Source organism: Nomascus leucogenys, chromosome 14 (genome assembly GCF_006542625.1).
Source record: "Nomascus leucogenys isolate Asia chromosome 14, Asia_NLE_v1, whole genome shotgun sequence".
NCBI lineage: Eukaryota > Metazoa > Chordata > Mammalia > Primates > Hylobatidae > Nomascus > Nomascus leucogenys.
The window spans coordinates 8,253,537-8,794,214 of record NC_044394.1 but is presented as its reverse complement, the minus strand read 5'-3'; the positions used below and the strand labels follow the sequence as shown (position 1 = coordinate 8,794,214).

The 540,678-nt window shown below is 40.7% G+C and overlaps 7 protein-coding genes, 1 non-coding gene and 3 pseudogenes across 16 annotated transcripts; 4 read left to right on the top strand and 7 right to left on the bottom strand.

Moving 5' to 3' along the window:
- Positions 1-32,102: 32,102 nt before the first annotated feature.
- Positions 32,103-32,420, bottom strand: LOC115838303 (annotated as a pseudogene).
- A 5,057-nt stretch (positions 32,421-37,477) lies between these two features.
- GDPD1 (glycerophosphodiester phosphodiesterase domain containing 1) lies at positions 37,478-91,934 on the bottom strand. Of its 3 annotated transcripts, none has more exons than XM_030827526.1 (10): positions 91,661-91,934; positions 77,400-77,442; positions 66,387-66,522; positions 62,630-62,675; positions 53,615-53,733; positions 53,015-53,104; positions 46,272-46,405; positions 42,380-42,439; positions 40,572-40,623; positions 37,478-39,778 (listed from the first exon to the last, which is right to left on the bottom strand). In XM_030827526.1, exons 1-10 carry the CDS (start codon positions 91,800-91,802, stop codon positions 39,656-39,658), a joined length of 945 nt encoding a protein of 314 aa, XP_030683386.1. In that variant the 5' UTR covers positions 91,803-91,934; the 3' UTR covers positions 37,478-39,655. The 3 variants fall into 3 exon arrangements, with proteins under 3 accessions (XP_030683386.1, XP_030683388.1, XP_030683387.1); XM_030827528.1 differs by having other exon boundaries at positions 37,478-38,328; positions 40,603-40,623; XM_030827527.1 differs by lacking the exon at positions 42,380-42,439 and having other exon boundaries at positions 39,128-39,778.
- A 5,241-nt stretch (positions 91,935-97,175) lies between these two features.
- Positions 97,176-102,402, bottom strand: SMG8 (SMG8 nonsense mediated mRNA decay factor). Its single transcript, XM_003272326.4, has 4 exons — positions 100,602-102,402; positions 99,897-100,042; positions 98,809-99,681; positions 97,176-97,600 (listed from the first exon to the last, which is right to left on the bottom strand). Exons 1-4 carry the CDS (start codon positions 102,358-102,360, stop codon positions 97,403-97,405), a joined length of 2,976 nt encoding a protein of 991 aa, XP_003272374.1. The 5' UTR covers positions 102,361-102,402; the 3' UTR covers positions 97,176-97,402.
- A 7,543-nt stretch (positions 102,403-109,945) lies between these two features.
- Positions 109,946-151,683, bottom strand: PRR11 (proline rich 11). 2 transcript variants are annotated; one of them, XM_003272328.2, is made up of 10 exons: positions 151,624-151,683; positions 140,062-140,194; positions 127,142-127,292; positions 126,785-126,907; positions 118,019-118,279; positions 116,921-117,019; positions 116,333-116,445; positions 114,152-114,211; positions 113,966-114,062; positions 109,946-110,185 (listed from the first exon to the last, which is right to left on the bottom strand). In XM_003272328.2, the coding sequence occupies exons 2-10, from the start codon at positions 140,187-140,189 to the stop codon at positions 110,123-110,125; spliced, it is 1,095 nt and encodes a 364-aa protein (XP_003272376.1). In that variant the 5' UTR covers positions 140,190-140,194; positions 151,624-151,683; the 3' UTR covers positions 109,946-110,122. The 2 variants fall into 2 exon arrangements, with proteins under 2 accessions (XP_003272376.1, XP_030683766.1); XM_030827906.1 differs by lacking the exon at positions 151,624-151,683 and adding an exon at positions 141,795-141,822 and having other exon boundaries at positions 110,049-110,185.
- LOC115838376 (speedy protein E6) lies at positions 129,474-136,144 on the top strand. Its single transcript, XM_030828145.1, is given in 7 exon segments — positions 129,474-129,597; positions 130,702-130,963; positions 132,398-132,436; positions 133,654-133,681; positions 133,683-133,741; positions 135,770-135,938; positions 136,061-136,144. Coding segments are annotated over 7 exon segments (750 nt in total). The 5' UTR covers positions 129,474-129,488.
- A 476-nt stretch (positions 151,684-152,159) lies between the features above and the next one.
- Positions 152,160-196,865, top strand: SKA2 (spindle and kinetochore associated complex subunit 2). Its single transcript, XM_003272327.4, has 4 exons — positions 152,160-152,298; positions 176,052-176,138; positions 187,358-187,534; positions 194,490-196,865. Exons 1-4 carry the CDS (start codon positions 152,266-152,268, stop codon positions 194,556-194,558), a joined length of 366 nt encoding a protein of 121 aa, XP_003272375.1. The 5' UTR covers positions 152,160-152,265; the 3' UTR covers positions 194,559-196,865.
- Positions 177,964-178,148, top strand: LOC115838504. The gene has a single exon (XR_004033521.1). It is a non-coding gene; the product is annotated as a U2 spliceosomal RNA (small nuclear RNA).
- Positions 196,866-199,871: 3,006 nt separating the features above from the next.
- Positions 199,872-312,913, top strand: TRIM37 (tripartite motif containing 37). Of its 6 annotated transcripts, XM_030827902.1 has the most exons (25): positions 199,872-200,405; positions 202,455-202,556; positions 214,577-214,617; positions 217,518-217,634; positions 221,321-221,408; positions 224,175-224,297; positions 225,510-225,633; positions 229,643-229,710; positions 234,416-234,540; positions 240,779-240,829; positions 242,533-242,614; positions 244,065-244,141; positions 248,111-248,290; positions 253,316-253,430; positions 254,986-255,201; positions 256,555-256,691; positions 261,732-261,817; positions 271,160-271,354; positions 274,510-274,818; positions 278,568-278,696; positions 280,466-280,655; positions 283,843-283,961; positions 292,686-292,802; positions 294,993-295,071; positions 312,641-312,913. In XM_030827902.1, exons 1-25 carry the CDS (start codon positions 200,385-200,387, stop codon positions 312,642-312,644), a joined length of 2,895 nt encoding a protein of 964 aa, XP_030683762.1. In that variant the 5' UTR covers positions 199,872-200,384; the 3' UTR covers positions 312,645-312,913. The 6 variants fall into 6 exon arrangements, with proteins under 6 accessions (XP_030683762.1, XP_030683763.1, XP_030683764.1 ...); XM_030827903.1 differs by lacking the exon at positions 312,641-312,913 and having other exon boundaries at positions 292,686-292,754; positions 294,993-296,263; XM_030827904.1 differs by lacking the exons at positions 278,568-278,696; positions 312,641-312,913 and having other exon boundaries at positions 294,993-296,263.
- On the bottom strand, positions 310,394-536,085 carry PPM1E (protein phosphatase, Mg2+/Mn2+ dependent 1E). Its single transcript, XM_003272323.4, has 7 exons — positions 535,442-536,085; positions 340,174-340,292; positions 330,023-330,222; positions 326,220-326,408; positions 323,676-323,819; positions 323,022-323,115; positions 310,394-315,587 (listed from the first exon to the last, which is right to left on the bottom strand). The coding sequence occupies exons 1-7, from the start codon at positions 535,936-535,938 to the stop codon at positions 314,533-314,535; spliced, it is 2,298 nt and encodes a 765-aa protein (XP_003272371.2). The 5' UTR covers positions 535,939-536,085; the 3' UTR covers positions 310,394-314,532.
- On the bottom strand, positions 395,607-405,550 carry LOC105739050 (annotated as a pseudogene).
- LOC115838425 lies at positions 458,018-458,117 on the bottom strand (annotated as a pseudogene).
- Positions 536,086-540,678: the final 4,593 nt, after the last annotated feature.

Below are 540,678 nucleotides of genomic sequence, written 5' to 3'. Positions count from 1 at the left end.
AGCATCAGGCATAGGCAACCTTTGCAACATTAAAACAGGAAATTGCAAGTTGAGCCATTCTTAGTCACTGATAGTCTCTCTGTGCAAATTGAACAGCATGGGACAGTGGATTGGCTTTTTAAAACAAATTATATCCTTTTGCCAAAAAAAAAGAATATGCATGGTAATACCTGCAAGTCACCATGCTTTCTTAAGAAAGACAGTATCTGAAAAAGGTAAATGAAAACAAACTACATTTGCCTTTTTAAAAACATTCTATGTTATTGTGGAAGCAATGTTACAGAAAAAAATGGTTAGAAAAAATCAATCAGCATGAAATAAAATATTTTGAGGGTTATTGAACACTGTTCATTTTCATGCAAATAGGACAAGGTTATTTAGCACAGGTATTTCTGTGTTCTGCGGTGCTCGAACTTGCTGTGTGTGTGAAATGGCCTACCATTAATAAAAGGAAATTTGTTGTGAAACGTACTGTAGAATTAAGTTCAAAATCTATCTCTGCTGAAATCACTTAATTTTGTTAAATAAAACTTGGTTTCCAACATTGTTTTTTTTTTTCTCCAGAAAAGCACAATCTGCCAAATTCTTAACCAAGTGGAAGAGAGAAAATATTCAAGAAAAACAAAGCAATTGTGCACATCACGCTATAGTTGAAAGTATTCTGATACTGAAACGCTATGTCCAGTATTTTAAGCTGCTTTTATACAGAGTGATTACTTGTACATTAATCTGAGAAGATTCTAGATAGAAATTCAAAGGCCTTGGGCCCAGCCAATTAAATGTGACTCTGAGAGAATCCGAGTGATACTTTCCCATTTTCCGATTATTGATCAGATGGTTACAGATGCATGAAAGATACATGATTTTTAAAAACAAGATAATGTTATTTAAAATACCAGTGTTCAGTGCTTGCATTTGCAAAGAACATAAATATTAGATGATGCTGAGAACATTCCTTAATAATGAGCAAAGGTAAAATGTATTATTGTTGTGATTCTGAAAAAAATGGAGAGGGTTACCATGAAATTATTAATATTTTACTTACATTTGTTACCAAATCACTGAATTCAAAAGTAGAATTGCTGAAGTCACTGGAGTTTGAAACTTCAGGATTGATGGTTTTGGTTGAATTCTTTAAAAAATCAAATAAAACTATATATGGTATAAACAACTATGTTCATTTGTTTCAATAGAAATTAAATACATATATCCATACAGTATTTTTTCGTCAAATAGTCAATTGGATGGTTAACAATACTACTTCCTAGTCAGTTGCTTTGTCATTGTTAAGCTAAATTTTCAAAGAGTTTGTATGTTTTTAAAATAAGATTTGACTTGTAACTTTGATAAATATGAATTTGATGGTTATATTTTGATTTGTCATAGACAAATACTGAATGATTATAGAAAATTGTTTCAATATGTCAAATTAGTTCCATGGCACCCGTGGTTGTGTAACTGTCAGTACTTGTGGGAAGGGGTCTTTTTTTCTTAATTCTCAAGCCCATAAGCCATCATTGACAATACTCAATTCTGATTCCTTTTCTTGGAGCCACATAAAATTTAATCCTTGTCTCTATTTCTAGAAAAATCTAGAAAAACTTCCTATCACGAGAGAGTCTTTTGCCAGACAATATAATAGTTTTTCAGGGATGCAACTGCTTGGATAGATATTTTCAGTTTGGAGTTGTAAAATCATGTTCTATCATCTCAACTATTCCATATGCCAGCAGTGTTTTGGGACTGTGACATAACATTTTATTTTTCATTTTATTCACTTGGAAAAAATCAAATAATAACTACGCTGCTGACTTAGGACGCAGAGGTATTTGCTGTTTAATACAGAGTAGGAACACTGCAATTACTTGAAGAAAATGATGACATTCTTCTAGACTGAAAAATGCATGTGTCCTTGACCAAATAACAACTCTTTTTCTTGTACGGATGGCCCGGACACTCAGAATCTGCCTATTCAGAACATGGCACATCATAGAGATGAATTTTTAATAATTTTGTTTGCCCATGTTTTCTGATTGTTCTATTTCACTGTGAACTCTCAGTACCAACAATTAATAACAGATAATTTGGAGGCTGGTGTTTACAACTGATTGATCACACCAGTTACAGATTTATTTGTTCCTTCTCCACTCCCACTGCTTCACTTAACTAGCCTTAAAAAATAATGAAAAATGGCAGGGCACAGTGGTTGATGCCTGTAATCCTAACACTTTGGGAGGCTGACGCAGGCAGATTGCCTGAGCTCAGGGGTTTGAGAGCAGTCTGGGCAACATGGTGAAACCTCGTCTCTATTAAAATACAAAAAATCAGCAGGGTGTGGCAGCGTGCGCCTGTAGTCCCAGCTACTCGGGTGGCTGAGGCAGGAGAATGGCTTGAACCCAGGAGACGGAGGTTGCAGTGAGCCCATATCATGCCACTGTGCTCCAATCTGGGCGACAGAGCAAAACTCTGTCTCTAAAAAAAATAATAATAATTAAAAATTTTAAAATGTAAGAAAAAATCATAATTTTGAGCTATTTGGCCATTTACTATCTGAAAAGTCTTTATCTTTGCATGATCTCTTCATCTTTTTTATCTGGATTAAAACTGACCATATAGGTCGGGCATGGTGGCTCATGCCTGTGATCCCTGTAATCCCAGCACTTTGGGAGGCCAAGGCCGGTGGATCACCTAAGATCAGGAGCTTGAGACCAGCCTGACCAACATGGTGAAACCCCATCCCTACTAAAAATATGAAAATTACTGTGGGTACGGTGGCTGACGCCTATAATCCCAGCACTTTGGGATGCCGAGGCGGGCAGAGGTCAGGCATTCGAGATCAGCCTGGCCAATATGGTGAAACCCCAACTCTGTTAAAAAACATAAAAAATTAGCCAGGTGTGGTGGCACACACCTGTAGTCCCAGCTGCTCTGGAGGCTGAGGCAGAAAAACTGCTAGAACCCGGGAGGCGGAGGTTGCACTGATTCCAGACCACGGTGTTGCACTCTAGCTTAGGCAGCAGAGCAAGATTTTGTCCAAAAAAAAAGAAAGAAAATTAGCCAGGCATGATGGTGCTTGCCTGTAATCTTAGCTGCTGGGGGGACTGAGGCATGAGAATCACTTGAACTTGGGAGGTAAAGGTTGCAGTGAGCCGAGATCACGCCACTGCACTCCAGCCTGGGTGACAGAGCAGAGCGACCCTGTCTCAAAAAATAAAAGCAAACAAACAAAAACCTCACCATATGTTATTTTTGATAGTTCAGTAACCATAGTCAGTAATCATAGTCCATTGATAAGAAAACTACCTCACAACCTGACCTTGGATCCCAAAATATCTAAAGCAACCACAATCTACATTTACTAACTCCAAGAGACAGCAGTGGCTATTACTGTTAGAGCCTTTGTCTTTTTAAACATAATTCTATGCTGCGACAAAAAACGACATTTATAAATATAAACATTTTATTTGTAGTATAGCATACATTCAAATGAGGTGCTTGCATAGACATTTTGACAAATATTGCCATTTCTCTTTTAACACATAGGTCCTTAGTAAGCACTGCTTTCTAACACCAGTTTAAAACATTTTTTAATTCCTTTCATCTAACCAATTACAATATAAAAGTTTCAAGAATGGCACAAAGAAACAAAAAATTATTTGTCAAGGTAAACAATATCAGACATAATCAAGAACATTTTTATAAGATAACTTTGTGAGGTCAACAACAAAACAACACAAGTGAGAGAAAATTTCAAATACCATTTTTTATGATGAATAAATGTCAGATTTATCCTTCTGATAAAGACAGACCAGGTATCCTAGAATAATTTAAGTTAGGTTTTATATGTAAAATAACATTTTAAAACAAATCAGGTCCAGGCATGGTGGCTCATGCCTATAATCCCAGCACTTTGGGAGGCCGAGGCGGGTGGATCACCTGAGGTCAGGAGGTCGAGACCAGCCTGGCTAACATGGCGAAACCCCGCGTCTACTAAAAATACAAAAATTAGTAGTGGCATGCACCTGTAGTCACAGCTACTCGGGAAGCTGAGGCAGGAGAATCCCTTGATTCTCAGAGGCGGAGTTTGTAGTCAGCCGAGATTGTGCCACTGCACTTCAGCCTGGGTGACAGAGCAAGACTCCATCACAAAAAAATAAAAATAAAATAAATAAATAAATAAAAATAAATCGGAGGCAATAATTTAATTTTTTTTTTTAACAGTAACTGAGTTAATGCACAGCTAAGAATTGTCAGGCTGAGATTTGGAGAGAAAGAGCATCTAGAGAAATAAGAGCTGCTTTGCCCTGGAGCCATTTGTTACTTCGGATGGGGTATCTACCCAGGTTGTGTTAAACCTCTGTTAGTCTTGCAGAGGCCCCCAGTTTGGTCATGGCTATCAAAAGCTGCTGGTGCATTAAAGCAGTGAGAAGGAACCAGAATTCACCCAATCACCACAGCAGGCTGGCTGCTCTCCACCTGAGTGCCCCAAAAAGTTTCCAACTCCAAATTTTTATGAAAGTAATTCAGAATTTGATTGTCCTTATACTTCTGGCATGAGCAAATCGCAATCATTTGAGAAAGAAAACATTAGTTGGGCCTCTAAAGACAGACAAAACCAGTTGTTCACCACTATGTTTTGTACATTTGCTCAAAGATATGAGGGTCAATGAAGAAAAAAGACACTGTGAGAAGGAATAAACAGATGCCAAGGAAAAAGAAAAAAAATGTGTCAAAGCAACTAGAATTACTATATTCAAAGACATGAGGTCAAGCTTGGAAACTTCAACAAGAAAGTGGAAAGTATAAAAGTGACAGATTAGGGTAAATAACACCCAAAAATTCAAAGACTAAAAAATGTGAGGAAGAAAAAGGTCACTCAATATATGAGTTTAACAGCAAATGAGACACAGCTAAGTAAAGAAGCAGTGAATTATAATTGATATCATAAGAAACTAACCAGAAAAAATATGCATGTTTATACATACATTCATAAAGATATGGATACCAGCGCTTAAGAGTCACTGAGGATATTTAATAATAAAATCTAATATACACTGAAGAAAAGAGAGGAAAATAAGAATGGGACAGAAAAATATTTAAAGACTCAATTGCTGAGAATTTTCTAAACTTAATGAAATATAATAACCTACAATTTCAGAAAGACAAACTCCTGGTAATGAAGCTGCAGAAAACCAAGAAACAAGTAGAAATTAGTAGAGCTTCACTGTGATGTAAGACACTAGCCGCTAGTCAAAAAATTCCCTACACAACCAAAGTATCTTTTAAAAATAAAGATAACCCGGGCGCGGTGGCTCACGCTTGTAATCCCAGCACTTTGGGAGGCCGAGGCGGGCGGATCATGAGGTCAGGAGATCGAGACCACGGTGAAACCCCGTCTCTACTAAAAATATAAAAAAAAATTAGCCGGGCGTGGTGGCAGGCGCCTGTAGTCCCAGCTACTCGGAGAGGCTGAGGCAGGAGAATGGCGTGAACCCGGGAGGCGGAGCTTGCAGTGAGCCGAGATTGCGCCACTGCACTCCAGCCTAGGCGACAGAGCGAGACTCCGTCTCAAAAAAAATAAATAAATAAAAAATAAAGATAACATTAAAACATGTTCAGATGAGTAAAAACTGACAGAAATTTTTTTTTAATCAGCAGATAGACCCTAAGTGAAATTCTAAAGCATGTTTATTGAGAAAGAAGAAAAAGCAAAATGATGATAAATAAATATTTTCAAGGATTCAGGGATGGATGGAGAGAAGCAAAAGTGGCAGATATCTTGGCAATACACAAATGGACTAAAACAGCAATGCCTTGGGTATATTAAATACATAGCACAGACCCAATTCACACACAAGTACAAGTACATGTGAGAAGGGATAACAGGGCTGGGCGCGGTGACTCAGGCCTGTAATCCCAGCACTTTGGGAGGCCAAGGCAGGTGGATCACGAAGTCAGGAATTCAACACCAGTCTGGCCAACATAGTGAAAGCCCGTCTCTACTAAAAATACAAAAATTAGCTGGGCGTGGTGGCTGTCGCCTGTAGTCCCAGCTACTTGGGTGGCTGAGGCAGGAGAATCGCTTGAACCCAGGAGGCAGAGGTTGCAGTGAGCCGAGATCAAGCCACTGCAATCCAGCCTGGGTGACACGGCGAGACTCTCTCTCAAAAAAAAAAAAAAAAAGAGGGGATAATATAATTAAGGTCTTTCCTTGCATTTTCCAGAACAATAGTAAAAAGAATTAATAACTATTAAATTTTGATGAGTCAAAAAATATATTGTAATTTCTGGCTGGGTGCGGTGGCTCACGCCTGTAATCCCAGCACTTTGGGAGGCCGAAATGGGCAGATTAAGAGGTCAGCAGATCGAAACCTTCCTGGCTAATACACAGTGAAACCCCATCTCTACTAAAAATACAAAAAAATTAACCGGGCGTGGTGGCAGGTGCCTGTAGTTCCAGCTTCTCAGGAGGCTGAGACAGGAGAATCGCTTGAACCCGGAGGTGGAGCTTGCAGTGAGCCCAGATCGCACCACTGCACTCCAGCCTGGGTGACAGAGCGAGACTTCGTCTCAAAAAAAAAAAAGAAAAATTGTAATTTCTAGTAAATTACTAACAGGAGAGTTAAAGTGTATAAATTCGAAACCAAAGGGAATACAATGAATGTTTAAGAAAATCTACGTTCATCAAAAAAAGGCAAGAAGTGCCAAGAAAAGGCAACAAAAAGCAAGCAAGACAAAAAGCACCTGAGAAAGTGGTAGATTTCACAGCGACTACTATTGAGGGTAAATTGTGATTGGGGAAATGGCAGATGGGAAATTCTAGAACTGTTGAGGAAACTTGATCTGAGTATTGAATTTATAGATGTTTATTTTGTGATTATTTTGATTTGGGTATGTAATTTATAGATGATTATTTCATTTAAGCAGTATATTCATATTTTATGCACATGATTACAGTCTAAAATTTAAAGAAATTAAGAATGAAGATTGATCTTGCTGACTTGGAGGAGTCCATGGTTTTTGCTCTCATTTCCAAGGCATTATGTTATTTTACAAGTTAGGGAAAGCTTAGCGGATGGATGCGGTAGAAATATGAAGATGTTAGGAAATGCATGTGCTCTGAAAATAGGGAACGACAGAAATTTATGAAAGCCAAATAACATGAGTAGCACCAGGTGGAATACTATACCTCCTATCAGAAAAAAGAAAATTCTTATTTACATTAAAACAACTAGACACTTCCTTTAAGAACTTAAACCCATAGTTCCCAAGGGACAAATATTGTGTTTCTATCATTTCTTTCTTTACATTTTTGGATAAATGTGACCTTTGGTAGCCCTTGATGATATAAATAAAATGTGAAAGGGTTGGTAAAGGTACAACTATGGATGATATTTCCAGATTCAGAGGTTAAGGGAAAAAAATATGATTGATAATGTAAGAGACCAGCCCAACCAACATGGAGAAACCCTGTTTCTACTAAAAATACAACAAATTAGCCGGGCATAGTGGCTCACGCCTGTAATCCCAGCTACTCAGGAGGCTGAGGCAGAAGTATTGCTTGAACCCGGGAGGGGGAGGTTGTGGTGAGCCGAGATTGTGCCATTGCACTCCAGCCTGGGCAACAAGAGTGAAACTCCATCTCAAAAAAAAAAAAAAAAGGAAAAAGTAGATGGTCAAAACTATTACAAATCTGGCCAGGTGCGGTTTCTCACGCCTGTAATCTCAGCGCTTTGGGAGGTTGAGGAGGGCGGATCACTTGAGGTCGGGAATTCAAGACCAGCCTGGCCAACATGGTGAAACCTTGTCTCTACTAAAAATACAAAAATTAGCTGGGCGTGGTGGCGCATGTCTGTAATCCCAGCTACTTGGGAGGCTAAGGCAGGAGAATCCCTTGAACCCAGCAGGCAGAGGTTGCAGTGAGCCAAGATAGCACCACTGCACTCCAGCCTGGGTGACAGAGCCAGACTGTCTCAAAAAAAAAAAAAAAAAAAAAGTTACAAATCAGGACAATAAAATGCCATAAGGAAGGTTGGCAAGGCTCCACCAATAATGTGATATTTGGTACACAATACGAAGTTTTAAAAAAAAATTTTCACCAAGCAAAGAGGAAAGTTCATTCTATGGAGCAGAAAGAACTTGTGTAGAGATAGGGGAAGTTGGGACATTTCTTTGTGAGGGCTGAGGTAGAACACATGGGGATTGATTGGGAGGTGTTGAATAGCACAGAGAATGGTGCATTTGTTTGATGCAGCTGAAGTTCAGGGTATTTGGAATGGGAGTGGACTCTGGAAAGGTAGGTAACATGTTAAGGAGTTTGAACTTTATCACAAAAGTAGCAGAATGAGCAAAGGTTTTGAAGCAGGAGTTCTAATCGGAATTTGTTTCATTGCTCTGACACCAAGGATGGCTTGGAGTGGGAAGAGAAGAGGCTGGAAAGGTGATGGGAGTCAGATTGTGAAAGGCACTGCATGCCTGAGAGCTTAATCTGCCATTTGAACCTTAGCCTGAAGGTAATGGGAGTGATGGGACCAAATAGTCATAAAGTAATAAAATACATTGGGATGGGCCAGGCGCAATGGTTCACACCTGTAATCCCAGCATTTTGGGAGGCTGAGGCAGGTGGATCACTTGATGTCAGGAGTTTGAGACCAGCCTGGCCAACAGAGTGAAACCCCATCTCTACTAAGAATACAAAAATTAGCCAGGTGTGGTGGCAGGTGCCTGTAATCCCAGCTACTTGGGAGGTTGAGGCAGGAGAATCACTTGAACCCAGGAAGTAGAGGTTGTAGTGAGCTGAGATTGTGCCACTGCACTCCAGCCTGGGTGACAGAGCAAGACTCCGTCTCGAAAACAAAAACAAAACCCCACATTGCAATGATGAACGGCACAGACAGTAATAACTGCAGATGTTCAGAGGAGGCAATTATTATCACAGGAAGATAATCTTGTCCTTGAAGTCAGATCTAGGTAGGAATTCCAGCTCTTCCACTCATTTATCATCTGTGAAAACATTTTATAGCCCTTTGAGCCTCACTTTATTGACCTATAATAAAATAATGAGGCCAGTAATACCTATCTAACTACCTGTTATGAGGATTAAATAAGAAAAACCTGTTAAATGCCAAATACATAGTAGGTATTCAATAGACATTATTTCTTTTTCTATTTAAGTTTTATTTTAAGTTCAGGGGTACATGTGCAGGTTTGTTATATAGGTAAACTTGTGTCATGGGAGTTAGTTGTATAGATTATTTTGTCACCCAGGTATTAAGCCCAGTGCCCATTAGTTATTTTTCCTGATCCTCTCCCTCCTCCCACCCCCCACCCTCTGACAGACTCCAGCGTTTGTTGTTCTCCTCTATGTGTCCATGTGTTCTCATCATTTAGCTCCCACTTATAAGTGAGAATACGTGGTATTTGGTTTTTTGTTTCTGCGTTAGTTTGCTATGGATAATGGCCTCCCACTCCATCCATGTTCCTGTAAAAGACAAGATCTCATTCTTTTTTATGGCTGCATAGTATTCCATTGTGTATATGTGGCTCAAGGGATTGTCCCACCTCAGCCACTGGAGCCATGTTTTCTTTATCCAGTCTATCACTGATGGGCATTTAGGTTGATTCCATAGCTTGGCTATTGTGAATAGTGCTGCAATAAACATACGTGTGCAGATCGGGTGCAGTGGCTCATGCCTGTAATCCTAACACTTTGGGAGGCTGAGGCAAGTGGATCACTTGAGGTCAGGAGTTAGAGACCAGCATGACCAACATGGTGAAACCCCCCGTCTCTACTAAAAATATAAAAATTTTCCAGGCATGGTGGCAGGTGCCTGTAATCCCAGCTACTTAGGAGGCTGTCACAGGAGAACTGCTTGAACCCAGGAGGTGGAGGCTGTAGTGAGCCAAGATTGTACCACTGCACTCCAGCCTTGGCAACAAGAGGCAAAACAAAACAAAACAAAACAAAACAAATAAAATAAAATAAAGCAGAACATACACATGCATGTATCTTTGTAATAGAATAATTTATATTCCTCTGGGTATATATCCAGTATTGGGATTGCTGGGTCGAATGGCATTTCTGTTTGTAGGTCTTTGAGGAATCACCACACTGTCTTCCACAATAGTTGAGGTAATTTACACTCCCACCAACAGTGTATAAGCATTCCTTTTTCTCTGCAACCTCGCCAGCGTCTGTTATTTTTTGACTTTTTAATAATAACCATTCTGACCGGTGTAAGATGGTATCTCATTGTGGTTTTGATTTGCATTTCTCTAATGATCAGTGATGTTAAGCTTTTTTTCACACGATTATTGGCTGCATGTATGTCTTCTTTCAAAAAGTGTCTGTTCATGTCCTTTGCCCACTTTTTAATGGAGTTTTTTTTCTTGTAAATTTGCATAAACATTGTTTTTAACCACACCAAACTCCTATCCTGATTAGGTTTATAGTTGAGAAGTTTACATTTTTATTTATCACTGTTTCATGCTCCTGTACTTCTCAAAATCCTCCACCCATTTCACTTTCCCCATCTTTACTGCGGCATAACTGACAAAAATTACATATGTTTAAGGTGTACAACTTGATGTTTTGATATATGGATATCCAAATAATCACCATAATTAAGCTAATTAATGGATCTATCACCTCTCAGTTACCATTTCTTTTTTCTTTTGTGGTGAGAATACTTAAGATCTATCCTTTTAGCAAATTGCAAGTATACAGTGCAGTATTGTTAACTAGAGTCATGTGGCTATACATTAGACTTCCAGAACTTACTCATCTTGCATAACTAAAACTTCATATCCTTTGACCAATGTCTCCTCAATTTCCCCTCCTCGCAGCCCTTGGCAACCACCATTCCACTCTCTTCTACTATTATTTTGACTATTTAATTTTATTTTTAATTGTTTTAGACACAAAGTCTCACTATGTTGCCCAGGTTAGACTCGTACTCTTGGAAACAAGGGATTCTCTTGCCTCAGCCACTGGAGTAGCTGGGACTATAGGTGTGTCCCACCACACCTGGCTATTTTATTTTATTTTACAGTAGGAAAAAAAAATTTTTTTTGAGATGGAGTCTCACTCTGTTCCCAGGCTGGAGTGCAGTGGACCGATCTCGGCTCACTGCAACCTCCCGAGTTCAAGTTATTCTCCTGCCGCAGCCTCCAAAGTAGCTGGGACTACAGACGCGTGCCACCACGTCCGGCTAATTTTTTGTATTTTTAATAGAGACGGGTTTCACCATGTTAGGCAGGATGGTCTCGATCTCCTGACCTCATGATCCAACCGCCTCAGCTCCCAAAGTGCTGGGATTACAGGCATGAGCCACTGTGCCCGGCAGAAAAATATGTTTTTACTCGCAAAAAGCAGTATCTGATGAATGGTGGACTACGGAAACTCACAGAATTGACTTTGCGTTTGGAAGTATTCATGTGCGATACCCTGCTTTCAAAGGGTTACAGAGGCATGTTAGTTTGACTTAGGTGATTTAGACTGCTTTAGATCCACATATAAGTGAGATCATACAGTATTTGTCCTTCTATGTCTGGCTTATTTCACTTAGCATAATGTTCTCCAGATTCAACCATGTTGTCACAAATGGCATGGTTTCCTTCTTTTTTTTTTTTTTTTTTTTTTTTTTTGAGACGGATACTTGCTCTGTTGCCCAGGCTGGGGTGCAGTGGCGCGATCTCGGCTCACTGCAAGCTCCGCCTCCTGGGTTCACACCATTCTCTTGCCTCAGCCTCCCGAGTTGCTGGAACTACAGCCTCCTGCCACCATGCCTGGCTAATTTCTTTTTGTATTTTTAGTGGAGACGGGGTTTCACTGTGTTAGCCAGGACGATCTCGATCTCCTGACCTCGTGATCCACCCATCTAGGCCTCCCAAAGTGCTGGGATTACAGGCGTGAGCCACCTCGCCCAGCCGGTTTCCTTCTTTTTAAAGGCTCAATAATATTCCACTGTATAAGTATACCACATTTTCTTTATCAATTTGTCTGTTGATGGACATCTAGGTTGTTTCCATATCTTGGCTATTGTGATAGTGCTGCAATGAACATGGGAGTGTAGCTGTCTCTTTGACATGCTGATTTCATTTCCTTTGGATATATATACCCAGAAGTGGGATTGCTGGATCATAAGGTATTCTATTTTTAATTTTTTTAGGAACCTCCATACCATTTTCTGTACTGTTGGCTGTACCTACCCATTTCATTTTTCACATCTACATTCTTGCATTTAAATTCCCCCTCAAACATTACGTTAAGGAATAAGCCAGGAACAGGAAGTTAAACACCGCGTGATCTCACTCATATGTGGAAGCTAAAAAAAAAAAAAAAAAAGGTGATCTCATAGAAGTAAAAAGTAGAACAGAGGATTCTATAGGCCAGGAAAGGTAGGAGGAAGGAAGGGATAGAAAGCTAGATAGGAGGAGCAAGTTCTAGTGTACCACTATAGGATGACTATAATTACCAGTAATATGTAGTTTCAAGTAGTTAGGAGAAGGATATTGACTGGCCTGGGCAACATAGTGAGAAGAAAAGTAAAGAGAAGAAGAGAAGATAAGAGAAGAGAAGGAAACGAAGGAGGGAGGGAGGGAGGGAGGGAGGGAGAGAGGGAGGGGAGAAGGGAGAGGAAGGTAGGGGAGGGAAGAAAAGAAAAAGAAAAAGATAGAAAAAAATTAGCCAGGCACGGTGGCACACACCTGTGGTCCGAGAGGTTGAGGCGGGAGGATTGCCTGAGCCTGGGAGGTCAAGACTGCAGTTAGCTGTGATTATGCTACTGCACTGCAGCCTGGGTGACAAAGCAAGACCATGTCTCACAAAAAAGGATATTGAGCATTCTCAACACAAAGAAAGGATAACTGTTTGAGATGATGGATATGCTAATATCCTCACCTGATCGCTATACATTATATGTATTGAAACATCACTATGTCCTGTGTGAAACACAAGTGATAGAAAACAATGTTTTAAAAAGGAAAAAAAGGTAACTTTACTATGTGCTGCATGAATATGTACAATTATTGTCAATTAAACACATAAATAAATTCCACCTTAAGACAAATTTCTTTTTGTTGTATATTCCTTATCCTCTCCTTGTGTTTTATCTTTCAAATCAAAAAGAGCATTTTAGATCTGGAGGGACCATTTCCTGTACCTGTATATGTCACCTTGTAAATATCACATTTTTGTTTTGTTTTGTTTTGTTTTGAGACGGAGTCTGGCTCTTGTCACCCAGGCCGGAGTGCATTGGTGCAATCTCAGCTCACCACAACCTCTGCCTCCCCGGTTCAAGAGATCCTCCTGCCTCAGCCTCCTGAGTAGCTGGGATTACAGGCATGCACCACCAGGCCTGGCTAATTTTGTATTTTTAGTAGAGACGGAGTTTCTCCATGTCGGTCAGGCTGGTCTCAAACCCCTGACCTCAGGTGACCTGTCCGCCTTGGCCTCCCAAAGTGCTGGGATTACAGGTATGAGCCACTGTGCCCAGCATTATCACATTTGGGCTCAGAAGTCAACCAATAAAATCTCAGTGCCTGCAACACATGGATTGATATCATTGTCCCCAGACCCATTTTGCAATCTGTGATCAACTTTTAAATTAGTCATAGTGCTTATTGTCAGGAAAGGGGAGTAATTCATGTCCAGACAAAAACTAATTTGTAAGTGGATCCAGAGCTGAAGCTGCAATATAACAATTTATTTATTTAACAAATATTTATTGAGACCTTCTATGTGCCAAGCATTGTTCTAAGCTCTGAGATAAGGCAGTAGCCAAAACAAATTCCTTATGGTTATGGACTTATATCCTGGTGGGAAGAGACAGATAAAAAACTAGCAAATATATCAATATATAAAAAATATGTCAGCTAGTGATATGTGCTATGGATAAAAATGAAACCGGGTAAGGGTGAGAGATAATGAGAAAGTATAAAGGGCTATTTCAGATGAGTGCGTTTGTTTTCTTTCTTTCTTTTTTTTTTTTTTTGAGACAGTTTTGTTCTTGTTGCCCAGGCTATAGTACAATGGCCCTATCTTGGTTCACTGCAGCCTCCGCCTCCTGGGTTCAAGCGATTCTCCTGCCTCAGCCTCCTGAGCAGCTGGGATTACAGGAATCCGTCACCATGCCTGCTAATGTTTAAAATATTTTTAGTAGAGATGGGGTTTCACCATGTTAGCCAGGCTGGTCTCCAACTCCTGACCTCAGATGATCCGCCTGTCTCCGCCTCCCAAAGTGCTGGGATTACAGGCGTGAGCCACTGCACCTGGACTTCTTTCTTTTATTTTTCATTTCTTAATTATCAAGGGTTGTGGCACTGTAGGAAGTAAGAAGGTGCTAGGTGAGGTGTTAGAGCCCCGGCATCGAAAAGTGGTCAACCTGCTGTCTGGTAAGAAGAATTGACTGACAACCGTACAGGTTTGATAAAGGAAAGTTGTATTAGAAACAAAGAACACTGCAGAAGAGGCCAACGAGGTGCCTCAGTAAGAAAGGACTTGGATTTCCCTTAGAAATATTTATGGACCTTAAGGCAGAAGCTTGAGGGTAATTTGAACCATATTAGCCACGTAGGCCATGATAAATGATTACGTTTGTAGCTATTTTGGTGCCTTAATGTCAGCAAGGATTGCATAATGAGTTTCCATATGACATTCCGGAGATGTATAGAAATTCTAGCTACTTAGAAATTGTTTTGAAAGAGACCTGGAACCAGATGCAGACTTTAGATACAAGGGAAGTTTAATTACTTCTAAATTCTCCAGGTAAGGAATTTTTGTCCCCAGTGCCTGCTTGATCATCAGGTGATCTTTGCTCTCCTCAGAAGGGATTGGATTCTGGATACATTTTGAAGGTAGAACTGACAAGATTCTTTGATGGGATTGAGGTATAAGAAAAAGGGAGTATCGGCCAGGTGCGGTGGCTCACGCCTGTAATCCCAGCTCTTTGGGAGGCCAAGGTGGGCGGATCATGAGGTCAGGAGTTCGAGACCAGCCTGGCCAACATGGTGAAACCCTGTCTCTATTAAAAGTACAAAAATTAGCCAGGTGTGGTGGCATGTGCCTATAATCCCAGCTACTCGGGAGGCTGAGGCAGGAGAACTGCTTGAACCCTGGAGGCGGAGGTTGCAGTGAGCTGAGATCTCGCCACTGCACTTCAGCCTGGGTGACAGAGTGAGATTCCTTCTCAAAAAAAAAAAAAAAAAAAAAAAAAAGTTGGCGGTTGGGGGGTAATATCAAGTATGATTCTAAGTTTTCAGACTTCAACAGAATGTGATTGAACCCAGGAATTCTTTTGTTTTATCTTGTTATTTTATTTTATTATTTATTTGAGACAGACTCTCACCCTGTCACCCAGGCTGGAAGTGCAGTGGCACGATCTCAGTTCACTGCAACCTCCACCTCCCAGGTTCAAGCGATTCTTATGCCTCAGCCTCCTGACTAGCTGGGATTACAGGTACCCACCACCATGCCTGGCTAATTTTTGTATTTTTTTTTTGTAGAGACAAGGTTTTACCATGTTGATCAGGCTGGTCTCGAACTCCTGACCTCAAATGATCCACCTCCCCCCCACTCAGCTTCCTAAAGTGCTGGGATTACAGGCATGAGCGACAGTGCCTGGCTTTATTTTGATATTTTATTTATTTATTTACTTATTTATTTTTAGAGATGGGGTCTCACTATATTGGTCAGGGTGGCCTTGAACTCCTGGCCTCAAGCAGTTCTCCTGCCTTGGCCTCCCAAAGTGCTGGGATTACAGATGTGTGCCAACATGCTTGGCCTTTTTTAATTTTTAATTTTTATTTTTTTTTTGAACCCAGGTCTTCCATACAAACTTTTTGTTACTATTGATCACACAGAGAAACAAGCAGGAATCATTCCTCCAAACCTCAATTCCGTAACATCCAGTTTAGGAACTATTCCATGTGACAAGGCTTTGCCAACCTTTAACCTACTTCTACCTGTAACCAAGAAGTCATTTCTACTGGAGGAATGCCAGTTTACAATGATAAGTGACAAAGAGTGGCTGTGTTTACAAATCTCCCCCAAGGGCTCTACACATTTCACGAATCTCCTATGGCCAGTTACTTACCTCGAAAACAAAGCCATTTCAAAAGCAGATAATTAAGAAGTGTGAAAGATGCAAAAGAATCTAGGGCAGAGCCGGGCGCGGTGGCTCACGCTTGTAATCCCAGCACTTTGGGAGGCCGAGGCGGGTGGATCACGAGGTCAGGAGATCGAGACCATGGTGAAACCCCGTCTCTACTAAAAATACAAAAAAAATTAGCCGGGCGTGGTGGCGGGCGCCTGTAGTCCCAGCTACTCGGAGAGGCTGAGGCAGGAGAATGGCGTGAACCCGGGAGGCGGAGCTTGCAGTGAGCCGAGATCGCGCCACTGCACTCCAGCCTGGGTGATAGAGCGAGACTCCGTCTCAAAAAAAAAAAAAAAAAAGAATCTAGGGCAGAAAAGCTAAAACCTTCTCATATGAAAACAGCACAAAGCTATCTTGCAATTCTTAGTTAAGGTAAATAGAGCTCTGGGTCTTTCAAAACCACTCAGAAATGATCCAGACAGGAAACAAAAGTATTCCTCTTGCTCCCAGAGCAAGGCTACCGGAATTGCTTAGGGCATTCACAGAATGATATGATCTTGGTCAATAAAATGTTCAAGATGAATATTAAATTTGCACAACAAATTTACTGTTTTACTTTCTTGGATAATTATCCAAAAGGCTTATGAGTCAGTTTTCCTATAACTGCTCTAATTATGGGGATGAGGAGCATGTTACAATTTGTGTTACCCTGCTCTGAAAAAGTGGAATTCAAAAACTTTCCAGTGGCCAGGTGTGGTGGCACACGCCTGTAATCCTAGCACTTTGGGAGGCTGAGGTGAGGGGATCACATGAGGTCAGGAGTTCGAGACCAGCCTGGCCAACATGGTGAAACCCCGTCTCTACTAAAAATGCCAAAAAAATTATCCAGAAATCACTTGAACTCCGGATGTGGAGGTTGCAGTGAGCCAAGATTGCACCACTGCACTCCAGCCCGAGCAACAGAGCAAGGCTGTCTAAAAAACAAACAAACAAAAAAAACAAACAAAAAAACTTTCCAGTGACTGAATGTGGATAATCATCAGTAAGCTATACTAGAAATGGAAGCATGAGGAAATGGCATCTTTTATTGGCTTCTTCTGGTGACAATAATGGCCCATATCTTCAAGTTACCAGCAAGAAATGAGGGCGGAATTTGAGATTGCAACAGGTTCACCAGTGCAAAGGTAATTTGATCATTCACATGAGGATTAAATCCACAGCACTGGCCTCATCACCAGATCCTGATTAACTGAACTAACCAGTCCTTTGTAGCAGGGACTGTCAAACTATGGTTCACAGGCCAAACCAACCTGTTTGTAAGAATGGATGTTATATTTTTTAGATGGTTAGAAAAAAATCAAAAGAAGAATAATATTTTGTGACACATGAAAAGTACATGAAATGCAAATATATATTGGAACATAGCCCCACTTATCTATTTAGGTGAGGTCTAATGGTTGCTCTTGTACTGTAACAGCAGAGTTCAGTAGTTGTGACAAAGACCCTATAGCCCATATTTGCAATTAGAAGGAATAGCTAAGAAATCTATGAACTCCCTTCAGTGTTTTGTGGGTGAAAAGAAAATAGCCTCCTTTGAGTAAGAGCACTCTGGTTTTGATTGTGGTTTGGTTTGGTTTAGTATTTTATTTTCTTCTCATATAATCAGCCGTCTTTGGGCCTTTTGCTGTCTAGCCCTTTACAGAAAAAGCCAATTCCCAGCTCAAGGCTCGGCTCGGTGGCTCACGCCTATAATCCCAACACTTTGGGAGGCCGAGGTGGGAGGATAGCTTGAGCTCTGGAGTTCCAGGCAAGCCTAGGCAACACAGTGGGACCTCCTCCCTAATATTTCCATCTCAGTATTGTAAATATTACACTGATGTATAAAAGGCAGAAATAACAGTTGAAAGAACTTATATTTCCAAAATGCAGTTAAGGACACATCCTGGAAATGGAAAAGCACAGAGACTAAATGGTTAATGTTGCCTGTGTATAGCTTTTACCTTCAGCACTTGGCATTTATTCTTGCCAGGCAAGAGAAAGGAGAATGATTGCTTTTCCAAAAAAGAAAGGAATACTAATCCGTTTAATCAATTAGAATCAGAAACCATTCATGTTTTCTGCTCTTAGATTGTTCTTTTCTCTGGGGAGTTAATAAAAAAGGGTGTTGAGGCCAGGCGTAGTGGCTCATGCCTGTAATCCCATCACTTTGGGAAGCCGAGGCGGGCGGATCACTTGAGGTCACGAGTTTCAGATCAGCCTGGCCAAATTAATGAAACCCCTGTCTCTACTAAAAATACAAAAATTAGCCAGGCGTGGTGGCACATGCCTGTAACTTAGGAGGCTGAGCATGAGAATCGCTTGAAGCTGGGAAGCAGAGGTTGCAATGAGCCGAGATCATGCCACTGCACTCCAGCCTGTGCAATAAAGCGAGACTCCATCTCGAAAAAAAAAGGGTGCTGAGTCAGATAAAATACTATGGTGGTTTAGTCGACCTGCACACAAGTTGGATTAAAATTTCAGAATGGACTTTCAGAACAGGGACCTTGTCTGCCTTTTTCATACTTTATCCACAGAACCTAGCACATTGTAAACACTAAAATATATAGATATTTTAGGAGATGGGGTCCCACTACGTTGCCCGAGCAAGTCTGAAACTCCTGGGCTCGAGCAGTCCTCCCACATCAACTTCCCAAAGTGCTGGAATTACAGGTGTAAGCCACCATGCCCGGCCTCAAATAATTTTTTTTTTTTAATTAGGAGAGAGTCTCACCCTGTCGCCCAGGCTGGAGTGCAGTGGCTTGATCCTGGCTCACTGCAACCTCCGCCTCCCGGGTTCAAGCAATCCTCATGCCTCAACCTCCGGCGTAGCTGGAACTACAGGTGCCCACCACCATGCCTGGCTACTTTTTGTATTTTTAGTAGAGGCAGGGGTTTCATTAATTTGGCCAGGCTGATCTCAAACTCCTGACTTTAGGTGATTCTCCCGCCTTGGCCTCCCAAAGTGCTGAGATTACAGGCATGAGCCACCATGCCTGGCCCAAAGACTGCTGATTATATGAGAAGAAAATAAAATACTAAACCAAACCAAACCACAGTCAAAACCAGAGTGCTCTTACTCAAAGGAGGCTATTTTCTTTTCACCCACTAAACACTGAAGGGAGTTCATAGATTTCTTAGCTATTCCTTCTAATTGCAAATATGGGACTAATTAAGTTATCTGAAATATTAACCCTGAAGAATTCTATTGTTGTTGTCCACCCAAAAAGAGACTTTCTATAACTCAGTTTCTCTTTTCTTGCTCTTTTCCACTTCAAGTTTTAATGAGCATCTGCCATGTGCCTCATATGCATTTTGCCAGGTTGGGAAAGATGGAAATAGAGGTGGATAAGATGAGTTTCCGGCGCTCCAGAAGCTCAGTGTAATAAAAGGTCTTTCTGTATACATCACTGCAGTACCCAAAGGAAAGTGGAACTTATATATCTGCTCTACATATTTTAGACAAACAGAAAAATGTAAGAAATCTCTGCTCTACTGAATAATGCTTACTTCAGTTTTGTGACACAGAAATTTCAACAAAAATACTTGGGAGTTTTATGCTATCATTTAAAATCTTTTTAGCCCGGGCTCAGTGACTTATGCCTGTAATCCCAGCACTTTGGGAGGCCGAGGTGGGTGGATCACGAGGTCAGGAGATCGACACCATCCTGGCTAACATGGTGAAAACCCGTCTCTACTAAAAATACAAAAAAAAAAAAAAAAAAAAATAAGCCAGGCATGATGGCGGGTGCCTGTAGTCCCAGCTACTCGGGAGGCTGAGGCAGGAGAATGGCGTGAACCCGGGAGGCGGAGCTTGCAGTGAGCCAAGATCAAGCCACTGCACTCCAGCCTGGGCGACAGAGCGAGACTCCGTCTCAAAACTACAATACAATACAGTACAGTACAGTACAGTACAGTACAGTACAGTACAATACATAAAATAAAATAAAATAAAATCTTTTTAAGATCGTTGCCTAAGTAGTCTCAAGAAAGAAATAGCCAGAACACCACCAGTTCTCAAAAATATCAAGTACAAATGTACTTACTATCAGAATAAAATTTTCCTTATGTCTAGCATAAAAAGGGAAGGAGATATAGAGAAAGAAGTCAGAGCTCCAGGCTGTCTCTAAATTTAGGTACAAAATATTAATCCTTGTTGTATATATCATGAGCTATGTCATCAGAGAACTCCACTCTGTGATTTATTTGATGATCAACCTTGAGCAATTCTTGGAACTCTGAGGCTCTATTTCTCTGTTTATTTATTTATTAATTTATTTATTTGAGACGGAGTTTTGCTCTTGTTGCCCAGGCTGGAGTACGATGGTGCCATCTCGACTCGCCGCTCCGCCTCCCGGGTTCAAGCGATTCTCCTGCCTCAGCCTCCTGAGTAGCTGGAATTACAGACATGTGCCACAATGCCCGGCTAATTTTTTTTTTTCTTTTTTTTTTTGAGGCGGAGTCTCACTGTGTCACCCAAGTTGGAGTGCAGTGGCGCGATCTCGGCTCACTGCAAGCTCCGCCTCCCGAGTTCACGCCATTCTCCTGCCTCAGCCTCTCCGAGTAGCGGGGACTACAGGCGCCCGCCACCACGCCCGGCTAATTTTTTGTATTTTTAGTAGAGACGAGGTTTCACCGTGGTCTCGATCTCCTGACCTCGTGATCCACCCGCCTCGGCCTCCCAAAGTGCTGGGATTACAAGCGTGAGCCACCGCGCCCGGCCTAACGCCCGGCTAATTTTTGTATTTTTAGTACAGACAGAGTTTCTCCATGTTGGTCAGGCTGGTCTCGAACTCCTGATCTCAGGTGATCTGCCCACCTCGGCCTCCCAAAGTGCTGGGATTACAGCCGTGAGCCACAGCACCCGGCCTGCTCTATCTCTTAATGCCTAGAATGAAGAATAAAGTAAGGTAATATATATAATGCCTTACAAAGTGTAATTGCCCATCAATCCCTTGCAAGTAGGGACTGCATCTTATTCTTTATTAAATCTTCAACCTCTAGGACAGTGCCTGGTACACAGAAGACACTTAATTTTGCTTGAAGGAATAATTCACTATATAAATATTAGTTCTTACATAGCTACTTTCAGTATAACTTATGGATTAATAGTAGGGTAGTAACTAAATGTAAGATGACAAGTTAGAAACTGTCCTTAGGCAATTAAGCTCTTATTCTAAGTCTTTTCTTCTAAAATATGGCTTTCTGGCCAGGCATGGTGGCTCATGCCTGTAATCCCAGCACTTTGGGAGGTCAAGGCAGGAGGGTCATCTGAGGTCAGGAGTTCGAGACCAGCCTGGCCAACATGGTGAAACCCCATCTCTACTAAAAATACAAAAATTAGCCAGGCATGGTGGTGTATGCCTGTAACCCCAGCTATTCAGGAGGCTGAGGGACGAGAATCACTTGAACCTGGAAGGTGAAGTTTGCAGTGAGCCGAGATCATGCCACTGCACTCCAGCCTCGGCAACAGAGCGAGACTCCGTCTCAAAAAAAAAAAAAAAAAAGATTTTCTTGAGGTTAGGGCCTAATTTCAAAGTTTTGTACACATTAGACATTCCATATGAAAATTGGATGTGCACACTGAGGGAAAAAGTCACTCCAATATGATACCTTTTATTTTGAAGATGATTTTACTAACAATATCAGTTGGGTATTGTGCTTCAGATTTTCTCAACAGTTTACAATGAGCCAGCTGCACCATATTGCTGTGCTTTCCTGTGAATAATGGCACACGTTTGTGAAGGCAGATTGCCAGAGTTCAGTGATATGGAACAGTTCTTCTCCGCAAGAAGTGACAAATTGTAATGTGGATCAAAGTCATACCAACATCTCATTAACTCAAGGTTCCAATTAATTAAAGTGACCAGACTTGCCAAGTGTAGTGGCACATGCCTATAATTCCAGCACTTTGGGAGGCCAAGGCAGGAGGATCATTTGAGGCCAGGAGATCAAGACCAGCTTGGGCAACATAGCAAGACCCCCAACTCTACAAAAAAGAAGAAAAATTAGCTGGGCGTGATGGCGTGTGCCTGTAGTCCCAGCTATTCAGGAGGCTGAGGTGGGAGGATCACTTAAGATCAGGAGTTTGAGACTACAGTGAACTATGATCATGCCACTGAACTCCAGCCTAGGCAGTAGAGTGAGATCTGTTCTCAAAACAAACAAACAAACCAGGCTGTAAAATGGCAAAGATGTCGGGCTATTGCAAGACTAAGTAGGCCTGGAGGCTCGGAGGAAGAGAAGCAGTAAGTACACATTCTGAAGATTAACTGCCCTCAAAACTTTTGGTATATATATATTTTTTTCTTTTTCATATTTGGTTTCCTAGAACTGAAAAAGTTTTGGTTTATAACAAGAGATTTATTTTAGAAGTTTTTCTCACTAACTTGCCTATTTATATGATTTTCCCCTATTACTTTTTTTTTTGACACAGAGTCTCACTCTGTTGCCCAGGCTGGAGAGCAGTGGCGCAATCTCGGCTTGCTGCAGCCTCTGCCTCCTGAGTTCAAGTAATTTTCCTACCTCAGCCTCCAGAGCTGGGATTACACCACCATGCCTGGTTAATTTTTGTATTTTTAGTAGAGACGGGGTTTCACCATGTTGGACAGGCTGGTCTTGAACTCCCTGCCCACCTTGGCCTCCCAAAGTGCTAGGATTACAGGCATGAGCCACCGCACCTGGCCTCCTGTATTATTTTTGGATTGTTCATCAGTTCCTTCTTCACTTTTATGAACTATCAAATGTGCTGCAATATTTTTCCCTGTCTTTTGACTTTACTTATGATATTTTGGGACATACAGGAGATTCAGATTTTTATAGATTAAGATGTAATTCATACAGGCCGGGCACAGTGGCTCACACCTGTAATCCCAGCACTTTGGAAGGCCAAGGCGGGTGGATCACAAGGTCGGGAGTTTGAGACTAGCCTGACCAACATGGTGAAACCCCGTCTCTACTAAAAATACAAAATTAACCGGGTGTGGTGGCGCATGCCTGTAGTAGTCCCAACTACTCAGGAGGCTGAGGCAGGAGAATCGCTTGAACCTGGGAGGCAGAGGTTGCAGTGAGCCAAGATTGAGCCATTGCACACTCCAGCCTGGGCAACAAGAGTGAAACTCCGTCTCAAAAAAAAAAAGATATAATTCATACAACAAATAATTTCAGAAGATTGTGGGGACAAGAAAAAGAGATCAGATTGTTACTGTGTCTGTGTAGAAAGAAGTAGACACAGCAGACTCCATTTTGTTCTGTACTAAGAAAAATTCTTCTGCCTTGAGATGCTGTTAATCTGTAAACCTACCCCCAACCCTGTGCTCCCTGAAACACGTGCTGTGTCAACTCAGGGTTAAATGGATTAAGGGCTGTGCAGGGTGTGCTTTGTTAAACAAATGCTTGAAGGCAGCATGCTTGTTAAGAGTCATCACCACTCCCTAATCTCAAACCACTCTCTAAATCACAAAACACTGCGGAAGGCCGCAGGGACCTCTGCCTAGGAAAGAGACCAGGTATTGTCCAAGGTTTCTCCCCATGTGATAGTCTGAAATATGGCCTCATGGGAAGGGAAAGACCTGACAGTCCCCCAGCCCGACACCCGTAAAGGGTCTGTGCTGAGGAGGATTAGTAAAAGAGGAAGGAATGCCTCTTTGCAGTTGAGATAAGAGGAAGGCTTCTGTTTCCTGCTCGTCCCTGGGCAATGGAATGTCTCGGCGTAAAGCCGATTGTATATTCCATTTACTGAGATAGGGGAAAACCGCCTTAGGGCTGGAGGTGGGACATGCTGGCAGTAGTACTGCTCCTTAAGGCGTTGAGATGTTTATGTATATGCACATCAAAAGCACAGCACTTTTTTCTTTACCTTGTTTATGATGCGGAGACATTTGTTCATGTGTTTACCTTCTGACCTTCTCTCCACTATTATCCTATTATCCTGCTACGCCCGATGATGATCAATAAATACTAAGGGAACTCAGAGGTCTTGGCCTCTGATTACCTTAAGGAAACCGAAGCAGCAACCCTTGATAGCTCTGCTCAATCTCAGGATTAGAGACCTGAAAAATCTAGTGGCCCTAGGCCCCCTCTTTGTACTTGTATCCAAGGGCAAATACAGCTCTTAATTAGTGAAGTCTCAACTAGAAGATCTGGAAGATTTGTTTTTGACTCCAGATTATTGAGTTGGACAACATCAGATAGGACTGGGCCAGTATGAGCAGAGTCGTGTTTACAACCTTGCTCTCCTCCCCTAGAGTCAAAGTTCTTTCCTCCTCAAAGTGTTTTTCAAAGACTGCTGATTATTTTATTGATTGATTGATTTTGAGATGGAGTTTCGCTCTGTCGACCAGGCTGGAGGGCAGTGGCACGATCTCAGCTCACTGCAACCTCTGCCTCCTGGGTTCAAGCGATTCTGCTGCCTCAGTGTCCCGAGCAGCCGTGACTACAGGTACGCGCCACCACGCCCGGCTCATTTTTATATTTTTTAGTAGAGACACGGTTTCACCATGTTGGCCAGGCTGATCTCAAACTCTTGACCTCAGGTGATCCTCCTGCCTTGGCCTCCCAAAGTGTGAGAATTACAGGTGGGAGCCACCATGCCTGGCCAATTGAGTGTATTTTTTTTTTTTTTTTTTGAGACAGAGTCTAGCTGTGTCGCCCAGGCTGGAGTGCAGTGGCATGATCTCAGCCTCCCGAGTAGCTGGGATTACAGGTGTGCACCACCACATCCGACTAATATTTGTATTTTTAGTAGAGACGGGATTTCACTACATTGGCCAGGCTGCTCTTGAACTCCCAACCTCAGGTGATCCTCCTGCCTTGACCTCCCAAAGTTCTGGGATTACAGGCATGGGCCACCACACCCGGCCATCAGCCTAATTTTTTTTTGAGTCAGAGTCTCGTTCTGTTGGCCAGGCTGGAGTGCAGTGGCACCATTTTGGTTAACTGCAACCTCCGTCTTCCGGTCTCAAGCAATTCTCCTGCCTCAGTCTCCCGAGTAGCTTGGATTACAGGTGTGTGCCACTATGCCTGGCTAATGTTTGTATTTTTAGTAGAGACGGGGTTTCACCATGTTGGCCAGGCTGGTCTCCAACTCTCTAACCTCAAGTGATCCACCCATCTTGGCCTTGAAAAGTGCTGGATTACAGGCGTGAGCCACCTTGCCCGGCCTATCAGCCTATTTTTTTAAAGAATTTTTATTGTTTCATTTTCTTGATATTTAAATCTTTGTTCCATTTGAGATTTGTTTTGTTTTGTTTGTAGAGATGGGGGTCTCCCTATGTCACCAAGGCTAGTCTCAAACTGCTAGGCTTAAGCCATCCTCCTGCCTTGGCATCTCAAAGTTCTGGGATTACATGCCTGAGCCACTTCACCCAACTAGGTGTAGTTTTAATATCAATGTTGGCTGGGCAGGGTGGCTCACGCCTGTAATCCCAGCACTTTGGGAGGCTGAGGAAGGAGGATTGCTTGAGGCCAGGATTTCCAGCCTGGCCAACATTGTGAAACCCTTGTCTCTAATAAAAATACAAAAATTAGCCCAGTGTGGTGACACGCACCTGTAATTCCAGCTACTTGGGAGGCTGAGGCATGAGGAGTGCTTGAATCCAGAAAGCAGAGGTTGCAGTGAGCCAAGATCGCACCACTGTACTCCAGCCTGGGAAACAGAGTCTGTCTCAAAAAAAAAATATATATATATATATGTGTGTGTGTGTGTATGTAAATATCAGTTGGCCAGTTTACACATAAGTTTATCAAATTTACTTTGACCTTTTTTTTTCTTTTGTGGACAGGATCTCTGTTGCCTAGGCCGGAGTTCTGGAACTGGAAGTCCAGGCTGTTCTGGAACTGTTGGCCTCAAGCCTTAACCTCCTAAAGCACTGGGATTACAGGCATGAGCCATCGAGCCTGGCCTATTTTTTGTATTTTTAAAATAGTAGCCATTCTTACGGGTGTGAGTGGTTGTAATAACTTTAAAAAACAAGTTATTTGGGAGAAGTTATTCCAAAAATGAATGAATTTAGAAAACTATAACATTTTCCCTAGGGAAATGTCATACTTCTCAGCTTTCCTCATCTGAGTCAAGAGGTTTCTTTCCTCTAAGAGGGTATCATTTATCTTAAGTTTCTGATAGGTTAAATTTGGATTGTTGTTAGTGATCAGTAGAACCAGGTGCATCCTGTTATATTTTGCAAAAGTGCCTAAATGTTTCTTATTTCAGAATCACATGACCTTAAAAATGATGACTGCAGGCATATCCATCAAAAAGGGAAATGAATCAGCCACAGAGGAGAAGGGTGTTGGTCGGGCATGGTGACTCATGCCTCTAATCCCAGCACTTTCGGAGGCTGAGGCAGGCGGATTGCTTGAACCCAGGAGTTTGAGACCAGCCTGGACAACATAGGGAGACCCTGTCTCTACAAAAAAATGCAACAAAAAATTAGCCAAGGCAGGAGGATCACTTGGGCCTGGGAGGTCAAGGTTGCAGTGAGTTATGATGGTGCCACTGCACTCCAACCTGGGTGACAGAGTGAGATCCTGTTTAAAAACATTAAAAATAAAAAAAGAGAAAGAGAAGGGTTAGGAAAGAACTTGTGAAGGATTATATAGTTCATCTGTACTTTCCGCGTAAGTAGACACAACTATAGACTCATCATCAGTAAATTTTACTATTTGACCTCCAAGAGAACAGAAGACAGAAAAGGTGAAATGCCTGTATTTTTAAAAATTCAAATTTCTTTCTTTCATAAATATGATGAAAATGGTTAGAACGAAGAAGTGAAAAAAATTCCATAACACCATACAGCAGTTGTATTAGACATCAACGTTAATATTAAACATTAAGCATCAAACATTAGTGTATTTAATCCAAAATCTTACTTGGAAGAGAAAGAAAAACAATCACATGAGAGTTAATTTTCTTTTTTCCTTTTTTTTAAGAGAGTTGCCCAGGCCGGAGTGTAGTGACATGATCATAGCTGACTGCAGCCTCAAACTCCTTGACTCAAGTGATCCTCCTTCCTCAGCCTCCCGAGTAGCTATGACTACAGGTGTGCACCACCATGCCCTGCTAATTTAAAATTTTTTTGGTAGAGAGGCTGGGCACGGTGGCTTATGCCTTCAATCCCAGCACTTTGGGAGGCTGAGGCAGGTGGATCACAATGTCAGGAGTTTGAGACCAGTCTGACCAACACGGTGAAACCCCTTCTCTACTAAAAATACAAAATTAGCCAGGCATGATGGCATGTGCCTGTAGTCCCAGCTACTTGGGAGGCTGAGGCAGGAGAATCACTTGAACCTGGGAGGCGGAGGTTGCAGTGAGCCAAGATTGTGCCACGGCACCCCAGCCTGGGCAACAAGAGCAAAAACTCCGTCTCAAAAAAAAAAAAAAAATAGACAGGTTTGAATGCCAGGTTTGTCACCTTACTATCTCTGCAATTTTTTGTGAGTCACTCAACCCATCTGAGCTTCTATTTCCCCATCTATAAATCAGAAATACTACTACTTATCTCATAACACTATGGTGAAGATTAAATAAGATGATGAGTGTGATAGCAACCTGGCATACAAAAGGTACTAAATAAAGGTTAACTGAATTCCTTCCTTCAAAGTAGGGTTGAAGTTGTCTAGTCATTTTGTAGAGCCTAAGGTATGCATACTTGGGCTTGGGATGTTTCTCACTTGATCTTAGCCACTTAGAAGTGATGGATAATGTTTCTCAAAATGTGAATTGAATCAGAATGTTTCACATTCCCATTGGAAATCTGTTTCCTTCTCAGTTTTCTCCATCTCAGTAAGTGACCCCACCATTCATCTATCTAGTTGTATAAGCCAAACCAACTCTGAGTGTTGAATGACAAATGTTTAATATTACTTTGTTCTTACCTGGGATTTCTTAATTTCTCAAAAAGGTAGTGGTATAGTTTTCCATCTGTTCCCACAGGCAATGGTTTCAGTTATTCATGGGAATAGTAGCTTGATTCCTATCTCCACAAATGCTATTAATAGTGTTTAAGTCAGGGGAACAGTAAGTACATTTGGCATATGGGACTTTTCTGTTTTGTAGCTTTTATTTGGAAAGTTTACTTTCTATAGCGTAACATTGCAACTGCCCTTTCTCCCGGCTTTTTACATTTCTCTCAGCATTGAATGGTGAATGGAAGAAAAATTAGAAAAGTCAGAGTGGGTTGGAAGGTTAAGGAGATCCAACCACATCACTTCTAGCCAGGTGACCCTGTAAATTCCCTTTGAAGGTATCATCTAACTTACAGTTTCATATAAAAAACAGGAAGGTGATAATCTCAATGGCTTTACCAGGTTGTAATAAGAAACACAAGAATACATGTAAATGTGAAGAAAAATTTAAACTTCACATAAATGTAACATTTACCGTTATTTAACAATGCCTAAACTTTCAAATTCACTATTCCTCAAATTAATCAGAATTTAAACGTTTGAGGCTGGGTGTGGTGGCTCACATCTGTAATCCCAGCACTTTGTGAGGCCAAGGTGGGTGGATCACTTGAGGTCGGGAGTTCGAGACCAGCCTGGCCAACATGGTGAAACCCTGTCTCTACTAAAAATACAAAAATTAGCAGGGCATGGTGGCGCATGCCTGTAATTCCACCTACTAGGGAGGCTGAGGCAGGACAATCACTTGAACCTGGGAGGTGGAGGTTGCAGTGAGCCAAGATCATGCCACTGCACTCCAGCCTCGGTGACAAGAGTGAGACTCTGTCTCAAAATAAAGAATTTAAACCTTTGAAAAGTTTATTTCCTCCCCCTAGTGATCTAGATTGTTTGTTATCAACACTCTAAATCTCCAAGTAGGTATCCAAGGAAACAAAGAAATACACAACTTCTTTCTGACAATCCCTGGCTACACTAGATTTCTTCTCTCTCCTAGCCCTTCTGTGGTCAGCTGCAAGTGCTGCCTTTTCCCCCTTCCCATCTCTGCCTTCTCTCGCACATAACCAATGTCCAGCTCTCTGCTTTGACCCCCATCCCCACCTGTTATGAACTAAAATGTGCCCCCCACGCCCCCTCCCCACCAAATTCATATGTGTAAGCCCTGACCCCCAGTGTGACTGTATTTGAAGACTGGGCCTTCAGCAGGTATTAAGGTTAAGTGAAGTCATAAAGGCGGGCCCTAATCCTATAGGACTGATGTCCTATAAGAAGAGTAACAGACCACACTAGTTGGCTTTACTACTTTATCCTCTTTCAAGTGCAAATCATCCCAGTCTTTTTTTGTTTGTTTGTTTGTTTTTGAGATGGAGTTTTGCTCTTTTTGCCCAGGCTGGAGCGCAAATGGCACAATCTTGGCTCACTGCAACCTCCACCTCCAGGTTCAAGCAATTCTCCTGCCTCAGGCTCCCGAGTAGCTGGGATTACACGCCTGCACCACCACGCCTGGCTAATTTTGTATTTTTAGTAGAGATGGGGTTTCACCATTTTGGCCAGGCTGGTCTCGAACTCCTGACCTCAGGTGATCTGCCCACCTTAGCCTCCCAAAGTGCTGGGATTACAGGCGTGAGCCACGGTGCCTGGCCCATCCCGGTCTTTTATACTTTTCTTCCCATCCTTCCCTGAAGTGTATATAAAAAAGATACCTCTTCCTTCTCTTCTCTCAGCTCTGGATAACTTAACTAGACCATAAGTACCAAGGACAGGAAATGTTCAGTATGATTCACAGCTGTAACTCAGGTGCTTGGCAAGGCAGGCATTCAGCGAATCTAAGGATTCGTTGAATAAATTACAAGCCATACAGTCTTGAAGAGATCATTGCTCACATGTCCTCTGTCTCCAATATCTCCAATCTCTCCACTAGCTCCTTCTTGTTTTCACACATTTATAAGCCTCCCACGTAGAACACAACTCACTTGATACTGCTGCCCTTTCAGATGTCTTGATTTTCTAATTCCTGTGAATAAGTGGCTGATTTTTACTAGCCTCATTTAGTATAATTCAGTCCTCTTGATTCCTTTGCAATCTCATATCAGTTCCATCAACTATAGAGATAAATGAACCATAGTTACAGAGGCCTCCTTTTGAAACAGATGCAGGCCAGGTGCGGTGGCTCAGGCCTGTAAACCCAGCACTTTGGGAGGCCAAGGAGTGAGGATTGCTCGGGAGTTTGAGACCAGCCTGGGCAGCATGGCAAAACCTCATCTCTACAAACAATACAAAAATCAGCCAGGTGTCATGGCGCAAGCCTGTAGTCTCAGCTACTCTAAAGGTTGAAGTGGGAGGGTCACTTAAGCCTAGAAGGTCAAGGCTGTAGTAAGCCATGAGGATGGCATGGCACTCCAGCCTGGGTGACAGACAGCAACTCTGTCTCAAAAAAAAAAAAAAAAATGCAATTATCCCTTTTCTGGCCCTTGATCTCAGTATTCTCTTTTGGGCATTGATGATAATCACCTTCTTTCTTTCTTTTTTTGAGATGGAGTCTTGCTATGTTGCCCAGGATGGAGTGCAGTGGCACGATCTCAGCTCACTGCAACCTCCTGAGTTCAAGCAATTCTCGTGCCGCAGCCTCCCAAGAAGCTGGAATTACAGATGTGCACCACCATGCCCGGCTAATTTTTTGTATTTTCAGTAGAGACGAGGTTTCACCATGTTGGTCAGGCTGGTCTCCAACTCCTGACCTCAAATGATCTACCCACTTCAGCCTCTCAAAGTGCTGGGATTACAGGCTTGAGCCACCGCACCCAGCCTACCTTTTCTCTTAAATTCTGTTTTCATGGAGTTGAAAACGTACTCTCTCTTGCTTCTATTTCTCAGACCACACCTTCTCTCCCTTGGGCATATTCTAAACTTGACTTTCTGGGTCATTCTTTTTCCTGCTGAACTCTTCCTTTAGCTTTTTCTCTTAATTTCAATGATCAACTCTTTTGTTGATGACTTGTGAAATCACAACTGAGTTGAATGATTTCATCTTATTTATTTCTGTATTTATATATTTATTTTTTTGAGACAGAGTCTCGCTCTGTTGCCCAGGCTGGAGTGCAGTGGCGCAATCTTGGCTCACTGCAAACTCTGCCTCCCAGGTTCAAGCGATTCTCCCACCTCAGCCTCTCGAGTAGCTGGGATTACAGGCACCTACCATCATGCCCGGCTAATTCTTGTATTTTTGTAAAGACGGCATTTCACCATGTTGGCCAGGCTGGTCTCAAACTCCTGACCTCAGGTGATCCACCTGCCTCAGCCTCCCAAATTGCTGGGAATAATGGCGTGAGCCACCGTGCCCAGCCTTCTTGCCACAATTTAAAAAAAACACTATTAACACTGGCAGATAGCATTTCAGACCTTTAAGATGAATATTTTTTATTTACACAATACACAATTTTGTGGTGTAGTGTTTTCACTTAATATTCTCATATAAGTAGACATAGAACAGTCATATTTTATAAGGATCTATCATAATTTATTTAACCAGTCCCTTGTTTTGAGATTTTTTTTTTTTTCGAGACAGAGTCTTGCTCTGTAGCCTAGGCTGGATCTCGGCTCACTGCAAGCTCCGCCTCCCAGGTTCATGCCATTCTACTGCCTCAGCCTCCCAAGTAGCTGGGACTACAGGTGCCCGCCACCACGTCTGGCTAATTTTTTTGTATTTTTAGTAGAGACGGGGTTTCACCATGTTAGCCAGGATGGTCTTGATCTCTTGACCTTGTGATCAGCCCATCTCAGCCTCCCAAAGTGCTGGGATTACAGGCGTGAGCCACCACGCCTGGCCAGACATTTTGTTAAATAAACTTTAAAAAAAAAAAAAAGGTGGGGTGTGGTGGCGGGTGCCTATAGTCCCAGCTACTCGGGAGGCTGAGGCAGAGCTTGCAGTGAGCCGAGATCCAGCCTGGGTGACAGAGCAAGACTCCGTCTCAAAAAAAAAGTCTAATGTGAAAATGTACAATTTTTACATCATAGTAAAACAGGCCCTATAGAGAGAGGGCATAGGTTTCTCTGCTGAACAGCCATTATTTTTGCTCATTCCAAGTCTTCTAACATGATGATACTATTTCCTCATATTACCACCATTCCAATATTGTTCTGGTGCCTACTAGTCGCCATCTCCACACATTCATCTATCACAAGATTCATAAAGGGATCAAATCTTCACAATATGTCTGCCATAATTTAATTTCAATGATAATTTCTTGTTCATAAATTTTTTCAACTGTGGAGGGTGAGCTTTGCTCATGGTGTCTGCTCTGTGGGCTCACAGATGCCTTGGAATGGAATGCACAGCCTCCCTCACTGTTTTGTTTCTGTTTTTTTTTTTTTTTTTTTGAGACAGAGCCTTGCTGTGTTGCCCAGGCGGGAGTGCAGCGGTGCGATCTCGGTTCACTGCAGCTTCCACCTCCCAGATTCAAGCGATTCTCCTGTCTCAGCCTCCCAAGTAGCTGGGACTACAGGAGCCCGCCACCACACCCAGCTGATTTTTTTTTCGTATTTTTAGTAGAGACGGGGTTTCACTATGTTGGCCAGGCTGGTCTTCAACTCCTGACCTCATGATCTGCCCACCTTGGCCTCCCAAAATGCTGGGATTACGGGCATGAGCCACCACACCTGGCCTCCCTCACTGTTTTTTGTTTTGTTTTGTTTGAGATGAAGCCTCATTCTGTCACCCAGGCTGGAGTGCACTGGTGTGATTTTGGCTCACTGCAACCTCCACCTCCCAGGAGGTTCAAGCGATTCTCGTGCCTCAGCCTCCCAAGGAGCTGGGACTACAGGCCCGCACCACCACACCCATCTACTTTTTTTTAGTATTTTTAGTAGAGACGGGGTTTTGCCATGTTAGCTGGTCTGGAACTCCTGGCCTCAAGTGATCTGCCTGCCTTGGCCTTCCCAAGTGCTGGGATTACAGGTGTGACCCACCATGCCTGGCCTAACCAGTCCTTTAATGTTGTATATTTAGGTTGTTTCCAATTTTTCACTCTGCATATGTATCTTTGGACACTCATCCTATTTTTTTCTTGGAATATTATTCCTAGCACTGGAATTTCTGATGAAAGGATGTATTTGAAGATACTGTCAAATTTATCCTAGAAGTGTTCTGCCAAGGCCGAGTGTTGTAGCTCACACCTATATTCCCAACACTTTGTGAGGCTGAGGTGGGCAGATGGCTTGAGACCAGGAGTTTAAGACCAGCCTGGGCAACATAGCAAAACCCTGTCTCTACAAAAAAATACAAAAATTAGCCGGCGTGGTGGTACATACCTGTAGTCCCAGCTACTCAGGGGTCTGAGGTGAAAGGATTGCTTGATTCCAGGAGGCACAGGTTGCAGTGAGCTGTGATCATGCCACTGCACTTCAGTCCGGGCAACAGAGCAAGACTCTTGTCTTAAAAAAAAAAAAGCGGGGGAGGAGGGGTGGGCTCTGTCAATTTATATTCCTACCAACAGTTTATGAGTGCTTGTTCTCCTATGCCTCTCACCAACACTTTTATTCTTGCCTACCTGAGAGTCGGGAATTAGTATCATATTCAATATCATTTCATTTTGTTAAGTCTTTTATTATGAGGGAAGTTAAACATTTTTCATGTTTCTTGGCCATTTACACTTGTGAATTAGCGGTTCATATCCTATGCCTGTCTCTCACCCCTCCTTCCCCACCTATTGGTTGTTCTTGAGAAGTTTCTGACCAGAAAAAAAAATCATAAACCATTAAGGGAACTGACTGAATTTTTTAAAGGCTTAGAGTGAGTTATCAGGGAAGGAAGGGAGGGAAGAAGAAAGAGAGGAAGAGGAGGGGAGAGAGGGAAGTTCTATTAAAGTCTGGAGGGGAAAAATCTTAGATCAAAGAATGCAAAAAAGGTTTTTGCAGATAATTCCTATTTCAAATCAATTTTATGTTGAACTCATATATGAAACAGAAAAAAATGGAGCAGCTCTCATCAAAGTGGGAATGGGTAACCTGCTACACCTGCTCAGCCTCCTCTTGCCCAGGAGAGGCTGTCCAGGACCTGCCTTGTTATCTTAGGACTTTAAAAAACTAAATTTAAAAACTACTCAACAAACCAGAATAATGTATTCTTTTCATAAATAATGCAATGAGTTAAAATTATGCCTGTTTTGGCTGGGCGCGGTGATTCACGCCTGTAATCCCAGCACTTTGGGAGGCTGAGGTGGGTGCATCACTTGACGTCAAGAGTTGGAGACCACCGTGGCCACATGGTGAAAGTGCATCTCCGCTAAAAGTACAAAAATTAGCCGGGTGTAGTGGCGTGTGCCTGTAGTCCCAGCTGCTTGGGAGGCTGAAGCAAGAGAATTGCTTGAACCTGAGAGCAGAGGTTGCAGTGAGCCAAGATTGCACTATTGCACTCCAGCCTGGGAGACACAGTAAGACTCCATCTCAAAAAAAAAAAAAAAAAAATTATGTCTGTTTTAATAGAGCTCTCTACTTTTGAAAGAAAAAGGCATAAATGAATGAGATCATTTGTTATGCTTTATGTTATTATTCAGTCTCACTAGGCATTCACGACCTAGGCATCTGGTGGCATGGTACTATTCAAATTGCAAGTAGTATACTGAGAAGCAACTAATATCACCTCTAAAGAGCTAACTTTGCAAATTCATACCTATGAAGTACAGGAAATTCCTAAATCTATTCCTCCAGATTTAGCCTTTCATCCAAGGGCTAATATGTCTAAAGCATAGCCACTCAAACTTCTTTTTGCCCTTTCAAACTCAATCGCACCCACATTCATCATCTTGACCACCACATTGTTTCTCCTCTCCAGGTTCCCCATTTTTTTGCAGCTTTGTAACGTTCCCTTCTTCTTTTAAGCTTATCCAGTCACCAGCTCTTATTATTTTTTCCTTTTTTAATTTTTATTTATTGAGACGGAATTTCACTCTTGTTGCCCAGCTGGAGTGCAATGGCATGGTCTCAGCTCACTGCAACCTCCGCTTCCCGGGTTCAAGTGATTCTCCTGCCTCAGCCTCCAGAGTAGCTGGGATTACAGACACCCACCACCACGCCCTGATAATTTTTGTATTTTTAGTACAGACAGGGTTTCACCATGTTGCTCAACCTGGTCTCAAACTCCTGACCTCAGGTGATCCACCCTCCTTGGCCTCCCAAAGTGCTGGGATTACAGGAGTGAGCCACCGCACCTGGCCTAATTTTTCCTTTACAGAGACACATAGATTCATTGTTTCCCTACTTATAGTACCATTACTTCCTTTTTTTTTTTTTTTTATTTGAGATGGAGTCCCGCTTTGTCGCCCAGGCTGCAGTACAGTGGCACGATCTTGGCTCACTGCAACCTCTGCCACCCGGGTTCAAGCGATTCTCCTGCCTCAGCCTCCCAAGTAGCTGGGACTATAGGCATGTGCTACCATGCCCAGCTAATTTTTTGTATTTTTCGTAGAGAAGGGGTTTCACCATGTTAGCCAGGATGGTCTTGAATCTCCTGACTTCGTGATCTGCCCGCCTCAGCCTCCTAAAGTGCTGGGATTACAGGCATGAGCCACTGTACCCGGCCTCTTTTTTCTTTTTTATTTTGAGATGGAGTCCCACTCTGTTGGCCAGGGTGGAGTGCAGCGGTGCCATCTCAGCTCACTGCAGCTTCCGCCTCCCGGATTCAAGCAATTCTCCTGCCTCAATTCTCGTGTAATCCTGAGTAGTTGGGATTACAGGTGTGCACCACCACACCTGGCTAATTTTTTTTTTTTTTTTTTTTTTTTTAGTAGAGATGGGGTTTTGCCATGTTGGCCAGCTGGTCTCGAACTCCTGGCCTCAAGTGATCTCCCTGCCTCAGCCTCCCAAAGTGCTGGGATTACAGATGTGAGCCACTGCACCTGGCCACCAAATTTTTATGCAATCTAATGGCAATTTAGATTTGTATTAATCTGTTTAGACTTCTGACCTGGTTTCTGGACAGTTCTCTGTTCTAGGCTTGTATCTTTCTTTCAGATTATAGGATGATCAACTTTCCAAACACTAATTTTTCAATGCTACCTAAATGAGGCACAGAAAATGTCTTAGTACGCTCCGAGCATTTTGATTTCCTCTCTGACGCTTGCATCTGACTTCTTTAGTTCTGCTTTTGTTTTGAGGCCTGGTTGCAGACTGTTTTTTACATTTTTCTTTTGTGACTGAAATCATTATGTCATATTATTGCCTAGCAGTTTTGGTTCTTGTTTTTATTGCCTCAAGTTTAGCCATCTACTTGAGTTGTATGACGTTCAGTTTAGAACAAACTTTTCAACCTGGCATTCATGGCCACCCTTGACTTGTCATTCTTATCTACTGCAGAATCTCTTTTGATTTTTTTTTTTTCCAGTGGATTCTTTCTGGGGTCACCATGTTGCATAACTCTAGGCAAAATCATTCAGGTAGTGTTATATATTAATGGTTTCCCATACTGGAGCACACTATGATTTATTATTTATGTTCTGTTTCCTCAACCCATCACAGCCATCCTTTCTTCACAGTGTGGCTATGAGATGACTCCCTATAGTCCCTCCCCACTCCTCAATTTCTAGAACTGAGATGAGAGCTTTAAGAAATTCTGAGGCCGGGCACAGGGGCTCGTGCCTGTAATCCCAGCACTTTGGGAGGCCAAGTCGGGCAGATTGCTTGAGCCATGGGCAACATGGAGCAACCCCGTCTCTACAAAAAAATACAAAAATTAGCAGGGTGTGGTGGTGTACTCCTGTAGTGGCAGCTACTCAGGAGGCTGAGGTAGGAGGATCACTGGAGCCAGGGAGGTTGGGGCTACAGTGAGTGGAGACTGAGCCATTGCACTCCAGCCTGGGTGGCAGAGCAAGACCCTGTCTCAACAAACAAACAAAAAACTTGATGCCCCTATCAAAAAGCAGAATTCAGATGTTAACTGAATGATGACCAACTTCCTTGTTAGAAAATACTATGTTTTTATTATGAAAATTAAAGTCACCTTGACTATAAAATCACCAAACTTTTGAAACATTATTTTCTAAACATCTTTGCCTTGTTGGGTACTTTTTCTTCTACTGGTTTACATAAAATATAAGCTGGCCCTTTAATATGATCTGTTCTGAATCATAACGAAGCAAAATTTAGAAAGGAGAAATACCAAAAGGAATTCTATCAAAGATGATCAAAACGATCCGTAGCAACTATAACCGTAAGTTACAATAAGTGAAATTGAAAATGACTGATTCAGTGGATTACCCGCCCAAGTTACTTGTTCAAATGCCAAGAAGTAACTTTCTTACCATAAAAGTGTTTCCATATTTTCTTTTCTTTACTAGAGAGAAATCTCAGGTGCATTTATTATTCATATGATTAAAGCATCACCTCATTAAATTCTGCAAAAAAAAATCTATAAAGTATATTTGGAATTAAAACTGAAAAAAATGAAGAATGCTTACTTTGTTCTTGGAAAACTTTATTTCAGTTTAAACAACAAAGCAAATGATATTTATGTCATCCAGGGACAGATGGGAGAGTACAGTCATTCTTCATAGCTGTTTCATTGCCAAACTCCAAATGAGGGATGTAATCTAGGTAGAAGACACTTACTATTCCAGATTACATTTACCTCACAATCTGAGATCATGAAAATTAGTCAAATATATTAGAAACAGATGTACACGAAGTCACCTCAGATAAACTGAGAAAGTGATATCTAATGCTTTGGAAAATTCTGTTTCTACTTAATACTCAGATTAATGAATTTTAAAGATCAGGAACATCTTTATGGGGGTTCATAAATGTTAGGAACAATGATATGCACTTTCATCGGTTTAATATAATTATTAGGATTCAAGATGGTATTTAAAATCTAGATGTAGGCTCAGTTAGTCAATGCCAAAAATGGAAATCTTACATTTTTTTGGAGGAAACACAAAAATATGACTATTTGGATCTTAATTTACAACTGATAAATTCCTTTTTAATGCTTAAAAAAATGGACATGGTAGAATTGCTACACACCTGAAAAAGGTCTCATATAGAATGTTCCATTAACAACAACAACTCAGAAATCTAATTCACTCTACAGATTTTATTTCTGATCAACTAATCAACTTTTATTTTCTTGAGCCTGGCTGCTGCTAATTATGTATAACTTGCCAAATAAATACACATCACTGATTTCCAAGCTTTTTTCCATTTTATCTTTCCCCTTTAACTAAGGTGCACCTAGAAATAACAAGACACTACCAAATAGCTGCAATGGCCTTCAAAATTTGTTTTACTGGCTGGGTGCGGTGGTTCAAACCTGTAATCCCAGCACTTTGAGAGGCCGAGGTGGGTGGATCACCTGAGGTCAGGAGTTCGAGACCAGTCTGGCCAACATGGCAAAACCCTGTCTCTACTAAAAATACAAAAATTAGCTGGGCATGGTAGCAGGCACCTGTAATCGCAGGTACTCGGGAGGCAGAGGCAGGAGAACTGCTGGAACCTGGGAGGCAGAGGTTGCAGTGAGCCAAGATCGCACCACTGCACTCCAGCCTCGGGAACAGAGCAAGACTACATGTTAAAAAAAAAAAAAAAATCTTTTACTAATGGATTGTATTCCAGTGAAGACTAGTGCCAATTTTTTTTTTTTGAGACGAGGCTTGCTCTGTTGCCCAGGCTGGAGTGCAGTGGCGCGATCTCGGCTCACTGCAAGCTCTGCCTCCCGGGTTCACGTCATTCTCCTGCCTCAGCCTCCCGAGTAGCTGGGACTAAGGTGCCCACCACCACACCCAGCTAATTTTTTGTATTTTTAGTAGAGACGGGGTTTCACCATGTTAGCCAGGATGGTCTTGATCTCCTGATCTCGTGATCCGCCTGCCTCGGCCTCCCAATTTTTTTTTTTTTTTTCAAGACAGAGTCTCACTCTGTCTCCCAGGCTGGAGTGCAGTGGTGCTATCTTGGCTCACTACAGCCTCTGCCTCCCGGGTTCCAGCAATTCTCATGCCTCAGCCTTAAGAGCTGCTGGGATGACAGACGTGTACCACCACACCTGGCTAATTTTTGTATTTTTGGTAGACATGGGGTTTTGCCATGTTGGCCAGGCTGGTCTTAAACTCCTGACTTCAGATGATCCGCCTGTCTCAGCCTCCCAAAGTGCTGGGATTACAGGCATGAGCCACCACACTCAGCCCAATGCCAAATGTATCCAATAGTCTTTGATCCCAGAATTACTTATGATAGAACACTACATCATCTACAGAAATCTTGATCAATAACCTAGAAACTAGGTTATCTAGGTTATTGATCAAGATTTCTGTAGATGATGTAGTATGTACATTTCTGTGTATGTTATTAATCAAGATTTCTGTATAAGATCTAGAAACAAAAATGCACATTAAGAAATTAAAACTTACATCTCATAACCAATTATCTTTCTAAACAATTTACAAACATAAAATATACAATATTATTTAAAATAAATATACATATAATATATAGTTTCTACATTCTCATACAGGCTTAAAAATGAGGTAATAAAAACTGATTAAACCTTTTACCATTCTGGAAACGGCTTAGGGAAATGATCATGAAATATTTTTTTCTTAGGTCTTCATTTTTTCCTTCAATACTTCTAAGTACCTCTTTTTCTATGCTGAAAAGTTATGTAAAAAATCCCTAAGCTTTGTTGGATAGTCTGTCATCACCCCAGTTGCTCCCAAATCAAAAGCTCTTTTGTATTCTTGTTCTTCATTTAATACCCAAATATACACCTGAAAATTAGAAGTGTGAGAAGTATGAGAAGAAATGCAAAAATAGAAAATTATTTTTATAACAGTATCCACTACAGTCTTCGTACATTTAGAAATAACCTTTTAAAGCTATCATTTAAATAAATCATTAGATCCTTTTTTAAAATTCCACTTTGTTCCTTACAGGAATCAGGGGTGTTAAAAAAAAATTCGTGGTGTTTATTAAATATACACTCTCCTGGCTGAGCGCAGTGGCTCACGCCTGTAATTCCAGCACTTTGGGAGGCCAAGGCAGGCGGATCACCTGAGGTCAGGCGTTCGAGATCAGCCTGGCCAACATGGCAAAACCCAGTCTCTACTAAAAATACAAAAATTAGACAGGTGTGGTAGTGTGTGCCTATAATCCCAGCTACTTAGGAGGCTGAGGCATGAGAATTGCTTGAACCTGGGAGATGGAGGTTGCAGTGAGTCAAGACTGCACCACTGCACTCCAGCCTGGGTGACAGAGCGAGACTCCACCTCATAAAAAAAAAAAGAAAAAAAGAAATATACATACACACACACATACAAAAACAAACACTGTCCCACCCTTCTGGCATCAGCTATTCTGTACATAAGAGGAATCTAAATCCAGAAATGCCAATGCTTTATTGCTAACTGTAAGGAAGAGCTTAAGGTCCTCATTTGTGGATCAGTAAAGCAGCAGCATCAGAGTCAAGGGCCAAACTAAGTCAGTTAAAAGTTCTTGCCCTTTATATTTGTGTTAAACTGGTGAGCTATGCTGCTTCCAAAATGCATCATTCCAGAAACTTACTTGAATGCCTCGAGCAGTTAGGTGGTCAAACAAAGCTTTCCTCATTAGTAAGCTAGAAAAGAAAAAGCATAACTGATTTAGGAATTTAGTCCTTAGTCCTAATTTAGTCAATTTAGAGTTTAGTAATTCCAGTTTAATTTAATCCCAATGCTTCAGCAATAAAAGAAATGGTCTCAAGTAATAATGGCTGTTGTGAATTAATTTATGTCTTAATTGCTGGATCTCCTTTCACTGCAGGCTGCTGGTTGGTGGACAACCAGAACCTCCTTTCTACTTCTTGCTGCTACCAGATCCGTAGGAGACCCATTCTTGTTGGCACAGCTCAATGGAAAAGAGGCTGCCTCATTTTCACTGCTGAAGAAGGAGAAAGAGCTGGCTTTCCTTTCTTACTATTAATAGGTGTTCCTAATTTTCCAAGTTAAAATAAGTCAACAAATGCAGGTCAATTTCTATAACATCATAGTTCATTACACGATGGATTAGTCTTTTGTAAGCTATGTTAGAAGCATTATGTCCATTAATTACACTATCCTATGTCTAGGGAAAAAATATTTTTTTGTTCCAAGTAACTGACTGATAAGTGAACTTTCAAAATACAAACCTCTTGAGCAAGATAGGAATTCACTGCACTGGAAAGACATTATTTCTATTCTATTAGAATGATTAATTAACAGAAACTAGAAATCATGTGCTTTTAACACCAATTAACAATGCATCTTGTCAGTTAATAGGGTTGAAAAAAGGAAAAAAAATGCATCCTAGTTTTACTTGAGTACAAAAAAAGGCATCCTTGAAAACTAGAGCTTAAGTCAAGAATAAAGCAAAAAAGAATAAACACTGACAGAGAGAAAAGATAAAACTAATTGTTTAAGACTCTTTGAAAAAGGCGTTAAGGCTGGGCGTGGTGGCTCACACCTGTAATCCCAGCACTTTGGGAGGCTGAGGTGGGCAGATCACTTGAGGCCAGGAGTTCGAGATCAACCTGGCCAACATGATGAAACCTCATCTCTACTAAAAAATACAAAAATTAACCAGGCATGGTGGCAGGTGCCTATAGTTCTAGCTACTCGGGAGGCTGAGGCAGAAGAATCACTTGAACCCAGGAAGCCGTGAGCTGAGATCACGCCACTGCACTCCAGCCTGGGTGACAGAGAAAGACTCCATCTCAAAAAATAAATAAATAAATAAAATAAAATAAGAAAAAAAGGCGTTAAATAATAAAAAGTTGTGATTTGGGACTATTAAAATATTTAAGCGTTCAAGGTTCCATCTTAAAGCAAAATATAGTACAATTATTTTGTGATTTTTACTAAAATTAAACTCATCATGTCTAAATTAAGGCATTTTCTTTAAAGTTGATATCCACTCTATAGGTGGGATTTCCTTTCTGCTGTTAAGTCTTGGTGCAGAGCAAATTTTTCTGAGAAATGTGTTGTAGGCAACATACACTTTTATATATACTGTGTTGCTACACTTCTTTTCACCAGCAAGTAAGCAAAAGGGAATGGTTATTTAACCTAGTTCTGCTACTAACTAGCTAGATAACCCCAAGTAAATAATTTAACTGGGTATATGGGGGCTCAGTTTTCTCATGAAGTTGGACAAGATTATCTCTCAAGATTCTTCCTAAGGTTTTGTGATTAGTAACTAAGATATTTCTAAATGATTCATAAACATTTTACATAGCAGGTGCTCAATTTGTCCTTGTTACAAATTACATGTGGAAAGCTTGCACTAAATTTTAAGGGTAGTATTTAATAAATACAGCTGAAGCAATAACTTGCATATTAAGAAATTAAAATTCTTACAGATCAGAAAGCCAGATGAGAAACTTTTGACATCTGGACATGGTGTGTGGTTCTTTTAGCCTAGGGTAAAATAAAGTTTGAATTACAAATTAGAAACACAGAAATATATCAGTGTGATAAAATGAAACAAATTCAAAAATGAAAACAGTGCCTTGTACTTTGTATATTCTCAAAGAATATTTGTAAAAAGGACAAAAATAAAATAAAGGCCAGTTGGGTTCTGTTTGCACTGGTCTCAAGCTAACTTTTTGCCATCCCTATTCAAAAGTAATAAATAAATAAATAAATAAATAAATAAATATTGTCTTTCCAGAGACCCTGGTGCCCTAGGCTCATATCTCGTTTCTTTTTTGGTGAAATCTTTCTCCTGCTTTGTCTCCTACAATTTAGTATGTGGCAAATTTAAACATACGACGGAACTGTATTATAGATTAAAGTGAGCAGTTTACCACGTGTTTTCCTTTCCTTTAAAATATCTGTAGGCCAGGCACGGTGGCTCATGTCTGTTATCCCAGCACTTTGGGAGGCTGAGGTTGGAGCATCACCTGAGGTCAGAAGTTCCAGACCAGCCTGGCCAACATAGTGAAACCCCGTCTCTACTAAAAACATAAAAATTAGCCGGGCATGGTGGCACATGCCTGTAATCCCAGCTACTCAGGAGCCGGAGACAGGAGAATTGCTTGAACCCAGGAGGCAGAGGTTGCAGTGAGCCAAGACTGCGCCACTGCACTCCAGCCTGGGCGACAAAGTGAAACTCTGTCTCAAAAAAAAAAAAAAAAAAAAGTACTAAATAAAGTTCAAGTCCTTTTTTCCCTAACTCTGGCCCCAGTGGAAAGTCCTGGTTGCAATTTCAGGAATATTAGGGATTTAGTAGCTCAAATCCTGATTACCTCATTAAACAATCACTATATTGTCTTAGAAAGTATCCATTGTCTTCTATAGAAGTATTAAAACACACAAAAGATATCCTACTTGTGTCTTAATCCATAATCACTTTTTAGAGAAAATATTAATTCTATGGAGTTTGTTCTTATATCTGTATTTCAACAATATTTGCTTCTAAAAGGAACACATGAAGATAAATATAGAGCAAACAGTCCACTCCAGGCCAGAGGAAAGCTAAGGACTTTAGGAATAAATGTTTTAGTTATTTATTTATTGGCAGAGTCTTGCTCTGTTGCCCAGGCTGGAGTGCAATGGCACGATCTTGGCTCACTGCAACCCCCACCTTCTGGGTTCAAGCGATTCTCCTGCCTCAGACTCCTGAGTAGCTGGGATTACAGATGTGCACCACCATGCCCAGCTAATTTTGTATTTTTAGTAGAGATGGAGTTTCACCATGTTGGCCAGGCTAGTATGGAACTCCCGACCTCAGGTGATCCGCCCACCTCCGCCTCCCAAAGTGCTGAGATTATAGGCAGGAGCCCCTGGCCCGGCCAGGAATAAATGTTTAGGGATCATTTTAATCTAGCAAATAAAATAAGGTGTTTTTTTTTTTGGTAAACAAGAAGCATTTTCTATTGTTTTGTCTGCGAAACAGCTACAAAGATGTTCATAAATATAATTTAGGAATAAATAAAATAAACAAACATGTTTATCACTAAGATACTGAAATTGGAAAACAGACATGAAATAGAAGTTGAGCACAAGAGTACTGACTAAATTGTTTTTCTTCTCTTTTTTTTTTTTTGAGACGGAGTCTTGCTCTGTCGCCCAGGCTAGAGTGCAGCCATCTCGACTCACTGCAACCTCCACCTCTGGGGTTCAAGCGACTCTCCTGCCTCAGTCTCCCGAGTAACTGAGATTACAGGTGTCCGCCACTGTGCCCAGCTAATTTTTGTATTTTTAGTAGAGACGGGGTTTCACCATGTTGGCTAGGCTGGTCTTGAACTCCTGACCTTGTGATCCACCCGCCTCAGCCTCCCACAGTGCTGGGATTACAGGCATGAGCTGCCATGCCCGGCCAATTGTTTTTCTTTCTTATTTTTTTTTTTTTGAGAAGGAGTCTTGCTCTGTCGCCCAGGCTGGAGTGCAGTGGCGCGATCTTGGCTCACCGCAACTTCTGCCTCTCGGGTTCAGGCAAGCCTGGCTAATTTTTGTATTTTCAGTAGAGATGGGGTTTCAACATGTTGGCCAGGCTGGCCTCAAACTCCTGACCTCGTGATCCTCCTGCCTGGGCCTCCCAAAATGTTGGGATTACAGACATGAGCCACTGCACCTGGCCTGTTTTTTTTTTTTTTTTTTTTTTTTTTTTTTTTTTTTTTTTTTTTTTTTTTTTTTTTTTTTTTTTTTTTTTTTTTTTTTTTTTTTTTTTTTTTTCTGGCCTGTTTTTCTTAGCAATATTGTCTGATGACTGCTACACTAACGTTCAGCTTTATTTTTTTACCCCAAGTCATTAGCTTTAAGCTCTTCAGCTTGATTTTTTAAAGTTCTGTTGGATATGAAAAGTGTTTTCATTTTTTTTTTTTTTTTTTTTTTTTGAGATGGAGTCTCGCTCTGTCGCCCAGGCTGGAGGGCAGTGGTGCAATCTCTGCTCACTGCAAGCTCCGCCTCCCGGGCTCACGCCACTCTCCTGCCTCAGCCTCCAGAGTAGCTGGGACTACAGGTGCCCGCCACCACGCCCGGAGAATTTTTTTTTGTATTTTTAGTGGAGACAGGGTTTCACCGTGTTAGCCAGGATAGTCTCAATCTCCTGACCTCGTGATCCACCCGCCTCGGCCTCCCAAAGTGCTGGGATTACAGGCGTGAGCCACCGCGCCTGGCCATGAAAAGTGTTTTCATGCAAATAAAATCACATTTAAATCATCTCCCCAACAATTCCAAATTCCTTTGTCATCAGTTATGAATCTACAGCTAGAAATCACATTCCACGTGTGTAGAATTTTGAGATGAAGCTATCATTCTTTATAATAACAAAGATAACAATAAAAGCTATCACTTTTGAGTGCTTAGTATTTGTCAGGCAATCTAAGTGTTTTTATGTACCTATGTATTTTTACAATCTATGTATTTTTATCTTGCTAGTAAATTAGCAAGTGAAATGCAAGGCTTTTCTCTAGAGGAATTATGTAAATATAAAAGGATCCTGGCTGGGCAAGGTGGGTCATGCCTATAATCCCAGCACTTTGGGAGGAGGTGGGTGGATCACCTGAGGTCAGGAGTTGGAGACCAGCCTGACCAACATGGTGAAACCCTGTCTCTACTAAAACTACAAAAATTAGCTGGGTGAGGTGGCGGACGCCTATAATCCCAGCTACTTGGGAGGCTGAGGCAGGAGAATCACTTGAACCCAGGAGGCGGAGGTTGCAGTGAGTCGAGATCACACCTTTGCACTCCAGCCTAGGCCACAACAGTGAAACTCCATCTCAAAACAAAACAAAACAAAACACAAAAAAAAACCACTAAAAAACCAGTATCCTATATAAACTAACTATACCCTTTTATTTTCCTATCTCCAGAGGTTTTTATGGTGGTGGTGGTTTTTTCTTCCTAAATGTTTTACAGTAATACCATTGTTTAATTTGGAGTTTAATGGAATTTGAGCTGGGTAAAGCTGTCAATGAAGTAGAAAGCAGTAAGGGAAAGTGGAGGGCAACTGCTATTTGATGTGAGAATAAAATAATTATTTACCTTCTGTAATTAAATTAAATTCCTTTTATCTGATTCCTGACTATACAGGCACAGAAAATCATTATAATCTGAGATGGGTCCTGATTATTTGTTTTAGAGAATGTGTCTTAATTATATAAAAATGCATAATATAGGTCCATAATAGAATATGGAAATCACTACAGAAATCTCTTCTTCATCATTGATATTGATATTAGTGAGCTTTTATCTTAGTCTTTCTGTAATTGATCATTGATTTTAAAATAAAAGGGTAACCACTTACTTCAGTATAATAGAAGGCATTGGGATTTCAAAAAACTGTTCTCGAATGGGCACAAAGGGCAAGAGGCCAGTGAAGAAAAGGCCAAGAATGAGCAGGACACGTTGTAGACTGAAGAGTATAGGAATGTCTGAATTCTAAAAGACACAAGCAATATTACATGTTATTTTTACAACTTCTCAAATAAAGAGGATTACTTCACAACTCTCAGTATTTCCCAAGACAATATGTTGAAATCTATTACAAGCATTCCTGGGATTATGAATATTCATTTGCAAATAACACCACACTTAATAGTGGCTAGTCCTTGATAAATGGGTCAGGATTGATCTTGGAGCCTCATAGTGTAATGATGTTACTAAAATTTCTCTATCACCATCTCTGCTTTTGCAATACCACTTCTGTGTTGGTTACGGTACTTACAGCTAAAGACTAAACATGTCAGGTTCCAATGGAACAAAATGAAAAGATGAATATATGGAATATTCAGTAACTTTACTCCTGTTTAAAAAATATGTAGCTATATATCTCTATATATGAGTATATATATAGATACATATCAATACTGTTGCAAATGTGTCATCTTTTAGCTATGTTATGAATCAAATATAAAATATAAATAGGATTTTGTAAACTAATCCAAGAATCTAACCACCATTTTAAGTTTCTATTGGAAAATATGCTCAATATCCCAAAACTTTAAAAATACAAGATAGACATACATATATATATAATTTTAATTGTGCTAAAATACACATAACATAAAATTTAAGATTTTTTTTTTGAGATGGAGTCTCACTCTGTCACCCAGGTTGGAGTGCAGTGGCATAATATTGGCTCACTGAAACCTCTGCCTCCTGAGTTCAAGCAATTCTCCTGCCTCAGCCCCCCAAGTAGCTAAGATTACAGGTGCACACCACCATGCCCAGCTAATTTTTTGTATTTTTAGTAGAGATGTGGTTTCACCATGTTGGCCAGGCTGGTCTCAAACTCCTGACCTCAGATGATCTGCCTGCCCTGGCCTCCCAAAGTATTGGGATTACAAGTGTGAGCCACCACACCAGCCAAAATTTAAGATCTTAATCATTTTTTAAATTTATTTTCTCACCACCCCCACCCCCTGCCACCCAGCAAAATTGAATGTCAATCATTTTTAAATGTACAGTTTGGTGGTTTTAAGTATATTCACACTGTTGTGCAACCAAAGTCCAGAAGTCTTTTCATTTTGCAAAAGTGAAAACAACTCTATGCCTTTTTTTTTTTTTGAGACAAGGTCTCACTCTGTCACCCAGGCTGGAGTGCAGTGGCACAACCAGAGCTCACTGCATCCTCGACCCTGGCTCAGGCAATACTCCCACTTCAGCCTCCTGAGTTATAATAGATGGGACTATAGGCATGTTCCACCATGCCCAGCTAATTTTTGTATTTTTTGTAGAGATGAGGTTTCACCATGTCACCCAGGCTGGTCTTGAACTCCTGGGCTCAAGCAATCCACCTGCCTCAGCCTCTCAAAGTGCTGGGATTACAGGCGTGAGCCACCTTGCCTGGCCAACTTTATACCATTAAATAACAAATCTCCATTCCCTCTCTCCTTGCCCTCCTATGTGTACTATATATATATATTAGACAGGGTCTCACTCTGTCACCCAGGCTAGAGTACAGTGGCCAGATCATGGCTCATTGCAGCCTAGATCTCCCAGGCTCAAGTGATCCCACACCTCAGCCTCCCACAGAGCTGGGACTACAGACATGCACCACCCTGCCGAGCTAATTTTTCAAAAATTTTTTGTAGAGACAGAATCGCATTATATTGCCTAGGCTGGTCTTGAACTCTTGGGTGCAAGCATTTCTCCTACCTCAGCCTCCCAAAGTGCTGGAATGACAAGCGTGAGCTACCATGCCAGGCCCTGCTATATTTACTGGAAAAAAAAATTATGCTTACGGTGAACTTTTAATAAAAACATAATATATTTTTTTAAAAATCACATAAAAATAATTTATTTTAAATAGTTAGTTCTAGGCTGGGCGCGGTTACTCACGCCTGTAATCCCAGCACTTTGGGAGGCCTAGGTGGTGGATCACTTGAAATCATGACTTCGAGACCAGCCTGACCAACGTGGTGAAACACTGCCTCTACTAAAAATACAAAAATTAGCCGGGCATGGTGGCGTACAACTGTAACCCCAGCTACTCGGGAGGCTGAAGCAGGAAACGACCCGGAAGGCGGAGGTTGCAGTGAGCCAAGATCGCACCATTGCACTCCAGCCTGGGTGACAGAGTGAGTGTCAAAAAAAAAAAACAAGATACAAAGCCGTTTCATCACCACACAAGAAATCTCCTGTAGTGGTACCCACTCTCTACCCTACCCTAAGTCCCTGTCCCCTAATCTGCTCTTCCAGGCTACAGTTAATGGAATCACCTACAATACAGTTTGAGGTTGATTTTTTTCACTAAGCATAATGTCCTTGAGGACCATCCAGTTCGTTGCATGTATCAATAGTTCATTCCCTTTTAGTGCTGAATAGTATTCCATTGTATGGAAATGGCAGAGTTTGTTCAGTCATTTACCCACTGAAGGACATCTAGGTTATTTTCAGGATTTTGCTTTGATGAATAAAGTTGCTATAAACATTCATGTATAGGTTTTAGGGAATGTGCCTTCATTTTACATGGAAGGCTGCATCTCCCTGGTAACATATTTTTATTTTTAAAAAAATGCCTGCAATCTCAGCACTTTGGGAGAACGAGACAAGAGGATTGCTTGAGCCTAGGAGTTTGAGACCAGCTTGGCCAATACAGTGAGACTCCATCTCTACAAAAAATTTAAAAATTAGCCAGGCATGGTGGTACATACTTGTAGTCCCAGCTACTCAAGAGGCTGAGGTGGGAGGATCACTTGAGGCCAGGAATTCAAGATCAACCTGGGCAACAAAGTGAGACCCTGTCTCTGCAAAAAAAAAATCAAAAAATTTGCCAGGCATGGTGGCATGCGCCTGTGGTCCAAGCTACACGGGAGGCTGAGGCAGGAGACCATCTGAACCCAGGAAGTTAAGGCTGCAGTGAACCAAGATCACACCGCTGCACCCCAGCCTCAGTGACAGAGCAAGACCTTGTTTTAATAATAATAATAATAGTGAAATAAATCATTAAATTTTTTAAAAAATCATTTACAGGTTTTTGTAAGCATGTATTTCATTTTTCTGGGATAAATGCCTAAGATTGCTGGGAGTTATGGAAGAGTCTAAGTTTAAGTTCTTAGGAATCTAAAGCCACTCAGCCCAGTGATTGCTCTGTTCTTCCCTTTTGTACACAGCTACCTTGGGATCTCTCAGCCCCTGCTGCACATAAAACTTGCTTGCTTTAGGCCAGGTGTGGTGGCTCACACTTGTAATACCAGCACTTTGGGAGGCCGAGGCAGGCAGATCACTTGAGGTCAGGAGTTTGAGTCCAGCCTGGCCAACATGGCGAAACCCCATCTCTACTAAAGATACAAAAATTAGCTGGGCATGGCAGCACGTGCCTGCAATCCCAGCTAGTCGGAAGTCTGAGGCAGAAGAACGGCTTGAACCCAGGAGATGGAGGTTGCAGTGAGCCTAAATCATACAACTGCACTCCAGCCTGAGTTGGAGTCTCCACCACAACAACAACAACAGCAAACTTGCTTTAGTGGGAATCTCAATTATACTCTGAATTGTAGTGATGCTGACTGTGCATGTTTTTGCCTTCTCTATTAGGAATGAAGGCCTGCCCAAAGAGCTTGTTTGTTTTGTTTTGTTTGTTTGTTTTTTAAGACTAGTCAAATGAAGTAATGGGAGTGGAGAAATAAGGAAATCTGTAACTGGTTGTAATCAATTAATTGTAAACACCATTAAACTCAGATCAGCCACCAAAGAGTTCTTTGTATTTGAAAATTGCTACTTATATCATGATATTTCTTCTATATTACAAATTATTTCAGCATCTTCAATGCTCAAGATTTTTTAACATCTTAAATTTCAAATTCTCTAACCTGATGATGTATGTAAACTTGATTATGAAGGTTTAACTATCATTTTAAACCATATAAAATTAATTTTTATACACTTTTTTTTTGAGAAGAGTCTCGGTCTGTTGCCCAGGCTGGAGTGCAGTGGTGCAATCCCAGCTCATTGCAAACTCTGCCTCCTGGGTTCAAGCCATTCTCCTGCCTCAGCCTCCTGAGTTGCTGGGATTACAGGTGTGCACCACCATGCCCGGCTAATTTTTGTAGAGATGGGGTTTCACCATGTTGGCCAGACTGGTCTCGGACTCCTGACCTCAGGTGAACCACCTGCCTCAGCCTCCCAAAGTGCTGGGATTATAAGCATGAGCCACGGCACCTGGCCGACATATTTTCTTTAACCAGAAAATTTTCAGTGGGTAGATGGTCCTGCTTTTATATCTTGCTTAGTAATCATGATCTTGCATGATCTTGGCTTAACTTGCTTAAATGTGTTTGGAAGTTTAGGGTAAAAAGAAGCTAAAACTATAGATAATAGGATTTTTTTTTTTTTTTTTTTTTTTGAGACAGGGTCTGGCTGTCACCCAGGCTGGAGTACAGTGGCAGGATCTCGGCTCACTGCAACCTCTGTCTACTAGGCTCAAGCCATCCTTCCACCTCAGCTTCCCAAGTAGCTGAGACTACTGGCATGTGCCACCATGCCTAGCTAGTTTTTGTGTTTTTAGTAGAGATGGGGTTTCCTCATGTTCCCTAGGCTGGTCTCAAACTCCTGGGCTCAAAGTGATCTGTCCGCCTTGGCCTCCCAAAGTGCCGGGATTACAGGGATGTGAGCCACTTAGCCTGACCCTAAATAATTTCTTTTCCTTTCTTTTTTTTTTTTTTTTTTGAGATAGAGTCTTGTTCTGTCACCCAGGCTGGAGTGCAGTGGCGCCATCTTGGCTCACTGCAACTTCTGCTTCCCAGGTTCAAGCAATTCTCCTGCCTCGGCCTCCCTAGAAGTTGGGATTACAGGAGCACGCCACCACACCTGGCAATTTTTTTTTTTTTTTTTGAGACTGAGTCTTGTTCCGTCACCCAGGCTAGAGTGCAGTGGCACGATCTCGGCTCACTGCAAGCTCTGCCTCCCGGGTTCATGCCATTCTCCTGCCTCAGCCTCCCGAGTAGCAGGGACTACAGGCACCCGCCACTATGCCCGGCTAATTTTTTGTATTTTTAGTAGAGATGGGGTTTTACCGCGTTAGCCAGGATGGTCTCAATCTCCTGACCTCGTGATCCGCCCGCCTCGGCCTCCCAAAGTGCTGGGAATACAGGCGTGAGCCACCGCTCCCGGCCTCTATTTTTTGTATTTTTAACAGAGACGGGGTTTTGCCATGTTCGCCAGGCTGGTCTTGCACTCCTGACCTCAGGTGATCTGCCTGCCTTGGCCTCCCAAAGTGCTGGGATGACAGGGGCGAGCCACTGTGCCCAGCGTTTTTTTTTTTTTTTTAAATAGAGTTGGAAGTCTTACTATGTTGCCCAGGCTGGTCTCAAATTCCTGGCCTCAAGCAATCTTCACCCCTTAAATAATTTCTTTCTTAAAAAAAAAAAAAATAGGCACATGTTCTCAGGATCTCCTGAGGGCTGTGTTACAGGCAAAAGAAAATTAAAAATAATTAATAATAATAATAATAGAAAGGGGGGTCTCACTATGTTGTCCAGGCTGGTCTCAAACACCTGGGCTCAAGCAATCCTCCCACTTTGGCCTCCCAAAGTGCTGGGATTACAGGCATGAGTCACTATGCCCAGCTAAATAATTTAACTCAAAATTACACACAAAAAATTTAATTACCTAACACAAGACGGTGATTAAAAGATAGAAACTGTATTTTTTCCTTTAATACACATAATGAAATATTGGTAAGCAACTAACATTAGCGTGTGAAAATAATAATTCCTTGAACCAGTTCAACTGCATTGACCTTATATTGCTAGGTTCAAATCCATTATCTCTACTATATTAAACTTCTGGCTAGTTGCTTCCACCCAATACCATCTACATGTGTATGAAGGCTATGAAATACGTGTTTGTTTGTTTTGAGACAGAGTCTCGCTCTGTTGCCCAGACTGGAGTGCAGTGGCATGATCTCGGCTCACTGCAACCTCTGCTTCCCGGGTTCAAGCAATTCTTCTGCCTCAGTCTCCTGAGTAGCTGGGACTACAGGCGCGTGCCACCACGCCCAGCTAATTTTTGTATTTTCATAGAGACAGGGTTTCACCATATTGGCCAGGTTGGTCTCGAACTCCTGACCTTGTGATCCACCCACCTTGGCCTTCCAAAGTGCTGGGATTACAGGTGTGAGCCACTGTGTCCGGCCTGAAGTAAGAAAAGTTTTAAAAATTATTACTGTAATAAGGGCCGGGCACGATGGCTCACAGCACTTTGGGAGGCCAAGGCAGGAGGATTGCTTGAGTCCAAGAGTTTGAGACCAGAGTGGGCAACATAGTGGGACCTCATCTCTACTAAAGATTTAAAAATTAGCTGGGTGCAGTGGTGTGTGCCTGTAGTCCCAGCTACTTGGGAGGCTGAGGCAGGAGGATCACTTGAGCCCAGGAGTTTGAGGCTGCAGTGAGCTATGATTGCACCACTGCACTCCAGCCTGGGTGACAGGGTGAGACCCTATCTCTAAAAATAAGAAAAAGAAAAAAAATTATTACTATAATAACTTATCATTTATAGATACAAAACAACAACAAAGATAGATAATTCTGTATCATTTTTGAAGCTTACCTCTTTGTAGCACTTTTCTACAATTTCATAATTGGCATTACCCCACACTGTTAAGTGTTCTCGATTATACCGCTTCACCAACTCTGAAACCTACGTGTGAAAATTCAAAATTTTATGCATGTGCCTATTTGCAAATCCACTAACAACATTTCACTTAAAAAATGAATTAGAATTGACTATCTGCCAATGAATAGCATAACTTTTGGAAGAATCAATATGTAAATTTAGAATATTTTATAAAATGCAAAATTTATTCACATTATATCATTATATAATTTATTTAACAGAATAGAGTTATTTAGTAATTTGACATAAACTAACCACGAATGAAACAAGTTAAACTAGAAGACAATTATATAAATGCCAGAATGACTGGTTCATGCAACCTTATTGTATCCATGACATGCCAACTCTCTCTGAAAATACGCTCTCTCCTACAGTAAAATAATCGCTTTTATTAAGGCATTATTTAAAACAATGCTGATCCCTAGGGTATCACATTTCCTTGAGCATTATCAATCTGTGCAGTCACTGACTCTAACCTTATTTAGTTTGTGAAATAGGCTGCAACACACCCAGAGGAGGCAATGCCTTGAGTACCTTCTTAATCAGCACATTGTTGTTGACTTTGATATCGATGTTAATGGGAGTGTTAGGAAAGGCCTCAAAAACTTCCTTCAGCAATGGAATTCGGTTATCTTTTCCTTCACACTGGCATGCTGAGAAAGCAAGATTTTTAAATGTATTTTTTAAATATAAGTTTTACTTTTTGATGACTAGAGAAGGTATCGTATATATTCATTAAAGGACATTTATAAAATAAGGAAAAGTATAGAGAAGAAAAAAATCATGTAAATCCAACAACTTAGATATAAATGCTATGACCATTTGGTGTACTTTCTCTACTCTTTTTTCCTATGCATGATTTAATATACTAATAATATGATGTGCTACAGATTTTAACTTGATATTTTCTTTTTCTTTTTCTTTTTTTTTTTTTTTGAGACAGAGTCTTGCTCTGTCGCCCAGGCTGGAGTGCAGTGGCACAATCTCGGCTCACTGCAAGCTCCACCTCCCGGGTTCACGCCATTCTCCTGCCTCAGCCTCTCCAAGTAGCTGGGACTACAGGCGCCCGCCACCACGCCCGGCTAATTTTTTGTATTTTTAGTAGAGACGGGGTTTCACCGTGGTCTCGATCTCCTGACCTCGTGATCCGCCCGCCTTGGCCTCCCAAAGTGCTGGGATTACAAGCATGAGCCACGCGCCCGGCCTTAACTTGATATTTTCACATAAATATTTTCCTGTTGATTTACTGTGCTTATGATTATGATTTAATTTTTTTATTAATTTTTTATTTTGAGATAACTATGGATTCACAATCAATTGTAAGAAATAATAGGGTCCATGTACCCTTTACGCAGATTTCCCAGTGGTAACCTTCTTGCAAATCTGTAGTACAATATCACAACCATGATACTGACATTGATACAATCCACCGATCTGATTCTATCATAATTTTTTAAAAGATGTCAAAATACTCCATTGAGTAGCTATACAATAATTTACTTTAATTTAACCATTTCCCTACTAGTGGATACTGAGATTGTTTCTAACGTTTTGCTATATCATCATTGACTTTTTCAGAGATTAAAAATAACATTCAGGCAAGGGAAGTATACACTAAATTAGTAATGTGTTGAAGAATTATATGAATGCAGTTATTCAAAGAAAATTCAAGTAATGAAAAAATTAGAAGGGGACTTTAATTTTCTTTATATTTCCTGAGGATTATTTTCTTTAGTCTTTCTCTAGACTCTTTTTTGTTTGTTTGTTTGTTTGAGACAGGGTCTCACTCTGTCGCCCAGACTGGAGTGCAGTGACACGATCTTGGCTCACTGCAACCTCTGCCTCCTGGGCCCAAGTGATCCTCCCACCTTGGCCTTCCTGAGTAGCTAGAACTACAGGAGTACCACCACGCTCAGCTAATTTTTTCGTAGTTTTTGTAGAGATGGGGTTTTGCATTTGGCCAGGCTGGTCTCAAAATCCTGAGCTCAAGTGATCTGCCAGCTTTGGCCTCCCGAAGTGCTGGGATTACAGGCATGAACCATGTACCCGGCCCTTTTTTTGTTGTTTTTTTGAGACGGGATCTTGCTCATAGCCAAGGCTGGAGTGCAGTGGCATGATGATGGTTCACTGCGGCCTCCCACACTCCAGCAATCCTCTGGGACTATAGGCATGCACCACCATGCCCATATATATATATATATATATATATTTTTTTTTTTTTTTTTGAGACGGAGTTTCGTTCTTGTTGCCCAGGCTGGAGTGCGATGGTGCAATCTCGGCTCACTGAAACCTCTGCCTCCCAGGTTCAAGCAATTCTCCTGCATCAGCCTCCTGAGTAGCTGGGATTACAGGCGCCCGGCACCACACCCGGCTAATTTTTTGTATTTTTAGTAGAGGCGGAGTTTCACCATGTTGGCCAGGATGGTCTCAAACACCTGGCCTCCAGTGATCCACCAGCCTCGGCCTCCCAAAGTGCTGGGATTACAAGCGTGAGCCACTGTGCCCAGCCTATTGTTTATTTTATTTTTTGTAGACACAGGGTCTCACTGTATTTTGCCCAGGCTGGTCTTGAACTCCTGATCTCAAGCAAACCTCCTGCCTCAGCCTCCCTAAGTGCTGGGATTACAGGTGTGAGCCACCACACCTGGCTCTCTAGTCCTTTGTGACTCTAATTACTCTAATCATTTATATAATTTACTATACATACTATATAACTATTGTAAAAATTGTTCTGCTTCCATCTGAAACTTCAATTCCACTAATCTGCAAATAACAAAATGGTGAAAATCCTTTATTCCATCTTATTATATGGCAAATCAAAACAAAGATGCATTATCAAAAAGTAAATGAAATCCATGTCAGAAAATTAAATTATTTATAATTAGAACCTGTGTGAAAAGCAGTATGTACATTAAAGGGGAAAAAAAGGAAAAGTCTGTTACTATACTTCTTGTAATTCTGATGGGGCTCTGGGTTACTCTGATGGGACTGTCAATCATTGGCTCTGCCTCTCTGACCACAGACTAAATATATGACCAGTCTAACCTGTTAAGCATAACAAATATGGACACTGGGAGAGAAGGCCTCTTGAAATCCTTTGCTGAATGGATCATGTACAAGCTGCCAAGAGTTCATCTCTGCGGAAAGGGTGTCCCTAAAAGCAAAGCTAACACAAATGAAAGCAAAAGCAAGAAATGGAGATAGAGAGACACCAATTACTGCTTGAGCAACTGGAATCAGTCATGTCTGAGGGCATATAACCCCTGGACTTTCTAATTATGAAAACCAATACATTCATTTTTTTATTTTTTTTCTTAAGCTATCTTGAGATGTGTATCTAACACTTATAACTGAAAGAGTTTAAACTTATCATAGGCTACATAATTAAACTCTAAAAATTATGTTTATAGTAAATAGCTTTTATATATATGTATATATATTTTGAGACAGGGTCTCAATCTGTCACCCAGGCTGGAGTGCAGTGGCATGACCATAGCTCACAGCAGCCTTGAACTCCTCAGCTCCAGTGATCCTCCTGCCTCAGCCTCCAAATAGCTGAGATTAGAGGCATGTGCCACCACGCTCGGCTTTTTTTTTTTTTTTTTTTTTTGAGACTGAGTCTCGCTCTGTCACCCAGGCTGCAGTGCAGTGGTGCCATCTCGGCTCACCACAACCTATGCCTCCTGGATTCAAGCGATTTTCCTGCCTCAGTCTCCAGAGTAGCTGGGATTACAGGTATCTGCCACCACGCCTGGCTAATTTTGTATTTTTAGTAGAGACGGGGTTTCTCCATGTTGGTCAGGCTGGTCTTGAACTCCCAATCTCAGGTGATCTGCCCGCCTTAGCCTCCCAAAGTGCTGGGATTACAGGCGTGAGCCACAGTGCCTGGCCCTTTTTTTTTTTTTTTTTTTTTTAAAGTAGAGATGAAGTCTCGCTTTGTTGGCCAGGTTGGCCTTGAATTCCTGGCTTCAAGGGATCCTCTCACCTTGGCCTCCTTGAATGCTGGGATTATAGGCATTAGCCACCATGTTTTTACCTACCCAACATTCTTCCTTCCTTTGGAAACCTGTATTTCACATTGTATCTCCTTATCTCACATTGTTCTGATAGGGCTGTCATCAGAGTACCCACTGCCCATTCACCCTCGGGGGTGGGCATATGATCATAATAGCCCGTTTCTTTTCTTCAGGATGGCCACATGACCCAGGCTGGGCCAATCAGTGTCTTTCTCTGGGACTTCACGCTTGAAGCTCATAAGGAAGACTGCCTTTTTGTCATGGTGTGGGCAAATTAAAAAATTAATTTAGCAGTCAAGTAAGATGCATGTAAGAATCAGTTTACAAAAAGGTCAAACAGATGAAACTAACTTTGGAACAGCAAAAAAACACATGAGACTATTCTATCTAACAGTGAGGGAATGAGAAAACTAAAATGTGTGCTGAGAAAAAAAAGTGCTATAGTGATGTAAAGATACAAATATTAGGCCAGGTGCAGTGGCTCACTCCTGTAATCTCAGCACTTTGGAAGGCTGAGGCAGGAAGATTGCTTGACGCCAGGAATTCAAGACCAATCTGACCAACACAGCGAGACCCAATCTCTACTTAAAAATAATAATACGTAAATTAGATGCCTCAGCCAGCTTAGAATGTAGAAAAACATTTGGAAAAAGAGAAGTTTGCCCCAGTATTTTTCTAAGCGGAAGATAACCAGCTAGGAAGTGGTGGACTACAAAAAGAAAAGAGGAAAATAACAGCAAATAGGAAAGATAGACAAAGAGTATGCCATAGGATGTGTTGGTTGATGGAATAGTGGCCCCTGTGCAAGTTAGGGGCCACTATTTAAATAGTTTTCACTATTTGGGGAACTTTAAAACGATAATTATAGTCAACTCTAGATTATCCAAATTTTGTGTTTTCCATGAAAAAAAAAGGTTACTTTCAAATAATCAGAATAGATAATAACAAACCATTTGGTTAACACTTTTTTTTTTTTTTTTTTGAGACAAAGTCTTGATCTGTTGCCCAGGCTGAAGTGCAGTGGCATGATCTCGGCTCACTGCAATCTACACCTCCCAGGTTTAAGCGATTCTCCTGCCTCAGAAGTAGCTGGGATAACAGGCGCATGCCACCATGTCCAGCTAGTTTTTGTATTTTTAGTAGAGATGGGGTTTCACCATGTTGGCCAGGCTGGTCTCCAGCTCCTGACCTCAGGTGATCTTCCTGCCTCGACCTCCCAAAGTGTAAGGATTACAGGCATGAGCCACCGTGCCAGGCCAATTCAGCATTTTTTTTTTTTTTTGAGACAGTCTCGCTCTGTTGCCCAGGCTGGAGTGCAGTGGCATGATCTTCGCTCACTGCAACCTCTGCCTCCTGGGTTCAAGTGATTCTCCAGCCTCAGCCTCCCGAGTAGCTGGGGCTACAGGTGTGCACCACCACACCCAGCTAATTTTTTTTTTTTTTTTGAGACGGAGTCTTGCTCTGTCGCCCAGGCTGGAGTGCAGTGGCATGATCTCAGCTTACTGCAAGCTCCGCCTCCCAGGTTCACGCCATTCTCCTGCCTCAGCCTCCCGAGTAGCTGGGACTACAGGCGCCTGCCACCACGCCCAGCTAATTTTTTCTATTTTTAGTACAGATGGGTTTTCACCATGTTAGCTAGGATGGTCTCGATCTCCTGACCTCATGATCCGCCCGCCTCGGCCTCCCAAAGTGCTGGGATTACAGGCGTGAGCCACCGTGCCCGGCCACACCTCGCTAATTTTTGTATTTTGGTCAGGCATGGTGGCTCATGACTGTAATCCCAGCCCTTTGGGACGCTGATGTGGGCGGATCACCTGAGGTCAGGAATTCAAGACCAGCCTGGCCAACACGGTGAAACCTCGTCTCTACTAAAAATACAAAAATTAGTTGGGAGTGGTGGCGGGCACCTGTAATCCCAGCTACACAGGAGGCCGAGGCAGGAGGATTGCTTGAACCTGGGAGGCAGAGGTTGCAGTGAGCTGAGATTGTGCCACTGGGCAACAGAAGCAAAAGCTCATCTCAAAAAACAATGATAAAAATTTAAAAATTTTTGTATTTTTAGTACAGACAGGGTTTCGCCATGTTGGCCAAGCTGGTCTCAAACTCCTAACCTCAAGTGATTCACCTGCCTCGGCCTCCCAAAATGCTGGGATTACAGGTGTGAGCCACTGTGCCCGGCCTGGTAAGCAAGAATTCTACGCAAGGGAATAGGATAGAAAAAACGGAACCACTTTTTGACTAATCTGAGTCAAGTGTCTTGTTTTCTTTTCTCTTCTCTCTCTTTTTTTTTTTTTGATACTGAGTCTCACTTTGTGCAGTGACACAATCATGGCTCACTGCAGCCTCAACCTCCTGGGCTCAGCAATCCCCCCACTTCTGCCTCCCTAGCTAGGCCCACAGGTGCATACCACCATGCCTGGCTAATATTATTTTTATTATTTTTGTAAAGATGGAGTCTCTGTATGTGGCCCAGGCTGGTCTCGAACCCCTGGGATCAAGTGATCCTCCTGCCTTAGCCTCCCAAAGTGCTGGGATTACAGATGTGAGCCACTGCCATTGTTCTGAGTCAAGTTTTTACACATGGTTTATTAGTCTGTTCCAAATGCAGTCAACTTCACATTTGAGGATCAGTCCTAAAGTCAATTATGATATGAGATGAATGCAATATAAAATGAAAGCTTATTATTATTTCTTTCAGATGTCTGAAACTTGACAGTACACAGCGTTGTTCTTGTTTTTTTCCACAGCATTGTTCCTTTTTTTTTTTTGAGACACAGTCTTGCTCTTGTTGTCCAGGCTGGAGTGCAATGGCGTGATCTCAGCTAACTGTAACCTCCGCCTCCCAGGTTCAAGGGATTCTGCTGCCTCAGCCTCCCAAGTAGCTGGGATTACAGGTGCACGTCACCATGCCCAGCTAATTTTTGTATTTTTAGTAGAAACAGGGTTTCACCATGTTGGCCAGGTTGGTCTCGAACTCCTAACCTCAGGTGATCCACCTTCCTCGGCCTCCCAAAGTGCTGGGATTACAAGAGTGAGCCACTGCACTGGACCCACAGCATTGTTCTTAATACAATATTTGGGAATAGTGTTCCAATGGAGAGGCTACAGTATGGTACAGCTGAACACTGGTCTGCTAAGATAGAGACCTAGTTCAAGTTCTAGCATTGTTATTTCCTTGTTATATAAACTTGATTAAGTTAATTTGCATCTTTAGACTTCAATTTCCTTGTCTATAACAGAAGACAAGATTAGACAGTCTCAAAGGTCTCTTCACATTCAAAAATTGGCCGGATGTGGTGGCTCATGCTTGTAATCCTAGCATTTTGGGAGGGCAAGGGGGGTCAGGTAAATCAATTGAGGCCAGGAGTTCAAGACCAGCCTGGCCAATGTGGTGAAACCTCGTCTCTACTAAAAATACAAAAATTAGCCAGGTGTGGTGACAGGCATCTGTAATGCCAGCTATTCAGGTGGCTGAGGCATGAGAATCCCTTGAACCCAGGAGGTGCAGTTTGCAGTGAGCTGAGATTGAGCTACTTCATTCCAGCCTGGGCAACAGAGCAAGATTCTGCCTCAAAAGAAAGAAAAAACAGTTTCATGACTTTCTGAGGGACATACAAAACCAGGAAAAAAAAATAAAACTTTTTTTTTTTCCTCAAAGGATTTTTTTTTTTTTTTTTTTGAGACAAGGTCTCATTCTGTCACCCAGGCTGGAGCATAGTGGTGTGAGCATAGCTCACTGAAGCCTTGAACTCCTGGGCTCAAGGGATCCTCCCACCTCAAGTCTCTTAAATAGCTGGGACTATAGGCATATACCACCATGACTGGCTAATACTTTTTTTAGAGATGGGGTCTTGCTATGTTGCCCAGGCTGGTTTCAACCTGTTGGTCTCAAGCAACCCTCCTGCCTTGGCCTCTCAAAGTGCTGAGATTATAGGTGTGAGCCACCACATCTGCTGGATTTTTAAATTTTTATGGGGCTTTCTTTGGCTTGCTCTACAAAGGGAAAAATAGGAAAAACTTCATTTCTGAAATTTTCTTAACTTTCACAAGTCCAAAATTGACACAAATATTACAATAGCTTGGCAAGTATAATCCTATAAATTACAAGAATGAAGAAAAGTTTCCTCAAACCAACAACTTCAACTTACCTGGAAACTGAAATCAAACACATCTGAGGTTTAAATGTCCCTTAGAAATAGCTAATGTTAAATTTTTTCTGATTTTTATTTCATTTTCAAAAATTCCCCTATCAGTGGTCAATTTTTTTTTTTTTTTTTAAGAGACAGGGTCTTGCTATGTAGCCCAAGCTAGACTCCAACTCTTGGGCTCAAATGAGCCTCCCAACTCAGTCTCCCAAGTAGCTGGGACTAGAAGTGTATGTCACCACACCTGGCTTGGCCAATTTAAAATCTAGTTCACAGAGCAGTTATAGTTCTTTTAAAAAATTAGTATAAATGGAGCTGACATTTAACCAAGGTTTCAACTATATGCAAATCATACCAAGATTCATGATATGTAACATCTTATGGTTTTATTGAGTTATAGATTTGAATCATTCAAAAATGTGAGGCTGACTTGTGACAATGAGGGAGCCTATATCTGTTCAGCACATACCTTAAGGTGGTATATTTTCCATTCTAACATCTGCAGTAACTAACAAGTTGGGTCAAGGGACATGTTTCTTTGTGAGAAATGTTCCCTCAGAAGAAAACAACTAACTGAAGATGACTAGGAAATGTTTTATTTGAATGACAGAAGTCTGTTTGATCATTTAAAATATGGAGCAGCTAAAAGAATTAATATTATGGAACCAGAAAGGATTTGAAAGGGGTCCTTTCCATTTCTTTTCATTTATTTATTTATTTATTTATTTATTTATTTATTTATTTTATTTTATTTTATTTTCATTATTATTTTTTTTTTGAGACAGAGTTTCGCTCTTGTTGCCCAGGCTGGAGTGCAATGGCACAATCTTGCCTCACTGCAACCTCCGCATCCCAGGTTCAAGCTATTCTCCTGCCTCAGCCTCCCATGGAGCTGGGATTACAGGTGTGCATTACCATGCCTAGCTAATACTTTTTGTATTTTTAGTAGAGACGGGGTTTTGCCATGTTGGCTAGGCTGGTCTCGAACTCCTGACCTAAAGTGAGCTGCCCGTCTCAGCCTCCCAAAGTGCTGGGATTACAGTCGTGAGCCACCGTGCCCAGCCCTTTTCATTTATTTTTTATTATATTTTTTGATGGATGACTAATATAAGTTGCGGCAATATTCTAGAATTTGAAGCTTTAGAAGTGAAATGTTTCTTGCAATCAGTGTTCAGGTTTAAGTTAACTGTATGTGAATTTAAGCAGAATGAATCAGTTAACTCTTTGGACCTGATAATTTCACGTCAGATAATTTTCAAGGCTTCAGATTTGTAGGCCTGAGAGAACATGCTTAGAGGTCAGTTACTTTTAGTAAGAACTTACTATGACAAGAAAACACACATACGCTTCTCAACACAAGTGTTTAAGCCACAAACAAAAAATATTACCTCTTTGAAATGAGACATCCAGTTTGCCAAGGTAAGGGGGGAGCTCCTTTAAAAAGATATGATTGAAAAAAAAGTTAACTCTCAAAAAATAATAAGATTTTAATGTGTTATATTAAGACACAAAGATATGCTTCTTCAACATACAGAAGAGTAAAACACTACAAAACATGTTTACATAGGCACCCTTTAGCAGAACATCCCCAACAGCAAATTAACCATATTACTTACTTATGCCATCTACAAAAAATATATCTGTACTATTTAATATAGACCTTTTCACAATAATATACAAAGATTTCAGTAGAAAAATGTCAGGAATACAAAATTCAATGAAAACAAAAGAAAAATAACTAACCATTAATAGATCTTTGAACTAATTAATAATAAATGAAATGTTAATTAAAATTTAATTAGCAAATTTTGGTATAATTATAATGCTCAATACTAGTAAATATTATTTTTATTTTATTTTATTTTATTATTTTATTTTTGAGACAGGGTATCACTCTATTGCCTGGGCCGGAGTGCAATAGCACAATTACACCTCACTGTAGCCTTGATCGTCTGAGCTCAGTGGATCCTCAGAAGGATTCATCCTTTTGGGAGGCCTTCTTTTGGGAGGCTTCAGCCTCCAAAGGCACTGGGACTTACAGGCATGAGCCACCGCACCCAGCTGGCAAATGTTCTTTTACCCAATAATTTCCCTTCTGGGAGTATATTTATAGAAATAATCTTAAAATAGAGAAAACGTTATATAAATAACTTTTATAAATACAAATATTTATATATCTTTATAAATAACTATATAAAAAGCTAAAGATAGAGAAAGCTTTATCTTTATGCATAAAGCTGTTCAGTGCAGGCCAGGCGCAGTGGCTCGCCCCTGTATCCCAGCACTTTGGGAGGCTGAGGCAGGCATATCACCTGCGGCCAGGAGTTCGAGACCAGCCTGACTAACATGGTGAAGCCCTGTCTCTACTAAATACAAAAAATTAGCCAGGTGTGGTGGCGCATGCCTGTAATCCCAGCTACTTGGGGGGGCTGAGGCAGGAGAATTGCTTGAACCCGGGAGGCATAGGTTGCAGTGAGCCGAGATTGTGCCATTGCACTCCAGCCTGGGTGACGAGAGCGAAACTGTCTCAAAAAAAAAAAATTCAGTGCAGTGTTATCTATAATGGTGAAAACTTAGAGCTAATCCAATATCCAACAATCGAAGAATGGTTAAAAATAACTATATATCCACACAATAGAATAACTATAGTCATTTGAAATGTTTATGAAAGATAAGTATGGAATCTGAAAGGCCAAATACAGTCTGATTGCAACTATATGACATTCTGGAAAAGACAAAACTATGGAAACAGCAAAAAGATCAGTGGTTGGCAGGGGATGAGGGAAGGGGAAACAACAGGCATGGTTGGCAGGGGATGAGGGAAGGGGAGACTGAATAGGCAGAACACAGAATTTTTAGAGCAGTGGAACCGTTTTGTGTAATAGTGTAATTGTGGATAAATGTCATTATAAATTTGTCCAAAACCACAGAATGTGCAAGAGTGAACCCTAATGTAAACTATGGACTATGGGCAATAATATTGTGTCAATACATGTACCAATCTGGTGCAGATGTTAAAAGTGGGGGACCCTGTGTCTGTGTGGTAACTGTGCTGGTATGTGGGAACTCTGTATTTTCCACTCAATTTTGCTGTAAACCCAAAGCTTCTCTAAAAAATAAAGTCTATTTTCTTTAAAGCATGGAAAAGGCTGAGCATGGTGGCTCACACCTGTAATCCCAGCACTTTGGGAGGCCAAGGCAGGAGGATCACCTGAGGTCAGGAGTTCAAGACCAGCCTGGCCAACATGGTGAAACCCTGTCTCTACTAAAAACACAAAAATTAGTCAGGCGTGGTGGCGCATGCCTGTAATCCCAGCTACTCAGGAGGCTGAAGCAGGAGAATAGCTTGAACCTGGGAGGCAGAGGTTGCAGTGAGCCGAGATAGCGCCACTGCACTCTAGCCTGGGCGATGGAAAGCGTGGAAAAATGTTTATCATTTATGTTTCCTTGTTCTTTTTTTCTCTTTTTATTATAATGTTTCTTTTCTTTTCTTTTTTTTTTTTTTTTTTTGAGACAGAGTCTCGCTCTTTTCAACCAGCCTGGAGTGCAATGGCACGATCTCGGGTCACTGCAACCTGTGCCTCCTGGGTTCAAGCGATTCTCCTGCCTCAGCTTCCCAAATAGCTGGGATTACAGGCGCACGCCAACACGCCCAGCTAATTTTTGTATTTTTAGTAGAGATGGGGTTTCACCATGTTGGCCAGGGCAGTCCCGAACTCCTGACCTCAGGTGATCTGTTTGCCCGGCTAATTTTTGTATTTTTAGTAGAGATGGAGTTTTGCCATGTTGGCCAGGCTAGTCTCGAACTCCTGACCTCTGGTGATCTGCCTGCCTCAGCCTCCCAAAGTACTGAGATTACAGGTGTGAGCCACTGAGGCTGGCCATTATCATGTTATAATGTTAAAGTGTCTAAAATTCAATATACATGATGCACAATGAGAATACAAATCTAAAAAACATAAAAGGTAGAATCCTTCCACATAAGGTAGAATCCTGTTAACATAAGTGTTTTTTTGGTAGTAACATTATGCATGATTTTTCTTTCCATTCATGAGTATTTACTATAATGAATATGTACATTATAATGATCTTTTTTTCTTTTTTGAGTCAGAGTCTCACTCTTGCCCAGGCTGCAGTGCAGTGGCGCAATCTTTGTCACTGCAACCTCCGCCTCCCAGATTCAAGTGATTCTCCTGCCTCAGCCTCCCAAGTAGCTGGGATTATAGGGGCACCACCATGCCCGGCTAATTTTTGTATTTTTTAGTAGAGATGGGGTTTCACCATGTTGGCCAGGCTGGTCTCGAACTCCTGACCTCAGGTGATCCTCCCGCCTTAGCCTCCCACAGTGCTGGGATTACAGGCGTGAACCACTGCACCCTGCCTCATTTTGTTTTTGAGACAGGGTCTCACTCTTTCACCCAGGCTGGAGTGCAGTGGTGCAGTCTTGGCCCACTGCAGCCTCAACTTCCCATGATCAAGTGATCTTCCCATCTCGGCCTCCTGAGTAGCTGGGACCATAGGTGTATGCCACCATACCTAAATAATTTTCCCTTTTTTTTTTTTTTTGAGGTGGAGTCTTGCCCTGTCACCCTGGAGTACAGTGGCACCATCTCAGCTCACTGCAACCTTCGCCTACTGGGTTCAAGCGATTCTCCTGCCTCAGCCTCCTGAGTAGCTGGGATTACAGGTGTGCACCACCACGCCTGGCTAATTTTTGTATTTTTAGTAGAGACAGGGTTTCACCACGTTGGCCAGGCTGATCTCAAACTTCTGACCTCGGGTGATCCACCCGCCTCGGCCTCCCAAAGTGCTGGGATTACAGGCATGAGCCACCGTGCCCAGCCAATTTTCCTATATTTTAATAAAGATGGAGTCTTGCTATGTTGCCTAGTCTGATCTCAAACTCCTGGCCTCAAACAATCCTCCCACCTCAGCCTCCCAAAGTGCTGCAGTTATAGGCATGAGCCAGTACACTTGGCCTCAAAATAGTTTTTTAAAATTTCCTTTGACGTTTAGTATTTAATCAGTATTTAAATAATATTAGAAATTTTTTACTGAAGCAATATCTGATATTCACTATTTTTTAAAAAATCTTACAGGCTGTGACATCTATTAGATATTAGTTTATTATGCATTTTTACTTACACAGTATTTGAGATCAGAGATGTTTACATTGACCCCAGTTGCTCTTTTTAGATTCTCATCATGTGACACTACAACTTGTTCATCTTTTGTGATATGGCAGTCCAATTCTAGCATATCAGTTCCGATTTTAACCGCACTGAAGAAATAAAAGAAGAATGACATACTGACACTTAAGTATACATTTAGGTTACATGAATCACATCTAACAATTCAGAGTTACAAATCCAAAATACCATAATACTAAAATATCTCCTTAATACCATCACTTAGTATGACTTATTAATATGAAAATATTCTAAGTGAACTGAGAATAAAAGAATCATGTTGCCTCCTTTCCATAACCAGTTATCCTTAATTCTTCAACTGAATATAATAGACAGAATACTGAATCTGAAGTTAAGAGATTTGATATTAATTCCTGCTTTGCTGTGAATTTGCATAACTTTGGGCAAGTAAATTCTTCTCTCAGGGACTATATTTTCACTTCTATAAAATGAAAAGATTAAATAACAAGACAAGGATACTTGCTTTTATTTTTATTTATTTTATTTGTTTGAGACAGAGTCTTGCTCTGTTGCCCAGGCTGGAGTGCAATGGCATGATTACGGCTCATTGCATCCTCAAACTCCTGGGCTCAAGTGATCCTCCTGCTTCAGCCTACTGAGTAGCTGGAACTACAAATGGATGCCACTGTGCCCGGCTAATTTTTTTATTTTTAGTAGAGATAGGGTCTTGTTATGTTGTTCAGGCTGGTCTTGAACTCCTGGGCTCATGTGATCCTCCTGCCTCAGCCTCCCAAAGTGCTAGGTTTAAAAGCATGAGCCACTGCACCTGGCCACTTTTATTACTTTGATTTAACATAGTATTGAAAGCTCTAGCAATTAGGCAAGAAAAAATTAACAAAAGCATCCAAATTGACCAGGCACAGTGGCTCACACCTGTAATCCCAGCACTTTGGGAGGCAAAAGCAGGCAGACCACCTGAGGTCAGGAGTTTGAGACTAGCCTGGCCAACAAGGTGAAACCCCATCTCTACTAAAAATACAAAAAAATTGGCCAGGTGCAGTAGCTCAGGCCTCTAATCCCAGCACTTTGGGAGGCCAAGGCGGGTGGATCACAACAAGGTCAGGAGATTGAAACTATCCTGGCCAACATGGTGAAACCCTGTCTCTACTAAAATACAAAATGCTCTTCTAGGAGCATTCGACTGGTAAGGGAAGAATGCCTCAAGAGAGCATGCGTACAACTCCAGTAAACACACTGCACATGTGGCCTCTCCCAAGCAGCAGCAGGCTACTGTGCATGCAGACAGCCCATCCCAAGGGAAGAATCAAGGGAGAAGGGATGCAAGACCCCAGAAGTATCCCAACATATAAAACCCTAAGTCAGAGGTCAAACTGGGCACTTGGTCTCTCAAGTCACTACTTGGCCCTCTTCCAAATGTACTTCTTTTCATTCCTGCTCTAAAGCTTTTTAATAACTTTTCACCTTGCTGTAAAACTTGCCTTGGTCTCTCCTTCTGCCTTAAGCCCTCGGTCAATTTTTTTCTTCTGAGGAGGCAAGAATTGAGGTTGCTGCAGACCTCTATGGATTCACCACCACTAACAGAAGGGCCTATGTCTGTTCCATATTTTCTAATGTTTATGGTGTTGGGCACATTGTAGGTACTTAATATATTTCTAAATGAGGGGAATGGAGCCATGTTTTCAGTATCAACATCTATTAATATTTTACATTTTAATTAATTCCAACTCAGTTGGCACCTAAGTGTTTATCAATCATGATCCAAATCCATAGTATGTAATATGTAGTCATTCAAAGAATATAGAATTCACATGGAATAGCATTGTTGGGGTATATCTGAATTTTAAAATAGACATGATGATGGAGACAGGAGACAGCCAAGGATCCCTGGTGGAACCCCACCTTCAAGCCTAAAACAGCCTGATGGCTGAAAGACTGAACTGTTGGTCCAGGATAAAACTGCAACCCAGAGGGAGAACTGCCCCTGTTCGCTCACTATTTTTTTTTTTTTTTTTTGGTGGGGGTTGACTGAGTTTCGTTCTTGTTGCCCAGGCTGGAATGTAATGGCACAGTCTCGGCTCACTGCAACCTCCACCTCCCGGGTTCAAGCGATTCTCCTGCCTCAACCTCTCAAGTAGCTGGGATTACAGGTGCCCCACCATGTCCACCTAATTTTTGTATTTTTGGTAGAGACAGGGTTTTACTATGTTGGCCAGGCTGGTCTCAAACTCCTGACCTCAGGTGATCCACCCTCTTTGGCCTCCCAAAATGCTGGGATTACAGGCGTGAGCCACTGTGCCCGGCCTGCCCACCTTTTCTTGACTAATTTTTTTTTTTTTCTTTCAGACAGAGTCTCACTCTGTCACCCAGGCTGAAGTGCAGTGGCGTGATCTTGGGTCAATGCAACCTCTGCCTTCCAGGTTCAGGCAATTCCCACACCTCAGCTTCCTGAGTAGTTGAGATTACAGGTACCTGCCACCACGCCTGGCTAATGTTTGTATTTTGAGTAGAGATGGGGTTTCACCATGTTGCCCAAGCTGGTCTCAAACTCCTGACCTCAGGTGATCCGCTTCCCAAAGTGCTGGGATCACAGGTGTGAACCACCATGCCCAGCCTCTCGACGGATTCTTTCTGAATAATGCCCACATGTGCACTGCAAGGAGTGGGTGGAGCCATGGGAATTCGTCCCTTGTGCAGGGGTGAGGGGCCTGGCCTCTTCAGCTCATGTGTGGTGGCCTGGTGATCAGTCTATGAGGTGGGAGCCTGTTAGCAGGACTTCTTTTTTTGCTGAGAGCTTTCTTTTAATAAATTCCTGCTCTCGTCACCTTTGAATGTGTCTGTGTGCCTAATCTTTCCTGGTCGTGTGACAAGAACCTGGTTTTAGCTGAACTAAGGAGCAAAAACTTCTGCATTAATCATACGATTCTATTGACGTAAAATAAAGTTTATGTAAAAAAAGTTTGTGTGTAAATTTTTAAAATAACAGAAAGATATAAGGCCAAATCATAACAGGGGTTACCTCTTATAAGTGAGATGAGTAGGAATGGGAGTAGGAAAGCGAGCAGGCCAATTTTTTACTTCACATAGATTATTTGAGTTGTTTGAATTTTTAGAATATAAACTTTTATAATGGAAAAACAAATATACTGCCATTAAGAATATATCTCTTAACCAGGAATGGTGGCTCACACCTGTAATTCCAGCACTTTGGGAGGTCAAGGCAGGCGAATCACCTGAGGTCACTAGCCAACATGGGAAAACCCTGTCTCTACTAAAAATACAAAAATTAGCTGGATGTGGTGGCACACACCTGTAATCCCAGCTACTCGGGAGGCTGAGGCAGAAGAATCTCATGAACCCAGGAAGTGGAGGTTGCAGTGAGCCAAGATTATGCCACTGCACTCCAGCCTGGGTGACAGAGCAAGACTCTGTCTCAAAAACAAACAAACAAACAAAAAAACCCAGAATATATTATCTCTTATCTACAAGACAATATTCTTGACATCAATTTATTCAACCTCAACATAATAAATTACAGCAGGAATTTAATCTAATAAACACTGAGCATCCTTTTATTTTTATTTTTTCAGATGGAGTTTTGCTCTTGTTGCCCAGGCTAGAGAGGAGTGGCACAATCTCGGCCCACTGCAACCTCTGCCTCCCAGGTTCAAGCAATTCTCCTGTCTCAGCCTCCCACGTAGCTGGGATTACAGGCACCTGCCACCATGCCCAGCTAATTTTTGCATTTTTAGTAGAGATGAGGTTTCGCCATGTGGCCAGAGTGGTCTGGAACTCCTGAACTCAGGTGATCCACCCGCCTCGGCCTCCCAAATTGCTAGGATTACAGGCATGAGCCACGGCACCCAGCTGAGCTAGTGTATTTAAAAGGATGCTCAGAGGCTGCGCACGATGGCTCATGCCTGTAATCCCCGCAATTTGGGAGGCCAAGGCGGCAGATCACCTGAGGTCAGGAGTTCGAGACCACCCTGGCTAACATGATGAAACCCCGTTTCTACTAAAAATACAAATAATTAGCCAGGTATAGTGGCGCATGCCTGTAATCTCAGCTACTCGGGAGGCTGAGGCAGGAGAATTGCTTGAACCCGGGAGGCAGAGATTGCAGTGAGCCAAGATCACACCATTGCACTCCAGCTTGGGCGACAAGAGCGAAACTCTGTCTCAAAAATAAATAAATAAATAAATAAACAAATAAATAAATAAATACACTAGCTCACATGATTCTTATTTTATCTGTGAATCACCTATGTGGGGTAAATGTATATTCCTGTTTATACTTACAACACATAATATAAAAATATTATAAAGTCATGCACCATTTAACAATGGGCGTATGTTCTGAGAAATGTATGGTCAATTTTGTCATTGTGCTGACATCACAGAGTGCACTTACACAAATCTAGATGGTATTTATACATCTACGTTATAGAGTATAGCCTATTGTTCCATGGTTACAAATCTGTACAGCACATTACTGTACTGAATACTACAGGCAAATGTAACACAGTGTTAAGTACTTGTGAATCTGTCTAAACACAGAAAAGGTACAGTTAAAATATGATATAAAAGATAAAAATGGTACACCTGCATTAGGGCACTTATCATGAATGGAGCTTGCAGGACTGGAAGTTGCTTTTGGTGTCACTGAGTGAGTGGTGAGTGAATGGAAGGCGTAGGACATTACTATACAGTACCATAGACCTTATAAACACTGTATACTTAGGCAACATGAAATTTATTTTAAAAATAGACCTGGCACAGTGGCTCATGCCTGTAATCCCAACACTTTGGGAGGCCGAGCCAGGAGGATTGCTTGAGGTCAGGAGTTGGAGACAAGCCTGGGCAACATGGAGAGATCTCATCTTTACAAAAAAAATTTAAAAATTAGGGGGGTGTATAGTGGCACATCCCTGTAGTTCTAGTGACTTGGGATGCTAAGGCAGGAGGATCGCTTGAGCCCACGAGTTCATCTATGATCATGCCACTGTACTCTAGCCTAAGAGACAAAGTGAGACCCTCTCTCTTAAAAATATAATAAAATTTTAAAAATACCTATTTAGCTTACTATAACTTCTTTATAAACTTTTAAATTTTAAAAAACTTTTTGACTCGTAATAACACCTTAAAACACAAACATTTTACAGCTGTACAAATATATTTTCTTTCTTTATATCCTTATTATGTAAGTTTTTTTCTATTTAACATTTTTAAACTTTTTTAAATTTTTTTTTTTGAGACAGAGTCTCACTCTGTCACCCAGGCTGGAGTGCAGTGGCATGATCTCGGCTCACTGCAACTTCCGCTCCCCAGGTTCAAGCAATACTCCTGCCTCAGCCTCCAGAACAGCTGGGACTACAAGCGCGCATCACCATGCCAACTAATTTTTGTATTTTTTAGTAGAGATAGGGTTTCACCACATTGGACAGGGTGCTCTCGAACTCCTGACCTCATGAACCGCCCGCCTCGGCCTCCCAAAGTGCTGGGATTACAGGCATGAGGCACTGCACCCAGCCAAAGTGTAAAATTAAAGGTGCAGTTGCTCAGGCCTGTAATCTCAGCATTTTGGGAGGCCGAGGTGGGTAAATCATTCTACAAAACCCCATCTCTACAAAAAAATATGAAAAATTAGCCGGGCATGGAGGCATGCACCTGTAGTCCCAGCTACTAGGGAGGCTGAGGTGTGAGGATCGCTTGAGCTGGAGAGGGGGAGGTTAAAAAAAAAAAACAGTGTGCCCTATGCTGGCAATTAAAAAAAAAACTATACATATTACCTCAGAAATCTTTCTAAGTTTGAAGTTTGTCTCTAGCCGAAATGCTGGCTATTTTTAGAAATGTTTAGGAATTATTTGAAAAATATTTTCTGTGTATGTTTATTGTTATTGACAAACTAATAGATAAAAAAATTAGAACAATAATAAGTGAATAAGTGTACCTAGGACAACTTGTAAATTATTCTAGTAAATTATCCCAAATTTGATATGTAAATAGCTAGAACACAGTGAGAAAATAAAAATTTTTTTATCACTTTTGCCTTCAAAAATTTCCATGAATAAAAACATGCACCTACTTCCATTGAAATATCAGATATTTTATAGCTGAATTTCTGACAAGCTGTTGACAAATACAAACAAAAATACAAAAAAGAAGTTGGAGATGGCAAGGTTTCAAAATTTCCAGAAAAAGAAATAAAAACTCTAGCTCTAAAAGAAAATGTGAAAGAAACTCCACAGAAACAAGGCATAACAACTTAAAATAGGCACCATGTTAAAGAATTTATTTGAATCTCATTTACTCTTCACAACACTGAGGTTGTATCACTATTCCCATTTCATAGATAGTCATATTAATTAGGTATTCTAAAATATTTATCATGAGAACCAGGTCACTGATTAATTACTTTGACTGTCTGCCAACTTACACTTCTAGCTATTGCTAATACAATTTGCTTCTTTCTCCTTACCATTCCGGCTAATACCATAGGAATCACATTGTCCTACGGGTATTTCCTAAGGCAGCCTGGTTTAATAACCTAGTTTTATTAGCCCTTGAGAACCACATCTTACATACTCAAGGGTTTAGTGGCTCTGTGTCTGTGTATGTGTATAGTACAATTCCTTAGTTTTTGCTTCTATGCTTTACTATGAAGGAGGCTCTGTCTCTTTCATGTCTTTTGCTAATATTCTGCTTTATTCCTGAATGTCTCATTCCATATTTCGTTCAGTAAGCAACTAGTGAGTGTCTATTTATGTAAGAGCCTGAGTTAGGCATTAAGAATTTTGAAATCAATAAGAAAAGATTCCTGCTCCTAACGAAATAATAGAAGGCTGGGCGTGGTGGCTCACACCTGTAATCCTAGCACTTTGGGAGGCCAAGGCAGGCGGATCACGAGGTCAGGAGATCGAGGCCATCCTGGCTGACACGGTGAAACCCTGTCGCTACTATAAGTATAAAAAATTAGCCGGGCGTGGTGGCACGCGCCTGTAGTCCCAGCTACTCGGAAGGCTGAGGCAGAAGAATCGCTTGAACCTGGGAGGCAGAGGTTGCAGTGAGCCGAGATCTTGCCACTGCACTCCAGCCTGGGCAACAGAGTGAGACTCCATCTTGAAAAAAAAAAAAGAAATAATAGAAGAGCCATATTCACAACCTAAGGGAGATGGTGTTTGTGAAAGCATCTTATAAACCACATTAAAGGACATTTCATACATTGTGAGACATAATTATTTCTCTTTGTCAGTTTTAATTACTTCTTTTTTTTTTTGAGATGGAGTTTCGCTCTTGTTGCCCAGGCTGGAGTGCAATGGCACAATCTCGGCTCACTGCAACCTCTGCCTCCTGGCTTCAAGCGATTCTCCTGCCTCAGCCTCCCGAGTAGCTGAGATTACAGGCATGCGCTACCATGCCCAGCTAATTTTGTATTTTTAGTAGAGATGGGGTTTCTCCATGTTGGTCAGTCTGGTGTCAAACTCCCGACCTCAGGTGATCCACCCTCCTCAGCCTCCCAAAGTGCTGGGATTACAGGCGTGAGCCACCATGCTCAGCCATTTTTTTTTTTTTAAGATGGAGTCTCGCTCTGTTGTCCACGCTGCGCCCAGCTAATTTTTAAATTTTTAGTAGAGATGGGGTTTCGCCATGTTCGCCAAGCTGGTCTCGAACTCCTCATCTCAAGTGATCTTCCTGCCTTGGCCCCACAAAGTGCTGGGATTACAGGTGTGAGCCACTGCACCCAGCTGACCCTACATTTTCAAAATAGCTCCTTCTTGTCTTCAAATGATAGCCCTTCTAGTCTTAATACCTTTTGATTTTCTGGTTAATTTTAATCGGTTTCCGACACCAACTATTTACATTGTCATTAATATCTCCTCATCTTCACCTCCATTTTGAAATTTATATGCTTTGTGAAATGTGTATTTAAATATGTACATAAATAAGATCTAAGTTTTAGCTGGTCATTTTATTTTTACTATCTCTCCCTCAACTACTCATCCTATCAAGAATATACCATACTTAAGCATAGTATGTATCTTTTCCTGATTATATATTACAACTCTTTAGTATTTTAATATACAGTACCTTTAAAATAGTATGTTTATTTGTTTTTATTTATTTATTTATTTTGAGACAAGGTCTGGCTCCGTCACTCGGGCTGGAGTGCAGTGGTGCCATCTCGGCTCACTGCAACCTTTACCTTCCAGGCTCAAGCCATCCTCCCACCTCAGCCTCCAGAGTAGCTGTGACTACAGGCTGCACCACCACGCCCGATTAATTTTTTTTGTGCATTTTCTAGAGACGGGGTTTCACCCTGCTGCCCAGGCTGGTCTTGAACTTGTGAGCTCCAGTGACCTACCAGCCTTGGCCTCCCAAAGTGCTGGGATTACAGGTGTGAGCCACCACGACTGGCCAAAATAGTATGTTTAAACAGTGTTTTCTTGTTATTCAATGAAACAAGTATGAAAAAAACAAAACAAAAAAAACCTTCTAAGTTTCCTAGCAGTTAACAGTAGAATAGTTGTAATTTTTTCAAGTACAATTAAAAGTATGTATTCATAGCAAGGGCACTAATGTGTAACACACATAGTGTTAAACCACCACCACTAACAACGAAAAACTCAAAAAAAGAGGGGTTTTATATAAATTTCTAGGTCAGTTGATAAACAGCCTTACAAATAAATATATCTAACAAATATTAACAATAGTTTATGAAAGGTTGGGTGCGGTGGCTCACGCCTGTAATCCCAGCACTTTGGGAGGCCAAAGTGAGCAGACCACTTGCGGTCAGTAGTTCGAGATCAGCCTCGCCAGCATAGCAAAACCTCGTCTCTATTAAAAAAATAAATAAATAAAACTAAAAACTAGCCGAGAGAGGTGGCGGGCGCCTGTAATCCCAGGTACTGGGGAAGCTGAGGCAGAGAAATCATTTGAACCTGGGAGGTGGAGATTGCAGTGAGCTGAGATCCCGCCATTGCACTCCAGCCTGGGTGACAGAGCAAGACTCTGTCTCAAACAAACAAACAAACAACAACAACAACAAAAAAATAGCATGTGAAAGAGGTGTTCCCTTCTTCTGAAGTACTAGAAAAATCTCCAAAAAAAATTTTTAAGTTATGGAAAGCTTCCACATGATACAGAAGGCTATGGTACTTTTCAGTAGTTACTATTTGAACAAAATTATATAAAAACTGTTGAAGATGAAAAATATGTTGTATTTAGCAAGTAAAAACCATTTAAATTAGATATCCTTTAAATATCAAAAAAATGTTAAGAGGATCAAAATCTTCAAAGGTTAGAAAAAATTGTGATATTTTCAAATGTATCATCCTTTAAAATAACTTATAACCCAGTGTTTTAATTTCATAAATAATGGTGGTTGGTAAAAATTTAACAAAAAATATGGAGAAAAACATAAAATAATGTACCTTAAGCGTGAAGAATGCTAAAATCACTCAAAGTTATGAGTAGTTTTTTTCTCAAGTTATATGTATCACCTACCTCATGGGCAACAAATGATATATGATAATGTGTGTATATGTTGTAGAATTTGTACACATAAAATTATATATCTATATTTAGTTACGGCTAGCTAGCCAGATATGTAATCTAAGTAGAGAAAATAAATAAAGTATTTAAATTAAAATAGTCCATTTCATGGTCTGTGATAGGAGGAAAAATTTTACTTTTTTTTTTTTTTTTTGAGATAGAGTCTCACTCTGTTGCCCAGGCTGGAGTGCAGCAGTGCAATCTCGGCTCAATGCAACCTCTGCCTGACGGATTCAAGCAATTCTCACGCCCCAGACTCCCGAGTAGCTGGGATTACAGTCGCATGCCACCACGCCCAGCTAATTTTTGTATTTTTAGTAGAGACGGGGTTTCACCATGTTGGCGAGGCTGGTCTCGAACTCCGGACCTCAGGTGATTCACCTGCCTCGCCTCGGCCTCCCAAAGTGTTGAGATTACAGGTGTAAGCCACCGTGCCTGGCCAAAATTTTACATTTTTGTAAGAGGCTTTTGAGATCATAAACAAAAGGCATCATAGTATAGAACAAAAAGAGTTAAGAGATGACAAATACAAGGAAGATAGGATTTAGGTGAAACTAGAATATGAAAAAACAATAGCTTTGTACCTAATAATAACAGGAAAAATAATCTCTAAGGTGTCTTTGAATGGTAAGAAGCAGAACAAAAAGTGAAGTCAAATTCTCCAAATTTCCTAGTCCCAATTATATACATTAATTGGCTCAAAAATCATATAAGAAAATATCTTACTAAATATGGACCTTACTAATTATGGATAGGTAATGTCTTTCATTGGGTTTAACTTTTCACATCCTTTGCTTTATTTTTCAGGTAAAACAGTGTTCTCACGATTACCATAGACTGATGATAATCATTGACTCTAAGACAAAGAACGAGGTATTAATTAGTTTTCATTCCTGTCTCTCCTGCTGCTTCTCTGTGAGGTGCTCTAAAAGACACTTATATGAAATAATTTATAAATAGGAATTTAAAAATGTATTTTATTTGAAAAAAAAAAAAGATCAACACTCCTGAGGCTTCCAGGAAGAAACCAGATTGCAGGTTCAGTTCTGTACAAAAATTACTGGGTACAAAGACACATAATCCTGTTCATAAATAGCAGCCACTGTAACAGTTGTTTCATTTTCTCTTTCTTTCCAAGACTAATTAGCATTATACACAGTACATTCCTTGTTACAAATGTCTTCTTTCAGCTTTGTAACTGCAGTATCTTTTGATTACCCTAAACTCCCATCTGCTTTTTCAGTAATACAGAAGCCAAACACTCTTTGTAACACTTCTGACCAACTAATTAAAAAAAGAAATTTTAACAAAATAGAAACAACTATCACAAACTGATGCTACACTTACACTATCCTCACTTTGTGGATCATCATCACTTTAAAGAAAGCCTGCAAACTGTAAAAGAAAAGAGTACCTTTTACCTTTTTTACATACTTACTGCTGAAAGGCTGCCATTGTATTCTCCAAATTTTCCCCAGCACCTGTGAAAATTTAAACTTTATTTACTTATTTTGAACATTTTACTTTTCCTGAAGTTAATTTTAATAAGATACACTTAATGAATCCTGACTTTTTTTTTTTTTTTTTTTGGTAGACATTACAAGTGTTTTTTCATTTTTTTTTTTTTTTTTTTTTGAGACAGAGTCTTGCTCTGTTGCCCAGGCTGGAGTGCAGTGGCGTGATCTTGGCTGACTGCAAGCTCTGCCTCCCCAGTTTACACCATTCTCCTGCCTCAGCCTCCTGAGTACCTGGGACTACAGGCGCCCGCCTCCACACCCGGCTAATTTTTTTTATATATATTTTTAGTAGAGACGGGGTTTCACCGTGTTAGCCAGGATGGTCTTGATCTCCTGACCGTGTGATCTGTCCATCTCGGCCTCCCAAAGTGTACAAGTGTTTTAAAGAGTGTAATCGTACAGGTTCAGTATCCCTTATCCAAAATGCTTGGGCCTGGAAGTGTTTTGGATTTCTGACTTCTTTAGATTTTGGAATATCTGCATATATATAATGAGAGATCTTGGGGATAGAACCCAAGCCTAAACATAAAATTTATTTAGTTTTCATATACTCCTCATACACATAGCTTGAAGATAATTTTACACAATATTTTAAATAATTTTATGCACGAAACAAAGTTTGTGTACACTGAACCATCAGAAAGCAAAGGAGCGACTCTCTTCATCATGAAAACAATCTGTGGTTGTTTAGCACCACCATCATTCTTGACTGAATTTATAGGCTACCAATAAGCATTTTCTTACACTTATTCATACATAAGTACCTAATGGTAAAAAATATGAAATACCACTAATGCCATGAAAAAATAATATGTTCAGGGTAACTAAGTAACATAGTAGCATCACCAGAATACCTATATCTGGTGTTAAAAACAGCAACAAAAAAGGCAGGTGTTCAGTCTCCACCTGTCTCATTGTTTTGTTTTTGTTTTTTCTTTTTTTTTTTTTGAGACGGAGTCTCGCTCTGTCGCCCAGGCTGGAGTGCAGTGGCACGATCTCGGCTCACTGCAAGCTCTGCCTCCCGGGTTTACGCCATTCTCCTGCCTCAGCCTCCCAAGTAGCTGGGACTACAGGCGCCCACCACCACGCCTGGCTAATTTTTTGTTGTTTAGTAGAGACGGGGTTTCACGGTGTTAGCCAGGATGGTCTCCATCTCCTGACCTCGTGATCCACCCGCCTCGGCCTCCCAAAGTGCTGGGATTACAGGCGTGAGCCACCGCGCCCGGCCTGTTTTGTTTTTTCTTGAGACAGATCATCACTCTGTTGCTCAGGCTGAAGTGCAGTGGCGTGATCTCGGCTCACTGCAACCTCCACCTGAAAGGTTCAAGTGATTCTTGTGCCCCAGCCTCCTAAGTAGCTGGGATTACAGGTGTGTGCCACCACGCCCAGCTAATTTTTATACTTTTAGTAGAGATGGGGTTTTGCCATGATGGCCAGGCTGGTCTTGAACTCCTGGCCTCAAGTGATCTGCCCACCTCAGCCTCCCAAAGTGCTGGGATTACGGGTGTGAGCCACTGCATCTAGTCTCACTGTGTTTTGATTAAAAAAATTACCATACACCGTTATTTTTTAAGTGAGAAGAAACATCAGAAGTAGTTGAAGGACCAGGAAGTGGGTCCTCTAGGAGTGAGGGGCCATTCTGCTAGATGGCTTTTTAAAATGTTTCCTCCAGAGTCATATGCCTTACTGACAAGTGTTTGTCTTAGAAGTCTCTTTTTGATTTTGTAAACGAACATGATTTCTTGTCCTGTTATAAATGCACCCTGCTCTAGTCCTTCAATAAGCTCATCACATATTTTCATCATGTTGTCTATGGGCACTTTTTCTGCCATGTTAACATCATCTTCATTGTTATAATGTCTATTATCATGATCACCTTGATTCAGAACCATTTTGGCTATTTCACCATTGGTCAATTAATGAACAACTAGAACCTCATGATCAATGTTAAAAACTTCTACGATATCCATTTCTTTCAGTGTACTGACAAATTCTGTAGGCAATTTTTTGTATATGTAAGGAGGTCAGACATCATTTTTTCCTCACTTTGTCAACATATGGCATCCTTAAAAGTCACCAACTTGTTCATTATCGTCACTAAACATAGTCAAAGGCCAGAGTTGTGCCAGGCATGCACAAAGTTATCTTTATTCACTGATTTCCAAGCACTGGCAACAGCATACAAGACATCCTTCATGCTAAACTCCTTTTGAAAACTTTCTGGCCGGGCGCGGTGGCTCAAGCCTGTAATCCCAGCACATTGGGAGGCCGAGGCGGGCGGATCACGAGGTCAGGAGATCGAGACCATCCTCGCTAACACGGTGAAACCCCGTCTCTACTAAAAATACAAAAAATTAGCCGGGCGTGGTTGCGGGCGACTGTAGTCCCAGGTACTCGGGAGGCTGAGGCAGGAGAATGGCGTGAATCCGGGAGGCGGAGCTTGCAGTGAGCCGAGATCGCGCTACTGCACTCCAGCCTGGGGGACAGAGCAAGACTCTGTCTCAAAAAAAAAAAAAAAGAAAACTTTCTGGCAGGGCATGGTGGCTCACGCCTATAATCCTGGCACTTTGGGAGGCTGAGGTAGAAAGATCGCTTGAGCCCAGGAGTTTGAGACCAGCCTGGGCAACACAGCAAAAATAATTTTAAATAATTTTATGCATGAAACAAAGTTTGTGTACCCTGAACCATCAGAAAGCAAAGGAGTCACTATGTTAGTCATCCATGGGGACAATCTGCAGTTGTCTTAATTTTAAATAAAAAAACTTGAAAAAGTAAAAAAAGTGTCACACCCACACACCTCTGTTCATCACTGCTAGCACGATAAAATGTTTTTGGCTGGGCGCGGTGGCTCACGCCTGTAATACCAGGACTTTGGGAGGCTGAGGCGGGCGGATCATGAGGTCTGGAGATTGAGACCATCCTGGCTAACATGGTGAAACCTGTCTCTACTAAAAATACAAAAAATTAGCCGGGCATGGTGGTAGGTGCCTGTAGTTCCAGCTACTCGGGAGGCTGAGGCAGGAGAATGGTGTGAACCTGGGAGGCGGAGCTTGCAGTGAGTTGAGATCGTGCCACTGCACTCCAGCCTGGACAACAGAGAAAGAAAATATTTTTATATTTACTGTCATTGATCCAAGCATAGCCTGGTCACATGGAATTAATAAAGTCACGTTTAGAGGAAAGTACATGGCATAAATATTATTTTTGATGAGAATGTCAGCTGGTGGATAAAAAGAACAGTTGTCAAGGAGTAACAAAATCTTGCAGTTGTCATCCAGTCCAACTTCCCAGCAGTGAGCACGAGCTGCTGATAAAAAATGTTTGTGAAACCGATCAGAAAAGATGTCCCTGGTGACCCATGCATGCCTTTTTGGTAGCATAACGGACTGGTAAGAAATTCACTCCTTGAAGACAGTGAGGAAGGAAGCTTTTGCCTACCACAGCAAGTTTACACTTATGCATGCCTGCTACATCAGCATATCCTAACACACTTATTCTGTCATTGGCATCCTTAATTTCCATCTCATCAGCTGCAGTCAGTGTCTTTCCGGGGCAATAATGCCAAAAGAGTGTTGTTTCATCAGGATTATAGACTTGTTCTTGTCTCACATTTTCAACAGCAATGACCCTGGCAAACTTGTCAATGAATTTCTTTGCTGCTTCGTGACCAGCAGATGCTAATCACCATTAATCTTTAAAAATGTAATGCCATGTCTTCTCTTAAATTTCTGCAACTGGGCTGGGCATGGTGGCTCACACCTGTAATCCCAGCACTTTGGGAGGCTGAGGCAGGCGGATCACCTGAGGTCGGGAGTTCAAGACCAGCCTGATGAACATGGAGAAACCCCATCTCTACTAAAAATACAAAATTAGCCAGGCGTGGTGGCGCATGCCTGTAATCCCAGCTACTCGAGAGGCTGAGGCAGGAGAATCGCTTGAACCCCAGAGGCGGAGGTTGCAGTGAGCCAAGATCGCGCCATTGCACTCCAGCCTGAGCAACAAGAACAAAACTTCGTCTAAAAAAAAAAAAAATTCTACAACTGGCCTATTCAATATTCACAGTTCCCTTCATTTTAACTTCATCGCTTGAGATCTTCATTTTAGCTTTATGCAGGGTTTTTCTATTTTTAATTAACTTCTGTTCATCACTTCCACTTTATATATACTACTTCTGATATATATATAAAACTTCAACAGTTTATCCTTCTTTTTCTTCAGGTCATGTATTGTGGTCATTCTAATACCATATTCCTCTGTAAGGTATTGCACATTTACACCACTGTTCAGTTTCTGTAACACCTTGACTTTCTGTGCTATAGATAAACATAAATGTTACCTATTTTTCTTATCACTATAACCCATAGGGGTATCTGTGGGCCCTTTTGATATTTTCAACATCTTTATACCAAAGAGCAGAGAATAAGCAAGCAAGCAAGCAAACAAACAAAAACACACAATGAATAATGCATACAGGTCTTGGCACCATGTAGGGCATCATGGGGAATCTGCTGTTGGTGTGATCAGTCTGAACACGTGCCCTTTGTGGGCACACTTGCATAAGGAAATCTGGGCATACTCAGAAAACATATATTGTAACTGAAGGGAGCTGGAAGGGTCTTTTTTCCCTTGGGGATGCTGAATAAGCCGTGTGTTGTTTGCTTTTGTTTTGACTGCAACCTGTCACATGAGGTCAGGTGTGGAATTCGTTATATATATTTTTTTTCTTTTTAAAAAATTTATGGCTGGGCGTGGCGGCTCAAGCCTGTAATCCCAGCACTTTGGGAGGCCGAGGCGGGTGGATAACCTGAGGTCCGGAGTTCGAGACCAACCTAGCCAACATGGTAAAACCCCCATCTCTACTAAAAATACAAAAATTAGGCCAGGCGCAGTGGCTCATGCCTGTAATTCTGGCACTTTGGGAGGCCGAGGCGGGCAGATCACCTGAGGTCAGGAGTTCGAGACCAGACTGGCCAACATGGTGAAACCCCATCTCTACTAAAAATACAAAAATTAGCCGGGTATGGTGGCGGTTGCCTGTAATCCCACCATACAGGCACTTCTGTGTCAAAAAAAAAAAAAAAAATTAGCCAGGCATGATGACGGGCATCTGTAATCCCAGCTACTCGGGAAGCTGAGGCAGGAGAATCACTTGAACCCAGGAGGTAGAGTTTGCAGTGAGCTGAGATTGCACCACTGCACTCCAGCCTGGGCAACAGAGCGAGACTCTGTCTCAAAATAAAAAAAAAATAATAAATTGAGGAATTTTCCTCAAATTATTTTTTACCAGGAATTTTCTACTTGTGGAGTTATGTCTGTGCTCAAAAAGTTTCAGATTTTGGAGCATTTCAGGTTTTCAGATTAGGGAAGCTTAACCTGTATTTTGAATTTTTTTTTAGCTGCAACAGTAGAAATCAAAAATCAAAACACAGCTACAGCAACACAGGAGGGTTAAAACAGAACCTAAACTGATGTTTTTTGTTTTTTTTTTCTGAGACAGGGTCTCACTCTGTCGCCCAGGCTGGAGTGCAGTGGCATGATCAGAGCTCACTGCAGCCTCAAACTCCTAGCTCAAGCAATCTTCCAGTCTCAGCCTCCCAAGTAGCTAGGACTACAGGCACATGCCACCTTGCTCAGCTAATTTTTTTTTTTTTTTTAGAGACAGGGTCTTACTATGTTGCCCAGGCTGGTCTCAAACTCCTAGACTCAAGCAATTCTCCTGCCTCCGCTTCGCAGTGCTGGGATTACAGGCATGAGCCACTGTGCCTGGCTGGCCTAACCATGATTTTTAAGCTATAATAGCCACTTATTTGTCAAAGGAAAGACAGAAGAGGATTTGGTACACATAAATCTCCTCAGACAGAGTTAAACAGTCTCTCCTCTGTATCCTCATAGTCTCTTATGCATAGCTCTACTAAGGCATTTATCATATTATGGCATAAATTATTTACCTGTTTCTCTCCTCCCATTCCCACGAATTGCTTAAAAGAAGTGACTGTGTTTTAATCACCTTGACTGAAGGCAGTACAGTGTAGTGGTTAAGGGTGAGACTCTGGAGTTTTAGGATGCTTGGTCTCCAATCTATTTAATAATTGTGTGACCTTAGAAAAGCTACCTAAGAAACTTTCACAGAATTGGTATAATCAAATGAGTTAATATTTAAACTGCTGTATTTTATTTTATCCTTTTTTTTTTTTTTTTTAGATGGAGTCTTTCTCTGTCACCCAGGCTGAAGTGCAGTGGCACAATCTCGGCTCACTGCAACCTCCGCCTCCTGGGTTCAAGCAATTCTCCTGCCTCAGCCTCCTGAGTAGCTGAAACTACAGGTGTGCGCCACCACACCAGGCTAATTCTTTTGTATTTGTAGTAGAGACGGGGTTTCACTGCGTAGGCCAGGCTGGTCTCAAACTCCTGAGCTCAAGCAATCCTCCCACCTCGGCCTCCCAAAGTGCTGTGATTACAGGCGTGAGCCACTGTGCCCAGCCATTCAATCATAAAATGATAGCTTTTCATTTCTTAACATCTCTGAAGTTAAGATGTATTTTACAATTAATGCTGTATAATGAACAGTTTAATTGGCAAGCTTTTCTCTCTTTTTTTTTTTTTTTTTTTTGAGACAGAGTCTCTCTGTGTCACCCAGGCTGGAGTGCAGTGGCGCGATCTCGGCTCACTGCAAGCTCTGCCTCCCGGGTTCACGCCATTCTCCTGCCTCAGCCTCTCCGAGTAGCTGGGACTACAGGCGTCCGCCACCACGCCCAGCTAATTTTTTTGTATTTTTAGTAGAGACGGGGTTTCACCGTGGTCTTGATGTCCTGACCTCGTGATCCGCCCGCCTCAGCCTCCCAAAGTGCTGGGATTACAAGCGTGAGCCACCACGCCCGGCCTTCTCTCTTTTTTTAAATCAACTTTTATAGAGGTCTCTTTCTTAACAGTGTGTAAAAATTTTGTATTTATAACCAATGGCATTAGATTCACTGAAATACTACAGTAAACATTCCGTGAAAGTAAAGGATTATTACTATTATTAGAATTATTATTACTATTGCCATTATCATAGTAACTGGTAAAGAATACGTACTTGGTAAATGTCCATTAACTGCAATAATAAATAATATTGTAATTTTTAAAAAAGCACACAGATTTTGATGTGAACATATTGAATTATAAAATATTGTCTAATATTATATACTATGTAAAAACAGTTAACTAACTTTATGCATGCTACCCAAAAGTTTAAAATTTTTTTTTTTTTTTTTTTTTTTAGATGGAGTCTTGCTCTGTCGCTCAGGCTGGAGTGCAGTGGCACAATCTCAGCTCACTGCAACCTCCACCTCCTGGGTTCAAGTGATTCTCCTGCCTCAGCCTCCCGAGTAGCTAGGACTATAAGCACATGCCACCATACCCAGATAATTTTTGTATTTTTAGTAGAGACGGGGTTTCAACATGTTGGCCAGGCTGGTCTCAAACTCCTGACCTCAGGTAATCCTCGGCCTCCCAAAGTGCTGGGATTACAGGTATGTGCCACCATCCCCAGCTTAAAATGTTTTAAAACTAAAACATTTCAGTATTACCAAATAATTTATGAAATATACAGAAAAATACTTTGGAAATAATTTTCCATACACTTTGGAAAAACAGCCAATTTCTTCTTAATAGAAAGAGACAATTCAATAAACTCTCAATAAAAAGAGGGTTTAAGGTACTGCTCAGGGTGGGCACGGTGGTTCATGCCTCTAATCCCAACGCTTTGAGAGGCCTAGGTAGGTGGATCACCTGAGGTCAGGAGTTCAAGACCAGCCTGGCCAACATGGTGAAAGCCCGTCTCTCCTAAAAATACAAAAAAAAAAAAAAAAAAAAAAAATTAGCCAGGTATGGTGGCAGATGCCTGTAATCCCAACTACTCGGGAGGCTGAGACAGAGAATCGATTGAACCCAGGGGGCGGAAGTTGCAGTGAGCTGAGATCACGCCACTGCATTCCAGCCTGGGCAACAAGATGAAAACTCCATCACACACACACAAAAAAGGTACTGCTCAAAGTACCTAAAGGACTTAAGTATTAGCATTAAAATGTTTTATATACAATACCATCTGAACATATTTGTATTAAATTTTTCTTCTTTTATATTGTTAGATTGTATTTTTATGATTACCTAATTAATAATCAACAGGAATACAAGATATGCAGAAACAAATATATTAGCTTTAATATGCTAAAATTTTATCACTTTAGCAGAGGGAAGATACCCATGTAAAAAAAAAAAACTACTAGTTTGATTTTAGGTTCACTTGGTTACTAGAGTTGATGCATGATAGAAAACAGATGCAGTAAATATGAAGGTTATAGGTTTTTTTTTTAAGTCTCCTTTCAAGGTTAGATAACCCTTTATTGGATGAGGCTAGTTAGCCCTTGTTTTGATCAAAAACTATGGAAATACATTATATTCAGATAATATTCAAAAACAAAGCACCATAGAATATTTCTAAAAAGACAAGAGTGCTAAACGGGTTACCAGTAAGTTAAGTTAAACTACTGACCACTTGCACCAAAGAGCAAAGAAATTAAAAGAACACAAAAGCCAGCTTGAAGGATCTCTCACTGGACAAATCTGGGACAGTGCTAGCATCAAAATAATGATAGTAAACAGATTTTTAAGTCAGTGAATAAGAAATTCTGAATCCAGGCTGGGCGCGGTGGCTCATGCCTGTAATCCCAGCACTTTGAGAGGCAGAAGCTGGTGGATCATCTCAGGTCAGGAGTTTGAGACCAGCCTGGCCAACATGGTGAAACCCCATCTCTACTAAAAGTACAAAAGTTAGCCGGGCATGGTGGTAGCTACCTGTAGTCTCAGCTACTTGGGAGGCAGAGGCAGAAGAATTGCTTGAACCCTAAAGGTGGAAGTTGCTGTGAGCTGAGATCGCACCACTGCACTCCAGCCTGGGAGACAAAGCAAGACTTCATCTCAAATAATAATAATAAAATAAAATAAAATAAATTCTGAATCAATTTTAATAAATGGATTCATAATTTGTTAAGGAATTGGGTATTTGTGTAGTTTTAAAGTATCTTCCTCCAAAAATTGGCCGAGCACGGTGGCTTATGCCTGTAATCCCAGCACTATGGGAGGCCACGGTGGGTGGCCTCTTATTAATTATGAGCCTTTTCTCTTATTAATTATAAAGAGAAAAAGTAACCTCACAGTGGAAAAGCTTGGCAGACACCACCTCATCAAGTGATCAAAGTCAACTTCATTAGTTCCTTCAAGCTGATTTATGCATCCTTTTAACTACCTTCCTTTGAAAATAGGCCAGGTGTGGTGGCTCATGCCTGTAATCCTAGAACTATGGGAGGTGAGGCAGGCTAATTAATTGCCTGAGCTCAGGAGATTGAGACTAGCCTGGGCAACATGGCAAAACCCCATCTCTACTAAAAATACAAAAAAAAAAAAAAATTAGTTGGGCGTGGTGGCGCCACCTGTAACCCCAGCTATTCAGGAGGCTGAGGCACAAGGATTGCTTGAACCTGGGAGGTGGAGGTTGCAGTGAGCCGAGATCACACCACTGGACTCCAGCCTGGGCAACAGGGCAAGACTCCATCTCAAAAAAAAAAGAAAGAAAATAATAAACACATTATATGTTAAAATAACATTTTTATGAAAAGTAACTGTTTTTCTAAATAAAATAATGTATGAAAAGAGTGGTATTGTTCTATATTTTTGCAAATCTCTTTAATATCTGGCTTAATAGAAAGCAGCAAGATTCTCATATCTGCTTCATATATACCCATTGTCACACAGATATGTAGTTGGAAATGAGTCTTCTTTGATATGGCATCAAATTTCAATAAGTGGTAATTTGTTTACATTACAGACAGGGTCTTGCTATGTCGCCCAGGCTGAAGTTCAGTGGCTATTCACAGGCACGATCACAGCAACAACCTCAAATTCCTGGGCTCAAGTGATCCTCCTGCATCAGCCTCTCAAATAGCCGAGACTACAGGTAGGCACCATCACACCTGGCTCAACAAGTGGTAGTTTTTTTGTTTTTTTTTTTGAGACGGAGTCTTGCCCTGTCACCCAGGCTGGAGTGCAGTGGCGCGATCTCCGCTCACTGCCAGCTCCGCCTCCCAGGTTCATGCCATTCTCCTGCCTCAGCCTCCTGAGTAGCTGGGACTACAGGCGCCCACCACCACGCCCAGCTAATTTTTTTGTATTTTTAGTAGAGACGGGGTTTCACCATGTTAGCCAGGATGGTCTCGATCTCCTGACCTCGTGATCCGCCCGCCTCGGCCTCTCAAAGTGCTAGGATTATAGGCATGAGCCAACTTGCTCAGCCCACAAGTGGTAGTTTCTTAAAAGCTCATTGCAATATGGAATCTGAACCATATGAGTAATCACTTCCTACTCTATTACGTGAAAATCCATTGGCCCATCTTGAACTTTGAATGATCTTTCACCCATGCATGATTTTATAATAGCATGCATAAGTCATTTGGAAACTATTGATTCATTGAATCATGCTGGTCTTTTATATGTTGACACAGTATGCAATATTTTAAAAATCACATTTGTTAACATCTGAGTTCATTAGGAAAGTCTTTAAGAATTAAATGATGTCAAGCTCATCATGATGGCAGTGATTGCATCACTGTACTCCAGCCTGGGTGACAGACTGAGAACTTGTCTCAAAACAGCGGGGGAGAGAGCAAGAGCCATCTGTCCATCTGTAATTCAACCCCTCGTAGTGCCCTGACGGAGTCTTGCACTGTCACCTGGGCTGGAGTGCAGTGGCACGATCTCGGCTCACTGCAACCTCCGCCTCCCAGGTTCAAGTGATTCTCCTGCCTCAGCCTCTTGAATAGCTGGGATTACAGACATGTGTTTTTGCAGTAGACCTAATATTGTAGAAATAGAGTAGATATTCAGTTTCAGGTTATATCAATTCAGTTGCATATACTTTATACACATAACATGATTAATGTTTCAGTGGTCATATATCTAATTCACAAGAAATATCACTGTTTCCTTACTTATGGGGAAAAATAAGTAAATATCAGGTATTTGCAGTTATGGCAATAGAGAATAAGCCCAAATACTAGTAACTTGCTCAGAGAGACCAGCGATTGCTATTATCCGTGTCCAAGACAAAAATTAAAGGCAATCAATGGAGTGACTCCTTCCTAGTTACATTGTCTCTTATTTTCCAGAGACGTAGTATCTTGAATTACAAAGTGTTTTATCTCCTCTATCACTCTGGATTCAACTGTAGTATTGAGTGTACATATTCAACAAAAGCGTATGAAGCACTGACATGGGAACTTACTACAGTGTTTATAGGACCATTATATAGGTAAGATTTTGAGTCTGCAGATATTTAATAAGATTATCACAAAAAGTTCGGCCGGGTGCGGTGGCTCAAGCCTGTAATCCCAGCACTTTGGGAGGCCGAGGCGGGCGGATCACGAGGTCAGGAGATCGAGACCATCCTGGCTAACACGGTGAAACCCCGTCTCTACTAAAAATACAAAAAAATTAGCCGGGCGTGTTGGCGGGCGCCTGTAGTCCCAGCTACTCGGGAGGCTGAGGCAGGAGAATGGCGTGAACCCGGGAGGCGGAGCTTGCAGTGAGCCGAGATTGCGCCACTGCACTCCAGCCTGGGGGACAGAGAAGGACTCCGTCTCAAAAAAAAAAAAGTTCCATTACATCTTTAAATAGATAAACACTGATGCCACATTTACAAATAATGAATGGAAATTTTTATATAAGAGGTAATATTGAAATGACCTAATATCTAGGAAGAAAATAGTTTTAAAGTATTTTCAACAGTAAACGAAAATTTGAGATCTAGCTTATCCTGGCTTTGATACTTGTGATAATCTAGCACACAGTCTTTAACGCCTATGGAGTGCTGGGTTTTTTCACCTGCAGAGTGTTGCAAAATTTCAAAGATCGACACGTATTCCTTCTAAAATAAAATTTTGATCATTCACAATGACAGTTTAGATAGCTTTTTAGAGGATCTGGTTTTGTTTTGGAGTTTTTAGTAAGCATACTTTTTGTAAATCAGTAAACATAACAAACGAAAAAGTAATGTGTACTGCCTATCCCCAGAATAGGACTACTATCATTGAAAATTGCTTCTGGCAGGGCGCAGGGTCTCACGTCTGTAATCCCAACACTTTGGGAGGCCAAGGCGGGTGGATCACCTGAGGTCAGGAGTTTGAGACCAGCCTGGCCAACATGGTGAAACCTCGTCTCTACTAAAAATACAAAAATTAGCTGTGCGTGGTGGCGGGAGCCTGTAATCCCAGCTACTCCGGAGGCTGAGGCAGGAGAATCGCTTGAACCCAGGAGGCAGAGGCTGCAGTGAGCCAAGATGGCACCACTGCACTGTAGCCTGGGCGACAAGAGGGAAACTGTGTCTCAAAAAAAAAAAAGGCTGGGCACGGTGGCTCACGCCTGTAATTCCAGCGCTCTGGGAGGCCGAGACGGGCGGATCACGAGGTCTGAAAATCGAGACCATCCTGGCTAACACGGTGAAACCCCGTCTCTACTAAAAATACAAAAAAATTAACTGGGCATGGTGGCGGGCGCCTGTAGTCTCAGCTACTCGGGAGGCTGAGGCAGGACAATGGCATGAACCCGGGAGGAGGAGCTTGCAGTGAGCCGAGATCACGCCACTGCACTCCAGCCTGGGCGACAGACCAAGACTCCGTCTCAAAACAAACAAACAAACAAACAAACAAACAAAAAACACAAAAAGAAAAAAGAAAAAGGAAAGAAAATTGCTTCTGTGACAACAGCTTGAATACTAAAAGTTGGTCCCTGGTTCCAATGGTTGAAGGCACCTTAGTAGTTAAATGTCATCCTGCAGTTTAACCAGGTAGCTATTAAAACAGATAACCCAAATAAACAATAACAAGGCATTTGGCTGACCACCCTTTAAAACCTCTGATGCTTTTCATGAGTGGGAAGGCTAGAATATTATTGAAGTCACTCATTAGAACTATGCTTAATAAAATTATATAGAAGAATGATAATGTACTTCCGTATTTATATTTCAAAACCTTATTCCTTGGCCAGTACTTGTTAGTAAAGTGATTATGGTACTAAACCAAGTTTTAGACTGTAAACTCGTAGAAATTATTATTTCAAGTGTGTATTAAATTTCAAGCAAATTTTAAACCAGTTTAAGATTCATCCTTAAAGAACAGTTAAAATTGATTGAAAATAATCCAATTTCACCGTACTTTATACATCATAGTTGAAATGCAATGAAGACACATTATTACACAATAATGAAGAAGCAAAGATTTGGCCTGTTATCTGGGAAATTAGAGGGTGGACTACCTGGGCTCCTTTTAGCAAAACACTTTTCCAAAAGAAACTTATTTTTGTTTTCTTTAAACAATACTGTCCTGTCCTAAACGAAATCATTTTTAGTCTGTTGAAAATCCACGTGTCTTTGCGTGTTTGTTTATTTATTTATTTATTGCAGTGCTCAAAAAAAAAAAAAAAAAAATGCAAGGTTTCCAGCCCTAGGGACCAGGACGCTCTAGCTCCTGTCTCAGTTCAGCCCTAGCTCTAATTGTGACCTTGGGAAATGTCCCTGGCTCGGGGGACTCGGTTTCCCTCTCTTCTCAATTATGAGTGCCCGGAACGTGGGGGTGGGACGGGCCCCCAGCACCGCAGACAAGGGGCTACAGCTCGTCCAGCTTTATGCAAATCCCCAGCCCTCCTCGTCGCCTCGGCTCTTCCCATCCACTCAGCCACTAGCTCGCTCGGAGCAGTGTGTTCCCGGTGCCCCCCGCGGGGTACCCTCGGTTCTGCACGGCGCTCCCCCTTTGTGTCTTACTGCTAGGAAGGGACCTTGCGATCATCCTTCCATCCGCCGAGAAACGCTCCACCTACCCTTCATTATCGACCGTGTCTTTCCCGTTTCAGAGAACCCCTCACACTGCTGCCCTCGAGAGACCCCCGCCGTGGCTCTGACTGGGAATCCCTCTCCTTCTCTCCCCTCGGGAGACCTTCCCTTCACACAGCCTTCACCTCCGGAAGAGCCCTCAATTCACACAACCCCATTCTTCCTCAAACTCTCAGGGATTGGCACCCGGCTGCCTTTTGCGGAGCCGCAAAGGACCCTCAGCCTCCCCCACCTCCGCCATCGGGTTCTGGGGACCCCTCTCACCTCCGCGGTGAGAGATGTGTTTACTGAGGAATCGCTGCTTCTTTCTCTGGTGGAGCAAGGTCGGGTATTTAAGTAACAAGAATGAGGTCACCAAGTACCCTCCTAGCGTAGAGAGAAGGTAAAAAGCCGCAGTGGACGACATCTCAGTCACCGTGTGGGAAGTCTCCCACCTCCGGGCCCTCTGAACTCCGCTGCGGCAGTAGCAACGACGGCGGCGGCGGCGGCGGCTGCTCGAGGTCGGCTCGCCCCCAGCCGGTGCCAGTGGTGCAGCGCACTTGTCAGTGCCGGCCTACTGCGCATGCGCAGCTGGACCCTAGCGCCCCTGCAACAAAGGGGCTCCGACGCGCAGGCGCTCTCCGGCTCCCGAGTAGGAGCCTGCAGAGATCCTGGGGTGAGCGTTTGTCACCTAGCTCTGTGGACGGACCCTCATGAAGAGAAAGCTTGCAAACCTGCCAGTGTGTTGGCCATCACTCAAGCAGAAAAGACTATTCACGGACAGCCTTTCCTAATTGGAAAATCCACATCAAAAAGGAAAGATTCCAGGGCGCGTCTTAGCCCCTGCTCTAAGAAATGCAAATAATTTTTACCTATGGAGGCGATAAAGCTTGCTAAAACACTAAATAAACTCCTCCGTTTATCTAGCCTAGAGAGAATTTCCCCTATGGTCGCATATACTAGAAAAGGTACTGGTTTATCAGTCAAATATCTGAGAGATCGGCCCCTATCCTCCCTCATTTCATTGTGAAAGTGCAATCCTCATTCTTTGTACACAATAGGCACTGTAAAAGTATTTGTTGACTTACAAGTCCGTATAAAATAACGAAACTTTGTTAAGCTTATAAAGTATTACCTAAAAGTCCTAGAAAGACAGATAACTAAGTTCCAGAAGGCCCTACTAGTTTTCCTTTCACCCGACAAATTACAAACTGCTAACACACGAAGAGCCACACTTCAATGCAAAAGAAATAAATCACCCAGGACTGAGGGAGAAATTTTACGGAGAAGACCATGTCTCCCACAGGACTAGAAAAGCAGCGTGAATATTTAAAATCCTGTGATTCAGCCGGGCGCAGTGGCCCATGCCTGTAATCCCAGCACTTAGGGAGGCCGGGAAGGGTGGATCGCTTGAGCCCGGGAGTTCGAGACCAGCCTGGGCAACATGGCGAAACCCCATCTCTACAAAAAATAAAACAAAATAAGCCCGGCGTGGTGGTGTGCACCTGTAGTCACGCTACTCGGGAGGCTAAAGTGGGAGTATTGCTTGAGCCTGGAAAATCGAGGCTGCAGTGAGCTATGACTGCACCACTGCACTCCAGCCTGGGCGACAGAGCAAGACCCTATCTCAACTATAAAAAGAAAATTAGAAGAAAACAGGGGGTGCCTGGGCACGGTGGCTCAAGCCTGTAATCCCAGCACTTTGGGAGGCTGAGGTGGGCAGATCATTTGAAGTCAGGAGCCTGGCCAACATGGCGAAATTCCATCTCTACTAAAAATACAAAAATTTGCCAGGGGTGGTGGCGTGTGCCTGTGATCCCAGCTACTCAGGAGGCTGAGGCAGGAGAATCTCTTGGACCTGGGAGGCAGAGGTTGCAATGAGCCGAGATGGCGCCACTGCACTCCAGCCTGGGTAACAGAGCGAGACTCCGTCTCAAAAAAAAAAAAAAAAAAAAAAATTCCTTTAGTCAAGGTTGAAGTGAGCCTTGATGGTGCCGCTGCACTCCAGCCTGGGCAACAGAGCAACATTCTGAGGAAACTTACAGATTAAAAAATCATGTCTTCTGTTTAGGGCTGTTAAACTATTTCCTGTAGATCAACTGACGCACATAGTTCTATTTTTCAAAATATCACCTGATGACAATGGAAGGGTCTAGAATAAACCACTGTGGCATAAAAATTATTTTGAGGCTGGGCATGGTGGCTCACGCCTGTAATCCCAGCACTTTGGGAGGCCGAGACAGGCAGATCACCTGAGGTCGGGAGTTCGAGACTAGCCTGGCCAACGTGGTGAAACCCTGTATCTACTAAAAATACAAAAATAAGCCAGGCATAGTGGTGCATGCCTGTAGTCCCAGCAACTAGGGAGGCTGAGGCAGGAGAATGGCTTGAACCTGGGAGGCGGAGCTTGCAGTGAGCCAAGATCGCGCCACTGCACCCCAGCCTGGGCGACAGAGTGAGACTCTGTCTCTTAAAAAAAAAAAAAATATATATATATATATATATATAGAGAGAGAGAGAGAGAGAGCTGAAGATATTTAAGTTCCTGGAATCCCTTATCTGCCTAAAATCAAAGGCTCCCAGAAGAACTTAACTGTCATAAATCTCCTCCCTGGGAACAACTCTAATCTTGTCAGAGATGAGAGACATTGTCACAAAAGTATGATATCTCATGGGTATTCTCCTAAGGACACATTTATGTTTCCAAAAAATCATTTCTTTTTCCGTAAAGTGCTTTCTCCCCAGCTTCTAAGAAGTCATTTGTTCTTCTGCAAGTACCCCCTACCTCTTCCCACCCAGTAAATTTTAGATTATATATAAACCTCAAATTCTAACCGCCATTTTTTTTTTTTTTTTAGACAGAGTCTCACTCTGTGGTCCAGGCCGGAGTTCAGCAGCACCATCTTGGCTCACTGAAACCTCTGCCTCCCTGGGGGTTCAAGTGATTCTCCTGCCTCAGCCTCCTGAGTAGCTGGGGCTACAGACACGCACCACCATGCCTGGCTAATATTGTGTGTGTGTATATATATTTGCCTTTTCTTTTCTTTTCTTTTTTTTTGAAAAGGAGTTTCACTCTTGTTGTCTAGGCTGGAGTGCAATGGCACGATCTCAGCTTACCGCAACCTCTGCCTCCCGGGTTGCAGTGATTCTTCTGCCTCAGCCTCCCGAGTAGCTGGGATTACAGGCATGCACCACCTGGCCCAGCTAATTTTGTATTTTTAGTAGAGACAGGGTTTTGCCATGTTGGTCAGGCTGGTCTCGAACTCCTGACCTCAGGTGATCCACCTGCCTGGGCCTCCCAAAGTGCTGGGATTACAGGCATGAGCCACTGGGCCTTGCTAATTTTGTACCTTTAGTAGAGATGGGGTTTCACCATGTTGGCCAGACTGGTCTTGAACTCCTGACCTCAAGTGATCTGCCCACCTTGGCCTCTCAAAGTCCTGGGATTACAGGCTCATTCTTTTATTTTCTAAGAAGACCAAACAACAGGAAAAGTATGAATTCAAAATCAGAGTTCTGAATTTTATTATTTTATATAATTTTCTTTTAATGAAGGCAAGAGAAGAAAGAGGAGAATTTACCTTTTTTTTTTTTTCTCGAGATGGAGTCTCACTCTGTTACCAAGGCTGGAGTGCAGTGGCGCGATCTTGGCTCACTGCAACCTCTGGCTCCCGGGTCCAAGTGATTCCCCTGCCTCAGCCTCCCCAGTAGCTGGGATCACAGGAGCACGCCACCAGGCCTGGCTAATTTTTGTATTTTTAGTAGAGACACGGTTTCACCATGTTGGTCAGGCTGGTCTCGATCTCCTGCCTTGGCCTCCCAAAGTGCTAGGATTACAGGCATGAGCCACTGCACCCAGCCTATGTATATTTTTAAATTAAAAAAAAATGGCTTTATATGTAGCAAGATGAGTTAAATACATATTTCCTATATATTGAGACTAAAATCTACAATTCTATTTGTCCAACGTTTCAAAATTAGTGTGTCTATGGAAATGCAATCAATTACACAAGAGTTCAGGTATGTTAACTTACTTTGTACTTACCTAATTGGTGATATATAACAATATACCACTATATCTCCATCTGATTGGTGATAACAACTAGATGGTGATAAAAATTAGATAGTGATATAGTGGTATATTGTCATGTTGATGCTGGTGAAAGTTACCATAGATTGGTAAGAATTTTTTTTTTTTTTTTTTTTTTTTGAGACGAAGCCTCACTCTGTCACCAGGCTGGAATGCAGTGGCACGATCTTGGCTCACTGCAACTTCCGCCTCCCGGATTCAACCGATTCTCCTGCCTCAGCCTCCCAAGTAGCTGGGACTACAGGGGTGTGCCACTACACCCAGCTAGGTTTTGTATTTTTAGTAGAGATACGGTTTCACCATGTTGGCCAGGATGGTCTCGATCCCTTGACCTCATGATCCGCCCGCCTCGGCCTCCCAAAGTGCTGGGATTACAGGTGTGAGCCACCGCGCCTGGCACAAGATCTTTTTTTTTTTAGACAGGGTCTTGCTCTGTTGGGGTGGTATGATCACAGCTCACTGCAGCCTAGACCCACTGGGGTCAAGCCATCCTCCCACCTCAGCCTCCTGAGTAGCTGGGACTACAGGCATGCACCACCACACCTTTATCTTTTTTTTTTTTTTTTGTAGAGACAAGGTCTCACTATGTCTTCCAGGCTGATCTTAAGGGATCCTCCTGCCGCCTAAACCTCCCAAAGTGCTGCAATTAAAGGCATGAGCCATTGTGCCCAGCCTGATTGATAAGATTTGGATCACTTAGCAAATTGTTTCACAGTACAGTAATTTTTAAAGAATAGTCTGCATTGACCAGGCAAAGTGGCTCACGCCTGTAATCCCAAGACTTTGGGAGGCCGAGGCAGGTGGATCACCTGAGGTCAGGAGTTCAAGACCAGCCTGGGCAACATGGCAAAATCCCATCTCTACTAAAAATACAAAAATTAGCTAGGCGTCGTGGCACGTGCCCATAATCCCGGCTACTCAGGAGGCTGAGGCAGGAGAATCACTTGAACCCAGGAGGCGGAGGTTGCAATGAGCCAAGATCACGCCACTGCACTCCAGCCTGGGTGACAGAGTGAGACTCCGTGTCAAAAAAAAAAAAAAAAAAAAAAGAATAGTTCGCATTAATATACTGGATTAAAAAGTTTAGTTTAGATAATATTCATTTAAAATATGGTATGTCATCAGGCCAAGATAAGAACAAAACCGTTTAACTAAAGTACCAGAATTGTGAGTCAACCAATTGTGCTTTTTTTGGAATTAAATCAAATATCTTCATATTATTACCAGATAACCTAATGTATCAACTTGTTTAGAAGATAATTTCAAGACTAGTATCTTAATAAAAATCCCAGCTAGGCTAGGCGTGGTAGCTCATGCCTGTAATCCCAGCACTTTGGGAGGATGAGGTGGGCCGATCACCTCCTGAGGTCAGGAGTTCGAGACCAGCCTGGCCAACGTGGAGAAACCGTCTCTACTAAAAGTACAAAATTAGCCAGGCGTGGAGGCACATGCCTATAATCCCAGCTATTTGGGAGGCTGAGGCAGGAGAATGGCTTGAACCTGGGAGGCGGAGTCTGCTGTGAGCTGTGATCGCACCATTGCACTGCAGCCTGGGCAACAAGAGTGAAACTCCGTCTTAAAAAAAAAAAAACCAGCTAAAACATTATTTTAACAAAAACAAAATTTTGGCTCAACATGGTTATGCAACATTCAGTTATAATAGAAACATGTTTAATTATGGAGAGTAAAACAGAAACGAGAAAAAACAGATATCATCCATGTATTTTATATTCTTTTCTAGAACAACCAGTTTTTATTAGAAAGCTGTAGCCACGTTTACAATAAATATCAACAATATAATGAAAAAGTAGAACAAATTAGTTTCCAAATACTGAACTCCTATAACCAAAACACATTTTGGATTTGGGAAAACACAGTAAACACATACCAAAAACAAAAACCAGCTCAAATATAGGATTGAACTGGCTGGAAAACACTTATTGTGTTACTGCCTTAAGAACCCCACGGAGCACCTTGTAGCTCATTAACTGCACATTTTCCTTAGGGGGGAAACAAGGTCCTCTCTCAGTCACATATGCATAAGGAAATCTCAAAACCCAAAGGCCATCAGGTGGAAGGGTGATTTCTTGCTTTTCTGGGTAGAATACCGGACATGGTGGAGGGCCTGGTTGAACCTGAAAAACACAGGTAGTATAATTATTTTTACATTTCTCAACATGAAACAACTGAAAGATAAATGCCTAAACAGACGATAGGTTCAAAGAACATATAAGGCCAGACGTGGTGGCTCACGCCTGTAATCCCAGCACTTTGGGAGGCTGAGGCAGGTGAATCACGAGATCAGGAGTTCGAGACCAGCCTGGCCAACATGGAGAAACCCCATCTCTACTAAAAATACAAAAAATTAGTCAGGTGTGGTGGTGTGTGCCTGTAATCTGTTACTGGGGAGGCTGGGGCAGGAGAACAGCTTGAACCCAGGAGGTGGAGGTGCAGTGAGCTGAGATTGCACCACTGCCCTCCAGCCTGTGCAACAGAGCGAGACTCTGTCTCAAAAAAAAAAAAAGCAAACAAACAAATAAATAAATAAAAGAGCATATAAGATTAAGCAGATATGGGTACACTCCTAACTCTAATTGTATCCAATATTATATTATTTAGTCTCAAATATTATTCTGCTTTTCCCCAGAACTTTTTTTTTGCGGGGGGAATGGAGTCTTAGTCACCCAGGCTGGAGTGCAATGGCATGATCTCGGCTCACTGCAACCTCCACCTACAGGGTTCAAGTGATTCTCCTGACTCAGCCTCCCAAGTAGCTGGGATTACAGGCGCCTTCCACCACGCCTGGCTAATTTTTTGTATTTTTAGTAGAGACGGGGTTTCGCCATGTTGCCCAGGCTGGTCTCGAACTCCTGACTTCAGGTGATCTGCCCGCCTTGGCCTCCCAAAGTGCTGGAATTACAGGCATGACTCACTGCGCCCAGCCTTTTCTCCAGAATTTTAACTTCAAGTTCTGCCTTTGAATGAAATGATGTGAATTGATGGTGTGAATGGATTAAAATACCCACAATGTATTTTTTAAAAAACAGAATATTAGGTATGGAAGGTATTTAAATTTAAGACCTCTTTAATTAAATAATTCGTTTTTTAATTTAATTTTTTGTAGAGATACAAGTCTCACTATGTTGCTCAGGCTGGTCTTAAACTCTTGGGCTCAAGCAATCCTCCCACCTTGGCCTCCCAAACTTCTGGGATTACAAGCATGAGCCACTGCCCTCAGCCTGAAATAATTAGTTTTGATGCTAACTTGTACTTTCTAAAATCAATCAAAACAAACATCAGCATTTTTTACTTGTTTGGGGCTGCAGAGAGTTATATTTCTTACCTGAGGCATTAGTATTATCTGCAAAGGAGCATCAGGAACCACAACAAAAAGCCTCATAAGTTGAGCATAATGAGGTTTCAGCCCTCTACCTTGAGAGGATGACAGAATATATAAGGGCATGTCACTATTTAGTGCTTTTAAAGCTGATTCCTTTGGCCCACTTCCCATTACTTTCATTACTTTGTCAGGCCCAGAGCACATGAATCTCCGACCTCGAGAGTCTTCGTATTCAAAGCCCACAAAAGCTCGAGCTATGTCATCTCGCCGTCTTCCTCTTCCCATTACAACTGCACTTCTCTTTCCAGGAATAGCTTTATTTGGAGCAGGCCAAGAGTTTGTGTCTAAGTCTCCTTCATCTTCAGCTCTAGTCCTGATGACAATGTCCCAAGGCATAAGATAATTTGTTCCTGGAATAAAGCCCTGTTGGTCCAAACCTGTATGAAAGTTATAAGACTTAGCAGGGCCTAGTTTAACCAAAGACCAGCTGGAGAATTTGGGTAGGAGACCTTTAGGGCAATTTGAATGTAGCATGCCTGGGAGATACTCAACTGTGGATGCCTGTCGATCAACCAAGTTTGGTCTCTTCTCAGTTTTCACTTCTACTTGACCATGAACTTCTGGATTATCTCCTCCTGCTTGTGGATCAGCTGGATAGGTACCTAAGCTATCCGTGGATTGGCCCAAACTCAAAGCTAAACTCAGGCTTGTGCTCTCTCCTTGGGTTTGAGGTTCTTTTTCTTTAAGTTTATCAGCATCCGAATCTGGAGGAGCAGGAGAGGATTCATTTTTAGCAGGAGCAGGATCTGGAGTACTTGGTTCAAATACTGGGAAGTTGATATGATCCAATTTTCCACAACACTTTTCTTCCAGAAGCTATAGAGGGTAAGAAAAAAAATCCAGTAAGTTTTTCATTTTAAATAATACATTCTTCATTTTTATGTACACATAAAGAAACTTGCTCTTGTTTATATATTATACTGCAGTTGCATTTGCTTTTCTACTTACTCTGCTATTGAAAATATGTTTTTACTCAGATGATATTTAACAAAAAAATACAGAAGAGGAAGAAGAAAAAATTCAGAGTCTACCTGATAGAAGTCATAATTGGCTGCTTTGATATCAAAGGGATCATCTCGAGGTGCTTGTTTCCTTCCACAGTTGCAAGCACCGGTAGATCGAGCTCGGCTATTGTGATATAGCACAGGAGGATTTCTATCAGCCTCTGGTTTTTCTCCTGGAGAATATAACAGCCACTATTAATTTCACCAACACAATGCGCAAATTTACTTTGCATTCTACAACATCTAACCCCACAAATACTCCCAATAGTTCTTTGGGAAGAAAAACAAACAAAAACCTTACCTAAATACACATAACAGAAGAAGCAAGTGAAAGTATATAAAATAATTTATATTATAAATCTAAAGTTTAGAGTTTTTAAGTGAATTTTTCCTCCTGCTACCACTATCATGTACCATCATCTAACATAACATTCATTTTAGTTCTACAAATCCTCCAAGGCAAAAATGTTAATATGAAATGTCTGAAATTTTATACTACTTAATAATTCTCATTTACCAATTCACTAGGACGTATTCTTTAAATGAAAAAAAATAAAGTAGTCATAGCTGATATTTTCCTTTACAGCAGGAGAGAAAACGTATAGCTGATGCACCTAAATTTCTGTAGGGCTCTTTCTAAAATATCAATACATGGTGAACAGACTATCTTAAAACAAGAATGAAAACACAGCTCAAAGTTTTTATTTCAAAATGCTGAAAAAATTTAGCTACCTGATTTAGGTAATGAGTGAAATTTGTGTACACAGTGTTGATCAGTTAAACTCCTCTCCTCACAGAGCTGATGGCCATTGCTCCAAAATTTGTAGCAGTCCTCATGTAACTGCATGGCGTATTTGTGAAATGCTGGACCTCTAGCATGTTGACTGTACACTCGAAGAGCCTGGGCAAGCTGATTCTTATGGACAGTCATTGTGTAATTATGAGGCAAATTTGACTGGTAGGCACTGTGGGCCATGGGTAAAGCTTTTTGGCATCGGTTTTCTGAGAATTTTGTGTCAATATCCAAAAATCCTTCCAAGACTTTAATACTGCTTAAAATCTTAGATGTTAGCTCTCCAGTGGGTGACCCCAAGTCCTCCTCTTTCCCATCAATAGCCACCTCATACAGTTTTGAAGCTGCTGAGATCCACTTCTGATAAGTAGGAAGTTCAAAATGGGAAGGCTGTGGGTTCCTGCCCACACTGTCATCGAAACCTTTCTTGCTTAGGACTAGCTCCACATGCTGCCATAGGAATTCCCGAAGAGTGAAATCCACTAGCTGGCCTGAAGAACTGGAACTGCTGCTGTCAATGTGAAAGGAAAGTTGTTGTCGGCTGTGCTGCCTCATCACCTGGTATCGCCTAGGCCCAGAAAGGGGTGCAGGCACCAGCAAAGATTCCGAGTCCTTCACAGTACAATGACTCCTAAGTTGGTCCAGCAACATACCTACTGGGTCCTCCTCCTGGCTTCCGGGTACTATGTACACGAAAGCTTGGTTGGCAGGCACAGTAAAGAGGCAGTTGATGCTCTGATTAGTCAAGACACGACTCTTCCGGAAGATTCTATAGATCTGGTCCTCCAGGGCATGCTGCAGCCTCCTTTTGGGAGAATGTTTCTTGGGCTTGTCTGGATGAGCTGGGTCTTGGTTCCGAGGAGGTTCTACCTTGAGGGCTCCATTGAGTTGAAAGAGGAAAAGGAGTCTAGGTGGGCAAGGTCGGCAGTTTAGCTTCCAGTCTTTGCCAACTGGACAATCCTTAATGGCTGTTTTAAGGAGCGGCAGGACCTTCTGTCTCAGCCCATCCAGGGCTCTGAATACTCGATCATAAGTGATATCAAAGGAACAAGTGGGATGGACCAGAAGCAAGATATGACAGACAGAGAATAGGTAAAGGAGACTGAGGCACTGCAGCTTCTCTTGATGCTTCCAGAACTCGTGTGCTTCTGCATGAGGTAAAGAGAGTCCACCTCCAGCTTCCCCGCTCTGAAGAGCCCGACAAGCCCGTAGAAGCTGTGAATTGTCACAGATGGAGGTGAGGAGAAGATACAGAACTTTGCTTTCCTGATTGTAGTAGGCCTGCAGAAGGCTGTAGTCCTGGGAGCCTGCCTCAGTTCCGTTACCTTCCGCGGCAGCTCCACTTCCCCGAACTGAATCCTCGGCTGCAGCCCCAGGGTCCTCGGCTCCACCGGCCTCACCCACGGCGCCAGCCTCAGTCCTGATTCCAGGTCCTGGATCCCCAGGATCTTGGTGGCGAAAGAGGGGAAAGACCTGTCGGTCGCACACCGTATTCACAAGAGAGAACTTCTCGGAATTCAGGCGTAGAGCCGTCTTGCCGAAGATTCCCACAACGCAGATCTCATCCTCCCGCCATGGAGGCTCCGGTCCGCCAGCCGCGCTCCCTCCGCCCTCAGTAGGGGACCCTCCGGGACTTTCAGAGCCCATCCAGGCTGACGCTCCCATTAGAAGCTCTCGCAAGCTCACAGGACCAGCCATAGTGCAGAGCCTTCTCTAGAGTCCTTCCGGTCCGTTAGTAAAACCGACCGGCTTTCGTCCAATTTTGAAATCCTTCCTCCGCTTCTTCAGTTCCTGCTTTCCCGTCACTTGAGTTCCGCCTCCTCTTCTCCTCTCCTAGTTTAAGAGTTTCCTCAACTGTGGGAATTGAGATATCAAAAACAAAAAACAAAACAAAACTGGGGACGAGTGCGGTGGCTCACGCCTGTAATCCTAGCACTTTGGGAGGCCGAGGCGGGCGGATCACCTGAAGTCAGGAGTTCGAGACCAGGCTGGCCAACATGGTGAAACCCCATCTCTACTAAAAATACAAAAATTAGCCGGGCGTGGTGGCGGGCGCCTGTAATCCCAGCTACTCGGGAGGCTGAGGCAGGAGAATCGCTTGAACCCAGGAGGCGGAAGTTGCAGTGAACCAAGATCAAACCATTGCACTCCAGCCTGGGCAACAAGAGCGAAAACCGTCTAAAAAAAAAAAAAGCAAAAATTAGGCGTCGTGGCGCATACCTGTAGTTCCAGCTGCTCAGGAGGCTGAGGCAGGAGAATTGCTCGAACCGGCAGGTGGAGGTTGTAGTGAGCCGAGATCGCCCCACTGCACTCCAGCCTGGGCGACAGACTGAGACTCCGTCTCAAAAAAAAAAAAAAAAAAAAAAAAAAAAAAAAAAAAATTGCGAAATATCTTGTGTATAAGTTATAACTTGCAGAACCTCTCTAACTAGCAGGCATATTGACAAATAGCTGCCAGGATAAAACTAACAACCAGATTTAAATGTATAATTATAACATGTTTATTATTCTGGGGTTTTGTAAAAAATAAAAATCTTTGAATCTAAAAAAATTATCTATAGCACTATGCAATAACATGACTGAATCTTTAAAATAACTGTTGATTGAAAGAAATCAAAAACAAAAGTGTATATACCCTACAATTCTATTTTTTTTTTGAGATGCAGTCTTGCTCTCTGGCCAGGCTAGAGTTCAGTGGCGCGATCTCGACTCACTGCAACCTCCGGCTCCCGGGTGCAAGTGATTCTCTTGTCTCAGCCTCCCAAGTAGCTGGGATTACAGGTGCATGAGACCACACCCAGCTAACTTTTGTATTTTTAATACAGACAGGATTTCACCGTGTTGGCCAGGATAGTCTCAATCTCCTGATCTCGTGATCTGCCCTCCTTGGTCTCCCAAAGTGGTGGGATTACAGGCGAGAGCCACTGCGCCAGGCCTGATTTTATTTCTATAGAGTTCAAAAGCAAGCAAAATAAACCATTGCATTTAGTGGTGTGTTCTTACTAAAAGCAAGGAAATATTTATTGTACCAAGTAGGTCAGTGATTACTTAGTGAGGGAAGGGATTATGATATGATAGAAGAAGGAGACACATAGGGCTTCTAAGGATACTAATCGTATATATTTCTTGGTGGTTATGTGTGTTTTTGTTATATATATATAATAATATATATATATAAAACATATATATAATAATATATATAACAAATATATATTATATATATATAACAAATATATATATTATATATATAATAATATATATATTTTGAGACAGAGTCTTGCTCTGTTGCCCAGAGTGGAATGCAGTGGCGCAATCTAGGCTCACTGCAAACTCCACCTCCCAGGTTCAAGTGATTCTACTGCCTCAGCCTCCCAAGGAGCTGGGATTACAGGCGCACCACCATGGGCGGCTAATTTTTGTATTTTTAGTAGAGATGGTGTTTCACCATGTTGGCCAGGCTGGTCTCGAACTCCTGACCTCACATCATCCACCCGCCTTGGCCTCCCAAAGTGCTGGGATTACAGGTGTCAGCCACCGCACCTGGTCTCCAGCCTAAATTTTTTTTTTTTTTTTTTTTTTGAGACAGAGTCTCACTCTGTCACCCCGGCTGGAGTGCAGTGGTGCTATCTGGGCTCGCTGCAACCTCCATCTCCTGTTCTCTGTCTCCGTCTCCTCAAGCAATTCTTCTGCCTCAGCCTCCCAAGTAGCTGGGATTACAAGCACGCACCACCATGCCCAGCTAAATTTGTATTTTTAGTAGAGATGGGGTTTCACCATGTTACCCAGGCTGGTCTCGAACTTCCAACCCCAGGTGATCTGCCCACCTCGGCCTCCCAAAGTGCTGGGATTATAGGTTTGAGCCATCACGCTCGGCATTGATTTTTTAATTCTTTTTTTTTTTTTTTTTTTTGAGACAGAGTCTGGCTCTGTTGCCCAGACTGGAGTGCAGTGGCACGATCTCGGCTCACTGCAAGCTCTGCCTCCCGGGTTCATGCCATTCTCCTGCCTCAGCCTCCTGAGTAGCTGGGACTACAGGCACGTGACACCACGCCCGGCTAATTTTTTTGTATTTTCAGTAGAGATGGGGTCTTACCATGTTAGCCAGGATGGTCTTGATCTCCTGACCTCGTGATCCGCCTGCCTCGGCCTCCCAAAGTGCTGGGATTACAGGTGTGCGCCACTGCGCCCGGCTAATTCATATATTTTCTATACTTAATATATACTTTTTTTTTTTTTTTGAGACAGAGTCTTGCTCTGTTGCCCAGGCTGGAGTGCAGTGGTGTGATCTTGGCTCCCTGCAAGCTCTGCCTCCCGGGTTCATGCCGTTCTCCTGCCTCAGCCTCCCGAGTAGCTGGGACTACAGGCACCTGCCACCACGCCCGGCTAATTTTTTGTATTTTTGGTAGAGACGAAGTTTCACTGTATTAGTCAGGATGGTCTTGATCTTCTGACCTCATGATCCGCCTGCCTTGGGCTCCCAAAGTGCTAGGATTACAGGCGTGAGCCACCGCACCTGGCCAATATATACTTTTCTATAGGTATTATTATTTCTAGTTAAAAAAAGGTTAAAAAGAGAAAAACCAAAACTTTTATTAATCTTTATTTAAAGATGCAAGGTAGAACACATTTTAACACTGGTACAATGGCAGTAGCAGCTTTGCAAATGTTTATCTATATGGACTTTTTTTCCTGCCTGGCTTCATTATATAGCAAAGCATTTTTCTTTTTTCTTTTTTCTTTTTTGAGACAGAATCTTGCTCTGTCACCCAGCAGGCTGGAATGCAGGTGGTATGAACACTGCTTGCTGCAGCCTCAACCTCCTGGACTCAAGTGATTCTCCCACCTCAGTCTCCCGAGTAGCTGGGACTACAGGCACATGCCACTATGTCCAGCTAATTTTTTGTTTTTTGTAGAGACAGGGTCTTGCAATGTTGCCCAGACTGGTTTCAAACTCTTGGCCTCAAGTGATCCTCCCGCCTCAGCCTCCCAAAGTGCTGGGATTACAGGTGTGAGCCACTGTGCCTAGCCCCCAGCCTATAATTTTTTAATTTATATATTTTTCTATACTTAACATATTTTTTTTTGAGACAGTTTTGCTCTTGTTGCCCAAGCTGGAGTGCAATGGGGTGATCTCCGCTCACTGCAACCTCTGCCTCCCAGGTTCAAGCAATTCTGGCTCAGCCTTCCGAGTAGCTGGGATTATAGGTGCCTGCCACTACGCCCAGCTAATTTCTGTATTTTTAGTAGAGACAGGGTTTCACCATGTTGGCCAGACTGGTCTCGAACTCCTGACCTCAGGCGATCTGCCTGCCTCGGCCTCCCAAAGAGCTGGAATTATAGGTGTGAGCCACCGCACCCGGCCAACATATACTTTTCTATAGGTATTATATTTCTAGTTTAAAAAAAAAGGTTAGAAAGAGAAAAACCAAAACTTTTATTAATCTTTGTTTTAAAACATAACCAGATGCACCTTGGTTGTTTACATTCTCTGGTTGCCATTCAGTCTCAAAGTAAACACCGGGAGCATATGATAAATGGTAGTTTAAAGAAGCCATAGCACTTACAGAGTTTTCAAATGGTTACAATATAAAATCTGTCATAAAAATAAAAGATGTAAGGTAGAACACATTTTAACAAACTGGTACAATGGCAGTAGCAGCTTTGCAAATGTTTATCTATATGATTTCCATAGGACTTTTTTTTTTTGCCTGGCCTCATTGTGTAGCAAAGCATTTTTTCTTTTCTTTTTGAGATGGAGTCTTGCTCTGTTACCCAGCAGGCTGGAGGGCAGTGGTATAAACACGGCTCACTGCAGCCTCAACTTCCTGGGCTCAAGTGATTCTCCCACCTCAGTCTCCTGAGTAGCTGGGACTACAGGCACACATCACCACTCCCAGCTAATTTTTTGTTTTTTTGTAGAGATGGGGTCTTGCAATGTTGCCCAGGCTTGTTTTGAACTCTTGGCCTCAAGCGATCCTCCCACCTTAGCCTCCCAAAGTGCTAGGATTATAGGTGTGAGCCACTGCACTGGGCCATAAAGCATTTTTTTTCTTTCTTTTTTTGACACAGGGTCTCACTCTGTTGTCCAGATTGGAGTGGAGTGGTGTGATCTTGGCTCATTGTAACCTCCACCTCCAGGATGCACGTAATTCTCGTGCTTTAGCTTCCTGAGTAGCTGGGACTATCGGCACATGCCACCATGCCTGGATAATTTTTATTTTTATTTTCGGTAGAGATGGGGTTTTACCATGTTGGCCAGGCTGGTCTCAAACATCTGACCTCAAGTTATTTGCCTGCTTCAGCCTCCCAAAGTGCTGGGATTACAGGCACGAGCCACCGTGCCCGGCCTTTTTTTTTTTTTTAAGACAGGGTCTGGCTCTGTTGCCCAGGATGGAATACAGTGGCATGATCTCAACTCACTGCAACCTCCACTTCCCAGGCCCAAACCATCCTCCCACCTCAGCCTCACAAGTAGCTGGGACTACAGGCACACAACATCACACCTGGCTAATTTTTTTGATTTTTGGTAGAGACGGAGTTTTCATCATGTTGCCCAGGCTGGTCTCAAACTCCTGAGCTCAAGTCATCCACCTGCCTTGGCCTCCTAAAGTCCTGGGATTACAGACGTGAGCCATGGTGCCCAGCCCTAGCATTTTTTTTATGATCTCTTATCCCACAAGAATGGTCAAGTCATTTAGCATTAAATGAATAGAGTACACAGTGGTTTACAATATTATAAACATTGTAAGTGCCCCATAAAATATTGTTATAAATACTCAACTGCTTTATTCTCAGTGATTATTCTCTTTATTTTTAGATAATGTAAATGTAGCTAGCAGGTTTAAAAAAAAAACTTTTACTAGAAGCTGATATATATATCTCTTAATGTCACTACCTATTTAATTTTTTTTTTTTTTTTTTGAGACAGGGTCTCTTGCTCTGTCACCCAGGCTGGAGTGGCAGTGTTGCAATATCGGCTCACTGCAACCTCTGCCTCCCAGGTTCAAGCGATTCTCTGGCCTCAGCCTCCCAAGTAACTGGGACTACAGGTGCATGACACCACACTGGCTAATTTTGTATTTTCAGTAGAGATGGGATTTCACCATGTTGGCCAGACTGGTTTCGAAGTCCTGACCTCAAGTGATCCGCCTGCCTTGGCCTCCACAAGTGCTCGGATTACAGGCATGAGCCACTGCACTCGGACACCTGTTTAATTTTCATCCATAAATGTGTTATAAATATAGATGTGGATCTCTGGCCAGGCGTGGTGGCTCACACCTGTAATCTTAGCACTTTGGGAAGCTGAGATGGGTGGATCACCTGAGGTGAGGAGTTCAAGACCAACCTGGCCAACATAGTGAAACCCCATCTCTACTAGAAATACAAAAATTAGTCAGGTGTGGCAGTGCGCACCTGTAATCCCAGCTACTCAGGAGGCTGAGGCAGGAGAATTGCTTAAACCCAGGAGGTGGAGGTTGCAGTGAGCCAAGATTGCGCCACGGTACTCCAGCCTGGGTGACAGAGTGAGACTTCATCTCAAAACAAAACAAACAAACAAACAAATAAAAATCTCTATATATAGATGTGGGTCTCAAAAGCAGGACTGCCTCTTAGGTGGTAAACACTGTCCCCAGGTCTGCTTTCTAGTCTGGTGACTTTACAACAACACTCTATTTGGCATCTCAATGCAATATTTATCTGTAGAAATACAGTCTTTCTGGGGAGTTGCTTTTTATTTTTTAGAGATGAGTTCTTGCTCTGTTGCCAATGCTGGAGTATAGTGGAACAATCACAGCTCACCATAGCTTCAAACTCCTGGGCTCAAGTGATCCTCCCACCTCAGCTTCCCAAGTAACTTGGACACTTAGACTACAGGTGTGAGTCACCATACCTGGCTAATTTTAAATTTTTGATAGAGATGGGGTCTCACTATGTTTCCCAGGCTATATTACTGTCTTTGAATACATAGGTCAGTGACAACAGGGAACTAGGTCTCACAGTGACCTGCTATGGACTTCAGAGATTCCTTGGCAAGGCATTGTCGAAAACACAAGGTTCATATTGAAGTTGTCATAAAATTTTTATGTAGCTGTATAAATGTGGACAGCAGATATAAAAATAAGGAATACCTCAGACTTCTGTAAGCCAGATATAAGTACCTACCTAAGATGCTAGAAATGATATTCTAATTTTAAATTTTTTTTTAATTTTTAGAGATGGGGTCTTGCTATATTGCCCAGGCTGGAGTAAAGTGGCTATTCACAGGCATAATTATAGTGCACTACAGCCTCAAGTGATCCTCCCATCTCAGCCTCCTAAGTAGCTGGGACTATAGGCATGTGTCACCACAGCTGGCTGATTTTTGTATTTTTAATAGAGACGGGGTCTCCCTATGTTATGTTGCCCAGGCTAGTCTTGAATTCCTGGGCTCAAGCAATCCTCCCACCTTGGCCTCCCAAAGTGCTGGGATTACAGGTATTAGTCAACAGGCTATTTTTTTACTGTCATAACTGCACCTATACAGTACAAACTAGTTATCTAGTTAAATTTGAACAACCTCTCTAATCTAAATTGGGTAATTCCAGGATAAACATCACTTTGAAGATTGTATTTTCTCATCTGGTTCTCTTGATGATCATGCAAACTAGAAAATATCCAAATATCTGTATCCACTTTATATCACAGTATGTGTGGGCTCCATACATACTCTAATTCTCCAAATGGAATTATGTTAGTATATCTATATATACCCTACTACATTAAAAAAAGGATTTGGGTGGGGTTTTTTTGTTTTGTTTTGTTTTGAGATGGAGTTTCGCTCTTGTTGCTCAGGCTGGAGTGCAATGACGCGATCTCGGCTCACTGCAACCTCTGCCTCTTGGGTTTAAGCAATTCTTCTGCCTCAGCCTCCTGCATAGCTGGGATTACAGGCACCCGCCACTACGCCCAGCTAATTTTTGTATTTTTAGTAGAGAAGGGGTTTCTTTTTTTTTTGAGACGGAGTCTTGCTCTGTCGCCCAGGCTAGAGTGCAGTGGCGCAATCTCGGCTCACTGCAAGCTCCGCCTCCCGGAGAACGCCTCACGCCATTCTCCTGCCTCAGCCTCCCGAGTAGCTGGGACTACAGGCGCCCGCCACTACGCCCGGCTAATTTTTTGTATTTTTAGTAGAGATGGGGTTTCATCGCGTTAGCCAGGATGGTCTTGATCTCCTGACCTTGTGATCCGCCCACCTAGGCCTCCCAAAGTGCTGGGATTACAGGTGTGAGCCACTGCGCCTGGCCGAGAAGGGGTTTCACCATGTTGGCCAGGCTGGTCTCGAGCTCCTGACCTCAGGTGATCCACCTGCCTCAGCCACCCAAAGTGCTGGGATTACAGGTGTGAGCCACTGCACCCGGCTGGGTGTTTTTATCTGTATTTGTTATGGATCATCTGATGGAGTGAGGCAGAGCTGGCATCAGTTTTATTCATCAAAGCTGCTTGTAGAAAGTGGCAGAGTTGGAGTTGGGCTTCTAGGGTGAGCCAGCTATAAAAAAAAAAAAAGAAGTCCCAATTATAATATCAATTATATTCCTGTGATAAATACAATCTCCTTCTTTCTCAACAGAACCCAGAATTTTTGCAGGGCAACACTGCATTCAGATTGTAAAAACCACTTTTCCTAGTTTCCCTGACGCAATCAGAAGTTCCTGGATAGGGCTTCTTTGAAGAAATGAGGCATAGCTTAATTAACATTTGTCTTTCTCCTTCTCTTGCCTAGAATGTGGACATGAGGCTTCAGGAAATGTAGCCATTTTGTATTAAGAGGATAAAAGCCACACATTAAGGATGGAAGAACAGTGATTATATGGTGAAGCCACTGTATTATAGTTGTGGATTTCCTACTTCCCAAAGAAATATTTAAATTAAAAAAATAAGTCCGGGAGCTAAGCTATGAGGATGCAAAAGCATAAGAATGATACAGTGGGCTTTGGGGACTTGGGGGAAAGGGTAGGGTGGGGTGAGGGATAAAAGACTATACATTGGGAACAGTGTACACTGCCTGGGTGATGGGTGCGCCAAAATCTCAGAAATCACCACTAAAGAACTAATTCGTGTAACCAAACACTTTCTGTTCCCCAAAAACCTATTGAAATAAAAAATAAATTAAAAAAAAAAAAAGATAGCTGTGGGCCGAGCACAGTGGCTCACACCTGTAACCCCAGCACTTTGGGAGGCCAAGACAAGAGGATCACTTGAGCCCAGGAGTTTGAGACCAGCCTGGGAGATATAGTGAAACTTTGTCTATAAATTTTAAAAAAACAAAAATGAGTTAGTTGTATATATTAAGAAAAAAAAAGTCCTAATTTATTTACTTATTTGTCAAGGCAGAGTCTTGCTATATCACCCAGGCTGGTTTCAAACTCCTGGCCTCAAGCAACTTTCCGGCCTTAGCCTCCTCCCAAAGCACTGGGATTACAGGTATGAGCCACTACACTCTGCCATGTCCGTATTTGACTCAAGCACTGTAGTCGGATTTCTGATACCTGAAGCCAAATGCAAAACATGATACAGTTGCTTCACAGTTTAAGAAAAAAAGAAGCCTAAGAGCGGGGTGGGATAAGTCATCTATATCTAACAACAATGTTAACTAGACATCCTCCTCCTGAGTAGATTTTGGCAGCACAACATAAGCCATAGGTCTTATCTGTGATTTTTGTTGTTGTTCAATATGTGGCTTTACAATTTATTATTGTTTATCCATTTCCAGAGTTCTCAACTCACTGTACCTGCTATAAAGTGGGGGCAGTGACAACAAGGATCTTAGAGCTAAACAGAAAAAGGAAGGGGCTAAGACCTTCTGTGAGGCCTCTCCCTTTGCTCCTGACCTTCACAATTTTGGGTATCACCAAGGAATGTGATTATGGGTAGCATGCTCTAAGAGGAGGAAAGAAGAACCTGGTCACATCTCCACTATACAGAAAGCTGTATAGTGCCCAGTAGGACCAAGTTGATTGGTAAGAGAGAAATTATATTGTCCCACAAAAAGCACTGATTCTCAAACAGTGAACAAAAGGAAGACAGTATTGGGGTGGAAAGTGTCAGCAGTGGAGTCTGGTATGTCCCTGCATCCAGAGAGAGAACGAACTATAAACTTCAAAGCCAAAGATGCCAGCAGCCCTGTGTTCCAGCACTCCAGCAGGGGTGGCCGATGGATGGCTGTTCTTCACAGATCTAATGATAGAGGCAATTAGGGAGATGACTAAGATCAACAGGGTTTGGAAGAAGTCACACTAGGGCCAGCTGATCTACTGGGTTTGGTGTGTGGTTGTATATGAAGGTGACAAAGAAAGCTGTCAAGACCTTTTCCTTTCAACTCTGCATGGTCTGACTCCTAACTACATCTCCATCCCTGTCTTTCACCACCATCCCTCTCTATGTTACAGCCACACTGGTCACTTCTCAGTTCCTTGAATAGGCCATGATCCCTCCCCCCATGGGACTCTTACGCATGTTGTTCTTTTTGCCTGGAACGCTCTCCTTCCTGACACTCATAGTGGACCCACCCCACAGTTACCCTATCCAGTAAATGCCTCTTCCTTCTTTGACCCTCACCTCAAGCATCATCACTTCCTAAGGGAGTCCCTCCTAGATCATCCAGGCTAGATCAAGTTCCTCTCCGGGTTCCCACAGAACCTCATTCCTTTCCTTCACAGCACATACTGCCATGTGATATTATACAAATATCAGATTATTTGATGAATGCCTATTTTCCCCACTAGACTGAAAGCTTCAAGACAGTAATCTGTATCTGTTTTTGCTTACCACTATATTCCCAGTACTTCAACACACTGCTGGGCATATAGGAAGTGCTTAATAAATATTTACTAAAAATATGTACTAAAGGGATTAATAAAATCAGACATTTACAGATAGACATGATAATCCTACCTATATTTCTTTTTTTTCTTTTTTTTTTTTTTGAGATGGAGTCTTGCTCTTTCACCCAGGCCGGACTGCAGTGGCGTTATCTCGGCTCACTGCAAACTCCGCCTCCCGGGTTCACGCCACTCTCCTGCCTCAGCCTCCTGAGTAGCTGGGACTACAGGCGCCCACCACCACGCCTGGCTAATTTTTTGTATTTTTAGTAGAGACAGGGTTTCACCGTGTTAGCCAGGATGGTCTCAATCTCCTGACCTCGTGATCCACCTGCCTTGGCCTCCCAAAGTGCTGGGATTACAGGCGTGAGCCACTGCACCTGGCCTCTTATTTTTCTATTCTTGAGACAGGGTCTCACTTCCTCACCCAGGCTGGAGTGCAGTGGCGCAATCTTGGCTCACTGCAACCTCCGTCTCCCGGGTTCAAGTGATTCTCATGCCTTAGCCACCCAAGTAGCTGGGATTACAGGCATGGGTCACCATACACGGCTAATTTTTTTTTTTTTGAGACTAAGTCTCGCTCTGTCGCCCACGCTGGAGTTCAGTAGTGCGATCTTGGCTCACTGCAACCTCTGCCTCCCAAGTTCAAGTGATTCTTCTGCCTCAGCCTCCCCAGTAGCTAGGACTACAGGTGCCTGCCACCACGCCTGGCTAATTTTTGTATTTCTAGTAGAGATGGGGTTTCACCATGTTGGTCAGGCTGGTCTCAAACTCCTGAGCTCATGACTCGCCTGCCTCGGCCTTCTGAAGTGCTAGGATTACAGGCGTGAGCCACCACACCCGGCCATTTTTGTATTTTTTTAGTGGAGACAGGGTTTCGTCATGTTGGCCAGGCTGGTCTCAAACTCCTGGCCTCATGTGATCTGCCCACCTCAGCCTCCCACAGTGCTGAGATTATAGGCATGAGCCACTCACCGTGCCCGGCCAATCCTACCTATATTTTATAGAATTTTATGAAGCCTAAATATGAAAGTACTTTGCAAAATATGGTACCATTTAAAAATTATTACTAAGAAAGCTGCTTTAAATTATGATCATAAATTATGATTATGATTATTTATTTGAGACAGGATCTTGCTTTGTCACCCAGACTGGAGTGTAGTGGTGCAATCACAGCTCACTGCAGCCTTGACCTCCTGGGCTCAAGTGATCCTCCTACCTCAGCCTCCCAAGTAGCTGGAACTACAGGCATGCACCACCACACCTGGCTAATTTTTTGTATTTTTTGTAGAGACAGAGTTTCACCATGTTGCCTATCTTGAACTGCTAGGCTCAAGCAATCCCCCCACCTCAGCCTCCCAAAGTGTTAGGATTACAGTCATGAGCCACCACACCAGGCCAAATTATTTTCAAGCAAAGGAACCAATATTCTTTTCCTAAAGGGTTACCTGAAACTTTCTCCTTAAGGCCTGTGTCATCACTGGAGTCAGTCCTGTTCCTGTTTCCATATTTTCTTTATTGGTAAGAGGGGTTCCACCTGGGCTCCTGCAAAGGTATTGAAAATAACAGTAGCTGTGTTTTATGGCAACTTTTAAAATGGACTTAGAAGGCATAAAGATATGAGAGTGTATTACCTCTCTACATCGACTTTTCTAAGCAGTTTCCGCAGATCTATCTGACTTTTTCCAGGAGTGCTGATAAAACAAAGATATAAAAATTAGAACTTTGGGAGGCTGAGGCAGGTGGATCACAAGGTCAGGAGATCAAGACCATCCTGGCTAACACGGTGAAACCCCATCTCTACTAAAAATACAAAAAACTAGCCAGGCGTGGTGGCGGGCACCTGTAGTCCCAGCTACTTGGGAGGCTGAGGCAGAAGAATGGCGTGAAGCTGGGAGGCGGAGCTTGTGGTGAGCCAAGATCGCGCCACTGCACTCCAGCCTGGGCAACAGAGCAAGACTCTGCCTCAAAAAAAAAAAAAAAAAAAAAATAGAACGTGCCAGATTTTATTACTTTTTTCCCAAAGGAGAGCAATCATTTCTATAGGCAACATCCTAGAAAGTAGTTCTATGTGTTACATTAAAAAATAACAGTAGAGGCAGGGCACGGTGGCTCACGCCTGTAATCCCAGCACTTTAGGAGGCTGAGGCAGGTGGATCACGAGGTCAGGAGTTCATGACCAGCCTGGGCCCAAGATGGTGGAAACACCCCCATCCTCTACTAAAATACTAAAAATAGCTGGCAAACTATGGATGAAAATTAGCTGGGCATGGTGATGGGTGCCTGTAATCCTAGCTACGCAGGAGGCTGAGGCAGAGAATTGCTTGAACCTGGGAGGCGGAGGTTGTAGTGAGCTGAGATCGCGCCACGACTCCAGCCTGGGTGACAGAACGAGACTCCTTCTCAAAAAAAGAAAAAAAAAAATAGCAGTAGATGCCGATGGGAACATAAGGTGCTATAGCCATTCCAATACGTAATATTTCTTGACCCAGGAGTTACATGTGTAAGAATCCATCCTAGGGAAAAACTCAGCCATGTACAGAGTTGACAGGCAAGGATGTCCACTGAAGACTTACAGAAATTAAATGTCATAACCTAAGCCAGGCTCAGTGGCTCACCCCTGAAATCCAGCACTTTAGGAGGCCAAGGGGGGTGGGTCACTTGAGGTCAGGAGTTTGAGACCACCCTGGCCAACATAGTGAAACCTCGCCTCTATTAAAACATACAAAAATTAGCCAGCATTGTGGCACACGCCTGTAATCCCTGCTACTCAGGAGGTTGAAGCAGGAGAATTGCTGGAACCCAGGAGGTGGAGGTTGCTGCGAGCCGATATTGCATCACTGCACTCCAGCCTGGGTGACAGAGCGAGACTCCATCTCAAAAAATAAAAAAATACAAAAATAAATAAATAAACAGGTTGCTTTCAGAAATTATATAATATGAAAACTAGTATGTCTTGGAATCAAGCAAATATGGTATATGTGTGTATCTGTCTGTGCATAATCATATTGTAGATATAGTTTTTCCCATTCAGTATAACATGAACTCTTCCCATCTTTTTGAAAATTAACTTAAAGTGTCATTTTGACATCTTCAAAATATACAGTTTATTGTATGTAAATTTCATAGATAAAATCCTGTTTTGAGACATTTAGGTTATGATTTTTTTTTTTTTTTTTTTGAGATGGAGTCTCTCTCTGTTGTCCAGGCTGGAGTATAGTGGCACAATCACTTCTCACTGCAGCCTTGATCTCCTGGGCTCAAGTGATCCTCTTTCTTCAGTCCCAAGTTGCTGGGACTACAAGCACACACCACTGTATCAGGCTAATTTTTAATTTTAATTTAATTAATTTTTTTAGAGATGGGGTTCTCACTATGTTGCCCAGGCTGGTCTTAAACTCCTGGCCTCAAGCAATCCTCCCACTTCGGCTTCCCGAAATGGTGGGATTACAGACATAACCCACCACGCCCAGCCTAAAATTCTTTTTATCCCAAAATCTGTTATTAAATCAATGGCGTATCTTATAATAAACAGCATCTTTAAATGGGGCAATAAAGCATATGCCCAGAAAAAGACTAGAATGATAAACAGTAGTATGTTAACAGTGGCTATCTCCAATGATAGGATTATTTAGATAATTTTTGTTTTCTTTTTTAAACTTTTCTGTAGATTTCAATTTTTCTATAATGAGCATATATAACTTTTAACATTAGAAATACACACAAAAAATCTTTTTTTCCCTTTTTTTAGGCCGTTGTACAACAATATAATTCTTTTAAGGAGTAGTAGAGCATAGTACTGTGCAGTTCCTTACATTAAGACATTTGTAACTCGAGTCGATAACACTTTGGAGTTAGGTTTCAGGGTAACACGCTGCAAGTCAGAGACAGTAACTAGTGGATTCCGTGCTTTCGGCGATGGTATAAGCTTTAATTATAAAATGAGACATTATTAAAACAAGTTTTAAAATATCACTCAAAATGTAAACATGCAAAAACGGCAAATATCTGAGTGCTGAGTATGTGTAAGATATATCCACTATTCTACCCAATTTTTATTCCAAAGCTTCAAAGGATGTCTCTACCTCTTCAGACTAAGGGTTGGGAGATAAAGTTGCCTAATTAAATCATTTCCTAATATATACATTTTGTTGGGAAATCCAAAATTACTAAAACAAAAACATCAAAAACTTAACTTGAAATGAAATGACTTCTCCCTCCAGCACCCCCCACCCCAATTGTATACAAATTGAGATGAGGTCTTGCCATATTCCCCAGGCTGGTCCTGAACTCCTGGGCTCAGGTGATCCTCCCACCTTGGTCTCCCAAAGTGCTGGGATTATAGGCATGAGCCTATATTGTTAAAAGCAAAAAGAGCATGTATATGGTCAATGACATCTTACCTTCCTCCTTTCATCTAAACTCTGTGTCTTCTTTAATTTTACAGTCAGCAGATCTTTAACTGTTATCTGCATGGGTCCATCTTTTTTTAATGGTCCAGCCTTAAAATACATGGTAAGGTTAGAATTCAAATTGGAACCAGCACAACTGGTGAAATGCAAATCCAAATCTAGTTTTTAAAGACTCAGAGTTAAGAGGTAACTCTTATCTACCCTAGGAACCTGTCATATTCTTTCTACTCAACCAAGAATAATCCTATTTTTATCACCCATTGAAAAGCATTCATCAAAATGTAAGGCTTCCCCCACCCCCCAATTTTGTTTTTACAAGCTAAGGCTTTGCTAACAAATAAGAGATGGACTAGTTTCCTGCAATATTGCATCTTCCCCGGGAGTCACTATAATAAGACAAGAGGTGAAGGAGTTAATCGGGTTAAAGTGAAGTTTTGCTTGAATTACCTAGAAAGATGACTCTGTTTCCACAGAGCAAGAATGTATACAATCAGAGAGGTATAATTAGGGCAAATATAACAATAGGCTCCAGGTTTGTGTGTGTGTGTGTGTGTGTGTGTGTGTCAGGATTGGGAAGACTCTGGATTTAATTCAGCTACATTAGACCAAATTATCCATAGTGAAAATTCAGCAGATTTTAAAACAGGGTCATGCCTGTCTTAGCGATTCACAAATTGTCTGGTCCCCTTGGTAAATAAGTAACTGAAATAGAGATTGGTTCTCCAGCCTAATGATATGAAACTTTGGAATCCACTAACTCTTTGTTCTGACTTTACTCACTAAGCAATCTTCTATTCTTAATTTGGTTTCCTAGGGAGGTTTTCTTCCCTAGGAAAAAGCCATGCTGAGAAGCGAATAGGAATCTTCCACTCTACTGGGTTTCACACACATCACTTTCATTTCTCAATCCAGCTTCTAGGAATTCCTCAGGAACTGAGATTTTAAAAACACAATAATTAGGATATGGAATCAGAACAAAATATAGCCTGCCGGCCCAAGCCCTGATTAGCCTGGCCTTAAAAGGCCACTTGGCTTTACTCCTATATCACACACTCACCTAAAACATACCATTACTAGATTGTTACCTACCTGAAGCGCTTTAGCGAGGCTGGGTTTTCTGAGCAACGCAGGTGCTAGTGGTGGTGGTGGAGGAGGTGGCAGAGGTGGAGGAGGAGGAGGAGAAGGAGGAGGAGGAAGATGGCTGGCTGGCTGTGGCAGTGGCAGTGTGGGAGGAGGCACAGCTTTGGAGTCTCCAGGGGTGATCAGAACACAGGCAGGCACATTTGTAAGTTTACCACCCATGTGACATGTTTGACCACAGCTTGGACAGGAAGAACTTTCTGAGATAGTCTGGAAGAAGACATCACATTTGGCAAATAAATAACAAGTTAATTTGATTCTTGAGGGTGAGAGTCATCAAAATAATAGCTACCATGTATTGAATGCTTTCTCAGTGTGCCATGTGCTTCATGATATTTTCTCATTTATAATCATAAGTTTCTTCATTTCATTCATTCATTCATTTTATTTTGTATGTGCTATATGCCAGGCACTATAGGTACAATGTGAGCCCTGTGTGTCACCTCATGGAGCTGACAGTCCGGTGACGGAAGACAGACATTAAACATGCACAGAAGGTTGGGAATGGTGGTGCACACCTGTAATCCCAGCACTTTGGAAGGCTGAATCCAGCAAATTGCTTGAGCCCAGGAGTTCGAGACCAGCCTGGACAACATAGTGAGATCTTATCTCAAACAAACATGCACAAACACACTCAAAACAAAACAATACTTCAATAAGAGCAATGAAGTGTGCTATGAGCATGAACAGCTGGACGCTTGGGAAGTGATATTTAGCCATGATCTCAAGAATAAATTGAGACTTAGCAGATGAAGGGAGATAAAGACTAGCGGAAGAGTTCCTTGCAGAGGAAAAAAATACTTAATACAGCCAAGAATATAGTACATTCAAGAAACTGATAAAGGCCAAGGATCTGGAACATGACTACTGTGGACTGAATTGTGTCCCAGAATTCATACGTTGAGATCTTAACATCCAGAACCTCCGAATGTGACTATATTTGGAGATAGGGTCTTTAAAGAGGTGATTAAGTTAAAATGAGGCTGTTAGGGTGGGTCCTAATCCATTCTAACTGGTGTTCTTACAGTAAGAGGAAATTGGACATGCAGAGAGACATCACGAATGTACTTACACAGAGGAAAGACTGTGTGAAGACACAGAGCAAAGACAGCCATCTACAAGCCCAAGAGGGAGCCTCAGAAGAAACTAACCAAGAAGCCACAGACTTCTTGCTTCCAGACTGTGAGAAAGTGAATTTCTGTTGTATAAGCCACCCAGCCTGTGGTATTTTGTTATGGCAGCTCTAGCAAACAAACACAATGACCCTATGCAGTAAAACGGTGTATTAATTTCCCGTGCCTGCTGTAACAAATTATCCCAAACTTGGTGGCTGAAAACAATTGAAGTTTATTTTCTCACAGTGCTAGAGGCGAAAAGTCTGACATCAAGGTGTCGTAGGAGCTTCACTGCCTCCCATGCCTCTGGGGAAGAATTGGTTCCTTGCCTCTTTTGGCTTCTAGTAGCTGTCAGCACTCCTTGGTTTCTGGCTGCATCACTCCAATCTCTATCTCTGTGGTCACATTGCTTCTCTTCTCTGTATGCATTCTCTGTGTGTATCTCTCATAAGGGCACTTGTCCTGGGACTTAGGGTCCACCTAGATAATCCAGGAAGATCTCCTCTTCTCAAAATCCTTACCCTAATTACATTTGTAAAGGCCTTTGTCCAAATAAGGCTGTATTTTACAGGTTCTGGGGATTAGGACTTGAATATACCTTTTGGAGGCTGCCATGCATTCAGTACCCCACAAATGGTATCATCCTAAATTTATAGATGAGGAAACTGAGGCCCAGAGGAGTTAAATGACTTGCCTTTTTCTCCTTTGGCTAATTCATCCTGAGGCACAAATTCTGGGAGCAGGGATCGAATTCCAGAAGCTTCTCTCCAGACCAACGAGCACAATGTTGAGACATAGGGGCCTTGCTTGGGGGAGTTTGGAGTGGATATTTTCCTGCATATATCAGTCAGGAAAATAGAAACCACTCTGGATATTGAAAAGAGGGGTAATGTAATACAGGCACTTGGTTACATTTATAACGGAAGAGCTGAGAGGCCCACTGGGTAATGTGAGGCAATCTAGAGATTAGCAACAGCAGGAAGGCATGAACATCCTGAGGCTGGAGAAACAAAAGGTGGAGGCGGTGTATCCAGAGGTCTGGAGGTAGGTTTACCCAGAGAATCAAGAAACATTGGCTGGGTGCGATGGCTCACGTCTATAATCCCAGCACCTTGGGAGGCCGAGGCAGGTGGATCACCTGAGGTCAGGAGTTTGAGACCAGCCTAGACAACAGAGTGAAACCTCGTCTCTACTAAAAACACAAAAATTAGCCAGGTGTGGTGGCGGGCACCTGTAATCCCAGCTACTTGGGAGGCTGAGGCAGAAGAATCGCTTGAATCCGGGAGGTGGAGGTTGCAGTGAGCCGAGATTGCACCACTGCACTCCAGCCTGGGTGACAGAGTGAACTTCTGTCTCAAAAAAAAAAAAAAGAAGAAGAAGAAGAAACATGGAGTATTTATCCAGTGGGAGATGGGGCCAGGAAGGCAACAACTACCATTGCTGGAGAAATCATGCAGTAAAGAGAAGGAGAAGAAACTCCTTGTCTTCTCTCTCCCTCTACTCTCTCATCAGTGTCTCGCAATAGGCCATCATAACCAGGAACCAGGTGACCTGGAGCTTGAGGAATGTATCCTGTAGGAGCCAGCCCTCCCAGCAATACAGAGCAGAGTTTCTGAAGTGGGGCAAACAGGCCCAGGGACTAGCCCTCACCTGTAGCCATTCCTCCTTCTGGTAAAAGCACCTGGGTTTCCCTTCACTCCCTCAGTCCACGTGATCTGGTCAGGATACTCACTCAAGGACTAGACACATAACCCAGGCCAAGTTCTCTTGGCTGAGATTGTTCTGTTATGAGAATAAGAATCTAAGGCTGCTAGCAGCCATGTTGCTAGTGCAAGGGGAGAGTCTGTCTGAGAAATAAACTTACTCTAAAGAAGGCAGAACTGAAAGATGAGACAGAGCGAGGATGCTGACAATATCATTTGAGCCTCTGAATCCAGCCATACCCTCGACTTACTGGTTTTATGGGCTTAAGCCGGGTTGCATTGTGTTTTTGTCACTTGTGGCTAAAAATAATTTTGACTGATACAGCCTTCTAGGCGCTTTCTTAGTGAAGGAAATAACATAAGCTTCATTCTTAATTCTTTTTTCTTTTTTTTTTTTTTTGAGATGGAGTCTTCCTGTGTCGCCCAGGCTGGAGGGCTGGAGTGCAGTGGCACGATCTTGGCTCACTGCAACCTCCACCTTTCTCGGTTCTAGTGATTCTCCTGCCTCAGCCTCCCGAGTATCTGGGATTACAGGTGTGCGACACCACGCCCAGCTAATTTTTTTGTACTTTTAGTAGGGACGAGGTTTCACCATGTTGGCCAGGATAGTCTCGATCTCCTGACCTTGGGATCTGCCCACCTCGGCCTCCCAAAGTGCTGGGATTACAGGCGTGAGCCACCGTGCCTGGCCCATTCTTAGTTCTATATCATCATCCTCTCTGGTACATTGGGATTAGTGATTTGGGGTTAAAATATAAGAAGAGCTGAAATAGGAGAAAAGTCATGAAAGGTAGAGTGTGTACACTAGAGGTGAAGGAGAGAAGGGAAGGTTTATAGAATTATTTCACACATACACACACATTCATTCTAGACTTTTTAAATTAAAAGAAAACTTTTTTTTTTAGAGATAGGGTCTCACTATGTTGCCCAGGCTAGAATGCAGTAGGCTGGAGTGTCCTGAGGCTCAAGGAATCCTCCCACCTCAGTCCCCCGAGAAACTGGGACTATAGGTGTGTATGCCACACCCAATTAAAAAATTTAATTTTTAAGGTCTGTTTGAATACTGCCTTGTCACCCACAGCAAACTTCTCTGACAAAGTTACAAAATTATGGGAATTCAAAAAAGTAATGAATTTACTTCTAGAACCAAAATCTCTACTGGTCAATTAGTTTTATGTTTAATTTAATTTTTTTGCTATTTATTTTTGGAGTCCCACCTAGTCTCAATAATTTTATTTAGGCCTGGTGTGGTGGCTCATGTCTAGAATCCCAGCACTTTGGGAGGCCGAGGCAGGCAGATCACTTGAGGTCAGGAGTTCAAGACCAGCCTGGGCAACATGGTGAACTCCTGTGTCTACTAAAAATACAAAAATTAGCCGGGCGTGGTGGCGGGCACCTGTAGTCCCAGCTACTTGGGAGGTTGAGGCAGAAGAACTGCTTGAACCCAGAAGGCGGAGGTTGCAGTGAGCTGAGATCATGCCACTACACTTTAGCCTGGGCCGACAGAGTGATACTTTGTCTCAAACAAACAAACAAAAATTATTCTATTTGTTTTTTGTCTCAAATAATATTTTTTGAGACAGAGTCTCGCTTTGTCACCCAGATTGGAGTGCAGTGGCACGATCACAGCTCACTGCAACCTCCACCTCCTGGGTTCAAATGATTCTCCTGCCTCAGCCTCCTGAGTAGCTGGTACTATGGGCACAAGCCACCATGCCTGGCTAATTTTTGTGTTTTTAGTAGAGAGGGGGTTTCATCATGTTGGCCAGGATGGTCTCAAACTCCTGACCTCAAGTGATCCAACCACCTTGGCCTCCCAAAGTTATACATTTTAATAATACACGGGAACATCCTATAAACCCTGTTCTGAATATACCTTTACACTTAATTTAATAGTGTATTATTATTATTATTATTATTACTGTTTTTGAGACACAGTCATGCACTGTTGCCCAGGCTGGAGTGCTGTGGCGCAATCTCAGCTAACTGCAACCTCTGTCTCCCAGGTTCCAGTGATTCTCCTGCTTCAGCCTCTGGAGTAGCTGGGATTACAGGAGCGTGTCACCACACCAGGCTAATTTTTTGTATTTTTAGTAGAGATGCGGTTTTGCCATGTTGGCCAGGCTGGTCTCAAACCCCTGGCCTCAAGTGATCCGTCCACTTTGGCCTCACAAAGTTTTGGGATTACAGGCGTGAGCCACCACACCTGGCCATTAGTGTATTCTTTAAAAAAAGTTTTCCTGGGGGAAGGGGACTGATGGTGTATTCTTGAGATCATACCTCATTAGTACATACAGAACTACCTCATTCTTCTTAACAGCTACATAGTATTCCATTGAATGAATGGATTATAATGTATTCAATTAATCCCATATTCTTTGACACTTAGTTTTGTTTGTAAGTTCTCGCTATTTTTCAAATCACACTGCAATAAATAACTTTGTACATATGTACAAAATTTGGTTGCATCAAAAGACATAGATTTTAAAAATTTTTATAGATGTTAATTAATTATAGCCCACAGCGGTTTTATCAATTTAGGCCATTCTCAATAACAAGAGAGCACCTGTTTTTCCAAAACTTTTGGTCTTTGATTTGTTTGTTCTGTCAATCTGATAGGCTAAAGGCATTACTCATTGAAGTTTATTTTGCATTTCTGTTTTTCGTGTGTGGCAGAGACTACTAATTGCCTCCCAATATACATTTTTGCCTTCTTTAGTAATAGGAAACCTGACTTTTAGCTGGACACACTGTAATCCAGATGACAGATTACATTCCTCAGGTTCCCTAGTGGCTAGGTATAATTACATGACTGTGTTTTAGCGAAATGAGATATAAGTAAAAGTTCTGTAAATGAGTTTGGGAAGTCGCCTTAATGGGGGTAGTAGATAACTTTCCTCTTTTTTTTTTTTTTTTGAGATGGAGTCTCGCTCTGTTGCCCAGGCTGGAGTGCAGTGGCACGATCTCGGCTCACTGCAAGCTCCGCCTCCTGGGTTCATGCCATTCTCCTCCCTCAGCCTCTCCCAGTAGCTGGGACTACAGGCGCCCGCCACCATGCCCGGCTAATTTTTTGTATTTTTAGTAGAGACGGGGTTTCACCGTGGTCTCGATCTCCTGACCTCGTGATCCGCCCGCCTCGGCCTCCCAAAGTGCTGGGATTACAAGCGTGAGCCACCATGCCCGGCCAACTTTCCTCTTTCTTCCTGCTGCCTAAAATAAAGACACTTTGTTTATGCAAATATTCTTTGAGGCTTTATCACTGGTACCACAACTAGTCCTGATACACTTTTTTTTTTGAAATGGAGTCTCATTCTGTCACCCTGGCTGGAGTGCAGTGGAGTGGTCTCAGCTCACTGCAACCTCCGCCTCCCAGGTTCAAGTGATTCTCCTGCCTCAGCCTCCTGAGTAGCTGGGATTACTGGTGCCCGCCATCACACCTGGCTAACTTTTGTATTTTTAGTAGAGACAGGGTTTCACCATGTTGGCCAGGCTGGTCTCAAATTCCTGACCTCAAGTGATCTGCCCACCTCGGCCTCCCAAAGTGCTGGGATTACAAGTGTGAGCCACTGCGCCCAGCCCTGATTCACTCTTGAGATGGAGTCTTGCTCTGTTGCCCAGGCTGGAGTGCAGTGGTGCAATCTCAGCTCACTGCAACCTCTGCCTCCCAGGTTCAAGCAATTCACCTGCCTCAGCCCTCCGAGTAGCTAGGATTACAGGCATGCACTACCAAGCCCAGCTAATTTTTGTATTTTAGTAGAGAGGGGGTTTCACATTGGCTAGGCTAGTCTTGAACTCCAGACCTCAAGTGATTCACCGTTCTCAGTCTTCCAAAGTGGTGGCATTACAGGGGTAAGCCACCGCGCCCGGCCCCTGATTCACTCTTTTTTTTTTTTTTTTTTTTTTTTGAGACAGAGTTTCACTCTTGTTGCTGTGGAGTGCAATGGTGCAATCTCAGCTCATTGCTACCTCCACCTCCCAGGTTCAAGCGATTCTGCTGCCTCAGCTTCCTGAGTAGCTGGGATTACAGGCACCCGCCACCACACTCCGCTAATTTTTTGTATTTTTTAGTAGAGACGGGGTTTCACTATGTTGGCCAGGCTGGTCTCGAACTCCTGACCTCAGGCGATCCACCTGCCTCAGCCTCCTAAAGTGCTGGGATTACAGGCATGAGCCACCGCACCCGGCTTGATTCACTCTTAAGTGAAGTTGAGCACCTACTCATGTATTTATTTATTTTATTTTTATTTTTATTTTATTTTATTTTTGAGACAGAGTCTAGCTCTGTCACCCAGGCTGGAGTGCAGCGGCACGATCTCGGCTCACAGCAGTCTCCACTTTCCGGGTTCAAGTGATTCTCCTGATCTCAGATGATCTGTCTGTTTTGGTCTCCCAAACTGCTGGGATTATAGGCATGAGTCACTGTGCCAGGCCCCACTCATGTATTTAAGAACCATTTGTATTCCTTTTCTTTCTGCCCAGGATGGCCTCAAACTTCTGTGCTCAAGTGTTTCTACCATCTCAGTTTCTTGAGTAGCTGGGATTATAAGTGTGTACCGCTGTACCTGGCTTGTATTCCTGTATTTAGGTGAATGCTGTGTTCATATTATTTCCTCATTTTACTGCTAAGTTGTTGGTCTTTTTTGTATTGATTTGTGGTGGTTCTTTATATATTCAATAATTAATCCTTTTCCTGATATTTGAGCAAATATTTTTGCATCTTATTTTGCTGTGCATAAATTTATTTTTATGTCGGACTAGTTATTTTAAAATGTACAAACAAGCCAGGTGCCATGGCTCACGCCTGCAATCCCAACACTTTGGGAGGCTGAGGTAGGAGGATCACTTGAGGCCAGGAGTTTGAGACCAGCCTGGGCAACAAAGTGAGACCCCCATCCCTACAAAAAATTAAAAAATTCACCGGGCAGGTGGCACACACCTCTGGTCCCAGCTACAAGGGAGGCTGAGGCAGGAGGATCCCTTGAGCCAGGAGGTCAAGGTTGCAGTGAGCCATGATCATGCCACTGCACTCTAGCCTGGGTGACAGAGTGAGACCCTGTCTATAAAAAAAAAAAAAAAAATTTACAAACAGCAGGCAAAATTTTTTTCAGATCTGCTTTAATACTGACAATATTGAATTTTACCTGAGCTCTGTGATTCTGGAAAATAAGGATGGCCAAAAAATCTCCCCATCCTAGGTGGGTGCAATAGTGTGCAAGCCTGTAGTCCCAGCTACTAAGAGAGGCTGAGGTAGGAGGATCACTTGAGCCCAGGAGTTAGGAGTTGGAGTCTAGCCTGGGCAACATAGTGAGATCCCATCTTTAGAAACAAACAAACAAACAAAAATCTCCCTACAGTTTTATGTCCAGGAAATAATTTATTATTTTGGAAGTAATGTGGAACCAACTTTTTCCACATCAGTTAGGTAAGCTTTATGGATGGCTCCCTTGTTTATCTGATAAAGCCAGACACAGACCCTCCAAATTCCCATTCTTTGTCTCATAAGTGATTAGCTGAACTGTTCACTGCCACTGACCAATCTGGACAAAATATCTACTAACTTGACCAAACTTTAGTCAGGATTTAGCCCTCCCCATAGGCCCTAGAACCTTGACCTATTCTTGGGCTTAAGCAAGCATTGGTATGCTGAACAACCTTCAGGAAAAGATGTTCCCTGATCCAATCAGCTATCTGATCAGATTATCCCAACTCTTCATCTTACTTCCCTATAACCCGGTTTGTTCTACACTTTTTATTCCTTGCTAACAAAGAAAACTTTTTCGCTTAATGTTTGAGATATAAATCTTATGACTTGAGCATTTTCCCTATTGCAATAGTCTTTTCAAATAAAGTGTCTCCTTACCTAATTCCAGATTTGCTTTTCATTTGACAATACCAACCTTTAGTGCTTCCTGGAGCTTGCATAATTTACTTTCCAAAATGCAAAACTGTTGTTTTAGACTGTAAAGTTCTCGGTGGCAGATACGAGATGGAAACATGGTGTCTTTCAATACTTCTAAACTCTGAAAGTAATAATAAACAATTCTGAGTCCTATGAGTAACATGATAAGGACAAGAAAACACGAACCAGAAAGTGACTTGATGTATGTTTTATAGAAGCAAAGGCAGACATGACTCAATAATTTCATCTTATCTGAGTTTAGCTTGAGGGTTGGACTGACTTGAGCACGTATGTATATAAACACCAAGTGTGTAGAAAAACCATAGTGCTGAAAACAGGGATGTCACATCCATACCTGGGTTATGCAGTTCTGGCACCAGCTGTATATAGACCATACTCTATTTGTCCAAAGTTTTATTGCATCTCTGATGTTAGGAAATTTGAAGTTCCAGGATGATCTTAGCCAGCTTCTGCTTTGAGATATATCTATTGAAGAAACAACGACTCTGTAGGAAAAACAAAATGAAACAAATAAAAAACCCCTAAGTCAGAATAATAGCCTTGGCCTGGCGTGGTGGCTCCTGCCTCTACTCGTAGCACTTTGGGAGGCTGAGGTGAGGAGAATGCTTGAGACCAGGAGTTCAAGACTAGCCTCAGCAACATGGCAAAATCCTGTCCCTACCAAAAAAGATACAAAACTTAACCAAGCATGGTGGTGTGCCAGAAGAGAGAGGAATATGCAAACCAGGCTTGAAGATGGGTTAAATCAGAGCTTTTCATTCCACAAAAGAGAAATTTTAATGGGGTCAGAACATTGATCTTCTAATATTTGAAAGCCTGTTAACTAGGAGAGAGATAGCAAACTGTTTTGTCGTAGGAGGACCCACCCAGCTCTGACAGTTTAAAGCGTCATGAATGCAAATTTAAACTCCAGAAAAGAAGAGCTTCCTAACAACCGGACTTCCACAGCAATGGGATCTGCTTCCTCGTTCAGTTTGTGCCTTTCCCATGAGCAAGAGACTCCTAGGAGAGCCGCAGCCCATTAGGAAGCCGTATGGGAACTCACTCACAGGTTCTTTGTTTATTTTTTTGAGACGGAGTTTTGCTCTTGTTGCCCAGGCTGGAGTGCAATGGTGTGATCTTGGCTCGCTGCAACCTCCGCACCCCGAGTTCAAGTGATTCTCCAGCCCCAGCTCCCGAGTAGCTGGGATTACAGGCACCCGCCACCTTGCCTGGCTAATTTTTTTTATTTTTAGTAGAGATGGGGTTTCACCATGTTGTCCAGGCTGCTCTCAAACTCCTGACCTCAAGTGATCCACCTCCTTTGGCCTCCTAAAGTGCTGGGATTACAGGTGTGAGCCACTGAGCCCGGCTGGGAACTGACAGGTTTTTTGGATGGTCTCTGAATGTCATGCAACTCTTTTTATTTTTTATCAAAAAAAATTTTTTTGACACAACGTCTTGCTGTGTTGCCCAGACTGGAGTGCGGTGGCAAGATCATAGCTCACTGCAGCTTCTAACTCCTGGGCTCAAGCGATCTTCCTGTCACATGAGTCTCCCAAGTAGTTGGAACACAGGTGTCAGCCACCACACCTGGGTAATTTGGTTTGGTTTTGTTTTTTTAGAGATGAGGTCTTGCTATGTTGCCTACAATGGTCTTGAACTGCTGGCCTCAGGCAATCTTCCTCCCTTGGCCACCCAAAATGCTGGAATTACAAGCATGAGCCACTGTGCATAGTTGAGATTTTCTGACTTAGTCTTTTTGTACATGCGATATTTTATTCATAGAATCCATAAATGGTAGGGAAATTTCTGAGTTCAGAGCAATACATATGATACAAAACTTGACATATAGACTAGAGTTTCTTAGCTGAACTGGAGGGGCTGGCCTTAGGTGATCCATGGACTCCCTGAAATTGGGGACACCATTGGAAATATATGTGAGTTCATGGGCAGTTTCCTATGATTTTCAGGCCTCAAAATGTCTCTTGGACTCAAAGATGCCTTAGGGCAGAGGACATGTGTACCCCCAGTATAGAATCTCGGACAGTGAATGTCAGTAAACATTCGGCAGAAAATCTCTGCCAAATTGAGTGCTCTGATGTGACTTTTTCATCAAGTCAATGTTCCTGGGATCTCTTGTACATGATAATCTCACACTTGTAAGGTTTCATAGTTTCTGCTTACCCTAGTTTTCTTTCCCACCCTGTTCCCTCTCCCACCAGACTGGACTCTGAAATGGGCATGTACAGAGAAGAGGAGACCCCAAAATGCTTCAGGCTTTGAGTGGAGAGGACACAGCCTCTGCTGGGACAGGGAACAGATGGAATGTGGAGACCCTGAAGATGCTTTTGGACAGTGGTCTCAGGTTGGGACAGTGGCAGGAGATACCATTCACCCAGGATCTCCAGGACAAGAGATCAACCTGGCAGTTACATGTGTTTTTCTTCAAACTGGTTGCCAGGTTGTAATGACCAATGACATCAGAGATTCCAACCTTCCTGATTGGAAGGACTGGACTTCAAGGGCGCCTGGGAGCTCAGGTGGACAACAGCATCTTCTCAGAGCTGTTCTCCACTCCTGACTTCTCTCAGCCTCGAGAACTGATAACACACCTTCTGGGTCCCAGCAGAGTCCAGAAGAAGGCCTTAGACAGAACAGAGACTCAGTTCCGTGGGTTGGGACAGATTTTGGGAAAGATCATGACCAGCCGTCAAGTGCACCCCCAGGATGAGGAGCAGAGACCCTGGCCGAACACCTCAGGGTACCCCCTCAAGGAGGTGGTGGATGATGAAGTGTCGGGACCATCAGGTGAGGGGACTGGAGGAAGAAGAGGTGGGATAGGATTGACTAAGGTGAAGGAAGGGGGCCAGGCGCAGTGGCTCACACCTGTAACCCCTACACTTTGGGAGGCTGAGGCGGGCGGATCACCTGAGGTCAGGAGTTCAAGACGAGCCTGGCCAACATGGTGAAACCCCATCTCTACTAAAAGTACAAAAATTAGCCAAGTGGTAGTGGTGTGGCGCCTGTAATCCCAGCTATTTGGGAAGCTGAGACAGGAGAATAGCTGGGAGGAAGAGGTTGCAGTGAGTCAAGATTGCGCTACTGCACTCCAGTCTGGGTGAGAGAGTGAGATGCTGAATCGAAAAAAAAAAAAAAAAAGGAGGGTCAGAGGTCAGGAAGGAGAACCTGAGGAGGGTGTGTGGGAAGAATGGAGAAAGTCAGGCCAGGTGCAGTGGCTCACACCTGTAATCCCAGCACTTTGGGAGGCCAAGGCAGGCGGATCACCAGGAGTTTGAGACCAGCCTGGCCAACATGGTGAAAACCCGTCTCAACTAAAAGTACAAAATTGAGCTGGGCATTATGGCAGACACCTGTAATCCCAGCTACCTGAGAGGCTGAGGCAGGATAATAACTGGAATCCAGGAGATAGATGTTGCAGTGAGCTGAGATTGCACCACTACACTCCAGCCTGGGCGACAAAGCAAGATTCTGTCTCAAAACAAACAAACAAAAAAAACAACAAACAAAAAAGGAGGGACTCAGAGAGCCAGGGACCAGGGAAGGACATGAGGAAGTGTTCTGAGGTCAGAGACACGGAAGAATGGGAGATCACACCACTACACTCCAGCCTGGGAGACAAAGCAAGACTCCGTCAAAAAAAAAAGGAGAGGCTCAGAGAACTAGAGATGAGGGAAGGAAATGAGGAAGTGTTCTGAGGACAGAGAGATGGAAGAATGGGGAGGGGAAGGAGCGGCTTGTGGGGTTCAGCAAAGGAGAAAGACAGAAAGATGGCTTGGAGAAGCCAGCAGTCCGCGAGGCTGGGGAGGATGGAGAGTGGTCTGGCATTTTGGGTCGGGCTTTAAGGGGATCAACTGCAGAAGCATTACACAGTGGCCTGGTTTCTTTACTCAGCCCCTGGGGTAGATCCCAGCCCCCCGCGTAGGTCCCTTTGCTGGAAAAGAAAGAGGGAGTGGTCGGACGAATCTGAGGAGTCAGAGGAGGAGCCAGAGAAGGAGCTTGCCCCTAAGCCTGAGGAGACCTGGGTGGCGAAGATGCTGTGTGGGCTCAAGATGAAGCTGAAGCGACAACGAGTGTCACCCGTGCTCCCTGAGCACCACGAGACTTTCAACAGGCTGCTTGGTAGGAGGACACCCCAGAGTGCACCTCCAATCCTGTTCTTCTAAAAAAGAGGAAACTTCCAATAACCACACTTTTCCAATGGGAAAAATATGCCCAGTGGGTGAGCTCTCCATGCGGGAGGACTCAGAAGTGATCACCCATGAGGGACGCTTAGGAGATGATAGAAGATAAGGATTAGGTTGGCGCTTGGGATAAGAAAGCTTGGTTTTGGGCCAAGTGTGGTGGCTCACGTCTGAGATCCCAGCATGTTAGGAGGCTGAGGCAAGAGGATTGCTTGAATTCAGGACTTTGAGGCTGCAGTGAGCTATGATGGCACCACTGCACTCCAGCCTGGGTGACAGAGCAAAACTCTGTCTCAAAAGAAAAAGCATGGTAGCTCAAACCTGTAATTCCAGCACTTTGGGAGGCCAAGGCAGGTCAGGAGTTAGAGACCAGCCTGACCAGCATAGTAAAATCTGATCTCTACTAAAAATACAAAAATTAGCCAGGTGTGGTAGCACACGCCTGTAATCCCAGCTACTCAGGGGACTGAGACAGGAGAATCACTTGAACTCGGGAGGCTGAGGTTGCAGTGAGCTGAGATTGTGCCACTGCATTCCAGCCTGGCCCACAGAGCGAGACTCCATCTCAATAAATAAATAAATAAATAAATAAACAAACAAACAAAATAATAAATAAATAAAACACAATAAAAAATCAAAGAAAGTGGCTTCAGCTGTGCCCTCTGAAACTTAACGTCCTCTTGCTGACTTTTCTAAACCTAAGTGTCTCCATCCATACAGGGGGATACCTCGGCCATGGTCACACCCTCATGTGATTGTCTCATGAGGAAATGATGGGAATTCCTTTATGACTCTGCAGTGGTCCCTCTGTGTCTGCTGAGAGGGCATTCTGGCTTATTGCCAGCTCTACATCCTGTAGATTCTCACACCCAGGGCTTCCTTCAGCCTCTTCTCAGGGGAGTCTCAGAGCGGGAGCCTCTCTCCCTTGCCCAGTGAAAGTCATTCTCCCCTCTCCCATCCACCTCACCTGTGGCAGCAATCCTGAGACTTCCCCCTGGGAGGCACACTTCTCCTTGCTGCCCTGCTGCTCCCACGGAAACCCTGTCCTGCTTCTCAAGCTGACATCTGCTCTCTAATCACAGAGGATACTGTCGTTAAAAGATTCCTCGCCTCAGGCCGGGCGCGGTGGCTCACGCTTGTAATCCCAGCACTTCGGGAGGCCAAGGCGGGCGGATCACGAGGTCAGGAGATCGAGACCGCGGTGAAACCCTGTCTCTACTAAAAATACAAAAAATTAGCCAGGCGTGGTGACGGGCGCCTGTAGTCCCAGCTACTCAGAGAGGCTGAGGCAGGAGAATGGCGTGAACCCGGGAGGCGGAGCTTGCAATGAGCCCAGATTGCGCCACTGCACTCCAGCCTGGGCGACAGAGCAAGACTCCGTCTCAAAAAAAAAAAAAAAAAAAAAGATTCCTCGCCTGGGACAAAGATTTGAGGATGTCGGACAAGGTAAGGTTGTTCTCCACGGAACTGTGTTCCTGCTTCAATGCACTGCCATGGGGAGGGCGCAGCTTCTAAACCCACAGTTCCTCTCTTCTCTCCCTCCAGCACTTTCCACCAGATGCTCCCACAGTCTTTTTCTTTTCTTTTTGTGAGACAGTCTCGCTCTGTTGCCCAGGCTGGAGGGCAGTGTCTCAACCTTGGCTCACTGCAGCCAAAGCCTCCTGGGTTCAAGGCATTCTCCTGTCTCAGCCTCCCAAGCAGCTGGGATTACAGGCGTGCACCACCATGGCTGGCCAATTTTTGTGTTTTTAGTAGAGATGGGGTTTTGCCATGTTGACCTGGCTGGTCTTGAACACCTGACCTCAGGTGTTCCACTCGCCTTGGCCTCCCAAAATGCTGGGATTGCAGCTTTGAGCCACTGTGCCCCTCCAGCTCCCACAGTCTTGAGTCTTGGTGCCCACCTTTTTTTTTTTTTTGAGACAGTATCTAGCTATGTTCCACAGGATGGAGTGCAGTGGCATGATCACAGCTCACCACAGCCTCTAATTCCTAGGCTCTTGCAATCCTGCCTCAGCCTCCTGAGTAGTTGGGAGTACAGGCACATGCCATCATGCTCGAATAATTTTTATACAAACGGTCTTGCTATGTTGCCCAGGTTGTTCTAGAACTGTTAGGCTCACTTGATCCCCCTGTCTCAGCCTCTCAAACTTCTGGGATCACAGGCTTGAGCTGCCACTCTCGGCTATTCTTGGTCTTTTTATGATTTGTCAGCATCTCCCTCAGGACTCTGCTGGTCTCTTGCCGAGTGAATGAGTGGCCCCTGCCTCTCGTATGGGTCGTTTAGGATCTGAGCCCTGGGCCGCAGTCAGGCCGCAGCCCTGAAGCTCCTGGCCCCTCTACTGTCAGTTCTTTGGGACAGTTCTCTGCCTGGCACACAAAAGACCCTCCTGACACCAGCTGACCTAGACACACCCCTTCAAAGATCCCATCGGAGCCCACCATCCTGGGAGCATCACCAACATCCCTTCCTCCGGCTTCTCGGATTTGCATCCAACCTTCGAATACCCCCCCACCCCACAATTTACACATGAGCACAGTCACCCCAACACTCAAGTCCCTTCTCTGATGGGCAACCCCTCCCCAGACCCCCATTCCACTATCTCTATGATCTTCCTCTCCCAAGATGTGACCTCTCCCTCTCTGTGTTCCTTTCTCTCCATCTGTATCTCCTGGCTATGGTCATAGCGTACTTTTAGCCGCGCTGGCCTCTTCTCCCAGCAATACCAACGCATTCATTTCTTCCTGGCTCTGTGAGTGGTTTGCTTCCTTCTATCTGTCAATATCCAATGCCCTGGGACAGTGGAGGAAGTGGGATTCCAGCCTTTCACTTATTCTTTCACCTATTTGTCCTCTTTACTCTGTGTACAAAAAAGAGAGGATTATACTTTCTTGCTTTTAGACTGTTGTTTCTAAAAAGAAACTCAGGCTGGGCGTGGTGGCTCACGCCTGTAATCTCAGCACTTTGGGAGGCCGAGGCAAGTGGATCACTTGAGGTCAGGAGTTTGAGACCAGCCTGGCTAACATGGCAAAACCCCGTCTCTACTAAAAATAGAAAAATTAGCCAGGCATGGTGGTGTGCACCTGTAATCCAAACTACTTGGGAGGCTGAGGCAAGAGAACTCGTTGAACCCAGGAGGTGGGGGTTGCAGTAAGCTAAGATTGAGCCACTGCATTCCAGCCTGGGCAACAGAGCGAGACTTTTTCTCAAGAACAAACAAACAAACAAACAAACAAACAAAACAAGCCAAAAGAACAAATTCCAATGCCAGTATACAAATAAAAGAATAAAACAAAAGGAACCATAAACCGCTCCTAAGGGGAGAAGAAAAGGAGCAAAGGAGCGGACACGATGCTTCCCCCAGCAAGCAGGCATTTCTGGTTCTTCTCTCTCCTTCCCACATCAACCACAAATGCCATCGACCTCCTCTGGGTTCCCATGACAGAGGCCACAGTTCAGGTCCCCCTTGCATCACTCGAATCCACTGTCAAATGCTCCCCTCTGGGGCCTCCTGGAGTCTCTCCCCAAGCCTGGGGGCTTCCTAGTGCAGCCTGAGCATCTTTCCAAAGCACAACACCCTCACTGCCCACCTGAACAACTTCCTTAACTGATGTCTTTCTAAATTGAGGCCAGGGTCCACAGTGCAAATTCCACCCTCTCTATAATCTCTACAACCAAACTGGCTTGCCATCTTGGTGTTTCCTGGCGTGGCTTCACCGCTCTTTTCAAATGCCCTCCATTCGACTTTGTGTTTGTGTTTTCTGTCTGGGTGTCCCGCACACATGTGGTTCTGAAGGGAAGACCCATTCTTTAAAGTCAGTTCACCGTTCACCCCACAGCCTCTGTGATGCCTTCCCTCATCTTCCAACTTTTGCATGCTCGTAGACACTGGGATTAGGTCATCTGCCCTGATTACTCCCAGTCCCATTAGACAAGATGCCTGTAGAAGGCAGGGTCTTGGCAAAATATCAATGTATTCAATTTCTTTTATTTTTTTGAGACAGACTTGCCCTGTCCCCCAAGCTGGAGTGCAGTGGTGAGATCATAGCTCACTGCAGCCTCCATATCCTGTACTCAAGTGAATCCTCCCACCTCAGCCTCTGGATTAGCTTTGAATACAGGGCTGTGCCACCATACCTGGACAGTTAATTAATTAATTAATTAATTGAGACAGAGTCTTGTTCTGCCTCTTAGGCTGGAATGGAGTGGCCCAATCTCGGTTCACTGCAACCTCCTCCTCCTGGGTTCATGTAATTCTTGTGCCTCAGCCTCTTGAGTAGCTAGGACTAATGGGTGTGCCACCACACCAGGCTGATTTTGTATTTTTAGTAGGCATGGGGCTTGTCTCGAACTCCTGGCCTCAAGCGATCCACCTGCTTCAGCCTCCCAAATTGCTGGGATTACAGGCACGAGCCACCACGTCCAGCGTGTTTTTTACATCTTTTATAGAGATGAGGCTCTTGCTATGTTGCCCAGGCTCATCTCAAACTCCTGGCCTCAAATGATCCTCCTGCTTCGGCCTCCCAATGTGCTGGGATTCCAGGCATAAGCCACCACTCTCGGCCACCAGTTGGGTTTTTGTCTTCATCCTGAAGGAGTGGGAGATGCCCTTCAGCAGGTCTCTGACCATCAGGGCCCTCCTGAGGAAGGCATGGCTCTGCAGGGTGGGTGCCAGTCCTGAGCTGAGGATGGTCCCCTGCCCTCCTCTCTGGGAAGCTGACCTCAGACAGAGGTCTCTCCTGGTGGTGCCCCTGAGCAGCAACCTGATTTCTGTCCCCAGCTACCTGGCCAATGACATGGAGGAGGACAACGAGGCCTCCAAACGAAACATCTTCTACTTCCTGTACAGGAAGAACCGCTCCCAGATACCCTTGTTCCATAAGCTTCGGTTCCAGTTCTTCCGTTCCATGAGCTGGAGGGCTTGGGTTTCCCTGGAGGAGTTGGAGGAGGTAGGTGGGGTGTGGGGACGTGGAGGAGGTGGGGAAGAATCGGGTGGGCTGGAGGCTGGATGAGGGGAGGGAGGGGTATCCTGGGGAGTCCCCATCTTCTTAAGGGGCGTTTGTTTTTCCAGATCCAGGCTTATGACCCAGAGCATTGGGTGTGGGCACGAGATCGTGCTCCCTTTCCTAGAGCTCCAGGGACCGTGGAGGCCTGAGGTCATCGGCCGGAGGGAAGGTACATCTGCGTTCTCTGGGGTAAAGGTAGAATATTGGGGTCTATTTTGGAAATCTGAAGAACCCAATTGCTTGATCCAGCTTCGAGCCTGGGCAACATGGCGAGATTCCCTCTCCACAAAAATACAAAAATTAGCCAGGCGACGTGGGAGGATCGCTAGAGCCTGGGAGGTCGGGGCTGCAGGGAGCCCTGATCCTGCCACTGCACTCCAGCCTGGGCAACAGAGTGAGACCCTGACTCAACAATAATCATAAATACTGAGTTCGGGGAGGTTCATTATGATTGACGCACTTGAGTTACCGATTTGGGTCAAGGGTTCAGTGAAGCTTTGGTTCACATCTTGCACAGCTAACCACGTTCAGCACAGAGCATGAGACTTCATCATGAGGAGGTAGGATTATGGATTAGGCTTCTGGACTCGGGGTTCGTGATGTTGTCACATTAGAAACGGATCTAGCATGTTTACAAGTTTAGCTCTTAAGTGACACAAAAGGCCCCAGTTGTGATGAAGTCCAAAGCCACATTCTTTGAGGCTGCCCTACTCCCTGGGCAGACCCACCCAAAGTCCTTGCTATGAAGCAGATCACTGGGGCTGACCTTGGGCGTATTAAGTGAGTTTTGGAGTCAGGGTCACCAAAGTGTGAGTTTCACAGTTAAACACAATGGTTCAGAAGCAGGCTATAGAATGAAGGACAGGAGATAAAATTGGATTTCTCAATTGCTCTGAACTCTAGTTAGACTTGATATGGGACGTGAACAACCTTCCTCTCTAGAGAGCTTCCTCCTTGAAGTGTGACATCCTCTTTCTCACTTCCAGAACACCGGGCCCAGGGGATTTGTGGATTTTCAGCAGGAACTTTATTCCAATGCTAATGGCAGACACCACGAAGGAGGAGAGGAGCCATTTGTGCAGGTTATTTAGAAGAACCTGGACTGTTCTAGACGGAGCTGAATAGAGTGATCACGTTGTCCTCCTAGGACCAGGGGGGTACTTCTGTGTCTGGAATTGGTGGGTTCTTGGTCTCACTGACTTCAAGAATGAAGCTGCGGACCCTCGTGGTGTTAAAATTCTTAAAGGTGGCGTGTCCGCAGTTTGTTCCTTCTGATGTTCGGATGTGTTCAGCCTTCTGGCGGGTTCGTGGTCTCGCTGGCTCAGGAGTGAAGCTGCAGACCTTCGCGGTTGAGTATTATAGCTCTTAAGGCAACGCGTCTGGAGTTGTTCGTTCCTCCTGGTGGGTTCGTGGTCTCGCTGGCTTCAGGAGTGAAGCTGCAGACCTTCGCGGTGAGTGTTACAGCTCATAAAGGCAATGTGGACCCAAAGAGTGAGCAGTAGCAAGATTTACTGCAAAGAGCGAAAGAACAAAGCTTCCACAGACCCCAGCCGGTTGCCACTGCTGCCTCAGGCAGCCTGCTTTTATTCTCTTATCTGGCCCCACCCACATCCTGCTGATTGGTCCATTTTACAGAGAGCCGATTGATCTGTTTTACAGAGAGCTGATTGGTCCATTTTGACACGGTGCTGATTGGTGCGTTTACAATCCCTGAGCTAGACACAAAAGTTCTCCATGTCCTCACTAGATTAGCTAGATACAGAGTGTCAATTGATGTATTTACAAACCCTGAGCTAGACACAGAGTGCTGATTGGTGTGTTTGCAAACCTTGAGCTAGATACAGAGTGCCGATTGGTGTACTTACAAACCTTGAGCTAGATACAGAGTGCCAACTGGTGCATTCACAATCCCTTAGCTAGACATAAAGATTCTCCAAGTCCCCACTAGACTCAGGAGCCCAGCTGGCTTCACCCAGTGGATCTTGCATGGGGAGGGGGCGCAGATGGAGCTGCCTGCCAGCCCCAAGCCATGTGCCCACACTCCTCAGCCCTTGGCTGGTCATGGGACCAGCGCTGTGGAGCAGGGGGCGGCGCTCTTCAGGGAGACTCAGGTGGCGCAGAAGCCCACGGTGGCAGGGGAGACTCAGGCATGGTGGGCTGCAGGTCCTGAGCCCTGCCCCACGGGGAGGCAGCTGAGGCCTGGCGAGAAATTGAGTGCAGCGCCAGTGGGCCAGCACTGCTGGGGGACCCCGCACACCCTCTGCAGCTGCTGGCCTGGGTGCTAAGCCCCTCACTGCCCGGGGCCGGCCGGGGTGGCCAGCCGCTCAGTGTGGGGGCCAAGCCACGCCCACCCAGAACTAGCTGGCCCGCAAGCGCTGCGCGGAGCCCCGGTTCCCGCCCATACCTCTTCCTCCATACCTCCCCGCAAGCTGAGGGAGCTGGCTCCGGCCTTGGCCAGCCCAGAAAGGGGCTCCCACAGTGCAGCAGCAGACTGAAGGGCTCCTCAAGCACGGCCAGAGTGGACGCCCAGGCTGTGGAGGCACAGAGAGCGAGCGAGGGCTGCCATGGCTGCCAGCACGCTGTCACCTCTCAACTTCTAGGAATCCATAGAGAACAGTGAGAAACCAGGGGTGTTTCTGGTTCCACCCCTTCCTGCCACCATCTCTCTTTTTATATTGCTTAATTCCAACCTCCCTGGGGCGGAACCTGGAGGTCCTGTTTCCTATGGACTTGGTTGCCACAGTCCAAGAGCATTTGAAGGCACAGTGCAGACACTCAGATTAGCACAGACTTCTTTGTAAAATATGAGTGCCATAGATTGTAACAGATAGCTTCATGCACACTATGCATTTATTGGTTTCTCTGGAAAATGTTGGCCATCAAATTATTAATAGGTTTATTTCAAATAGTTTTGAAATTGTTGTACTTTTGAAAATATGCTGTTCCTGTAGATTTTTTGATGAGTTATAGCTGTTATATATACATATATAATGATAATTTTCATTTTAACAGACAATCCTTTTTATCCTAAATCTTTTATTATCTTTAAATGTTTTTCGTATTATTATATGTGCCCCTGAAGCGAGTACACTTTTTATCTATGATACTTACATAATAATCTCTTCTGTTTATAGCTATTGGTAGTTCCCCTAAGTTCCTGTCATAGAAATTTTTATTTGCTGTTTAGATTTGTGACTGAATTGTGAGAATTCAGTTGTAATTTTTAACATGTCTTAGATATATACTAACATGTCTAATATATACTATATATTTTATTGGTTTATTTTGAAAAAGATGGGCATAGAATTATTACTACATTTATTTTAAGTATTTTGAAAATACTGGTATTTTCGAATAGATACTGTTCCTATAAAGTTGTGAGATGGGTGTTATAGCTGCTATATACACATAAATATAATTTTGTTTTCCTTTTTAAGAGAGGATTCTTTTTATCCTAAATCTTTTATCTTTAAATCTTTGTATCTATGATTACATGTGCTGCTGAAGGGAGCACTCTTTTTATCTATGATACTTAATATATCTATTACACTTATAGCTACATGATAGTTCCCCTAAATTCTTACAAAAATAAATTTTTATTTGATGTTTACTGTATGTTTTTGAAATGTGAGAATTCAGATGTAATTTTTTACTTTGTATTGGCATGTTTGTATGTTACTTTTTTTTTCTTTTGAGACGGAGTCTCGTTCTTTTGCCCAGGCTTGAGTGCAGTGGTGCGATCTCGGCTCACTGCAACCTCCGCCTCCCGGGTTCAAGCAATTCTCCTGCCTAAGTCTCCCGAGAAGCTGGGATTACAGTTGCTCGCCACCACGCAGGCTAATTTTGGTAGTTTTAGTAGAGACAGGGTTTCGCCACATTGGCCAGGCTGATCTCGAACTCCTGACCTCAGGTAATCCACCCACCTCGGCCTCCCAAAGTGCTGGGATTACAGGAATGAATGACTGCACCCGGCCCTGCCTTCTATTTTTTTTGCTAAATCTGGAAACTCTATCTTAAACTGATCAGATCTCTCTAATAGTTTTTTTTGTTCCACATTATGCCTTACCTTTCTGGTGAGGGTGGTGGAGGAGGAGGTGTAATTAACTTGGACTGAAAGTGAGAGGCTTCTTTTTTTTTGAATAATCTTTTGGCTTTGACTTTTAGCTTTCGTCTTCGTTGTTTGAACTTGGGCATGATTTCTGCAGAGAAATTTTTTTACATTTTTAATTGAAGAATAATATATACATATAGAAAGTACACAAATCTTAAGTGTGTAGTTCAATGAATTATCATACCATGAACACACTCTTATAACCACCATCTTGGTTAAGAAATAGGTCACTACCAGCATCCCAGAAGAGCCCTGAAGTAGGGGAAAATGTAAACCCAGATTTAAACTATCTCTGGAGAGATCTTGGTCTTGGCATTATATTACTAAGTTTGTTTTGCTTGTGTTGCTTTTCTTCATTAAGTTAAATGAATTTTTCTTTCTTTATAGTAGCGAAAATGGCTGTAGTTGGGTTATAGTCAGTTATTCAAATAATATGTTGGCCAGGCATGGTGGCTCATGCCTGCAATCTCAGCTATTCGGGAGGCCGAGGTAGGAGAATTGCTTGAACTTGGGAGGTGGAGGTTGTGGTGAGCTGAGATCACGCCATTGCACTCCCGCCTGGGCAACAAGAGCGAAAACTCCGCCTCAAAAAAAAAAAAAAAAAAAAAAGAATATGTTTCTTTACCAGCAGCATCTACTGAGCATCCACTGTGACAGGTGGAATTGTAGTGAGATAAGGAAACAACATTAACCATTTATTCAATACCCCTTTACTGTTAGGTATCTTCACATACATCTTTTCAGTTAACCCTTATCATCCTGCAAAGTATTATCCCTGACAAGGATTTTTATTCCCGTTTTTACAGAATAAACTGAGGATAAAAAAGATTAGACAATCTGTCAACGCAATGCAATAAGTCCAAACCTGTAAGTCTTCCATGTTCTTTCTAATATACTGTGGTGCGACACTAGATTAAATAGGCAATATACTGTAAAATGAAATAACAATTACCCCAAATCTAAGACATGGGTGTTTTAAAACAGTTATTTTATTTTTTGAGGCACAGTCTAGCTCTGTCACCCAGGCTGGAGTGCAGTGGCGTGATCTCAGCTCACTGCAACCTCCACCTCCCAGGTTCAAATGATTCTCCCACCTCAGCCTCCCAAGTAGTTGGGACCACAGGCACACGCGACCACACTGGTGGCATAATTCCAAAGTGCTGGGATTACAGGCGTGGGCCTTAAAACAGTTATTTTAAAGCATTTAAAAACAACACCGGCTGGGTGCGGTGACTCACGTCTGTAATCCCAGCACTTTGGGAGGCCGAGGTGGGCAGATCACTTGAGGCTGGGAGTTCGAGACCAGCCTGGCCAACATGGCAAAACCCTGTCTCTATTAAAAATACAAAAATTAGCTGGGCATGGTGGCACGGTGCCTGTGGTCCCAGCTACTGGGGAGGCTGAGGTGGGAGAATCACTTGAACCTGGGAGGCAGAGGTTGCAGTGAGCCGAGATCACGCCACTGCACTCCAGCCTGAGTGACAAAGCAAGACTCCATCTGATAAATAAATAAATAAAATAAAATAAAATAAAAACATTACCTAGTAGAACAGAGGATACTAGAGGCTGGGAAAGGTGGGGAGGAAGGAGGAATAGGGAAAGATTTGTTAAAGGATACAAAATAGGGCATTTGAACCACAGCAACTCAATCTTGAATAGGGGTTGGGTAAAATGAGGCTAAGACCTACTGTGCTGCATTCCCAGGAGGTTAGGCATTCTTTGTCACAAGATGACATAGGAGGTTGGCACAATATACAGGTCTCAAAGACCCTTCTGATAAAACAGGACGCAGTAAAGAACATGGCCAAAACCAAGAGAGCAATGAAAGTGGCCTCTGATTGTCCTTACTGCTCATTATACACTAGTTATAATGCATTTGCATGCTAAAAGACACTCCCACCAGCGCCAAGACAGTTTACAAATGCCATGGTAATGTCTAGAAGTTACCCTATGTAGTCTAAAAAGGGAAGGAACCCTCAGTTCTGGGAAATCCCCACCCTTTCCCCAGAAAACTCATGAATAATCCACCCCTTGTTTAGCATATAATCAAGATATAAGTATACTCAGTTGAGCAGCCCATGCCACTGCTCTGCCTATGGAATAGCCATTCTTTTATTCCTTTACTTTCTTAATAAACATGCTTGCCCTTTATGGACTTGTCCTGAATTTTTTCTTGCACGAGGTACAAGAATCCTCTTTTGGGGTCTGGATTGGGATCCCTTTCCATTAATAAATTACAGCTAGATAGGAGGAATAAGTTCTAGTGTTCTATGGCACTGTAGGATGACTATAGTTAACAATAATATACTATCTAGTTTCAAATAGCTAGAAGTGTATTGAATTTTACTAACACAAATAAATGACATGTTGAAGATGATGAATATACTAACTACCCTGATCTATTCACTATACATTATATGTATCAAAACATCACTATGTACCCCACAAATATGTATAATTATTATTAGTCAATTTATTTATTTAGAGACAGAGTCTTGCTCTGTCACCCAGACTGGAGTGCAGTGGCGCGATCTTGGCTCACTGCAAGCTCCGCCTCCTGGGTTCACGCCATTCTCCTGCCTCAGCCTCCCGAGTAGCTGGGACTACAGATGCCCACCATCCACGCCTGGCTAATTTTTTGTATTTTTAGTGGGGACGGGGTTTCACCATGTTAGCCAGGATCGTCTCGATCTCCTGACCTCGTGATCCGCCTGCCTCGGCCTCCCAAAGTGCTGGGATTACAGGGGTGAGCCACCACGTCCGGTCCTATAGGTCAATTTTAAAATAATAAAAATAAAATTAAAAAAATAAAAAATTAAAAAGTGGCAATGCCACTTGATACACTAACAGCAAATTAGGATCTGTAGAAATAAAGTGAATTTTTTATACAAATGTCAGGATATAATCAAGAATCATCAAGAGAATAAAAGCTGCTTTGTACTTAAGAATGTAATAAATATTTTTATATAAATATATCTGTTTTAAGATGCTATACATACTAATATGCTATACACTAACATATATCTATATAAGTAAATATCATAATGATCAATTTAACATTAAATATATTACCATTAAATATATGTTAACATTATCTTGATTGTGACCAAGTGAACATTCTGGAAACCTTTAATAAAAGGGTCCTCCTTGCTGTGGTACAAAATGAAAAAACAAAACAAAAACATTATCTAGTATATTCACATTTCAATCTGGATCCTTTTCTGAAGAAAATTAAGTCACAGCTAGTTTGAGCTGAAGTTCCAGAAGGGCTTTGCTGCTTTTAGTTGTTGCTACTTGAGGAACAAAGATGTTGTTATTCAAGTAGCAGAACTGAAAATGATCTCAAGGCCTGGGCCTCCTTCCCTTCAAACTCAGATTTGAATGGGAACAATTGGCCTTTAAAATACACATTCATTCCACTTTTGTTCACTCAGTAACCTTTCAGCACTTGGTATGCAGCACTATACTTGCTCAGCTCTCAGATTCCACTGGCTGATGAACCCCCACTACCCTGTTGCAGGTTGTAAAAACTGAGCACTGGCTTGGTTCCATGATTTGCAGAGGGCACCCCTAATGGCAAATGGTGGCAGCGCATATATCGACAGCCCTTCTAGAAATAGATTCCTGATAACATCTAATTGGACTATCAGGTCCCAGTTTGACAAGGTGCTTTTCTTAATTGTCCTTAGGGGCTTAGGAAACACATCAAAACATAGTTGGCTGACTTCACCTTTATTATATCACTTTTTCTTCCTGCTGAAATAATGAAGGAAGGTGAAGCAGGGATTATTAAACACAAGGGATGTCTAAAGGATTTTTTTTTTTTTTTTTTTGAGACAGAGTTTTGCTCTTGTTGCCCAGGCTGGAGTGCAATGGCATGATCTCGGCTCACCACAACCTCTGCCTCCTGGGTTCAAGCGATTCTCCTGCCTCAGCCTCCTGAGTAGCTGGGATTACAGGCATGCGCCACCACACCCGGCTAATTTTGTATTTTTAGTAGAGATGGGGTTTCTCCATGCTGGTCAGGCTGGTCTGGAACTCCCGACCTCAAGTGATCTGGCCTGCCTTGGCCTCCCAAAGTGCTGGGATTACAGGCGTCAGCCACCACACCCGGCCCTGATTTTTTTTTAACTTAAAACAACACAAGCCTGTAGTCCCAGCTATTCAGGAGGCTGAGCTGGGAGGATCACATGAACCTCGGAGTTTGAGGCTGCAGTGAACTATTATTGTGCCACTGCACTCCAGCCTGGGCAACAGAGGGAGATCTTGTTTCCAAAACAAACAAACATAAACAAACAAAACAAAACCAGACCGGACGCGGTGGCTCACTCCTGTAATCCCAGCACTTTCGGAGGCCGAGGCGGGCAGATCATGAGGTCAGGAGATCGAGACCATCCTGGCTAACATGGTGAAACCCCATCTCTACTAAAAATACAAAAAATTAGCCGGGCGCGGTGGTGCATGCCTGTAATCCCAGCTACTTGGAGGCTGAGGCAGAAGAATCGTTTGAACCCAGGAGGTGGAGGTTGCGGTGAGCCGAGATCGCGCCATTGCACTCCAGCCTGGGCAACAAGAGTGAAACTCTGTCTCAAAAAAAAAAAAAAAAGGAGAGAAAGTGAATGGAAGTCAGTATTTGTCTAAATTTATATAGTGTCTAAACTTGAAAAAAAACATGAAATAATAGTATGAATGTTACTTAGAAATATGGAGGTAAATACCAGAAGAAATAATTACAAGACTTAATAGTGTTGCCTCTAACAATTGGGAGTCAGGATTACAGAGGGGTGGTTTAAACTGGACTGCCATTTTTTTTGTTATTTCTTTCTAATTATAATAAGGCTTGTATTGTATTTGACTTTCAAACTTTGGTATGTACCATTAGCTGGAAAAGTTGAGTACCACCATTCTGAAACAGGGCCATCTCTTTCTAGTCCTTTCCTGGTGGCTGTTCCAGTGTCTATGCATTCAAATTTCTAAAGAGTCCTACACAAGCCAATGTCTGTCATTTTGGGAATTATTTTTCAAGATAAAGATGTCTAGGAACTAAATCATGTTTCCTTCTCTCTCTCTCTCTCTCTCTCTCTCTCTGTGTGTGTGTGTGTGTGTGTGTGTGTGTGTCTGACCTGGGTTATTAGTGCTTCTATCTAATCTCCTTCTAATTAAATACAGTAATTGGCACATGCAGAGGATTAAGGAACCATGCAAAATCTGTCATGGTAGAAAGATGCAGTCTGAGATAATTCCTAGATATTTAGTTGTTCCATCCAAAAATAATCACAGCTCTTGCGAAAGTGGAGAATAGCAAATTTCTACCTCAGTCAAAACAAGAACACAAAAAATTAAGGTTTGTTTTAGTATCATTACTTAATTAAAAGCATTAGGTACTTTCCAGAGGATAACTGCCCAAATTGAAAGAGTATATAGCAGTCTTCCTTTAGCTTAAAATACATATACTTATCCCCTTTCCAAAAGGGTAATGAGACCTACAAATTCTTTTTGCTGGATTAGGTGGGATTTTAATTGTTAACATTGAATAGAAGCTCATTCCTTCGTGATTCCTTAAAGCATTTTTCCTTTTGTTTTGAGACAGGGTCTTGCTCTGTTGCCCACGCTGGATTGCAGTGGTGTGATCTCAGCTCCCTGCAGCTTTGACCTCCTGGACTCAAGCAATCCTCCTGCCTCAGCCTTCTGAGTAGCTGGAACTACAAGGGCTTACCACCATGCTCAGCTGGTTTTTGTATTTTTAGTTGAGACAGGGTTTCACCATGTTGCCTAGGCTGGTCTCGAACTCCTGAGCTCAAGCAATTTACTGGCCTTGGCCTCCCAGAGTGGTGAAATTACAGGTGTGAGCCACTGTACTCGGCCCTTATGTTTTGTGTGTGTGTGTTTTTTTTGTTTTATGTTTTTTTTTTTTTTGAGATGGAGTCTTGCTCTGTTGCCTGGCCAGGCTAGAGTGCAGTGGCATGATCTTGGCTCACTGCAACCTCTGCCTCCCGAGTTCAAGCGATTCTCCTGCCTCAGTCTCCTGAGTAGCTGGGACTACAGGCACACACTACCACGCCCAGCTAATTTTTGTATTTTTAGTAGAGATGGGGTTTCGCCATGTTGGCCTGGCTGGTCTTGAACTCCTGAGCTCAGGTGATCTGCCTGCCTCGGCCTCCCAAAGTACTAGGATTATAGGCATGAGCCACCATGCCTGGCCTATGTATTTTTTAAACTAATTTTTTTCTTACACTGCTTTCTCAAATAATCTGAAAAATCATTAGAAACATAAATATATAGGCAAAAGGCGGTGGTTCAAAGTGCTGTAATCCCCAGCACTTTGGGAGGCTGAGGTGGAGGTGGGAGGATCCCTTTAGCCCAGGAGTTTGAGACCACTCTGGGCAACATAGTGAGAGTCCCAACTCCATGAAAAAGAGAAAAAAAAAAAATCGTGGCACAGTGGCCCACCTACAGTCCTAGCCACTTTGAAGGGGGAGGTGGGAGGCTCACGTGAGCACAAGAGCTTGAGGCTGCAGTGACCCATGACTGTGCCACTGCACTCCGACCTGGAAGACAGAGCGAGAAACTGTTTCCAAAAAAAAGACAAAAACAACATAAATTTCCTAAATAACTCTATGATCTCTAGAAATTACTCTCATTTTTACTTACATCTTCTTTTCATTAAGAAAAGATTTCTAGGCTAAGGAACCAGAAAACTGGTACATCTGGAGCTCTTGATAACAAATCAAACAATAATAAAGGCCATATTATAGGCCAGGCACGGTGGCTCACACCTGTAATCCCAGCACTTTGGGAGGCCGAGGTGGGTAGATCACTTGAGGTCGAGTTCGAGACCAGACTGGCCAACACAGTTAAACCCCATTTCTACTAAAAATATAAAAATTAGAATGAGGTTCAGTCTAAAAAAAAAACCCCAAACCAAAACCGAAACCAACCAACCAAACAAAAAACAAGAGGAAGTATACTGTAGGGGTTAAGGATGAGGACCAGGGAGTTATACCGCACAGGTTCAAATCATGGCTCTACTATACTGTCATAACTTCTTATTTATGACCTTCAAGAGATTCTTAGCCTTTCTGTGTCAGTTTCCTCCCCTGTGAAATAATAATATTAATAGGAACTTACTTCAGAGTTTTGAGGAGTACATGAGTAAATCATGTAAAGTATTTACAGTGCCTGGCAGGCAATAAGTTTTATCATTATTATCATTATTATTCTTTGATTTTTTTTTTTTTTTGCTGCTTGAGATTACTATATCAGATTTTTTAAAATACAGAAGTTTAATTCAACAACATATGGTGATAACTTGCTATGAAAATGAATAAGACACATTCCTGCCCTCGAAGAGTTTATAGTGGGGAAAGATGGGTAAGCAGAAAGTAAACAGGTATACAATATGGTATGGGTTATGATGGGATATGTATATGATATTAATGGAGAAATAAAGCAAGGGTACATAATTCTCCCATAAGGGTTGAGGTTTCTGTCAAAGGTTTTGCCTAAGCTGAGCTTTGATGAAAGGGCTAGGTTAAGGTGGGCCTGGGGAGGACTCATCCCATCAGAGGGAATAACATGGAAACATTTCACAGAAAGGTATGTCAGGGGATTCAGACAAGACTCAGTGTGACTAAAGCATATCCTGCAACATAAAGTTTTGTCAGGGGGCAATGAGTGATGAAGCTGGAGGGTGGATAAGGACCAAGACATTAGAAACAATAATGGATTTTAAGCAGATAATTGTCATGCTCATATTTGTTCTTTAGAAAGAATGGTTTGGCAGCATTGTGGAAACTGGATTTATGGGACCATGACTGAAGGCAAAGAGACCACTTACAAACCTATTGCAACTGTCTAGGGGATGACGACCTGATTATAGGAGTGACAGTACAGTATCTAAACACATCTAACTGCTTATGTTCTATGTTCAAAGTCAGAAGTTCAGGGGAAATATACTAGAGAAATACTGCACTCATAAGTATATAGGTAGCTAGAGAAAATAACAACACTAGAAATGGGTGAAATTACCCAGAGAAATATGTGGAGTGAAAAGATCTGTGAGCTGATTACCAAACTTTGAGAAACACCATGTATAAGGAGTGGGTAGAGAAAGAACTAGAAAAGGCATGGCCAGGAAGGTGAAAAGACTGCAGAGACAATGGAGCTCCTCTTGGAGTAGAGGGTTATAAAAAAAGAGGGTGTGGGAGGCTGGGCGTGGTGGCTCACACCTGTAATCCCAGCACTTTGGGAGACTGAGGTGAGTGGATCACCTGAGGTCAGGAGTTCGAGACCAGCCTGACCAACAGGGTGAAACCCTGTCTCTACTGAAAATAAAAAAATTAGCCAGGCGTGGAGTGTGCTGTAGTGCCAGCTACTCAGGAGGCTGAGGCAGAAGAATCACTTGAACCTAGGAGGTGGAGGTTGCAGTGAGCCAAGATCACGCCGTGTGCACTGGGGGCACCCACACCTGGGTGTGGGCCAATGTGAGTATGAATCAGAAATATTTCTCTGATTAATTTACCCTGTCTTTTCTCCTTACCATCCCCCTCCATTCTGTCCTCTAACTTCAGTTGCCTTCACTTTTTTCATTTTTGTCTTTCACTATTGTCTATTTTCCTTTACTGTTTTTACTTAGAAAAATTTCAAGGCTTCAGGAAATAAAAAATTTACAATAGTATAATAAGCACTCATATACAATTCACCTAGATTTACCAATTGTCAATTGCCGTCTTTGAACACACACTGTTTCTGTATGTATGTATAAATATATACACATATAAATTTTTTTAGTTTTGGATTGAATAGATTTAGTTGCAGACATCATGATACTTTACTCTTAGATACTTTAGCTTTTGTTTTCTAACATAAACATGGAAATTTTCCAACAAAACCACAATCACAGTCAGGAAATTTAACCTTGTTATGATATGATCTAATAAACAGCACATATTCGGATTGCCCCAATTGTCTCAATATCCCTTATAGCTTCTCCCACCCTGGTTCCACAACGCATTTAGCCGTAGTGTCTCTTTAGTCCCCTTTAATTCATAACAATTCTCCAGCTTTTTTTATTTATGTATTTGCTTCTTCATATTTATAATTTTGAAGAGTCCAAGTCAGTCATTTTGGAGAATGTTTCTTAGTTTGGGTTTGCTGAGTGTTCCTTCAATGATTCTCCTGCCTTCAGTCTTTCTCCTTGCCAGTTCATTTTCCATATTGTTACCAGAACTGATACTTTAAAACAAAATGAGATCTAGATATTCCCTTGCTTAAAAGTATTTGAAGGTTCCTTTACTGACAAAATTAAATTCCTTAGCATGCCTTTCAAAACTTTTCACAACTTAGCTCTAATGGCCCTTTGCCATAGTCTCTTCTAGTGACTAGCGGTTAGTACTTCCAGGTATACTAAACATCAAATACTTTCTGTTTTTTCTATCAGCCTTTCCTTCTGTTCAGAGTATCCTCTTCCAAGTCAACTTATACCTAGCCTTCAAGATTCTGTTACTTTATCTTATAGATATTAGCTGAGTGCTTATAATCCACCAAGTACTATGCTAGGTGCTGGCATACAATCCTGAACAATACCAACATAGTCTTTGTCCTTCTGGAATTTTTTTTTTTTTTTTTTGGGGACAGAGTCTCGCTCTGTCACCCGGGCTGGAGTGCAATGGTGTGATCTTGGCTCAATGCCACCTCCGCCTCCTGGGTTCAAGCAATTATCCTGCTTCAGCCTCTTGAGTACCTGGGATTACAGGGGCATGCCGCCACACCCAGATAATTTTTGTATTTTAGTAGAGATGGGATTTTGCCATGTTGGCCAGGCTGGTCTTGAACTCCTTACCTCAAGTGATCCACCCGCTTCGTCCTCCCAGAGTGCTGGGATTACAGGTGTGAGGCACCATGCCCAGCCTCCTTACAGAATTTATACTGGATGAAATGTCATCTCTTTGGCACTTCTATAGCACTTTATACACATCTTTATTATAAAATTTATTACATTTCATTGTAATTTTTGCTTGTATGTTTGTCATCCTGCTGGACTGTTAGCTTTTCAAGGGTATGATAAATTTCATTCATCTTTGTTTTCCCAGCATCTAGAATACAGCAGGAGCTAAATAATGTTTCATTCAATAAAGAATGAAAAGAAGCATTCCTGCTAAGGGTTAGCTAGCAAGTGTTATTTTAGTTAAGAAATATGTTCTAATATTGTCAAATTCTCTTGGTTAGGGAGGTTTTTACTTCTTCATATCATACCACATCTTCATATGGCTAAAAGATGGGTCTAAAGCTATTTTCCAATAGGAAGATGCAATAAATAATACAGTAAGAATTACAGTCTTTTGCAAGAGTTGGCACTGCTGCTTCTGTGAAAACTCCACCCAATGATATGAAAAGTTCTTTGTGGCTGGGCGTGGTGGCTCACGCCTGTAATCCCAGCACTTTGGGAGGCCGAGGCGGGTGGATCACGAGGTCAGGAAATCGAGACCATCCTGGCCAAGAGGGTGAAACCACGTCTCTACTAAAAATACAAAAATTAGCCGGGCGTGGTGGTGTGCGCCTGCAGTCCCAGCTACTCAGGAGGCTGAGGTTGCAGTGGGCCAAGACGGAGCCACTGTACTCCAGCCTGGGCGACAGAGCGAGACTGCGTCACAAAAAAAGAAAAAAAACAAAAAGCAAAAAACAAAGAAAAGAAAAGTTATTTGTTCTGGGGTACTTTCAAAGCTGTAGCAGCAACGGAAATGACTGTTGCATTTCATTGCCATCTTCCTAAAACACATTTTTATGGAAGTCTCTTGCGCTCCTCCACAAATAGCCTTCAATTACTTAATTTCCATTACCAGTTCAACTGATTCTTCTTGAACACCCATAGCACTATTTCTGGGTACTTGATTTTTTTAAATTTTATGTTTTATGCTTTTTTTTAAGCATTGCTGTTTTTGTTCCTGTCTTCTTTTTCCAAAGAGACTGCAGCTCCCCAAAGTCTCATCCCGCACAGCATTAGGCACTCAGTAAACAGGACACACATTTAAAATTGACACTCTAACAGAATGCCAGACAATATCGAGTAACATAGTAATATTTCCAGTCAGGAAATGTACCAACTTAAACTTTAATGTGCATAGAAATCACTGAGGGAAATCTTGTTAAAATGTATATTCTGATTTAGTAAATTTGGGTAGAGTCCGATAATTTGCATTTGTAACAAGCAAACAAGAGATGCGGATGCCGCTGATCTGTGGACTTACATTGAGCAGCAAATATGTAAAGAAATGTTCAAAAGGAAGGCAGATGCTTTCCTCCAAAACGTATCTTGCGAAGTGTTAATAGAAGTATGGTTAAGATGAAGCCAGGCCGAGCACTTCTTCCCCAGCCTCAAACCTCCCCTTCCCCCTTTCCATTTCTCCTTCGTGTCCGGCCAAAGTCCCCACCTCAAACCATAAAAACACAAGCAGCAACAGGCCCAGCTACTCAAGACGCGAGCTCAGATAACAAAGAAATAATAGTTCCTGCACTTACTAGTCTAAGAGCCGGGGGAGTCGATGGAGTCCGGGCTGTGGCCTCTCCCACGCCATAAAGAAAAATTCAAAATTAAATCCTTTTCAGGGAGAGACCAATCGTAGACACGGTCTCTGCACGATTCGCTCTTCGGATAGTGTAGGAGCACAGCCCGGCTTGTGATTGGCTGAGATAGCAGAGCGCTCCAGCCAATCAGAGCTGAGGCGCTTCTGGTATGAATAAGGAGAAGGCGGGAGAGAAGGGGAAGGAAAGCAGGAGGGGAAAGAAGGTGTGTTACGTCCCCTCTGCTGTCGGTGGAAGCTCTGGTGTGATTGGTTGGCTCTTCTTCCAATTGCACCAATCTCTAGCTCTTCTCTGCAGAGCCCTAACTACAAAATTGAAAGTAGAGAGGCGGGGGCAGCCAATGGAAAAAAAAATTTGCACAGCAGCCAATCCTCCTGCGGCGTTTTGTGTCTTTGCCCAACAGAAAAATGTGTCTCATGCAGAGGGGCGTTACCCAGTCGCCAATGGGCGGGAGCCGGTGGAACGGAGGAGCCAATGAGTGCGAGATGTTGAGTGACAGCTGTCCAATGGAGGCCCTCCGTGCTAGTACGGCTTGCGGCTTAAGCGCCGCCGCGGTCTGAGGAATGTCAACTATTCAACATGGAGGCGGAGGTCGATAAGCTGGAACTGATGGTGAGTGCAAAGTGAAGGAGATCTACTGGGTAGTTTATTTTTCCCCCATGGCCTCGAAGGTGGGGCACAATTTGGAGTCGCCGGAAACTTCGGGCGGCGGAGGCTGGACCAGAGTCGAGTTCCCTCCTCCTGCACCAAAGGGAGCCGCCACCGTCTGGTGTCTAAACCGCCTCGGGGAAGGGGTTACATCCGGGAAACTCGTCAGGGAAATGGCGGGAGATGCTGAGGGTGCGGGGCCTTTGGAATTCCTTGTTCCTTGCCCTCACCTTTACACCCCTTACGAAACGGCGCCGGATGCAGACCGCATTCTGTGTTTGTACCAAAAAAGATGTGAATGGAACGGTTCCTAAGCGTCCCAAGAAGGGAGAGGTGGTTCACACTCCAAGAAAGGGGAACGGAGGGTGGGGTGGGGAATAAACCGACGGGGGCGAGGAGAAATCCCTGTAGGGCCAACCCGCTCACGTTCTAAAAGGCGGGCCGAGAAAGTCTGAGAAAGGATGCTAGACTTGTATGCACAACTTCCTAACGGCCAAGGAAGCCCCTAGACCCGTTTCTGTTTGGTCCGGAGGTGGCAAACCGTGGGTGAGGGAAGAGGTGCAAGCGAAGGGGATCGTAACCACGAGCTCCTCTCCTGGAGCGCGGGCGGGATTGAGACAGGAAAGGCATCCTGCTCTTGAGTTGTGCACTTTCATTCATCTGTGAAAGTAGAAAACGGGGGCGAAGAATTGGAAAGCACTCCCGTTGTTGCTGGAGTGTTTGGCCTGCTCGGGGGCGCCCAGCTGGGGGGCTGTCCTAGTTTTCTTTAAGGATCCGTCCCTCACTTGTTCTCTTTATTTCCTCCCTCCCATCCTTAGATTACCAGCTGGATCGCCCGCGCTTTTTTCCTCTTAGTGTCCTTGTTCTGTCTTCAGCCCTTTTCGTTCAGCATTATCTTTTTTTTCTTTTCTTTTTTCTTTTTTTTTTTCCAGGTTGGGCTGCTTTCCTTAAAAACCTGGACTTTGGAGGAAGCGCCTGCCACTGAGCTCCTGTCTTTTTTTGTTTGTTTGCTTGTCTGTTAAATAAGATTGGCCGGGCGCAGTGGCTCACGCCTGTAATCCCGGCACTTTGGGAGGCCGAGGCGGGCGGATCACGAGGTCAAGACATCGAGACAATCCTGGCCAACATGGTGAAACTCCGTCTATACTAAAAATACAAAAATTAGCCGGGTGTGGTGGCACGCCCCTGTAGTCCCAGCTACTCGGGAGGCTGAGACAGGAGGATCGCTTCAATCCGGGAGACGGAGGTTGCAGTGAGCAGAGAGCGCGTCACTGTACTCCGGCCTGGCGACAGAGACTACGTCTCAAAAAAAAAAAGATTGAGTTTTAAAAAAGTAAAAAACAAACTTCTTTCTTCGTTTGTAATCTGTCCCTCCTTCCCACGCCATTCCCTGGCATTACTGCTTAGGTATCCTTTGGGTCTGCCCTGCTTTCTCCAAGCTGAATCTTGGGTCTCTAACTTCTTCCTTGGAAAGGATGGGTGGTGATCCTGGAAGAAACCTCACCCACCCCCCATTCCCACCCCAGAAAAAGCGAGGCCTTGATATATCTTATTTTCTTCTGATGTGCTAATGAATTGGAGTGCCTCTCATATACAAATTTAATTTGAGGGCTTTCAATTACTTTTAGCATTTTGTGTTTAAATTTTCTTTGTGCAGTGTGTGTGGGGTTGGAGAAGTGTAGGGATAAATGGGAGGGAAGAAGGAAAAATTTCCTGCAGGTTTTCAAACCTGTAATAATGAACTTTTAGTTCTAAGTTTTATTATTTTTATCATTTAAAAAAACAAACTATTAAACATTGTAATTTGATTCTGTCAACAGGCTTAAATGTTAAGACTATCTTGCCCTTCTCCCATTCTGAATTCCTCCCTACTGATATAGATATTTCTGCTTAAATTCATAATTCATTTCTGCTAAATGATGCTAATTCTGCTTTTAACAGGTTTGCTTCTCAAATTGGCTGTTTTTAATTTTTAAACTTCGTCTGTTTTTTGCAGTAGAGTCAGTATTCTCACAGGACTTCTTTAGATTGAACAAATTCTCTTTTAAGTGAACAATGATGAAGTAAACATTTTGAAAAAGTAGGTTTTAGAAAATTATAAGATAGCCAGACATTTAAACTTTTAGATATTGTTTGAATGATGGGGTAGTATTTAAATTCTTTTTGAAGACAGGAAAAAAAGAAATGAGGTTTTTTTCCTTTCTTACATCCTTGCAAGTAAATTAGTGGTAGCTTTTTTTTTTCCTTTCAGGTTATTAGTTTGTTTCCATAATTATTAGGGTTTAGAAATGAATTTTTATCATGGCTTTAATTATTACTGCTTTGTATTGACTAGATAATAAAAGACAGTGCATCTCATCTTCAGATTTACCATGTGCTTCTAGAAAAAAATGTTATACTTGTGGACCAGTTTATTTTAAAAGATTTCAAGAGTAAATGATTTCCTGTGCTATCTTCTGATTTTTGGTTTTACATCAGTTAAATAAAGGATTTGTCAAGGAACTAGCACTGACTATTTAAAAGGAAATGCATAATATTTAATTTGAAAAGAAAGTGTTTATCCTAATTTTGTTAATACCTTAAATTTTTTTCATATTTTTCTTGTTTGTAATAACTTCCAATTCAGAAAGTTAAACACTTATCTTTTAAACGGTTGTCTTTAAAACCTGAAACTTGGCTACCAGTGTTAAATATTCTAATATTTTAGTTATGTGGCCCAGGATTTGACACCAAGACACTTACATTTCAGCTGTCCTTTATATGAGTCCATTTCCTTAGTAGGCTCAATCCGACTAAGTAGTTGAATTGGACCGTTTAAAGGGAGGTTGGTGAAAATAATGAAAATATATTTTTGCATCAATCAACATTACTAATAGGGGAATAAGCTTATTGTAGGGCAATCTTTGTTCTCTGACTTTTTCCCCTTCACTTATTGATGGGGTGGTATTTGTTTAGCTTTGTTCTTTCATGGTACTACTAGTGACTGTACACAAAAAATAATGCAGTGTGATACTATGATACTATTTCTGTTTCTAGGTTTACATCTGACTTCTGATTGGGTTCTTATCCGTTAAAAAAGTTAGAATGTTAATTAGCTTGAAACTAAGGAAATTTGTTACTTAAATCTCAGTCCCACCTCCCCCCTATCATTATTTTCTCTTTGATGTTTCTAAGTTTGAAGGAAATGGACATGCTTTCTGCCTCTATTTGAGATTTCAGGAGTTAACTGAAATTTTAAAATCCCCTTGGATAGTATCGAGTTAGATAGGGTTAATGTTCTGTTTAGAGCACATTGATTCCCTTCTGTTGTTATAATAGCCCTTAGTAAACTCGAGATAAAAAGCTGTAAGATGGTAAGTGCTTTTGTGTTTTCTTTTTATAGTGGTTTAGATTCCAGAGTGATAGATTGAGTATGTAGAGATTCAGAAACTTATTATTTTACTTTTCATTTGTTTTCTTTGATACTTTTATTCAAAGGGCTTGTTTTACGTGGCGGTTAATCAGTAAATTGCCTTGAAGAAGGAGCTAACCAACATCTCTGCAGAGAACAAAAATATTTTTCACAACTTTGTCTTAGTAGTAATTATAACTGGTTTTGTTAATACCAATCCTAAAGTATTAACAATACCCATTCTAATTACTATTAAGGCTTAGGGCATATTTACAAAATTCCTTTCTACATATATGCATGTTTCTGTTTGAACGTTAATTTGCATATTAGTCATCAATAAGCAACATCACTTTGATATTTAAGTCTTATCCTTTTTTAAAAAAACATTGATATAAATGTTTTTGGGTTTTGGATGTTTTTCTGTCCAAAATGGCAACCCTACTTTAAATTCTTTTCACACTGAAGCTTCAACCGATGCAAGATGCTTTTGTGTTCCTTTCCTACTTATTACTGCTAACGAATGCTCTGACTTTATTGCACTACTGTACTTTACAGCTAGCAGTGCAATAGTATTGTCAAAGCATCTGAAAGCAGGATGCACGCCAGAATTTTGATTCTTACATCTTTCTTCAGTATCAGTAAATAATTTACCACAACTTTTGTTGCTGAGAACTATAATGTTGTTACTAACAGTGTATGTTTTAGAAAGTCATAATTTGGAAAAAAAAGCCTTTTAACTAATTAAAAACAATATTTTACTGCATTGTGAAACACATCTGGAGAATATTTTTTATATCTAAGTTGTTATGGTTTGTCTAAATGAGTAATACTTTATAATTTGTTGCTTTCTGTTACATATTTGGATAGGTTCTGTCAAACTTTAGCTTTTATTTGAATTTTATGATGAATTGGTAGTGATGGAAACAATTTCTGCTGTATATTTTTCCTGCAGTTACTTGCCCCAAGTCATTTTTTTTCCTCCAGAGACAGAGTTTTGCTCTGTTGCCCAGGCTGGAGTGCAGTGGCCCAGTTACGCCTCACTGCAGCCTCGTCCTCCCAGGCTTAGATAATCCTCCCCGCTCAGCCTGCTAAGTAGCTGGGACCACAGGCGTGTCCTACCATGCCTGGCTAATATTTTCTTGAAATTTTTTGTGGAGACAGGGTCTCACTGTGTTGCTGAGGTTGGTCTTGAACTCCTGGGCTCAAACAGTCCTCTTGCCTTGGCCTCCCAGAGTGCTGGGATTATAGGTGTGAGCCACTGTGCCTAGTCCTCCAAATCTTAATTGGTCTTAATTTTGTGTATTGTCTAGGAAATGGTTGAATTTAAAACCTAAGAGTGTTTGTTTTACAGCTTATTCTTATGAGATACAATAGTGTGGATTCATCACTTTTAAAAAATATGAATTTTATTGAGATACAATTATATAAAATAAAAGTAAGTAAGCTATTTGTTAAGCAAAGCCAAAGTCTTGCTGTGTTGCCCAGCTGGAGGGCAGTGACTATTCACAGGGGCAATCATAATGCAGCACAGCCTAGAACTCCTGGCTTCAAGCAATCCTCCCACTTCAGCCTCCTGAGTAGCTTGGACTACAGGGGTGTGGCATGCCCAGTGAACTGATGAGTTTTGACAAATGTATACAGTCATGTAACCACCACCACAGCCAGGATATAGAACATTTCTGTTACTTTACAAAAAGCTCCTTTGTGGCCAGGCACAGTGGTGCACCTGTAGACCCAGCTACTCGGGTAGCTGAGGTGGGAAGATCACTGAAGCCCAGTCATTCCAGACCAGGCTGAGCAAGAGAGTGAGACCCCTACATTCCTTTGTGCCTTTTTGTGGTCAACCTCTTCTTCCCCAAGTCCCTGGCAACCACTGATCTCTAGTTTAACTTTTCCTAGAATTTCATCTAAATGGAATCATACATTATAGTCTTTTGTGTCTGGCTTCTTGCACTTAGCATAATGCTTTGAGATTCATCCATGTTATATTAGTAGTTGGACAGTTTTTATTGCTGAGTAGTATTCATTGTATAGAATATCACAAACTCTTTATCCACCAACTTATGGACATTGGGTCATTTCCACGTTTTGCATATTATGAATAAAATGGCTGTGGTTGGTCTTGAACTCTTGAGCTCAAGTGATCCTCCTGTGTTGCCCTCCCAAATGTCTTTGTTTAATTTTTTTAACAATATTTTTTTCTTTAGAGACAGGGTCTCATACTGTCACCCAGGCTGGAGTGTGGTGGTGTGATCATAGCTTACTGTACCATCAAACTCCTAGGCTCAAGCAATCCCACCTCAGCTTCCTGAGTAGCTGGAACTACAGGTGTGCATCACCATGCCTGGCTACTTTAAAAATTTTTTTGTAGAGATGAAGTCTCACTATATTGCCAGGCTGGTCTCTAAGTCCTGGGTTCAAATGATCTTCCCACTTCAGTCTCCCAAAGTGCTGGGATTCTGGGAGTGAGCCGCCATGAGTATGTCTTTGTGTGGACGTAATGTTTTCATTTCTCTTGAGTAAATACTGAAATGGGATTTCTGGTAGCATGATAAATGTATCCTTGGGGGAAAAAAAAGTATGCTTGATCTTATAAGCAACTGCTAAAATATTTTTCAAAGTGGCTGTACTATTTTGCATTCCCAAAGCTATTGATAAGGGTTCTAGTTTTTCCATAACCTTATCAACACTTGGTATTAGGTTGATGCAAAAATATCAGTTTTAATTTTAACCCTTCTAACAGGTATGTGGTGGTGCCCCATTGTAGTTTCAATTTGCACTTCCTTAACTAATGACGTTAAACCTTTTTTCATATGCTTATTTGTAGTTTGTATATCTTCTTTAGTGAAATGTCTCACAATCTTTTGCCTATTTTCTTTTCTTTTTTTTTTTTTTTTTTTTTTTTTTGAGACAGGGTCTTGTTCTATTACCCAGGTTGCAGTCCAGTGGCGGTCATAGCTCACTGCAGCCTTGACCTCCCAAGATTCAGATGATACTCCCCCACCTCAGCCTCCCAAGTAGCTGAGACCACAGGCACGTGCCACCACTCCCAGCTAATTAAAAAAATTTTTTTTGTACTAGTCTGGGCAACATGGCAAAACCCCCTCATCTCTACAAAAAAAATAGAAAAATTGGCTGGGTGTGGTGGCGCAAGACTGTAATCCCACATACTTGAGAGGCTGAGATGGGAGGATCACCTGAGCCTGGGGAGGTCGAGACTGCAGTGAGCCGTGATTGTGTCACTGCACTCTGGCCTATTGACAGTGACATCCTACCTCAAAAAAATTTTTTTATTTTTATTTTTTTAGAGATGTGGTCTTGTTGTGTCGCCCAGGCTGGTCTCAAACTTCTGGGCTTAAGCCGTCCTTCGCCTCAGCCTTCCAAAGTACTGGAACTACAGGAGTGAGCCACTGTGCCCGATAGAGAATTGTTATCTTAACAATATTGAGCCCTCTGGTGCACAAACATATCTTTTCATTTATTAGGTCTCTAAAATTTTCTCTCGACAGTTTTGCAATTTTCAGTGTGTAGGTCTGCTTATAATTTTTTAAAATTAAAAACTTTTTTTTTTTTTGGCCAGCCATAGTGGCTTAAGCCTGTAATCCTAGCACTTTGGGAGGCCGAAGCGGGCAGATTACCTGAGGTCAGGAGTTCAAGACCAGCCTGATCAACATGGTAAAACCCTGTCTCTACTAAAAATACAAAAAATTAGCCTAGTGCAGTGGTGTGCCCCTGTAATCCCAGCTACTTGGGAGGTTAAGGCAGGACAAGTGCTTGAACCTGGGAGGCGGAGGTTGCAGTGAGCTAAGATCGCATCACTGCACTCCTGCCTGGGCAACAGAGCGAGACTTCGTCTCAGATAAAAAAAAAACTTTTTTTTTTTTTTTTGCTTAAAAAATATTTAATAGTCTGTTTAGTGTGATTTCTACTAGTGCTCTTAAAAATAGAGCAAAGGCCAGGCACGGTGGCTCACACCTGTAATCCCAACACTTTGGGAGGCTGAGGCAGGAGGATCACTTGAGCCCAGTAGTTCGAGACCAGCCTGGGCAACATAGCCAGACTCCATCTCTAATAAAATTTAAAAAAAAAAAAGTAGATCAAGAAGAGTTACAACATGGGTTCTAAATGCATTGAATTTCAGAAGAAAGTAAGCTATTTGTTAAGCAAAAGTCCTTTAAAAATAGTTGGGAAAATACAGATACCAGAAGGAAGAAAGATACCTAAAATGTTAGGCATGGACGCAAGGACATCATTTGTAGAGAATGAAGACCATAAATCCTCATCATAAAGCCATTTTATTCCAAATTTGTGTGTGTGTGTGTGTGTGTGTGTGTGTGTGTGTGTGTGTCTTATATATAAAATTTCTTTCTTAGTTACCAGCCCTGGCCTTAAGTGCAGCTGCTTTCCTCTTCGTCTTTTAATTACAATTTCTTACTGTTCTCTAGTGGGCTGTTAAGAGTAGTGGGTAGGATTTTGTTTTTGTTTTTGTTTTTGTTTTTTTAATAACCTAGAGGAGGGGCCAAGGGGTTCATTTGAGGACATTGTTTCTCTTTTTATTTTCTGAGACGGGGTTTTGCTCTTGTTGCCCAGGCTGGAGTGCAATGGCGTGATCTCGGCTCACCGCAACCTCTGCCTCCCAGGTTCAAGCGATTCTCCTGCCTCAGCCTCCCTAGTAGCTAGGATTACAGGCATGTGCCACCACGCCTGTCCCAAAAAAAAGAAAATAAAAAAAGACTATCCCAGATCAGCTAGGTGCAGTGGCTCATGCTTGTAATCCCAGTGCTCTGGGAGGCCGAGACAGAGGATTGCTTGAGCTCAGGAGTTTGAGACCAGCCTGGGCAACATAGCAAGACCTCGTCTCTACTAAAAATAAAAATAAAAACATTAGCTGGGTGTGGTGGCAGGTGCCTGTAGTCCCAGCTACGTGGGAGGCTGTGGCAAGAGGATCATTTGAGCCCGGAAGATCAAGACTGCAATGAGCTATGATTGTGCTGCCACTGCACTCCATCCTGGGTTACAGAACAAGACCCTGTCTCAAAAACAAAAACGAAGAAAGAAAGAATATCCCAGATAAATAAAATAACTATTCTTAATTAGATTTTATAAGCTCGTACTTCTAATTTATCTCAATATATAACATTTTAAAAGTTAGAATCAGCCCTTGATTCTTTGAGTTCCATATTTTTATTCTCGTTTTATTATTTATTTATTTATTTTGAGACAGAGTCTCACTCTGTCACCCAGGTTGGAGTGTAGTGGCACCATCTTGGCTCACTGCAACCTCCGCCTCCTGGGTTCAAGCTATTTGCCTCCATCAGCTTCCCGAGTAGCTGGGATTACAGGCGTGCACCACCACGCCCAGCTAATTTTTGTATTTTTAGTAGTGATGGGGTTTCACCACATTGGCAGGGCTGGTCTCAAACTCCTAGCCTCATGTGATCCTCCCACCTTGGCCTCTCAAAAGTGCTGGGATTAGGCATGAGCCACAACGCCTGGTGTAGTCTCATTTTATAAATAAGGAAATAATCTTAGCCAATTTTTGCTAAGGTTTCATCTAGTGATTTAGTGACTGCAAATAAATTTAACTTTTTAAGACATTTTTGTTAGTAAATGTGAGAGCTGTAGTTTTACAAATCCTTTCTCTCCCCACCTAATTTGCCTAATTGTAGATAGAAGTGCTTCCTACTTTGTTTCATTAAGTGTTAACTTTTTTTTTTTTTTTTTTTGAGATAGAGTCTCACTCTGTCACCCAGGCTGGTGTGCAGTGGCTCAATCACAGCTTACTGCAGCCTTGACCTCTCGGGCCCAAGTGATCCTCCCACTTCAGCCTCATGAGTAGCTGACACCACAGGTGTGCACCATGACGCCTGGCTAGTTTAAAAAATTTTTTTAGAGACGTGGTTTCCCTTTGTTGCCCAAACTGGTCTCCAACTCCTGGACTCAAATGATCCTCCTACCTCAGCCTCCCAAAGTGTTGGGATTGCAGGCTTGAGCTACCATGCCTGGCCTTATTAAGTGTTTCTAGATCGGGCTAGTAACAGAGGCTAAAGATATTAAGAAACTTATCTGGGAGACACAGATAAATATGTTAACTAATGTATCTGTGATTAAGTACACATATAAATTAAATACAGATGACATGATGGGAAAAGTAGATACTAGATATTATGGGGGCACATTGGAAAGAGGAAACTAACCTGGGAAAGGTTTCTTCTTAGAGGTGAGATATAATCCGAGACTTGAAAGATGAGTAGGGATTAGCCAACTGAAGGAGAGGGCAAATATTCCAGGCAGAGGAAATAGTACATGTGAACGTCCAGAGATGAGCGTTTATTGTACAACTGGGGGAAACTGCAAGGGTTGCAGTATACTGTTGAGAGGGAGAGCTAGGAGTATTGAGAAAGTAAGATCAATATTCTAGCTATTAAGTTTTCTTACCATACTGTTTATTACATTTGTGAACTTTTTTCCCTATTTTTTTATTGTGTTAAAATACATGTAACATAATGTTTATGATCTTAACCATTTTAAGTGGTATTAAATACATTCATAATGTTGTGCAACCATCACCATCATCCATCTCCATAACTTTTTCATTTTGTAAAACTGAAACTCTCGACTGAGCGCGGTGGCTCACACCTGTAATCCCAGCACTTTGGGAGGCCAAGGTGGGTGGATCATCTGCGGTCAGGAGTTCCAGACCAGCCTGGGCAACATGGTGAAACCCCGTCTCTACTAAAAATACAAAAAATTAGCTGGGCGTGGTGGCGTGTGCCTGTAATCCCAACTACTCAGGAGACTGAGGCAGGAGAATTTCTTGAGCCCGGGAGGTGGAGGATGCAGTGTCGCCCTCTAACCTGGGAACCTGGGCGACAGAGTGAGACTCCATCTCAAAAAATAAAAAAGAAACTCTATACCCATTATACAATTACTCCTCTTTTCCCCTCCCCCCAGCGTCTAGCAGCTACCATTCTACTATCTGTCTCTGTGATTTAGACTACTCTAAATACCTCATTTAAATGAAATCATACAGTATTTGTCTTTTTATGATTGGCTTATTTCATTCAGCAAAATGTTCTCAAGATTCATCCATTTTTTGTGGTAGCATATTGCAGATTTCCTTCAATTTTTAAGGCAGAATAAGATTCCATTGTATGTATGTACTACATTTTACTTATCTATTCATCCCTCCATGGACACTCGTGTTGCTTCCTTGTTTTAGCTATTGTGAATAATTCTGCTATAAAAATAGGTGTACACATATCTCTTTAAGACCCTGTTTTTAGTTGTTTTAGGTGTATACCCAGAAGTGGAATTGGTGGATAATATGGTAATTATATTTTTAGTTTTTTGAGGAAACGCCATACTGTTTTCCACAATTGCTATACCATTTTACATTTCCACCAACAGTGGACAAGGGTTCCAGTTTCTCCACATCCTCTCCAACACTTGTCATTTTTTTTTTTATGGTGACTATCCTAATGACTGTGAGTAGGTTCCTAAACACTTTTTTTCCTTGAGACGGAGCCTCGCTTTGTCATCAGGCTGGAGTGCAGTGGCGCAGTCTCGGCTTACTGCAACCTCGGCCTCTGGGGTTTAGGCGATTCTCCCGACTCAGCCTCCCGAGTAGCTGGGATTACAGGTGCATGACACCACGCCTGGCTAATTTTTGTATTTTTAGTAGAGACGGGGTTTCACCATGTTGGCCAGGATGGTCTCAATCTCTTGACATCATGATCCGCCCACCTCGGCCTCCCAAAGTTTTGGGATTACAGGCATGAGCCACTGCGCCCACACTCCTAAACATTTTTAATCATTTTAAATTCATATTCTATAGTAATCATGAACCTATATTCCTTAATTTAAAACATCTACATATAAACATCCAGTTAAAGTTTTGGGGCCGGGCACTGTGGCTCATGCCTGTAATCCTAGCACTTTGGGAGGCTGAGATGGGTGGATCACCTGAGGTCGAGAGTTCAAGAGCAGCCTGACCAACATAGAGAAACCCCATCTCTACTAAAAATACAAAATTAGCCGGGTGTGGTGGTGCATACCTGTAAGCCCAGCTACTCTGGAGGCTGAGGCAGGAGAATCGCTTGAACCCAGGAGGCAGAGGTTGTGGTGAGCCGAGATTGCACCATTGCACTCCAGCCTGGGCAACAAGAGCGAAACGCCATCTCACAAAAAAAAAAAAAAAAAAAAAAAAAACCCACCATATATAAACTAAAGAATTTATCTGAATATGCGTGCAATAACACCATCCCTGTCATTTACATGTACTACCATGACCTATTCTGATTTTTCTCAAAGAAAATAGAAGTATTGTAGTAAAGTGAATAATTCACCCCATTTCTTCATTTCTGCCTGTATCCACATGTTTGTCATGATGAGTAGAGTACATTTTTCTCCTTGATGTGCTTTGGCCAATGGCATGTGGGTAGAATTGACAGTGTGCAGCTCTGAACTTGGGCCTTTAAGAGACTTTGAATCTTTCTGCTTACTCTTATGTTTCCTCTAGCTCCATGAGAATATCTCATGGGTTCAAAGAAGGTGAGAGACACCAGTAGCAAAGGTCCTACCAGGCATCCTCCAGAATTGCTGTGTGAAGCAAAGCCACCAAACTCAGCCTAGCCTAGAGTACCTGAACCGGGTCAATGTGCAGGTCCATGAAAATAAATAATCAGTTTTTAAGCCACTGAGTTTCTTGGTATCATGTGCCATAATTTTGAAGTATGTCTAGGCTCTCTCTCTCTTTTTTTTTTTTTTTTTTTTTTGAGACAAGGTCTCGTTCTGTCACACAAGTGGAGTGCAGTGATGTGATCACCACTCAATCCAGCCTGGGCCTCCCAGGCTCAAGCCATCCTCCTACTTCAGCCTCCTGCGTAGCTGGGACTATAGGTGCATGCCACCACACTGGCTAGTTTTTGTATTTTTTGTAGAGATGAGGTTTCACTGTGTTGGCTAGGCTGGTCTTGAACTCCTGGGCTCAAGTGATCTACCTGCCTCAGCCTCCCGAAGTGCTAGGATTACAGGCCTGAGCCACTGTGCACGGCCGTGGCTGTCATTTGAGTTACAGAATTTATCTATTTGTTTATTTATTTAGAGACAGAGTCTTGCTCTGTTGCCAGGCTGGAATGCAGTGGTGCAATCTCGGCTCATTGCAACCTCCGCTTCCCAGGTTCAAGCAATTCTTCTGCCTCAGCCTGCCTAGTAGCTGGGACTACAGGCGCACGCCACTACACCCAGCCAATTTTTGTATTTTTAGTAGAAACAAGGTTTCACCATGTTGGCCAGGATAGTCTCGATCTCTTGACCTTGTGATCTGCCCACCTCAGCGTCCCAGAGTGCTGGGATTACAGGCATGTGCCACCGTGCCCAGCCAAATTACATAAATTATTTAAGGCTTGGAGCAGTGGCTCACACCTGTAATCCTAGTAGTTTGGGAGGCAGAGGCGGGAGGATTGCTTAAAGTCAGGAGTTTGAGACCAGCCTGGGCAACAAAATGAGACTCTGTCTCTACAAAGGAAAAAAAAAATTTAAGTAGTCTACTTTGACTGATAAAACTAGCCTTTTAGGCCAGGCGCAGTGGCTCATGCCTGTAATCCCAGCACTTTGGGAGGCCGAGGTGGGCGGATCACAAGGTCAGGAGATCGAGATCATCCTAGCTAATACGGTGAAACCCTGTCTCTACTAAAAAATACACACACAAAAAAAATTAGCCGGGCGTAGTGGTGGGCACCTATAGTCCCAGCTACTTGGGAGGCTGAGGCAGGAGAATGGCGTGAACCCAGGAGGCGGAGCTTGCAGTGAGCTGAGATTGCACCACTGCACTCCAGCCTGGGCAACTGAGCAAGACTCCGTCTCAAAAAATAAAAATAAAAAAATAAAATAAAAATAAAAATAAAAAATAAAACTAGCCTTTTAGAGGCAGGGGCTCATGTATATATCCTAGCAATTGTTCCATGAAAGCCTGCAGATTGGGCCGGGCGCAGTGGCTCACACCTGTAATCCCAGCACTTTGGGAGGCTGAGGCGGGCAGATCACCTGAGGTCAGGAGTTCGAGACCAGCCTGGCAAACATGGTGAAACCCCGTCTCTACTAAAAATACAAAAATTAGCCAGGCATGGTGGCAGGTGTCTGTAATCCCAGCTACTCGGGAGGCTGAGGCAGGAGAATCGCTTGAACCCGGGAGGAGGAGGTTGCAGTGAGCGGAGATCGCGCCATTGCACTTCAGCCTGGGGGACAAGAGCGAGACTTCATCTCAAAAAGACAAAAAAAAAAAGGCCTGCAGATTGGGAACTGATGAACCTGAATCCCTTGCTCACTTTCATCCCCTCTGGTTGCCAATTGCCTGAAATAACATGTCTGTGACCTGGTGTTAGGGCATATTACTGCTTATCTGTTTTGGACAAGCATAGTCATGCATTTGTTCTGTTTGGAAGAGAGAATGGGTAATGGTCAATACTCTCTCCAGCAGAAAAAGGCAAAAACCAATTTTGATTGTGGAGACATGAAATGTCGTCCTTAACTTGCTGGGAACTTGAAATATTTCCCTTAAAACGTGTTTTAAAGGGTAGTTGGGTTCCCAGGTGGTTTGTTCTTTCAAATGAATGAATGTTTGTTCTTTCATCTATTCCCTCTTGTCACTGCACATTAGGCTGTATATTAAAAACTAAGGATACAAAAAAGAAGTGATCTCTTGCCAGGAAGATGTTTGAAACCATGTGGCGACATTACCATGTAAACATAGATTAAAATATAATACAGAAGATGGTAAACCAAAGCTATGAACAAAGTAAAAGGAGAGTAGATAAAGGTATTTCTAAATGTACATTGAAGAGAAGAAAATGTACGAAAAGTAGATTCTGGCTGGGTACAGTGGCTGACACCTGTAATCCTAGCACTTCGGGAGGCCAAGGCGGGCAGATTGTGTGAGCTCAAGATTTCAAGACTAGCCTGGGCAACATAGTAAGAACTCATCTCAAAAATAAAAAAAAAATTAAAAATAAAAGTAGGTTTTTTGATTATAGCCAAACTAGTTCCATTAAGATACTTAATTCTCCCTTAAAATGTTTCTATGGAAAATGCATTTCTTTTTTTTTTTTTTTTGAGATGGAGTCTCGCTCTGTCGCCCAGGCTGGAGTGCAGTGGCACGATCTCGGCTCTCTGTAACCTCTGCCTCCCAGGTTTATGCCATTCTCCTGCTCCAGCCTCCCAAGTATCTGGGACTACAGGCACCCGCCACCACGCCTGGCTAATTTTTTGTATTTCTAGTAGAGACGGGGTTTCACCATGTTAGCCAGGATGGTCTCAATCTCCTGACCTTGTGCTCCGTCTGTCTCAGCCTCCCAAAGTGCTGGGATTACAGGCGTGAGCCACTGCGCCTGGCCGGAAAATGCATTTCTAAGCCTGTTTAGTAAGTCCAGAACACACCTGTCTACCAACTCTTCTCTCTATGCCTAGCCCACCATAGGTGAGACTGAAATACTTTTTTTCACTTTATGTAATTTAATGCTGTTGAGATAAGGTCTCTCATAAGAGGATGTGTTTAGAGCTTTAAGGGCACTGGTCCTTTGTAGGAGAGCATACCGTGGCAATGAGAATCTATGGGTTGTTTGAAAAAGCAATTTTAAAACTGGGGACCAGACAGTATATTGTGACAATGGCAAAATATTCTTTTCTCCTTGCTGCCTAATAGTTGAGTAGTATGGAATACCTTGTGCCACTTACTTAAAGCCTTAAACTGGTCATATTAAAAACTAGAACAGGCTGGGCATGGTGGCTCATGCCTGTAATCCCAGCACTTCAGGAGGCTGAGGTGGGCAGATCACTTGAGCTTGGGAGGTCAAGACTGGTCTGGGCAAAATGGTGAAACCCCATCTCTACCAAAAATACAAAAAATTAGCCAGGCGTTGTGGTGTGTGCCTGTAGTCCCAGCTAGTCGGGAGGCTGAGGCATGAGAATTGCTTGAGCCTGGGAGGCAGAGGTTGCAGTGAGCTGAAATTGTGCCACTGCCCTCCATCCTAGGCAACAGAGTGAGACGCTGTCTCAAAAAACAACAGACTAAGCAACTGGTTGAGCATCCCTAATCCAAAATTCCAAAATCTGAAATGCTCCAAAATCCAAAATTCATTGGACCATTTCAGATTTTGAATTTTCAGATTAGGGATGCTCAACCAGTAATTACTATGCAAATATTCCAAAACAGGAGGAAAAAATCAGAAATCTAATTGGCAGAATGTAACCCGGTTTCCCTTGGGGTGCTTTCATGATGATTTCCATAGACTTTTTTCACCTAATCTTGTATTTTATATACCACTTTTCAGATCAGTATAAAACTTTTCCTCTTTATTTTTATTACTGATTTTAGAGAAAACTGGTTTCTGAAATATGAATATCTTGGGCTTTACAAAAATCACTAGTTTTATTTTAAATATTCCATTGCCCCTAAAAAGTTAAACAATAACCTTACTGATTTACAAGGCTTCCAGGAGGCTGATTTGTAACTGAAAGGGCTGTGAATGATGTTTATCAGAATCAATTTGCATGATTAATCAGACACTAATGAGTTTTAGATTATCATAATTGCTTAGTAAATTTCTGCCATCTAACGAAAAAAAATTCTGTTTATCACCAGATCCTAGAACCCTATCAATATTGTCTCTGCTGTGTAAATAGTTCTGAGTAGTGCAATATTGCTTATAGGGTTTTGGTGTTTGGGAAGAACAATGGGCAGGCTGCAGAAAGTATGTAGCAGAAACAAGCAAAAGTCATCTTTGTTTAGGAAGAAAACAAGGAATTAGATTTCGCTATAAACATTAAAATCTGAGGCTTAAATGTAAATTTTTAATTTATTAGAAGAAGGTAACATTTTTCTTTTTGACAAATGGGTTTATTTGTAGTATAAAGAAATAATGGAATTTTAGTATTGAAAAGGATCTTAGATTCCAACTCATTTGATAGGAGAGACCCAAAGAAATGAGGAACTTAACCTAGGGCCACATAGCTGGTTAGTGATACTAGGACTAGAATTTCTACCATGTATCCCAATTCTTTTATTTTTCTGTACCATACTACCATGTTGTGTTCAGAGGGAATTTTTAGTTGACTAGCTTTGTAACTTTAGTGATATTAATTTAAAACATAAAAAACTTTAATTTTAGGTGAAGAATGTACATTTTTGGATGGGCATGGTGGCTCACACCTGTAGTTCCAGCACTTTGAGAGGCTAAGGCAGGAAGATCGTTTGAGCTCAGGAGTTCAAGTCCAGCCTGGGTAACATAGCGAGACCTTGTCTCTACAAAAAAAATACAAAAATTAGCTGGGTTTGGTAGTGCACGTCTGTAGTCCCAGCTACTCAGGAGGCTGAGGCAGGAGAATCTCTTGAGTCCAGGAGGTTGAGGCTGCAGTGAGCTGTGATCGTGCCACTGCACTCGCCTGGGCAACAAAGCAAGACCCTGTCTCAAAAAGAAAAAAAAGAATTTACGTTTTTTTCCACATGTGTGACTCTTAATGGCTTAAATATCATCTATAACTTTGTCTAACTACATAAGAAAACAGTAATGGAAATAGAACTAGAGGCAAGTTACTTCGCTATTTCCTCTTTTATAAAATGAAGGGTTCAGAGCAGACATTTAAGATGATTTTTCGGCTGGGCGTGGTAGCTCACACCTGTAATCCCAGCACTTTCGGAGGCTGAGGAGGGCGGATCACAAGGTCAGGAGATCAAGACCAGCCTGGCCAACATGGTGAAACCCCGTCTCTACTAAAAATACAAAACTTAGCTGGATATGGTGGCGCACGCCTGTAGTCCCCAGCTGCACAGGAGGATGAGGCAGGAGAATCACTTGAACCCAGGAAGCAGAGGTTGCAGTCAGCCAAGATTGTGCCACTGCACTCCAGCCTGGCAACAGGGTGAGACTCCGTCTCAAAAAAAAAAAAAAAAAAAAAAAAGATTATTTTTCTCTCAACATTTTGGCACCCTTTTTGCCCCCTGCTTATTCCCTAGCCCACTGACTTCACTAATAAGCCAGTACTGGCCAGGCACAGTGGTTCACACCTGTAATCCTAGCACTTTGGGAGGCCGAGGTGGGTGGATCACCTGAGGTTAGGAGTTCGAGACGAGCCTGCCCAACATGGCGAAACCCCGTCTCTACTAAAAATACAAAAAATGAGCTGGGCGTGGTGGCAGGCGCTTGTAATCCCAGCTACTTGGGAGGCTGAGGCAGGAGAATCGCTTGAACCTCGGAGGTGGAGGTTGCAGTGAGCCCCGAGATCACGCCACTGCACTCCAGCCTGGGCAACAAGAGGGAAACTCGGTCTAAATAATAGTAATAATAATAAGTCAGTACTGCCCCTGTGTATTATTAGAAGATGTTCTATACAATTTTCCACAGAGGATAACATTCTACCCACAAGCTGTTTTTTTTTCTTCCTTCCTCCCTTCCTTTTGGAGATGGGGTCTCACTATATTGCCCAGGCTGGAGTGCAGTGACTAGTCACAGGAGAGATTATAACACACTGCAGCCTTGAACTCCTGGGCTCAAGCAATCCTCCTGCCTCAGCTTTTTAAGTAACTGGGACTACAGGTACATATCAAACCTAGCACAAGCTGTTTTTCTTGTCTTTTTAAAAAAATTTTTTTAAATTATTTTATATTTTATTTTTAGGCCAGGCGCGGTGGCTCACGCTTGTAATCCCAGCACTTTGGGAGGCCGAGGCAGGCGGATCACGAGGTCAGGAGATCGAGACCACGGTGAAACCCCGTCTCTACTAAAAATGTAAAAAAAAAATTAGCCGAGCGTGGTGGCGGGCGCCTGTAGTCCCAGCTACTCGGAGAGGCTGAGGCAGGAGAATGGCGTGAACCCGGGAGGCGGAGCTTGCAGTGAGCCGAGATTGCACCGCTGCACACCAGCCTGGGCGACAGAGCGAGGCTCCGTCTCAAAAAAAAAAAAAAAAAGATATATATATTTTAAAAATTGTTTTATATTTTTTAAAAATATTGTTTAAAAATATAAAATTAAATATACAATATAAAATTTTAAAATATATATTAAAAATTATTTTATATATTTTAAAAATATATTTTTTAAAAAATATTTTTTCAGGATGGGCATGGTGGAAAATATTTTTTCAGCCACTGTGCCCGGCTAATTTATATAATTAAATTTGTAATGATGACTGTGTTTAATAATTGTCTTGCAAAAAATCTTGACAGTTTAGGCTGGGGGCGATGGCCCACGCCTGTAATCCCAGCACTTTGGGAGGCCAAGGATGGCAGATCACTGGATGTCAAGAGTTTGAGACCAGCCTGGGCAACATGGTGAAATCCCATTTTACTAAAATGAGTAAAAATTAGCTGGGTGTGGTGGCAGGTGCCTGTAATCCCATCTACTCGGAGGCTGAGGCAGGAGAATTGCCTGAACCCAGGAGGTGGAGGGTGCAGTGAGCTGAGATCGCACCACTATACTATAGCCTGGACGACAGAGTGAGACTCCCTCTAAAAAAGAAAGAAAGAAAAAAAATAAAGACAGTTTAGTTGATTTCATCATACCATTGATTAGAAGGGTACTCTTTGGTATCTTCCTAAAATAAAAGTAGAAACCACCTCTTTTTGGTACCATTTGATGATTAACACATTTTGGGCCCTTAGGTATTGCAGGAAAACACAGCAGAAACCTGTCTCTTAAAAAGAGGCCAGGTCGGTGGCTCACACCTGTAATCCCAGCACTTTGAGAGGCCGAGGCAGGCTGATCACTTGAGGTCAGGAGTTCGAGACCAGCCTGGCCAATATGGTGAAACCCCGTCTCTACTAAAAATACAAAAATTAGCCAGGCGTAGTGGCACATGCCTGTAGTCTCAGCTACTTGGGAGACTGAAGTGGGAGGATCTGTTGAGCCTGGGAGGTTGGGGCTGTAGTGAGCTGAGATGTTGCCACTGCACTCCAGCCTGTGTGACAGAGCGAGACCCTGTCTCAAAAAAAAAATGACAAAAATATATATATGAATATAGTCTACATTTGGGAGTTTTGTGTCCCCCAAACTCATCATGTTTTGTGACATATACATTAGATTATTGTAAAAATCTTTCAAAGGTCTCAGTTGCCCAATTTAGGACAATTTAGGCCTGTAGTTCCAGCTCTCAGGAGGCTGAGGCAGGAGAATTGTTTGAACCCAGGAGGCAGAGGTTGCAGTGAGCCAAGACTGTGCCACTGTACTCCAGCCTGGGCAACAGAGCAAGACTCCTCAAAAAAAAAAAAAAAAAAAAAGGAAAGTTACCGTTCAAGGAACTACATGAGATTATGCTAAACTTCAAGCAGAACTAAAATATCAAGTTAAAAAATATGTAAGTTTAATAATTTGTTTCATAAACATGTTAAGGGTTTAGAATAGAGATTCTGTCTTAGGAATCTCTGGAGCCACAAATTCCATAACTTATGGTAAATTAAATGACTAAAACAAGCTTTAAAGACTCGTATTTAAAGTTGTGCTTAAGAATGTTATATAACTCATTGAAAAAAGCTATGGAATTGTGGTCTGTTCAGTAATTAAGACAAACAAAATCAGGTCTTGAGTGCTTACAGCCTTTGTTAACTTTGATTTGCTCTGGTTCCTGGTATCTCCTCATTCTCTCCATCCACATGGTTTTTTTTTTTTCTTCTAAACTTATATTTATTTTATACATTTTTTATTTTTTTATTTTTATTTTTTCTCTTTTTTAATTAATTTTTTTTGCACACAAAACAATAAACATTTTCTAAAAATACATACAAACAAAAAGATGCATATCAAACATATTAGGAAGGTTGCACATGGGAAGACGGGGAATAGAAATGGGGGGTGGGAATTAAAGAAAATAAATGAGAGAGGGACTTTGTATGGATCAATGATAATAACTCAATCCTCTATTTGACAAAGAAGAAGGAGAAGGAAGAGGAAGAAAAAGAAAGTGGGATAAAGGATCAGAAAGGGAGGAAAATAGAAAAAATTAGAGTATGACTCCAGAGTAGACCTGTTTTGTTGTTGCTGGGTTGGTTGGTTGGTTTTTCTGTTGTATTTTTCATATGTTTCGCCATGTTGGCCAGGCTGGTCTCGAACTCCTAGCCTCAAGTGATCAACCCGCCTCGGCCTCCTAGAGCGCTGGGACTACAGGCGTGAGCCACCACGTCCAGCCCCCACATTGCGTCTGGCCTCTGTGATAGACCTCCCAGACGGGGCGGCCGGGCAGGGCAGAGACGGAGTCTCGCTCTGTCGCCCAGGCTGGAGTGCAGTGGCGCAATCTCGGCTCACTGCAAGCTCCGCCTGCCGGGTTCACGCCATTCTCCTGCCTCAGCCTCTCCGAGTAGCTGGGACTACAGGCGCCCGCCACCATGCCCGGCTAATTTTTTTTTGTATTTTTAGTAGAGACGGGGTTTCACCGTGGTCTCGATCTCCTGACCTCGTGATCCGCCTGCCTCGGCCTCCCAAAGTGCTGGGATTACAAGCGTGAGCCACCACGCCCGGCCCCATCCACATGTTTTATGGGTTAGTGTACTTTTTTTATTTATAGGAAAAGATAATCCCTAAGTATATCTTAGTATGAGAAATTATGCAAATAGGAATTTCTTAATACACACATAGACACAAACATTAGTATTTTTAAGGAGTTGTAATTATTGATTAATTTAATCGTGGCATCTCATCTGACAAGTATAGAGGATAAATGAAAAGCTTCCACTTTTTGGAAATCATTTTAAACATACTTTGTAATTATGTACCCAACATTAATTTTTCTGGCTTAGAGCAACTCCCTAATGTTAGAGATGGAAATAAGATATTGACCTGGAAAATATGTTTAAAAACAAAAACTTTCTCTTTCTTTTATCTGTACCCTCCACCCCGAGTTTTGGCTATAAAGATAGAATTTTGGTCATTGCAGAGTTTTCCATTCCAATTTAGGTCAATGATAAGAGAAATTGTTAGTGATGGAAACTAGTTTATTTCTGAAATTCTGTTTGATGACAGCTTCTGACCTTAGAAGCATTTGAATTTCTGACAGCCATTTTGTCTTACTCTACATTTGAAAGTAGGGTCCTAATAGAACCTTTTATATACTAAAAATAACTGTACATCATTTCTTATTAGACCTGAGAACTGCTTTTAACAGTTTTTCCCCTTCCACTAAGGCTTCAGGATTTTGAGAATCTTTAGTTCAGTGATAAAGTTCATAATAAGAGCAGCACCCTCCCTGCAAACAGCTTCCTATGTTTTGGGATAGGAATAGGAGACCATGCCTGTGGAAATCATATTTTCCTTTCTGTAGTAAACTCTAAGGACGGTTATATCCCTGATAAACTCAAGGCAATATACGCTTTAAGGTCCTGTAAAAGATGCAGAATTTCAAGAAGTTAAGAATAATTCATTGATTATACCACTTGCAGAAATAAACCACTTTTAGGCTGGACATGGTGGCTCACACCTGTAATCCCAGCACTTTGGGAGGCTGAGGCGGGAGGACTGCTTGAGCCCAGCATGGGCAACATAATGAGATCCTGTCTCTATAAAAAATCAAAAATTAGCTGGGTGCCATGGCATGTGCCTGTAGTTCCAGGTGCACTTGGAAGGAGGTAGGAGGATCCCATGAGCCCAGGAGTTTGACACTGCAGTGAGCTATGATGGTGCCACAACACTTCAGCCTGAGCTATAGAGCAAGACCCTGTCTCATAAAAAAGAAAAAGAAAATTCTTTTTAACACTGTCATATATCCATCTCAACTTTCTATATGTATACATCTCTTTTACAAAAAAAGGCCATAACATACTCAAGGCTGTTTTTGTATTTAACGAGTCATAAATATAGTGTCATGTCAAATCTGTCTATACATTATCATTTGAAAAACAAATGGCCTTTTAAAAGGTTAAATAGCTGCTCATTACAAATACTACAGAAATAGAGTAAAATGTGAAAGCCCCCCCTTAAGTATTTTTTTGTATACCATCGTTTTCAATAACGGCATGGTATTCCAAATATTGATATTTATTTATTTACTTATTTATGAGATAGAGTCTTGCTCTGTTACCCAGGCATGAGTGCAGTGGCCGATCTTGGCTCACTGCAACTTCCACCTCCTCGGTTCAAGTGATTCTAGCTCCTCAGCTACCCAAATAGCTGGGACCACAGGCACATGCCACTATCCCCAGCTAATTTTAGTATTTTTAGTAGAGATGGGGTTTTGCCATGTTGGCCAGGCTAGCCTTGAATTTCCGGGCTCAAGTGACCCGCCCGCCTCAGCCTCCCAAAGTGCTGGGATTACAGGGATGAGCCACTGTGCCTGGCCCCATATACTTATTTTTTTTTTTTTTATGGAGACGGAGTTTCATTCTTGTCGCCCAGACTGGAGTGCAATGGTGCAATCTTGGCTTACTGCAGCCTCCGCCTCCAGGGTTCAAGCAATTCTTCTGCCTCAGCCTCCTGAGTAACTGGGATTACAGGCTTCCGCCACCATGCACAGCTAATTTTTGTATTTTTGGTAGAGACGAGGTTTCACCATGTTAGCCAGGCTGGTCTCAAACTCCTGACCTCAGGTGATCCACCTGCCTTGGCCTCCCAAAGTGCTGGGATTACAGGCGTGAACCACTGTGCCCGGCCAATACTGATATTTTTAAATGTAACTTTTCACTTTAATTCAGGCATCCTATATCCATAATGGCCTCAGGGTGGTAGTTCTCCCCTTTTTTCTTCCTGCGAGGTTTACTACAGATCAAGTTCCCATGCGGGCACCCAGGTTCAGTAAATTGGGGTTATTCAGACTGTTACTCCCATATCATATGTAGCTTTTCTTGTGAAATTTGTGACTCTTTAAACCCTCTTAATTTTGGTGGCACATAGTTGTAGCTCTTTGGTCAATGGGATTGCAAATAAAGGTAACAATGTGAGTATTCCTGAAATAAATTTGTTCTGTGTTTTAAATTGAAACTGTATTTTCTGCCAGAGGTAGAAAAACACTGCCTAACTGATGAGAGTATCTGTGACCCTAGGAAATTCTTGAAGTCATTATTAGTTTTTTGTATTAATATCTGACAATGGCTACTCAGTATCTTGATTTTGACTCAAAATGTAAGAGAGAGGCATAGAGAAATGACTTTAAAATGTTAACTACTTTTTAAATTTTTCATAGAGCATAGTTATGGATAATGGATATTTTATATACTTTTTATTTCCACATTTTCAAATGAGTATGTATCACTTATTGAAATACTAACAAATGTAAAGAGAAAAAAGAATAAAGTATCATGTTTACTATTAGTCTTTTGGTTTACACAATAATGATTTGTGCTGATCTTTAGTTCCAGAAAGCTGAGTCTGATCTGGATTACATTCAGTACAGGCTGGAATATGAAATCAAGACTAATCATCCTGATTCAGCAAGTGAGGTAATCTCCAAAGTAAATAAGCTTAAAAAAAAATCAGCCTTAACTGAACACTTTAGAATTTTCTGATAGCATTCCTAATGGTAATAGATCGTAAGAATTATATTATTAAGTTTATAGAATCTTAAAATCTTGTCATTGTGTTGGAAGTTTGGTTATAGCACACTGGAGAAATAGTACCAATAGTCCGTGAAATTTGTGGCTACTTTTTTTCCCCTAACCTTTAAAAAATAATCATTGAGTTCAGAGGTACAAGCCACTGTGGCAGCCCCTGAAATTCCAAGAGAGAATATAGCTACCTCTAGGGCAGTTCTTCAGTAAGTTTGAGGGGAGAAGTCCTGGCAGTCAGCATATTCTCTGAGGAAGGTAATGATATACTATTAGATTTTTTACTTATATTTTATGAATAGTGATTTCTAGATAAAGCTATGTATTTAATTACTCTAAGTTTAGGTTGATTAGAAACATTAACTCTGCTTTATGTCATAAAATCATTAAGTATAAGTATACATACATGTTCATGGGGGTGAAAGCAAATAATCTCCAAGCATCGTCTGTTAACATTAACACTAAAATCACTAATTCAATAATGTTTATCTTTTTTTCCCCAAAGCCCAGGTATCAGGCTTAATTAATATTTATCTTTTTTTTTTTTTTTTTTTGTGACGGATCACCCTGTCGCCCAGGCTGGAGTGCAGTGGTGCAATCTCCGCTCACCACAACCTGCACTTCCTGGGTTCAAGCGATTCTCTTGCCTCAGTCTCCCAAGTAGTTGGGATTACAGGCATGCGCCACAATGCCCAGCTAATTTTTTTTTTTTTTTTTGTATTTTTAGTAGAGACGGAGTTTCACCATGTTGGCTTGAGCTCCTGACCTCAAGTGATCCGCCTACCTCAGCCTCTCAAAGTGTTGGGATTACAGGCATGAGCCCACCATGCCCGACCAATATTTGTCTTTGATAGCACTTACCAGCAGACAAGAAATATTGCATTTTACAGTTAAAAAAAATTCCATACAATTAAAAAATTTTTTTTTTGGATTGGGTAGAAGTACAAGTTAAACTAACATTTTATAGAAAATTGGGAAAATTTCATGAACAGTTTTTACTGTTTATTTCATGGAATGCTGGAATTCTATGGGAGTATAGTTTGTACTGTTCTAGCTCCCTATTCTTTTCTCTCTCTTTCTCTTTTTTCTTCCTTCTTTTCTTTTCTTTTTTCTTTCTCTCTCTCCCCCTCCCTCTCTCTTTCTCTCTCTTCCTCCCTCCCTCCCTCTCTTTTTCTCACTTCCTTCCCTTCCCCTTCCCCTCCCTTCCTCCTTTCCTTCCTTCCTTCCCTCCTTCCCTCTTTCCCTCCTTCCTTCCTTCCTTCCCTCCCTCCCTCCCTGTTTTCCTTCCTCCCATCCTTCTTCTCCCTCCCTTTCCTCCCTTCCCTTCCTTTCCCTTCCTTCTGTTACCCAGGATGGAGTTCAGGGGTGTGATCTTGGGTCACTGCAGCTTCCACCTCCCAGGTTCAAGGGATTCTCCCGCCTCAGCCTCCCAAGTAGCTGGGATTACAGGCGCAGGCAACCGTGCTCGGCTAATTTTTGTATTTTTTAGTAGAGATGGGGTTTCACCATGTTAGGCTGGTCTCGAACTCCTGACCTCAAGTGATCCACCCGTCTCAGCCTCCTAAAGTGCTGGGATTAGTCGTGAGCCACCACACCTGGCCCTTTCCTTCCTTTTCTTCCTTTCTTTCCTCCCTTCCCTTCCATTCCTTCGTTCCTTTCCTTTCCTTCTCCTGCCTCCCCTTCCTTCCTTTCTTTCTTTTGTCTTGAAGATTCCTGTGATATTGCTTCTCAGCCTTTTGGCTAAGATCAAGTGTAGTATCTGTTTTTATCAGTTTAAAGACTCTGTGTGTGTGTGTGTGTGTGTGTGTGTGTGTGTGTGTGTGTGTGTGTTTAAGACAGGGTCTCACTCTGTCACCCAGGCTGGAGTGCAGTGACAAAATCTCAGCTCACTTCAGCCTTGACTTCTGGGCTCAAGCAATCCTCCCACCTCAGTCCGCCAAGTGCCTGGAACTATAGGCACACACCACCACACCCAGCTAATTTTTGTATTTTTAGTAGAGATGGGATTTTAACATGTTGCCTAGGTTGGTTTTGAACTCCTGGACTCAAGCGATCTACCTGCCTCGGCCTCTCAAAGTGCTGGGATTATAGGCGTGCGCCACCACGCCTGGCCTAGTCAGTATCTTTCAAGTACTGTTTTGAAAGACATTGACATGTAGTGCTCCCATTTTTCCTCTGACTTCCATCTCTCATCTTTGTTCCACCTGTGGGTATTTTTTTTCCTGCAACTTTTTAAAAAAGGAGCTTTATTGAGCTATAATTCATATACCATTAAATTCATCCCTTTAAAGTATACAATTAAGTGGCTTTTAGTATTCAGTTTTGTAGCCATTGCCACAATAACATTTTCATCACCTCAGAAAGAAACCCCATACCCATGAGTAGTTACTCCCTACCACCCTTCCCTGCTATCCCACAAGCTCCCAAAGATGAATCTACTTTCTGTCTCTACAGATTTGTTGTCTGAACATTTCAAATAAATAGAATCATATAATATATGACCTTTCATGTCTAACTTCTTTCACTTAGGATGTTTCTTTTTTTTTTTTTTTTTTTTTTTGAGACCGAGTCTCGCTCTGTCACCCAGGCTGGAGTGCAGTGGCACTATCTCTGCTCACTGCAACCTCCGCCTTCTGAGTTCAAACAACTCTCCTGCCTCAACTTCCTGAGTAGCTGGGACTACTGGTGTGTGCCACCACGTCTGGCTAATTTTTGTATTTTTTAGTAGAGACAGGGTTTTGCCATGTTGGCCAGGCTGGTCTGGAACTCCTGATATCAGGTGATCCACCCTCCTCGGCCTCCCAAAGTACTGAGATTATAGCCATGAGCCACTGCACCTGGCCCACTTAGGGTGTTTCTAAGTTTCATGCATGTTGTAGCGTCAATCAGTACTTCATTTGTTTTTACTGTTGAGTAATACCCCACTGTATGGCTATACTCCATCTTCTTTGTTCTTTCTTTTTTTTCTGAGATGGAGTCTTGCTCTGTCCCCTAGGCTGGAGTGCTGTGGTGCAATCTCAGCTTACTGCAACCTCCACCTCCTGGGTTCAAGTGATTCTCCTGCCTCAGCCTCCTGAGTAGCCAGGAGTACAGGTGCGCACCACCACACCAGCTGATTTTTGTATTTTCAGTAGAGACACGGTTTCACCATGTTGGCCAGGCTGTTCTCAAACTCCTGACCTCATGATCCACCCACCTCGGCCTCCCAAAGTGCTGGGATTACAGGTGTGAGCCACCATGCCTGGCCCATACTCCATTTTCTTATCCAGTCATCAGTTGATGGTGGTCATTTGTGTTGTTTCCACCTTTTGGCTGCTATGAACATACATTTACAAGTTCTTGTGTGGACATGTGTTTTCATTTCTCTTGGGTATATACCTTGGAGTAGAATTGCTGGCCATATGATAACTCATGTTTAATATTTTGAGGAACTACCAAACTGTTTTCCAAGGCATCTAAAGCATTTTACATTCTCAGTTTAAGAAAAAAAAAAATTGTGGGCTGGGTGTGGTGGCTCATGCCTGTAATCCCAGCACTTTGGGAAACTGAGGCAGGCTGATCATCTGATGTCAAGAGTTTAAGACCAGCCTGGCTAACATGATGAAACCCGTCTCTACTAAAAATACAAAAATTAGCCGGGCGTGGTGGCACGAGCCTGTAACCCCAGCTACTCGGGAGGCTGAGACAGAAGAATTGCTTGAACCCAGGAGGTGAAGGTTGCAGTGAGTCCAGATCATGCCATTGAACTCCAGCCTGGGCGACAGAGCAAGACTCTGTCTGAAAAAGAAAAGAAAAGAAAAGAAATTGTAGTAAAATATAAATAACATTTACCATTTTAATCCTTTTTTTTTTTTTTTTTTTTTTTTTTTTTTTTTTTTTTTTTTGAGACAGGGTCTGGCTAATATGGTCTAGGCTGAACTCCAATTCCAAGGTTTATCCTCTGGCCTCAATATCCTTAGCAGCTGGGATTACAGGCACATGCCCTTATACCTGATAGCCATCTTAATGTTTTTTAAGTGAACAGTTCACTGGCATTAACTACATTCACATTATTGTACAATATCACCATCATCAATCTCCAGAAGGTTTTCATCTCCCCACACTGTAACTGTATATCCATTAAACAATTAACTCCATGTTCTTTTCTTCCACTTCTAGCAGCCACCGTTCTACTTTCTGTCTCTATCAATTTGACTACTCTAGGGACTCATATAAGTAGAATCATATAATATTTGTCTTTTTGTGACTCATTTATGTCACTTATAATGTTCTCAAGATTCATACACAGTGTAGCAGTGTCAGTTTCCTTTCTAAGGTGGAATAATATTCCATTGAATGTATGTACCACATTTTATTTATCGATTCATCTGTCAGTGGACATTTGGTTTGCTTTCACCTTTTGGCTACTGTGAATAATGCTACTATGAACACTGTTATGCAGGTATCTGTTTGAGTACCTGCTTTCAACTTTCGGGTTTATACCCAGAAGTGCAATTGCTGGATCACATGGTAATTCTGTGTTTCAATTTTTGAGGAAATATGACTTTTTAACTCCTGTAATATTCAATAACTTCAAGAAAATCTCTGCTTTCTCCCTTTTTTTGTGTTATAGTTGGGAATAAAGCCATGACTTTAATCTTTGTAGATTTGTCCAACATCAGTAAAAGGAACAGGAAAGAAAGTAAACAACTAGTTGCAGTAGCCTCTAATACCTCTATCTGGCGGCAGGGTGGTTGTAGTAGTAGTAAATATTTATTGAACATTACTGTGTGCCAACCAGTGTGGTGTGTGTGTGTGTGTGTGTTTGTATACTCACACCCACATCCATACATATAATTTGGTTTAGCTGCATTATCCTCATTCTAGTACCCCTTGTGATTTGGAGGCAGTCAGTAATTCTGCATAAAAGTCAACATTTTTGGCTAGGATTTGTTTATTTACAGAGAGATACAAGAAACTGTAAGTTTCTATTACTATATTCTTCAACTTTATTTGTTCCAGAAACATAATTTTATTTTATGAACATTTTCCCTATAGATTCTTTTAAGCTTAGTAGCATAATTCATTTCCTTTTGTTTCTTTCAAAAGACTTAATTGAACTGAGTTTTTTGTTCATATATTGGCTTTTCTTTTCTCCCATCACCAGCACTATCATTAGCAGAGTATTTTTATGTATTCTTGTAACCATTTTTTTTTTTTTGAGATGGAGTCTCGCCCTGTCGCTCAGGCTGGAATGCAATGGCACGATCTCGGCTCACTGGGTTCAAGCGATTCTCCCGCCTCACCCTCCCGAGTAGCTGGGATTACAGGTACCCACCACTATCCCGGCTAATTTTTGTATTTTTATTAGAGACAGGGTTTCACCATGTTGGTCAGGCTGGTCTCGAACTCCTGACCTCAGATGATCTGCCAGCCTTGGCCTCCCAAAGTGCTGAGATTACAGGCATGAGCCACCTCTCCCAGCCATTCCTGTAACCTTTTATCATCCACTTATGATAAGTAAAACCCTAAAATGAATTGAAGTATTATACGCACAAAATTAACTAAAGTGCAGCACAGTTTACAAACACTAATAAAAGAATCATAGGGGCTCCTGGCCGGGCGCAGTGGCTCATACCTGTAATCCCAGCACTTTGGGAGGCCAAGGCGGGTGGATCACCTGAGGTCAGGAGTTCAAGACCAGCGTGACCAACATGGGGAAACCCCATCTCTACTGAAAAAAAAAAAAAAAAATACAAAATTAGCCAGGTGTGGTGGCGCATGCCTGTAATCCCAGATACTTGAGAGGCTGAGGCAGGAGAATTGCTTGAACCTGAGAGGCGAAGGCTGCAGTGAGCTGAGATCCCACCATTGCACTCCAGCCTGGGCAACAAGAGCGAAACTCCATCTCAAAAAAAAAAAAAAAAGTAGTGGTTCCCAAGAGCCAGTTACTCAAACAAAACAGGCTATGCGCACAACGGTTTTTTCCTTTGTGGTATAGTGCTAAGTCCTAACCACAGTCCTAACCTGTCATAAACAGGCCATAAATGCAAATCGTGTTGTCCTAAATTACTCACTGCCATGTCAGTCTTACTGATGGAGCTAATGTCATAAAAACATGTATTATGGGTAGCTGCCCAACTACCCTGTCCTCTCTTTTAGCTCTATGGCCATTTATTTCTTATGCTTGATATACCAACTTTCCTTTCCTAGTTTTGTGAGATCCTCAAGGATTAGTTCTTGTCACTTATTTTTTCCTGTATGAATCTGTATTTGGGGAACTCATCATTCTCCTGAGTTATATTAATATGAGTATTTCACTACTGAGCTACATTCCATTTACCTAAAGATCATTTATAATTAGGTTACATAACTTATTATCACCTCATGAGGAAGATGACTTCTTCCCTCCTACCAATTTCCCTCCCAATGTTAAACTTTTTTTTTTTTTTTTTTTTTCCCCAGACAAAGTCTCACTCTGTTGCCCAGACTGGAGTGCAGTGGCATGATCATGACTCACTGCAGCCTCGACCTCCTGGGCTCAGGTGATCCTCTCACCTCAGTCTCCTGCGTAGGTGGAAATACAGGTGCATGCCACCACACCTGGTTCTAATTTTTTGTATTTTAGTAGGGATGGGGTTTTGCCATGTTTACTAGGCTGGTCTTGCCTGGGCTCGAGCGATCCTCCTGTCTCAGCCTCCCAAAGTGTTGGGATTATAGATGTGAGTCACCATCCCGGCCTAAGCTTTTATTTTTGTCAAATTCTTGAATATATTTGAAGAGTTACAGAAATATAAAGCTTATAATTATAAAGAATAATGTTTCACACTCCCACCCTCAAGAAGGATACCACTTCATCTCAGTGTCTTATGGTATTTCTTTTATATTTCTAAATAGTTTGCTTGTACTGCATTTTTATTTTTCCTGATCTGAAACATCTACTGATTTCCTGGATACGAACTGTTATACTTCACATGCTGGCTCTGCCTCTTATTAGCATTGTGATTTTAGCCAAGTCAGTTAACCTTTCTGTACTTTAATTTCCTCATCTGTAAAATGGGAATATTACTACCTACCTCAGAGGTTGAGAGAGAATAAAATTAGTTAACATATATAACTGTTTAGTCCAGAGTAAGTGCTATATGTTAGCTGTTATCATTAATAATAATTTCCTACTATAGGCCTGGTGTAGTAGCTCACACTTGTAGTCCCAGCTACTTGGGATACTGAGGTGGGAGGATCACTTGAGCCCAGTAGTTCAAGTGAGCTATGATTGCACCACTGCACTCCAGCCTAGGTGACAGAGTAAGATTCTAACTTTTTTTTTTTTTTTTTTTCTGAGACAGAGTCTTGCTCTGTTGCCCAGGCTGGAGTGCAGTGACATGGTCTTGGCTCACTGCAACCTCCGCCTCCCAGGTTCAAGCGATTCTCCTGCCTCAGCCTCCTGAGTAGCTGGGATTACAGGCACATGCCACCCTGCCCAGCTAATTTTTTGTATTTTTAGTAGATTCAGGGTTTCACCATGTTGTCCAGGCTGGTCTCAAACTCCTGACCTCATGATCCACCCGCTTCAGCTTCCCAAAGTGCTGGGATTACAGGCTTTAGCCATCGCGCCCAGCCAATTCTAACTCTTAAAAAAAAAAAAGAAAAAAAAAAGAATTTCGTACTATGGAAGATAAAGTTTAAATACTTTACTACCCATATTTATTCCTGTCTTCACAATTTCTGTAACTATTGCTTTTATATAAGCCCTGTTGAATACTGTGTCTGCTTTCCTTTCTTCACAACTTATTTTTCTAGAGCTAATAATTGTTTTCTTTTTTTCCTTCCATTTGCTTAGTTTTTCTTTTTTTTTTTTTTGAGACAAGGTTTTGCTCTGTCACCCAGGCTGGAGTGCAGGAGTTTGAGACCAGCCTGGGCAACATAGGGAAGCACCATCTCTACAAAAAATAATTTAAAGGTTGGGCGCAGTGGTTCACGCCTGTAATCCCAGCACTTTGGGAGGCCGAGGTAGGCAGATCACCTGAGGTCAGGAGTTCTAGACCAGCCTGGCCAACATGGCGAAACCTCATCTCTACTAAAAATACAAAAATTAGCTGGGTGTGGTGGCACACACCTGTAGTCCCAGCTACTCTGTGACCATGGCTTACAACAGTATCTACCTCCCAGGCCCAAGTGATCCTCCCTGCTTAGCCACCCGAGTAGCTAGCACCATAGGCATGTGCCAGCACACCTGGCTAATTTAAAAAATAATAATAATAGTTATTATTATTATTTTTTGAGATGGAGTCTTGCTCTGTCGCCCAGGCTGGAGTGCAGTGGTACGATCTTGGTTCACTGCAACCTCTGCCTCCCAGGCTCAAGTGATCCTCCCACCTCAGCCTCCTGAGTAGCTGGGACTACAGGCGTGTGCTACCATGCCCGGCTAATTTTTGTATTATTAGTAGAGATGAGGTTTCGCCATGTTGGCCATGCTGTTCTGGAACTCCTGACCTCAAGTGATCTGCCCCCCTTAGTCTCCCAAAGTGCTGGGACTTGCAGGCATGAGTCACTGTACCCGGCCTTTGAATTATTTTTTATAGAGATGAGGTTTCACGCTATGTTGCCCAGGCTGGTATCAAACTCCTGACCTCAAGCCATCCTCCCGCCTTGGCCTCCCAAAGTGCTAGAATTACAAGCATGAGCCACCATGGCCCAGCCTGCTTAGTTTTTCTATATACTTATCACTAATTCAGCCTCAGACATTTCTAATGACTGTAAAACTCTTCTCAATATTGTCAGACACACTACATGTTCTTTAAGTTTCATTTTCTCCCATGGAAACATCGTATCCTTTCTGGTGTCTCTATCCTGCTCCCATCTGACCTCCTGCTCTATAGGCTTCTTGAATTGCTGTCTTTCTGGGATTTTTTTTTTTTTTTTTTTTTTTCAGATGGAGTCGCACTCTGTGGTTAGGCTGGAGTGCAGTGGCGTGATCTTGGATCACTACAACCTCTGCCTCCCGGGTTCAAGCAATTCTCCCACCTCAGCCTCCCGAGTAGGGACTACAGGCGCATGCCGACATGCCCGGCTAATTTTTTTTTTTTTTGTATTTTAGTAGAGACGGCGTTTCACCATGTTGGCCAGGCTGGTCTCGAACTCCTGAGCTCAGGCAATCCACCCGCCTCGGCCTCCCAAAGTGCTGGGATTATAAGCGTGAGCCACCGCGCCTGACCTTTTTTTTTTTTTTTTTTTTTTTTTGAGAGGGAGTTTTACTCTTGTCGCCCAGGCTGGAATGCAGTGGTGCCATCTTGGCTCACTGTCACTTCTGCCTCCCGGGCTCAAGTGATTCTCCTGCCTCAGCCTACTGAGCAGCAAGGACTACAGGCGCCCACCACAATGCCCGGCTAATTTTTGTATTTTTAGTAGAGACGGGGTTTCGCCATGTTGGCCAGGCTGGTCTCAAACTCCTGACCTCAGGTGATCCACCCGTCTCGGCCTCCCAAAGTGTTGAGATTACAGTCATGAGCCACTGCGCCCGGCATTTCTGGGATTTCTTTACCATTATTTTGGTACTTCCCTTTGTTTTATTCCTGTGTTGGATCATATGTTTCACTTGTTTTATTCCTGTGTTGGATCATATGTTTCACTCTTTGGTGGTTTATTTCTTTGATCTGGAAGTATATCCTTTAGACGCTTCCTGAGGAAGATTACACAGAAAGTTAACTTTTTGAGATGCTGAATGTTTGAAAAAGTCTTTATTGCACCCTTTAACCCTTTGTTTGATGAGTGGTTTGGTTGAATATAGGATTCTAGATTGGAGATTTTCTCTTAATTTTAACATCATTACTTCGTGGCTTTCTAGCTCCTATTGTTGCTGTTGAAAAATGGATGCCATTCTCATTCCTGATCCTTTGTCTGTGCTTTCCTCCTCAGCCTACCCCAGTCCCTTACCTATCACCTGGAAGTTTCAGAATATTTTTTCTATCCTGCGAAAATTTACAGTTACGGTATAGATCTTTTTATTAATTGTGCTGTCACTTGGTGGGGCCTGAAAATATATGAATCTTACCTAATCATAAAAAAAGAAATCTAGCAGGGTGCAGTGGCTCACACCTGTAATTCTAGCACTTTGGGAGGCTGATGCAGGAGGATTGCTTGAGGCCAGGAGTTTAAGACCAGCCTGGGCAACACAGTGAGATTCCTGTATCTATTTAAAAAAAAAATTAAAAGAAAGAAAAGAATTACCAAGTGGCAGAAGGGGCCCAATTGAAATGTCTTTTATGGAATAGTGGTAATTTATATTACAAAATAAATCTGGAAAACCAGCATAGTTTATAAATACAGTTGGGTTGGCATGAATTTTATATTTTGCATGTATATAAGTAAATGGATACTTATACATACTTTATCCCCATGATAGTATGTTTATGAATTTTGGCCGGGCGCGGTGGCTCACGCCTGTAATCCCAGCACTTTAGGAGGTTGAGGCGGGCGATCACAAGGTCAGGAGATCGAGACCATCCTTGCTAACATGGTGAAACCCCGTCTCTACTAAAAATACAAAAAATTAGCTGGGCCTGGTGGCGAGCGCCTGTAGTCCCAGCTACTCCGGAGGCTGAGGCAGGAGAATGGCGTGAACCCGAGAGGTGGAGCTTGCAGTGAGCCGAGACTGCGCCACTGCACTCCAGCCTGGGCAACAGAGTGAGACTCCATCTCAAAAAAAAAAAAAAAAAAGATTTTTATAAGTAGTTTCAAGTTGTCTTATTCTTTAAGAACAAATACCAATAGTGCCTTTTATCTTCTTCTGAATAGCATTTAGAATTGTATCTTAGAAATATTGTATAATTTATTATTGTGAACTAACCATCAAATGTTATATATCTAAGGTGACCCTTATTTGCTGTTTAATATTGCTAATTTATTTGGTGAGTTATTTCTGTACCTAGGCTATAAATTCCTTGAGAATAGGATCTAGGTCTTATACTTTTCTCTCTTCCCCACCTCCCATCTGATGTCATGTGGCTGCATAATTAAATACTCAACAGTGTTCAATTAAATGGATGGTAGAATGTGTTGTATGTATATAGTATTTTAATTCTTAAAAAGCTTAATCTTTCATAATTTAATACATGTTAACTTTTTTCTTGACGTAGAAAAATCCAGTTACACTCTTAAAGGAATTGTCAGCAATAAAGTCTCGGTATCAAACTTTGTATGCCCGCTTTAAATCAGTTGCTGTTGAGCAGAAAGAGACTAAGAGCCGCATTTGTGCTACTGTGAATAAGACTATGAATGTGATACAAAAACTACAGAAGCAAACAGACCTGGAGGTAATGCTTTCAGTTGACAGGTTAGATTTGTATAGCTTTAGCTCTGAGTGTTGCTTTGAAAAATAAACCTGATGTAACTTAAAATTTGAAACTCAGCAGTCAGTTTGAACTATTGATTTTCCTGATACCCTGAAGTATAATAGCTCTTATTTCTGTTTATTTAAAAATAAGCATTTGGACTTGACATGGTTAATAAAGAAGTGTGCTGTCTTGAATTATGTAACCATGGCAGAAAACTTGGTAATACTTATTAAATCTAGCAGCTTAGCTGGCTCCTGTAAATACTAGTGAGACTGAGATGTCTAAAAAATGGTTGCTTAGAGTGCTGTATCAAGGAGCTGTGTCTGGGCATGGCAGAAAATAGCGCTGTCTGCCACGAGCATGGGAAGGAGGAAGGGCTACATATGTTATATTTATTTGCCAACTCTACACTAAATTTTGGTTTAAGATACTTTGAATTATGGGCTTGTAGCTAGAGTAAATCAGAAAGGTTAATTACCCAGGTCAGTTTGATCAAGAATATTTTATATTGCAAATGGAGGGGATAAAATAGAATAATACCTACTTAGAACGATAAAATGATACCTTAGATGTATCTGTTATATCACAAGGAGATGAATGGTGGAGGAAGGAAGCGCAATTGAACAGGGAATAGAGGTAATGGGGAGATAGAATTTAAAACAGTAAGGGTTGTGTCACATGCTAGTAAATTAAATGCAAAAAAAAAGTATGTATATGATAAGCTTTTATAAATCATCTCAAATCACACATTCTTCATTATGTGCCCGACAATAGAGCACATAACCTTGTTCTTGGGAAACAAATAGCTGATTAAGTATAGTTCCAGATGTACATGACAACATATCTGTATAGAACCATAAATTTATTGAAGCACAGAATAAACTTGGGTGAGAGGGCAAGGAGAAAAATGGTATTTTGAATATTTACAAATTTCCCCCACTGGATATAATAAATCGATGGTATATTTTTGAGACTACAAATTGGTACATAAAAGTAGTTATATAGTAATAGAGGATTTCTTTTTTTTCTTTTTTGAGATGGAGTTTCACTCTTGCAGCCCAGGCTGGAGTGCAATGGCACGATCTCGGCTCACTGCAACCTCCACCTCCTGGGTTCAAGTGATTCTCCTGCCTCAGCCTCCGGAATAGCTGGGATTACAGGCGCCTGCCACAATGCCCAGCTAATTTTTTGTAGTTTTAGTAGACACAGGGTTTCACCATGTTGGCCGGGGTGGTCTTGAACTCCTGACCTCAGATGATGCACCTGCCTCGGCCTCCCAAAGTGCTGGGATTACAGGCGTGAGCCACCATGTCTAGCCAGTGATAGAGGATTTCAGTCATCTGAGTATCTGTAAAGGTCTTCAGTTGAAGAAATACCTGAAATGAACAATACTTATGTCAAAGGCTGAAAACTAAGGGAGCTTTTACTTTGGATCAAGTTATGGCAAACAAGAAGAAATGATTTAAAAGTTATAAAACTTGAAAGAGGTGGTCATATTTTACAATCAAGGATGACCAAATTGGGAAATGTTGGATATAGTGAGTCTTGTACCTACTGCTTTAAAAATGAGATCGTATGCTGGGCACAGTGGCTCATGCCTATAATCTCGGCACTTTGGGAGGCCAAGGCAGGAGGATCAGTTGAGGCCAGGAGTTTGAGATTAGTCTGGACAACATAGTGAGAACCTATCTCTACCAAAAAAAAGAAAAAAAAAGAAAAAATATTTTAAATTTACTGGGCATGGGAGTGCATGCTGGTAGTTCCAACTATTTGGGGCAGAAGGATCCTTTGACCCCAGGAGTTTGAGGCTACAGTGAGCTATGATTGCACCACTGAATTCTAGCCTGGGTGACAGGGTGGGACTATCCCCGAAAAATTTTAAAATAAACTAAAATAAAAATGAGATGGTAGTAGAAAGTTCAGAGGAAATACAGATATGATACTTAGAATCTTCTGAGAGATGTTTAAAAGGGAGGCTTAATAAACCATAATATGGATAAATTTTTATGATGCAAATATGAATGGGAATGACATCTGTAGAGCTGATAACCAAAAACAGTTATATGAGCCCAGAGTTTAAAGGACTTGCAAGGTATAATTTGTAAATAAATTTCAAATATTAAAAGGTCACAGGGACAAACCTGTGAAATTAGTTAGGAAAGCCAAAGAGGCCGGGTGCGGTGGCTCACGCCTGTAATCCCAGCACTTTGGGAGGCCGAGGAGGGAGGATCACGAGGCCAGGAGATCGAGACCATCCTGGCTGACATGGTGAAACCCCATCTCTACTAAAATAATAAAACATTAGCTGGGCATGGTGTTGCATGCCTGTAGTCCCAGCTACTCGGGAGGCTGAGGCAGGGGAATCACTTGAACCTGGGATGCAGAGGTTGCAGTGAGCCGAAATCTTGCCACTGCACTCCAGCCTGGCAACAGAGCGAGACTCTGTCTCAAAAAAAAAAACAAAAAAAGCCAAAGGCAGATTGAGCTAAGGCCTCTGAAATTTTCTAAAATAACCAAAAGGTTATTTTAAAGGGGCTTTAAAATTATTTGGGGAACAAGAAGGACAAGAAAAGGATAAAGTCTCCTTGGAACCAATAGTGCTTTGTTTATAGATAACAGAATGTGTATCTGTTCAGGTATTATCTTGCTATAATCTTTATCAAAGAGTGGTTTTTCATTTGGAAGGGTAGAAAATGTATTTGAATTTATAATATTCAAAAAGAACACCTGAATTGAGAATACTAAATAATAAATACAGAACAGAAAAGGAGGTAGAGAAAGGGAATACATACTAATTTCGTAATCTTCCTTAGGGGATATTAAGACATTGACAAAAGAAGAAAAAAAAGACAAAAGACACTGAGGTTTATTTATTTAATTAATTTGTTTGTTTGTTTGTTTTTTGAGACGGAGTCTCCCTTTGTCACCCAGGCTGGAGTGCAGTGGCACGATCTTGGCTCACAGCAACTTCTGCCTCCTGGATTCAAGCAATTCTCCTGCCCCAGCCTCCCAAGTAGCTGGGACTACAGGCATGCACCACCATGCCCAGCTAATTTTTTTGTATTTTTAGTAGAGATGGGGTTTCACCAAGTTGGCCAGGCTGGTCTCGAACCCCTGACTGCAAGTGATCCACCTGTCTTGGCCTCTCAAAATGCTGGGATTACAGGTGTGAGCCTCCGTGCCCTCATATTTAAACTGAGGTTTAAATATGCTCAATTATAAAGGTGATCTCATCAGAAGACAAAAGGGACTAAACTTACATCCAAACAAAAAATAGCAAAACAAACGCCCAAAACATATATAACAATAAATAGAAAATTAAAAAGGCATTAAAAGTAGAATATGTGGTATTCTATGATCTTCCAAAATACGTGTGATAAAGAAGAAAAATTTCTACAAACTTTAGACTGGTTAACTTGACTTTAATTCCTGGAAACATTATTTGAGAATTTATTAAACAGATGGTCTGAAAGCTTTTGTAGTGATCACAAGGAGCAATGTGGATTCATTAGTCTTACAGCTGGGTACGGCAGTGTGCACCTGTAGCCGCAGCTACTTGGGAGGCTGAGGTGGGACGACTGCTTGAGCCCAGGAATTAGAGGTTGCAGTGAGCTATGACCGCACCACTGCACTCCAGCCTGGGCGATGGAACGAGACTGTCTCTAAAACAAAAACAAAACGAAAAAACCAAGTCTTGTCAGAATAACATTTCTTTTTTGAGGTAGAAGAAGGAAATCGTGTAACTGGGTTGTAGTAAGACGTATGATTGTTTTTCATTTTATCCTTGTGAACATGTTGGGCAAATGTTGGTTTCATCAGTGCAACCAGCTGCATATCAGAATCATATAGGTTCTGTGGCTGTTCTAGATTTGGCTGTCCTATTTACATAACGTAAGGTGGCTATATAAATTTAAATTTAGACTGGGCATGGTGGCTCATGCCTGTAATCCCAGCACTTTGGGAGGCCGAGGTAGGTGGATCACCTGAGGTCAGTAGTTCCAGACCAGCCTGGCCAACATGGTGAAACCCCCGTCTCTACTAAAGAAATACAAAAATTAGCCAGGTGTGGTGGCGGGCACCTGTAATCCCAGCTACTCGGGAGGCTGAGGCAGGAGAATCTCCTGAACCTGGGAGGCGGAGGTTGCAGTGAGCTGAGATTGCGCTCCAGCCTGGGCAACAAGAGTGTAACTCTGTTTCAAAATTAAAAAAAAAAACAAAAACGGAAGAAAGAACGAAAAACAAAAGAAAAGAAATTTACATTTAAGGTAGTTAAATGAAAGATGAACATTAAGTTCTTCACCTACTGATTGGACAGTGCCGATAAATAATATTTCCAGCATCATGGAAAGTTTCATTGGACAGTGCTGCCTTAGAGATTCTGATTCTGTAGGTCTGGGGTGTTCCAGATTTGGCAGTCTCTCTAGAGATGACCTATATAGTTGGCAGAATTATAACTACTTGATTCTTCAGGTTGTACCTCCTATTAATTCCCCACATAACCCTTTGTTTCAGCCACCCTGTTTGTTGGTGCTCTGTGAAAGTCCCTTGTAACTTCCCTTCAGCCTCCCTTCTTTTGCTGTTACCTGCTTTTGGTGGATGCTATTGGCTGTTTTTCTTTCTCAGCATCTGTTATCCTTTCCTGCCTACCAGAGTATAGACATGCAGTGCATAATGACGTTTTGGTCAACAATGGACCAAATATATATGACAGTGGTCCCGGAAGATTATAATAGTGTAGTTTTACTGTACTCTTATGTTCAGATATAAAAATACCATGTATTACCATTGCCTACAGTATTCAGTACAGTAACATGCTGTACAGATTTGTAGCCCAGGAGCAGTAGGCTATACCATATAGCCTGAGTGTATATATACAATCTCTGTTCGTGTAAGTACACTCTGTGATGTTCACACGATGAAACTGCCTAATGATGCATTTCTCAGAACGTATTCCTGTCATTAAGTGACACATGACTATACTGACTTTCTTGAGATGTGTGTTGTCCCTCATAGCGATGTGCCTGAGATGAATCTGGCCCCATCCTGAGCTCCAGGGGTGCATCTGATTGGCATAGGGAATGGACTTTATTTTTTAACTAACAGTGGTTGAGGAATGGGTTTATAACCCAAATGACATGTGAGTAAGGATAGTCTGGAAATAGGTAACTAGGAAGACTTTACTCACTGCTGAGAGAACCCTGAGAAGAGAAAGCTTCTTTTCTTCTTCTGGACATTGTGTAGAGTTGTGATACCTAGCACCATTAAAGCCATTTGCTGTCAGCTTGAGGGTAAAGGCACCATCCAGGATATTAGAGCTGTGAGATGGAAAAAAATTGAGTCCTTACATTGTTCAGTTGCTAAATAAGTCAGCCCAGAAGTCTTTCCTTTTTCTGAAGTTATTGTGGAATGATAATACATTTTCTTTTATCTTTTTTTTTTTTTTTTTTTTTTGAGACAGAGTTTCACCCTTGTCGCCCAGGCTGGAGTGCAATGGCGTAATCTTGGCTCACTGTAACCTCCACCCCCCGGGTTCAAGCAATTCTCCTGCCTCAACCTCCCGAGTAGCTAGGATTATAGGTACCCGCCACCATGCCCAGCTAATTTTTTGTATTTTTAGTAGAGATGAGGTTTCACCATGTTGGTCAGGCTGGTCTCAAACTCCTGACCTCAGGTGATCCACCCACCTCAGCCTCCCAAAGTGCTGGGATTACAGGCATGAGCCACTGTGCCTGGCCTCTTTCTTTTTTTTTGTGATGGAGACTTGCTCTGTCACCCAGACTGGATGGAGTTCAGTGGTGCAATCTTGGGTCACTGCAGCCTCCGCCACCCAGGTTCAAGGGATTCTCCCAGCTCAGCCTCCTGAGTAGCTGGGATTACAGGTGCATACCACCATGCCCAGCTAATTTTTGTGTTTTTTAGTAGAGATGGGGTTTCACCATGTTGGTCAGGCTGGTCTCAAACTCCTGACCTCAAGTGATCCACCCGCCTCAGCCTCCCAAAGTGCTGGGATTACAGGCATGAGCCACCGCGTCCGGCCTCTTTTTTCTTTTTTTAAGATGAGGTCTTGCTCTGCTGCCCAGGCTAGAGTGCAGTAGCACCATCAGGGCTGACTGCAGTCTCAACCTCCCAGGCTCAAGTGATCCTCCCACCACAGCCTCCCAAGCAGCTGGGACCACAGGTGTGTGCCACCATGCCCAGCTAAAAATTAAGTGTACTAATTAGTTAAAAATTAGCTACTCGGGAGGCTGAGGTGGGAGGATTGCTTGAGCCCGGGAGGTTGAGGCTGCAGGGAGCCGTGATTGCACCAGTGCACTCCAGCCTGAGCAACAGAGTGACCCCGTTTCAAAAATAGAAAAAAAAAATTTGGAAAAAAATTAGATGGTTTCATCTGTACTGAACATCTGTAGACTTTTTTCCTTATCATTTATTCCTTCCACAACACAGTGTAACAATTATGTATATAGCATTTATATTGTATTAGGTATTATAAGTAATCTAGAGATGATTTAAAGTATACAGGAGGATGTGTATAGTTTCTATGCAAATACTACACAATTTTATATAAGGGACTTGAGCATCTGTGGATTTTGTTATCCTGGAACCAATCTCCCACAGATACTGAGGGTTGACTGTACTTTTAGAATATGGCATCCAAACATGACTTCTTTGGTTCTGCTATAATCCTTAAATTGTTTGATTTCTTGGTCTTGTTTCTTCAACTTAATTGCAAGATCTTTAGAAGCTCAAATATCATAGGACCTTGTATATAAATAGCCAAGTATCTGTTTTTTCCCTTGCCTTTCTAAATCTGTGATTACATACAGAGTATAAGCTTAGGGAAACATTTATTGGTGTGACAATGCAGAAGTTAACTAAACTGATTTAACAGTCTTTGAAGGTTTTTGAAATAAAGATTTTATCATTTATTTTCTAGCTGTCACCACTGACTAAAGAAGAGAAAATTGCGGCAGAGCAATTCAAATCTCACATGCCAGATTTATGAAGAAATGGACTTGGAAAGGAAATTCTAAGAGAAGAGCTTAATTTCAGAGAAATTTAGGAAGATGTCTTGTTAACCCTTGATGTCTAGAGATTGGGGGCTGGTGAAGGAGATTTGGCTTCAATGACTGGATAATGATGTCTTTCATGAGAGAGACTATAAGAAGAAGGGCAGATAATATATGAATAAAGTTCAGCCAAAAGGATCAAATGAGAATAAAATGATTTAAATATATGTACACACGCATGCACACACACAGTCTTGTAATTTCAGGCAAGAAAGTCTCTTAACACTATTTTGCATCTGTTTTCTTTTTCTAAGTCATGATAATGTAGATGTTCTGGTCTATCATAAAAGAATGTTTATGTACATTTCAGTCATTCGGTATGTGGCTTTGTAAATTAAAGTATAGGCAAAATATTTGTATTATACATTATATATAATTTCATTTTGTAAATGTTGATTGCACATGTGATCACATTATTGTTGAGACTGCTTTTATGTGACCTGTAGTCTCCCACAAAACCTAAAGTAATAAGCTGGCTTTTCTGTGATAGCCATTTTTACGTATTTTTTTCCCTATTTCTCTTGCCTGCTAATGTTGAACAGCATGAACTTGCTTTCTGATACTGTTTTAGACTGTCCCCGTTGTATTTCAGTAATATCTTTGTTTTCCTTCAGCCTTTATTACTATAATTGTTCATTCTACATGAAAGCTAAGAAACTGAAATTAGAAGAGCACTTATCTGCTACTTGCCAGTTTTGTATGAGTGTGTTATATGTATGTGTCAATTTCCCTTTAAAATAACTATTTATTTTAAAATAACTATTGGCAATAAGGAAATTGTTCAAAGTAGAGGCAGATCTTGATACAAAGATGTTAATCACAGGGTTGTTTATAATAGCAATATACATATACATTTGGCTAGTACTAGGTGAATAGGAAAATAAATCATGTTGTATGTATACAATAAGAGGTCAAGTTGCCAATAAATTATTACTGTTAATATTCTGGGAAATGCTGAAACTATGCTAAGTGGGGGAGAGGGAAAGCAGGTATTGCAGTTTTGTAGTGAAGACTGGGCTTTGGAGTCATATTTGAGATGTAAGTAGCAGCTTTTAAATTCTAGCTATGATCCTGTGCAGATCACTTAACTTTTGAGTGTAAGGATGTTTGGAAGGACAAGACAGTAAATTGTTTTAATATAGGGTTCAGTATTTAGTAAGCCTTCAATAAATGATATTACATACATGTAATAAAAACTAAGCATTGAAAGGACTAGGAAAAATGCATCAAATGTTAGTTCTGCAGGTTATAGAATTATACTTTTACGTAATTGTAAAATTTCAGTTTTGAGCATGTTTGTCCATTAACAAACTTACAATAGCTGAAAAACAGGGTTGTGAGAAGAGCTTCAGTTAAAATTATCCTGTCTAGTTTGAATATTTCAAGAACAGAAAGCCTTTTTTTTTTTTGAGACGGAGTCTCACTCTGTTGCCCAGGCTGGAGTGCAGTGGTGTGCTCTCAGCTCACTGCAACCTCCACCTCCCAGGTTCAAGCAGTTCTCTGCCCCACCCTCCCGAGTAGCTGGGATTACAGGCGCCCGCTACCATGCCCGGCTAATTTTTTGTATTTTTAGTAGAGATGGGGCTTCACCATCTTGGCCAGGCTGGTCTTGAACTCCTGATGGTGATCCACCCACCTCGGCCTCCCAAAGTGCTGGTATTACAGGCGTGAGCTACCGTGCCCAGCCCCCTTTTTTTTAATTACAGAGAAATAAGTTACACCTTAGTATCAGATATTAATTTTCTTCAGTGTTCAGGCAATTAGTATTTAGAAAGCTCTTGTCATGAGATGGCTCTGGGATGTGATGATGATTGTTGGGATTGAAAAAATGGTAGTATCACAGAGAGATCATAATAAATTCTTATTACAATAGTGTTAAAAGTGGTTTTGCTTTCAGTTAGGGAGAAAAATTAGACTGTACTATTTTTCCTCTGATTTCCTTCAGTTATCTTCCAAATGTTTTTTTCCCACAGCCCCCTTAACGTTGTTCTCTATGCACTTCTCAATACATTTTCATTTGTTTCTCAAGTCTCTTTGTGGATGACTCCTAAATATAACTTCTTCCACTAGCTCTAGATCTGTATTTCCAATAAAATCCCCTACCTGAATATTCAAATTAAACATGTCCAGAATACTTACTGATTTTATTGTTAATAGCCACTATTCTGTTGTCTGGAATTAAAACCTGTATAATTTGCATCCGTTTATCTTAGTCAATAAAACCTACAATTCTCTCTCTAAAATGGTCATAGTATACAACCTCCACATTATCTTCACACCTCCTTAATTTAGATCTTTTGTTTCTCATCTGGATTATAATTGTTTTCTCCTATGTGACTATAGTGTCTTTATGTCTTAAATTATAAATAATACATGTTTAAGAATTTAAAAATCACAGGCATGGCCGGGCGTAGTGGCTCACGCCTGTAATTCAAGCACTTTGGAAGGTCGAGGCGGGCAGATCACAAGGTCAAGAGATGGAGACCATCCTGGCCAACATGGTGAAACACTGTCTCTACTAAAATTATAAAAATTAGCTGGGCGTGGTGGCACGTGCCTGTAGTCCCAGCTACTCAGGAGGCTGAGACAGGGGAATCGCTTGAACCCAGGAGGCGGAGATTGCAGTGAGCTGAGATCGCGCCACTGCACTCCGGCCTGGCGACAGAGTGAGACTCTGTCTCAAAAAAAATCCAAAAAAAACAAAAAACAACAACAAAAAAACAGGCATGTAAATTATCTAGAGGTAATCTGCAAATAATTTCTTCAGGCATTTCTACATGTATACAAATTAAAAAAAATTTTTTTCAACAAAAGTAGGTTGATACTGTGCCTTGTACTGCTGCTGTACTTAGATTTTTTTTTTCATTTCATTATTTTATTTGAGACAGGGTCTCGCTCTTTCACCCAGGCTAGAGTGCAATGTTGCTATCATGGCTCACTGCAGCCTCCGGGGCTCAAGCAATCCTCCAGCCTCAGCTTCCCAGGTAGCTAGGACCACAGGTGCACGCCACCAACCCCTGCTAATTTTTGTATATTTTGTAGACACTGGGTTTCATCATGTTGCCCAGGCTGGTCTCCAACTCCTGGGCTCAAGAGATCTGCCCGCCTCAGCTTCCCAAAGTCCTGGGATACGTGAGCCACTGCGCTCAGTCTTCAATTCTAATATATTTTTGTTATGTCACACATCCACCCTTCTTTTTAACAGCTGTAATCCATTATATGGCTATACCATACTTTTTTTTTTTTTTTTAGACAGGATCTGGCTCTGTTGCCCAGGCTGGAGTGCAGTGGCGTGATCTTGGATCACTCACTGCAGCCTCAAACTCCTGGGCTCAAGTGATCCTTCCATCTCAGCCTCCAGAGTAGCTGGGGCCACAGGTGTGCACCACCATGCCCAGCTAGATATATAATCATTTTTATCAGTTCCTTAGTGATAGACATTTAAGCTCTATAACAGCAAGTTATACAAATAATATAACAAGTAAGTTGTATAACAGCAAGTTATTTAAGGATATATATGAAGTTAGGAGATTTTTCTTGTGGGGAGGGCAGCAAGGTCAGCCTTTAAGGGATTCTGATGGAGCAGACCATTGGCTCCCAAACCCCAGGGCTTGGCAAACGATGTGAGTTTAGCATCTTGCCAACTAAATTATTTGTTTTGCTGAAGTTATCCTTTTTGCTTGCAACCAACGGCCTCTAATCAGCTGTACAGGTTTCTAATTGTTCGCTATTATGAACTAGTGCAATAAGTCCTTCAACATTCTTGGGTTCTTCGGCAAACATACAAGAATCTTACTATTTATCATGTAAGTATTGCAATTTGTCTTATTTGTCTTCTATACTGCTCCTTGAGAGCAAGGGCCACTTCTCATTACTCTGAATCCCAAGTACAGCATTGCATTCTTTTTTTTTTTTTTTTTTTTTTGAGACGGAGTTTCACTCTTGTTGCCCAGGTTGGAGTGCAATGGCGCGATCTCGGCTCACCGCAACCTCTGCCTCCCAGGTTCAAGCGATCCTTCTGCCTCAGCCTCCCCAGTAGCTGGGATTACAGGCATGCGCCACCACGCCCGGCTAATTTTGTATTTTTAGTAGAGACGGGGTTTCTCCATGTTGGTGAGGATGGGCTCGAACCCCCGACCTCAGGGGATTCGCCCGCCTCGGCCTCCCAAAGTGCTGGGATTACAGGCATGAGCACGGCCTAGCACTGCATTCCATAAATAATTCTTTCAAGTAAAATTCTCATAACATAAAATTAACCATCAACCATTAAAAAATGTACAACTGAGGGCATTTTCGTAAAAAAAGCGTTATACAACCATCAGCTCCATGTAGTTCAAAGACCACAAATAATTCTTACTGAAAGCATTTTTCAGTCTCAGATTAATCTTTCCAAATTATATCTTGTTAATGACCCAAGTAGTTAAAAAAAAATTGTTGCTACCCACCACCTATAAGCCTAAATGCCTGATATTCAAGAACTTATTTCTAGATTATTAGTGATTTTCTACATGTGTACTCTAGGTCGGTTAAGTATAATTAGGTGTTTGCAATAAATACAGGAAAAGTTAAATTCAAATTATGAATTTGATGTGCCCTCTTTGTCTCACAAACCTTCAATTCTTGCAATCTTTACACATCTCTTCAGGCAGGAAATAGTAGAAAGCAGATCCCATTTACAGGAAAGATGAATATCGCTGATACCCTTTCAACAGTCCCACGGCGACAACTTAGGCGGCAAGAATGAAGTGTGAGATGTGGGAATGAAGTCTTCGCAGTGTGTGGTCCCGTCCTCTCACCACCGTAATGAGAAATGACACCTCTCCAGGCTTCACAGTCTGGAGCCTTCTAACTCAATTTGCTTTGGTAGGTGGAACGCAAGTCCTACAAACCTTAGACTGTTTCTTCCAGAGAGAACCACTAACCATGAATCTTCTGCACCAGGGTTTCTCAAAATGCGGGCCACAGACCACCTGCTGCCGAATCACACAATGCTGGGTGAAAACGCGGATGGCCTGGGCCCCACCCTAGAATCTGAGTCCGAATACCTAACTAGGGGTGTGGCTCCGAAGACCGCGCTTTCCACCTGTACGCCAGGTGGCTCCGTCTTTGGCGCGCAAGTTTGAGAGCCGTGGGGCCCCGCCCTCCGCCGAGGTGGGCGTGGCGTGGCGTAGCGTAGCGGAGCCCCACGCTCAGGCCGCCTGCGCAGGCTAGGGCGGGAGGCACGCAACCCTGAGGCAGCGAGTCGCCAAGTCTCGTGTGCGCCCCACAACGCGGGAACTAGGCGAACGCTCCACGCTCCTCCCCTCCTTTCCCCTCGCGCAGCGTCCTGCGCGCATGCGCTTCGCAGCTTCTCTCGCCGCCGCGCCCCCAGCTGCCCTGGTTACAGTTGGTGTTTGCGAATTCTCTGCGGCGCCTTCTTCGCGGAACTCCACCCGCGGTTCCATATGCGCGCGCCTGCGCCACGTGGGCCGAGGTTCCGTTGCGGCTGCTGGCCGGCGGCTGAGCCGGGAGAAAGGAGCTGCGGCCACCATTCGCCCTACCTCTGCGCCTCGGGGCGGGCGCGCCGGTAAAAATGGCGAAATGGGGGTAGTCGGCGCTGGACCTGAAGAGATTGGGCGCGCAGGTGGGGCGGTTGTCAGAGCCCCCTGACGTGGGCGCCGGGCTTTTATCGGCGGTTTGATCTGGCGACCTCGGGCCGGCGCCTAAGAGGTCAGACTACGGAGCCTGTGGGTCGCCAACGGCCCCGCCGAGAGCCGGAGGCAATGGATGAACAGAGCGTGGAGGTGAGGGGGTTGTGAGGGTGGTGGTTAGTCCCCGCCCCCACCCGGTGAGCGGTTTTTATTTGGGGAGCCGTGCCCATGTCCTCCCTCCAGTAGGGCACCCCTACCCCGCCCCTGCCGCTGTGGAGAGGGCTGGCCCGGTACCAAGGACGCCGTGCTCATTCTGCAGCGCTCCGGGTGTCTTGTGCTCACTGTTCCGCAGTCAGGTGGTGCGTATCCTGGAGTTTTCAAGGATGTCTTGGCACAGGTACTCATCCCTACCGGGTATTTGCAAACAGCATCCCGTTCCGACCAAAACTGCAGATTCATCAGATGGATGTACCCTGCTACTCGCCACCAGTCCTTGCGAGTTCTTGAGCTGATCTAAATCTCCTTCCAAATGGATAATCATCTTTCCCTCTCAGTGGCACATTTTGCAGGCTTCTGCCCTTCCTTCCTAGATTGAATCAGCATATATTATCTCATGTGTAGTTTCCAGAACAAACTCTTTTTTTTATAACTGATTCTTGTAAGCTGTGAGTTAAAATAGTTGAGATATGTAGGATATATAAGTAAAGGCTAGGAATATATTTTAAAAGATTGTTTATTGAACATAATTGTGTAATAATTATCAAATTTTGAACCTTTCAGATACTGAAATAGGAACTCCTTGCTTTTTAGTAAGGGGTAACTATGTTATGGATATTCCACTTGAAACTAGTCATTCAGTAGTCTTATTGTCCACCCCGTTGCAGGTTACAGAATCTGCATCTCTCAGGTTCTTTCTGGCCCTACAGAGTCATGATGAGATTCATGAGTAGTTTTCTCCTTAATTCCTCATATAAAGTATTATAAAGGTTTTGTAAACTTATCTTGGTTTTAGGAGAGTTTAATTCTAGAATGGAGTGAAAGTAAATGTCAGTACTATAAAAACAAAGTATACAATACAATTAGTATACGTTTAATTGTGTCTTTTTTCTTGTTAAAACTTTTCAGTTACTTCCTAAATTGATTAAATTGAGGCTTGCAAAAATAATACTGTTTCTTGTATTTACATATTTTTGTTGTTGTTGTTTCCAAGATCGCTTTGAACTACCATCAACATTTTCAATTGGGGCAGAATCTCAGGTTCAAATAAGTAGCTAGTCTGTTGTAACATCAGGGCAGCAATTCAGATTTCTGGATTCTTAATTCATTTTTTTTCTGGGTCACAGTACACTGCCTTTAGGATAAGTGTCTTTTTAAACTTCGTTTTCCTCTAAATTATAAAATCAGTTTATACCTTTTGGGGAAATTGCAGAAAAAGTTAAAAGTTCAGGTTGTGTATTCAGTCATATAGTCTGCCTTTTTTCCTTTTTTTTTTTTTTGAGACAGAATCTCACCCTGTCTCCCAGGCTGGAGTGCAGTGGCACCCTCTCGGCTCACTGCAGCCTCCACCTCCCAGGTTCAAGCGATTCTCCTGCCTCAGCCTCCTGAGTAGCTGGGATTACAGGCGCACACCACCACGCCCGGCTAATTTTTATATTTTTAGTAGAGACGGGGTTTCACCATTTTGGCCAGATTGGTCTCGAACTCCCGACCTCAAGTTATCCAGCTGCCTCGGCCTCCCAAAGTGCTGGGATTACAGTCGTGAACCATCATGCCTGGGCCTTTTTTTCCCTGCTGTTAAACATTATATGCATTTTTCTGTATCATTAGATGAAGAAGTATTTCTAGTGACTGTAATCTATGTGTAACTGCCATAATTAATATTTGGACATTTGGGCTGTACCTAGATTCTTGCCATTATAATTACTGCTTCAGTGAAAACTTTTCTGCGTGAGTCTGTGTTTGCATTTCCTATATTTTCCTTAGAATAGAATTATCGTGAAACTTAGAAAAACGGGAGTACATTTTCCAGATGTTTTGAGGTACTTTGGACCTTGACCAACCAAATCCTGATATGGAATATTGTTAAAACTGAGAGATCAGCCCAAAATAAATGTAAATGTCAAGTTGTTTTGAGCTTGCCTTTTAAAAACTCTTGATTCAGTAGCCTAAACTGGTGGACCTTACATCTTTTACTGTTTTCAGATCATTGCTGAGGTTTTCCGATGTTTCATCTGTATGGAGAAATTGCGGGATGCACGCCTGTGTCCTCATTGCTCCAAGCTGTGTTGTTTCAGCTGTATTAGGGTAAGTTGTATTTCTTTTTACATGCAGTTAGTATATATAGTATATATTGTTAAGGATTAACCATTTCCCTTATCTTTTTATTTTACATTTTTTGCCCTAAAGTGCTTGCTTGCATTGTGCTTGGGGTTGAGGAATACTAAGATAAATGACAAATTGCCTGCCTTGAAGGAGCTTAAATCTAATTGAGGGAATGGAGTTTAGACCGTTTATATTGAAGAATGTGTGGTATCATAAAGAGGCACTAAAGAAGTGCTGTGGGGCTCAGAAGAGGACTGGTTTATATGTGTTTGGTGAGTAAGATAGAGAAAGTGTTTAATCTTACAATTACAAGACACTCTAGAGATGAATATAATCTAGTGGCTTTAAAACTTGAGTGTTGGCGCTTTGGGAGGCCAAGGTAGGTGGATCACGAGGTCAAGAGATCGAGACCATCCTGGCCAACATGGTGAAACCCTGTCTCTACTAAAAATACAAAAATTAGCTGGGCGTGGTGGCATGTGCCTGTGTCCCAGCTACTTGGGAGGCTGAGGCAGGAGAATCGCTTGAACCTGGGAGGGCAGAGGTTGCAGTGAGCCGAGATAGCACCACTGTACTCCAGCCTGGCAACAGAGCAAGACTCCATCTCAAAAAAAAAAAAAAAAAAACTTGAATGTTGGCCAAGCGCTGTGGCCCAGGCCTGTAATCCCCGCACTTTGGGAGGCCCAGGTGGGCGGATCATGGGGTCAGGAGTTCGAGACCAGCCTGACCAACATGGTGAAACCCCGTCTCTACTAAAAATAGAAAAATCAGCCGGGCGTGGTGGTGTGTGCCTGTAATCCCAGCTACTCAGGAGGCTGAGGTGGGAGAATCGCTTGAACCCAGGAGGCGGAGGTTGCAGTGAGCCGAGATCACGCCAGTGCACTCCAGCCTGGGCGACAGAGCGAGACTCTGTCTCAAAAAAACAAGAAAGAAATTAACAAAATGAGGAAGTCCAAGATTTTGGTTGTGTGTGCCAGAGTCCAATAGCACATCTACAGAGCATAGCTGAAAACTGCCTTGTTCACATTCCTCGTCAATTATTTATTTTCCTGAGAAAATCAAAGAGGTCACATGCTCTTCACGTCAAACTTTCTGTTTCGACTGGGCACAGTAGGTAGCTCACGCCTGTAATCCCGGCATTTTGGGAGGCTGAGGTGGGTGGATCACCTGAGGGCAGGAGTTCGAGACCATCCTGACCAATATGGTGAAACCCTGTCTGCTAAAAATACAAAAATTAGCCGGGCGTGGTGGCATGCTTCTGTAGTTCCAGCTACTCGAGAGGCTGAGACAGGAGAATCACTTGAACCCGGGAGGCAGAGGTTGCAGTGAGCAGAGATGGTCCCACTGCACTCCAGCCCGGCGACAGAGCAAGACTTCGTCTCAAAAAAAAAAAAAAAAATTTCTGTTTCCTTATTCTTGCCTAAGGAAGATAAATATGCCTTTGTCAAGAGTAGTATCCGTAACACTTAAATAATTTTTTTCTAGTTACACAGCTCACAATTGATGGTACTGGATTTGAACCCGTTAAGTTCAAGAACTCTATAGCCTGTTCTTTGTCACTGTACCATGTGCAGAAGACCAAGTTAAATCTGATGTTAGTTCTCATACTCCTAAAACTAAGAGATTCAATCTTTCTTGGCCTTCTTTCCTCAGCTGTAGAATTCAGATATGATTTGCTTTACAGGGTGGTTATGGCATTAAATCAGATGACCTAAGAAGTAATTCAGAAATTATAAAATACTATACTTGTTTGTAAGGTGTTATTTTATTGTTAAAATAGCAACTAATACACATTAACACTTACCTATGTTTTAATAAACAGTGAAACTGATGCTAGATAAATTAAGTAATTGGCCTCCATTACTATAATTAAGTGGTAGAATCTGGATCGGGGCTCATTTCTTTTGATGAAGGTCCCATATGCTTATGGTCTCTGGTTGTTACCTTATGCCTCATTTATTCTGTATTTTTTCATTGTTACATCTTCTTCCTCCTGCCCCTTAAATGCATTTATTTCTTAATTTCCTAAGATCTTGTTGCTGTCGTTCGCTACTCTGAGGTTTCTGGGAGTATTCACCTACTTTGGGAAATTCGATTTACTTTAGCAGCTTTAGCTATCATCTCTATGTGTATGGCTCCTAAATCTATTCCTTCAGCACCGACTTTTGGATGTCTTGTCTTGTCCTTCTAGCATCTTGAACTTTGTTCAAGATCAGATTATTCATATTATTTTTTCAAACCGACTCTAAGTTCATTCTTTTTGTTCTGTTCTGCTAGTCACTCAAACTGGAAACTTTATACCAATGATTTTTTCATTTTTTATTTTTTATTTTTTTTGAGACGTAGTCTCGCTCTGTTGCCCAGGCCAAAGTGCAGTGGCATGATCTCGGGTCACTGCAACCTCTGCCTCCCAGGTTCAAGCGATTCTCCTGCTTCAGCCTCTCAAGTTGCTGGGAGTATAAGCACACTCCATCATGCCTGGCTATTTTTGTATATATATACATATATATGTATATGTGTGTGTATATGTATATATACATATATGTATACATATATACATACACACACACACACACACACACACATATATATATATATATTTTTTTTTGTAGAGATGGGGTTTCACTATGTTGCCCAGGCTGGTCTCAAACTCCTGACCTCAACTGATCTGCCCTCCTTGGCCTCCCAAAGTGCTGGGATTATAGGCATGAGCCACTGCGCCTGGCCTATACTAATGATTTTTAAGTGCAATTAGTTAATCTCCCTGTTTCACTTATATTTGTCTTACCTTTCTGTTTTTATCATTACCATGCTAATAGAGAAGTATGAACATTGGTTACCTCATGCTTAGATTATTTAATTACTTTCTATCTGATCTCTCAGGTTTGAGTCTTTTCTTATCTCCAGTCCGTTTTCTGTCCTGCTACTATATTAATATTTTTCACTAATATCTCTTTTTTTTTCCCAGAAGCCTCAGAAATATATAAAGGATAAAATTCAAGAATGTTAGCCTTGTGTTCAGACCGTCCAGATCTGGTTCTGACCTTTCTTTCTAGCGCTGTCTTGGTTCCTGAATGCACTGATCATTTGTTCATTCATTCAGCAAATATTAATTGCTTGCCTACTTGTTTTCAAGCCAGTCATTTTGTATTAGGTATAATTGACATGCAGTAAACTACGCATATTTAAAGTGTACAGTTTTTTTTTTTTTTTTTTTTTTTTTTTTGAGACAGAGTCTTGCGTCACCCAGGTTGGAGTGCAGTGGCGCGATCTCGGCTCACTGCAGGCTCCGCCCCCCAGGGTTCACGCCATTCTCCTGCCTCAGCCTCCCGAGTAGCTGGGACTACAGGCGCCCGCCACCTCGCCCGGCTAATTTTTTGTATTTTTAGTAGAGATGGGGTTTCACCATGTTAGCCAGGATGGTCTCGATCTCCTGACCTCGTGATCCGCCCGCCTCGACCTCCCAAAGTGCTGGGATTACAGGCGTGAGCCACCGCGCCCGGCCTTTACAGTTTTTTTTGTTTGTTTGTTTTGTTCTTTTTTTTTGAGACAGCGTTTTGCCCTTGTTGCCCAGCCTGGAGTGCAATGATGCGATCTCCACTCACTGCAGCCTCCATCTCCTGGGTTCAAGTGATTCTTCTGCCTCAGCCTCCCAAGTAGCTGGGATTATAGGCATGGATCACCACGCTTGGCTAATTTTGTATTTTCAGTAGAAACAGGGTTTCACCCTGTTGGTCAGTTTGGTCTCAAACTCCTGACCTCAGGTGATCCACCCATCTCAGCCTCCCAAAGTGCTAGGATTACAGATGTGAGTCACTGAGCCTGGCCAAGTGTACAGTTTTGACATATATATATTCTTGTGAGACAATCATTGCATCCAAGTTAGTGAATGTATCTGTCATCCCCAAAGTTTCCTTGTGCCTCTTGGTAATTCCTCCCTCTACTTGCCTTGTCCCCAGGCAACCACTGATCTGCTTTCTGTCACGATAGATAAGTTTGCTTCAGAGATAAGGGGGATGGAAAAAGAGAAAAAAGATAAGTTTGCATGTTCTGGAATTTTATAGAAATGAAAATCATACAATATGTACTCTTACGGATCTGGCTTTTTTTCACTCAGCAAAAATACTGTATGTATCAGTAGTATTCCTTTTTATTGCTAAGTAGTATTCCATTGTATGTATTTACCACAATTTGTTTATGCATTCACCTATTGATGGGCATATGGCATGTTTACAGTTTTTGCTATTGCAATGAAAATTGCTGTGAACATTCATGTACAAGAAGCTTTCTTTTCTCTTGGGTAAATAATTAGTAATGGAATGGATAGAGATTATATGGTAGATGTGTGTTTAACATTTTGAAAATTGCCAAGCTATTTTCTAAAATACTTGTATCTGGGAGCTAAACAGTAAACACACACGGACATAAAGGAGGAAATGCTAGACGCTGGGGACTTCAAAAGCGGGAGAGGAGGAGAGGGATGAAGGTTAAATTAAAAAAAGGATTGGGAGGTCGAAGCGGACGGATCACCTGAATTCGGGAGTTTGAGACCAGCTTGACCAATATGGAGAACCCCGTCTCTACCAAAAATACAAAATTAGCCAGGTCTGGTGGTGCATGTCTGTAATCCCAGCTCCCTGGGAGGCTGAGGCAGGAGAATTGCTTGAATCCAGAAGGCGGAGGTTGCGGTGAGCCGAGATCACACCATTGCACTCCAGCCTGGGCAACAAGAACGAAACTCTGTCTCAAAAAGAAGAAAAGGGAAATAGTTTATAATTTTACATTCTCACCAGCAGTGTATGAGAGTTCCAGTTCCTCCACATTAATGCTAATAGTTGGTATGTTCGGTTTTGTGAATTTTAGCCATTCTCAGGGGTGTGTAGCCATTCTTAGAGGTATCTCCTTGTTTTAGTTAGTGTTTCTCTGTTGAGTAATGATGTTAGCCTCTTTTCCAGGAGTTATTTACCATCCATATGTTGTCTTTGGTAAGGGGTCGTTCAGTGCCCCCCATTTTGTGCTAAAATAAATGTAACAAAATTTTCCATTTTACCCATATTTAAGGGTACAGTTCAGTGTCTTTAATTACATTCATAATGTTATACAACCATATCACTATTTCCAAAACCTTTCATCACCCCAAACAGAAAGTCTGTACCCATTTAAAAAGAAAAAAGAAAATAAACATAAGTAAACATAGAAAAGGTATATTAAAAATACAGTATAAAAGATAAAAAATGGTACACCTATGTAGGGCAGCTCCATTCTAATCTTATGAGACTACGGTAGTATATGCGGTCCATCATTTACCGAAACATCTTTTTTTTTTTTTTTTTTTTTTTTTGAGACGGAGTCTCGCTCTGTCGCCCAGGCTGGAGTGCAGTGGCGCAATCTCAGCTCACTGCAAGCTCCGCCTCCTGGGTTCACGCCATTCTCCTGCCTCAGCCTCTCCGAGTAGCTGGGACTATAGGCGCCCGCCACCACGCCCGGCTAATTTTTTGTATTTTTAGTAGAGACGGGGTTTCACCGTGGTCTCGATCTCCTGACCTCATGATCCGCCCGCCTCAGCCTCCCAAAGTGCTGGGATTACAAGCGCGAGCCACCGCGCCCGGCCTTACCGAAACATCTTTTTTTTTTTTTTTTTTTTTTTTTTTTGAGACGGAGTCTCGCTCTGTCACCCAGGCTGGAGTGCAGTGGCGCAATCTCGCTCACTGCAAGCTCCGCCTCCGGTTCACGCCATTCTCCTGCCTCAGCCTCTCCGAGTAGCTGGACTACAGGCGCCGCCACCACGCCGGCTAATTTTTTGTATTTTTAGTAGAGACGGGGTTTCACCGTGGTCTCGATCTCCTGACCTCATGATCCGCCGCCTCGGCTCCCAAGTGCTGGATTACAAGCGTGAGCCACCGCGCCCGGCCTGAAACATCTTTATGTGACACATGACTATACCACTTTTTGTTTATCCTTTTTATTTATTTATTTATTTTTTGAGACAGAGTCTCGCTCTGTCGCCAGGGTGGAGTGCAATGGCGCCATCTCGGCTCACCACACCCTCCACCTCCGAGATTCAAGCGAGTCTCCTGCCTCAGCCTCCCTAGTAGCTGGGACTACAGGTGTGTGCCAGTACACCCAGCTAATTTTTGTATTTTTAGTAGAGATGGTGTTTCACCGTGTTGGCCAAGATGGTGTCGATCTCTTGACCTGGTGATCCACCCTCCTTGGCCTCCCAAAGTGCTGGGATTACAGGCGTTGAGCCACCGCGCCCAGCCTATTTATCCATTTTTATCTCTTGATGGACCCTTGGGTTGTTTTCACCTTTTGGATATTGTTAATAGTTCTGTTGTTAACAATTGTCTGTTTGAGTTCCTGCTTTCATTTCTTTTGAATATATATCTAGGAGTGAAATCACTGGGTCATATGGTATTCTGTATTTTTTTTTTTTTTTGATTGTGGTAAAATATACCTAATATAAAATTAGCCTTTTTTTTTTTTTTTTTTTTTTTTTAATGAGACAGTGTCTCACTCTGTTGCCCACGTTGGAGCACAGTGACACAATCATGGCTCAATGCAGCGTCAGTCTCTCGGGCTCAAGCAGTTGGCCTGCTTCAGACTGTTGAGTAGCTGGGACCACAAGTGTGTGCCATCGTGCCTGGCTAATTTTTTTATTTTTTGTAGAGACAAGGTTTTACTTTGTTGCCCAAGCTGGCCTCAAACTCCTGGCCTCAAACTCCTTGGCCTCCCAAGTGCTAGGATTACAGATGTGAGCCACTTAGCCCAGCCAAATTTGCGATTTTAACTGTATTTTTAAGTGTATTGTTTAGTGGCATTAAGTACATTCACATTGTTGTGTAGCCATCACCACTATCCACCTTTAGTACTTTTTCATCATCCCAAACTGAAACTCTGTACCTGATAAACAATAAATTCTCATTATTCTCTTCCCCCTAGCCGCTGTTAACCACTATTCTACCTTCTGTCTTTACATTAACTATTCTAAGTACATCATATAAATGGAATCATAAAATATTTATGTTTATTTCTACGTCTCTATTCTGTTCTATTAGTCTCTATTTCTGTTCTTATGGTAGTACCACACTGTTTTGATTACTGTAGCTTTGTAGTAAGTTTTGAAATTAGGAAGTGTGAGTCCTCCAACTTTTTCTTTTTCAAGATAGTTTTGGCTATTTGGCATCCCTTGAGATTCCACATGAATTTTAAATGCAGTTTTCTACCAATATGAAAAGTACCATTGGAGTTTTAGTAGGGATTACATTGATTCTGTACATGCCTTTGAGTAATATTGCTGTCTTAACAATATTAAATCTTATGATCCTTGAACATGGGTGTCTTTCCATTTATTTAGGACTTCTTTAACTTGTTTCAGCAGTGTATTGTAGTTTTGCACGTATAAGTCTTTCTTTTTCTTTTTTATTTTTTTGAGACAGGATCTCACTGTCACCCAGGCTGGAGTGCAGTGATGTGATCATGGCTCACTGCAGCCTCAACTTCCTGGGTTCAAGTGATCCTCTTGTCTTGGCCTCGCAATGCTGGGATTATAGGTGTGAGCCACCACACTCAGCCTCCATGTATGTCTTTCAAATTCTTGGTTTTTTTTTTACCTAAGCATTTTATTCCTTTTGATGGTGTTGCAAATGCAGCACTTTGGGAGGCCAAAGACGGAGGATTGTTTGAGCCCAGGACTTCAAGACCAGCCTGAGCAACATGGCAAGATCCCATCTCTGCAAAAAAATTAAAAAATTAGCTGGATGTGGTGAGCACACCTGTAGCCTCAGCTACTTCTGAGGGTCAGGTGGGAGGACCTCTTGAGATGAAGAGGTTGAGGCTGCAGTGAGCTGTGTTTGGGCCACTGCACTCCTGCCTGAGCGACAGAGTGAGACTTGCCTCAAAAACAAAAACAACCCCAGAAAGTATTTAGCATGTTTTTGTATGTATATATAGTTTGCCTCAAACAGTACATTAGGGGATGTAAGAAATTTTGTATGCTTTCACAAGGCATCTGAGATCCTCTATGATCTGCCTCCTAGTTTTCTTGCAATTTTGAGCTGTTTGGGAATAAAAGTCCTTTGTTAACAAATTTCCTATTTACTGCCTGTTTTCTCTTATTGCTAAAACTATTTAAATGAGTGTTTTCCACTCCACTTCCCTGCAACCTTGCCATCTACTTACCCTTCAACCCATTCTAACTTGGCTTTAGTTCTCTCCACACCACTCACATAGCTCCTGCAAAGTGTAGACTCAATTTTGCTAAATCCAATGAACCTTTCGTTGGCCTTATCTTTCCTTCTTGGAGCATTCAGCACAAATTACTTCATCTGTTTTTCTTGAAACATTATCTTTGGTATCTTTGCCATAATAGCTATACCATCTTCCTAGTAACTTCACGGTCTATGGATTTTTTTTTTTTTTTTGAGACTGAGTCTTGTTCTGTCATCCAGGCTAGAGATAGTGGCATGATCATGGCACTGCAGCCCTGACCTCTGGACTCAATTGATCTCCCACCTCAGCCTCCTGAGGAGTAGCTGGGACTACAGGCGTGACCACCATGCCCGGCTAATTTTTAAGTTTATTGTAGAGATGGTATCTTGCTGTGTGACCCAGGCTGATCTGGAGCTCCTGGCCTTAAGCAATCCTCCCACCTTGGCCTGCCAAAGTGCTGGGATTAAAGATGTGAGCCACCACACCCGACTGGTTCATGACTTTTAACACTATCTCTAGACTTATACTTCCCAACTTTATCTTTTCAGTCCTGGCCTTTTCTCTGCCTCCAGTATCTAACTACCCTCATTTGGACTTGTAGTATGCATCTGAAATATATCATTTCTATAAGAGGGTTTTTTTTTTTTTTTTTTTTTTTCCCCACCATGCCAAATCTGTTTCTTTTCCAGTCAGGAACCCAGTTTTTTACCCAAAAACCTAGCTCACCTTAATCTTCCTTTTTCCTCACATCCAGTTATAATTGAACTATAAGTGTTAGCAGCCAGTTTTTTTTTTTTTTTTTTTTAAGATTATCTTAGATACTTAGTATATATTGCTAACAGCTTCTCTCTAACCCTTAGAGTGGTTTTGCAGGGTAGGTATGTTGATTCTCTTGTTGCATGTGAGGAGATGAGCTCAGTCACTTGTCCAATGTCGTGTGGTCCATAGTGCCAGAGCTGGGAATCAGACACAGATCTGAATACTTTCTAAAGCTTGTGATTCTTCCAGTTTTATGAAGGAGAGAAAATAATTTTTAATTTTTATGTTTATAATTTTTTAATTGAATGAGGGGGAATGCTCTAAAGATATTTGTTTAATATTATGCATTAATATTGTACCACTGGTTCTTTGGTTTTGGTTTGAGAGAAACATTGCTTTTCTCAAAGTATTAACATTGTCATTTATTTTGTAATTAAATTAGATTGTGGAGGCTGAGTAATTTCATGCCTGTTTGCCTGTAATCCCAGCACTTTGGGAGGCCCAGGCGGGCGGATCACTTGAGGTCAGAGTTGGAGACTAGCCTGGCCAACGTGGGAAAACCCCATCTCTAATAAAAATACGAAAACCATCTGGGTGTAGCGTCGCATGCCTGTAATCCCAGCTGCTTGAGAGGCTGAGGCATGAGAATTGCTTGAACCCAGGAGGCAGAGGTTGCAGTGAGTTGAGATTGCACCACTGCACTCGAGCCTGGGGGAGGGAGTGAGACTCTGTCTCAAAAAATAAATAAATAAATTAGATTGTGGAATACAAGATAAAAATACCACAAATATTCAGAGAATGTAAAGCTCACTATAGCCTGGGAAAGGCAGGAAATTTTATGGACATGATCCAGTGAAATTTCTGTGAGGCAGGACACGGAGGGAGGGACCATATAAGCAAATGCACAGATATGTCGACAGTGTTATATAGTGCAGCAGTAAGCCTGTTTTGACTGGGAGGGAGGGGGACATTTAAAAATACGGTCTGGTTACTCCCTATCATAGTCCCAGTCTTTATAAGGTTTGTAGTCTAGCAGGGCAAAGGAAACCAACAAATAAGTCGTCATAATAAAGTATCTGAAGGGGGAAGTATAGGTTGCTGTGGTAGATCATGGCAGTTGCATCTAAAATAGTCTGCAGAGTGTCAGGGAAAGCTTTTTGGAGAAAGCAACTTATGAACTGAAATCTAAACAATGAGTAGGCATAACCCAGATGAAGAAAGGTTTTGAAGAATATCTTAGGCAGAGAGAGGAAACGTGTAAAGACATTACCTTGCTGGGTTATAGGGCCAGTTCTGGAGAGGAGTTCATGAGACCAGTTCTGGAGAGGAGCTGTGACTTTAACAGAAGAGTGGCATGGTCATGGCATTGTTTCAGGGGAAGAAACCTGACCCAAATTTCATGTTTGCCTAGGGACCAAGGTAATAATAATGTTCAAGGTTATTAAGAATGGAGGAATCCTTTTCCATAGGCTTTTTATTTTATTTTTATTATTTTTGAGACAGAATCATGCTCTGTTACCCAGGCTGTAGTGCCGTGGCTCCATCTCGGCTCCCTGCAGCCTCCACCTCCTGGGTTCAAGCAATTCTCCTGCCTCAGCCTCCTGAGTAGCTGAGACTACAGGCTCATGGCACCACACCTGGCTAAATTTGTATTTTTAGTAGAGACGGGATTTCACTATGTTGGCCAGGCTGGTCTCGAACTCCTGACCTCGTGATCCACCCCCTTCGGCCTCCCAAAGTGCTGGGATTACTGGTGTGCTCTGTATGCTTTTTCTTTCAGCCTTATTTTCTTTGCTCTGAAGTACCTTGCTTCCTATCATTTTAAGTCTTTTACTGTCCTTTAAGGTTTCCTTGGGAATTTTATTTCTAAGTTAATTATTTGGCATCAAGTTAAAGCTCATGTTCATTTTAAAAAGTAGAAAGAGATAAACAAATAACAGATATTGGGAGTACGTTGGTGTAGGATCATAGTTATTTACCTCTGAACCTATTTATCAGACAATTAAAACAAAGTTTTTTTATCATAAACCTGTTGTTTCCTGAAACTAGTCAGAAAATCTTAACATCTCCTTTATATATGGTATAACATTGCTCTCAGTTTCCTAATAAATTATTAATATAATTTTCGGTTTAGTAGAGACATTATTCTCTTCTAAAACCTTTTTATAATTACGAGGAAACCAAGATAGAAGCTTCAATTACTGAACTATGAAACCGTTCTTTTTTTTTTTTTTTTTGAGACAGTCTTGCTCTGTTGCCCAGGCTAGAGTGCAGTGCCAGGATCTTGGCTCACTGCAACCTCTGCCTCCTTGGTTCAAGCAATTCTGCTGCCTCAGCCTCCTGAGTAGCTGGGATTACGGGCGCCTGCCACCATCACTATACCTGGCTAATTTTTGTATTTTTTGTAGAGACGGGATTTCACCATGTTGGCCAGGCTGGTCTCCATCTGCTGACCTCAGGTGATCTGCCCACCTTGGCCTCCCAAATTGCTGGGATTACAGGCATGAGATACCGCACCTGGCCCTGTGAAACTGTTATAAGACTTAAAAGTTGTGCTGTATTGCTTATTCATTTTTTTCGGTTTAATTTACATGTCTATAATGTATGTAACTCAGAATTAGCTTCCTTTTTTTTTGAATTAGCTTTTCAAAAAATAAATTTAGTAGTAAACTAGATAGAAATAAATCATCACTGTGGTTTATTTTTGAGTGCAAAGGAGACAGTGTCATTATTATAAGACAATAATAAGATTATATATACGTTCCCTGTGAGAATCAGTTAGTCCTGAAATCATTCCTTTTCCTGTGTGAGAGTAGCCTTTTAACAGCTATTTTGTGTTGAGTTCTGTCCCTTCGAAAGTTTATCCCTATGAGGATGACAGTGTGAGGGAAACAGTAGATTGCTTGTTACTTCTATAAGTATCTCTAAAATTAAGCACTAGAGATTAAACTCATTAGATTTGTATTAAGTATTTTATATATATATATAGTAATGGTGTTTTCTAATCAATATCTAATATTTTGCCCCCATAGCGCTGGCTGACAGAGCAGAGAGCTCAATGTCCTCATTGCCGGTAAGTGTTTCGCTATCATTATTTGTGAATTTCGAAAATAGTAAGGTCAGAATGTGCCTTGGGATTCATAAAGGCAGTTTTCCTGCAGTCTGCCCATTTCTCCTCTTCGTGAAGATAGTTGAGTAGAAATAAGCAATCTGACTAGGAAAAGAAATGCAGGGACTAATTCATGTGACTTAAAATTATGTTTACTATGTTGTACTCTGCCTCTCAGAAAATCATTGTATAACTTCTTAATTTACCTTTTATAATTAAGTAACAAATTTTTAATGTTTCTGGTTAAAAAATCCAGATAGTTAGGCCATAACTTATCTTTTATAATTAAGCAAAAAATTTTAATGTTTTCTGGTTAAAACCAGATAGTTTGGCCGGGCACAGTGGCTCACACCTGTAATCCCAGCACTTTGGGAGGCCAAGGTGGCTGGATCACCTGAGGTCGGGAATTCGAGACCAGCCTGGCCAACATAGTGAAACCTTGTCTTTACTAAAAATACAAAAATTAGCCGGGCGGGCGTGGTGGCGCACGACTGTAGTCCCAGCTACTCAGGCGGCTGAAGCATGAGAATCGCTTGAACCTAGGAGGTGGAGGTTGGAGTGAGCTGAGATCGTACTGCTGCACTTGAGCCAAGGTCACGCCACTGTGCTCCAGCCTGGGCCACAGAGCGAGAGTCTGTCTCAAAAAAATAAAAACAAAAAACAAAAAAACAAAAAAATCCAGATGGTAGAGATAAATATAAAATAAAAAGGCTTCTGATTCTGATACTCCCTACCCTGTCTTCTCACTTGATAACACTTTCAGAAGAAATTGTTGGGTTTGGTATCTATTCTTCTAGACTGTTTTTTGTGCATGTATTTTGTAATGCCCTAATCCAGTATGATTGTGCCTATATTTTTATATATATATATATATATGCGTATGATTCCCATATGCTTTTTCTTAAAATGTACCAATGATATAATACTGTTTTGCAGTTTGCTTTTTCATGTAAAATATGGTAGATATCTTTTCTTGATTGTATGTATACATAAGTCATTTTTTTAAAAAGTGACTGATAATCAATTTTACGACTATACCTTGATTTATTTATGCCCATATTGAGAGACATTTAGGTTATCTCTACTTATGGTTTCAAAAAATAATGCTGGAGTGCCATCTGTTACCCATTTTTCTTTTTATATTCACTTTTCTTTTTATTTTTTTGAGACAGAGTCTAGCTCTGTCATCCAGGCCAGAGTACAGTGGCGTGATCTCAGCTCACTGCAACCTCGACCATCTGGGCTCAGGTGCTCCTCCTACCTCAACCTCCCTCCTAACTGGGAACACTGGTGTGTGCTACCATGCTGGCTAATTTTGTTTATTTTTTGTAGAGATGAGATGTCACTGTGTTGGCCAAACTGGTCTCGACTTCCTGGGCTCAAGGGATCCTACCACCTTGACCTTCCGAAGTGCTAGGATTGCAGGCGCGAACCACTGTGCCCCGTCCCACCTTTCTTACATTATCTTATAAGACCAGCATTATCAAGTAGAACTTTTTATAATGATGAAAGTATTCTGTGTCTACACTGTCCAGTATGGTAGCCACTCGTTGCGTGTGGCTGTCAATCACTTGAAATGTATCTAGTGTGGCTATATGATGAAATTTTACTTATTTATTTATTTTTGAGATGGAGTCTCACTCTTTCGCCAGGCTGGGGTGCAGTGGCGCAATCTTGGCTCACTGCAACCTCTGACTACCTGGTTCAAGTGATTCTCCTGCCTCATCCTCCCGAGTAGCTGGGATTACAGGCACGTGCCACCACGCCCAGCTAATTTTTGTATTTTTAGTAGAGACGGCATTTCACCATGTTGGCCAGGATGGTCTTGATCTCCTGACTTGTGATCCGCCCGCCGTGGCCTCCCAAAATGCTGGGATTACAGGTGTGAGCCACTGCACCTGGCCAAAATTTTATTTTTATTTAATTTTAACTTAAAAGAGTCACATGTGGCTAGTGGCTATTGTTTTGGACAGTACAGCTGTGGATTTTGTGTTTTGTTTTGTTTGGTTTTTGAGACAGGGTCTCACTCTGTTCCCTAGGCTAGAGTGCAGAGGCATGATCTTGGCTCACTGCAGCCTCAATCTTCCTGGCTCATGTGGTCCTCCTACCTCAGCTTCATGGGTAGCTGGGACTATAGGCACATGCCACCGCACTTGGCTAATTTTTTATAGAGACAGGGTTTCATCATGTTGCCCAGGCTGGTCTCGAACACCTGGGCTCAAGCAATCTACCTGCCTCGGCCTCCCAAAGTGCTGGGATTACAGGCATGAGCCACCACGCCAACAGTACAGCTTTAGACTCAGAAGTTGAGAATTCAGTCCATATTCTGAATCATATGTTTTTGTTTAGCTTTTTGTTTCTTTTCGTAAATGACTTGTTAATGTGGTGAAAATCAGTCGCAGATAATATTTTTCATTGTGTCTTTATTTTTTTTATTTTTTATTTTTTTAGTTTTAATAGTGTTATGGGGCCAGGTAGTGGCTCATACCTGTAATCCCAGTACTTTGGGAGGATCACTGGAGGCCAGGAGTTCAAGACCAGCCTGGGAAATATAGTGAGATTCCCGTCTCTACAAAAAATTTTAAAATTAGCTGGGTTTGATGGTGTGCTGCTGTAGTCCCAGCTACTCAGGAGGCTGAGGCAGGAGGATTGCTTGAGCCTAGGAGGTCAAGGCTACAGTGAACCATGATCATGCATGCCGCTGCATTCCACCCTGGGTCATAGAGTGAGACTCATCTCTTAAAAAAAAAAAAATAGTGTTATGGTATGAGTATTATTGTGCTCTCTATTTTGAGAAATGTATTAATTTTATAAAGTAATCTCAAATTCCTGAATTAGTGTATGTGTATGGATTTTCTCCCCAGTGCTCCACTCCAGCTACGAGAACTAGTAAATTGTCGTTGGGCAGAAGAAATAACACAACAGCTTGATACTCTTCAACTCTGCAGTCTCACCAAACATGAAGAAAATGAAAAGGATAAGTATGTTCTTAATTTCTTTTTTCAATGTTGAATGGATTTTGCCTTTGTGTTGTTTAATGACACTATATTGGTAGTTGCCTTTTAGTTATTTATGAATAAGTGGTGTTATATTTCTTGTTTTTAATTCTTTCAGTCATGTGCTGTTGCTGTTAAGTAACATATTCTTATTGTGTTTATTTAACAACAGTTATTTCATGCCATGTATACACAGACACCGCTCGCCCTCCCCTCCCCCAACACAGAAAGTACTTTGCTAGATGATAGGCATACAAAGGTAAATGAGACATGACTTCTGTTAACTGTTTAATGGGGACACAATGATAATACAGTGTTAAGTCATTTGAGGGACAAGAATGAATAAATGGTCTTATGTTCCATAATTGAAGAATTTTGAACATATCTGGAGAGTTGTTATGGGGAGCAGATAAAGGAAAGAGTGATGTGGCAGTGATTTGTTTTTATAGATGAAGAAGCTACAACATGGTTAATTGGTGAACACTTAGGTGTTTTTCCTCTGAAGTGGTGGGTATTACTATTTGGAAAGATCTTTTACTTCTTGTTGGGCCTCTTCTATTAGAGCCTCTCAAAAGGAATAGACTGCTACGGTTTGCTAACCTGCTAGTCTTTCTTATTTGCTGTTTGATGCCTGCTGGCCTCCCCTTGCTGCAATTGAATACAGGCTGTTGATTGAGAGGAGTTTTGGCAAATTTTCAACATTGTAAAAGCTATATTATAAATTTGGTCTTTTGGAAGTCTTGCTAAATGAGCTTCCAAACAGTATCTGATATATTTCTTCTAACTTTTATTAATTTCCCATTTTATATTCTGATTACTTATGAATTAGAAATATAAAATATAAACCTATGTAAGTGTTTTCTCTAAGCTCAGTGTCCTTCATCAATGAAATGCTTTTTTAAAAATGCAAGAGTGGGCCAGGCGTGGTGGCTCACGCTTGTAATCCCAGCACTTTGGGAGCCTGAGGCGGTTGGATCACCGAAGGTCAGGAGTTCGAGACCAGCCTGGCCAACATGGTGAAACCCTGTCTGTATTGAAAGTACAAAAATTAGCTGGGCGTGGTGGCAGGTGCCTGTAATCCCAGCTACTTGGGAGGCTGAGGCAGCAAGAATTGCTTGAACCCAGATGGTGGAGGTTGTAGTGGGCCAAGATCGCGCCACTTCGTTCCAGCCTGGATGACAGAGCTAGACTCCATCTCCAAAAAAAAAAAAAAATGCAAGGGTATGTCTACTTTATAAACAAGAGAATACTTAAAACTTTTTTTTTTTTTTTTTTTTTGAGACGGAGTCTTGCTCTGTCCCCCAGGCTGGAGTGCAGTGGCGCGATCTCAGCTCACTTCAAGCTCCGCCTCCCGGACTCACGCCATTCTCCTGCCTCAGCATCCTGAGTAGCTGGGACTACAGGTGCCCGCCAACGCGCCTGGCTAATTTTTTGTATTTTTAGTAGAGACGGGGTTTCACCGTGTTAGCCAGGATGGTCTCGATCTCCTGACCTCATGATCCGCCCGCCTCGGCCTCCCAAAGTGCTGGGATTACAGGCTTGAGCCACCGCGCCCGGCCAAAACATTTTAATTATGGTAAAATATACATAAAATTTACCATCTTAATCATTGTTTAATGTACAGTTCAGTTATGTTAAGCATGTTCACATGTTCAGCCAATCTCCAGAACTTTTTAAACTTGCAAATCTGAAACTGTACCCGTTAAACAACTCCCCATTCCTTCTTCCCACCAGCCCCTGGCAGCCACAATTGTACTTTCTGTTTCTATCTGTTTGAGTACTCTAGATACTGCATATAAGTAAAACCATACAGTACCTCTCTTTTTGTAACTAGTTTATTTTACTTAGCATAATGTCCTCAAGGTTCATCCATGTGTCAGAATTTCCTACCTTTTTAAGGCTTAATAATATTATATTGTATGTATATGTCACATTTTTTTTTGTCCATTCATCTCTCAGTAAAAATTGGTGTTGCTTCCACCTTTGGGCTGTAGTGAATAATGCTGCTATGACTATGGATGTTCATGTCTTTGAGACTCTGCTTTCAGTTCTTTTGGTTATGTAATCAGAAGTAGAATTGCTAGATCATGTGGTGATTCTATTTTTAATTTAAGTTTTTGAGGAATCTCCATACTGTTTTCCATAGTGACTGTACCATTTTACAGTCCCACCAACAGTGCACAAGGGTTCCAGTTTTTCCACATCCTGGCCAACACTTGCTCTTTTTTGTTTTTTTGATAGCAACCATCCTAATATGGTATGACGATTCACATTTCTCTAATGATTAGTAGTAATGAGCATCTTTTCATATGCTTACTGGAGATCTTTTGCTCATTTTTAAATTAGAGTTTTTAAAATTTATTTGTTGAGTTATAGGTGTTATTTATATATTCTGGATGTTAAACCTTCATTCTTTTTTTTTTTTTTTTTGAGGCAGAGTCTTGCTCTGTTGCACAGGCTGGAGTGCAGTGGTGTAATTATCAGCTCACTGCAACCTCTGCCTCCCGGGTTCAAGCAATTCTCATGCCTCAGCCTTCTGAGTAGCTGGGATTACAGGAGTGCACCACCACGCCCAACTAATTTTTTGTATTTCTAGTAGAGAAGGAGTTTCACTATATTGGCCAGGCCAGTCTCAAACTCCTGGCCTCAAATGATCCACCTGCCTTGGCCTCCTAAAGTGCTGGGATTATAGGCATGAACCACCACTGCACCCGGCCTGTAGTTTATTTGTATATATGGTGTAAAGTAAGGGTCTGTATTAGTCTACTAGGTCTTCCATAACAATACTGCTAACTGAGTAGCTTAAACAATAGAAATTTATTTTCTCACAGTTCTGATAGGTGTTAAGTCCAAGATTAAATGCTGGCAGTGTTGGTTTCTGGTGAGGCCTCCCTTTCTCCTTGATTTATAGATGGCCACCACCTAGCTCTGTCCTCACATGATCTTTGCTATGTGCACGTGCACGCCTGGTGTCTCCTCCTCTTATAAAGGACACCAGTCCTGTTGGATTTGGGTCCTGCCCTTGTGATCCTTACTTAAGCTTAATTACCTCCTTAAAGGCTCTGTCTGCAAATACATTCACACTGGGGGTTAAGGCTTTAACCTATGAATTTGAGGGGGGACATAGTCAATCCATAACAGAATCTAACTTTATTGTTTTTCATGTGAATATCCAGTTTAAAAGAACGTTTAAAATTGAGTTGTTCATTTTCCATGAGGGTCTAGTTTTAAATTGTGCAGTTAATCATGTGTCTTAATTATTGTTATCATTCACCACATGTAGGAAAAGTACTTGTGCATGCTCATGTAGGTATAGATGCATAATCAATATGATTATTAAGCACATGCCCAAAATGTAGTAGTACAATAGAATATATCATCTATAGTGCTGCTTGGAAATGATGCAATATATGTTACGTTTTTAAGAAGCAAATCTGTATTTTGCATGTGATTATAAAGTCCAGATCAATGAAAACAGTACTTTACAGAAAATTGTCCTCATAAACTTCTTTAGCTTACTTTACAGAAGCCATGGAGTACATTTTATACTGTGTTTCTTGAGATATAATCATTTAAAATTGACCTGTTTGCCCAAGCTTAAGAATTTGTGGAGGTGATTATGTTCCAATTTTATTTAATTTATAACTTTATTTTCTTTTCATAATGTATAGATGTGAAAATCACCATGAAAAACTTAGTGTATTTTGCTGGACTTGTAAGAAGTGTATCTGCCATCAGTGTGCACTTTGGGAAGGAATGGTGAGCAGAACAAATTCAGTATTTTTTTTTGTTAGAGGCTAGAAGGCACTGAAATACTTATTCAGATAGAAAATAGTGTCATTATGCTCTCGTAGAATGAAAATTAAAATGCATCTGCTTTCTAGACGCTTTATTAAAGGTATTGTACTTTTATTCCAGAAGAATCTTGTTTGTGCGGTTTGATGTAGGACATGGACCCCTTACGTAAATATTTTAATCTCTAACACCTATAAAACATATCCTCTATTCATTTGCAGATCTTTTGTTGTAGGATCTAGGCCACTTTTTTCATTAAAGGTCAGTTGATCAGATGTACTGGCCAACATTTCCAATTTTAGTTCCTTTAAAATGGAGCAAGAACTTAGACACTTGTGAAACAACATGAGTGCGCCTATCTAGATCTTATAATTATTTTTTATTTTTTAGATTTTTTCCAATTGAATTCAAGAGCAGTTTTTAAAGACAGTCTACCATTATTGAGCCTGAAGCGTTGAAGTTAGTTTTCTTAGAAGCAGCTTTTTTATTTTAAAGTCATGTTCTGTTGTTTACTGAATACTTTTTTTTTTTTTTTGAGAATTTTGCTCTTGTTGCCCACGCTGGAGTGCAATGGTGAGATCTTGGCTCACCGCAACCTCCGCCTCCCGGGTTCAAGTGATTCTCCTCCCTCAGCCTCTCTAGTACTAGCTGGGATTACAGGGCTGCGCCACCACCACGCCTGGCTAGTTTTGTATTTTTAGTAGAGACAGGGTTTCTCCACGTTGGTCAGGCTGGTCTTGAACTCCTGACCTCAGGTGATCCACCTGACTTGGCCTCCCAAAGTGCTGGGATTACAAGCGTGAGCCACCACTCCCAGCCTCTGAATACTTAATTAAATGATCTCCTTACAATAATAAGTACAATTGGCATAAATAGGTTGAGAATAAACACAATAGATTCTTAGGAAAAATAAGTGATGGGGGAAATGGAAGTGGGTAGGTATCTAGAGTTGCCATGAGAATTGATCATTCTGTGGACATCAGTCAGTATGTTTTACTGAGAGAGTGGCAGGCCAGATTGGTTGAGTAGAGCTCAATTCAGAGAGCTTTCTGTTAGAATTTGAATATTGTGCTGACTAGAAAAAATTAAGTTCTCACATTTAATACTTTAAATACATAGATTTTATAAGAGATAGTAGAAATGTTTTTTTCTATACTTAAAGTGAACATGTAAAAATCTACATCCTTTTTGGAGACAGTAATGGGATACTTTGGCTAAATAAGACAATTCTAGTAAGAACTTCTAGGAGGTTCCTTATGTTAAAAATATAATAATTCTAGTTACCAATCAAAATTATTTTTAGGTAGTTAGCTATAAAAATCATTTTTTGAGCTGAATGCAACTGGCTTTGTGAGGCTAACTTGTATCAGTCTTCTATCTCTGTAGTAACTCTGTGGGATGGAAAATGGGTTCATTGCTTTTGTTAATTTTGTATCCTGGGCCTTTTCTTCAAGTGTCTTTCTAATTCATTCAGCTGTGGTAAAGACTAGGGATTTGGTGATGAACATATCAAACAATTAATTATATACTTAATTGGCTTGATAAATTATAGGAATAAATACAGAGAGCTGATGAGGATGCATAATTATAGCAGCTGATCCTGTAAATCTGAGCTAAGTGCCAAGGATGAGTAGGATTAAGACAAACCAAGATGGGAGAGGGAAGATGGAGAATTATTATTATTATTTGTTTTGTTTTGTGTTTTTGAGACAGTGTCTCACTCTGTCACCCAGGCTGGAGTGCAGTGGGGTGATCTCAGCTCACTCCAACCTCCGCCTGCCAGGTTCAAGTGGCTCTCCAGCCTCAGCCTCCTGAGTAGCTGGGATTACAGGCACATGCCACCACGCCCAGCTAATTTTTGTATTTTTTAGTAGAGATGGGGTTTCACCATGTTGGCCAGGCTGGTCTCGAACTCCTGACCTCAGGTGATCCACCCACCTCAGCCTCCCAAAATGCTGGGATTACAGGTGTGAGCCACCGTGCCCAGCATTATTATTATTATTATTTTTTTTTTGGTTTTTATTTAAAAAAAATTTTTTTTTGGGACAGAGTCTCTCTCTGTCACCCAGGCTGGAGTACAGTGGCCTGATCACAGCTCACTGTAAGCTCTGCCTCCCAGGTTTAAGCAATTCTCATGTCTCAGCCTCTTGAGTAGCTGGGATTACAAGTGTGTGCTACCATGCGTGGCTACTTTTTGTATTTTAGTAGAGATGTGTTTTTGCCATGTTGGCCAGGCCAGTTATGAATTCCTCAGTTCAAGCAATCTGCCGTCCTCAGCTTCCCAAAGTACCGGGATTACAGGCATGAACCACCACACCTGGCTGAGAATTATTTTTTAATAAGAGGGAGTAATTTTTGTAAAGTCCTGGTGGAAAGAAGTTTGAGGACATGGAAGAAGACTAGTGTTGCCTTAGAGAAGAGTGACTGGCTGATAAGGTTGTGGCAGATGATTTGGGCTGTGGTTAAAGATTTTGGTTCTTTTTAATAAGTTAATTTCTAGTTAAATGAATATTTTGCTAAAGCCTTTTATTTACAGTCTTGAAAGAGTTCCTACATGGGCCAAGTGATTTTAAGCAGGCACTGGCCTGCTTCAACAAAATTAAATTAGCTAATAAGATAAAGTTCATTTGAAATATTTACCAGTTTATTAGTGTCCATAGAGTGTTACAAAGGAATGTAAATGCAGATAAGATATGTGAAAGTGTTCTAAAGCTACTCTAATTTAAATAGCATGGCGGACATACCTTTAAACCTTTGGCAGAAATTTATGAGCAACATGTCACTAAAGTGAATGAAGAGGTAGCCAAACTTCGTCGGCGTCTCATGGAACTGATCAGCTTAGTTCAAGAAGTGGTAAGACTACTACTAAAATATAATTATTCTGCTTTTAATCTGTAATATATAATAATATATTTATATAATATAAGTTAATCAGATGTTGAAATCAAGATTTTCAAGATTTGCAAATTTGATAGGCTGTACCTGTAGTCAAATCCCATAAATTTCAGAGTATCTGAGAAATTTGCATACAAAGCCCCTGGCTTGTAAGGAAGCAGTTGGAGTCAGAGAATTACCTCTTATGCAGAATTAGAAAATCAGTGAATTTAAAAAGTCTGTTTGTTACAGAGTCAATAATTAACTTATTTTTTCTTTTTTTTTGAGATGGAGTTTCACTCTTGTCGCCCAGGCTGGAGTGTAATGGCGCGATCTCAGCTCACTGCAACCTCCACCTCCTGGGCTCAAGCGATTCTTTTGCCTCACCCTCCCGAGTAGCTGGGTGCCCGCCACCACGCCCGGCTAATTTTTGTATTTTTAGTAGAGACAGGGTTTCACCATATTGGCCAGGCTGGTTTCAAACTCTTGACCTCGTGATCCACCTGCCTTGGCCTCCCAAAGTGCTAAGATTACAGGCGTAAGCCACTGTGCCTGGCCCCAGTAATTTACTTCTAAATAGAATCAGTATTGACTTGTACAGTCATTCATTAAGTTATACACTCTTTGGATCCCCAGCTTTTGGGTGAGTTTCTTTTACTAAGGAATGAACTATTTGTTATGTCCTGATTTAGAACTCCACAGAGTTGAAAGTGCAATATTTAACATTACTCTTTAGATATTATATAGGTCAAACAGCTTTAGTGAGCTATTTATAATGTTATTTCTGTGAAAAAATGTGATAAGCCCCCAAGAATGAAATACTAAGCATGTTTTTAGAATACATTTTGTTTCAAGTTGTCAGAATGACAGTCATAAATGAGGTTTATGGACCGTTTCCTAACTTAAAATGAAGTTTGTGGACCATATCCTAAATTAAAAACAGATGCCTTCTTTCTTTTACCCCTTTAGGGATCAAGAACCAAGTGATCATTTATAACATTCTTTATGCAGAAAATTTGTGTTTTTGATTGCATGTCCGCCATTTTGAAATATAAGCGACTTGGGTCATTTCCATTTGGCCTTCCTCTAACTACCTTTTTCCTATTATCTATTCTTGGCAATATTATAATGTGGTGCTTCTGTTTTTAAAATTTACCCAATTAAAATTATTCTTACTTGTTTATCTTCTAGGAAAGGAACGTAGAAGCTGTAAGAAATGCAAAAGATGAGCGTGTTCGGGAAATTAGGAATGCAGTGGAGATGATGATTGCACGGTTAGACACACAGCTGAAGAATAAGCTTATAACACTGATGGGTAAGTGTTTTTGTATGGTGCTGGGGTACCTGGTGCTTTCAGCTTGTTTGAGATTCAGTCTTTGAAGAATAAGGGTGGTGATCCTAGGTAGGAATCTTGAGATTTTAGGCAACTCCATGTTGTTACAATTTAGACAGATAAATGTTTGACTTGTATTTAGAAATGATAGGAGAGAAAAATTTTCATAGCCATTTCGATGAAAATCCAAGTTTTCATAGCCACTTGGATGAAAATCCTAATGGCCAGTGGGCATCATTGTTAGGTAGCTTTTTCTCCAAATCTAACAGAATTCCTTCTACTAATGTTCCATATCCTTTCCATCCATTTTCATTGGGGATGAAGAAACTGACATTTGTAAACATCAGCATCATCCCCTGCCAGCTTTTTCTTAGAGATTTAAAGTCTCAGCTTTTGATTTCTAGTAGGGTTCATTTTACATATGCTTAATTATATTTATTGCTGACCTTTTTGCTTTTCAAAGATTCCTTCATTCTTCTTTGATTGTGGAGCCTGGTATTAAATTTTAAGTAAGAATTTGATCCAATGCTATAGTTTGTTTTGTTTGATTTGTTTTGGTGATCTTAGTCCTTCCAGTGTTTTGCTGACTAAAAACCAGCTTTGCATTTTTTATCATAGTCCAAAGTGAAATAATATACTTTAAATAAGGTGTGAACAAACAATATTTTTTTTTTTTTGGCTATGTTCATTCTCCAAGATTTTTAGCCATGTCTTTGTGTCATCCAAAATAATGATTTTATCCATTTTATTTTTAACTTTTTAAAAATGAGATGCAAATATCTTTGAGTTTGTATATTTGTATATCATTTCATGAATTGCTTTTCTACTATAATCCTATACTATTTAGTATCTGATTTTTAGTTTTTTTCCCACAGACCAAGTAGCAAATAGTCTTAAACAATCATTCTTCTAGTAGTTAGATTGGAAAGCACAGTTCATCCACCCAGTGGAGCAATTAGACAAAACCTGTAGGTATTGATTATACCGGTCACAATGCCACTTAAAGATTTCATGTAAATGAAAATCGTAATTGTTCTTAGATCCTCAGTTGCAGTCATACATGTAGGTGATCTTAGTTTTTCAGAACTCTAGATTATATTTGAGATCCCTTTAAGTTCATTAAGCCATGTAGAGTACTGGATGTTGATATGTATTAGGACTTTAAAATTGAGGGGATCTTGACTGTTGATGTGACCTTCAGTCGTAGCCAAATAAACATTTGCATGTGGTCTTGTTTTTCTTGAGTGAATTTGTTCATTGCTTCATTTATTTAATTGAATCAACTAAAAGTCATATAATACCACAGTACAGATCTCTTAAGTTTATTAATTTTACTACCTGTATAACTGTGAAATAACTTCCCTATCCAATAACTGAACTTGCCCTGCTTTTGTGGCTTTCAAATTATTTTTCATTATGAAAAATTATAATTTGTGATTTCCAAGATAGCTTTTATGATTAAATAGGATTCTTTCTAAGGATAAGAGGTGGGGAAAAGGATATTTTCAGGGTTAGTATATCTTTAGAATAGTCTCATAAGCCTCAGATTTTTAATTCATACCATAATATCTGCCACTAATTTATTATTATTATTATTTTTTGAGACAGAGTCTCGCTCTATCATCCAGGCTGGAGTGCAGTGGCACTATCTTGGCTCACTGCAACCTCCGCCTCCCAGGTTCAAGCAATTCTCCTGCCTCAGCCTCCTGAGTAGCTGGGACTACAGGCACGTGCCACCACCCCCAGCTAATTTTTTGTATTTTTAGTAGAGATGGGGTTTTGCCATGTTGGCCAGGCTAGTCTTGAGCTCCTGACCTCAGGTGATCCACCTGCCTCCGCCTCCCAAAGTGCTGGGATTACAGGCATGAGCCACCACACCTGGCCTCTGCCACTAATTTTTTTTTTTTTTTTGAGATGGAGTCTCGCTCTGTTGCCCAGGCTGGAGTGCAGTGGCACGATCTTGGCTCACTGCAACCTCCGCTTCCCAGGATCAAGCGATTCTTCTACCTCAGCCTCCCAAGTAGCTGGGACTACAGGCGCGTGCCACCACGCCCTGCTAATTTTTGTATTTTTAGTAGAGACAGGGTTTTACCATATTGGCCAGGCTGGTCTTAAACTCCTGACCTTGTGATCTGCCTGCCTTGGCCTCCCAAAGTGCTAGGATTACAGGCGTGAGCCACCACCCCCGGCCTCTGCCACTCATTTTTAAGTTTAATTATGTATTGTAATGTTGTCCATGGGCTGTTTTAGGATTGTGGGATGTGGTTATAGTAGAAATTACGTCTGATAATATTAGATTCTAGCTAATACTTTAACTCTTTTGCAACCTAAAAGTTCTAGGCTGAGGCAGGTGGATCTCTTAAGCCCAGGAGTTCAAGACCAGCCTGGGCAATGTGGCAAAACCCCATCTCTACCAAAAAAAAAAAAAAAAAAAAAGAAAAATTAGCCAGGTGTGATAGTGTGCTCTTGTAGTCCCAGCTACTCAGGAGGCTGAGGTGGGAGGATCGCTTGAGCCTGAGAGGTGGAGGTTGCAGTGAGCCGAGATCGCGCCACTGTTCTCCAGCCTGGGCGACAGAATGAGACCCTGTCTCAAAAAAATAAATAAAAATAAATAAAGGCCGGGCGCCTTGGCTCATGCCTGTAATCCCAGCACTTTGGGAGGCCAAGGCGGGTGGATCATCTGAGGTTGGGAGTTCGAGACCAGCCTGACCAACATGGAGAAACCCCATCTCTACTAAAAATACAAAATTAACCGGGCATGGTGGCACATGCCTGTAATCCCAGCTACTCAGGAGGCTGAGGCAGGAGAATCACTTGAACCCAAGAGGCGGAGGTTGTGGTGAGCTGAGTTCGTGCCATTGCATTCTAGCCTCGGCAACAAGAGTGAAACCCCATCTCAAAAAATAAATAAATAAAATAAATAAAAGTTCTACCTATTAAATGTTTTTCCTTATCAAATAACACTACAGATTGATAAAACTTTTGCTGTCCTCATGGATGTACTTCCAGGTTTTCAAATTTTGGGTTTACAAAGAAAATGGCCTGATTTGGTAAGCAAACCTATCTTCTTTTTGTTTCAAAACATACAAAGCACTTTCTTCCTTTTCTATAAGGATAATTTCTGTAATGATAATTTTTTTGTTTGTAATTTGAGACAGGGTCTCACTCTGTTGCCCAGGAAAGACTCCAGTGGTGCAATCAAGGCTCATTGCATGACTGCATGCAGCCTTGACCGCTTGGGCTCAAGCGATCCTCATGCCTCAGCCTCTGAAGTAACTGGGACTGCAGGCATGCACCACCACTCCTGGCTAATTTTTTATTTTTTTGTAGAGACTGGGTCTCACCATGTTGCCTAGGCTGGTCTCAAATACCTAGGCTCAAGTTATCCTCTTGCTCTGGCTTCCCAAAGTGCTGGGATTACAGGCATGAGCCATGGCCCCCAGCCAGTAATAATTTGTTTATCTTTTTCTGTCTCCAACTTTTTGAGACTATTCACTTCTGTGGGCATTTTTTTTTTTTAAACAGGTCCTTGTATATTCACAGGACAGACCTTTTGCTGACATTTAACCTAAAAATCTGGCCCACTTTGTATTCTCTTTTAAGCCACAGTTAAATTTGGTGAAAAATCATTTCAGAATAGCTGATTGAATGAAATTCATGTTATTGCTTCTTCCCAAGGGAATATGAAAATCTAGAAAAGTAAATTTTTTGCTTAAAGTATATTGTCATTGCACATTTCATTACTTAGATGAATTTGATCTCAGTGATATCTTGTCTAAAACTAATTAGAATTGGTTCTGAAGTTCCATTTTCAAGGCTACTATAATATTCAATCTCTTAAAGTTGAATGAGAATTTTTAGGGTAGCTGTAATGAAGAATTTTTGCTTACTTGAAGTGTATTTCTTGTTATTAAATATGTTCATTGGAAGCTAATTTCATTCTTAAACCAATAATGAACCCAAGTGTTGATGATTCACTATTTTTCATCAGGTCAGAAGACATCTCTAACCCAAGAAACAGAGCTTTTGGAATCCTTACTTCAGGAGGTGGAGCACCAGGTGATGAAATATTAAATGTAATGAAATAGTCTTTATCCTTTTTTCTCTGTATACTATAGTTCTTTTTTTTTTTCTTTTTTGAGATGGAGTCTTGCTCTGTCGCCCAGGCTGGAGTGCAGTGGCGCCATCTCTGCTCACTGTAAGCTCCACCTCCTGGGTTCACGCCATTCTCCTGCCTCAGCCTCCTGAGTAGCTGGGACTACAGGTGCCTGCCACTACGCCCGGCTAATTTTTTTGTATTTTCAGTAGAGACGGGTTTTCACCATGTTAGCCAGGATGATCTCGATCTCCTGACTTGGTGATCTGCCCACCTCAGCCTCCCAAAGTGCTGGGATTACAGGCGTGAGCCACCACGCCCAGCCTTCTCTGTATACTATAAAAGTTTTTTTTTGACAGAGATTATCTGTATGAGATCAAAAGATCTGTTGATCTTTGTGTTATAATGGAGATTTTTATGAAATAGGAATCAGCTGATTCTTCTCAAGTTTTTTCTTCATGTTTGGGAATTGCATTAGAACTACATTCTGCTTTGTAAGAACAGAATTATTTCCATAGAAATCTGAATATATAAGAGGTTAAAATCTCCCCACACTGTGACTTAAGTGGTGGCTTTGAGATATTATTGCCAGTTACTTTACATGTAGTGATTATTATGCTAAAATTTAGCATTTTCATTTATTGAGGAAATATTAAGTCCTAAATAGATAGCAGGCATCGTTGTACATATTGGTGATACAGCAGTGAACAAAATGGTAAAATTCTGTCCTCATAGAGTTTATATTTTAGATTAAGGTGGGTGAATATGAAGCATATAGTAAATGAGTAAATATATAGTGTTGCATAAATATCTGATACATTCACTTGTCTGGAATTTGCTTTTTATAATTTCTCTCTATGCCTTATACACAGCTGTATCCTGAGATTTTTATCTTAATCATTCTGGGGATTCCCTTCACATTTTTCTTGTATTGAATCCCATGTTTCCTGATTCCTATGGTTTCCACTTTCTTGATTTACTTGTTTTGTTTTAATATCCCACTTCCCTCGGTAGCTTTCCAGGAAGGGTAATCAGAACACATTTTTCTTGACTGCATTGTCTGAAAATATTTTTATTTTATCTTTGTACTTGATTGACAATTTGGCTTGTAGGATTCAGCACGTAAATATTTACTAAATACTCTTACTTTTCTTCATTATCCCCATTCTTTTTTCCTTTTCTTTTTACATACATACATATATATCTGTGGGGCATTGGCCCCAGGACTTTCATGGATACCAAAATCCGCAGATACTCAAGTCCCTTATATAAAATGGCATAGTATTCTCATATAACCTATACACATCTCCCATATACAGACGTGTCAAATTATGACCTTTTGGTCAATGACAGACTGCATATGTGACAATGGTCCCATAAGATTAAAATGGAGCTGAAATATTTCTGTTGCCTAATAGTGATGTCTAATGACATCATAGCCATTGTAATGTAGTAGCACAAAGCATTAATCGTGTTTATGGTGATGCTGGTGTAAACAAACATACTGCACTGCTAGTTGTATAAAAATATAACACATTATGTATAGTATATAATACTTGATAAGTATAATAAACAACTATGCTACTGGTTTATGTATTTACTATACCATACCATTCATTATTCTAGAATATATTCTAGAGTTTACTCTTACTTTTTAAAAAAACGTTGACTATATTCCAGGGAGAAGGCATTGTTAGCATTGTAGATCCATACGTGCTAGTACCCGTGAAGACCTTTCAATGGGACAAGGTGTGGAGGTGGAAGGTGGTGATATTGATGATCCTGACCATGTGTAGGCCTAGGCCATTGTCTTAGTTTTTAACAAAACAGTATTGAGATTGGGTGTACAGCTGTAGTCCCAGCTACTCAGGAAGCTGAGGTGGGAGGATTGCCTCAGCCCAGGAATTCAAGCTGCAGTGCTATGATTGTACCCGTGAATAGCCACTGCACTTGCCTGGGAAGTATAGCAAGACCCATCTGTTTAAAAAAGTAAAGAAACAGGCCGGGCGTGGTGGCTCATGCCTGTGATCTGAGTACTTTCGGAGGCCTAGGTGGGCAGATCACTTGAGTGAGTTCAAGACCAGCCTGGGCAACATGGTGAAACTCCGTGTCTACTAAAAATACCAAACTTAGCTGGGCGAGGTGGCACATGCCTGTAGTCCCAGCCACTCAGGAAGCTGAGGCATGAAAATTGCTTGAACCCGGGAGGCAGAGGCTGCAGTGAGCCGAGATCGTGCCACCGCACTCCAGCCTGGGCGACAGAGCGAGACCCTGTCTCAAAAAAAAAAAAAAAAAAAAAGTAAATAATATTAACTGAAACATGTAGGCTACATGGTGATATAGCCTGATAGTGTTTATGTAAAGTTTGAAAACATTCAGAACATTGTGATATATGATATGTGATATGTGATAATAAACTTCTGTTGAAGGGAGCAAGTTACTTTTGGAAGAAATGGTGTCAAGGAAGGATATACACAGTAAGCATTCAATTAATATAAGTTAAAATTTTTTGTATTATGTGTGTATGTATGTACATATACACAGTGATTTTTACCATACCTTAAAAATCTTAAGCAAACAATTCAAATAATTTTAGATCATTTTATGTAAATTGTTCAAAAAACCGTAATGTCTTGGGCAATGCCTGACACATAATAATATGAATGACAAAATATGCAGCTGTTTGTTGTTTTCTGCTATTACCACTTACCATTATGTCATTGGTTGATGCAGTAGCTCAAACATGATATCATTATTCTTGGTAACCCAAGACTATAAACTTTGGTATATATCGTGTGATATATGATACTTTTTTTTTTTTTTTTTTTTGAGACAGAGTCTTGCCCTGTCGCCCAGGTTGGAGTGCAGTGGCATGATCTTGGCTCACTGTAACTTCCGCCTCGGGTTCAAGCAATTCTTGTGTCTCAGCCTCCTGAGTAGCTGGGACTACAGGCACGTGCCACCACGCCCAGCTAATTGTTATATTTTTAGTAGAGATGGGGTTTCACCTTGTTGGTCAGGCCTTGAACTGGCCAGGTCATGAGGTCTTGAACTCCTGACCTCAAGTGATCCACCTGCCTCAGCCTCCCAAAGTCCTGGGATTACAGGTGTGAGCCACCATGCCCAGCCATATGATATGTTATTTTTGGTGAGCCTTAAGCAACTGTTATTTAAAAGATACAAACTCACCTGTAGGTGGGTTTATGAATATCATGCATATGGCATTTGATAGTATATTAGTTTGCTAGGCCTATCATAACAAAATACCAATGACTGTGAGACTTAAACAATAGAAATTTGTTTTCTCATTATTCTAGGGGCTGGAAGTCTAAGATTCAGGTGTTGTCAGGTTTCGTTTCTTCTAAGGTCTCTCTCCTTGGCCTGTAGATGACTGCCTTCTTACTGTGTCCTCACATGGACTTTTCTGTGTGATTGTGCAGCACTAGAGTCTGTTCCTCTTAATAAGGACATCAGTCATGTTAGATTAAGGCCTTACCCCAGTGGCCTCATTTTAACATAATCACCTCTTTAAAGATTATCTCCAAATAGACTGAGGTACTGGAGGTTGAGCCTGCAGTATATAAATTATGGAGGAAAGGGGCACAAAATTCAGCACATAACAGATTGTTTACAAAGCTTTTTCACGATAGCTTCATAATCCTTATAACAAACTTCACGAAGTAAGCAGTGGTGGATATTACTGTTTTCGTTTTGTATGTAAACAGACTCAGAGTCATGTAATTAGTGGCAGAACTGGGAGTTACTTCAAACTGGTTTTTTTGAAGAAAAAATTAGTAGTCTTATCTTTTATCTACCATGATTATGTTACTGAAGTTAGATTTGTTACTTTTTCCCAAAATAGTGTTTCCCAAGTTAGTATCAGATAGTGTGTGTGTGTGTGTGTGTGTGTGTGTGTGTGTGTGTGTGTGTGCGCGCGCGCGCACAGGGGTGTATGTGTGTACGTTTTGTATTCTGTTACCTAGAATACAATCTGAGAAATTGCTTTTAAAAGCTTTCAACTTGGTCGGGCATTGTGGCTCACGCATGTAATCCCAGCACTTTGGGAGGTCGAGGCGGGTGGATCATGAGGTCAGGAGTTCAAGACCAGCATGACCAACATGGAGAAACCCCGTCTCTACTAAAAAATACAAAAATTAGCTGGGTGTGGTGGCACGCACCTGTAATCCCAGCTATTCAGGAGGCTGAGGCAGGAGAATCCCTTGAACCCAGGAGGTGGAGGTTGCAGTGAGCCGAGATCGCGCCATCACACTCCAGCCTGGGCGACAGAGCAAGACTCTTGTCTCAAAAAAAAAAAAAAGAAAAAGAATAAAAGCTTTCGACTTACAGGTTTGTTCATTAATACATTCATAAGAACTTCACTGTACCAGCCTGAAAGTATATTTGTACTTGCATAAAACCTCATTTATCCTAAAATGTAAGGAGAGAAAAATGCATTAATATTAAGTATACTTATTTAGTGACCTTACTGTTAGAATATTATAGAAATAAACCTAGATTCTTTGTACATTCTTAATTCTCAAGCTCACTTTGAGTTATTTTTATCATTTTTTTCAGTGTATAATCAGAATAATTTGTAATTTCTTAAGAATTTTGAGGTGGCAGTGAATAGTAATTTTGTTTGTTCAAATAATTTTTTTCCTCACACAGTTGCGGTCTTGTAGTAAGAGTGAGTTGATATCTAAGAGCTCAGAGATCCTTATGATGTTTCAGCAAGTTCATCGGAAGCCCATGGCATCTTTTGTTACCACTCCTGTTCCACCAGACTTTACCAGGTATGACACAGTTTTTAATTTCATTTTCATTTGAAATTTATGTGGAAATGCATATACTTGTTTCAAAAGAATGTTATTTTTTTTGATGCCATCTCTCTCTCTCTTTTCTTTTATAGATAGGGTCTCACTTGTTGCCCAGGCTGGTCTCAAACTCCTGGACTCAAGTGATCTTCCCTCCTTGACCTCCCAAATTACTAGGGATCATAGACACGAGCCACCACACTTGGCCACTCCATAGCTTTTTAAGGTCTTGTTTATAATGGAGTGGTCTGGCGAGCTCTGTTGTATACATACAAATCTAGTTCTCCTGAAAAGTCTCACAGACTGATACTTTTGACTGTTAAGAGAAAATGATAATGAACTAGGAATCATTTTTTTTCCAAGAGTTCCATCTTCCATAGTACAGAAAAAAATTGATTACATTAGCTTCATCAGTGTACCTTTTGAATTGAACTATATCTCCTAACACAAAACTCAGAAACTGATGAAATGCCAAAAGAATTTGAAGGTGACGCCATGTTATCTCCAGATCCTAAAAGATAGAGAGAGGAAATAATTATGGCAAAAAGTATCCTAGTTTTCATCTTGGGCCAAACCTTAGAATTTTTCTGAACAGCATATTCCTTCAAGCATGTTTGTGATCATTCTGTGGTGTTAGACTGGTGGTTTCTGACTAGATGTTGGAATCACTTGGGATTTGGCTGAAAATTAATCAGTGCTGGTCATACCATACCCCAGGCCATTTGAAAGAAAATCTTTGGGTGTGTATTAGTCTACTTGGGCTGCTATAACAAAATACCATATACCGGGTGCCTTAAACAACAGAAATGTATTTTCTCACAGTTTGAGAGACAAGAATTCCAAGATCAGGGTGTCAGAAAATTCACTTTTTTGCCTCAGCTTGCAGACAGCTGCCTTCTTTCTGTGTCTTCACCTGACCTTTTCTCTGTTCTTGCTTGGAGAGAGATCAGTCTCTGGTGTCTCTTTCTCTTTTTATGAGGACACAAGCCTTATTGTATTAGACCCACCATTATCAACTCATTTAGCCTTAATTATCTTCCTAAAGGCCCTGGCTATAGATAACAGTCACATTGGGGGTTAGGGCTTTAACATGGGAATTTGGGGAGACACAATTCAGCCTATGACATTGGGTTCAGATGGACATTTTCAGTTTGTTCTTTTAAAATCTCCTTAGCTTATTCTAAGATGAGGGGTGAAGCCACTGCTTTAGATAAACATTTTGGTGTGACAGACTTTATCTTAGAGAGATGACTTACGGAATACTATCAAGTTTTCCTACCATGGTGAGGGCCGTGGCACATTTAGAAAATAGCCTTTGTTATAAAAATGTTTATATGTTGAGCTGCCTTTTCTTTTTCCTCTAATATGTGATGCCTCTGATGATTACAGAGCATTCATTGTACTATTTTATTTTTTATTTTTTTAATGTATTATTTATTTATTATTATTTATGCTGCGTCTCACTCTGTCACCTAGGCTGGAATGCAGTGGCGTGATCTCAGCTCACTGCAACCTCAACCTCCCGGATTCAAGCAATTCTCACACCTCAGCCTCCTGGGTAGCTGGGAATATAGGCATGCACCACCACGCCCAGCTAAGTTTTGTATTTTTAGTAGAGGCGGGGTTTCTTCATGTTGGCCAGGCTGGTCTCAAACTCCTCACCTCAAGTGATTTGCCTGCCTCGACCTCCCAAAGTGCTGGGATTATAGGTGTGAGCCACCATGCCTGGCCGCATTCACTGTACTAGAGTATATCATATAAGCCAGGGCTTTTCAATCTTGGCATTGTTGACATTTTGAGCAGAATAATTACTTGTGGGGTGGGGTGAGCTTTCCTGTGTTTTATAGGATGTTTAGCAGTATCCCAGTAGCACTCCCCACCCCACCACCTTGCAGTTGTGACAAAAATGTTTCCAGACATTGCCAAATGTCCATGGGAACAAAATCACCCCTGATTGAGAATCACTGTTATAAGCCCTTCTTACTCGTTATAGATGCCACAGTCCTATAAACAGAAGGGCAAAGTTTTTCTGACAGCTAGAACTCCAGTGGTTCTCATTGACCAGTAGAAGTCTTCCTTTCTGATTAACAACCTCATAAAGTATTCCTATCTTTTTAAAGCACTGACTTTTTTGTTTAAATCTCTGTTTCTGAGTGACAGCACTGAATATTATTAAAAGGACTACGTATTTGCTGTCATTAAGTAGATTTGGTTGAAGAATGTTCACCAAAATCCCTAGGCTGCCTCATTGATACTGTGGTCAGCTATTTCAGTATTGAAGATTTGTTTTCTGAACCATTTCATCCCCTGTGGAATGAAACAGATTTTGACCTAAGGGTCATATATAAAAATTAGTGTTTTTCAATTCAAAGTGTGGTTCATGGATGACCTAAGTCAGAGCTATGTGTGGCATTTGTTTGAAATGCAAATTCCCAGGCCAACTTCCCCAGAATCTTTATAGAGGAGGTATTCAGAAATGCGTCTTGAGCACTCTAAGTAATAATACTGCACTAAAGTTTGGGAACCATTGATGTGTGTAAATTCCCATTCTTATACCACTTTCAGCAGCTTATCAGGCAGGCAACAATGCTCACTAGTCTGTTAATTAAGCACTTTTAGGAGCTTCTCTCTTTCTCCAGTAATGCTCACTACCTTATCGGAAACTTTGGCTTTTAATTTAATTCTTATTAGAAACCTATTTTATTAGTTGCAACATACAGGAAAAGAGGGCCAAATAAGAAAGACCAGCATTCGTGACATTAAGTTACATACGAAAGTTTAGATGTGCAAAGCACATTGCCTTTAGTTCCATCAGTTAGTAATTAGTAATGGAGCCACAGTGGAGAAGAAAAGGTCACTAAATCAGTGAAGTGTTATTTATTAAAGACCATGTGCCCAGTATTGTTGTAGGTGCTGCATGGGAGAAGAGGAACTAAACATGTTACTGTGGGCTGGGTGCGCGGTGGCTCATGCCTGTAACCCCAGCACTTTGGGAGGCCGAGGCGGGTGGATCACCTGAGGTCAGGAGTTCTAGACCAGCCTGACCAACATGGAGAAACCCCATCTCTACTAAAAATACAAAATTAGCCGGGTGTGGTGGTGCATGCCTATAATCCCAGCTACTCCAGAGGCTGAGGCAGAAAAGAAAAAATAAAAGATACAATAGTGAAGCTGTCAGTTAATAGAGAGTTTTTTGTTTCAGGGAGAAATAGTCAAGTTGATAAGGAGAACCAGTTTTTATATAGCTCAGCAGTTTATTTCCTTAAGAAACAAATGGATACTTGTGGTTCTCCCTTTTTTCCCTTTGTTCATGAAGTTATGATGAGGTTACTGGTCTGAAGATTTGCAGATTAGTGACTTCAGATTACTGGGCTAGAGATGGTTTGAGGGTAGTTTCCCATATTCTGTGAAGACAAAGATTCACTGACACCATCATGAGATGAATCCAGTCATAACTAGAGCAGTCTACACTTCTAAGAGAGGAGGAGAAAATTTTAAAACTATGAAAAGATAAAGCAGTGCCTCTTCTGCAGCCACAGAATGATAACATCAGTATGATTGAAGATAACCTCTAAATGAATGAGCATAATATGGAGATGTGGTGGTGGAATTAGATGGCCTAGCAGTAGCAATAGCTTTGTCTATGCATATAAAGAATGCAAAATCAGTGAGCCGAGATTGCGCCACTGCACTCCAGCCTGTGTGACAGAGCGAGACTCCGTCTCAAAAAAAAAAAAAATTAAAATTTAAAAAGCAAAATAATTTCTTTTGCAAAAGAAATTTTTGAGCAAATATTTCCAACTCTACGAATCTGCCAGCAAGTATTTGTAAACATTCATTCAGTGAATATATGCCAGCTATATTTTAGGCATGTGTTAAGTGCTAGCATTAAGCGTAATACAGAGCTCTTTGGATTTATAATTATGACTTAGAAAAACAGGTTATTGGAACAGTAATAAAATTAATGTGGTAACTGGTGATAGGGGAAGTGAGTAGCCTGTTTAATGCTGCCCAATACCACTAATTTGTCATTATACTATTTGTGTCCAAAAAGTTTTCCCTAGGAAAATGTACATATGTAAAAGTATATCACAGTACCTGTTTTCTATGCTCTGAATGTGGTCATTTTCTCTCAGCAAGTGAGACTAGGGTAAACTGAACTGTACCCTCTTGGTTCCTGAGTGTTAGTAACCTATGCTCTTTAGCCTGGAAGCTTTCTACTTCACCATTCTGAGTTGAAAATGGCATCTCCTGTTGTTTATTTTGTGTTCTGCTGAAGCCTTTTGACCCTTAATGGCCAATAAAATATGATAATGATAGTCTGGACTTAGAGCAGAAATAACAGTAACAACAACACAAGAAATAAATTACACTGGACATGGCAGAAGAAATAATATGCAGATTAGCAGGCAACTGGGGATTGATTAAAGTCTTTGCATGTTGTGGAGGATATTCTGTACTTGATGAGAGACGTGATTGAAAGTTGCACAAAATTACAAAAGCATGTCAAATTTGAAGACTATACTGGGAAGACTCCCTTAGAGCTCTTACTAGGTTTATGGTTCCAGAAAGGCTTCCTAGGCACTAGTTGCATTGGTCCTGCTAATTGGGGTTTGTGTATATTGAGTGCTAGGAGATCATATAATGGGAAGACCTTAGAGCAAACCCGCAAGAGTATGTGACTTCTAATCTGTTATCTGAAGAAATACTAAGGGTTAACCAGGCAAAAGTATATGGGGATGAGGAAAGTGAGTCTTCTAAGAAGGATAACAACTGACTAGGGATATCATAGGAATTCTTGACATAGTCAATTTGGATAGTAGCTATACAGTTAATCACAGGGCAAAGTACATCTGCTTACTATGTAAAAGATGTGACCTATTTAGCTATACATTCTTACATTAAAATAATTATTTATCTATATTGTATTGCAAGCCACTAATTTCTTTAGACAGTATCATAGTGTGGCAGTGCTATAGATGTATTTTTTATCTTCTTTTGATAATAACCAAAATTATGATGAATTGAACTTTAGAAAATGTATCTGAAGATGTGATGAAATGGTTTGCAGTTTATTGTTTTGGTAAATTTGTAATTTTATATATCAAATTTATAGCACTGTATTAAAACATTGTATGATAGTCTTTTTCATAGTGTTTTAATGAATTTTGAGGTGTTCTAATGACAGTGTACAAACCATCTACATGACTGAAGGTAGTTAGCAGCAAAGTGACTTTTAGTCCATTCTGTGATTATAATACAGTTCTCTCTGAAGAAGATTGGATGGGACTAAAGTTGCTTGAAGTAGTTTTGACTTGCCAAGAAAGTGTGAGTGTGCTAGTCCATCACAGTTGCCCCTTAGGTGATGAGGTATTCATCCTATAAAAATGTATAGATTTATTTGCTAGTAAATAGTTTCAAAGTATTTGAGGTCTGTTAATATTTCCCATAATTCATTCCAAAGAAGGAAGTTTGGGGATTAATTGTGATATCGTTGACTGTTGTTTCATTTTTTAAAGGATGTTTTATATCTGTTTCATAATTCAGATTCACGCCCTAAGCGTCAGTTTCTTTTTCCCATTTCCATGAGTACTTTTTAAAGTGTATTTCTTGTACTTACTTTAATAATTAATTATATAATGTATTGCCTTCTTTCTTTTAGGAAAAAAAGCTTTTATAAAGTATTTATTTATTGATTTATTGGTTGACTGAGACAGAGTCTGGCTCTGTTGCCCTCGCTGGAGTGTGGTAGTGCAATCTCGATTCACCGCAACCTCCACCTCTAGGGTTCAAGCGATTCTCGTGCCTCAGCCTCCCAAGTAGCTGGGATTGTAGGTGCACACCACCACATCTGGGTAATTTTTGTGTATTTTTAATAGAGATGGGGTTTCACCATGTTGGCCATGCTGGTCTTGGGCTCTCGACCTCAGGTGATCCACCCACCTTGGCATCCCAGAGTGCTGGGATTATAGGGGTAAGCCACCTCGCCCAGCCAAAAAACTTCTATAAAGTATTTGTATCTCCAATTTAATTGCAGACTTGATGGTTTTATGAATTCATTTGATTTAATGTTATGTTCAATAAAGATTTAAAAATATTTCTTAGATTTTAGTTTAATAAAGTTTTTAAGATACTAGTGAAGGACTTGGTTTTTTTAGGTAAATGGAATTTTAAACACGTAAGCTAAATAATTTTTTTTGCCTTTGCTTTTTTTTAGTGAATTAGTGCCATCTTACGATTCAGCTACTTTTGTTTTAGAGAATTTCAGGTAAGAGTTTTTGACAATTCTGGTTTTTTTGTATGTGTATATAACGAAGAGCCAGAAATGTATTCTTTGGTAAGACAGTAATCTAGTGAACTGTGTCACTCACTTTAGAAGTCTTAGAAGAATAAGTTTCCTATTAGAAACGTGGAGATAATTTGTGCTGGATTATATTGTATCTTTAGACTGACTGCTTCTCTAGTCTGGGAAAAGGAACCTTTGCTTTTTATTTTGAGAACGGGTTTTGCTCTGTCCCCCAGGCTGGAGTGCAGTGGCGTGATCATTGCTCACTGCAGCCTCAACCTCCTGGGCTGCAGCGATCCTCTCACCTCAGCCTCCCAAGTAACTGGGACTACAAGCATGTGCCACCACACAGATGGGGTCTCACTGTGTTTCATAGGCTGGTCTCAAACTCCTGGGCTCCAGTAATTCTCCCACCTCAGCCTCCAAAATGCTGGAATTATAGGCATTAGCCACGGTGCCCTGCCCAAAGTAAGGAACCATTTTAAATAAGAGAGATCACTTAGCTTTGACTAAGGTGGGGGGCCGGACAGTTAGAGGTTGATGAGCCCCCTCTAAACCATCCTCAGAAATGAAAGTGCTGGGAAGAAATCCATTGAGATCCGTTTATCTCAGCTCAAAGTGAAGAATTGTGGATAAGGGGCCATTATTGTAAGAAATGTGTAGCCTTTGTCAGTTGTATGTTAATTTTGTTAGCTTTTACTACTTTTTCTCTAAGATCAGAAGTGAAGATCATAACATGCAAAGGTTCTTAGCAATTTGTCTTGGAGGGCAGCATTGGAAGTGGAAACAAAGAATACAAGGTCTTCAGGAGAGAATCTCCAAATAATAGGCAAAGGCCATCACAATAAGGCCACACCGGGCAGGGCATGGTGGCTTAAGCTTGTAATCCCAGCACTTCAGGAGGCCGAGGCGGGTGGATCATCGAGGTCAGGAGTTCAAGACCAGCCTGGCCAACATGGTAAAACCCCGTCTCTACTAAAAATACAAAAATTAGCTGGGCGTGATGGTGGGCGCCTGTAATCCCAGCTACTTGGGAGGCTGAGGCAGGAGAATCGCTTGAAACCGGGAGGTGGAGGTTGCAGTGAGCCGAGATTGTGCCACTGCGCTCCAGCCTGGGCAACAAGAGCAAAACTGTCTCAAAAAACTCTATCTCAAAAAAAAAGCTACACAGAATTTATCCCTCCTCCCATTTAATTTGTCTTTTCTTATGGGATACTTTTGTGGCTAAAACATAGTCTCTTTGAGGTTTTTCCCACATGTATTAAGGTTTAGTGTACTCTCGTTTTTCAATGTTAAAAGATGATTATACTGCAGAGAAGTGAGGAAGAAACATTCTGGGTTTTGTTTTATTTTTAATGGTGAAAGATTGCTTGTTGAAGCATTAATTAAATTTGGGAGACTTAGTGATACATTCCTTTTCCCTGAAATGTCACAATTTTGAGGGTTTTTTTTTTCCCTGAAACTTAAAAGATATTGCTGAATATTTCAGTATCTTTAAATTTTCTTCATTTCAGAATGTAAGCATATCTAAACTTTTACAGTGGAATTTTGACCTGTTCAGTCACCTTGTTATTTGTCTAGGATTTCAAATATGTAACAAAGAAACTGGTTGGTTTTTCTTTTTGCCTGTTGCCATTTCACAGCAGTTTTGATCTTGGGGTTTGGTTGGTTTTCTTTTTCGTTAGCACTTTGCGTCAGAGAGCAGATCCTGTTTACAGTCCACCTCTTCAAGTTTCAGGACTTTGCTGGAGGTTAAAAGTTTACCCAGTAAGTTTTTCATATTTCTAATAAATTTTGAAACCAAGGTCTTTCTTTCAGAGTTCTGTAGTATACTAATTTGATTACTGAGAACTGTTAACTCTTCTTTTTTTTGTTACATATGCTGTCCCCATTCCCTGTTCCCCTTCTCCCCCCATATTAGACAACTGTTTGTTTGTCCACACCTTGTTCTCTAATACATTCTGCTGGAAGGCCTATTGGAAACAATGTTCCCTGAGTTCTCATATGTTGAAAACAGTTTTTGCCCTTTATATTCTAAGGCTAGTATTGCTGGATATGAAATCCTTGGCTCATATTTTCTTTCATTGGGTATCTTCAATATGCAATTCCATTTTCTTTAGGAAAAGTCTGATAATAAACTAATTTTCTTTACCTTTAAAGATGTTTGGTGATATTACCTAGATGCTAAATAATCTTTTTGAGTCCAGTAATTTACTATTACACATTTTAGTCCTCCTGGGTTAGTATTCTCAGTTACACATTGAAGTCTTTCAATATGTAGTTTCAGATTATTTTCTTTTTTAGAAAAGTTTTGTATAATGGGATTATACAATAATATATAACCTTTTATGTCTGGCTTTATTCACCTAGCTGATGAGTCATTTATTCATTGATATCTATTGAGTGATTATCATGTCGAACCTCAAAAGTTGCCTCAGGTCCTTTCAAGCAAGGTAGACTAAAAACGAAGGGGTTAATAGTACTTGTACCTCTCTGTAGTCATATCCCAGTAGACACTGGAGATGTATAAGGATCTCTGTTCTCAGCCTTCACTGTCTCGTTGGGGGAACAGATGTTTAAACAAGTAGTTATAGTAAATGTGATTCTTTTAAAACATAGACACCTGAAGTACTAGGGAAATACATAGGAAGTAATTCTCTTTTTTTAAAAGAGTCTTGCCAAATTAAACAAAAAGGGTGGGAGTAATTATCTTTATAAAAATAAAATCTATAGTAGAGATTTAAACAACTTCTCAATCTCTAGACAGAATCTTGTATGGAATTCTAATGTTAAAATCATATAGAAATTATATTTAATTACTTTCAGCATAGGGTATTACCTTTTTGTATGTTGGTCTTAAAAATTAATTTTTGGTTTTAAATTTTTTTTGCCTCATTTCTAATGAAATTATTTTTCCCATTAGGGTCTTGTTTTTTTGTTAAGGTTGATTTGTAAGAGTTCTATATATGTTAAAACTCTTAACCTTTCTCGTGGTTGTTGATATTTCCCTTCATTTTTGTGCCTTAATAGTTTCACTTTTTTTTAATGCACAAAAGTTTAAAGTTGTTAAGAACTCAAATCTGTTGGTATTTTTAATTATTTCTTCCATTGCTTTGAGGCTTAGAAGTACTTCTCAATCTAGATATCAGATATTATCTGCATTTTGTTGTATTGTGGCTTAATTTTTTTACACTTAAACTGATTATTCTTCTTTTAGGATGGAAATGGAGTTGTGCGAGGTTACTACTTATCTGTGTTTCTGGAACTCTCAGCTGGCTTGCCTGAAACTTCTAAGTAAGAAGTGTAATTAAATAACAACCTTAATGTGCATTTACATACATTAACCCTAGCAATTTTTGTTAATTTTTATTTTTATTAATTACTATATTGGTATGTGTGTTAAGATGTAGAATAATATGGAATTCTTGGCATCATAGGATGGTATTTTTCTAAAAACAAAATATTTTTAAGAAAACTTGTATTGCTTTGCATTTTTGGAAATCTCTTTACTATCTGGCTTAAAAGAAGACAACTGGATTCTCATGTCTGCTTTTATATTCAATTTTTTAAAAATATCATTTTGATTGAAATACATGTATGAAATCTGTCTGCAGAGTTCTACAACCGTCACCAACATCTAATTTTATAACATTCTGTTTACTCCACAAGGAATCCCTGTACTCCTTAGCAGTCACTTCCCATTCCCCCTTTCCCTCAGTCCCTGAGAACCACAGATGTACTCTTTGTCAAGGAGGAATATTTTTTAAAGTGGTTTTAGATAATTGTGGATCTTCTTTGATATTACATCCAAACTGAACAAGTGGTAGGTTGTTAAATGTTGTTTACAATGTGGGATCTGGAATCATATTAATGATTTTTTTTTTTTTAACTCTGTTACATGAAATCTGTTAGTTTGGTGTGGAATGTCTGCTTTCAGCTAACATGAAGCAAGAGGGATGAGATCTACCCATTTTCCTGCAACAATAAAAAAAAAAAGACCTCATGAAACAACATTTTCTAGACACTGGACATGGTGGTAACAAATGAAAGCAGTCCCTGAGAGATGAGAAACACAAACTAGCTCGGTGATTTCTCCAGCTTACAGCCTTGAGAGAGTTTTCAGGCTGCACAGGGAGGAGCTGGGACTGAGGGAGAATCTCGCAGACTTGGTTAAGGGGATAGTGCTAAGAGTCTAGAAAGGACAATGCAGCTAGAGCGCATTGGACAAAATACCAGAGAGGAGAAAGCTGCAGAGACTGAAGTCTAGAGATCCGTAATGGGTTCCCCTTGAGTATTCAGCAGAGTACTTATCAGGGCATATGTCTGAGGAAACTACCTGAGATTGGGGAAAGAACTGCTTGACGGGATTAGAGGGAATAGTGAGTGCCTGGTGTTCACACAGGGCTAGGAACTGTGTCTGTTGCAACCAGCCATGGTGGAGAAATTCATAATTCATGGGTCATTGGGTATAATGCTAAGGAAGCTTTTGCCTCGATAGCAGAAATTAGCCCTAGACTGAACACTGCTCTGGACCCACCTAACAAAAGTAAGACCTGAAAGGATCAAATTGTTTTCAAGTAACTTAACTGCATCCCAGAAGGAAGCTCAAGAAAATGTATAAGGTTGCTGAAGTATCTAACATCCAACAGAGTAAAATTTAGTGTCTTGTGTTCAGTCAAAGTTTAATATGCCAGACTGGCTGGCTCATACCTGTAATCCCAGCACTTTGGGAGGCCAAGACGGGAGGATTGCTTGAGACCAGGAATTTGAGACCAGCCTGGGCAATATGGTGAGACCCTGCACACGTCTCAGCTACTCAGGAGGCTGAGGCAGGAGGATTGCTTGAGCCCAGGAAGTCAAGGTTGCGATGAGCTGTGTCTGCACCACTGCACTCCAGCCTGAATGACAGAGTGAGACCCTGTCTCCATTTATTTATTTACTTAATGTATTTTGAGTCTCACTTTATCACCCAGCTTGGAGTACAGTGGCATGATCTCAGCTCACTGCAACCTCTGCCTCCCAGGTTCAAGCAATTCTTCTGCCTCAGCCTCCCAAAATAGCTGGGATTACAGGCATGCATCACCACACGCAGCCAATTTTTGTATTTTTAGTAGAAACAGGGTTTCACCATATTGGCCAGGCTGGTCTTGAACTCCTGACCTCAGGTGATCCACCCACCTCAGCCTCCCAAAGTGCTGGGATTACAGATGTGAGCCAGTGTGCCCGGTTAAGAATTCTTTATATATTTTGGATACTAAACCTTTATCAGACATATGATTTGCAAATAGTTTCTCCCATTTGGTAGGTTGTCTTTTCACTTTCTTGATAATGTGCATTAATGCACAAAAGTTTATAGACTGTATCTTCTTTGTCTTTTTGTAAACCTGAAAATTTTATAAGATTGGATATATAAATTAGAATATATTGGCTTTCCCAATGTATACTTCTTTTCTTTTTGAGATAGGGTCTTGCTGTGTCACTGAGGCTGGAGCACAGTGGCACAATTATGGCTCACTGCAGCCTCAACCTCCCGGGCCCAGGTGATCCTCCTGCCTCAGTCTCCCAAGTAGCTGGGACTACAGGAATGCACTACCATACCCAGTTAATTTTTTTGTTTTTTGTTTTTATAGATGGGGTTTCGCCATGTTGCCCCGGCTGGTCTCAGATTCCTGGGCTCAGGCGATCTGCCCACCTCGGCCTCCTAAAGTGCTGGGATTACAGGTGTTAGCCACTGTGTCCAGCCTACTTATTTTCTTTTTCCTTTTTCTTTTCTTTTTAACTTTTACTTTAGGTTTGGTGTTACATATGAAGGTTTGTTACATAGGTAAACTCATGTCATGGGGGTTCATTGTACAGATTATTTCATCACCCAGGAATTAAGCCCAGTACCCAATAGTTGCCTTTTCTGCTCCTCTCCTTTTTCCCACCCTCTGCCCTCAAGTATACCCCAGTGTCTGTTATTTCTTTCTTTGTGTTCATAAGTTCTCATCATTTAGCTCCCACAATATAAGTGAGAACATGTGGTGTTTGGTTTTCTGTTCCTGCGTTAGTTTGCTGAGGATAATAGCCTCCAGCTCCATCCATCCATGTTGCACAAAAAACATGATCTCATTCTTTTTTATGGTTGCATACTTATTTTCTATTAGGAAATTTTATAGCCTTTGATTTTCTGAATCAATAATTTGTTTTCTTATCACTTGTACTGGAAAAATACAGTAGAGTATTTCAAAATTTATATTTTAAAATTGCAAGGTGATAAACCTCAAAGGATAAAGAAATAACAATATTTATGTATGAGGAAACATATGTAGTGAATATATGGAAGAAATATTGCATTAGTAAAACAAAAGCAACTTTGAATTACTTGTTTATTCAAAATTTATTTATTTTTTGAGGTGTTGTTTTATACCTGATATATTGGTAAACATCTTTACGAGGAAAAAAGGACCTAGTGCCATTCATGTTTTGGTAGTTCGTTCAAAATACTGCTGTTTTGGCTGGGCGCGGTGGCTCACGCCTGTAATCCCAGTCCTTTGCGATGCCAAGGAGGATAGATCATCTGAGGTCAGGAGTTTGATACTAGCCTGGCCAACATGAAACCCTGTCTCTACTAAAAATACAAAAAATTAGCTGGGCGTGGTGGCGTGCACCTGTAATCTCAGCTACTTGGTAGGCTGAGGCAGGAGAATCACTTGAACTAGGGGGTAGAGGTTGCAGTGAGCTGAGACCCCGCCACTGCCCTCTAGCCTGGGCGACAGAGTGAGACTCCATCTCAAAAAAAAAAACAAAAAAAAACTGCTCTTTTTCTGGCAGGGCGTGGTGGCTCACGCCTGTAATCCCAGCACACTGGGAGGCCAAGGTGGGTGGATCACCTGAGGTCAGGAGTTCGAGACTAGCCTGGCCAACATGAACCCCCGTCTCTACTAAAAATACAAAATTAGCCAAGCATGGTACACCCCTGTAATCCCAGCTACTCTGTAGGCCGAGGCAGGAGAATCACTTGAACCTGGAGTCAGAGGATGCAGTGAGCTGAAATTGCACCATTGCACTCCAGCCTGGGCAACAAGAGTGAAACTCCATCTCAAAAAAATAAAAAAAAAACCCAAAATACTGCTGTTTTTATAAATGATAAAAGAAATGTAACTGCATATATCAATAAGATTTCTTCTCAGGTAATTACTTAGTGACCTTAGTGTTTAGATGAGTTTGTCTTTTACTCTTACTTTACTAACTGTATAGTAATGGTCTGTTTTTCAATTTTAGATATGAATATCGTGTAGAGATGGTTCACCAATCCTGTAATGATCCTACAAAAAATATCATTCGAGAATTTGCATCTGACTTTGAAGTTGGAGAATGCTGGGGCTATAATAGATTTTTCCGTTTGGACTTACTTGCAAATGAAGGATACTTGAATCCACAAAATGATACAGTGATTTTAAGGTAATAGGAAAAATTTGATGTGGTTTTTATTGTGGGTAAATAATATCATCAGAACTATATTTCAAAGATCATTTGGTTAACAAAGATGAATATTGAAATTCATACTAACTATAACCTTATCACTTTCTTAACTGTTTTATTTAAGTGGATAATAATAAAAAATTTGTAGTCAAAAAGTCAAACATTTTTTTGACATCTAGTTAGCAATTCCATTAAAGATAAGCTGGGCGCAGTGGTGCGCCAGTGTTTCCATCTACTATGGAGGCTGAGCTGGGAGGATGGCTTGGGCCCAGGAGTTTGAGACCAGCTTAGGAAACATTATGAGACCCCCATCTTTTTAAAAAGAAAAAAAAAAGTAGGGGGGTGGGAAACTACAACTTCCAGTAAATATAGTAATGTTCCATCTATCTGTTGAACTTCTAGTGACCTCACCATTTGGAAATCTAAGAATAGTGAGGGATAAAGTGCTGATTTTTTTCTCTTCACAGTGCATATTATATTTGAGTGACTGGTTTTACAACTTAATTTTATAAAGCAACTATCAGTTCTTTGTAAATAACAGCAAATTAAAAGTAGAAGAATCAAGATGAAAGTTGATGAAAACCAGCAATTTTCTACTTTTTTCTTAAACTTTTATTTTAAGTTTGGGGTACATGTGTAGGTTTGTTATACAGGTAAACTCACATCATGGTGATTTGGTGTACGGATTATTTCATCACCCAGATACTAAGCCTAGTACCCAATAGTTGTTTTTTCTGATGCTCTCCCTTGTCCCACCCTCCACCCTCAAGTAGGCCCCAGTGTCTGTTGTTTCCCCTTGTTATATCCTTGAGTTCTCGTCATTTAGCTCCTTTTTTATTTTTGGAGATGGAGTCTCCCTCTGTCGCCCAGAGGCGACATCTCGGCTCACTGCAAGCTCTGCCTCCTGGATTCACACCATTCTCCTGCCTCAGCCCCCCGAGTAGCTGGGACTACAGGTGTCTGCCACTGCATCTGGCTAATTTTGTTTTTGTATTTTTAGTAGAGATGGGGTTTCACTGTGTTAGCCAGGATGGTCTCAATCTCCTGACCTCTTGAGCCGCCTGCCTCAGCCTCCAAAGTGCTGGGATTACAGGCCTGAGCCACCGCGCCCAGCCCATTTAGCTCTTAAATAATAAATGAGAACATGTGGTATTTGGGAAAACCATCAATTTTTTTTTTTTTTTTTTTTTTTGAGACGGAGTTTCTCTCTAGTTGCCCAGGCTGGAGCACAATGGCGTGATCTTGGTCCCTGCAACCTTCGCCTCCCAGGTTCAAGTGATTCTCCTGCCTCAGCCTCCTGAGTAGATGGGATTGCAGGCATGCGCCACCATGCCCAGCTAATTTTGTACTTTTAGTAGGGATGGGGTTTCTCCGTGTTGATCAGGCTGGTTTTGAACTCCCTATCTCAGGTGATCCACCCACCTCGGCCTCCCAAAGTGCTGGGATTATAGGCGTGAGCGACCACGTCTGGCCAAAACCATCAATTTTTATTGTTGGTTGTTGGTGTAGTATTTACAAGAAAGGATAGAACATAAATACTGACTAAAACAACAGCCCTATTTAGCCAGGCGTGGTGGCTCACGCCTGTAATCCCAGCACTTTGGGAGGCTGAGGCAGGCAGATCTCCTGGGGTCAGGAGTTTGAGACCAGCCTGGCCAATATGGTGAAATCCTATCTCTACTAAAAATACAAAAATTAGCTGGGCTGTGGTGGCACACGCCTGTAATCCCAGCTACTCAGGAGGCCGAGGCAGGAGAATCGCTTGAACCCAGCGGGTGGAGGTTGCAGTGAACCGAGATTATGCCACTGCACCCCAGCCTGGGCGACATATCAAGACCCTATCTCAAAAATAATAATAAAGTAACTAACAATAGCCCTGTTTAACGTGGGGTAGTCTTTACAGGTCAGAAGTTTTTGGGCATTGGCTGGGCGCCATGGCTCACGCCTGTAATCCCAGCACTTTGGGAGGCTGAGGTGGGTGGATCACCTGAGGTCAGGAGTTCAAGATCAGCGTGGGCAACATGGTGAAACCCCATCTCTACTAAAAAATACAAAAATTAGCGGGCACTTGTGGTGGTGGTGGGCACTTGTAATCCCAGCTACTTGGGAAGCTGAGGCAGTTGAATTGCTTGAGTCCAGGAGGCAGATGTTGCAGTGAGCCGAGAGTTCACCAGTGCACTCCAGCCTGGGCAACAAGAGCGAAACTCCATCTTAAAAAGCAAACAAAAAAGGTTTTTGGGTATCATTACATGATGTTATAATTTGATGATCAAAATGAGAACTTGAATATTTAAAAAAAGAGATTAAAATATGTTCTGAACTGAGAAGTTTCAGAGTATTTAACAGTTTAAAAATTCTCATCACAACGATTTTAAACGTTTTTTTCTTGTGAGTGATTTAATGTACTCCTGAATTTCCCTTATTTGGAGCTCTTTGTTCTTGAGCATACTGGACAGATGAGTTGCTATCATATCAGCATTTACTCCTACGTGTTTTCTGTAGCTTTTCTGGAAGTATAAAGAAGTTTAACAAGGGAAATGATTTTCAGTGTAGGGAAAAAGATATGTTTTTGTTATTGTTTTGTTTAGAGTCAGTGTCTTGCTATATTGCCCAGTAGTCTAGAATTCTTGGGCTCAAGTGATCTCCTGCCTCAACTTCCCAAGTAGGTGGGATTACAGCTGCATGCCACTGTGCCTGGAATCATGTTTTTTGAGGGGAGGGATTATTTTAGTTATCTTCGTATAGCTTTTCAGACTTCTGGGGTTTAACTATTCACCAAGAGAAATAATTTATTGCTATTTCATGCTTCAGCCATAGAGAGAATTACAAAATTATTCAAACATCAATTTTACCAACCTATAAAAGACCCATTTTCTTATAGCACTAGTTTCATCCTTATTAGCGTTATTTATTAGTACAGAAACAAATTCCTGTTATGACATCATTTTTTTTAAAGCAACATTGAGTCTGTACCATATGCCTGACACTGAGTTGCTAATAAGAAAAATATAGACATGGTTTTTGTCCACAGGGAACTCAAGATGAAATTGGCAGATAAAAACAGAATTTACTACTCTCTTATTATAAAATAATGCTATAGTAGCACCATAAGTAAATTGCTATGAAGTTTCTTGGATGGGGGCTTCTCATTATCCTATTATATTTATTTATTTAATGAGACATTGCTCAAACTTTAAACCTTTTAGTTCAAGATTCTGGTGGAATTTTATATGTATTTATTAGAAAGTTATTTAAGGCTTTTCTATAACTACGAATGTATATTTCATTCTTTCATTAAAACAGAAAGTTAAGACATTTTACCTGCTGCTTGGTTTTGTTTTAATGGCAAAATATTAGAACTAATGTGCAGGGTTAACCAGTGGTTTAAATCATTCAAAGAAAATAATAGTGTTTAGATGGTCTTACTTTAATGTCTTACCAGTGGGTACTTTCTAGACTGTGAATTGTCTCTGCTCAGTTGAGTGAATCATCTCTACTCGGTTCAGTTCAGAACATACTTTAATCTCTTGATTTGATTTGATTGATTTGATTTGATTTGATTTTTTGAGACGGAGTTTCGCTCTGTTGCCCAGGCTGGAGTGCAGTGGTGTGATCTCGGCTCACTGCCACCTTTGCCTCCCAGATTCAAGCGATTCTCCTGCCTCAGCCTCCTGAGTAGCTGAGATTACAGGCGCCCGCCACCATACCTGGCTAATTTTTGTACTTTTAGTAGAGACGGGGTTTCACCATGTTGGCCAGGCTGGTCTCGAACTCCTGACCTCAGGTGATCTGCCCACCTTGGCCTCCCAAAGTGCTAGGATTACAGGTGTGAGCCACTGTGCCCGACCAATCTCTCTCTTTTTTTTTTAAATACTCAAGTTCTCATTTTGATCATCCGATTATAACATATAATGATGCCCAAAAACTTCTGACCTATAAAGACTATCCCAACATTAAATAGGACTGTTGTTTTATAGTCAGTGTTTATGTTCTGTCCTTTCTTGAATTAGTATTCTTGACTAAAACTAATTATCTACTGCCAGATAACTGTTAAATGGTCAGTAGGTTCTTACACTAAAGTGTAAAATCCTAGAAAAAAATGAACAGCTAACATTGTGTAGCCAGGTAAAAGGGCTGGAAGGAATGAGAGAGATGTAGATGTCCAAATTAGTCTTGCCTTGTGGTTTTTCCTTTCTTCAAAAACACCTTCACACATGCACTGCAATTTTTTCACTGTAAATATAGTCACGTTAGGCTATGTAACAAAGGTAGAGGTTTGTTTGCTTTAGTATTAGTTTTTTTTAAATTAAAACAACTCTGGATAGGTTAAGATTCTGTCATTTATATATTAACATGATTTTATGTAGGTGCAGTACATTTTTTCCTAACCTAAGCTGAAATAATGCCATATTGTAATAAGGGCAGTTTTGATTGCTATCTTGAAGGGTTCAGGATGTAGTTTATTTAGAGCATGTAACTCCTTGGGGGACAGTAAAGCAGTCCTGGGTGGTTGACCCAGGAAGTGATTTTTTTCTGAGGGGCAGGAAATATGGGAACGTGAGATGGAATAGAGAAATATAAAGAGCAGCACTTAAAACTTTGTATTTTGCTAGGGCCTGATTTAGGGAAGAAAGGGATAAGAGTTATCTTCCTCCTTATAGGAGGAAATTGCATAGTATATGGCTCTCTTCTTCCCTACTCACGCTCATCATTGTATTTTAGTTACATTATTATAATAAATATGCCTTAGTAGGTTAGTTGGGGAAGCTTAACTACAATGTACAATGTTATTTCTTTAGAAAGGTAGTTTGAGGACAACTGGCGTTTCAGAACCTTGTGTCATAATCTGTGGACTACATCTATAAACAACAAATACTAGCAGCTCTAAGTTTATGTGAATTTTGGCCTTATAATCAAGTTAACCCAAATTGCAGAATTCAATGCTAGACTGATAATATTTTACCATTTGAATTTTTTTTTTTAATGTGGCATGATTCTTTTAAGGTTTCAGGTACGTTCACCAACTTTCTTTCAAAAATCCCGGGACCAGCATTGGTACATTACTCAGTTGGAAGCTGCACAGACTAGTTATATCCAACAAATAAACAACCTTAAAGAGGTAAGGAAATATCTATTTCTGTTTTAGTGTTTCCTGTTGTCCTTTTGGCTTGTTATATTTGTAATTAGATTTTATGTATTTATTGCTATTTGTAATGTTGTAATTTGTAATTAGAAAAAAAATCTAGTTATCTTGTTCCCCATCCTTACCAGTTCTGCAGTGTCCAGTTTAGTAGCCACTAGCCACATATGGCTATGTAAATTTTTATTTTACTTATTTATTTCTTTATTTTTATTTTATTTTATTTTATTTTTTTGAGACGGAGTCTCGCTCTGTTGCCCAGGCTGGAGTGCAGTGGCGCAATCTCAGCTCACTGCACGCTCCACCTCCCAGGTTCACACCATTCTCCTGCCTCAGCCTCCCAAGTAGCTGGGACTACAGGCGCCCGCCACCACACCCAGCTAATTTTTTTGTATTTTTAGTAGAGGTGGGGTGTTAGTCAGGATGGTCTCAATGTCCTGACCTCGTGATCCGCCCACCTCGGCCTCCCAAAGTGCTGGGATTACAGGTGTGAGCCACTGTGCCTGGTCTGTAAATTTAACGTAATTAAAATTAAAAATTTAGTTCCTTAGTTGCAGTAGCCACATTTCAAGTGCTTGCATTGGTTACTGCAAATCTAGAGCATTTCCATCATTGCATAAAGTTGTTTTGAACAGTGTGGCTGTAGTTTGAGATAAGCTCTTTGTGTTTCTGTCAGTGACTTAGTTTCTCTTCCACAAGTTGTCTTGGATTTAGAGGATTCTAGGCTATAGCGCAATTAAAAGTTGTCCCATCTTGCACTCTTACTGTTGTTGAATGAGCACTGGGGAAGATTAATCGATGAATTTTTATTTTACAGTGGTAAACTAAAGAATGTTTCATTTCCCTTAGGAAGTTAGGGTGTGGCAGGAGGTTTGGAGTGCTGAAAGTCGTTAATAGGTCAGGGAGGAAAATATGAATAAATACATGCTGTCAGAGATTTTCATGTTAAATGTACTATTTAAAACTGCCTGTATTCACTATACTGTTCGCTAACCGTATGTTTAGCTTAGGCTGGGTATGAAAGAAGGAGGATGAGCATGAATGGGGCAGTTTATCTTTGTCATCAATTTTTTTTATAAATAAAAGGCAGTAGGGATTCAGAGAAGTGGTTTAAGAAATGGTGCCAAGTGAGGTGGCTCATTCGTGTAATCCCAGCATGTTGGGAGGCCGAGGGCGGAGGATCATTTGAGCCCAGGGGTTCAAAACCAGCTTGAGCAACATAGCAAGATACTCTCTCTAAAAATAAATAAAAATGAAATTAGCCAAGCATGGTGGCACACACCTCCAGTCCCAGCCACTTGAGAGGCTGAGGCAGTAGGATCGCTTGAGCCCAGTAGTTCAAGGCTTGCAGTGAGCTATGATGGCACTGCTGCACTTCAGCCTGGGCAACAGAGTGAGACCATTCTCAAAAAATAAATAAGGAAAGAAAGAAATGGTTTTAGGAACATCTGGATGCATTTTTTTTTTCACTTGAGACATCTTTTACTGCGCCAGTGAGCTGTGGCTAATATTTGTGCTTTTCTTGTTTTAAAAGAGACTTACTATTGAGCTGTCTCGAACTCAGAAGTCAAGAGATTTGTCACCACCAGATAACCATCTTAGCCCCCAAAATGATGATGCTCCAGAGACACGAGCTAAGAAGTCTGCATGCTCTGACATGCTTCTCGAGGGTGGTCCTACTACAGCTTCTATAAGAGAGGTCAAAGAGGATGAAGAAGATGAGGAGAAGATTCAGAATGAAGATTATCATGTAATCATGAGGCCAGTTTTAGATTTTTGTGTTTGATAAAAAAAAACAGTAGAATCATGGCTTTTAACATACTATGTGCTGAAATAGTAGGCTAAAAATATTGTCTATTGATTTCCGTTAATAATGTATGTATGCCCTTATGTAAATGTTAATAAGTCAGAAGTTGTTGAATCAAAGCATTTCAAGGTTGTGAAAGAAACAATAGATTGTATAAAACAAACTGTGATGTACATTTTAAAAACTAAACTATCATACATTGTGGATTTTAAAAATGTGTCCTGGCCAGGTGCAGTGGCTCACGCCTGTAATCCCAGCACTTTGGTAGGCCAAGGTGAGTGGATCACATGAGGTCAGGAGTTCGAGACCACCCTGGCCAACATGGCAAAACCTTGTCTCTACTAAAAATACAAAAATTAGCTCGGTATGGTGGTGTTTACCTGTAATCCCAGCTACTCGGGAGGCTGAGGTAGGAGAATCACTTGAACCTGGGAGGCGGAGGTTGCAGTGAGCCAAGATTGTGCCACTGCACTCCAGCCTGGGAGACAGAGGAAGACTCCATCTCAAAGAAAAAAGAAAAAAAAAAGGTGTTCTATTTTCATTCACCGAAACTAGTACATGCCTTATCATTACTTATGTAGGTAGAATGATTTAGGATTCGGTAGATAGCCAGGTTATATCCCAGCTAAACAACAGCCAGAATCCAGAATAAGAATTCAGGAAGTAGTTGATATTTTTACATAAGAAGGGATGCATAGACAGTTTTTTTGTAGTAATTTTTAAGATGAGAGACTTCAGTTTTAAGTTAAAATGAAGGACCCAGTGGATTGAGAGAATGCACAGATTAAGTGCTTTGATAAACTAGAGATAATAGGGTTTGGAATGGAGCAGTCAGGTGAAGCAGTTAACCTTTGATAAACTGAGTTAAAGGAAGGGTGGAGTTTGCAGGTAAGGCAGTTGAAAGTTGGGGAAGTTTTTGCTTAATGGTGGGTATTTTTTTTCTGTGCAGATAGGTGACAGTGTTAATTAATGACCTTGATAATGGTAAAATTAGGTAGAATTGAGGAGTGATGGTTTGAAACGTTACTCTGTCAGGAAGCTGATGTGGAATGTGTGAAGGATTCTGGTCACGCTGAGGGCCCAGCTGAAGGCAGCACGCATAAGTTAGTAAAATGATACCAGTCAGTGTGGTTGTGTGATTTTTCTCTACAGGGCTCAGCAGCTGAGGCACAGGAGCAGAAAATAGATTTTTGATAACTGTATTATTCTTTGGTGCTTGCTTTATGGGCTGGATGGGGTGATCAACTGAGTAGAAACATTTGGAATAGACATCTTGTTTTCTTGGCATTGATCTAGCACGAGCTTTCAGATGGAGATCTGGATCTGGATCTTGTTTATGAGGATGAAGTAAATCAGCTCGATGGCAGCAGTTCCTCTGCTAGTTCCACAGCAACAAGTAATACAGAAGAAAATGATATTGATGAAGAAACTATGTGAGTGTCCCACTTTAATACTGTAAAGCATTTAAGTGGTAATTATTAGAAGCATATTAACTAACTCACACTTAAAAGTAGGGATATTCAGCACTTTTTTGAAAGATTGAATCAATAGCCAGTTTTCTCCCTCTAATCTCTGGGCTCTTAGCCAGTAATTTTTGTTTTTGTTTTAACTTTTAAATTTGAATTTTGAAATTATTTTATACTTAAGAAAAGTTCAGAATTCCATATTTCCTTCAAACAGATTCATTCCCTGTTTTGCTTTATGTTTCTCTGTATATAATTTTTTTCTGAAACACTTGAGATTGAATATACTTTTCATTGTGTACTTTTCTAAAAACAAAGGTATTCTTATATAACTATAGAATAGTTATCAAAATCTGGAAATTAACATTGATGTAATACTGTAACCTTCTAAAAATTTGCCAGTAATGTCCTTTGTCAGGATCATGTTGCATTTAGTTGTTAAATCGATTTAGTTATCTTCAATCTGGGTTACTTTTTTAAAAATTTGTTTTTCAGCCGGGCACGGTGGCTCACGCCTGTAATCCCAGCACTTTGGGAGGCCGAGGCGGGCGGATCATGAGGTCAGGAGATCCAGACCATCCTGGCTAACACGGTGAAACCCCGTCTCTACTAAAAATACAAAAAGAAATTAGCCAGGCGTGGTGGCAGGCACCTGTAGTCCCAGCTACTTGGGAGGCTGAAGCAGGAGAATGGCGTGAACCCACGAGGCAGAGCTTGCAGTGAGCTAAGATCACGCCACTGCACTCCAGCCTGGGCGACAGAGTGCGACACTGTCTCAAAAAAAAAAAAAAAAATTGTTTTTCATGACTAATACTTTTTGAGAAATACAGAATAGTTTATTTTGTAGAAAGTCCCTTAATTTGGATTAGTCTGAAGTTTCCTCATGATTAGATAGAGGTTACATACTTTTGGCAGGGATACTACAGAAATGATAATGTATCATTTTCACTGCATCATACGGGAGTGGAGCATGATGTCAGTGTGTCCCATTACTTGTGGTTAATTTTGATCACTTAGTTGAGGTAGCATCTGCCAGGTTTATTCACTCCAAAATTACTATTTTTTCCTTTATACTTAATAAGTATCTTTATGTATGGGACTGTAAATACCTATTTTTCATCCTACTTTTTCCTATGAATTTTGACACCCCTTGATGAGTGTTGCTTGAACAAGGTTACTGTGTTGATTGCCAAGTGGTGTTTTTCTAATTCCTTTATTTCTTACTCATTCATTTGCAATTTAAGGAAGAGCTTTCCCTTCTGCCCTATTAATTGATGAACTAATTAATGAATTTCATTAATGTGGATAGTTTTTTTTTGAGATGGAGTCTTGCTCTGTCACCCAGGCTGGCATGCAGTGTCGTGATCTTGGCTCACTGCAACCTCCATCTCCTGGGTTCAAGTGATCCTTCCACGTCAGCTCCCAAGTAGCAAAGATTACAGGCGTGCACCACCACACCTGGCTATTTTTTTGTATTTTTAGTGGAGACAGGGTTTCACCATGTTGGCCAGGCTGGTCTTGAACTCCTGACTTCAGGTGATCTGCCCACCTCAGCCTCCCAAAGTGCTGGGATTACAGGTGTGAGCCACTGCACCTGGCGATTTTTGGATTTTTAAACCAAGCTTACATTCCTGGGACACATGCCACTTGGTCATAGTGTGTAATTTTTTTTCTTTTTTCTTTTTTTTTTGAGACGGAGTCTCGTGCTGTCACCCGGGCTTAAGTGCAGTGGCATGATCTCGGCTCACTGCAACCTCTGCCTCCTGGGTTCAGGCGATTCTCCTGCCTCAGCCTCCCGAGTAGCTGGGATTACAGGCACCCACCACCACACCCAGCTAATTTTTTGTATTTTTAGTAGAGACGAGGTTTCACTATGTTGGCCAGGCCGGTCTCAAACACCTGACCTTGTGATCCACCCGTCTTGGCCTCCCAAAGTGCTGGAATTACAAGTGTGATCCACTTCACCCAGCTGTAATTTTTTTTCTTTTTTTTTCTTTGAGACGGAGTCTCGCTCTGTTGCCCAGGCTGGAGTGCAGTGGCACAATATCCGCTCACTGCAAGCTCCGCCTTCTGGATTCACACCATTCTCCTGCCTCAGTCTCCCAAGTAGCTGGGACTACAGGTGCCCACCACCTCGCCTGGCTAATTTTTTTCTGTATTTTTAATAGAGATGGAGTTTCACCGTGTTAGCCAGGATGATCTCAATCTCCTGACCTCGTGATCTGCCTGCCTCGGCCTCCCAAAGTGCTGGGATTACAGGCTTGAGCCACTGCACCCAGCAATTTTTTTTTTTTTCCTAAGAGAATCTTGCTTTGTGGCCAGGCTGGAGTACGGTGGCATGATTATAGCTCCCTGTAACCTTGAACTCTGGCCTCAAGTGATCCACCTGCCTCAGCCTCCCTAGTAGCTAGGACTACTGGTGTGCATCTTCACACTCGGCTCATGATTCTTTTTATATGTTGCTGGATTGTGTTTGCTAGTACAGTTGTCCCTCAGTATCCTTGCGGTATTGGTTCTAGGACCCCCCCCCTTGGATACTAAAATCTGAGACTGCTCAAGTATCTTATATAAAATGGCAGAGTAGTTGCATATAACATAGGCACATCCTCCCCTATACTTTAAATCATCTCTAGATTACTTATAATACCTAATACAATGTAAATGCTATGTAAGTAGTTGTTATACTCTATTGTATACAGAATAATGACAAGGGGAAAAGGTCTATGCATGACTTTGTTTTGTTTTGTTTTATTTATTTTTTTTGAGACGGAGTTTCGCTCTTGTCACCCAGGCTGGAGTGCAATGGCACAATCTCAGCTCACTGCAGCCTCCGTCTCCTGGGTTCAAGCGGTTCCCCTGCCTCAGCCTCCTGAGTAGCTGGGATTATCACGCCTGCCACTATGCCCGACTAATTTTTTGTAGTTTTGGTAGAGACAGGGTTTTGCCATGTTGGCCAGGCTGGTTTCGAACTCCTGGCCTTAGGTGAGCCACCGCGCCCAGCTGGCTTTATTTTTTGAGACAGGGTCTTGCCCTGTCACCCAAGCTGGAGTGCAGTGGTCTCGTGATGACGGCTCACTGCAACCTCGACCTCCTGGGCTCAAGTGATCCTCCCACCTCAGTTTTCCAAGTAGCTAGGACTACAGCTGCATGCCAACACACCTGGCTAATTTTTAAATATTTTGTAGAGACAGGGTTTCACTTTGTTGCCTTACTATGTTCTAGGCTGGCCCCAAACTCCTAGGCTCAAGCAGTCCTCCAGCCTCGGCTTCCCAAAGTGCTGGGATTACAGGCATGAACCACCACACCAGGCCTTAAAAAATATTTTTGATCCACAGTTGGTTGAATGCACAGATGCAGAGCCCACAGATATAGAAGGCCAACTATATTTTGTTGATGCTCTTAATAGTGTTGTATGTTTCTCTGAGTGTGGTATGTGTCTCTGCTTCTCCCCATAGGTAAAATCTCTGAGCCAAAGCTTTGAAGTTGGTGTGAGGATAAAAGTGTACATCTCTTACTTTAGAAGCTGAGTTAACTGGATGTTGGGGACAGTAGCCTTAGTTCTTTCCTTTTCAGGCTTGGGACCTCCACCTTATGAATAAGCTGGGGCAGGGATGATCTGGGCCCCAGTATTCTCATCATGCTGCATCCAAGTAGAGCATCTATTCCACAAGTGGGTCTCAGCAGAAGAAGGGAGTCTCCACCTCTTGGCCATGTGTGCCTGTACTATAGCATCAGCAATAGGTAGCTGGGGGCAGAATGAGAAATGCTGATATCTTGCCACTCCTAGGAATATAGCCCTCCTCTTGGAAGCTCGGGAAGTGGGAGGCCTGTGTTCTTCACTGCACCAGTCTGGAGTGGAATTTCTGTAATACCAAGTTAGGAAGTGGAGTGGTCTTGGTTCAAATGCAGATGCACACTTGTCTTACCCAGTTTTTATAGATTTTTTTGAATAGATGTTTCTTCATTTGCTGTGTGCCCTTGGGACCATTTCCAGAGTCGTTAAGTGGTTGTTTTTAAAATAATTGTCACCAGTTTGACTAAAGAACAGATCTACAGAGCTCCTTACATTGTCAAGCTGGGTGCTTATCTTGAGATTTCCTTAAATATCCAAGACTGTCATTGATTGGTACTGTTTCAAGTAGTATGTTGTTTAAAATAAAGTAATAGTGTTTTTTAATATGAGAGACTTTGCATGGCCTAGTAGGAAGTAATACCCTCTTTTCTGAAATACTATTTTTGAAAAATAGTATTTAGTCATATACAGTAATTTGGGCTTTTTTGGACGTTAAAATGTAGTGTTTTAAGCCTAATTTATTTCCATTAAGCTACCAGTTCTCTGAAGCTGTAATTTCTTCTAACAGTGGTTCTTAGATTTATTAGTGTTTCTAACACTAATTAAATAGAAGAGATTAATCTCTTCTAACAGTGGTTCTTAGATTTTTTTAGTGTTTCATTTATTTCTGTTTTTTGCCTGACACAGTTCTTTTTTTAATCTTCCTTTCCTTTCCTGTCCTGTCCTGTCCTTCTTGAGACAGAGTCTCACTCTGTCGTCCAGGCTGGAGTGCAGTAGTGCAATCTTGGCTCACTACAACCTCCACCTCCTGGGTTCAACCGATTCTCCTGCCTCAGCCTCCCGAGGAGCTGGGATTACAGGTGCCCACCACAATGCCCAGCTAATTTTTGTATTTTTTAGGAGAGACAGGGTTTTGCCATGTTGGCCAGGCTGGTCTCGAAATCCTGACCTCAGGTGATCTGCCCATCTTAGCCTCCCAAAGTGCTGGGATTACAGGCGTGAGCCACCGTGCCCGGCCGATATTTTTTAAAGGTTGTTTAAACAGTAACATTAACACTACTTAAATTTGGATAATGACAAAAATCTTTTCTCCTTTTTGTATTTAGAAATATCTTATTTCACAGAAAAATCTGTGCATATCATAAAATTTATTGAGGTGTGAAAAACAACATTTATTGTATCACTCTATATAAATGATGGATTTTATATATTCTTAGGTCTGGAGAAAATGATGTGGAATATAACAACATGGAATTAGAAGAGGGAGAACTCATGGAAGATGCAGCTGCTGCAGGACCCGCAGGTAATGAGGTCACTCCACTGCCTCCAAGCCATTCTGTTTTCTCTCTGCTCTTCTCTGACCGTATTATATTTTAAATAAGTGGTAGCCACTGCTTGTACATGGTTCATGGTGTTGGAAGTGCTATATCTTATAATATGGATTTTTTAGAGTTTATTACTAAAGATATTTAAAACAATAGCTAACGTTTGAAAAATGTTCTTATGTATCAGGCACTGTGAGAAGCACTTTATGTACCTTATATTAATAAGATTCTGTGTGATACATTCACTGATGCATAGAGAAATTAAAGCAGCTTGCCAACTTTTAACAATTTAGTAAATGAGAGTAATTGAATCCCCAGATTTGTCTGCATCCCATGCTCATATTTTATACTATTCTTTCTGATATAAAGTCTTATTTGTATATCTTGCTAGACTGTAGAATGATCTCAATGGAATCATTGACTCTTAGACTTACAAAGGATCTTAAAGAGCTCATTTTATAGTTTTTATTTACCTGTTCATACGGCTGGTTGTTAGTACAACCAGACTAGAACCCCAGATTGTCCTGGGTTTGTGGACCCAGCATTTTTCTCCCCAACTACACTGCTTCTCCTGGGAAGAAACGACTTATATAATGAGTACTTTTTTGTGTGTTCTCGGATCTATTTAATTAAGTAGTGAATCTTGGCTAGAGTAATTATAAGTTAGCTTTCTACTGGTTCTGTTTTACTCCTCAGTATGAACACTGGCATATTCTTAATATGCTTAGATAACTAAAGACTTCTTAAATACTAGTCCTCACCATTTCAACTCCAACCTAAGCCCTATGTTCTTTCTACTCCTGACTTTAATCCTGGGTAATCTTATCCACACCTGTATTTCAGTTACTGTCTATATGCTGATTACTCTTCAGATTCTTTCTTTAGCCTTTGTCTTTCCAATAATTTCCAAACCCATGTCTTGGTGTGTGATTCAGCACTTCCCAAACACAAATTACTGTCTTTTCATCTGCCAGCCTGCCTGTCAGCATTAGCCACCCTGACTGATAGTGCTATACATTCTTTATTTCTTCCTCTCCCTAAAACTTTACCTTTAGTGTATTACCAAGATCTGTTGGTTCTGTGTCCTAAATCGTGCATAAAATCATTTGGTACTCCCACTCCTTTGCCATTCCTAGTCTAGGCCTCTGTCTTTCACAGCAGTCTTTCACCTGGGTTCCTTGTATTTATTATTGTTCCCCTCCATTGTATTTTTACAGCATGGATTCAGAATGAGGGTGTTTTTTTCTTTCTGATTAATATCTAATCATGTTACTTCTCTGCCAGTCTTGGTGACTCACACCTGTAATCTCAGCACTTTGGGAGGCTGATGTGGATGCATCGCTTGAGTCCAGGAGTTTGAGACCAGCCTGGGCAACGTGGTGAAACCTTGTCTCTACAAAAAATACAAAAAAATTAGCCAGATGTGGTGGCTAAATTGCTGCCTGTGGTCCCAGCTATTTGGGAGGCTGAGGTGGGAGGATCACCTGAGCCCAGGAAGCGGAACCTGCAGTAAGCTGAGATAGCACCACTGTACTCCAGCCTGGGCAACAGAGTGAGACCCTGTCTCAAAAAAAGAAATAAAAATAATGAAAAATAATACCTAATCATGTTATTTCTCTACTTAAAAACTCTTAAAGGATTATATTTATTATAGGATAAAGTCCAAACTTGTTAACATGGCACATAAATTCCTTTATGTCTGGATTCCTGTTTGTTTCCTTAGCCTTACTTCTGTCATTCCTCTGTGTCATTCTTTAGTCAGGAGGAACTTCAAAGAATCACAAGATCTACAAATTTGGAGAGAAGAGCTTTAATTCTTATAAAGACTGGCCATCCTGGGCCAGGTGTGGTTCACACCTGTAATCCCAGCACTTTGGGAGGCCGACGTGGGCGGATCATGAGGTCAGGAGATCGAGACCATCCTGGCTAACATGGTGGAACCCTGTCTCTACTAAAAATACAAAAATTAGTCGGGTGTGGTGGTGGGCACCTGCAGCCCCAGCTACTCGGGAGGCTGAGGCAGGAGAATGGCGTGAACCTGGGAGGCGGAGCTTGCCGTGAGCCGAGATCACACCACTGCACTCCAGCCTGGGCGATGGAGCGAGACTCCATCTCAAAAAAAAAAAAAAAAAGACTGGCCATCCTGACAGTCTGGGAAGTGTAACCTCTGGCAAAGACTAAAAGCAGGCACTTTGCAGGAGGGAAGGGTAACATAGGAATTGATGCTGAATAAGTTGGCCAAGCACAACTAAATCGATTCAGCAGGCTATAGCAGGAGCTATGAATATCATGAAAAGGGAAACACACGCATGCATAGTAGACAAACATGCATGTTACATGCATTTCATGTTTACTTTGGAGTGGGGACTGAACAATTTAAATGCATTACAATTAGGCCCTGTTGTCAAAAGGTAAAGCCGAGGACACGAAGGCACTCAGTGCTCAGCCTCTGTATACGGGCCAGAACCAGTCCATGGTTGGCGACTCTTACCAGGAGAAAGTTACTGAAATCAGTCTGTTGTCCAGTCAAAGCTGTAGTTACGGCTTGTGGAACAGGGAGTGAGTCAGTCAGCATCTGGCAGTCAGTAAGCTGCAATTGTTTCAATATTGCTTGAGGCCAGTGCTTGCCTAGCTTCTAGAAAAAAGAAGAAATCCTGTTGCAGTTAGAATGTAGTTTATTCTTTAAGTATAGGAAGCGTGTGACTTAATCCTTGTCTGGTATGGCATTAGGTCTTACTGACTGACTTTTCAGCCTTGTGTGTTTTCTTTTAGTTAGGTCCATTCTTTCCTTTCTTAAACTGTGTGGTAGAGAAATTCTTGTATATAACATTTATATACACTTAGGGTAGAGAAGAGTTTACATTTTGAATTATATATTCATCAAGTATTTACTGAGTACTATAACTGTGTACAGTTTTACTATCTAGAGATACAATATTGAATAACAAGATAGCCCTGTTTTTATGGAGCCTATGTTATAATTCTGAATATTCTGTTATAATCCAGGCACGGTATTCTAGATGTTGAAGACATAATAATGAACCAGTTTATTTTTATTATATGCTTTGGGAAATTAATACATTTGAAAGAAATTTGTTAAATATCATGCCTACCTGGAACATACAACACTAATTTATAACCTATGGGTGAGTAGATTTATGAACAATTAGCTAGAATATGACAATGTACATACAAAAGAATTCCAAATTATTTAAATACTCCCTTCTCAAGGAGATGAAATATAACTTCTACCGCTTAAATGTAGGCTATGCTTAGTTACTTGCTTCTGAATAGTACAGTTTCAAAAGGGGGAAACAACTTTGAAGTAGAGAAACTTGGCAAACATTACTACCCAGGTGATTAAATTTAGTATTGTAAGTGATAGGTCATGTTGATAGCATGTTGACAGTATTGTAAGTGATAAGTCATGTTGATATGTTGAGAATGGCACTTTATATCTGTAGTATCTTCCCCCTAAAAACCCACAAACACAACCTAATCATGAGGGAAAAAATCATACCCTTAATTGAGGAACATTCTACAAAATATTTGACATACTTTTCAGACATAAGGAAAGTCTGAGAGACTGTCATAGACCAGAAGAGTCTAAAAAAACAGGAGCAACTAAATGTATTTCGATACTCTAGGTGAGACTCTGGAACAGAAAAAGAACATTAGGGGAAAACTACTAAAATCTCAATAAAGTATAGGATTTAGTTAATAATATATCAGTATTGGTTCATTAGTTGTGACAAATATACCATAGTAATGAAAGGTAACATTGGGGAAATTGGGTCTGGGTTGTACAGGAATGCTCTGTATTTTTACCTTTCCTGTAAACCTAAAACTATACTAAAATAAAAAAAAAACTTTTTTTTTTTTTTTTTTTTGAGACGGAGTCTTGCTCTGTTGCCCAGGCTGGAGTGCAGTGGCATGATCTTGGCTCACTGCAAGCTCCGCCTCCCGGGTTCACCTCATTCTCCTGCCTCAGCCTCCCGAGTAGCTGGGACTACAGACGCCCGCCACCACGCCCAGCTAATTTTTTGTATTTTGAGTAGAGACGGGGTTTCACAGTGTTAGCCAGGATGGTCTCGATCTCCTGACCTCATGATCCGCCCTCCTCAGCCTCCCGAAGTACTGGGATTACAGGTGTGAGCCACTGCAACCGGCCAATAAAAAGCTTTTTAAACCAAGGCAATGAAAAAGCTAGATCGGGGTGACACTGGGCAGAGTGTGGAAATGCTTTTTTTATGTGCTTATTATGAAGGTCCATTTCAAACCTCGAATGGTTTATGTGCTTTTTGTTTTTGTTTTGTTTTGTTTTTCGAGATGGAGTCTTGCTCTGTTGCCCAGGCTGGAGTGCAATGGCACAATCTCGGCTCACTGCAACCTCCGCCTCCCGGGTTCAAGCCATTCTCCTACCTCAGCCTCCCAGGTAGTTGGGACTACAGGCATGCACCACTATTCTGAGCTAACTTTTTTGTATTTTTAGTAGAGATGGGGTTTCACCATGCTGGCCAGGCTGCTCTCAAACTCCTGACCTCAAGTGATCCACCTGCTTCAGCCTCCCAAAGTGCTGGGATTACAGATGTGAGCTACCACACCTGGCCTGGTTAATGTTTTAGAACTACACAATTGTCTAAAGAGTTATGTCATCTAAAGAATTACGATGTTAAGTTATGCATTAAAAAGGAGATGGTTGGGCTTATATAAAAGCTAGGTATAAAGTTAAATGTTTACTTAATAATCTTATTTTATAGACCATATTAAATAAGGAGATAGCTTGAAACAAGAAATATTTATTGACTCAAGTGGCTGTAGTCCTGGCTGCTTGGGAGACTGTGGCAGTAGGATCGCTTGAGCCTAGGAGTTCGAGGGTACAGTGAGCCATGATTCTGCCACTGTACTCCAGCCTGGGTGACAGAGCAAGACCCTGTCTCTTAAAACACACGTGCACGCACACACACACACACACACACACAGCCCCAGCAAATACAAACTAGATTTTTCCTACTCACTGGATTCAATGAGCCAATAATCTGGATTAGAATGATACTTACAACCTTTTTAGCACAAATTTTTTTAACATAAATTGTCTTTCATTTAACTTCAAATAACTGAATAAACTAAAAGCAGTTCTCGTAAGAAGACATCTGCGGATGCTACCACACCCAACTAATTATTTTTTTTAGAGATGGAGTCTTGCTCTCTTGCCCTGGCTGGTCTCCAACTCCTGGCCTCAATTAATCCTCCTGCCTCAGCCTCCCAAAGTGTTGGGATTACAGGCGTGAGCTATTGCACCTGGCCCACAGATGTTAGAAGAATGAATGAGCATACTTTTTAAATGAAAATCCAGCACTGATCATTACAAGATTTTGTGATGGTAAATATCAGTATGTAATTTATAACAAAGTAAAGGATGTGAAAATGTAGAATATTCTGGAAAGGTAGTTTGAGACTAGACTATAATAGGGCCTTGAGTGTCATGATAATGCATACAGGCAGTATGCTGTAATGAACTCAAGTATATAAGTGTAACATTTTAGCAAGATCCATATGGCTTGGCACAAATGGAGAAGAACCTGTCACTGATCCGTCTGTCTTTTTACGAGGTTTTTTTTTTCTACATGAACTTCAGAAGCATAGTTTTTGTTGTTTTTTTGTTGTTTTTGTTTTTTGAATCTCGCTGTGTCGCCCAGGCTGGAATGCAGTGGCACGATCTCAGCTCACTGCAACCTCTGCCTCCTGGGTTCAAGCAATTCTGCCTCAGCCTCCCGAGTAGCTGGGATTACAGGTGTCCTCCACCACGGCCGGCTAATTTTTTTTTTTTTTTTTTTTTTTTTTTTTTGAGACGGAGTCTCGCTCTGTCGCCCAGGCTGGAGTGCAGTGGCGCAATCTCGGCTCACTGCAAGCTCCGCCTCCCCGGTTCATGCCATTCTCCTGCCTCAACCTCTCCGAGTAGCTGGGACTACAGGCGCCCGCCACCACGCCCGGCTAATTTTTTTTTTTGTATTTTTAGTAGAGATGGGGTTTCACTGTGGTCTCGATCTCCTGACCTCGTGATCCGCCCGCCTCAGCCTCCCAAAGTGCTGGGATTACAAGCGTGAGCCACCGCCCCCGGCCCCGGCTAATTTTTGTATTTTTAGTAGAGACGGGGTTTCACCATTGTGGCCAGGCTGGTCTTGAACTCCTGACCTCGTGATCCACCTGCCTCGGCCTCTGAAAGTGCTGGGATTATAGGCGTGAGCCACCGCGCCTGGCTGCATAGCTTTATTCTTAATAGCCAAAAGCTAGAAGCAACCCAAATTGTTTTCCAATAGAATAGAGAAATAAATTGGACATATTCATAAATGGATGCTGCACAGTAATAATGAAAATGAGGCAGTGGCTCATGTCTCTAATCCCAGCACTTGGGAGGCTGAGGCACGTGGATCACTTGAGGCCAGGAGTTCAAGACCAGCCTGGCCAACATGGCAAAACCTCATTTCTACTAAAAGTAGAAAAAATTAGCTTGGTGCAATGGCGCACGCCTGTAATCCCAGCTACTCGGGAGGCTGAGGCACAAGAATCATTTGAAACTGGGAGGTGGAAGTTGCGGTGGGCCAAGATTGCGCCACTGTACTCCAGCCTGGGTGACAAAGCAAGACTTTGTCTCAAAAAAAAAAAAGAAAGAAAAATATTTTAAAAGAAAGTGAATAAGGTACTCCTATATACAGCCATATAGATGAATCTCATGAATAATGTTGACCAAAGAAGAAGAGCATAAGAGCATACTCTGTTACTACTTTTATACAAATACAAAACAGGCAAAACCCATCTGTAATTTAAGTTAGGATGAAGGTTACTTTTATAGAGTAGGAGTAGTGAGCAATTTTAGGAGGCATAGGAGGGTGTTCTGGGGTACTGATAATCTATTTCTTCATCTAGGTGTGATCACTTTGTGAGCATTCATTGGGCTGTACATTTATATATGAGACACACAGAATAGCTTGGAAAGAGAGAAACTGAAATCGATGCCAACCCAAAGTCTTTGATGTCTGGGGGAAATGTGATAGTGGGTAGAAAGGTGGGAACATAGGCCGGGTACCATGGCTCCTGCCTGTAATCCCAGCACTTTGGGAGGCTGAGGCAGGCCGATCACCTGAGGTCGGGAGTTCTAAGGCCAGCCTAACTAACATGGAGAAACCCCATCTCTACTAAAAATACAAAATTAGCCGGGCATGGTGCCGCATGCCTGTAATCCCAGCTGCTAGGGAGGCTGAGGCAGGAGAATCGCTTGAACCTGGGAGGTGAGACTCCATCTCAAAAAAACAGAAAAAGAAAGGTGGGAACATTTGAAAGGGGAGTAGCCAAAGGTCATACCCACAGAAAAAAAAAAAAAAAAAAAGCAGTTTTTGTTCAGTAGTGAGAATAATGGCCTGAAAAAGCAGTGCGAAACAGGAGACACTGCTTTCTCTACTGTAAGTGCCTTTAACATGGAAGAATGAGCAACTTCCATTTTTAAAGGAGAACCAGATATTAGGGCAATAGACTCCATTCACTGGGCTACTGGGCTTACTATACATAAGAACAATCTGAGTAGCTTTTTGGGAAAATGTCCTGGATATCACCCCCATATCCTATTTTTTTTTATTTTTTTGAGATGGAGCCTCACTCTGTCAACCAGACTAGAGTGCAGTGGTGTGATCTTGGCTCACTGTAACCTCTGCCTCCCAGGTTCAAGCAATTCTCCTGCCTCAGCCTCCTGAGTAGCTGGGATTACAGGTGCCTGCCACCACACCTGGCTATTCTTTTGTATTTTGGTTTCACCATGTTGGCAAGGCTGGTCTTGAACTCTTCATCTCAGGTGATCTGCACACCTTGGCCTCCCAAAGTTCTGGGGTAACAGGCGTGAGCTACTGCACCCAGCCTCTCACCCCAGTATTCTTATTCAGTATATCTAGGATGTAATTTTAAAAACTCCTTCAGCTGACTGACATACAACCCAATTTGGGAATTCCTTAGTAAAAGAAAAGAGGTAAAAACAGTTTTCATCTGGGTGTGGTGGCGCACGCCTGTAATCCCAGCACTTTGGGAGGCTGAGGCAGGCGGGTCACTAGGTCAGGAGATCCAGACCATCCTAACACGGTGAAACCCCGTCTCTACGGAAAATACAGGCGTGGTGGCACATGCCTGTAGTCCCCGCTACGGAAGGCTGAGGCAGGAGAATTGCTTGAACCCAGGAGGTGGAGGTTGCCGTGAGTGGAGATCAGGCCACTACACTCCAGCCTGGGCAACAATGAGACTGTGTCTCAAAACAAAACGAACAGTTTTCAATGTGAAGGGGAAATCGTTTTCTGTTATTTAATAGGAATTGCAGTAATACAGAGGCTGGGAAGAAAAACTGTCAGTGAGATAATAATCCTTAAAAGAGGAGGTAGAAGTAGGAGACAGTGAGAACATGAGGATGTGAAAAGCATAAATTATTAATTGGCTTGAAGCTTCTGAATAGTGGAACTTTCCTCCTAAGTTATATCCTGCTGGATCTCTCTAAAATACTCATGGGTAGTCAGAACCTGACTTTAATATTTTATATTATCTACTTTCCTGCATGTAGCATTTTTAAAAAATATTCTATCTCTTTATATTTAAACGGCTTTATTGAAGAAGGTCAGTTTTAAGCAACATTTCCATATCTGGTATTTGCTATGCATTATACTAGGTGCTAGAGAAAAGTCAGATGCTTTTCTTGGCTTAAAGAGCATAGTCCAATATAGGGGTATAGGCATAATATCTGCTTACAGATGTCTGTAATATGCATCAGTCATTAACATGACAGTCCGAAAACTTCAAATTGTACCCCATTATTTAATCAAAGTAGAAAAAGTCTACCAAACTGTCATGACCTATACATTTTACTGTCCAGAGACTTGGAGGAGATTCCTATTTTGGTGTCTCATTCTTTGTAATCTGTTATACTATGGGAATTTGTCTTCTTTTATCTAAAACCAGGTGGTCATGGGATATAATCTCCTTCTCCTCACCCTCACCTCTCATCCCCCCAATTGTGTACATTGTACACATTGTCATCTGCTTTTTTCTAGGGCTCAGGATGGGGTTGATGCTTGCTTCTGAATTCTAAGTACTAATGAGGCCACCACTCAATCACTGTGCTAGTGTACAACCGTCTGGTTCCTTCTTTCTGCTTCTTATCATGACCCTGAACTCCTAAGAGATAGGTCCATTGACAAGTATTCATATAATGTTAACCAGTTCATTTTTTCATTTACGTATAGCTAAATTTGTACAGATATATATCATTTTCTGCACCTCTTTTGCAGGTAGTAGCCATGGTTATGTGGGTTCCAGTAGTAGAATATCAAGAAGAACACATTTATGCTCTGCTGCTACCAGTAGTTTACTAGACATTGATCCATTAATTTTAATACATTTGTTGGACCTTAAGGACCGGAGCAGTATAGAAAATTTGTGGAGCTTACAGCCTCGCCCACCTGCTTCACTTCTGCAGCCCACAGGTAAAATAATAACAATGATAATTTCCTTTTTTCCTGTGGTTCTCTAAAAGAACTCTTTGATTTTCATTTAAGTATTTCAGCTATGTGTGGAACATGGTGTATTTCTGTGTTTTTCATTGTATACCATAAAAATGACATTTATATCAACCAAATTAATTTTTAAATTACTGTTCAAAGGTGATTTGTGCAAAAACAAAGTAAAAATGCCTGCAAGAAGGTTTTTTATGATTTGCTACTCAGATTTTGCCTGACAGTTTGATCCATATGAAATACAGTTACTTCTTTGTCAATGGACTTTTTTTGGTCAGGCTTCATGAATTCCCTTACTTCCAAGTGGAACTATATCTAAATTGAACATAGAAAAAGGTGACTTACTCATTCTTTGATATTCAATAGCTTAAAAATGTATGCCAGTTGGCAGCAGTGTTTTCTGTGCAAAGGTTATTTGTTAAATAGAAATTATATTTGTGTTACTATAATAAAATGGGGTTTGTATAGTCAAATATGGGCTTTTTTAAACTCTCAGGGATAGAGTCATTTTGGACAACTAAGTATTTGTCTTTAAAAGCTACATTTTAAAAACCATTTTTGTTGGAATGCTTTCTAAAGTATATTCAGTATATTCAAAAATATATGCCAAATATTTTTCTACCTTCTTAAACAATAGTATTATATACATCAAATCAATGATTTAGAACTCTGATTTTGATGCAGTTTTAAGGCAAGAGAACTCATTTTTCAATCAAAGTCCAAGGCAGAACCTCTGTGTAAATAACAGAGAAATAGAGCTCTTCTACTGGTGTAGGGACATGGAGCCCAGATTATTTAGGCTTCTTCTTTCCTAAGAGCCAGATATACTTCCTGAAAGTCTGGATCCTCAGCTTAAAAGACTGTCTTCAGGTTGTGAAACAGTTGCCTTTTATGTGTGCGCCAAGTATGCTTTATATAAAGTTTTACTTAAATGTTAAGTGTGGTTTGCAAAGGCCCAGTGAAACAGACAGGTTCTGATTCTGTAGGTAGATATGTAAGTTGGTTTAACCTTTTTGAAGGACAATTTTGTAGTAGTTTTAAAATGTCTATATCCTTTAAGCCTGTAATGTCACTTTGAGGAGTATATTCCAAAGAGAAAACAAGCAGATGTTTAAAAATATTTAACAATACAGTTATAGCTGAATAAATTACAGTGTACCATGCAATGGTATATTTTATAGACAGGTAAAATCGTGTTTTTGAAAATATTCAGTATTATTGGGAAAAATGCAAACTAAACAGTAAGATTTCTGTGTAAAACTAGTTTTCTGTGTAAAAATAATACAAATGAGATGATCTGAATTTCAAACTTAGGTGATAAAATGCTGGTGATAATGAGGGCGGGGAAAATAGTAGAAAGAAAAAGTAAGTTTTGGATTTAAACATCTTGAGCATAACAGTGTGACATCATATTAGAGAGGACCAGTAGGCAGCTAAAAATTAAGAACTGGGGCTGGGCGCAGTGGCTCACGCCTGTAATCTCAGCACTTGGGGAGGCTGAGGCGGGTGGATCACCTGAGGTCAGGAGTTCGAGACCAGCCTAGCCAACATGGTGAAATCCTGTCTCTACTAAAAACACAAAAAATTAGCCGGCCGTTGTGGCAGGTGCCTGTAATCCCAGCTACCTGGGAGGCTGAGACAGGAGAATGGCTTGAACCTGGGAGTTGGAGGTTGCAGTGAGCCGAGATTGTGCCATTGCACTCCAGCCTGGGCAACAAGAGTGAAACTCCATGAAAAAAAAAAAATGAACTGGAATACAGACAGTTATTTTTCTGGAGGTGATACTGGATAATTAAAACCAAGGGTGTGAGATTGCAAAAGAGTTTTAAGAATATTTTAAAAGAAGAGAGCCAGGAACATAATCCTGATGAACATCTGTTTTTACTGAGTGTCAGGAAGATGAGCCAGATAAAGAGCTTTTAGAAAGGAGAAAAAATGCTCATGGAAGCCAAATGAAAATACCTTTCAGTGAAGGGATGTTAATAAAAGCTAGTGTGCAGAAAGATATGACTTTCCTTTTACTGAAAAGGCTTGCTTGGGTCATTTTTTGTTTATTTGTTTGTTTGTTTTTGAGGCAGAGTCTCACTCTGTTGCCCAGGCTGGAGTGCTCTACAATTTTTTGTAGAGACAGGTTTCACCATGTTAGCCAGGCTTGTCTCAAAACTCCTGAGCTCAAGTGATCCACCTGCCTCGGCCTCCCAAAGTGTGCTGGGATTATAGGTGAGCCACTGCATGTGGCGTTCTTGGGTTTTGATGTTTATTTTTTTCTGTGTATTTATTTAACACATATAACATTTGTCAGATTAACTTCAAGTTCATGTTCTTAACCATGTAAAGGAGTACTGTAAAAGGTATCAGGTAATCTAGTTGAACCAGATTTTAAGGTACATATAGTGGTAAGTAGAACTAGAAAGTCATGTTAGGTCCATTCTATGAAAGGACTTGCATGCTAGCCGGAGGAATTTATTCATAGTAGGCATGGAGAGCCATTGTTTTATTTTAGAAGTGGTTAGATTCAAACTGTATTTCAGAAAGTTGACAATTCTGAGAAAATTATCAGAAATGGAAGTTCTAATAAAAAAAAATTTTTTGTACAGACAGGGTGTCACTATGCTCCCCAGGCTGATCTTGAACTTCTGGCCTCAAGCAATTCTCTCACCTCAGCCTCCTGAAGTGCTGGGATTACAGGCGTAAGCCACTGCACCTGGCCAGAAATACGTATTTTTAATATAATGTTCTATATGGCAGATTTGACAAAGTATTTGGTTTCTAGATTTTTCTTTGTCATTTTTTCAATTATAAACATAATAAAAGCTCTGTAGAAAGTTTCAGAAAAGTAGAGAAGTTTAAAGAAGAAAGCACAAGGCAGTAGGGCAGCTTTTAAACTTTTAGAATTAAATGTGTAATTCAAATTTGAGTATGATGTGACTCAGATTCTAACTCTGAAGGTGTGAATAAGTTAGGATTCTTTATTTTCATTAACGGAATTTAGTGCATGTTTAATTGTTGATATCACGTAAAGCACGCTAGCTTATTTTACACATCAAATTTGCATATATTCATGGTACAAATGATTTCATGAATATTAACGTTTATGTTAACATGACTTGTCAATTTCTCTGAAGCATCGTATTCTCGAAAAGATAAAGACCAAAGGAAGCAGCAGGCAATGTGGCGAGTGCCCTCTGATTTAAAGATGCTAAAAAGACTCAAAACTCAAATGGCCGAAGTTCGATGTATGAAAACTGATGTAAAGAATACACTTTCAGAAATAAAAAGCAGCAGTGCTGCTTCTGGAGACATGCAGACAAGCCTTTTTTCTGCTGACCAGGCAGCTCTGGCTGCATGTGGAACTGAAAACTCTGGCAGATTACAGGATTTGGGAATGGAACTCCTGGCAAAGTCATCAGTTGCCAATTGTTACATACGAAACTGTAAGTGATATGTTCCTAGTGTCATTTCTCCACATGTTATTTGGGAAGCTAGGTGACTGATTTTTTCAAAAGAATAATATTTAAATACCTTTCTTCCAGTGAGTTGAGACTACAAATTACATGTGACTAAGAAATATCTATTCAGATTTTTTTTACCCTTTTTTTTTTTTTTTTTTTTTTTTTGAGACGGAGTCTCGCTCTGTCACCCAGGCTGGAGTGCAGTGGCGCAGTCTCGGCCCACTGCAAGCTCCGCCTCCCAGGTTCATGCCATTCTCCTGCCTCAGCCTCTCCGAGTAGCTGGGACTACAGGCGCCCGCCACCACGCCCGGCTAATTTTTTTTTTTTTGTATTTTTAGTAGAGATGGGGTTTCACTGTGGTCTCGATCTCCTGACCTCGTGATCCGCCCGCCTCAGCCTCCCAAAGTGCTGGGATTACAAGCATGAGCCACCGCGCCCGGCCTTTTTTATCAGATTATTAAATTTTTTCCTATAGAGTTTTTTGAGATCCTGGTCATTAATCTCTTGTTAGATGTAGTTTTCTCATACTTCTGCTGCTACTTAAGTCAGTTACTATAGTTTTCCAAGAAAAACTAATTATATTTGGGTCTTTAAATTTATTGATATACAGTCATTTATTCTATTTTCTTAAATTTTTAAAACTTCTTTTGCATATGGGGTGTTAACTTCTTTTTCACTTATTTTATTGCTTACTTGTGTTTTTTTTCCTCCTTTGATTTGACCTGCTCAAGGAATTTGCTAATTTTGTTCATCTCCTCAAAGACTAAGTTCTTAGATTTATTTCATCCATTTCATCCATTGTCTTTTACCCTTTCATTATATTTCTGCTTTTGTCTTTGTTAATGTTTTTTTTTTTTTTCTTTTTTTTTTTGAGACAGTCTTGCTCTGTCCGCCAGGCTGGAGTGCAGTGGCGCAATCTTGGCTCACTGCAAACTCCGTCTCCTGGGCTCAACCACTTCTCCTACTTCAGCCTCCTGAGTAGCTGGGATTACAGATGTGTGCCACCACACCCAGCTAATTTTTGTATTTTTAGTAGAGGTGGGGTTTCACCATGCTGGCCAGGCTGGTCTCAAACTCCTGACCTCAGGTAGTCCACTCACTTTGGCCTCCCAAAGTGCTGGGATTACTGGCATGAGCCACCGCGCCCAACCTGTTAATGCATTCTTTTTTCCTTAACCGATAATTCATTTATCCTTTTAGTGGAGAAATTGGTCATCATTTTTCCTAAGTCTAGAACATTTATCTAAGTCTAAGAACATTTTCATTAACTCTCTCCCTAGAACTCCAAACCCATTAAAAGTCATTCCCCATCTTCCCCTTCTCCTGTCGTCTGGTAACCGCTAATCTACTTTTTCCCTATGGATTTTTCTTATTCTGGAGTTTTTTTTTTTTTTTTTTTTTTTTTGAGACGGAGTCTCACTCTGTCGCCCAGGCTGGAGTGTAGTGGCGCAATCTCGGCTCACTGCAAGCTCCACCTCCCAGGTTCACGCCATTCTTCTGCCTCAGCCTCACGAGTAGCTAGGACTACAGGTGTGCACCACCACACCCAGCTAACTTCTGTACTTTTAGTAGAGACGAGATTTCACCATGTTGTCCAGGATGGTCTCAAATCTCTTGACCTCATGCTCTGCCCACCTCAGCCTCCCAAAGTGCTGGGATTACAGATGGTGAGCCACTGTGCCCAGCCTGGACTTTTCATATAGACTCATACCATATGAGGTCTTCTATGTCTGGCTTATTTCACTTAATACAGCCCTTTCAAGGTTCATTCATGTTGTGGCATATATTCTTTTTTATGGCTGCATGATATTTTATTGTATGGCTGTACTACATACTGTTTATCCACTTATTAGTTGATGGATATTTGGGTTGTTTCTACTTTTTGGCTATTATCAGTAGTGCTGCTGTGAACATTCGTGTACAAGTTTCTGTTTGGACATACAGTTTTGTTTGAGTATATGCTTAGAAGTGGAATTAATGGGTTACATGGCAACTGTGTTTAACTTTTTGAGGAACTATGAGTGCCAGACTATTTTCCAAAGTAGCTGCATCATTTTATATTCCCAGCAGCAGTATATGAGGGCTCCAGGTTTTCCACACCGTTGGCAACACTTGTTATTGTCCCTCTTTTTTTCCTTACCCGTTGCATTGTCTTGGCATCCTTGTCAAAAATCAGTGGACCATAAATGTAAGGGTTTGTTTCTAGACTCTCAATTCTGTTTTGATGATATATACGTGTATATGGCGGTACCACATAGTCTTGATTACTTAGTTATAGTAACTTTTGAACTCAGAAGTGAGTGTTCCATTTAAGATTGTTTTGGGTATTGTGGGTCTCTTACATTTTCAAATGGATTTGGGGATTAGCTTGTCAATTTCTGCAAAAAAAAAAAAAACATAGCTACTATTTTTATAGAAATTGTGTTGAATCTGTATATCAATTTTAAGAATATTGCTTTGTTAACAGTATTTAGTGTTCCAATCAGTGATGAACACAGGATGTCTTTGCTGTTGTCTCTATTTTCTTTCAACAATGTGTGGTAGTTTTCAGTGGACAAGTCTCACATTTCTTTTGTTAAATAAATTCCTAAGTATTTTAATTGTATTTTGTGCTATTAAAAATGAAATTGTTTTCTTAACTTCATTCTCACATTGTCTGCTAGTGCAGAGAAATACAATAAGTTATTTTGTCTTATATCCTGCAACCTTGCTAAACCTGTTTATTATCTATTAATGAATTTCTTCTTTTTATTTTTATTCTTTTTTACAATTTTATTTTTATTCTTTTTTAAAAATGTATTTTTAAAAGAGATTTATTTAACTCACAGTTCTGCAGGCTGAATTCAACGGCAGGGCCCTGCCTTCTGGCAATAGCATTCTTGCTTGCTTATTTTTATTGTCTTCCTAGCTTTTGAATCTATGCATATTAGGTCATATAGTCCCTTTTTTACCTAATTAATTCATTTTAAGGCTATACATTTTCTTTTCACTACTGGTTTGGCCACAGGCATTTTGATTTCAAGTACCATAATTGTAATTTGTTTCTAACTCAGCATTGATTTTCTTTTTAATCCAGTAATACTTTATAATTTCCACATGTTTGACGGGTTATATTTTTGTTAATAGTTTAACTGCATTGAAATTTGTATGATTTTTCTTATGGAGCTCACAGATAATCTTTTAAGTAGTCTTTTAAGTTAAGATTTTACGGGCTGTGTGCGGTGGCTCATGCCTGTAATCCCAGCACTTTGGGAGGCCGAGGCAGGTGGATCACCTGAGGTCAGGTGTTCGAGACCAGCCTGGCCAACATGACAAAACCCTGTCTCTACTAAAAATACAAAAATTAGCTGGGCATGGTGGCGGGTGCCTGTAATCTCACCTACTTGGGAGGCTGAGGCAGGAGAATTGCCTGAACCCAGAAGGTGGAGGTTGTAGTGAGCCAAGATCGCTCCATTGCACTCCAGCCTGGGCAGCAAGAGCAAGACTCCATCTGGGAAATAAATAAATAAATAAATAAAAATAAAAAATAAAAAAGATTCTGCTCCACAAGCAACAAGATGGGAATGTTTTATGACAAAAGTCTAAACCAGTTGGGGCTACAGAATGTTGTTTATTTTTAGACAGTAGAGAGAACAGCTTCCATGCAAGATAAGATTAAAACTTTTTCTGACAGACTAAATAGTTTTATGCTGTTGTAGCCTATTCAGAGGTGTTCTTAAATGTCTTTGCAGCCACAAATAAGAGGAGTAATTCACCTAAGCCAGCTCGATCCAGTGTAGCAGGTAGTCTATCACTTCGAAGAGCAGTGGACCCTGGAGAAAATAGTCGTTCAAAGGGAGACTGTCAGACTCTATCTGAAGGTAAATTTGAGGGATTCAGAATGTACTTTTAGTGGGGTAGATATTTATTACCTGAAATTGATGTTATCTTGGAGCTTTAGATCTTGAAGGGTACCAAAAATGCTAAAGTTGGATTTGAAAGTTTCTTTTTTTGAAACAGGGTCTCACCTTGTCACCCAGGCTGGAGTGCAGTGGTGCGATCTTGGCTCACCGTGGCCTCGACCAGTGGTTTAAGAGATCCTCCTGCCTCAGCCCCACCAAGTAGCTGGGACTACAGGTGTGCACCATTACGCCTGGCTAATTTTTGTATTTTTTGTAGAGACAGATTGCCCAGGCTGGCCTTAAACTCCTGAGCTCAAGCAGTCCGCCTGCCCCAACCTCCCAAAGTGCTAGGCTTACAGGAATGAGTCCCACTGCACCTGGCTGGAAAGTTTCTTGATCTCACAACAGAACGGACCCTTAACAAAATACAGCCATTAGACTATGTATTCTAAACACCTTAATTTTATTTATTTTTTATTTTTGTTGTTTTCCTGAGACAGAGTCTTGCTCTGTTTTCCAGGCTAGGGATGCAGTGGTGCAATCATAGCTCACTGTAGCCTTGACCTCCCAGACAAAAGTGATCCTTCCACCTCAGCCTCCCAAGTAGCTGGGACCACAGACACAGGCACATGCAGCCATACCTGGCTTTTTTTGTTGTTGTTGTTGCCGAGACAGGGTTTTGCTACATTTCCCAGGCTGGTCTTGAACTTTTGGGCTCAAGCAGTCTTCCTGTCTCAGCCTCCCAAAGTGTAAAATTACAGGTGTGAGCCACAACACTTGGCCTGGACTCCTTAATTTTAAATGCCTGGCATAAAAAACAAGGGATATGTTTCAAAATTATTTTTGAAGTATTTTTTGTTTTTTTTTTTGAGATGGAGTTTTTTGCTCTTGTTGCCCAGGCTGGAGTGCAATGGTGCGATCTCGGCTCACCGCAACCTCCGTCCGCCGTGTTCAAGTGATTCTCCTGCCTCAGTCTCCCGAGTAACTGGGGCTACAAGCGCACGCCACCACGCCTGGCTAATTTTTGTATTTGTAGTAGAGACGGGGTTTCGCCACATTGGCCAGGCTGGTCTTGAACTCCTGACCTCAGGTGATCCATCTGCCTTGGCCTCCCAGAGTGCTAGGATTACAGGCATGAGCCACCACGCCTGGCCTATTTTTGAAGTTTTTATGTAGTTTTAAAGTTATATATATATATAGTGAGATTTTCTAATATAACCGAGAGAGACCTTTCATGTTTATTTGCCTTCTTTCTGATTATCCCTCCTTTTTTTTTTGAGACAGAGTCTCGCTCTGTCGCCCAGACTGGAGTGCAGTGGCGCAATCTCAGCTCACTGCAAGCTCCGCCTCCCGGGTTCACGCCATTCTCCTGCCTCAGCCTCTCCGAGTAGCTGGGACTACAGGCGCCCGCCACAACGCCCGGCTAATTTTTTTGTATTTTTAGTAGAGACGGGGTTTCACCATGGTCTCGATCCCCTGAACTTGTGATTTGCCCGCCTCGGCCTCCCAAAGTGCTGGGATTACAAGCGTGAGCCACCGCGCCCGGCCTATCCCTCCTTTTGTTTTTTTTTTGGAGACAGTCTTGCTCTGTTGTCCAGGCTGGAGTGTAGCACAATCTCGGCTCACTGCAACCTCCGCCTCCAAGGTTCAAGTGATCCTTGTGTCTCAACCTCCCAAGTAGCTGGGATTACAGGCGCACACCACCATGCCCAGCTAATTTTTGTATTCCGTCTTCCTTTTTTTTGAAGGCTCCCCAGGAAGCTCTCAGTCTGGGAGCAGGCACAGTTCTCCCCGAGCCTTGATACATGGCAGTATCGGTGATATTCTGCCAAAAACTGAAGACCGGCAGTGTAAAGCTTTGGATTCAGATGCTGTTGTGGTTGCAGTTTTCAGTGGCTTGCCTGCTGTTGAGAAAAGGAGGAAAATGGTCACGTTGGGGTAAATTAAGTTGTTTTGTATATGTAATGGTATAATAGCTAATAGCTTTGTTTGGAACTTTATGCATCATGATGAACAAATTAATTTCTACCTTGTTAATTTTTTAGTGGACAGAAAATACATTTATTGCACTAAATTTTAACTTTTTTTTTTTTTTTTTTTTTTTTAACAGAGCCTTGCTCTGTCACCCAGGCTGGAGTGCAGTGGCGTGATCTCAGCTCACTGCAACCTCTGCCTCCCGGGTTCAAGTGATTCTCCTGCCTCAGCCTCCCAAGTAGCTGGGATTACAGGTGCCCACCACCACACCCTGCTAATTTTTGTATTTTTAGTAGAGACGAGGTTTCGCCATGTTGGCCAGGCTGGTCTTGAACTCCTGAGACCTCAAGTGATATGCCCACCTCGGCCTCCCAGAGTGTTGGGATTACAGGCGTGAGCCACTGCACCTGGCCTAAATTTTAACTTTTTAAAGTATCAGAGATTTTACTTTTTTTTTTTAAATGGGATGAGATAGTACTTTTTTCTTTTTTTTGAGATGGAGTCTCGCTCTGTTGCCGAGGCTGGAGTGCAGTGGCACGATCTTGGCTCACTGCAAGCTCCGCCTCCCGGGTTCACGCCATTCTCCTGCCTCAGCCTCTCCGAGTAGCCGGGACTACAGGCGCCCACCACCACGCCCGGCTGATTTTTTTTTTTTTTTTTGTATTTTTAGTAGAGACGGGGTTTCACCATGGTCTCGAGAGATAGTACTTTTTTTAACGGGATAAGATAGTACCGGAAGTTTAGTTTAAATATGTTAGAGCTCATTTTCACAATGATACGTAATCTTATCTGAACTCTGCCTTGTAAATTTGTGTGTGTTGGTGGTGGGGGGGGGCGGTCAGCTTTTTTTTTCTTTTTTTTTTTTTTTTTCAGTCTATCCTACACTTGTCAAAGATGTTAGTGTTGGGCTATATTATGTGTCACAGGCATTTATATATATTTTGTATGAAACAAAGCACTTACAGCAACTTTAACACTACTTTTCTGCTTTTATCTCACCTTTCTTCTCTCCTCTTATCAAAGTATCCTCAAAACTTAAAGTTGGAATTTCCCAAAAAGATATATAGTAGTTAACACGTTTATCTCTGCCCTAGGAGACATAAACTCAAATCCCAGGCATGGCAATTAAACTTCCATCTATTCAAAACATAGAGTGATTATAGATACTGGCTATGGATGTGGCAGATGATTAGCCATTAATATCCATCTGAGTATCTATTTTATGGATATTAAACCTATTTCTAAATTTAAACAATGAAATAGTTCTATTTTGGAGACTCTGAAAAGAATTTTACCTAAATTGGAGAAAGATTAACACCCTTTAAGTTTACTTAATTTTATATAGTAAGGTCTGGCTCATTACCAAAACTACAAGATCAGTTGGTGGTTTAGCTTTCTGGCTCAAGTTTCAGTAGTAGAAAGGTGTTAAAATCACTGGAGATTATCTTGTCTTCCCTACCTACTACCTAGACTGATGTTTTATACATATCTTCAAATTAAAGTTCAACTAGCTCTTATATTTTATTTGCTATGGAGATATTTTCATCTGCCTTTAGTCATCACAATTAAATGTACATGAACTTAGTCTTTTTTTTTTCTAGAGTGTAAAATCCTGTACAAGTGTCTGCAGCTTGATCCTCATTTTGCAGTTGATTTTATCTGCCATCCTGGTTCATGTAGGTGCTGTCCAGCTCATGTCTTTTTTTTCCCTGCCTGATTTAAAGTAGTGTAAGCAAAAAGTTTAAATACTAATGAAAGGCTGGGCACAGTGGCACACGCCTGTAATCCCAGCACTTTTGGAGGCTGAGGTGGGAGGATGGCCTGAGCCCAGGAGTTTGAGAACACCCTGGGCAACATAGCAAGACCTTGCCTCTGTTTATTTTTTAAATAAAAATAAATATTAAATACTAATGATAAGTGTTTCAAAATGAAAGGAAAAAAGAATGAGTGAAAAATTTCCCATCCTTATCTCCCCATGACCTAGTTTTCCAACCCCCTGCCCACACACATTCATGCTGTTCTTAATTTTTCATATATGCTGTGTCTTCTCAGTTTTTGTGTATATTTAAGGAACTGTGACTATGTAGCTTTTTTAATACAAAAGATGTACTTTATTTTCTCATTCAATAATATCTCTCAGACCAGGCATGGTGGCTCACACCTGTAACCCCAGCACTTTGGGAGGCTGAGGTGGGCAGATCACTTGAGGTCAGGAGTTCGAGACCAGCCTGGCCATCATGGTGAAACACTGTCTCTACTAAAAACAAAGTACAAAAATTGCTGGGCATGGTGCTGGACACCTGTAATCCCAGCTACTTGGGAGGCTGAGGCAGGAGAATCACTTGAGCCCAGGAGGCAGTGGTTGCAGTGAGCTGAGATCACATCACTACACTTTAGCCTGGGTGACAGAGTGAGAATCTATCTCAAATAATAGTAATAATAATATATCTCAAAAGTCTTTCCCTATTAGAACATATTATTTAAAACTTCTATTTATATTTATTTTTAAGTTAAAATTTTATTGAGCTAATTATAGGTTCACATGCAGTTGTAAGAAATAATGCAGCGAGATCCTGTGTACTTTTCTCCCCTAATGATAACATTTTGCAAAACTGTAGTACAGTATCACAACCAGGATACCAACATTGATATAATCCACCATTTCATAACATTTTTTTGTGAATATTTAGTGGAAAAAAAATTTTTTTTTTTTTTTTTGAGACAGTGTCTCACTCTGTTGCCCAGGCTGGAGTGCAACGGTGCAATCTCGGCTCACTGCAACCTCCGCCTCCCGGGTTCAAGCAATTCTCTGCCTCAGCCTCCCGAGTAGCCGGGATTACAGGCGCCCACCACCATACCCGGCTAATTTTTGTATTTTTAGTAGAGACAGGGTTTCACCATCTTGGCCAGGCTGGTCTTGAACTCGTACCTCAGGTGATCCACCTGCCTTGGCCTCCCAAAGCGCTGGGATTACAGGCATAAGCCACTGTGCCAGGCCCTTAGTGAAATATTTTCACATAAAATTTGAAATTTATTATTAAACACCAGAGCACGTACCCTACTTAGTTTGGTGCTCAGTCCAAAAAGAAAATATAGATTATTGTGTCACTTACTAGTTATATAAAAATATCAAGTTGTTTTCTTCTTTGAGGGTTAATGCTAAAGGAGGTCATCTGGAAGGACTGCAGATGACTGATTTGGAAAATAATTCTGAAACTGGAGAGTTACAGCCTGTACTACCTGAAGGAGCTTCAGCTGCCCCTGAAGAAGGTAAGGAATGATAAACTTACAAGTAAGCAGGAAATGAGAATTCTGTCCCTTTTTTGGTGGTGGGTGGTGGGTGGTGGGTCGTGGTGGTGGTGGTGGTGGTGCTGTTGGTAGTGATAGGGATAGGGAGTGGTTGGTTTAACGGAAATGTTACTGAGATCTGCTATTCAACATGCTTGATCTGAACACAACATTCCTTGTGCCACTGAATTTGATTTGCTAAGATACCAAATACAGAGGAAGGCAAAATGGATAAGTTACTATATAAAAGGACAGGCCTTACTAGAACAGGCATTTGTATGGGGAAAAAAATCTGCATATAGTTCATCTGTTCGGTCAATAAATATGTTAAGGCACCTACATACCAGGCATCGAATTTTTGCTAGATTTATTAATACAAAGTTGAATTAGACATGTTCACAATCTAATGGGGAAGATATGCCCCAGAACAACTAATTAGAATAGTAAATGTTAAGTATTTTTTAAAGTCAGTCTTAAGTAGTGTCTGTAGATAGCTTTTTTCTTCTTAAAGAAGCATTCCAAGTTTTGACCATTTTTTAAATCCTGTATGATGACTGACTCCAACTTGTTCTCAGCTGTACTTTCTAGTGTTTCTTTTGCATGTTCTTCCAAGTTCGTTATTGTTTATCTGAAAGTATAGAAGACATTTTGCAATTTGGGGCAACAGAGGTGCTTGGAACAAGGCTATGTGTATTGCCCTTGCTGTGTCCTTTATAAGTTGTTAGAAAAGAACGTCAACTCTCTTAATGATATTTGGCCTTGTAATTTTTTCATTTCTTAGTGAAACTCCGCCACCTTCCACCTCTGCACTCATTTGAATTTCAACGATTGATGAACTGTAGCTCAAAGCATACATACATGTGCCAGCATCTACTCAGCTGTCCTAAGAAGAGGGTGTGTAGGTGGTGGCATTTTCAGGTTTCTCAGTTAAAGAACACCAAACATTTTGGTTTTCTTAATTGGTGCTTCTATAGTGGGCAGCATTATTTCAGTAGAAGAGATTAAATAGAAAAGATTTTTGTAAATGATGTCTTTATTGTTAAAACATCAAGAAAGAAATACTATGATTGATGATCTTTATAGAATGGGCCTGTGGGGAATACTTTCTTTTTCTGTTTTTTTTTTTTTTTTCCCAAGACAGAGTCTAGCTCTGTTGCCCAGGCTGGAGTGCAGTGGCGCAATCTTGCGATCTTGGCTGACTGCAGCCTCCAACTCCCGGGTTCAAGCAATTCTCCTGCCTCAGCCTCTGCGTAGCTGGGATTACAGGTGCCTGCCAACACACCCGGCTAATTTTTGTATTTTTAGTAAGAGACGGGATTTCACTGTGTTGGCCAGGCTGGTCTCGAACTCCTGACCTCGTGATCCCCTTGCCTCAGCCTCCCAAAGTGCTGGGATTACAGGAGTGAGCCATTGCGCCCGGCCCCAGCCTTCCAATTTCTAACCCTGTGACTATTAGATGAGTAGGAGTATTAGGGATGAGTATTAGGGATGAGTAGGAGTTAGCCAGATGAAGACTGGTGAAAGGCCAGAAGGGAGACAGACAGAGGCCAGATCATGAAGAGTTACGTGGAGTGTCCCAGCTAGAATTTGAACTTTGTCATCTGAATAGGATCTAAGTTAGAAGTGACACTTTAACGTTTCTACTCTAGCTGCATTGTGAAGAATGGATTTGGGGGTGGGAATAGCGTATGTGGAACTAGGGGCAGGAAAATTGGTAAGAAGCATGGTTAGGTGAAATGATTTGGACTTCTTTAATTTTTTATAGAGACTTGGTCTTGCTGTGTGCTCAGACTGGTCTTAAACTCCTGGGCTCAAATGATCCTTCTGCCTCAGCTTCCCAAAGTGCTGGGTTACAGGCATAAGCCACCACACCCGGCCGATTTGGACTTAATTTCAGCCTCCAATTTATCAATTTACATTATCTCAGGACTAATTTTTATATATAAAATGGCTGATCAGCACAGAAAACACTGGACCTTTTTGACACCAGTTTCATTTCTTATTTAAAGCTAATTGACAGCTTGTCCTAAACTGAAGAAAGGCATTTGCTTGGCCATAGTGAAGATCAGTACATTTTCCAAGTCTTTGAAAGAATGGAGTTATTCATGTGGGATTTAGAGTTAAATGGTCAGCGTTTTTCAGTAACATATTTTATCTTTATATATGGGGTGTTGTGCTATAAATAGCATCTAGAACTCAATAAGAAAAATTGCTGTGAATGTGCAAATCAACAGTGACACAGAAGTACACCCTTGTAATTTGTTGGTATCTGAACAGCTTGTTTACCTCCAGAGTCCCAGGATAGACTGTGAGAAGGAGACTAACTGATGAGGCTGAGAGAAGGTAGTACAGGAGACAAAGGAAGCCCTGTGCCTCCTGTAATCAGCTTTGTTTCTCGAGGAGAATGCGGCCTTGCTCACTGTTGCCAGTATTATTCTATCATCAGCAAGAGCAAGTTCTCAGGAAACCCTTATATACCTATAAGCCTTAGTAGACAGTTGAATGGATTTGTCTTGTATCCATGCTTAGGAAAAACAAGACTCTTTATTTTAGCCGAATACAAAAAGAAGACATTCGGTGTCAAATCACTGTGGGGTTCTCTCTCTTTCTCAAAGAGAAGGTTGTCTGTACTGGCTGGGAATTTGGGACTACTAAAATGTCTCTTAATTGCTCTTAAGCATTAGTTTAAAAATAACTTTTTTCTTAGATATGAACATAAATAGGCCTTTTCCTTTTTACTGGAACCATGTGGGACAACCCTTGGTTGTATTAGTCTCTGGTTTAATGATCTGATGCTGAAAAGGTTGACTTATTTTTGCTTTCAATTGATGACCTGCACAACTGTAGGTAGGCCAGTTTATTTCTTGTTCTTTGTAAAACTAAAGGCTTTGCTCTCTGAGTTCTTGCTGAAGTAGCACAAACCCCCTTCAGTTAAATCAGGGGTACTCAAAACACCATCCAGGGAAAAGCCTTGGCATGCCTGTTAAAAACCTTGCTGGTGGCCTCTTTAAGAGGAATACAAAGTCTGATGGCCTACCGTTGCTGATCATTTAGGGTAATGATTAAGATGCCTTTAACAAAATTCACCGAAAAATTAACTGACTTGAACAAAAAGGAAAATTAACTCTTTTATATTAACAAATCTCTCAATAAGAAGGTACACCTAACTGTGGTAGAGCAGTTTCAGGATTAGAAAATTTAGCTGCTCAGTGTCATCAGGAACTTGTGTGTGTGTGTGTGTGTGTATGTGTGTGTGTGTTGGAGGGTGCGGGTGGGGTTGTTTTATCTTTTGCCCTGCCATTCTGAGTGAGAGGCTTAGCTCTTCTCAGGGTGGTAAGACGTTTGCTGCAGTTCTAGACATCAGAGTCAGAACAGCATTCTGGGAATGGAAGAGGATTGATTTATTCTATGTGTCTCTAGCAACAAGGAAAACCTTTCTCTAAGCACCCGAACAACTTCCTCTTCTATCTCGTCAGCCACTGTCAAGGAAAATTGGCCAAGTCCAGTTATTTATTTATTTATTTATTTTTTTGAGACGGAGTGTTGCTCTGTTGCCCAGGCTGGAGTGCAGTGGTGCAATCTCAGTTCACTGTTACCTCCACTTCCCAGGTTCAAGCTATTCTCCTACCTCAGCCTCCCAAGTAGCTGGGATTACAGGTGTCTGCCGCCATGCCCGGCTAATTTTTGTATTTTTAGTAGAGATGGGGTTTTGCCATGTTAGCCAGGCTGGTCTCGAACTCCTGACCTCAGGCAGTCTGCCTGCATTGGCCACCCAAAGTGCTGGGATTACAGGCATGAGCCACCACACGCCCAGCCAGCCAAGTCCAGTTGTTTGGTCTCCTTCACCAACTCGTTCCACATGGCTATGTGGAAAGGGAAAATACCTGAACTATTGTTTCTGTATCAGGGTCCTCTTCGAAAGGAGAAAGGCAGATAAATTGTTGGTGACTAGAATACAAAGTGTCATCTGTACCAGGTGGTTAATGTATTTTCCATAGCATCTGAAATTTGAGCAACTTGATTTAAGGGAGTTATAACTCAAGTTAGCTTTACTGAGCACATACGTAGTAGGTGCTCAAAAAATATGGTAGATGATTGACAGAGTAATAAGATGCAGATTTCTTTTGCATTAACAATCTCTGAAGCTCCTTACAATTAATAGTATCTTGTAATTGCTATCATTGACGTCCAGCAATTTGTCTTTTTCTTTGCATTCACAAAGGTAGGAAACTTCCAGATCTTAGTGCTTGATAAAAGACCAGGTGTTTTCATGCAGGAATTTCTTCCTAGCATTTCTTGGGAAATGTGTATTTTTTTGAATTCTGAAAAAAATTAGTCAAGAAGTTTAATAAATGGAAAGCATTATTCTAATTGTCTTATTAGAATTAATTTTAACAACACAGAAACATTACTGATTTGAAGGAATCTACTTAGGGCAAGTTGAAAGTAAACACTAGAAATACTGATACCTGGAATCAAAGGTTAAGGTCAACAAGAGCTCCTTGGAAGAAGTGATTACAAATCAGTCCTCATTATAAACGTTGCCATTTTATGTGTGTTCATGGCCTTGTCTGCTGCTAAGTAAATAATAATGAGTTTACACATGGTATACTTAATAAAAATTGAGTGGTGTTCCAAGAAAGATTTTGAAGCAAAATCCTTATATTGGCATTTTTATTAACATGTGATTCTGCACAGTACTGTAAACCTTGCTGAGTTCTAAATGTTACATTATTCACATACTACCCAGTAATACCCACATGCAGTCTAGCATTTGAATATTCACTGTAGGCCTCAGTTCTTACAAATATTAATTAATTTTTTTTTTTTTTTTTTTAAAGATACACATGTAGGCTGGATGCAATGGCTCACACCTATAATCCCAGCACTTTGGGAGGCTGAAGTGGGTGGATCACAAGGTCAGGAGTTCGAGACCAGCTTGGCCAATATGGTGAAACCCGTCTCTACTAGAAATACAAAAAAATTAGCTGGGTGTGGTGGCACATGCCTGTAATCACAGCTACTCGGGAGGCTGAGACAGGAGAATTGCTTGAACCTGGGAGGTGGAGGTTGCAGTAGGCCGAGATCACGCAGTGGCACTCCAGCCTGGGTGACAGAGTGAGACTCCGTCTCAAAAAAAAAAGACACACATATAATGAATAAAGAGTTTGAAAAATGTATTTAATAACTTTTTTAAAAGAATAATGTAGATTTGGGGAATTCCAGAGAATTCCAATTCATTGTTTTTGAATCCTGAAGGTTGGTATTTGTTGGGAGTTCAGAAACACTACTGATAAGAGGTCAAATTTGTGCCTTAAAGTTCAACTCAGTGCTTTAGTGTTTTCAGCAACAGTTCCATGAAGGGCCACAAGGTGGAGGTGGTACTTCACAGAACTAGCTAGTTTTGGCCTCTTAACATTGTCTCTTTAATAGTCTCTGCTCTTTTTCCCCTACTTCATAAAATTGTTGTAAACTCTTTACTCTTTTAGAACAGGAAAGTTAGGTTTTTTTTTTCTTTTGTCTTTGCTGAAGATGGAGACGATTTCTGAATATTTAAGGCAGAAATAATGCTAACCAAACTCTTCTTGAAAACAGAAAGGGAAGAGTGTACCACTGAAGCCATGTGGGGTCACAGTTGCCTTTGTTGGAAGCTTTTTTAACTAAAGCAGATTTTATTTCTTTAAGAGTTAAAATACCCATTGATTTTTCCTTGAGTAACCTTTGGTAGTTTGTACCTATGAAAGAATTTGCTCATTTCATCTGTTTTTGGTTTCATGAGCATACAGTTATTTATAGCATTTTATTATATTTTACTGTTTATAGAATCTGTAGTTGATGTCCTCTTTCATTCCTGATATTGGAAATTTTGTTTGCTCTTTTTTTTGTTAGTGAATCTACCTCGAGGCTTTTTTAATTTTATTGATCTTTTCAAAGAAACACCATTTTGTTTCATTGTGTTTTTTTTGTTTTTCTGCTGATTTTATTACGTTTTTTATTATTTCCTTCCTTTTACTTGCTTTTAGTTTAATTTCCTTTTTCTAGTTTCTTAAAGTAGTAGTTTAGATTATTGATTTGAGATATTTTCTCTTGTAATATAAACACTTAATGGCATACCTTTCCTTTTAAGCACTGCTATAGTCACATCCCACAAATTTTGATATGTTGTATTTTTATTTAATTCAGAATGTTTTTTATAATCTACAAAATTTTCAACTTTTTTCCTTTTACCTGCTGTCTCTCCTTTGTTATTTTTGCTATCTCTACGGCACTCTATTTGACACAATTTAGACCAGTCCCTTTATCCCCTTGTTTCTTAATTCTTCCTTCCTTCCTCTGTCCCTCAGGGTCTTATATTCTGTTGCCCAGGCTGGAGTACAGTGGTACAATCATAGCTCACTGCAGGCTTGAACTCCTGGGCTCAAGTGGGCCTCCCTCCTCAGCCTCCCTAGTAGCTAGGACAATTACAGGTGCGCACCACCACGTGCCTGGCTAATTTTTAATTTTTTTTTTTTTTTCTTTTTGTAGAGATGGGGCTTTGCTAAGTTGCCCAGGCTAGTCTCAAACTCCTGGGCTCAAGCAATCCTCCTGCCTCAGCCTTTCAAGTAGCTGGGACTACAGGCATGTGCCACCAGGCCTGGCTGATGAGCATTTTATCTGGCTTTAAAGCCCTTAAATAATTCCAGACATCTGTGTCATCTCATCATTGATGTTGTTGGTTGTCTTTTCCTGGTTTTTCATATGCTGAATAATTTGGGGTTGTATCCTGGACATTTTCATTAGGATTTTTTTTTTTTTTAATAAGACTCTAGGTCTTGTTTTAATCTGCCAGTTTTGTTGTCATTCAAATTCAGGCTTCATCAGTATGCCTGTTTCTATTTACTTTTCAAAGTAAATAACTATGAATATCCTTAAATAACTATGCTACCCATCTCTCCAGGTTTTATTGCTACTTTCAGTGGGAAAGATAGAGTGGAATGTGCTTACTCCATTGTACCTAGAACCTTCCTTCCAGAGAGGATTTTACTTTTCCTTTATTCAAATAATACTAGCTCCTGAACAATTTTTATGTTAATTTCTTGAAATTTGAACCTCAACCTTAAATATCAAACTGAAATTAGGCACATAAATCTTACTTTGAATTTTGAGGTAAGACTTTTTCCCCCCTCTTCAGAGCCCAGTGGAAACAGACAAAATTCCTTGCTGTTTTCCTATGCCAGTAGGCAGACATTTTTCTAGTCTGTTCTTTCAATAGGAATTTTAGCATTGGCCAGGCATGGTGGCTCATGCCTGTAATGCCACCACTTTAGGAGGCCAAAGCAGGTGAATCACTTTAGCTCACGAGTTGAAGACCAGTCTGGGCAACATGGCGAAATCTCATGTCTACTAAAAAATTACAAAAATTAGCCAGGTGTGATGGCACAGGCCTGTTGGGAGGCTGAGGTGGGAGGATCACCTGAGCCCTGGGAGGTCAAGGCTGCAGTAAGCCATGATTGCACCACTGTACTCCAGCCTGGGTAACAGAGTGAGACCCTGTCTCAAGAAAACAAACAAAAATTTTAACATTGTGCAGGGGGTGGAGTTTTAGTCTCACTTTCAGTTCTTCTATCCCAAGTCAGTGTTTAAAAATCCTCACAGGAAGCTCTCCAGGGCAACTGTGGTCCCTGACCCACTAATGAAAGTTCCTTATCCTTCTTTGTTTCTGACACTTGTGGATTTCCTTTCTGCCTTTTAATGTGCTTGTTCATTAAAATAATGTTTTACATTTATATTTTATCTTGCTATTTGTAAGGATTTGTAGCAGAAAGATTTTCAGGTTTTCTTGATTGCTATCTTGCTGAAACAAATACTTTTTATAGAATTATTCTTTTAAAAATCAGCTGATGTGGCCAGGCACAGTGGCCTGTAATCCCAGCACTGTAAGAGGCTAAAGTGGGAGGATCTCTTCTCAAGCCCAGGATTTTGAGACCAGCCTGGGCAACATATTATAGCAAGACCCTGTCCCTCCAAAAAATTTTTAAATTAGCAGGGCATGGTGTCATGTACCTGTGGACCTATCTACTTGGGAGGCTAAGGCAGGAGTATCCCTTGAGCTCAGGAGTTTGAGGCTGCAGTGAGCTATGATCAGGCCACTGCAGCCCAGCCTAGGGTGACAGAGCAAGACCCTGTCTCTCAAAAAATAAAAATAAATAAAAATCAACCGGCATACACAAAAAAATTAGATGCTCAGTTAGAATACAAACTAATTTATTATTAGAATTGCCAGAATTTCTAATATTCATGTACCATGCGGATTTGTATAACACATTTATATTTATGTTTTAGGCTAGGGAATATAATTATTTCTGTAATGAATCAGGATTAAAAGAGTTCCTATTATCTCTTGTGACTGAAAAAAAACAGTGATTTGGAAAAAAGTATTATCAGTATAATAAAATTAATGCTGGTTTCAAATGATAACTTTCAGGTACTATGGAAAGGGCAATTTTAAACTTTGAGAACACAAATAAAACCACCGCTCTAAATAGCTAGAGAATCGAGGTTTGTGTGGTTACTTTTGTCTTTGTTTTGTTAGTGTTTAGTTTGTTGAATTCTTGGCATTCCATGTAAAATTCAACAGGAATCTCAGTTTAGCAGATACGGAGATTTCTGTTTCCTTTTACTACAGTGGTTTCTTTTCAGAAACATGTTCTCCTTCCTTCCTTCCAGGAATGAGTAGCGACAGTGACATTGAATGTGACACTGAGAATGAGGAGCAGGAAGAGCACACCAGCGTGGGCGGGTTTCACGACTCCTTCATGGTCATGACACAGCCCCCGGATGAAGGTGCAACACATGATGTCATTTTACACAGATTAATAAAACCGCTGCTGCCGCTTCTCTTTCTTCTTCTTCTGCTGCTGCCGCTTCTCTTTCTTCTTCTTCTTCTGCTGCTGCTACTTCTACTTCTTCCGCTCTGCTGCTTTTGCTTCTTCTGCTTCTACTTCTTTTTTTTTTTTAAATTATCGTCATTTGTGAGACAACATTCTTTGGTAAACTATTATGGTGAGTACTGAAAGAACACAGCCGGTAATATTTGGCTTGGTTGCACCTAACGAGTGCTACTTACTGGGTAGAGACAGGGTCCACAACCTGCTTTTGTATAGTCTGTGACCTGAGAATGGTTTTTACTTTGTAAAGAGTCTTAAAAAAACAAGCAAAAGAAACAAAGAAGAATTTTCTTTGTGTTTCTTTTTTGTTTGTTTTTTTTTTTGCCCCGAGACAGGGTCTTGTTCTGTCACCCAGGATGGAGTGTCGTGGTGTGATCTTGGCTCACTGCAACCTCCGCCTCCTGGGTTCAAGTGATTGTCCTGCCTCAGCCTCCAGAGTAGCTGGGATTACAGGTATACACCACCACGCCTGGCTAATTTTCTTGTATTTTTAGTAGAGATGGAGTTTCACCATGTTGGCCAGGCTGGTCTCGAACTCTTGACCTTGTGATCCACCTGCCTTGGCCTCCCAAAGTCCTGGTATTACAGGCGTGAGCCACCATGCCCAGCCCAAAGAAGAATTTTCAACAGAGTCCATTTGTGGCCTACAGTGCCTAAATATTTACCCTTCATAGGAAATGATTGCCAACCCCTGGGGAGATTTCAGATGTTTGGGTTTTTTTCCTTTTCAGAGATTTTTCTAGCCTGCTGTCAGATAACTTTAACCTTTTAAAATAAAAATAACTTAGAAATACATGCAGATTATGAAATCAATTTTTATTCCCTCCTACCCCCAAAAAAGTTATTAGGAAAAAACAAGAGAAACCTGCTATTAATATTTTCCCTTGTTTTCTTCTGTTCTTATTTGCATTGCATTTCTTTTTTTTTTTTTTTTTTTTTAAGACAGAGTCTTGCTCTGTCTCCCAGGCTGAAGTGCAGTGGCACAATCTCAGCTCACTGCAACTTATGCCTCCTGGGTTCAAGCAATTCTCCCACCTCAGCCTCCTGAGTATCTGGGACTACAGGCACGTGCCACCACATCCAGCTAGTTTTTGTAATTTTTAGTAGAGACAGGGTTTCGCCATATTGGCCAGCCTGGTCTCGAACTCCTGACCTCAGGTGATCTGCCCACCTCGGCCTCCCAAAGTACTGGGGTTACAGGTGTGAGCTACCATGCCAGCCCTACCTAAATATTTTATAAATAGTTTTTTATTCTGCTTTTTTCACTTAAATATATTTGTATGTTATTTAAAATTTCATAAACTTCATTTTTTATGGCAACCTAATATTCTTTCATGTGGATATACCATAAGCATTCTGCTGTGAAGCAGTTTTCTGGAATACAGATTAATCAGTAAAAGGATATACTGTCAAGTTAGAGGAATACACATTTAAAGTTACCCAGAGGCCTTAATAATCAATCTGAACATTCCTCTGCAAGATATCCTGGAGTGACAACATTGTCAAGCCTATGCTAATTGTCTGCTTTATATTTTACATATTTTCCTGGTGTTCTGGTATCTTTTTCAATACAGAACCAAGCATTTTATGATTTGTAAGTATTAAGGCATCTTTAGTAACTTCCTCTGCTTCTAAAAGAATTATCCAAATTTTGTGCAAGTTATTTGGAGTGCTGGTGGGTTTTTGTAGTGATACTTGCATGCGGAGTTTAATTGGCTTTGAAATATGTTTTATGTTTATAAGGTCTTGAATCTTGAGAATATACATCATTGCTTCTTGTTCCCTTTTTAAGCTGCCCCCAGATTGTCCCCAGGAGGACAAAATGAGACAATTCTTGTCATCTTTTAATTGTGGGTGTCTATTACATATTTTGTTTTTTTCTCCTTTATTTTTCCTTTGTGTTTGCTTATACCTGACTTAGATCACAAATTCTCTGAAGACAGAGATTTATTCACAACCCAGCACATCTTTATCACTTAAATAACACAGTAAGATCATTTAAAGACTTGGGAAGGAAAATACTCCCCTTGTTATATTATATGCTTTTAAATTTTAAATTATTTATTTATCTATTTTTTAATCATAGATACACATTCCAGTTTTCCTGATGGTGAACAAATAGGCCCTGAAGATCTCAGCTTCAATACAGATGAAAATAGTGGAAGGTAATTGCCAAATCAAGAGAACTGACTTGCAAGCTACCTTGACCCTGAATTTTGCTGTAGTTGGTGCTCAAATTTGTCATCAGTCAGATAATCAGATTTGGTCTTATTTTTTCATTATCTCGACCTATTGAAATAGTAATTTGGAAACTGTTGGAAGGTGGCACAGTTTAGTCTAAGACAGCAGTAGTACATGGGAAAAACAGTATGGGAAGAGTTCTTTGTATTGTAAGGAAATAACAATGTAGTTCTCTATTAATTTAGCAAATTTGTACATTCACAAAAGGCAGTTTGTCTACTACAGCAGAAGGCTGGTTAACTGCCAGAAAATGTACCTCCAGGCCCTGCATGCCGTCAGTAACCCGCCCGGCATTGGTGCTCTACTGTCTTTGGCTAGAGCTTAGTTGTGTTTAAATAATCATCTTTATATTTGGGGTTCTAATTACAGTTTAATTACAGTTCCGTTAGTGCCTGTAGATTAGTGAACAATTGCTTTTGAAGAGATTCTGCCCTGTAGACACTTTATGTGAATAACTGAAGTAACACTAGACTGAATCTCCTTTTTGGAGTATGTATCTTCTCTCACTTGTTCAAGTACAGGCACACTGTTTAACCACATGGAATCTTTCTGTTGTGTGACTTCTACAAATGTAATTTTAAATGAATTAAGTCAACGTGGATTCATTACGTTCCTGGTCCTGTAGACACATGTAATATTATTTAAAATTCTTTCATTTTTTTTCTGCCTCTTACTATACGACTGTAGTGCAACAAATATTTTAAAGCCCCCTTTTCTTCTTTATTTTCATTAGTTGTACATCGATTTCAGTGTCAACACATTTAAAGATTCATTCGTGTTGCACAGTGGCTTACATGAACGTGAAACTGTGATACAAGGTGTTCTTTCATACTCATAATTAGCCCAAAACAGTTGCCAAACTTTGCCATTGTGCTCCTGCGTTTGTGTTTGAGCTGCTATATATTTGTGAAAATTACACTGAAAGTTGACTAAGAGACTATTGAAAAAGCATGAATAATTAAGTATCATGTGAGAGACATCTCATCTGCTGTTTTTTACTTAGTGAATATTGTTCACTCTTCCGTGTCTGATGTCTTGCTGAATGCTGTGACTCATAGTTTACTTTTGTTCAAAATAGTTTGCACTTTTTGTTAATAAAATCAACTTGAGAAAATATGCCTCTGCTATTTATTAAATTGGGACCAGAAACCCCTTTTTTCTACTCATTGCCTCATTAGTAGTGTAGAGAAGATCCAAACATTTGATTAGTTTGTTTTGTGTTTAGTCTCATGGTGAGGAGTGATGCCTAGCATCGATCCCAGTCATTCTAAAATTAGAATAAACCTGAAAGGCCAAAAGATTTTTTCAGAGACGATAGCTTTTAGTTCAGACCTGTTCGCTTTTAGGACAGGAAAGTAGTTTCTCCCTCATTTCCAAGCTATCTTATATACTAAAGCTGCTCCGAGTTCCTCGGTGATGTCGGGAACACCACTGTTTTCCCTCTTCCTTGATGTAGTCTGCTATGCTAAATTTTAGGTAGCAGAGAGGGAAGGAAGAGGCACAGGAGAAGAACCGGTTGCTCCACTCTCTGCTTGTCCTACTTTCTTGCTCTTTCTGTACCCTGATAGAGCCCTCAGCATGGTTTTTTATTTTTATTTTTATAACCTTTCCTTTTTTGCTGAAGAACAGTCTGCTATTACCTTGCTTCTGTATTTAGTATTTTATCTCAAGTTCATTCCTGGAAAATCTCTCCTGAATAGAGTTTTCTCTTAGGGCTAGAGATAAATTGATGCTTGTGTTGTCCGTGAACATGTCCTTTCTGGACAACTTTAACTACTTGTGTCATTGATCCTTAAGTAACCTTTGAGGTAGATGAGTTCTGTATCAAACCTGTCTGGCCGTGGAGCCTGAGGTTCAGGGAGGTTGTACGATTCTCTTCAGGTTCAACACCACTGGCAGGGATGGGGTGAACTGCTGGTCTAGTGCCTTTTCCACTTTATCTCACTTGCAGCAAAACCAACATTCTGATACCTAATAATTTAAAACCTAAAGATTATTCTTTTTTTTAGCTTTTAATTTTGAGATAATTTCAGATTTGCAGAAGAGTTGCTAAAATTGTGCAAGAGTTTCCGTATACCCTCTGCCCAGCTTCTCCTTTTGTTAATGCCTTACATAATCACAGAACAATGATCAAAACTAAGAAACTATACTACAAGGCTACAGTAACCAAAACAGCATGGTACTGGTACCACAACAGAGACATAGATCAATGGAACTGAACAGAGCCCTCAGAAATGATGCCGCATATCTACAACTATTTGATCTTTGACAAACCTGACAAAAACAAGAAATGGGGAAAGGATTCCCTATTTAATAAATGATGCTGGGAAAACTGGCTAGCCATATGTAGAAAGCTGAAACTGGATCCCTTCCTTACACCTTATACAAAAATTAATTCAAGATGGATTAAAGACTTACATATTAGACCTAAAACCATTAAAATCCTACAAGAAAACCTAGGCAATACCATTCAGGACATAGGCGTGGGCAAGGACTTCATGTCTAAAACACCAAAAGCAATGGCAACAAAAGCCAAAATTGACAAATGGGATCTAATTAAACTAAAGAGCTTCTGCACAGCAAAAGAAACTACCATCAGAGTGAACAGGCAACCTACAGAATGGGAGAAAATGTTTGCAACCTACTCATCTGACAAAGGGCTAATATCCAGAATCTACAATGAACTCAAACAAATTTACAAGAAAAGAACAAACAACCCCATCAAAAAGTGGGCAAAGGACATGAACAGACACTTCTCAAAAGAAGACATTTATGCAGCCAAAAAACACATGAAGAAATGCTCATCATCACTGGCCATCAGAGAAATGCAAATCAAAACCACAGTGAGATACCATCTCACACCAGTTAGAATGGCCATCATAAAAAAATCAGGAAACAACAGGTGCTGGAGAGGATGTGGAGAAATAGGAACACTTTTACACTGTTGGTGGGACTGTAAACTAGTTCAACCATTGTGGAAGTCAGTGTGGCGATTCCTCAGGGATCTGGAACTAGAAATACCATTTGACCCAGCCATCCCATTACTGGGTATATACCCAAAGGACTATAAATCATGCTGCTATAAAGACACATGCACACGTATGTTTATTGTGGCACTATTCACAATAGCAAAGAGTTGGAACCAACCCAAATGTCCAACAACGATAGACTGGATTAAGAAAATGTGGCACATATACACCATGGAATACTATGCAGCCATAAAAAATGATGAGTTCATGTCCTTTGTAGGGACATGGATGAAATTGGAAAACATCATTCTCAGTAAACTATCGCAAGGACAAAAAACCAAACACCGCATGTTCTCACTCATAGGTGGGAATTGAACAATGAGAACTCATGGACACAAGAAGGGGAACATCACACTCCGGGGACTGTTGTGAGGTTGGGGGAGGGGGGAGGGGACAGCATTAGGAGATATACCTAATGCTAAATGACGAGTTAATGGGTGCAGGAAATCAACATGGCACATGGATACATATGTAACAAACCTGCACATTGTGCACATGTACCCTAAAACCTAAAGTATAATAATAAAAATAATAATAAAAAAGAAGAAGTTAATCCTGGTTGCAATATTGTTTGCCAAACTACAGAATTTGTTCAGATTGCACCAGTTATTTCACAAATGCTCTTTTTCTGTTCTAGGATCCGGTCTAGGATCCCACATTGTATTTTGTTACCATGTTTCCTCGGGATCCTTCAGTATATGACAGCTCCTCTGCCTTTCCTTGCTTTCATGACCTTGATATTTTTGAAGAGGAGGTGTTATTTTATTAAATGTTCTTCTTATTTGGGTTTGTCAGATGCTTTCTTAAATTGAGGTTATGCATTATTGGGAAGGCCCTTCTCAGTGCATCACATCAGGGGGGGGGATATGATGTTGATTTATAAATATATATACACATACATACACACACACATATATATATTTATTTTTTTATTTTTATTTTTATTTTTATTTTTTTTTGATGGAGACTCACTCTGTTGCTCAGGCTAGAATGCAGTGGCACCAGCTTGGCTCACTGCAGCCTCTGCTTCCCAGGCTGAAGTGATCCTCCCACCTAAGCCTCCCGAGTAGCTGGGACTATAGGTGTCTGCCAACACACCTGGCTAATTTTTCTATTTTTTGTGGAGATAGGGTTTCACCGTGTTGCCCAGGCTGGCCTCCAACTCCTGAGCTCAAAGCGATCCCCCTGCCTCAGCCTCCCAAAGTGCTGGGTTGATTGCAGGCTAGATTGCAGGTGCACTGCTGGCCTGATGTTGATTTTTTTTTTTTTTTTGAGACAGGATCTCGCTCTGTCGCCCAGGCTGGAGTGCAGTGGCATGCTGACTGCAACCTCTGCCTCCCTGGTTCAAGCCATTCTCCTGCTTCAGCCTCCCAAGTAGCTGGGATTACAGGCACGCACCACCACGCCTGGCTAATTTTTGTATTTTAGTAGAGACGGGGTTTCACCATGTTGGCCAGTCTGGTCTCGAACTCTTGACATCAAGTGATCCACCCGCCTCGGCCTCCCAAAGTGCTGCAATATAGGCATGTGCCACTGCGCCCAGCCAAAACTCTTGCTTACTAATTTTAGCACCTAGTAGTCGATCTTGCCTATGGGAATTATTACTCTATGTTTTAATGGTACTTTTCTAATTCAGTAATTTCTTCTATGTTTTTTGTTAGAATGCTGTAAGGAAAAGTCCCTTCTTCCCCATTTTTGTAATTTTAGCTACTTATTTATATCAGCTACTTTATATATCTATATATGATGGATATTTATTTTGTTTTTGAGTTATGACTCAATACTGTTAATATCTTGTAGCTTGGCTTGTTCTAATTTTAGCCATTGGAAACTCTTCCAGATTGGCTCCTGTGCCCTTTTTATATGTCTCATTCTTGTTTCTTTTTATTGGAGAATGCTATCTAGAAACAAAGATTTGGATGCCACATATTTATTATTATTAGGCTGTCACTGCTTCTAGTCCCACTCAGTGGATAGATAGAAAATGTAAGTTGGCTGGGTGTGGTGGTGCACATCTGTGATCTCAGCTACTTGGGAGGCTGAGGTGGGAGGATCACTTGAACTTGGGAAGTAGAGGTTGCAGTGAGCCAAGATCATGCCACTGCACTTCAGCCTGCGTGACAGAGTGAGACCCTGTCTCAAAAAAAAAAAGAAAATGTATGGCCGGGCACAGTGGCTCACACCTGTAATCCCAGTACTTTGGGAGGCCGAGGCAGGTGGATCACCTGAGGTCGGGAGTTCGAGACCAGCCTGACCAACATGGAGAAACTCCATCTCTACTAAAAATACAAAATTAGCCAGGTGTGGTGGCACATGCCTGTAATCCCAGCTACTTGGGAGGCTGAGGCAGGAGAATTGCTTGAACCCATGAGGCGGAGGTTGCGGTGAGCCGAGATCGTGCCATTGCACTCCAGCCTGGGTAACGAGCGAAACTCTGTCTCAAAAAAAAAAAAAGAAAGAAAATGTATATAGACAGCTGTTCCTCAGTATCTTTGAGGGATTGGTTCCAAGACCCCCTGTGGATACCAAAGTCCACAGATGCTCAAGTCCCTTATATAAAATGGCATAGTGTTTGCATGTAACCTGTGCACATCCTCCTGGATACTTTGTTTTGGGTTTTGAGACAGGGTCTCATTCTGTTGCCCAGGCTAGGGTACAGCTGTGCATAGCTCACTGCAGCTATGAAGTCTCAGGCTCAAGCAATCCTCCCACCTCAGCCTCTCAGGTAGCCGGGACTACAGGTGTGAGCCACCACGCCTGATCTCCCAGATACTTTAAATCATCTCTGGATTACCTGTAATACCTACTACAATGTAAATGCTATGTAAATTATTGTGCTATATTTTTTATTATTTTTTAAAAATAAATTCTGTCCATTGTTGGTTGACTCCATGGATGCAGAAACCAAAGATATAGAGGGCTGACTGTATAGTTACTCATGCGAATACACACATTTACATGTATTTCTGTACATATCTGTGTGTGTGTGAGTATGACTGAGTCTATATTGGTAACAGTTCAGCTCCAGAGGCCTCATTCTTGCCTTCCCTCTTATTTATAATACCTTTCTCTGACAGAAGCCTAGCTCTCAGCTACGATATATGTATGTACTTGTTCAACCCTAATATACAAGTAGCTTCAGAACCGTTGGCCTCCTGTGGATTCCAGGCTATGCCCTACAAAAAACAAATTTACCACCTGAAATACAGTGCTTGTATACAGTTCTTTTAGTCTTTAGCTTTTCAGTGTTGTGTCATAACATTTTTTTCCAAGATATTTAGGTCCTTAGATTCAAAATTACATTAGTTCTTTTCTTTCCCATTCCCTTCATTGTGATTTTGTGCTTCATTGGTGTAACAGTTAGGTTCATCTGTTACGGTCTACATTCTGTCCTCCCCCACATATCCTGGTTAATTTGTAAATTTACATACATTAAAATTCAGTCTTTCTGGCATACAGTTCTGTGGGTTTCAACAAATGCCATGTATCCGCCACCACAATACTATACAGAACATTTCAGTCACCCCCAAGATTCCCCTGTGCTGGCCCTTTATAGGTAACCACCTCCCTTCCCTGCAGCTCCTGGCTACCACTGATCTGATCTGATCTGTTCTCTGCCCTTTTAGTTTTTGCTCTTCCAGAGTCATGTAAACGGGATCACAGTTCGACCTCTTGCTTCGCAAAGTGCAGTTAAGTTTCACTCATCTTGTGTGAGTCAGCACTTCCTTCTTTTTTATTGCTGAGCAGTAGTAGTCCACTGTGTGGATATACCACTGTTTATTCATTTGTCCATTTGGGTTATTTCTAGTTTAGGGTGATTAGACTCTTGCAAACATTTGGGTACAGATTTTTGTGTGAGTGTAAGCTTTTATTCTCTAGAGTGTTACATGCTGTATTAGTCTGTTTTCATGCTGCTGATAAAGATATACCGGAGACTGGACATTTTACAAAAGAAAGAGGTTTATTGGACTTACAGTTCCACGTGGCCGGGGAGGCCTCACAATCATGGCAAAAGGTAAAAGGCACATCTCATATGGTGGCAGACGAGAGCTTGTGCAGGGAAACTCCCCCTTATAAAACCATCAGATCTCATGAGACTTACTCAATATTACAAGAACAGCACAGGAAAGTCTTGCTCCCATGATTCAATTACCTCCCACTGGGTCCCTCCCATAATACGTGGGAATTCAAGATGAGATTTGGGTGGGGACACAGCCAAACCATATATGCCTAGGGACAGGATTGCTGGGTGTGTAATAGAGAATTTGTCTGGCCTTTGTCCTAGTTCCTGGGAAGTGCCCTCTAAATCCTTGGCATTCCTCAAGTGATAGGAGTTATTTATGGCGGGCCTTGCTAGTGTATGCTAATGAGATGACTCAGGATCGGGGCTGGCTACACCAGAAATGCTGTGGGTGTCATTAGAGAGCTGCTGCGGCTCTGACCCACGTGATAGCCCAGTTCAACTCATTGCCAATGATTGTTATGTCTACATAAGGAAGTTCCAGTAAAAAATCTGGACACTTGCCGGGCACAGTGGCTCACGCCTGTAATCCCAGCACTTTGGGAGGCCGAGGAAGGCAGATTACCTGAGGTTGGGAGTTCGAGACCAGCCTGACCAACATGGAGAAACCCTATCTTTACTAAAAATACAAAATTAGCCAGGCATGGTGGCACATGCCTGTAATCCCAACTACTTGGGAGACTGAGGCAGAAGAATCACTTGAACCCGGGAGGTGGAGGTTGCCGTGAACCGAGATTGTGCCATCGCACTCCAGCCTGGGCAAAAAGAGTGAAACTCCATCTCAAAACTGGACACTAAAGCTTGAGTGAGTTTCCCTGGTTGAAAGTACTCTATTTATATATTTTATATATATATATATATATATATCAGTGTGCCTGGAGAGTAAGTTGTCCTGAAGTCAAGGGGCCTTCACATTTGGGACTTTACCAGGCCTTACCCTATGTGTATCTCTACTTTAGCTGGCTTATTTGTAACCTTTTGTCATAATGAAACTCTGATCATAAGTGCATTTCTGAGTTCTGTGAGTTGTTCTAGTCAATTATCAAACATGAGTAGGATAGCAAATATGCCCAAATTTGTAATCAGCTGGTCAGAAGTGAGGGTGGCCTCAGGATCCCGGAACTTGGAGCTTGTGTCTGGAATGAGGGCAGTCTTGTGGAAGACTTTGCCCATAACCTGTACAGTTTGACCTAACTGCGGGTAGTTGGTGTGAGCACTCATTGCACTGAGTCATATGGTAAGTAGAATTTTAACTTCACTGAGACGCTGCCCAACCTCCACAGTGACATACCATTCTGTATTCTCATCAGTAGCACATGAGAGTTCCACTTGCATCTCACAAATATTTGGCACTGCCAGAAGTTTTTTAGCCATTCTTTTTGGTTTTTCTTCTAACCAACTGAGCTAACCAGCCATTTTTTAGCCATTCTAATAGGTATGTAATGATACTTGTTTTGCTAATATTTTGCCAGAAGTTTTTCATCTATATTCAGAGCGATACTGGTCTGAAATTTTGTCTTCATGTGATTTGGTGTCAGAGTAATGCTGACCTCATAAAATGAGTGTTCTATTTTCTGGAAAAAGGGGTGTAGAATTGGTGTTATTTATTTATTATTATTATTTTTTTTTTATCTCGGCTCACTGCAACCTCCACCTCCCAGGTTCAAGCGATTCTCTTGTCTCAGCCTTCTGAGTAGCTGGGATTACAGGCACCTGCCACCACGTGCAGCTAATTTTTGTATTTTTAGTAGAGACAAGGTTTGACCATGTTGGCCAGGCTGGTCTCGAACTCCTGACCTCATGTGATCCACCTGCCCTGGCCTCCCAAATTGCTGGGATTATAGGCATGAGCCACCCTGCCTGGCCTTATTCTTTAACTGTTTAGTAGAATTCACCAGTGTAACCAACTAGGAGGAAACTTTTTTCTTTTTCTTTTTTTTTTTCTTTTTTTTTTTGAGACAGAGTTTCGCTGTTGTTGCCCAGGCTGGAGTGCAATACCGCAATCTCAGCTCACTGCAACCTCCACCTCCTGGGTTTAAGTGATTCTTCTGCCTCAGCCTCCTGAGTAGCTGGGACTACAGGCATGCACCACCACACCCAGCTCATTTTTTTAATTCTTAGTAGAAATGGGGTTTCACCATGTTAGCCAGGCTGGTCTTGAGCTCCTGACCTGGTGATCTGCCCACCTCAGCCTCCCAAAGTGCTGGGATTACAGCCGTGAGCCACCGCGCCTGGCCAGGAAACTTCTTTTTCTTAGGTGTGGTGTGGTTGGTATTTACCTTGCTTGGTGTGCTCTGATTTTTTTTTTTTTTTTTTTTTTTTTTTGAGATGGAGTTTCACTCTGTTGCCCAGGCTGGAGTGCAGTAGCATGATCTGGACTCACTGCAAGCTCTGCCTCTCGGGTTCAAGTGATTCTCCTGCCTCAGCCTCCTGAGTAGCTGGGATTACAGGCGTGCACCACCACACCCAGCTAATTTTTGTATTTTTAGTAGAGACAGGGTTTCACCAGGTTGGTCAGGCTGGTCTTGAACTCCTGACCTTGTGATCCACCTGCCACAGCCTCCCAAAGTGCTGGGATTACAGGCATGAGCCACCGGGCCCAGCCTTGATTTTTTTTTTCTTTTGAGACAGAGTTCCGCTCTGTCACCTGGGCTGGAGTGCAGTGGCTCAATCTCAGCCCACTGCGACCTCCACCTCCAAGGTTCACACGATTCTTGTGTCTCAGCCTCCCTAGTAGCGGGGATTACAGGCGTGCACCACCATGCTTAGCTAATTTTTGTATTTTTAGTAAAGATAGGGTTTCTCCATGTTTTCCAGGCTGGTTTCAAGTTGCTGGCCTCAAGTGATCCGCTTGCCTTGGCCTCCTAAAGTGCTGGGATTACAGGTGTGAGCTACCATGCCTAGCCGTTTTTTTTTTTTTTTTTTTTTTTCTTGAGACGGAGTCTCGCTCTGTCGCCCAGGCTGGAGTGCAGTGGCACAATCTCAGCTCACTGCAAGCTCCGCCTCCTGGGTTCACGCCATTCTCCTGCCTCAGCCTCTCCGAGTAGCTGGGACTACAGGCGCCCGCTACCACGCCCGGCTAATTTTTTTGTATTTTTTAGTAGAGACGAGGTTTCACCGTGGTCTCGATCTCCTGACCTCGTGATCCGCCCGCCTCGGCCTCCCAAAGTGCTGGGATTACAAGCGTGAGCCACCACGCCCAACCTTTTTTTTTTTTTTTTTTTTGAGACAAGGTCTTGCTCTGTCACCCAGGCTGGAGAGCAGTGGCATGATCACAGCTTACTGCAGCCTCAACCCTCCAGCCTGAGTAGCTGGGAATGCAAGCCACACACCATGTCCAGCTAATTTTTTTTTTTCAGAGGGGGGTCTCACTGCATTGCCCAGGCTGGTCTTGAACTCCTAAGTTTAAGCTATCCTCCCACCTCAGCCAGCCAAAGTGCTGCAGTTACAGGTGTGACCCACCTCGCCTAGCTTTGCTTGGTGTTCTCTGAGTTTCTTGTATCTGTGGTCTTGCGTCTGTCATTAGTTTTGGAAAACTCTAAGCCATTATTTCTTCAAATATTTCTTCTAACCATTATCTTTCTCTTCTCCTTCTAGGATTCTAGTTGTGCATATTTTACACAGATACTGTCCCACAGCTTTTGTATATTACGTTCTGGGTTGATTTTGTTTTCCCTTCATTTTTTTCTGTTGTGTTTCAGTTAAGGTAATTTTTGTTAACTTCAAGTTTTACTGATTTTCTTTTCAGCAGTTTAGAGCCTACTGACTAGCCAACTGAAGGCATTCATCATCTCTGTTATGGCATTTTTCATGTCTTACATTTCTATTAATATTTAATTATAGGTTCCATTGCTTTGCTATAATCACCCATACGATCTTGCATAATATCCACCATTTTTCTTAACATATTAACCATAATTTTTTTTATTTTTTATTTTTTTGAGAGAGTCTCGCTCTGTCGCCCAGGCTGGAGTGCAGTGGTACAATCTCAGCTCACTGCAACCTCCACCTCCCAGGTTCAAGCGATTCTCCTGCCTCAGCCTCCTGAGTAGCTGGGACTACAGGCGTGCACCACCACGCCTGGCTGATTTTTGTACTTTTAGTAGAGACGGGGTTTTGCCATGTTGACCAGGCTGGTCTTGAACTCCTGACCTCAGGCAATCCTCCCACCTTGGCCTCCCAAAACAATTATTATTTAAAATTCTCTCTTACTTCCAAAATCTCTGTTATCTGAGTCTGGTTCTGATGATTGTTTCATGTCTTCAGAATGTTTTCTTCTTGGCTTTTCATATGACTCTATATATTTTGTTAATAGCGACACATCTCACATAGGACAAGATACTTTGGTGAATAGTTTTTACACCTGAAAGTAAGGAGGCCTTTCCTGCTGCTAAGACCTTTGTTGGCAGAGGTTGAATTAATGTATTATGGCTGGTGGAAAAGTAATTGTGGTTTTCGCATTTTTTTAATGCCAAGAACCAAAATTACTTTTATGCCAATCTAATAGTAGTTAGGAGTTGTGCTTGGTTCAAGATTGGATTTGCTATGATTATCCTTAGTCGGCTCGAGTTCCTGTGATGATACATTGTATTTCTGATTGGTGTTGGATACCAGAGCACTGTGTTTCAGACCGAGTTTCCAGGCTCAGAAGCTTTGTGCTGGGTCTCCAAGAGGGTCTCTCTCTGTGCTTCCGTTGCTCTGCTGTCCTCCTCCTGGAAATACTCTGCTGTTTCTTGAAGTGTAATGGGGGCTGGGGAGGGGCTGGCGTTCTTGGATTAGGTTGCAGTTTTAGGCACTGTGTCCCTAGGTTTGGGAGGGTCTCGGTTTACTTGCCCCCTCCCAGCTAATTGGGGGCCCAGTGATATTTCTGCCCCCTCCTCCGGGATGGGGCTTTTCTTCCATAGTCCCTTCCCTCTGCCACAGTGACTTTTCACCGATGTCCAGATGGCAACAGTATTTGTGCCCCTTTTCCCTCATAGGATGCTTTTGTTCCGTGAGATGAGAGAAAGGGTATGGTAAGTTCCTTTACCCACGCCCAGGGCCTCTGTATACTCCCCTGGGTGTGCGTCACAGCTGACACTTCTAAGGGCTCTTTACAGTATTTTCTCTGAGCCCCTGTAGAGGTTGTAAAGAAAAAGCCTGCAAGATAGGGCGACTCCCCTAGTTTCTGCAGGCCCCCGGGTCTTAACACTCCTGCAGCCCATATTCTGCCTTCACCAATCATCACTTTTAGCTAGCTTATTCTTTCCAGTGTCTGTTTACAACGACCCTACGAAACTAGTGCTAATGTCTTCTCTCCCCTTTCAGGCAACTGCCCCTCTCCATTTGGGGCCATTTGGTTACTCTGCAACCTCAGCTTTCCAATGGATTAGAAAAAATGTCCTAATTTATAGTTCATCTGGCTCGTTTGCATTGTAAGAGTAGAAGAAATGCTCCTTCTACCCCTACATCCCAGAGTGGAAGCTGGAAGTGCTGTGATTTAAAAAAATATATATGTAAAATACACATTTTATTGAATGTAAAACATGAATGTAATTAATCCTAAAACCAGAATTCAGAAAATGAGCCATTTTTAATTTTTTTATCTAATTTAATGTTTAAATTATAAAGGTGATAAGATTAGAAAAATTTGGGAAATAGAAAACCCCAAGAGCTATTTTCTTTTTTGCATATTCATTTGAATTTTTATGTGGTAATATTTTTAGATTTCTCCTCATTCTACCTCTCATTCTCACATCTACCAATACGTGCCTTCATAGTCTAGATTTATAGAAGTTTTAGAACTCTGCTTAGGGATGCTTAAGAGCAAATGATAAGATTAGCCACAGTGTAGTTTGGGGCATCAATAGTACGGGCTGCTCTCTTTCTAAAATCCTTTTCTCTGGCTGGCATGTCGACCGGGAGTCTCCTTTCCATTCCTGCTCTGTAGACCCTGCTGGCCAGAGTCCTTGCCCGAGACCTTCAGGTCAGTCAGTGTCTCCTGGTGTGCATTTGGGAAAGGCTGCTCCATAGGCTCACCTCCCACTGGGTTTCATTTGACCTAGTGAGCCCGTAGCAACTCGATTTGGCTTAATTGGCCACCCCTAATCCTGTAGCTATCATACTACTCAGTGTAATGACTAGCAGGGACAACTTTTTCATCATCTTTAGTTAAACTCCAGTTACTCATTTGGAAAATGGCTTCTCCAAATGTGTATCATTCTTGACAGTTTTTCACATTTGTTTCCCTGGTCCTAAAGCAAGATTATAAAAATCAAATAGAACCTGTGTGTGAGGGCCCTTGTTTGCACAATGAGGAAAGGACACACTTCATCTGGAGGTGGCGTGACTGGGGGAGCATCCTACAGCTCAGCATAAGAGGCAGGCTCAACCAACTGCCCAGGGAAGAGCACTTCTCACTAAACATATTCAACAGTTGGGGCTGTCAGAAAAGAATGTGACTTGTTTGAAATGTAAATAAGGGATCTTCCATAAGGTTATTCCTAGGCCAAGCAAAAGGAGGTTCCCTAAAGCACAATAGAAAAAGTGTTCTTTACTAATTGCTGTTAAGATGACAGATGGGGCCGAGCGTGGTGGCTCACACCTGTAAATCCCAGCACTTGGGGAGGCCGAGGCAGGCAGATCACTTGAGGTCAGGTGTTCAAGACCAGTCTGGCCAACATGGCAAAACCCCATCTCTACTAAAAATACCAAAGCCAGGCATGGTGGCCCATGCCTGTAATCCCAGCATCCTGGGAGGCTGAGGCACGAGAATTGCTTGAACCTGGGAGGCAGAGGTTGCAGTGAGCCGAGATTGCACCACTGCACTCCAGCCAGGGTGACAGAGCAGGACTCTTGTCTCAAAAAAGAAAAAAAAAAAAAGACAGGTAGAAACTTGCAATCAAAAAGAAAATGATGCACTTAGGGAGGCCAAGGTGGGAGGGTGGATCACCTGATGTCAGGAGTTTGAGACCAGCCTGGCCAACATGGTGAAACCCTGTCTCTACTAATAATAAAAAAATGAGCTGGGTGTGGTGGCGGGCACCTGTAATCCCAGCTACTTGGGAGACTGAGGCAGGAAAATCGCTTGAACCTGGGAGGCAGAGGTTGTGGTGAGCCAAGATCATGTCACTGCACTCCGGCCTGGGTGAGAGAATGAAACTCCATCTCAAAAGAAGGAAAGGAAATGAAATGATGTACACTGACAGCAACAGGGGGCGGGTGTGGGGGGAATGCTCAGTTACGCAGCTTGTCAGTACAGACCGTTGTTTCTGATAATTTGGTAACTTGGGTAAATTTCTATGATGTTCAAATGATTTTACTGTACCTAGTGGTTCCCTTCTGTCTTGCTGTGTGCTGCTCCTTCAGAAAGAGCTGTTCCTTTTGATCTAAGTAATACCGTATTTTAGGGAATTTTTTCAAGTGTAACACTTACTAATCAAAATGTTCCTTTTTTTGTCATTCCCTGCTTTAGTAAACCCCTTCAAATATGTCCTTCTTTCAAAACTTCACCTTTTTTTCTCAATTGTTCATTTGGTTCTATATAAAGTCATGCCAAGGACTGAATGAATTTAGGGAATTAGGAGTTGAAGATCTTTGAAACTATGTAAAATTAATTGTAAAGGCCTTCCTTACTGGTAGGCAGGAGAACAGTGCAGTGTATTGACAAGGTTGACTCGTTTGTAAGGTCAGTTCCCTCCCTTCAGATGCAGGTGTCGTAAGTGACTTCCCTCCCTCACATTCTCCTTTTTGTCTCTATCTCCTTTTACTCACTTATCAATAATCCTTGGGAGGCTTTCCACCACAGCTCACCTGATGATTTCCTTACTTTCTTCTAGCTTGAAACTCAGAGAGGCTACGCAAAAGGGGAAAGCTTGGTTAGATGCAGAGTTCTAAGAATGAAGTAGTTGGGAGATTTGATGACCCACCGCTTAGTCCTTGGCAGGTCCGGTTCCTCTTTTCTTTTAGGATTCTAACACCGCTCCCTCTCCTCGCAGTTCAGCTGATGAAGAGAACATGTATAAGGCTAAATACCTCTCTTCTAGGGTAAAATAATGTTACAGCAGCATTTAGCAAATCTTCTTTTTAAATGTTCCAAGCTTCCAAGCTTAAGAAAACGTCCATCTCAGGATTTTATTTTCCAGTTCTGAAGAAATCTGCACAAATTTAAACCCTAAATAACTTACCTTTCCTTTAAATAAAAAGACAAATGACTAGTGGTTTTTAAATTGCCGGGTTTTATTAAGATAATTGGCAAAATTTCAACATACTCCTTACCTGAATGAACAGTTTTAATAAAATATGAAGGATCACTCATGACTACAACTGAACTCAACAGTGAGATGTAGAGATTTGTAAATTGATTATTTGGTAAGAAATAATTCACTTCATTCGCTTCACTCCATAGAGAATTCTTTGCAGAGAAATGTTATGAACAAGAGAACAAAGCCTGTCTCTCACCAAAGAGCACCTAGAGTAAGAGTTTACAATGATGTATCTGGATTATCTAATTCATCAAAGTTTATTTCCTTTTCAAAAACAACTGCTGTGTCAGTCTGGAGTTCCCTGTCCTATTTCATGTTTTCTAATTAGTACAATAAATAGTCTTCAAAATAGAAGATAAAATGCTGCTATAGGAAGTAACAGTTATTTTTCAACACCATACCATTTGTCTGGAAAATCATTGTGTTATAATACTGGCAGTATCTTACTTTGTTTTGCAAGAGATTTTTAAGCTATTTGCAGATCAGAATAGAAGAGTGGGCATTTGTCCTTTAACATCACGTGATTTTCAAAGGTGAAAAAAATTTCTTTTGCTAACTTACGATTCAAAGAAAAATGGTCTCAAATTAAAGTGTGGACAGAACAGTAGTATTCCCTTTTATAGCCTTGCTTAGGTAAGAATGTTCACTGAGTGAATAAATTAGGTTTAAAAATTAAAACAATAATTTAGATCATTTTCCCACAAAGCCTTAGCAAGGATTTGATGGGGAAGGAAGTACTTGAACCACAGCAGTTTTATCTGTAAACACTGAACTTGGCCATGCATTATCTTCATCTGCCCACTGGATGTTGCAGTTCTCACTGGCACAGTGTTCCAGTAGTGGAGTGTGGTTGTCATGAAAATGCAGTATTGACACTATCCCACTATAAATGTGGTCAAAGTTAGACTCAGTGTTGACATTGACATGGTTGCCATTGTCCTTGGAAAAGGTGTTACTTTCAAGGAGCCTCCTAAATGCAACAGTAACTTTAATCCTAATAATTCAAGGACAATGGATGGCACTTCTAGGTGAAGAAAAGGTATATACATGTGTTTCTACCCATCCTCCTTAGTACAGACCTAAATGGGATTAATAGCCCCAGTGTGTGTTGCTGTAATGTTGCCTAACCTCATATCCCTCAAAAGTACACATCTAGAAAGTAAACGAAGGAAACCTTTAAATTAGGGACTGACTCCCTTTGAAACTCACAGTGAATGTACAAGGAGTTTGTAATGACTTCAGTTGGTGACCTGAAGTCTGTTTCCCTAACCAATACTACACTCTTGTTTGGATTTATTTTACTATTTCCTATTCTAACAAAACTTGTTTAGCAGGCAAACAGATTGATGCAGACCATGTTAAATTGAAAAAGGGATACTGCCACTCTTTAAGGATTGAGTGTAGAACTTTCACCACCACTAAATTACACAATGAATAAAAATACAAAACACATAATTCACAGACTATACCTCAGCATTAACAGTTTATAGATATTATATAGATACTTTTATATCTGTCTAATATTTTTACAATCACCAGATACACCATCATTAAATACAAGTTACAGAAATATGTAGATACCATTAGTTAGAGGGTTACTTATTGCTTACGTCAGCAAGCAGCAAATAAGGGCACAAGATTTGAACTGAAGGGAACTACTTCCTATCACCAGTGGCGTTAAGAGAGAACACTGCATTTCACAAAGCACTGCTTTTTATCTAGTTTATAGAACCAAGAGCAGCATATATCAGACCAATAACCACTATTTTAGTATGTATTATAGAATTTTAAAGGATTTACCTTACAAATGGTACCTAACTACTCTATAAATACGCATGTTGTGAACAAATGAATAGTTGCTATTTTTCACAATTTATAACGACCACACTAGAACTACTTTGCTTTATTTTGTAGAGAGCTAATGGCATGAGAAATGAGTTAACACTGCTGTGTAGTCGGACCTACAAAATCCGGACCCTTAAAGATGGGTCTGTGTTTGTCCCAGTTTTATCCAGCCGTTTTTTTCCCCACTGAGAAAGCCTAGCACGTGTAACTTTTTCCCTTTACCTTCTTTATTCTGATCAAAAACATTACCAATAGACAACAGAAATTTTAAAAAGCTTTTTTTTTTACTTCACTAAGCACTTTGGACTATAATGTGTACCAATAGTCTGCTGCCTCTGTTTTCTTGTTTTCTTAGATAATTTGATTTGAAACTGACACTGCACCTGATGGGTTAACAAGATCTAGGCTTCAGAAAGTGACAGATACGAGTGAGGACCATGTATGAGGCAAAGCCTCGGAATGATGAAAAGGTTCCAGCGCTATCGTTGGGGCCATGCTGACTCCTTTTCAACCATTTGTCACAGATGTGAGAAGAAGAAATGACTTCAAAATCAAGAGAAAACAAATACCGAAAGTCTCTACTTACATCCAAATTTTTAAAAATAAAATCTGTAGATTAACAATCTGATCATTGCTAAAGTGAAGCTGTTTTTGTCTATTTGATATAGCTATACAGGTACCCAAAATATGCCAGTCATCTGTGTCTTTAAAATTAAGAGATTTTAGTCCTCTGTTATGGGCCTGGGGAACGTGTACTATCCTATAAACACATGATTAGGCGGGGGACACTTCTTAGCGAGAGCACTCACCCTTGTGAGTGAGCACTCCAGAGGGGCCACCCATAGGCATTGGCCGGGCTGGTCTGCGGTTGACTAGGACTAGGGGAGGGTAACACCAAGACATTCGTGACTCTTAGAGAATCAGAGGCTGCTTCACTGAATGAATGAATCTGATAGTTTGTTGTCTTTAGTTGACAACATGCTTCTAGCTTGAAACTGCAGAAATAGCAAAAAGCAGACCGTTTCAAAATATCAAATATAACTAAATATTGAAATGAAAAGCACATGTCCTGTCTCTGCAGTCTGAAGCTACATGTAAGCAGGACACTGATGTGTCTTCCAATTACAACTAAACAGACCTGGCTGTCAGTAATCTGCATTCTCAGTGGCCTCTGGGCTCACTTTAGGCAATACTTTCAGCCTCCTTCATTCCAATTACTTCACTCCCTTGGGGGAAATAATTTTAGAGAAGATAAAAGAAGCATTTTTCATTCTCTAAAATCACTTTGTATTTTATAGTAGTACATGCCTTTGCTGTCTGAACTAAAAAAAGACAAAATATAGAAATGCTTTTGATTTTCTTTGTAAATGGCATCTTGACTCTATAGTGTATTTGTACCTGACATCATCTCCGTTAAAGCAGTTTTATTCCTGAGATGAGGGTACAGTGGAAAACACATTAGCATCATAGATTAAAACCAGTTGACAGTGGTCTCCTAAAATGCTAAATAATAAAAATTCCACCAAAAGCACCATAACAGGTTATGAAACTCCCAAATAACTACAGCCCTAGGAAACATTTTTTAATTTAAAAAAAGTTCACAATCTTTCATGTTACAGGAAAAAAATCCGTAACTCTTTCTGACTATAAACCGCCTCACAAGTCTGAGAATATGACACTTTTAAACTGATTTACCACTTTCATTGTTATCAGTTAAAATCCATATGGCTTTTAGTCTTTTACCTACCCAAAAAGGTGAGGGGGCAGGGGGTTCCTTCATAGTGCCCAGGATTTTGAGGGACATTTCCCAACCAAATTTAATTCAGCATTAAATTTTCCACAGATAAATTAGGCACATCAGACCAGATTTCAACCGCATTGAGATTTCAACACTGTATATCCCGACTGAAATAACTAACTTGAAAGCTTCCACTAGTGACTGAAGGGATGGTGGGAAGGGGGTTGTGTATCTAGTGACATGAAGGATGGTGGGAAGGGGGTTGTGTATTGGTGTCGAGACACATCACAGGGACCAGCTGTGTAATTTTGTGAGTGAAACTGCCAATACTTTTTTTTAGATTGAAAACACTGTACTTTGAGTTTCCTAGAGATCTATTTACATTTAAGAATTGAGCCATCCATGGATTCATAATGAAGCACATATGTTTTAGAAATGTCTACCTTGTTTCTACTCTGATAGTGGTACTTTTATTGGGGGAGAGCTAGCTAACCTACTTGAAAGAAAAATTATTCTATTTTATAGCTCCAAGGAAGATCTGGGCATGGAATATCATGAGTCTTTCTGAGCTTCCTCATGTTTTCACTGTACCCTTTCCAACTATTTTGCCTCCATGGCAGAGAACTTCTTATCCTATTTCTCTTCCCACTTCCAGTAAGTGAGGACAGGCTAGTGCCTATTTTGTGGGAAGGCTCTTGAGCAGAGAGAAATGAATAAAACTTTGGATTAAACCTGAATCTGTGCCACTTCTTTGAGTAGTGGTGGCGTAAATGAGACAATCTAGAAACTCTGTTTCCCAGGGATTTGAACTGTTCATTTTCCAACCCTGAACAGACAGGAGACAAGCTCTCCGTTCTGTATATCTGCTCTCCTGTTGAACCCAAATTGAAAGCAGTGGGAAACTCTCTAGCACCACTCCATTCAGGCAATGATGACTGAACTGATTTTTTCTCCATCATTAACTCATTAAGATTTGCTTTCTTTGGTGCACCAGGACCAAACATCTCAACTGGTAGCAAAAACTGGGCACTGTGAGGTTTGCTTGCTTCTATTTGTGTGAGATCTAGGTAGCCTGGGTCTTCCAGCACGTTGATTTGGGACCCTGGGCTCAGGCTAGTTCTATCAGTGAATGAATCCACACGCCCATCATAGCCTAGGTCGGCTGGTGCTGAGCACTGGTGCTGAGGCCAAGGGCGTTTGCACTCTCCGTGATTCTCCTTATCATCCCCACCATCTTCTTGCCCTCCTTGAAAAGAGTTCTCTGTCCAATCTGATTCCTCACTAACATTTACAGCTTTGTTCATGTCCCTCAGGAATACCACAATAACCGTGATGTTATCACTTGACCCAGCATCACGAGCTGATGCCACTAATTTGTGGGCAACCATGCTGCTGTCTCCGTTATTCTCTTTCAGGTGGTCGGACACAACTTTCACTGCCTCATCAGGGTTCACGGTGTCATAGAAGCCATCACAGGCCAGAATGAGGTAGTCTTCGGTCCCATCCAGAACAGTGGAGGCAGAATCTGCATCCCCACAGATATATGGCTTATGTTCAGCATCTCCTGCGGGAAGCAGAGTGTAGGGGCATCATTAGCCTTTGTTTTACCTTGCATGCTAAGAATGTTTATGACCAATGCCATGACTCTGATCACAACTTACTGGATTGTGAACTGAATTGACTGGAAAGAATTTATAAAATAGTTTTTGACAAAATACTTAAATTCTCTGGTAATCAGATCTGCTTACTCCTTACTCCCAGTTAAATAATTGCTAGTTACTGGGCATAAGTCCTTACCCAGCTTAGACTCTGAATCTGCGCCTCTGGCTATGATTTAGGCCTAGCTGAGTGTAACAACAATGTCAGATCTAAGTTGGTTGCTGTACTGAAAAATTCAGTACACTGTGTAGGAAGACATGGTTGATTCAGTAGATCTGTTCTTTTGCAGGTGGTTTTGATTTAATTGAAATTTGAAAACAAGTCCACATTGAAAGAAACAAACCAAAGCTCTGATCATTCTCTTCATTAAATAATTTTTGTTCTATTCTTGTTTAGAAATCAATAAATAGCTTCATGCTGCGAGCAAGAAGGAAGGTTTGAGTTACACGAGATTTTATAAATCAAGTCTAACTCCCTTAAGCCAGGAAGAGTTATGTGGCTGACCCAAGGCCTCACACATGGGAGCTGAATGCAGTTTTCTTGATTCCCAACCCACTTGGCTTTCTATTTTTTAATGGTGCTTTACCTGTAACTTCTAGAGAACAGACAAAATGTATGGCCATTTTTCTCTTATATTTAGAGACTGCCATATTCTTCATATGGCTCTGATCATCGATCACCCCACTTCTGTCTTTGTTGTTATTGTGCATTTCCCCACTTATTAACAACTGTGAGAACCCAAGGTCTTTCTGGGCCTTTCTCTCTTCCTTTTCTTGCTTAGCTCATCCTCTCACAGAATGACATCTGAGCTGGTCCTGAAGGGTAAGTTAGTTATCACCAGGCAGAGAAGTTGCCTCAATTGAGGGAACAGGATAAGCAAAGGCAGAGGCAACTGTTAGGGAGTAATGTGCAGTTGGAGAGCAGGGTGCTTGGGGTAGGAGTGAGACTGCAGACCTCGGGCCCACACTAAACTAGGTTTCTATCACTAGACTACTGAGATAATTGATCATTTAGGACTTTCAGATCCAGAGCACTTCCAAATCCATTCATTGTTTACATTGATTACATTCCTTTAGGTACCTTGTGAGAGCGCAGCAAAAGGGTCCTTAGCCTATGAGGTAACCGAGTAGCTTATGACTACAACAAGGGACTCTCATTCACTTTTTTTAAAATTTTTTTGTTGCCCAGGCTGGAGTGCAGTGGCGTGATCAGGGCTCATTGCAGCCTCGATCTCCCAGGCTCGGGTGATTCACCTACCTCAACCTCCCAAGTAGCTGGGACTACAGGCACACACCACCACGCCCAGCTAATTTTTCTATTTTTTTTTTTTTTTGTAGAGATAGGATCACACTATGTTGCCCAGGCTGGTCTTGAACTCCTGGCCTCAAACAATCCATCCGCCCACCTTGGCCTCCCAAAGTGCTGGGATTACAGGCATGAACCACCACACCCGGCTCTCATTCACTTTTCTTTTCTTTTCTTTTTTTTTTTTTTTTTTTGAGACAAGAGTCTTGCTCTGTTGCCCAGGCTGGAGTGCAGTGGCACAATCTCGGCTCACTGCAGCCTCTGCCTCCCAGGTTCCAGCAATTCTCCTGCCTCAGCCTCCCGAGTAGCTGGGATTACAGGCATATGCCACCACACCTGGCTAATTTTTGTATTTTTAGTAGAGACGGGGTTTCACCATATTGGCCAGACTGGTCTCGAACTCCTGACCTCCGATAATCTGCCTGCGTCGGCCTCCCAAAGTGCTGGGATAACAGGCATGAGCCACCGCATCTGGCCTCTCATTTCACTTCTTTACAAAAAAATAAAAACGAACCACATACAGGGTACTGAGCAATAATTCCTAGAGTAGGGTATCCTAAATCATCATTACATAGTATTATAAAAACAAGAAATAAACTCCAGATATTTACAAAGGGCTTTACTGTATAGCAGTGGCATACTGCTTAGTGGTTAAGGACACCAGCACTAGTGTCAGACTGCCTGGGTCCAAATCCTAGCTCTTCTACTTGTCACCTACACAACTCTCATCAATTACTATCCTTTCCATTGCACTAAAACCGAACTTTTTGACTCAGGGAAGATTCAAATGAAGATAAACTCACTTGAGTAATCTGACTATATATTCATTATTTCTAGTATCTGTTATAGGTTCTTTTTGACACAAGAAAGTTGGCCAGGCGCAGTGGCTCATGCCTGTAATCCCAGCACTTTGGGAGGCCAAGGTGGGAGGATACTTGAGGTCGGGAGTACGAAGCCAGCCTGGCCATCATGGTGAAACCTTGTCTCTACTAACAATACAAAAATTAGCCAGGCCTGGTGGCGTGCATGTGAAGTCCCAGCTACTCAAGAGGCTGAGGGAGGAGAATTGTTTGAACCCAGGAGGCAGAGGTTGCAGTGAGCCCAGATTGCACCACTGCACTCCAGCCTGGATGACAGAGGGAGACTGTCTCAAATAAAAAGTTTCTTTCCAACATTTTACATCTCTGTTTAATCCTCAAATAGTCTAGAAAGCTCATTAGGAACCCTATGGATAACTCTGCTAGAACCAATGTGGGCACATGCCCTATCCAGCAGGTTGCATGATTAGATACACGGAGCAACAAATAATTAATGTAATTACCTGGGTTAGTGTATCTATTAGGTAAGAAATTAGTCTTCGACATTATAAATGTTCATTTCACTCCTTCCATTCACAAACACACCCTCTCATCTTACTCATATCTAGGCTCTTCTCCATTCATTCGTTCATTATTTCTTTCTTTTTTTTTTTTTTTTTGAGACAGAGTCTCGCTCTGTCACCCAGGCTGGAGTGCAGTGGTGTGATCTCAGCTCATTGCAACCTCCACCTCCTGGATTCAAGCAATTCTCCTGCCTCAGCCTCTCAAGTAGCTGGGATTACAGGCACGCACCACAATGCCCAGCTAATTTTTGTGTTTTTAGTAGAGACAGGGTTTCATCATGTTGGCCAGGCTGATCTTGAACTCCTGACCTTGTGATCTACCCACCTGGGCGTCTCAAAGTGCTGGGATTATAGGCATGAGCCACTGCACCCAGCCCTCATTCATTATTTCTTACAGGAGTCAAAACCATCTTTTCCAAGCATGCTTTTGATTTAATCAGCTTCGCTTATATGCTAAGGTGCCTACATAGCCTGTTAGAACTCATTAAAACTCAATTTATTTAAGCAGAAAATGCAAAAATTTAAAAGATATTTCAAAATAAATAAATAAATAAATAAAATCCAATATAGGATTCAGTGTCCTTCACCAATTTACTAAAGTTCCCATCCCCTACTCTACCTGACTATATGATTATCATCATTATTATTTTCTGAATTCCACCTCTAAAAATAAATGTGATCTGAGTCACACTGTTCCCAAAAATCTTGTTTTAGTGCTTCGATTAAAAGACTACTGCAACTGTTAGTTTGGAACAGAACATACGAAGATTTGTACAGAGAAAATGCTGCCAAAGTTCTGGCTTTTCACCTGCTCTACTGTTGGGTGTCAAATTCATGACATTTCGCCCCCAAATTTGGTAGGAGGGCATGAATATCCATTTCATGGTAGAAATGGCAACATCCTTTTGTCTTCAACCTCTTCTCTCCATATGTTAGGAAACATATCATGCCTCTGTCAACTTTGGATCACAAGTCTGAAGGGCTCATGGGGAGAAACTGTTGAAAACCTTTTCATTTTTATAAGTATCATTTTTTTTCCTGAGTAGAGCTGAACTCTGCCCAGGAGTCCTTTTTCTTGTCCTTTTGCAGCCCCCTATTTTATTCCATGTGGTTTCCAGTTCTTTGTCAAATTCTTCAACTCCCTCATCCACTTAAGCTACTGGATTTTGGTAAATGGCCTAATTTCCTACTTCAAAGACAAGTTGATCAGGCTTGAATTTTCTCAATTCCCCTCCCACCCTTGCCATACACGCACTGTTTGTTTAATCTGTAGAGATTCTCCCATATCAGCTACCATTTTCTCAGGGTAAGCAGTGTTCTTTTCCCATCCTAACAGTGAGCCTGTGCTGCTGGTCCTGTCTCCCTAGGACTCTGGCTTCTCTACTCTCTCGTCTTCAATTTCTCCTCTACTTGCTCTCTTCCTTTTCCTACAAACATGCTCAAATCTAAAATCTCCTCATCCTAAAAATAGAAACAATAAAAAGGAACCCTTTCCTGAATCAGCTTTTGCCTTAAGCCACCACACTATTTCCTTTCTCTCCTTCACCATCAAACTGCCCAAGAAACTAAATCTACACTTGCTCCTTTATGTTACTGCCTATTCCCGGTGCCAGATTGTTTGTTGATTAGTAGGTTTTCCCACCTAGCAATCCATCTCATCAGTTGATACCCTCCTCCATATTCCTTTTTAGCTCTCCTCATCTCTGTAACAAACTGTATGAACGTCTCCCAGCCAGGCTGTTTCTACTCTAGCCCAGCTTCCATACAAATATCTTTATAAATACAAATCTGACCCTGTGGCCCCTCTGCGTATTCACCTGGTAAAGTCCAGACTACTTAGCCTCGCACATAAGGCCCTTTGCAATCTGGCACCAACACTGCTAATCTCTTACCACTCCCATCTCTGCTCTAACCTCCTGTACTTGTTGCTTTTCCTAAAACATGCCATGCCTTTTCAAACCCCTGTGTATTTATATTCCCCTCTACCTGTGTAGGGATTTCCTTCCCAGCACATTATCCTCCACATTCAATTCAAAAGTCACTCTATGTATGAAGTCTCCCTTATCCACTCTTAGATTGTTTATTTTTTATTATTAAAATAGAGATGAGTATCACTATGTTGCCCAGGTTGGTCTCAAAATCCTGGGCTCAAGCATTCCTCCCACCTTGGCCTTCCACAGTGCTGGCTGCCACACCCAGCCTTCTCTCTGAGATTGTCACTTATTAAGGGACATTCTTCCCTGCTTTGGGTTTCCCTTTTAGAAGAAGAGGCTGGTATTCTCTATTAAGTTAGTTCTGTAACAAGCATTAAAGATGATCCTCAATCCTCTGACAAAGGTCAGATCAGGAGAAATAGGTGTTTGGTTTGAGTTGTCAACCTAATTCACTGGCCACTCAAGCACTCATGTAATGATCATTAATGTAAATTGGTTCCACAGATAGTATAGTCCTCTGGTTCAGTGATTTTCAGTCAAGGATAGCATTTGATGGGTGGTGGGTCCTGCTAAACCTACAATGTGCATGATAAAGACTTTTCCCCACCAATAATAATAATAATAATAATTCCATATAAGGGTATATTTTAGAAATGAGATATTTCCCCTTTTTGGCCTTATTCTAGAGTTCCTAATAACTCCCTCCAGTCTAAGGTCAAGCCACCTCTCAATTTTTCAGGAGGTATTTGTAGACTCTTTCAGCTCTCTATTTCTCTTTCAGCTTTCTACTCACATTTGGGCCACTTCACAGCTTGCCAGCACCTTCCCAAAGAGTGGGAGGAACTCAGATCAGTGGTGAAAGCTAAATCCTTTCAGATTTTCTTCATGTTCTGGAATTTTTTGGTAATTGTTAACTAAATTTTGAGACTAGATGTGAATTCCAACCATGTCTGATTACTTCATTTCTTTAGGGAAGCAGAGATTAAAAACTGCAGTATACATGTAATGTACATATCACCCATATAGATATACATATTGATTTATTCTTTTTTTAAAAAAACAAGAAGTGAAGCTAAGCCATGAAGCCTAAAATAATAAACCCAGGACCCAAAGTGAGACAAAGACAGAAATAGCTTAATTCTTTGAACTTACACCCTTGCATTTTGTCCAGCCAACTTAGCTGTTTAATCTCTATGTTTTAGACTGAGTTTCATTGACTTTGACTTTCCCCTTCTTTTGAAAAATTTAAGTCCCAGGGATATAGGGTTCTTTGAAACCCCTGGGTTATCTGACAAGTGACTGTATTCCACATACAGAAAGTAGTTTTAATATAAAAAGCACAATGTTTTTCCTATCAACTTATTCTGTTATTTATGTCATTTTAAAATTCATTGAAATAATTTAGAGGCATAAACAAAATAAATGTGGATAAAATATGGAGAAAGGCTTCCATTCTCTGGAAAATACTGATTTGACCCAAAATGCAATGAAATAAGAAACACTATGATTTTTTGGTTTTGTTTTAAGATAGGATCTCACTCCCTTGGCCCAGGCTGGAGTGCAGTGGCACAATCTTGGCTCACTACAGCCTCAAACTCCTGGACTCAAGCAATCCTTCCGCCTCAGCCTCCTGTGTACTAGGACTACAGGCACAAGCCACTATGCCCAGATTTTTTTTTTTTTTTTTTTTGAGACGGAGTCTCGCTCTGTCGCCCAGCCTGGAGTGCAGTGGCGCGATCTCAACTCACTGCAACCTCCGCCTCCCAGATTCAAGCGATTCTCCTGCCTCAGCCTCCCGAGTAGCTGGGACTACAGGCGTGTGCCACAACACCCAGCTAATTTTTTATATTTTTAGTAGAGACAGGGATTCACTGTGTTAGCCAGGATGGTCTCCAGCTCCTGACCTCATGATCTGCCTGCCTCGGCCTCCCAAAGTGCTGGGATTACAGGCATGACCCACTGCGCCCAGCCTTTGTTTTTTTTGTTTTTTGCTTTTTTAAGAGATGAAGTCTTACGTTGCCCAGGCTGGTCTTTAACTCCTGGGCTCAAGCCCGCTTCAGCCTCCCAAAGTGCTGGGATTACAGGTGTGAGCCACTGTGCCTGCCCCAACCACTGTGGGTTTGAAGCAGATTTGTGTACTAATGATTAAAGGCTTCCATAAAATTTAAAATGTATAGAAACTAGAAAATTCTGCATTTCTTGATATGGTTCTCTTTTATTTTTTTTTTGAGACGGAGTCTCACACTGTCACCCAGGCTGGCGTGCAATGGCACGATCTCCACTAGCTGCAACCTCTGCTTCCCAGGTTCAAGCAATTTTCCTGCCTCAGCCTCCCAAGTAGCTGGGATTACAGGTGCCCGCCACCATGTCCGGCTAATTTTTTGTATTTTTAATAGAGATGGGGTTTCACTATGTTGGCCAGGCTGGTCTTAAACTCCTGACCTCGTGATACGCCTGCCTCAGCCTCCCAAAGTGCTGGGATTACAGGCGTGAGCCACTGAGCCTGGCAGTTCTCTTTCAATAATGGAATTTAAGTATATAAATATACAGGTTTAACTAAATCAAACAATTAAAAGATACATTATCCAATTATTATTTTAAATAATAATAAGCATTCTAGTAATATAAATTATCATCTTAGGTTCCCTGTATCAGAGTTAATACAGGACAATGAGCTAGAAGAGGACAGTTTGGAGAAACAAAAATTTGTTTTTCCTACCAATAGCTCTGGAGACCGACAGACTTCCATTCACCCTCCAGGCACCAAACCAGACTACGCAACCTCCAAGGGCCTCAATTCTCTGCTTTTCATCCTAAACAGCAACGCAATAAAAAGAAGCAAATAACTGGATTCAGGATTTATTCATTTACTTTAACAGTAAACAACAGATATAATACTCATCAGCTCATGAAAAGGTACTCTTTGTTTCTCCATTGGAGGGTGGGCACAGTTGCTGATGTGATAGCAATAATTGTAATAATTAAGTGAATCCTGGCCAGGCGCAGTGGCTCACGCCTGTAATCTCAGCACTTTGGGAGGCTGAAGCAGGCAGATCACCTGAAGTCAGGAGTTCAAGACCAGCCTGGCCAACATGGTGAAACCCCATCTCTACTAAAAATACAAAAATTAGCCGGGCGTGGTGGCACATGCCTGTAATCCCAGCTACTCAGGAGGCTGAGGCAGGAGAATCGCTTGAACCCAGGAGGCGGAGGTTGCAGTGAGCCAAGATCACACCATTGCACTCCAGCCTGGGCAACAGAGCAAAACTCCGTCTCAAAAAAAAAAAAAAAAAGTAAGTGAATCTTAATCAATAACTAGAAAATTTAAACTAATAACTAGTGCATGGGCTCTATTAAAACAGACCATACTTACCTCTCTGTCTGGTTTGTGTGGCTTCATTAGTTCAACAGCTTGGCCCTTTCTCACAAGCATAACCTGGGAATCACCCACCCAGGCCACATGTAGCATGTTGCCTCTGATGAAAGTCACCACTCCTGTGGTCCCACATCTCAAGCTCTGAAAACAGTTTAAATAAAACTAGACTCAGTGAAAAGAAATAGATACTACATTCTTATTGAGAAGCAATTTATAATTAATCTAAGCTTTTCAGCTGGGAGCTATACTATTAATAATGGAATTTCACACATATATAATAATTCATTGTCTCAATGCATTTGTATATGCATGTATGTATTTATGTGTATATACACACATAAGTCCACCTGATCTGTGATATGCAGGGCGAGGATGATTATTAATTCCACTTTACAGATAAGAAAACCATGGCAGGTTATGTGACTTGCCCAAGGGCAGGTAACTATTAGTACATAAGACAGAGTTGAAATTCTTTTTCTTCCCAGTCAAGCACCAAATCCTCTATACCAATCCTCAGAGTAAAAATGTCTATATTCTGCTCTCCATTTCATTACTGACATCATATTTGTTCAGTGGGAGAGTCCTAGCTGTACAAAATGATATATAAAACATCTGATTGGTACACAACAGATGCTCTAATCTCTGGAAATTAAGCTAAGGGGCCAAGAGACAGCTTACGTTCCCTGGAGTACTAAGATGCTTATACCTTTAAAAAAATATCCTTCCTACAGTATTTTTAGGGGCCTTTGCTTTTGGAACATTGCATAAAGAACTAACAGCCTGGAATTTCACTGCAGTAGCTACCACTATACTTAAAGCTCTTGATCCTACTATACGAAAATGACATCCCCATTTGACATGAGTCACCACCAAATGAGCATGACTTTCTGTTACTAAGGACCTGGCCTAAATTAGAACCAATGCGTCAGGGGTGGTAAAAGGTCTCTTGTATCCAATGAGAAAAACAACTTCTCATTTTCCCTATATAGGGAAAGTTTGTTATAAATCCTCACCCACCAATAAAATGTCTTCCCACACAGAATGTTCAAAAACTCAGCCCCCTAGAACACATGATAAACACACTTCAGTGCATATGCCCTGGAGAGAACAGGAGGCAGGGCTGCTTCACAACAGGAATAGCTGCTTTCTTCCCAGCAGTTAGCAGCACATGGAAGCATAAGAAGGAGAAAAGGGGCTGCTGAGACAAACCTAAATTATTCAGAACTATTGGCAGAACTGAGAGACACCAGGGTCATTGACAAAACAAATGAGGTAAACATGGTCAGAAAACAACAACAACATAATTTTGAGAAGACAGAGGAAAAAGAATAGAATAGAGGATGAAGAAGACAGAGTGAATCTCTTTGTTTCACATTGATGATTACAGGTCACCTCTCAGGGGCCCGCCCTTGTCCCCAACTCAGATGATAAAAGCCCACAGCTTCAAGAGAGGCAGAGCCAAGCAGAATGCAGGTCCTCAAGAGACTGGGAGCTCTGAGGTCAAGAGCGGCTTTATTCTCCAGACCCACCTCTTTGTGTGGACTCTACTGGTTACTGTTGGATTTGCATATTAATCCAAACTTAGGGGAGGGGAGAGATGAAGAATAATTCTCTTTCTTAATACCAAATAGGTCTGAGTTATTGTTTCATTAATTCCAAGCTCCATTATTGCTTGTAGCATAACTATGCTATCGAAAAATGGATTAAATGATTACCCTGATCTCTCCAAGCCCATTTTAAAAAGAGTTAATGCTTAAGTCACAGGGCAGGAGTCTTATTTTTTGTCCGTATCTACTTCTGTAATTATTTAAAAAAATTAAAAATTATTTTCTTTTATTCGTCCCCAGTTAAAAATCCAATATAGAACACTGTAGTTAATTATGTACCAATACCCAGAACGATAATTAGATTAATTTTTTTTTACTTTTAGACCTTAATATAGAGCCCTTGCCATTTATTCAAAGTAAAAAAACTTAGGTATGATTAACCTTCACAATGTAGGACATGAGCTCTTCTTTTCTCCCTATTAAGAGAAAAATCACCTCAAGGATCATTTAAGGATTCACCCTCTCCAGGCGAATTTTCCCTCAAGAGATACACAGCAAAACACTGCCTACCCATTTAGAACCAAATGTATGGAAGTAATCCCAGTTTCTGTTTCTTTTTTAGACCATTGTTTTATTCACCATATCCAGATCTTGTCAGCAAGAGTCTGCTTAGAGAGATGGTCCTGGTGTGAACCTGACAGGCAATGGTGAATAAAAGAAAGATGAAACTCACCTGCCAAATCCAGCAATTATTACAGAAATGAATCCAGAAAATTACAGCTTGAGATTTTCTATACAATACCTCGTTGTACCCCCTGAAACTCTTCCTGAGGAGGGAATTAGAACTACAACAGAATCCAATACTATGAGTCAAGAATACAATCTGGATAATGTCTGCCCAGAAAGAGAAAATCTAAATAGCCCTTTAACCACACAGACCAAATTGAGCTCAGCTAGTGCATTTCTAGCTGGAACTTATGAGAAAGGGGCATACCTCCCTGGCTGCTTTCTGCACAAACCGCTCATCAGTGACCCGGAAGGCCCTGCACAGGGCCTCAGCAGGATCATGGGGAAACATCTCCTGGCGGACTAAGTTAACGTGGAGGTGAATGGAGGCATAAATAGCAGCATCTACTCCCCCATGGCCATCAAACACTGCAAAGTAAGCTTGTTCTTCCTGGTCCTGTCAACAGAAACACAGAACAGTTATGGGAGCTGGGTATAGCATGATTCAAATGAACCAATCTCCTGGCATCATTGTTGCCCATCCTTTCTCCTCCACTACATTTGTCATTCAGAATAATGAGACTAAATGTTTTCCTTCTCTAACATGCCTGATCGACTGCTGAAATACCTGCAATATTAGGGCATCTGTGTTTACACACCAGAACACTGGAACACGTCATGCCCAATTAGCTCAAGCTGAAGTGCCCTCTCTCTGTGAAAGTTGTTGTCTTGTCATGGAAACCACCCACGTACATTTGCTTCAAAATTGCTGTTACAAGTTGGGGGAGGGGGGATAGGGAGGGTATGAGAAGGAATTAAACAAAAGCAGCTCCAGATTGAGTGATTTTTTTCAAAATGAAAGTACTTTAATAGCAAAATTAGAACCTGAGAACAATAGAAAATAACTGGTCTTCCAACACAAGGCCAATTAAATTCAAGTTTAAAATATATAAAGATATGAAAGCATAAACATACTTCTAAACTGTAATACCTTCTTCATAAATCATTCCCAGTCACACTGCATTCTCACCACAAATAGCACAGCATCTCTAAACTAGTTTACCAAACTTGAACCACATCAGATGCTCAAATGCCCTGTGCGGCTGACTACTTTGCCTCCCTCACCCCATGATCTAAGATTTTAGTTTCACATTTCCTTGCAAAGTAAACTGCCAGAGGAGGATCTTCCAACCCTGTGCTTTGTCTTGACAAAAGAAGCCCAATCATAAGTTTCCACATCAACCATTAAGCAGTTTTGTGCTTTATCATCTGTTCAAGTGTTTAAATCTCAGATCCGTCTCAGGAGATCTGTGACGCACTGAACTCGCACTGAGTCCTGAGCTCCCTTCAGGCAACAGTATGTAATAATTTTCATTTGCAAGTCTTTTGACTTCTTTTTCTGCTCTAAGAGCCTTAGAGGAGTCCAGGCCTGTCACTGATTCTTAAGCGACTCATGTAGTTTTCTCATCTGTTAGGCAGGGATGAGTTACTGTCTCATGGGGATTTGGAAGGGCTACTAAAATAACAAGTATATCTGTACTTTGAAAAAGTTCTTTTTTTTAAATTTATTTTTGGAGTAAGCGTCTCACTTTGTCACCCAGGCTAGGGTACAGTGGCATGTTCACAGATCATTGTAACTTCGAATTCCTGGGCTCAAAGGATCATCCCGCCTCAGCCTCCCAAGTAGCTGGGATTACAGGCAACAGCCACCGCACCTGGCTGAAAAAGTTACTTTTAAAAGGGTATATTACATTCACAAAAGTACCAAATATAAATGTCCATAGAATAATAACCAAAATATTATGAAACCTTTGTCTAACACACACAACTAGTTCTTTTAGCAACTTTAATGATATGAAGGACGGATTAAACAACTCTCTAGAAATAATCCTGGCCGGGCACGGTGGCTCACACCTGTAATTCCAGCACTTTGGGAGGCCAAGGCAGGCAAATCACAAGGTCAAGAGATCAAGACCATCCTGGCCAACATGGTGAAACCCCGTCTCTACTAAAAATACAAAAATTAGCTGGGCGTGGTGAAACGCGCCTGTACTCCCAGCTACTCGGGAGGCTGAGGCAGGAGAATCTCTTGAACCCGGGAGACGGAGGTTGCAGTGAGCCGAGATCACGCCACTTCACTCCAACCTGGAGACAGAGCGAGCGAGACTCCGTCTCAAAAAAAAAAAAAGAAAAGAAATAATCCTGACAGGTAGAATTTCTATCTCTACTAAAGCAGTACTCATTTTTAAACAACTCGAAATAGCACCAGAAGAAACAAAAGGAAGCCAAGTGGATTTCTTTAAAAAATAAAAAAAGGATAGCTTCTTTTTAAAAAAACACAAAACATTCACTGATGTTTTCCCTATTATAATAATGCATGATAATTTAGACTAATAACAAAGGAAATATCACCAATAATTCCACCATACACAGATAACCATTCTCTCTCTCTCTATATATATATATACGTATATATAAATGAAATTAGGATCAGAATGTGCATTTTATAGCCTACTTTTTGTCATTTTTACTGGCATTTCCTCATCTCACTAAGATTTATTTAAAGACATTGTTTTAATGGCTTAAAATATGCATCTTATATGAGCATATCATAGTTATCATTCCCTTTCATGATTTAGATAATTTTCAATTTATTATAAACAATGTTGTAAAAACATTTATGTCAAACGAAACATATGCCTAAGACTTTTCTGCATTTCTATTTTCTTATAATAAAGAATTAAAAGTGAAATGACCAGATTAAAGAGTGTGAAAATTTATTAGGTTCTACATATGTGTTGTCATATTGCTCTTAAAATCTATTTCACAATAGCAAGGTTCTCCTTTCTGAGTTAAGTCCTTTGGACTAATTTTGAAACTAGGAGGCAAAACAGAAACCAACCAAGTCAACAAACAACAACAATGCCCTCAAATATGAGTATAATCTTCAAGTAGGTATAGTGATATAAGGATTGTTTATCACACAATCCTTCTGGGTTACACTTGCATGGCCATGGTACTAGAAACAAAGACATCAGCTGATTTATCTTTATAACATAAACACCAATTACCAACCTGCCATCATTGCTGATTAGACCTTGACAGTCAGCTAAAATGTAAATTTAGCTGCTAAATAGAGGAAATATTGTGCTTTGTATAAATTACTACATTGTAATTTTTAAGTTATGGACTGGAGTGAAGAAAAGAGGCAAGTGACAGGCAAAGGAAACAAACCTACTTCTGTTTGCATTAACATAATACATTTAATAGAAAAAGAAAAGAACGACAACAAGAAAATAGTTATTAAGCTGCGAAGGCTCATATAGATCCAATTTGTCAGATACAGAGATTCATGAAATATAATTCCAGCTACTTTCCTATCTCAGAGACCACGATTTTAAAAAGAAAATCACATGAAATAAACTGCATCAGTCTTAAATCTTCCTTTTGTGTTTGTGTTGCTTCAGCAACATAGTAATGTGAGAACTTAATACACCATTTGATTATACTATAGAAATAGTTTGGGTTTTTTGTTTGTTTTTTTACAAAACAGCCTTATTGAGATATAATTTTTTTAAATTGTTTTTTCTTTTCTTTTTTTTTTTTTTTTTTAAGAGACAGTCTCACTATGTCTGTCACCCACGGTGGTCTCAAACTCCTGGTCTCAAGCCATCCTCCCGCATCAGCCTCCCAAAGTGCTAGGATTACAGGCGTGAGCTAACAAACCCAGCCTAATCGTTTTCTTTTTTGCTTATATGTTTATAGAATAGCTCTGGAAGGTGACACAAAAGGCTACCTTGCCTCCATGGAAGGGAACTGAGTACCTGGGAGGCAAGGATAAGAGACATTTTTATTTTCCCAATTTTGAACCATGTGAATACATTACCTATTCAAAAGAACGTAAAATAGTTCCTTTTCTGTTGCAAATTTGTGCCACTTTGCATTTAGCCCTACTCTAATCTACCAGAGATACAATTAGAAATATATCAGAAGTTTTCCTTTTCTAACAGGACCATGAAGGTGTTTGTTTTGTCTTTAAAATCTCACTGACTCTCCGGAAGTGCCCTTTACCTCTAGGTTGAAGAGCATATTAAAGTCAGGAATGCAGACATGTTTGTCCTCCATTTTCCTGCGCATGTTTTTGATGGCATGGATTGATGTCTCATAATAAAGCTTGGGTCTCCTGCGGAGGGGGAAGTCTTTCACCCAGCTGCAGCAAATCTCGTGTAGTTTGCTGAAGACTGAACGGGCCAATTTCACTGTCTCAATCTCTGTGAAAGAAACACAGAAACCCCCAATGAAGAGCCTTGTAAAACTGCTTTTCACTTCTCTGCTTGGTAAAGACAGAAGTAGGTCACCTTAGTCAAGTTCCTCCTTCATAGAAGAAATTCATCCTTCTCAAGAGAAATGAAATGCTGCTTCTGAAGAGAGAAAATCACAACCTATCTAGTGGAAAATCATCAGCCTGCAGCTGCCACTAAATATTCTTATGTCATGAGGAGAAAACCTTTGGCCAGGGCTGGACCTATTCCTGGCTTGATTTCTTCCAGCCGGAGAAGTGCTCTCACCACACTGCTCCCTAGTTCCCAGCACTCGTTTCTTTTTGGTTGTCTGGTATGGTTATCACTAGGAGAGCCAAGCCTCCTATGCTTAGAAAAATAAGCAGTAATTAACACTGCTTCCATAGTCCAATTAGCTGGATAAATACAGTGTTTATTGGAATATGGAAGGCCTATGAAAACAGCCCACAAACTACAGAAATAAGAAGGGTTTACGTTGCTTACCATTTGTCTTTGTCCTCTTTCTCCCCGACTTCTTCCTTTACATCCAATTCCCTTTTTTCTCCTATAAATGATCATCATTTGTAACTGAATTGTGTATGTGTATATATATATTTACACACACACACACACACACACACATATATATATATATATTTTTTTTTTTTTTAATTAAGACGGAGTTTCGCTCTTGTTGCCCAGGCTGGAGTGCAAAGGCGTGATCTTGGCTCACTGCAACCTCCGCCTCCTGGGTTCAAGTGATTCTCCTGCCTCAGCCTCCCGAGTAGCTGAGATTACAGGTGCCTGCCATCATGCCTGGCTAATTTTTCGTATTTTTAGTAGAGACAGGGTTTCACCATGTTGGCCAGGCTGGTCTTGAACTCCTGACCTCAGGTGATACACCCACCTTGGCCTCCCAAAGTGCTGGGATTATAGGCGTGAGCCACCGCGCCCGGCCTGTTTTTTCTGTTTGATATATTTGTTTATTAAAGTTTTAGGCCATAGTTTAAACAGTTTAGCCAATAGGTTAGCAAATGAGTTAAAACTTTACTACTACTCTAAGGAAAAAGTACTTAAACTCTGTCTATGCATGTGATCCTAGATAGAAAAAGACAAAGAGCAGCCAGAGGAGCAATACTAACAGGTTTCTTGACCCTAAACCTACCGCTCCACCTATGTCTACCGCTTCACCTATTGGGTAGAATTGGTGAGCTGACTTCTGAGGCAGACATGTACCCTCAGTAGATGGACAGATGTGTAAGCCTTTTAAGCAACATTGAATGGTACTGAAGAGATTGTATTTCCTATCATTGAACCCTCCACTCAAGTTGTCCTCCACTTAAGTTGAGCTACTGAAATAACCAAAGAGAGATTAGGTTTTCTCAGGACAGTATTTTAGAAGTTCCTCCTACATCTCAGGTGAAAAAAAAAAAAAATGAACTTAAATTTTCTTTTTACTTAACTAAATCAGATATAGCTTGACAGCCTGAGAAAATAAGTGACAGATGGCAATGGCTACACATGCCTCCTCCAATCTAGAATACAAATCCCAAAGAAGAGAGAGACTATATGTTCTAGAACAGCCTGGGACGTGGACTCCCAACTTGATTCTCAGTCCTGTCTTTGCCTTAATCTGTGACTATGTTTACCCCTTTTCTTATTCAACATTATTTTTTAAATGGCTATATTAAAAAAGCTGACCTCAAGTTTTTGTCCTTTTTTCCCTCATTAACATAGCACAGGGTGGTAAATCCTGTCTTGTAGTTTTGTCATCTTTATTTTTATTTTTTATTTTTTCTGAGAGAGAGTCTTGCTCTGTGGTCCAGGCTGGAGAGCAGTGGTGCAATCTCGGCTCACTGCAACCTCCACTTCCTGGGCTCAAGCCATTCTCCTGCCTCAGCCTCCTGAGTAGCTGGGATTACAGGTGCCCACCAACACGACTGGCTAATTTTTATTTTTTATTTTATTTTTTATTTTTTTGAGACGGAGTCTCGCTCCATCGCCCAGGCTGGAGTGCAGTGGCACTATCTCGGCTCACTGTAAGCTTCGCCTCCCGGGTTCACACCATTCTCCTGCCTCAGCCTCCCAAGTAGCTGGGACTACAGGCGCCTGCCACCATACCCGGCTTTTTTTTTTTTTTTTTTTCATTTTCAGTAGAGATGGGGTTTCACCATGTTGTTGGCCAGGATGGTCTCCAAATGGCTGGCCTCGAACTCCTGAACTCGTGATCCACCCGCCTCGGCCTCCCAAAGTGCTAGGATTACAGGCGTGAGCCACTGAGCCTGGCCAATTTTTTTTTTTTTTTTTTTGAGACAGAGTTTCACTCTTGTCACCCAGGCTGGAGTGCAATGGTGCATTCTCAGCTCCCTGCAACCTCCGCCTCTCTGGTTCAAGTGATTATCCTGCCTCAGCCTCCCGAGTAGCTGGGATTACAGGCGCCCACCACCACACTCAGCTAATTTTGTTGTATTTTTAGTAGAGACGGGATTTCACCATGTTGGCCAGGCTGGTCTTGAACTCCTGACCTCAGGTGATCCACCCACCTCGGCCTCCCAAAGTGCTGGGATTACAGGCATGAGCCACCATGCCCGGCTTTTTTTTTTTTTTCTTTAAATAAGAGGGTCTCTCTCTGTTGCCCAGGCTAGAGTGGGTGATGTAATCACAGCTCACTGCAGCCTCAAATTCCTGGGGTCAAGCAATCCTTCTGCTTCAGCCTCTCAAGTAGCTGAGATCACAGGTGCATGCCACTACGCCTGGCTAATTAAAAAAAAAAAAATTTTTTTTTTTGTTAAGATGGGGTCTCACTATATTGTTCAGGCTCATCTCAAACTCCTGGCCTCAAGTGATCCTCCCACCTCAGCCTCCCAAAGTACTGGGATTACAGGCATGAGCTACCATGCCTGTCCATACTGATAGCATTTTTATGTAACTGAAAACCAAGGGTGAATTTAAAAGAGAAAAGACAAAGAGCAAAGACAGCCTGTGGAGGTATACAGAAGAAGGAAACTGAGGCCAATAGACAATCCAACATTTTGATTGTTTTGAGCAACTCCAATTTTTATTTAAGCACTAGCTGTCAGAGACTATTTCTTCCAACCAGCAATTACCTGCTTGTATCACTGCAACCTATCTGGTCTCTGCAGCAGTATAGGCCCCCAAATGCAGACCCTGAGATGGACGTGTCTTCATCTGACATAGCCGTAACAGAGGATTACAAAACAATCAAGTGAATTTAGAAACTTTGAGGGAGAATGGAGTAGGGTGAAACAAATAACATATTAACTATCAGGATAGTTCCCAGATAATAATAAAAACTATTATATCATTCTTTGGCTTGTATATTACTCTTATGTAGATCTGCATTGTCAAGTACAGTAGCTACTAACTACATGTGGTTAAATTTTTCTTTCTTTTTTTTTTTTTGAGATGGAGTTTCACTCTTGTTGTCCAGGCTGGAGTGCAATGGCACAATCTCGGCTCACCGCAACCTCCACCTCCCAGGTTCAAGCAATTCTCCTGCCTCAGCCTCCCAAGTAGCTGGGATTATAGGTATGCGCCACCATGCCCAGCTAATTTTGTATTTTTAGTAGAGACGGGGTTTCTCCATGTTAGTCAGGCTGGTCTCGAAATCCTGACCTCAGGTGATCCATCCGCCTTGGCCTCCCAAAGTGCTGGGATTACAGGTGTGAGCCACTGTGCCCGGCCATGGTTATTTAAATTAATCAGTAGGGTGCAGTGGTCCCAATGTGCCGACAGCTCCAGCTACTTGGGAGGCTGAGGTGGGAGAATTGCTTGAGCCCAGGAGTTTGAGGCTATAGTATGATATGATAGCTCCTGTGAATAGCCACTGCACTCCAGCCTGGCCAACATAGCAAGACCCCATCTCTAAAAAAGTAAGTTAAAATTAAATAAAATTTAAAATTCAGTTTTTCGGTCACATTAGCTCTATTTCAATTGCTTGATAACCACATGTGGCTAGTGACTCCCACACAGGGCAACACAGGTAGGGAGCATTTCCATCATTGCACTGTCTATTGGATAGAGCTGGTATAGACAGATTATATTGGTTAGAGGAAGTAGTATCAGTTTCCTCTAACATTTGGTAAATCACTAGATCTGTTCATACCACTCCCAGTTGCTCCTTCCCCCGTGTTCCCATTATACTTTGTTCACACTGTCTATTAAAGCTCTTAACCACTTTTGGGAATAATAAATAACATTTATTGAGTATTTGCTACATTCTATGCTTCTAGAACATTTCACAAATAGGTAATATCATTCTCAATCCTAGGTCTATCTGACTCAAAAGTCCGTGTTCTTCATTTCCAAATTAGACTGCAGATAGAGACTGTCTTAATTGCCCTTGACAAGCCATAGTATAGTACCTAGCAGATAGAAGGGTCTACATTAGATGCTTGCTGAAAAAATAAATATGTAAACTGTTATATAAATTAAATAACCATTAAAATATTAAATATTTATATGCTTCTTGATTGTGTTCTGCTTCACTCATCTCAGCATCTGTTTCTATAATGCTACCATTCTCTTTAAGTTACCATAACTTTAAAATGTTTTAATATCAGGAGGTCTAGTTTTCCTACCTATTACTCTTAATTTTAAAGGATGTCACTTGGGTAGTTTTATGTTTATTTTTCCAGGTGAACTTTCTAAACATTTTGACAAGTTTGGGCAGAAAAACCTGTTGCTATTGTGTTTGGGATCACATTAAATTTATAGATTTGGAAAAAATACATATCGTTTTCATATTGAGTCTTTTCCAGGAAAAAATTATATTGTTTTTTAAATTTAAATCCTTTTTATGTTGCTCAATAGAGTTTTAATAAGTCCTTCATATTTCTTAATCACTTTATTCCTGGTTATTTATTTGCCATTTTTAATCAGACTTTGCTTTATTATAATTATTTTTCTTTTTTTTTTTTTTGAGACGGAGTCTTGCTCTGTAGCCCAGGTTGGAGTGCAGTGGTGCGATCTTGGCTCACTGGAACCTCCACCTCCTGGGTTTAAGCGATTCTCCTGCCTCAGCCTCCCGAGTAGCTGGGATTACAGGCGTCCACCACCACACCAAACTAATTTTTGTATTTTTAGTAGAGATGGAATTTCACCATGTTGGCCAGACTGGTCTCGAGCTCCTGACCTCAAGTGATGTACCCTCCTTGGCCTCCCAAAGTGCTGGGATTACAGGCATGAGCCACAGTGCCGGCCAGAACTTTGCTTTAACTGTTATTTAAAACTAGCAAACATTGCTCTTTCTTCCAATAACATTTCCTTCTTTCTTTACTCTGAAACCCTGTGATTCAGGTTTAGCCAGTTAGACAATCCCATTCCTTTGGCCACAGTGATTAGTTCAGGAATGGGAAACCATCCAAGTTGGGCCAATTAGAGTAAATCCTGTGGCTTCTGTAAAAACAACTGAGAAAATCTACTCTTGTTTTCCTGCTCAACTTGAGTTTGGAGAGATGAAGACCTGGGTTCCCAGCAAGTCATACTGCCACCTCATGGAGCCTGAAAACAAAATCAAAATGAAAGAAAGTACAGCTGAGAGTTGGAGAAATGCCAGGTTCTGTTGAGATCATTTGAAGCCTTGAATCTACCTGTGTATCCCTTATCCTGGAAGGTAGTCAATACATTCTGTTTTGCTGAAGACAACTGAAGCTGTGTTTGTAAGCATGTACAACTGACAAATTCCAGCCTATACATTAAGCATAAATGTGACGTCCAAGATATATCCATCTAGGCCTACTTTATAAAGAATATTTTAAAATTTAGGAATGATATTAAATTTTATCAGATGTTTCTTTTGGCTTCTTTAGAGATTACCGTTTATTTTTATTTTCCCCTATTAACATAAAAGTTGTGCTATAGACTTATCAATATTTTGTTCTTGAAATTTTGTTCACTGCTCTTTCCCCAGTATTATACATATATAGTAGCATATATAGTAGGCCCTCAATAAAATATTCAGTGAATGAATTAACTGCTGTACTCAATATACAAATATTTTACTTAAGATTTTTGTTGTTGTTGTTAGGCGGGGCGCAGTGGCTCATGCCTGTAATCCCAGCACTTTGGGAAGTCAAGGCCTTTTTTTTTTTTTTTGAGATGGAGTCTCGCTCTGTCACCCAGGCTAGAGTGCAGTGGCGCGATCTCGGCTCACTGCAAGCTCTGCCTCCTGGGTTCACGCCATTCTCCTGCCTCAGCCTCCCAAGTAGCAGGGACTACAGGCACCCGCCACCACACCTGGCTAATTTTTTGTATTTTTAGTAGAGACGGGGTTTCACTGTGTTAGCCAGGATGGTCTCGATCTCCTGACCTCGTGATCCGCCTGCCTCGGCCTCCCAAAGTGCTGGGATTACAGGCGTGAGCCACCACACCCAGCCTTTTTTTTTTTTTTTTCGAGACAGAGTCTCACTCTTGTTGCCCAGGCTGAGGTGCAATGGCGCAATCTCAGCTCACTGCAACCTCTGCCTCCTGGGTTCAAGCGATTCTCCTGCCTCAGCCTCCCAAGTAGCTGGGACTACAGGTGCACGCCTCCACACCTGGCTAATTTTTGTATTTTTAGTAGAGACGGGGTTTCACTATGTTGGCCAGGCTGGTCTCGAACTCCCAACCTCAGGTGATCTGCCTGCCTCGGCCTCCCAAAGTGCTGAGATTACAGGCGTAGCCACCGCACCAGGCCTACTTAAGATCTTTTTATGTTGATAGCTAAGACTGGTCTCTCATTTCCTGTTTTAGTCTTGGGTAGGTTCTGGTATCAGTGTTATGTTATGCAAATTTTCCTTCCTTTTCCGTGCAATTGGAGCATTCATTTTAAAAAGGATTGGGGCTGGGCACAGTGGCTCATGCCTGTAATCCCAGCATTTTGGGAGGAAGATTCTTGAAGGAAGAGCGAGACTCTCTCTCAAAAAATAATAAATAACTATATAATAAAAAATAAAACCCATTGGAATTATCTGCCTTTGCATTTGAAAATGTTCACCTCACTTGCAGAGTCACCTACTCCACGGCCTTTTGTGGGGATTGTCCCTCGATAATTTTCTCAATCTCTTTCTTCTTAGGTAAACTTTGTTAATTTATTTTTTTTTCTAGAAAACATCCAAGTTTTCAAATTTATTTACAAAAACTTTTTATTATTTTTAAATTTCCTCTGTATTAGTGATCATTTTCCCTTCTTGTTTTTAATTTTTACAGTGGGCTGGGCTTAATGGCTCACGACCATAAACCCAGCACTTTAGGAAGCCAAGGCAGGAGGATCACTTGAGCCCAGGAGTTCAAGACCAGCCTGGGCAACATAGCGAGACCCTGTCTCTACAAAAAATACAAAAATTAGCTGAGCATGGTGGTGCATGCCTGTAGTCCCAGCTACTCATGAGGCTGAGGTGTGAGGATCACTTGAGCCTAGGAGGTAGAGGCTTCAGTGAACTGTGATCATGCCACAGCCCTCCAGCCTGGGTAACAGAGGGAGACCCTTTCTCTCTAAAAAAAAAAAATAATAATAATAATAATTTTTACACTGTGATATTTCAAATTGGCTTTTTGGGTTGTTGTTGTTGTCATTGTTTGAGACAGGGTCTCGCTCTGTTGACTGGGTTGTAGTACATAGCTCACTGTAACCTTGAACTCCTGGGCTCAAGTGATTCTCCTACCTCAGCCTCCCAAGTGGCTGGGGCTATGGGTGCATGCCACCATGCCCAGCTAATTTTTAAATTTTTTGTAGAAACAGTGCCTCACTATATTGCCCAGGCTGATCTCAAACTCCTGGCCTCAAGTGATCCTCCTGCCTTGGCCTCCCAAAGCACTGGCATTACAGGCATGAGTCACCAACACCTGGCCCTCAAATTGGTTTTAGGTTGTCTGGACGAAAGTTGTATCTACCAAACTAAATGTGTACCAAGTGAGATATCCAAGGTCACTTAGCAAACATTCTGTTAGGGATAATGTAAACATGAAAAGAACTTTAAGGATTTTTTTTTTTAAGTCTGTTTTTGGAAACAACCAAGAGGAGAGACAAAAGGCACTTCAGTGAGGACTTTAAGCCAGTGACAGCAGGCCTTATTCAGTATGCTCATTTCCTACTCTGATGTATGGATAAACACAATATGCTCCATAGAGATTCTCTGTGGTGCAGTTCACACTGAGTGACTGGGGTTAAATAAATACAGGATTTCCAAATAGTTTAGAATAATAATAGATCAGTCTGAATCACAGCAGTTGCATGGAGACATTACTAGGTAATCTCTTGGAAAAATAAAAAATCAGAATAACCAATTATGTCCACCAAAAGAAAACACTTCATTTCACTTTTGCTATCTTACAGGGATCAAAAAATTCTTCCAAAGTAGGCATGTAGGGCAACACTCCAATCTTTCTAGATTAAGTATTCTCCTTCTGCAGGGAGTAGCATAAGACATCAATATATAAATAATTGCTGCTTGAAATGGAAAAATAAAATAAAAAAGAGATGCAAAAAAGTGAAAACTGTCCAAAGTAGCAGTCCACCCCCTCGCAGCTGTAAATTACTCATCAGTCATTAATGTCATTGTTCTGAGCTGGAGCTGAATCAGCCATTACCCTGGCTAGAGTGAAGCAGAATTTAATCTATCTTTTCATTATAAGGCTTTTATTCTATGCATCAGTAGCAGAGGAAAGACCAATGCTTTATAGCAAGAATTCTATCCAGCTTGACTCTGGAACAATTTGGTTCTAGGTGAATCAGTTACTGTCAGTAAAAACAAGAAAAGTAATTCCTTCCTTGCCAATTTTCTGTCACAAACAATCTACAGAGATAAAGGAAGAACAGAATTGTTTACTTTTATATCTGCCTCACATTCTCTGGAATCCAGCTACTCAGATTCATTAATATATGCTTTGCTCCATATATACCATGTTTAAAGGCAAATGCTTTAAATAGAACAAACCGTATGAAATATTAAAATTTCTTAACAATTTTGAGTAGTAATTCTCTAACTTTTATAAAAATATTTTCTTTGATCCTGTCAAATATGTATAAGCCTAAGACATTAATAAACATGACTTCATTAAGAAATAGAACCTCATAATTTATCTGGAAAAAAATGTACAATGATATGCAATTAAATCACATTTGCATATCTATCATAAAGAGCTCTATTTACTGGTAGATATAAAATTTAATATAATTAGTGAGAAGTTGTGTTACAACTGATTTCTTGAATTTTTGTACCTTTTAACTTGATACAAAGTTAAGGGTTTTTTTTGTTTTTTGTTTTTTGTTTTTTGAAACAGAGTCTCACTCTTTCTCCCAGGCTGGAGTGCAGTGGCGTGATCTCGGCTCACTGTAACCTCCACCTCCTGGGTTCAACCAATTCACTTGCCTCAGCCTCCCGAATAGCTGGGACCACAGGTGTGCACCACCATGCTGGCTAATTTTTTGTATTCTTTTTATTAGAGATGGGGTTTCAACCATGTTGGCCAGGCTGGTCTCAAACTCCTGACCTCAGGTGATCTGCCCACCTCAGCCTCTCACACTGGGATTACGGACGTAAGTCACTGCGCCTGGCCTAACTTGGAGTTTTAAAGGTAAGCTAAACATTTCAAATAGGTTTTGCTCGAATTATCCCTCACCCACTCATCTTTTTTGTAATATCTTCACATTCCTCACTTTAATCTTTCCATTCATGTAGGTATTACTTATGACAATCTCCTGTTGCTCCAGTTACCTTCTAAATACTACTCTACCTTTTTCAAAATACACATGTATTTTTCTCTTCTCCCCTTTTATTGATTTATTTGAAAAAAGTTGCATTTTTTTTCTCCTGCTACCACTATATAAACAACCAGCAGGTAAATGTAAATTAGATTTAGTATTTTGCAGATATTTTCTGTGGACCACTACACATAGAAGATTCTAGTATTTTTAAACAAATAATGTAGAAAGGTACTCACCCACAGTCCCTTCTGTGCCATCCATTTCCTTTGGGATATAATGTGCAGAAAGATCACTCTGAAGGACTTCATCTGATGTGGCTCTGGCTAAAGCAGCAGCCAAAAAGGAAGGGCAATTACTGCAAGAAAAAAGATAAAAGGCTATTTTCAGCAAAAGAATTAGGAAGTAATACATTTAACATTATTAAATTACATAGTAATTATAACATTGTCTCAAAACAAAATTATACCTTTAAACAATATTCAATAAATATTTGTTGAGTAGGCACTCTGGGCACTGGGTATATATTGATGCATAACACAGACATGGCTCCTTACCTAAAGGAGCTACAGACAGATGACAAACTAATAGGATATAACTTAAAAGCGGGATAAGTTTGTTTCTGTTTGTTGTTTGTTTTTTAGATGGAGTTTTGCTCTGTCACCCAGGCTGGAGTGCAGTGGCGTGATTTCGGCTCACCGCAACCTCCGCCTCCCCAGTTCAAGCGATTCTCCTGCCTCAGCCTCCCGAGCAGCTGGAACTACAGGCATGTGCCACCACGCCCAGCTAATTTTTGTATTTTTAGTAGAGACGGGGTTTCTCCATGTTGGTCAGGCTAGTCTTGAACTCCCGACCTCAGGTGATCTGCCCACCTTGGCCTCCCAAAGTGCTGGGATTACAGGCATGAGCCACCACACCCAGCCCAGGATAAGTTTTTTTTTTTTTTGAGACGGAGTCTCGCTCTGTCACCCAGGCTGGAGTGCAGTGGCGCAATCTCGGCTCACAGCAAGCTCCGCCTCCCGGGTTCACGCCATTCTCCTGCCTCAGCCTCCTGAGTAGCTGGGACTACAGGCGCCCGCCACTGCACCCGGCTAATTTTTTTTGTATTTTTAGTAGAGACAGGGTTTCACCGTGGTCTCAATCTCCTGACCTCGTGATCCGCCCGCCTCGGCCTCGCAAAGTGCTGGGATTAATAGGCTTGAGCCATTGCACCCGGCCAGGATAAGTTTTATAGAGGAAACACACAGGATACAATGACAGAGAATAATAAAGAGGGGTATGTACTTAGATAGAATGGTCAGGAATGCCATACCTTAAAGGATGAAAAAGACTCAGTTATGTGGGAGTGGGAAGTTAGGAGAGAATACTCCAGGCAGAGAGAATAAAATTTATACAGAACCTTTTTTTTTTTTTTTTTGAGACAGTCTTGCTCTGTTGCCTAGACTGGAGTGCAGTGGTGCAATCTTGGCTCATTGCAATCTCTGCCTCCCAGGTTCAAGCTATTTTCTCATGCCTCAGCCTCCTGAGTAGTTGGGACTACAGGCGTTATGTCACCATGTCTGGGTAATTTTTGTATTTTTAGTAGAGATGGGGTTTTACTATGTTGGCCAGGCTGATCTCGAATTCTTGACCTCAGGTGATCCATCTGCCTCAGTCTCCCAAAGTGCTGGGATTACAGGTGTGAGCCACTGTGCCCGGCCAATACAGAACCTTTTGAGAGCTTGTTATAATCTAAGGAACTGAAAGAAACCCAGAGGAAGTGAAGCATAGTGGGTGAGGGGAAAGTGGCACAGAATAAAGTCAGAGGAATAGACAAAGACCAGATACATGGGCCTTTTAGGTGATGGTAAGGAACTTCTATTCTTTTCAAAGGGTAATAAGAATTCACAGAAGATTATGACCAAGACAGTGCCATGGTCAGACATATGAATTAAATTATTGCTTTGACTCCTATATCAAAGGACATTAGAAGGGAGCAAGAATGAAGGAGGGTGACCAATAAGGAAGTTGTTATAACCCAGATGAGAAGAAAAAGAGTGAGAAAAAAATATAGAACTTGTTGATGATTGGATGTAGAGGTGAGAGAGGGAGAGAAAGTAATTAAGTCTGAGTCCTGGGTTTTGGTCTGAGCAACTAGGTGAATAGTAGAATCACCTGCCAAGATGAGGAAACCAGGAAAATAACAAGTTTGTGAAGGAAGTGGGGTAAAGTAGAAAACAAGAATTCATTTTAACATGTTAAGATGGAAATATTGGCTGGGCATGGTGGCTCATGCCTGCAATCCCAACACTTTGGGAGGCCGAGAAGGGTGGATCACGAGGTCACGAGTTCAAGACCTGCCTGGCCAACATGGTGAAACCCCCGTCTCTACTAAAAGTACAAAAATTAGCTGGGCGTGGTGGTACACGCCTGTAATCCCAGCTACTCGGGAGGCTGAGGCAGGAGAATCACTTGAACCCAGGAGGCGGAGGTTGCGGGGAGCCGAGATCGTGCCATTGCACTCTAGCCTGGGCAACAAGAGCAAAAACTCTGTCTCAAAAAAAAAAAAAAAAAAAAAAGATGGAAATATCTGAGATGTCCTAGTCAAGGTGTCAAATGGTTAACTGGATATTCTAGTCTGGCATTTGAGATGTTAGGAAATTTGGAAGTTGCAAATGTATGGATGATATTTAAAGCTACGGAAATAGAAAAGACCACTGATATAGTTTGGATATTTCAAATTTCATGTTGAAATCTGATCCCCGATGTTCAAGGTGGGGCCTGGTTTGGGTCATGGAAGCAGATCCCTCATGAATGGCTTCGTGTAGTCCTTGTGGTAATGAGTTAATTTTTGTGCTATTAGTTCCTGTGAGATCTGATTATTAAATTAAAAAGAGCTGGGCACTTCCTCCCCTCTCTCTCTCATTTCCCAACATGTGATCTCCACATGAGGGCTCCCTTTTGCCTTCTGTAATGAGTGGAAGCTTCTTAAGCCCTCACCAGAAGCAGATGCTGGTGCCATGCTTCTTGTACAGCCTGCAGAACTGTGAGCCAAATAAACCTCTTTTCATTAGAATTTACCCAGCTTCAGGTATTCCTTTATAGCAATTCAAAGCAGACTAAGACAATCATATAGGGAGAAAACATAAGAAGAGAATTGCTCTAGATCAGTGATCGCTACGTGCCTCCTGGTTTCCCCTCTGGGAACGAGAAGATTATCCTATGCCACACCATTGTATATTGGGTTACAGTGGGAAAGGGAGTAGATAAATTGCCTTTTTAGCTCATAGGTTTTCAGTCAAGTGGAACACTAGTTAAGGAGCTGTCATTAAGAAACTAGTACTCCAGGCCGGGGGTGGTGGCTCATGCCTGTAATCCCAGCACTTTGGGAGGCTGAGGTGGGCAGATCACAAGGTCAGGAGTTTGAGACCAGCCTGGCCAACATGGTGAAACCCTGTCTCTTCTAAAAATACAAAAAAAATTAGCTGGGTGTGGTGGCGGGAACCTGTAATCTTAGCTACTAGGGAGGCTAAGGCAGAAGAATCGCTTGAATCCGGGAGGTGGAGGTTGCAGTGAGCTGAGATCATGCCACTGCACTCCAGCCCGAAGTGCAAGACTCTGTCTCAAAACAAACAAACAAAAAGAAAACAAAGAAACTAGTACTCCAGCCCCACAGGCTGCCCTTGGCAGATATCCCCCTGGGCCATCCAAGCAGCCATATGCCTGTGTCCTGGGCCTGAGAAGCAGTTCTGTGAGCCACTGCCAGCAGGCACACCTCCAAGCAGTAACATTCCCATGCCTGTGGCCTGATAAACAGCCTCACAGGCCCATTCCTGGACGCCATGACCCTAGGCCTGCCCATGCCCAGGGCCTGAGAAACAGGCTGCAGGTCTTCTTCCAGTGGATATGACCCCATGCTGGCCAAGAAACTGTGTGCCTGCACCCAGAAGAGGAACAGCCTGGAGGTCCCACCCCAGGCTGTCATACCTGCAAGCTGGGCAGCCATGCACATGTGCCCCCAGCCAGAGTAACAGTCCATGGCCACAGCCTCAGCAAGCTAGACCCCAAGCTGGTCAACCCATGATGTGCATGCACATGTCCCTGACCTAAGAAATAGTCCAATGGTCCCAACCCCAGTAAAGCTACATGACTGCTGCCATAAACTCTTAACAGCCTAGGCCACTGGGACACTCACAAACATCACTAGTGCAGATTACAGCAAAAGAAACTACACCACTGTGTCCACCTAGAACCATAGCCAATGCAGCCATCCATCTGATGCCCCAAGACTCATCCACATGACTAAATCTTTCCCTATGAAAACTACTCCATAAGATTGGAAGAGGTGACTGTTCCACCAGATGTGTAGAAATCAACATAGGGACACATCAAATGTGAAAAGTTGAGAAAACATGACTCCTCCAAATGCACATAATAATTTTCCAAGAACAAACCCCAATCATAAGGAATATATAAAATGCCAGAAAAAGAATTCAAAATAATAATCTTTTCTTAAAAATTTGAGATGAAGGTCTCATGATATTGCATAGGCTGGAGTGCAGTGGCTATTCAAAGGCATCCTACTATTAATTGGAATACGTGTTTTGATCTGCTCCATTTATTTTTCTTTCGTTCTTTCTTTCTTTTTTTTTTTTTTTAAGACAGTCTCACTCTGTTGCCCAGGCTGGAATGCAGTGGTACAATCTCGGCTCACTGCAACCTCCACCTCCTGGGCTTAAGCAATCTTCCCACCTCAGCCCCACCAAGTAGCTGGAACTACAGGCATGAGCCACCAGCCTAATTGTCATATTTTTTGTAGAGACGAGGTTTCACCATGTTGCCCAGGCTGGTCTTGAACTCCCGAGCTCAAGCAATTCACCCATCTCAGCCTCCCAAATTGCTGAAATTATAGGTGTGAGCCACCACATCTGGCTGACCTGCTCTATTTCTGACCTGAGCTGGTTCATCCCTCCCTAAGCAACTTTATGGTTCTCTGCTCCCAGAAGGTCACCATATTGATGCCAAACTTAGTGTAGACACAAGATTAGCATAATGCACTACAGGCCAGAACTCTTGGACTCAGGCAATCCTCCTGCTGCAGCCTCCCAAGGAGCTGGGACTATAGGCATAAGCCATCACATGTGGCTCAAAATAATCATCTTAAGGAAATGCAATGAGATACAAGAGAATACATATAGAACAGTTAATAAAAAATCAGAGAAATTCAACAGAGATATCATAAAAAAAGAACCAAACAGGAATCTTAGAGCTGAAGAAATCAATGAATGAAATAAAAAATACAATAAAGAGTTTCAACAGCAGACTAGACCAAACAGAAGAAAAGATTTTTGAACTTGAAGACAGGTCTTTTGAAAAAACTCAGGCAGAAAAAAAAAGAAAGAAAAGAAAAAAAAATGAAAACAGCATATAGGATTTATGGGACACCATTAAGCAAACAAATAATTGCATTATGGGCATTCCAGAAGGAGAAGAAAAGAGAGATGGTGTAGAAAATATATTTAATAACATAACAGCTGAAAACTTCGTAGGTCTTGGGAGAGACATGGATATTTAGATCCAGGAAGCTGGAAAGTTCCCACATAGATTCAACCCAAACAAGTCTTCTCTAAGGCACCTTATAGTCAAAAAATAATTTTTTTTTTGAGATGGAGTTTCATTCTTGTAGCCCAGGCTGGAGTGCAATGGTGCAATTTTTGGCTCACTGCAACCTCTGTCACCCGGGTTCAAGCAATTCTCCTGCCTCAGTCTCCCAAGTAACTTGGATTACAGGCACCCACCATCATGCCCAGCTAATTTTTGTATTTTTAGTAGAGACAGGGTTTCACCATGTTGGTCAGGCTGGTCTCAAACTCTTAACTTCAGGTGATCCACCTGCCTTGGCCTTCCAAAGTGCTGGGAATACAAGCATGAGCTACCACACCCAGCTGTCAAATTGTCAAAAGGCAAAGACAAAGAAATAATTCTAAAAGAGAATTCCTTTTCAAAAGAAAAGCATCAAGTCACATATAAGGGAATCTCCATTAGACTAGCAGCAGCTTTCTCAGCAGAAACTTTACAGGCCAGGAGAGAAAGGGATGATATAGTCAAAGTATAGAAAGAAAAAAAACCCAGCTAGCCAAGAATATTACACCCAGGAAAGCTATTCTTCAAAAATGAAGGAGAAATAAAATCTTTCCTGGACAAGCAAAAAATAAGAGAATTCATCACCACTAGTCTAGTCCAAGAGAAATGTTCAAGGGAGTCTTACATCTGGAAATAAAAAGATGATAACTGCCCTCATGAAAATATGTGAAATTATAAAATTCACCAGGAGAGGCAACAGAGAAAAAAGAGAAGGGAATAAATAATCTTACCACAACAGAAAAATACCCAACCACAAAAATAAATAATAGGAGGGGAAGGAACAAAGGTTACACAAAATACTCAGAAAACAGTCAATAAACGTCTGGAGTAAGTACTTATCTATTAATAATAATCTTGAATGTAAAATGGTTAAAATTCCCAATTAAAAGAAACTGGCTGAATGAATTTAAACAACAACAACAAAGCAAACCAACAAAAACAAAAACAAGACCCAACTATATGCTGTCTACAAGAAACTCACCTCATCTATAAGGATATACACAGACTGAAAGTGAAGGCATGGAAAGAGATATTCCACGCAAATGGAAACCAAAAGCAAGCAGGAATAGCTATATTTATATCAGCTAAAACAGACTTTAAGTCAAAAGCTATAAAAAGGGACAAAGAAGGACATTGTATAGTGATTAAGGAAACAATTCAAGAAGCTATAACAATTGTAAATATACATGCACCTAAGACCAGCACACCCAGATTCATAAAGAAAATACTATTAGATCTAAAGGAAGAGACAGATGCCAATACAATAACAGTTGGGGACTTCAACACCCAACTCAGCATTGGAGAAATCATCTAGGCAGAAAATCAACAAAGAAACATCAGATAAACCATAGCATAGCTCTAACAGACATTTACAGAACATTTCACACAACAGCTGCAGAATATGCATTCTTTTTATTAGCAAATGGAACATTCTCCAGGATTGACTATAGGTTAGGACACAGAACAAGGCTAAAAAAATTTTTAGGCCGGGCGCGGTGGCTCAAGCCTGTAATCCCAGCACTTTGGGAGGCCGAGGCGGGCGGATCACGAGGTCAGGAGATCAAGACCATCCTGGCTAACACGGTGAAACCCCATCTCTACTAAAAAAATACAAAAAATTAGCCAGGCGCCTGTAGTCCCAGCTACTCAGGGAGGGAGGCTGAGGGGGCAGTGAGGAGAATGGCCGTGACAACCCGGGAGGCGGAGCTTGGCCAGTGAGCTGAGGATCATGCCACTGCACTCCAGCCTGGGGTACAGGAGCAAGACTCCGTTTCAAAAAAAAAAAAAAATAATTGAAGTCATATCAAGTATCTTATCTGACCACAATGGAATAAAACTGGAAACCAATAAGAAGTGAAACATTCAAAATTACACAAATACATGGAAATTAAACAACATGCTCCTAAACAACCAATGGGTGAAGAAAGAAATTAAGAAGGAAATTGACTAATTCCTTGAAAGAAATGAAAACAGAAACACAACATACCAAAACCTATGGGACTCAGCCAAAGCAGTATATAATATGTCTCTGCAGTAAAAATATGTATGAAAATTGGAATTAAATTTTTAAAAACTTCCTGTGACCATAAGCCTCCAGTGTTAAACATTTTCATTGCCTTATCAGTGTAATTATTGGTACACAAATGATCTAATATAGTATATACTTTGATAAACATAAAAATTAAACTTTCATTGGAGATTTTTTTTTTTTAAAGGAAGAAACCTTACCTAAGAAATCTTATCTGCCATGGTCTTGGCCTCGGTGAAATCTTGGACCTCAAGCTTGAGCCTAATGATTGCCATAATGGGATTAGACTTTGGGAAATCTTAGGGGATGTGGGTGAGTGTATTTAGTACATGGGAAGGATGTGAACTGTGTGGCCAGAAAAGACTGTGGCAGATTATTTTCAAAAAGGCCACAACAACATTCCTGGTCTGGCATGCTATTTTAGAACTTTGCCATTCCCCATAAAAAAATAGAGTCTGTTTCCCGTCCTAATCTAAACATGGGTGAGGTGTGGTGACTACTCGGATGAAAAAAATGTAGCAAAAGTGATACTGTGTGACTTTTGAAGTTTGTTGATAAAAGGCCACATGGCTTCCCCCTGGCTTCCTCTTCTTTCTTCCTCTGTCTCCCTCTGGATACTTGCTCTTGCCAAGACATCAAGCCATGAGGAAGCCCAAACTAGCCATGTGGAGAAACCACATGAACAGGCTCATGTGGATGTAGCCTGAGGTCTCCCAGGCAGTAGCCATTATCGATTGCTTGACATTAAGTTCACAAGCCTTCAGATTATTCCAGTCCCCCAGCCTGAGTCTTCCAACTGAGACCCCAGTTGGAACAGAGATAAGGTGACCTTGCTTTACCCAGTTTTAATTTCTGACTGAAAGACATTGTGAGCATAATAAATAATTGTTTTATGCCACTAAGTTTTGTGGTAATTTGCAATACAGTGACAATAACTGAAAACCCAATATTTAGAAGCTTAGTAGAAGATAAGGGACCTATAAAGACTAAAGAGAAATGGCAAAATCTGTAAAAGGAGAACCGAGATACTAGAGTATTTGAAGGAGGGGTAATGAACTCTGTCAATTGCTGAGAGGTCAAATAAGTGGAGAAAAAAAAAAAAAAAAGGCCAGGTGCAGTGGCTCGTACCTGTAATCCCAGCCCCTTGGGAGGCCAAAGTGGGTGGATCACCTGAGACCAGGAGTTCAAGACCAGCCTGGCCAACATGGTGAAACCCTGTCTCTACCAAAAATACAAAAATTAGCTGGGTGTGGTGGTGCACGCCTATAATCCCAGCTACTTGGGTGGCTGAGGCATGAGAATCGCCTGAACCCAAGAGGCAGAGGTTGCAGTGAGCTGACATCATGCCACTGCACTCCAGCCCCGGTGATAGAGCAAGACTGTCTCAAAAAAAAAAAATAAAAAAAAAAAGGCCAGGCGTGTGGCTCACACTTGTAATCCCAACACTTTGGGAGACCGAGGTGGGCAGATAACACTCAAGCCTGGGCAACAGAGCAAGACTCCGTCTAAAAAAAAAAAAAAAAAAAGGAAAATAACTATCTTTTTAACAAATGGTCAAATGGTGCTGGAAAAATTGGATATCCACAAGCAAAATAATCAAGTTGGACCCCTTCCTTGAACCATATACAAAAATTAACGCCAAATGCATCACAGACCTAAATGTAAAGCTAAAACTACATAAAACTCCTAAAAGAAAACATTGGAGTAAATCTTCATGACCTTGGATTAGGCAACGGTTTTCTTAGCTCTGACACCAAAAGCACAAGCAGAAAAGAAAAAAAATGTTAAATTGGACTACATCAAAATTTAAAACTTTTGTATCACAAATCAGTAAGTGAAAAGACAACCCACAGACTGGTAGAAAATATTTGCAAATCTGCCAGGCATAGTGGCTTAAGTTTGTAATGTTGGTACTTTGCAAGGGTAAGGTTGGGGCCAGGAGTTTGAGATCAGCCTGGGCAACTTAACAAGACCCTGTCTCAAAAACAAACAACAACAAAATAGCTGGGTATGGTGGGCACACCTGTAGTCCCAGCTACTTGGGAGGCTGAGGCAGGAAGATTGCTTAAGCCCAGAGTCCAAGGCTGCAGTGAGCCATAATCATCATTATATTCCAGCCCGAGAGATGGTGAGACCCTGTCTCAAAACAAAAAAAAATTGCAAATCATATATCTAATGAGACTGGTATTCCAAATATGTAACGAATTCTTATATTTCAATAATAAAAAGACAACCCAAAGGATCTGAATAGGCTTTTTTCCAAAGAAGATATACCAATGGGCAATAAGCACATGAAAAGATGTGCAACATCTGTGACATAATTGGAAATATACATTTGTCCTCTGCCTTGATTCCTGATACAGAGCCCCTAAAACCCTTTTGATTTCTTGAGTGATAGAGGTACCGGAAGCATCTTCTAATATTTAGTCTTTGAACCTGGTTTCTGACATAGAGCTTCCAAATCCCTTGGAATTTCCTGTATAGTCTATGAGTGCCTTTTGGTCTTATGAAGCAGTTCTTGGTGGGTTACTGGATAGCTTCAGGATGGGAACTGGTCATCAGAAAGACCAACCTATAATAAGAGGCCTGGAATATTCAATCCTATTCCCATTTTCTAGGGAAGGGAGAGAGATGGGAGATTGATCTAACAATTATTTGAACATGCCTACGTGATGAAGCCTCCATGCAAATCCTTAAAAGATGGGATTTTGGGAGCTTCTGGTTTGATGAACATAACTATGTGCTAGAAGGGTGGCATACCCCACCTCCAACAGAACCTATTATGTTTGGGACCCTTCCCCTTCAGGACCTCACCCTGTGTATCTCTCTTTATCTGGCTATTCATTTGTATCCTTTATAATATCCTTTCACAAACCAGTAAATGTAAGTGAATATTTCCCTGAATTTTGTAAGACATTATAGCAAATTATTTAACTTGGGAGAAGGTTGTAGGAACCCTTGATTTATAACCAGTTGGTCAGAAGTTTGGGAGGTCCAGACTTTTAACTGGCATCTGAGGTAGGGCATCTTGCAGGACTGAGCCCTTATCCTGTGGGGTCTGTTGTAACTCCAGGCAATTAGTGTCAGAATTGAGTTAAATTGTAAGACACCTAATTGATGTCCAAGGGGAAATGGAGAATTGGTTAGTGGGAAAACCCCACACACTTTTAGTGTCAGAAGTGCATGAGGCTGGGCAAAGTGGCTCACGCCTGTAATTCCAACACTTTGGGAGGCCAAGGGGGGACGATCACCTGAGGTCAGGAGTTCGAGACCAGCCTGGCCAACATGGCAAAACCCTGTCTCTACTAAAAATACATAAATTAGCTGGGTGTGGTGGCACGCCTGTAATCCCAGCTACTCGGGAGGCTGAGGCAGGAGAATCCAGGAGGTGGAGGTTGCAGTAAGCAGAGATCATGCCACTGCACTCCAGTCTGTATGACAGAGTGAGACTCAGTCTCGAAAAAAAAAAAAAGAAGTGTGTGACTGTATAGAAAAACAGGTTTTTTCTTCCCCCTTTAACATCATTAGTCATTAGGGAAATGCTGATCAAAACCACAATGAGAAACCATTTCACATCCACTAGGATAGCTACAATAAAATAGCTATAACAAAAAAGACAATTAGTAATAACAGGTGTTGGCAACTGTATGGATAAATGAAACTCTCATACATTTCTAGTGGAGATGTAAAGTGGTACAGCTGCTTTGGCAGTTCCTTAACATTTTAAACATAAAGTTACCATATGGCTGGCCCAGCAATTCCACTCCTAGGTATATATGCATGAGAAATAAAAACATATATCCACAAAAAACTCGTACATTAATGTGCATAGCAGCATTGTTTATAATCGCCAAATAGTAAAAACAACCAAGTGTCCATCAATTGATGGATAAATAAAATGCAATATATTCATACAATGGAATATTAGCCATAAAAAGGAATGAAGCACTTATACATGCTACAATGTGGATGAACCTTGAAAACATTATGGATAGCAACAGAAGCCAGTCACAAAGACCACTTATTATAGAATTTGTAATTCTATAATAAGAATTATATGAAAAGCCCAGAATAGGAAATTTATAGAAGCAGAGAGTAGCGGTAGCTTAGGGCTGGAGGGGTGGTGGGAATGAGGAGTGGCTGCTAATAGGTAGGGGGTTTCTTTCTGGGGTGATGAAAATTTTCTGGAACTTAGGGTGATGGTTGAACAACTGTGACTGTATCAAAATCCTTGAATTGTATACTTTTTTAAAAAAGGCGAGTCATGTGAAGCAGTGGGAGTAGAGAAGGAACAAAGAAACCTATGATTGGTTGTGATCAGTTGTAAACTTTAAATGGGTAACTTTTATATTATGTGAATTATATCTCAATAAAGACAAAAAAAAAATTACTGACTTTGTCAAGAACTATTGAATAGTGGAAGTGAAAATCAGGCTAGAATGGGTTAATTACTGAGTGGGGTGCAGGGAGGTTTGGCACAGAGGGGAAACAGAGATATGAGGCAGTAACTGATAGGGGATAGGGGAAAGGGAAAGTCTGTTGTTGTTTTAGAATGGTGTAGAATCTGACTGTAGGATAAGGCATATTTCCTTAGTTGGAAAAAGAAGAAAATCAGTACAGACGCAGGTATGTTTTTAGATGTTAGCAGGAAACGACGGGTATTCCCATGTAACGATTTGAAACAACAAATATTTATTGAGGCCTACTATGTACCAGGCACTGTTCTAGTGCTCAGGATATATATAAACAAAAAAGAAAAAACGCCTCCCCTCTTAGAGCTTACATTCTAAAGAAGGGCTTCTCAATGAAGTATGAGGTAAGATCCATTTTTAAAACTTTCTCATGCATCAGAATCACCTGCAGGGCTTCTTAGAACACAGATTGCTGGGCCCCATCCACAGAGTTTCTGACTCAATAAGCCTGATGTGAGGGCTGTGAATTTTCATATTTAACAAGTTAAATATGAACTCATGCTGCTGGTCTGGGAACCACATTTTGAGAGCCACTGGGTTAAATCACAAACTAGGTCATGAGGGTAGAAAGGGAGGAGGAGGGATGAAGTCAGAGTAGATATGAAATCATCGTATCAGAGAGTAGTAGGACTGTCACACAGTGCTAAGAGACTGTGGGAAGTTTGAGATAATTTTTAAATGAAACCAGTTTTTCTGATGGCATGACTTTTTCATCTATGTTGGCACATGAATAGGTAGAAAGAACCATTTAGTTCATCAAGAGTCACAAGATTGGCGGTTTATTCGAGGTTTGTTTTTGGTTTTTGTTTTATTTGTGTGTTTTCTTTTTTTGTTGTTTTGTTTTTTATTTAAGTTTTAGAGAAATGTCTCTGACAAGAAGGATTTGGGGTTTTGCAAGGTAGTACTATAAAGTGAAGGAGAGAAATGGAGATTTGGAATTTTTATTTTTATTTTTTGAGATAGGGTCTCACTCTATCACCCAGGCTGGAGCACAGTGGCACGATCTTGGCTCACTGCAATTTCCGCCCCCTGCAGATTTGTTATCTTTTTTTTTTTAAATTCACTTTTTATTTTATTCAATCATCTTTGGCTAGAGATTGCTATCTTTAAAAAAAAATTTTTTTTTACTTGTTTTTAGAGACAGAATGTTACTCTGTTTTCCAGGCTGGAGTGCAGTGGCATAATCATAGCTCACTGCAGCCTTGAACTCCTGGGCTCAAGGGATCCTCCCACCTCAACCTCCTGAGTAACTGAGATTACAGAGAGCCACTGCATCAGGCAGAATTGAGTATCTTTTTAAGATACTCAAATCTTAAAGAACAGACTTGAGTTGTAAATCAGTGTGGTCTAAATGTAATTAAAGAATTGTAGGTGGGAGTACTTGGGCACAAAATCTAGGGCAGAATGTTGTCGTCTGAGAGCAGGATGCTTGTGTACAAGATTTTTGAGCTGATGCAATTTTTGATAACAAGGTCTAGATGAGTCCAAATAAGTGAGTGGTTCAGGAACATATAAAATGGCAATGCTTACATTCTATGTCTTCAAGGGAAAAAAATTAGGAAATTATTTTATTATTCATCAATATTTCTTTTTCTTTTTTGAGACAGTCTTGCTGTGTTGCCCAGACTGGAGTGTAGTGACGCGGTCATAGCTCACTGCAGCCTCAAACTCCTGGGCTCAAGCAATCCTCCCACATCAGCCTCCTGTGGAGCTACGACTACAGCTGTAAGCCACCATGACCCATGCCCCGTTTTTTGTTTTTTAGAGACACAGTCTCACTATGTTGCCCAGGCTAGTCTCGAACTCCTACTCTCAAGCGATCTTCCTGCCTCAGCCTCCCAAAGTACTGGGATTACAGGTGTGAGCCACTGCACCCAGCTATTCATCAGTATTTTTCAAATTGCAGTTTATGATCCATTAGTGGGTAATGAAATTAATGTATGAATTATGACCAGCTTTTTTTTTTTTTTTTTTGAGACGAAGTCTCGCTCTTGTCCCCCAGGCTGGAGTGCAATGGCACGATCTCGGCTCACTGCAACCTCCACCTCCCAGGTTAAAGCGATTCTCCTGCCTCACCCTCCCGAGTAGCTGGGATTACAGGCGCCTGCCACCACGCCCAGCTAATTTTTAGTAGAGACGGGGTTTTACTATGTTGGCCAGGCTGGACTCGAACTCTTGACCTCAGGTGATCTGCCCGCCTCGGCCTCCCAAAGTGCTGGGATTACAGGCGTGAGCCACTGTGCCCGGCTTATGACCAGCACTTTTTTTTTTTTTTTTTTGAGATGGAGTCTTGTTCTGTCGCCAGGCTGGAGTGCAGTGACACGATCTCGGCTCACTGCAACCTCTGCCTCCCAGGTTCAAGCAATTCTCCTGCATCAGCCTCCCGAGTAGCTGGGACTACAGGCGCACACCAACACGCCCAGCTAATTTTTGTATTTTTAGTAGAGACGGGGTTTCACCATGTTGGCCAGGATGGTCCCGATCTCTTGACCTCATGACCCGCCCACCTCAGCCTCCCAAAGTGCTGGGATTACAGGCGTGAGCCACTACGCCCCGCATGACCAGCATTTTTTAAAGGAAATAGAATAAGGTGCATGAGGTAAAGTATTGTTTCACATATATATGTGGGTAAGTATATACTGAATTATGATGAAAAAAATTTAAAAGCTACTACCCTTTAACAATTATGAAATAAATTGATGAGATCCCTTTAAAATCCAAATGCTTTATAAACAATGTTACCATGTCTCCTTCCATGCTATGGAAATTAACTGAATTTTGATGAGTCAAAATATTTCTTCACAGACCTAATCTCTTTCTAAAAATCGCTTATCTTTACCTGTCATGTCTTACTCTGATTAACTGGACACATTCCAAATGTCTTTACCTATATGAATTTTTAGTATATAGCTATGGAATTTACTGGGTCGTTTTTTTAATTTACATTAAAAATGATCTGAGCCGGGTGTGGTGGCACACGCCTGTAATCCCAACACTTTGGGAGGCCGAGGTGGGTGGATCACCTGAGGTCAGGAGTTTGAGACCAGCCTGGCCAATGTGGCAAAACCCTGTGTCTACTAAAAATACAAAAATTAGCCAGGCATGGTGGCATACACCTGTAACCCCAGCTACGTGGGAGGCTGAGGCATGAGAATTGCTTGAACCTGGTAGGTATAGGTTGCAGTGAGTCCCGACCACACCACTGCACTCCAGCCTGGGTGGGGTGGAGTGAGGCTGTCTCAAAAAAAACCCAAAAAACAAAAATGATCTGAAAACCTTTATTGTAATCTTGTTCCATTAGAGTTCCAAAAGAAAAGGATATCTTCTGTGTAATTATTAAACTATCTGGATGTAGGTTCACCAAATGTAAGAAATGAAAACTTTAGAGAATAAGGCAAGAACCATTAGTCTCATTAATGTGTCATCTGCAATACATTTTTAGTCACAGTTAATATAATTTTTTTTACCTTTTGTCAGACAGAATGAAAATATTTTCAGTGAAGTAGGGAGGAGGATTAGCTGACTAATAGCTAGATATAAAACATCAAGCTAGACGCTTCACCCACATCAGTTATTCCTACATGTCAGAAAGCTGTAACACTTAGCATGAATAACTTCTTATGGTTTTGACTTTGAGTTGGAAGTGATTATTTCTGAAAAATCAGAATTGCAAATATATTTTAAAGCAGTCACATCAGAGAATATTTGATACACTTCAAATAAAAGCTTATATTAATGCTTGTCATTTTAAGAGAATCACTAGGAGTGACTAACATGGTAATAACATAGCAAGCTGCTTTCTTTCATCATTTCTCTTAAAATGCTTGAAAGATCCTGATACAGAAAGTTTTAAAGTTTGGCAAATGTAATAAGCATAGCAAATATCAAAAGAGAGCCAATACTCATGGCAGTTTGGAGTACTAGGTTTATAAATGTCACTGTGTTGAGAACCCTGCTGAACTGCAATATGATTAGAAATTCCTTAATACTTGCAGTATCATTTTGGGGGACTCTGTGTCCAAGTCAAATTAATCTTGTTAGGACTCTCAAATATAGTCCAATAATAATGCTTTTCTTTTTATGTACATAAACAGATATTTTGAAGTGCTTTCCATTTTTATCTTCAAACAATTCACATCCTGAGAACAAAAGGAAATTTTTTCCATACACACCAATTTGATGTTTTCTTGTTTGTTTTAGTTATCAAAGTACAAATTTTATATATTCATAGACAGAAATAAAATCTTTGCCTATTTTATGTCTAAGGCATATAAAAATTATATACATAAATACTTTTTAAACAATGTTGAAAATCATTAATTGGGGCCCATTTAGTTTTAATTTTTAAGTTTAGTCACATAAGTAACACATTCCACTTCATTAAGTCTATTTATGTTCATGAATACATTATCTGAATTTCTGTGTATACTGACTTTCTTGATGTTATGAATTGTAAAGCAAAAATCCAGGCTCTATTAAAACTTCATAAATTGAGCTTTGTAAACAAAGCATGGGGACTTGCTTGCTTTAAGCTAACAATAACTGTTCTACAAACACACATAAAACCCCCACAACGGCCGGGCGCGGTGGCTCACGCCTGTAATCCCAGCACTTTGGGAGGCCGAGGCGGGCGGATCACGAGGTCAGGAGATCGAGACCATCCTGGCTAACACGGTGAAACCCCGTCTCTACTAAAAATACAAAAAATTAGCCGGGCGAGGTGGCAGGCGCCTGTAGTTCCAGCTACGCGGGAGGCTGAGGCAGGAGAATGGCGTGAACCCCGAGGGGCGGAGCCTGCAGTGAGCCGAGACCCGTGTGAAAGAGCGAGACTCCGTCTCAAAAAAAAAAAAAAAAAAAACCCACAAAACTTATAGTCATGAATGTTCTGACTGTTGTTTCCTGCAGCTCATATTGGCTAGCATCATCTTTATCCTCCAAATATTTATCTTGCTTCCCCAATTCTATTTCAAAAATAGCCACAGCTGAAAACATACTTGGTGGACGATTTTGAATTACAAAAATGTAACTGCATTCTAATAACCTTCAATAGGTCAGTACTTTACTTACACAAGTTATTTTAGTTTGTTTTAGTATCTGGGGACAGGGTTGAAGCAGGAGACAGATGTTAAATCATTATGGGAACTATCCAAGTCATTATCAGAATTAGTGGGCCAGGTGTGGTGGTGCACACCTGTAATCCCAGCACTTTGGGAGGCTGAGGTGGGTGGATCACCTGAGGAGTTCGAGATCAGTCTGACCAACATGGTGAAACCCCCTCTCTACTAAATACAAAAAATTAGGTGGGCGTGGGGACAGGCACTTCTAATCCCAGCTACTCTGGAGGCTGAGGCAGAAGAATCGCTTGAATCCAGGAGGTGGAGGTTGCAGTGAGCCAAGATCGCGCCATTGCACTCCAGCCTAGGCAACAAGGGCAAAACTCCTTCTCAACAACAACAACAAAAAAAGAATTAGTGTATCAGCATGGACAGCCTACGAGTACTGAGCATGTTCATTTCTTATGCTCTAGATAAGTACTGATTTCTTTAAATTTCATAATGGGCCCCAGTCATAGGAGAATCCTTAGCATTTCCTTCACCTATAGTGCTTGCAGGACTTAATTATATATGGGTCCTTGTTACCTATATATAGATATTAAAGACTATTATTATATATTCATAGATATCTCAGATACTCAGAAATCACTTTAACTTATAATTTAAACACTGATTTCTCCATGTAACTACAAAGATAAAAACATACATATATGAAGAATAATTACAGACCACTATTGACTTTGGAGCCTGAAAATACATAGTTACACACACACGAGAGAGACCTAAAACTTCTGCCAACTTACCACTTAATTACTATTTGACTAACTTGTTGGAGACAAGAAATTAGAGTAGAAATATAAGGAGTTAGAAAGGTGGGTTCTAGTTATAGCTGGGTAACCTTAGAAAAGGTGCTTAAAGTCTCTGGGTCTCAATTTCCTCAACTAGAAAATTAAGTTAGAATAAAATAACTCTAAAGTCAATTCCAGGTCTAAAATTCTACTTCTATAATTCTATTCCAAATAAGGTTTTTTAATTTCAAAGATGGGACAAAGGCAGCTTAAAAGTGTAAACACACTTCAGATCCAAACAAAGGTTTTCACATAGTCCAGTAGAGTGGAAACAAATGCTATATATTCTTTCTATAAATACTTAGGAATACTCTGCTTTATGCTGTGGGTGTATTCTGAAACATTAAATGTATATTTATTTTGATAAATGCAATCAATCCTTGCAGTGAATCCATTAGTTAGTAAAGAATCCTTCACATATTGTATTATTTGTTTTATTTCTTTCTTTTCCTTTTTTTTTTTTTTTTTTTTTTGAGATAGAGTCTCACTCTGTTGCCCAGGCTGGAGTGCAGTGGCGCCATCTCAGCTCACTGCAACCTCCACCTCCCGGGTTCAAGCGATTCTTCTGCCTCATCCTCCTGAGTAGCTGGGATTATAGGTGCCCTCCACCACGCCCAGCTAATTTTTATAGTTTTAGTAGAGACAGGGTTTCACCATGTTGGCCAGGCTGGTCTCAAGCTCCTGACCTCGTGATCCACCCACCTCAGCCTCCCAAAGTGCTGGGATTACGGGCGTGAGCCACCACACCCAGACATAGGCGTGTCTCTTTAAGAAAACAAATAATACTGGCCAGGCGTGTGGCTCACGCCTGTAATCCCAGCACTTTGGGAGGCCGAGGTGGGTGGATCACGAGGTCAGGAGTTTGAGACCAGCCTGGCCAACGTGGTGAAACCCCACGTCTACTAAAAATACAAAAATTAGATGGGCCCGTGGTGGTGGGCACCTGTAATCCCAGCTACTGGGGAGGCTGAGGCAGGAGAATCACTTGAACCAGGGAGGTGGAGGTTGCAGTGAGCTGAGATGGCGCCACTGCACTCCAGCCTGGGCAACAGAGTGAGACTCCATCTCAAAAAAAAAAAAAAAAAAAGACAGGCCTACATGATAAATGTCATATAAAACAATATTGTTACTATAAAATTTTATATTTTAAACAAGAAAGTACTATTTCCTACCTCTTTTAAAATATTTATTTATAAGAGCTTATTATTCCATCTCCACTATATAGGCTGACATCAATCCAATCAATTAATATTTTCCATTAGAGAATAGGAAAGGAGTCAGATTGGATTGAACATGAAAGCTGGCTCTCTTTCAGCACTGAATATTGCCATCTTGTTATAAGGCAGGAACCACAACAGATAAATAGACTATTATAGAATAAAAACATTTAATTTGCATTCATTTTCAAATACCATGGGTGGATAATAAGTTCCTTTAGATGGACAGGATAGTATTTTAGTCAGATCTTTTTGTATTGACTTGTTAGTATATTCCACATGCATATTAAGACAATATACGTTTTAAGACTGCAAACTGAATTCTTGTTATAAACCAAGCCAGGAAGCATTTTCATCACAATGCCAAACCTAAACAAATCACTAACGACATTATTAGATAAATTAGAGGTTTAAAAGTACATCCTTCCTGATTGGCAATGTGGGCGTCTGCACAGCACCCACAGCTGTGTTTCAACAGTCTTGGCATAGCATTGCTAAGGTAATAAAAATTCTTGAAGGTGGGAAGTTTCCATCAATTAACTTTGAGAGAGACTCGTCTGGAGCAGCCTCATCTCAGCCCACATATTATGATGATGCTATCTATTCAGTATGCCCTTGCTAGGATGACAGCAGTTAAATATTGAATTTCTGATCCTCCACTCACCCCAGTTAATCATAGGTATTCTAAATCTAGAATAACACATTAAGCTAAAAATAATGAAGGCAAGTTCTCCACCGGACTTAGTATTCTTTTTCTTAGTGGACTATATGGAATTAAAATTGGGGCTGAATTTAAGCTATTTTCTTTCTTTCTATAGCAACCTCTAGGAATGCCACCTGGAGTCAACTGATTGCAATGCCCACACACCACCGATTCTTTTCATTAGTTTTTCTATACCTAAATAATGTAATCTGCCAAAGGACTAGTTCCTGCAGTTCTGGGTTTGGGGTTCACAACAGAAATCTCATTCCCTACTGCTGCTAACAGTATAATCTTACCAACCATTTGCTCACACTGATCAGGTTGACATCCAAGCAAAACCAAAGTTATCCTAAGTCTTCTGTGAATAGCAATCTAGATGTTACAAATTTACCAAAGATCAAACTACAACTACTGCTATAAGATCACAAAAATAAGAGGGCTTAGTGGTAACTATCTTTCTTGTCATCCTTTCTCCATGACGAGAAGAAATTAGATAGCACATCTTTACTGAAACAGCTCTTGTCAACATCACATAAGTGACCTTCCTGTTGCTAAATCTAATAGTCTATTCTCAGGTCCACTTCATTCAGGAGCATTTGACTACTGATCATGTCGTCTACCTTGGTACACTTTATTCTCTAAGCTTCTATAACGTCACATTCTCCTACATTACTCCCAGGGTTCTGTCTTCTCAGTCTCCTTTGATGGTTCCTCCTCTTCTCCTTGCACTTCCGAATCCTCTTACGCCATATATCTTTTTCTTTTTGCATAGACATTATCAATTTCTAATACAGCCTAGCCATTTTTTTTTTTTTAAATGGAGTCTAGTTCTGTCATCCAGGCTGGAGTGCAGTGGCATTATCTCGACTCACTGCAACCTCCGTCTCTCAGGTTCAAGTGACTCTCCTGCCTCAGCCTCCTGAGTAGCTGGGATTACAGGCACCCGCCACTGCGCCCAGCTAATTTTTGTATTTTTAGTAGAGACGGGGTTTCACTGTGTTGGCCAGGCTGGTCTTGAACTCCTGACCTCAAGCGATCCACCCACCTTGGCCTCCGAAAGTGCTGGTTTTATATGCTGAGCCATTGTGCCCAGCCACGCTATTTTTATTATGTTTACTGTTTATGTCTCCACTACTCCTCCACTAGACTGCAGATGCTTTTGTCTCTTTTTGATGTCTAGTGCCCAGATCAGTGCCTGGCACACAGTGCTCAATACATATTTGCTGAATGGGTAAACTACTATTTTTCTGATTTATATATGTTTAAGCCATTCCCTAACTCCTTAGAATGAATGTTCCTTAAGAGTAGAAAATAAATATATTTACAAAACAGTGTACCATGTAACATAATCTTGAGTTGTTACCTATAGGATATAATTTGTAATTAATACCAAATAAATAATGCTTCAGTAAATAGCTTTACATAACTTTTTGTGCACACTACACATAGAGAAATAATCCCTTGTTAAATTATTTTTATTTTTGTCAAAATATTGTAGTCACCTCCTTTAAAAAGTCAAATTGTACTATTACAAGACTTATAGTGAAAGATGCTTCCCCATTCTTCTCTAAGCTCCAGAGTCTACCAACTTCAACTCTTCTAGTCATTCTCCCTGTTTCCATCTTTCTTTCTTTTTTTTTTTTTTTTGATATGAAGTCTTGCTCTGTTGCCCAGGCTGGAGTGCAGTGGCTTGTTCTTGGCTCACTGCAACCTCTGGCACCCGGGTTTAAGCGATTCTCCTGCCTCAGCCTCCGAAGTAGCTGAGATTACAGGCGCATGCCACCACACCCAGCTAATTTTTGTATATTTACTAGAGACGGAGTTTCAGCATCTTGGCCAGGCTGGTCTTGAACTCCTGACCTCATGACCCACCCGCCTCGGCCTCCCAAAGTATCGGGATTACAGGCATGAGCCACCGCGCCCAGCCTTTTTTTTTTTTCTTTTGAGATAGGGTTTCACTCTTGTCGCCCAGGCTAGAGTGCAATGGTGCGATCTTGGCTCACTGAAACCTCCGCCTCCCAGGTTCAAGCAATTCTCCTGCCTCAGCCTCCTGAGTAGCTAGGATTACTGGCACCCACCACCATGCCCACCTAATTTTTGTATTGTTAGTAGAGATGGGGTTTCACCATGTTGGCCAGGCTGGTCTCGAACTCCTGATCTCAGGTGATCCACCCATCTTGGCCTCCCAAAATGCTGGGATAACAGGTGTGAGCCACCGCACCCAGCCTGTTTCCATCTTTCTAAATAAAATGTTTATATTGATATTTCTTAATTTATCAATATTAAATATCAGATTTATTATCTTCCCCCCATGGTGGAAGACATCTTAGTTCTTTTTGATTTCTTGCTTTATCAATATTAACAATATCATTTCACCAACATGAAGTTTTAGTAATTGTTTTCACATACACAATTCTCCTCTCCCTCAATTCTCGCAATATTTGGTTAAATCAGTGAGTTTTAAAATATTATTATAGCCATACAAATAATGTGAACTGCTGAACAGCAGACTAATTATACAAGAACTCCTTTCTTGTACAATTACAGTCATGTGTCACTTAATGGGGATACATTCTGAGAAGTGCATCGTTAGGCAATGTTGTCATTGTGCAAACATCATAGAGCATACTCATATAAACCCAGATGGTATAGTCTACTACACACGTAGGCTATAGGGTACAGCCTATTGTTCCTAGAGACAATAGTGCACAGTGTGTTACTGTACTGAGCACTGTAGGCAGTTTTAACACAGTGTAAGTATTTGTGTAACTAAACATAGAAAAAGTACAGTAAAAATATGGTATAACAGATAAAAATGGTAAATCTGTATAGAGCAGGGCAGCTCTATTATAATTTTATGGGACTACCCTTGTATATGTGGCCTGTTACTGAGTAGAATGTTCTTGTGGGGTGCCTGCCTGTATTTTGTTTTTCCTAGAGTTGTTAATTAACTGCTTTATTTTTTTTCATTTGCTTTGTTTCCAACATACCTATTAGCATTCTTTTTCCAAAAGCTCCAACATCATTGTGGCATGCCATTCAATAATAATATTTTTCATATGCTCATATAAACCAGTCCTTATTTTTTTCCTAGAAAACTCCCTGGTCTAGGCCTCCTTCTTTTTTTTTTCCTAGAAAACTCCCTGGCCTAGGCCTGGTATAAAAATGATATTCTGGAACTTCCTTATGGAGCCCTTCTGTGCTGGATCACCTGTTCCCAGATCCCATTTTTTTTTTAATAATTTATGTTAATAAATTAGTCCTTAGATTTTACTGGAGTACATCCTCCTGCTAGTGGTTTGTTTGTTTGTTTTTGAGACAGTGTCTTGGTCTGTTGCCTAGGCTGGAGTGCAGTGATGTGATCTTGGCTCACTGCAACCTCTACCTCCCGAGTTCAAGTGATTCTCCTGCCTCAGCCTCCTGAGTAGCTGGGATTACAGGTGTGCACCACCATCCCTGGCTAATTTTTGTATTTTTAGTAGAGACGAGGTTTCACTATGTTGGCCAGGCTGGTCTCGAACTCCTGACCTCAAGTGATTCATCCACCTCGGCCTCCCACAGTGCTGGGATTACAGGCATGAGCCACCGTGCACGGCCCTCCTGCTAGTTTTAGCACTTTCTACTATCTCTCACCCTTATCCTTCCAATCCTTTATTTTTATTTATTTTTGAATAAAGATGGTCTTGCTTTGTTACCCAGGCTGGTCTCAAACTACTGGCTTCAAGTAATCCTGCTGTGGCCTCTCAAAATGCTGAAATTACAGGCATGGGCTACCATACCCAGACCTCCCAATTCTTTGGGGTCATTTAATACATACACTGTTAGAGTTTGTAACATGTAAATTCTCTTCTGGAATAGTAAGTCCCACATGAATCTTATGGATTGCATGCTCACATAAGGTCTTTTGTGACACTTTCTTTATCACTTGTTTGGCTGGCTGGGCACAGTACAGGCATCAGGGAAACTATATTTTCTGAGTTATTGGATGTTCAAAAACATCTGTTGCCTTTTTACCTCAATAACAGGTAAGCTAGATATAAAACCTTGGATCATACGTTATTTTCTTGAGGACTATAGATAAAGTCTATAAAGCCTACAGTCTTCTGGCACCGAAATATACTGAGGAGAATTCTGAAGTCAGTCCAAATCTTTCTCCCTCTCATGTTTTTTTCTTTTTTTCTGGAGTCATTCTTTAATTTTTGGAGTCCAATAACATGACTAGGTTGTGCCTTATTATAATTGTTCTATGTACATTTTCCCTGGCTCATGATGTACTCTCTCAATCTATAGATTCAAGTCTGCCTGACTTCCTTCCTTCCTTCCTTTCTCCCTTCCTCCCTCCCCCCTTCCCTTCCTTCCTTCCTTTTTTTGAGACGTAGTTTCACTCTTGTCGCTCACGCTGGAGTGCAATGGCGTGATCTCAGCTCACTGCAACCTCTGCCTCCTGGGTTCAAGTGATTCTCCTGCCTTAGACTCCTGAGTAGCTGGGATTACAGGCATGCGCCACCATGACCAATTTTTTTTTTTTTTTTTTTTTTTTGAGATGGAGTCTCGCTCTTGTTGCCTAGGCTGGAGTGCAATGGCATGATCTCGGCTCACCGCAACCTCTGCCTCCCGGGTTCAAGCGATTCTCCTGCCTCATCCTCCCAAGTAGCTGGGATTACAGGCATGCACCACCACGCCTGGTTAATTTTGTATGTTTAGTAGAGACGGGGTTTCTCCATGTTGGTCAGGCTGGTCTCAAACTCCCGACCTCAAGTGATCCACCCGTCTTGGCCTCCTAAAGCGCTGGGATTACAGGTGTGAGCCACCGTGCCCGGCTCTTTTCTTTCTTTCTTTCTTTTTTAATTTTTGTATTTTTAGTAGAGATGGGGTTTTACTATGTTGGCCAGGCTGGTCCTGAACTCCTGACCTCAGGTGATCCACCCACCTCAGCCTCCCAAAGCGCTGGGATTACAGGTGTAAGCCACCACACCTGGCCTCAAGTCTGCATTTGTTTCTGAATAGTTTCCTTTAAAAATATCTTTAAATATTATTTTCTATTGAGCTTTATTCTTCAGAGACAATTATTCTACTTTATTCATGTTCTACATCTTACATTGGCTCTCTATTCCTTTTAAACACTTGCTTAATTTCCATTTCATTTTGCTCATTTTTTTCTCTAGCTTCCCATGTCCCTTAGTATGTTTTCCAGAAGTGTGTATTCTCCTTTTGCACTTCCAATATGCCCATTATTTCACTGACAATTTTTTTTTCTTTTACTTATTTCCTAAGCTCTGTTACCTAAGGCTTTATCTTCTGCACCAAATCCTCCTTGACCTATCTCTGCTTTGTGTTCTAGTTTTATCAAAGTGTTTATAAGATTAAGTTTTTCTGTTATTCAAGGCAATGTATTTTATTACAACTTTCATCAGCTCTGTTTATTATTATTCAGTTTTTCTTTTTGTTTTTTGAGACAGGGTCTCACTCTCTCTCCCAAGATGGAGAGCAGTGGTGCAATTACAGATCACTACAGACTTGACCTCCTGGGCTCAAGTGATCCTCCTGCCTCAGCCTCCAGAGTAGCTAGGACTACAGGCGTGTGCCACCACGTCCAGCTAATTTTGTGTGTGTGTGTGTGTGTGTGTGTGTGTGTGTGTGTGTGTGTGTGTATTTAATTTATTGTAGAGGTGGGGTTTTCCCATGTTGCCCAGGCTGGTCTTGAACTCCTGGACTTAAGTGATCCACTTGCCTCAGCCTCCCAAAGTGCTAGGATTACAGACATGAGCCACCATGCCCAGCCCAGATACTTGATTCTTATAAATTGTGATAGAACAAGTAAATTTTCAGGCGGGATCAGGCACATTCAGGGTAGTATGGCCGTAGACAAAACAAGTAAATTTTCAAAATAGAGATAGCAGGAAGAATTTCTGATATTGAAAATAATGACAGTGTATCTCATTTTTACAACCTTCCAAAGCTAACAGAATTTTAAATGATGAGTTGAGAATAAACAAGCTAACTTCCCAAATATGTATGTAAAACAAAATAACCTGATAACATAAAGAAACCCAGTTGTATCTCAGATTGGTTCTGTGAAAACTTATATCCAGCCAGAAACATAATAAGCAAGCAACTTAACTTTCAGGGGTTATTGCTGACTCTGCTTCTCTTCGTGGAATACATAAGGAAAAAAATTGCTTCTGAGGGTATCGAATGCTTTCTTTCTCCTCAGTATTCTATTATACAAATGTTCAAATGTACACAAAAATGAAAATGATTTCACAATAAACATTCATATGCCCACTACTTAGATTCTACCATTACTATTTTGCTATCTATTTATCAATCCATCAGTGCATCTTATTTCTCATGCATATTAAAGCACCCTACAGGTATCAGTGCATTTCCCCCTGCAAATATGCATATTATTAACTAGAATTCAAAATTTTGTACAGGCTTTAGTAAAATTTGCATATAATAAAACGCATATTCTATGTACATGCATTGAATTTTGGCAAATGCATTTACCTATGTAACTCAAAACCCTACCAAGATATAGGACATCATAATTACTCCAGAAAGTTCCATCCTCCTCCTTTCCAGTCAATCCTCACTCTCAATCTCCTACTGTTCTCATTTTCTCATCATAGATTAATGTGTCTCTTCTTGAACTTCATACGAATGGATTCATATAACCTGTTTTCTTTTATTAAGGCTCCTTCTACTCAGCAAAATATTTTTGAGATTCATCATATTATTGTATATCAATAATAATTACTTTTTATTGCTGATTAGTTTTCCAGTTCATTAACATACTGCAGTTTATTTATTCTCCTATTGATGAATATGTGGGCTGTATCCAGTTTGGGGCTATGATGAATAAAACTATATTAAAATCCATGTGTTTGGCCAGGCGTGGTGGCTCACGCCTGTAATCCCTGCACTTTGGGAGGCCAAGGCGGGTGGATCACCTGAGGTCAGGAGTTCGAGACCAGCCTGGCCAACATGATGAAACCTCGTCTCTACTAAAAATACAAAATATTAGCCAGGCGTGGTGGTGGGCACCTTTAATCCCAGCTACTCAGGAGGCTGAGGCAGGAGAATCGCTTGAACCCGGGAGGCAAAGGTTGCAGTGAGCCGAGATCGCGTCACTGTACTCCAGCCCGGGCAACAAGAGCAAAACTCTGTCTCAAAAAAAAAAAAAAAAAAAAAAAAAAAAAAAAAAATTCATATGTGAGTAATTTCGTAGATATATGTTTTCATTTTTCTTGGGCAAATACCAAGAAATGAAATTGCTGGGTCACAGGGAAGGTACATGTTTAGTTTTACACAAAACGGCCAGCCCTTTTTCCAAAGTGGTTATATCCTTTTTACAAGCCCATTGACAATGTATAGAGTTTTGGTTTTTCCACATCTTCACCAGTATTTGGTGGTGTCAGTCCTTTTAATTTTAGCAATTCTGATGGGTGTATAATAGTATCTTGTCGTGATTTTAGTTAGTAGCCAAATACCTTCTCTAAGAGTTTGGATAACATAATAGTAATATAATATATAATACATATAATAATTTCTTTCAAATGTCAAGTAGTCCTGACAATAGTATAAGAATGCTAGATTAGTACATTTTTCCATAGCGAGAGGCTTTTTTGTTTCTGGTTGCATCTGCCAGATAAAGTGAATCTTCTTTTCTTCTTTTGGAAACAGGGTCTCGCTCTGTCACCCATCCTAGAGTGCAGTGGTGCAAACACAGCTCACTGCAGTCTCAACCTTCTAGGCTCAAGTGATCCTCCTGCCTCAGCCTCTCATGTAGCTGAGACCACAGGTATGTACCACCATGCCTGGTTAATTTTTTTTTTTTAATTGAGATGGAGTCTTGCTCTGTTGCCCAGGCTGGAGTGCAGTGGTGTGATCCCAGCTCACTGCAACCTCTGCCTCCCAGGTTCAAGCGATTTTCCTGCCTCAGCCTCCAGAGTAGCTGGGACTACAGGCACCCACCATCATGCCCAGCTCATTTTTGTATGTTTTAGTAGAGAGAGGGTTTCACCATCTTGGCCAGGCTGGTCTCGAACTTCTGACCTCAGGTGATCTGCCTGCCTCGGCCTCCCAAAGTGCTGGGATTACAGGTGTGAGCCACCGCGCCCGGCCACCTGGCTAATTTTTTAATTTTTAAAATGTTTTGTGGCGACAGGTTCTCACTTTGTTGCCCAAGCTGGTCTTGAACTGGGCTCAAGCAATCCACCTGCCTCAGCTTCCCAAAGTACTGGGATTACAGGAGTGAGCCAACACACCTGGCCTTAAATGAATTTATTTGAGGTAACACTGCTACTGTAACAAAGGCCCCTGATTGATATATCTATTTTGCATAACTGGTAACAGTAAAGGAAACTGCAACCGAAACACTTAACTAACATACCACAATTTTTTTGGAAAGGTAGCTGCAGAAGGCCAAAAGACTGAAAATATTCTATCGCTAGTTAAAAAGTTTAAAAGTCGGCCGGGCGCGGCGGCCCATGCCTGTAATCCCAGCACTTTGTGAGGCCAAGGTGGGCAGATCACGAGGTCAGGAGATGGAGACCATCCTGACTAACACGGTGAAATCCCCTCTCTACTAAAAAAATACAAAAAAAAATTAGCCGGGCATGGTGGCAGGAGCCTGTAGTCCCAGCTACTCAGGAGGCTGAGGCAGGAGAATGGCGTGAACCCGGGAGGCGGAGCTTGCGGTGAGCCGAGACCGAGCCACTGCACTCAAGCCTGGGCGACAGAGCGAGCCTCTGTCTCAAAAAAAAAAAAAAAAAAGTTTAAAAGTCAGTAAGTAATATATCTCTAAAGTATAAAAATGAATATATTTTAAAGCAAAGATATTTATTACAAGTCCATATGTTCTGACAAATTTCTATCAGATTTAAAAAAATAAATTGAGTTAAAATGAAAACAGTCTGAATTCAATGTTAGTCAATATTTTTAAAATCAAGAGTTTAATTTTCATGCTATAATAACTTGTTTTTAGGTGCACATTTATTTTATATGTTTGACTTATATAACATTTACATATTATAGTCCATTCAGTTAGAAAAATTAGGTTGCTTTAATTAATGCAAACATCTTAAATCTGAAGTTGTAGATACTCCTGCAGTTTTATATTAGCCCTAATAGCTAATTGTTTTTGTTATATTACACTGAAGACAATCCAGTTTCCAAAAATGCCATACAAATAGTAATTTAAAAAAAAATCAACTTCTCTTAAAATCTCAAGCTACTCTTCAATTAAATAGAAATGGCAAAGTTTATTAGGAAATGAACAAACACACGGAAAATAATCTGGCAGCACAGCACAATTAATTGGTTATGGACGCTAAGGGTATCATATTATTTGACTATGCTTCTTTACATATACACACTATACACATACACACACACGCACACACATATTTTAAATGATTCATATAACCAGCACATAATTAAAAATTAAAAAATATAAAGGGAGTTATAATGAAAAGCAATAGTACCCTTCCTTCCTCTTTCAGTGCCATTCATCAGAGACAACCAATAAACCAATTAGAATACTTTGCCTTTTTTTTTTTTTTTAATTTAGACAAGAGTCTTGCTCTGTCACCCAGGCTAGAGTGCAATGGTGCAACCTCGGCACACTGCAGGCTCCACCTCCTGGGTTCAAGAGATTCTCCTGCCTTAGCCTCCCGAGTAGCTGGGACTACAGGCACGTGCCACCACACCCAGCTAATTTTTGTATTTTTAGTAAAAATGGGGTTTCACCATGTTGGCCAGGCTGGTCTCAAACTCTTGACCTCAAGTGATCCGCCCATCTCAGCCTCCCAAAGTGCTGGGATTACAGGCATGAGCCATCGCACCCAGCCAATACTTCGCAATTTAGCTTAACACAAACCACTTAACATTAACACACAATTCCCAGTTGGATGAGAGGAGGAGGAACAGTGTAGAGAAACTAGGACATCCACACACTGTTGATGAGAATGTAAGTTAATGAAATCATTTATATATATGTATTTTTTTAGGGACTTGCTCCTTATTGCCACCTACAGATCAGTGTCCCTCCTTTCTCCCTCAAAACTCTGAAACCCATGCTATACCTACAGAACAGGAGAAAATTTTTGCAATGTACCCATCTGACAAAGGTCCAATATCCAGAATCAACAAAGAACTTAAATTTACAAGAAAAAAACAGCGCCACGCCTGTAATCCCAGCACTTTGGGAGGCCGAGGCAGGCGGATCACAAGGTCAGGAGATCGAGACCATCCTGGCTAACACAGTGAAACCCCGTCTCTACTAAAAATACAAAAAATTAGCTGGGCGTGGTAGCAGGCGCCTGTAGTCCCAGCTACTCCGGAGGCTGAGGCAGAAGAATGGCATGAACCCAGGAGGCGGAGCTTGCAGTGAGCCGAGATCACACCACTGCACTCCAGCCTGGGTGACAGAGTGAGACTCCCTCTCAAAAACAAACAAAAAAAAAAAGAAAAAAACAGCCCCTTCAAAAAATGGGCAAAGGATATGAACAAACACTTCTCGAAAGAAGACATTTATGCAGCCAAAAAACATATGAAAAAAAGCTCAACATCACTAATGATTAGAGAAATGCAAATCAAAACCACAATGAGATACCATCTCACACCAGTCAGAATGGCGATTATTAAAAAGTCAAGAAACAACAGATGCTGGCAAGGCTGTGGAGAAATGGGAATGCTTTTACACTGTTGGTGGGAGTGTAAATTAGTTCACCCATTGTGGAGGACAGTGCGGCGATTCCTCAAGGATCTAGAACCAGAAATACCATTTGACCCAGCAACCCCATTACTGGGTATATACCCAAAGGAATATAAATAATTCTACTATAAAGACACATGCACACATATGTTTATTGTGGCACTGTTTACAATAGCAAAGACATGGAACCAACCCAAATGCCCAAAAATGATAGACTAAATAAAGAAAATGTGGTACCTATACACCATGGAATACTATGCAACCATAAAAAGGAATGAGATCGTGTTCTTTGCAGGGACATGGATGAAGCTGGACACCATCATCCTCAGCAAACTAACACAGGAACAGAAAACCAAATACCGCATGTTCTCACTCATAAGTGGGAGTTGAACAATGAGAACACATGGACACAGAGAGGGGAATAACACACACCGGTACCAGTCGGGGGGTGGGGGGCAAGGGGAAGGAAAGCATTAGGACAAATAGCTAACACTATTTAAGTGGGGCTTAAAACCTAGATGAGGGGTTGATAGGTGCAGCAAACCACCATAGCACACGTATGCCTATGTAACAAACCTACACGTTCTGCACTTGTATCCCGAAACTTAAAGTAAAAAAGAAAAAGAAAAAGAAACTCATGCTATTGGACTAAACTCTGTTGCCCAGGTTAGAGTGCAGTGGTGTGATCACAGCTGACTGTAACCTTGAACTCCAAGGCTCAAGCAATCCTCTCACCTCAGCCTCTTGAGCAGCTGGAGCTACAGGCATGTGCCACCACACCCAGCTAAATTTTTAATTTTCTGTAGAGCCACAGCACTCAGACAAATAAATAATTTTAAAGAAAAATTTGGTATACCTAATTTTTCCTTCCACCTTTCCTTCCATTCTTCCCTCCCTCCCTTTGTCCCTCCCTCCCTCCCTTCCTTCCTTCCTTTTTTTTTTTTTTTTTTTAAAGATGGGGTCTTGGCCAGGCACAGTGGCTCACACCTGTAATCCCAGCACTTTGGGAGGCCGAGGCAGGCAGATCACTTGAGGTCAGGAGTTCGAGACCAGCCTGGCCAACATGATGAACCCCTGTCTCTACTAAAAAATACAAAAATTAGCCAGGCATGGTGGTGCACGCCAGTAATCCCAGCTACTCAGGAGGCTGAGGTGGGAGGATTGCTTGAGCCCTGGAGAAAATTAGCCAAAGGTAGTGGCAAACACATGTAATCCCAGCTACTTGGGAGGCTGAGGCAAGAGAACTGCTTGAACCCAGGAGATGGAGGTTGCAGTGAGCCAAGATCATGCCACTGCACTCCAGCCTGGGTGACAAGAGCAAGATTCTGTCTCAGAAAAAAAAAAAAAAAAGAGGGGGTCTTGCTCTGTTGCCCAGGCTGGAGTAAAGTGATGCAATCATAGCTCACTGCAACCTCAAATTCCTGGGCTCAAACAATCCTCCCTCCTCAGCCTCCTGAGTAGCTGGGAATATGGTGCAAGCCACCATGTCCAAATGACTTTTTTTTTTTTTTTTCCAGTACATATATTATGTATTTCTATTACGAGGTGTGGGATCTTTTTTTTTTTTTTTTTTTATAATTTAGGGTTTTAGGGTACGACTTTTTTTTTTTTTTGAGATGAAGTCTTACTCTGTCACCCAGGCTGGAGTGCAGTAGTGTGATCTCAGCTCACTGCAACCTCCGCCTCCCAGGTTCAAGCAATTCTCCTGCCTCAACCTCCCGAGTAGCTGGGACTACAGGCACATGCCACCACACTTGGCTAATTTTTGTATTTTTAGTAGAGATGGGGTTTCACCATGTTGGCCAGGCTGGTCTCGAACTCCAGGCCTCAAGTGACCCAGCTGCCTTGGCATCCCAAAGTCTTGGGATTACAAGCATAAGCTATCACACCTGGCCCTAATATTTTTCAAAATTCACATTTATTTCAACCTAACATTAGAAATTTATTCTATTTATATAGCTGTAAAAGTACTTCAATCTCTAGGTCAGGAGATCAAGACCATCCTGGCCAATATGGTGAAACCCCGTCTCTTCTAAAAATATAAAAATTAGGTAGGTGTGGTGGTATGCACCTGTAGTCCTAGCTACTCAGGAGGCTGAGGCAGGATAATCACTTGCACCCGGGAGGCAGAGATTGCAGCGAGCAGAGATCACACCACTGCACTCCAGCCTGGGCAACAGAGTGAGACTCCGTCTCAAAAAAAAAAAAAAAGAGTACTTCAAGACATATATTTAAAGATGTTCACTACAGTGAAAACCTAGAAATAATAATAATAAAAATTCTCAATAGAGCACTGGTGAAATACAATGGAATACAATGCAGCCATTAAAAAGAATAAGGTAAGAGGCTGGTCTCACTGGCTCACATCTGTAATCCCAACACCTTAGGAGACTGAAGTAGGAGGATTGCTTGAAGCCAGGAGTTCAAGACCAGTCTCAGCAACATAGCAATACCCCATCTCTACAAAAAAATACAAAAATTAGCCAGATGTGGTGGCACACACCTGTAATCCTAGCTATATGGGAGGCTGAGGTGGGAGGATCCCTTGAGCCCAGGAGTTCGAGGTTGCAGTGAGCTATGATCGTGCCACTGCAGCATTCAAACAGCTGAATGTGACCAAAGTAAAACTCAAACATAATGACTTGGCTTCCTTTAATTCATTACTACTAACTTTAAGTGAGCCTTTAGTGTTACTTACCTTACTATATTAAAAAAAAAATCAACTCTTCTCCCTCCCTCTCATTGAAAAAAATAGAAATTATAACTCACATAAGCTCTCATCATACTAAATATGTACTAAAATATGTGCATCTGTACCCATACACTTTTTTTTTCTTTTTGAGATGGAGTCTCACTCTGTTGCCCAGGCTGGAGTGCAGTGGTGTGATCTCGGCTCACTGCAACCTCTGCCTCCCGGGTTCAAGCGATTCTCCTGCCTCAGCCTCCCGAGTAGCTGGGACTACAGGTGCATGCCACCACACCCAGCTAATTTTTTATTTTTAGTAGAGATGGGGTTTTACCATGTTAGCCAGGCTGGTCTTCAACTCCTGACCTCAGACAATCCACCCACCTCGGTCTCCCAAAGTGCTGGGATTACAGGGATGAACCACCGCGCCCGGCCACACTCTTTCTTCCTACACAATGGTAAAACTGTCCATAATCCTATCTGAGGCCATCTCTTCTACTGATTCACTGAATTTTTTTTTTTTGAGATAGAGTCTCACTCTGTCACCCAAGCCTGGAGTGCAGTGGCACGATCACGGCTCACTGCAGCCTCAACCAGGCAGGTTCAAGCGATCCTCCTACCTCACAGGCACCTGGCTGTTGTTTTTTGTTTGTTTGTTTGTTTGTTTGTAGAGATGGAGTCTCACTATGCTGCCTAGCCTGGTCTCAAATTCCTGGGGTCAAGTGATCCACCCACCTCAGCCTCCCAAAGTGCTAGGACTACAGACGTGAGCCACTGCACCTAGCCACATCTACTGGATTCTATCCCCTCTCACCAACCTGCAACTGTCTTTCTCTCTTACATGATCAATTATCCCTCTCTATTAGTCATTTCCATCAGCATACAATGTTTCCAATGTTAAAATACAGGTTTCTTAACCAACATTTCACCTCCCCAGTCAAAGTCCCATTTCTCTGCTGCCCTTTACAATCAAACATGAAAGAGCAATCTGTACTTGCTGTCTCTACCTTCTTTATTCCCATTGTCTCTTAAACTCATTCCATTCAGGTTCTAATTCTTAGTGCTTTTCTGAAACTGCTCTTATTAAAGTCACAATGGCTTCCATGTTGCCAAATCCAACTGTCAATTCTCATCTTCATTTTATTTGCACTATCAGCAGTATATGACAGAAATGATCATTTTTCTCCAAATTGAAATCTTTTTGTTTCACTTTTAGGTCACCACTTCTCTTGGTTCTCTTTCTACTTCATTAGATGCTTCTTTTGATCTTGTTCACTGGTTTCTCTTTTCCTGACCTCTAAAAATGGTAATGCCCAGGGTTCAGTCCTTGACCTCTTCTCTATCTCTATCCATTTAATAGATTTCATCATGTCTCATATCTTTATGTATTATCTATATGCTGATGACTCCCAATGTATGTTTCTGGTCCAAACCTCTCATTCGAACACTAGGCTCTTATATTCAAGTACCTGCTCTTGGATATCTAATGCTCATTTCAAACTTATTAAACTTATTTGTCCTAAAACAAAATCCTAATTCTCAGCTTCCTTTTCATCAAACCCATTTCTCCTATAAACTTCCTTATTTCAACAAATAGTAACTCTATTTTTCCATTTGCCTCATTTTAATAATGGGCCAAGGAAGGAAGGTAGTGAAGATCATAGAGAAAATGGATCCAAGGTCCTGTTGGAGTTAAAATTGTTGAAGTCCACATACTACACGGAGAGGGCTGGAAAGACAGGAGTTGTGGGAGGAGAGTACAATGCTTAAAATGAAGGTTTAGTTATTAGTAATGACATAGCCTAGAGGATGATCTTATGAGCGGGTAACTAAATTGAGGTGGAAGACAAGATCACTGGAGGTGAGGAGATCAAGACACAGAGATATCTGAGCATTGGAGGATTGTCTGTGTAGATAATGAAATAACTAAAACTTTTAAAGAGTTGTGGAGAGAAAGACAATAAGGTTGGTGTGGAAGGAAGGACAGTAAATTTGGTGCTAAAACTCATTTTCCATTTTTAGAAATGACTCCTTTCCAAAAATCTTAGAGTCATTTTGATTCCTCTGTTTATCTCACATCCCAAATCCAATCCATCGGCAAATCTTCTTGGTTCTATCTTCAAAATCCGACTACCTGTTACCACTTTTATAGATAACCCCCTAGTCTAAACCATCATTACTATGCTTCCCCTGGATTAATGTCATCAACTACTAACTGATCTCCCTGCTTCTACCCTGCCCTCCCCTGACCCCATAGTTTATTCTGCCAGCAAGAGCCAGGTATGTCCTTTAAAACTGTCAGTGCCAATGGTAAATTCTTAGTTTTGATTAATGTACCACAATCATGTAGCACCTGGGAGAAAGAACTCTCTTTTTTTTTCCTTTTTTCTTTTGAGACAGAGTTTCATTCTTGTCGTCCAGGTTGGAGTGCAATGGTGCAATCTCGGCTCATGGCAACCTCCCCCTCCCCGGTTCAAGTGATTCTCCTGCCTCAGCCTCCCGAGTAGCTAGAATTACAGGCATGTGCCACCACGCCCATCTAACTTTTTGTGTTTTTAGTAGAGACGGGGTTTCTCCATGTTGGTCAGGCTGGTCTCAAACCAGCTCAGGTGATCCTCCCACCTCGGCCTCCCAAAGTGCTGGGATTATAGGCGTGAGCCACCAGGCCCAGCCTCTATCTTTTCAACTCGCTGTAAATCTAAAATGGTTTAAAAACAGAAAGTTTAAAATTAGTTATGTCATTGACACTTATCTGCTTAAAACCAGGGTGCCAAAAAGCACACAGAAGGTACTCAGTAAATATTTATTAAATGAATAGATGAAAGCTGAATGTTAAGTATTGAAGAACTCTCAAGTTCAATGACTGTATATTTTCCCTACATCACCTCTTTCCATCTATCAATTTCTATTCTTCCACCAGGTTTAGTACATGTTTCTAAATGCCACATTTCTCTTATGGATTTCTTCCTTCTCTCACATACAATGACTATTCCTATCCATTACCTTCTGAGAGCCATAAAACCTTTAGGCATTTCTCCCTTTCAAATTTAAATTTAAATTTAAATTACCTTTTCAAAGCACTCTGAATCAAACCACTGTGAAAATTATAACTCTGAAGACTATAGCTCTGCTTCCATTTATGGTTCAGTACAGAATGCTTGGGGTTTTAAACATGTCAACATCCCAGTTTATGTAGATAAAATTTTAGACCTCATAACTGTAGCTCATAAAAGCAATCCCTTTTCTGCATTTTATCTAGATTTAGATTTTGAGTTCAAGAAACAAAGATTTGGCTAATTCCGCATCTTTAAAAGTAACTGAATAAACGTTTCTATTCAGTTTTTTAGAAGCCTGTTTTTTTTGTTTTTTTTTTTTGAGACAGAGTCTCCCTTTGTCGCCCAGGCTGGAGTGCAGTGGTGTGATCTCGACTCACTGCAACCTCTGCCTCCGGAGTTCAAGCAATTCTCCTGCCTCAGCCTCCCGAGTAGCTGGGACTACAGGTGCACGCCACCATGCCTGGCAAATTTTTTGTATTTTAGTAGAGATGGGGTTTCACCATGTTGCCCAGGCTGGTCTCAAACTCCTGAGCTCAGGCAATCCACCAGCCTCAGCCTCCCAAAGTGCTAGGATTACAAGATGCATGTATTTTTAAAGCACACATTATTTTAAAAAGCTATATTTGGGAGTTTATGGTAGGTAAAAAGCACCCTACTAAAGATCATAAATTAACATTACAAATCAGAATGAGATAGCACAGCATTAGACTTAGCCTTATATGAAAGAGAAAATCTATTTGACACAAATTCTAGTGATCTAAGTAATTTCCACCTGATAAAAAGGATAGGCCCTTAGGAATTCTACTGGTTAAATGTTCAGTTTCTGAAGGAACTATTTTTAAATAAGTCTTAAATGTACACCAAACCTCCAATACAGTTGGCAGCTTCAGAAAAGCTTAATTACCCTCTTATTCTTTTAACCATCCAAAGAAACCAATCCACTGTCTACCATAGTACTTACTACCTGCTGTGAGCACAATCAAATGGATTCCCCACTGTTAAACTCAGAAAATAAACCAAAAGAATTTTAAAAATTAAAAGAAATGGGAATGTTGATGGGGGAAGTAGCAAAGTTACAGCAATTAGGGACAAAATGAGAATCTCAGCCTGACTTTTAATACTGAGAAAGATCTGAGAAACTATTTTCAGGAATTCTATGGAAAATATCTAGGAAAATGCTTTTATTCATAGTTGTAAAATAAAATTCCAACTAAGAATAGAGTAATTTACCATGATTTTCTTTAAATGCTACATAGGGAACTAAAGAATAAAATTATAGTTTGACTTTGAAAAGATCTGATCTGGTCAGTAAATGAAAAATGACAAAACTAAAAAAAACAAAATGAGGTATAAAACTTTTTTCTACACAGAAGAATCACAACAGTACAAAGTATGTACTATTCTAATAATGAGGAGAATAGTTGGCAGTAGATACTATAGAAGGGCTCAAAGTCATTTTATTTTCCAGCAATAGCTTCTCTTCTGAATTCACCATAAAATTGGTTCTGTGCTGCTTAAGTTAAACCAAGAGTGGTGGCATCAAGCTGAGTGAATTTGATTGCAGAGAGCTACTGTCTATTTCCAAATAGTTTTCAGAAAGATGTCTCCTTGATGGAAATGCTGAATTATAACCTTAACCACAACACATCTGGGCATTGCCTTAGGAAAAACTGTCACAGAGTAAATGTAATGGAAGAAATAGGAGAATGTATGCTATATAAAAAAGTGCTACAATCCTCTTAGCAAAGAAAACAAACATAAACAGATAACAAACAATGGCAACGATTATAATATAATAAATTATAGGCCTCACCAAAAAAAAAAAAAACCTCAATACATTATGTGTATCTTTTAATTTTCAATGAACACAGTTTTTTTTTCTTTTTTTGAGACAGAGTCTCGCTCTGTTCCCTAGGCTGGAGTGCAGTGGTGCAATCTCAGCTCACTGCAACCTCTGCCTCCCAGGTTCAAGTGATTCTCATGCCTCAGCCTCCCAAGTAGCTGGGATTACAGGCATGCACAACCACGCCCAGATAATTTTTGTATTTTTAGTAGAGACGGGGTTTCACCATGTTGGCTCGGCTGGTCTCACACTCCCGGCCTCAAGCAGTCCACCCGCCTTGGCCTCCCAAAGTGCTGGGATTACAGGTGTGAGTCACCACGCACCACCACAGATAGTTCTTACAGTTACTGAGGGAATCTCTGTTGACTAGTTTACTAGTCTTATATAATAATACCACATATTTGTATAGTACTTTATGTTTACAAATGGTTTTCCCATATACTATCTCAGCCCTTAAAGCTCTCAGTTAAACCCTGAGAGATAGGTACTATATGTATTAAAGCAAAATCATAGAATTGGAAGGAACCACAGAAATCATCTAGCCAACTTTCAATTTACAGGTAGGAATTCTCTCTATAGTATCTCTAACATCTGATTAGTTAGCTTCTGTCATAATTTCTTTCTTTTTTGAGATAGGGTCTTGCTCTGTCACTCAGGCTGGAGTGGAGTGATGTGATCATGGCTCACTGCAGCCTCAACCTCTTGGGCTCAAGCGATCCTCCTGCCTCAGCCTCCTGAGTAGCTGGGATTATAGGTGTGAGCCACTGTGCGGGGCTATACTTTCTTTTTTTAAATGACAGCAAGCTCATCCTTAAGCTATAATTTCTTACTGACAGGAATTCATAAGCAAAGGCCTATGGAGAATGAACAAGAATTAATTAAATATTTACTTAAATGGGATCAGGGAAACAGGACAATAGAAAATTCTACCTCTATCCTATTACTTTCTATTTATTCAAAATTTATTATGTGCCAGACATTGTCTTTATGTACACGCTCTCTTTTAAACTTTACAACAACCTGTAAGGAGCAGCTAATAGCAGCTTAGTTGTTAGGAATGCTGTGCTTGAAATTATTTTTTTCCAAATTATTTAATGGCCTTTAAAATTTATTTAAATGCAGTGGAATGTGTCCGTAGTCCCAGCTACTTGGGAGGCTGAGGAGAGAGGATCACTTGAGAGCAGGAGTTTGAGTCTAGACTGGGCAACATAGCGAGGAACCCTGCCTCAAACAAACAAGAAAAACCACAGCACAATTTAAATGGAAAAACTCTGAGAATGCATGCTGAATAGTAGGCACAGCTAAAGATGAAGTATGATTGTACCCATTTTATAGATGAGAAAATTGAGGTAAGTGAATTAGCCCTAGTTATATTTAGGAAGTAATGAGGTGGGACCTAGAACACAAATCTTCTATCTACTAATTCAGCATTAATTCCATTCCACATTGCAAAGTAGGTAAGCTACAACGCATTTTAACAGAGAAAAACATTTGAAAAATCCCTTAAATTTGCAACAAAAATAAAACTATTTGGCTATAAAAATGGCACTTAATATAGCCAGCTCTGAGTTGAATGGGAATTATAAAGATGTAAAATTCAGGGCTTTTACGAACTAACAATCTACTGACCATACGTGATTCAATATAGTCTTTGGTCATTGTGTCAGAGGCATTTGAACCAGAGCAACTCCATCTTGAATAGGTGTTGGGTAAAATAAAGCTGAGACCCACTAGGCTGCATTCCCAGACAGTTAGGCATTCTAAGCCATAGGATGAGAGAGGAAGTCGGCACAAGACACAGTTCTTGCAGACCTTGCTGATAAAACAGTACGCAGTAAAGAAGGTGGCTAAAACCCACCAAAACCAAGATTGCGACGAAAGCGACCTCTCGTCATCCTCATTGCCACATTCCCACCAGTGCCATGACAGTTTACAAATGCCATGGCAACATGAGAAAGTTATCCTATAGGATCTAAAAAGGGGAGGCATGAATAATCCACCTCTTGTTTAGCATATAATCAAGAAATAACCATAAAAATGTACAACCAACAGCCCTCAAGGCTGCTCTGTCTATGGGGTAGTCATTCTTTTATTCCTTTACTTTCTTAATAAACTTGCTTTCTCTTTGCACTGTGGACTTGCCCTGAATTCTTGCACAAAATCCAAGAACCCTCTCTTGGGGTCTGCATTGGGACCCCTTTCCGGTAACAATTACAACCACTGATATGATGTATTTGTGGATTACTACAAAAGCAGCAAAACAACCAAAGTCTGCCCCTTCCTTCTCTCTTCCTCGCTCTCTGTTTTCCTCTCCCCCATATGGACACTACAAAATGAAAACAACAATCTTGGGTACTAAGTAATAAATAACTATGGAAGATAAGGAGAAATGTCAAAAATCTCGACTTAAAATAACTTTGCTATAGATTATGTGTACTTTTTAATGAGTTTAGTCTATGGAAAATTGTAAAGTGGGCAAAGATGTCTCTAAAATCAGGTCCTGTTCACATGTTATCTCTACATCAAAATTTGCTGGACTCATCACATCATATCAACATAATATCACTGGTGGTGATATTAACTTTGATCACTTGGTTAAGGTAGTATTTGCCAGCTTTCTCCATATTCTTTTTTAGAAAGTGAGTCAGCCCACACTCAAGACTGGGGATGGGCGTTAACACTACCTCCTGGAGAAGGGTATATTACCTCTGTGGTATTCTTTCCAGAAGCCCATAACCCCAGTCTAGTCTCTTGGAAAACATTATGAGATAAGCCCAAATTGAAAAACATCCCATCCTATAAAGTATCCAGCTAGAGCTCCTTAAGACTGTTATGCTCATAGAAAACAAGGAAAGATTGAGCAACTGTCATAGACTGCAAAAGAATAAATAAACATGATGCAATGTAGTATCCTGGATTGGATCCTAGAACAGAAAAAGGACATTAGTGGAAAAGCTGATGAAATACAAGATAAGTCTGGAATGTAGTTAACAATAATGAACAAATGCTGGTTGGCTTCTTAGTTTTGTCAAACACACCATGATAATGTAAGATGTTAAAATTAGGGGAAATGGTAAGAGGTAGATGGTAATATTGAAACTACCTTTGCATAAATTATGACAGTGAGAAAAATCTGACATGGAAAAATTATGATGGTGAAAGAAATCTAACCTAACTGACTCCATCTTGCTTCTAACCTCCAAGCTGTCCTTGTTCATTCCTGGGCAGAGGTCAAGCTAACTATAGGAGGAATTTAATTTAACTTTAAAACAAAGATGATAACACTCTCCTTGCTCAGGAAACAAAACTGCCTTTGTAAAACTAACAAATTAGCCAGGAGGTTAGAACTGTGGTTCAGGAGCCATGTAGCCAGAGGTCACAAGATTTGTAACCTCTTCAATTGCTCCTATGAATAACATCACTATTATAAAACCTAAGATTCATGTTTGGGGTATTTTTCAGACTCTCTATTTTGATGGACCAGCTGGTGCCACCCAGACAGGTAAAGCTGGCTCAGCTGGTCTTGCAATCCTACCCAGGAAGTGAAGACAATAAGAAGACAACTTAGATCCCCTATGAGTTCATCCCCAACTCAACCAATCAGCATTCCCCTAGCCCCCTGCTGCCAAATTATCCTTTAAAAACCCTAATCTCTGAATTTTCAGGGGGAGTGACTTGAGTAATAAACTCTTGTCTTCTGCTCAGCTGGCTCTACATTTATTACACTATTTCTCTATTGCAATACTGCTGTCTCTGTAAATCAGCTCTCTCTGTGCAGTGGGCAAGAAGAACCCATTGGGTAATTAATTATCATATTATCTTAGCAGCTTTCCTGTACATCTAAAATTATCCAAAATTTAAAAGTTTGTTTCTTTTTTTAAGTCTGCTCAAGGCTAGATCCTTATAAACTGACTTATTACCTGGCTAACTGTAGGACATGGGAAAAATCAAACACTTTTCCTACTCTCAACATTCAACACATTATTTCTGACACAAGATGTGTGGGTTTTTTTCCCACACATCAAGCAATTCTCCAGCAGACACCAACTGAGTACCCTATAATTCAATCATTTCTGACTCTATCTACTTGGAGATATGCAGAATGACCAACTCACTATAAATTAGGGGTTCCCATGACTCCCTCTTCAGGTCCAATTTATTTGCTAGAGTAGCTTATAGAACTCAGGCAAAATTTTACTTACTATTGCCAATTTATTTCAAAGGATATTTTAAAGGATACAAATGAACAGCCAGATGAAGAGACACTTAGGGTGATACTTGGAATGGTCCCAAGCACAGGAGCTTCTGTCCCTGTGGAGTTAAAAGTGTGCTACCCTCCCCAGCACAAGAAGTTCTTTGAACCCAGTCCTTTCTGGGTTTTTACAAAGGCTTCATTATATAGGCATGATTGATTAAATCACTGGCCACTGGTTACCAACTCAACCTTCAGCTCCTCTCCCCTCCCTGGATGTAGGGGTTGAAGGAAGTATGACTGAAAGTTTCAATCTTTTAATCACATGGTCTGTTCTCCTGGCAACCAGCACCCCCATCCTGAGGCTATCTAGGAGCCACCAGCCATCATTCATCTCATTATCATACAAAAAGACACATCACTTTGGAGGTTCTAAGAGTTTTAGGAGCTGTATGTCAGGAAATGGTGAGGAAGACCAAATGTATTATTTCTTATTATAAATCACAGTATCACACTGACCATCTCCTACAATTCTACTCTTTCCTCAATCCACTCCAGTCACACTGGCCTCCTTGTTATTCCTCAAACATACCAATTATGCACTTACTTCAGGCCCTTTGCACTTTGCATCATTTTCTCTGCCTGGAACAAATTTTCTTCAGACAGTCATATGGTGCATATCCTCACTTCCTTCAAGTCTCTGCTTAAATATAACATTAAAGAGGATTTTCTTACTCACTGCCAGAGATGGTGAATTCTTCTTCAAAGGGTTTAATTGTGTAATGTCCTTGTCCTTGGATTGGAGGCCTCACCTCTGTACTTTCTTGTTTCTAGCCTGCAAGCAGCCCTCCAGCTCTTGTTGTGCCCTGACTTGCCCAGACATATCCAAACATGCCTTGTGCTATGGCAGCAGGACCACTCCTACCCCCTCCCTCCCTTGCGAATCGTGTGTTTACCCTAATTGGAAAAGTTTAAGTCTTAGCCAACCAGGGTCAGCTTAGATTGTGCAGTTCAACCCTAGCCAATAGGGGAAGGACACAGGGATAGGGACTGCATTAGGGATAAAAAATCCTCCTCTCGCAGAGGCCAGAAGTGCAAGCGGCACCCTTCTGCACAAGTAAATTTGCCTTGCTGAAAAATGCTTTGAGTGCTTGTTTTCCTTGCGACTCCAAGCTCTTGTTTCTAACACTCACTCTCTTAAAAAAAGTACCTTCTTAACATCTTTCTTATTATTTATTTGTGAATGAATGTCTATCTCACTCTTGCCCTCCACAGGGACTCAATCAATAATGTTCACTTATTTATCTTCAGCACCCAGAACAGCACCTAGTATATAGTAGGCATTCAATAAGTATTTGTTGAATGAATGAATGACTTTATGTTAAAAATGTACAAAAGAAAAACCCTTCAGCGTTATCTGCATTTTAACAAGAAAAATAAACCAAAGAAATAAACCTCTAGTGTTACAATTTTAGATATTATTCTTATTAACCAGTAGAGATACTTTTAAATGCACCTGAAAAGCCTTCAACTGACCCTTTGAAATCATGTACAGATCATTGCTTATTTCATCTGGTCCTAAGGCCTACTCCAATCTTTAGTATGGCCCTCACTATTCTGTAGTATACAAATCATGGTTAAATGTTATCCCCTATTCCCGTGTTACAATTAAAATAAAGAGAAAAAAATATGAAGAGAATTCTTTTAACAATAGAGGGAAGACTTCTGGCTTTGGTTCCACTTGTAAGAAGCTTGGAAGTGGCCACTCCAACCTAACAACAAGTAAAAAGCTAAGCAAACTGCAAAACCAACAACACTTCTTAGATTCTTAAGAGAAGTGAGGTCACAATTGCTCCTAAAATTGGACAGGTGTATACAGAGAATTATAAAACATACCTATCAGAAACCTCCATAGGAACCAGTTCCAGGGTAAGAAAACCTGAACTGTAATTGACAAACTGCTGGAGACTAGGTGTCGAAGTCTGATAATCAAAAACTCCAGGAAGACCCAGTCAGAGGGGCTCCCCACACTTTTGTGAGTTTCACCTCCAGGAGCTCTACCAGGTCATCACAGTGAGTATCAGAGAAAAATCCCCTCATGAATTTGGCAAGGGGAGGGGAAAAGGAACCATGTTGAAATGTGGCAGAGCACCCTGTTCTTCTTAAGAAGGTCTTCTTTCAGAAGAAACTAGCTAACCAGAGTCTAATGTGATGGGGTTTATCAGAGCCTAACTGACCTAGGGGAAGGGCAATACCCATCTCCAGCTCACTCTAGCCTTCTTGTCCCACCTAAGGGGGAGGAAAAAACAAAACAAACCCTGAGAACAATATGCAAAGCTCACAGTCCATAGGTACAGCCTCACTAAAAGAATGAAGCCTAATTACAGGACTCTAGAATATTTCCCCTAACTACATACCTTATCACCACATTACTAAAGGGCTATTTATAGCAGTTCCTTTTACCCTATATATCATGTCTGGCTATTAAGAAAAAATTACAAGACATACTAAAAGCAAAAAAAATTTTGAAAAGACAGAACAAGTATCAGAACTAGATATGGTGGAGAGGTTGGGATTATCACACCAGGAATTTAAAACAACTATGATTAATATGCTAAGGGCTCTAATGGATAAAGTAGACAACATGCAAAAAGAGATGGGCAGTATAAGCAGAGAGGTGGAAATCTAAAGAAAGAGGCAAAATGAATGCTAGAGATAAAAAACACTGTAAAAGAAATGAAGAATGCTTTTGATGGGCTTATTAGTAGCCTGGACTTGGCTTAGGAAAGAATTTCTAAGCTTGAGGATATACAATAGAAACCTCCAAAACTGAAAAGCAAAAACAAGGACTGAAAAAAACAGAACAGAATATTCAAGAACTGTGGGGTGACGAGGTGGGTGGATTACCTGAGGTCAGGAGTTCAAGACCAGCCTGGCCAACATGGCAAAACCCCTTCTCTACTAAAAATACAAAAATTATCTGGGTGTGGTGGCAGGCACCTACAATCCCAGCTAGTTGGGAGGCTGAGGCAGCAGAATTGCTTGAATCCAGGAGGTGCAGGTTGCAGTGGGCCAAGATAGCACCACTGCACTCCAGTCTCAAGAAAAAAAAAAAAAAAAGAAGAAAGAATAATGACTAAGAATTTCCCCAAAGTAATGTCTTGACACTAAATCACAGACCCAGAAATCTCAGAGAACATCAAGAAGAAAAAATGTCAAAAAAAAAAAATACCCTGTACCTAGGCATATCATTTTTTAACTATAGAAAATCAAGGATAAAGAATGAAATCTTGAAAGAAGCCAGAAAAATAAAACACCTTACTTACAGAGGAGCAAAGAGAAGAATTGTATCTGTCTTTTCCTCAGAAACCATGCAAGCAAGAAGAGAACAGAGTGAAAAAAGTGTTGAGAGAAAAAAACCATCCACCTAGAATTCTGTACCCTGCAATATTCCTTCAAAAGTAAAGGAGAGGCCAGCCATGGTGGCTCACACCTGTCATCCCAGTGCTATGGGAGGATCACTTGAGGCCAGCAGTTCAAGACCAGACAGGGCAACATAGCAAGAGCCTGTCTCTACGAAAAGGAAACAAAGATATCCAGGTGTGATGGTGTGTACCTGTAGTCCTAGCTACTCAGGAGGCTGAGGCAGGAGGATTGTTTGAGCCCAGGAGTTCAGGTTATGGTGAACTATGATCACGCCATTGCATTCCAGCCTGAGTAATGGAGTGAGAACCTGTCTTGGTGTGGAGTTGTGGGGGTGGTGAGCGGCAGTGGAGAGTGAAGGAGAAATAAAGACTTTCTCAGACAAACAAAAAAACTGAGGAAATTTGTTGCTAGTAGACCTGCCTTACAAGAAATATTAAAAGAAGTTCTTTGGAAAGAAGGAATTGATATAGGTCAGAAACTTAGATGCACATAAAAAAAAAGGGCACAAAAGAAGAAATAAGTGATGATAAAAATTAAACCTTTTATTTTTCTTATTCTTAACTGACCTAACAGATTGTTCATAATAATGGCAACAATACATTTGATTAGGCATATGTATGTATCTTATGTGTGTATATATATCCATATGCTTAAGAATATGTTTATATATAGGTAAAATAACAGCAATGATACAAGGGATGGGAGGTAGGAGTTAGGATTATTTTATTATTATAATATCTCACACTATCAGTGAAATGGTGTAGTGTTATTTGAAAGTGGGCTTTAATTACTTATAACTGTATATGGCAAACTCCAGAGCAACCAGTAAAAGAAGCATAAAAAGCGGCTGGGCACGGTGGCTCATGCCTGTAATCACAGCACCTTGAAAAGCCAAGGTGGGCGCATCACCTGAGGTCGGAGTTCAAGACCAGCCTGGCCAACATGGCGAAACCCCATCTCTACTAAAAACACATAAATTAGCTGGGCATGGTGGTGGGTGTCTATAATCCCAGCTATTCAGAAGGCTGAGGCAGGAGAATTGCTTGAACTCAGGACACAGAGTTTGCAGTGAGCCGAGATCGTGCGATTGCACTCCTGCTTGGGCAACAAGAGCAAAACCCTGCCTTAAGAAAAAAAAAAAAGTATAAAAAGAAGCATAATTTATATGCTAAAAAAGAGGAAACTGAAGCATAAAATATTAAATTAAAACAACAGGCCAGGTGCAGTGGCTCATGCCTGTAATCCCAGCACTTTGGGAGGCCAAGGTGGGCAGATCACAAGGTGAGGAGTTTGAGACCAATCTGGCCAACATGATGAAACCCTATCTCTACTAAGATACTAAATTAGCCAGGCGTGGTGGGTGGGCACCTGTAATCCCAGCTACTCGGAAGGCTGAGGCACGAGAATTGCTTGAACCTGGGAAGTAGAAGTTGCAGTGAGCTGAGATCATGCCACTGCACTCCAACCTGGATGACAGAGTGAGACTCTGTCTCAAAAAAAAAAAAAAAAAGCAGAAAAAGAGTAGAAGACAAAAATAGAAACAAAGAACAAGGCAACAAATAGAAAACAGTAACAAATATGGTAAATAATCCGAGTATATCAATAATCACTTTGAACATTAATAGTCTAAATGCACAAATTAAATGATTGTCATAATGGATTAAAAAAAACAAGACTCAACTATATGTTGTCTACAAGAAATCCACTTTAAATATAAAGACACATACAGATGAAAGAAAACAGAGAAAAATATCATGACAAAACTAATCAAAAGAAAGCAGAAGTAGATACTTAATTTCAGACAGAGTAGATTTCAAAGCAAGGAATGTTATCAAGGCTGAAGAAGGGCATTACATAATGATAAAGGAGTCAATTCCCCAAGAAAATATGATAATCCTTTAAGTGTGTGTGTCTAGCAAGAGTGCATCAAAATACGTGAGGCAAAAACTGGTAGAACAGCAAGGACAAAGAGATGAATCCACTACTATAGTTGGAGACTTCAACATCCCTCTCTCAGAAATGGACAAAATGCAGCAGGCAGAAAATTAGTAAGGACATAGTTGAACTCAACAACAACATCCATCAACTGAATATAATTTACATCTACAGACTACTTCATCCAACAGCAGAATACACATTCTTCTAACTCATATGGAACATTCATCCAGATAGACCACATTCTGGGCCATAAAACATACATTAAGAAATTTAAGTGAATAAAAATTATACAATGTCTTACTCAGATCACAGCAGAATTAAACTAGAAATCAATATCATAAAGATAATTGGAAAATCCCCAAATATGTGGAGATTGAACAATTCACTTCTTTCTTTTTTTTTTTAGATGGAGTCTCACTCTGTCTCCCAGTCTGGCGTACAGTGGCACGATCCTGGCTCACTGCAGCCTTTGCCTTCTGGGTTCAAGCAATTCTCCTGCCTCAGCCTCCCAAGTAGCTGGGACTACAGGCGCCTGCCACCACGCCTGGCTAATTTTTTCTATTTTTAGTAGAGACAGGGTTTCACTGTGTTAGCCAGGATGGTCTTGATCTCCTGACCTCATGCTCCATTCGTCTCGGTCTCTCAAAGTGCTGGGATTACAGGCGTAAGCCTCTGGGCCCGAACAATTCACCTCTAAATAACACATGGATCAAAGAAAAAATTTCAAGAGAAATTTAAACTATTTTGAACTAAATGAAAATGAAAGCACAACTTATTAAAATCTGTGGAATACAGTGAAAGCAGTGCTTAAAGGGAAATTGGTAACATTAAGTGCATATATTAGAAAAAAATATTTAAAATAAATAATTTAAGCTTCCACATTAGAAAACTGGAAAAAGAAGAGCAAATTAAATCCAAAGTAAGCAGAAGAAAATAAATAATAAAAATTAATATACCTACTATGTACCCATAAAAATTAAAAATTAAAAAAGGGAAATGGGTTGGGCACAGTGGCTCATACCTGTAATCCCAGCACTTTGAGAGGCTGAGGTGGACAGATCACTTGAGCCCAGGAGTTTGAGACCAGACTGGCCAACATGGCAAAACCCTGTCTATACAAAAAATACAAAAATTAGCTGGACATGGTGGCACACGCCTGTAGTCCCAAGTACTCGAGAGGTTGAGGTGGGAGGATCACTTGAGCCTGGTAGATTGAGGCTGCAGTGAGCCCTGGCAGTGCCACTGCATTGCAACCTGGGTGAAGGAAACAATAAAAATTAGAGCAGAAATCAATGAAATTGAAAATAGGAAATCAACAGAGAAAAATCAATGGAACTAAAAGCTGGTTCTTTGAAAGAGTCAATAAAATCAATAAGCCTCTAGCCAGGCTAACTAAGAAAAAAGGAGAGGATGCAAGTTACTAATGTCAGGAATGAAAGATGGGACATCACTATAGATCCCATGGACATTGAAAGGATAATAAAAGGAACACTATGAAGAACTCTATGCATTACATTAATTGATTTTTAATTTGATACAAATTAACTGATACAAATTTGATAACTTAGATGAAATGAATCGATTCCTTGCAAGACTCAATCTGCCAAGAATTAAACTATCTGAATAGGACTATATTGATTACAGAAATTGAATCAATAATTAATAACCTTCCAAAATGCACAAAGCACCAAAACCAGACAGGTTCACTGGAGAATTCTACCAAATATTTAAGGCATAAATTATACTATTTCTCTACAATCCCTTTCAGAAGATAGAAGTCATTCTATGAGACTATCATTACTCATTCTATTAATAAAAATTAATACACCTATTAATTAATTAATGTACCTATTAACCCATAAAAATTAAAAATTAAAAAAGGGAAATAGGCTGGGCGCAGTGGCTAACTTAATTCATTTTATGAGACTACCATTACTTTAATGCCCAACAAAGATGTTACAAGAAAAAAAACTACAGACCAATATCTTCAGGAACAAAGGGGCAATAATCCTCATCTAAATATTAGCAAACCAAATCCAACAATGTATAAAAAGAATTATACATCACAAAAAAGTGGGATTTATCTCAGATATGCAAAATTGATGCATCATTAAAAATCAATTAATGTAATCTATCATATCAAAAGGCTAAAAAAGAAAAATTACATGATCACATCAAAAGATGCAGAAAAAGCACTTGATAAAATTCAACACCATTAATGACAAAAACTCTCAGTTAACAAGAAATAGAGGGCAACTTCTTTAACTTGATAAAGAATATCTATAAAAGACTTACAGCTAGCTTCAAACTTAATGGTAAACAAATAGAAGCTTTCCTACTAAGATCAGGAACAAGGCAAGGATGTTCCCTCTCACTACTCTTTTTCAACATTGTATTTGAAGTCCTAGTTAATGCAATAAGACAAGAAAAAGAATTAAAAGGTATAATGATTAGGAAGGAAGAAATAAAACTGTAACATATAGAAAACTAACATAACTATGTAGAAAATCTGAAAGAGTCAAAAAACCACTAGAACCAACAAGGAATTATAATAAAATTATAGGAGAAATTGTTTGTCTGTTTTTGTTTTTGTTTTTTGAGATGGAGTTTCACTCTTGTTGCCCAGGCTGGAGTGCAATGGCACAATCTCGGCTCACCAAAACCTCCGCCTCCTGGGTTCAAGCGATTCTCCTGCCTCAGCCTCCCGAGTAGCTGGGATTACAGGCATACACCACCACATCCGGCTGATTTTTTTTTTTTTGTATTTTTAGTAGAGATGGGGTTTCTCCATGTTGGTCACCAGCAATAAATAAGTGGGGAATGTGAAATTAAAAATACAACACCATTTACATTAGCACCCCCCAAAATGAAACACGTAGGTATAAATCTAACAAAATATGTATGAGATCTAATATAAGGAAAACTACAAAACTCTGTTGAAAGAAATCAAAGAACTAAATTAACGGAGAAATATTTCATATTCATGGATTGGGAGACTCAATATTGTCAAGATTCCAGTTATTCCCATTTGATCTATAAATTCAACACAACCCCAACCAAAATCCCAGCAAGTTATTTTGCAGATATCTTCTAGATAAGCAGATAATTTAAGACAAGGATAGTAGTTTGCCTATGAGAAGAACTTTCAAATTCTTTGCAGAACCAAGTAGGTTGAAAGACAATCTTATACATCAGATTCAAAGTGTAAAAATATCAGACAGTATTATAAAAATTATTACCCTTGTTAGAAATAATTTCTCCAGCCTCTGATCACTTATATATTAGGAATGTACTACTATACCACTTACTCTTTGTAACCGAGCAAGATACTTAACCTCTTTCAACTCAAATTTCTTCATCTGGCAAATAAAGATGATAGTACATTGCCAACCCTGCTAAGCAAAATATTATATAAGGAAGACTTCTACTTCTTTTCTTCAACTTCTATACTTTCATAGCACCTTTTTTATTTATTATGTCATAATTATAAATTTATTCACGTATTTTTCACTATCTGCAAGAGGGTAGTGGACATGTATTCAACTTTCTTCTCTATCTCAGCTTTCAGAATAGTATAGATCTCAATAATAATTTTTGGCTCTTTTTGAAATTATTTCAAATTCAAGTAAAAGTAATAATACTATCAGATCTGGTTTCATTATAGATCTGTGCTACTTTGCTATCCTTTAGTGTCTATTGAAAGTCCTCCCCAATTATATATTTATTTGGAAAACATTAGATTACTTTTCTAATAATTGGCAGGGGAAGAGGGGAGAACCCTAGGTAACACAAAGCTTTACTCTGTTTTTTACAACAAGAAGTAAACATAATATCCAAGTTGCCCATTTTATTAGTGAGCTCTCAATTATTCACAAATACAGATTAATCTATAATACTCTAGGCCCTCTTCCTTCCAAGAGCTCAATAAAAACTGAACAACCCAGAAGCTGGGATTAGGCAGAAAAGTGGTACTTTTATGTCTGTGGGTGTGCATGTCAGTGTGTCAGGACAATATAAGATTTTAATTTTCATTTGTTCTCCACTTCTTTTTCCCTTTCCTCATTCTAAACAGGTAACCAGGTCTTCAGGTTCCATTATTTATAGAGGATCTGAGTTACAGAGTGGAAAGCAGAAGTTATTCGTAGATAATCTGCCTTCGAACTTTTATTTTCTGGAAGCTTGAGATAAAGGCAAAAGCTTTGAGAACTGTAAGGGAGACTGGGAAATAGCCTGCTAAACCCAGCTTGCCCAAATTGGAAAAATGTTCAGCAACACCAGGGATAGTGGTGACCTGAATCCTACTTCCTAGCTGTTCTCCAAGGGAATGGCAAGACCTCGAAGAAGAATGGCTACATGGAGTACCTTGGGAGGCTGGACTGTAGTTACTGGGGGGTTCACAATCAAGAGAGACTCTCATGCCCAAGGTTGACCAGAAAAGCAGTAATGTCATTGGACTTGAAGCAGAACTTATCAATAAGGGTAACAGTCCATGATGGTGATAACTGCAGACAAGGGGGCCCATCTCCTATTTGTTTCCTTTTTTCCTAAAAGATTCTTAGGTTTTTGTGCTACTCTTGGGTTGGTGGGGACTAAGAAAGGAAAGGAAGAAAGACATATTCTTTTCTATGTGTTCTCATAATGACTGATATGAATCTATATTTTACCAGGTTGGGCAATTCAAAGTCAGATTTAATTTAATTTATAGGAAATAAAATAATTTTACATATCTTGCCCATATAAATTTGTGATGTTATCCAACTAAACATGACAATATGGATCTATATGTTTCTAATATACTTTAATAAATATTTTCCATTGCTCATTATTTATATTTTTGTGTTTCACAACCCCTATATCTGAATGATTAAAATGTCTGCATTTTGAAAGACTGTTTTTCTTTGGAAGCAAAACAATGATGGCAGTTGTTACTGTCAGTAAGAAGTTCATCATCATAAAAAGTATAATATTGCAAGATAAATTTATAATTTGAATTCAGGAACTGCAAACAAAACATTAAAGGAGTCAGGAGAAAAAGCAATCTCATTAAGTGTTCCCTAGGAAGGCCTATCCACAGACAGAGACAAATGACTTCTGTGGGAAATGCTTCACATCCCACACGCTAGACTAAATAAATGATACTTAACGGGTGTATTTTATTTAAAAAAAAAAATGGTGAGGGATCCCTGGCATCCTAAATCCACCCATACAATGCAGCATAGCTGGTTTAGCTGAAGAACTTACAGAAGGAAAAAAAACACACAAACATTTATCTTCCTTCATTTTTTCCCCCACAAAGATCTATAACAAACTTTAAATTAATTTGACTGCAACCCTACCTTAGCAGTAAGAATGAAAAAAATTCTTACACTCTTGTAGCAGTCTGAAATTTCCAACCAGCATTAAACTATGCACAGAAATAAGAGCTTACTTCTATAACTCTGTATACAGGTCTATTACTTTTTCATTTTTTCTCCTTTACCTCACTTTCCATAATTTAGAACATTCTTTTAATCTTTATTACTAATGTATGATACATTCAGTAGTCTGAAATATTAAGCTACATTCCAGAACAGGAATTTTTAGCTATTATAAAATAATTATATTTTAGATTCATTTTTAATATTTCATTTATTTATTTTTGAGAGGAGTTTCACTCTTGTTGCCCAGGCTGGAGTGCAATGACACAATCTTGGCTCACTGCAACCTCCGCATCACGGGTTCAAGCAATTCTCCTGCCTCAGCCTCCCGAGTAGCTGGGATTACAGGCATGCACCACCACGCCTGGCTAATTTTGTATTTTTAGTAGAGACAGGGTGTCTCTATGTTGGTCAGGCTGGTCTCAAACTCCCTACCTCAGGTGATCCACTCACCTCGGCCTCCCAAAGTGCTGGGATTATAGGTGTGAGCCACCGCGCCCGGCCTCATTTTATTATTATTATTTTTTGAGACAGAGTCTTGCTCTGTTGTCCAGGCTGGAGTGCAGCGGGGCAATCTTGGCTCACTGCAACCTCTGCCTCCCAGGTTAAAGTGATCCTGTCTCAGCCCCCCGAGTAGTTGAGAGTACAGGCGCATACCACCATGCCCGGCTAGTTTTTGTATTTTTATTAGACATACATGAGGTTTCACTATGTTGGCCAGGCTGGTCTCGAACTCCTGACCTCAGGTGATCCGCCTGCCTCAGCTTCCAAAAGTGCTGGGATTACAGGCGTGAGCCACCGCACACAGCCCATTTTTTATTTTTTAATAGAAAACGCTCAGTAGTTATGTGATCAAAAAATGCAATATAATTTCTTCAAAAGGGGAAGAACATTGATAGTTTAGTTTCCTGACTATTGATCAAAGTCAAAGTGGTGGCTCACGTTGATCATATTCACATTTTTTATGATGATAATATTTCTAGTGAGTATTTTCCTCGATTTAACCACATCAAACTTTGAAAAAGAACCAAGAATTGAAGAGATTAGATAAGCATACAGCAGGAAAATACATGCATTCATTCCCAAAATGTAAAGCATCATGCTGTGGCATGATGTGGTGGTAAAGGCCTGGATTTTGGAAATTGCTTGGATCTGCTACTTACTAGCTACGTGATTTGGGCAGGTCACTTAATCTCTCTGTGTCTTAGCTTTCCAGTCTGTAAAATAGGGAAAATAATATTTATCTCAAAGGATAGTTGTGAGGTATATATTTATATTTATATTGTGTGCTTAATGTCTGGCACATTGTATACCCTGTAGAATAAAGTTCAAGATGAGCATAACCTAGATCCATCAATCCACTCCCAAGCATAACTAGAGAAAATTTACACATTTGCAGAAGAAAACATTAACAAGAGTATTCATTGCAACACTGTTTGTAATAGCTCCAAACTGGAACAAAATGACATCAATAAGGAAACAGGTTAAAGAAACTATAGTACAGGCATACCTCAAAGCTAGTGTGGGTTCAGCTCCAGGTTACCATAATAAAGCAAATATTGCTTTATTGCAAAATAAAAATATTGCAATAAAGTGAGATGCACAAAATTTTTTGTTTCCCAGGGCATATAAAAGTTATGTTTACATTACACTGTAGTCTAGTAAGTGTACAATAGCATGATGTCTAAAAAATGTACATAACTTAATTTAAAAATACTTTATGGCTAAAAAATGATCACAATCATCTGAGCCTTCAGAGTGTGATAAGCTTTTTGCTGGTGGAAGGTCTTGCTTCCACGTTGATGGCTGCTGACTGATCAAGGTGGTGGTTGCTGAAGGTTGGAGTGACTGCGGCAATTTCTTAAAATAAGACAACAATGAAGTTTGCCACATCTATTGACTCTTCCTTTAACAAAAGATTTATCTGTAGCATACACTGCTGGTTGACAACATTTTGCCCACAATAGAACTTCTTTCAAAATTGGAGTTAATCCTCTCAAATCCTGCCACTGCTTTATCAACTAACTTTATGTGATATTCTAAAACCTTTGTTATTACTTCAGCAATGTTCACATCATCTACACTAGGAGTAGATTCCATGTTAAGAAACCACTTTCTTTGCTCATCCATAAGAAGCAACTCCTCATCACTTTTTTTTTTTTTTTTGAGACTGTGTCTCACTATGTTGCCCAGGTTGGTCTTGAACTCCTGGCCTCAAGTGATCCTCCTACCTCAGCCTCCTGTGTAGGTGGGACTACAGGTGCCCACCACTGCATCCTGTTTAAGGTAGAACTATTAATTCTCTCTCTTTTAGTTATCTTGCTATTTCCACCAAATCTGCAGTTACTTCCTCCAATAATGTCTTGAACCCCTCAAAGTCATCCATGAGAGTTGGAATCAACTTCTTCCAAACTTCTGTTTATGTTGATATTTTGACCTCCTCTCATGAATCACGAATTTTCTTTTTTTTCCTCGAGGTGCATGAGCTGTAGTTTTATTGGTTCATTTCTTGCATTTGAAGTACTCTTCGATGACACCTTTGGCTTGAGATTCTTTGCCATAGTCCTTACCTACTACACAACTGCAACCAACCACTTTACAGGGTTTTCCTCCCTCTGTCAATTTTACAGAAGCCTACCCATTCCCCTACTTTCTGGTCAACCTTAATTAGGGTGATATGGTGTTAAGCACTGAGGGCCTCCGCCAATGTGACATACATAGGCTCATCACACATGGATGCAAGCACACAAAGCCTTATCTAAGGTTTTGGCAGCTTTGCAAATTCCATGTGACAGGTCATCATGCTTGAGGGAGGTCTTCAGCGCCTCTTAGGAAACAGTTTTTGTTTTGTTTTGTTTTGTTTTTGGAGACAGGCTCTGTCACCAGGCTGGGGTGTAATGGCACAATCATAGTTCACTGCAGCTTCAAATTCCTGGGCTCAAGTAATCCTCCCACTTCAGTCTCCTGAGTAGCTGGAACACCATGACACCTCGCTAATTCTTTTTCATTCTTTTTTTTCTTTTTTTTTTTTATATTATACTTTAAGTTCTGGGGTACATGTGCACAACGTGCAGGTTTGTTATATATGTATAAATGTGCTGTGTTGGTGTGCTGCATCCATCAACTCATCATTTACATTAGGTTATTTCTCCTAATGCTATCCCTCCCCCATTCCCTCACCCGACGACAGGCCCCAGTGTGTGATGTTCCTCGCCCTGTGTCCAAGTGGTCTCATTGTTCAATTCCCACCTATGAGTGAGAACATGCAGTGTTTGGTTTTCTGTCCTTGCGATAGTTTGCTCAGAATGATGGTTTCCAGCTTCATCCATGTCGCTACAAAGGACAGGAACTCATCCTTTTTTATGGCTGCATAGTATTCCATGGTGTATATGTGCCACATTTTCTTAATCCAGTCTATCGTTGTTGGACATTTGGGCTGGTTCCAAGTCTTTGCTATTGTGAATAGTGCCGCAATAAACATACATGTACATGTGTCTTTATAGCAGCATGATTTATAATCCTTTGGGTATATGCCCAGTAATGGGATTGCTGGGTCAAATGGTATTTCTAGTTCTAGATCCTTGAGGAATCATCACACTGACTTCCACAATGGATGAACTAGTTTACACTCCCACCAACAGCGTAAAAGTGTTCCTATTTCTCCACATCCTCTCCAGCACCTGTTGTTTCCTGACTTTTTAATGATTGCCATTCTAACTGGTGTGAGATGGTATCTCATTGTGGTTTTGATTTGCATTACTCTGATGGCCAGTGATGATGAGCATTTTTTCATGTGTCCATTGGCTGCATAAATGTCTTCTTTTGAAAACTGTCTGTTCATACCCGTTGCCTACTTTTTGATGGGGTTGATTTTTTCTTGTAAATTTGTTTAAGTTCTTTGTAGATTCTTTGTAGATAGTTTTTTTTGTTTTGTTTTGTTTTGAGACGTAGTCTCGCTCTGTCGCCCCCAGGCTGGAGTGCAGTGGCACAATCTCAGCTCACTGCAACCTCTGCCTCCGAGGTTCAAGTGATTCTCCTGCCTCAGCCTCCTGAGTGGCTGGGATTTCAGGTGCATACCACCATACCTGGCTAATCTTTGTATTATTTTAGTAAAGATGGAGTTTCACCATGTTGGTCAGGCTGCTCTCAAACTCCTGACCTCATGATCCACCTGCCTCGGCCACCTAAAGTGCTGGAATTACAGGCGTGAGACACCGTGCCCAGCCGACACCTCGCTAATTTTTTAATTTTCTGTAGAGACAAGGTCTTGCTATGTTGCTCAGGCTGGTCTTGAACTCCTGGGCTCATATGATCCTCCTGCCTCAACCTCCCAAAATGCTGGGATTACAGGTATGAGCCACCGTCCTCAACCCTGTAAAGTATTCTTAACATCCATTACATCTTCAGCAGCAATGGCTTCCTCAGCCACGGTGGGGGTTACAGACGAAGCCTAATCTTGCACGTAGCTGAGCCTCTGTGCATGACTCAGCAGTGGCAAAGCACAAATGTACTTAATGGCATCTAGAATGTTGAATCCTTTCCAGAAAGTTTTCAACTTATTTGCCTATATCCATTAGAGGAATCACTAAGGCAAATATAGCCTTATAAAATGTTTTTCTTAAAACATGACTTAAACATCAAAATTACTCTTTGATCCATGGTCTGCAGAATGGGGATGTTGTGTTAATAAACATAAAAACATTAAAAACATTAATTTCCTTGTACATCTCCATCAGAGCTCTTGGGTGACCAGGTGCATTGCATTATCAATTGGCAGTAGCATTTTTTTTTTTTTTTTTTTTAGACAGAGTCTCACTCTGTCGCCCAGGCTGGAGTGCCGTGGCGCAATCTCGGCTCACTGCAAGCTCTGCCTCCCGGGTTCATGCCGTTCTCCTGCCTTAGCCTCCCAAGTAGCTGGGACTACAGGTGCCCATCACCATGCCCAGCTAATTTTTTGTATTTTTAGTAAAGACGGGGTTTCACCATGTTAGCCAGGATGGTCTCGATCTCCTGACCTCGTGATCCACCAGCCTCAGCCTCCCAAAGTGCTGGGATTACAGGTGTGAGCCACCGCACCTGGCCGACAGTAGCATTTTCAAAGGAACCTTTTTTTCTGAGCAGTAGATCTCAATGGTGGGCTTAAAATATTCAGTAAAACATGCTATAAACAGATGTGCTGTCATCCAGGCCTTTCAGTTCCATTTACAGAGCACAAGCAGAGTAGATTTAGCATAATTCTTAAGGGCCCTAGGAATTTCAGAGTGTTAAATTAGGATGGACTTCAATTTAAAGTTACCAGCTGCATTAGCCCCTGACAAGAGAGTCAGACTGTCCTTTGAAGCTTTGAAGCCAAGCATTGACTTATCCTCTCTAGTTATGAAAGTCCTAGGTAGCATCTTCTTTCAATAGAAGGCTGTTTTGTCTACATTGAAAGTCTGTTGTCTAGTGTAGCCACCTTCATAAATGATCTTGGCTAGATCTTTTGGATAATGCTGCAGGGTCTACCTCAGCACTTGCTGCTTCACTGTGCACTTTTAAGTTATGGAGCTGGCTTCTTTCCTTAAACCTCATGTACCAACCTCTGCTAGCTTCAGACTTCTGCAGCTTCTTTTTATTTTATTTATTTATTTGAGATGGAGTCTAGCTCTGTTGCCCAGGCTGACGTGCAGTGGTGTAATCTTGGCTCACTGCAACCTCCACCTCCCAAGTTCAAGCAATTCTCCTGCCTCAGCCTCCCGAGTAGCTGGGACTACAGGCGTACACCACCATGCCCAGCTAATTTTTGTGTTTTTAGTAGAGACGGGGTTTTACCATATTGGTCAGGCAGGTCTTGAACTCCTGACCTCAGGTGATCCACCCACCTCGGCCTCCCAAAGTTTTGGGATTACAAGCACGAGCCACCACGCCTGGCCGGACTTTTCAAGCTTCTGACCTCTCTCATACTTTGTACAATTGAAGAGAGTTAGGGCCTTGCTCTGGATTAGGCTTTGGCTTAAGGGAATTTTGCTGCTGGTTCAGTCTTCTCTTCAGACCACTAAAACTTTCTCTATATCATCAATAAGGCTATTTCGCTTTCTTTTTCTTTTCTTTTTTTGAGACAGAGTCTTGCTCTGTCGCCCAGGCTGGAGTGCAGTGGCGTGATCTCGGCTCACTGCAAGCTCCGCCTCCCACGTTCATGCCATTCTTCTGCCTCAGCCTCCCAAGTAGCTGGGACTACAGGCACCCACCACCACGCCCAGCTAATTTTTTTTTTTTGGTATGTTTAGTAGAGATGGGGTTTCACCGTGTTAGCTAGGATGGTCTTGATCTCCTGACCTCATGATCTGCCCGCCTCGGCCTCCCAAAGTGCTGGGATTACAGGCGTGAGCCGCCGCGCCCAGCCTCCTTTTCTTTTTTGAGACAGGGTCTCGCTGTGTCACCCAGGCTGAAGTGCAGTGGTGTGGCTATGGTTCACTTTAGTCTCGATCTCCCAGCTCAAGCAGTACCCCCATCTAAGCCTCCTGAGTAGCTGAGAGTACAGGTATGTGTTACCATGCTCATCTATTTTTTTTTTTTTTTTTTTTTGTAGAGATGGGGGTCTCACTGTTGTCAGCACTGGTCGCAAACTCCTGGGCTCAAGTGATCTTCCCACTTCAGCCTCCCAGTTTTGGAATTACAGGTGTGAGCCACCACACAGGGCCTGTTTCACTTTCTTATCATTCATGAGCTCACTGGAGTAATTTTTTGAAGAACTTTTCCTTTGCATTCACAACTTAGGTAACTTCAGTGCAAGAGCCCTAGCATTTGGCCTATTTTGAATTTTGACATGTTTTCCTCATAAGCTTAATCATTTCTAGCTTCTGAATTAAAGTGAGAGATGTGACTTTTCCTTTCACTTGAACGCTTAGCCCATTGTAGGGTTATTAACTGGCCTAATTTCAATAGTGTTGTGTCTCAGGGAACAGAGAGGCCCAAGGAAAGGGGAGAGAGGGATGCGGAAACAGCCAGTTGGTGAAACAGTCAGAACACACAATATTTATTAAGTTCGCTGTCTTATATGGGTGCAGTTTGTGGTGCCACCCCCCAAAATTACAATAATAACATCAAAGATCACCGACTACAGATGGCCATAACAGATATAATAATAAGTTTGATATATTGCAAGAATTACCAAAATGTGACAGAGACATGAAGTGATCACACGCTGTTGAAAAAATGGTGCCAACGGACTTGTTGAACACAGGGTTGCCACAGACCTTGAATCTATGAAAAATGTAGCATCTGTGAAGAGCAATAAAGCAAAGCACAATAAAATGAGGAATGTCTGTATTATCAAACAATGGTTTACTCCAGAACAGTTGAAATGAATGATCTAGAGCTAAATACATCAACTCGAATAAATTTCAAATAAATTCCAAATACAAAAAATATAAGTTGTAAAAAGAATAAGGAGTATACTATTAAAAAACACGTTAAACAATTATAATGGGTTAATGTATTTAAATAATGTGTGTATGTGTGTTTGTGTGTATAGGTATATGTGTGTGTATATAGGAAATATACATAGGGAAGATCAGTGAAGCTCTTGTAGGGAGCCCTATGCGTCCCTAAGATCCTTCTTGAAAATAGTCAAAACTATTTTCATAATAATACTAAGAAGTTATTGTCGTGACATTTTCACTGATGGTGCAAAATCAATTATGGGTAAAACTGCCGGCACCTGAACACAAATCCAAATCCATGCAGTGTCACCAAACTATACTAGTAGTCATGGCATTTTTTACTATCATTCACTTGCAGAAAAAAAAATGCTTTAAATCCAGCTTCACTTAAGAATGTTAAGAATATTCTTGATAAAATGGTAATAATCACTAATTTTATTAAATTTGCCTCTTGAATCAATTTTTTTTAAAATAGACTTTATTAAAATTAGCCAGGTCTGGTGGTGCACACCTGTTAATCCCAGCTACTTGGGAGGCTGCGGCACGAGAATTGCTTGAACCCAGGAGCTGGAGGTTGCAGGGAGCTGAGGTTGCACCACTGCACTCCAGCCTGGGTGACAGAGCGAGACTCTGTCTCAAAATAAATAAATAAATAAATATGTAGACTTTATTTTTGTTTTTTGGTGGTTTTTCTGGTTTGTTTTTTTGAGACAGGGTCTTGATCTGTTGCCCAAGTTGGAGTGCAGTGGTGTGATCATGGTTCACTGCAACTTGAACTCTTGAGCTCAAGGGATCCTACCACTTCAGCCTCCCACGTAGCTGGGACTACAGGTGTTTGCCACCACATCCAGCTAATTTTTAAAATTATTTTTGTAGAAACAGGATTTCACTATGTTGCCCAAGCTGGTCTTGAACTCCTGGCCTCAGGAGTTCTTCCACCTCAGCCTCCCAAAGTGCTGGGATTACAGGCATGAGCCATCATGCCTGGCCAAAAACAGACTTTAAGAACAGTCTTAGGTTCACAGCAAAATTAAGCATAAAGTACAGAGAGTCCCACCTATGCCCACACATCCACCAGCCTCCCTCCCTATCAACAGCCCATACCAGAGTGGTACATTTGTTATAATCAATGAACCCACATTGACACATAATTATTACCCAAAGTCCATAGTTTACACTAAGGTTCACTCTTGATGAACATTCTGTGGGTTTTGATAAATGTATAATAACATATATGCATCTTTATAGCATTGTACAGAATAGTTTCACTGTCCTAAAAATCCTCTGGGTTCTGCCTACTCATCCCTCTCCTCAATCCCTGAAAACCACTGATCTGATTGCTGTCTCCACAGTTTTGCCTTTTTCCAGAATGTTATATAGTTGCAATCATACAATAGGCATCCTTTTCATATTGGCTTCTTTCACTAAGTAATATGCATTTAAGCTTACTCCATGTCTTTCATGGCTCAATGACTCATTTCTTTTCAGTGCTAAATAATATTCCATTGTCTGGATGCACCACCGTTTGTTTATCCATTCACCTACTAAAGGACATCTTGGTTGCTTCCAAGTTGTGATAATTATGAATAAAGTTGCTATAAACATTTCTGTGCAGTATTTTTTGTGGGCATAAGTTTTTAAATCATTTGGGTAAAAAACCAATGAATATGATTGCTGGATCATATGGTAAGAGTACATTTTATTTTGTGAGAAATTGCCAAACTTCTTCCAAAGTGGCTGTACCATTTTGTCTTCCAACCAGCAATGAATGAGAGTTTTCGTTGCTCCGCATCCTTGCCAGCATTTGGTGTTGTCAAGGTTTTAGATTTTTATCATTCTAATAGGTGTGTAGTGTTATCTCATTATTGTTTCAATTTGCTAAGACATATCGATGTTGAGCATTTTTTCATATGTTTATTTGCCATATAAAAATCTGTTTTGGTAAAGGGTCTGTACTTCTTTGGTAAAGTGTGTGTTCAGATCTTTTGCCCATGTTTAAATTGGGTTGTCCATTTTCTTATTGTTTTAAGAGTTCTTTGTATATTTTGGCTAACATGCTTTTATCAGATACGTCTTTTGCAAATATTTTCTCCCGGTCTGTAGCTTGCCTTCTCAGTTTCCTGACAGTGTCCTTTGCAGCGCAGAAATTTATTTATTATTTTATCATTTTATTATTATTATTTTTTTTGAGACAGGCTTTCTCTTGCTCTGTCACCCAGGCTGGAGTGCAGTGGTGTGATCGTGGCTTACTGAAACCTCCAATTATTGGGCTCAGGCAATCCTCTTGCCTCAGCCTCCTGAGTAGCTGGGAATATAGGCATGTACCAACATTCCTAGCTACTTTAAATTTTTTGTAGAGATGGGGTCTTGCTATGTTTGCCCAGCTGGTCTCAAACTCATGGCCTCAAGCAATCCTCCCACTTCAGCCTCCCAAATTGCTAGGATTATAGGCATGAGCCACCATGCTGGCCTTGAAATATTTCAAAATTAAAATATAACACAAACATGTATCCTAATTTTTACCCAAGTATAAATTTTCTCCTCTGCAGTTTAGAATCTGTATAGTTTGGTACAGAGCCTAGTGCATTTCTGTGCTAAGTCTTTGTTTTATAGAAAGATGTAAAACATGGCCAGGCATGGTGGCTCACGCCTGTAATCCCAGCACTTTGGGGCGCCAAGGCAGGCAGATCACTTGAGTCCAGGAGTTTGAGACCAGCCTGGCCAACATGGCAAAACGCTGTCTCTACTAAAAATACAAAAATTAGCCAGGCATGGTGGCGCATGCCTGTGATTCCAGCTATTTGGTGGCTGAGATATGAAAATCATTTGAACCCGGGAGGTGCAGGTTGCAGTGAACTGAGATCATGCCACTGCCCTCCAGCCTGGGTGACAGAGCAAGACTCTGTCTCAAAAAAAAAAAAAAGAAAAAGAAAAAGAAAAAAAAGTAAAACATAATAGAAAAACTGATTATATGGTTCATTATATGTTCCTTTCCAAATAGAACAGCTTCATCCAAAGGAAAAAGAACCAACAAAAATAGAGATCATCAGATATTTACTGGTATAAAATGTGTAACTATTTCCATTTCCTATAGTCTGCAATTCTGAATTAAGACAGACTCATTAAAATGATATATATCCGGCCAGGCACGTTGGCTCATGCCTGTGATCCCAGCACTTTGGGCGGTTGAGATGGGTGGGTGACAAGGACAGGAGTTCAAGACCAGCCTGGCCAATATGGTGAAACCCTGTCTCTACTAAAAAAAAATAAAAATTAGCTGGGCATGGTGGCATGCACCTGTAATCCCAGCTACTCAGGAGGCTGAGGCAGGAGAACTGCTTGAACCCGGGAGGTGGAAGTTGCAGTGAGCCGAGATTGCATCACTGCACTCCAGCCTGGGCAACAGAGCAAGACTCCATCTCAAAATAATACTAATAATACTAATAATATATCCATTTGCAGAGAGGCTTATTGATTCATTCATTTAAAATTTATTTAATTTCACCGGGTACGAGTGGCTCATGCCTGTAATCTCAACACTTTGGGAGGCCAAGGCGGGCAGATCACCTGAGGTCGGGGGTTCGAGACCAGCCTGACCAACATGGAGAAACCCCATCTTTACTAAAAATACAAAATTAGCTGGGCGTGGTGGTGCATGTAATCCCAGCTACTCGGGAGGCTGACGCAGGAGAATCACTTGAACCTGTGAGGTGGAGGTTGCAGTGAGCTGAGATTACACCATTGCACTCCAGCCTAGGCAACAAGAGCAAAATTCTGTCTCAAAAAAAAAAGAAAAAAAAATTATTGAATTTCAACTGTGTGTTAGTCCCTGTGTTAAGTACTAAGGATACAGAGGTAAATGAGAAAAGGTCCTTGCCATTATGGAGCTCACAGTTTAAAGAATCTTGGTAAAGAATTAACACAAAATGTGAAAAATATTATACAAGGCATGTAGACAGGGATATGAGATCATACTCAATGAGTATTTAAGAGAGCTGGGAAAGGTTTCTGAGATAGGATAACATCCAAGCTGGGAGCTGAATAGTGAGAATACAACAGAGAGAAAAGAGATTAAAATGCATTCCAGGCAGGAATGAAAAAACATTCATGCATATATATGTGTGTGTGTGTGTGTGTGTGTGTGTGTGTGTGTGTATGTTTATATACATACATACATACAGTTGATCCTCATTATATGCAGGGTCTGTATTTGCAAATCCACGTAGTCACTAAAATTTATTTGTAACCCCTAAGTCAATACTTTCAGAGTCATTCATGGACATGTACAGAGTGGTAAAAATTTGAGTTACCTGAAGCACACATTCCCAGCTCAGGTCAAACAAAGTGATGTTTGTTTTGCCTTCTTGTTTTAGCTCTCATAGTATCCTTTTCTCAGTCTCTTTCATGCTATGTTTTTCACATTTTTATGCTTTGTGCTGATAACTTTGCTGTTTACAACGTTCCCCATGCATAATGCTGATATGTTTGCTATCTAATGTTCTGACACATAAGAAGGTAATGAGGTGGGTGCCTTATGAAAAAAATAGTTGTGTTAAATAATCTTAACTCTTGGCCTTGAGTTCAGTGTTAATGAATCAACAATATATATTTAATATGGTATCTTTAAGCAGAAACACACATAAAATAAGGTTGTATTGACTGGTTGATAAAAATGTCATGAACAGAGGCTCAAGGAACCTAACCCTCTATTTCCTCTAGGAGCAATGCTTCTATATTCACTGATTCAGTGTTTGTGGTAACTTTACAGAACATAACTAATGTAAACTGAGAAGCAACTGTGTGTTTGTTTATTTACTAATTAACATGTTTCTTCGAATACAATTTATTTATAGAAACCACTGATTACTTTGATTAGATACACATAGCATATTACCTCATCCTGAATAAGTAATGAATAATCAACTATACTGAAGACAACTGACAGCTTATTATGCATAGCCTTTAAAACCATCACTTTAAAAATAAGCATGGTATTATGAGGTATTTTGAGGTTTCTAGTAAGGGCAGTAATAGCTCACATAAAGATAGCTATATACTTGCAACCATATAACAGTAGAGTAGAAATTTACAGAAGGAGATGTGGCATAATTTTACCGATTTAGCATTTCTACTAAGTATAATTGTGGATAGTGGCAAAAGCAGTATGGTAAAAACTGCAGTAGAAAAAAATCTAAAATGATTTTTTTTTTTTTCTTGAGACGGAGTCTCGATCTATTGCCAGGCTGGAGTGCAGTGGCACAGTCTCAGCTCACTGCAACCTCCGCCTCCTGGGTTCAAGTGATTCTCCTGCCTCACCCTCCCAAGTAGCTGGGATTACAAGCACGTGCCACCATGCCCAGCTAATTTTTGTATTTTTAGTAGAGATGGGGTTTCACCATGTTGGCCAAGCTGGTCTTGAACTCCTGACCTCGTGATCCGCCCACCTCAGCCTCCCAAAGTGCTGGGATTACAGGTGTGAGCCACCGCGCCCGGCCTAAAATTATTTTTAAAAAGCTTTCCTCAATCAATTAACAGAACTGAACTGTCATTTTCTGAAAGTGATTCCAATGAACAAATACTGTATGAACTCCCACACACAGATTTGCTCATTATAATGAAAAAGAAGCAGGTAATATCCTTAAGCAGTTAAGTTGGTATAAGGTCAACCTTTATAGAAAAGTAGAACAAGCAAGTTATACAATTTAGTATTAGGTCTTGATAAAGACTTTTTAACATTAACACTTCCTGTTATAATGATTCTAATAACTTTGAAGAACGTAATTCAAAATTTCACATTTCCTTTACATTAAAAGAGAAAATTAAAAAAAGAAATGAACTTAAGAGAACACATAGACCCTGAAGTCATGATTGAGAATGATGCCATAAATCCATACCTGTCTAAAATGTTAAATTTTAAATTCATAATGACACTTTTTCTATCTCTTGCTGAATGGTCTGCACCTCTTAAATGACATTCAACTATCTAATAATTAAGAGCTACATATTGGCCGGGTGCGGTGGCTCACACTTGTAATCCCAGTACTTTGGGAGGCCGAGGCGGGTGGATCACAAGGTCAGGAGATGGAGACCACGGTGAAACCCCGTCTCTACTAAAAAATACAAAAAAAAAAATTAGCCGGCGTGGTGGCGGGCGCCTGTAGTCCCAACTAGTCGGAGAGGCTGAGGCAGGAGAATGGCGTGAACCTGGCAGGCGGAGCTTGCAGTGAGCCAAGATTGTGCCACTGCACTCCAGCCTGGGCGACAGAGCGAGACTCCAACTCAAAAAAAAAAAAAAGAGCTACATATTATGAATTTTAAATATCCACTTGTAGTTTTGGAAGATAATCTGCAGAAACTGATGAGGCTGACAATGCCAAAAGTTTTCTGCTGATTTCAAATTCTATTTTAAAACAGGAAATAAATGAGGGTGAAAAATCATTGTTTAAAGAGAAGAGTCCTGGCCGGGTGTGGTGGCTCACGCCTGTAATCCCAGCACTTTGGGAGGCCGAGGCAAGTAGAAAGGTGAGGAGTTTGAGACCAGCCTGGCCAAGATGATGAAACCCCGTCTCTACTAAAAATACAAAAATTAGCCAGGCACGGTGGTGGGTGCCTGTAATCCCAGCTACCTGGGAGGCTGGGGCAGGAGAATCACTTTGAATCAGGAGGTGGAGGTTGCAGTGAGCCAAGATTACACCTCTGCACTCTAGCCTGGATGACAGAGCAAGACTCTGTCTCAAAAAAAAAAAAAAAAGAGAGAGAGGAGTCCAAAAGGGGACAAGACATCAATATTCCATAATGCAAGGAAAAAAAAAACCAGAAGTTTTCATTGTATGCATTGTATCCATGGAACTGGATACCATTTACTTATAGCCAATGCTTAAATTTGTATCTTCCAGTCATACCTCTCTTCTGAACTTCAGGTTCTTATACCCAACCATACATGCTCAATATTTCCACTTGAATAGGCAATCTTAAGTGTCTAAAACCAATCTCTTGATTTTTCCCTTTAAGCTTCCTCTTCTCCATCTTAGTAAGTGGCAATTCCATTCTTCCAGTTGCTCTAGTCAGAATCATTGAATTTATCCTTCCTTGATTCTTCCCTTCACGTACACCACATAAACAAATCCCATTGTTTCTTCTCTCAAAATATATCCAGAACCTGACCACTTATTACTGCCTCCAAGACTAGTTCCCTGATCTAAGCTATTATTATTTCTCACCTGGACAACTACTACTAATTCTTTCCCCTTTTCTACCTTCTTTCCTCCTACTCTAGTCTCCACACAGCACCCAGAATGATCCATTAAAAATGCAAATCAGATCATGTCCTGCCTCTGCTCAAATCCTCTATTGCCTTCCCATCTCACTCAGGGAAAAATTCAAAATCCTGACCATGGCTTACAAGACCCTACTTGATCTAATACACTGCCAGCTCTCTGATTTTGTTTTCTAATACTATTCTTTCACTTTTGTTCCAAGTCACACAAATCTCTCTGTCATTCCTCAAACCTACTGATCATTCTCTTACCTAACTGTCTCTACACTTATTGATTCCTCTGCCTAGAAAGCTTTTCACCCAGATAGCCACATCATTCATGTGTTCATTTATTTCAGATCTCTACTTTTAAGAATAAAAATCGGGGCCGGGCGCGATGGCTCATGCTTGTAATCCCAGCACATTGGGAAGCCGAGGCGGGCAGATCACCTGAGGTCGGGAGTTAAAGACCAGCCTGACCAATATGGAGAAACCCCGTCTCTACTAAAAATACAAAAAAATTAGCCGGGCATGGTGGCACATGCCTGTACTCTCAGCTACTCAGGAGGCTGAGGCAGGAGAATCACTTGAATCCAGGAGGTGGAGGTTGCAGTGAGCCAAGATTGCACCACTGCACTCCAGCCTGGGCGACAGAGCGAGACTATGTCTCAAAAAAAAAAGAAAAAAAGAAGAAGGCTTCACTTATGAGGTATGAGGTCAATAAACCTAAATCCCAATGAATAATTAAATGCTATAGTAATTTTGTTTAAATTTGCTACCTAGGATGCACAGAGCTTTACATATGCAGTGGTAACATTTTTATAATTTAAAGTGTAATTCCTATTTGAGAACATTTTAAAATATATTTTTAATAGACTTTTTAAGAGCAGTTTTAGGTTCACAGCAAAATTGAAGGAGAAGTACAGGGAGTTCCCATATACCCTCTGCCCCTACACATGCACAGCCTCCCCACCACTAGGCATTCCAGCCTCAGGCAACTACTAACTTGCTTTCTATCTCCATAGATACGCTCTTTCTGAACCTTTCATATGTAATCTTTTGCATGTGGCTCTTTCACTTAGCCTAATGTTTTTGAAGTTCATAGATGTTAAAGCATGAATCATTTGTTCTTTTTAATTGCTTAGTAGTATTCCACTGTATGGATGTTTAGAGTGTACCAAATGGACCTTATCTTTCTTGTATGTCAGAGAAGAGGAATCCTCAATTAATGCCAGTAATTCAAGCTAGTAAAGGCAAAAGGGGAAATAAAAGAAAATGGAATTGTGGCTGAGTAAAGTCTGTTTCTAGCAGAAATGGGGAAAGTCAAGCTCTAGAACATTAACTATAGGTAGAGGAACCTGCCCTGGCTATGGGAATTCAAACTCTTTCCATTGGATCCTGTGACCTGAGTTTGTTCACTACCACTTGCTTGTTATAAAGAGGAGGGTGTGGTCATGGCAGCCAGACTCTACATCTGTATGAACAAATCTGGCCTACTTTTTCCAGGTGTACTAGGGAATGCCAGCTCATTATATAATTAAACAGTATAGTTAAATGCAATAATATTTTAAAATAACATTCATCTGATGACTTCTGTCAAAAAGGAAGATCAAGCATATGTATTTCTCTGCTCCCCTAATAAAATGATGGCCACATAATTTAAAAGGTTTAAATCCTCAAGGACAATCAAACAGAAGAGGGAGTACATAGTATGTTTTACAGTGGATAACATATTTTTAGAAAAGGGAGAACAAATGGAGGAGTGGTATCTGACTTATTACAGTGGAGGAAGCTGTGATCTCAGGAAATTACAAAGGGGAACATTGGTGAGAAGAAAGCCAATTCACCCCCAAAGAATCTGGGAAAGCCTCTGACCTTGGAAGTACCCAGTGGGTAATGAGGAAGCACAAAGTGAAAAATCAGGATAAGAGTCTGTGTATGTGAACAGTTGATTCTCCTCCCTACTCGCATGTGTAGAATGCCAGCAGCTAAGTGTACACACCCCTGACTTGGTTGGAGAATGGCAGTTTATCCTCTAGAGAAATTGAAGAGGGGTATTCCAGACTTGAGGACACTAGGCAGAACAGAGTAGACGTAGGACAGATAGATAGAAAACAAAGGGATTTCTTGAAATACCAAAGGGTGGGACTTAATTCCCCTACCCACTCTCCCACTCCACCCCACCACTGACCCGAAACACTTTCACTTTATTGCACAGGCTAGAAATTGTAAGTCTTTTTGGAGGCATTGCACAATCTGAGAGAAAAGATCCTCTTCATAATAATAATTATGTCCATCCTAACACCCAAAAGTAAGGCTTATTCCTTACTTACTCCACAATTAGTTTTATTCCTAAAGAGCTTTTAATCAATTTAAAATAAATATGCACAAACTACCAAAGGTCATCGGACATGTGAGAAAATCCCTTAACATTAAAGATTAAAATCAGATGTCAAAAGAGCTGTTTGATATTTAAAATAAGATTGTTGGCTGGGCATGGTGGTTCACGCCTGTAATCCCAACACTTTGGGAGGCCAAGGCGGGCAGATCACCTGAGGTCAGGAGTTTGAGACCAGCCTGGCCAACATGGTGTAACCCCGCCTGTACTAAAAATACAAAAATTAGCCAGGCATGGTGGCAAGTGCCTTTAATCCCAGCTACTCAGGAGGCTGAGGCAAGAGAATCACTTGAACCTGGGAGCCAGAGGTCGCAGTGAGCCAAGATCACGCCATTGCACTCCGGCCTGGGCAACAGAGCAAGACTCCATCTCAAAAAAATAAATAAATAAAATAAGATGGTTAAAATAAGACATTAAGCAGAGGTTACAAGAATTCCCAGGAAAGTATAACTACACATGAGATGAAAAGTATGAAAGAAAAATAAGATACTTCAAGGATAAATCTAAGGAGATTAATATTTTACTAACAGGAGTTCTGGGAAAATAAGACACAGAAAAGAGAGGGAAGATAATATTAATAATGAATATTCATTAAGGGTATACTATGTGCAAGGCATTGCTCTAAGTCCTTTACATAAGTTAATTTTCATTAACTAATTAATTAATTCTCTGGTCACCATACAAAGTTAAGTATTATCCCCCATGTTACAGATGAGGAAAATAGGAATGTAGAGGTTAATCTAATAGCTAGTAAGTGGCAGACTCAGAGTTCAAACCCAAGCAGTCTCGTGCTATAACTCACGCTCTCAACTACTATGTACCGCAGCTTCTCTATCAAAGAAATAACGTAAGAAACTCCCAGGATAAGAGGGCAGATCTAATATTAATATTCAAAGTACTCCTTTCAGAAACCCTACTAAGACAAAAATTAAGGCAAATTTTAAAATACATAATCCCAAAGGATGAGGAGGAAAAGAGAAGAAGAAAAAAAGCAACAGATTTTTTGTAAATCAGAAAGTAGATGACAAAGTGGTAACTGACTTAGCCGACCAAAGAGAGCCAAGTCCTAAACTGGCAGTGAGGAAAGCTGAGTGAGCCAAGTCCTAAACTGGCAGTGAGGAAAGCAATATATACCACAGAATTTTCTAAAGACATAAGAATTGGCACGACTATGGACCTGTGGAACTGGGGGTAAGTGGGGAGTGGAATGGATAAAATAAGAAAAATTGGATGAAAGATATTTAAGAAGCTGTTAGATCCTTAGATTTCCTTCCTCCATTCCACATCTCCAGGTGACCATCTCTCCCTAACAACTCAATCATGGCAGAAGTCTGCAGCTTATTCTCTGGAGATTAGAGGACACCGGGTACAGTAGAGGACGCAGGTATCATTCTGAAAAACAAGGAAGACTAACTGACCCTATGCATATATGAATGCTGAATTCTAAGATCAGAAGCCCTCTTCCCCGACTCTATTGAGCCCAGTAGATTATAATTTTTTTTTTTTTCTGGTAAATTTGGGTTGAAGCCAGAAGGTTCCCTAACAAATGTGTTCCAACCAGGTCATCCTACAGTAAAACTGAAAATCTACAAGCCTCATCCCATGTACTTAGGCTTCCCAATTGGCTTTTATTCACCTATTCTTACTTAAGAACAGGCAGCTAAGAATTACTAGATACCTAAAGAAAGCCTGTATTTGGAAAATAGAGACTAAAATTAACAAAAGAAAAGAAAGCAGTCTGGTAGAAAGAAACTATGCCAGCAGAAGAAAACATTAGGAAAAAGATTATTTCCAAGAGATATCTGTAACAAACAAAATTAAAAAAAAAACATTCGGCATGCAAAGAAAAACTTACATAAATTAAAAATGTAATAACAGGCCGGGCGCGGTGGCTCACGCCTGTAATCCAGCACTTTGGGAGGCCAAGGCAGGTGGATCACCTGAGGTCAGGAGTTCAAGACCAGCCCTGGCCAACATGGTGAAACTCCGTCTCAACTAAAAATACAAAAAAATTAGCTGGGCGTGGTGGCGGGCGCCTATAATCCCAGCTAGTTTGGGAGGCTGAGGCAGAAGAATTGCTTGAACCCGTGAGGTGGAGGTTGCAGTGAGCCGAGATCACACCACTGCACTCCAGCCTGGGTGACAAGAGCGAAACTCCATCTCAAAAAAAAAAAAGTAATAACAAAAATGAAAATGAAAATCTTAAGAGAAGGACAAAGCTGAGGAAATCTCAGAAAGAACAGAATAAAACAGAAAAACAGAAAAAATAGATAGGAGAGGAGAAAATCTGAGAATTTTGATAACAAACAAAAAACCTTAACTGTCCATCAGTTCAGTATGGTTAAATAAACCTCTGTGGAACATTATGAAGTGGTTATTGTAGTTAAATAGTAGTATTGCTACGGAAAGACCTCTACATTTCATTAACTGAAAAACAATGCAGGCCAGGCTCGGTGGCTCACGCCTGTAATCCCAGCACTTTGGGAGGCTGAGGTGGGCAGATCACTTGAGGTCAGCAGTTTGAGACCAGCCTGGCCAACATGGTGAAACCCTGTCTCAGGCTGAGGCAGGAGAATGGCGTGAACCCGGGAGGCGGAGCTTGCAGTGAGCCGAGATTGCGCCACTGCACTCCAGCCTGGGCGACAGAGCGAGACTCCGTCTCAAAAAAAAAAAAAAAAAAAAGAAACCCTGTCTCTACTAAAAATACAAAAATTAGCCAGGCGTGGTGGTACGCACTTGTAATCCCAGCTACTCAAGAGGCTAAGGCAGAAGAATCGTTTGAACCAAGGAGGCAGAGGTTGCAGTGAGCCGAGATCGCACCATTGCACTCCAGCCTGGGTGACAAGAGCAAAACTACTCCATCTCGAAAAAAAAAAAAAAAAATACAAGTTGCTAAAAATATAGACAGTATGACCCCACTTATATAAAAAGAGGAAAATCCCCTGCAAACCATGTTTCTTTATATAGAAATAGTATGTAAATAAACAGAAAAAGATTTTGAATGAAACATATCAAAGTAGTGATTTCTGGAGAGGGGAATAAGATAGAAGAAGAAAGGAAAAAGGTAACACTGCTTTTTATTGTATTTCCTTCTTTTCTTTTTTTTTGCTTTGAGACTGGGTCTCACTGTGTCACCCTGGCCATAGTGCAGTGACATGATAATGGCTCACTGCAGCCTCAAGCTCCCTGGGATCAGGTGATCCTTCTACCTCAGCCTCCCAAGTAGCTGGGACTACAGGCAGAGGCCACCAAGCCTGGCTAATTTTTTTTTTTTTTTTTATTGACAGGGTTTCACCATGTTGCCCAGGCTGGTCTCAAACTCCTGGGGCTCAAGTCATCCAACTGCCTCAGTATTCCAAAGTGCTGGGATTACAAGCATGAGCCATCATGCCTGGCCTATATTTCTTTTCTTTTCTTCCCTTTTCTTTTTTGAGACAAGGTCTGGCTCTGTCGCCCAGGCTGGAATGCAGTGGCACAATCTTGGCTCACTGCAACTTTCGTCTCTGGGCTCAAGCCATCCTCCCACCTCAGCCTGCTGAGTAGCTGAGACTACAGGTGCACACTATCATGCCTGGCTAATTTTTGTTTTGTGTTTTTTTTTTTTTTTTTTTTTTTTGAGATGGAATCTCACTCTGTCACCAAGCTGGAGTGCAGTGGTGCTATCTTGGCTCACTGCAACCTCCACCTCCAGGGTTCAGGCAATTTTCTGCCTCAGCCTCCCAAGTAGCTGGGATTACAGGTACTCACCACCATGCCAGGCTAATTTTTTGTATTTTTAGTAGAGACAGGGTTTCACCATCTCGGCCAGGCTGGTCTTGAACTCCTGACCTTGTGATCCACTCACCTCGGCCTTCCAAAGTGCTGGGATTACAGGCGTGAGCCACCATGCCCAGCCAATTTCTGTATTTTTTAAAGAGACAAGATTTTGCCATGTTGCCTGGACTGGTCTCAAACTCCTGGGCTCAAGGCGATCCACCTGCCTTGGCCTCCAAAGTACTGAGATTACAGGGATGAGCCACTGCGCCCAGCCTTCTGTATTTCTATTTTTGGAAGTTTTTGCAATGACAGTGTTTTCATGTATGACATTTGTGTAAGTTTTAAAAGAGAAAGAAAAAGAAGGAAACAGGAAAGTGAAAAGCAGAATAAAAAGGATTGGTATAATCTCTGGATAGGAAGTGAATATTATCCTTAATTAGGATTGCAGAAACAAAGCAGGACTAAACAAAACAATAATGACTTTACTTGCTGTGTAACATTCTACTTGCTGAGTAGACAAAGTTACCTCCAAAAAACAACATAGAATAAAATATACAGGAAATGAATATTGCATGTTGTTTATATATATTATTGATATATACACAAACTTAGGTATCACAAGTTGTGAACCATCACCAGCTTAAAAAAAAAATTGCTTGAGCTCAGGAGTTTGAGACCAGCCTGGGCAATATGGCAAAACCCCATCTCTACAAAATATACCAAAAAAAATTAGCCAGCAGTGGTGACATGTGCCTGTGGTCCCAGCTACTCAGGAGACTGAGGTGAGATGATCACTTTAGCCCTGGATGTTGAGGCTGTAGTGAGCCAAGATCGTGCCACTGCACTCCAGCCTGGGCGACAGAGTAAGATCCTGTCTCAAAAGAAAACAAACAAACAAACAAACAAACTCACAACAGAATCAGAAGAAAAATTTTTCTCCTTACCTTCATAGTTTTTAAGAAGTCTGTGAGTCTAGCCAAAAATCATATACATGTTCAGGAGATAACGTCAGATTTTCCCTGAAAGATTGTTTCAGACTCTCACTGCCCTATTCTGGTGAAGTTCTTATGTTTATACATCTTTGGTGTAAAATTCTGCAGGAAACTTCATATTCCTAATCCTTTCAAGAAAACATGAATCTTCCATTTAAGCTGAAGGAGTTAAAAATATACCACTCTGACATATTGACTATTTTGAATTAAAGGCACTTGAAAAGCAGCAGGTGCAAAAAGATCCTTCTAGCCTCTTTTCTGTTTCTTAAAAGCAGGAGATGAAATTCCCATGTGAAAGATACCCTCCCTATACCAAAAGGAATAAAACATCCTTATCCTCAAGGATGAAGTTGAGACCAAAGGAATTCTGTAGAGACCTTGTTAAAATAACTCTTATCTTTTAAGCCTCCCCACACAATTTAGCTGCTTTTTCACAGCTAATATATTTGTCCAATTCAGTACACCAGTGATTGACTCTAACTGCTTCTTTGGGTCTTCACTTCCTTACGAGGGCTCCCATGCCACATAAAATTTGTATTAAATACATTTGTATGTTTTTCTCCAGTTAGTGCCTTATGCCAATTTAATTCTCAGACCCAGCTGGGATCCTAAGAGGATGGAAGTGGAGTTTTGCCACTCCTACAAAGCCCAAGGGTTCTGGAAATGTGTGTGGGAATAAAGTTGAAGCCCAAATATTTTAAAAGTTAATCTCAGCACCTAATCTTTTTTTCCTAAATGATATCCTAATTTTAGGTTTTAACTTCATGGTGAAAACTACAGAGTAAACAATTGGCCAAGCACAGTGGTACACGCCTGTAGTTTAAGCTACTCTAGAAGCTGAGGTAGTAGGATTGCTTGAGTCCAGGAGTTTGATCAAGTTCAACCTGGAAACATAGTGAGACCATGTCCTTTATATATATAAAATATTATAAATATTATATATATGTATGTGGAGATACTAATGCACTACAAGTAGCCTTTTGCTTCAAAGTTATTAAAAATAATGTATGTGTTCCTAATTCTGTGAAAAAAACACTGTGATGTACATTTTGTGACACAGAATATGAGATTAAGATCCTTCACTAAAAATTCTATTCAATATAGAGTAAACTGAGTAGTCTAAAGACTAAAATGCCTCCTAACTGCCAAATTCCAGTGTCTGGATTATTGCAGAGACATCCTACTGTCATCTCTAGCAAAAGTCCTGAATGACAAAAGGAGGAAAAATAAGTGGCAAAGTGAGGAAAATAAAATCATTTAAGTTTGGCATCTCTTTTAGAAGAGCAAAAGTTAGTTTTCTTTTTTTTAGAGATGCAGTTTTGCTCTTGTTGCCCAGGCTGGAGTGTCCGCCTCCCGGGTTCAAGCGATTCTCCTGCCTCAGCCTCCTGAGTAGCTGGGACTACAGGCAATGCACCACCACGCCCGGCTAATCTTGTATTTTTAGTAGAGACTGGGTTTCTCCATGTTGGTCAGGCTGGTCTCGAACTCCCTACTTCAGGTGATCTGCCCACCTCAGCCTCCCAAAGTGCTGGGATTACAGGCGTGGGCCACCACGCCTAGCCAGCAAAAGTTAGTTTTCTTCAGAATTTTGTAGGCTATATTTTATAATACTCTAAACTAACCCTCCAATTCATAAAATATTCTTAGCTTTTAAATGATCATCTGTTCTTGCTGGGCATGGTGGCTCACGCCTGTAATCCCAGCACTTTGGGAGGCCAAGGTGGGCGGATCATCTGAGGTCAGGAGTTCAAGACCAGCCTGGCTAACATGGTGAAACCCCATTTCTACTAGAAATACAAAAAATTAGCCGGGTGTGGTGGCACACGCCTGTAATCCCAGCTACTCGGGAGGCTGAGGCAGGAGAATCGCTTGAACCTGAGAGGCGGAGGTTGCAGTGAACCGAGATGGCGCCACTGCATTACAGCTTGGGCAACAAGAGCAAAACCTCATCTCACAAAAAGAAAAAACAAAAAAAAGATCATCTACTGTATATTTGCCATTTGTTTCTTTCCCTAGCTGTCAGATTAAGGTTTTTTACTGAATTTAGTAAAAACTAATGGCTTACTTGTCATTTATCATAACAAATACAAACAACTAAGTAATGTAAAGCCACTCTTTTGTTATTTGGAAGTTTAGTCGCAAGAAGTTATTTCCCCTTTCATGCTTTTATTTTTTATTTTCTTATTTTTATTTTTTACTTTTTTCTTTTTAAACAGAACCATAACATAATTTTTTTTACTTTTTAAATAACAACTTCACTGAGATAGAATTCACATATCAAATTTTTATTATTTATGGATCCTCTTACCATAATCCCTCTTTCAGCTATATCTAACCACTCAAAGAAAATTTCTCTCATTGTTCCGTTTGTGAGCTATTAATCTCAAGAATAGTAGTGCATTTGCAAAAGATAGTGGGGATTTTAATTTGACAAAAAATTAGAAATAGTTTCTGAAGCCAATTTTAATGTATCCAGAAGTCCTCTTTAGAATTTCCATACAAGTTTCCCAATCCTGTGATTCAAACTACCTGCTTTCCTTAAATTGCCAGCATTAAATTCAATATAAAACTATTTAAAACAAATCTTTATTCCTCACTACTTTATGGGTTAAAAATACTTTTGTGGACTGGCCTAGGAACCTACCATTTATAACTCTTTCTATGGAAAAAAATATATCAAAAATTCTAAAATACATTTTAAAACAAACTTTTAGAATATAATTTGTTTAGAAATTGAGGTTTTTTGTAAATATGGACCAGAAAACTCCTAGCAATCTATAAATCATTGTAAAGATGTATTTGTCTCTTTGGCGGGGAACTGATAAATTTAGAAACATAATATGTGAGCCAGCTATCCTCTGAAAAACAGGAGTTAAAGAAGAGAATTTAAAAAGCAATATCTTATTTTCCTTTTTGCTCTCTTTTAGGGAACCTTATCCTTTTCATTAACAATGAGGGAAAAACTCCACTTTACCTAATGAGGTACCAAGGCTACATGTGTTGGCTATACAAATAGTTGTATTATATTTTAAAATCTTAAAGCAAAACATTTTATGTCTATTTGAAACGTCATCTTAAATTCAAATACCATAGATTTTAGAAATAATAAGGAACTATTTAATTTAACATGCACATTTGTCATCTGACAGGTATATTTTTTACAACCACTTCCTGAAGACATCTAATAATAATTTTCCAAGGTCTTCTTTAGCTACTTTCCCAATTTTATAATGTTTTAATTATCATCAGCCTTCTGATTTACTATCAGTTTCTAATTTACCATCCCATAAATAAATGTTCAAGTTTTAATTCCTTACATTTTAGGAGGAAGATTAGAAATAACAAGTAGCCATAAACAAATATTTTTAGTTTGCCAGTATTTCCATTTCCTATAAAAATATCAAAAAATACATCGTTATGTCATTATAGCAGATTTCAAAATATCACTCTCAGGTTGCAGAATTCCCTAGTAATTGACATTTTGGTTATCTTCAAGAAAGCCAAAAACTGAAAGTGATATAGAGATTAAATATAGGAAAATGCTTCCTAATCTACTGATAAAATTAAGGCTATAGTCTTCTGCCTATTAATACAAAGAAAATACTCCAATTTAAAAGTTAAAGATAACAAAAGTATAACTCCTTCAAAAAATTAATCAAGATCACAAAAGTTTTATTTATGTACAAATATAAGAAAATTTTTATCCTTGGAGATGAAATTTTATAGAACATGCTACAAATCACAGATATACGACCAGTGAATGAATTGCATTTTCGGTTCTTCCTTAAGCCAAAAACAAAATTTTAGATGCAAAGAAAAAATTATGTTCATAATACATTTAAATCACAAACCATAGTACTCATCATGCAGTCAATGTAACAAGTTAAAACATTCAGGAAGGCCGGGCGCGGTGGCTCACGCTTGTAATCCCAGCACTTTGGGAGGCCGAGGTGGGCGGATCACGAGGTCAGGAGATCGAGACCACGGTGAAACCCCGTCTCTACTAAAAGTACAAAAAAATTAGCCGGGCGTGGTGGCGGGTGCCTGTAGTCCCAGCTACTCGGAGAGGCTGAGGCAGGAGAATGGTGTGAACCCAGGAGGCGGAGCTTGCAGCGAGCCGAGATTGTGCCACTGCACTCCAGCCTGGGTGAGAGAGCGAGACTCCGTCTCAAAAAAAAAAAAAAAAAAAATTCAGGCACCAGAAAAACATAAACCCTTTTTATCCTTTGAAGAGATGTAAAGTCATTGATAACCCATGAAGTCATCCTTTTCAGACAAAGTCTTTGTACTATATCTCTCATTAATGATAGTACCGATGTGTCAACATCCTTGGGATTTTTTTACTATGATAAAACTAGCTATATCCATCTTATGGGTCTCTTCTTTGATGAGCTGTATTTTCCCCCTTTCTTGCATTATCCACAGTGTTAGTAATGATTAGAACTAAAACAGACTTAATTACAGTACGTTTCAAATAGTTACTAAATATAGGTTTTTATTCAGTCAACTGTGATTGTCTGTGAATCACAGGAGTATTTAAAACAAGATGCATAGGATTTTATTAAATTATTGCTGGGACTTAAGCTTTTTATGTAGGTATTTATAAAACAGAAGCAACTTATATTTGGAGAATAAATTAAACTTTTAACAAACTGAACTTGGTTCTGCCACATTGGTGTCAAATTGGCAATACTTAAAACACTGAGATTGACAAGTATAGTATATATATTTGCTCGTTCATTTTGAAACAAAGAAAAAGCATTGCTTCTGTAAGGGCCAGGCAAAAAAAGATCAAAGCAAACTTGAGACCTAGCTACACTTTCAGCCAAGATCAAGAGGAAAACCTCTGACTCACTTTTTACACATTGTTCTCAAAGTGTCAATCTGTGCTTTCTTTCATTGGTTCTTTTCCCCAAATTCTCCTTCTTCCTTCCTTGAGAGACCTAGATGCCTGCCACTAATGAGATACATTAATACCAATACAAAGATAATATACTATTTAACACAGAATATATGTTACTTGGTTGAATTACTTGGTGAATAATGTTCTGTTTTTCAGGCTTATTATAATAATTTACTAATCTAAAAGAATCTAGAAAGTAGGTCTTTCAAACCTTCCATATTTGTGTTTATAATTAGCCAAGTAAGGGCAATTACATTGTTTTTAGAAATAATGATTTTATGAGTTAAAAGGACACACAGCAAATTCATGAGAGGTTGCCTCTTACAGGAAGAAAGGGGACAGAAAATGGGGCAGGAGGGGAGAGGATAAAGAATACTTCAGCTTTATCTATTGATGCTGTATAATTTTTATATAAAATATTTCTATTTGAAAATTTCTCAAAATAAAAATTTAATTTAAAAAACTGTAGAAACTTAAATATAATATTCATCACAGCCAACCAATTCCCTCTATAGAAAATTGCAATGTGAGGAGTTTCCAATGGTTATATACCAGTAACTTTCTTTCTTACATCTTTAAAAGTCCCAATTATCCAATAAGTCATGGAGAAAATGCCCAATCTTTCTGAGGTAGTCCAAACCAGGTTATAATTTCTCAAAAGACCCCATAAGTACATATTATTATTGTAACTGATATACCTTTGAGGTCCAGAATCTACTTCTACCTGTGTAACAAGAACTTTGCAAAGATATCTTACAGTATAAACATAATTCATCTTATATTCTCAGATACGAAATATAATTTTCATCCGGGAAGATTTCTGTAACTATTAGAATCTTCAAATCTCTCAAAGCTACATGAATATATTCTTCCGTAAAATTATAAAACACAAATCATTTTTATTTGTTCTTCAGTAGTGAGAGATTAGAGGATATATAAATGGACAATGACCAGACCATACATGAAGATAGAACTCTGACCTACAGGTTCTTCAGCAACCAGCCTGGAAATCCAAATTACAATCTTGGCAGCAATCACCCCAGGACAGCGAGGATTTGATCAATGACTACCAGCTTCTCTATTTTTGTGCCCCAACCCCTGCAGGCTTTCAACTTAAGGCCAACCATAGAAAGCCAACTATGTTTCCTGAATTAATTCCCTAAGATGTTCTGCTTTTAGATAGCTGGCCTTCAACTTCCCCATGCCAACAACCTCCAATTAGAGTATACCTTAACGTCTTTTTTTCCAGTATAAAACTTGCCTACTCGTTTTTGAGTCTGCCCAACGAAAGCGATGTTGGCTGACTTCCTTGTTATAGCAAGATTTGAATAAATGAATTCTGTTGGTTCTCATTTGGGTGGACTTTGCTTGTTTTCATAGTAGTGTAAAAATTATGCAAAAAGAAAATTAACACTAGGCCGGGCACGGTGGTTCACTCCTATAATCTTAGCACTTTGGGGGGATAAGGTGGGCAGATCGCTTAAGCTCAGAGTTCAAGACCAGCCTGGGCACCATGGCAAAACCCCATCTCTACAAAAAAAAAAAAAAAAAAAAATTAGCTGGGCATGGTAGTGCGGACCTGTAGTCCCAGCTACTTGGGGGTGCTGAGGCAGGAGGATCACTTGAGCCTGGGAGATCAAGGCTGCAGTGAGCTATGATTGTGCCACTGCACTCCAGCCTGGGTGACAAAGTGAGAACTTGACTCGACAATAATAATAATAATAATAATAATAATAATACTATGAGCATTTTGAGCATTTTGTTCCATCCAACCAAGATCAAGCTTCAGTCTTGCTACCTCGACGTAGCTCTTGTCCTGTTTGCCAGCTACACCATCTGAAGGAACTTGCTTCATTAGATACAAGGTTTTTCACTGCTTAGAAAATAAACTTTGTATTCTTCAATGTTTGATATTTCAGACTCAAATTGGTGTAGTTTCTTCCTTGGGAACTGAGATCATTTTAAAACAAAGAAAAGATTCTGCTTTATTTTAGAAAAACAGTAATGTTGATAGTATAATACAGAACTAAATAGTGCAATAAAATATTTGCCATCAATCTGTGTATATACATGCAGCAAACATCAGGAGGTAATTCCTAATATTAAAGAGATAAATCATATCAACTTATAAAGGGTTATAAAAATTTATCTATACCACATTGAAGTTGTTTTGAATAAAATGTGAGCTTAGGCCTATGATGGTGTGAAACTGAGTAATTCAAATTTAAAGCTGGCAGAATTTTAGATTATTTTGAGCCTTGAGAGGAATGTGGTTCTATGACCTGAGTCAGTAGCATGCAGCTGCAAGTTTTGCTTTTCCTGTAAATGACTAGGAAAAGCCTTACAGCCCAAGATCTCTTCAGATTATCACCCCTGCTCACTGAATGTTAAGGCAGTCTTCCTTGAAATGTAACAAACTGTAACCAATCACTTCCTTGAAATGTAACAAACTATAACATACAACATATGGACTGACCTTGTATGGAAAAATGTTACAACCCTGTTAACTGCCTATATAAATGGAAGCTCAACTTCCCCACTTTGGAACACTTGCTCCCATGTGTTTGGGGTCTGTGTTTCCCAGGTGGCTGTCATTTTTTATTTGCTTTTAGTAGCAAGGGACTGGAGGATATACAAATGGACAATGACCAGACTATACATGAAGACAGAACTCTGACTCTTCAGCAGCCAGCCCACAAAAACAGATGGACAGTGATCAGATCATACTTTGTGTTTAAATAAACCCTATACTTTATCATATTTTCTGAATCTCATTATTTAAGGTTGACATTTTGGTCACCACAAAGGGACTCAAAGCAGACCTCCAGTGACATCTGTCACTTTGCTGACAACTGGAATGCTGGTACCAACACAAATGACTTTCATTCACCCAATCTCGCTGAAGTCAATGGAAATGTCTAGTAAGGCATCTCTCAGGGTCTGAATCTCCCAGCTTGGTAGAGGTTGAAACATTATTTTGTTATTTATTTATTTTTCTTTTACTTATTTTTTGAGACAGGCTCTCACTTTGTGGCCCAGGCTGGAGTGCAGTAGTGCAATCTCGGCTCACTGCAACCACTGCCTCTAGGGTTCAAGCAATTCTCCTGCCTCAGCCTCCGGAGTAGCTGGGATCACAGGTGCGTGCCACCATGCCCAGCTAATTTTGTATTTTTAGTAGAGACGGGGTTTCACTGTGTTGGCCAGGCTGGTCTCAAACTCCTGACCTCAGGTGATCTGCCTGCCTCAGCCTCCCAAAGTGCTGGGATTACAGGCATGAGCCACCACACTCGGCCTCATTAGCACTTCTATAACTTTTTATCTCATTTGAAACTTTGGTCAGGGAGAAAACAGTTTATCTTTGAAAAGAGGAAATGAATCTTTGTGACTTAAGCAAAATTTGTAATCTTTAAAACTAACCAGATTCTGAAGCTCCGTTCAACTGACAACTGACAAATATAAATATTCTTCTTTTTTTTTTTTTTTTTGAGACAGGGTCTCCCTTTGTTGCCCAGGCTGGAGTGCAGTAGCGATGATCATGGCTCACTGAAGCCTCAACTTCCCAGGTCCAAATGATTCACTCACCTCAGTCTTCCAAATAGGTGGAACTATAGGTGTGCACCCCCACACCTGGCTAATTTTTTGTATTGTTTGTAGAGATGGAGTTTTGCCATATTGTCCAGTCTGATCTCAAACTCCTAGGCTCAAGCAATCCACCCATCTCAGCCTCCCAAAGTGCTGAGATTACAGGTGTAAGCCACTGTGCCTGGCCTAAAGTTTCTTCTTGAGTAACTAAAATTACAAAAGGCTCTTTATGAGGACAAAATAAGTCCCAAAGATGAGAGACACTGTTCTTGCCAACTAAAAGGCACCTTAGGCTACCGAGGTCTTTGTGGGAGTGTTGGAGCTCATTGTTCATGACATGAAACAGTCTTATAGGAAATCCCTTAAGAAGAGCCTACAGAGCCAGGCACAGTGGCTCATGCCTATAATCCCAGCACTTTGGGAGGCCAAGGCGGAAGGATCACGTGAACCCAGGAGTTTAGGACTAACCTGGGCAACATAGTAAGACTCCATCTCTACAAAAAATAATTAAGAAATTAGCCAGGTGTGGGGTGTGCACCTGTAGTCCCAGCTACTTGGGAGGCTGAAACAAGGGAGGATCACTTGAGACCAGGAATTCGAGGCTGCAGTGAGCTGTAATCACACCACTGCATTCTAGCCTGGGTGACAGAGAAAGACCCTGTCTAAAAACAAACAAAAACCATAAAGTTAAATGAACACACATAACAGCTGATCACCTACTGCCTTAAGCACCCAAGCCTCTTGGGATCACCAAGACACATAAAAGGGAAAAACCAACACAAGAGTGACACCTTGAGGGGCTATTCCCACAGGCAGCATACTTAATCCAAAATATCTCCCATCTAAGTTGTTTGGTCATTCAAGAGGAAAATCTAAAGTCTGGGTAATCATGCATCTAAAACCAAGTATTCCTCCTGAAGAAGAGATCCACCACTAGAAACATAAGCTGGATTCATGTTTAATACTTATGGCACATCTTCATGTAAATATTTAGAAAATTAGTCATGCATAATTTGCAATGACCCCAAATTACAGTGGCCAAAATGGGGGTACCTTTGAAATACCTAAACTAGTTTCTCTGCATACTCAATTTTTAAAAATCCAGCTTTCATTATCCTAAGTGAATTAACACAGGAACAGAAAACCAAATACTGCATGTTCTCACTTATAAGTGGGAGCTAAGCATCAGGTACACATGGACATAACAGAAGGAAAATTAACACTGGGAACTACTTGGGGGTGGGCAAGGGCTAAAAAACTACATATTGGGTACTATGCTCACTACCTGGGTAATGGGATCCTTTGCACCCACAAACCTCAGCATCACACAATATACCCATATAACAAACTCCCTGAATCCAAAATAAAAGCTGGCTCTAAAATAAAACAAAATAACTGGGAGAGCTATTTTCAATGGTACTTAGAAGCTTTCTGATAAAGACAATTATTTGCAAGAGGAAATGAAAATTGTCTAAAATAATTTTGAATTGAAAAAACCCTGCTGACATTTCTTCTTCTCCTTCAGCTCCTTCTTCTCTTTGTCCCTCATTGTCAGAACTTCCTTGTCTATCAGACTACCTTCCCTTCCTCCTCCTCCTCCTCCTACTGTACTGGCTCCATTTAGGGAATACCCTGTGTCTAGTAGAAGAGAACCTGCTTGATTTATCAACCACACTCAAAGGTAGAACTTAAAGGTATAATTAAAGAATTTCCTGATCCTCTTCAGGATTCTATTGGATTTGCTAGAGAATTTGAATTAAACATTCAAACTTTCAATCCCAGATTCTCTGACTTATATCAATTCGTTCATCTTTGATAAAGCCAAATAGGATAGCAAAAGCACATTAGAGAAATCCTTTAGAGAACTTCCATAAATGTTCTGAAGCAGATTGTGAATGGGCCTGCAACACTGCCAAAGCTTTACTAGATGCTATCCCCTTAGTTTTTCAAAAAGTGGTTGACCGGAACAAAATACAACATCAACAAAATTTTCATGAGCTTTGTCTTAGTCTGTCTTTGTGTTGCTATAAAGGAATACCTGAGGCTGGGTAATTTATAAGAAAATAGGTTTATTTGGTTCACAATTCTGAAGACTGTACAAGAAGCATGGTGCCAGCATTTGCCTCTGGTGAAGGCCTCCAGCTGCTTCCACCCATGGCAGAAGGAGAAGGGGAGCTGGTGTGCAGAGATCACATGGCAAGAGAGGAAGAAATTGAGGGGAGGTGCCAGGCTGTTTTTAACAATCAGCTCTCATGGGAACCAATAGAATGAGAACTCATTCATTACTGTGAGGATGGCACCAAGCCACTCATGAATGATCTGCCCCCATGAGCCAAACATCTCCCACTAGGTCCCTCCAACATTGGGGATCAAATTTCAACGTGAAATTTGGACAGGACAAATATCCAAACTATATCAAGCCTTTGATGTCACACTATGAAAGATTTGGGGAAAAAACATTAAAAAATATTCAGGCCTAACAGAATAAAGTTATACTAACCACCAAAATGGTTAGTATACAACAACTTTTGTTGTTGAGACAGAGTCTCACTGTCACCCAGGCTGGTGTGCAACAGCACAATCTTGGCTCACCACAACCTCTGCCTCCCGGGTTCAAGTGATTCTCATGCCTCAGCCTCCTGAGTAGCTGGGACTACAGGTGCACGCCACCATGCCTGGCTAATTTTTTTTGTATTTTTAGTGGAGACAAGGTTTCGCTGTGTTGGCCAGGCTGGTCTTAAACTCCTGACCTCAGGTGATCTGCCCACCTTGGCCTCCCAAAGTGCTGGGATTATAGGCATGAGCCACTGCACCTGGCCCCAAACACAAGCTCTTAATGACACCAGAGCTACATTATCAATAATAAATCCCACCTTCTTACAAAGTCTCATTCCTTGGAGTCAAAAACCAATACAGATGGTGGATGTAACAAATACTCCTATAACAGCATATAAATCTCAACCTATAGTTTTTCAGTTAGGTTCCCTAGAGGGAACACATGTTTTCCTCCTAGTTCCCTCAGCCCCCATGCATTTGATAAGGAGAAATGTTTCAAATTATATAATATCCATACTCTTCTCAAAAGGGGCAAGTGTATTTAGAATTAGAAGGTAAAACAAAATTGTGAGATACAACAATTTTTCCAAATCTGATCCTTTTAATTGCAATTTATATTGCCATAGAAGATACTAAATTGTTAAATAATAAAGAACTAGAAGCGCTGTTAAAAGTAGTGCCTGATTAGCTGTAGTCAAAATTCTCCACTGATATCAGGAAAATTATCTTAGCTCCTCCAATCAAAATCCAGATAGACCATCAAAACCTGTCCCAAACCTTAAGCAATACCCTCTAAGATTGAAGGCCTTGGAGGGAGTAAGATCTGTAGTTTTGGATTCTATAAAAAGAGGCTTGATTATACCTTGTACAAGCCCATGTTAACACTCTAATCCTTCCCATAAGAAAATCTAATGGTAGAGGTTAGAAATTTGTACAGAATCTAATAGCAATTAATAATACAGCTGTTCTTCAACATCTGGTAGTAACAATTTTGAGTTTTTTGATTTTTAACAATTTTGATTTTTGCGTTTTGAAAAAGTTTAAAATCCAGGCAGGGCGTGGTGGCTCATGCCTGTAATCCCAGCACTTTGGGAGGCCAAGGCAGGCAGATCACGAAGTCAGGAGTTCGAGACCAGCCTGACCAACATGGTGAAACCCCTTCTCTACTAAAAATACAAACATTAGCTGGGCGTGGTGGCACATGCCTGTAATCCCAGCTACTCAGGAGGCTGAGGCAGGAGAATTGCTTGAGCCCAGGAGATGGAGGTTGCAGTGAGCCGAGATCACGCCACTGCACTCCAGCCTGGTTGACAGAATGAGACTCCATCTCAAAAAAGAAAAAATAAAATCCCCCTAATTTGGCTCCTCTAAGATTTATTTATCCATTTCCTTCTACTTCTGTTCCTCCTTCCTTTTGTCATCTTTGATATCAAATGAAGAATCTAGAGGAGACTTCTAGTGGTCCTGAGACCCCTTAAGGAACACAGAAAAAGGTACTGAACACCCACCTTTTGGGGTCTTTTGCTTTCTTTGTGGAGTCCCAAAACCTATGGAAGGTTTTTCTCAGGTCTAAAGATCTGCTCACTCTCCATTATCTCTGGCTTTTGGGGATACCTGGGATTATTTTGTACTATGAGAGAAGATGACCTTTGAGTGTGCAATAGCTGAAAGTCACTGGTGAGGACTGCAGCTACGGAGGTAGTTGACAGCATTTACAATGAGTGGTTATTACTGCAGGAGACTACTCATTTCTTCCCGCATACAGATAAGAAAAGAGTGGTTTTGACCCTTAGGGTCTATGGAAACAGTTGCCGCTAAGGCGTAAGACTCCCATGGAGGATAGGCTGATCACAGAGTAGCTGATTATTGTTGGGTTACCCACCAGTCTTGGGGGAATGTCCTTGCAGCAAGGGGCACTGCAGAAGCATTGCACTGTCCAATCCTGTGGCATTTCCCTAGTTTTGAAGACCTAGGATTCAATGTAAAAATGAGCCCCTTGATTTGAGGGGATCTACATGTTCTGCCTTCCAGCTGTGTCTAATTTTCACATATTTAAATATATGTCCTATAAACTGCATGCTTTCTTTGACCTATTCATCTAAAGGCTCCACCCTGAAGTTAGTAATCTAATCAAGAAAAAAGCTAAATTGAAAAGGCTACCTATCTAACTAGATTGGTCTCCAAAATATAACTTTCTGGCATTCAGCTGGCTATTTAGAAACTCTTTGTGAAAGAGATCTGCATTTATAAAGAAAATCTCCCTCTCTGCATCTAAACCACAAGAAATATGACGGGGAAGACACTGGCTTAAAGTTTACGTAAGAAATCTTAGCTCTGTTTAAAACTACCTGGCAATCTTGTCTTGTCTGGTGGCCCTTTACCTATGGCCTTCTTTGTCTCAGCAAATAATGGTGTTTAGATCTAAGTTCTGTGCCTAGGGATGTAAATTTTCACCTAACAATCATGCCTTTGAAAGTGCAGATTTGCTGTTGTCTAGCTAACAACTATTTACCACAATAGAATAGGTAATCAAGAGACTGATAGTCTAAAAAGGGGAGATAAACTATTTGAAAACTGACAAAGAAACTTTGTTTCTTTTGTTTGTTTGTTTTTTGAGACAGGGTCTCCTTCTGTCACCCCATCTGGAGAGCAGTGGCTGCAATCATGGCTCACTGCAGCCTCAACCTTCCAGGTTTAAGCAATCCTCCTGCCTCAGCCTTCTGAGTAAATGAGACTACAAGTGTGCACCATCACACCTGGTGAATTTTTGTAGAGACGGGTTTCGCCATGTTGCCCAGGCTGGTCTGAAACTCTGGGCTCAAATGATCTTCCCGCCTTGCCTCTGCCTCCCCAAGTGCTGGGATTACAGGCATGAGCCATCATGGCTGGCCCAGGATTGCATAATCTTTTTTTTTTTTTTTTTTTTGGAGACAGAGTCTCACTCTGTCGCCAGGCTGGAGTGCAGTGGCACTATCTTAGCTCACTGCAACCTCCGCCTCCCTGGTTCAAGCAATTCCCCTGCCTCAGCTTCCCAAGTACCTGGGACTACAGGCGCCTGCCACCACGCCCAGCTAATTTTTGTATTTTTAGTAGATATGGGGTTTCACCATGTTGGCCAGGATGGTCTCGATCTCTGACCTCGTGATCCGCCCGCCTCGGCCTCCCAAAGTGCTGGGATTACAGGTGTGAGCCACGGCACCCAGCCCAGGATTGCATAATCTTAACTGACTAACTTCTCCCTCATAGGATGGACCTGCAAGAAATTCCCTTCACTAAACACTGATGTTTGATTTACAGATGGATCTTACTTGAAGGATGAATCTGGAATTTATTTTGCAGATCATGCTAATTATCTTTTTTGTTGTTGTTTTTCAAGATGGAGTTTTGCTCTGTCACTTAGGCTGGAGTGCAGTGGCGCAATCTCGGCTCACTGCAACCTCCGCCTCCCAGATTCAAGCAATTATCCTGTCTCAGCCTCCCTAGTAGCTGGAATTACAGGCGCCTGCCACCACACCCGGCTAATTTTTGTATTTTCAGTAGAGACAGGGTTTCACCATGTTGGCCAGGCTGGTCTTGAACACCTGACCTCCTGATCCACCCACCTCTGCCTCCCAAAGTGCTGGGATTACAGGCGTGAGCCACTCCATTCTTTGAGATGGAGTCTCGCTCTGTCACCCAGGCTGGAGTGCAGTGGCGCAATCTCAGCTCACTGCAACCTCCATCCGCCAGGTTCAAGCAATTCTCCTGCCTCAGGCTTCTGAGAAGCTGGACTTACAGGCGCAAGCCACTACACCTGGCTAATTTTTGTATTTTTATTAGAGACAGGGTTTCACCATGTTGGCCAGGCTGGTCTCAAACTCCTGACCTCAGGTGATCCACCCACCTCAGCCTCCCAAACTGATGGGATTACAGGCGTGAACCACCACACCCAACCAGATTATGCTATAGTATCTTAACTGAGGAAACAGAAAGTTCTCGTCTTCCAAAAGCAACCTCAGCTCAACAAGCAGAGTTAATCGCATTAGTTAGAGCTTGTCGTGGACAAAAGGAATAACTGCTAATATTTATACAGGCAGCAGATATGCTGTCAGAGTAGCTCATGACTTTGGAATGGTATGGAAACAAAGAGAATTTTTTTTTTTTGAGGCAGGGTCTCACTATGTTGCCCAGACTGGTCTTGAACTCCTGGGCTCAAGTGATCCTCCTGTTGATATGGACAGAAGGCAGGGAAATACTAGATAGAAAAGGGCGGGGTCCCTGGCAAGGGTTCCACCCTCAAGCCTGGACCTGCAGCCCTAAATGAGAACTTCACATCCCCATTTCCCCACCCAAATGTTTTCTTTTAGCCCACCACACCCCCTATCCTGTGCCCGTAAGAACCCCAGACCCCAAACTCAGCAGACACACAGAAGAGAGAAGCATCTGAACATTGAGAGTAGAAGAAGTAGCTGAACATCAGAGACTAGAGTCAGAGAGGAGTTCAGCCGGGGATGGTTGGAGAGGAGTTCAGTTGGGATGCCTGAACTCCAGGGGAAGACCACTTTCCCACTCCATCCCCTTTCCAGTGCCCCAGCCCACTAAGAGCCACTTCCACTGCTCAATAAAATCTCTGCATTCACCATCCTTCAAGTCTGTGTGACCTCATTCCTCTTGGGCATTGGACAAGATTTCAGGACCACTGGGTGCAGGAACCCAAAAAGGCTGTCACACTGGCCCTTTGCCCTCACTGGCAGAGGGCAGCTGCCTCTCACAATGAGGCAAAAAGCCCACTGAGCTAGTAACATGTCCTCTGGGGCTCTAGGGGTCACCGGCACTCCCTCCCAGATGGCAGAGCTAAAAGAGCATTGTAACACTCTTGGATCCTGCTGTGGGGCCTGCACAGGGCCTGCTCCCACTGGAGAGAAGTGGCCGGCTGGTTCCAGCATTTGTTTGCCCTGGCTCCTGTATCCGCTCACCTGCATGCTCCCACTCCCATGAAGGGCTCACTGCTGCAGGCTGAAAAAACAAGCCACCCCTTCATGAGTCTCACAAAGGGGTCAAGGGAACTCTTGTGTTTCACTGCCTCGGCCTCCCAAAGTGTTGGGATTACAGGCGTGAGCCACCATGCCCAGAAAACAAAGAGGATTTTTATCCTCTTCTGATCAGTCCATTAAAAATGGACACCATGTTTCAGAATCATTAGAAGCCGTATTATTTCCCAAATCATTAGCCATTATCAAGATCTGAAGCCATTCAAAGTCAGACATTCCAGAAAGCAAAGTACATCATTTAGCAGACAATATAGTAAAAAGGGCTGCTCTAAGTATATTTGAATAAGCAAATCAACCCCTTTTTAGCTTTTAAGAAAGCATTTGATTTTGACATAAAATTAGCTCAACATAAAGCTCCAAAAAAGAACAAGAAAATTGGGAAACAAAAGGGAAAACATACTCCTCCAAGACTGGGCTATGGTTTGGACCAAATGATCTACCCATACTTCCAACCAAATTACAGTCAACTTTCTGAACTTATGTACATGATTTAACTCACTGGGGCCCTAATAAAATGATTACTTGGGGAAAACAGTATTATTGGAGGCCTTCCCCAACTGTGGATTGGTATATAGATATACAATCATTGACACATCTGCCCAGAATATAATCCAGGGAAACCTTTACATAGCAATCAAGGTCATGTTCCTCTACCTGAAAGCCCCTTCAAGGTAGGACAATTATATTTTATTCAGCTACCACCATCACAAGGATACAAGTATATTCTAGTAATGAATTATACGTTTTCTCATTGGATAGAAGCATTTCTATCCAGAAGAGCAACAGCATTAGCAGTAAGTAAAATTCTTAGGGAAAATTATTTCAAATTGGGGAGTTCCTCTAGAACTTCATAGGAACAGGGGTACTCATCTTACCAGACAAATAATCCAGTCAATATATAAAATCTAACCTATTCTCCAACATCCATTATGCATATTGCTCCCCAGTAATCTGGGTTAGTGGAACACACAAACAGGATAATCAAAACTAAATTGGCAAAATTAACTGAGGCTTTTAAAATTCCTTTGCCAAAGGCCCTTCCACTGGTTTTGCTTGGCCTAAGATCAATCCTTTTTGATAAATACTGGCTGTCTCCATTTGAAACAGGCAGACCTATGAAACTGTCTCCAGGAAACTGTGAATCTATTATATTAAAAGGATATATGTTGTATTATTGTAATGGCCTTGTAAGGCAGCTAATTAAAAACTGTAATTGAGTAAAAGAGCGTTTCCACTGTAAGCTCCTAGAAGACAAAGAACCCAAGGACCAAGGACTTCAACCAGGAGTCTTTGTCTATTGGAAACAGCAGCTTTTACTTATTTATGTATTTTTTTTTAAAGCATCTCACTTTGTCATCCAGGCTGGAGTGCAGTGGTGCAATCTAGGCTCACTACAGCCTCAACCTCCTGAGTTCAAGTGATTCTCCTGCCTCAGCCCCCTAAAAGTAGCTGGGACTACAGGCACACGCCACCATTCCTGGCTAATTTTTTGTATTTTTCATAGAGATGAGGTTTCGCCATGTTGCCCAGGCTGGTCTCAAACTCCTGGGCTTAAGTGATCCACCCGTCTCAGCCTCCCCAAGTGCTGGGATTACCAGCGTGAGCCACCGTGCCCAGCCAGAAACAGCATCTTTTAAAGGACTCCCTCCAACCAAGGTGAAATAACCTTATCAAGTGCACCTAACTAACCCTTGTGCTGCTAAACTAAAAAGAATCAATTCTTGGATACCCGTCACCCATTTAAAGAAAGTCACTTTGCCAATTTGGACTTCATCTCAAGCCAGTGATTTAAAATTGAAATTCTCCAGAGCCAACGAGGACAAGAAAAAGACAGCATCTGAGGTAGTCAGCTTTCCCAAGACACTGAACCAGGCCTGTATCTAAATGAACTCTTAATATTAATAATTATAATAGATGCAGAAGGTCATCCTTTGCAAGTTCCCACTAAATTTATTTTCATTTTTTGTTCTTATGTTTTGTTGTTGCTATCACCAGCTCTTGTCTACGAAGCAAACATCTTCTTGCAATGGGCTCAAGATTATGCTGATAGATTACAGGAAAACATCTGTTGGATATGTAGCCTCATGCCCCTTTCCAGTGGATCTGGCCCACCATGGTGGGTATTGCCCTCCCAAGGACAAGACTGAATAGAAGTCCAGAAATATATCCGTGCTTCTCAAAAACAATCATCGGTGTTTAACACTTAGTATGACTAAGGATAACATATAATACTGGCCTACTGATAATACTTTATAAAGCAAGGAGCATGGGAAGAGATTTTTCAGTAGATAAAACCAGTATGTTAGCTTTTTTTTTTTTTTTTTAAGACGGAGTCTCACTCTGTCGCCCAGGCTGGAGTGCAGTGGCGTGATCTTGGCTCACTGCAACCTCCACCTCCAGGGTTCAGGCAATTCCCCTGCCTCACCTGGGAGTAGCTGGGATTACATGTGCACCATGCCCGGCTAATTTTTGTATTTTTAGTAGAGACAGGGTTTCACCATGTTGGTCAAACTGGTCGCGAATTCCTGACCTCAGGCGGTCTGCCCGCCGCGGCCTCCCAAAGCGCCGGGATTACAGGCATGAGCCAGCGTGCCCAGCCTAAAGCCAGCATGTTAGCTTTAATGCTAGTGCTGCCCCAACTGAAATCAAGTTGTCAACTGAAAAATGAGACAACTTGAATTGGGGATGGTATAACACAAATTTGGGACTGTTTTATCCAGCATAACCCCCTCTTTTGGTCAGCTTCATCAGCTTTCTCCTTTATGCTGAGAACAAAAGGAGCAAACTGAAGATATGTGGCCCAATAATGAAACCACCTTTGCCACCAGAAATACAGGATGGAAAACTAAGGAACACTGTATGCACACCATTATATCACAAAAAACTGATTGGCATGCCACTGAATGGGCATTGTGTATTTACTGGCTAGCTCCAAATGGACTATATTGGCTGTGTGACACCAATCCATGGCCATGGTTACTCCCAGGATGGTTAGGACAGTATTCTTTGAGTTATGCCTGGGCACAAGGTCTAATACTTCATACCCTTTCAAAGCCTGCAAATCTTCCTTATTTACAATCTCATTGGGTTTGTTCTGAATTCCACTGTTAAGATCATTTAGTTTCCATCTTTCTGCCACAACTGGGTATTCAGGATGTCATTTGGCATGTAGAGACCCTAACCAATTACACACACCTAAATAACAGCCACGTAAGTATCTCATTATTGAACAATGAAGTTGGTCCTATCAGAAAAGCTGTATTGCAGAACCATATGGCTTTAGACATACTGCAGCCCAAGGGGGAAACCTGAGCTATCATAAATATTGAGTCTTATGTCTATATCCCAGATGAATCAGATAACATCACTAAATTAGTGGCTGATATGAAAACCCAAATAACCAACCTTTGAGATCTAACACCTCTCTGAACAATTGGCCAGGCAGCTGGTTTAGATCTTGGGAAACATGGTGGCAGAAGCTATTACTTATTCTAGGAATTATAATCATTTGTTGTGTTTTGTCCTGTTTTTGTCTCACTGCTACTTTGGCATTTGTTTGTAATGGAGTCAACACACAACTGAAAAGACTAAAATAATGGTTGCTCAATGAATTACTTTAACTGAAGATGCAGCTGTGTAGCCTGACTTGAGTCACAAAGTCACCTCCTTCCTCTAAATGTGGCCTATACTCCATTTGCTTTATAGTCTGACAAATTCTCCTTGCCATGGGACATGACTCTCTAGTAATAAGCCTTCCTAGCAATGGAAGACTGAGCTCCTGAAAATAAAAGCCAAAACCATTTGAGTTCACCTATGATGGTTTCTTCAAACGATCTTGATAAAAAGGGGAAAATGCAAATAATTTAAACTTAAAGCTGTTGTAACTTTAAATTATTTTGAGCCTTGAAAGGACTGTGGCTATATGGCCTGAGTCATGTAGCATGCAGCTGCATCTTCTGTTTTTTCCTGTAAATGATCAGGAAAGGTCTTGTGGCACCAGAGATAAGATTCCCTCAGATCATCACCCCTTCTCACAGAATGTAGAACCAATCTTCCTTGAAACGTAGCAAACTGTAACCAATCAAATTGCCATAACATAGGTACTGACCCTGTATGAAAAATGTTGCAACCCTGTTAACTGCCTATATAAGTGAAACCTCAACTTTCCCACTTTGGAACACTAACCCCATTTCTTTGAAGTCTGTGTTTCCTATGTGGCTATCTTCAAGTTTTGCACTTGAATAAACGCTATACTTAATCACATTTTCTGAATCTCATTATTTAAGGTTGACAATGACATAACTAATGCAAATGAAAAATGTAATGGCTTTTCAGCCAATCTGGAGAACAATATGGAGGTTCCTCAAAAATCTACAAATAGAACTACCATATGATCCAGCAATCACATTATTGGGCATTTATCCAAAGGAAAGAAAATCAGTATGTCAGAGATATCTACACCCCCATGTTCATTCCAGCACTATTCACAATAGCCAACATATAGAAATACATAATAACCAACATATGTTGTTGTGTCCAACAACAGATAATAGATAAAGAAAATGTGGTATATATACACAATGAAATACTATTCAGCCTGAAAAAGAATAAAATCCTGTCATTCTTGGCAACATGGATGGAACTGGAAGACATTATGTTATGTGAAGAAAGCCAGGAACAGAAAGTTAAACACCGCATATACTCACTCATATTTGGAGGCTAAAAAAAAAATTGATCTCATGGAAGTAAAAAGTGGAACAGAAAATATTAGAGGCTGAGAAGGGTAGGAGAAAGAGAGGGATAGAGAGAGATTTGTTAGAGGATACTAAATTACAGCTATATAGGAGGAGTAAGTTCTAGTGTTCTATATCACTGCAGGATGACTATAGTTAACAATAACATATAGTTTCAAATAACTAGAAGGAGGATATTGAATGTTTCCAACACAAAGAAATGATAAACGTTTGAAATGATACACTAATCACCCTGATAAGATCACTATACATTACATGTATCAAAACATCACTATGTACCCCATAAATATGGACAATTATGTGTTGATTAAAAAGCTAAACTAAAATAAAAAGTACAAAAAAAATTGGGATTCTGCAAAATACTCTAAAAACATTTAGTGGCTTTATAAGGAAGGTTAAGGAGGAATCAAGAGCATTATATTCTCAATCACATCTGTTGAATTTGGTAACAATGACGTTTTTTATGGAAGTGAAAAAACGCCAAAACATTCTTAACTCTTTGGGTGACATTGTTTATATGCCTGAGAAAAGAACGAAAAAACTTTCAAAATATTTGTTAGATGAACAAAACATAATATGTAGGGAGTAGTAGTTTACAGTAAACACACTGAACGAAATTTTACCTATATTATCTGCTACAACAGAGTAGCTTCCTGCAATTATTAAAATAATGGAAGTTTTATGAATTAATTTTTTTAAACCATAGGTGGCTAGAGAATTGAATGATCTGCTGACATCATCTCTAATTTATTTATCTTTTTTAAATCGTCTGTTGTGTGCTGTTCCAGGAAGTTTTACTAGAGAGCTTCAAAGTAGAACTTTAGGTATTGTTTTCTGACCGCAAAAGAAAGAAGCAACATTTCATTGTTAAGCCTATAGGAAAAACTACTGCTTAAAAAATGATTTGGATAGATAATAAAAATCCTTACTATATGGTATGTACTTTACTAAAAGCTGTTACATATTTTTTAATTTAATTATCTCAGTAACCCTATTAACCTTACAGGTGAAGAAATTGAAGCACAGAGAGGTTAAATAATTTTTCCCAAGATCAATTAACTAAGCAAGTAGAGGTAGAATTTAAACTCAGTCTGATTAAAACTGCTACCAAGATAGTACTGCCACTGAGCCATTATTCCCCAGGAAAACAAATTAAAACAAAGAAACAAACAAAATCCACTGTTATTGTAGCAAAACCAAAATAAAACAAAAACAACCTCAGTGATTCAAAGTAAAAAAAAAAAAAAAAAATCTTCCATTCAATGTGGACAACAGATTAAAGTACTTTATCAATCTTACATTTTCTGAAATTAATAAATGTACTGTGGTTATGTAAAAGCACGTCCCTATTTTTAGGAAGTGTGTAGTGAAGTATTTAGGGATAACAGTGCATAGTGTATTTAACTTATTCTCAAATGGTTCAAATATATATGAATAAGTAGAGAGACGAAGTATAAAGCAAATGGGGCAAAAAATAGGTTAAACTGAGTAAAGAGTATAAGGGTGTTCTCTGGATTATTGTTGCAACTTTTCTGTAAATTTAAAATTATTTCCAAATTTTTAATCTTAAAAAAACTTCCATATAGAGAAGAAAATTTCCCTACAGGGAAAATTACCATCATTACTGTATTAGTTTGCTAGGGCTGCAATAACAAAGTACCACAGACTGGGTGACTTAAACAACAGAAAATTTTCTCACAGTTCTGGAGATGAGAAGTTCCGGATCTAGATGTCATCAGGGTTGATTTATTGACGCTTCTCTGTTTGGCTTATAAATGGATATCTTTTCCCTCTGTCTTCACATGGTCTTTTTCTCTATTTGTGCCCTAATCTTTTCTTCTTATAATGAGACCAATCCTAATGGATTAGGACTCACTTTAATGACTTCATTTAACGTTAATTACCTCCTTAAGGGCCCTATATCATTCTGAGGTGCTGGGGGTTAAAACCTCAACATATGAATTTTATGGAGACAATTCAGCCATAACAATTACCATTCAGGTAGTGCATTTTCTCTTAATTGTTGGAAGACATTATAAAATGAACATATATCGTGACCAGCCTGACCAACATGGAGAAATCCTGTCTCTACTAAAAATACAAAATTAGCCAGGCATGGTGGTGCATGCCTGTAATCCCAGCTACTAGGGATGCTGAGGCAGGACAATCGCTTGAATCCAGGAGGCGGGGGCTGCAGTGAGCAGAGATCGCACCATTGCATTACAGCCTGGGCAACAAGAGCAAAACTCCATCTCAATAAAATAAAATGAACACATATTACTAAACATTAGAATACAGAACTCAAGATTAATATTTTCCAGAGAATTAGCAAAACGAAAAAATATTTCACAATTACCACTTAAATGGAATAAGCTTTTAGATAATGCACTATCTAAATACATACAAGTTTCACAGATAAGATATACTTCAAAAGTTTGATTTCACTGGAAATACCAAAGATCAATTTCCATGACCATATTAAGTAAACTTCTTTTGGCTATTTGTTTATTCAGCATGCTATTCATAACAATTTTCCCTATGTATCTTCTACATATTGCTTTGATAAATCTGTATAGCAGTAAACATCTAGTCTGTATTGTCTAAAATAATTTATACTGCACCATAGGAGAAGATTCACTGGGCTGGTACTAATGTCCATCAAGCAAGAATTGGTAACCAAAAAGATTAACTCTAAAGGACTCAGTAGTACTGCAGGTAATTTGCTTCACAAGCTGAGAAACATAGGATGCTTTGTTACTATTATGAACTAAAATTCATCTATAATTGAAATTTCCCTATATATTTAAAAAATTTATCTTTAAGGTCCTAACTTATAAGTAGGTCCTAAAACTCACTGCAAAATTTCTGGTCTGATAATTCCAACATCCCTGCCATATCTAGTTATGATACTTCCTCTATCTCTTCAAACTGCGTTTTTGCCTTTTAGCATGTCTTGAATTTTTCTTAATAGCCAGGCATGATGTACTGGGTAAAAGGAATTGCTATAACTAGGCCTTTAGTAATGTGGTAGTAAGATGTGGAGGAAGGGGAAGCATTCTATAGTCCTATGATTAGGTTTCTATCTTTCAGTGAGCCTGTACCTCCAGACTGTGAACTTCATGTTGTTTCTCAGTCTACCCCACTCCTTACCCCTTAGTTGGGGCAGGATGTATAGAGTGGGCTGGAGTTGGGAATGCAGCTTATCCCAGGTCAGTTAGGCTCTAACAAAACCCTAGCAGGTTAGATTCTATTTAGTTAACTAATTTCTCCTTAGGGGAGACCTTGTTAAGAACAGCAAAGTGTTCTGGTGTATTTCCACATGGTTCCTTTTCCCCTTTCCCTTCCGGAAGCACAGGGGGATTTTTCTCTGATATTCACTGTGAGAATTTGATAGAGCTCTTAGAGGTAAAACTCACAAAAGTGTCGGGGCACCCATATGACTGGGTTAACTCTCAGAGTTGTCCACACTTGAGTTTCCAGGAATACATCAATTACAATTCAGATTTCCCTACCCTGATACTGGTACCTGCAGAGGTTGCTACTTGTGGGTTTCTGCTCCATTAAGCTGTGATTCTCCATTTTCACCTGTCAGTATCTCCAATTTTGGGAGCAGCAGTTTGCCCTGTGACCTCATGTTATAACATTTTAAATAATTTATCTCACTTGGTTGAAAATCATGACCATGAGACAAAATACTAGAAACAGAATTCAGCAGCATATTAAAATAATTATACACCATGACTGAATGGGATTTATTCCAGAACTGTAAGGATGCCTCAACACATGAAAAATCAAACAATGTAATATACCACATTAACAAAATGAAGGAAAAAACCCACATGATCATCTCAATTGATGTTTGACAAAATTCAAAAAAACCTTTAATGATAAAAACACTAAAAAAACTAAGAATAGAAGGAAACTACCTCACTATAATAAAAGTCATATATGAAAAACCCACAAAAAGCACTATATTCAATGATGAAAAGACGAAAAGCTTTTCCTCTAAGATCAGGAACAAGGCAAGGTTGCCTGCTTGTCTACTTCTATTCTACTGAGTGCTAGAAGTACTAGTCAGAGAAATTAGGCAAGAAAAAGGCCATCCAAAGGCAAGGAATTAGGCCAATTAGGCAAGAAAAAGGCCATCCAAATTGGCAAGGAAAAAGTAAAATTATCTCTTTACAGATAACATGATCCTATATGTAGAAAACCCTAAAGATTACAAACACACACATACATACACACCTATTAGAACTAATAAATTCATCAAAATGGCAGGATACAAAGTCAACACACAAAAATCAGCTGCATTTCTATTCACTAAATGTGAACAATCTGACAAGGAAATTAAGAAAACAATTCTATTTATAGTAGCACCAAAAAGAATAAAATACTTAGGTATCAACCAAAGAAGCAATACAATGAAAACCACTAAACATTTTTGAAAGAAATTAAAGAGGACATTAAAAAAAGACATTCCATGTTCATGAACTGAAGGGGTTAATATTATTCAGATGTCGATACTATCCAAAGTGATCTGCTGATTTAATGCCATCTCTATCAATACCCAAATAATGGTTTTTGTAGAAATAGACAAATTCATCCTAATATTTATATGGAATTTCAAGTGACTCCGAATAGCCAAAATAATCCTGAAAAGGAAAAATAATGCCAGAGGATTCACACTTCACTTTCTTTTCTTTTTTTGGGACACAGTCTCGCTCTGTCGTCCAGGCTGGAGTGCAGTGGTGCAATTTCAGCGCACTGCAACCTCTGTCTCCCAGGTTCAAGCGATTCTCGTGCCTCAGTCTCCTGAGGAATAGCTGGGATTACAGACGTGTGCCATCATACCCAACTAATTTTTGTATTTTCAGTAGAGATGGCGTTTCACCATGTTGGCCAGGCTGGTCTTAAACCTCTGACCTCAGGTGATCCACCCACCTCAGCCTCCCAAAGTGCTGGGATTACGGGCATGAGCCACCAAGCCCGGCCACACTTTCTGATTTCAAAAGTTACTACAAAGCTACAGTAATCAAAGCAGAATAGTACTGACATAAAGACAGACACATATGTAGAATAACTAAATACAATAGGGAGTCCAGAAATGCATCCTTGCTTATATGGTAAAGTGATTTTTGACAAGGGTGTCAAGACCATTCAGTGGAGAAAAATACAGCCTTTTCAACAAATGGATCTGGGAAAACTGGATATCCACATGCAAAAGAATGAAATTGGACCTTACCTAATACTATATACTAAAATTAACCCCAAATGGCTCCATGACCTAAATGTAAGACCTAATACCATAAAATTATTATTTTAAAAAACATAAGGCAAGAAAGAAGAAAGCACAACCTTGGACGTAGCAATTCTTTCTTAGATATGACATCAAAGATACAGGCAACAATAACAAAATAGACAAACTGGACTTTATGAAAATTTAAAAATGTTGTGCATCAAAAGACACTATCAACAGAGTAGAAAGATAACCCACAGAATGAGAGAACATATTTGCAAATCATATATCTGACAAGGAGTTAATACAGAACTCAACAATATAAAAACCAAACCACCCAATTAAAAAGTGGGCAAATGACTTGAACAGACATTTCTCCAAAGAAGATATACAAATGGTAGGCCAGGCATGGTGGCTCACACCTGTAATCCCAGAACTTTGGGAGGCCAAGGCAGTTGAATCACGAGGTCAAGAGATCGAGACCATCCTGGCCAAAATGGTGAAACCCCGTCTCTACTAAAAATATAAAAATTAGCTGGACATGGTGGCGTGCACCTGCAGTCCCAGCTACTCAGGAGGCTGAGCCAGGAGAATCGCTTGAACCCAGGAGGTGGAAGTTGCAGTGAGCTGAGATCGCACCACTGCACTCCAGCCTGGTGACAGAGTGAGACTCCATCTCAAAAAAAAAAAAAAGAAGATATATAAATGGTCATAAAGCACATTTTTTAAAAAAGTTCAACATCATTAATCATTAGGAAAACACAAATTAAAATTATAATGAGGTATATACAAATTAGGATGGCTACTATCAGAAAATCAGAAAATAACAATCATTGATAAGGATGTGGAGAAATCAGAACCCTGTGCACTGTTGGAAATGTAAAATAAGGGTTCCAAGATGGCCAAATAGGAACAGCTCCAGTCTGCAGCTCCCAGCGTGAGCGACACAGAAGATAGGTGATTTCTGCATTTCCAACTGAGGTACTGGGTTCATCTCACTGGGGCTTGTCAGACAGTGGGTGCAGCCCATGGAGCAGGGTGGGGCATCGCCTCACCTGGGAAGCGCAAGGGGTTGAGGAATTCCCTTTCCTAGCAAAGGGAAGCCGTGACAGACGGTACCTGGAAAATCAGGTCACTCCCACCCTAATACTGCACTTTTCCAATGGCCTTAGCAAACAGCACACCAGGAGATTATAACCCATGCCTGGCTTGGAGGGTCCCACACCTACGGAGCCTTGCTCCTTGCTGAGGCTTGAGTAGGTAAACAAAGTGGAAGCTCAAACTGGGTGGAGCCCACCGCAGCCCAAGGAGGCCTGCCTGCCTCTGTAGACTCCACCTCTGGGGGCAGGGCATAGCTGAACAAAAGGCAGCAGAAACTTCACAGACTTAAACGTCCCTGTCTGACAGCTTTGAATAGAGTAGTAGTTCTCCCAGCACAGAGTATGAGATCTGAGAAATGACACATTGCCTCCTCAAGTGGGTCCCTGACCCCCGAGTAGCCTAACTGGGAGACACCACCCAGTAGGGGCCGACTGACATCTCATACAGCTAGGTGCCCCTCTGAGACGAAGTTTCCAGAGGAAGGATCAGGCAGCAATATCTGCCATTCTGAAATATTTGCTGTTCCACAGCATCTGCTGGTGATACCCAGGCAAACAGGTCTGGAGTGGACCTCCAGCAAACTCCAACAGACCTGCAGCTGAGGGTCCTGACTGTTAGAAGGAAAACTAACAAACACAAAGGACATCCACACCAAAACCCCATCTGTACATCACCATCATCAAAGACCAAAGGTAGAAAAAACCACAAAGATGGGGAGAAACCACAGCAGAAAAGCTGAAAATTCTAAAAATCAGAGCACCTCTTCTCCTCCAGAGGAAAGCAGCTCCTCGCCAGCAACAGAACAAAGCTAGACGGAGAATGACTTTGACGAGTTGAGAGAAGAAGGCTTCAGACGATTGGTAATAACAAACTTCTCTGAGCTAAAGGAGGGTGTTCGAACCCATCTCAAAGAAGCTAAAAACCTTGAAAAAAGATTAGACGAATGGCTAACTAGAATAAACATTGTAGAGAAGTCCTTAAATGACCTGATGGAGCTGAAAAACATGGCACAAGAACTACATGACGCATGCACAAGCTTCGGTAGCCGATTTGATCAAGTGGAAGAATGGGTATCAGTGATTGAAGATCAAATGAATGAAATGAAGCAAGAAGAGAAGTTTAGAGAAAAAATAGTAAAAAGAAATGAACAAAGCCTCCAAGAAATATGGGACTATGTGAAAAGACCAAATCTCTGTCTGACTGGTGTACCTGAAAGTGATGGGGAGAATGGAACCAAGCTGGGAAACACTTTTCAGGATATTATCCAGGAGAACTTCCCCAACCTAGCAAGGCAGGCCAACATTCAAATTCAGGAAATACAGAGAACACCACAAAGATACTCCTCGAGAAGAGCAACTCCAAGACACATAATTGTCAGATTCACCAAAGTTGAAGGAAAAAATGTTAAGGGCAGCCAGAGAGAAAGGTCGGATTACTCACAAAGGGAAGCCCATCAGACTAACAGTGGATCTCTCAGCAGAAACTCTATAAGCCAGAAGAGAGTGGGGGCCAATACTCAACATTCTTAAAGAAAAGAATTTTCAACCCAGAATTTCATATCCGGCCAAACTAAGCTTCATAAGTGAAGGAGAAATAAAATCTTTTACAGACAAACGAATGCTGAGAGATTTTGTCACCACCAGGCCTGCCTTACAAGAGCTCCTGAAGGAAGCACTAAACATGGAAAGGAACAACCAGTACCAGCCACTGCAAAAACATGCCAAATTGTAAAGACCATCGATGTGAGGAAGAAACTGCATCAACTAACGAGCAAAATAACCAGCTAATATCATAATGACAGGATCAAATTCACATATAACAACATTAACCTTAAATGTAAATTGGCTAAATGCTCCAATTAAAAGACACAGACTGGCAAATTGGATAAAGAGCCAAGACCCATCAGTGTGCTGTATTCAGGAGACCCATCTCACGTGCAGAGACACACGTAGGCTCAAAATAAAGGGATGGAGGAAGATCTACCAAGCAAATGGAAAACAAAAAAAAGCAGGGGTTGCAATTCTAGTCTCTGATAAAACAGACTTTAAACCAACAAAGATCAAAAGAGACAAAGAAGGCCATTACATAATGGTAAAGGGATCAATTCAACAAGAAGAGCTAACTAGCCTAAATATATATGCACCCAATACAGGAGCAACCAGATTCATAAAGCAAGTCCTTAGAGACCTACAAAGAGACTTAGACTCCCACACAATAATAATGGGAAACTTTAACACCCCACTGTCAACATTAGACAGATCAACAAGACAGGAAGTTAACAAGGATATCCAGGAATTGAACTCAGCTCTGCACCAAGCAGACCTAATAGACATCTACAGAACTCTCCACCGCAAATCAACAGAATATACATTGTTCTCAGCACCACATCACACTTATTCCAAAACTGACCACATAGTTAGAAGCACTCCTCAGCAAATGTAAAAGAATAGAAATTATAACAAACTGTCTCTCAGACCACAGTGCAATCAAACTAGAACTCAGGATTAAGAAACTCACTCAAAACCGCTCAACTACATGGAAACTGAACAACCTGCTCCTGAATGACTACTGGGTACATAACGAAATGAAGGCAGAAATAAAGATGTTCTTTGAAACCAATGAGAACAAAGACACAACATACCAGAATCTCTGGGACACATTTAAAGCAGTATGTAGAGGGAAATTTATAGCACTAAATGCCCACAAGAGAAAGCAGGAAGGATCTAAAATTGACACCCTAACATCACAATTAAAAGAACTAGAGAAGCAAGAGCAAACACATTCAAAAGCTAGCAGAAGGCAAGAAATAACTAAGATCAGAGCAGAACTGAAGGAGATAGAGACACAAAAAACCCTTCAAAAAAATCAATGAATCCAGGAGCTGGTTTTTTGAAAAGATCAACAAAATTGATAGACTGCTAGCAAGACTAATGAAGAAAAGAGAGAAGAATCAAATAGATGCAATAAAAAATAATAAAGGGGATATCACCACCAATCCCACAGAAACACAAACTACCATCAGAGAATACTATAAACACCTCTACACAAATGAAGTAGAAAATCTAGAAGAAATGGATAAATTCCTGGACACATACACCCTCCCAAGACTAAACCAGGAAGAAGTTGAATCTCTGAATAGACCAATAATAGGTTCTGAAATTGAGGCAATAATTAATAGCCTACCAATCAAAAAAAGTCCAGGACCAGACGGGTTCACAGCCGAATTCTACCAGAGGTACAAAGAGGAGCTGGTACCATTCCTTCCGAAACTATTCCAATCAATAGAAAAAGAGGGAATCCTCCCTAATTCATTTTATGAGGCCAACATCATCCTGATACCAAAGCCTGGCAGAGACACAACAAAAGAAGAGAATTTTAGACCAATATCCCTGATGAACATCAATGCAAAAATCCTCAATAAAATACTGGCAAACCGAATCCAGCAGCACATCAAAAAGCTTATCCACCATGATCAAGTTGGCTTCATCCATGGGATGCAAGGCTGGTTCAACATGAACAAATCAATAAACATAATCCATCACATAAACAATACCAAAGACAAAAAACACATGATTATCTCAATAGATGCAGAAAAGGCCTTCAACAAAATTCAACAGCCCTTCATGCTAAAAACTCTCAGTAAACTAGGTATTGATGGGATGTATTTAAAAATAGTAAGAGCTATTTATGACAAACCCACAGCCAATATCATACTAATGGGCAAAAACTGGAAGCATTCCCTTTGAAAACTGGCACAAGACAGGGATGCCCTCTCTCACCACTCCTATTCAACATAGTGTTAGAAGTTCTGGCCAGGGCAATCAGGCAGGTGAAGGAAATAAAGGGTATTCAATTAGGAAAAGAGGAAGTCAAATTATCCCTGTTTGCAGATGACATGATTGTATATTTAGAAAACCCCATCGTCTCAGCCCCAAATCTCCTTAAGCTGATAAGCAACTTCAGCAAAGTCTCAGGATACAAAACCAATGTGCAAAAATCACAAGCATTCCTATACACCAATAACAGACAAACAGAGAGCCAAATCATGAGTGAACTCCCATTCATGATTGCTTCAAAGAGAATAAAAAACCTGGGAATCCAACTTATAAGGGATGTGAAGGACCTCTTCAAGGAGAACTACAAACCGCTGCTCAACAAAATAAGAGAGAACACAAACAAATGGAAGAACATTCCATGCTCATGGATAGGAAGAATCAATATTGTGAAAATGGCCATACAGCCCAAGGTAATTTATAGATTCAATGCCATACCCATTAAACTACTGATGACTTTCTTCACAGAATTGGAAAAAACTACTTTCAAGTTAATATGGAACCAAAAAAGAGCCTGCATTGCCAAGACAATCCTAAGCCAAAAGAACAAAGCTGGAGGCATCATGCTACCTGACTTCAAACTATACTACAAGGCTACAGTAACCAAAGCAGCATGGTACTGGTACCAAAACAGAGATATAGACCAATGGAACAGAACAGAGCCCTCAGAAATAATACCACACATCTACAACCATCTGATCATTGACAAATGTGCCAAACAGGGAATCCTTTCCCTGTTTAATAAATTGTGCTGGGAAAACTGGCTAGCCATATGTAGAAAGCTGAAACTGGATGCCTTCCTTACACCTTATACAAAAATGAATTCAAGATGGATTAAAGACTTAACTGTTAGACCTAAAATCATAAAAAGCCTAGAAGAAAATCTAGGCAATACTATTCAGGCCATAGGCATGGGCAAGGACTTCATGACTAAAACACCAAAAGCAATGGCAACAAAAGCCAAAATTGAAAAACGGGATTTAATTAAACTAAAGAGCTTCTGCACAGCAAAAGAAACTACCATCAGAGTGAACAGGCAACCTACAGAATGGGAGAAAATTTTTACAATCTACCCACCTGACAAAGGGCTAATATCCAGAATCTATAAAGAACTTAAACAAATTTACAAGAAAAAATAAAACAAACCCATCAAAAAGTGGGCAAAGGATATGAACAGACACTTCTCAAAAGAAGACATTTATGCAACCAATAGACACATGAAAAAATGCTCATCATCACTGGTCATCAGAGAAATGCAAATCAAAACCACAATGAGATACCATCTCACCCCAGTCAGAATGGTGATGATTAAAAAGTCAGGAAACAACAGGTGCTGGAGAGGATGTGGAGAAATAGGAACACTTTTACACTGTTGGTGGGAGTGTAAACTAGTTCAACCATTGTGGAAGACAGTGTGGTGATTCCTCAAGGATCTAGAACTAGAAATACCATTTGACCCAGCAATCCCATTACTGGCATATACCCAAAGGATTATAAATCATGCTGCTATAAAGACACATGCACACGTATGTTTACTGTGGCACTATTCACAATAGCAAAGACTTGGAACCAACCCAAATGTCCATCAATGATAGACTGGATTAAGAACGTGGCACATATACACCATGGAATACTATGCAGCCATAAAAAAGGATGAGTTCATGTCCTTTGTAGCAACATGGATGAAGCTGGAAACCATCACTCTGAGCAAACTTTCGCAAGGACAGAAAACCAAACACCGCATGTTCTCACTCATAGGTGGGAATTGAACAATGAGAACACTTGGACACAGGGTGGGGAACATCATACACCAGGGTCTGTCATAGGGTGGGAGAAACGGGGAGGGATAGCATTAGGAGATATACCTAATGTAAATGACGAGTTAATGAGTGCAGCACACCAACACGGCACATGTATACATATGTAACAAACCTGCACATTGTGCACATGTACCCAGAACTTAAAGTATAATAATAATTAAAAAGAAAGAAAATGTAAAATAGTACAACCACTGAGGAAAACGGTTTCTTCAAAGAGTTTAAAATAGAATTACCAAATGACCCAGCAATTCTGTGGGTATACACTCAAAAGAATTGGGTCCCAAAGAGATACTTATACATTTATAATCATAACATTTGTAATCATAGCAGCATTATTCACAGTAGCTAAAACATGGAAGCAACCCAGGTATCAACTGACTGATGAATGGATAAGCAAAATGTGGTACATATATACAACAGAATATTATTAAGCCTTAAAGAGGAAATACATTTTGGCTGGGCACAGTGGCTCATGCATATAATACCAACACTTTGGGAGGCCGAGGTCGGCAGATGACCTGAGGTCAGGAGTTCGAGACCAGCCTGACCAACATGGTGAAACTCCATCTCTACTAAAAATACAAAAATTAGCTGGGTGTGATGCTGCACGCCTGTAGTCCCAGCTACTTGGGAGGCTGAGGCAGGAGAATCTCTTGAACGTGGGAGGAGGAGGTTGCAGTGAGCCAAGATCGCGCCACTGCACTCCAGCCTAGCGACAGAGTGAGACTCTGTCTCAAAAACAAACAAACAAACAAAAATAAATAAATTCTAATATATGCCGCAATATGAGTGAACCTTGATGAGGACATCATGTTAACTGAAATAAATTGGTCACAAAAAGATAAATACTGTATGATTCCACTTAAATTAGTTATTCATTGTAGTCCAAATCATAGTCAAAAAGCAGAATGATAAGAGGAGGAAGGAATGAGAAGTTACTGTTTAATGGATAGAAAGTTTCAATTTTGCAAAATGAAGAGTTCTGGAGATGGATGGTGGTGATAGTTGTACAATAATATTAATGTACTTAATGCCAATAAATTGTATACTTAAAAATGGGTAAGACAGAATATTTTGTTATGTGTATTTTACCACAGTAAAAGAAACTGAAAAAAAAAAAAAAAAAAAACCATGAACCATGAGCAGAATTGTAGAGGAACGAACCTGTAAAAGTAAATCCACTTGCTAGGTTGCTATATGTTATCCCTGGTTCCTTCCTGAAAATACTAATTAATGATGATTACAACAATATACCCAAATATTTACAATGTCAGAAATTTCCAGCAAATGTAGACTTGGTCACACATATCACATAAGTGATTAGCAACACGTTAAGACTGGGCATTCAGACACAGGCAAAGTTTACTATGATGGAGGAAAGTGACTATGCCATTCCCAGACTGCAATACTATATGCAATATATATGAGAAGCCAGTGCCATTATCTAATGAAAATAAAACTCAATAATACTTGAATAAAAGGTTATTGATAGAAATATTTTAACTTTAAAAATTTGGTCTCTATGTCTCTTTAGTCTCTTAGTTCAAACCAAATTTTCTGTAAGATCTTGTGATGTTCTTTGCTAGAAGACTGCTAGATTTCTTATTAGGGTACAAATACAATAGAAATCATGTTTTTGCAAAAGTCTACTACTCTAAAGATTGATTGCTGATATCTTTTTCCATGCAGTTTTATAAAATATATTGCCTCTATAAAAGACTCTAGATAGAAGTAAGACTCAATAGTGAAATAAATTCCATTAACACATTTTCATGGAAATAATTAGTTTAGTGACAACCTTCCAAAGCCCCACGTGGGGAGGTGGTAAATTGTCTTTGAACACCCACCTCGGCTATTTACACTTGCCATTAATGAGGGAAACAGTCACTATTTCTTTACAAACTCAATACGAGGCTGGAGGATGTACTCATAAAATCCAGCAGTCATACAATGTATATTATATTATTCTAGATAGTTTTTAATCTCTTCTGAAAAGTTATCCCTTTATATCACTTTTTAATCTGTAAGCATTATGTTCTCATTTTTATTATAATTTTGTTTTCTTCCTTTTACTGTTACCCTTATTATTCACTTTCATACCCATTTGAAATATAAATTACAATTAGCTATAATTCTTTTTTTATACCAGAAACCTTGATAACTTTTAAAATCAACTAATCATATTAGAAAATCTTCACAATAAATTCAGATAATAATTCAATACATTTGTAAATATTAATCATGTTTGCTTTTCATCTTTGTAATAAGTGAAATTCTCTAATATCCCAGGACCTACAGTCCTTCAGTAAAATGACAGTTGAAATACATTTCTCAAAAAATAGTATTATAGGCTGGGCGCGGTGGCTCACGCTTGTAATCCCAGCACTTTGGGAGGCCGAGGCGGGTGGATCACGAGGTCAAGAGATCGAGACCACGGTGAAACCCTATCTCTACTAAAAATACAAAAAAATTAGCCGGGCGTGGTGGCGGGTGCCTGTAGTACCAGCTACTTGGAGAGGCTGAGGCAGGAGAATGGCGTGAACCCGGGAGGCGGAGCTTGCAGTGAGCCAAGATTGCGCCACTGCACTCCAGCCTGGGCGACAGAGCGAGACTCCGCCTCAAAAAAAAAAAAAAAATAGTATTACAATTCTTAAGAATTTAATTCCCAAAATAATGTATCTCTGTACTTAACTCTATATGACGTATAGAAAGGTATGTGACAAAACTATAATGCTCTGCCTAAAGACTTGCAAAGCATACTCTGCACCCTCCTTTGAAGGTCAGATATTTGTTTACATCGTATGCTTAGGGGGTCCCATTTATGATAAATCACTTTTTCATATGCCATTTCCCCTACAATCTTCATTGTTTCACAATGTTTTGTTTTGTTTTGTTTTGTTTTGAGACAGGGTCTAGCTCTGTGCCCAGGCTGGAGTGCATTGGCATGATCATGGCTCAGTGCAACCTCAACCTCCAGGGCTCAGTTGATCCTCCCATCTCAGCCTCCTGAGCAGTTGTGACTCTGGGCACACACCACCATGCCCAGCTAATTTTTGCATTTTAGACACAGGGTTTCACCATGTTGCCCAGGCTTGTCTCAAATTCCTGGGCTCAAGCAATCCGCTTGCCTCGGCCTCCCAAAGTGCTAGGATTACAGGTGTGAGCCACTGTGCCCGGCCTTGTTCTACAGTTTTATTTTTATTTTTATTTTTTTTAGACAGGTTCTTGCTCTGTCACCCAGGCTAAGTGGCGCGATCTTGGCTCACTGCAACCTCTACCTCCTGGGTTCAAGCAATTCTCCTGCCTCACCCTTCCAAGTATAGCTGGGACTACAGATGTGCACCACCATGCCCAGCTAGTTTTTTATTTTAATTTTTATTTAATTAATTTTTTTTTTTTGAGAGGGAGTCTCACTCTGTCGCCCAGACTGGAGTGCCGTGGTGCAATCACGGCTCACTGAAAGCTCTGCCCCCCAGGTTCATGCCATTCTCCTGCCTCCCAGGTTCATGCCTCCCAGGTTCTCTGCCTCCCAGGTTCATGCCATTCTCCAGCCTGGCACTACAGGTGCCGCCACCACGCCCAACTAATTTTTTTTTATTTTTAGTAGAGACAGGGTTTCACCGTGTAGCCAGGATGGTCTAGATCTCCTGACCTCGTGATCTGCCTGCCTCGGCATCCCAAAGTGCTAGGAGTACAGGCATGAGCCACCCAGAGCCCAGCCTGTTCTACAGTTTTTAAAATTATAATTCTTTTTAAAATCAAAACATTCTAAACTTTTTTTTTTTTTTTGAGACAGAGATTTTGCTCTCGTTGCCCAGGCTGGAGTGCAATGGCATGATCTTGGCTCACTGCAACCTCCACCTCCCAGGTTCAAGAGATTCTTCTGCCTCATCCTCCTGAGTAGCTGGGATTACAGGTGTGCACCACCACACCTGGCTAATTTTGTATTTTTAGTAGAAACAGGGTTTCACCATGTTGATCAGGGTGTTCTCAAACTCTTGACCTCAAGTGATCCACCCGCCTTGGCCTCCCAAAGTGCTGGGATTACAGGCACGAGCCACTGCGCCCAGCCAACAGTTTTTGATTTACAAATTGAGTAGATAGTGTAGCATTTTCATATGCCCCCCAACATACACACACATTTTCCATTTTCCCCTATTATTAACAGCTTATGTTAGTATGGCTCACTTATTACAGTTAATGAATGAATACTGAAAAGTTATTATTAACTGGTCCATAGTTTGATTTCCTTAGTTTTTACTTAATGTCTTTTTTCTGTTCCAGTATCCCATTCAGGATGCCCCTATATTACGTTTACTTGCCGCGTCTCCTTAGGTGTCTCTTAGCTGTGATCGTTTCTCAGACTTTCTCTTTTTGAGAATCTTGACAGTTTAAAGAGTTCTGGTCAGGTATACTGCAGGATGGCCCTCTATTAGAATTTGTTTTTCTCAGGCCGGGCACTGTGGCTTGCGCCTGTAGTCCCAGTACTTTGGGAGGCCAAGGTGGGTGGATCACTTAAGGTCAGGAGTTTGAGACTAGCCTACCCAACATGGGGAAATCCCATCTCTATTAAAAATACAAAAATTGGCCAGGCACAGCAGCTCATGCCTATAATCACAGCACTTTGGGAGGCCAAGGAGGGCGGATCACAAGGTCAGGAGTTCAAGACCAGCCTGGCCAATATGGTGAAATCCCATCTTTACTAAAAAATACTAAAATTAGCCAGGCGTGGCGGTGCACACCTGTAGTCCTAGCTACTCAGGAGGCTGAGGCAGGAGAATCGCTTGAACCCAGGAGGCAGAGGTTGCAGTGAGCCGAGGTCATGCCACTGCACTCCAGCCTGGGCAACAGAGTAAGACTCTGTCTCAAAACAAAAAACAAACAAAAAACCCCACAAAAATTAGCTGGTCACGGTGGTGTGCACCTGTAATCCCACCTATTCGGGAGGCTGAGGCAGTAGAATTGCTTGAACCTGGGAGGTGGAAGCTGCAGTGAGTCAAGATTGCACCACTGCACTGCACTCCAGTCTGGGCGACACAGCAAGACTCCACCTCAAAAAAAAAAAAAAAAAAAGTATTGTTTTTCTCACAGTTAGATTGGTGTTACAGACTTTTGTGACAAAGATCACACAGATGAAGTGCCATTTTTCATCATAGTATATTGAGGGTATATATGACATCAACATGATTTATGACTGTTTATATTGACCCATAATCACTTGGCTTGAAGGTGTGTTTGTCACATCTCTCCCATGAAGTTATTCCTTTCCTCCCACTCCCCACTTTTCATAAGGGACTCTTTGGAAGGAAGTCACTATGCACAGCCCACACTTAAGGAGTGGGGAATTATGCTCCCTGTCCTTAGGATGGAGTATCTAGAAAATATAATTAGCATTATTCCACATGGAAAGATTTGTCTATTCACTTCCATTTATTAATTTATCCAATTATTTATATATCAGTATGAACTCATTGTGGAGTCCTGATAAGTTAGCAACAACAAGGGGGGTGCCCCAGGGTGGGGGAGAACAATTGTTCTGAGAAACAGCTAACTACAAACATCCTGTTTGCACAATATCCTGTTCCCAAATACATCGTTCTACATGTAGTCCCTTCCAGGTCCATCCCATAAAACTTCCCTCCAGCCCTGCCTCTTTGCAGACAGCTTCTTCTCTGCTGTGCTGCCCAATGCTTCCTTGCAACATACTTTCTCTCTAATACACTTACTTTCTTTAACTCACAGCTGTTTCAGCAAATTATTTTACCACTGATGATGCTGGCCCAGATCAGCTGCAACCCACCACAATCATGAATATTTATGTTATACTTTCGGTTATAATACAATAGTATGGTATTCATTCATTTATTTTACTCAAATATTTCTAAATTTTCCCATTGGGTGCTCTTTCATTTGGCTTCTTTTACATACCTCTCACAGTGATCTTTTTTTTTTTCTTTAGCACTTTCTTACTTTCTGCCTCTACAAGATGCCCCAGGCTGGTTCTGTACATTTTCTACCCTATCCCTGGAATCAGCCATTTCTCCAAGGAGTCCTGGTTACTCTTACTGAAGAATAATATTAGAAACCAAGATCTGAGCACTAGGTATACTTGTTACTACTGAATTGGTCTGGCTTTTGCCCTTGGCTCCAGGGAGGTATTCTCTAAGCCTCTGTAATGCCTGACTGAAAAGTAGGTCCTTGTTAATCTGGGAGCTTTAGGCCATGCCAGATAGCCTATGCTAACAATGTACTTAATGGTGGAGGTTTTGAGCCATGTGGTATCTGTAACAAAAAACAGCCATGTGAGTGGTCAATCATGTCTATATGACCAAGCCCCAACAAAAACTCTGGACACCAAGGCTTGAGTGATCTTACCTGGTTGGCAATACTTCTAGCGTGTTGTCACAAATTGTTGCTGGGGGAAGTTACCACTGTCCATTAGTCCAGCAGTAGAAGAAACTGGAAGCTTCACATGAGGAATTCTCCTGCACTCTGTCCCATGTGCTTCTTCCCTTGGCTGGTTTTAATATGTATCCTTTTATTGTAATAAACCATAACTGTAAATATAACAGCTTTCAGCGAGTTCTGTGAGTACCTCTAGGGAATTATTCAACATGAGGGTGATCTTGGGGACCCCTAAACTTACAGTTGGAGTCAGAAGTGGTGGTGGTGTTGTAAACTTCTAAACTTTATAGTATGTATACTAACTTGTGCACATACCCATCTATAAAAATTTCCACATGCAACTATCTAACTATATATGAGCTCTTCTAGTATCTTCAACATTAATCCATTACCACATGGGTCATTCTAGTTTCCTCCCTTGTTGATTTGTAAAATCTTCACTCCAACAGTGAGAAACCTGGCTCCCACTACCTGCTATCTATTTTCTTATTGTTCAGTGTTAGTGTACAAGTATAGCAACAATGCATTTATTAACCTATAAACCCATGCAGAAAAACTTTATCAACTTGAGTAAGTACTCTTGTACAGTTCCTTTGGCCTTTAGTTTTACAGACTCCAGTCATTTTCAAAGTTAGGGTAGCACTTTTCTCCCCATCCCTTTTGGTGAGGTTGTTTCATATATTTGTAATATAGTTAGATGCTCTCGTCACAGTCTGCTTTCTTTCCCAAATCCCATGACTTCCTGAATTATATTATTTTTTCCTTAAAAAAAAATTTTTTTTTTTAGAGACAAAGTCTTGCCATGTTGCTGGACTTGAACTCAAGTCCCAAGCTGGACTTGAACTCTTGGCCGCAAGTGATCTTCTTATCTCAGCCTCCCAAGTAGCTGGGACTACAGGCAGAAGCCACCATGCCTACCTCTGAAAGCCACTGTTGAATTTGTACACACTGAGGTTAACTTTTCGTGCTGTAAAGTTCTACAGACTTTAACAAACGCATAATGTCACATATCCACCATTACGGTGCGTACAGACTAATTTCACCACCCTAAAATACCACTCTGCTTCACCTATTCATCCCTCCCTCACTACTGTCCACAACCTCTGACAACCACTGATCTTTTTACTGCCACCATAATTTTCCTCCTCCAGAATGTTATATAATTGGAATTGTTACAGTATATAGGTTTTTCAATTACTTAACAGTATGCATCTATGTTTTCTCCATGTCTTTTCCTGGTTTAATATCTCCTTTCCATTGATCACTTAATAACATTCCATTGTATGAATGTATCACAATAGTTTGGTTATCCATTCGCCTATCAAGGGACAATCTGTTGCATCCAGTTTGGGGGCAGTTATGAATAAAGCTGCTGTAAACATTCCTTTGCAGGTTTCTGTGTGGACATAAGTTTACAACTCAACTGGGTATGTCTATTGCACCTAGAAATGTGATTAATTGCTAGATCATATGGTAAGAATATGTTTATCTTTCTTGTAAGCCACTGCCAAACTGTTTTCCAAAGTGGCTATACCATTTTGCATTTCCACCAGCAAAGATGAAAGTTTCTTTTGTTTTTCATCCTCACTGGCATTTCATCCTCACCAGCTTTTCAGTTTTTAAATTTAGCCATTCTAACAGACTTTAATGGTATCTCATTGTTTTAACCTGCAATTCCCTAAAGACAAATGATGTTGAGCATCTTTTTAGGTGTTTATTTGCTGTCTCTACATCTTCTTTATTGAGGTATCTGTTCAGATCTTTTGCTCCTTTTTTAATTGGGTTGTTCACTTTCTTATGTTGAATTCTAAGTGTTCTTTGTATATTTTGGGTACAAGTCCTTTATCAGATATGTGTTTTGCAAAGATTTTCTCCCAGTTTGTGACTTACCTTTTAACTCCCTTTACTGTGTCTTTCCCAGAACACAAGTTTAAAGTCAATTTTATCAATGTTTTTTCCCTCCATGTTATTTGAGTTGTATCTAAAACTCATGGCCAAACTCAAGGTCACTAGATTTCTCCTATGTTATCTTCTAGAAGTCTTATAAGTTGTGCATTTTACATTTATGTGTATGATCTATTTTAAGTTAATTTTTGTGACAGGTATAAGATCTATGTTTACATTCCAGAGGACTTTCTTAATTGAAAGGCTTCAAAGATTTATCAACACGTTATTGTCAGTGATCATCACCTTCTCTGGGACAGTCTAAGAGCCCTGGCTGGAGATGAGACAGAATCAAGACTAACTTCTCAAATGCTTCCAACTTTTATAAACAGCATACTACATTGTCTAAATTAGCAAATGCGTAGCATATATAATTTATAAAAGCCTCATGGGCCGGTTGTGGTGGCTTACGCCTGTAATCCCAACGTTCTGGGAGGCCGAGGCGGGTGGATCACCTGAGGTCAGGAGATCGAGACCATCCTGGCTAACACGGTGAAACCCTGTCTCTACTAAAAATACAAAAAATTGGCCAAGAGTGGTGGCAGGCACCTGTAATCCCAGCTACTCAGGAGGCTGAGGCAGGAGAATCACTTGAATCCGGGAGGCAGAGGTTGCAGTGAGCGGAGATTGCACCACTGCACTCTAGTCTAGGTGACAGTGCGAGACTCTGTCTTAAAAAAAAAAAAAAAAAAGCCTCATGATTTTAATAGAATTTCTGATGGCCTTTTAAAACAATTTCTTAACATAAATTAAAAGTCCAATAAATTTTTCTGAGTAATCTTAAATAAAAGTAAAATCAGTTTGTAACTATTAGGGATAATGAGAGATTTTGTGTGTGTGTGTGTGTGTGTGTGTGTGTGTGTGTGTGTGTGTGTGTTTATTCTCATTCTCTGACAGTTGTATATCCTGGGAATTCTTTTTTTTTTTTTTTTTTTTTAAGAGACAGGGTTTTACTCTGTTACCCAGGCTGGAGTGCAGTGGGACCATCATGGCCCACCGTAACCTCCAACTCCTGGGCTCAAGTGATCCTCCCATCTCAGCCTCTGGAGTACCTAAGACTACAGGCATGCGCCAACAAATCCAGTTGATCTTAAATTTTTTTGTGGCCGGGCACGGTGGCTCACGCCTTGTAATCCCAGCACTTTAGGAGGCTGAGGCAGGCAGATCACAAGGTCAGGAGCTCGAGACCAGCCTGATCAATATGGTGAAACCCCGTCTCTACTAAAAATACAAAAATTAGCTGGGTGTGGTGGTGTGCGCCTGTAATCCCAGCTACTCAGGAGGCTGAGGCAAGAGAATCACTTGAACCCAGGTGGCAGAGGTTGCAGTGAGCCAAGATCGCACCACTGTACTCCCAGCCTGGGCGACAGAGCGAGACTCCATCTCAAGAAAACAAAAAAAATTTTTTTTTTGTAAAGACAGGCTCTTACTCTGTCACCCAGGCTGGTCTTGAACTCCTGGCCTCATTAAATCCTCATGCCTTGGCCTCCCAAAGTGCGGGTGTGAGCCACCATGCCAGGCCCCCTGGGAATTCTTTGATTTAGGTAAGAAGGTGGTAGATGATGAAATACATTAATCTTAATATTATATATAGTTCATTTTTTCCTGAAAGAATTTTAATCTGGATAACATAAAACATAAAGTTAGTAGTCTTGTCACTTTTGAGCAACAATATATACCCAAAACTTAAAAAACAGTTGCCATTAGAGTATATCAGGATGGTTTTGCTCTGGGCAGCATAGTATAGTGGTTAACATCATGTTAGAGATTCTAAAGCCACACCTGACTTTGAATCCTAGCTCTACTGTTTACCAATTTTGTAACCTTAGGCAATTAATTACTTGACTGTTCTAAGTCTCAGTTTCCCCATTTTTTTTTAATTATAATATTTAACATTTGAGTGTGATCCTTGTGCAGGGACCATGCTAATCTTCTCTGTATCATTTTTAGTATATGTGCTGCTGAAGCGAGCGCCCCATTTGTTTTTGTTTTGTTTTGTTATTTGAGACGGGGTCTTGTTCTGTCACTCAGGCTGGAGTGCAGTAGCATGATCATAGCTCACTGCAGCCTCAAAATCCTGGGCTCAAGCAATCCTCCTGCCTCAGCCTCCTGAATAGCTGGGACTGCAGGCATGCACCACCATGCATGGCTAATTTTAAAAAATTTTTTGTAGATAGAGGTCTCACTATATTGCCTAAGCTAGTCTTGAACTCCTGGGCTCAAGCACTCCTCCTACCTCAGCCTCCTAAATGCTGGGATTACAGGTGCGAGCCACTACACTCAGTCAAAAATGTATGTTTTAATAAAATATAAAGCTACAGTGGGAAGGCTCAACAGTATCACAGGTAATAAAATTTCCCAGAACATTTACAATAACACTAAAAAAAATTAAAATTCGGGTATAAATATAACAAAACATGCACAGGATCTGTGTGCTAAAAACTATAAAATACTGATGAATTTTATTTTATTTTATTTTATTTTATTTGAGATAGGGTCTTGCTCTGTCACCGAGGCTGAAGTGCAGTGGCACAAATGATTGTGGCTTACTATACCCTTGACCTCCCAGACTCAATCAATCACCTCGCCTAAGCCTCCCCAGTAGCTGGGACTACAGGCACGTGCCACCACGGTTGGCGAATTTTTCTATTTTTTGTAGAGATGAGGTCTCACTATGTTGCTGAGGCTGGTCTCGAACTCCTGTGCTCAAGTGATCCTCCCACCTCAGACTCTCAAAGTGCTGGGATTACAGGCATGAGTCACTGCATCAGGCCAAAAAAAGGTTTTAATGACCTAAATAACTGGGGAGATGTGGCATTCTCATGGATTCGGAGGCTTTACAGAGTAAAGACGTCAATTCTCTCAAAATTGATCTGCAGTTGGCTTAATGCAATTCCTATAAAAATCCTAACAGATTTTTATACATGAACAAGCTGATTCTAAAATTTATATGGAAAGGCAAAGGAACTAGAATATCTAAAAGAATTTTGAAAAAAAGAATAAAATAAGGGTAATCACATTAGCTTTTTAAAGACCTACTATATAGACACAACAGTTAAATGGTCATATTGGGAGACATAGACACACAGATCAATAGAACAAAAAAAAAAGAGTAAAAAATAAACTCACACTTGTCCAGACAACTAATTTTTAACAAAGGCATAAAAGCAATTTAATGAAGCAAGGATAGTCATTTTAACAAGTGGTGATGGGACAACTGGTCTCCCGTAGGAGACAAAATGGACCTTGACCTAAATCTCACAATTTATACCAAAATTAACAAACTTCAAATGCATAATTTTATCAGATGTTGAACTATAAGACTCTTAGGGAAAACACAAGAGAAACCCTGTGTGACTTAAATTTAGAGAAAATGTTCTTAGATATGACACCAAAAGTACAGCCCATAAAAGAAAAAATTAATAAATTAGACTTCATCGTAATTAAAACTTTTCCTCTGTGAAAGATATTAAGAAAATGAGAAAAGAAGCCGCAGATTGGGAGAAAATATTTGCAAATCACATATATTTGACAAATAATTTATATCTAGAATAAATAAGGAAATCCCTAACCTCAACTATAAATAAGTAAGCAGTCCAATTACAAAGTGGGCAAACAAGTCAACAATGCAATCCCATTTACAATAGCCATACCCCACACCCCATCAAAAAATAAAAATAAAACAAATAAACAAAAAACTCTACAACTAACATCTAAGCAAAGAGGGGAAATATCTCTACAAGAACCACAAAACACTTCCAAATGGGCAAAAGACATGAACAGACACTTCACAAAAGAAGACATACATGTGGCCAATAAACATGAAAAAATGCTCCACATCACTAATCATCAGAGAACTGCAAATCAAAATCACAGTGAGATGCCATCTCACATCAGTCAGATGTCAGAATGGCTATTATTAAAAAGTCAAAAAACAACAGATGTTGGAAAGGCTGTGGAGAAAAGGGAACACTTATACACTGTTGGTGAGAATGCAAATTAGCTTAGCCACTATGGAAAGCAGTTTGAAGATTTCTCAAAGAACTTAAAACAGAACTACCATTTGACCCAGGAATCCGATTACCCATACTGCATATATATCCAAAAGAAAACAAATAATTCTATCAAAAAGACATATGCACTCACATGTTCATTGCAGCACTGTTCACAATAGCAAAGACATGGAATCAACCTAGATGCCCATCAAATGTGGCCTGGATAAAGAAAATGTGGTACATATACACCACAGAATACTATCCAGCCATAAAGAAAAGAACAAAATCATGTCCTTTGTAGCAACACGGGTGCAACTGGAGGCCTTTATCCTAAGTGAATTAATGCAAGAACAGAAAGCCAAATACCACATGTTCTCACTTATAAGTGGGAGCTAAACATGGGGTACTCATGGACATAAAGATGGCAACAATAGAAACTAAAGACTTCTGTGGGGGTGCGGTGAGGTAACTGTTGAAAAACTATTGAGTTTCAAAAGGTCACATACTAGATGATTCCACTTATATAACATTCTCAAAGTAACAAAAGTATGGTGATGGAAAACAGATCAGTGGTTGCCATGGGTTAGGATTGGGGTGTGACTGTAAACGGCTAGCACATGGGAATTTCTTTGGGCGTTCTATATCCCAAATGTGATAATGGTCATATGAATTTATACATGTGATAAAATCCTGTAGAACTACATACATCCCCCAAACATTTTTTTAAGGATTGTATATAATAACTGGTGAAATCTTGTGAGGCTGAGGCAGGTGAATCATTTGAGGCTGGGAGTTCAAGACCAGCCTGATCAACATGGTGAAACCCCGTCTCTACTAAAAGAAAAAAATACGAAAATTAACCATAGCCAGGAGTAGTAATGCATGCCTGTGATGCCAGCTACTCAGATGGCTGAGGAAGGAGAATCACTTGGACCCGGGAGGCGAGGGTGCAGTGAGCTAAAACCACACCACTGCACTCCAGCATGGTAACAGAGTGAGGCTCCATCTCAAAAAACAAACAAAAACCTGGTGAAATCCAAATAAGGTCAGTCGTTTAGTTAATAAATAGTATTGTACCAATGTCAGTTTTCTGATTTTGATAATTATACTATGGTTATATAAGATGTCTTTGGGGGAAGCTGGGTGAAGAGTAAATCTGAACTCTTTGTACTATTTTTGCAACTTCTACATGAGTCTAAAAATATTTCAAAATTAAAGTTTAAAAATTCCTGTTATGTTATTATGCAGAACATCTTAATTCTCAACCTACAATCCAGATTATTTTTAAAAAGGAGCACCAATTGTTCTAATTAAAAAAAAAACAAATCATTGTATGTTTCAGGTCTCTCTCTCTATATATATAGAAGTAGTGGAAGCTTTACATCTTTACATTTTTTCTTTAATTTCAAGCAGATAAAATTCTGAGAAACTCTTCCCTTTGCAGAACATACCAGGAGTGCTGGGTTTATTTTTTTTTTAATCACGACAATATTTCAAAAGAAAATGATAATAATTTAATCTAGTCTGTGCTGGTTAGATTCTACCTGGAATATTGCTCTCAATTCTAGGTATCATTCTTTAAGAACAGTTAATTCAGAAGTGAGTGACCAGGATAGTGAAGAAATTTGAAACAATATTTTCTGAGGATCAAATAGAGGAACTAGGTTATCTCTACGCTAGAGAAGAAAAAATACTGAAGTTCTAATACTGTCTTTAAGTCTATGAAAGGTTACCATGTGGAAGACAACAGATTTATTTGGAATACTCTAAGGTGTAGAATTAGGATCAATAGTCCTACAGAGACAAAGACTTTCACCCAAGATAAGCAGCCACTAAAAAACCGTGCTTACCAAAGAGGAAATGAGCTGCCTTGGAACACAGTGCCTATCACAGAAACAATAAAAGCACTGGCAATAATGTTGGACTTTCAGGACTTCTGATTCAAAATAGCAGACTGCACACATGCATTTATCTCAGAAACCTCCTGAAATGTGAAATTAAAATAACAGAAAGATATGGAAGAAATGATAGTAGACAAAAAAGATTAACAAATATTTGAAAGCAAGAAAGGGAATGAAGGAGTAGCAACCTTAACATACCAGAACAGAGAAAGCTGAGTCCAAACTGTCCAATAGGGGGATGACATCAAGAATCTAGCTGGTTCTCATCAAAGAACTCCAAGAATCTAAGGAACTGTAGATACTAGCTATCTCAGACAGCAGGTATAAGGAGAAGTGCTGGAAACGTTGCAATTCATTGAAATTATACAGAAGAAATACCTAAGATACTCTTCTAAACTCCCATGCAACCAAACAGGTGCACCTCCCTCACATGGCAGAAGAGAAAATATTTATTTTCTGATTAATTGGAACAGAATAGCCTTATATTCAAAGACAAAAGGTATATACTGAGAGACTGAAGTAAATCACCTTACTAAAATTAGGAATACTACGTGAAAAATTACATATAAACAGCTGTATTCCCTTACTCAGTTCCCAAAATGCTGGCTAAAGAGAAGAGTCTAAAAGCTTTAAGATAAAGTAAGTCTGCAGTGGCTCACGCCTGTAATCCTAGCACTTTGGGAGACCAAGGCGGGCCATCACAAGGTCAGGAGATCAAGACCATCCTGGCTAACACGGTGAAACCGCGTCTCTACTAAAAACACAAAAAATTAGCTGGGTGTGGTGGCACGTGCCTGTAATCCCAGCTACTTGGGAGGCTGAGGCAGGAGAATCACTTGAACCCAGGAAGCGGAGGTTGCAGTGAGCTGAGATTGCGCCACTGCACTCCAGCCTGGGTGACAAGAGTGAGACTCCATCTCAAAAAAAAAAAAAAAAAATAGATAAAGTAAGTCACATACAGGTCAGGTGCGGTGGCTCACACCTGTAATCCAAGCACTTTGGGAGGCCAAGGCGGGTGGATCACTTGAGGATAAGAGTTTGAGACCAGCCTGGCCAACATGGTGAAACCCTGTCTCTACTAAAAATACAAAAATTAGCCAGGCATGGTGGCACACGCCTATAGTCCTAGGTACTTGGGAGGCTGAGGCAGGAGTATTGCTTGAACCCAGAGGCAGAGGTTGCAGTGAGCCAAGATCGTGCCACTGCACTCCAGCCTGGCCGACAGAGCGAGACTCCATCTCAAAAAATAATAATAAAAAATTAAATAAAATAAAGTAAACCACATACGAATAGGATCAGGAATCAGAATGCTATCATCTTTCTTAATAATAACACTGAAGGCTGGACGCAGTGGCTCACGCCTGTAATCCCAGCACTTTGGGAGACCGAGGTGGACGGATCACGAGGTCAGGAGACTGAGACCATCCTGGCTAACATGGTGAAACCCCATCTCTAGTAAAAATACAAAAATCAGCCGGGCGTGGTGGTGGGTGCCTGTAGTCCCAGCTACTCGGGAGGCTGAAGCAGGCGAATGGCGTGAGCCTGGGAGGCGGAGCTTGCAGTGAGCCGAGACTGTGCCACTGCGCTACAGCCTGGGCGACAGAGCGAGACTCCATCTCAAATAATAATAATAATAATAATTACAACAGTGAAAGCTGAGGGACAATAGACTAATGCCTTCAAAATTCTGTGGGAAAACAATTTTCTAACATAATTTTTTTGTTTGTTCGTTTTGTTTTTTGTTTTTTTAGAGAGACAGTGTCTTGCTCTGATTTCCAGGCTGGAGTGCAGTAGTCTAATCAGAGTTCATTGCAGCCTCAAACTCCTGGGCTCAAGTGATCCTCCTGCCTTAGCCTCCCAAGTAGCTAGGACTACAGGCATGGGCCACCATGGCTGGCTAATTTTTCCTCTAGAGACAGGGTCTTACTATGTTGACCAGGCTGTCCTCAAACTCCAGGTCTTAAGCAATTCACCCGCCTTGGCCTCCCAAGGTACTGGGATTATAGGTATGACCCACCACGCTTGGCCTTTAACCTGAAATTCTGTACCCAACTAGACTAACAATCAAGTGGAGGAGTGGAATAAAGATATTTCAGGTTAACAAAATTAACTGAAACATCTGAAAAAAATTAACTTCCATGAATCTTTTATTTGTTTTTTTTAAGCTCACTAATCCTGCTTTCTAACCATGAATCTTTTATAAAAAGACTAGTAAAGGATGTCCACCAGCAAAATGAGAAAAGAAACCCAGAAAGAAATGAAAACCACAAAACTGAGGCTCTGATGAAAAAGAAGCATCAGGAACCACAAGGATCACAGTAGAGCTCCAGAATGTCAGCTGTACAGAAGGTATAGAGTGCATACAGTCTGGACTGGAACAAGTAGATGCAAAGTTCCAAGATGAAAGCCTTATAAAAAATGATTATCCAGGATGTTTAACTATACTGATAGTGGTTTTTATGTTTCTACTGCAGAGTTCAGAAAATAAAGGACAATAGGTACATAGAAAACTAAACAAATGAAAAATAGTAAATTACTAACTCCAGGAAAAACAAAAAGTTATACAAGAAAGAAAATGTAAACACGGGCCAGGCACAGTGGCTCACGCCTGTAATCTCAGCACTTTGGGAGGCCAAGGCAGGCGGATCACCTGAGGTCAGGAGTTCGAGACCAGCCTGACCAACATGGAGAAACCCCGTCTCTACTGAATATACAAAATTAGCCAGGCATGGTGGTGCATGCCTGTAATCCCAGCTACTCAGGAGACTGAGGCAGGAGAATCGCTTGAACCCAGGAGGCGGAGGTTGCAGTGAGCTGAGATCACACCATTGCACTCCAGCCTGGGCAACTAGAGTGAAACTCTGTCTCAAAAAAAAAAAAAAAAGAAAAGAAAATGTAAACACAGTATATAGTGCCTCAGTTGTAAACAATATATACATAATTCAAACAATGTAAACATTATTTTGCCTAAAGTTGTGGTATGATTATACTGGGAGTTAGTGGGGGAAAGTAAGTGGTAGCAGGAGTTGTATAAGATTGTTAAATCTTTATCTTCTAGAATAAAAAACAAAGAGTTACTGTCTATAATTTAAAAAACAAGAAACAGCAAATGAAATATTCTTTAGAGACAGGTAAATCCCAGAAGAAACAAAGAATTAAAAATAGGCCAGGCACAGTGGCTAATGCCTGTAATCCCAGCACTTTGGGAGGCCAAGACAGGAGGATCACCAGAGGTCAGGAGGTCGAGACCAGCCTGACCAACATGGAGAAACCCTGTCTCTATTAAAAATACAAAATTAGCCAGGCGTAGTGGTGCATGCCTGTAATCCCAGCTACTCGGGAGGCTGAGGCAGGAGAATCACTTGAACCTAGGAGGTGGAAGTTGCGGTGAGGTGAGATTGCGGCATTGTACTCCAGCCTGGGAAACAAGAGTGAAACTCCGTCTCAAAAAAAACAAACAAAAAAACAGAATTAAAAATAGTTGCTTCCTTTGCCATTGTGGTCCCAATGTATAGAAAAAGAAAAGAAAGGAAGAAAGAGAAAAAGAAAGAAAAGAAAATTAAAATAGTTGTTTCCAAGGAGGACTTGAGAATGAAGAAGAAAAGGGTAAGAGACTGTTCTTAGTATATGCTTTACAGTACACTATTTCACTTTTTAAAATTATACACACATTATATTGAATAAAAATAAAAATTATTATTATTATTATTATTTGAGACTGAGACTCTATTGCCCAGGCTGGAGTACAGTGGCGTGATCTCAGCTCACTGCAACCTCTGCCTCCCAGGTTCAAGTGATTCTCCTGCCTCAGCCTCTCTAGTAGCTGAGATTACAGGCACCCGCCACCACACCTGGCTAATTTTTGTATTTTTAGTGGACACGGAGTTTCACCATTTTGGCCAAGCTGGTCTCGAACTCCTGACCTCGGGTGATCTGCCCACCTCAACCTCCCAAAGTACTGGGGTTACAGGCACGAGCCACCTCGCCCAGCCAATTATTATTATTATTATTTTTTTTTTTTTGAGACAGAGTTTCGCTCTGTTGCCCAGGCTGGAGTGCAGTGGCACGATCTCGGCTCACTGCCAGCTCCGCCTCCTGGGTTCATGCCATTCTCCTGCCTCAGCTTCCCAAGTAGCTGGGACTACAGACGCCTGCCACCACGCCTGGCTAATTTTTTGTATTTTTAGTAGAGACAGGGTTTCACTGTGTTAGCTAGGATGGTCTCGATCTCCTGACCTCATGATCCACCCTCCTCAGCCTCCCAAAGTGTTGGGATTACAGGCGTGAGCCACCGCACCCAGCCCTGGCCAATTATTTTTTAAATGTATAGGTTCTCATGTCCCACTCATAGACCCACTGTAACAGAATATCTGAATAGACCTACATATTTAAATGGCTTAAAAGATTATAACCAGGTAGTTAAGTTGGATAAAACATTGGTATAAGATCATGGATTCTGGTCAGGTGTAGTGGCTCATGCTTGTAATCCCAGCACTGGTGTGGTGGCTCATGCCTGTAATCCCAGCACTTTGGGAGGCCAAGGCAGGTGGATCACCAGAGGTCAGGAGTTCGAGACCAGCCTGGCCAACATGGTGAAACCCTGTCTCTATTAAAAATACAAAAATTAGCTGGGCATGGTGGTGGGCGCCTATAATCCCAGCTACTTGGGAGGCTGCGGCAGGAGAATTGCTCGAACCCAGGAGGCGGAGATTGCAGTAAACTGAGATCGTGGCATTGCACTCCAGCCTGGGTGACAGAGCAAGACTCTGTCTCAAAAAAAAAAAAAAAAAAAAAGATCATGGACTTAAAGCTGAATGCAGGCTTTTCTATATTCCACTGACTCAAAAATGTACCCTCAACCCTAGCCAACAGATCTAAATAAGCATGCAGCTCATTACAAAGAAGACCGAGAAAGAGAGTTTTAAATGGGTCAGCATGATCCATCATTCCTATAAGTAAAGCTCCTTAAAAGTATATAAAACCCATATAGATAAATTAGTAACAAAATTTTTGTATACCACACCTGTAATCCCAGCACTTTGGGAGGCTGAGGAGGGTGGATCACGAGGTCAGGGGATTGAGACCATCCTGGCTAACACGGTGAAACCCCGTCTCTACTAAAAATGCAAAAAAAAAAAATTAGCCAGGTGAGGTGGCATGCACCTGTATTCCCAGCTACAAAGGAGGCTGAGGCAGAAAAATCACTTGAACCTGGGAGGCAGAGGTTGCAGTGAGCCGAGATCATGGCACTGCACTCTAGCCTGGGCGACAGAGCCAGGTTCCATCTAAAATAAATAAATAAATATAAACAAAATCTTTGTACATTAAAAATAGTAAGTTACATTGATATGATAAACTAATTCCTTGCTATCTAAAATGATATATTAAGCAACAATTTTATTGCGTAATTTGACTAAATGTACAGTTAATATACCTCTTGCTTCAATATAGTTTATCTTTGAAGTTCTGCTGAATTTTAGTTGCCATAACAACCTGAATAAACCCTTTATTGCTGCAGATATCTGTAGCTATTTATAAATGCAACAGCTGGATCTGTCCAGCTAAATTTCTTTCATAATATAAAACATCAAAGCAGTTTTCTTTCTTTTCTTTTTTTTTTTTTGAGATGGAGTCTGTCTCTGTTGCCCAGGCTGCCAGGCTGGAGTGCAGTGGTGCCATCTCGGCTCACTGCAACCTCTGCCTCCTTGGTTCAAGCAATTCTCCCTGCCTCAGCCTCCCAAGTAGCTGGGATTACAGGTGCCCGCTGCCCACCACCACATCCAGCTAATTTTTGTATTTTAGTAGAGATGGGGTTTCGCCATGTTGGCTGCGCTGGTCTCGAACTTCGGACCTCAGGTGATCCGCCTCACTCAGCCTCCCAAAGTGCTGGGATTACAGGCATAAGCCACCATGCCTGGCCTAAAAGCAGTTTTCATTTGCTCTGAATAAACTTAAGAAAATTGTCAGGAACCATTAAAACTAAAACTATAATTTCTACATTTATATCTAAAAACATTAAAATGTAGTAAACTATATAGAATAAGGTAGAGAAAAAAAAAAAAGAATAAGGTAGAGAATGGGGCTGGGTGTGGTGGCTCATGCCTGTAATCCCATCAATTTAGGAGGCCATGGTGGGTGGATCACTTGAGGTCAGGAGTTTGAGACCAGCCTGGCCAACATGGTGAAACCGCATCTCTACTAAAAATACAAAAATTAACTGAGCATGGTGGTGGGTGCCTGTAATCTCAGCTACTTGGGAGGCTGAGGCTAGAGAACCAGACTGAGGCTGGGCTTGAACCCAACAGGCAAAGGTTGCAGTGAGCCGAGATCACACCACAGCTGGGGCAACAAAGTGAGACTCTTGTTTCCAAACAACAACAACAACAAAAAACAACAGAGAATAAAAAAAAATACGCTTTCATTTGTTTCCTGAAAAAAAAAAAAATAGCAATGTTAACACAAAGCTTTCTAAACTGTTTTTTCTGAACTGAAAAAACGCTTAGATATTTTATTCGGAAGTTTTTGTTTCTTTTTAATTTTTTGTAGAGACAGTCTCACTAATATTGCCCAGGCTGGTCTCAAACTCCTGGGCTCAAAGGATCCTCCCGTCTCAGCCTTCGAAAGTGCTGGGACTACAGGCATGAGCCACTGCACTCAGCCAGATATTTCATTCTATTTATTTGTGTGTGTGTGTGTGTGTGTGTGTGTGTGTGTGTGTGTGGAGAGAGAGAGAGAGAGAGAGAGAATCAACAGTTCAAGCCTTTCTTTTTTTTATTTTAGTTTTCTGTAAGTTATTAAGGTACAGGTGGTATTTGGTTACATGAGTAAGTTCTTTAGTGGTGATTTGGGAGACTTTGATGCACTCATCACCCGAGCAGTATACACTGCACCGTATTTGTAGTCTTTTATCCCTCGCCCCACTCCCACTCTTCTCCCCAAGTTTCCAAAATCCATTGTGTCATTCTTAGGCCTTTGCATCAGCCAGATATTTTAAATCAATTGCTTCTCTCCACAGTAACACAATGCAAGATAAAACACAAAGAAGCAGGCCAGGCGCGGTGGCTCACGCCTGTAATCCCAGCTCTTTGGGAGGCTGAGGCGGGCGGATCACGAAGTCAGGAGATCGAGACCATCCTGGCTAACATGGTGAAACTCTGTACAACAACAACAACAAAAAATTAGCCGGGCGTGGTGACGGGCGCCTATAGTCCCAGCTACTTGGGAGCCTGAGGCAGGAGAACGGAGTAACCCGGGAGGCGGAGCTTGCAGTGAGCCGAGATTGCGCCACTGCACTCCAGCCTGGGCGACAGAGCAACACTCTGTCTCCAAAAAAAAAAAAAAAAAAAAAAAAAAAAAAAAAACACAGAAAGAAGCAAACAACAGCATTACATAAAACAACATTTAGTAGCATCTAAAGCAACCTAAATTCATTAATAAAAGTAGAATAAAGCTTTTACACCTGAATCTTTCCTCTTTTTAAAGTGATTATTTGATTCTATTAAAATAACTAATAGTGGCCGGGCACGGTGGCTCACGCTTGTAATCCCAGCACTTTGGGAGGCCGAGGTGGGCGGATCACGAGGTCAGGACATCGAGACCACGGTGAAACTCCGTCTCTACTAAAAACACAAAAAAAATTAGCCAGGCGTGGTGGCGGGTGCCTGTAGTCCCAGCTACTCAGAGAGGCTGAGGCAGGAGAATGGCGTGAACCCGGGAGGCGGAGCTTGCAGTGAGCCGAGATTGCGCCACTGCACTCCAGCCTGGGCGACAGAGCGAGACTCCGTCTCAAAAAAAAAAAAAAAAAAAAAAAAATAGTAATTAGATTGAAGAAATACCTATCTTCACTGATATAAGCTTTTGAGTACACAAAATTATAAAATAAAAGGTTTATTCTGCAGCAATATAGCAGTTGATTAGCAGCTTCTCGGATAGGATCTGTGCCTATGTAGAGTCTCAGAAAGTATTGGTTCAATAGATTATTTAGATTAAGACTGCTATATTTAGGACAACCTACAGATTTTTTCACATAGAAAAATGTTTTAAATTATATATAAATAAATGTATTGACTGATAATTGTTACGTACATTTTCTACCTTGAATTGGAGATATTTATCTTTGTGCTCATCTCCTTTCAAACCCTTTCTCCAACCCTTTCTCTAACTCATATTTTAAAAACATATATAATATTCTATACATCCATATATTTGGGGATAGTCCATTAAATTTGTATTAAATTTAAATTTTGCAGGCTAGGCACGGTGGCTCACGCCTATAATTCCAGCACTTTGGGAGGTTGAGGCAGGCGGATCACGAGGTCAGGAGATTGAGACCAACCTGGTTAACATGGTGAAACCCCGTCTCTACTAAAAATACAAAAAATTAGCCGGGCATGGTGACGGGCGCCTGTAGTCCCAGCTACTCGGGAGGCTGAGGCAGGAGAATGATGTGAACCTGGGAGGCGGAGCTTGCAGTGAGCTGAGATCGAGCCACTGCACTCCAGTGTGGGCAACAGAGCGAGACTCCGTCTCAATAAATAAATAAATAAATAAATAAATAAATAAATAAATTTAAATTCCGCACCTCATCCATATTTAATCTAATCAATGCTTGATTTTGCAGATTTTTTTTTATTTTTTATCTTTCCTGTGGTGCAGATTAATTTTGCAGACATTTCACAGTAATTTAAAAATATACAAAACACAATTTCCTATGGGAAAAAAATAACTAAACAACAGGTGATTCAGATAGCAGCCAGCAATGTTATTTTCAAAGAGTAACTATAGATGCATAAGATCCATTCTCCTATATTCATTACTGTCGTATTTTGATATAAAACATATCTAATAATAAATAAGGTCTTTGCCCTTTCACTTAAATCTTTCAGCGAATAGCGTAATCACAACCCTGAGAAACCATTCCTGTGCCTAGAATTTCAAGTAAGTCTGTCTTTCATGCAAATACCCACATGATTCTTTTCCCATTACTTTCATAGTTCCTTTCCTGCCCATTCCATTCCTTGAAAACTTTATGAGAAACGCCTACATGACAGAAATATGACCATTTCAGCCCCTCTTAAACTAGAAACAATTCTTAGGTGATAGAAATGAAAATCTCATTTTTATATGTTGTCTTTATAGTTTAAAAAGTGCTCACATACACTATAATGTCTGACCCTACAATAATGCTTCCACTTGGATAAAATAGGTATTATTTTCATTTTGAAAATTAAAAAAAAAAAATATGCTCAGAAGGGCTTGCCCCAGGTCAAACAAGAAGAGCAATAATCATCATATAAGTCAGCTCTCTTGACATATTTTTTTCACAATACTTTGCTGCCTCACTTACATATGACAAAGAGGAGAGAATGGGACAACTGACTTTGGCAGCCTTCAGTTGTCACAGACCCTGAACAACAGAATCTATTACAATCTATTCTCTCTCCAACAGCAAGTATTGGCAGTATGGTAGACCTGACTGATAGCATAACTTTAATTATCAGCCAGAGGCTTAAACCTATGCTTGTTGTAATTAGAATTTCCCCACAGAAAAAAAGTATATCATCTATTCCAGAAAAGAACTACCTATTAAATCCTAATCTTTACCTTTTCAATTCATAGCCAACCAGTGTTTAAAACATGAATTATCTTAGTAAAAGAACAAGTTTACAAATGCCTATGGGCTACACCTTTGGCAATGTTACCCCATTCTATTTTTAGTAAACACTTAATCCTAGTATAAGACCAGAACAGATGGGCAATAGAAACTGGCTCCAATCTTCCAACATTCTTCCTACTAGCTAACAATACAGCAAACACCTAGAGGTTGTTCTAACCATAATTATCAGCTCAACCCATAACAGAATCAGAAGTCGGCTTGTATTCCCCCTTGTTTTGGAGAAAGATACTTGGGACTCGTCAAAAAAAAAAAAACTCAGATTTAGCAACTTTACTTCTAAGTAAACAGCCCACACTGCTGCTCATATTTTATAATGCTTGCTCCCAGTCGCATACTTATTTCATTCAATGCTATGCTTCAGTGCCTCCTTTTCTTTGGTCTCTTTTCACTTTTTTTGCTGTTGTTACTTGCTCAACTCCTTTACTACATTCTTCTTTTCATCTCTTGTTTTAGTAATCCTCATCACTATCTGGGCTATCTTGGTCTTCTTCCTGCCAGATTCCTTCCTGAAGCTGCCAACTCCCACTGAAAGCTTTGTGTTCATCAACAACTTATGCTTTAAAACGATCTCTTGCTTTTTCCTTGATTGCCTTTCGAAATCTCATTACCTTGATATAGCTCAGTTAGTTATTAGAAAAGCTAGGTGATTAAACTAGTTTATACTAAAAGGAGCATAAGCGTTGAATAATTGGTCATTTTAGACAAGATGGGGGAGAAATTTGGGAAAGGACAGTTTTCATACTTTCAGCCCACTCCCCTCCCAGCCTTTAGCAAATAACAATGGAGTTGTAAAGCCCAGGAAAACCCTTTCTCCAACCCCCTGGAGTCTCAAAATAAGTTTCTTCATTGTTAAAGAAGACTTCAGTTATTACTCTATTTCCATCTCTTCCACTAGTTTTCCAAGGTCCTTGCTAACCAACATCTGCTTCTCAATGAAAGGAATTCTTTCTATTATATCGGGCAAGTTCCTGCCCTGCTGTAAGCTAACTTAAACACCCAGAGTGTGTGTATCTATACCAAAGAATGTGTCATTATTCTGATCTCTGAGTGGCGCCTATTGGAAAAGGGGCTTGAATGTAGGAATCTTCATATTGAAATGAAAAAACTTTCTTCTTTTTCTAGTAAACTCCTATCTCCTCTCCAGATAATTAGAAAAATACAAAGCTGGCCAGGCGCGGTGGCTCACGCCTGTAATCCCAGCACTTTGGGAGGCCGAGACCGGCGGATCACAAGGTCAGGAGATTCCTGGCTAACACGGTGAAACCCCGTCTCTACTAAAAATATAAAAAAGTAGCCGGGTGTGTTGGCGGGCGCCTGTAGTCCCAGCTACTCGGGAGGCCGAGGCAGGAGAATGGCGTGAACCCAGGAAGCGGAGCTTGCAGTGAGCCGAGATCGTGCCACTGCACTCCAGCCTGGGCAACAGAGCGAGACTCCGTCTCAAAAAAAAAAAAAAACTAGAGTGTATTCTTTTTGAGAAATGCAAGCATTTTCTAGGACACGAGGAAAATCTAGTGTTTTGTTATCATACAAGTTTCAGAATGCTTGGGAATCCCAAGTGTTAACTATTAATAGAGAAGTAACATGATTTATTTACAGCATGTTTCACTTGCTGAATGCAAGGATCTTTTTAACTTCTCAGTGAATGTATGTCAAAGAAATTAGTATTTAATATTTCAAATTTGGAAAAATTAAAAAGTACTAAAAAGGCAAATATAGAATTGTTATTACCCCCAAATGATAATAATTTATGAAATTCCAAAACATTTTCTTATTTTAAAATGAAACAGTAAACATTTTAAATATAAGGTAATAAAAAGTCTTCCCAAACTATCTGTTAAAGCACAATGCATGCCACTGTGAAAAAGTTTGGTGGTTCCTCAAAAGATTAGACATAGAATTACCATATGATCCAGCAATTCCACTCCTAGGCATATACCCAAAAGAACTGTAAGCAGGGACTCAACGGATACTTTGTATACCAATTTCTACAGCAGCATTATTCACAATAGTCAAAAAGGTGAAAATGTCCAAGTGTCCTTCGACAGATAAATGGATAAATCAAATGTGGTATAGACATACAATTGAAATTATTCAGTAATTTAAAAATGAGATTCTGAGGCTGGGCATGGTGGCTTGCACCTATAATCCCAGCACTTTGGGAGGCCAAGGCAAGCAGATGCCTTCCACTCAGGAGTTCCAGCCCAGCCTGGGCAACATGGCAAAATCCTCTCTCTACCAAAAATACAAAAAAATTAGCCAGGCGTGGTGGTCATGTGCCACAGGCCCAGCTACTTAGGAGGCTGAGGTGGGAGTATCACTCGGGCCTGGGAGGTGGAGGATGCGGTGAGCTGAGATCGCGCCACTGCACTCCAACCTGGCTGACAGAGTAACACTCTGTCTCAAAAGAAAAAATATATATATATATATATTCTGATACATGCTACAACATGCATGAACCTTGAAAACATTATGCTATGTGAAATAAGACAGGCACACAAGGACAAATATTCTATGGTTACACTTACATGCAGTACCTAGACCAAAATAGACAAATTCATAGACATGAAAAGTAGAATAGAGGTTACTAGGGGATGGCAGGGGATGGGGGAAGGAGGAAATGGAAAGTTATTGTTTAATGGGTATGAAGTCTGATTTGGGCTGATGAAAAAGTTTTGGAGATGGATGGTGGTGATGACTACACAACATTGTGAGTGTACCTAATGTCACTGAATTGTATACTCAAAAATGATTATAATAATAAATCTTATATATATTTTATGTTTTCATATTTGAAAGTATTTCCTTCTCTTTATATAGAAATATTATATACAGGCTGGGCATGGTGGCTCATGCCTGTAATCCCAGCACTTTGGGAGGCCAAGGCAGGCAGATCACAAGGTCAGGAGTTTGAGACCAGCCTGGCCAATATGGTAAAACCCCATCTCTACTAAAAATACAAAAATTAGCTGGGCTTGGTGGCACGCACCTGTAGTCCCAGCTACTCAGGAGGCTGAGGCAGGAGAACTGCTTGAACCTGGAAGGCAGAGGTTGCAGTGAACTGAGATCATGCTACTGCACTCCACCTGGGCAACAGAGCGAAACTCTAACTCCAAAAAAAAAAAAAAAAAAAAAAAAAAAAAGAAAGAAATATTATACAGATTCTACCTTCTACCTGCATTATGATTAAAATTTTTTATTGTATCGATATTTTTATTTTATCAATATTTTTTATCATAATGCAGGTAGAATGTACATGATATTTCTATATGGAGTGAGGGGAAGGAAATATTTTCAAATATGAAAATAGGAAACCCTTTATTCCACAGTTAAAATGACAACTATAAAAAATTTCTCTTATCATTGAGAGTAGGAAAACAGAATTATGTATGGCAGTTCAACATCATAATCTTCTCACAATAATGATTAGCATATAATATCCTAAAACTTGCAATTAGTTTGTTATTCCTAAACTAAGACTCAAAAGCAATGTCAAAATCAGCTCTAGTACATAATCAACATTTGATTTACATAATCTGATATGAAAACTTTTCAAAGCACCGAGGGAAAAAACACCTTAGAAAATATTCTTTGAAAGGAACAGCATTAACAGAGCTATAATAAGTAAGAGCAAAAGAAAGTTCACATCCTCCCCACTCTTTCTAGGTATCTCTAAAAGAATGCATACTTTTTCTTTTCAATTATTAGCTATATTTCAAGAATGATGCAATGACAGTCTGACAAAAACTATGTCGTGGGTACCAAAATCAGGACCATATGCTAATTATGCTGAAATCCAAAACAATAAATATTCTCCAGGTAAAAATTTTAGTTTACAAATAGTAGCAAATCACGTAAGACATCAAATAGTGCCATCAGTTTAGGCTTCAGGTTCCCTGTTATGTTGTAGTTAAGATTGCTAATACAATGGCATTCAGCTATAACAATGTCTTATAATTTCTAGTTAACATTGGCTTTAAGGAATTCAAAACAACATTCACCTATTATCACTCTAACTCATACACCTAATTACAGTTAATCTGGTAAAAGATAGTTTTTGTTTCCCTACTGAGAATTCTGAAGTAAATAGAGGGCAAAAGTTTAAGTAGTTTACCCAAGAATTCAATGGCAATAACTTTAAAAAGGAAAGAAAGAGAAGTATACAGACTTTTATCATTGAGGATTCACATGTACTAAGCTAGAAATATTTCTGTGCTATAAGTAATTTATTCCTTAAAACAACCTGTATCACAGAATTGCACAACTAATGGGTTCACCACTCACATCCTGGTCTATGTAGTCAGCAAATTTCAAACTGTGGGCCAAATCTGGCCCAGAATCTATTTTTATAAATGAAGTTTTATTAGAATACAGCCATACCCATTTGTTTACATATTGCCTATGGCTGTTTTTGTGCCATAACAGCAAGGTTGAGTTGGTGTGACAGTTTTCTTATGGTTTATGGCCAGCAAAGCCTAAAATATTTTCTCTCTGGCTCTTTACAGAAAAAAACATTGTCAACCCCTGGTCTGTGTGAACACCACCCCTGGAATAATGCACTGTACAGTCTATGCAGCAGCCCTGAAATGATTTACTGAAAAGGTATTATCTGCATCTGGTAGATGAGAAAACTGAGATTCAGTAATATCAAATAATACTCAAGGTCATATAGCTTTTAAGTGACAAAGTTAGCCTTCAAATCCACAGCCTTCCATTAAATTACACAGGACCATGTATATATTGGGGGTAGTAATACATAGCTCCTTTAGCTGTTGTTAGAAGTCTCAAATGTGTACATAAAAATATTACAGAAATGTTAATTATTACAGAGTAAATATTAAACACAGATAGTTTGACCTTATGTTCTCCTTTACCCTTCAATAAAATTGGTGTCTTGGCAATGCATACCTCCATATTTACCAGTTCCTCCAAAAAGAGATCTTCACACTCCTATTCCCATCTTCCTTCTAACAAAATACTACTCTTTTTCTAGAATCAACTTAAAAGCCATATTCTTAATGACATCTTGTCTGATTCCCTAATCAATATTCACTGCTTTTTCCTGTGTTCTTCTTTAGCATGTTATTGGAAACTCTGTTGAACATGTTTCATTCTATTTTCTATTATTTACTTATCTAATTCCATTTCCATTACATTATTATTTTACATTATTTAGGGGACTATTTCTTATTAATGCTTATATCCACCTCAACCACCCTCTCCCACAATAATGCCTGTCAAAGTTCCTTGTGCATAACAAACACCCACTGAGTTGGACTTCCTGACACTGTACACCTAGTGCTGCTCTGTGTTCCAATCTGTTGCTCATCACACCAAGCTAGGTTGCCTCCAGTACATCTGTCTACTTCTCAAAAAGGCAAGAGGAAAGCCAGAAACTCTTCCAAATGAAATACAGACAGAATTTTCAATTTCTACAATGTTCAGTATATTTAATGCTTTAAATGTAAACTCCTCTGTATAACTTAGTAACTTTTAATAAAATATTTCATCAGTTTTATCAATATATAATTTATAATATAATTTATTATATTTATATATAATATATTCCCCCATTTAATCTTTAATCCAAATTGTCCATACTCAAATTCTCTCACAAATAAACACAATGTTCTAACTCAGCTGTTGTGGCAGAATGTGTTCACAATGAACAACCCCTACTATCTTGGCAAGAATTACAGAATTAGCTAATTACAGTACAACCTCCTTTATCTGTTTTCATTGGGATAAGGAGCAATCTGGATATATCAAAAAGCAAATGATCCAGAAAGACATCTTAGGGTCTTTCCCTAAATATGGAAGTCCTATGAAGTCAAGTTAGATTGAGCTTTTCTCCACCATGTGCATAATTTTTCTGTGAATAGTAAGAGAAATTCCAAGGTGTGAGGTTTTCATGAGAAAGAGACTAAAAAGATCCCATTGTACAAGGTAGCCAAGGCAAAAATGTTTTAAACAAGCTGGAAATTTACATGGGCCTTAAGTCTGACAAAAAAAGGATAGAGATACATAAAAGTAGAAGACAGTATCTGCCATAAAAGATCTTGGGTTTTCTTCAGGGGAGAAAGAATAAACATATGAAATAACTTGAGAACAATAATGAACATCATATCTTGTAGGCAGTGATTCAAAATATTTCCCTCATCTCTCACTGCCACATCACAAATTATTATGACTACTGCCATAAAACAAACATGTATCACTGTTTGGGCCTTAAGACTGAGCCACAGAGATTGAAGGGAGGAAGAAGGATATTCTTTTTCATTTTTCATGATTTGTATTTCACTTGCTTCTGAAAAGACTTGAGAAAATCTACCAAATAAAACAGTGTGTGGCTGGGCCCAGTGGCTCATGCCTGTAATCCCAGCACTTTGGGAGGCTGAGGCAGGTGGATCACTTGAGGTCAGGAGTTCAAGACCAGCCTGGCCAACATGGTGAAACCTGATCTCTACTAAAAAACAAACAAACAAAAAATTAGCAGGGCATGGTGGTGTGTGTCTATAATCCCAGCTACTCAGGAGGCTGAGACAGGAGAATTGCTTGAACCCAGGAGGATGAGGTTGCAGTGAACCGAGATCATGCCCCAGCATGGGTGACACAGCAGGACTCCCTCTCAAAAAAATAAATAAATAAAACAGTGTGTGATATTCATGGTTAAAACAAAAATATATCCCTCAAACAATGTAAGAAAGTAAATACTTCTAGGCACCTCAGGTGATCAGATGACATTTGGACTAAAATGATGTGCAACGACTTCAATCTCCTACCATTTTCTTATGACAGAACTACTATCAAATATATCTTCTGCTATGGATTCTATTATACAGTTGTTGAACAGCCTATATTAGAAATCCCTATTCATTTTTTTTTTTTTTTTTTTTTTTAGACACAGTCTTGCTCTGTCGCCCAGGTGGGAGTTCAGTGGCGCCATCTGGGCTCACTACAAGCTCCGCCTCCTGGGTTCATGCCATTCTCCTGCCTCAGCCTCCCGAGTAGCTGGGACTACAGGTGCCTGCCACCACACCCGGCTAATTAGAAATCCCTATTCTTATTAGAGAATTAAAAAAAAATGGAATTCTGAGACATCTGTCCTCTGTTTATTTTTAGTTCCTTATCTTTCAGGATTTAATGAGCAAGGTCTTATATATTTTTTTCTTTTCTAGCTAAGGATATGAACTGCAAACACAAAATTACCATTAGAAAAAAGCACAAATTGGCCGGGAGCAGTGTCTCACACCTGTAATCCCAGCACTTTGGGAGGCCGAGGTGGACGGATCACGAAGTCAAGAGATCAAGACCATCCTGGTCAACATGGTGAAACCCCGTCTCTACTAAAAATACAAAAATTAGCTGAGCATGGTGGTGTGCACCTGTAGTCCCAGCTACTCGGGAGGCTGAGGCAGGGGAATTGCTTAACCCCGGGAGACAGAGGTTGCAGAGGGCTGAGATCGCACCACCATATTCCGGCCTGGTGACTGAGTGAGACTCTGTCTCAAAAAAAAAAAAAAGAAAAAAGAAAAACAGCACAAATTAATTCACTTTGTCCCTGTTAAACAATAATTAGTAACGTTTTATTGAGACAGGTAAAAGGATACTTCACAGTCACATAGATGTCTACAGTTTAACATAACAGTTAACAATACAAAAGAAAAAAGTCTCAATTTTTTTCTACCACTTCTGTTCAGATTGCACAGTGCATACAAATTAATAACAGATTTCGAAGATGTAATGCAATTTGGTTGCCAAGAAGATTGTCACTTTTGAGGCAACAGTGCAAAGGATAAATTCCAAATTTTCTGCGTTAAAAGGTAGGGTCTTATTTTATGGTATTACAGATATATTAGTTCACCCATTTTTCCCTAATGAATTAAATAAAAATATTAATATTTAACACCATCCATTCCAGGTAAATAGAACACTAATTTACCCTGAATACCTTTTAACATGTCACCTAAAAATGCTAGCTAAAATATGAAAATCATCTTGAGGTAAAGTACCAATGAACATAAAAATGCACTATCCAAATTCACAAAACAAGGCTGGGTGAGGTGACTCACACCTGTAATCCCAGCATTTTGGGAGGCCAAGGCGGGTGGATCACTTTGAGGTCAGGAATTTGAGACCAGCCTAGTCAACATGGCGAAACCCCGTCTCTACCAAAAATACAAAAATTTTCCAGGCATAGTGGCGTGTGCCTGTAATCCCAGCTACTTGGGAGGCTGAAGCAGGAGAATCGCTTGAATCCGGGAGGTGGAAGTTGCAGGGAGCCAAGATTGTGCCACTGTACTCCAGCCTGGGTGAGAGAGTAAGGCTCTGTCTCAAAAAAAAGAAAAGAATAGAAAACCGACCATATGGTGGGCCATAACAATTCATAATAAAAAGAATAACTATGACAGAAAATACTTTAGTAGAAGAACAATTGATGAGAGAAAATTTTTCTTTATAGAACAGTTCAACTATTAGAAGCAGAAGAAATGAAAGAATTACACAGTCACTATTGTGAATCATTAATGAAATATAAATCTAGGCAAAGACCATCAGGCAGCTAAAACCATAAGGTGAAAGGCTGGGGCAGCAGGTACTGAATGATTCGGCTGACGGCACTTGAACTTTTGGACCAATCTTAACATCACAAAAAAATAATATATATTATTTGCTTCCTGTTGAAATGCAATATAAATTACACACTGGCCGGGCGCGGTGGCTCACGCCTGTAATCCCAGCACTTTGGGAGGCTGAGGCGGGTGGATCACAAGGTCAGGAGATTGAGACCATCCTGACCAACATGGTGAAACCCTGTCTCTACTAAAAATACAAAAATTAGTTGGGCGTGGTGGCGCGTGCCTATAATCCCAGCTACTTGGGAGGCTGAGGCAGGAGAATCGCTTGAACCCAGTGAGCTGAGATCACACCACTGCACTCCAGCCTGGTGACAGAGTGAGACTCCATCTCAGAAAAAAAAAAAAAAAAAAAAGTACACAGCACCACATATGAATTATTCTTGACAAAAACTCAAACCTAAAATCAGACCTCTAGATCTGTGCTATCCAATATGGCAGCCACACATAGCTACTGAGCACCTGAAATGTAGCTACTTTGAATTGAGATATGCTGTAAATGTAAAATAGGTACAAAAAAAGACTGTAAAATATCTTACTAATAATTATGTACATTACGTGGTGAAATAATATTTTTAATATCTGGTATGAATAAAATGTGTCATTAAGATAATTTCACCTTTTTCTTTTTACTTTTGTTAATGCAGCTACCAGGAAATTTTAAATTATGTGGCTTGCATTTGTAATTTGTATTTCTAACTGCACAGCATGTGCTGCTCTAGAACTAATTACCTTTTTACAGAAGATATGATACAAAAGCATATTACATGATATCACAAGAATGCAATTAGCCAAGTCCAGAATGTAAGAAAGCCTACCAACAAATGATCTGGTTTCTTCAACAGATAAGTGAAAATGAAAAAAATGAGGGGGGCTGGGCACAGTGGCTCACGCCTGTAATCCCAGCACTTTGGAAGGCCGAGCCAGAGGGCTGCTTGAGCCCAGGAGTTTGAGACCAGTCTAGGAAACATAGTAAGACCCTGGGCAAAAAAAAATAAACAAAAATTAGCCCAGCCTTGTGGAGCATGTCTATAGTCTTAGCTACCTTGGGAGGCTGAAGTGGGAGGATTGAGTCTGGGAGGTAAGGCTGCAGTTAAGCTGCGCCACTGCACTCCCGCCTGGGCAACAGAGTAAGACCCTATCTCAAAAAAAAATTGTTGTTAATTTGGCCAGGTACAGTGGCTCACACTTGTAATCCCAACACTTTGGGAGGCTAAGGTGGGAGGATCACTTGAGGCCAGGAGTTCAAGACCAGCCTGGCCAATACAGTAAGACCCTTCTCCATTAAAAAAAATTTTTTTAATTAGCTAGATGTGGTAGTTTGCACCTGTAGTTCTAGCTACTCAGGAAGCTGAAGCAGGCTTGAGCCCAGAAATTCAAGGCTGCAGTAAGCTATGATCTCACCACTGCACTTACAGCCTGAGTGACAGAGCAAGTCCCTATCTCTTAAAAAAAAATTGTTAATCTTTTTAGGTGTGATAATGAAAATAAAATTATACTTCAATTTAAGAAGAAATCATCATACCTTGGAGACACACACTGACATACTTATGGAAGAAATGAGACTTGTTTTAAAACAATCCAGGTGAGAAGTTAGAAGATTGTCCTTATTGGTTGTTTGAGAGTCATTGTTATATTTTGTCAACTTTGTGTATTTTTATGTGTTCGTACTAAAAAGGCTTAAAATAAGTTTTTTTTTTTTAACTACATGGTGGTTTCCTCAGGCTAGGGATGGGAACAAGGAGTGACTGCCAACAAGTGTGCCAAGAGTGACTGGCACAAGCTTTCTTTTTAGGGTGACAGAAATGTTCTAAAATTAGATTGTAGTGATCATTGCACAACTCTGGAGATTTACTAAAAATCATTGAACTGTACACATAAAATGAGTAAATTTTATGGTATGTAAATTGTACCTCAATAAAGCTGTTTTTTTAGTTGATGTTTAATTTTATATTCTTTTTCTCTCTCCTCCCTCCACTCCCCCTTTCCTCCTTCCCTCTCTGTCTCACAAACACACAGACACACATACACATAAATACACAGGAAGAAATATAACAAAAGACTATAAGAAGTTTATAAAGAAAATTATAAAATTAAATTAAAGACATTAAGACAGACCTAAATAAATGGAGAAATACATTCCGGAAAATTATTTTCAAAATGACCTACCAATTCAAAGTAATTCAATATAATTTCAATAACAATCCCAACAAGACATAAGACTTGATAAATTGATCCTAAGGGTTATATGGAAGAGCAAAGGACCAGAAATAGCCAAACATCCCTGAAGAACATTCTGAAAGAAGATGACCCTACTAGGCATTAAAACTTATTTTAAAATTATAGTAATTAAGCCAGCATAAAATTGCTGCATGGATAAACAAATCACCAATTTAACATACTAGAGAGCCTAGAAATAGACCCATGAAAATATGATAACTTGATAAATATGATATTAACAATCAATAGGGAAACGACAGATTACATACACATATAAAGACACATATGCACTGCTAGCAGTAGAACTGCTTGATCAAAGGGCATTTGCATCTTCAGTTTTACCAGGTAATACCAAAATATCTTTCCAAAGTGGTTGTACCAGTTAAAGAATCTTACTAGCAGTATATTGAGGTTCATGTTCCTTTACATTTTGTCTACTTGGGATGATCCAATTATTTAATTTCTGTAAGTCTGGTATGTGTAAATGCTTATTTCATCAAGGTTATAATTTGCATCTCTTTATCTCAAATGAGGTTAAGCACCTTTTAAAATGTTTCTTGCCTATTCATGTTTCCTCTTTGTGAAATGTCCATTAGTTTTATTTGTCTGCTTATCTATAGGGCTGTCTTTTCCTTATCCATTTGTGAGAGTTCTTTTATGAGTTATTTGTATTATAAGTATCTTCTCCCAGTTCATGACTTATCTTTGTATTTTTTTACATTGCCTTTTTAAAAATTGATATGTCATTCACATACTACACAGCTTACTTTTTTAAAGTACACAATTCAATGGTTTTTAGTATAGTCACAGAGTTGCACAACTGCCACCGTTATCTAATTCCAGAACATTTTCTCACCTTTATAGAATTCACCAAAAAGCACATTTTTCACTTTATATACTAACTGCTACTTAAGTATAACTTACATTTAAAATTAGGCACCTAAATATTATATTCAATTCAACTCAGATATTTATTTAGTGAATGAGTATTATGTTAGGCACCCTGAAATACACAATAGTAATATACAAGATATAGTTCTGATATTCCAGGAATAAAGAAAGAAACTAGCAATCAAGTATGTTCACTAAAATATTTTCTTTTTTAAAAATCCCAAAAATCATTTTATTATAGAAAGTATCAAATATGCACAAAAGAGAATAACATATTAAATTTCATGTATCCAAGTTCAACAATTATCATAAGACATTTTCTAATGCTGCTACAATTAGGAGGTATCAGCATTCACTGTAAGATTTGAAGATCTCTACTAAAATTTTTTTTAATGCAACCATGACAGAATATGAAGTAGAAAACACAAAACAAGGCCAGGCATGGTGGCTCACGCCTGGAATCCCAGCCTTTGGGGAGCTGAGGCAGGTGGATCACGAGGTCAGGAGTTCAAGACCACCCTGGCCAATATGGTGAAACCCTGTATCTACTAAAAATAAAAAAAAAAACCGCTGGGCGTGGTGGCACGCACCTGTAGTCCCAGCTACTCTGGAGGCTGAGGCAAGAGAATCGCTTGAACTCAGGAGATGGAGGCTGCAGTGAGCTCAGATGGCGCCACTGCACTCCAACCTGGGCAATAGAGGGAGATTCTGTTTCCAAAAAAAAAAAAGAAAACAAAACAAAACAAGATAATTAGGTTATCCTGTTATCCTGTAGCAGCCACTTTCATATTCCTTCCACCTCACCCCTCTCTCTCAAGTCAAGTCTATATTACAAATCCCCAAAGATCTAGTCTGACAAATGCTGAGCCCTTGTTGGAGACAGGAGAAAAGGAAAAAATTGAATTAGTAAAGGTAGAACTATCATTAGCACATAGACGAAGAGCAGAAGGCTGGAAACTCTCACACATTAAGTTTTTTCCTATCACATTTTTTTTTTACCATTTATTAATTAGAAAACAGATCTAATTATTCTTTCAACTCAATCCCTATACTGTCGACAACTAACTTTTTACATCCATCCCTTTCCCACATAGCTTACCCTTCTAATCATACTAATTTTCTCGACAAAATGATAGGTAATAATAGACTTAGTACTCTCGCATTGATAAGAAGGAAAAAAAACTTAGACTTTGGAGTCAAAAGACCTAGGTTTGCTGCTACAAACTGCACAACCTTAAGCAAGTTATTTTAATTCCAGATGTTTGTTTGCTTATTTGTAAAACTGAGATACTCCCTACTTTCAGAAAAAAGTCTTCTTTTTATATAAATTGGTCAAGTTAAGTGCCACAAAACAGGACACAGAGGAGAGGAGAATTGACAGTACTTACTACAATTAAGTATCAAATGCTATATATAGTTTTTTGGTTTTTTTGTTTGTTTGTTTTTTTGTTTTTTTGTTTTTAGCAGAATAGCCTGAACCTCATATTAAAAAGTTACCAGAACTGGTCTGGATCCATACTGAAATAAATCTTACACTTTAGGTTTGGTATTCTTAACTATAAGTGAGATGATTTTACATAGATACAAAGAAACGTACTTGCTTTCTTCGTGTGACAGAAAAACAGTATTTCCAGATCCTTGATGATCAGAAAATGAAACCACACATTGTTTTCTAATTCCTATAATGCTACTAGTATGATGACTGTCTTTCCATTCAGGGCTATTTTAGTGAGGTCACATATTATTAGTATGAAATATCTGCAAAAATGATAGTATATACAAGCAAATCTGTGTATCTATATAATGATAATGGCATCATTCAGTAATAATAGGGGGTGAGGGATAAAAGACTACACATTGGGGCCAGGCGCAGTGGCTCATGCCTGTAATCCCAGCACTTTGGGAGGCCAAGGCGGGTGGATCACCTGAGATCGGGAGTTTGAGACCAGCCTCACCAACATGGAGAAACCCCGTCTCTACTAAAAAAACGAAATTAGCCAGCTGTGGTGGCGCATGCCTATAATCCCAGTTACTCGGGAGGCTGAGGCAGGAGAATTGCTTGAACCCGGGAGGCAGAGGATGAGGTGAGCCGAGATCGCGGCATTGCACTCCAGCCTGGGCAACAAGAGTGAAACTCTGTCTCAAAAAAAAAAAGGAAGACTACACATTGGGTACAGTGTATACTGCTTGGGTGACTGGTGCACCAAAATCTCAGAAATCACCACTAAAGATCTTATTCATGTAACCAAACACCACCTGTTCCCCAAAACCTATTGACATAGAAGAGAGATTGGTCAATGGGTACAAAAATACTGTTAGATAGAAGGCATAGCAGAGTAGGTGACTATAGTTAGCAACAATGTATTATGTATTTCAAAGCAGCTAAAAGAACTTGAAATGTTCCCAACACATAGAAATGATAAATACTCAAGATGGGTACCCCAAATACCCTGACTTGATCATTACACATTCTATGTATGTAACAAAATATGACATGTACCCCATTAAATAAGTAAAATGTTATATACCAATAAAATAAAATGAACTTAATTTAAAAAAATAATGGCAGGAAGATTCTGTAACAGAGTATATTTTAAATAATATTTTCTCAAATTTATTCATATCAAATAACTATTATACCTGAGCAAATGATTCAGAAACTATAAAAAGATGGAATATCTCTAACATTTATTATAATTATGAAACTTAAGTGAGTCACAACATGTAAAGTAAAAACTATTTTTATGCACTTGAATTGCCATCCCCCTTCCCTATCTCCATGTCTTCCAAAAGTGTACGAAAATATTGAGAACCCATACTTATAATTCACTAAACGCTGGGTGACAAATCTAGTTAGAGAATAATGTTTTGGCAGGAAGAAAAAAAGAGCATATTCCATTATCTGTTTTAATGTATTACTTTTATGAGTATAATAAAAACAAGGTTCAAAAATACCTTATGATAGATATCACCTATAATGATGAAAACATTAAAAATTTTTCAAAACCAATCACTTTAAAATTTTAAACAGAAAAAGCAGCTTCATTTAAACTAATATTTGGAGGCCAAGCATGGTGGCTCAGGCCTGTAATCCCAGCACTTTGGGAAGCTAAGGCAGGAGGATTGCTTGAGGCCAGGAGTTCATGACCAGTCTGGGCAACATAGTGAGACCCAGTCTATTCAAAATACTAAAAAATTAGCTGGCATGGTGTCACAGGCCTGTAGTCTCAGCTACTTGAGAGGCTGAGGCAGGAGGATTGCTTGAGCCTAAGAGTTTAAGGTTGCAGTGAGCTACGATCATGCCAGTGCACTCCAGCCTGGGTGACAGAATAAGACTGTCCATAAAAAAACAAAATAAAATAAAAAATTAGGAATATTTGGATTACATATTTTAAAACACTACTATTCAACTTAAATTCACATTTACTTCTGAACATAATGGCGAGGTAGTACTAGACTACCCTATTAAAAGCATAAATCCTGGCAGCCTAGAAGACAGTGATAGCAGAACACACTGATCTAGGAATCCATAAAATTACTTCTACTTTTCAGTATACTTTTGTCTTACAGGTTACTGCCAAACAGTGGTTCTTCTGACTGAAAATGATTTTGCCCTTTAGGGGACATCTGGCTGGAGACATTTTAGGTTGTTAGAAGTAGGGAAAGGTACTACTGGTATTTAGTGGTGTAGGCCAGGTAGGCTGCTAAACATTCTACAAGGCCTCCAACAAACAAGAATTATCTGGCTTGAAATGTTAGTAGTGCCAATATCCCTGATGAACATAAATGCAAAAACCCTCAACAAAATTTCAGTAAACCAAATTCAGTAGCACATTAAAAAGATTATGCACCATGATCAGGTGGGATTTATCCCTGAGATGCAAAAATTATTCATTATATACAAATCAATAAATGTGATATACCACAATAACAGAATAATGGATAAAAATCATATGATCATCTCAAGAGATGCAGGAAAAATACTCAACAAAATTTAACATCCTTTTTTGATAAAAACTTTCAACAAATTAGGTATAGAAGGAAAGTACCTTCATATAATACAGGCCATATATGACAAGCCCACATCTAAACATCATACTCAATGATGAAAAGCTAAAAGCTTTTCCTTTAAGATCAGGAACAAGACAACAGTCCTCAATTTTGCCATTTCTACTCAACATAGTACAAAACTAGAACATAGTGCTATTCAACATAGAACAAAACTAGAACTATGAAGTCCTAGTTAGAACAATCAGGCAAGAAAAAGAAATAAAAGCTATCCAGATGAGAAAAGAGGAAGTAAAATTGACTCTGTTTGCAGATGGCATGATCTTATATATATGAAACCCTAAAGACTCCACAAAAGAACTGCTAGAACTAATAAATGATTCTGCAAATTTGTAGGATAAAAAAACAACACACAAAAATCAGTTGCATTACTATATACTAACAGTGAACTACATGAAAACAATGAAGATAAAAATCCCACTTACAGTAACATCAAAAGTAATAAAATAGTTTTAGGAACAAATTTAACCAAAGAGGTGAAATATCTGAATATGAAAAACTATAAAACATTGATTAAAAAATTGAAGACACAAATAAATGGAAAGATATCCTGTGTTCATGGGTTGGAAGAATTAATATTGTTAAAATATCTATACAGTCCAATCTGATCTACAGATTCAATGCAATCTCTATCAAAATTCCAATGGTATTTTCCATAAAAAATAGAAAAAAAAGCCTAACATTTGTATATTAATAGTACAGCAAAAGATCCCAAGTAGCTACAGCAATCTAGAGAAAGAAGAACAAAGCTGGAGGCATCACACTTCCTGATTCCAAATTATATTATAGAACTACAGTAATCAAAGCAGTACGGCACTGGCATAAAAACAAGACATAGAAATCAATGGAACAGAATAGAAAGCCCAGAAAGAAACCCACACCTATACGGTCAACAAATCTTCAACAAAGGTACCAAGAAGATACAACAGGGAAAGGATAGTTTCTTTAATAAATGGTGCTAGGGAAACTGGATATCCCTATTCAAAAAATATGAAGTTGGACCCTTATTAAACCATACATGAAAATCTACTCAAAATGGATTAAAAACTTAAACATAAGACCTGAAACTATAAAACTCCTAGTTGAAAACACAGGGGAAAGCTCTTTGACAACTGGCCTTGCCAATAATTTTTTGTTTGTCAATCACACCTCAATAAAACTGAAGGGGAGGACAGGCATGATGGCTCACGCCTGTAATTCCAGGACTTTGGGAGGCCGAGGTGGGTGGATCACTTGAGGTCAGGAGTTCAGGAGCAGCCTGGCAAACGTGGTGAAACCCTGTCTCTACTGAAAATACAAAAAATTACCTGGAGGTGGTGGCATGTGCCTGTTATCCCAGTTACTCAGGAGGCTGAAGCACAAGAATAGCTTAAACCCAGAAGGTGGAGAATGCAGTGAGCCAAGATCATGCCACTGCACTCTAGCCTGGGCAGCAGAGCAAGACTCTGTCTCAAAAAAAATAAAAATTAAAAAAAACTGAACGGGGGCCGAGCGTGGTAGCTCACGCCTGTAATCCAACACTTTGGGAGGTTGAGGCAGACAGATCACGAGGTCAAGAGATCAAGAGCATCCTGGCTAACATGGTGAAACCCCGTCTCTACTAAAAATAGAAAAAATTAGACAGCCCTGGTGGCACGTGCCTGTAGCCCCAGGTACTTGGGAGGCTGAGGCAAGAGAATCACTTGAACCAGGGAGGCGGAAGTTGCAGTGAGCCGAGCTCGTGCCACTGCATTCCAGCCTAGGCAACAGAGAGACTCCATCTCAAAAAAAAAAAAAAAAAAGACTGAAGGGGAAAAAGACAATATTATCAGAGATAAAGGGGGACATTTATCTAAAAATAAAATGGTTAATTCATAAGGAACAAACAACAGTCATAAATATGTATGTTTGTCAAGTAAGTTTCAAACTATGTGAAGCATATTGACAGAATTAAGGGAAAAAGTGGACAAAATTACAATCATAATTGGAGATTTCAACACTCTTCTCTCACTTAACAATATCAATGAAAACATATATGATTTGAAAAACACTAACAACCAACATGACCTAATCAACATTTATAGAACACTACATCCAGCAAGGCCAGAATACATTTTCTTCTCAAGTGTACATGGCATGTTCACCAAGATAGAATATATTGTGAAATAAAATAAATTTTAATGAAAATAAAAGAATTGAAATAATATAGGGTATGTTCTCTGACCCCAGTAGAATTAAATTAAAAATCAAGAAGAGCAGAGTAAACCCAGAGTAAATAAAAGGAAAGAAATGATAAAGAATTGCAATCAATGAAGTAGAAATCAGGCAAACAACAGAAAAAATTAATAAAGCCAAAAGCTGGTTCTTTGAAAAGATCAGTGAAACTGACAAAGTCAACACAATTGATAATATTCTAGCTAGACAGGTCAAGAAAAAGAACAGAGACCATCACCCAGGTGAGGAATAAAAGAGGATATCACCTAAGATCCCACAGACCTTCAAAGGATAAAAGACTATTATAAACAATTTTATCTCAATATGTTTGACAAATTAGAATAGACAAATTCCTTAAAATACATCATTTACGAAGACTTAGATAAGATGAAAGAGAAAATCTCAACAGCCCCTTGTCTATTAAAGAAATTGACTTTGTTATCAAAAACCTCCCCACAAAGAAAACCCATGCCAAGATAGTTTTACTGGTGAATTATGTCAAACACTTAGAGAAATAACATCTTATACAACCTCAGAAAATAGAAGAGACACTATTCAACATTTCTTGAGGCCAAAATAACCCAATATCAAAGCCAGAGAAATTACAAAAAGAAAAAAAGGAAGAAAGAGAGAAGGAAAGAAAAATATTACAGGCTAATATCCTTCATGAACAAAGATGTAAATATGTACAACAAAATAGTACCAAATTGAATCTAGCAGTATATAAAAAGGATAACACATCATGACTAAATGAGATTTATTCCAGAAATGCAATGTTGGTTTAATGTTTGAAAAAACAATTAAAGTAATTACCACATCAACAGATAAAGGACAAAAATCATACAGTCATCCAAATGGATGCAGAAAAAGAAAACATTTAACAAAGTTCAACATCCATCTATATGTGTATATACATATTTATAATGTTCATGGATTGACAGATTCAATAAGATTTACTTTCTTTGCTAATTGATTTATACGTATAGTCAATGTAATCCTATTCATATTCCTACCAGGAATGTTGTAGAAACAGAAAACTTGATTTTAAAATTTATGTGGAAATGCAAAAGATCTATAAAATCCAAGCAATTTGGAGAAACAAGGTTGGATAATTTACATTACCTAATTTCAAGACTTAATGTGAGGCCAGGCATGGTAGCTCACACCTGTAATCCCAGGACTTTGGGAGGCCAAGGCCAGCAGATCACTTGAGCTCAGGAGTTGGAGACCAGCCTGAACAACACAGTGAAACCCCATCTCTACCAAAATACAAAAAATTTGGCTGGGCGCAGTGGCTCATGCCTGTAATCCCAGCACTTTGGGAGGCAGAGGCGGGTAGATCACCTGAGGTGAGGAGTTCAAGGCCAGCCTGGCCAACACAGTGAAACCCCATCTCTACAAAAAATACAAAAATGTAGCCAGGCGTGGTGGTGCATGCCTGTAGTCCCAGCTGTTTGGGAGGCTGAGGCAGAAGAATCGCTTGAGCCCAGGAGGCAGAAGTTGCAGTGAGCCAAGATCGTGCCACTGCACTCCAGCCTGGGTGACAGAGCAAGACTCCAGTTCAAAAAAAAAAAAAAAAGTAACTGAGTGTGGTGGCACACGCCTGTGGTCCCAGCTGCTCAGGGGAGACCGAGGTGAGAGTATAGCTTGAGCTCCGGAGGTGGAGGTTGCAGTGAGCCCTGACAGCGCCACTGCACTCCAGCCTGGGTGACAGAACAAGACCTTGTCTCAAAAAAAAAAAAAAAAGACAATGTGAAATTACTGTAATTAAGACAGCATGATTCTGTCATAAACAGACAAGTATATTGGCCGGGCGCGGTGGCTCACGCTTGTAATCCCAGCACTTTGGGAGGCCGAGGCAGGCGGATCATGAGGTCAGGAGATCGAGACCACGGTGAAACCTGTCTCTACTAAAAATACAAAAAAATTAGCCGGGCATGGTGGCGGGCGCCTGTAGTCCCAGCTACTGGGAGAGGCTGAGGCAGGAGAATGGCATGAACCCGGGAGGTGGAGCTTGCAGTGAGCCGAGATTGCGCCACTGCGCTCCAGCCTGGGCGACAGAGCGAGACTCCGTCTCAAAAAAAAAAAAAAAGACAAGTATATCAACAAAACAGAGAACACTGAAAAGACCCACACTTGCACTATCAACTGATTTTCAACAGATGAACCAAAGCAATCCAATGGGAAATTGTCTTTTCAACAAATAGTGCCAGAACAATTGGATATCTAGATGGGAAAATAAATGAACCTTAATCTTTATCTCACACTATACACAAAAATTAATTTGCAATGGATCAGAGACCTAAACATAAAATTTCTGTAAGAAAACACAGGGCTGGGCACAGTGGTTCACACCTGTAATCCCAACATTTTGGGAGCTGAGGTGGGCAGATTACTTGAGGTCATCAGTAAAGTTTGACACCAGCCTGGCCAACATAGTGAAACCCCATCTCTACTAAAAATACAAAAATTAGCCGAGCATGGTGGCGTGCATCTGTAATCTCAGCTACTCAGGAGGCTGAGACATGAGCACCACTTGAACCCAGGAGGCAGAGGGTGCAGTGAGCCAAGATCATGCCACCGCACTCCAGCTTGGGTGACAGAGTGAGACTCCATCTCAAAAAAAAAAAAAAAAAAGAAAAGAAAAGAAAAGAAAACAGAAAACACAGGAAAATATCTTTGCAACTTGGAGATAGGCAAAAGTTTAGTAGGGCAGGAAAGCAGTAACAATAGAAGAAAAAATAGATATTCATCAAATTTTTAAAATTCTGCTGACTGAAAACACTATTGTGTAAAAAAATAAAATAAAAAAAATAGGGCCGTGTGTGGTGGATCACACCTGTAATCCCAGCACTTTGGGAGGCTAAGGCGGGTGGATCCCACGGTCAGAAGTACGAGACCAGCCTGACCAACATGGTGAAACCCTGTCTCTATTAAAAATAAAAAAAAATTAGGCGTGGTGGCACCTGCCTGTAATCCCAGCCACTCAGGAAGCTGAGGCAGGAGAATCGCTTGAACCCAGGAGGTGGAGGTTGCAGCAAGCCGAGATTGTACCACTGCACTCCAGCCTGGGCAGCAGAGCGAGATTTGTCTCAAAAAAAAAAAAAAAAAAAAAAATAGGTAATTCACACAGAAGAAAATATTTGCAAAACACATATCCAACAATGACTGATATTCAGAATGTGTTAGGAACTCCTATAACTCAGTAAGGAAAAAGAGAAACAATTTTAAAATGGGCAAAATAGTTGGACACTTTACAAATGAAGTTATATAAATGGCTAATAAGCACATGAAAAGATCCTCAAAATCATAAGTCATCAGGGAAATGCAGATTAAAAGTACAAGATACTATTACATGCCCACGAGACTAGCCAAGTTTTATTTATTTATTTTTACATTTGTCCTCAATACACAAGTGTCACTTGCCAAGAGAAGAGCCAAAAATTAAAAGACTGATAACACCAAACATTGGTGAAGAGATGGAGCAACTGAAATTCCTATACATTTTTCATAGCCATATAAAATGACATAACAAGTTTGGAAAAATATCAGGTAGTTTCTTAAAAACTACATGTATATCTACCTACCTAAAGATCCAGCATTTCTATTCCTAGATATTTACCTTAGAGAAATAAAACCCATGTCCACAAAAAGACTTGCACGAGAATGTTCATAACAGCTTTATTAATAGTAGCCAAAAAAATGGGAAACGGCTCAGATGTCCATCAACAGGAGAATAAATGAAAAAACTGTGGTTCATTCACACAATCAAATACTACTCAGCAATAAAAAGAAATAACTGAATACATGCAATGACATGAATGAATCTCAAAAAATATGCTGTCTGAAAGAAGCTTTCCACAAAAGTGTCTCTACTACATGCTTCTGTTTACATGGGATTCTAGAATAGGCAAAATTAATCTATGGTGAAAAAAGGAGTAATGGTTCCTCTGGGCAGCATGGGTGAAGACTGACTGGGAAAGGGTATGAGGAAACCTTCTGGAATAGCAGTAATGTTCTAATTCTGATAGGGATATTAGTTAGCAGATACATGCATCTGTCAAAATTCACCAAATGGCACAATTAAGATTTATGCATTGTATTGTACATAAATTTTACTTTTTAAAAAGTAAACAATGACTTGTGGGAAACTTGAAAAGATAAACATTGAGCTATAGTAAATTATTTGTTTTTTTAGGGGCAAACTTTGCAACTTAGTTTATTGATTTATTTTTTTGAGATGGAGTTTCGCTCTTGCCCAGGCTGGAGTGAAGTGGCGTGATCTCAGCTCACTGCAACCTCTGCCTCACGAGTTCCAGTGATTCTCCTGCTTCAGCCTTCCAAGTACAGCTGGGATTATAGGCACCCGTCACCACACCTAGCTAATTTTTGTATTTTTAGTAGAGACGGGGTTTCACCATGTTGGCCGGGCTGGTCTCAAACCCCTGACCTCAGGTGATCCACCCGCCTCAGCCTCCCAAAGTGCTAGGATTACAGGTGTGAGCCACCGTGCCTAGCCACAACTTACTTTAAAATGCAACCAAAAACAAAATGGATAGAATGATGCATAAATGTATAGAAGATGTGATAAAGCAAATACAGTAAAACATTAATTGTAGAATCAAAGTTGTGGGTATATGGGTGTTCACTGTTCAATGCCTTCAATTTTTCCACATGCCTCAAAAATTTTATATAAATGCTGGAGAATAAAAACAAAAGTAAATAATACTTAATTAAAAGATAAAGGTCAATGTCAAATTAAAGTGCCACAGAGGCCAAGCACAGTGGCTCACGCCTGTAATCCTAACATTTTGGGAGGCCAAAGCAAGCAGATCACTTGAGCCCAGGAGTTTGAGACCAGCCTGGGCAACACAGCAAAATCTTATCTCTACAAAAATACAAGAATTAGCCAGGCTTGGTGGCACAGTCCTGTAGTCCCAGCTACTGAGTGAGCCCCTGTCTCTAAATAAATAAATAAAGTGCCATGGGAAAAAAATCAAGCCAGGCAGGATGGCTTTCGCCTATAATCCTAGCACTTTGGGAGGCTAAGGAGGGAGGATCGTAGGAGGCCAGGAATTCGAGACTAGCCTGGGGAACCATAATGAGACCCTGTCTCTACAAAAAATTTTAGAATTAGCCAGCAATGGTGGCATGCACCTGTAGTCTTAGCCAGTCCAGTGGCTAAAGGAAGAGGTTTGCTTAGTTCATGCCTGCAGTGAGCCATGATTGTGCCACTGCACTCCAGCCTGGGTGACAGTATCAGACTCCAAAAACAATTGCAACAAAAAAAATTGACAAAAGGGATCTAATTAAACTAAAGAGCTTCTTCACAGCAAAAGAAACTGTCAACAGAGTAAACAGACAAACTACAGAACGGGAGAAAATATTTGCAAACTATGCATCTGACAAAGGTCTAATATCCAAAATCTATAAGAAACGTAAACAAGTTCACAAGCAAAAAACAAAACATTTAAAAGTGGGCAAAGGATATGAACAGACACTTTTCAAAAAAAGACATACATGTACCCAACAAACATATGAAAAAATACTCAACATCACTAATCATTAGAGAAATGCAAGTCAAAACCCCAATGAGATACCATCTCACACCAGTCAGAATAGCTGTTTTTGTTTTTTGTTTTCAAACAGGATCTCACTGTCTCCCAAGCTACAGTGCAGTGGCACAAACATAGTTCACTGCAACCTCTACCTCCTGGGCTTAAGCAATCCTCCTGCCTCAGCCTCCGGAGTAGCTGGGACCACAGGCGTGTGCCACCACATCCAGTTAATTTATTTTTTTGTAGAGACAGGGTCTGACTTTGTTGCCCAGGCTGGTCTCAAACTCCTAGGCTCAAGAGATCCTCCTGCCTCAGCTTCCCAAAGCGCTGAGATTACAGACATGAGCCCCCATGCCCAGCCAGAATGGCTATTATTAAAAAGTCAAAATATAACAGATGCTGGCACGGTTGTGGCAAAAAGGGAACACTTACACACTGCTAGCGGGAATCTAAGTAAATTCACCCATTGTGAAAAGCAGTTCGGTGATTTCTGAAAGAACTTAAAACAGAATTACCATTTGACCCAGCAATTCCATTATTGAGTATATACCCCCCAAAATATAAAACATTCTACCATAAAGACACACGTAGGTTGGGTGCGGTGGCTCATGCCTGTAATCTCAGCACTTTGGGAGGCCAAGGCAGGCAGATCACTTGAGGTCAGGAGTTCAAGACCAGCCTGACCAACACGGTGAAACCCTGTCTCTACTGTAGATACAAAGAAAATTAGCTGGGCATGGGGGTGGGCTCCTGTAACTCCAGCTACTTGGGAGGCTGAGGCACAAGGATTGCTTGAACCTGGGAGGCGGAAGTTGCAGTGAGCCAAGATCATGCCACTACACTCTAGCCTGGGCAACAGAGCAAGACTCTGCCTCAAAAAAAAAAAAGAGACACATGTACATATGTGTTCATCACAACACTATTCACAATATCAAAGACATGGGATCAACATAAATGCCCATCAACGGTAGACTGAATAAAGAAGATGTGGTGTATATACACTATGGAATACTATGCAGCCATAAAAAAGAATGAGATCATGTCCTTTGCAGCAACATGGATGGAGCTCAAGGCCATTATCCTAAGCGAACTTACACAGGAACAGAAAACCAAACATTGCATGTTCTCACTTATAAGTGGGCGTTAAACATCAAGTACACATGGACACGAAGAAGGAAACAACAGACACTGGGGCCTACCAGAAGATGAAGAGTGGGAGCAGAGTGAGGATTGAAAAACTACCTATTGGGTACTATGCTTATTACCTGAGTGATGAAATAATCTGTACACCAAACCCCACAACACGCAATTTATCTATATAACAAACTTGCACATGTACCCCTGAATCTAAAAGTTAAAAATAACACAAAATACTTCAAAAAATAAATAATAATAAATTGGGCCAAGCATGGTGGCCCACACCTGTAATCCCAGAACTTTGGGAGGCTGAGGCAGGAGGATTTCAAGCCCAGGAGTTTGAGACCAGCCTGGGCAACATAGGGAGACCTTGTCTCTACACAAAAATTAAAAATTGGCCAGGCACGGTGGCTCCCACCTGTAATCCCAGCACTTTGGGAGGCTGAGGTGGGCGGATCACCTGAAGTCAGGAGTTTATAACTAGCCTGGCCAACATGGCAAAACCCCATCTCTACTAAAAAATACAAAAATTAGCCAGGTGTGGTGGCAGGCATCTGTAATCCCAGTTACTCAGGAGGCTGGGGCAGGGAGAATTGCTTGAACCCAGGAGGCGGAGGTTGTAGTGAGCTGAGATCAGGCCACAGCGGTGCATGCCTGTAGTCCCAGCTACTCAGGAGGCTGAGGTGGGAAAATCGTTTGAACCCAGGAGACAGAGGTTGCAGTGAGCCAAGACTGTGCTGCTGCACTTCAGCTTGGGCAACAGAGCGAAACCCTGTCGCAAAATAAAACAAAAGTGGTATATACACAGTTTATATAGAAGTATTAAATTCTACTTATCGATGTGGATAAAATAGATGTTGAGACCTTGTAAATATAGAATTGTACAGATATAAACAAGTAATATTGTATTTAATGTAAAATTTATATTCCAGATCTCAGGTGTAGTTTAACTTTATCACTATATAAACATAATAATAAATATTTTGGCCAGGCGCAGTGGCTCATGCTTGTAATCTCACACTTTGGGAGGCCTAGGCAGGCGGATCACCAGGTCAGGAGATCGAGACCATCCTGGCTAACACAGTGAAACCCCATCTCTACTAAAAATACAAAAAAATTAGCCAGGCGTGGTGGCGGGCACCTGTAGTCCCAGCTACTCGGGAGGCTGAGGCAGGAGAATGGCGTGAACTCAGGAGGCAGAGCTTGCAGTGAGCCGAGATTGCGCCACTGCACTCCAGCCTGCGTGACAGAGCAAGACTCCGTCTCAAAAATAATAATAATAATAATAATAATAATAATAAAAAATATTTTACAAAGGCATTAATAATTACTTTAAAATGTGATGTTAGTGTATTATATATAGTAATATATATCTTTGTGTGCATATATTACATATACATGTAGTAGAGACAGAAAGATCATGGGAATCAGCAAAGAAGGAAATAACAAAGATTCAAGGTTAAAAGATGAAGAAGGGAGTATAACAAATCAGGAAAATTCAAGAGGAATTAGAGAATCAAGTTCAAATGGAACAAAAAAGAAAAGCAGAGCATCTATCAAACCAACATAATTATTAAACACTCACTTAAAAAGTAGTAAAATTCAGCTAGGTGCGGTGGCTCACGCCTGTTAATCCCAGCACTTTGGGAGGCCAGGGCGGGCGGATCACGAGGCCAAGAGATTGAGATCTGGCCAACATGATGAAACCCCGTCTCTACTAAAAATACAAAAATTAGCTGGGCGTGGTGGCGGGTGCTTATAATCCCAGCTACTCAGGATGCTTAGGCAGGAGAATCGCTTGAACCCAGGAGGCAGAGGTTGCAGTGAGCTGAGATCATGCCACTGCACTCCAGCCTGGTGACAGAATGAGACTCCATCTCAAAAAAAAAAAAAAAAGAGTAAAATTCTTATAAAATGATCACTGTTTCAAGTATTTATAGTTGAATAGGATATAGTTGAAAAATTATATAATTATAATTTAGTTGAATTATATAATTCAACTAAAATTATATAATTTATAGTTGAATAGGATATAGTTGAAAAATTATATAATTATGATATGGCCCAGGCACAGTGGCTCACGCTTGTAGTCCCAGCATTCAGCACTTTAGGAGCCAAAGGTGGGCAGATCACTTGAGCTCAGAAGTTCAAGACCAGCCTGGGCAACATGGTGAAACCCTGTCTCTACAAAAACATACAAAAATTAGCAGGGCATGGTGGTGCACACCTGTAGTCCCAGCTACTCAGGAGGCTGAGGTGGGAGGATGGCTTGACCCCAGTAGGCATTGATTGCAGTGAGCTGAGATCACACCATCGCACTCCAGCCTTGGTGGCAGAGTCAGACTCTGTCTCAAAAATGATAGTAATCATTATTGTAGTAATAATAATTAGTTACAATATATTATACTGTATAATATTACTATACAATATTACATAGTAATAATTATTATTACTATAATAATAATTATTGTATAAGGCAAGATACAGTGAAAGTCATGTCCTGGGAACAAATAAGTAAAATAGAAGCTCAGGAAAGAGAGGCATATTTAACTTGGAATCTTCAAGGAAAGTTCCAGTGAAGTAGACTTAAAATACTCCCAAAAGATTAAATTTACATAAGCAGAAAGAAGGAAAAATACCCTAGAAAATGGGAGAAACACATAATAAGAAAGACACAAAGATGGGAATAAGAATGGTGTATAGGGAAGAAATGGGCAAGGAAGAAAAGTGTTAGGTGTAACCTTAGAGGAGAATCACTCCCTGAAACACATTAAAATGAAAGAAATTAAGCAGAAAGTTCATGCGAGGAATAACGGGAAAAAGGGTTAAGGAATACAGGGGCTATTTATAGAATAACAGTCTTCATCTGAGGCTTAGTTTTCTTTCATTAAGTAGACTCACCTGTGTGCTCCTTGGCCCCAGGTCCCTCTCATTACCTGCGTAACCTCCATACATGTGATGTGGCCCATTATGATTAAATCCCCAAAACTCAAAGGCATCACCTATAACCTATGGCAGGAAAACACTGCCCTATTCACATCGATCCTGGGTGTAGGTATTCAGTCCAGAAAACCTGGAATTTTGTGCTTGGGTAGGATGTGGTATTCCTATACAAGTGGATAAAGAGGAAAGTTTTGCTGTTAATAAAGTAATTCTTAACCTTTTTGGAGTTACAGACTTCTCTGAGACACTAATAAAAGGTCTTCATTATTACTTCAGAAGATATTGAGCATATATGCCACGTGCTGGGGATAGAGTTAAAAATAGGACAGTATCTGCTCTCACCAAATGCAGAGTTGAGCAGAAAGACAAAACATTATTAAACAATTGTAGCTTGCCATCTCTGAATCATCTAAATTAGGTTTTCCTTTTATTCCTGTTCATGTCCATTATAGCATTTATCATAATCTGATAATCTGATAATTTACATTCTGGTTAGATAACCAAAATGTATTATACTGCTGCATAATAAACCACTCAAATTTAGTGGCTTAAAACAATTCATTCTCAGGCCAGGCGTAGTGGCTCACACCTGTAATCCCTGCACTTTGGGAGGCTGAGGTGGGTGGATCACTTGAGGTCAGGAGTTCAAGACCACCAGCCTGGCCAACATGGTGAAACCCCATCTCTACTAAAAATACAAAAAAATTAGCCGGGCGGGGTGGTGGGCACCTGTAGTCCCAGCTACTCAGGAGGCCGAGGCAGGAGAATCACTTGAACCCAGGAGGCAGAGGTTGCGGTGAGCCGAGGTGGTGTCACTGCACTCCAGCCTGGGCAACAGAGTGAGACTCCATCTCAAAAAAAAAAAAAATTCATTATCTCTCAAGACTTTGTGGATTGACAAAGCTCAGCTCTGTAGTTCTCGATCTTCTCACACATGGATGCAGTAAGATAGTAGGGGGGATGAAGTCATCTAAAGGCTGGACTGGACTGGATGTTCACAATGGCTCACTCACAGGACCAGTTGATTCTGGCCACTGAAGTTCAGCTGGGGCTACCTACACAAGGCCTCTCCATGTGGCTTGAGCTTCTTGCAACAGAGTGACTGGGTTTTAAGAGGGATTATCTCAAGAAAAATATTCCCAGAGACCCAGACACAAGCTTTACAGCTTTAAGGTCTAGACTCAAAGTTCCAAAATGTTTATTTCTGCCACATTCTATTGACCAGCCCAGATTTAAAGAGAGGGGAATTAGACTCTATTTCTAGACATGAAAAATAGCATGCATATACACAAAGAGAAGGAACTGATGATGTCCATTATAGACCATCATAACTGGCCATGTATTTGTTTAATATCTGCCTTTCCCACTAGATCATAAACTCAAGACAGGAGCCACGCTGGGCACAGTGGCTCATGCCACCAGTTTTGTTTTTGTTTTTGTTTTTTTTGAGACGGAGTTTCGCTCTGTCGCCCAGGCTGGAGTGCAGTGGCGGGATCTCGGCTCACTGCAAGCTCCGCCTCCCGGGTTCACGCCATTCTCCTGCCTCAGCCTCCCGAGTAGCTGGGACTACAGGCGCCCGACACCGCGCCCAGCTAATTTTTTGTATTTTTAGTAGAGACGGGGTTTCACCGTGTTAGCCAGGATGGTCTCAATCTCCTGACCTCGTGATCCACCTGCCTCGGCCTCCCAAAGTGCTGAGATTACAGGCGTGAGCCACCGCGCCCGGCCTCATGCCACCAGTTTTGAAAGGCCACAGTGGGAGGACTGCTTGAGGCCAGAAGTTCAAGATCAGCCTGGGCAACATGGTAAGACCCTGGCTCTCCAAAAAAAAATAAAAATTTTTTTAATTAGCTAGGCATGGTGGCATACACCTGTAGTCCTAGCTACTCAGAAGGCTGAGGCAGAAGGATCCCTTGAGCCCAGGAGTTTGAAGCTGTAATGAATTATGATCATGCTAAGGAACCATATCTGCTCCTGCTCCTTTTCAGTGCTACTTACATTATCACAGTTGCTGGAACACAGTAAGCCCTCAATAAATGCAATAAACGTTTGCTCAACTAATTTATTCAATAAATATTCAAAAATACATAAAAACTGTCAAAAATTGTGCTAGAATGAAAATTCTATAGTGCCTGCCTTCAAGAAATTTACTTTCTGGTGGCAGAATGAGATAACCGAAGCCTACAAAATTAGGCTTCTTGATAAAATGAGATTATGGGACTAAACTATAATGCTTGCTGAATGTTTCAAACAGGCAACAGTGTTCTTGTGTGTCACATCAAAAGGAAATAATAGGCAGGTATTTGCATTATATATATATATATATATAGATAGATGACTCTCAAATGTGATCCATATATATGTGCAAAGGATCACATCTGAGAGTCATCTAAGAATGAAAATAAAGATGCCTTTTGTTCAAATAGCAGGCAGCTGTCAAGTGAGCAAGAAAAGCACTAGTAGATCATAGCTGATTCTTCTGACACTACATCCTATGTTAAGACAGAGATTAGCTAGTGAATTTTGCAGAGTTCCTGGGATTACCTCATGGAGACATATGATGAAAGCAGTGTAAATTTAACCTACTACTAGAAAGAAGAATGTAATCAGAAAAATAAAGTTAGAAGGCAATGAGTAATGAAGGCTGAACTGGGGTGGCTACAACAAGAATGAAGACTAAATCTGAGACATGTTTCAAAGGAAAAAGTGACAGAAATAGATGAATAACTAAATAGGAGTGGGATGGAAAAGAATGAGGTATGAGCCTGAAGAAACCTAAAGAGGTGCTATTTGATGTGGAACGAGGCAGAATCTTTATTGGATATACTGAAATGAAAAGTAAAATGTTTCTCATGTTCTTAGAATTATGGGCTTGAGCTCTGGTAACAGTGTAGAGCTGGAGGTGTAGAAGTCAGTATAAACAAACTTCTAGAGAAAAGATCACTTAATTGCTTTTATTAGTCAATCTTTCAGTCCAAAACAGATGTACATTTTATGTGTTAGGCTTGATAGTCCATTTTGTGATGTGCCATTATGAATATTCTCAGTTTTGACGATCTGAAGGCAATGTAACTGAAGCATCTGTCAATTCATTATTAGGATTAACCCAGCTAATCTGGCTGCTTAGGTGAGTTCTGGATCACTGACTAAAATTATTAAAAATCATTTTAAGTAAAGGTCAAGTCACTGAATTCACTTCTTTAACTCTTTAGTTGATCAGTTTCAATCTGTATAATAGCATGAAAAGGAATGTTCAATTTGTCTGCCCTAACTCCCTGCTATTGTTGCCAGAGACTGAGGGGCAGAAAAAGGAAGAGGACCAGACTTAAAGTCTTAGTCTTTAAATTCTGCACTGATAAAAAATACATTCATTGCTATTATATCCTTGAATATGAGAAATTCTTTTCTGTCCACCTCCTCCTAAACAGCAGCAGATAATTGGAGCAGAAACAAATTGAACATTCTTTTAAATGTTACCAAGAAGATGAAAACTGATCAACTAAAACTAGTTTAAAAGAAGTAAATTCAGGGAACTGGCATTTCATAAAATGGATGGCTTCTGCTAAGTAAATGTACCTTCTTCCCTCACAATTGTATGTGAAACTATACCCGTAGTGAAAGAGTATTGTTGTAGCAGACTGAAGTGACTCTTCTGTCAAGGGCATACAAATACCTCCAGTCACCTTGTTAATCTGTATATACTCTAACTCTTTGGATGAAAATCAAGGAAAGAAAGAGTTTATACAAGCCCAGCACTTTGGGAGGCCGAAGCAGGTGGATCATTTGAGGTCAGGAGTACGAGATCAGCCTTGCCAACATGGTGAAACCTCGTCTCTACTAAAAGTACAAAAATTAGCTGGGTGTGGTGCCGAGTGCCTGTAATCCCAGTTACTTGGGAGGCTGAGGCAAGAGAATCACTTGAACCTAGGAGACGGAGGTTGCAGTGAGCTGAGATCAGGCTACTGTACTCTGGCCTGGGCAACAGAGTAAGACTCCGTCTCAGCGAAGAAGAAAAAAAAAAGTTTATACAGTTCGATGTGCTGAAAGACTGCAAAAATAGAAACCTGGAACAAGAATTTGTATAGAACTGGCATTTTCATGTTTTAAAGAAAACTCTGAACATGGCCAAAACCATTTTTTTCTTTCTTTTTATTTATTTATTTATTTTTTAGACAGAGTCTCACTCTGTTGCCCAGGCTGGAGTGCAGTGGTGCGATCTCGGCTCACTGCAGGCTCCACCTCCCAGGTTCACACCATTCTCCTGCCTCAGCCTCCCGAGTAGCTGGGACTACAGGCGCCCGCCACCACGCCTGGCTAATTTTTTGTATTTTTAGTAGAGATGGGGTTTCATCCTGTTAGCCAGGATGGTCTCGATCTCTGACCTGGTGATCCGCTCGCCTCGGCCTCCCAAAGTGCTGGGATTACAGGTGTGAGCCACTGTGCCTGGCCCCATTTCTTTACTAAAGTACTCATAAGTGAAACAACTTCTGTATGGTTATGTATACTCTTCTAGACTCTTTGGAATGGTAAGTGCTACACACATGGAAATAATACAAAATGATCAGTCCATGGGGTCCAAGAATAACGAATTATTAAATCTCCAGAGAAAAACCCATTTCTAGATTTCCATTTTTACCAAACAAATATTAAGCTATCATATTAGCTGTGGGTTAAAAAAAAGAAAAGAAAAATAAGAAAAATTTGGGCCAATAATGCATTAGTACTTAAGTCATGTGTATTCAGAGAACTTCTGCACAAAATATTTAATCTAATGTATTACTGTGGGAATCTTGCCATCATAACTGTTTATGTCCAGTATAGGAGACAGTGAGGTTTAAGAGTCACACAGCCCTGTATGCCATCTTTGCCATTTACTAGTTATATGACTTTGGGCAAGTTATCAAACTTTTCTGAGCCTTGAATTCCTTATCTAATAGAATTTGAGTAAGAACTAAATATGATTATGCACACAACTATTTGGTACATTGCCTGACCCACAGCCAGAGATCAGAATCAGCTGCTATTGTAATGTTAAATGAGCCAATTTATTTAACACCCCCTACTTCAGAATTTTCAAAATCAAAATTATGTAACTAGTCCCTAGTGGTTTTCAATGTAAGTTTGGAAGAAATCCTTTCAGAAATGTATCAAAGAAAATTAAGCAATAGAAAGCTAATAGCTTATGCACAAAGATTATGATTGCGATGTTATTTAAGTAATAAATATTAAACTCAAATATTCAAAATAAGGGACTAATTTATTAAATTATGTATAACCTGCAGATGGAACATTAGGCAACAACAAAAACAATAATATGGAAGTTGTGTAAGGGTGGCAGAATTATGCATTACAGTAGTCTCTCTTTATTCATGGTTTTACTTTTTGAAGTTTTAGTTACCCATGGTCAACTGCAATCCAAAAATATTTAATGGAAAATTCTACAAATAAACAATTCATAAGTTTTAAACTGCACACCATTCTGGAGTAGCCCGATGAAATCTTGCATCATCCCACTCCGTCCTGCCCCGGACATGAATCATCCCTTTGTCCAGTGTATCTATGCTGTGCATGCTACCAGCTGTTAGTAATTTAGCAGCCAGGCTGGCTATCAGATCAACTGTCAGGTTAGCATTATAGCAATGTCTGCATTCAAGGAACTCTTATTTTACTTAATAATGGCCCCAAATTGCAAAATTTGCCAGTGATGCTGGCAATTCGAATATGCTAAAGAGAAGCCATAAAGTGCTTCCTTAAAAGTGAAAAGGTGGCCGGGCCCAGTGGCTCACACCTGTAATCCCAGCACTTTGGGAGGCTGAGGCGGGTGGATCACGAGGTCAGGAGATCGAGACCATCCTGGCTAACATGGTGAAACCCCGTCTCTACTAAAAATACAAAAAATTAGCCAGGTGTGGTGGCGGGTGCCTGTAGTCCCAGCTACTCGGGAGGCTGAGGCAGGAGAATGGTGTGAACCCGGGAGGCGGAGCTTGCAGTGAGCCGAGATTGTGCCACTGTACTCCAGCCTGGGGGACAGAGTGAGACTCTGTCTCAAAAAAAAAAAAAAAAAAGTGAAAAGGTGAAAGTTCTTGATTCCAAGAAGAAAAAAATCACATGCTGAGGTTGCTGAGATTTATGGTAAGAATGAATCTTCCCCCCAACCCAGTGAAATTGTGAAGGAAAAAGAGATTTGTGTTAGTTTTGCTGTCACACCTCAAACTGCAAAAGTTATAGCCACAGTGTGTGATAAGTGCTTAGTTAAGATGGAAAAGGCAGTAAATTTGTGGGCGGAAAATATGAACTGAAACGTGTTTCAATTAATACAATCAGCAACTGGGTCTGGTACTATCTGTAGTTCAGGCATCCACTGGGGGTCTTGGAACACATCCCGCTAAGATTGGGAGGGGGTGGTTACTGTACTTTCTCTCCTATCTTCCATAGTTTTTATTATATTTTTTATAAAAAATAAAAGTTATGGCTGGGCAAGGTGGCTCATGCCTGTAATCCCGGCACTTTGGGAGGCTGAGGCAGGAAAATCACTAGAGGAGTTCAAGACCAGCATGGGCAACATAAAGAGATCCTGGTTCTACTATATATATTATATATATATATATATATATATATATTATATATATATATTAGCCAGGTGTGGTACATCTAGCTACTCTGGGAGGCTGAGGCAGAAGAATTAAACCTGGGAGTTCAAGATTGCAGTGAACTATGATTATACCACTGCACTCTTGCCTGGGCAACAGAGTGAGACTCTGTCTCAAAATAAATAAATAAATAAATAAATGAATAAATAAAAGTTATATTATTCTTTTAAAAATTCGAGTGCCGGGACAATTCAATGAGAGAAAGAACAGTTTTTCCAACATATGGTGCTAGGATAACTAGACATCCACTTGCAAAAGAATCAAATTGGACCCCAACTCCTCTATATACACAAATTATCTCAAAATAAATCTTAAACCTAAATGAAAAGCTAAAACTACAAAACTCTTAAGAGAACACATAGTAAATCTTCATGACCTTGGATTGGGCAACACCAAAGTACATGTGACAAAAGAAAAAATATATAAATTGGACTATATCAAAATTGAAAATCTTTGGTTGCAAATGATACCATCAAGAAAGTGAAGAACTCACAGAATGGGAGAAAATACTTGCTAAGCGTATATGATAAGGGACTTCTGTCCAGAATATACAGAGAACTCTTACAATTCACATAATAAAAGATAACCCAATTTAAAAAATGGGTATGGCTAGGCGTGGTGGCTCAAGCCTGTAATCCCAGCACTTTGGGAGGCTGAGGCAGGTGGATCACCAGGTCAGGAGATGGAGACCATCCTGGCCAACATGGGGAGACTACGTCTCTACTAAAAATACAAAAATTAGCTGGGTGTGGTGGCATGGGCCTGTAATCCCAGCTACTTGGGAGGCTGAGGCAGGAGCATTGCTTGAACCCAGGAGGCGGAGATTGCAGTGAGCCAAGATGGTGCCACTACACTCCAGCCTGGTGACAGAGTGAGACTGTCTCAAAAAAAAAAAAAAAGACTCCATCTCAAAAAAAAAAAAAAGTGGGGGTAGGGGTGGGTAAAGGATTTGAATGAATATTTCTTCAAAGAAGATATACAAATGGCCAGTAACCATATGAAAAAATGTAAAATTAAACCAATATTCAAGACATCTGAACTTTGATTCACTCTATAACATTCTTACCAAAGCAGTAAACTAGCTTCATTCAGACACTATACAAGGACCGGACGCGGTGGCTCATGCCTGTAATCCCAGCACTTTGAGAGGCCTCAGTAGGCAGAACACTTGAGGTCAGGAGTTCGAGACCAGCCTGGCCAACATGGTGAAACCCATCTCTACTACAAATACAAAAAATTAGCTGGGTGTGGTGGTGCGTACCTGTAATCCCAGCTACTCGGGAGGCTAAGGTGGGAGAATTGCTTGAACCAGGGAGGCGGAGGTTGCAGTGAGCCGAGATTGAGCCACTGCACTTCAGCCTGGGTAACACAGTGAGACCCTGTCTCAAAAAAAAAAAAAAAAAAAAAAAACAAGAGGTCAGGCACGGTGGCTCACACCTGTAATCCCAACACTTTGGGAGGCCAAGGCAGGTGGATCACCTGAGGACAGGAGTTGAGACCAGCCTGACCAGCATGGCGAAACCCCGTCTCTACTAAAAATACAAAAAAGTAGCTGGGCGTGGTGGTGGTCACCTGTAATCCCAGCTCCTTGGGAGGCTGAGGCAAGAGAATCACTTGAACCTGGGGGTAGGAGGTTGCAGTGGGCTGAGATGACGCCATTGCACTCCAGCCTGGGTAACAGAGCAGGACTCCATCTCAAAAAAACAAACAAACAAAACCACTATACAAATATACTACCGTCTCTCGAAGCATCCTGTTTATTCTCTAGACAGCTCTAATCACTAGAAAATTCTTCCTTCTTTTGGGCTTATGTCCCAGAGCTGCTTTACGGCTAGATTAAGTCTAATTCTTTTGCCACATGAGAAAGGGCTGATACTGCTGTCATTTGGACATAGGCCAATTTTCTCAAAGGGAGTACCTAAATCTGGATACATGCCAAGTCCAGGCCTAACCAACCTCCTTTATTCAAAAAACTACAATAATTGAATTTTGGCAGGTAAATCTTACGGCTGATTCACAATTAAGTTTATCAACAATAAAATTCCCTTTGTCATAAATGCTCCTATTAGGCTATTTATCCTTCATCAATTCTTCTTTCAACTGTTTTTTTCCAATCCAAATTCAGGATTATATATTTAGTTATACTTATTTAAACCAACCTGTTAACTCCTTGTTGCTACAGACTTTCAAATTATTTTTACTGTTTGCATGAAAGTCCATCAAGCTTTGTCATTTCTGAATGTGATCACCATGCTGTCAAAGTCCTTACTCATTGCTTACCTCCAATCCTCTGGCATTTTTCTATTCTCAATAATTCCTCAAAGTTGAACTTTCTTACCTACAAGTTCATAGCAATCTCAGATATAATTAGTTCAGGTTAGGAAACAAAGTCATATTGAGTAGTTAAGATGCTTTCTTAATTTCACCTATATTGGACTTTAATTCTACTTTACTAAGTGATTTGTTGTTGTTCTTACAGAATAAATATTATTCTCCTTGATGGAAAATATGGAAACAAAATAGGAGCTGTTAATATTAAAAAAGCATATATTTTCCATATTCCTGTTTCTGAATTCTAAAATCTTTAAAATTATCTTTAATATACTCCTCACATCTGTTAATTCTTAATTTTAATTATTCTGACAAACTTATATGTTTGTCACTTTTCTATATTCATCTTTTATAAATATCCTTTATAAAACCTGAGTTAAGGCCAGGTACAGTGGCTCATGCCTGTAATCCCAGCACTTTGGGAGGCCGAGGTGGACAGATCACCTGAGGTCAGGTGTTCAAGACCAGCCTGATCAACTTGGTGAAACCCTGTCTCTATTAAAAAATACAAAAAAAAAAAAAAATTAGCCAGGCGTGGTGGCACGCATCTGTAATCCTAGCTACTTGGGAGGCTGAGGCGGGAAAATCACTTGAACCTGGCAGGCAGAGTTTGCAGTGAGCCAATATCGCACCACTGCACAACATCCTGGGTGACACACCAAGACTCCGTCTCAAAAAAAAAAAAAAAAAAAAACCTGAGTTAAGATTGTTGCAAGTGAAGTCACAGTAGTTTTAGTTGCATTTGCCTTTTAAAAAACACTCATTGCTATAATTTATAACTGTATAATTATATAATTATGTTTTAATGTTTCCCAACTTTCCTAGTCTTAGCTCATAAGGTCATGATTACTTCTTTTTTGTTCAATTTTTTTAAAGCCTTCTTCCTACCATCTAGACAATATATGTATATGGCTACTTCTAGAATTCTCCATCCTAGCTATCACAAACTTTAATAATCTGGTCACTTTGTCTCCAGAGGTTTCTATCATTCCTACCCACCAAGCAATTCTTCCTCATTGGCTATAAATAGATCCAGAGCAACAGTACCCTTCATTTAATCCTTTATCTGTTCTATATTTACTAAACAAATAACATTTTTTGTTGGAAAAAAACTTAAAACATAATAAGTAAAAAAGTTTAAAAAAAAACTGAAATCTTACCATCCCAAGAAAAATCACTGTATTTTACTGAGTTTTTTTTTTTTTTCTTTTGAGATGGAATGTTGCTCTGTTGCCCAGGCTGGAGTGCAGAGGCGTGATCTTGGCTCACTGCAACCTCTACCTCCTGTGTTCAAGCGATTCTCCTGCCTCAGCCTCCCAAGTACCTGGGATTACAGGTATGCACCACCATGCCCAGCTTAATGTTGTATTTTCAGTAGGGACGGGGTTTTGCTGGTTTGGAACCCTGACCTCAGGTGATCCGCCTGCCTCAGCCTCCCAAAGTACTGGGATTACAGGCATCAGCCACTGTGCCTGGCCCCAAAAAAAATCATTGTTAATAATTTGGTATACATCCCTCAAGACTTCTCATACAAATATACTTTTTCCCTTACAATCTAAGACGAAAATGTCAGCAAGGCAAGAATTTGTGAAACACCCATAGTTAAATTCAAATGAATTTGGTTGGCCATGAAGACTGCTTAGAAATCTGCACTTTTGGGCCAGGCGCGGTGGCTGACACCTGTAATCCTAGAACTTTCGGAGGCTGAGGCGGATGAATCATCTGAGGTCAGGAGTTCGAGACCAGCCTGGCCAATGTGGCAAAACTCCATCTCTACTAAAAATACAAAAATTAGCCTGGTGTGGTGGCGGATGCCTGTAATCCCAGCTATTCGGGAGGCTGGGGCAGGAGAATCACTTGAACCCAGGAGGTGGAGGTTGCAGTGAGCTGAGATCGTGACACTGCACTCTAGCCTGGGCAACAGAGCAAGACTGTTTCAAAAAAAAAAAAAAGACATCTGCACTTTTATTTAAATATTTTCCTATCCAAAAAATATCTACCATTATACCAATCTTTTATAAATCTTATATTCATGCCTTAGCCAACTATATTTACCATTATAGATTACCGGGTTTCAATTTAAGCATTTTGACAAAATTAGAACTCCTTTCACAAACTTTTCAATCTTTCTAATTAAAAGAATTATTTACTTAATCAGAAGTAATAATTAGATATATCAATTTGAACTATTTATACGTGGTGGTATCCAATACAAAAATTCCCAATAAACATAAAAAGCTATAAATATCTAGAGGAACATAGAAGACAGTAGGTAGGCAAGGTCAGTTAGACCCTTTAAACAGAATATGAATCCCAGAAGCCATAAAGAAAAAAATTAGCCAATGTGACCAAGTACAAAAATTTTAACATCTATATAGAAAAAGATTCTCTTGTAAAGTTTTAAGACATCTTATAGACTGGGAGAAGCCATTTGTAACACATAATACTCAAGTGGCTAATATCCATAATACATAAAGATTTCCCACAAATCTATAATAAAAATACAAAAGTTCATAAAAGATATAAACAAGCAAATCACAGAAGAAATATAAAACACCAATAAGCATGTGAAAAGATCCCAAGCCAATATATTCAAATCAAACATATTTTTCTTGCTCACCAGATTGGCAAAAGTTAAAATTGAAAGTATCTACTGCTCGACCTCCCCAGCCTCAGGTGATCCTCCCACCTCAGCCTCCTGAGTAGCTAGGACCACAGGTGTGTGCCACCACACCTGGCTAATTTTTGTGGAGACAGGGTTTCACCATGTTGCCCAGGCTGGTCTCGAACTCCCAGGCTCAAGCAATCTAACTGCCTCGGCCTCCCAAAGTGCTGGGATTACAGGCGTGAGCCACGGCATCCAGCCTTTTTCTTATATATACTATTGGAGTTGGAGGTAACTGATATAAATGTTCTGAAGGATAAGTTGAAGAATTTAAGAAAAAATTTTAAGCATGCATACCCTATATTTCAACAACCTCAATTCCAGGAAAATCTATTCTACTAAAATATATGCAGGTACGCAAAAAGATCTACATATACGAATGGCCACTGCAGCATTCTTTGTAATACAAAAAATTGGAAGCAACACAATCTTCATTAATAATGGGAAAGTTAAATTATGATCCACCTGTAATGGAGTACTATGAAGCAGACAAAAGAATGGGGTAAATCTTTACCTGTTGATCTGAAAAGACAGCCATGATATACTTTTAAAAAATTTAAAGTTGTAGGAGAATAATCACATTATGTTTAGGAAAAAAAAAGTGTGTAAAGATAGATATTGACATAGACGGTGAATGAATGCATACAAAAATCTGAAAAAATATACAACAAACTGATAAGGAAGACTTACATTTTAGCACTTTGGGAATAATTTACTAGTCAGCCTTAATTACTTTTGTAAATACAGTCACATACACTTTTAAATACATCTACTGGCAAAAATCTGAACCAAATTTGTCCAATAAAAGGGTCATAATTGAATTACAGAATATTCATACAAGAGATATTTTTCCAACTTCAGGCTGCAATCCATTAGTGAAATGCAAAATCACTTCAAAGGGATGGAACAAGCATATTTTAAAGAATAAAATACAACAGAAAATATCAGAATGCAGGCTGGGCATGGTGGCTCACGTCTGTAATCCCAGCACTTTGGGAGGCCGAGGCGGGCAGATCACCTGAGGTCGGGAGTTCGAGACCAGACTGGCAAACATGGTGAAACCCCGTTTCTACTAAAAATACAAAAAACTAGCTGGGTGTGGTGGTGCAAGCCTGTAATCTCAGCTACTCGGAAGGAGCAGGAGAATTGCTTGAACCCAGGAAGCAGAGGTTGAAGTGAGCCGAGATCGCACCATTGCACTCCAGCTTGGGCAACAAGAGCAAAACTCCGACTCAAAAAAAAAACAAAAAATCAGAATTCATTACCCTTAATACTGTGTTACAATTTTTTGATACGATTAAATATGTATGTGTAGCCTTAATCACAAAATAAAATATACCTCCTACTGTGAATTTTGAGCAAAATCACACTAACGACATTTCAACATTATGTTTTCAAGGAATGTTTAATGATTTAAAAAAGTGCTCACTTGAAAGCGTTGAAGGAAAAAAGCAGGGCACAATACTACATGTATATACATATAATATATATATATATATGTATCATCTCAATTTTGTTATATTTGCATAGAAAAAAAGAAATAGAGAAAACTATTCCTAAAGGATGGCTATTTGGAGTGGCAAAACACAAGTAAGTTTTGTTCTTTTTCCCCATAGTTTCAAAAATTCCTATAATGAGCATATGGCTTCTATCTAATCAGAACAAAATGCTATGTAAAACATAAATTAGGGCCAGGAGCTATGGCTCAGGCCTGTAATCTCAGCCTGAGAATCAGAGTTGTAATTTCAGCTCTGGGAAGCTGAGGCGGGCAGATTGCTTGAGCCCAGGAGTTTGAGACCAGCCTGGGCAACATGGTGAAACCCCATCTCTACAAATAATATAAAAATTAGCCAGGCATGGTGGCACATGCCTGTAGTCCCAGCTACTTGGAAGGCTGAGGCACAAGAACTGCTTGAACCTGACAGGCAGAAGTTGCAGTGAGCCAAGATCGTGCCACTGCACTCCAGCCTGGGAAACAAAGCAAGACTCCGTCTCAAAAAAAAAAAAAAAAAAAGATGGTCAGCCACAGTGGCTGATGTCTGTAATCCCAACACTTTGGGGAGGCCAAGGCAGGTGGATCACCTGAGGTCAGGAGTTCAAGACCAGCCTGGCCAACATGGTGAAACCCTGTCTCTACTAAAAATACAAAAATTAGCCAGGGTTGGTGGCACACGCCTGTAATTCCAGCTGCTCAGGAGGCTGAGGCAAGAGAATTGTTTGAACCTGCCAGGTGGAGGTTGCAGTGAGCCAAGATCAGGCCACTGCACTCCAGCCTGGGCAACAGAGCAAGACTCCATCTCAGAAAAATTAAAAAAAAAAAATAGCTGGGTGTACTGGCACACAGCTGTAGTCCCAGCTAGCTACTCAGGAGGCTGAGATGGGAAGACCGATTGAGACCCGGAGGCTGAGGCTGCAGTGAGCCATGATCATGCCACCGTACTCCAGCCTGGGCGATGGAGCAAAATCTTGGTTCAAAACAACAACATCAAACCAATAAGTGGTGTATATTTTGCCACAATAAAAAATGTGTTAAGCATATATTTATTCATTAAGTACTTTCTGAAAACCTTCTATGTCCTAAGCATTCAGTATCCTAAGTACTGAGGATAGGATGGTGAGCAAAAGAAAGTCTGTGCCTCATGGAACTTATATTCTAATAGGAAACTCTATAGACGAAATTGGATTAAATTCCTTGTGTAGTAAGGTAAAATTCTGTTTATTTGAGAAACAGGATATTATCATTCTTTCAACAGTTATTAATTGCCCTATGTATACTTACAGGTACTTGTTACCCACTCCCTTGCACTATGCTGAATCCTCTCAGGCAACAGGTAAAATGATATAACAATCAAATCTTCAGTTTACATTTTAAAAACTTATCAACACCTTGGGTAAGTTTCATACTGGTGTCAAATTTAGAAAAGAAAAATATTTTGTTTATAAAAAGTGATTCACTTTTTCTACTCTCAATGAAATGACAAAATATAGATAGATCAAAGCAAAAAAGTTCAAGAAATCTTTTCTCCTGTAAAATATAAAATTACAGTGATCCTTTTTCCTTTGAGTTCCACAGATAATTCAACGTTCATAAAGTTTTTCAATTTAAGATTAAAAACTTGCATTGAAAATAAAAATATCTTAATTATGCTATTAAAAGCAAAATGTTTGGGCATACCTATGTTTTTTTGAGGTGGGGGGACAAGGTCTCACTCTGTCACCCAAGCTGGGGTTCAATGGTGGTTGAATGGTTCACTGTAGCCTCCAAGTTCAGAGCTTAAGGGATCCTCCTTCCTCAGCCTGCCATGTAGCTAGGAGTACAGGCAGGCACTACCATGCCTGGCTAATTTTTTTTGTAAAGCCAGGGTCTTGCTATGTTGCCCAGGCTGGTCTCAAACTCCAGGGTTCAAGCAATCTTCCTGCTTCATCCTCCAAAGTGTTGGGATTACAGTCATGAGCCACTGTACCCAGCCCTATAATCTTCTTATTAAAGATTCCTATAGCCCACCTCCTCTTTTTCTAACTCTTTATTCTAAGGGTTAAACTCTCCCTTATTTTCCATTCTGGGTTTCCCTCTAATTTAGTTCTCTTTTTCTGAGCTGTCCTGATTATAACAGAGTCTGATGGTATTCAATTAAACCACTTAGGCAAGTTAATGTTTTGAAGAAACAGATTAATTTTTAAATATAATTTACATATTAAAACATAGCCCAATATTCATGAGTTCATAAGTTAGGTATTTCTACAACGTGGTTAATCATTTTCAGTATTTATTAAAATAAAGCAATAAATGACACCTAAAATAAACTATTTGGTGAATTTAAAATGAGGAAATGACACAGATCAAGGACAAATATTTTATTCCTGTGTACCAGAGAGACATTAATTTAAAAATGCATTTTTGTAGAGAAAAACTAGTGCCTTTTAGCAGAAAGAAATATACATTACTAAACATATTTTATATATAATTTTTCAAAATTGGTATGCAAATTTATCTCGATTTCGTCATAAGAATCCATTATGTGGTCTGACAGCTTCTGAAAATTAAAATTACTAGATTTTCATTTGGGTCAATCAATGCTCCCTCTGCTTTTTTTTTTTTTTTTTTTGAGACGGAGTCTCGCTCTGTCACCCAGGCTGGAGTGCAGTGGCGCGATCTCGGCTCACTGCAAGCTCCACCTCCCGGGTTCACGCCATTCTCCTGCCTCAGCCTCTCTGAGTAGCTGGGACTACAGGCGCCCGCCCCACGCCCGGCTAATTTTTTTTGTATTTTTAGTAGAGACGGGGTTTCACCATGGTCTGGATCTCCTGACCTCGTGATCCGCCCGCCTCGGCCTCCCAAAGTGCTGGGATTACAAGCGTGGGCCACCGCGCCCGGCCTGCTTTTTTTTGGAGACAGGGTCTCCTCTGTCATCCAGACTGGAGTGCAGTGGTGCAATCATGGCTCACTGCAACCACAAACTCCTGGGCTCAAGGGATCCTCCTATCTCAGCCTCCTAAGTAGCTGGAACTACAGAGGCGCACCACCATGTCTGGCTAATTTTTAAAACGTTTTTGTAGAGACAGGGTTTCACTATGTTGCCCAAGCTGGTCTCAAACTCCTGGACTCAAGCAATCCTCACAGCCTCAGCCTCCCAAAGTGCGTGAGCCACCATGTCTGGCCTTTTTTTTTTTTTTTTTTTTAAGTTAAATGACCATCTACCGCCATCACAAACACCAAAAATGGCAGGCTAAAACAATCCTCTGAAATCCAACTATTTTTAAGAAATCTCAATATTACTACATATAATCAGTAAAAGTAAGAATAGCATTAAAAACAATTTTTAAAAGATATCGTTTAGATATAGGCTGAATTTGTTTAAAATATTTACTTGAGCCGGGCGCGGTGGCTCACGCTTGTAATCCCAGCACTTTGGGAGGCCGAGGCGGGCGGATCACGAGGTCAAGAGATCGAGACCACGGTGAAACCCCGTCTCTACTAAAAAAATACAAAAAATTAGCCGGGCGTGGTGGCGGGCGCCTGTAGTCCCAGCTACTCAGAGAGGCTGAGGCAGGAGAATGGCGTGAAAACTATGACAATTGCCATATACTGACAAGCAATGTAAAAAAAAAAAAAAAAAAAAAAAAAAAAAAAAAAAAAAAAAAAAAAAATATCTGCCATGTAACTGCTGGAAGATATGATAATGATTATGACAAAGTCAAACAAATTGCTAATTAAAAATACAACAATAACATTATTATAGAGTGGTTGAGAATGCTGACTCTGAAGCTAAATTGTACTGGCTCATATCCTAGCTACTTATCAGCTGTGTAAACTTAGATCGCTTAACCTATACCTCAGTTTCCTTACTTGGAATATAAGGATAATAACAGTGCCTATCTTATTTAGTTGTCATGAGGATTAAATGAATTAATGTATGTAAAATACTTGGACCAGTGCTCTACATTACAAGCATTATTTTAAACATTTCTTATTTGTATTACCATTATAAAGACAGCTTAGGTTTATAAAACTATTTTATCACACCTGTAATCCCAGCATTTTGGGAGGCCGAGGTAGCTGGATCATGCAATCAAGAGATCACAAGCATCCCGGCCAACATGGTGAAACCTCATCTCTACTAAAACTACAAAAATTAGCTGGGCGTGGTGGCGTGTGCCTGTAGTCCCAGCTACTCAGGAGGCTGAGGCAGGAGAATCGCTTGAACCCAGGAGGCGGAGGTTGCAGTGAGCGAGGATGGCGCCACTGCACTCCAGCCTGGAGACAGAGGAAGACTCAGTCTCAAAAAAAAAAATAAATAAATAAATAAAAAAAAAGAACTACCTAGATGAAGATTTATATTACTTGCTTGCTATAGCTTATCTCAGTCCTTATCAATTCAATAATGCATAAGCCAAGATAAATGATATTCTAACAACAATTTCACATTTTTAAAAAATCAGATAAAACATACACAAATAAGAAAATCTACAAATAAATATAACAATACAATGTGTTGTTACAGAAAAATAAGGAGCAAAATATGTTAAGTATTATCTAAACTACAGTATTTCTGACAGTACCATTAGTTACAAACTATTTTATAAAGAAGCATGCCCTAAAAGGCAATCTTTGCATATAGCAATATAAGGATGTGCAGATATGATGTCCAATATGTCTTTTCTTAGTCTTTAATTATAAAACCATGGTGCTTTATTTCACATGCAATCACAGAAAATGGCCAATGTTCAAAATTATTTACACCTAAATATGCTTTTTTAGATTGAACTTCCCAAAATATTGAACACTGGTCCTCACTGTGATATAGAAAAGTTTGCACTGAAAATATCTATTTATTCACTTTTTCTTGTATTTTATACTCCACCATGTAGTAATGTTTATAATTTTTACCAAGATATACATCTGTCCTTTCACATAAATGTAACTTTAATTTGGATTCTTACATTCTCCCTAATGCAGTGGTTCTCAAACTTTAGTGTGCACCATAGTTACCTATAATTTTTTTGGGGGTGGGGGGGACAGAGTTTCCCTCTTGTCACCCAGGCTGGAGTGCAATGGCACGATCTCAGCTCACTACATCTGCCTCCCTGGTTCAAGTGATTCTCCTGCCTCAGCCTCCTGAGTAGCTGGGATTACAGGCGTGTGCCACCACATCCAGCTAATTTTTGTATTTTTAGTAGAGACAGCGTTTCACCATGTTGGCCAGACTGGTCTCGAACTCCTGACCTCAACTGATCCGCCTGTCTCAGCCTCCCAAAGTGCTGGGATTAGAGGCATGAGCCACCGCACCCAGCCAATTATCTACAATTTTTATTCAAAACAGATTCCCGGAACCCACAGGTGTGGGCAGGAGCACAGAAATTTGCATTTTTAACAAAACACTCGAGATAATTTTGATGTAGGTAATTCACGTTCAACACTTAAACACTGCCTAGCCTGTAATCCCAGCACTTTGGGAGGCCGAGGCAGGCGGATCACGAGGTCAGGCGATCGAGACCATCCTGGCTAACACGGTGAAATCCCGTCTCTACTAAAAATACAAAAAAATATTAGCCGGGCATGGTGGCGGGCGCCTGTAGTCCCAGCTACTCGGAGAGGCTGAGGCAGGAGAATGGCGTGAACCCAGGAGGTGGAGCTTGCAGTGAGCCGAGATCGCGCCACTGCACTCCAGCCTGGGTGAAAGAGCGAGACTCTGTCTCAAAAAAAAAAAAAAAAAAAGAAACACTGCCTAATAATTTAATTTATAATATATGTGCTGTTTTAATTCTTTAAATATTAACTCAGTGCCTCATATGTACAAGGCTTAGTGCTGTGGATCAAACATGAATTCTGCTTAAAGGAAGGTACAATTTAATAAAAGAGATAAGAAATGCATATAAGTGACTTATAATACAAAGGAAGGAATTACCAAACGTCTTTTGGTACAATACTGGGGTAGTTCATGGGAGGGAATGATACTTCCACCTGACCTCAGGGAAATTCTTCTAGTAAGATATAGCATTAGAAACGAGTGTTGAAGCCTGTCTCTTTAGACTGTAAGGATGGAAAAAATAAACTCATAAAAAGTTATCTCACTGAATGATAAATGTATCTATGAACATCACCCCTTCAAGCCCCTTCAAACTCAGAAAAGTTATCCTCTACCTCCTAAGTTTTATATGTTGATTTATAGGTCATGGTCTTGTGTTATCTTGTATACTACTAAGCAGCTCAGTATGCTTCTATCTCTCCAGACATGTCCTTGAAAGGATCTGTTTTAGTACTTTTAGTACATTTATCCTCTAAAAGATAAAGTCACACAGTGAATACTGATAAAGAGAAACATATTTATCCTTTTACAAATCTTTAGGAAGTAAATAGGATTTAAGCATAGTTGAAATGGTAACAGTTTAGGCAGTCTTCAAGCTCTAAAATCTCCACACAGCTTGGCATCAGGTAGAATGATGACAGAAATGATCAGGGGAAAAAAAAAAGAGAGAGAGAGAAAGAGATTTTACAATTTAGAAGACACCGTTCTAATAGCCAAATAAAACAAACTACAGGGCGGAAGATTTTAAGGCTCTTCTACTTCCTGATTATTTGGTATGCTGTTTAACATATGTGACATGTCTGTGACTTTTAGTTTAAAAATTCCAGTATCTTCCTAGAAATATAGCAAATACAGAGTCTACAGTGCCCAATAGTAACTGAATATATGAATGAATGACTTTCAGGTTATTCTCTGGTTTTCCTTGCAGGTTTACCATCCTTTATTAAGAGAAATAAAAGTTAGCCAGACAAGTACCAAATGTGCTATACTTTCTCATCTCCATGCCTTTGCACATGGTAATGTCTCTGGTGAAATGCTTTTCAGCTCCCTCTTCCTCTTGGCTAATTCTTACTGAGTCTTCTAAACCTAATTTAAGTGTCCCCTTCCAAAATCCAAGGGACTACTTTGGTATATGTATCTCAGTGTCCCCATAAAATTCTCTGCATCGCTATACCTTTTTTTTTTTTTTTTTTAGATGGAGTCTTGCTCTGTCACCAGGCTGGAGTGCAGTAGCACGATCTCAGCTCAGTGCAACCTCTGCCTTCCAAGTTCAAGCAATTCTCCTGCCTCAGCCTCCCGAGTAGCTGGGACTACAGGCGCACGCCACCACACCTGGCTAATTTTTATATTTTTAGTAGAGACGGGGTTTCACCATATTGGCCAGGATGGTCTCGATCCCTTGACCTTGTGATCCCCCGCCTTGGCCTCCCAAAGTGCTGAGATTACAGGCATGAGCCATCACGCCCGGACTGCATCGCTATACCTTAACTCCTAATCAGTATACTGTACAGAGGCAGCAAGATAACAAGCTTTGGAGTCAGACACGCCTGAGTTCAAATTCTGATTCTAACACTTACTGTGTGACCTTGGATAAATTACCTAATGTCTCTAAGAATTAATTTCCTTATCTGAAAAATAGAGAATAACAGTATGTAAGGTGCTCAGTATATCACTTCATACATAACAGAGTTAATAATAACATGTTCACATTGTATTGTACTTGCTGGTTAACTTGCCTGACTTTTCCTCTAAACTGCACACTTCTTGAGGAAAGGAACACGTTTATCTCTGAATAAGTAGCATTTAGCACAGTGTTTGGCATATGGTTAAGTACTTAATTTTTGATGAATAAATAAATATTACTTCCATTATAAAAAATTAATTTGCCACTTGAAATCCGTTCTGTAATGAGGCGGAAAACAAGTGAATAAGAAAATAAACTCATTGATGTCAAGTTTTTTTTTTTTTAAAAGAATACTTCTCTAATCAGATATTTTTCTTTTCTTTATTTTTTATCTTTATCTTTTTCTTTTTTTTTTTGAGATGGAGTCTCACTCTGTTGCCAGGCTGGAGTGCAGTGGCGCGAACTGGGCTCACTGCAACTCCGCCTCTCGGGTTCAAGCGATTGTCCTGCCTCAGCCTCCTGAGTAGCTGGGACAACAGGCGCCCGTCACCACACCTTGCTAATTTTTGTATTTTTAGTAGAGACGGGGTTTCACCATGTTGGCCAGGATGGTCTCGATCTCTTGACCTTGTGATCCACCCACCTTGGCCTCCCAAAGTGCTAGGAGCCACCATGCCTGGCCTTGATCTTTTTTTCTTTAGAATCTACTTTTAACTATACATACTATGAAATGTCAGACGACTCAATACTTGCTTTGACATGGCTGATCATATGTGCATGGAACCTATAATTTTTTCATAGTATATATTAACCACAAAAATTACCAAGCCACACATAAGACTATATTTGACGACCACTTAGAAAAGTTACAGTAAAATAGCTGGGTGTGGTGGCTCACGCCTGTAATCTCAGCACTTTGGGAGGCCAAGACGGGCGGATCACAAGGTCAAGAGATCAAGACTATCCTGGCCAACATGGTGAAACCCCGTCTCTACTAAAAAATACAAAAATTAGCTGGGTGTAGTGGCATGCGCCTATAGTCCCAGCTACTTGGAAGGCTGAGGCAGGAGAATCACTTGAACCCAGGAGGCGGAGGCTGCAGCGTGCCAAGATTGCGCCACTGCACTCCAGCCTGGCGACAAAGCGAGACTCTGTCTAAAAAAAAAGAGAAAAGTTACAGTAAAATAAAAAGCTGCTTAAAACCAAGGGAATTCTCAATACAGAAAGCTTAATTAAAATCTTTTATAGTCCTTGGGGAAGTGAGAAAAAATTCAGTTTCATGGTTTGATAATTTTGACCTATGTAAGAACATAAAAATATCCTAATTACTTAATGTAATACTTAATAGACTTTTCCATTGTGATGTTTAATTAGCTGGTTTGAACAACATTGAGGCACTAATTTTTGCTATTCATTTGTAAGGTCTCACTATGTTGCCCAGGCTGGAGTGCAGTGGCTATTCACAGGGTGCAATCATAGCATACTACAGCCTTGATCTCCTGGGTTCAAGTGATCCTCTTGCTCCTCCTCTGGAGTAGCTGAAACTAGAGGAGTATGCCAGCATGCCCAGCTCAATTATATTTTAATCTTCAATGTATTTTTTACAGACCTGCACTAAAGCTAATATCACCTCTTTTCCTTGATAGTCAAGGATAGTTTTACCTTAATATTATAATTAAACATAAACTGGGTATTTTAATATATAAAATGGAATTCTGCTTCTGAAAGACAAGCTTTACTTTGAGCCATTTTTAAACTCATTATGCAAAGGAATAACGATTTTACAATGATGATTCCAAAACTATGTTACAGTATATGGATACAATGGTGAGGGTTATAATCCATGACTCTTTTAGAATACAAGTGATCAATGCTTTATGTCAATTTATAATCCACTGGTTTTTTCTTGTTGTTGTTGTTGTTTTTTTTTAGATAGAGTTTTGCTCTGTCACTCAGGCTGGAGTGCAGTGGCACAATCTCAGTTCACTACAACCTCCACCTCCTGGGCTCAAGCAATTCTCCTGCCTCAACCTCCTGAATAGCTGGAACTACAAGTGTGCACCACTATGCCCATCTAATTTTTGTATTTTTAGTAGAGACGGGGTTTTGCCATGTTGGCCAGGCTGGTCTCGAACTCCTGACCTCAAGTGATCTGCCTGCCTCAGCCTCCCGAAGTGCTGGGATTACAGGCGTGAGCCACCACACCTGGCCAATCAACTGCTTATATGACCCGTATGTGTTTTATTGGCTTCTAAAAGATCAGATACTTAATATATGACATTAATACAGATTGCAAACTAAACAAAAATATTTCTCTTTTCATTTTTATACATACTTTTTGAGACAAGGTCTGGCTCTATCACTCAGGCTGGAGTGCAGTGGTGTGATCTTGATTCACTGCAGCCTCCGCCTCCCGGGCTCAGGGCAGCCTCCCAGGTTCAGATCATCCTCCCACCTCAGCCTCCCGAGTAGCTGGGACTACAGGCATGCACCACCACACCCAGCTAATTTTTGTATTTTTTTTGTAGAGACAGGGTTTTGTCACGTTGCCCAGGTTGGTCTCAAACTTGGGAGCTCAAGCCATCCACCCACCTTGACCTCCCAAAGTGCTGGAATTATAGGCAGGAGCCACTGAGCTCAGTCTCTCTTTTTACTTAAAGAACCAAAAAAAACACAGGATTTCTTTCCAAAGGAGACATTTGTTGAGTAGATGATGGCTGCATTAGGAATTAAAATTATATAGAAAATAGGTACCTTCAGCTATTTAATTAATAATGAAATTGAAAACTTTAAACAGATTGCAAGATTAGTCAAGTACTAAATGGAAAAAAAATATCTCCAGGCATCTTAGTAAGTGAAAAATAATGTATTTTTTTATTTTTGCCATTGTTATAAGCCATATACCAAGCTGTGAACTATTTTTTCAGTCTATTGTTTAACGAATTTCTAGATTCTAAATTATGTTTTTAATAAACAGCAGTAGGCCGGGCGCATTGGCTCATACCTGTAATCCCAGCCATTTGGGAAGCCAAGGCAGGTGGAACACCTGAGGTCGGGAGTTCAAGACCAGCCTGACCAACATGGAGAAACCCCATCTCCATTAAAAATACAAAATTAGCCAGGCATAGTGGCATATGCCCGTAATCCCAGCTACTCGGGAGGCTGAGTCAGGAGAATCACTTGAACCCGGGAGGCAGAGGTTGTGGTGAGCCAACACCGTGCCACTGCACTCCAGCCTGGGCAACAAGAGTGAAACTCCGTCTCAAAAAATAAAATAAAATAAAAATAAAAATAAACAGCAATAATTGTTAACTTTTTCTTTTCTTTCATTAGAGGCAAGAGTTTAGAGAAATATTTGGTGCAAAACCCTTAGACGGCTCTTATCTATAGGTAATGCCTGAACAAAATACTTTTTTGGGTGGGAGATAGAGTAAAAATCCAACCACCCTATCCGCCTCCAAAGGAAGGTTTATTCTAGTTAGTCAAGGAAGCAGATGCTCTTTGGAGAAGAAACAGCATCTACAAAGGCAGAAACACAGGAAATAACATATCTTTAGAGAATCAGGGTAAGGGCCAGGCAAGGTAGCTCATACCTACAATCCTAGCACTTTGGGAGGCCAAGGTGGGTGGATCACTTGAGCCTAGGAATTTGAGACCACCCTGGGCAACATAGGGAGACCCCCATCTCTATTTTAAAAAATAGCAGGGCACAGTGGCTCATGCCTGTAGTCCTAGTACTTTCGGAGGCTGAGGTGGGCAGATCACTTGAGGCCAGGAGTTCGAGACCAGCCTGACCAACATGGTGAAACTCCGTCTCTACTAAAAATACAAAAAATTAGCTGGGCATGGTGGCAGGCACCTGTAATCCCAGCTACTTGGGAGGCTGAGGCAGGAGAATCATTTGAACCTAGGAGGTGGAGGCTACAGTGAGCCAAGATCGCACCACTGCACTCCAGCCTGGGTAACAGAGTGAGGCTCTGTCTCTAAATAAATAAATAAGTATAAATTTTAGGCTGGGCATGGTGGCTCATGCCTGTAATTCCAGCACTTTGGGAGGCCAAGGTGGGCAGATCACCTGAGGTCGGGAGTTTGAGACCAGTCTGACCAACATGGAGAAACCCCATCTCTACTAAAAATACAAAATTAGCCCAGCGTGGTGGCGCATGCCTGTAATCCCAGCTACTCGGGAGCCTAAGGCAGGAGAATCGCTTGAACCCGGGAGGCGGAGGTTGCGGTGAACTGAGATCGTGCCATTGCACTCCAGCCTGAGCAACAAGAGCGAAACTCCATCTCCAAATAAATAAATAAATAAATAAATAAAAAATTTTAAAAGACAACCATAGTGAGTTCAATAATGCTGGAAAATCCAGTGAAGCTAGATTAAAAGGAAAAAAGACCAGTGGCAGGGAAATTTGTTGGGAGGCTACTAAAGTAATCAAGGCAAGAAGTGATAAAAGCCTGAACTAAGCAAATGGCAGTAATCAAAATTCAATTTCTACATTTGCATTGAAATTTTTCCCCGTAGGAAATGTTTATAATGTAGCATGAGAATCATAAAATGAAGATCATAATTATAATCTCTCAAGTCTGACTGCCTAGGTTAATGTCCTGGTGACACTGCTGATGGTGAAAACTTGTTCTTTAAATTCTGTGTGCCTCAGCTTTTTCATCTGCAAAACAGGTTAATGATAAAAATCTTTATCGTATATTTTTATGATGATTAAAAGAGGTAGTAAATATAAAACAATGTCTAAACAAGGTCTCACTGAATATAGTACATAGCAGCAAGAGAAACAGGAACAGATATCTACTATTCATACCTGTACAATTGGTATTTTGAGTGTAGACAATGCTGACCCTCTGCAAGTTTACATTATTAACTCTTACAGAAAGATATTTATCAATCCAAGATGAGAGAATATCCTGGGCAAAGGGTTTTTATTAGACACAAAACTGTTTTTGTTTTGAAACACTGAAAATTGTTTCTAGATGTATAGTTAACTTTCCATGTGACCCCGAAAAAGCTGAAAATATTTTTGTTTCTCTGATTATATATAAGTATATTGTGAATAATAGGACCAATATCTTTCCAAGTAACAAATGAAACTATTTATAAGCTGCCTTGAACCACTTTGAACTAATAAATATTCAGAGTTGCCAGAAATCAAATCCCAGAACTTAAGAGATCATTCCTTTTGCAAAATCAGTGATAGCTGAATTTAATGATTGTCATCTTATATTTATGTAATAACATGTTAGATTCCACAAAGAACATGTTTACAACCTAATTCTTGCCCTTTAGCATTTTAGCCTTTTAGTATTTTTACTATATGTGTGTGTGTGTGTATACACACACATATAGTACAATATACTTCTCAAAAAAACAGGCTTACTAGTATTTTAGTTTTTGTATTTAGATTCACAACATAAAAAAATGTGAATAAGAAATTACAGGCCAGGTGCAGTAGCTCACGCCTGTAATCCCAGCACTTTGGGAGGCCGAGGCAGGCAAAACATGAGGTCGGGAGTTCGAGACCAGCCTGACCAACATGGTGAAACCCTGTCTCTACTAAAAATGCAAAAATTAGCCAGGCGTGGTGGCCCGCACCTGTAATCCAAGCTACTCAGGAGGCTGAGTCAGGAGAATTGCTAGAACCTGGGAGGCGGAGGTTGCAGTGAGCCGAGATCGTGCCACTGCACTCCAGCCTGGGCAGCAGAGAGAGACTCCATCTCAAAAAAAAAAAAAAAAAAAAACCAGAAATTACAAAAATAAGCCAGGTGCAGTGGCTCGCGCCTGTAATCCCAGCACTTTGGGAGGCCAAGGCGGGTGGATGACCTGAGGTCAGGAGTTCCAGACCAGCCTGGCCAACATGGTGAAAATCCGCCTCTACTAAAATACAAAAATTAGCCAGGCGTGGTGGCGCACACCTGTAATCCCAGCTACTTGGGAGGCTAAGGCAGGAGAATCGCTTGAACTTGGGAGGCGGAGGTTGTAGTGAGCCGAGACTGGGCCACTGCACTCCAGCCTGGGCAACAGAACGAGACTCCATCTCGGGAAAAGAAAAAAAGAAACTACAAAAATATCAAAGACCAGAGGTTGTGCTTTGTGGTAAAAAGCAGGTCAAATACTTTAATCCATAAAAGACAACAATGGTAATGTTTCTATAGTGATCTTATAAATCATTATGGAATCAAGTCACCAGGAAAAAAATTATCATTCATACTTCTAACCAGGAGATTATTCTTTTGGTTCTTTTTCTTTCTTAAACTACAGTAGGTAGTAATGAACTAGTCTTTCTCAGAGCTATACACCAGAGTATTAAGTAAAAATATACAAGAAGAATTAAGGATACTCTCAATCTTTTAAACAGTTCATTACTCTTCATATAGTATTATTCTTCAAACTTGTCATTGTTCACAATATTCTCAAAGAATTCACGAGGATACTGTTTTAAATCCATGAAAAATGGCCAGGCATGGTGACTCATGCCTGTAATCCCAGCACTTTGGGAGGCCGAGGCGGGAGGATCACAAGGTCAGGATTTCAAGACCATCCTGGCCAACATGGTGAAACCTCGTCTCTACTAAAAATACAAAAATTAGCTGGGCATGGTGACGCATGCCTGTAATCCCAGCTACTCGGGAGACTGAAGCAAAAGAATCACTTGAACCAGGAAGTCGGAAGTTGCAGTGAGCCGAGATCGTGTCACTGTACTCCAGCTTGGTGACAGAGCGAGACTCTGTCTCAAAAAGAAAGAAAAATGTTCATTACAAAGTTCTGGAATGCTAATCAGTAATAAGAATTGCAAACGTTTCCATAGCTAGTTGAAAATGTTAGCAAAGCAAAACAAACACACCAACAAAAACATAAAATAAGAAGCCAACCTAGAGGGATGTGGGAATGGAATACTTTCTTCTTTTTCTTCCCTTATCCTCTACCTTTCACGGGAGAGCAGAAAAGGAAAATAATAATAAAGAGAAAGAAGATGATGAGAATAGGCCTATACAAACCTGGAAAGAAAACAACCAGTAGGCTGGGCATGGTGGCTCACACCTGCAATTCTAGCACTTTGGGAGGCTGAGGTGGACGGATTACTTGAGGCCAGAAGTTCGAAACCAGCCTGGCTAACATGGCGAAACCTCATCTCTACAAAAAATACAAAAATTGCCAGGCGCGGTGGCTCACGCCTGTAATCCCAGCACTTTGGGAGGCAGAAGCAGGCGGATCACGAGGTCAGGAGATCGAGACCATCCTGACTAACACAGCGAAACCCCGTCTCTAATCTCAAAAAACTAGCCTGGCATGGTGGCGGGCGCCTGTAGTCCCAGCTACTCGGGAGGCTGAGGCAGGAGAATGGCGTGAAACTGGGAGGCGGAGCTTGCAGTAAGCCGAGATTGCGCCACTGCACTCCAGCCTGGGCGACAGAGTGAAACTCCGTCTCAAAAAAAAAAAAAAAATATATATATATATATATATATATATATATATATATATATATTAGCCAAGCATGGTGGCATGTGCTTGTAGTCCCAGCTACTTGGGAGCTTGGGAAGTCAAGGATGCAATGAGCCATGACTGAGCCACTGCACTCCAGCCCGGGTGGCAGAGTGAGACTCTGTTTCAAAAACAAAAAAAAACAAACCAAAAGAGAAGAAACTAATCTAGCCAGGCATGATGGCAGCCTGTAGTGCCAACTACTTGAGAGGCTGAGGCAGGACAACCCCTTGAGCCCAGAAGTTTGAGGCTGCAGTGAGCCGTGTTCACGTCACTGCACTCCAGCCTGGGCAACAGGTTGGCTCCCAAAGTGCTAGGACTACAAGGGTGAGGCACTGCACCCAGCTAAGTGGCTCTAATGTCAATATGAAATGCCAGTCTCTAATTTAATATGAAATGTTATATTTCCTCATTAATTTTAAATATTAATTAAAAATGGTTAGATATGTGTTACACAATTAAAGTTTTTGTTGTTGTAGTTGTGGTTTTTTTAAAAAATAGCAAATCTAAAACGAAATTGTGTTATGGTAGCCATTAGCCCCATATAATTATTAAGTATTTGAAATGTGATACTCTAAATTGGGATGTACTGTAAGTGTAAAGTACACACAGGATTTTAAAATCTTGGTATAAAAATATAAAATATTTTATTAATAATATCTTAATATGGATTACATGTTGAAATAGTAATATTTTGGATATATTGGGTTAAAATAAGTTTTTTTAACTAAATTCACCTGTTTCTTTTTAATTTTAAAAAGGTGGTTAATAGAAAATCTTAAACTATATGTGGCTCATAGTATATTCCTATTGGACTTTAGGCAGTTTAGACTTTTAGGCATCTATAAAAGACAACAATGGTAATGTTTCTATAGTGATCTTATAAATCATTATGGAATCATAATGCCCTCTTCTAAAATGCCCTAAATCAAGATCATATTCAGCTGTAAGCATTCTTTCCTACATGGTTCAGTAGCAATAATGGCACACAACTGTGTTAAAATACAAGCTTCACGGTATGGCATTTCAAATGGTAGCAAGAACGTAGAGAAATCAGACTCCTCATACAGTACTGCTGGACAAAACAATTTGGCAATACCTAATAAATTTAAAATGTACCTATATTAATCTGACATTTCCACTTCTAGAAATATACCCAAGAAACCTAGGAACATATGCACAAGGAGACATGTCCAAACTAGCATTATCTGTAGGGCAGAGGCCACCAAGCTACCCACCAAGATTTTGTACTCTTTGTCCATAGTGTAGAGTTGTTTCTTGGAATTAACTGCCAAGCCAGCAATTCATTTCCCAGCCCCCTTTTTTAGGAAATGTAGGTCCCAGGTGGTGTCATATGACTTGAATTCTAGCCAATGGAAAATGAACAGAAGTGATATATGCCACTTCTAAGGACTGGCCCTTAAATACCTCAAACACCATTCTCCACTCTCTTATGTTTGCTGGATGAATGTTGACGCCTAGAGCAACGTTGGAAACCACAGGTTAAAAAGGACAGAGTCTCCATCAGCCTGGGTTCCTTAATGACTTCACAGAACACAGCTCCTCCTTCTCCACTGAAGGAACTCTATATGAGCAAGAAATAAACTAACATTATGTTAAGCCTTTGAGATTTTGGGATGTATCCATTAGAGCAGTCAGTATTAACTTAATATATATGTAAAAATTAAAAACAACTGACATGTCCATCAATAGGAGATTGGATAAATCTTAGTATAGTCATACTATAGAATAATATATAGTAGAGCTACAATGAAAGAACTAGATCTACATGGATCAACATGAATTTTTTTTAAGTTTAACCTCAAAATAGCTAGTTACCAAAACAAATTTTTTAAACACATATGTTGACCATACAAATTCATATGTAGTAAGTAAGCGTGAGAGAACTATAAGCTCTTAACTTTTACATTTCTTACACTTGCATTATCGATATTATGTTTAACTCATGATTTTGTCATAGAAACTTTTTTTTTTTTTTGAAACAAGGTCTCACTCTGTTACCCAGGCTGGAGTGCAGGGACATGATCACGGTTCACTGCAACCTCAACCTCCTGGGCTGAAGCAGTCCTCCCATCTCAGCCTCCTGAGTAGCTGAGCTAAGTTTTGTAGAGACGGGGTTTTGCCATGTTGCCCAGTCTGGTCTCAAACTCCAAGACTCAAGCAATCTGCCTGCCTCAGCCTCCCAAAGTGTTGGGATTACAGGAACGAGCCACCAAGCCCAGTCATCTTCACAGGAACTTTTAAAGCCAATTTTCCATTTCATGAGGGCTAATTTTGTTAAAACCACGAAATATAATCCATAAATCTATTTACTCAGGCACAGATAAACTGTAATAGTTTGTAATGGCCTAAAAATTGGAGAAAGGATGCCACGGTCAACCCCCATGAGCTATGGAATTTGCACTCCCTCAGAATACCACATTTACCATGCTTCACATGAAATCAGTCGTCATACAGAACAAGTTGCCAATCTCAATAAATATGTCAAATATTTATAGCACTTAATTTCATATGTTATACACAAACAGATTATAATGTTTTCTTCCTTTGCCGAAATGAAGTATTTTAGGTGCAATTGACTTTGGAGACCTCTGGTCTAGTGACAGAGATATAAATATTTGTTGACAAAAAATAATAAATTAAACCAAGTACTTACAAGAGGAACGGCATTGGGTATTACGGAAAGGAACATAGAAGGGACCCCTAACTCATTACGAGTGTGAGGACGGTAAGCAAAGGCTTCCTCAAGGAAGAGGTGTTAAACAGAGAACTGAAAGACGGGTAAGAAATTGGATTGTGTTGGGAGTGGCTATTGGGGGAACATAGTATTCCAAGCAGAAGGAAAAATATACTATGTGCAAAGGTGCAGAGGCAAAAGATAACACAAATACCTTCAAACAAATACATTAGTTTAATATAGCTGAAGTGTAGTTTCTGGAGGGGTAGAGCTGGGATGAAGTGGGTGGATAGTGATTCCAGAAATAAGACTAATGAAGTAAGATTATAAGCCCTTACCTTTGGATTTTATCTAGAGGGCAAAAGAGAGATAGATGATGAAGGATGTGTAGTAAAAAACTTGTCCAAAGAGAGGTCCAGATGTTGCCCCCAGCTCCTGGGAGGTAGCCTCTAAGCCCCTGGAATTTCTGGAGTAATATGAGTACTCTTACTATTCATGATGGGTCCCTTGAAGCACATACTATCAGCCTAACCTCTGGAGAGGGTAGACTGGAAACTGAGTTCAACCATGCAAACAATCAATAAATCTCAATGAAAACTCTGCTGAGGTAAGAGAATCATTTGAGCCAGGAGTCTGAATCCAGCGTAGGCAATATAGTGAGACCCCATCTCTTTAAAAAACAAAACACAAACTCCAGACACACCAAAGTTTAGGTGAACTTCTTGGGTGGGCAATACCTTGTGTGTATTTCCATACATCCACACATTCATGCTGGGAGGGTATGGAAGGTATGTTCCCTGAGAACAATGGAAGTTTCATATCTGCAACCCTCTTCGACTATACCCTAGGCATCTCTCTTCCTTTGACTAATTTGTAGCTTGTCTTTGTAATGAACTGTATCCCTAAGTATAATAGCTTTCAGTGAGTTCTATGAGTTTTTCTAGTGCATTACTGAATCTGAGGGTGGTTTGGGGAAACCCCCAAACTTGCAGTTGATGTCAGAAGTGAGGATGGTTTTGTGTAGCATCTTCGTTTGAAATTTGTAGCTGCACCCTTACCCCTTACAATAGGATCAGAAATCCTGGGCAGACTTGGCAGTGTAGACGACTATGCCCTTAACCTTACAGTTTGGCTAACTCTGGGTAAAGGGTAAAAATGTTTAAGCAGTGTGACAATTAAACATTTTGGCTACACTGGGGAAAATATATTGCAGAAGGGTAAGATTGGCAAGAGATGACAATGACAGTGGGAATGAAGAAAGACATATTTAAGAGGTATTTACAAGGTAGAATTAACAAGATCTGACTGAATGTGAGAGGTGAAAGGAGAAGTCAGGGAAAGGAGAAGTCAGGAATGGACCCACCAGAAAGAGTATCAGGTTTTGGTTTTGTTTGTTTTGGGGGCCGTAAAGAGGGTTGGAGGACTGAATTCTGTTTTAGACAGTTTAATCTGAGGAGATTTTGACATCTAGGTAAAGCTGTTCTGGCAGTCAAAGAAAGGATGGAGATAGAATTGGGAGCCTTTAGCATAACTACAATAACTGAAGTCATGTGACAGATTGATATTGACTAGGGACAAATAAGTCAACCAGACAACAGAAGGTCAAGGACAGAACACCAATATTAAAGGGGTAGGCAGAATATTAAAAGCTCACAGAGAAGAAGTGGGATAGCCTGAGAAGCAGGAGAAAAACCTGGAAAGCATGATTAACAATGAATGGTATTTTTCCTCTTTTTGCTTATGTGAATGTTCTCCACTTCTTTATTTAATAAATGTGAACGTTTATTATTTTTGAATGAGAAAAAAATGTGCAACTTAAAAATTGGTATTATATAACATGCATCCATATATTTTTCCATTTATATATTTGTAAATTAGATAAAGTTTAATGATTTTCTGACCTAATCCAAAGTCATTAATGATTCACACAATTCAATGTAACTGAATTATTAGTGTCTATAACCAGCGATTTTCTTTTCCAAGCCATTTTAAAAGTGTCCACCCTCATTATTACTGCAAGCCATCTGGAACTACTTAACTGTGCCAGACTCTTGGGATATTGGTTTCCCCCTTGGGAAGTCCAACCCAGACTAAATGAATAACTGAGGAAACAACTGTTCTGAAAATATGATGACAATATAGCTCTAATAACGACTTTATCTTTGTCTGATAGGCTACTGGTAAAAAATGGAAAGAAAAAAGACTTCAGAATATTTGTTTCTTCTGGATTAAAACAAATATATGTTATCTCTAGTATTGTATAGAGAAATTAAATACAAAATATTGACCCATATAAACTACACAGATAGCCTTATATTCACATCTCCTGTAAGATCAGTTATACCCTTATTTACAAATTATCTGAGTTATAAAATCTCTCACCTCCACCTTTTCAAAGGGCAGCCTCTCCTTAAGCTCAGAAATTCTCAGATTGTCATTGAAATTATTTTAATCTCTTGGGGGATTTAAACTTAGAGAAAGGAGTAAAACATAGGTAACTTTTTTTTTTTGAGACAAGGTCTCACTGTCACTCAGGCTGGAGTACAGTGGCTCACTGCAGCCTCGACCTCCTGTGCTCAGGAAAGCCTCCCACTTCAGCCTCCCAAGTAGCTGGGACTACAGGTTCACGCCACCATGCCCAGCTAAATGTGTTTTTACTTTTTGTTTTATTTTGGTGGAGGAGTGGAAGGTGGGCGGACAAGGTCTTATTCTGTCACCCAGGCTGGAATGGACAGCAGTAGGATCTTGGCTCACTGCAACCTCCGCCTCCTGGGTTCAAGCGATTCTCGTGGCTCAGCCTTTTATGAGTAGCTGGGATCACAGGCATGCACCACCATGCCCGGCTAATTTTTGTGTTTTTAGTAGAGACGGGGTTTTGCCATGTTGGACAGGATGGTCTCAAACAGGTGTTCCGCCCGCCTCAGCCTCCCAAACTGCTAGGATTACAGGCATGAGCCACTGTGCCCGGCAAAAACTGTTTTTTTTTAACCTGTTAAGGACCTTAAAGATACTTTACATGAACAAGCCAGCCATTTTATATCTGAATAAAAATACATTAACAACTTCTGTACAAAACACAATATAAATGATGAAATCTTGATTTAAGGGGAAATATTTTCCAACTTTAATTTTGCTAGTTTTATTTCAAATCCAAACTTCTGTTCTCAACTAGATGGCCATTTTATCATTTCAGTTTTTTCTAGTTTATACCTATATCATAGTTAATCTTGCTTTTTTTTTTTTTTTTTTTTTGAGACGGAGTCTTGCTCTATGTCACCCAGGCTGGAGTGCACTGGCACGATCTCGGCTCACTGCAACCACTGCCTCTCTGGTTCAAGCGATTCTCCTGCCTCAGCCTCCTGAGTAGCTGGGATTACAGGCGCGCGACACTACGCCCAGCTAATTTTTGTATTTTTAGTAGAGACGCAGTTTCACCATGTTGGTCAGGCTGGTCTCGAACTCCTGACCTCATGATCTGCCACCTCGGCCTCCCAAAGAGGTGGGATTACAGGAGTGAGCTACCGCTCCTGGCCGCTTCTATATGAAAAAACACACATCTTCTTGCCATCATCTTTAAATAAGTTTAAAAAAAAAAAAAAACTTCATACATGGCAAATGTTCAGGGTTGTACTAAACTAATGACCTTATTTGGACATTTTCTAAAGTTTGAATTGTGTTTAATTCTGCAAACTGCATTTGTAAAGGTAAGAATTAACTGTCAAAATAGAGCTAGTCTGCTGCTAAGATAAATTCCTTTACTTTAACAAACATTTCCATTTTATTTTAAGCAGGAAGCTTTATCTTTAAATAGTGTAAAAAATTACATCTCAGAATCCCTTGTCTATGATAGTTCACAAGACCAGATATACTCTAAAATGTTAATACTGTTTATCTCTGGGTGGTGGTATTACACGCCATTTTGTATTTTACGTTTCTCAAAAAGCATCATTACCTTGCTAATTGAAGGTAATACTGTAATTGAACAGTATTTTAAAATTAAATTTTAGATAGCTTATATTATGAGACATCAACACAGTCCACTTCTATAGAAGATTTGTTAAATGATTTTCCCCTACTGATAAACTGCTGCCTTAACAGGAGAATGATCTGATCAGGTGTCTATCAGCTTGGATGAAGACAAAACAGGTTTATTTTCCAGGCCCTTCATTTATTTAGGCTTTTGAGAAAATCCCAAAAGTTAGTTTGAACTTAATTACAGTGAATCTTGCAGTAGTAAACTTTTTGGGTGGCCAGAGTAACACCTTTCATTACAACTATCAGCTGAATGGCAAAAGACTTCCCAGGTTTACCAATGTTTTCAGAGACTTACTAGTATTCTCCTCTGTCATTATTTCGGAACAATTCCATTGAGAAACGCAATTGTAAACCGTTTCTATTTCAGGCCTATAAAAACCAGAACTGGGATAAAAGGCAAAGCCTTGACCTTCCTATTTTAGACTTTCATCTGTGTAGCTAAGCCATCTGCTTTCTCCCCACCCCACCCCATCTACTTAATGGACTGAAAATACTGCACCTAATTGCAATTTAATCAAAACAGCCTGACTTTTCCACTTTAATGAATTATGGCTCTTTCACCCGAAGGCTTGCTTGCAAAATTTTGCTTAACCCTTCCCTCTCAATTCCTTCCCACCTCCCTCAATTATGAAATGTCAAATGTCTAAACTAAGAGACTAGGCTTCCCTGTATGAAAACATCTAAGAAGCCCTTCACTTTCAACATTGAGCACCTGACGGAAAATCTACTCCATTCTCTCATCTGGATACGGGGCCGGTATAATCATCATTGTTGTTGCAGTTACGCAGGAGGCACCTCGCAGCTCAGTCTAGAAAGGAGTCGCGTCTCTCTGCCGCCAAACAACAAGGCACTCAGCCCGGGAAAAGACAGACTGGGGTGGGAGGAAACCTCCGGGAGAAAGAAGGAATCTGGGAAGAAGAGGGAGCTCAAGCTTGGGAGGAAGGACCTTTCCAGGCAGGAAAGGGAAAGGTTGCGTGAAGTGGAGCTAGAAGCTGGGGGCCGAGATGAAAGGGGATGAGGGGCCCGGGCCTGGCGGGAGGGCGCGGGAGCTCAGGAGAGCGGCTCCAAGGCCGGGCAGGAGGCGTGGGGGCCGAGGCGGGCGTGGGCAGCTCTCAGCCGACCGCCCGGGTCCGAGCAGCGGGGGCGCTTTCAGCGGCGGCAGGCGCGGGTGCGGGGGAGAGGAGCAGAAAGGAGAGCAGTTTGAGGGACCGAGGGAGCCGCGTCCGAGGCCGGCGCGGTGGAGACCGCGGGCCCACCCCCAGCCGAGCCCAGCTACTTAACTATTTGTAGAGCTGCTGCAGGCACAGGTCCAGGCTTTCGCCCTCCACCTCCTCGCGGGTGATGCGCTCTGACAGCGGTCGCGGGAGCAGGGGCAAAGGCGGCAGCTGGGGCTGCGGCGGCGGCGGCACGGCCGAGTGCCCCGGGGCTGCCGCCACCGTTGCCGCCGCCTCCTCCTCCTCCTCCTCCTCCTCACCCTCAACCGCCGCCACCTCCTCCTCTTCCACCGCCTCCTCCTCAGGCTCCGGGTCTTGCTCCTGGTCCCCCTCCTCCGTCGCGGCTACCGTGGCCGCCTCCTCCCCAGGTTCCTCTACCGAAGCCTCGGCCGCCTCAGCTTCTACCAGTTCAGGTTCGGGCTCGGGCTCGGACTCGGGTTCGGGTTCGGGTTCGGGTTCGGGTTCCGGCTCTGGCTCGCCGCCGCCGCACGGTCCGCGAAACTCGCCCAGGAATAGCTCCAGGAAGCGCCGGTAAGTTTTCTCCTCAGGGATGCAGCCGGCCATCGCTGCTCATGCCCCAGGGCAGACCGGGAAAGGGGTTGGGGGAAGCCCAGGAAGAGTAAGGGGCTGCTTTTGAGCCTAGGGCTCCCGCAAGGGCGGTTAACGGCCGCACCGGCACGAGCGATCAGCACTAGGTCGCTTGGAGAGGGCTCCCGCAGGCGTGCGCGCCCCCGAGCACCGACGTGCGCGGCCCGGGGGCGGAGCGCGCCGCCCCTCTCGGATCTGGAGGGAAAGTTGGTGGCGGGCGCGCGCAGGGTCCAGCGGCGGCCCACCCTTTATTCCTACGGAGAGCTCAGCCCACGCTGCCTAGAGACTGTCGCCATGGCAACCGGTTCTAATTAAGCATTGCAGGGTCCCTCCCGTCAAGTCCGCGGAGTTGAAAGGACACTCCACTCGCCCGCTCTCCAACTCTGAATGTCTTTATTGGTTGGATACCCTACCCTCACGTGGTTAAGAGTGAGCTAAGACATCTCCAAGTCTAGCTGTTGGTTCCCACTTGGGTTGCTTGGATCCCAATTGGATGTACTTCCGTTTCCTTATCTGTTCCTTGCCTTAGCGTATGTTTTGAAAGATACCACACTGTGAACACCTTTCGTTGCAGACAGTCTTTGAATAAGTAGTTTTCAGGCAAAGGGAGCTTCAAATACCTACCAAGTGATAAGTTCCTTTGCATAGGTTCTCTCACTTGATTCTGTGAAGAAAGTGGTGTTACTCTCGTTTCTTAAAAGGGAACTGAAAATTATTATATTAATAGTAATTTACTTGTTTCAAGGTCTCCAAACTTCCAGCCTTGGTGTTGGAAAACTCAGGTCGTTCAGTCGCCAAAGCTTTCTGAAAGTGCATTTTTCCTTAACTCAACTCTGTCTCTGGAGATTCAATAGTGCAATTGTCTGTATAACACCTTATTTCTATTGGGCTTCATAGTTTACACATTGATTTCACCCTTTTAATTCTTACCACAGTCCCTTGAGATATAGGACGTTACCGTTATGATTCCTTTTTTTTTTTTTTTTTGAGACAATCTCGCTCTTGTCACCCAGGCTGGAGTGCAGTGGCATGATCTCAGCTCACTGCAACCTCCGCCTCTCGGGTTCAAGCGATTCTCCTGCGTCAGCCTCCCAAGTAGCTGGGATTACAGGGGCCTGCCACCACCCCCGGCTAACTTTTGTATTTTTAGTAGAGATGGGGTTTCACCATATTGGCCAGGCTGGTCCCAAACTCCTGACCTCAGGTGATCTGCCTGTCTCAGCCTCCCAAAGTGCTGGGATTACAGGCGTGACCCACCACGCTGGCCAATTATTCCATTTTATAGGTGAGAAAACTGAACCTTAAAGACATGGTGACTTTGCTCAAGGTCACATGCAAGGGATGCAACAAGGATTCAATCCAGGACTTTTCACTGGATTCACCCACTTCAATGGATTTTACTCATTAGCTTTCAGGCAACCAAGACTCCCCTCTTTAGTCTCTGCATAATGCATATTATACTTTATTATATAATATGTATTTTTTCTTTTTTCTTTTTTTTTTTTGAGACGGAGTTTTGCTCTTGTTGCCCAGGCTGTAGTGCAAGGGCATGATCTCGGCTCACTGCAACCTCTGCCTCCTGGGTTCAAGCGATTCTCCTGTCTCACCCTCCCGAGTAGCTGGGATTACAGGCATGTGCCACCACGCCCGGCTAAATTTTTTGTCTTTTTAGTAGAGACAGGGTTTCACTGTTGGTCAGGTTGGTCTCGAACTCCTGATGTCAGATGATCTGCCTGCCTCGGCCTCCCAAAGTGCCGGGATTATAGGCATGAGCCACTGTGCCCAGCCAATAATATGTATTTTTTCTACATTTTGTTTGATCTTCTTCCCCATCCCCTCAAGTCTCTTTTTTCCTTTCTTGGGTTGGAATTGAAATGACTTTAAGTGATTCTAATTTTCTTACCAAACTACACACAAACCTATTATTTTTAAGCCTTACTGAGGGAGTGGGAGAGAAAGAAGCTGTGTTGTTATACAGCTGTATAGATGATAGCATCATTACTGCAAACTGCCATGTCCATGGCAACATATAATTCAGCAAAAACATAGTGATTCTTTCTCTACTTTGAAAAATATATTCTCACAAATTATCCACCCCATCCTCTCTATGTATTGTTTCTGGGTTTCAGTTGGATTTAGGGTCTGAAATATCATTTCCAGTTATTAATGGCAGAAGACGGAGTCTCTTTGCCAACTGTCTTCATATAATACTGTGTTCTAAATCCCTGACCTGATACTGTTATTTTAAGATTAAGTGGGTTGAGCTCACTAATGTACATTATGGCATCATGTAAAACAGAGTTCCTCTCCTAGCTTAAGATTAAATAATACATGATAGAAAGAATATAGTGAGTAATTGCCTTGAGTCCTCTATATTTTTTTCCCAAAGGTAAATGGAAAGATCTAATAAATCTGTTTCCAGAAATGCTGAATGTATTTATATGTGTTTTGTTTAAAACATAACCAGTGTAGAGCAACTTCTCTATGAGGTGCCAAGAAAGTCTTTAAACTCATTTGTCTTTGTTTTCAATCCACCTGTTCATTTCCATTTCAGAATGTCTAGAAAAGATTGACAAAACTTTTTAGGCTGCAAACCTAAATGTCCACAATTTTACATTTCAACAACTGTTTAATATCTCAGAACTTGACATAATGACATTTAGTTCAAGAGTACTTAGCTGTCAACTGTAACAATTCATATCTACGCCTTCCTACTTTGTAACATAGTTGCCTCCCTCATCTAGATGACATTTATTGGTGACATTAATTTATGACTCAGCCCACATTTCAAAGGAAAGTGATATATGTTGGGGAAACAATACTACTAAAAGAAAAAGCCCACACCTCTACATTACTATAAATGAGAGGTGTGTTTGCTTATATTAATAAAGATATTCCTTCACAAAGATCAATATGGATCCTACTGCATCCATTTGACAAAGTAGCTTTGCCAGAAGGTAGCTGACAGCAGTGCTGAGATCTCAGAGCAGCTGTGTAGGATGATTTTGCCATTGTCAAGAAGTCTTTAGTAATTATTTTGCATCAGTTTCCTTTCTTTTTCAACTCCTTTCCTATTACCCTTTCCTAATCCTCTTTCATACTATCTATTAAAAAAAATATTGAGGGCTGGGCATGGTGGCTCATGCCTGTAATCCCAGCACTTTGTGAGGCTGAGGCAGGAGGATAGCTTGAACTCAAGAGTTCAAGACCAGCCTGGGCAACAAAGAAAAACCCTGTCCCTAAAATATATTTTTTAAAAAGAAAAAAAAATATTGTTATGAAAAGCTTAATGTATTTTTAAGATGTCAAATTTTTTGAGTTTTTCTCATAAAAATTATTCTCCCTCTAACCCTTTGCTCTTTGGAGGAAACAAAATGTCCTTTTGTGGACATTCACAGTAATGATATTTATAAGGTTAAAAAGAATTGTTGAGTTTGGCAGTTTCTTACATGACCCAGCAATTCCTCTCCCAGATATTTTATTCATCAGAAATAAAACATGTCCACCAAACACACATGCACTTGCACACACCCCAAACACAAAAAAACTTGTACATAACTGTTCACATAAGTTTCATTCATAACAGCTCAAACCTGGAAGCAACCCAGATGTCCATCAACAAGTGAACAGATAAAGTAGTGTATTCATACAATGGAATACTACTCAGCAATAAAAACAAATGAACTGCTGATAAACACAACATGGATGAATTTCAAAAATATACTGAGCCAAAAAAAAATCCAGGCACAAAAGAGTATATAATATAATTCCATTTGTATAAAATTCCTAAACAGGCAAAATTAACCTATATAGTGAGAGAAAGCAGATTCCTGGTGGCCTGGGACTGGGATGGGGTGGGAGATTTGTAGCAAAGGAGTAAGCAGGAACTTTGTGAAGTGATTAAAATGTTCTGTATCTTGACTGATTGGTCATATGGGTGTACTCATTTGTCAAAAATTATTGCCAGGCAGGGTGGCATGTGCTTATAGTCCCAGCTACTCTGGAGGCTGAGGCAAGAGGATCATTTGAGCCTAGGAGTTCAAGGCTACAGTGTAATATGATTGCACCTGTGAATAGCTACTGCACTCCAGCCTGGGCAACATAGCAGAATCCATCTCAAAAAAAATTTATCTAAGTCTGCATTTACAATAAGTATATTGTATATAAATTACACCTCAATAAAGTTGATTTTTAAAGTAAAAAAATTGATTACCGTGTCAGTCCTTGTCCATTTTGCCCTCATACCTATTCCTTCTCCTCCCTTGCCTTGCTCTGTATTGTAGGAGGGCTGACCCTTTCAGGCTGTATTCACTAGGCTACTGTGACAGCTGATTTTCACCTGGGATTTGTCCAGTGGTAGGCACCGACAAGAAGTTGGAAGATGGGAGGAAAGGAGAAAAGCCCTGTTCCCTAGCTCAGTCCTGAGGCCTGATGCATTTCCTTTGTAGCTTTCCTCCCCGTGAATATGTTCATTGGGATTCTAGCTTTTGCCAGTGATCCTATCCCCTGAGCTCCAGAACAACATCTTCCCCCATTTGTTCTTTAGTCTAGGGACGGTAGAAGCTTTCAGCTTTCTAATCTTTTAGGACTTAGGGAAGTGAATCTTTCCTTTTTGGCTTTTTAGCTCTTCCATAATTTGTGTAACCAATTTCCTGGATTCTCTGTTTTGTTTTTGTTTTTGTTTTTGTTTTTTTGAGATGGAGTCTCATTCTGTTG

Coding starts and splice junctions, on each gene's coding strand:
- SKA2 (XM_003272327.4), top strand. CDS start 152,266: ATGGAGGCGGAGGTCGATAAGCTGGAACTGATG. Junction 152,299..176,051: donor TCGATAAGCTGGAACTGATG/GTGAGTGCAAAG, acceptor GCTGATCTTTAG/TTCCAGAAAGCTGAGTCTGA. Junction 187,535..194,489: donor AGAAGCAAACAGACCTGGAG/GTAATGCTTTCA, acceptor TTTATTTTCTAG/CTGTCACCACTGACTAAAGA.
- TRIM37 (XM_030827899.1), top strand. CDS start 200,385: ATGGATGAACAGAGCGTGGAG. Junction 255,202..256,554: donor TTCAGAATGAAGATTATCAT/GTAATCATGAGG, acceptor GCATTGATCTAG/CACGAGCTTTCAGATGGAGA. Junction 271,355..274,509: donor TTCACTTCTGCAGCCCACAG/GTAAAATAATAA, acceptor ATTTCTCTGAAG/CATCGTATTCTCGAAAAGAT.
- GDPD1 (XM_030827526.1), bottom strand. CDS start 91,802: ATGTCGTCCACTGCGGCTTTTTACCTTCTCTCTACGCTAGGAGGGTAC. Junction 53,734..62,629: donor GGATGTCTCATTTCAAAGAG/GTAATATTTTTT, acceptor TTGCTTTCTCAG/CATGCCAGTGTGAAGGAAAA. Junction 53,105..53,614: donor ACAATGTGCTGATTAAGAAG/GTACTCAAGGCA, acceptor TTTCACACGTAG/GTTTCAGAGTTGGTGAAGCG.
- PPM1E (XM_003272323.4), bottom strand. CDS start 535,938: ATGGCCGGCTGCATCCCTGAGGAGAAAACTTACCGGCGCTTCCTGGAG. Junction 326,409..330,022: donor ATATGCTCTTCAACCTAGAG/GTAAAGGGCACT, acceptor TTCTGTTGACAG/GACCAGGAAGAACAAGCTTA. Junction 323,820..326,219: donor TGCAGAAAGCAGCCAGGGAG/GTATGCCCCTTT, acceptor AACTGTTTTCAG/AGCTTGAGATGTGGGACCAC.
- PRR11 (XM_030827906.1), bottom strand. CDS start 141,822: ATGCCTAACCTCCTGGGAATGCAGCACA. Junction 127,293..140,061: donor CCACCACCCTCACCAGAAAG/GTAAGGCATAAT, acceptor TTTTTCCTACAG/AGTCGTTGTTTCTTCAATAG. Junction 126,908..127,141: donor GCCAGAACTGCATAACCCAG/GTATGGATGTGA, acceptor TATTACTTTCAG/AGTTTAGAAGTATTGAAAGA.
- SMG8 (XM_003272326.4), bottom strand. CDS start 102,360: ATGGCTGGTCCTGTGAGCTTGCGAGAGCTTCTAATGGGAGCGTCAGCC. Junction 99,682..99,896: donor CCAATTATGACTTCTATCAG/GTAGACTCTGAA, acceptor TACCCTCTATAG/CTTCTGGAAGAAAAGTGTTG. Junction 97,601..98,808: donor AGATAATACTAATGCCTCAG/GTAAGAAATATA, acceptor TGTGTTTTTCAG/GTTCAACCAGGCCCTCCACC.